This window comes from Caretta caretta, chromosome 10 (genome assembly GCF_965140235.1).
Source record: "Caretta caretta isolate rCarCar2 chromosome 10, rCarCar1.hap1, whole genome shotgun sequence".
NCBI lineage: Eukaryota > Metazoa > Chordata > Testudines > Cheloniidae > Caretta > Caretta caretta.
In genome coordinates, this window is record NC_134215.1 from 79,317,580 (window position 1) to 79,878,712 (window position 561,133).

General features: G+C 42.5%; 6 protein-coding genes, 1 long non-coding RNA gene and 1 other non-coding gene across 25 annotated transcripts; 3 read left to right on the plus strand and 5 right to left on the minus strand.

The window, feature by feature from the left end:
- Positions 1 to 467: 467 nt before the first annotated feature.
- On the minus strand, positions 468 to 380,947 carry MEGF11 (multiple EGF like domains 11). 8 transcript variants are annotated; one of them, XM_048866674.2, is made up of 27 exons: positions 380,552 to 380,947; positions 274,819 to 274,925; positions 268,644 to 268,767; positions 264,914 to 265,015; positions 263,196 to 263,296; positions 240,344 to 240,436; positions 133,772 to 134,018; positions 131,636 to 131,756; positions 125,270 to 125,406; positions 118,465 to 118,677; positions 110,807 to 110,981; positions 90,373 to 90,493; positions 88,338 to 88,501; positions 87,625 to 87,727; positions 68,866 to 69,012; positions 63,266 to 63,400; positions 58,102 to 58,230; positions 53,045 to 53,173; positions 52,273 to 52,401; positions 46,847 to 46,975; positions 46,502 to 46,735; positions 37,049 to 37,167; positions 27,661 to 27,727; positions 16,068 to 16,124; positions 3,586 to 3,768; positions 2,405 to 2,611; positions 468 to 1,955 (listed from the first exon to the last, which is right to left on the minus strand). In XM_048866674.2, the coding sequence occupies exons 3-27, from the start codon at positions 268,757 to 268,759 to the stop codon at positions 1,795 to 1,797; spliced, it is 3,519 nt and encodes a 1,172-aa protein (XP_048722631.2). In that variant the 5' UTR covers positions 268,760 to 268,767; positions 274,819 to 274,925; positions 380,552 to 380,947; the 3' UTR covers positions 468 to 1,794. The 8 variants fall into 8 exon arrangements, with proteins under 8 accessions (XP_048722631.2, XP_048722626.2, XP_074989331.1 ...); XM_048866669.2 differs by lacking the exon at positions 3,586 to 3,768; XM_075133230.1 differs by lacking the exons at positions 3,586 to 3,768; positions 63,266 to 63,400.
- A 9,064-nt stretch (positions 380,948 to 390,011) lies between these two features.
- LOC125643916 (myb/SANT-like DNA-binding domain-containing protein 7) lies at positions 390,012 to 391,789 on the plus strand. Its single transcript, XM_048867184.2, has 2 exons — positions 390,012 to 390,744; positions 391,333 to 391,789. Exons 1-2 carry the CDS (start codon positions 390,159 to 390,161, stop codon positions 391,401 to 391,403), a joined length of 657 nt encoding a protein of 218 aa, XP_048723141.2. The 5' UTR covers positions 390,012 to 390,158; the 3' UTR covers positions 391,404 to 391,789.
- A 23,251-nt stretch (positions 391,790 to 415,040) lies between these two features.
- On the plus strand, positions 415,041 to 444,659 carry DIS3L (DIS3 like exosome 3'-5' exoribonuclease). Of its 6 annotated transcripts, none has more exons than XM_048867391.2 (17): positions 415,041 to 415,138; positions 417,762 to 417,915; positions 419,376 to 419,504; positions 420,751 to 420,886; positions 422,775 to 422,951; positions 424,132 to 424,210; positions 424,911 to 425,090; positions 428,311 to 428,480; positions 431,726 to 431,887; positions 432,716 to 432,963; positions 434,022 to 434,114; positions 437,459 to 437,992; positions 439,440 to 439,594; positions 439,710 to 439,888; positions 441,569 to 441,714; positions 443,264 to 443,438; positions 443,522 to 444,659. In XM_048867391.2, the coding sequence occupies exons 2-17, from the start codon at positions 417,872 to 417,874 to the stop codon at positions 443,825 to 443,827; spliced, it is 2,913 nt and encodes a 970-aa protein (XP_048723348.1). In that variant the 5' UTR covers positions 415,041 to 415,138; positions 417,762 to 417,871; the 3' UTR covers positions 443,828 to 444,659. The 6 variants fall into 6 exon arrangements, with proteins under 6 accessions (XP_048723348.1, XP_048723349.1, XP_048723347.1 ...); XM_048867390.2 differs by having other exon boundaries at positions 415,048 to 415,250; XM_075133233.1 differs by having other exon boundaries at positions 415,048 to 415,250; positions 420,754 to 420,886.
- A 682-nt stretch (positions 444,660 to 445,341) lies between these two features.
- On the minus strand, positions 445,342 to 467,126 carry TIPIN (TIMELESS interacting protein). Of its 2 annotated transcripts, none has more exons than XM_075133237.1 (8): positions 466,978 to 467,126; positions 463,037 to 463,191; positions 459,522 to 459,615; positions 458,030 to 458,105; positions 455,332 to 455,454; positions 453,776 to 453,839; positions 449,270 to 449,473; positions 445,342 to 445,919 (listed from the first exon to the last, which is right to left on the minus strand). In XM_075133237.1, exons 2-8 carry the CDS (start codon positions 463,167 to 463,169, stop codon positions 445,774 to 445,776), a joined length of 840 nt encoding a protein of 279 aa, XP_074989338.1. In that variant the 5' UTR covers positions 463,170 to 463,191; positions 466,978 to 467,126; the 3' UTR covers positions 445,342 to 445,773. The 2 variants fall into 2 exon arrangements, with proteins under 2 accessions (XP_074989338.1, XP_074989339.1); XM_075133238.1 differs by lacking the exon at positions 466,978 to 467,126 and adding an exon at positions 466,786 to 466,933.
- LOC125644460 (small Cajal body-specific RNA 14) lies at positions 451,583 to 451,718 on the minus strand. The gene has a single exon (XR_007359022.1).
- A 9,428-nt stretch (positions 467,127 to 476,554) lies between the features above and the next one.
- On the minus strand, positions 476,555 to 480,726 carry LOC125644018 (uncharacterized). Its single transcript, XR_007358890.2, has 3 exons — positions 480,623 to 480,726; positions 478,638 to 478,720; positions 476,555 to 476,842 (listed from the first exon to the last, which is right to left on the minus strand). It is a non-coding gene; the product is annotated as an uncharacterized LOC125644018 (long non-coding RNA).
- Positions 480,427 to 547,381, plus strand: MAP2K1 (mitogen-activated protein kinase kinase 1). Of its 5 annotated transcripts, XM_048867394.2 has the most exons (12): positions 480,773 to 481,213; positions 492,029 to 492,055; positions 510,731 to 510,941; positions 514,564 to 514,710; positions 519,167 to 519,244; positions 519,862 to 519,913; positions 535,084 to 535,208; positions 539,604 to 539,811; positions 540,127 to 540,191; positions 543,024 to 543,085; positions 544,241 to 544,286; positions 546,483 to 547,381. In XM_048867394.2, exons 1-12 carry the CDS (start codon positions 481,134 to 481,136, stop codon positions 546,594 to 546,596), a joined length of 1,215 nt encoding a protein of 404 aa, XP_048723351.1. In that variant the 5' UTR covers positions 480,773 to 481,133; the 3' UTR covers positions 546,597 to 547,381. The 5 variants fall into 5 exon arrangements, with proteins under 5 accessions (XP_048723354.1, XP_048723351.1, XP_048723352.1 ...); XM_048867397.2 differs by lacking the exons at positions 480,773 to 481,213; positions 492,029 to 492,055 and adding an exon at positions 480,427 to 480,452; XM_048867395.2 differs by lacking the exon at positions 492,029 to 492,055 and having other exon boundaries at positions 480,775 to 481,213.
- A 1,943-nt stretch (positions 547,382 to 549,324) lies between these two features.
- On the minus strand, positions 549,325 to 555,531 carry SNAPC5 (small nuclear RNA activating complex polypeptide 5). Its single transcript, XM_048867402.2, has 3 exons — positions 555,369 to 555,531; positions 553,395 to 553,484; positions 549,325 to 552,718 (listed from the first exon to the last, which is right to left on the minus strand). The coding sequence occupies exons 1-3, from the start codon at positions 555,456 to 555,458 to the stop codon at positions 552,617 to 552,619; spliced, it is 282 nt and encodes a 93-aa protein (XP_048723359.1). The 5' UTR covers positions 555,459 to 555,531; the 3' UTR covers positions 549,325 to 552,616.
- Positions 555,532 to 561,133: the final 5,602 nt, after the last annotated feature.

A 561,133-nucleotide genomic window follows, 5' to 3' on the forward strand; every position in this document is an offset into this window, starting at 1 on the left:
CGCTGGCCCCCGGACCAGTTCATTTCACGTAGGTTTGTCATCCACTCACAATGACTCCCAGCTGGAGCCGGATTCAAACCGGTGATCTAGAGGTGAAAGGCTCTGAATTTTACTACCAGGCCCTTAGGCCGCTATTTCCTGCATTAGTATTTTTTACTAATCAATTCATGCTTTAACAAACTGATCACAGTTGCTTTTCTTTCTCTTATAGTTCCATCAGAACAGCAAAAATGCAACAGACTTTTTTATATTTAAGATGCAATCAATTTGCTACTCCCGCGTTTGCCTAATGAAATTACATACTTAGCATCATACTACTTCATGCTCAAGAGCTACAAGAAACTGCTTAATAGCAAGTATTCTATTTTCTATGTCAAGAAGGACTACAAAAAATAATCCAGGAGGCTTATTCCAAAGCAAACCTTATTCCAAGGCAAACCTCATGGTAATTATTCCACAAACAGCTGTTTAAGAAGGAAATCTGGTCACAGCTCAGTTTAATGACATTTCAGGTAGACTCAGCGATGGATGAAGTTGTACGACATGGTAATGCCGATGAAATTAAAGGGTTTATTATAAATGGCATGCAATTAATTTAGCTATAATGCAATGGCTTGTAAAGATGGTCTAGAAACCCCATGATGGCTTAGAAAGCATTGGTTTGGGTGCAGAACAGAAACAGGGCTAGATTTTTGACACATTGGCAGTGGAACGGCTTCTCAGCTGCTGTGAATCTGCATAGCGCCATCAAAGTCACTGAAGCTATGTGCCAATTTAGAGCAGTTGACAGTCTGGGCCACTGTATCGAATAAAGTAGCAGCTGTATAAGGCCAAATAAAATACCACCAACAATCAAAGGCTTCCATAGTTGTTAAAAATGTATCCCTAAGCATCTGACTGCCAGATGCTGGGCCTGGACAACAGGGGATGGATCACTCGATGATTGCCCTGTTCTGTTCATTCCCTCTGGGGCACCTGGCACTGGCCACTGTCGGAAGACAGGATACTGGGCTAGATGGACCACTGGTCTGGCCCGGCCCAGCATGGCTGTTGTTATATATGTTGGGCATGAGACACACTGTTCAGATGAGCTCTATGGTTAAAGATCACTGGAGACTTATGAAGATTTACATTGCTTAGAATGAGCATGAGGCATTGAGAATAACCACAGACAGTGTATACATAATAGTCCTCTACTAAAATCTCTTGGCAGCCACTAGAAACAGGAAATTACAAAACTAATTTACCACGAATAAAATTGACATGTACACAGAATGGATATGACGACAGCATGACCCAAGGATTACAAATTCAGTCTTTCCTGTTTTTTGTGTGTCTATCCTTTTCCACGATGCGTATGTAAAATATATTCCAGCATCTTTTTAGACATCTTGTTTCTAACAGTAAAGGTCTCTTTATGTGGATGGTAGAAATGTACATCTGTAGCTGTAAGTACTTACAATTGGGGGGCGGGTGGGTTGCTTTTAGTTTACAGTTAATAGAACACAGTCTGTAGAGTCTTTGACTGGACTCTGTAAACTGCTTCCTTGAGTAATTGTTCCAGTCAGATGGAGATGATGGTTCTTTATTTTTCTGTGATCAGTATAAAAACATCTTTTTCAATATCATGCAGCAGTAGTTGGCCCGAACGAATGTTCTGTTAGGTTAGGTTCCTTGTATAATACTATTTCAAGTCACGTCAGCATATTGCAAAACCAAAAAGGATTGTCTTCGTTTCTTTCATTTAGTCAAAGAGAATGTTCGCAGCACATTGCGACAGCGAAGCGTATCCCTTTAAGACTGCTTGTCCCAAGATGCCCCATGGGTAGGGCTGTGTCTTACAGGGAGAAGGTCATAATGACTAGGAATGTGGCTGTTCCTAGGCAGGTCATATGGATTCTGGTTGTAATTAACACTACGACCACGGGCTTCTTGGACCACACTGACAGTGGGCTCTGAAGATACAATGAGAAATGGGTTACAATGGCTAGCAGGCTGCTAGTTCTGATAGTCAAGAGATTTACATGCTCACGTTAACACATGCGTACAGGCAAATCCTTTCCAAACTCTTTCTGCTACTCCGGATTTAGTTCCAAGGGCACCGCAAAGAACACTTTCAAACGATCTGCCATTTCTTTTTTAATCTTGCAATTGGGATTTGAAACTCAAAACAGTTTAAAAACAAGCAAGCATACAGAAGGATTGTGTTCCTCTTTGATCCCAAACTTGGGACCCTAGATAGGAAAATCAGCTCCGTCCCTGTCCCATAAAGCACAGTTGTCTCTTGATTCTGCCAAAACCTAATGACCTCTGCTCCTAATGTAAAACTCAAGAGAGAATATTGCTAAAACTAATTTTGCTCCTGTTGAACTACTGAGCTTCCTTGGTTATCTAGGACACTTACCAACTTCATATATATTTTTATTAGTCTTTGATGAGGTTGGCAGTTCTGAGTAGGGTGAATCCCTGTGAATGGGTGATTTCATTTCCACATAACTGCTCTCCGAGTGTTTACATGTCAAGATGGGTGGATCCTTAATGGTGGCGTATGGGTTTTCGCTGCTGTTCAGAGAGCAGGTGCTTGAACTACACACAGATTCTTTCATATACTCTGCAAAACAAGAACAGAGTCGATTTCTTAGAAAGGGCAGATAGATGGGAATGGCTGCAACTCAACCTCTGCAGAGAGGGGGAAGAACTTTAACCGTTGAGGCATCTAGTACAAAAATCCAACACTTATGCTTTGGGCACATCCAGAGCATGACCTCTATAAATCATCCCTTTATCCAAACTCATCCACAATCCATCTCCTCAACATTTAGTAGGAAAACCGTACTTGGTACCAAGGCCATTCCTGTGAACGGGTCTAACTGCCCTTCATTACACTATTTGGCAACATCGTTTAATTTCAGATGGCAACTTTCCCCAGCCCTCCATAACCCTCAAGGACCTAAGTGCTAACGTCATCCTTTCTTTATATGCACTGACCCAGGGAAGCATGCACAGGTTTGCTCTGAGCCAGCTTTGAAAGTAGTCATTTCTGTCGGTGCTTGGTATGCTAGACAAGCTACAGGGTTAGCGTCCTGAGCTGCAGCCAACATCAAATGTCGTATGTTTGAAAATTAATTTTTCCAGCAGCCCTAGAACTGCATCAATCAAAGTGGTTAGTGGTTCTCTGTCAGATGTAATTTCAGGGGCTATCCAGCACTGGAAGGATTAGATTTCTTCTTCATGTTCCCTTCTGATGATAAAAATTCTGTAGGGGAGACCCCTGCTCTCAGAGAAATTCTTCAGGCTCTGCAGTGGGATGAAGCCCATCTTATGTCTCTTGGTTTTTTTTGATGCTGTAAACACTGATCGTTCCCTTCCCCCAATAAGAAATAAATACATCAGACTGTAACACAGGCAAAATTATAGGAGGAGAGAAAGGTTGGCATGAGATAAGGAAGCCACCAAGAACTACCCAGTCCTGAAACTGGCCTGAGAATTTCAGCCGTGTACAAACAGTAGTGCCAGTCGTGCTATTTAAAAAGAATAAAAAAAGAAAGAATAAAGAAGTCTTAACAGTGACTTTCAATAACGTGCCATTGCTGCTGTGTGCAGTCCGGCTGCTGTGCATTTTCAGTAATTTAGAACTAGAGCGATGCAATGAAAGGCGAGGCATTTTCTTGTGCTGGTTTACAGTACAAAGGCAGATCCTGGTATCTATGAAACACGCCCGGTGCAACGGTGGGACTTGCAAAATATCTGAATTCCCAGTTGCCCCCGCTGTCTAGTATGGGAGACAAAAAGAGAAATTCAGGTTAAGAAATAAACAGACAACAAAGACATCTCTTCCCCTTTAAAAATATTTCTCTGCTGCTATTTGTTTCCACTACTATGAGACACTTTGTCATTTGATGATGACCTGTTCTGTTCGTTTCCTCTGAAGCACCTGGCATTGGCCACTGTCAGAAGACAGGATACTGGGCTAGATGGACCTTTGGTCTGACCCAGTATCGTATGTTCCCTTTAATCTGTTGTGTAACCATCTCCATATAAACTTTGGGGATGCCGTGCTAGGAGTTCGTGCGTATGCAGAGTCGAGTACAGCCCCCACCTGTGGGATAATGCTATTTGGGATAATACATGAACCAAAAAGCATTCCCTGATCCTATGAGGTGCTGAAAGCTCTTGACTCCTACTCAAGGGGTGAGGGCAACTGGTATCTTGTAGGATCAGTTCCTCAGCTGAGGTCAGCAGGGAGCAAACTCAATCTCCTCTCTTCACGGACACAGTCTTGGTACACATCCTTGTGGGAAAGTTTGCTCACTGATTCAGTGCCTGATCCTACCTGCTGGTTGGGACACCTACCATTGCTTTTGTGTGTGTGTCTCTGCAATGTCCCAGGGCCCTGCTACACCTCCCCATCCCTTCCTGACAGCGTGGTACCATCAGGACAAGGGCCCAGATCTTCAAAGGTATTTAGGCACCTAACTGAAATCAGTGCAAGTTCGGTTTCTAAATACCTTTGAGGATCTGAGGCAATGTGTCTTCCCCTCCACCCTGGCTGCCTGCTCCTCCCATACAGCTCTTTGGACCAGAGGGATGCCCTCCCTTTGGAAAAGGCAACTCAACATACAGAGTCCCTTCCACATGGGGGTCTGGAGGAAGGGGGGGGGGCATTCATGCTGTCTGTACTTTCCTATTTCTATTCTGATGCTTGGCTTCGAACTCCAGAAGGAGATCTTCGATTGACAACAGAATTCTGGAACCCTCTCTATGCAGCATCTGTTTGACAAATATTTTGTCCTTCCCATTTCAATGAAGGTCTGTGACAGAGCAAAAACCACACATCAAAAATTAACGGCATCCCTATGCCAGCTAAACTGTGAATCTCACACAGGAGGAGTTGAGCAGAAGCCTATTAACTCATGCTCATGACCAGGCGACCCACAGAGCATTTCCAAACTTTGCAAGCCCCCAGGGCCTGATCCTGCAAACCCTTGCTCTTACAACCATCCCACTGGCTGTCATTAATTACTCGTGTGACTAAGCATTAGCAGGATCGATCTGTGTAGCAAGAAAGCTAACAGCAGGGCAAAAACAATTCCAGAATCCTGCATCACAAAATGCACATTCCTTCTTTTGACAACCACAGCTGATTTTTCAGTTATTTGCAACCCTTCACAGTGTCCAAGTAAACCTGCAAGAGTGCATTTTGTATGAGCACTGGACTCTGAGCAACAATGGACCTTCACCGTAACATTTGGTTCTTAAACCTCTGGTGAGAAGTCAAGCGGGATGAGACCAGCAGGGGAGTTTGGGGAGAACGAGCAGGCTAGCAGACTAGCAAGGAGAGACTTGGGGAGCTTAGCTCCACAGACCAGATCCACAAGGCACATACACAGGGGATGAGAACACTGCAGGAACCGGGTACCAGTGCAGTGCATACAACAATCAAATTAAAGCTCTCTGACCATTACAAAACTACAGGTTTGGAAGGATATAAAACAAATCGATTCTGCTCTGTTACATCAACGGAAGTGTGGAGTGACCTCACTCACTACAAAAGTTACTCCAGATTTACACTGGTGTGAATGGGAACAGAATTTGGCCCTCTGACTTTAAGAGCCTGGTTCAGCATCCAGTGAAAACAGCAGGAAGCTTTCCAATCCCTTCAATGTGCAATGGATCAGACCCCAAAAGATCAAAACCTCCCATGCACCAGCTACTTCGAGTTTTGTCCCTTTCACACTGCATTTGAGTTAATAAAGGTCTGTCGTGCATTCCTGCCTAAAAAGCTGAGGGATGATACACAAAGAATACAGGAATCATGCAAAGAAATGGAAAGCCCTAGAATGAAAGGACCTGTGCTATAGCGTTAGGCCCAATTCTGCAGCCCTTACCAGGGCAAAACTCTCATTGACTTCAGTGGGAATTTTGTCTGAGTGAGGATTGAGGGGCCTGATCCTGTAAGATGCTGAGTGCTCTTGGCTTCAATTGGTTTCACCTCAATGGGGGAGTGCTCAGCACTTCAGAGGGACAGTCCCTGACTAGGATTGCAGTATCAGGAACATTGTTTTTATTCCATTCTAGCAAAAGGAAGCCCCAGCTAGCGGTCAGCAAAAGACATCCTCTAGTGGCTCGTAAATATTCATAGCAAAGACTGTTCATTTGACAAATTACCCTTCACAAGGAATTGATGGACAGACCTTAATAAAAATGGGCTATAAATTCTATGGAAACAGAAACTGTTTAATCAAGTAAAGTGAGAATGTAGCAAACCTACTTCCCTCGCCCTATTCATGCTGATGAATGGGTGTACACAGGAGACGAAAGGCAGGAATCAATGGGGCTCTGTAGCCTTAAGGATCAACAAGATCATCATAAAGGTCAAAGCAAGATGAAAAGATAACCAGCAGATTTCAAACTCCCCAAGAGTCCACTGGCTGGAGCTGCCCAAAGCCCCAGAACAGACCTGATCTGCACAGGTTTGGGGATTAAACGCTTGAAAAGTAGATTCTGGCAGAACAATTTCACCTACAACTTTTAAAAACATTTATTTCTGTTCTGCCTGGAGCAAGTAAACAGCCGAACTAAACTGTGCTGTTTCTTATTTGAAAATGTGCACATTGGCTCTAACCCAGACCAAATTCCCACCTTACAGTGAACACGATTCAATCCGGCTCAGATATTTGTATCTCCCAAATGAGGGTTTACAAAGAACTGCTGTGAGAACCATAACTAAAGTGCAAGCAGGGCCTCAGAGCTGTGTAAATCAGAAGTAACTAGTGAAATCAATGGATTTATGCCATAAAGTATCGGAGAAGTGTCGCTCACACCATATAGATTCATTTGGACCATTCTGTGTCCAAACGCCTTTAGCAGTGGGCATGGAGAAGCAGTATCCCAAAGGGATGATTCCTGCTGACATTAATGGGAGTTATGTGCCTAACTAAACAAAGAGACTTGACCCTTCACTCTGAACAGGATGTAATTTATAGAGCACAGCATGTATTTGGAAACATGTTGCACTTGGGAGCCATCATCTGCTAGGTATAATATGCGCTAGAGCTCAATGAGTTTTAACTCTAAGAGGATTTGAAAAGTCTGTGTTATTTTGTTAAGATGATTTGGGAGAAAAAAAACGTCTGACACGAGGTGCTAAATTTGTTACAAGACCCATTTAAAAATTTTAACTCAAATCAATTTACCAATTTTCATATAATTTGCAGAAAATTCATTCTGTGCTCAAAGAATTCGTGTTGGGGGTTTTTTTGGGGGAGGGGGTGTTACTAAGAGCTGGTAAAAATAATTTCCTATCACACACACACACAAAAAAAATCAAGATTTAAAAAATAAAATCACCCAGAATCAGAACAAACTGTCAAAATTTTTTTGTGTGAAATGAAATCCTGAAAAAAAATGTTCATTTCAAATTAATCCAAATGTTTCTTTTTGATACATTTGGAATGTTTAACATTTCATGATACATCAGAACGTTTCAAGCCTTTTACTGAATTTTTATATTTATAAAATAAAGTAAATGTCAAAATTAAAATAATTTAGAAATGAAAAATCAAAACTTTTCATTCCAGAAGTGTTCAGGTTTTTCCCTAAATGAAATGCTGTCAAAACTGATATGATTTCATGAAAGATTTCAGTTTTGTTGAACCAATGGAAAACCGTTTTGACAAAAACAGTCTGACCAACTCTAGGTATGCTGTATTTTTTATACAAAGTGGTTGAATTCTTGATTTAAGTGCAAAACTCAACCTTAACTATGGGATCATAACCAGCACTTCTATATTTTGCATTTATGTTCAATAAATATATTAAATAGGACACAAATAGAAATCAGAGGAATGTCTGCTCTTCATATTTTAATTCCCTGATGAATTAGGGTTGCTGATGAACAGAACTTCCATCCAAAGAGATCCAGTCTCTTTTGGTTCTTGTCATGTGGAGCAGACCTGGAGAAGTGTTGCCTGCACTGCACATTTACCGCAGCTTGTGTTGTGAATCCCTGACGTCTTCAAGTGGAATTGAAGAGTGTCAGCTACCCTCTTTCTGAGGTCCTAATACTATTGAAAATCGTTGGCCCTGGAAGGTGGTGGAGGCATAACCACTTCATCTGCAGGATGAAATAGGTGTTTGAGGTGTGGCTTCTTATCTGCCCTGGCCTCTTGTTCCTCAAACATCTCCTGGAGAGGAGAGGACTGAACAATTGTAGTCTCCCTTTGAGATGGTATCGGTGGTCTGGAGAATTTTTGTCGGTAAGCAGCCCAAGTATGGGAGGGCCCATATGGGACTTGTGGTGGGATGAAGGGTTGGTTCCACAATTCTTGATGATGGTTGCAATCTTCCCTGTGATGGTCAAAGAACGGGTTCCTGACAGGATATGTTGGGGGACCCTGGACTGAAATAGAAGAGACTGATGAAGTTCCCTTCATTCTCTTCAACATGGTCCAGTGGAGGAGCCCCCACTGAAAAGGGTGGAGAGTCCTGCGGTACCAGGGAAATGGTAACAGTCTGGAGACCGAGGTCTCAGTACCAAAAGGTGCTACGTACCCACGAGGAACAGGGATTCCAGCTCCTCCATTATGGCGGGTCCCTTGCACGTCTAAACTCTTGTGGTGCCGAGCGGGGAATCGGTACCAAGAGGGTAGCCAAGGATGCAGTAGCTGAAGATGACAGTACTGTCAATGGCGGGCATACCAATGCAGATGCCAGTCACGTCTGGTGCCACTGCTTGCTAGGTACTAAGGGTGCCAAACGGGTAGGTGCCAGTGGTGGTACTGGACTGGGACACTTATGCTTGCCTTCTTTGTCCCTGGTAGAGGGTACTGAAGCCATGTTAGAGCCATCTCTCCCTTGAGCTCTGGGGCCTTCTGGCTCTACCAGGACCAGAGGAGGAGACTGCCGGCTCAGCGGTACTGGGCCGAGAGGTCAAGGCTTTGGAGGCTGTAGATTTCGCAGGGGGTCTGGGCTTTTGGGGAGCAGGCTCCTTCAAAGGAGAGTCCATGCTCCTGTTTTTGGGAGTCTTCTCAGAAGCTCCACTGGCCTGCCCTTCTGAGGGGAAGCCTGTGCCAAGGTGAAAGGGGAGCTGGATCTGTCCGATGACCGATGTACAGGCGGGGCGTGTCTCTCGTGTCTTGACTCAGACACTGGTCCAAGTGAGTGCTCCATCATGAACAGTCTGAGCGGAGTCTCCCTGTTCTTTCTTGCCCTAGACATGTGGTCTAGGAGGAAATTCCACTTGTGGGAGACGTGGGACCCCCCACAACAATGGACACCCTTAGAGCGGCCGACGCTCACGGGTACAGCCTCCCAGCAGAAGAGGCAGCATTTTACACCAGGAAGACAAGACTCCCCAAGAAGAGAGAGGGGAGGAAAAAAAAATCTGTCCTCTCACAACTGACACTTACTAACTATAAAAGTGGCAAAGAGTCCTGTGGCACCTTATAGACTAACAGATGTATTGGAGCATAAGCTTTTGTGGGTGAAAACCCACTATGTCGGCCGCATGTCTGACTAGTTACTAACTATAATGTCTACTAACCACTGACTATACTAACTAATTTTAAACAACTATAAGAAGAATACAAAATAGCTGAGGTATGCTCCAGACAGGCATGCTAGGTGTGCATCTCAGGCCAATGTGGTAGAGGAGGAACTGAGGGCAATTCACCCGTGCACCTCTATGTCATCTCAGTGTCTGGCACAAGGAGGCATAAGCGAGCTGAACAGGCACTGCCAGTGGAAAACTCTCCTATCAAGGGCTCGAAAGGTGCATGCGCACCTGAAGGGGAGCACCCATAGGCACACAACTCAAAGAAGAGTCTCTGCTTTCATCTAAAAAATATAGCAAGTTTCTAGCCCCTCGGTCGCAAAGAAACGTTTGTAACGGTGACCCCTAAAGGTGCAAACACCAGCCGACGAATCGCAAGAACCAAACTCCGATTATTTCTTTAAGTCTCACAAATTTCTAAGCCAATCTCATTTTGGGGCCCAACTCATGATTTTTGAGCACTTGATGTTGGCAATACAGCTTTTGAGGCCTTCACTGCTCCGATGCATCTTCCACCCGTTTCCTCACTACGGGAAGCTGGCATCAGACCAGATACTGGGGACAGGATGACTCCAGGTCGGATAGCTCAGGGCACCTGGACTCTCTGAACCTGCATTACAGACAGAGTCACTGCCTTCCTAATGGAAGGACATAGGAAAGGGACTTCTCTCTCTCACCACAGGAAGCTGCATAGGGAGCTCTGAGACTCAAGCCCTGCACTGAAGGTTACATCATGTCTGCTCTAAGTAGCCAGCACAGAGGCAGCGGCCAGGGCTTTGAGTCCGAGTCCCTTTTGTGTTGGTGGAATTTGCAACTAGTAAATGAAAGAGGTTGAATGTTTTGCTGCAGAGGTGCCACTGGAACCAAGCCTGGGTCCGTCCAGCCACAATCCAGCCACGCTTTTAACTGGCAAGGGCGGGCATATGAATCTCTGTGTGTGAGCAAAGCTGGCCTGTGCAAATCAGCTAAGTGTTTTGCCAGACTGAAATGTTCAAAGCCCAGAGTGGTTGATGGTGGCTTTCAAAAGCATGAATCACTCTTGTAAATGCTGAACATTGAAAGAAATTGGCGAGCAACAAGAAATGACTAAGAATAAAACCAGTCTGGCTACTGCTGAAAAATCAGAATGAATTCTTCGCTAGACCAGACGGAGCAACAATAAGAGCAGAGGTGTGGAAAGAACACCAATGGCTGGGGGAAAGGCAGAATTCATCCAATAATAAACAGGAGACTCCCTGGGCACTTGAACCTGAAGGAAGTGTCTGATGAGACAGGCCATGACAATTTCCATCCACCCACACCCAAAATACATACCCACGCAAAACACAGTTTAAGAGGATTGCAGACTTCACTGAGTTACTTATCATTAGAAGCCGTTTTAAAGCAGACTCAGAGCAAAACAAGAAGAAAGGGGATGAGATGGGAGAACGGGAATGCAGCCGTGTTCACAATACACCTAATTGTGCTAGCTTCCTCCTTTTTATGGTTGCTTCTGTCACCCACTCTCTGCTGCCGAGCTGTACGTGACTCTCTGAACTCATCTGCCGAGAACGAAAAAATCATTTTAAAATGCAAAGCAGGTTTTCTCCAGAAACAATTGACATGGGCAGATGCAGAACTAAGCTAGGAGACAAGCGTGGTCTCGTGGCAAGGGACAGCCTTGGGAGTCCAGACACTTCTATTCCCAGCTCTACCACTGAGCTGTGAGTGACCTTGGGTAAGCCACTTCCTCTCTCTGCCCCTCTGTTTAAACTGTAAGCTCTTCAGGGCAAGGAGGATCTCTTACTTTGTCTCTGTACTGCTGCCAGCACCACGGGGCCCTGACTGAGACTGGGGCCTCTAGGTGCTGCTGTCACACAATCAATAACAAAAAGAATGCTACGTCCCTTACTTGGAAATAAAAGGCTTAATGGCCTGATTCTCCAAGCCCTACTCATGTTAGTCATCCCATTGCTGGGAGACTTGGGTGAGTAGGGTCTGCAGGATCAGCTGTCAGCATTTTGTATCAATGTTTCTTTACGTTTCCTCTCTGTGTATGTGCAGCAGTAGGGCAGCATGGCACAATTTGTCCACACTGAGTGATCTGGATTTCCGCCGCCAACAGGGCTCAGGTGAACCCTTGCCAAAGCAACCGTGACTTACACACATGGTTAGGGGGATAAAGGCCAAAGCTTTTCTCTGTGTGACTCCAATTGCCCTGGAGCGGGAACTGTCTTCTCTGAGTGACTCAGCCTGCAGGCATGCTCCCTCTCTCAGGGGCAGAAGATGGGTTCGGAGAGTTATGTACAGATCAGTAGCCTGGATACTGTGAGTAGAACGTGTCCCTGCACAGAACTGAACTCACCGGATGTTTCATATATGGCCTTCTATGAAAAGAAAACACTTGCTGGATTAAGAGCGATAGCAGTGTACTGCCTACAGTCCAGGAGTTCTTTCTCTCTTCCCCTCCCGCTTTCTCACCCCCCCAACCCCCAGGGGCCCAGCACCCCAGTAACCAGACCGCATTCTCAGTAGGCGGTCGTTTAAATGCCTGTTCGCTGTTACTCTGAATACCTGATGCACAGATCACATTAACCCGATACAAATTACTGATAGTGTTCTGGGGAAACCCTCATGACCAGGTAGATGTCTGTGACCCAGCTCCCTATGTGCTATACAGTGCTGAGGCTAACCTACAAAGAGTGACTGCCCGCAAACCATAAAACTGGACACTCCTGTGCAACCCCACCTGCCTTGCTGGTGTCAATGGGCAGAATTCCACTCACACCTACTGAGCTCAGCCCACTGAGTGCAGCTGTGGCCCAGGGTGCTGTTCTTTTGACATCCCATCACAGCCCCTTTTGAAAATCCTACCAGGTGCCTATCTGCATCTGCAGGCACCTAAGTTCCTTCGAAAATCCAGCCCTGTCTCATTGCTTATTGCAGTCAGCTGCAATATATAGTGATCAAACAACTGATGAAGACCTTTACTGCCAAGAGAAGTAACGGAATTCTTAGTGGACTGGACCACTTGCAGGTGTGAATTTTGAACAGCAACAAGCAAAGTGAACTAACCATGTAAAGAAAAAGGCTAAAATTCTAAATATGTAATGAAATATGTAACTTCCATAGCCCACTGTGGCTGTGCTTCTTTATCTTCACATATGTAGTCATATCTATGTATCTCTCTCTATATATTATGGCTAGGCTTGGAAGGATTTGATTTTTATCGGTAAATGTTGATTTCACCATACACACATATTTTCATCAATGATCATCAAAATCTGAAGCTCGGCAAATAAGATGAATGCCGCTTGAGAGCTTATTAGAGTTTGATTTAAGGATATTTACTTTGTATATTTTGACATGTGACACTGACACTTTGTGCCTTAAGGGTTCTAAATTTTTAACTTTTTGAATATCAGTGTCTACAGTCACTGTATTGCCTAATCCCCCATAATTGTGAAAAATGAAATCAACACCAGAAAAAAAGCTTAAAAATAAACATCAATATTATCCGTTGAAATTATAAAACAATAAAAATTTGAATTCTGCCAAGCTTAATTATAGAGACAAGATAGGTGAGGTAATAACTTTTATTGGGCCAACTTCTGCTGGTGAAAGGGACAAGCTTTTGACCTTACACACAACTCTTCTTCAGCCTAATTATGAGGTGTGTGGGTGTGAATTCAGACTGTGTGTTTATATCATTATTTTCACTTTGTAAAAATAAATGGTGATTTTAATCTACTTTTGTACTGATAGTTTCTTTGATGAAACCGTGAGTAATTAATTGTACAGTAGATTTTCTTTCATTGGAAGTTCATGTATAGTGAGTTTCCTTGAAGCTGTACTAAGTACTCTCATTTAAGGCAATGGGATAAACCAATCTTTTCCTACATATTATATTAGTTATTTTTATGAGCAAAAAATATTTTCATTTTCTAGGCCTGGCTGAGGGCTAGTAATATACCTCTAAGGGCTGGTCATTGCCATATACATGTTTCATACTCATGGGCCATCTTCCCTCAATTTAATTAAAAAGGGCCAGATCCTGCAACCCTTACTCACATAGGCAGTCCCATTTGGTTTCATGTAAGGACAACTTGCACAAGTAAGCTTGCCAAGTATCTTATTGAAGGAGACTGTCAAATATTTAGTTCCCCAAATCAACACACAGGGCCAAATTCTCAGATGGTGCAAACTGAGGTGGCTCCATTGAAGTCAACACCAGCTGAGATTTTGGCCTCATAAACCTGTATATTCTAGAGCAGGGGTCGGCAAACAGGGCACGCAAGCCAATTTTTAATGGCACGCTGCTGTCCGCTGGACCCGGGCAGACAGCAGCATGCCACTAAAAATCCTGCCTGGCCTGGCCCGCTCTTTTCCGCCCCCCGCTCTCTCCTTGCGGGGCAGGCAAGCTTCCCCCTCCCTCTGCCTCTTCCCCCAGCGTGCAGGGTTCCTGCCCCTCCTTCTCTCCCTCCCTGCAGCCGATCAGCTGATGGCCCTTGCTACGGAGTGGGAGAGGGAAAAGCGGAGCCGCAGTGCGCTCTCCGCTCCGGGGACCTGGGGGAAGGGGGTGGAATCAGGGCATATCCCCTCCAGCCCCCTGCCCTGACCCCTGCACCTCCCCCTCACACCCCCAGCCCTCTGTCTTCACCCCTGCACCCCCCCCACAACCCCAGCCCTGACTACGGCACCCCCCCCACATACCGAGCCCCCTGCCCTGACTCCTGCACCCTCCTTACACACCCCCCACATCCCCACTCCCACCCTGAGCACCAAACAGGAGCTCCTGCACACACACTCCTCCCACATTCCCACCTGCACTCCTCGCACCAAATGGGAGCTGCCCAGGTAAGCGCTCCACCCCCAAACCTCCTGCCCCAACCCTGAGCCCCCTCCCTCATTCTAGCTCCTGGCCAGACCCTGCACCCCAACCCTCAGCCTGCTCCTTCACCCCCAGCCCTGTTCTCAGCACGCTCCCACCCTCAGCTCAGTGCAGAGAGAGGAAGAGAATGGCTAGAACCAGGGAGAAGGTAGGTACCTACTCTATGTGGACAGGGCCGGGACTCCAGACCGGCAGCGGGCTGAGTGGAGCTGGCAGCCGGGACCCTGGCTGGCAGGAGCCAGCGGACGGAACCCCAGACTGGCAGCGGGCTGAGCGGCAGCGGGCTGAGCTGCTCAGTCCCCTGCCGGTCTGGGGTCCCGGCCACCAGCCCCGCTCAGCCCACTGCTGGTCTGGGGTTCTGGCTGCCTGCCCCTTGCCAGCCAGGGTCCCGGCCGCCGGCCTCACTCAGCCCACTGCCGGTCTGGGGTTCTGGCTGCCTGCCCCTTGCCAGCCAGGGTGCCCGCCGCAGGCCCCGCTCAGCCCGCTGCCGGCCTAGGTGAACGGAACCCCAGGCTGGCAGCCGGCTGAGCGGGCCGGCGGTGTAAGATCAGCATTTTAATTTAATTTTAAATGAAGCTTCTTAAACATTTTGAAAACCTTGTTTACAGACGACAATAGTTTAGTTATATCATATATAGACTTATCGCGAGAGACCTTCTAAAACATTAAAATGTATTATTGGCATGCAAAACCTTAAATTAAAGTGAATAAATGAAGACTCGGCACACCACTTCTAAAAGGTTGCCGACCCCTGTTCTAGAGGGATACTGAGTCCCCCTTGTTTCACCTTCTGGACCAACCCTACAGTCCTCACTGACCCAAAGGTTCATGGAAGTCAATGGGTGTCTTGTCTGAGGAAGGGTTTGTGGGCTCAGGGCTCATTATGTGTGGGATTCTCACCTTCAAAACCTGAATAACCCAAGTCAATTAGAAATAAAGCAGCCCCTGGGTTTCTGACATATAAAGGAAGCTGGGCTCGGGTCTGAGCGGTGTTCAGGCAAGTCCTGTGTGCTCCACCGTTCCAAGTTGCATTCAGCTCAGTGTTTGTTTAATTATTTAATGCTGTAGTAACTGATTAAAATGCCTGTTGTATACATTCTCTTTGGGTAGCTCACACTGCTTTGATAGAAGGCAGTTTGTTTTTATAATAGTTTTGTGCACACTGAAAGGTCTCCTAAAGAGCTTTACCATGCAATACGTTAAGTGACCGTAGTGACTTAGCAGGCATACACAGCAGCCATTACACGTTCAGCAATTGTTCCTCAAAGCCTTGGTAGTTATGCAGGCTTAGGGTCTTCAACTGTGCTAGGGACCTTTAACTTCCACCTAGCTAGACACATCTTGGTTTACCAACTCATCCAAATGACAACAGCAGTGCAGCACCCCCTCAAGTATTACACTAGTTATTAAGCCTATGACCTTGTGAAGACTTGCATCCATAATTTAAGGGTCATACACCTCTGGCTCAAAGTCAAGAGGGCCACTCACTGAGCCATTAAGGTATATTTTGTACCTCATCATTCTGCTGCTTTCTTTTCACAGGCAACCATTTTTCAGGTGTTCAGGATTCCTATCTCACCTCTTCTACCACAACCCTCCTGCCAAACTCCTTGCCAGGGTTACTGCAGGCATTTGATACTATACCTTTGAAGCTTTTTTCCATTATGTATGTGTTCTGACGTCTATCCATCCCACAAGCACCTGCATAAAAATGATATATAATGGAAAACAAATGAATATTTATGTAAACTGGAGTGCTCTGACTAATGCGTAGCATATACTCTTTCCCCTCTGTGCATCAAGGACCCTCGGCATGGGCTTAGCTTTAAACAGGTGCTCGAGCCCCACTTTGACTTCAACGGGACTTAAGCACATGCTTGAAGTTAAGCTCATACTTAAGAGTTTCTCTGAATAGGAACACTTTCCTGAATCAGCACATCACGTCAGACCATCCTTCAGGAGAGCAGGGAGACACCCTGCTGATAAGCTCACTAGTGAAGCAATTAGTTTAGATGTATGCAAAACACAAAACCGAAACACTGCAAACAAACCAATATAACACTAGAAGTTTCAGATTATGGACCAGTTTAGATTGCAAGACAGTTAATTTTAGGGGACGTTTCATCTGTGGATTTGAAAGTTATCTATTCACTAGCTTTGGTTCAGAGATGTTGACTTCACTTTAAAATCTGCACATGATTTAATAAACAGACAAGACGATTATCCTGAAGTGGCTGCACAGATGGCTGAAAGTGTAGCAATTTACAGCGGGCTGCCAATTTCAAAGAAATTGACTTATAAAATTCCATAGGAACATGCCACTCAAGTTACTTGTTTGGGAGGGGATCCTATTTGATTTTACCAACTGGTTTTGCTTAAAATCACCCCAGGTAACAATCAGGCTTAAGAGAACACCAACAATAGCTCCTAAATTCTTCTTAACTCCATCGTCTGGCATTTCTTACAGTCTAGCAGAGCCAATGCAAACTCGGTTACAGAAATAGCACCATATCGCTATAACTTCTAAAATTCACAATCAAGGAACCAAGCTATGTTGTTAGAGAAGCCCTGTGAATAAGATGTTCAAGGATTCTCCTAACTATTCATCCTGAAGTGTCCTTGGTCTCTGCAGGGAACAAGAACGATCTTTCACCCACCCACCCCACAGCAGCAACCTGCAGTATCCACACGGCTCCTCCTTCATGCCAGAGGTGGTGGCTGCAGCCTTGTTTTTCACTGAATAAGTCACCATTGCCCTTAGGTTACCGACAGTCCAAAGTTAAAAACCATTGGCCCTGATTCACAACTACTCCATCCCTGAGCAGAGCACAGGAAAGGGGGCTTGAGGGGCAGGGCAAAGGTGGCTCTGCACCACCATAGTGCTCCCTGTATTCTGGAGCTTTGCTTCCCAGAGCCCGCTATGAACCACCTTCCTGTCCCAGCCTGCCTCTTTCTCGCCCTCCATCCTCTGCCAGCATATCCTCCAGGAGCTGGGAGCAGCGGGACAGGGCTGCTCTGGCAGTTCTAGGCCAGTGGGGGAGCCCTCTTACATAGGGTATTCCCTGGGGGTTATTTTTGCCCTCTTGAAGGCCCTTTTATTTTGCCAGAGTGGCAGAAAGGGGCTCCAAGTGCAATGGAGAACTGGTTCCAGTGCAGCTGAAGTGGAAAGAACCTGTGTAAAAATGGCATCTTCTCACTCAATGCAGTGTCTCCTTGTGTGTACCAGAGTCTCATCTGCTTGCATGAATGGAGATATAAGTGGGCACACTTCCCCTGGGGTTGGTGGTGTGCCAGGAGGCCTTTCACCTCTGAAGTGGAGTGTGCAACTCCACAGCATTCCAAATGTGGGGCACTACCTTAAGGGGACATTGAGCCCTTAATAGTGTCCAGACTAACTGTAGAAAGAGTCAACATTCAGAGCATCAGCCACGAGGAGCAGAACTATCTGGCCAGCACAGTTGCAGAAGTGGGGATGGAGAACAAATGGTGGGGAGTGTATTGTGCAGGGTTGGGCAAGGAGGAGGAGCCAGATTACAATGAAATAGTAATTGGGATGGAGATAAGAAGTTCGGCCTGTATGGAATAGAGATGGTGGCAGATACCTCACTTGAGGATTAGTGAGGTAGAGTGGGTTATCCCAGTATAAAGGGAGCAGCAGCAGTCTGAGCCTACAATGAGCAATGGGTGGGGACCATAGGAAGGGACACTGCTTATGTAATGCAGTAGTATCATGTGAAGAGTCCCCGACCTACAAAAGCAGTAACAGAGCAGAGAGGAACAACCTTGCTTGGTGGCTCAGAATCCTCAGAACATGACCGAGTCCCTGCCAATGGCTTGAAAATATTGATTAAAGCCACCATATTTAGAGAAAAAACAAGCATGGAAGAAAATTGGAGCGATGCTGTAGGGCGCTATCCCAGTAGATGTTAGGGATTAATGAGCAGATAATGATGTCTGTAGAGAGGAACGGCATGATTTAGTGACTTATCAGGTCAAGATTTACCCCAAGAAACAATAACTCCTGTTCACTGAAACATGAAGACAATCTATTGTGACAGGGTCAGGCCAGATGGCTACAGGAGAGTGATAGAAGGCGGATATATTAGCCCCAGGTTAAGCAGGTCCCTTTTCCCTGGGTAAGGTAACGGGCAGTTCCAGAACAATCAGGAACTTGCTGGAACCAATTAAGGCAGACAGGCTAATTAGGACACCTGGAGCCAATTAAGAAGCTGCTAGAATCAATTAAGGCAGGCTAATCAGGGCACCTGGTTTAAAAAGGACCTCACTTCAGTCAGTGAGGGGTGAGCAAGGAGTTGAGAGTGAGAGGATGTGCTGCTGGAGGTCTGAGGAGTACAAACGCTATCTGGCATCAGGAGGAAGGTCCTGTGGTGAGGAGACAGAAGGTGTTGGGAGGATGCCATGGGGAAGTAGCCCAGGGAGTTGTAGCTGTCACACAGGTGTTATATGAAACACTGTAGACAGCTGTGATCCACAGGGCCCTGGGCTGGAACCCGGAGTAGAGCGCGGCCTGGGTTCCCCCCATACCCCCAATTGGATACAGGAGGAGTTGACCTGGACTGTGGATCCCACCAGAGGGGCCTGTCCCCCGACCCACTAGGTGGACCAGCAGAGACTGTGGGGATTGTTCTCCTTCCTTTTCCCCATGCTGGCCAGTGATGAGGTTAGCTGAGTGAACGGCAGGTTTGAGCCACTAGCAAAAGTGGCCAAACTAAGGGCTGCCGTGAATCTCTGAGGCAAACAAATCCGCCAATAAGCGCAGGACCCACCAATAAGGCAGAGGAGGAACTTTGTCACACTATGTACAGTATTGTTTTATCTATGCTGGGTGCCCTCATGAGATGTATACAGAAATCTCTTCATTACACCTATGAAGATCTAAACCAACGTCCTGATGAAAATTTCTGAATAAACTATTGGTGACTGTTGTCTAGATCCACTAACACACTCCTGCAATTTGGTAGTTCAGAAACTAAGAATATAGATGATTAGCTAAGACAGTAAGAATGGCCATACTGGGTCAGACCAATGGTCCACCTAGCCCAGTATCATGTCTTCCAACAGTGGCCAGTGCCAGAGGCTTCAGACGGAACGGGCAATTTATCGAGTGATCCATCCCTTGTCATCCACTCCCAGCTTCTGGCAATTAGAGGTTTAGGGACATCCAGAGCATGAAGTTGCAATGCTGACCATTTTAGCTAACAGCCACAGATGGAATTATCCTCCACGAGTTTATCTAATTCTTTTTTGAACCCTGGTATACTTTTGGCCTTCACAACATCCCATAGCCATGAGTTCCACAGGCTGACTGTGCATTGTGTGAAGTACTTCCTTATGTTTGTTTTAATCCTGCTGCCTATTAATTTAATCAGCTGACCCCTGGTTCTTGTGTTATGTGAAGGAGTAAATAACACGTCCTTATTTACTTTCTCTTTACCAGTCATGAATGTATAGACCTCCATCACCCCCTTAGCCATCTCTTTTCCAAGCTGAACAGTCCCAGTCCTTTTAATCTCTCCTTGTATGGAAGCTATTCCACACGCCTAATACTTTTTGTTGCCCCTCTCTGTACTTTTCCAATTCTCATATACCTTTTTTGAGATGGGGAGACCAGAACTGCACACAGTATTCAAGGTGTGGGCATACCATGGACTTACATAGCAGCATTATGATATTTTCTGTCTTATTAGCTCTCTCTTTCCTAACGATTCCCAACATCCTGTTCGCTTTTTTGACTGCTGCTGCACAATGAGCAGATGTTTTCAGAGAACTATCCACAGTAACTCCAAAATCTTTTTTGAGTGGTAACAGCTAATTTAGACCCCACCATTTTGTATGTATAGTTGGGATTATGTTTTCCAATGTTCATTACTTTGCATTTACCAACATTGAATTTCATCTGCCACTTTCTTGTCCAGGCACCCAGTTTTGTGAAATCCCTCGGTAACTCTTCATGAGGGCCAGATTCTGATCTCAATTCCATTGGTGTAACTTTAGTGTAACTTGTACCATTGACATTGGCAATACACATAACTCCTGAGTCACTCCAACTGAGAGCTGAATTTGGCCTTTAGTTTGTGAGCTGCTTGGAGCAGGGACCTCAGCTTTTATTTGTCTGCAAACCACCACGCACACTTATGGTAATATAGGAATAATGAGATCTGCCTTATCCAATTACTTTCCAGGTTACCAGGTAGGTCAATATTTTGCTGCATAACTTTGCAAATATCCTTTATATTTAAGATTTGTCTATTTCTCATTAAAAGGAGAGATGAGGCTGAGCCAAAGCTCATGATCCAGACGCCCTGATCGTCCCAAATGTTCCCATCCAAATCCAGCCTGGGCCCATCTCTAACAGTCACCTCACCTATTGGTTTTAACTATTTTTTTGACCAAGCTTTTCTGAATGCACAGGACTCAGTCTTGCAACCTCTTAACCATGCAAACAGTCCCTACCCAGATGAATGGACCATACCTGCACAAGTCCCACTGAACTCCCTGGGGCTACTCATGTAAGGATGACTTGCTAGAATGAGGGTTTGCAGAATTGTGCCTGTAAAGCCCAGTTTGTAAACAGAAAGAACCTTCTGGAGATTCTCCTTGCTTACCAAGTTTTCTGTGAGTGTGTATTTGCGTATCGTTGGACAGTTAAAATGGAAAGGCCAGGAATTAGCAGGCTTGGTTAGCATAATGCAGCTGAGTGAAAGGAAAGAATACAGCATGCAGCATGGGCATGAGGAAGGCTGATGTCTGCCTAGTGAAACACTAACCCTCGGACTGCAGCAGTTTAAGTTAGGTCTCTGTTACCTAATGCAATGTCAGTCATTTCCTTATCCTCCAAAATCAAAAATGTGACCTTTCAAAGAACCTCCCAGTGTAATTTTCATGACTTTTCCCCTCTTTTCTAATGCCTAATAAGCTAAACACAGAAACCAAACCAGGCCGGAAAAGAGGAACAGAGAGCACACGGAGCCCAGAACAGAACATATCACATGTTCACTAAATGTTGGGTAAAAGTGACAGAAAACTATGACGACTAATGTTTTAAACACATACTGGTATGTGCCCTGTGGTAAGGCAGCTGCCAAAGACAATATAATTGCTAATTTTATTTTGAACAGCATACCAGACGGACCAAAATAATGATCAACTCACCTTCCACTGAGCCAGGGAGCACTGGTTGACTGATCCCCATGTATATGTATACATATACATATGTGTATTCCATATATGTATGTTCCATACACATAGTATATTTCAGAAATGTTTCTTTCGTTGGAGCGATCTGGACTCAAGATTTGAAAGAGATGAACGGAAAACTAACAGGAGTAACATCAACACAATTCAACCTAATTTCCAAAACCCTATGAGCAAGATCCCCCCACACCCACTTTCTCTCTGCTACACAGGGCCGTCCCTACCTATTTTGGTGCCCTATGCAGCCCCCCCCGGCCTCCACGGGAGGGGAGTGGGGGGAGGAGGGGCTGGCCCCAGGCCTCCACGGGAGGGAGCTGGGGGAAGTGGAGTGACCTCACCCCAGCCTGCTCCGCTCCCCTGGCTCCCAAGCTTGGGGGGAGGGGGGAACTTTCTTGTCAGCAAGTTAAAGAAGTATGGGCTGGATGAATGCACTATAAGGTGGGTATAAAGTTGGCTAGATTGTCGGGCTCAACGGGTAGTGATCAATGGCTCCATGTCTAGTTGGCAGCCGGTATCAAGTGGAGTGCCCCAAGGGTCAGTCCTGGGGCCGGTTTTGTTCAATATCTTCATAAATGGTCTGGAGGATGGTGTGGATTGCACTCTCAGCAAATTTGCGGATGATACTAAACTAGGAGGAGTGGTACATACGGTGGCAGGTAGGGATAGGATACAGAGGGACCTAGACAAATTGGAGGATTGGGCCAAAAGAAATCTGATGAGGTTCAACAAGGATAAGTGCAGGGTTCTGCACTTAGGACGGAAGAATCCAGTGCACCGTTACAGACTAGGGACCGTATGGCTAGGCAGCAGTTCTGCGGAAAAGGTCCTAGGGGTGACAGTGGACGAGAAGCTGGATATGAGTCAACAGTGTGCCCTTGTTGCCAAGAAGGCCAATGGCATTTTGGGATGTATAAGTAGGGGCCTAGCCAGCAGATCGAGGGACGTGATCGTTCCCCTCTATTCGACATTGGTGAGGCCTCATCTGGAGTACTGTGTCCAGTTTTGGGCCCCACACTACAAGAAGGATGTGGAGAAATTGGAGAGAGTCCAGCGAAGGGCAACAAAAATGATTAGGGGTCTGGAACACATGACTTATGAGGAGAGGCTGAGGGAACTGGGATTGTTTAGTCTGCAGAAGAGAAGAATGACGGGGGATTTGATAGCTGCTTTCAACTACCTGAGAGGTGGGTCCAAAGAGGATGGTTCTAGACTATTCTCAGTGGTAGAAGAGGATAGGACAAGGAGTAATGGTCTCAAGTTGCAGTGGGGGAGGTTTAGGTTGGATATTAGGAAAAACTTTTTCACTAGGAGGGTGGTGAAACACTGGAATGCATTACCTAGGGAGGTGGTAGAATCTCCTTCCTTAGAAGTTTTTAAGCTTGACAAAGCTCTGGCTGGGATGATTTAATTGGGGATTGGTCCTGCTTTGAGCAGGGGGTTGGACTAGATGACCTCCTGAGGTCCCTTCCAACCCTGATAGTCTATGATTCTATGGAACCGCCCCCACAGCACTCACAGGCGGTGTGTCTGGGAGCCAGGGGAGTGGAGCAGGCTGGGGCTGGGTCACTCCACTTACCACGACAGTGAGTTCAGTGTCGGGCCTGGCTGCAATCTTCAGGGGAGTGGGGCTGGGACGGGGGCCTGGGGAAGAGCCGGAGCAGGGGCTGGAGCAGTATGGTGCCCCAAATTTCCTGGTGCCCTACGTGGCTGCATGCTTTGTGTATGGGTAAGAACGGCCCTGCTGCTACATCAGGCTTTCATAACCCTCTTTTGATACTGGTGTTTACAACACTCCTTAAAATTCTCCTGCAGGGCACCAGAGCTGCTGAGAGATGTGTGCTCTATTATTTTGTTAGTTGGAAAAGGAAGAAATGTGAAAATATATAATATTCCAGTTCTGGAGACCCTGAATTTAGGGAAAGTTTGGGTCTGGGTCTAAATCCACAGTATGCTACTGGCCTCTTCTATTACAGACCACACCAAAATCCTGGACTGAAGCATTCTCCCAAAGACCCTGACATTTGAGAAAATTTTGAACCACATTTGGATCTAAACATTATGGCTCAGGCCTATCTCAAACAACTGAAGCATATCTGTATTTGTAATGGCTGCTTAGTTGTTGCAAACGTACCCCAAACCAGGTGCTCAGACACTGCATTTGGGGACAGCATCATAAAAAGCCCCATGGCAGACAGAATCAGCCATTCTTGTTTACAGCCTGTTCCAAGACTTGATTAAATTAGCAAAATGATGTGGTGGTTTTTTTTAATGTATTGAGTGGTTTGAGACTTTGGACGTGTTTAGTATGTGCTCTGGAGGCTAAAATCTGTACACTTTACTGATATTTTTTTCTCCATGGTGCACACATACTAGCCTGTTATTGTAGGGTGTCACCCACTCCAGAATAACATGACCCAGAATATTCTACAGCCAGACAAACAGGCAGTACATTCAGTAAATTCCTGGAATGGGAGGCAGGGAAGAGAAAAAACAAAGACAAGCCACTCCCTGAAGCTGACAGGACTAGGTTTCATGCAGGTAATGCAGGCAAGTAATAAACCCCAAATCAAAGTCTATGGCTCAAATACTGATCTCTCTGCAGCTCATCTATGACAATAAGTTGTGTACTGGGGTTTATCTGTCTGAAGTGTGCCTGTCACCATCAAGGTTCCTCCAATCCCTGTAAACAGATACGATTACCTCTGTGCACCAGCTCTGACCAACCAGTTTAGAATCCAGGAGGGAAATGAGCCAGTTATGATGATAAAGTCTGATGGAGATTTGACTGAGATCCAAGTAGCCCTTCCACATATTCCTAAACAACTGAACATGTGAATACTGTGGACTCAATTAAAAACCTGGTCCCTGCCAAAGCCTGCCATTCCTTCTCTAGTGAGTTCACTTTCCAGCAGGAATCAAAGGGATGAAAAATGACTACTCAGTAAAACAAGTAAAGAATATGCTGATGCAACTGGGTGAATCTGGCCCATTCTATGCTACTTAAAGCTCTTATTGCACTTTGATTCTGCTTCTTGGATCTACAAGTCTAAAAGGCATTAGCGTGCACTAAGGAAGTTGCAAGGATGCTGGGCCAAATTCCATACAACCCCATTGACAGCACTGCATATGGATGACTCACTTATTCCTGAGTTGCTTTCCTTCTATTGGGTCCAAAACAGCTCCCATTAAACGCAACGGACAGACTCACATTGGGAGTTGGACTGAACCCTTAGTTATAAATGTAGAGAGTTTGTTAATGCAGTGGGTTGGTAATAGTCCGCGCCCATGTGCTCAACCATTCTTACACAGTTCCGTTCCCATGTTCAGCCACCAATGGATAAGCTGTCACTAGTCCTTCCCACAGTGATCTCTCACCTCGATTTTCGTCATTACTGGACCATGATTAAAGGGCATGCATCTGAAAGATGGCACCATTCCTTTGCCCATTCCTCCCTGCCCCAATTACGATCAGTCCTTTAGATGGGAAACTTGAAACATGGCTCCCAGACAGCATTTCTCTCTCTCTTTTCCACTAAGAAAAAAAGGGAATGACCCATAACCCAGCACAGACAGATGATGTAAACTGGCAATTGTGGGCAATCAAAAGGAAAGATGTTTCCTAAAGGTGTAAAAACACGTCCAGCCTGCTGGAACAATCTTAACTGTAGAAACCACAAATATCTAAGATTTACTGCATAGGTCCCCTTAGGATGATAGGGAGAAGGAGAAAAGGTTACCTAAGGTTCTATTTTGTCATCTACACATGCAGTTACCTTTATTAGCTATGCGCCGGAATGGCGGGGGAATACTGCACAGGAAAAGCCTTCTAGCATGTCCAAAATGCACCCCCTAGGTCCTTCCAGAGATAAAGATATACACACACACACATATATATAAGTAGTTACTATGCCTGTGCAATAACCAGTTTCAAGGTCTCAGGTCCAAGCAAGAATGTAGAACTGGAAAATTCTTTCTGAATTCGTAGGGCTTAACATCTGGATATTTCGGAGTTAGTCTCCAAAGAGGGATTCTCAGATTTAATCTTATTTTCTGGAATTTGTGTTTATAATAGTTGCAATTTCTAAGCTGATTGTAGGAGCCTTGGGAGCTGATCCTTTGGTCTGGTAGGTCGGAAAAGCACCTCCCTCAGCACTATTGTCTCAGCAAGAGAAAACAAGTGAGATGGCTGACGAAGGAGCCAGAGAAGCAACGGAGGACGATAAGAGTTTCCCATCCGTGGTGGTTGATCTACCACTGAGCATCCATGGATTTGTCTTCCCCATTTCCACCTAACCTACACGCCTACTGTTTCTGGTGCTCTGCGGGGATACAATAAAGGAGCAACCCTCTGCCACCATCTTTTGCCCAGTGTATGGTTTTGGGATCAGGATCCAGCATTCAGCCCTATCGGGAGAAGTTCCATTGAAATGCTACTCCCTGGAAGGGCTGTGAAAAATATTTGCGACTCAGAATTCGAGGTTTTCACAGTTCAATGTGAATTTGAGAAGATGGGCCGACTCTGAGAGGTTTATTGCTCAAAAGCAGCAGCATTTTCAAATGAGAATCTGCTCATTTTTCATGCAAAAGTGGCCGGGTTTTGGAGCAAAAACCGCAACATTTTGAAAATGGGGCTGGGGGATCATCAATTTCCATGCCGAAACTCAGAAAAAAATGCACATTTTTTATGCGTCTATGTGAAACTGAACGTTTTCTGGAAAATTCTGATTAAAACAAGACATCTGGGCTACAAAGTGGAATGGAAAGAAACTGTATCTATTTTTCCTTGAGATCTAATCTGCTCATCATTATTGAATGTCACTCTTTTTGTATCCAAAGGCACCTAGAAATGCTTCTGCTAGAAAAAAAAACCACACAGGTGTGCAAACCAAGTCTGGTACACAGGAGGTGCAAGAGGCCACAAGCAAATGAAAATAGTGTTTGCAAGTAAAGGAGTGATAAAGTGGTAGAGGAAAAACTAAGATGAAGACAAACTTCGTTTGGGCAGAATTTATATGCCTTCCCCTCAATCTCCAAACACACATCAGGATAGCAGCAGCAGCTCTATGAATTATCATGCAGATGAGCACATCAATGGCTGGTGACGCAGAAAGCTTTGCACTGAAATCCTACAGATTTGTGATTTTCCTGAAGCAGGAATTGAAAATGACACTTGGTCTATGGGCATAGGCACTGCTATCCTCAGTGCCAATGACGCACTGTCTAACCAAGGAAATAGTGACAAGCGTAAGGCCCAATGGTATTTCACATTCATTCCTCTGCCTAGTGTGTTGTGAGATCTCACATAATTCTGCTTACCACTAGCCTTTCTGCACACTTTATTTTCAGCAAATGCGTTCTGCCATTGACGAGCTTCATTTCAGGTGCTCAGACAGGATAGCTTTTGAGCAATATACAAAACATGGCATTTTACCTTCTTGGAGGTACCAGCTGCTCAAACCGTGTCAGAACTCATGCTGGGGAATGGAAAGGAACACTGGGCCTGATTCACTGTTACAGTTGGGTTGCTTTGTACCACACTGGTGGTGCCAAGCAGATCTAAAACTGGCCAGTGGAGGATTAACTGGGATGTAGTAGCTCCTACCCCACCCCTCCTTTCCAGCTACAGGCTTCAAAGGGAATTTTGATGAGTAAGGCTTATAGGGTTCTCAACTTATTTACTAATTTATATCAGTTAAGCAGGAAAGAGGGTCAGAAATCTTAACTTGAATGAGTTTCACTGTTCTAAGTCAATTCCAAAAAGACATCCCATGCATGGAATAGATCAATGTGGTTCAACAGACCAAACCAGAAAGCCAGATCGTCCACTCAGGTTTCTGCAAGGTGTGGTTTGTGGTAAAGAAAACTACTGTCAAGTCTAAATCTTTCACCACTAGTAATTCTTTTAGCGAAATAAGGACAATGCCAATATTATTTTATTGTTAGTACCTTTATGGATGACTGAACTGGACTTGGAATTGCTCTAAATTCTACTTAAATCATTAAATTGTTTAAAATTACTGACCTAGTTCATTCAAATAGCTGTACGGTCTCCGGTCTGCAGTTTCTCTGTCGGGGACTTTGTTACTGAGCTGTTCAAAAAGCATGACAATGGGTTAACACTGAAACAAACAACCCTACCACTCAAGACCTTGACTCAACTATACCATAAACCAAAATGGTAGGTGACTATTACTTCTGCCTCATCAACTCAGTTCTTTATATATATATAATTTGAAAGTTTTTAGCTACGATATGGGAAAAATCACAAAGGAAGGACACTTCACCAAGTAATGTACACAAACATGCTGGAAAAAAGCATGACTTCCTAGGGTAACCATTAATTATGAATCAAATGTTTGTGCAAATGGAGAGACACACTGGCAGCTTCAAAACAAATGATGAAGATGAATATAGCAAAAAAAACCCTACATAAGCATGCAGGCATGAGCTGTTTGGAATAAGGGGGATTTAATTATGCATCGATATATTTAGTTAACAGATATAACAGGTACAAGATTTCTCACAATTCAAGGAAAATAACATCAAGAAGAACAAGGCATGAAGCCACAGGCAGATCTGCCAACACAATCAGAAGGGAGTCCAGGGCTTCCATCCATACACCACTGCTGGAAAGTTTTATCTTAGAGACTGGCATCTGGGTCATGCCATGTGCCAAGGCTGCACTAGCAGCTGGCTTCTGTGCTAGAGCAGATAGAGAAAGTCGAAAAGAAAAACAGCCCACGTTGCCAGCAACAGAAAACAGCAGCGTCCGGTGAAGGCTGCTATTGTATTAAGCACATTACCATATGCTCCTGAGTTTGCTGCCATTTCTAGAATGTATGTCAAGATAAGCCTAAACTGAGCCAGGCTGGCATTTAGTCACAAGCCTGGTCTAGGGGGCACTGCAGAGACACAGTGGCCCGGAAGCAGCACTGGAGAGATCGGTATCTATCTGAGGCATGACCTCCCTAGTACTGTTCTAGGGTGGGCACTTTGCATCAACCACTGAGCTGGTGCACAATGCTCCCCTTGTATGTTGACCTGTGCAGATGGATTTTGGCTCCATTCCCACACTGGAAGGAGCAGAAGGAAAGAGTCCTTATGCACTCTGGTGGTCGTGCCGGGCTCACTCACATTCTGGGTCTCTATGCAGAGAGGTTAGCACTACTGAATTTATGGACCTTACATTTAGAGCCAAGGTGCCTATGGACAAACAGGAAGGACCTCTGATTTGCTGTAGTCACTACAGCTGGTTGGGAATTTTCCAATGAAATGTTTGGTCAGAAAATGACAATACACTGAAAACAAAATTATTTGTAGGAAAAGGGCCATTTTGAAGAAAAATGTTTTGAAATAGAACCATTCCATTTCAACATTTTTAAATGAACATTTTGGGGTGTTTCAAAATTTCAATTAATTTATACCAAAAAAAAAAAAAAAAAAAAAAGCAAAGCTCAAACTCAAAACAAAACATTTCAAACAACATGATTTGAAATTTCTCTTGGATTATTGTTTGCAAACATTTTCAAGATTTTGGTAGATCTGGGGCCAGGAAAATTTTCTGAAAGCTTGAAGACTCTCTTTGGAAGGAAAAAATGTTTCCTGCCCAGCTCTAACAGTTATCTAGTTACTGCGGACACCATGTTACAAAACACAACATTTATTTCCCATGCTCCGGTGTTTGACTTTAGCCCGGTGTTTCTGGCATTCCTGATAGTTAGAATGGAAACACTACGGTAAATTTCCAACTGCATGCAGTGAATCTGATATACAAGCGTCCACTTTTATTTCAAACTCAGAACAAAAGCTACCTCAGACTAAATTCTTCTATACGATATCTATTGGTGTGTACTGAACCATATGTAGTGAGCTTAAGGCTAACAGGTTACTCAAGAAATGCATATAAAGTGTCACTTTAATTGTACAATCTGAAATTCACTATTCCTAGTGTAGAACAAAACTTCCCATGGTGCTGGGTGAGTGCTCCTAGTGCCGTAGTGAGACTGGAACTGTGCAAAGCCCATTCATGCTGTGATTCTCATGTGTTCGTACCACCAGAATTTCACTTTGTTCTGGGTTTGAATGGATCTAAACCTCCGTGTGAATTCCAACTGAAACTGCCATGTTTCACCTGGCTCCAGCACAAAGATGTCCAAAGTCACAGTTCTAATGTGAAAGCATGAATTGGATTTGCCTGAAGGGCTCAGTGAACTTTCCTAAATCATGGCTGAGTTTGGAGTTAGTAACAACACATGGAATTGGACAAGATCCTTAGGGGCTTGTTATTAGCATTGCACGCAGCTCTGTATTGATGCTCTCTTTTAGGGAGTGCAAGGTGTGCATTTGTATTTTTACTGGTGAGACTTAGTTTCGTGCAATTAAATCTGTATGATTATGGTAGAGGCTGTGGGCATGGTAAGTTTAAAAAAGGCCAGGTACATGGGAATCACAAACCCTGGAGCCATTTAAACTTAGTGCAGCTCGTGGTAGAGGACAAACCCAATGCGCACTGCCCCAGTAGGAGCTCCAGGAAGCCAGGTGCCAACAGCAAGCACCATGCTCCCCAGAGCTCAGGGGAGGCATGGCCACTCTGCTACCTTTTGGAAATCTGCTGCCAGGCACTCCCTTCTGTGTCGGGCAGCTCAGCTAGCTGTTGTAGAGGTGGGGAGCATGGCAATTAGTTCATCCCATTTAAGTGCCTAGCCTTGTAGGGTCTTTGAACTTGGGTGGGTCCAAGTCCTGCAGCCAACACTCAGGGGCACAAGCTGGGGAGGCTCCTTATGCCATGTCCCTTTCCTCCTGCACCAGGGCAGGGATGGACACTCTTGCTCTTAGGTTTTCCCGGAGTTTAGTTTAAGGGAAGACTTGTAATAACCATGGGCCAAATCATTCAGTTCTTACTCCCCCACACTCACTTCTAATTGTTTGGAGGAGTCCCATGTTTTACATATTGAGTACCCATGTGGATTGGTACACACACGGGGAACCCATAGAAGTGCAGGACTGGAAGGGACCTCAATAGGTCATCTAGTCCAGTCCCCTGCACTCAGTGAAGGGCTAAGTAATAACTAGACCATCCCTGACAGGTGTTTCTCTAACCTGTTCTTAAAACCTTCAGCAACAGAGATTCCACAACCTCCCTAGGCAATCTGTTAGAGTGCTAAACTACCCTGACAGTTAGGAATTTTTTCCTAATGTCCAACCTCAACGTCCCTTGCTGCAATTTAAGCCCATTGCTTCTTGTCCTATCCTCGGAGGTTAAGGAGAACAATTTTTCATCCTCCTCCTTGTAAAAACCTTTTATGTACTTGAAAACTGTTAGCATGTCCCTCCTCAGTCTTTTCTTCTCCAGACTAAACAAACCCCATTTTTTTAAATCTTTCCTCATAGGTCTTGTTTTCTAGACCTTTAATCATTTTTGTGCTCTTCTCTGGACCTTCTCCAATTTATCCACATCTTTCCTGACAGGTGGTACCCAGAACTGGACATAATACTCCACTTGAGGCCTTATCAATATGGAGTAGATTGGAAGAATTATGTCTTGTATCTTGCTTACAACACTCCTGCTAATACATCCCAGAACGATGTTTACTTCTTTTGCAATAAGTTACACTGTTGTCTCATATTTAGCTCATGATCCACTATAACCCCAGATTCCTTTCCACAGTACTCCTTCCTAGGCAGTCATTTCCCATTTTGTATGTGTGCACTCAATGTATAAAATACAAGAGACGATAGCTACATGTACATATGTAAACCTATAGTACTGTGGTTCTCTAATTGCTTTCTGAAACAGTTTAGCTGTGCAAACCAGCATTTGTTGGCTCAAGTATCCATTTGTGTACACAATACCCCACTTTATAACTCCAGATATGGGGATTCAGTGTAACATGTCTGCATGTTTATTTTCATGACAGGTGTGATTACACCCGTTAAACACACAGACAATTTGGATTAATGCTAGAACACTCAATTTGAAGGAAAAGAATATCAAAATTGATTTTTTTCCTAATCTCTGTGAAAGATATGCTTTAGTTCTACCAAGACTATTAATCCAGGGTAGTCCTATGACCTGTGCTAGGCACAAGGTCAGACTAGATCATCACAATGATCTCTTCTGGCCTTAAAGCCTAACACTCTATTAATCTAACGTTAGATAGAACAGACAGAGCAACAGTAGCAATGTCTGTTGCTTTATTCTATTCCTTCAAATTTTCTGTCTTGCCTAGCCAGCAAAGCTAAAATCTGTTATCAGTCCATTAGTCATCTCCCCGCCAGCCTCTCAGCCTCTCTTCTCATTCCCTCATCCCCAAAAGATAGACAGAAGCAGAGACAAAGATGATAAACCTTCTGGTTGCATGTGACATTTCTAATCACAGTCATTCTGCCTGAGAACAGTGGCTGGTGATTGGACATGCTCGCCCCTGGGCTGGCTCCTCTGTGTATCTGGACTGAACTAATAGACGAGATCGGAGTCATTCGGTTTTTATTCAGCATTTCCTTTTTCTCTCTTTAAACCAAGGAAAGCATTGACAGAGATGATCATATGCCATGTGCAGGGATGGCATAGTCATAAACGCAGACAAGTAGCAATCAATCACTGAAAAGCAGATAGCTTTGCAACTAGGCGTGGAAGGATTAGATTTGTATTGGTAAATGTCAGTTTCACTGTACACATGAACCGATAAAAAAATATTCCCCCAGATAATAATTGAAATGGAGCTAGGCAAAGTACGAAAAATGCTGCTCGAGGACGTATTAGAGTTTGATTTAAAGATATTTGCTTTGTTTATTTTGACATGGGATGTTGACAAGTTGTGATTTTTCAGTGTTGTTGTAGCCATGTTGGTCCCAGGATATAAGAGAGATAAGATGAGTGAAATAGTATCTTTTATTAGACCAACTTCTGTTGGTGAGAGAGGTGAGAGAGGTTTAGAGCTACACAGAGCTCTTCTTCAGGTCTCGGGGGGGGGGGGGGGGAGGGGGCGAAAGGAAGGCAATGTGTTTCCAGGCACAAGCAAGAGATCCCCAGCTGCTTACCCTGGATTAGCCCTAAAGGGCATATACAGCTTGCTAATTATAGAAGCTTCTATTACCTTTTGAAACTTAAAATTGTAACTCATTTGTAAAAAGAAAAGGAGTACTTGTGGCACCTTAGAGACTAACCAATTTATTTGAGCATAAGCTTTCGTGAGCTACAGCTCACTTCATCGGATGCATTCAGTGTGAGCTGTAGCTCACGAAAGCTTATGCTCAAATAAATTGGTTAGTCTCTAAGGTGCCACAAGTACTCCTTTTCTTTTTGTGAATACAGACTAACAGGGCTGCTACTCTGAATAACTCATTTGTATATCTATGTTTATCTGCTTTAACCTTGTAAACAACTCTCCTGTTTAAGGAATCTTTATATAGCTTATTATAGGGTTGGCTACAAGTGTTGTCTTTGGTGAGAGATCTAAAGTGCAATTGAACTGAGGCAAGTGACTGGTCCTTTGGGACTGGGAGTAACTGAATATTGATGTGGTTCTTGGTGTAAAGGACCATCTATCACAAAGGCAGGCTCAGCTGGGTGGCGAGATAGACTGGAGTGATTGACGTTTACTGGCATTCACTGATAAAAATCTAATCCTTTCAAGATGATTTAAACTCAGCCCATTGAACAAAAACTGGACATGAAGAGCTTTGGACCAGAATTGATTTAAAAAAGAAAATAAAATAGTTGTGGGCCATTTCTGAGTTTTTACAATGCAGTAATTGTGTGAAGTCTGATTACAACTGTCTTTTTGTTCTACGTTAAGTTATTTTCTGCAAAGATGGAATATTCTTTTAATCTTCCGTGGAGAGCAACTGTTTTTGGAATTTTTTCCCTCTTATAGTAAATTTTCCCGATGAATAAAAATCCTAGCATATAAACTTATATAAGGCTGAAATCTAGTTCTTATCTGGGCAAAACTTCCATTGAGATCAATGAGAGTCTAGCCTGAGTATAAACATCACTAGGACTATCTGGCCAACCATTTGCAATCTGACACGGATGGAATTTTTGAAGAAGCTTAACGTTAGCTAAGTAGCTAACTCCCTTAGGCACTGATCCTGCACCACAGATGTCAATGGCAGTTTAGCCATTGATTTTAGTAGCAGCAGGATCAAGCCCTTAGGAGCCTTTCAGAGTCCCAGCCTAAGTCTCTGTATAAGTGTCCAAGGACCAAGTGAGCACAAGCCTCCTTGTTCCATATTTGCAACTTTCATTCCTTTCTTTGGTAAATTGAAGTCAGAACTACTTTAATGAGGTTTTTTTGCGAACAAGTTAATTTTAACTTGTGGGGTGTCCCAGCGACCTCTGTTTTGCAATTTCTAATTTCATGTGAAGCTTTTGGTGAAGTGTAGAAACTGCTTTAACAGCTGCAGAAAAATCAGGAGCCTACGGGATTGATGCTGCCGCGCTTAACAGCACTAGCTGTCCTTCTTCCCATGAATGGTTCCAGTGAACTCAGTGGAGTCCTTCTTCCCATGAATGGTTCCAGTGAACTCAATGGAGTCCTCCTTCCCATGAGTGGTTCCAGTGAACTCAATGGGAGGTTTGGGTCTTCAGCACATTTAAAGATCAGGGGAGGCAACTAAAAGGACCGACATGAAGAATGCAGATATGGAATTGAATGCCCAACTTTATTCATCCACGCTGGAAAGTTTTGACCCAGCAAATGTTATGGCCCAGTTGCAGGGAAGTCAATGGAGTTAATACCAGGGATAAATCTGATCCAAAAACAGCACAACCTGAATCATTATTCTGATTTGGTAAATACCAGCTATATGCTTGGTTCCATATAAGACCCAAAAATAAAGATAGTCCCTGACTGAAGGGGCTAACAACCCAAGAGACAGGTAGAGACATTACAAAGGGTGAAATTCTGACCACACTGAAGTCAACGGAAATATTGCTATTGATTTCAGTGGCAGCAGAATTTGACCCAAGTAACCCAAATAATTTGATTAGTAACCTCACTCTTATGGAAGGAAGATGCTTCTCTTTCTAGTTTCACTGTCAGAAAAGAAAAACAGGCTTGTCACTCAGACTGAAGTCTGGCATGAAAGGTGAGACCCTCCCACAAGAGAGGAGTCACTAATGGCTCCTCATTTTGCTTCTGCTTAAAGCCATCCCCACCTACATTGTTTCCCGGTCAATCTGGCCAATATCCTGACCTCCCTTACATTCAGTGAAACTGACTCTCTGCTGTTGCAGGCTACACTGAGCAGGGGGGAACACAGAACAGGAACTGGGGGAGGAGAGAAAACAGGCAAGAGGGTGGAAGATGGAGAAAATGCAGGGGGGATGAGACAGGACGCAGGTAAAGGGATGGGGGGGGGGAAATGGAAAGGTTAATAAAAGGAGGGGACAGCAGGGAGCAGGAGAGGGAGGGAAAAATAAGAGACTGCTAGTGGGAGGAAAGGAGAGATGGGGAGAGAGTGACATCACTAGAGAGAAAAAGAGTTCCCAATCTGGACCAAGGTTTGTCCTCTCCTCTTACCCCTCCACCCAGGTTGTCCCCCTGCCCTCTAATATGGGAATCTTAGAACAGCTCCAGCTCAGTGCCTCAAAGGCCTGCTGCCTCTTATCGAGTACAGGGATGCTTATAAATCCAACTTTCTCTGGTCTAGGCACACTCAACACCCCAGGGAATTCCTGTCATTTTCTTCTCGCACTTTTTTGTGCTCTGTCCCTGGGACCATTGTGCCCCAGCCCGCACTGTAAATGGACATGTACTCCAAGTACAAAGTGTACACATTTCACTGCAGAGAGCGCGGATGGCATCAGGCAAACGGTTTAGGAAACGAAAATCATTAAGGTGGCTGTTAGGGGATTTATACGCTCTTTTGTCTTACTTGTCTAGAAAACTGTATAGAGAAGCAGCACATTAGAGGCCAGCCTATCTAATACAATGCTGTAGCACATTCTCATGAATAAGAAAGACAGTGAGGAACCTAGAAGAAAAGCTAGGCCATATATTTTCATAAGTACACTACGAAAAATATAAAATCCATTGTTTTTCCATTTAAAACACCATGACAACCTTTTAATTGAATGATTGACAGAGGGCAGTAAAGGAAAGGGAATGGCTTCCAGTCTGGTCTAAAACGTTCTCTGGGTTTTATGCCCTTCCAGCAGCTGAATATTTTAAGAGGTGAGGTGACAAACTGACACTCTTGGCTGGGAAACCAAGCTAGGTGCTTGCTTTGACCTTTGCAGAATTCATTGCAATTATTTCAGAAGAATTAGCTGTGAAGGCTCATGCTGGTGGAGATGAACCTCAGTTTTCACGACTATTAGCATTTGCAGTTTCAATCTGGGGAGCAAAAGCGTAAAATGTGGAGGGGGGCATCTACATGCAAAAAATAACGCATTAACAACAAAAATCAATCAATCAATCTATTGAAAAGGCAATTCCATTATTTACATATCTGCCTTAACTTTTCTCAGCGACATCTGTGGAGCCAAATTTTCTACTATATTGGAATGAGATTTTCTTTTAGTATTCAGGAGGGAGGATGCATGGAAGCATTTTGCATATCCTTTACAGTAGTATTACTCTTTTTTTCTTAATATTGCCCTGGTGGCTTTCTGGTTAGAAGAGCTACATTTGGCTCAGAATGATGGAGACCATCACTTTTTGAGCAGACAACCCCAGTTAAATCAATTACAACTTTTCCCTAAAATAATCGCTTGCTTGGTGTGGCCCCACAGGAAGAGTTATTCTCACCACTGAACAGTGTCTAAATGTCATGCCAAGGTGTCACATTCTGAACCCTTTAATCACAATGAGTAGTACCGTAGACTGCGAGTAAGTCCAACTGAAGTCCATGGGAATGCGCTGAGTAAGATACTGCACAATGTAAGGGTATTATACTCAACCTGAAAGAACCCCTACTGAGCAGCAGTAAGTACTGCTGGTGGTCCCTTAGCACAATGTCCACCAAGGGGCTAGATAACTTCTTGCAACTTTCCTTGAAGTCTGGGTATTCTGCACAGGGATTGATCAGTTAAACAACTAACAGTGAAGTAATACGGATTATTGAATTTATGGCTCGTTCATTTATTTTTGATTTATTAAAAAGTGGAGATTTAAATTTAAATAAATGCCAGGACAGCAATTCGATGGTTTTTCCATGACGTAAACTCAGATTGCTAAAACGTTGAGCTCCATTGTCCCCTTGTTGCTGAGGCTCCAATTACCATGCACAGAGATCATGCAGATACACATATGGGACAGCAGACCTTTTTTGTGTAACTTAGGCTGAAGCATTAGGATGCTTCGTTATTAGAATGTTTAAAATCAGCAGTCAAAAGGCATTACTGTGGTATATTTCCTTGAACTGATAAGAACATTGCTACAGTGGGGTGTGATAATATCTACCTTACTGGAGCTGTTTCCATCCAGATTATTGGTAAAGAAGCGTGAAGTCACACCACATGACAGAGTATGGTAGCTTGGATTGGAAAAACAATGTACACTGCTGCTACCTTGAGATACATCTGGGAAGAAAACAAGTCATCACAAAATACTTTGGAAGCCAAAAAGATACTTTGGAAGTCGCAAATGGGTAATACACTTTAGGGAAGATCAGGTCCCAGAAACTGATAAGCATACACTAGTAGATATATCATACATTTCCAGATCAGTTAAATTATCTTGTATTGACTTAAGGATGGTGTGGAGCTCTTTACTATTAACATACAAACGATTACAAATCAGCCACAAAAGCAAAATATTTAAGCAACATGTAGTTTTATCTTTTTGAAGATGATCAATTAAAAAAACCTATTTTCTGGTAGACAAAGTGCATTATATTTTAAAGATGAAATGCAAAACTTGGAGAATGGCAAGTCTATCACACACTTTCTTCTATAGATTAAACCATCTAACAGTCAGTTTACAAAAATAGTATTTATGAAACATTTAATTACAACCTTTTATTACAATGAGTGTATAATATTAGAAAGAAAGGTCCTGTAAATGTCTGTACCAAAGGGTTAAACATATTTTCTATAGCTGTCTTTGATCAAAAGCTTAAAGGAAGGAGTTCTATACCACTGAAATGCAAACCTCAGTAATTGTATTGGTGAGTTAAAGGCACATTTCTGTATTTCTTTTGTTAATTAAGAACACACTTATTCATTGTACAAAATATTTTACCAAGAGTAGCATGGTATTGATATTGGCAATTCTCCTGTAAACACCAATCCAGATTTTTTTTTTCAGTTTAACAATAAATTGTTGAAATGTGTCTTTGAATAGCAAAGGAAAGGATGATAGGTTAGAAAGGTTAAAAAAGAAACAGCACAAGAGGCCAAGACCTGTAAAGAGCAAACAGATTAGTTTTACACAACACATGTGCGTATTCATGTGAACATGTACTTTGCTCTGCTGACATCTTGTGGAGATCTAGTTTGCAAAGTATTCAGTTGTTAAGTAAGTAAACGTTTTCATCTGTACTGTGCACAGAACAGAAATGCTAGGGCAGAATATGGAGTAAAGAGGCCACACATGAACCTACACCTTTGACCAGGCAGACTTGTTGCTGGATCACCCAGAGCAATTTAGTGAAGAGTTGATGGCAGCAAATATACTTTGACTGCAATACAGAGCTGAATTCTTACATTAACTGTGATACAAACTTTCAGTTTCAGGTATTTTTGTGACCCTACTGCCAACAAAGTACATCACACCAGAGTACTGTGATTCCAGGCCTGAAGGATTAAAGGTGTATTCTGGTCACCTCTTACATAGTGTTTTGTTTGAAGGTTTCTGTATTTAACCTCCTTCAGCTAGGATTTGTGCATCTGTCTTTAACCATAGCATCCCAATAACTAAACTCTTTTCCCTAAGTACTCAGCTACGACAGTGCGAGGGGCTTGATAAGTATCTAAATATGTAGACAGACAGATCCAGAGTGAATATACAGTATGGACAATGCTGCGCATTGCAGGGGACAGGGAGACTAGCTGGCCTGCCAGGACCTTACCATCCTTAGGACTAGAATTCTGTGACATTTACCATCAAATTTAACAGACATGGCCACCACTGTGCAACTGCAAACGAGAACTGCAACTAGAACATAAACGTGGTAGCCGTTATGTGCTCATCAGAAATACAGGAGTTCACACACAGCCTTGAACCTGCTTTATTGAGAGACTGAATGTTCCCCAGGATATCTGGGTTCCCCCTCTCTTCTAAAACACAGAGGATCTTTAGCTTTCACCAAGACAGCCTCTACAAAAGATCAGACGGGGCAGTACCCCTGAGAGCATAACCTCCTGGCCTGGAAGTGAATACATCCAGCTGAGTCATATTGACATGTAACCTCACTGGGACAACAGGAAGACACAAGGATCTGCTCAAGCATGTCCCCTGGTGAAATCAGGCCAAAGAATTCCAAGTGAGGCAGTGGCAGCCAGGCACAGAATCTGGTAACAAAAGAGGGAATTTGGAAGCAATGAAATAATTAAAAAACAAACCACACACCAGTGTATTGTTTTCTTCCATTGCTTGGCCATGATCCTGTGACAGGATCTGCAGCAGCAGACTCCTACACCCATGCAGAGACTCACGGGAGCACATGGACTCGGGCTATTTAATTCGTTTGAGTTCGGGCTGGAGCCCTGGCTCTAGGACCCTGCGAGGTGGGAAGAGCCCAGAGCTCGGGCTCCAGCATGGGCCCAAACCTCTACGTTGCAATTAAACGAGCCCTTTGCCTGAGCCCAAGCCCCAGGAGCCCGAGTCAGCTTGCACAGGCCAGCCACAGGCTTTTTAATTGTAGTGTAGACAGATCCTCACACACAGTAAAAATAATATGTGACCCCCTGTTATAGCTCTAGTTCTGTGATATGTGGTTTAAAATACTCTGCTGGGAGTGAGCGTATAGTTCTCATCTTTGGGCGTATGTTCTTGCTTTCAAGCTTCGGGGAGAACTTCTGCTTTCAGATCTCTGTGATGCAACTTAGATCCAATATTTTGCTCCCCCTGCCTGAGATGGCTCTCTCTCCCATCGTTAGCCAGGCAGATCTGAGACCAGAGAGTCTATTTTACTGCCACATTCTTTGTCCACTGATGCAAAATAGTCAACGGGTTGCCCATGGGGCTCTCTGTTTTTATAACCTCTACTACACAGGAGCATGGATTTTTGGCCTCAATCATGTTTGAAAGTCAAAGCTCTAACACCATCTTTCAGAACTAATATAATGTGTGACATTGGACAGGAATTTCATTGTTTACTGTACATCTCTGGGAGCCAGCGAGCCGAAAGGGTGCAGACACAGACTCCGGTCACAGGAGCAGCCCTAGGCCAGAAAAGGAAACTAGTGAAATAATGGTCTTGGCATCACACTTCGTGCACAGCACAGAGGATAACCATGTTGTGGAGCTGACCCACTTAGGGCTTGATCATGCAGTCCTTATTCAGCCAAATTCCCACTAAAGTCATAGAATATCAGGGTTGGAAGGGACCTTAGGAGGTCATCTAGTCCAACCCCCTGCTCAAAGCAAGACCAATCCCCAAATAAATCATCCAGTCCCTGGGCACTGAAGCTTCATACTTCCTAGGCAGTGGCAGCGTGGCTAAGGCTAGGTAAGAAGCTGCTCCATACAGGTGAGGAGGACGAGAGAGTCACTGTAGGTACCTGGGAGTGGGTGGAAATGCCCTTATCCTACTGGGCCCTCAATTCAGGTACAGAATTCCAGTGTCAGCCTGAGGTGTCTGTGACATGAGTGGTGGCACTGGAGAACCTCAAGGTTCGCTGTTCCCTTCCCATCATACACACCCCAACCCTCCAACCAGCCTGCCAGCCTTCCCTATCTGTGCTCCTGTCTGATGCCCTAGGCCCCCTATTTCCTTCTCTTTGCTCCACCTCCTGGCTTTCTGGGCTATAGAAGGAGTAGGCAGCAGAGGCTGCTGAGCATCCCAAACAGGTGAGGGAAGGGGTCAACGTTCAGGGAGTTACAGACAGGCAGAAGATAGCTGGGGGAGGAGTTGACGGGCCCAGTAGTAACTGGGCAGGGAGTTGCATGGAGTCCCCATGTGTTACTTCACATCAGGCCCTACGAAAATGAAGGCCAACTCTGCAGAACTATTTCTGACACCAACAGGAGATTTGCACAAAGAGAGCGGATAGAACAGCCAGGTCAGACAACATGGTAGATCTTCCTACCAGCACGGGGAGATGGGGGGTGGGGGCGGGGGAGCACTGTTCTTGTGACTCTAGCGAAAAGGATTGGCTGACCCTGCTCAGTTACAGGTTCCTGCGCAATAACAATTCTATTGTCAAAAAATCATATAAGGAAAAATTCAAACACACCCAAATCCAGACCCAAACCTAAAAACCCCCAGCTCTAGCTTCCCCCAGACAGGATGAGATGGACTTGGAAGAACTAAAGTAATTATGATCCAGTGTCTCTCTAGGGAAGCCTAGACAATGACACTGAGCCCCAGTATCTGCGACTTGGAACAACAAAGAGCTGGCAGGTCAACCTGTAACTGGACCACCCTGGAAGAGGGCACGACTGTCACATGTAAAAGGATTTATTTTCTATCTTTGCAGCAGGTCCTGACGGTGTCCCAGATGCTGCAGCATGTGGAAGATGTAGAGCCCATATATTTGTGCAGCACCCTGGAAGTCACCCATCCCGATGACCCTTTCCCTCTGCATGTGTAGCTACTCAAGAGCTAGGCCACCAGGTACAAGTGACAAGGTTATAATGAGTCCTGGGATGGAAAGTTACAAGTCAGGGGGGATGGAGAATGTGGTCTAAAGAGATTCAGCAGCCTGACAAAGCAAGGCCTCCTGGGCTAGTCCTGGGCTGCCACAATCTTAACGGCTCTGTCTGTGTGGCATGGCAGAGGAGTGGTCTGTTAGGTGTTCCTTGCAGGGGTGAGAGAGGCAGTGTCCACTCCCAGCACTAGCAGATCTTTTGACTTGATGAAGAACGTCCGACTGGGAGGCCATCAGGTTTAACTGAGTTCTCCGTTTGCAGCAAATCAAAGAGGAAAGGGAACCGGTGCAATTCTCACTCCCCTGTCTGGCTGGACCAGCTCTGCCCAGCAATTCAAAACTACAGCAATATTCCTCCATTTTCCAATGTGCCTCTTGCACATACTGGGTGCCATTCATTATAAAACCAAACATATATATTAAATTGATGAAGCCTTGTAAAGAAATTAAAACCGACCTGAAAGAAAATGACCGGCCGAGAGGATCAGAATGTTCCTCTCCACTTAGGCGAGGGTTGGCTGGCTTTGACTTCATTCCTATTGACCATCAGCACTTGTCTTATCGGGGGTTCACAGCTTGGCTCTTCCAATTCTGTTGAAGTGGCAAATTGCATGCCAAACTGTGCTGGTCTCTGGCCTGATGGTCAGGGGAGCCCTCTTTGGCAACTGTCCCACACTACATTTTACACAAATAGGCAGCTCAGTCAGAGAGATGTGTCCATTGTGACTAAAATCCAACAAGAGAGGTAGGGAAGAGGGGATCTGAGGACTATTGCTGGAGGATTTTATCTTGTAGCTACCAGGTGAGGAGGGCTAGGTGGACCAGATAAGAGCTCAGACTGAGCAGATGAGAAGCCAAAGTCTGAGATGCTGCATATCATCCTGTCTCATCTTTGGGGGTTACACTAGATGACCCTTGTGGTCCCTTCTAACCCCATGATTCTAGGATAGCAAAGCATGCACATGCCATCAGAACCGAAGTCTTGATGCCTTTGTAGAACCCAGCAACTGAACACATCCAAGCTGTGAGTGAGTCTGACCAGCTCAGACTTTTTTGGACACAGTCAGGCCTCCTTCCATGTCCTTCATAGTCAGTTCTGTCTACAAACTGGCAGCAATTCACACCCAAAAGAATTCCTTTCACACAGGGCATGATTTCTCCATGTAGCCATGGTGGCTACCGCAAGTCTAACACAGCAATGAGTAGCAGGACTCCGAGGGCAATGCAGGACTGGTGAAAATACATGTGCTACATCTATCTCCCCCAGTTCCTGAAGCCTCTGTTCATCTCAAGAGCAGGAGCTCCAGCCTCTCGGCCATTTAAGGGACAAACCACAGCTAGAGGGCTAATGCTTATAGGGAGCTCCCTACAGGGGGCAGGATACAATCTCCCAGCAGAGAATTCACCACGGAACATCCTACTCTATATTAGTGACGGAAGAATCAAGAGGGGGAAAAGGTCACTAAAGAAAAGGTAAATTTCTCCAAAACCTAGCCAAGCCATCAAGAAGAGCTTCCTCCAACTACGGGAGATAAAGAAAACAAATGAACAGGGCTGCCCTGCTACTATTAAAGCTGACTTTACACCATAACAAGAGCTCGTTTTTTCTCTCCCCCATCTTCATCAGCTGGTAAGAGGATGGCAGGCAGGGGCTGCGGAGAAGGTGGTGACACCAACTGGGAGGGGGCAGATCTTCCCTCCCAAAACAGAAGATGCCACTGTCAGATAAAATCCCACAATTAACACAGTCATCCCATTCCTCACTTTCATAGAATCACAGAATCATAGAGTATCAGGGTTGGAAGGGACCTCAGGAGGTCATCTAGTCCAACCCCCTGCTCAAAGCAGGACCAATCCCCAATTAAATCATCCCAGCCAGGGCTTTGTCAAGCCTGACCTTAAAAACTTCTAAGGAAGGAGATTCTACCACCTCCCTAGGTAACGCATTCCAGTGTTTCACCACCCTCCTAGTGAAAAAGTTTTTCCTAATATCCAACCTAAACCTCCCCCACTGCAACTTGAGACCATTACTCCTTGTCCTGTCCTCTTCTACCACTGAGAATAGTCTAGAACCATCCTCTTTGGAACCACCTCTCAGGTAGTTGAAAGCAGCTATCAAATCCCCCCTCATTCTTCTCTTCTGCAGACTAAACAATCCCAGTTCCCTCAGCCTCTCCTCATAAGTCATGTGTTCCAGACCCCTAATCATTTTTGTTGCCCTTCGCTGGACTCTCTCCAATTTCTCCACATCCTTCTTGTAGTGTGGGGCCCAAAACTGGACACAGTACTCCAGATGAGGCCTCACCAATGTCGAATAGAGGAGAACGATCACATCCCTCGATCTGCTGGCTATGCCCCTACTTATACAACCCAAAATGCCATTGGCTTTCTTGGCAACAAGGGCACACTGCTGACTCATATCCAGCTTCTCGTCCACTGTAACCCCTAGGTCCTTTTCCGCAGAACTGCTGCCTAGCCATTCGGTCCCTAGTCTGTAACGGTGCATTGGGTTCTTCCGTCCTAAGTGCAGGACCCTGCACTTATCCTTGTTGAACCTCATCAGATTTCTTTTGGCCCAATCCTCCAATTTGTCTAGGTCCCTCTGTATCCTATCCCTACCCTCCAGCATATCTACCACTCCTCCCAGTTTAGTATCATCCGCAAATTTGCTGAGGAGTGCAATCCACACCATCCTCCAGATCATTTATGAAGATATTGAACAAAACTGGCCCCAGGACCGACCCTTGGGGCACTCCACTTGATACCAGCTGCCAACTAAACATGGAGCCATTGATCACTACCCATTGAGCCCGACAATCTAGCCAACTTTCAACCCACCTTATAGTGCATTCATCCAGCCCATACTTCTTTAACGTGCTGACAAGAATACTGTGGGAGACCGTGTCAAAAGCTTTGCTAAAGTCAAGAAACAATACATCCACTGCTTTCCCTTCATCCACAAAACCGGTAATCTCATCATAGAAGGCGATTAGATTAGTCAGGCATGACCTTCCCTTGGTGAATCCATGCTGACTGTTCCTGATCACTTTCCTCTCGTGTAAGTGCTTCAGGATTGATTCCTTGAGGACCTGCTCCATGATTTTTCCGGGGAATGAGGTGAGGCTGACTGGCCTGTAGTTCCCAGGATCCTCCTTCTTCCCTTTTTTAAAGATTGGCACTACATTAGCCTTTTTCCAGTCATCTGGGACCTCCCCCGTTCGCCACGAGTTTTCAAAGATAATGGCCAATGGCTCTGCAATCACAGCCGCCAATTCCTTTAGCACTCTCGGATGCAACGCGTCCGGCCCCATAGACTTGTGCACGTCCAGCTTTTCTAAATAGTCCCTAACCACCTCTTTCTCCACAGAGGGCTGGCCACCTACTCCCCATGCTGTGATGCCCAGCGCAGCAGTCTGGGAGCTGACCTTGTTCGTGAAGACAGAGGCAAAAAAAGCATTGAATACATTAGCTTTTTCCACATCCTCTGTCACTAGGTTGCCTCCCTCATTCAGTAAGGGGCCCACACTTTCCTTGGCTTTCTTCTTGTTGCCAACATATCTGAAGAAACCCTTCTTGTTACTCTTAATATCTCTTGCTAGCTGCAACTCCAGGTGTGATTTGGCCTTCCTGATTTCATTCCTACATGCCCGACCAATAATATTATACTCTTCCCTGGTCAGTTGTCCTATCTTCCACTTCTTGTAAGCTTCTTTTTTATGTTTAAGATCTGCAAGGATTTCACCGTTAAGCCAAGCTGGTCGCCTGCCATATTTACTATTCTTTTGACTCATCGGGATGGTTTGTCCCTGTAACCTCAATAGGGATTCCTTGAAATACAGCCAGCTCTCCTGGACTCCTTTCCCCTTCATGTTAGTCCCCCAGGGGATCCTACCCATCAGTTCCCTGAGGGAGTCAAAGTCTGCTTTCCTGAAGTCCAGGGTCAGTATTCTGCTGCTTACCTTTCTTCCCTGTGTCAGGATCCTGAACTCAACCAACTCATGGTCACTGCCTCCCAGATTCCCATCCACTTTTGCTTCCCCCACTAATTCTACCCGGTTTGTGAGCAGCAGGTCAAGAAAAGCTCCCCCCCAGTTGGTTCCTCTAGCACTTGCACCATGAAATTGTCCCCTACATTATCCAAAAACTTCCTGGATTGTCTATGCACCGCTGTAGTGCTCTCCCAGCAGATATCAGGAAGATTAAAGTCGCCCATGAGAACCAGGGCGTGCGATCTAGTAGCTTCTGTGAGTTGCCGGTAGAAAGCCTCATCCACCTCATCCCCCTGGTCCGGTGGTCTATAGCAGACTCCCACCACTACATCACTCTTGTTGCTCACACTTCTAAACTTAATCCAGAGACACTCAGGTTTTTCTGCAGTTTCGTACCAGAGCTCTGAGCAGTCATACTGCTCCCTTACATACAGTGCTACTCCCCCACCTTTTCTGCCCAGCCTGTTCTTCCTGAACAGTTTATAACCATCCATGACAGTGCTCCAGTCATGTGAGTTATCCCACCAAGTCTCTGTTATTCCAATCACGTCATAATTCCTTGCCTTCACCAGGACATCCAGTTCTCCCTGCTTGTTTCCAAGGCTTTGTGCATTTGTATATAGGCACTTGAGATAACCTGCTGATCGCCCCTCCCTCTCAGTATGAGGTAGGAGCCCTCCCCTCCCAGACATTCCTGTCTGTGCTTCCTCCCGGTATCCCGCTTTCCCACTTACCTCAGGGCTTTGGTCTCCTTTAATAACCTGGATCCTGCAGCTCCTCGCAGGGGAAACTCCTATTGACTTCAGTGGGGAATGCAGTCCACGTAAGGGCTGCTGGACTGGGCCCTATATATTAAACACTGCACACATCATGCCATGGTACCAGGCAGTATACTGTAGTTATTTTTTCATATGCTAGCTAGTTGATATCAAGCTGTGTGTTGGGCGTGCCCCCCAATCCCTTAGTGAGTGTAAAAGCTCACAGCATTTGGAGGAAGAGAATAGGTACAATTATTCCTGAAGCAAAGCACTGCACATTGTACACAACGAACTCATTTTTTCCAAGAGAGAGTAATGTGAATCCCCATTTGATTATCATAAAAAGACCCTTACCAGAAAGTGAGTAATCGGTATTAGTCATCCTCATGGCTGGAGTGTAAGATACACTTGGCATGTCATGCCCCTTCTCCTTCTGTTTCCGTCGATACCACACAAATAGTGCCAGCAAAACCATAATAATTAGAAGTAGAATAATAATTCCAGTGATTGCTCCCACTGAGTGCCTCTCTGATCCGAGAGCGGGGCTAATTTTAGTATAGGGATTTAATTCTTCCATCATAAGAGCCGCTGTTAAAAATAATTCATAACACACTGTAAATTGACTAGCACAAGTCATATTTCAAGGTTTATTTTTTAAGAAAGTACTTTTTTTTTAAAGCACACAGAATTTCACCATACCTTGATCGCACCTGATTCCTTTGAAGCCTGGACTACAGTAACATGTACCAGTGACATGGTCACATGTAGCATTATTCATGCATTCGCATAGCTGTTTGCAACCATACCCAAATGATCCAGGTGGACACTCTGTAAATTCAAATACAAGGATTGGAGAGAACCGTATTACTTTCATCAAGAAAGGGGGAAATCCAAGCTTGACATCATTGGGGCCAGGATTTCACCCACAGCGTTCAGATTAATATTTTTTAATCCAGGAGGTAAATATTCTTTATTTATTGTTCACTTGTACAACGCTGCCTGTCTTATCCACCCATTGTCTCTTGTCTTATATTTAGGATTGTAAGCTCTTTGGGTAGGGTCTGTCTTTTTGTTCTGTGTTTGTACACTGCCCAGCACACTGGGGTCCTGGTGCATGACTAGGACTCCTAGGGGCTATGGTAACACAAACAAATAACAACAACAATAGCCTGGTGTGCTAGTCAGTGGGTTTTAATTCTCCTTCTGGAATAGTCTGATAGGACTTTAAGGAAAAGAAATCGATAGGGTTCTACAGAAATGAAAAAATCTCCCTAACAGTTGCATTAAATGCCCACAGAATTTAATAGAGAATGAGGTCCATTCTACAGAATTTCAGAAGATGTTTAAAAACTCTAGACAGAGGTTATCATTCGCCATTAAATTCTGTAGAACTTTTCCAGAAGAGTTGCAAATGTGATTTTTAATGTATATTTATAAGAACCCAATAGATTTTTACTAAAACACCACATACATTCATAATTACCTCCACTAATACCAAAAGATAAACAGAATAGTGCAGATGGAATTACAAAATTGAGCATCTGAATGGTTTGCTTTGCTCTGCTTATATGATATTAGACTTCCTGTATTTCTATCATAGACAAAATGATTGAATGTCTAACTGGGAAATTTATTCATACAATTACCATGATGGCCTATTACAATAAATCTGTAGGCAGCTTATTATGCTTCTTCAGGCAACATTCAATAACAAATTGAAAGAAAGCCCGTAAACAAGTTCTGGCAACTCCTACTACTTTATAGAGAAGGCACATTATTGAATACATATACAATTGCTATGTTTCTCTATACTAAATGTTACTGGTTTTAAGATAGGACTTCCTATATTTTACTATGAACAAGTGGCACAGCATGGTGATACCTTTCCAGTGTCAACCTTAGATAAGTAACATCTTGTAGCCAAACGTTAATATTAAGTATTCAATATTAGCCAGTATCTGTATAATGATTTGTAACACATTTAATAAGTTATACAATTGTTTCTCTCTCTCATTAATGCATGCAAATTCCTAGATGAGAAAAATAAAATTGTTCTAATGAGTGCAGTTTGATATCAATTCAAAGGCAAGGTTTTCAGAATGAGGCACAAAAAGGGTATTTGGATTTGTATGCTTCAATTACTGTGTCCGATCTTAGCTGGTTTCCAAGAAAGTTTACCCTTTCATAAGGATATCAAGAATGTGGAGAGTGATTGTAAATACTAAAAATAAAAACGAGTTTGGGAAGCATCAGAAACCCTTAGGTTTCAGGGCATAAGGCAAGCTCCATCTAATGGGGGAGAAGGAAGCCTTCAGTGAAGGCAGGTTACCCCATAAATGCCTACTGCATCGTCCTCTGCAGCATCTGGTACTGGCCACCGTTGGTGGCAGGATGCTGGATTGAACAGACCACTAGTCTGTTCCGGTATGGAATTTCCTATGTGGTTATGTTCCTATTGCACGCACAGCTGCAATAAGTGTGCATACAAATGGACAACTAACATGCTAATGAGTGTCTTGTACACAATCTCTAACTGAGCATATTGAGTAAACCAGTTACACAGACACACATGTTCTTGCATGCATATACAAGCAAACATATTAATGCATCGCATCAATATATACACATATATCTAAAAGGCTGAATAAAAACACATAATTAGAAGCTCGCAGAAATAATTTTCTAGGATTTTATTTGCAATTCTGGTAGAAATGTTACAATATCACCTGAAGCAGAGCTCTGTGCAAGCTCAAAAGCGTGTCTCTCTCACCAACAGAAGCTGGTCCAATAAAAGATATTACCTCACTGTAGCGGGGCGGTCACGCCACTCCGCCCTGAAGGGGTTAAAACAGCCCTGGAAAAGGGCTGCTCCCAGGAACCAACAGGGTAGGCTAATTGGGAAGGCAGCCACAGCTGGGGCCACACCCCAGTCAGGCCACAGCTGGCCCTATAAGAGGGCTGAGGGCCAGGAGCTGCGGGAGTCTCACTCCAGCCCTGGAGTGGGAAGGGTGAGCTGCCTGGGAGCAAGGTACCTGAAGTGGAGCAGTGCTGGGGAAGGGCAGAGGGAACTGGGGAGCTCCAGCCTGGTAAACCCCGAGGCTGCAGGCCTTGGTGAAGGCCTATGAAAAGGTACAGGGGCTGCAGAGAGGCAGCCCAGAGATAGGCAAAGGCAGCAGGTCCTAACCCCTTGCCAATGGTGAGTGGCCATTACACTGCAGTCTGCCCCAGTGAGTGGGGGTTAGATGATGACTGGCAGTAGCCACTGAGGCAAGGTGGGTTTAGAGGGTTGGGGGTTCCCCTGGGAGGGGAGACCCAGAGTAGGGGTACTGAAGAGGACAGAACTGCGGGGTAAGGGGCACCAGGGTCTGGGAGGGACACGGGGCCAGCAGCAGGCGAGACATTGGCCTGCAGAGTACATGCCGAAGGCTGGAAGGAGCTAATTCCCAGGCGACCAGCAGGCAGCGCCGCACCAGTGAGTCGCACCCATCTTGTCTCTATAATATCAGATAGGCATACACCAGTATGCAAGCAAAGAAATCAATTGGATTAATATCATGAGGAAGTTGAGCTGGATTTCACCCTCTATTTGGAATTCAAATAAGTGTGTGGGAATTCTCTTTTGATTTACTACATTAGACAAGCTGGTAATTATTCAAGTAGAACACATGCAGTATCCACTACCCTATTCTTTGTTGTTAGAAGAAGTTGTTTGGGCCTCGGTATTAAATAAGCCAGGAAGAAATTGACAGCAATTACAATCACAAATGCCAGCATCCTTGCAAAGTAATTTAATTCCATTGTTAAACACCACTCACTACTCTAGTTAAATGCACATCCTTCCAAAAATGCCATGCACTTACTTTAGCTACTGGTAAGAAGCTATTGTCCGTCCATTTGATCTATTTTCACCATAAAAGCTAAACGTTCCTCAAGTTCACACTGATGGCATAGCAGAAATAACAGCAGCAAAAACAGAATGTAAGGCTCCATGGCTCAGTTAGTTTCCATTCTGACTCAGACTAAGGAGCAAAAATCCCCAAAGTGGGCTACTTGGACCTTGGGTCCAGGCACATGGGAGTAAGGGAGGTTACTTCTCTGCTTGCCACCTCCCCAGGTAGGAAGGGGAAGGGAGTGGACAGAGTCGTGTTGCTCCTTCCCACCCAGACCTCAATTGCTGGCCAGCATAACTGAGCAGTCAAGTTCTTGCTAGCAAGAATATACACCAGGAATAAATTACTAATCCATGGAAGCAAGGAGGAAGCAGGGGAGGACTTGTTACTCAGAGGGCTGTCCTTGAGGCACGATGCCACCTGGGGCTGCTCACACACTACCCCTTGCCCAGGCTTGTGCCTAAAATTAATCTCTAGTCTCTAGCTGCTATAATACCATATTGGTTATGGAAGTCAGAGGGTGACTAAGATTCCTGCTGCCCAAGCAGGGGCTAGTGCATTGTAGCAGTGATATCCTCAGGCGTGGGGCAGTGATAGGGTGGTGCACAGTGAACCCCCCTTAGTGGTAGTAAAGAATTCCCCAAAACTGCAGTGCTAGCAGCTCACTAGAGGGAGATTTTTCAAAGGCATAAAAGGGACCTAGGTGCCCAGCTCCCATGGACTTTCAGTGAGAGTCAGGAGCCTAACTGCCCTGTGTGCCTTTGAAAATTTCTCCCACAGTGTCTAAATCAGAAAAGACTGGTTAAAATGCTTCGATGCAAGGGTGATGGCAGGTGTTATAGAGGGCGATGGGTGCTATAGAAATCCCGAAGGAAGGAAGGCAGAGATATAAATAGAAATGTCTCTCTTTGACAGGCCTCCTCCTGTTTCTTAAAACTCTTTTGTGTGAATCGGCTGCTTGGGCAGTGAGGCCCTCCTGATGGCTACAGCTGGGATAGCGTCGAATGGTTCAGAGCCAGCTTTGCCAATCAGGTTTTGTCTGGACATCCCATCATTCCCTGGGATGCAAAGACGGTCACTTGTAAGGTTCATAAATGGGACATTTCTGTTTTAACTGCTCTTTGCTCCCCCATGGCTAAGAAGAGCCTGCGTTCTTTGCTTTCCATAGCATGAAATGTGTGGCATGCAAAGCACGCGGCAGTCCATGTAATTCTGAAAGACAAGGGTTATCTAGGAACGATGTACACATTCCAAAGGTCAATGAGCACATGACCACTGGGTCTGCAATACCTCACATTGGCATGTACAGCTTCCTGACTGCATGTCTAACAGGCTGATTTGCATGCAAAACTGTGGATGCAGCTGTTGCATGGGGTTTTGAAAATCTGTCACATTATTTTTATTAGTGCTAACAGGATTTCCGCAGGAAATGCTCTGTGTTCTGAGGTGAGATATACAACTTGTTGGGATAACATCGAAGGGATTCAAGGAGGCAAAAATCATTGAACACAAATTTGAGCGCATGCCTGTAGCTTCTTATTAGGAAGGACTGCCCCACCCCACCCCACTCCTTTTTCATCCAGCTGTCCGTTTTACAGTGAATTCACTGTACTGTTCCACCGTCCCACAAACAGGCTGAAATGCCCCAAAGGACCAGGTGCAGTATCAGTTTAATATCTGAAAGACCTGCCTCCAGAAACTGACTCTAACCTGCACTGTCATGAGGACGTATTCCATGAATTCACAGGTCTCTTCCATCTCATGACTTACGAATATTTTAATTTTAAAAAGCATTATATTTGGAAACATCAGATTATTCCATATTTTGCTACTTAGCAAGCATTTTGTCAAGAAAAAGCATGATTTGTTACTGACTGCCCAGTGCCAAGTTAGAACCCCAAGACAGATAAAGCTCCAGGAAACCTGGCACTGTTAGAACCCAAAGGCAGAGATGCTCCATGAAGCCTGTCATTCTGTATTGATTTCTATTTGGGAGACAAACCTGTGTTCCATTCCTTTAAACCTGACAAACTATAGTAGAAAACAAAGAGAAGATTAGTGATCAGCCTGAATATTTCCCAGTTTTTCAAAGACATTCAGGGAATATGTTCATTACAGCAAACCTCTTTCAAGCTGAATTGAAAGCAGTACCAAGTCTATAATTTCCACCAAGATTCTAAAGGGAAAAACACTTCAGGAGAACACCTTGGAAAATGAAGAAATATTGCTGCTTACTTTGCTCACACTGTTTGCCTGTAAATCCAGTTCTGCATGTGCATTGCCCAGTGACGTGGTCACAATCTGCTCCATTCTGACACTGACAAACATTGGCACAATTTCTTCCATAAAAGGCCGCTGGGCAACCTGTCAAAAATAAGAACAAGGAAAGAATCAGAAATACACAAACTCAGTAGCATTAAAAGTACAAAGTGTTTTAGGGTCTACATATTTTTAATAATATTTTTTGTTACTCTAAATGCAGAGAGGAACCTCCAGTCAATGTTCTTGGACAGTGTTTCCCCATATCTTTCAGAATTGTCTCTTCAGTGATTCAAAAGAAAACCTGACCATCTATATAAACTGTACTTTTAAAGAATAAAAGAAGATGGTTACAGAAAGGAACTATCAGTTATTTGCAAATGAAGGAAGATTCTTGCATGCCCTCCAAAATTCCACCTTCTCTCTTACAGGAGCCTGCTCAAGGCTTGAAACCTGGCCTTGACAGGTCAAGAAGCCTCCTGTATTTTTGTCTGGACTAGGCCCTAGTTGTCAGGGCATTTAAAGGCCTGGACCTTACTTACAGCCCGTGCAAATATGAAAACAAGTCACAAAACTATGTGGCTAGTACCCTTTCATTATGGATCTTCAATACCGATGGGCCTTTCTTGTGTGTGATAAGATAAAAAGATTTGCAGAGCTAGCATGTGTATACACATACAGTGTTGTAATGCTCAGAACTGACACAAGGTGGCAGCATGTACTCCGGCAGGGTCTCTAAAAGCCTTACGCTGAGTACAGTAGAGCCCAGTCCAGCCAGCAGTACATCTACATTCTCCATCGTAAGGGTTGCACATTGCTCCGTTGTGGCAGTTGCATGTGTGAACGCAATCTGGTCCCCAAAAACCCGCTGGACAAGCTACAGAGAGAGAGAGTGTACAATTAATAACTTGGAGTAATAGGTGATTATTACTGATGGTTGTTAAGTGATCACAACATGCTTGGTGCTGCACAAAGATACAAAGACAGCCTCCTACACACTGCAAAGCTTACTTTCCAATACAGGGATTGCGTGACAACAGCAATTAGCTCCAAACCAAGGAAAACCTGAACATTTAGGCCCACATGATGCAACCTGATTCATGCTGGTAGACCCTTAAACCTGTGGAGCACCTCAGTGAAATCAGTGGGGCTACGTATCGGTACACTGGTCCGTCAGCCAGGTCAATTTGTAGGTTCAAGGTTTTTGATCCATACGTGCAGGGGCACTAGTCTAGAACTTTGGAGCCATTGGTTCAACCCCCTGACCTGCCAGAGGCTTCATGTGTGACCATTGGCAAGTCACTTAGTTTCTCCATGCCTCTGTTTCCTATCTGTGCAATGAGGATAACAACACTCCCCTACCTCACAGGTGTGTTCTGAGGAGAAACACATTCAAGTTGTGAGGTGCCACAGTGGTCTGAATATCGCAGATGGATAGATGATCCAGACAGCGTATTGCTCTAACTATTCTATTCAATCTTATTGCCTCACTGGCTTTATCTGTCGAGTCAATTTAGACAGAGTTTAAAATACGAAAATAACTTAAATTTTCTCTCTCATATTCTGGCATCCTGCATAACACAACACAGCTATTCATGGTTTACATTTGATTTGCAACCAAGTACTAAAACTACTGACTTAGTCTGTACTGCAGAGCAGTACCAAACTGTTGTAAAAAAGTAAAGAACGCAAAGTGTAAATTCAAATCCATAACATCTGATTGTTTCTGCTGATGAGGATTTTTTTTTAGATAAATTAAGGTCTTCAAGTATGCTAGTGCTTTTTCAAAACTTAGCATGTTAAGCCTCTTCCTGTAACTGCAGTAAGTCACATAGTTATTAGTACCAGATAAAAAGATCCAACCAGTTAATAACCCTTCAGCATAACACCTGTATTTCTGCTGCCTTTCCAAGAAAAAAACAAGTCCCTTTCCATTGCTTCATACTGAAGACATGAATTTATAAGGCAAGAAATAGTTCACAGGCAAGCTGAACATTCATAGCAGTGGTGAACATTTCCATGCTGCCTGATATGGGAGGATTGTGGGCGCTCAGTTTGTGAGAGAGGGATACAACGGCTGTGTTAGGGTTTGTGGAGTTAGCCATGCTGCCACGTATGTTATACAAAAATCTGTGTGTGCTAGCCAGCCCATGAAATTCCACTGGCATCAGCTTGGAAGGTAAATAAAGACCTGCCTATGTTGGTGGCCAGGATATACAGGAAAGATGACTTAAACCACAGAAAAGATCACTGAATTCACAAGGCGCAAGTTAGGGGTGGATCTGGTGCAAGGTATTCACACCAGAACCTAGCAGAAGTGCCCATCTGGCTACATTGCCTTTGTGGGAGGAGACTTGCACGCTTCTCCAGCTGCTTTGGAACTGGCTTTGGGATCCAGGAGCCACAACCGTCTCCTTTGCAGCTCCCCCTCTCAGCTGCCCCAAAAAGAAAAGGAGGACTTGTGGCACCTTAAAGACTAACCAATTTATTTGAGCATAAGCTTTCGTGAGCTACAGCTCACTTCATCGGATGCATACTGTGGAAACTGCAGAAGACATTATATACACATAGACCATGAAACAATACCTCCTCCCACCCCACTCTCCTGCTGGTAGTAGCTTATCTAAAGTGATCACTCTCCTTACAATGTGTATGATAATCAAGGTGGGCCATTTCCAGCACAAATCCAGGTTCTCTCACCCCCCGCCCCCCTTTTTCCAAAAACCACACACACAAACTCACTCTCCTGCTGGTAATAGCTTATCCAAAGTGACCACTCTCATTACTATGTGTATGAAAATCAAGGTGGGCCATTTCCAGCACAAATCCAGGTTTTCTCACCCTGCCCCCCCCCCCAAACACACACACACAAACTCACTCTCCTGCTGGTAACAGCCCATCCAAAGCGACCACTCTCCCCACAATGTGCACGATAATCAAGGTGGACCATTTCCAGCACAAATCCAGGTCTTCTCACCCCCACCCACCCCCCATAAACTCACTCTCCTGCTGGTAACAGCCCATCCAAAGCGACCACTCTCCCCACAATGTGTATGATAATCAAGGTGGGCCATTTCCAGCATAAATCCAAGTTTAACCAGAACGTCTGGGGGGGGGGGGTAGGAAAAAACAAGGGGAAATAGGCTACTTTGCATAATGACTTAGCCACTCCCAGTCTCTATTTAAGCCTAAATTAATAGTATCCAATTTCCAAATGAATTCCAATTCAGCAGTTTCTCGCTGGAGTCTGGATTTGAAGTTTTTTTGTTGTAAGATAGCGACCTTCATGTCTGTAATTGCGTGACCAGAGAGATTGAAGTGTTCTCCAACTGGTTTATGAATGTTATAATTCTTGACATCTGATTTGTGTCCATTTATTCTTTTACGTAGAGACTGTCCAGTTTGACCAATGTACATGGCAGAGGGGCATTGCTGGGACATGATGGCATAGATCACATTGGTGGATGTGCAGGTGAACAAGCCTCTGATAGTGTGGCTGATGTTATTAGGCCCTGTCATGGTGTCCCCTGAATAGATATGTGGGCACAGTTGGCAATGAGCTTTGTTGCAAGGATAGGTTCCCGGGTTAGTGGTTCTGTTGTGTGGTATGTGGTTGTTGGTGAGTATTTGCTTCAGGTTGCGGGGCTGTCTGTAGGCAAGGACCAGCCTGTCTCCCTATCTCCCAAGATTTGTGAGAGTGTTGGGTCATCCTTCAGGATAGGTTGTAGATCCTTAATAATGCGTTGGAGGGGTTTTAGTTGGGGGCTGAAGGTGACGGCTAGTGGCGTTCTGTTATTTTCTTTGTTAGGCCTGTCCTGTAGTAGGTGACTTCTGGGAACTCTTCTGGCTCTATCAATCTGTTTCTTCACTTCCGCAGGTGGGTATTGTAGTTGTAAGAATGCTTGATAGAGATCTTGTAGGTGTTTGTCTCTGTCTGAGGGGTTGGAGCAAATGCGGTTGTATCGCAGAGCTTGGCTGTAGACGATGGATTGTGTAGTGTGGTCAGGGTGAAAGCTGGAGGCATGTAGGTAGGAATAGCGGTCAGTAGGTTTACGGTATGGGGTGGTGTTTCTGTGACCATTGTTTATTAGCACTGTAGTGTCCAGGAAGTGGATCTCTTGTATGGACTGGACCAGGCTGAGGTTGATGGTGGGATGGAAATTGTTGAAATCATGGTGGAATTCCTCAAGGGCTTCTTTTCCATGGGTCCAGATGATGAAGATGTCATCAATATAGCGCAAGTAGAGTAGGGGCATTAGGGGACGAGAGCTGAGGAAGTGTTGTTCTAAGTCAGCCATAAAAATGTTGGCATACTGTGGAGCCATGCGGGTACCCATAGCAGTGCCGCTGATTGAAGGTATACATTGTCCCCAAATGTAAAATAGTTATGGGTAAGGACAAAGTCACAAAGTTCAGCCACCAGGTTAGCCATGACATTATCGGGGATAGCTATTTCCCCTTGTTTTTTCCTCCCCCCCCCCCCCCCCGACGTTCTGGTTAAACTTGGATTTAAGCTGGAAATGGCCCACCTTGATTATCGTGCACATTGTAACGGTCACTTTGGATAAGCAGGAGAGTGGGGTGGGAGGAGGTATTGTTTCATGGTCTCTGTGCATATAATGTCTTCTGCAGTTTCCACAGTATGCATCCGATGAAGTGAGCTGTAGCTCACGAAAGCTTATGCTCAAATAAATTGGTTAGTCTCTAAGGTGCCACAAGTCCTCCTTTTCTTTTTGCGAATACAGACTAACACGGCTGTTCCTCTGAAACCTGTCAGCTGCCTCAAGTAACTCTCGGTGTTTGAGCGGTCTGATCCCATTTCTTTGTGGAAGAGTTCACCCATTGACTTCAATGATTGCAGCAGACAGCCCTAGAACTACACCAACTAGAATGCCAAGTTCATATTGGTAACTTTCACATTTTCTAACCCCGAAGAAACCATCAGGCCCCACTCAGCAAGCAAAAAACCCATTTTTTTCCCAAGGTTAACAGACGCTAACAGTCATTTCCCGATTACATGGTTAAATATAATGAACAATCCATGGAGTTTACAACCTTTTTTATTTTTTGAGTGACAGCAATATTCTGCCTGTGGAAGACACACAATAAAAGCAAAATTACAGCCATCTGTTTTCATCCGATTCATACTTTATCACACAAAGTTTAATATATTTTATTCTGAATGCTGTCTAATATGCAAGTTGTATCCTGAATATGAAGTAACATTTCAGAATGATAGGATATTGCTTCCCACTGTGATCTGTCTTCAATTAAGGAACATGTTCAGGAAATGACACTTTGGGATCAGCAAATGTCAATTTTCTACCTGGGCAATTTTCAGCAAGAAGCCATGCATCCCTTCAAACCCACATTGCCTTTTACAATTAAATTACATTTAATAGGAATATAACATCTTCTGAATTTCTCAACTGTGTGGGCCCGGTACCTGAAAACATTTATTGGCTAATAATTTCTCATGTAATAGGTGAAAGAAAGTGATTAAAAATGGAATTCAACTAGAAATTACAAGGGAGCATGGATCTTTCTTTACTGAGAAGAGCTTGTGACCTTGCTATGCAATCATAGGAGCTAGTAACTGTCCATGTAAATTCCAAATGCAGATGCTAATTCAAGCCAAAGCTTACAGATTAATTAAAGGAAATAAGCTATAAAGAGAATAAAGCACTGGCTGCTAGAACACTTTAGGGATTTCCCTGGAAATATCATTTTTTGTCCTTAACTTTAGAGCACTTCAAACTCAAATAAACTTAAAATAAGAGATGTAAAAACCAAAATTTTGCTTACTCTGAGAGCAGTCTTTCCCAATCCACCCCGGAAAACACTGACAAGTTCCATCAATAGGATTGCATGTGCCGTTGTTGGTACATTGACAGACCTCAGCACAGTTCTTCCCATATCTTCCACCAGCACACACTGTAGAAACACAAGGCACAAGTGTTAGGAAATAATATGACTTAATGTCTAGCCATGACTGGTTAAAAGTAATAATGATATTCACCTGTCCTAGAAAGGGTGCAAGTCAAACAGGGACAACTCTTTGAGTAAACCAACCCTAAAAGGAAGAAGCTAACCAAGTCCATTTTGGCTGGCAAAATTCTGGATATAAAACATGTTCTTGTAACACAGGCACCTCAAAACCCGTATTTCTGATTGAAAAGGTGGTTACCAGTAACACCTAAGATTACAATAACAAAGAAATTAAAGAAAGGGAACGGGTAGACCAATCAGCTGCAGGCACCGCAATACCAGAAAGAGCAACAAATTGAAGGAATTCAGAGACATAATTGAGGGATCATAAGGACTGATTTAAGGACTTGGCCAAATGATGCCTACAGAGGGAAGAAAACTCCAAAGAAGTAATGGGACTGTTAAAGTGGCACAAGGGATTATAACCAGACATACATCTGTCAAGGACAATCTCAGTATACTTGGTCCTGCTTCAGCATGGGAGGACCTCTTGAAGTCCTTTCTAGCCCTACCTTTATTTGATTCTACAATGATTGGGATTAAATTAAGGAAGGGAATAATTTATGCTAAATACCAGAAAAAAAGTCCTAATGGTGGGATCTCCTAGCAAAATAGTCTCAAGAAGGCTAGACTTATTCACGTTGAGATCCAGGAATGTGGACTGAATATAGCTGGAAGCTACACTGAGGAGCTAACTGCAAGTTTTCTGTGAATAAATCTTTGGAACACTGAAGAATAACACTGTACATCTTTCGGCAGAGCACTGGACGTTACTGACACCCCAATTATCTGTGCTCTGCCTCCCTGGCCCAAGAATGAGAATCCCATTGATGTGATACATATTATGGGGAATTGAAAACATTTCTTTTTAACCTGGCACTGATGTCTTCAGTGGAAAGGTACACAACCTGTGCATCTGAAGTCATTAATGCATAGAGTGTAAGTCTCTCCTATTGGGATGCACAGCAGCCTACAAACCAGCAGGGAGTTTGCCTATAATATACAATCCCCCTTTACAAGATCACGAGCTGTACAACTAAGCACATACATGTGAAGAAATGTCAAATTATTTTCAGGATATAAGAGATGTGACAATAACACTGCATTAAATCCTGCAAATCTCAACACGACAGTAGTGGCTACGCAATAGCCAGTTTCACTTCGCTTGGGGGTCTGATCCGATGAGGTCATGAGGAGAGAGAGAGACAGAACTTGTGCTTCTAAATCCTTTAGGCACTTCTGAAACTCTCCCCTGAGCTTCCCAACTCTCAGCAAAGTCAATGGGAGTTGGGACCCTCAGCACCTTGCGGAATCAGGCCGTAGGAGGATAACAGAAAGGCATGATAAGCCAAGAAAGCCTGAATATTTACACCATGTAAGCCTGGAGAAAGACATCTGCCACAAGGAAGCACAAGTGCTACTACTGAAAATTCAGGCTTATTTCAGTCAGCATCTATCGATCTAGCTATCTACAAGCGCTACCATCACTGTAAGCGAAGTTTTACCATTATGATAAAATCATAAAAAATAACCATGTTTATCAATGGATCACAACAAAAGTCTTAGCTATGCCTGTATGTGCTTTATTAAAAGAGGTATACTACAATTTAAAACAAAGCAAACTATTCCTATAGGTTCACCAAGCGCAGTTTACTCAAGAAGATGGGAAAAAAGCTATGTCTGATTCTTCTCTGCAGTGCAGGCAAAGAAATATAAAAATGAATAGATAGGTATGTCTTTAACCTCCTACAAAATTATAGAAAATCTTTAACATTAAAATTGATGGAAAGCTTTACTCAGTATTTGTCTTATTCTCCACAATGAATGAATTGTTGGGTTCTTATTAGCTGTGCTCCTTGACAAAAACAGATGTCTTTTCAAAACAAGATAAAACACACAGTCCATCTCTGTGAAGAATGTAACAAACAGAACTGGACTTCTATCCTTGTAAATAACAATGATGTCCAAAAAGGCCCTTCTCTGAATTATTCAACTATTTTACCATTTCAACTATTCTCGCTTTCTTATATGCATTCACTGCAGATGACCTCAATCGATTCTGAATGTGAATCAGTTGCAGATTGAAATCCTGAGCTGTGATTCATTTGCTCTTATACAGTATACCATCCTCTACCCTTACCACACTGAAACCTAAGAATGGTGAAGAGGACAATAGCGTATAGTCTAGCTACAGACTTATCTCCAAGAAGGATAAAGCTGACTTTCAAATTATGTACCAAACAGAATAGTCCTCTAAATGAAAAGAGATAAAACTACATGGAACAAAGAAGAAGAAAAAAGTTAGAAAAATCAGCAAGACACAGAAAGAACTGAAAGGCTCTGTCAACCTGTGTTCTGTCCCAATATTCCATTCCATGCTCTATTCCTAGTACTTCAATTCAATATTTTTATTGCATCTTTAAGATGGAAATAGATAGCACCACTTAAATGAGAGCTGAATTTTTTTAAATTAAATAAATTCTCAAAAAGCTGACTTAAAAATGTAGTTGATTTATTCTGCAATATGGAACACTAATGCCTGAGAATAGATTTGTGATACTAATTCTGACGCTGACACAGGCAACGGGCTAGCCATCACACAGGTGAAACTTCAGGTTGCAGGAGACAGAGGCTAGCGATGGGGTTGTGAGAGCATCTGCTTGTCTTTCCTCCAGCTCAGACACTAGTATGATGTGCTAGAGGATGTTAACGGAGAAAGAGTAGAAGAACTATTTTGCAAACACGGTTGCTCTTCTTAGGCTTGGAAACCTGGTTATGACCTAATATGACAACTCTCCTTTCCCGTGCTTAGCACCAAACAAACATTTATTATGAGCTTCAAGATATTTTTAAACACAGCTCTGAAATAAGGACTACTAATGCTTCTATATGCAAGTATTGTGCAGACAGAACAACCCTGATTGTGATGTTAATTAGTCATAAAAGCTCTGAAGTGGGACTAAGAGTCCCACTGAGATGTCAGGTGTGTTCTGGCAGCCGTAATGTATCATCAATCCAATTTGCGACATGATGATGAAAAACATTTATAAAAACAGCTGCTCAGTTGCTTGCTGTTTAGAATTCTAAGCAAAAACTGTATCAATACATGGAATTTCTGATGTTACAGAGTATACTGTGGGTATATGCTACCATGGAAAAATGCTCTGATAACTGGAAAAGGGTCAATGCAGAGTGATAATATGTGATAAATATAATTCTTCTTTTTAGAAATATAAAGTTACATGATAACTCATTTGGACAAACTGCAACACAACTGGATTTTAATTGGGACATTAATATTTTAAAATGATTCTGCTGGATAGGTCAACATTTCAAAGTAAATCCAGAAGTACTCAACAGCTCAGCAAAAATAAAATAGAGTTTTCTTAACCAGCTATCAGAGGAACAGCCGTGTTAGTCTGTATTCGCAAAAAGAAAAGGAGTACTTGTGGCACCTTAGAGACTAATCAATTTATTTGAGCATGAGCTTTCGTGAGCTACAGCTCACTTCATCAGATGTATACCGTGGAAACTGCAGCAGACTTTATATACACACAGAGAATATGAAACAATACCTCCTCCCACCCCACTGTCCTGCTGGTAATAGCTTATCTAAAGTGATCATCAAGTTGGGCCATTTCCAGCACAAATCCAGGGGGGCAGAGGGTGAGAAAACCTGGATTTGTGCTGGAAATGGCCCAACTTGATGATCACTTTAGATAAGCTGTTACCAGCAGGAGAGTGGGGTGGGAGGAGGTATTGTTTCATGGTCTCTGTGTATATAATGTCTTCTGCCGTTTCCACAGTATGCATCCGATGAAGTGAGCTGTAGCTCACGAAAGCTCATGCTCAAATAAATTGGTTAGTCTCTAAGGTGCCACAAGTACTCCTTTTCTTAACCAGCTAATTAGCCCAGCTCTACACTTTGAAATTTGGCTAACTTTTCACAAAAAACAGACAAATTCACTGAAGTATGTTTATTCTAATACATCAGCTGGCACGCTGGTTAGCTGAATATAGAGCATAGGGAAAAGAAAACAGTTATATTTAATCTGTGTGTAATATTTTGCATAAGTACTGTCTGTAATTTGTAACTCACTGAAAGGTAATTAAAAAGTGTTAGTTCAATTTTTTACAAGGCCTGCAACTTAACCAGAGCAGTAGCCATTAAGAGTAATCTCTTTTAAATCTATATGTAGAAAATACTCATAGAAGCAGGCAATAAACCAAGTCCAGCACAACATGGCAGTGACTTTGCAGGTGGTGTAGGATACAACTAAGAAATTGAGGCCAACGTTTTCAAACATCGGTGCCTAAATTAGGCAGCTAAATAAGAGTGACTGGATTTGTAAAGGTGCTCAGAGGTCGACTTTAATGGGAGCTGGGGTCACTCTGCACTTCTGAAAAATCAAGCCACTTTTATTTAAGTGCCTCTGGAACAAATTTCCTGCCTCCCTTACTTATGTTCAGTAATACCTGATTTCAATGCCACCATTCACGGAGCCAGGTGCTGTTCACTGCCAAGAAGGGTCGTGTGAATTATCTGGCCCTATATTTAGATTTAAGTACCCAATTTTCAGTACGTTGGTCTTTATATTAACTGATGTGTGCCTCTTATGTTTAAAAAGTGTACTAGAAAGTGTCATCATATCTTTAGGATACACTAGGATTAACAGAAGGAAAATGATATGGTTGAACAGCAGACTTATTTACAGATCGTGTCACATTTTATATGCGCTTAAATGCTGAGCTGCAGAGCTGTTTTATTTATGCATGTCAGAGTACAACATATTTACAAAAAGATGACTAAGTACCCATTTGCATTTTGCCTGTGAAGTAAAACAGTTTCTTGTGATCTAAACTGCTGAGATTGAAAAACAAAGCAGATAACTTGAAAGCAGTCTGTAAGAGTTCTTGCTGCAGAGTCACTTGCATATAAATGTAGGAAAAAGTAGGCATGAGAGTATCTTGGGATCAGTACCTTGGTTGCAGAGTGAGCCAAAGAATCCAGGCAAACAATCACAACATCCAGTGACATGGTGACAAGGCCCGCTGCTGTGCACACATGGGGGACATGCTTGACTGCAATGATGCCCATAAAAGCCAGGTGAACAAACTAAAGCAAGAACAAGATCAAGTAGTCACTGGAGTTCAGATGTCTTCTCACAGACTTTAAGATCAGAACCTTCTCCCTTAATCCGTTTTATAAGGGCTCTTGGCCTGTCCCATAATATAAGGCAAACAGCTTCATTTAATTTCTAAAAATATCAGATAAAATATATTAGAAATTGCTTTCAGTTACAGTAACTCCTCACTTAAAGTTGTCCTGGTTAACCCTGTTTCGTTGCTGATCAATTAGGGAACTTGCTTGTTTAAAGCTGTGCAATGCTCCCTTATAACGTCGTTTGGCAGCCACCTGCTTTGTCCACGGCTTGCAGGAAGAGCAGCCCGTTGGAGCGAGCTGGTGGGGGCTTGGAACCAGGGTGGACTGGCAGCCCCTCATCAGCTCCTGCTCCCCTAAGTTCCCTGTGCAGCAGCCACCCAGCAGGCTATCAATTGCCGCAGTTCAGCTGTCCCTCCCCCCAGTGCCGTTCCTGCCCTCTGCCTCAGAGCTGGTCTCCAGAGCCTCCTGCTTGCTGTGTGGGGGGTGGGTGGGTGGGAGCGAAGAGGGGGGCTAGTGTCAGGGTGTCCCCCTCCCCCCTGCTCCTGCACCCTGCTTACCCCATCTCCGTAGAGCAGGGGGGACACAACAGGGCTCAGGATAGCTCAGTGGTTTGAGCATTGGCCTGCTAAACCCATGGTTGTGAGTTCAATCCCTGAGGGGGCCATTGAGGGATCTGGGCCAAAAATTGGGCATTGGTCCTGCTTTGAGCAGGGGGTGGACTAGATGACCTCCTGAGGTCCCTTCCCACCCTGATATTCTATGATTTCTATGATTTGTGTGTGGTGTTGGAGCAGAGGACGGAGGAAGTTCCTGGCAGCAGCTGCATCTTAGCTTGCTGATTACCTTAAAAAGGCACTGTACTTAAGAGTGGGGTCAGCATACTTAAAGGAGCAATGACAGGTTTCAGAGTAACAGCCGTGTTAGTCTGTATTCACAAAAAGAAAAGGAGTACTTGTGGCACCCTAGAGACTAACCAATTTATTTGAGCATAAGCTTTCGTGAGCTACAGCTCACTTCATTGGATGCATACTGTGGAAAGTGTAGAAGATCTTTTATACACACAAAGCATGAAACAATACCTCCCCCCACCCCACTCTCCTGCTGGCAATAGCTTATCTAAAGTGATCACTCTCCTTACAATGTGCATGACAATCAAGTTGAGCCATTTCCAGCACAAATCCAGGTCCTCTCAGTCCCCCCACAAACCCACTCTCGCGCTGGCAATAGCCCATCCAAAGTGACCACTCTCCCCACAATGTGCATGACAATCAAGGTGGGCCATCCCCAGCACAAATCCAGGGCCCAACAAGAACGTCTGGGGGGGGGGTGGGGAGAAGAGTCAGGAAAAAACAAGGGTAAATCCCCTTGTCTCTTCCCAACCCCTCCCCACCTCCTCAGACGCTCCCGTCAAACCCTGGATCTGTGCTGGAAATGGCCCACCCTGATCACCACACACACTGCAAGGAGAGTGGTCACTCCAGACAAGCCACCACCAGCAGGAGAGTGGGCCCGCGTGTGTGTGTGTGTGGGGGTGGCGAGAAAAGCTGGACCCGTGGTGGAAATGGCCCAACCCGGTCACCATATACATTGTAAGGAGAAAGAAAAGGAGTACTTGTGGCACCTTAGAGACTAACTTAGTCTCTAAGGTGCCACAAGTACTCCTTTTCTTTCTCCTTACAATGTATATGGTGATCAGGTTGGAGACTAACCTAGTCTCTAAGGTGCCATTTAGTCTCTAAGGTGCCACAAGTACTCCTTTTCTTTCTCCTTACAATATGTATGGTGATCAGGTTGGGCCATTTCCAGCACGGGTCCAGGTTTTCTCGTCGTCCCCCCCCCCCCCCAGACCCACTCTCCTGCTGGTGGTGGCTTGTCTGGAGTGACCACGCTCCTTGCAGTATGTGTGGTGATTGGGGTTGGCCATTTCCAGCACAAATCCAGAGTTTGACAGGAGCGTCTGAGGAGGGGGCGGGGGGGTCAGGAAAAAACAAGGGGAAATCCCCTTGTCTTTTCCTTTGTTTTTTCCTGACCCCCCCGCCCCCTCCTCAGACATTCTTGTTGGGCCCTGGATTTGTGCTGGAAATGGCCCACCTTGATTGTCATGCACATTGTAGGGAGAGTGGTCACTTTGGATGGGCTATTGCCAGCAGGAGAGTGGGTTTGTGGGGGGACTGAGAGGACCTGGATTTGTGCTGGAAATGGCCCACCTTGATTATCATACACATTGTAAGGAGAGTGATCACTTTAGATAAGCTACTACCAGCAGGACAGTGGGGTGGGAGGAGGTATTGTTTCATGGTCTCTGTGTATATAATGTCTTCTGCAGTTTCCACAGTATGCATCCGATGAAGTGAGCTGTAGCTCACGAAAGCTCATGCTCAAATAAATTGGTTAGTCTCTAAGGTGCCACAAGTCCTCCTTTTCTTTTTAAAGGAGCAATGCGCATCTCTCTCACACACACAGGGTGTGTGTCTCTGTCTGCCATGCTGTCTCCCCTCCCTCCATTTGTGCTGCCTTGTAGAGTGTGAGGCTACATTAACAACGAGTTAACCCTTGAGGGCTCAGCCAATTGCTAGTTCATCATTTAGCAGCAAGGCATTCCCTGGGAAATATCCCACCCTCTGACTCCACCACCTCAGCCAAGCTTCACAATCATCATCGCTGTGTATCAGCATTAAATGGTTTGTTTAAAACTTATACTCTGTGTGTGTGTGTGTGTGTATATATATATTATATATAAAGTCTTTTGTCTGGTGAAAAAAAATTCCCTGGCACCTAACCCCTCCTATTTACATTAATTCTTATGGGGAAATTGGATTCACTTAACATCATTTCGCTTAAAGTCGCATTTTTCAGGAACATAACTACAACGTTAAGTGAGGAGTTACTGTATTTACACCCAGCCACATTAAGTGCCTGATTAGTAAATAAATTAGATGCAGAACACATGCGCAACTGGGCATCTAATTTGTGCATTCAATTGCAGTGGCAGCACCCAACAAAGGCTAACTGTGAAAGTAAAAGGGCAATTATGGTAGCTACATGCAAGATCGCCCCATTTGCATGGGGGCAATCACAAGAGATACCTATATAAATTAGTCAAGACATTACGCGCTTAACTTGTTTAAAACTTAAGTCAAACACACTGTAGGATTTGCACACAAATGAATAAAAACACAATTAGGGCTAAGTGTCTCTTCTAAACCTGCATTGTTGTTCTTAAGCACATGGGTTATGGAAAACCCTGCAACAGGCAGACACACTCAGTTTAAATTGCAGTAAGAAAAACGTAAAAATTACATCGTGTTTCCCCTTTTTTACTCATGAGATTCCCCATGGGCTCAGTTTTATAGCCAAATGATGACTTCTCTGCCAGCTCCATAAATTCACTGTGGGATCAAGGTCCTTATGTTACTACAGATTCTGCAGTTGAGGCCTAGCTGATAATTCTGTTGATGAGACACTAGCCATAAAACAATCCAAATCACTCTCCCAGATGGTTCTGCAAGGCTAACAACTGTCCAATCTTTTTGTCAGTGAAGTTATTCTGAATACACACCAAAAGCAAACCCGCTGAGTAAGAAGGTACCACTTTTGCAAAATTGCCCTTTAAGCCTTGGATTCCATCCCTAACTCTGAATTTCCTGAAGGGGAATGGGGAGGATTCTGAGAACATGCTTAGGGAGGCCAAACCCTCCTGCAGCTGCAGAGCGGTATTCTTCAGGGGCTCCCTGCACTGCACGCCGGAGCCCAGGGAATTGTAGGGTCAGCGTGGGAGAGAGCTGGATCTTCTAGCCATTCCACCACAGAAGGGGGGTTTCAGAAGCTTGTGGCTTGGGGAAGAATTCCTCCTCCCACAAGTACCGAGTGGATCTTGTCAGGGCACAGCCTCATTACTGGAGCTGTGCTCTGGGGACAGGATTTGCCCCTTATGGCCTCCATGCCTTCAGCTGATAAAACTAAGCTGTTTTTCAGCTCAGGAAGGCCAGAAACTATTAACTTCCTTTGCTTTTGCACTCTTAGGGCTTCAAACTTGTAATACAATTTCCTGAAGCTTTGAGTGCCATGTGCCAGTCTTGGAGAGGAGTTTTACAGCTGCACAGATATGCCGAAGCACCCGGAAAGAGGGGATTTTAATGAAAATGCTTATAGGCCATTAACTCCAGCAGTGCCAGAGGTCATCACTGTAAGGGCTTTAAATAAAAACTGGCGGCTACAAATTATTTTTAGAGATGAGTGTGTGCTGGAGGCAAGTGTTGCCTGTAAAATCAGAGGGGGCATGTGATTTGGGGTTGGACAGTGGGTGTGAAGGGGTGCTGCAGTAAACAATTAATAAAGGTGAATGCATCTCTCTTTAGACAGCAAGAAAGTGGTGTGTGGCCTCCATATACATCTGAAGAGGTACTAAGTGTCAAATGTGGGGTAGAGGGGAAGAGAAGTGGCTTTCTAGATAAGGCAAATGAAAAGATTTTATCTCCTTGGCACATTTTGGTATGCAGCAGGAGACTGCAGCTATTCCAGGTTGGTATCTAGCCTACTGTGTTTCTTTTTCTAGAGTGCAGGATCTTGAAACTAACTTCGGCATTGACACAATGTTGCCACATTATTCTGATAGCCAATGACGAGCCACTCTTCAGTATGCAACAGGCCCAATCTGACCCCCATTTATCATTGTGCTGAACAGACTGTGATCTCTACTTCCAGAGTCTGTTACATTTGTTCACTGGACCTCACGTGACACTCAGGCACAATAATAAAAATAAGCATAAAAGGCTCCTCCCTCTCTCCCATTTCTGTTTGTGCACAGCCTGTACTCTTTCACTGAATCCCAATATAGAGCATCCTACAGTTGCCCTGGCGCAACATTTAATTCCTTTCTGCCCCAAACCTTCCTGAGTTCTGTACCCACAGAGGTTGCTCCTTTCCAGCAATACATGTCCCCTTCCTACTGGCTACGGAATGCCAGATAAAGCATTGTAAAGTGGTGACTGCTGCTCCCTTTCTCCCCCTGCCCCCAACTGAGATTATGTCAATGAGGCTCTTGAGAAGGACAATGGGGGACTGGCTATTAGGGCTGTGCATTCAGGTTCTGCCTACATCTAAACAACTTATTAAACAAGAATATCTTGCGCTGTGGATTCCTTTTTTATTCTCTAGACCCATTTTGGAGCCAAAATAATGCAAAATCTGGAATTCTCTCAAGAGCTCCGCCCTCCAGGAACTGAATTACCATGCTACAATCATTCTTGTGGCCTGGGCAGTCCCTAATGGGCAAATGGATACATGAGGCAGGAGCACACTGGTATGAGAGCTCTTCCCCTCATTATCAGAGGCCTTTTCTGGGCCTCTCTTTCTTCCTCTTTAGCTTTGCTTCGCTCCGGAAGTGCCTCTCCCACCGCAGAAATGGTAAGCCTTACTTCTCTGGCACATGAGTCCTCTATATCCTGGCGCACACTCGCAAGTCCCATCCTCCGGCGAACAGGATCCCCCGTTCTCACAGTGACAAGAGATGGAGCAGTTTGGTCCCCAGCGGCCCTGTGCGCATACGTTATCACAATGGATGCCTACAGAATGCAAATGCACACATTAGCTTTCCGCACCGCTCGTTCCATTCGCTGACAAACCAGATGCTTGGGTAGGCTGTTAACTTATAGGGCATTAGAGCAAGCAAAGGAGCCTGGCTAGAAAATAGCTATTCTGCTACCTGCCTGATAGGTTGAAGGTTCAAAATGCACAACGGTGAATCCTGCAAGTTGCTGAAGGCCTCCAGCACAGGGCTCAACGCCACGCAGGATTGAGCCCTATGGGTGTATCTACACTGCAGCCCCGGAGCAACCCGCCCAGCCCAGGTCGACGGATTCATACTTGCGGAGCTTGAGCAAGAACACTAAAAATAGCAGCGTGGACGGGGCAGCCTGGGCTCTCTGGAGAGCCCGAGTCGCAACCCAAGACACAATGTCCATCCACATTCATATTTTTAGCATGTTAGGTCGAGGTCCATAAGGGCAAGTCTGTCTGTCCAGGCTGGAGCCTCCCTCCCAGCTGCAGTGTAGACATACCTTAATCATCTTCAGTGGGATCAAGGACTAACAATTTTTAAAGATCACCAAGTGTCTGAAATAATAGGTCTTGAAATAACGAGTCAGTTGAAATCTGGTCACAAAACCATTGCTGTGAAATGGAAAACTGAAAAAGAAAAACTAATCAGAACGTCATGAAAATACTTTAGTTCTAAAATTCCCCACTGTACTTAGATTCAATTATATCCGGTAGATTTGTCGTTTTCTGTTCTAAACCGCTGTATAGTGTCTGTGTTATTGCACCATTGCCATATTTCACCCCAGAGCCTGTGTTTTCAGCAGAGGGTTTGTATGTTAATACGTTAATGTCCTCATCCCGCAGGCAACAATATGTGGGCAGGAGTCTGTCAGCACACAATTTGACATGTAAACAAGTGGAGACTCAGAATCGCAAGTTCAACCTCAAATTACTCCCAAGGAAATTGTTTGACATTTATTCTTATAACAATCCAAGCTTCAAAGGTGCAGAAAAACCCTGCCAGGGGACTTAAAAGCTGCATTTCTCTAGCATTGTTTTCACTGGTGACATTTAAATACAAGCTTCTGAATCAAACTAACTAAGGACTTGACCCTGCAAACCCTTACCCACACGAGGAGCCCTTACTCATGCAAGTAGGCCCACTGAGATCAACTTGGACCCATTACTGAGATCAACAGAACTACCTGCATGATTAAATGCTCCTCAGGTGAGTAAAAGTTTGCTAGATCGGGAGCTGAGACATAAAGAGCTGCCAGCAGCAGGAAGTGGTATTAGCTTTGGCACATTGTAGATATTGATATAAAAAATACCTATTGGCTTAAAAATTCTCCTAACAGCATTACCACACCAGGTGCTTTACAACTGCTGCACCAAGATTTGATGGTGTACATGTGGCCCAGCAACTTTTTCAACATGAAGAAGTTCTTTATCATTCATGCACATGTTCCCACTGCATAATGGGATAAATGCAGACAAAGATGCTGAAAGATCCAGCCTCAGCCAGAGGCTGGATTAGTGCACTACTGAGGATAAATACAATCCAAGTAATTTCCTACACCTCTGATATCTTCATCTGGATACTACAGGTAATGTACTGTATTTCTGAAGTTGTAATCTGTACCGTCACCAAATGTTGAGGATTATTAAATCAGCTAAAAGTAATTATAAACACACTTACTGTGCAATTTCAAGTTCCTTTTATAAACCTCTGAAGTAAATACACTGAGAAATAGCACAGAACCAAAATTTCCTGTTTCTGAAGATTAATCACATGATTGAGGAACCTTCCTTGAAAATCTTAACTAAGGCCAGCAGGGGTGGAAAGTTAAAAGTTCAGTTTAAAAAGGGATTTCTAATAATACATACTCAGAGCTTTATTTAAAGAGCCACAACCAAGGCTGTACAACTTAAAAAAAAACCCACCAAAACAAATTAAGATTCAAGAAAACCCATAATAAAAACTCCCCCTCTTAACATTTCAGTACACAAACCCAAACAAAAAGGATTCAATAGAAAGACAAGGGACAAGAAGAACAGGGGAATTTATGTGAGCTAAGTAATACAAGGGAAAGCTGCCATCATAACAAACATATCTCTGAAATAAAATAAATCTTTTGGCTTGTTTAGGTTAGAGAGAGAGAGAGAGAGACAAAGAGGAGTGAGTATATAATGTAGTATAAATAACTTAATAAAATAAAGAATACATTTTATATTTCCACACACTATACATGCTTATTATTTATACTTTTAAATGCCCCCATTTGAGCTCCCAGAATTAAACCCAAGACATACATTTTAGAAGGATGGTGCCTTTTCCTCCTGACTGCAGTATTAAAAATACAATTCCCCTCCTGTGGAGGGGCTATTTATAAATGGAGACAATTAAGCAGCATTATTTCTGGTCTCTTTTCCCAGAGTTTGAGAAAGAATGACATTGACTCCTCTGCTTTAAAAGTAGCTGAATTAGAATGCCGCAGATATTCTTTGCAGCAGAAAAGACTCTGCGTAAGTAATGAATGATGAGGGATGTCTTCTCCTTCCTAACTGAGGCAATGAGTCATTGCGAGGCTGATTGTTCTAACAAAATGCAGAAGGGGGGGGAAAAACACCCTTTGTAGAAGACAAATTCCACACATTACACCTCTTATTTATTAATATTCAAAAGACCATTGAAAAGATGCTGCAATACCTTTTAACAGAACCCCCTTTGTATTATTTCCAAATTAATTCCTCTGGAAGACTTCTCTTTTTTGAGGCTCAAAAATAACACCCACCTCGCATTGCAAGGAAAAACAAGTAGTTTAATTTGCACCTGGGCATGTGCGTTGTATGGAATTTTGCTGAAGCAGCACCTTAGTTTACACTTCCCTAATTTGACAATAGATTTGGGTTGAGTATATCACACCCAGCTACTTTACAATCAGAGTTACTGGAGCTTGAAGCTTCCTTAATGTAAAACTTGAATCTTTACTTAGAAATTTGCAGATGAACCTCTTTGATAAGCAATTAGTGTTCAATATGTAATTCCCAGAAATATATAAAAAATGCTGAATTTCACACATTTCAGCATAATTTCAACCTGCATCCAAAGGTTCGTGATTTATGAACAAGTGCCGCATTTCACATGTGTTATGCACAAATTAGGAAGATAACTACCATAAGAATACATTCGCAAAGCTGCAGGAGGCAGTTCTGCTCATAAACACCATTTCCTGAACGCTGGGAAATGGCTTCCTGCACCAGGTTCTTGTTGCAATTGCTGATGTGAGAGTGATTACTCTTCCCTGGTAGCACACCAAGACCTTCTCAAACAATGATTTGGGGATAGATACTGAGTGAAATTCATGGTCACTTACATAAAGCCAGAGTATGTGAGCAAAAGACTTAGGTGCTGGGGGCCAAGGCAAGATTCTTGATCTCAGCCCTTAAACCAGCTTGCAAAATGGAATACTGGCCACGGTCCCCTCTATACAATTGAGGTATGGGAGTATTTAGGGTCACTGGATCTGCATAGTCAATGATCCCAATGCCTGTTGCCATGGTTACAATGAGCCAGCTCAAATGCATTTGTGGTCTTGTATGGCTACTCTCCCAGTGGCTAGCCCCAAACACTTACACCACATGGCCTAAGTGGTACAGAGAGCCTTGCATAATCATTTACACTCAATAAACAAACCCTTCTCAACAGACATGGAACCAAGCATGTGAAATGCTGATTTTTAGTTTCTATTATTTTAAAAGGGCATCCGGAAAGAATTTATTCTTAGCATAAAAGGCAAGTATGACCGCCCTCATATGAAGCAGCCCCAGGGTGGTTATGTGCTACGCAGTCTCCCCCCAGGGTTCCGTCAGGGCACCTTAATTCTAACTGGCAAAACACCTGCTGATTTGCATTTCATCGGTGCTTGGTCCATCGTGAGCCCAGGCATGGGTGAGATGGGGAACATACTCCTTAGGCAGCTATCATAAATATAAAGGGAAGGGTAATCACCTTTAAAATCCCTCCTGGCCAGGGGAAAAATCCTTTCACCTGTAAAGGGTTAAGAAGCTAAAGTTAACCTCGCTGGCACCTGACCAAAATGACCAATGAGGAGATAAGATACTTTCAAAAGCTGGGAGGAGGGAGAAAAACAAAGGGTCTGTGTCTGTCTGTGTGATGCTTTTGCCGGGGACAGAAAAGGAATGGAGTCTTAGAACTTAGTAAGTAATCTAGCTAGGTATGTGTTAGATTATGATTTCTTTAAATGGCTGAGAAAATAGCTGTGCTGAATAGAATGAATATTCCTGTCTGTGAGTCTTTTTTGTAACTTAGGGTTTTGCCTAGAGGGATTCTCTATGTTTTGAATCTAATTACCCTGTAAGGTATCTACCATCCTGATTTTACAGAGGTGATTCTTTTTACTTTTTCTTCTATTAAAATGTTTCTTTTCAAGAACTGAATACTTTTTTCATTGTTCTAAGATCCAAGGGTTTGGGTCTGTGGTCACCTATGCAAATTGGTGAGGATTTTTACCAAGCCTTCCCCAGGAAGTGGGGTGTAAGGGTTGGGAGGATTTTGGGGGGAAAGACATTTCCAAATGACGCTTTCCTAATAAAAATAAACCCAGATAAAAATGTTTGGTGGTGGCAGTGGAAGTCCATGGGCAAAGGGTAAAATAGTTTGTACCTTGGGGAAGTTTTAACCTAAGCTGGTAAAAGTAAGCTTAGGAGGTTTTCATGCAGGTCCCCACATCTGTACCCTAGAGTTCAGAGTGGGGAAGGAACCTTGACAGCAGCGCAATGAGTTAATCTCACACTCTGCAATTGTGAGAATTTGAACATTGGTCTCAAAAAGGGAACGGTTAATGCCTTTAATCATGGCACTAATTCAGCATTAACCCTCTGGTGCCAATGCTTCCTCTGGGAAAGGAACTTTCACTGAAAACCTGGGACTCATGCTCATGAAAAAGAAAAACCGGTTACTCACCATCTCGTAAGTGCTGTTCTTCAATATGTGTTGCTCATCATCCATTCCAACTAGGTGCGTGTGTGCCGCGTGCACGGTTGCCGGAAAGTTTTTCTCCTAGCAGCACCTTGCAGACCTGGCACCTCCTCAGTTCCTTCTTGCCGGCTACTCTGACAGAGAGGAGGTGGGTGGGTTTGGAAGGGAGAATGAGCAACACACCTAGACAATCAACAGTCACGAGAAGGTAAGTAACTGGTTTTTCTTCTTCGAGTACTTGCTCATATGGATTCTAAATAGGTGACTCCTTACCTAGGTGGTGGAGTTGGAATTATGAAATCGCTGACTGGAGCACCACTCTGCCGAATGCTGCGATCGTCTCTGGCATGCTGTAATGAGAGGTGAATGTATGAACCAAAGGGCCATGTTGCCACCCTGCAGATTTCTTGAATTGGGACCTGGGCTAGGAACGCCACCGAGGAGGCCTGCACCCTTGTGCAATGCGCCGCAACTGCTGGTGTCAACTATGGGGTCCTCAGGCTCAACCACCTCCTCCACATTGCAGGTGATCCTGTGTAGCAGGTCCTGATGAGCCCGGCTATCGACAGGTGGGGTGGTCCAGAGGCAGAAGATCCTGTCACTGCTTCGCCAGGTGATGAAGACGACAAAGCCAGAGGCGGCTCCGTGCCCGCCTGGCCTTCCGGCTCCCTGTTGTCGTTCCGATCGGCCCCGTGGCTCTCGGTGTCGACTGCAGTCTCGGTGCCCGGCACAGGTGCAGAAGCCGGATCCTGCAGAGCACTGCAAGCCGACATGGTCTCGGAACCCCAAGGTGTAGGACGGTCCCTGGCTGGCGGGGGCGCGCATCCCTCAGAGGCCCCCGATTGCGGGCCCCTGCAGAAAGAGCCCTGGGCCTGGTGGTAGGCCCATGGGTCCAAAAGGGCCATTTTGCGGGCAGCTGCCGTGGCACTATACTAGTGTGCTGCCTGTTCAAATGGTAGCGGCTGCACCTCGAATAGCAGGAGTCAGCCTCTGAGTCCGATGACCTGTACCTGGACCTAGGCCTCGGTGACTATGGTGCAGCCGAGCGGTACTGCGCTGGGGAGTGGTGCCGCTCATCTGGTACCGGGGACCCCCATCTCGAGGCCGGTGTGAGGGAGCAGTGTCGCAATGGCGGTGGCGGGGACTAGTGCCGTGGGGACTGGTGCCATGGAGAGCGGCGCCTCGGGGATGGTGAGCGCCTCATCCTGGCGGGGTTGCCTCTGGACAGTGCCGTTCGCTGCAGTGCCAGAGGCCTGTCCCTGCCAGCTGGGGACTGAGAAGCCATCATGGCAATCAGATCCCTCACAGCCTCAAAAGTGTCCGGGGTAGAGGGAAGTTCCAACTCCTCCACCTGGCACTCTTGATCAGGAGAGTCGAATGGTCCTGGACTCAACCGTCCCCTTGTGGGGCCGAAGTTGACAGTGCTGGCTTCTGTAAAATTGGCACCGGGTGCTCCTGGGTCTGACGAACTCCAGGCCTGGCATCCGGCCCGGTTACCCTGGGCCGCTTATGCGGCACCGGGGAGTGGAAGTGGTGCCGCATGGACCCGACTGTCTTCAGTGCTGGGGAGCGTCAATGCCAAGGGTCTCAGAGAAGCACAAGGGGGAATGTCTGGCACAGGTATATGGCCAAGGAAATGAAAACATGTCTGAGAAAACACCAAAAGGAGGTGTATGGAGAGCAATGGAGCCTCTCTCACCCTTTGGAGTGGTGCTGGTTAGTGAAGGTTAAAGAGGATTCTTATGCCCATTTAAAAAACAGTTCTGGGGGTCAGAATCTCAGCTGTGTATATCTGTATCTGAAATTCAGTGGAGGTACATTGATTACACCAGCCCTTTGTATTAGAGATTGGGAGTTGAGCCATGAAAATTCCACCCACCATCAGCAAAATTCCATGACTATCAGCAAAAGGAACAAGGACGGGGGAGAAAGAACAGCAGAGGGGAACTGGTGTTCATGGCATCAAAAGAAGGGTTAATTTACATAATGCTTCCTGTGCTGGCCAGGACATCATGCTCTCTGAGCCAATGGAAGTCTTAGCCTTTGAGTGCTGCTTGTATCTGGATCCTCCTGAAGGGTTCTGGTGGGTGGAATTTATCTAGAGCTGGACAGAAGCAGAATTCTCTCTCTCACTCCAGACTGCTCATGCTCAGTGGTTGTATCTTTCGCTCTTAAAGAAGCCTGCTGTTGTTTTTTTACCTTGCCTCCAGACGAACAAGGAGGGGAGAAAAAGCGGACAGAATAAATGAGAGCCAGTGTCCTGTTTTTGCCAATCTATCGACTTGACATTAGCTTCTGCAGCAGGATCCACGGACTGCACAGAGTAATTATTTTCCAGGGATGATAAATTATAGGAGGTAGGCTTTTTCCTATGTACTTTAACTATATATCTATTGATGTACAACTGTAATTATTTCTCTGAATGAGGTCTTCAACTTTTTTTCAATAATCACAATCCAAAGACAGATGCAACGTGAATTAGCAATGACAGGCGTGATTTCCATAGACATTTTGGATCCAACACAAACATTTCACTCTCTTCCACCTGTCTCTCAGTATGATATGATGTCATAATAATCTCTCATCCTTGGCATTTAAATAGCTTTGGAAAGAACTGCTTTTCTATGAACAAACAGGCATCAAATTTGTGCAGGAAATATGGCAGAGGCCTGAAGTTTGGTGTTTCACGCCTGACTTTCTGGGTTGCCAGCCGACCTTTATTTCCAGCAGTAAAATCTTAATGCTAGTTTGTTGACACACCTTGAAACCCCAGTAATACCCACTTTAAAAGACTGGTAGATGTCCTAATGACCACAGGCTGAAAGACTGCTTTAGACATGTATTTATCTGCTGACTTTGGGCCAGATAGCGCCTTGAGCTCCATTGGGAAATGTGCCTTCACAAGACGCAGTCCCGCCCATCTTTACCATGTGGGGCAACCGGCTTGCTGCACCATGCTTAGGAAGCAGCTGTGTGCCCCAATAGCTGGCACCCAGTTTCACATCAGGGAGCTGTCTTGGGCACTCGGGCACCCAAATACTCAGTCTAAGTCCTCACCCCATGAAGCCCACTGAACTGGAACTCTCCTACTGACTTCAGTGGACGTTGAAACAGGCCCTTAGGCCCAGATTTTTAAAGGTATCTAGGCATTGCTCCACTGAGTGTTGCAACACCCAACTGATTTAGAAGCCTACAGCCCACCCACTTTCAAGTCGCTTTTGGAAATGAGACTTAGGCTCCTAAGTCAGCTGGATGTTGCAAGGCTGAGCGGACCAACACCCACATACATTTAAAAATCTGGGCCTCAGTCTCTAGGTGCCAGTGTTTGCTGCTAACTGTAGAACCAGGCACCTAAGCAACGGTGCTCAGGTTTGCTCAATAGCTTGGCGTGTGAAGTTCTGCAATGACTGAGTTATGCTTTTTGCCATGCTCTTGACTTCAGTGGGACAGCAAAAGGAAGTCAGAGTGCAATTAGCCCAATGTGTTTAACTTACAAGTCGATGCCATCAAGATCAGAACAGAAAAGGGTTTCACCAAAATCTGAGAACGCTAATTTTCTGATAAATAACAATAAAAGCAAATGTCTCAGATAATCTAAAATAATCTCCTTATCCTTCCCTCTTCTCCTCCCATTGTTCATTTAATACTGCTATACTCTTGTCTTATCTATAACATCTGTTTTGTATTACAGATTGGATCGGCATGCTTTGCTATGTATGGAATATGTTGCTGCTTCAGTCTGCATTAGGTAAAGGAAAATTCAATAAGAACACTAGACAGAACTGTGTCTGACTAGTGCAGTACCATCCATTCAGAAGGGATTATGGTAGCACATAAACAGGATGGCGTAAAGAATTCTTGATGCTTTCCTTTTTTTCCACATCTCTCTGTTATTCCAGTTTCTAGACTTGCCTTGGGTGGCTGACTCAGATCCAATCAGAAACACCAGAGGAAAATTCAAAAGGACAAAATCGTTCAGCTACTGGAACTCCGGAGAACCAGAAAATTCTGTTTGTGAAGAGCAGCAAATAGAAATAAATAAAACGGGATCTCCCTTAAAGTTAAAGGAAAACACTAGCAATTGACAACCACTCGTGAAGTCTGCAAAGTAGAAGCGATTTTTGTTTTTTACACAGTGAAACTATTCTGCCGAGGAAACAGCCGTCACATTCTTTGTGAGTCTTCAAAGAGCAATTCTAGCCAAGAAGCCATCCTAAGCACTAAGTTGTGGAACCGACACTCATGCTGCTGAGCATTTACTCAGGTGAGTAGCCCCACTGAAGTCAATGGGGCTACTCATGTGAGTTACAGCTCATCAGTCAGAGCGATAGTTCCATAGCCTGGCACTAAATGATGAAATACAAGGTTTGCTCCAGCAGCCCGTGAAAGATTAAATTGTCGTTTCTCTCATCAATGCATGGGGGATATAAACACCCATTACTGTAAGTGTTTTTCTGAATGTATTACATTTACAGCCTACTGCACCTCTATGGAGTACCACTCCGACCACCATTTTTGTTTATCTATAGAACAGTTCAGACATAAAGCATGGAAACCAGGGAATTTGTACAATTAAAAACTTTTAAGGTTTTCTTGTTTAGGCAACAGCTTTAACCCACAGGAAACGGGACAATCCAGGATGCTTTCTGCCTTAAGGATTGGCCAGTTTCCAGGATTATGAGATACTCTCTGGGGATCACTACAGAGGAGGGAGAGATTATGGCCACCAGGGAGAAAGGATGATGAGGGGAGGGGGGTTCTGGGGGGAGTCAATTTCAGCCCATTCCTTTCAATACCCTTCCTTTCTACCTCACCCCATGCTCTTGACATGATTCCTGGCCAGGGAGCAGCAGGAATGAAATGGGGGCAGAACCAAGCTATCCATCAGCTGGCAAGGGAAGGGCTTTTTAAAGGTAGAAATTTAAACGGTTGTCCAGTCCTTTTATTGATTAATCCCTACAATAACTCATGACCTGGGAAGATCGTTGGCAGGACCTCAGGCTACTAGTAGAGCTGGGGAAATGATTTATACTGAATAACGTTGAGTGAATTTCAATCTTATTTTGGCGGTAGAAAACAGATATTTTATGTTTTTCAAAGTTCTTCATCAAAAACGTACATGGAAATTTTCAGCCTGCTCGTTGTTTTTCAAATTGTTTCCATTCCTTCCAAAACACAGCACTCCGACGTTCAGTATTTAAGGCCCTATACAGTTCATAACTGATTTTCACTATTATTCACGCAGATCTACTTAGAGAATAACTTACCATACACGTATTCAAGCTTGTATTTAACATGCATCTGTGTTTGTTAAGTGAAAATAGCTGCACATATCTAGTGCCAAGTTCAACTTTTTGGCCAAACCCTCGGCTGCGTTAAAGTCAGCATAGTTCCAATGAAACCAACGGAGCTACATCTACTTACACCAGATCAGACTCTGACTACATATGAAACCAAAAGGAATTAAAATAGTTCTAAATTATGTTCATACTTTCCCTATTTACGGCCCTGATCCTTCACAGCTTACCTTTGAGCACAAGTGTAGTCTCATTACAGTCAATATACACCATCTTCTTGTACTTGGATCTTGCTCCCACTGAGGTATGAAAACTGGATTGTGCCCTAACTTTGGTTCAGATTTGGTTTAACACAAACACAACTAAGTCTGCTTTAGATGAGACTCTGGGTCCCCCCAGATATCGGTCAAGGAATGCCACTTCCATAATTAATAGCGGGACATCAATGAAATCTTTGATATAACTTCATAATTCATATTTTTGAAAATCTGCCTTGTATCAGCAAGAACCATACTTAAAGGGTCCAATCAAAGGGAGAATGTTTAAGCATAGAATGACATTAAAATCTTATCAACTCACTTGAAATTAAGTCAATGAAAAATTAAAGCTAATTTCTAATAGGCCTATGTTACATTTATAGACTGAAGGGCACTTGTGGAAACTCAGAGAGTAACCACATACCTTTTCAGATGGAAATGATTTTTACATTTGAAAGGCACAGGCCAGAGGAGAGAGAGAATAAAATAACTCCTGAAATTTCTAGTTTTCCCATCTGTTTAAATCTAATATAAGGATACAGAATAATCACAAAAATAAATGATTAATTTAAAAATCTGGGATAAGACTGCCAAGAATGATAAAGTTTAAAATATGGCTTGTAAAATCGTATTAGACATCTAGAAATTGTATGTTTAATAGGAATTTGCTGTTGCTTCATTCTAATATTTTATGCTTAGTATCACAAATAGAGAAAGTGTGAAAGTCTGATTAAAAGAAAAAGGCTTATTTGTATCACAACATAATGCACTTTGAAGTGCTGTGTATCAACCTACTATTTATTTATTTGGTATAAGCAATCCGTCAAGCCAAACCACAGCGTTCTTATCAACAATGTTCAAGGCATGAGGACTTCCAGGAAGTGGAGTTAGTTTGCAGTCCTCAACAATGTGCGTCATGGTTTGTGGTGCCCACACCAACATAGTAGCCTGTCTCGAATGCCACTGAAATTCCTCTGCAGCACAAATTCCATGTCCAGTATGAAACTGGTTCAGATGGCTCCATTGCCTTCGCGGTTAATCAAACCCGGGTTGATGTTGAGTGAGGTCCGAGACAAGATACTTATTTGTCACTTTCTCTGCGGATCATGAAGCTCACCGCGTGTGCTTTACTGTAAATCCTGCACCCAGTAAACTTATCCACAATGGGTGCTCTGAGGGCAGACAACTATGTCATAGATTAAACAAGTTTTTAATTAATAGTCGATGTGGACATATCACGCAGTTTTGTCACAAGCTTTGATACGCTTTCCTCTCTGTGAACACTGGGCAAAGGAATATTGCAGAGAACTAGCAACCATGGTAGAGGAGTAGATTTAAGTGTTCCTGAAATAATACGTATCAAACTACGTAAAAACCTATTGTAGTTCCTTTAAAATGCACTACTTCTAGATTTTTCTCCTGGTTTTAAATGCATAGGGCCAGAGTCTACTGTCAGTTATGCAAGTGTAAACCTGGAGTATCTCCACTGATGACAATAAAATTATTCCAGTTTACACCAGGGTAACTGAGGGCAAAATCTGACCCTGATATTATAAACCAAATATTGCAACAAATGGGGGACGTATCATGTTAAAATAAACATTCATTTTTATGGCATTTTATATTTTTTTTAAATGGAAAGTCTCTCTCTTTCCTCCTTCCTTGCAAAGTGTATCATCTTCTCACAAAGAGCCCAAATAGAGAGAAGCTAAAAATACCTCCGAGCTCACTGTCAAAGTGGACACTGTTTCTTTAAAATTCAAAAAGGCCTTCCCTTGAGTAAAAGGCTTATCCGTTTTACTGAATTAATGTGCCCACAGGAGGGAAGAAACATGTTTCTGTGTTTGAGTGACAGTGCAGATGTCGCTTGCAGCCTGCAAATTCTCTCCAAGGCAAAGTCTCATTCCTCAAAGCTAACTTTAGCTGTGACCAACCTACGTTTCCTGACCCCATTAGCTCACTTATACAACCACATGAGGAAATCCCTACAATTTGAGACTTCCACACCCATTGTACCATATTTCTGGATGTAATAAGAGACAATTAGGCTTTATATGGCTAGCGATTTATGAAAGTGATTGAGATTATGGATGACAGTAAATGCATATTGTGACTTTGTATTTGTTAGGTCAGAGATGCAACTTAATCTTGTGAATCACAAACAAACTGAATTGTTTAAAAGCACCAGTGAAATAATGGGATACCTTTTTCTCAACAGCCCAATCATTTCCCGGACTGTGTTTGCAGTCCTGATTAATTAAAGGTAAACGATCATGGGCTCTTGTATTAAAAAAACCTGCTGATTCTTCCCAGTGGAGTTTATAATTAGCCACACTGTTGAGTATTTTCCATCTTATGTTTACAGTACAACTCCATTTATTCTACATGTTTTGGGGACATCAAAATCATTTGAATAATCAGAGGAGTTACTGGCTAAACTAAACTATTCGCATTGGGAGAGTCTAGATATTATTGGCATTCTATAAAAATCAGAGAGAGAGAAAATAAGACATAACCGGGATTCAGATTAGAGCATTTCAGATTCAAGGAATTCAGATAAACAGGACTATGCTGACCTTAACTTTTAAAGGATCTGAAAATTTTCCCACTATCTATACCTTGTTATTTAATCCCACTGCAATATCAAAAAGGATAGCAAACTCTACACCATCACAGTTAACTCGAAGGGTTAGGCAGAACATTCGGAGTCAGAGCAGAGAGGAATTAGACACGTTGTGTGTGTCACCACAGACCGATGGCTTTGTTTAGCTGTGTGTGTCAATGTGGTGTGCGATTGTGAAAGGTGCTAGAATGTCGATCTTGGAGATGCTGCACAGCTTTGGCAGTGGACGGTTCCGCGCACAGTCCTGCCCATGTCCCTTTGTCCTGGCACCGAGTGTTTTTCCCATCCCAGAAGAAATTTTCAAGATTTGAAAATTTTTCCCATCCCAAATCAGGATGAAGAGTTGAACTCTCAGAAGTTTTCACAAACCTCACAAATATTTTCAGTTTAGGTCCATGAAAATGTTTTGATTTGATTTCAGCCCTTTTTTTCCTGTTAGTCTAAATTTACTAATATTTCAAAAGGACAAGTCATTTTGACTTAAAAACCCCAAACTTGCCAATTCAAAAATGTTGAAATGGAACCATTTCAATTTTTTTCCAAAATTTGTTTGAGTTTCTGGTTAATAAATCGGCACTCCTGTCCAGCTTTAGAGGTGCCATCTGCAGTGGTGACAGAATAGATCTGTGTCCATGACTAATTCAGCTCTTGGCCTTTCTACTGAAACTACCAACAAAGGGGCCAATTAATGATAACTGGATGCTGGCATCTGTGATGAGGTCATTGCCCATGCAGAACTGAGCTGCAAACACCAAGCTCATTGGGCCAGATTGGGCTCATCTCCTGCATGACGGAGGGGGTAGATGCAAGAAGCTTCCCCACTCTTGTGCCTCTGTGCAAGAGTTGGGTCCAACTGTAGCCCTTGAGCTTTTCTATGTGCAAGGCCTATTCCTGGCTCACGCCACTAGCCACAACAAAGGACGGGAGGGCCAAGCAGGCAGGGCTCAGAGAGGAGCTCCCGCAGCACCTCCCTTTTACAAGGGTGGCAAAGTAGCTGTACTTCCTGGGACCTGCTGCTGACATTATGTCTACTTCATTGACAAGGTCTACCAAAGCTCATCCTGGGCTGGGCCACCAAGGCAAATGAGACCATTATGTCCAATTTCTAGTTACAAAACCAAAGAGGATCCTGGTCTGAACTTATGTCTAGAGCACAGAGCCTGAGTGCCCCGGCTTTCACCAGGTGGTCTGGGACTCTTGATTCTCTTTGCCCTGTTTGCTTGCATGCTGCTGCAAACCAGCAAATATTCCAGCATGCATTTATCCTCTAGCGTTCATTATCTCACACGACAGTGTTTACTATCTCACAAAGAACTCAGTGTGCATGACGTCCCAAATTAACCCACTACAATTAACATTAAAGCACTCCATGTTTGAGGGCTTTCATTTTAACCTGAATGTGCAAGGAAAAACCACCTTCCCAATGACTACCATGTTGGCAGGTCTAAGGCCGATGCCCACGGTTAGCTGGAGATTAGAAAGAAAATATAAAGTGATGGGTGCTGAAATACACAATCGATCTTAGAACAAGAGAGACCTTTGCGAATCTTTAAAAAGCTCTGAGTTTGCTCATTTCAGGCTCAGTCTTGCTGAGTGCTGAACCCTCTGGCTCTCCTGTCTAGCAATGAACTCAAGCATGTGCTTTACTTTAATTTCAATGAGACTACTCAAGTGCTTAAAGTTAAGCAGGTGCTTAAATGCATTGTTGACTCAGGGCCCTGGGCACTCAATTCCCTGCGGGATTGAGACCTTATTTCTTAGAACATGTACCACTTCCTCATGTGGAACAAAATTCAGCAGCATGTGCACATGTCTGGGATCTGATTCTGGCCCAGGCTGAACACATCTCACTTGGCTTCTGCCATCTGAGAGCCCTTTGCCAACTTTTCTTGTTCTTTTAATCATAGATGCCCTCCTTCCAAGACATCTCCAAAGCTACTAGTAACATGATAGTTATGTGTATCAGGCCGAGTGGTCCTTTGGGGGTTAATTTTCAGTAATAAAGACATGGAGAAATTGTCCCAACTCTCATCTGTTTACTTGGGTCCAAGATCTACCTTTGAACATATGTGTGGGACTCCTACGGACGATAACGTACATCTCTCTGAAGGTAGGATCTGGGCCAGAGTGAGCACTTACAGCTTATTGCTGACATAGTGAATTGCTTATTTATGCACACAGCTGGTCTATGCAACTTTGTGATTCCAATGCTGATACTTCTGACTCCTTCATCCCGCTGTCTGTTACAACCACTGATTGCATCTTGTCTTAATCTAGGCTGTATACTCTGCAGGATACAGACTGCCTCTTGCATCGTACACTGCCCAGGACAACTGAGTCTCAATAGGTGCCATCATAATACAACTGTGGGTTGGGGGACTACTAATAAATACCCTTGTATACTCAGTCCCTATGAGGCTTTCCCACCGGCCCTGAGTTTTCTTACCCAGTCTTTCCTGTGTGCTCCTATCATCTTATCTGTCTCTGAAGGTTTATATCAGTAACATCTTGAAAACCTACTTTAAAGAACATGGGCTGTATCTTCCCCTTGATCTTTGCACAGAGGACTGGCATCAATGGGAGTCCCAAATGTGGCATGAACATACAGAGTATGCTTTTTCAGATGAAGTTTTGTGGCCATTAGGGTAAGAAAGTTACATGAATTTCTCTGCTCGGTGTGAGTGGGTAATAAAAATCTTCAGACGTTCCTGAACTTTCCTCATCTTTTACAGGCCATGTCTAATTAGTAGCAAACTCAGAAAGCACAAATTTTATCCCAAATTATTTATCCCATTGTGTTTGTAAAGCACACATCACAGAGTAGTTCACAACAACTTCAGACCATAAGATTAATCTTCTCTGATGACATTCTCACCAATGTGAATATATAATTATCTAACTGACGAGTCTCTGAAATTACATACTTTCAAACTCAAATGAGTCAAATTTATCCTTTTATTTGGTGTTAAGCCAAATGGAAAAACACTGAAAGCAGAATTGACAAAATACATGTTGGCTCTGTCTATCAGCATTTTTCATGCACCTGTCACATAACCATCTAGATGTCAATTTCAACCGGGGCTGAAATTCTAACCTAATATTTTCTTCCCTAATTGGAACGTGATCCTGAAGTTACTGAAGTCAATGGTGTTCCATGCCTGGAGAATTTGCAGGGTGCAGTTAGGCCGTAGCAGGTAACAAGTGTGTATATTATCCAGTAGTGAAAGAAAAAAACCAGGGGGGTACTGCAGATACTATCCTTACTTTTAGCAAGAGCGGTTTGCGCCTGCGTGTGGGCTACATTTGCAAGTGTGCCTGTGTTTGTGAGAACAAGGGTAGAATGTTTATGGGAAATCTTCCTTTTGGCTATATCGGCCTGAGGTATAGAATAGCAGTTGAGGACAAGAAACACTTTTTTGTGGAATGCTACATGCAAAGAGGTGTTCAAAGAAAATATCCTAGAACCAGGGCCAACTCCAGCTTTTTTGCCACCCCAAGCGGTGAAGAAAAAAAAAAAACCCGATTGGGCTGCCGCCGAATTGCCACCGAAGAGGAAGAGAGGGAATGAAGAACTTGCCGCCCAATTGCTGCCGAAGACCCGGATATGCCGGTCCAACAACACAGGGAGTGCCACCCCTTTCTATTGGCCACCCCAGGCACCTGCTTCCTTCCCTGGTGCCTGGAGCCGGCCCTGCCTAGAACATAGTAAACTCTTCTCCTTCCTACCTCCAAAATTATACTCAATTCTGGGATTAACTGTACTTTCATAAGATCATGTCATCTCTTTTGGAATGGTGGCCAAAAAAACCTGTCGGAAGGGGTACCCTCTAATTGCTCATTGAAAAGTCAGCAATAACACACAATCAGCCTGATGCATGGATGTACTGATGGCAGAGAGGCACCAGGACAGCTGAATGCCTCTATGCCACTGAGACGTAGGTATCCTGAGCGAGGAATGCAAACCCCAGAGTGTGTTAGTGAGCTTATACAACGGATCTGCTTGGGGAAGGCCAGTTGCTAAAGTATGCACATCCAGTATGCTGTTTAAAAAGAAGCCCCGTTTTTAAAGAGTGTACTGCACTTTTTATTTTTACATTATAAAAATTGTTTTCAAATTTTAAACCCTTCACGTGGCTTTGTCTGCTTTTCTCCTGAGGAACGTGAGCTGCTGTGCTGATCATTCCACTCAGCAGGAGGGATGCAGAGGCTTATGCCATTAATTAGGACTTGGGTTGCAGGATCCTGAATGTGCTGGCTGCTTTTAGCTCAAACCACCCATTGCCGCTCCTGTTCCAAATCTTACATTTCTTAGGAAAGCAGCTGAGTTCCCCAAGCAAGCTACCATTAATGCAACTGCATTGTTAATGTATCTCCCATTGCTACTGCCACCCTAGGGCAGCAGGGATAATGATGTGACTTTGCATTCAAAGCCACGAAGATAAACTTTCATTTTTTAAAAGTAAGTCTCATAGGTTTTCCAGCTGTTGCTGCCCTGCTTCAAACGGAGCAGAGGCTGACTTTGTGTAAGCTGTGGTTTATTTTCATTGCTGTCATCTAGAACCACATCGATATTAAAGGACCCAAATTCGACAATGGGCACAGAGACTCTTTAGCACTAGAATCTCAGTTTCCTTCAGATAGTGTTTTGGGATCTCCAAGGCTGGCCAGCATTCTCTGGGATCTTATGGAAAGCCTCTCTCTGCTCCTTCTATGCAATCAGGAGAATGGACTGCAGAGCCAGCATTAACTTGCTCTCCATACCTACTGTTCTTGGCACTGTGGTTAGTGGGTAAAGTATAAATACAGAGGAGACAGCTACTGGCCATATGATTCTCATAGGAGCTACGCTGCCATAGGAGAAGCAAAAATGTAATGCACCATGTGTTTGCTATCTGCTTTCCTGGAAATGCAGGTCTCAGGATCCACAACGCATTGCATAATGACAGGTTTCAGAGTAACAGCCGTGTTAGTCTGTATTCGCAAAAAGAAAAGGAGTACTTGTGGCACCTTAGAGACTAACTAATTTATCTGAGCATAAGCTTTCGTGAGCTACAGCTTATGCTTAAATAAATTGGTTAGTCTCTAAGGTGCCACAAGTACTCCTTTTCTTTTTTCAGGATCCACAAGGACACAAATGTCTCCCTACAGAGAGGACAATAGAAGAGAAAACTGCACGAGAAAAACTGCAGGTTTCTAAAACAGCTTCCTCGTGACCAAGAATTTTTTTTACAGAAGGGTAATATCTGGCTCAAGGATTTGAAGCCTTCGTCAATGAATATGAATACAAATTTAATCAAAGCCATTTATCCTATCCCCTCATCATGAGCATTTCTGATGGCATAAATTCTTAGAATCTCTCTCCTGTATATCTTGTTTAAAATTATACAGCCAGTTGAGCTAACTAGGTGATATAAGAATCAGAACCGTGCATATTATGCAGAATAGCTTAGTAATTTTACCTGTCCACCCAGCAAGACAGCAACAATAACCAGTGACGGCATCGCACCCATCTGCATGGCTACAGTCACAGCGTTCACTGCAATTAAGACCATATGTTCCATCCTTCCAAAAACATAAATTTAAAAGCGCCTTAGTAATCAGATTTTGGTCCTTAAATGTGCACAATCATCTATCATGCCCATTTTAATGCTAAGTTGCATTTTTTTAAATTAACATGCGACAGTCTGGGTGAAAAAACATGATGCCTACCACTTCTAAAAAAAAACCAAACTCGGAACACAAAACAATGTTCAAGAGACAACGCAGACTACATGGTCAGAGCTCGGATAGCATGTAGTACAAAAGGTAACTAGTCTACTAGTCTGCGGGAGACGGATAGCTCAGTGGTTTGAGCATTAGCCTGCTAAACCCAGGGTTTTGAGTTCAATACTTGAGGGGGCCATTTAGGGATCTGGGCCAAAATTGGGGATTGGTCTTGCTTTGACCAGGGGGTTGGACTAGATGACCTCCTGAGGTCCCTTCCAACCCTGATATTCTATGATACTTGACTACTTAGAACTCTGATCTGTTATTTAAGATTACTTTTTTCATTCCTCCATTAGAGCCTATGACAAAAATGTTCTATCCATCTATTGTATATTCTAGGAGTGCGATACACATCATCTGGGAATATTATTGAAAACAGATGCAGGTGTACTCTACTAATACTTACAGGGCAGGCCTGATCACAGTACTCTCCTTGCCATCCAGGCGAACAAAGACAAAACCCATCCACTGGATTGCAGGCTGCCCCATTGGCACAGTAACATGTCTGGTTACAGTTTAGACCCCAAGTTCCACTTGGACATGGAATGGAGCAGTCAACACCCTGCCATCCTAAAGAGACATGCAAGAGAAACAAAGTTGGGTAGGGTTTCCTCAACTGTCATTGTTAGAAAAAGAAAAACGAACACAGAGCTACAGGCGTCCATTTGCAGCATTACGCCGTTCTCTACAGCCAGCAGGTTAACAAGCACAGCTTGTAACATGTGCACTTTCCACACGGACCAAATGGCCACGTTTCTTTGTTGCACCTAGGATCTGTAAGGTGCAAGAGGGTGGAGGTGGCAGGGAGGAAGAGCACAGAAATTGCAGCCTTCTGATTCTGGCTGGCCCTGGCATATGTTAGAGCAGCCTGGGGCTAAGGTTTGCCTTCTGTTTCTGACTCCTAAGGGCCAGGAGTTGGGTGGGGGAAATATAGGAGACAGCTATGCTGGCTGCAGCAGCTGTGGAGATCTGGTGGCTCTCTGGCCCCAGCACTGCTAAGGGTCTGAGGCAGGGAGAGAATCTGGAACAACCAAGGCCTTTTGCATACTGAAGAGCGGGTATACAACATAAGCGGAAGAACTGCTACATGACACTGCTGGTTCTTTACATTCTATTTTTGTGGGAATGCTCTTTAATATAAAGAAGCTCACACACACACACACGAGCCATTGAGGCTCAGATCTTTACTGCCAGCCACGCAACAGCATTCAATATGCTGCTACTATATGTAATGGAGATTAGCAGAAATACCATGGTTTATGCACTGTAGTGAAATGGAGTTATACAGTGATTGATTAATTCCCGCTTGAAATGCCAGCTTTTATTATTGTGTGCAGCGTTGTTGTAGCCATGTTGGTCCCAGGATATTAGAGACCAGGTGGGTGAGGTAATATCTTTTAGTGGACCAACCTCTGTTGGTGAGAGAGACAAGCTTTTAAGTTTACATAGAGCTCTTCTTCAAGTCTTTATTATTCTTTGCTTCCGTGCTGGTTTAGGGCTCAAGCATGCCATATGAGGCCATACAGGCACTGCTGCCTGTCAGGGGCAGTGAGAAGATGCACAGTCCAAAGAGGGCTTGGAGAAGGCCCTGTGGGCCAGGAAGGCAGAAAGCCTCCCAGAGCTCCTCTGAACACAGGCAGTGCATAGTCACTGCTATCCCCATGGAGGAGGTGCCACCGTCTGCAGAGAGGCGTGTGTATCTGCAGGATGGCCCTGAGGCAATGCTAGCCACACCAGGTCCTGTGTTTGGGGAAGCACTAGGACTGCAGTTGCGGAGGTCTCTGGATGGAGGGAGGTTCCAGTTACCTAGATGGGAGCCAGCCTCACTCAATCAATATTAACAGGAAGCTAACTGGGTAACAGCACAGGGCTAGCCTGGCCCAGCCTTGGCTCGGCCACACAGCGGAATAAGGGGAGGGAGGAAGGCCGTCTTTACTCCTGGGCTCAGACTGTGGGAGAGCACGAGCTACTCACCCTGAGAGAAAGTGGCGGGGAAGGGGCAGAGTGTATGAGGAGCCCTAGCTCTGTTCCCTCCCATTTGCCAGCCAGAGTGGCAGCCCAGGTGCACGCTGGGGAGGGAACTGCTACACAAGATGCAGAGCAATGGGCAGCGGGGGAGGAGTTGCGACTCTGAGTCGCAATTTGTTCTCTGGTCTGCTAGAGAGGCAGTGCAGCTCCGCACCACCGCTTCATCTGGGCCGACTGTCAAATGCAATCTGGCCCGGAGTGAACCCTGCCATTTCAGACTCTTTCAGAAACACCTGGAGATAGTTAATAATTTACAAATGGAACACACTGGAGCTGCTGACTGCGCAATTCGGCTTAGTTGCAAATCAATTGCAATTTACATACTGTTGCATTGTTATACCTTAAAAGGGACAGTGACATTTACAGCACCCAGTGCAACCAGTAGCCAGCTCTTCCCTCTGAATTACATTTACCTTCTCTGCAAAGACACAAGCCGTCCACCGGGGAACATGCCCCATCATTTTTGCAGTTACACACTGACGAGCAGTTGGCTCCGTATGTTCCGGCCCCACAAGTAATGGAGCAGTCACCTCCCTGCAAACCAAAATAAAACCAGTGTCAAGCAGAAAAATATGGATTTCAGGAAATTCTCATCCGCACATAAAGGAGGCTTTCACTTTCAGCAAGGTTCACAGCATACTAAGACTTGATAGCTTAGTCTTCAGTGCTTGAACAGTCACCGCTGAGTCTAGGATTATGATGCAATTAGTGGTTTGATTGACTTGGAGGAAAGGGACAAGTTTCTGGAAGCCGTTCAACAGGAGGTATGAAAGTTCCAAAACCAAACTGCCTAGAACAGATGTTAGAGCATTAACCAAAACACCGCTTACAAAACACACAGAGTCTGACACAAAGGCTCCAAAGAAAGGATTTTTCAGTAACCGAAGCCTAACAGAGCTCATGTGTATTCATCCACCACAGATTGTGGGTGTGAAAAATTAAGTAGTAAAAGTCCATTAGACCTTCACATTGATACACTAACCTAGCTGGCGTGTGCATTTGTTCAGGGCTGGACTGTGATGTTCGACAGAGCCCTGAACAACAGGTGCTTGTAACCTGAATTGCTGGAGAAGCAGTTATGGATGCATTGTGACTCAGACACCTCTCTGGGTTACAGCCCAGCCCGTTTCTGCCTAGCTCTGGGGTAGGGACTCTAGCAATTTGGCCTGCTCCAGTAGCAAATTACAGTGTTCCCTGAGCTGTCTCCGTTGTACTGGCTGGCAAGTAGGGGGATGGAACCAAGACTCTGTCCGTATCCTCTTCACCTGCTGTAGCAAAGGAGTAAAATAGTGAGCAGTATCCCCTTAGTCCTGTATGCCCCCAAGATCTGAGAAGCGCGCAAAAATGCACAGGGAAAGCATACCCTCTCTGCTACTCCCTTGTGCAGGAATGTTGTGTAAGTCACAATCGAGCTCTTACACTGAAACTCTTCTTAGTGAATTCAATTAGAATATGTAGTTAGATTTCACAGAAAGCCACCATGCACTGCTCTGACACCCACATCTTAGTTAAAGATCAAAGGTGCAGATTTTATGCGTGTGCGCCCAGGAGAAGAACTATCACTCCTTTGATGTGACTGTGCATTTATCAGCAGATACAAATGTACAAAATGTCCATTTGCTTAAGTTCTAAAAAAGTACCACCTCACTGGGGGAAACTACGTTTTACAGCACTAAGCAGCAAATAAGACATCAAAAGGACATAGGGTCAGATTTTATAGTACTACAAATCCACAGATGGTTAAGAGAATTTCCAGCTTTCTATTGTACAGTAAGAGACTTTAAGTAAGGGACTTTCAGCCTTTCTATTGTACAGAGAACTCTTGTTTTAAGTGGATGGTAGCTAAACCATACAAATATGCTCTGTCCAGAAGCAAATCTTGTAGTCTAATTTTTTAGCAAATGTAGTGTTTGTAAAAGGTGATGGCTTTCACCTCAGTTGAGAGAGAGACAAGACCCCCAAAAACGCTTGGCTGTGAAGAGGAGCCGGTTTGACAGCCAGGGTTTCTGAAGTGCTCTCTTCACCCCACTGCCATATGTGCCTCCAGACGGATGTGGGGGAACCGGGAGTTGATCTGGATGTTAGAGAGGCATTCAGTCTCTATGCCCGGTCAGTCCTTCGCCCTTCTGCTGAGAGTGACAATGAGGTGGCCAATTAGTGCCACTTATAGACCCGTTTGTTGTGATGTGGAAACTAGAATGAGATTTCCAACTCATTTCACACAGGACATGGAACAGCCAGTGGTCACTGCTAATTTTTGATTACTACAACCTGTGCTGGATTAGAACCGGTGATCTAGAAGTAAAAACGATTTCCTTGTCAAAGGAAAGAAAAGCAGAGCTATTTGTAAAGTCTAGCGTTCAGTCACCCTACTGTGGCAATATAGGGTCTGGATCTAAAATGCTCCAGTAAGGAGGATGAAGGTGTGGCCTAGAGATGGAGTGTCTGGACCTTTGGTTCTGCTGCGAACTCGGTGACTATGGGTATGCAGATGTAACATGCCCCTGTGCTAGCTGTACAATGGATACCAAGGGGCAGATCCTCAGGTGGTGCAAATTCCCCGGACTTCTGCAGAGTTATCACTATCTGCCCCAGCTGTAGGTCTGGTTCCAATAATATGTCCCTACTTGAGTCACAGGGGTGAGGGGTGTAAATGTTTATAAAGCACTTGGAGCTCCTCAGAAGAAAGGTGTTCTACAAATGCCCAGTATCATCATGACAATTCAGCCTTTACTCTGAATGCCGTTGGGTTTTGGGGAGCATTATGGTACGTAATTTAACTATACTGTACTTTGTGGCTTAACCACAGTTGGCCACTTTGTCCCTTCACAGTTATATTTATTGGGTGAACAACCCTGAATTAAAAAAACAAAACAGAACACCTTGTCTCCCCCACCTAGCTGGCTTAATGAGATTTCTCTCCCTGGTTATAACTAGCCAGACCTCCAGAACACTCGCTGAGTGACAACTGCCACATACACTTAACTTCTTAATTATATAATAGGAAAATGCACTTGAACTGTAGCACTGGCATTAAGATATTATTAATTATAAATGCAGAACCAGTTATTAACATTTTGAACTTGATTTGGGAGAATGACCTGTGAATTAAATACATTAAGGTACTGTTAAAGATATGTAAATTCCATGCACCCCTTCCCACCTGCCTCACTGGATAATATTGCAGTACATTTCTATCCAGTTGTTAATGAGTTATATGTTCCATTAAACTGGTATCAAATGTTGTTTATTGGATCTTCCCTCTTGCAATATGGTACTTTATAATTCTATCCTATTTAGTAAAATTAATCAACAGCTGTGCACCTTATGTTGATTATTCTTTTTTTTCTGTGAAGTTCAGAAGGTTAATGAGTGTAGTGAAAAGCCTGAATCTGGTATGTGAGATGGGAAGGAATAGCTAATTCAATCAAATATATATCCCTGAAAACATTACAGCTATATTAAAAAAATCTAGCTATAAATAACCTGATATTTAACATCTCTCTTCCAGAGTGATCCATATGGACATCATAAACTTTCAGAAGCGCTTAATTTGTTTGCTCCAGTCTTTCAAGTTGAAGTTGGACGATAAGGTGGATAGAAAGCTGGCTAGATCGTCGGGCTCAACGGGTAGTGATCAATGGCTCCATGTCTAGTTGGCAGCCGGTATCAAGTGGGAGCCCCAAGGGTCGGTCCTGGGGCCGGTTTTGCTCAATATCTTCATTAATGATCTGGAGGATGGTGTGGACTGCAACCTCAGCAAGTTTGCAGATGACACTAAACGGGGAGGAGTGGTAGATATGCTGGAGGGTAGGGACAGGATACGAGGGACCTGGACAAATTAGAGGATTGGGCCAAAAGAAATCTGATGAGGTTCAACAAGGACAAGTGTAGAGTCCTGCACTTAGGATGGAAGAATCCCATGCACCGCTACGGACTAGGGACCGAATGGCTAGACAGCAGTTCTGCAGAAAAGGACTTAGGCGTTACAGTGGACGAGAAGCTGGATATGAGTCAACAATGTGCCATTGTTGCCAAGAAGGCCAATGGCATTTTGGGATGTATAAGTAGGGGCATTGCCAGCAGATCGAGGGACGTGATCGTTCCCCTCTAGTCGACATTGGTGAGGCCTCATCTGGAGTACTGTGTCCAGTTTTGGGCCCCACACTACAAGGAGGATATGGAAAAATTGGAAAGCATCCAGCAGAGGGCAACAAAAATGATAAAGGGGCTGGAACACATGGCTTATGAGGAGAGGCTGAGGGAACGGGGATTGTTTAGTCTGCAGAAGAGAAGAATGAGGGGGGATTTGATAGCTGCTTTCAACTACCTGAAAGGGGGTTCCAAAGAGGATGGATCTAGACTGTTCTCAGTGGTAGCAGGTGTCAGAATGAGGAGTAATGGTCTAAAGTTGCAGTGGGGGAGATTTAGGTTGGATATTAGGAAAAAAATTTTCACTAGGAGGGTGGTGAAGCACTGGAATGCGTTACCTAGGGAGGTGGTGGAATCTCCTTCCTTTGAGGTTTTTAAGGTCAGGCTTGACAAAGCCCTGGCTGGGATGATTTAGTTGAGGATTGGTCCTGCTTTGAGCAGGCGGTTGGAGTAGATGACCTCCTGAGGTCCCTTCCAACCCTGATATTTTATAATTCTAAGGCTCAATTCATCAAAATGTATGCCCTGTATCCATCTGAATGAAACTTTATGGCTTTAAGGGTCAAATCCAACTCTCACTTACATCAATGGAAAGACTCTGACTGGCTTTAGCAGGAATTGTATCAGCCCTAATTCAGGAAACTGTAGCATTAAAGTCCATCTCCCCTCGTAAAGCACTGTCTGCCTGATTCATGTCGTCTCACTTCCTACAACATCTTCTTCAGGCCCAGTCCTGTGAGATACTGAGCACCTCAGTATTGAACAGGAGCTGAAGCTACTCAGCACTTCTCGGTGTGCTCAGCAATTAATAAGAGCAGGCCCTTCATTTGCTCGAATCCTTAACATGATGGGAACGTCACAGTACACCAAGCATACGCACATGGAATGTCTGGCACTGGTGATGCCGAAGAGTTGACTTGTAATCAGAATGAATAGTTGATTAATAGTACCAATAATACAACCCTTCATCTTCAAAGCACTGTAAATATTAGCTAATTGTTGCTAAAACTAAATGATAGGCTTTTACAGCACTGGGTAGAGATTTGGGCATGCAATGCTCATTATTGTTAATTCTCCCCTAAGTATTGATAGGGTAGGTCCAAGGAACCAAATTCCATCAATAATACAAGCTGCCAGTTCACATCCATCAGCATCAAATATTAATAGACTCATGAGGGCCAGAACATCCATCTTCCCAGATAGCAGTCGATAACATGTCTTGTTTCTGTTCACAAGTAAGGTGGAGATTTCCGTTCCCAAAAACAGTTATTGTAAAATGGAAAGTAGAGCTTAAAAACACACGAAGGCTTTAAGTGCTATTGTGTGAACAAATTCTGGATCCTTAAAGAAATAAGCACTGTTCCTATTCATGATTGCCTTAACAGCATGTGTAAGCTTATTTGTTTCTGTTAAAGGCATGCTCTTGCTATACTTTAAACAATGGCTCTCACATTTTAAGGGCCTGTTACAAAGCTCATCGAAGTCCACAGAAAGGCTCTCACTGACTTTAATGCTCCTAAATGCCTAAAAAGCAGAAAAAATATTGGAAATTGGTATCCAGTATTCTGATGCCAGCTGTGATTCTAAAAATGAGCAACTGTGGCAGGCACAAAGCTGTGGCCATAATTGGTGGCTTTTGTAATTTGAACGTTTAAGAGATGAGAAATTAAAACTTTGAAAAGTGGATAAAATCCAGAGGAAAAGTTTACACTGCGGGACCAAACCTGGATCCATTGAAGTCAATGGGAAAACAGAAAATCAATTTTCCACGGCTTCTGCAATGCAGAAGGCTAACAGAGTTGTTATTGAATGTGACCTTAAGTTCACATTATAAAAACCTAGACAACAGGTTTGTGTAAGTGTTCTTAAGGTCCACGCAGTGCCATCATCTCCTAGCAGAGTAAATAGGAATTGAGGACATTTACTGTCCCACATATTTGGACCAATAATAAACTGTACTCACTATATGACTAATTTGATATTCTGAAAACAAAAAGATTTACAGAATTTTTTATTGCACCATTTGAGTTATATATGCAGCTCCTATCAACTGCAACAGGGGATATCCCATGCACAGGCCCTCAGAGTTTACAATGCATGCACAAAATAGATGGAATGGTTGCAGAAGGGCATGTACAGTGCATTAGGTATGTAGAGATAAACAGATCAGGAAGACAAAATATGGGAGCTGTTTGTGGCTGGTGTCTGTGTGCCCAGATAAGCTGATTGCTATGGATTTACTTTATCAAAGTACATATTTATATGTGCATATATACATAATAGGTCACACCAACTTGCTGGTATACAGGATCTGTGCACTGGTGCAGATCACAGATACAGCTCTGTAATATTTACTTATTTAATTGTGACATTTACAATCAACGCAAAGTGGTTCTCTCCAAACATTCCCCCAAGGTAAACATATGGTATCCAGCAAAGTGAACTGGCGGAACTGACTAATTTCCTTAATGACATTCCAATGGAAATTTTAACGTGCTCTTCTTAGGCACATTAACAGAAATATGGAACTTTGAACTTTTTATCTGTTTTCTCCTCCACCCCAGACTCCAGCAATTTATTCATGACCTTACAATACAACATCTTTAGTTTTCCAGACATAATGATGTCCTCTGGCAGAATTCCTTTCCCCTCTGGGCGATACTAATTACTCCCTGCAGATGTTGTTATTGGTGCTAATGATATAATGCAGAAAAGAGGTTAGTGCAACAACCATAAGGTTCTTGTTACTAGTATAATCTAGGGTTTAAATTTGCAGATAATCATTGTTCCTGAGAAAGGACACATTTTCCTTTACTCAGTTTGTTATGTCATTTGATGTAGCTGTGCCAAATATTTAAATGCACGTACATACTGCAGTTGCCACTGGGAAACCTTTTCTAGTGACAGTTTCACTTCATCATTTCACCCTTTCCTTCTCTGAGATGGGGAGGGGATGGGAGAGGGACGGTGATGCTTGTTTAAAGAGGGAATTTAGTGCTCCTGAAAGTTACAGGGCTTGACAGTCCTGAAGACTGAAGTCCTTTATTTAGTCATAAAGCAGTTTCAATACGGCATCAGTGAAGGCTTCCCCATTCTACTCCTCTGAGGGCATCGTATCTCTTCTGGAGACATCAATGCTAGAAGCAAGGGGTTAGTTCAGTTTCTCCACAACCAATCCTGTGGCTTTCCAGCAAGACTAACACAATAATACCAACTAGTGCCACATGTGGCGGGGATGCATTTGGATGTGGGTGTGATGTGTTGCTTTTTCTTCTAAAATCTGACTTTTTTTTATCCCTTGCTGTTTAAATTACATCCTCTTACACTGATTTACCAATGGATGTAACTGACATTGTCATTTACTTCACCTCTGAATTTGTCCTAATATATTAATGTATACAGTAAATCTGCCTTCCTGGGAATAATTCTGAAATTTAGTTTATTGTAAAAGGGTTTTAGTGAAACAGAAACAAAAGAGAAAGCCTGACTTCCTGGAAAGGGTTAGTCAGCAAAATAAAACATACTTCGAGTCCTGTTAGAAGATATATTGTGAGATCTGAGATACAGGTGCATAAATCCCAAAGATCAGAACAAGGAAGTACTGGCTACATTTCTAATGGTGCAACAACCAAAGCCCCTGCTGTGCATAAATAAAGCAGAGAGAATTGAGTGTGGAAACTGACAACAAAACTATACATAATTTGTTTTTTTTCAATGTACTCTGGATTACAGTTATATCTAGTGAATTTTTGTGAATTGGAGCCCATATGTTTTTTCTATGGGCCTATTTCTGCCACTTTACTCATGGTGAGCAGTACTTTACTCCACAAGCAGTCCCACTAAGGAAAATGGGCCAGAATCTCAAATGTGGCCAAACTGTGCTCTGAGCTACCTTTCCACTCCCCCACTGGGGCCACTTGATTTCCCAGTGTCAATTAGAGCAGGCTAAGGGCTGCTCTAGGCTACACCAGCAGTTCCCTAGAGATGTGCCAGTTTCTGGGGATTGCCATAGCACGAGCTATTCCAGTCACACTCTGTCCAGTGCTTAGCACTAATACACCTCACGCATCAAAGGTGGGAAATGTTCTGGCTCAATGGAATTGCTCGTGGCGTGAAGTAATGCTCAGTGTGATTAAAGGGCGGCAGAATCTAGCCTTGTGTGATTTTTCCCCCCTTCACATAATCAGTTACAATAAATTTTCAATACAAATAATTTATTCTGCATATGGGCCTGATTCCAGTAGTAGTTTTATTCCTATGCTCCATATCACCTAGATGTGCATGTTAAAAAAAATACATACAGAATTTAACAAAGATAATGGGCTGGATCCGCAGCTGGTCTAAATCAGCATTGCTCCATTGACATTAATGAAGCTAACCTAATTTACACCAGCTGCCTCACAAGGAAGGGTGGAGAAAGTACCTCTGGCTGCTCCATGAGCTGCTTTCCTGCCAGGCTCTGGAAGCCCCAAGGAGAGCACAATAGAAGCTCACCTAGCTCTGACCGACCTAAGGGAGTGCCTAGTAAAGGATGGCTTCCCTTCCTCACATCACTGCCCAGGGCAGGCCAGGGGAAGGCACGTAGAGGGGAAAATGAGAACAAACAACCAGCTATGGCTCCCTGATTCTCTGACCCAGCCCTGCCCTGGTTAGCCCAATCTAACTTTAAGAAACCATACCACCTGCTGAGGATAACCAGAGCACACTCCACTCGGCCATCCCACTCTGCTCCCTGGACAAGGAGGAAGATGTAGATGTAGGAGCTGGCTATGCCGACTCTACATCTGTTGTGAACGCCTCCATGCGGGGAAAATCCCCAGCTGGGAATTAGGAGTAGTTTCTGCTCCCTTTGCACTGCCTAAGTGGCACAAAGGAAGGGGCCTGTGACAAGGATCTGCCTCCAAGTATTGATTGTGGCCTCTTGCCTTTTTGGAACTAGTACATTTGGCCCCCAACTGAGAAGGCTGCTCAGCTCTGCAGTAGGGAGGTCAGCATAAGCAGAGCGCTAAACATACCATCTAGCACTCGATAGCATCCTGTGGTTTTTGCAACACTCCCTGGAGGTCCAGAAGTCAATGACTGGAGTCCATCATTTGCAGATGTCGTCTTTTTTCCTCTGTTACAGATATACTAGAGAACTGGCAGTATTCCCCGTCTTTGTTAACCACTTCAGGACACCGCTGGTGGGAGAATTCAATGGGAAGCAAACTACACCTCAGAGAGCCATTGATGCGCCAGCCCAGAAGGGACTGTGAGGGATTACAGGGCTTGAACCTGGGCCCACGGATCTGCAGGCAGAGCTCAGACCATGGTTGCTACCCAGCAGCTCACCTGAATAACTGGCGAAGTTAGCCAACAAAGTGCTAGCTCACAAAGGGACCTGCCCACAAAGCTCCCGACTGGGGGTAACTTCCAGCACCACCAGCTGGCTGGGGAGCTCTATTTAAACCAGAAAGAGGCAAAGGAAGTTGTCTGAGAAACTAGAGGAATCCCTGATTGGTTGCTGCCATGGACTCTGCTTGCTTACCAGACTCCGATGCCCTGCCTTCCTGTCCACCTTGTCCTATCCCCATCCGTTCCTGGTTCCTGCCTCACTCCAGGTCCCAGTTCCTATGTCCCACCCTTGAGCTCTGACCTTTGGTGTGGCACCTGACTAGCCCATTAGACATGACTGTCCAGGCCCCATTCACTCCAGGTCATGTACTCCAGCCCCCTGTGCTAAGTCAGGACGAAGTAAACCCAGACCATCTCTGACATGTGTTTGCCTACCCTGTTCTTAAAAAACTCCAGTGATGCCATAAAAGGCACCTTCTCGCCTACACAGCAAGAACTGAACAGCCCAGCAGGTGCTGGCTTTAGGCTGAGGTACGTCACCTTTTGTGCAGCCGGCATGTAACATGACTTTCACTTCAATCATCCCACACAAAGTACAGCAACCCTGTAGTCCAAAAAGTGACAATACACTGGGCCAAACCCTTTCCTGGGTGAGTCTACTCACGGCAATGGGCTTGCACCAGGGATGAATTTGGTCCATCATATTTTTCAGCTCTACATATTTATGGTTCTACCAGACTGAACTGGGCAATTTAATATGCATATATTGCATTGTCTGCTTAACATAATTGTAGTCACTGCTACTACCCTGATCTGTGCATGTTCATTAAAAAAAAAAAAAAAAAAAAAAAGACCCTGGTTTCAGCTCTTATTGAATTGTCAGAATACTGAAGACACACACTATAAAATCACGGCAATACCTGCACAGTTAAGAGTGTGCACACGTTAACACAAACATGTATATACACACAGACAGTAAATATGGCTTCAACTCTAAGCCACGTTTAGCTGAAGCAAAGACCCCATTGGCAGACAAACAAGATATGTGCAGTTTTCAAAGTGTGCGTGCATGACCACCCTGAAAAAACAGAGACTAGTATCTGGTAGAAGTTCTATTACACGCACGACATGCAAAGTTACGCTGGGATTTTGGACTTACGTGCACTTTTCTAAAAAAGGATAAAATTGAGCCCTCAGAGACCACAGTTAAATAGAAAACGAAATGAAAAACTAATCAATGATTTACATTCTATTGTAGTGGTTTTTGCAACCCTTAAATTTTCAATCTGAACTAGAAAGAGAATCAACCAGCAACTATGCAAAGAACTGTCCACAGCTACGCAAATAGCACCAATGAAGATATTTAAGTTTAGAAGCTTAATAGTTGGAGACAAAAACAAACAACATATTTCCCTGCAAAATTCGTATCAAATAACTCAGTCTGCAGTTAGGTACTGAGCCCCTCTGGTACTGGATGAGACTTCAGAAATGGAAATAAAATTTGACATAGCCACATTGCCAATTAAAGGTGAAACAGAAGCAATATGTCAACTGGTAGCAGAGAGAAGCATTCTGAGTTCCTATAGGAAACTAGCTCCTTTGGACCCACCTACGAAATTCTGGAGTATTGAGGTAAATAGAACAGCAGCAGAGTTTACAGAAAAAAGTAAACAAAAGAAGAAAGAGGAGGAGAATTGGGACTTGACTACAGCTGTTATCAGATTATACATGCTGCATGTAATTGAACAAGTATTAAAAAGGGGGACAACAGACATGGCTCATTAACAGAGGAAGGCAATTCTGTTCTCATGTAAATCTGGGGCAAGTCCATGGAAGCCAATAATTGATGCTAAAGTAAACCTGGAGTAATGGAGCAGAATTTGGCCTTCCCAGTTCAGATTCAAAGGCTCCTCCACTGGAGAGAGAAAAACAAAACAAAGGAAGTTCCTAAGGGAGATCTGAAGAAAACTGCAGGGATTTCAAAGCAAGAGTCGTAATTTCTGCAAACCATGCAGAACCACTGTGAACCGCATCCACTGACCTTGCTAAATATTCCAGCACAATAGTTTACCTCTTGAAAAGCACACAACAAATGCCTGTGGGTGTAAGGGGATCCTTTATTATGTCCCCTACAGCCAGAGGCTGATGTGAACATTGTCAGGTTTACGGACACACAGACTTCCAGACAGTGCAGCTGCCAGTGATCCGGCAAAAAGGCCTAATTGGTCAGCAGAAGCTCCAAGGGGAGAATGAGGACAAGTTTAACAGGCAGCAAGCACCTGGTCTGTTGGTATAAAAAGCAGCTGGGAAGCAGCTGAATCTGAAAGCCTGGAAATGGATAGGTGGTCTCCCAATAACGACCCTACTTCGGGATCAGGTTGCCGGATGTCTTACTGTTTTACATTCTGGGGCTGAGAAAAAAAAGCCTTCCTCTCTTGCAATTGGCCAGCTTCCTGCTAAACCATTTTTTCCAATTCTAGAGGCTGCTGCTCTGGTAGTGCCATCCCACAGGGGACCAAGTTTTCAAAAAGGTGTCTACAATTTAACAAAAATAGAACACCGTTTGGGATGAATGTAATGCTTGTGAAAGGTGCCAGGATTGACAGGTCTAAGGGATGGAGTTCTCTATTTATTCACAGAAACACTACAGCCCTGGATTGGTATTATAAGATTGGTCACATGGCCCCATCATTGACCTTGACCTTGAGGGTGAAAGGGTGGTTCAGTCTGGCAGCAAGTTTGCCAATCAGTGCCAACAGAGATGGGATTAGTGATGTGGATACCTGCCTACTGGGAGCTGGACTGAGACCAAATTCATTTCATACAGGTCATTGAACAGCCAACAGAAGATAATATTCAATCTGTACTGATTTAGCCCAGATTTGCACCAGTAGCCAAAGGATGAAAGGCTTATCTCCTGGACCATCCAGTCCCCTATGCCCACAAAAATGGCAAGGGCAGCTGTTTTGGACATGCAGATGCAGATCTTTTATGCAAACAGACAGGTTAGCAAATTCAGAGAAAATTTTGCAGGGGTATCAAGGTGGGACCCAATGAGGACCTTCTGTTGGCCTCTGAGCATTTAGTGGGGGGACTCTCAGGGACAACAAGTCATTCACCTGGCTGAGCCCATTTTTGCACTGGAAAGCCAAGCCTTCTTAAAACATTTGCCACATTAGGCATCCTTGCCAATAACCAAATGAGAGTGGCTACTCTACCTGGACATGAACAAAGACAGTTCCTGGAAATGGTTTCAGGATGTCTGCTTCTCAAAATCAACTTGTGACAGGACGGTGGCCCTCCAACTGCTGGTCCTGGATGGTGAATGGTAAAAACCAACGAGGTGGAGATGCTGGAACTTATTAGGGTAGAAGGGTGCTGTAAAATATGGATCATGCCATAGAGGGCTCTCTTGGACACCGGTGAATGGAGGCCTTCAGGCATGCAGTCCGACTGACAGAGAAACTTTCTGTAGGACTTGGAAGTATCAATGACTAAAAACACTTTCTTTCACCGCTGTCTCACCAGAAAACTCAATCTCCCACCTCCTGGATGAGGGTCAGGCTGGTGCAAGATGCAGTTGCCTGCCTCCTCCATGGTTTAGGTTGCCATGAGCTCAACAAATTTGTGCTCTAGTCCCTCTATCGGTTCCCAGTGCAGTTGTGCAACGAGTCTTGGGCATTGATCCTAATCTTCAAAGCAATTAACAGGTCTGGTTCCAGTTACATTACAGACTGCATCTCCATCTATGAACCACCAAGACAATAACAATTATCTGGGCAGTGAAGATCACTAAATCCAGAACCAAGTGTGTGGGAGCTGGGGATAAAGCATTCTCAGTGGAGTGGACCTGGCTGTGGAACGAACTTCCAGACACGGTCAGATTAATCCAGAGTGGACAATGTTAGCATCCTACCTCTCATTCAGGTCCATAACCTGGGCATCATCTTTGAGGCGGCCTTCTCTCTAGACCCACCCATCCACAATGTGTCTAAATCTTGTACTTCTTTCAGTACGCTATCTATCTAAAACTCTCATCCAGGTCTTTGCTACCATGCACCTCAACTAGTGCAACCTCCGTCTGGCCTTGACAAAAGCACCTTGGCTCCTCTAAAATCCATTCAAAACACTGCAGCCAAAAATCATCTGCCTGGCTCATTGCTTTGATCATGTCACTCCTTTGTTTGTATCCCTCCATTGGCTCCCCCTCTTCCACCACCACAAACTGGTCTTCACTTTTATAGCCCTTCATGGTTTACCCCCGCCCCACATATGATCCCTGTCTCTTAACTTCCTGAGTCGCTGAGGTAGTGGAGATGGGTTCACATAGGCATTCCTTCGCTCTGGCAAGATACCAAGCCATGGCTGACAACAATGACCAGAAAAAGAGGCAAAATATAGGAAAGGACACAAAATGCCCCATTTTGTGGCCTCACTCCACCTCAGACAGTTAATCCCCCTAGGGACAGTTATATGACTACAGGGGAAGAAAACAAAAGAAGGGGCAATAAATGGCATGTTGAAAAAACATCCAGGGAGGAGGAAGAGTCCAAAGGCTGATAGAATAAAGACAGGTTGCTTCCCTATCATGCTCCAGGTTCAGACTCTGGCCCACAAAGTCCTTTTTATTTTAGGGACCTTGATGCAAGGTGTTTTTTTGCTCTTGCAACTGATTATTGATTCAGCCACACCTTGCTAGCACCTGAGCAAAAAGCCACATGTGCAGCCTCTCTGTCGGCGGTTGCCACTACTACAAGCCATTCACCTTTATTCTGAAGCAATGGATTACAAATACACATGGGCAAGCAGAAAATACAACTTGTTTGTGCCGTTATGTAATCTGTGAAATAAGACTGGGCAAACTATTTTTGTTGCCTGTAATATTCCAGTTGATTCTACAATCGCTGTGCCACAAAACTTTCCCCCTCCCCACCACCAGCCAGTAAAATGTATATTGGTGATTGGTAACAAAAACACCATGATAGAAGAGTTGAATTTATTTTATACTTATAAATGAAAAGAGCTGTTCACAAAGGGGGGTAACCGATATGCTCGGTAAATCAAGGATAAAAGGAGAGAGGCTCTATTGAAGATTTTTTCCCCTCTTTTTTAAAAAAAAATCTTTTGATGAGGTGCCCTGTTGCTCTGAGATGAGCTTCCACTGAAGTACTTTTAGAATTGCCTCAAAGAGAAACTGATCATTTAAATGAATTAAAGACCCCAAAACAGATCCACTATCTCAACCCCAGGATAATTTTCCATATCAAGAATTCTGTGAAGTTTATAAAATACCTTTACTACTGAATCAAGGGTTTATACGACCATGAAGAATCTCATTCATTTGCCAATATTGCTTCTGAAATGGTGAAGGATGGTACATTTGTAATAAAGATGAAAGCAAAAATGAGGAAGAATGTGAATCTTCTGATACATTTATATTTATCAATCATGAGTGTTTGAGAAAGCACTGGCCCTTTAAATTCCTCCTGATCTGCATGGGATTTCTACCCTGCTTGGTAAATTCAGCTGAAGAACACTAGGTTTCTGTAAGATGCTGCCTTCCTTCAAGGAAGAGGAAATTTTAAAGGGCCAGGACTGGAGAGTGCGTACCAGATGTTGTTCTGTTATGAGGGAGAAAAAGAATGAGGAAGATTTGGTGTAGGTTGAGATGGTTACATCACATAATGGAACGTGACAAGACATGACCAACATTCAGGACAGAAAGACAGTCACTTTCTGTACATGCATCTACACGGTCAAGGATGTTCTTATTTGACCCTCTCTACCATGCATCATTGCTAATTTAAGTTACATTCTGGAACAATGCATCTCTTCCCCCCAATTCTTTCCAGGAGGTTACTATCTTCGCTATTGTGGTCCCAAGATTCTTTGCCCCCAGGCCAAAGTGATGGGTGAATAAGGGCTGCAGATGAAAGAAAGGCTTTTCTCTCTTTTGTGTATTCCCTTCAAGGATCCAGGGACAGATGTTGTGTGCGCCAGAGTCCAGAGGGAACACTCAACAGACCACTTCAGTCTCCCTTTACAATGTGGAAAAAGGCAGTTGGTGATTTTATTCATTTTGGTGTGGGCCGTGCAGGCCTATTTGTTTCTTTTACAGGAGCTGAAGACTGGCCAGAGATTTTTGTTTGCGTTAACTGATGGATTGTTAGGTTTGTTCTGTATATTGTGGTAGATTTCTATTTAATTAGACTATACAGTGTCCACCCTGTTATTTATGGTGTGTTACAGAGGATAGATTCTACTCCAAACGTGTGCAGAAATGTATACGTAAACTCAAAGGCTGAATTTGTTTCTCAGTGGTGGACCAAGTATTGCATTCAGAAACTACCACTTAACACACAACATTAAGGACTCAGACACACTTGGGCCCAAAGTCCTCAAAACTCGAAGTCCTTCTCCAGACAAAATCCCCGCTGAGCTCAATAGGAGTTACATACACATAAGGACTTAAAGATCAGGATAGAATCTAAAGACACCCCTTTATTAATATTTTTAAAATCCAGTTTTGATGGAGTAATAACAAAAGATTCAAATGACTATAGATGCATAATGCAAAGTCATAACTGGGCAAGCCTAAAGGACTCAGAGGCATATTCCAAAAGAAAAATCATCTCTTATAAAGAGATTATTTTTACAGTTTCCATCCCTTTCCTTACCATATAATACAGGGATGGGTCTGAATGGGGACTACCAATATAGTCAAGAAAAAAAGAAGTGTCAGAATGAATTCTTTCATTTTGGTGATGAAGAGCTAGCTTTGCTTGCCAGCATGCAGGATTCAATAAAAATAGACAGGTCTTCAAAAAACTGCAGCATAGATAGATGAAGCCTTTAAAGTAATATAAGTTCTGTCACCTAGATATGAAATATAGATTTGAGCACCCACCAAAGTAAAAGCTGACCAAACACTCCATCTACAAGCGTTAAAGTTTGCTGAAAGTGTCTTGGCCTGAGAAATGTTCTAATGCCATATCTCCTTACAACACCAGATAGCAAAAAAGAATATGAAGGTAAATACGTTTTTCAAAGGAAAAACAAAACACCCACAAAGGAACAAAGCCATAAAGCCAAGTAAGATCTCAGTAGCTAGTTAGCCATAGTTTCTCAGAGAGCTGCAATTAGTTGCAGAATGGAGAGTGTGAACTTTTCAGCCTGATTTCAGCAGCACATATAATGACTTGAGTAACTGGAAAGCTGATAGGTATGTGCTGAGGGTTGGTTTCAAGATTTCCTTGCCAGACAGAAGGTCAGGATTCCTGTGGTCTCCTGTCATATTTAATTCATATCCTCTGGCCTTCTTTGCCTCGTTTATTGAATTACAGGAATAAAATTGAGTGAACCAAAAACAAAAGAAGAAGGGTCAGGGCAAATCCTGACTTCACTTACACCCCATTAGCACCATCGCCTTGAGTGGGCTTGTAACAGGGTAAGTGAGGGCAGAATCTGGCCTTTAGACTTTTGGAAAACAGACAAAATGCTAAAAACTTGGGAAGGGAGGACACAGCGAGTCAGTGTAACCCCTGCTGCCACCTCCATTATTACTCTCAAGTCATTTATCACGAGGAACACAGAGTGACTTTCTGTGGCAGGGGTGAGTGGGTGGAACTGCTACCATTAGAGAAGTTTCCTCCGCTTTAATCCCCAGTTTACAGTGGCACCCTGTATGTGTTGATCAGATTCTTTCTGTGTCACAAGTGTGCATTCCCAAAATACAGGTCCGGTTGCGGGAGGGCTTTTCAAATCCCTGATTGGTGGTTAAGCAGCTCAGTAATCAGGGGCTGTCCTCATGCATGTTTATTAAAAACGCCACAAACTAACTTCCCAGCGGGCTTGCTTGTCATTACAGGTTCTCAGATCCCCTGCACAGGAGAGGCTCAGCAGCTGCAGGACCTACTACCGCCCTGATGTTGCTGGAGCAGCTCTGCAGCCAGCGGGGAGAAGATTCTGTTCTCCTCAACTCCCATGGACCCCCCCATCACACAACCCACTTTCTGCCTGTACACTGGGTCCAAGGTCGGAACTGAAATGTATTAATAATCATTCGTCTCCCCTAGCCAATGCCCCATTACCTCAAAACAGACAAAACACTTCCATCTGTATTATAAAGAGGCCACCCTCTGGGCCACCTCACCACATACACACGGAATCCTTCCGCCACCGTCTGGGTCACCTCACCACATACACACGGAATCCTTCCGCCACCGTCTGGGCCACCTCACCACATACACACCACAACCGTCTGCCTGCTTCTTCTTCAGCATCAATGGCAGCTCTTCCTCCAGCCTAGTTACAATGTCCCTTCCCTCATGCTGGTGAAACAATGCTGCTCTGATTGTTTCCATTTCCCAGGTGCTGATGGTCACACGCAGTTGAACTGTTACAGGGAAAGAAAAAGTGCCAGTGTGTGGACTGTCATCAGCTCAGACAAAGTTCCTATCTGCTGAAATTTGCCATCTGCCCTATACATTAGCAGATATGTAAAGATATAGATGTAGGCATGTCCTCGGTGGCTACATGCAATGTTTGGAACTACAGGTCATCTGCATGGCTAGAACCTATAGACTTCAGCTCTACAGCACAGACTACTACCTCTTGAGCTAACAGAATAACTCTGGTTTCAGAGGAACAGCCGTGTTAGTCTGTATTCGCAAAAAGAAAAGGAGTACTTGTGGCACCTTAGAGACTAACCAATTTATTTGAGCATGAGCTTTCGTGAGCTACAGCTCACTTCATCTGAAGTGAGCTGTAGCTCACGAAAGCTCATGCTCAAATAAATTGGTTAGTCTCTAAGGTGCCACAAGTACTCCTTTTCTTTTTGCAGAATAACTCTGTCACCTTCAGAAGTAATTGGCTGTTATCTTCCATGCTAGCCATGAGATAGGGATGTGACACCTTACATGGGAGTTACATATTCATCTGAAGACTCTGTTGGCAGTGGGCTAGATTCTGTTCTCACTTCCACCAATGTAAATCTGAACTCTGTTACACTAGTGCAAATCCACCGTAAGCGAGGGAAGCAATTAACTCCAGTGAGTTATTCCTGGCAAGGTCAGGACTCAGTTAAACACAATTAGGAATATGGGAAAATTGCACAGATCAGTTAGGTTTTTCAGACATCCCTTTGGGCTGGTCTACACACAGTTTTTGTACCACTTCAACTATATTGTTAAAGTGGTCTAATCCCCTAGTGAGGACACAGTTTTACTTACTGTACATTTGCAGAAACAAGTTAGACCCATACAGGCCCCTTTAATACCAGCATTAGTCACTTTTTGGAGACATCTGTGTGGAAATCTGGCAGCAGATTTTCACCCAAAATGCCATCAAGGAAAATAAAGATATAAAATGATCTGAAACCGCATCCAAGACGTTTTAGCTGGCCAATATTTTGCTTTGGCATTTGAATTTTTAGAAGTGGCCCACCTAATAAAGATTTTCACAGCTATACTGTACGTTTTTATTTTAAAACTTAAAATCTGTTTAACTTCCAAAAATTTAGCAAACTACTCACACGCATTTCAACTTATTTCTACTTAAATACATTTAGCAAAGGTGACCAGATGCTTTGTGTTTTTAATGGCTTGTTCTACGTCCCAACAAAATTTCCCAGTTTTGGCTGCATTCGCAGATGACTCATTTTGAAACCCTGCCCAGCTGCCCTGACACAGACGAGGCATGGCACAGTTAAAAAAACAGACCATCTGTGCAAGAGAAGTGGGTAGAGGGAGTTCTTTGCCAGGAAAAGGTCCTGCCATTTCTTGGTCACTACACTTTCTAGCTATCCAACAAACTGAAACGTTCTGGGTCCAACCTATTTGCCTTTCCAGCTATTGTACATTAAACAGTTTCCTATCTTACATGAAACCTTTTACCTTACCCTGCTATAGCAGCTTCTGTTTAGATCCAACACTTTTGTACAATGTCTGATTTTTATCTCACATTAATTCTTTGCAATTACATGTCACAGTTGCTGCCCTCTGGGCTACATCAACCAAGCTTCACATTAGGGAAAAAAGCACGAAACAATTCATTTATGCCAACGCCGACTAATTAGTTCTGTCCAGCTCCATACCAGTAGCACTCTTATTGTCTGTGCTGCCATGTGCCAGACACCCACATTCAGAAACACTCCATTCACACCTAGGGCTGGTGGAGTCCAAGGGCAAAATTCTACTCTGACAGCTCCCCACTGCTCCAGGAAGAGACATGTGTACATATCTGGAGCTGAATCTGGTCTCAAGCCTGTCACTGAGATGAGATGCTTTGTGACTTGAGAGGGTTCTGGCCCCACTGTATCTACAGCACGACCTGCAGGCTGCTCCATGGAGGAGCATTAATATGTGCTCCCCACCCAGGAGATGGAATGTGCCGCAAAGTGAGCTCAGCGGGGCAGAAGTGATTCGAGGTGGGGAGAAAAGGTGTCCGAGATTCTGCCGAATCTTCCTTGCAGCCTATATTCTATAGCATCTGAAAGAACTACTGTAACTCGATTCATCTGGCATGCATATGAATGACAAATACACTTCAGAGGCAATAAATTAGCAATTTCAAGGCTTTACTTCCCCTCATGGACTAATTGCCAGAGATTATAGTACATTATGAGAAGGCAATGATACTAATGCCTAAATATGCTTCAGTGACTATAGAGCTATCCTCAATAACCACGCTGCTTAAATGTCTGTGCAAGAAGGATCTTCATTATGAAATTAAATATTATTTTGAAGCAAGGTTATAGGAATTTACTAGGCTTCATCTTTGCAGTAATGCAGTCTGGGAACAATATATATTGCAATATATATTTTTACTAATAGGAAGAGTAAAGGGTCCCAAAATATTTGTATGTTGTAAATCTGAATGGTATTCCTGGCAAGAAAGAGGATCTTTATTTTACAGTTGCTATTAGCATGCTGTGGGCTTGATTCCTCCCTCTTTCTTATGCTGGTTTTACAGTGGTTGATTGACTCCTGATTTATTCCTATGTTAAGGAGTGGAGAATTAGGCTCCATGGACTATATTTTTTAAAATGCCCAAGCAAGTTAGTTGCCCAACAACCACTGACTCCCCATAGGAGTTAAGCACTTACCTACCTTAGGCACTTTTGAAAATCCTACCCCACACATCTAAAAATATATACTTCATTGAGTCAACTGCTAAAAAGCATAGGCTCAACTCAGAACCTGCAGTAGGGGACAAAGGAGGCTTAAACCATCACTGCACTCCCCCCTTGCTGGGGACAGCAGCTGGGGATCATCAGAATAAAGGACCATGAGACTTAATTCCTCTTTTATTTTTTGCAGGCACCCCATGTTAAATACCCAGTTATTTTTGTCTCTCTCTCACCATAAATCCTGGAGCACAGGTGCATTTCCCTGTCACACTACCACAATCTGCACCATTCTGGCAAAGGCAGGTCAGCTGGCAGCCTTCACCATAGTATCCAGGAGGACAGGTGTCGTTGCAATAGAGTCCAGCCGAGCCAGCTTTACAGGTACATTCTCCAGAGAGTGGATGGCAGCTAATGAAGAAAGACAGGCATTACGGAGAGGTACAGATGAATAAACAATCTTCGTTGTAAATAGCAACAAAACCTGAAAGTAGAAAATTCCAAGTCAAATATCTGCCAGAGTTAGATTATAAACTACAAAAAAGCTAAAATTTGCTCAGGGCAGCTATAAAAGGCAGGAAATGTCTGGCTGAAGGTGACACGACGCCAACCTGTCACAGGCATTCAGAAACCTGCAAAGAGCAGATGATTTCACACACCGTGGCATTTGCTCTTTTCCCCCCATTCAAATCAATGGGAGTTTTGGCACAGACATCAATGGGGGCCTTACATAAACTGCAGTATTTAGGCACAGTATGGTCAGTTTAGGATGGGCAGGGGCTCGGAACAATTTGAAGGTAACAATAAACTAAAGGAGGAGGAGATCACTGTGTAGTGATCAGAGAGAAAAAGAGCTCTGAACAGAATCCCTTCCAAGCCTCCTGGCACAGAGGTGAGTGACTACAGGACAGAAAATTTCAGAAAGAGCAGCGAAACCAGACAGAGGGAAAGTAGGTGGGGAAAACTTTTCTCTTGCAGAAAAGACAATGTCTGGAATCCTCAGCTACATCAAATGGGCTCAGCACAGCCACGGTCCTGAAGCTGTGCACAGGGCTGGAATCAACGGGAGTCCTGGGACAAATTCTCCGCTGTGCAGAGAGGCGAGCCAGGGCCTCTGTGAGCGTGACACAACAGAACTCTCTAGGGTACCTGAATGCTGAATAGTGAGTGTTTCCAATAGCCATGAAGGGCCATTTCTGGCAGCAGAAAGGGGCCAAAGTATAAATAAAAATCAAGCTCTAAGGGCCAGATTGTGCCTGGTCCTTGAGCAGATCCCAAGGTGGGTAGGGGACAAGCATCCTTCTTCCCTTTGTCCCTGCACCACCTCCCCCGCTACCATGGAGCAGCCAGTGGGCACCTCCTTGTACTTCCCCACCACTTCCTCCTCTCTGTGCAGAAACTGCTTCTCCTAGCTCCCCCTGGGGCACTCGCCATGCAAAGGGGGCATGACCATCACCTTGCCTTTCCTCTACACTGACCAGTGAAGCCAACTGGATGCAGAGGGTGTTACAGGCTCCAGGGGATGAGCTTCTCCTGCGTGCTGCACTATGGGGAGAAGTGGGAGCTTCTTCTCGGGGAAGCACTATGCTCCTTCCGCCTCCGCACCATTAGACTATGGTGCCTTAATGGCACCTTCTGGCCCTAGGGTAGAGAGAAGAGGAATAACTTTGCGACAAGTGAGGATTTCCTCTCCTAGTCTCGAAGGTAAAATCTATAGAGAGAGAACATCCTAGGAATCTTCTTCCTGGTTCCTACCAATCTAGGCTCTATTTATGATTTATAGTTACTTGTTGGCATGGCTGGACTGAATGGGTTTCTTCGTAGCTATACCATTAATATCCTCTGTGTTCATTTTAAAGGTAACCTCATAAAGCCTGGCTTGTGAGCCTATTTTATGCTCTCATTGGTAGAAGAGATTAGTTACATATTGTTGTGACTAAGAATCACCACATTTTGCGACTGTCATATGTTTCATCATAAATAGTGTTTTACTGACTAATTAAAACAATTCATCAGCCTAATGAACCACCAGCCATGAAATTCTTCTGACAAAGCATCCCCCTGAAATGATGGTTGCTCACACAGCACCTCTTAACATTTAGATAAAAATAATAAAAGCTCATTTTTTCTCCCTGTGCATCTATTCATCATTATCTAATGGGAGCAGAAAGCCAAACATTAAAGGAATATTTCTGAAGAGGATTTTTTTTTCGTTTCTTTGGTTTTGTTTCTACTGCACGTATTGTAGGGTTTCACCAGTGCGGCATCTGTTGTCTAAATTAAATCTTTCAAAAATAATATATGATCACAGCAGTTTGAATCAGTCTATGACAATTCAATTGAAAATACTCTACCCCGTAAGCATTTCTGCTTGAAGGCTGGCTCTTTTATCAAATAGGACAGCTTTTTTGCATGGGATGCAGGCTATTTATTAAGGGCAAAATTAATCCTAACACTCACAACAAAGCTAGCATAAACTGGCATTGTGCAGGGAGCTGCAAAAGAGTTGGGGGGATGGAATCTGCCCCCAGGCCCACTAGCAGGGGTGTGGAAGCACTGTCTCCCTTCCACGGAGCCAATTCTATTTCCAGACTAGAAGAGGGCAACGATCTTGCACATGCAAGACAGAAGCTTGTGGCCTCTAGATTCATATAATTAGCCTTTTATACCAAAGTCCCAGCATACTAGTGAAATTAGACTGTTTTTTTTCTTCAGGCCCAGCACTCGTACTGCTTAGGATTCTTCGAAAGGTATGGTCTGTATGTTCCATTAAAGAGTGCTGTTACCAGAGAATTAGGAAAATTCTCTAAATAAATCTCTGAGCTTTATGGTATCTTTTTTATATTCTGTGGAAGTAGAAACAGTAGGTCAACATCCCATAGAGATACAGTGCACTGAAACATAACATTAATCTTTGATAGCCAGGTTGTATTGATGGACAGACTTACTCATGGACTTAGACTGGCTTCTATGCCAGATGTCAGAAAACCTGAGTTCTCTTCCTGATTCTGCCACCATTATTATAAGACCTTGGTCAAGTCACTTACCCTCTCCCTGCATCTCAATTTTTCCACCTCTAAAATGGGATAATGATGCCCTTTGAGATTTATAATTGATAGCACCATACAAGTATTGAGATATTATTACGGAGACTCTGGTACTTGTAAAAAATACCACTGCATTCTAATGTCAGTAGAGTTACATAAAAATCTAAACGAAACCCCTTGTCATGAAAACAGAGAGAGATTTAGGAATCTCCTTTTCTGTTTCTTCTTCTTTGTATCAGCATTCTGTACAAATCCAGTCAATGTGTAAACTTAACTATATATAGAATTTAGTGAATTTAATTCACCACATACAGTAGGTCAAGGTGATACAGTTTTAGATTTTAGACACTGGAAGGTACAAGTTTTAAAGTAAGGCACAGGTAATTCCACTAACAATCAGATAGATGTGCATAATTCTTCCCTCCCCATTTTGAAAATGCCCCCTTCAAGCCCATCTGTCTACATTATGCTCTGGCAGCCTGATGGATAACATGTAAAAGAAGTTTCTCCCTGCCAGCCAATAAGCTGAAATTAAGAAACACAAACAATACAGACAATCCAATGGGCTGGTAAGGTAACACAAGACCTGCAGACGAATCAGAGAAGGCAATCTCACTAACATCTGCTTTTCAATCTCTTGCAGCAAGGGGACATTCATTTGCCCTCATGCTCTTACAACACCTTGCCACGTGTGCTTCTATGTTAAACCGCGTCTTATCAAATAGGATTACTTTAAAATGTACCCCCATGTTAGGAAGGAGAGATGTGGAAGAGATAGAATGAATGCAAAGGGCCAACCGTGTCCCTGGCATCAGGCCCAAGTAGCCAGGCTGGGGGCACGGGAGAAATGGAAATGGGGAGTGGTCTCCCCTCAGACACAGCATAACAGTGGAGTTGCTCTGGGGCTGCTAGTGCAGACCGCAGTTTAGAACAGTCTCCTCTGCTCCTGCACTCCCATGTAAAAGCCGTACATTACCCCCACCCTGTTATTTTGCTATAGTTAACATCAGCTCGACTCCTATTAATTATTTGCTGCAATTTTCCATTGTTGGTGCCCTCCCCCTCTCAATTTCCCTTTAAGAAATATTTTTTAGGGTACATCTACACTGCAATCATGGGGTGCGACTGCAGCTCATGTAGACAAACCCCAACCAGTGTTAATCTAGCAAGCAGAGCAGTGAAGGCACAGAAGCATTGGCTTCAGCATGGGTTAGCCACATGAGTAATGACTCAGGGTTCCAGGTGGGCTCGTACATGTGAGCTGAAGCACAAGGAGTCACAGTTCCCTTCTTGCTCTGCCTTTGCTGGTGAGGACAAAGGTTTGCTGCTGGCCCGTGCTAGCAGTAAATTGCTAACCCTCATCGCTGGCTCAGCTGCACTGGCCAGCTAGTTGGGAAGATGAAACCAAGATTTCGCCCATCTCCTGGGCATAAGGGAATAAGCCCTTTGTACTCTTGCACACCTGCTCTCAACATCCAGGTAGACACTAGGCAGGAGTGGGGGTTCTTACACCTTTACATTCCTCTGCCTCCTTGGGTATACAGTTCAAGTCACAATCAAGCCTTTTATGCTTAGTGCTGGGATTGGCTGAAACCCTGTACGGAAGTTCTCAGAATGCCTTGGTGCAGGAATTATTGGGCCTTTGTTATGCAGGCGGCTAGACTAGATGATCATAAATGGTCCCCCCTCAGGCTTTATAATCTCTGATTCTGTGAAAAGCTGATCTTGTATTTCAAATCATGTTCTCCCCGCCTCCCCCGCAAAAAGCTACAGTTTAAGCTAGTTGTCCAAGGACTGAACTGAAAAGGACAAAACCACTGACAGAAAAAGAAGCCGGCCTCTCCCTCCATCCTATCCAGTGGTTAATAACATTATCCCAGATCGTTAAGGTCTCAAAACAAACTAGCCATCAGCTTTTAATGGCATTTTTGGAAAGCAGATGGCTGTCAGAAACTGAGTCATTTTGGAAGCCAGCAGCCCCAGGAGAAAGAAAATCTGGGTAAGGAATGCACTGCATGGGACCAAGTAGGAAGTCTGTACAAAGAGTTGTTCAAAATATGGAATGTCTTTGGAGAAGGTCATTTCCTATCAGCTCAGACACTCCTTGGCTCAGAAATTGACAGGATTCTGCAGAGTTCATTGAAAAGTGGAAGGCTGAAATACCACACATGAATGAAAGAACATTTACAGCTCTACAGCTTGCTGATATCTCTCTGTTCCACAACAGTGGTGATAAGATGCAGGGAAAAAACAGATTATTATCAATGGAGAGACTAGACTCATTTATTAAGGAGAGCGAGATATCATCTTGAGCAGAGGCTGCTGCAAGTGAAGCTGATGGGGCAAGGATGGAAGGAAAGGCATCGGAAGCACTGGCTGGGCAGCAACCAAGAGCAGATCAGCTATAGAAAGTAACTAACTATTACAGGGGATCAAAGCTAAGAGGGGCCTTGATCGACCAACATTTAGAGTCTCTCTAAAAACATGTGCCCTAGCCCTCCTTGACACACTGTTCATCCTAGCCTGTCACCACACAATGCAGGTTCTTCCAGCCAGCCCAACCAGCCACCCCAAAAGGATCTTCTTTCTACTCCCTCAGAGTGTGCTCATCTTTCTTACACTCCTAGCTGAGTCCTTCATCTTCCTCCATGGGAGGTGGGTGAACTCCCCATTCGGCGAGGCTAGCCCCCTGCCCCGCCCCTTCTGCCTGAGCCGCCCTCACCCCTGCAGCCGCGCTGGCCCAACCCCTCGGCTGCTGGCCAGATGACCGGCCCAAGCACTGTCCCGAGCACTGTGCTGCCAGCCAGTCCGTCCACAGGCCCAAGCCGCCCCTGGACGCTGGCCTGAGCCTTTAGCTCCAGGCCGCGGGCTGGAACTGAGCCCCTGCCAGCTTCAAGGGAGAGGGCAAGCGAGGGCAGGGACTTGGGGTGCAGGCACGGCCTGGATTAGGGGAGGCTTAGCCTCCCGTGGACTACGATACCCGCTGCCCACATCTTCCTCGCAAGCGAGATAGCCCTGACCACTCCAGCCGGCAACTGAGCCAACAGCAATCAAGTGGACCTGCACCTCTGCCGGCTGTTCTGTCTCATGACTACACTCAGCCTTCCTCTGAATCAGGATCCAGCCTTAACCCGTGGTGTCTAACTCTCAGCAATACACGCCTAGCACTCTTATTCATGGCAGTAGCTTCCATTATGTTATATAAAATACCTGTGAGCCCGGTCTTAGCAGGTGCAGAGTCTCCTTAGGGGCAAACTACACAGTGCAAGCAACTATTTCACTGGGGAGCGCACCTGTAATTGCTGCTCTGCTCAGAGTGATGGAGGTTTTAAGTAACCCATAGCTGCTACAGTAAAAGTGCCAAATCTCAGTGTCGCAAAGTCTTAACACTCACAATTGAGCTATTCCACATGTGCTGCTTGCATATATAATTAAGGAGTAAGTATTTGTGTCTTAGCAGACTGCAAGATAGGTCGGTCAGCAGCAGCAGTCAGGTCACTACCAGTCTGGTTTAAAATTGAAGAATGTCCCTATCAAGGGCATGTTTGCTTGAGCATCAATTATCCCTATCTCTTTATGAAACCTACAAAACCCTGGCCTGGCTGTGAACGTTTAACAGTAAGGGATGTGAAATCAGGATCAGAGCAGGAGGGAGAGTAAAAAAATTCCTTTCATTTAACAGTCCAAGCTCTTACATTATCCTGTTCTATTATTGCCTGGTAGAAAAGTGTCAACATACAATGGCGTTAGTCTGGCAGATGAAGAGCCCTATTCTGAGCACTTCCTGCTAGGTGTTCAGTAACTTCCACTGAAATCAATTGGGAATGACAGGCACACAGCATCTCGCATGAATTTAGTGGTCCGAACCTCGCAGGATTGGGTCTTAAACGAAGCAAAAAGGAATAAAAAATTAAGATCTGACCTTTTCAGTGAGGTTTATTCCATTTCAAGTACCCTTCCCTGATCATTATTTTCTTGAATATTTTACATATACACGTACTAAACGAAGAGCAAAAATAGGCACATACGAGAAGGGGAGATAAGTCTATTTTGACAATGTTGACTTCATTAGAATGCTGGAGAGTGACTGGGGGATATTGATTTACGTCTATTTATACATCTGCCTCAAGTGTTTTCAACAAGGTAATTTGCCATGAGACATAAGATGAAGCAAATTAGGTTTCATTTTGCAACTCTATTTGGAGTGCGTAGACTCAACAAGAAATTCCACGTCATAAACAGAGTCTGTGAGATGGAAGTTAGTAAAATCTCTCTGTTTTTTGAACTTCTGACTTTTTTTAAAAAATACAAAATATTTTTACTGAAAATTTAAAAATGAAGAGTTCAGTATCATGGTGTTATCCATCCAATCTTTGCAAAGCTTTTATCCTTCTGATGCTCTAAGTGATGAATAAAACATGTTGTTGGCATCCTTTCATCTGCGAGAGATGGTGGGAATTGCAGCCTATGATGTAGATGGTTTGCAATGTCTATAAAATGGGTAGGCATATCCATAAAGGGCCTCATATTACAGCCTTTACTTGTGCAAGTAATCCTCGCAAGTATATGAGTAAGGGTTATAGGACTGAGACGTAAGTCAGAATGTTCAGGACTTCAGTGGGACTACTCATCTTCCTAAAGTTAGGCCAGGGCTTAAGTCTTGTGCTGAACTGGGACTTAAGATTTCCTGTAGTTACTCAAATCAAAGAAAGAATTCACAGGAGTTGGATTGGGCCCTAAGGAAAACTGCTGGGAGAAAGGGATGGAGTCAAATACAGATTTTTCCTCAATGCTTTCTTACTTGTATCTATTAGTCCCGCTCCTAGTCGAAAGTATGACGTACATACCTGAGAGTGTTGGTAATATTACAAGGACATTTCTTGTGGCATTTTAGGCCATAAAGCCCTTCTGGACACATTCTTTCTTGGCAACGAATCCCTTTAAACCCAGGGTCGCACATACATGCTCCGTTTACGTGGTAACACTTTGCACCATTTTGACAGTCACATTTTTGAGTGCACTGAAAGCCATATGTCCCAATAGGACATTCCTCTTGACACCTGCAAAGAAATATGTGAGATCTGATGAAATCCAAATGTTAAATAGAGGCTAGTCCGTTTATGACTTTTCCAAGGGAATATTGTGGCTGATATATTAAGCATAAAATCATACCTCATTTATTTAAGTAATGTACTGAACAAATGAAATCATTGAGGTGATGTGTTATCTTGAGCATGTAAATTGCTGCTAACCTAAAGTGTATTTAATCTCTGTCCAGTTAAATTTCACAGTATTTACACAAGTGTTAACAAAGTGACTGCGCTATCACTTCTTCAATAATTACATTCAGAAAGCATGAACAATTTGATACACAATTAGCTACTTTCTTGAAAGAAAGTCATCTATATTTGCTTTCTTCTCATTTTCAAAGCACTACACACTTCCTTAAATGTGTACCACACACTCGGAATGCTAATCAGGGCTGAAAAATAAGCATGATCAATTAAGCATAATGTGCTACAACAAAGAATGATTTTATTTTCCTTTTATGCTGCTTTTGCACCTGTTTTATATCAAAAGTGAATCTGGCCCCTTGTCTGGTTGCATATTGTGACAAAGTTCCTCACCTGCCTTGGTGGGTCCTGCACTTATTGGTGGATTTGCTTGCGTCAGAGGTTCATGGCAGCCCTCAGTTTGGCCACTTTCGTGGCTCAAATCTGCCGTTCACTCAGTTAGCCTCTTCGCTGGCCAGCATGGAGAAAGGAAGAAGAACAATCCCCGCAGGCTCTGCTGATCCATCTAGTGGATCGGGGAACAGGCCAGAGACCTTCCCCTCTGGTGAAACCCACTGTCCAGTTCAACTCCTCCCGTATCAAGTAGGGAGTTGGGGGAATGGAGGGATGGGGGGAATCTCCGGGTTCCAGGCCAGGGCCCTGTGGATTGCAGCTGTCTACAGTGGCTCCTGTAACAGCTGCGTGACAGTTACAACTCCCTGGGCTACTTCCCCATGGCCTCCTCCCAACACCTTCTTTATTCTCACCACAGGACCTTCCTCCCAATGTCTGATAATGCTTGTACTTCTCAGTCTTCCAATAGTACGCCTTCTCACTCTCAGTCTCTTGCACTTCTTGCTCCCAGCTCCTCGCACGCACCACAAACTGAAGTGAGCTCCTTTTTAAACCCAGGTGCCCTGATTAGCCTGCCTTAGTTGATTCTAGCAGCTTCTTGATTGGCTACAGGTGTTCTAATCAGCCTGTCTGCCTTAATTGTTTCCAAAAAGTTCCTGATTGTTCTGGAACCTTCCCTGTTACCTTACCCAGGGAAAAGGGACCTACTTAACCTGGGGCTAATATATCTGCCTTCTATCACTCTCCTGTAGCCATCTGGCCTGATCCTGTCACAATACGTACTGTCTAGCTACAGTAGTTTGAACCTAAAAACCTATTTTCATTTATCATTACAGCGATGGTTACTAGCACAAAACCTCAGACAGACAGTTTTCACCCTCAGTGTAGCTTCTTTTCCAGAATTACCAACATTTGTAATACCTGATACACACAAAAACAGAACCCCATAAACAGTATATACAGATTTGTTTATCTGAGCACCCTTTCCTATTATATTTCAAATATTTCCCTACTGGATGATTTATGAAATGTTGGGCCAATACATTCTGAACAGTCTGTTTCACAGTGCTGTGCAAAGCAATCCAAGAGATCCCATTTCCTAGTTGAAAAGGCCAATAAAAGTCCTAGAAAATGGAACTCTTTCTATGCTTGGTGAAGCTTGATGGTTTCCAAATTTTACAAGGTATTAGTACCTCAGTTTACAAGATTCATCATGAAGCACAGCTATGCTTTATTCATTTAAAAACCCAATTCCCTTATCTCATGGATACCAGATATTAGAAATAGCCTATCAGCATTAATTTAACCCCAGGCATTGATTAAAATGTATACTGTAAATACAGTGAAGAGAGGTGAGTGTTAAATGTCTTTTTGCAGGTCACTTCACAGCTGGCATGTGAGAGTTAATATGTAAAAGATTAAGGTACAACGCAAGCCTAGCAAATTGAAATGAACACGCTCAATACATAAGAAGAGAAATCACGGTTGCAATTTTACTAAAAACAAATAAAGTAAGTAAAAAAGCCCAGCTAGTGATTTAATTGCAGCCTGTTTCACCACGGCTGTTGTTGCATTGTTCAAGTTCAGACTTGGGAGCCAAAGTTAGAGGAACATGTGGAAAAAATGGCAGCGAATGAGCTCTAAGAGTCACCCTGAGCTAACTATTGGTTGCTAGCTTTGCTGTCCTCAGTGCAGTCCAACTGCGGAGTAATAGCCAACACGGAATCATGGGAATAGGACTGAAACACTTAAAACAAATGAAATGCAATGAATGCATTAAGATGTCTTATGTTTCCGTTGCCACATGCAGCTCTACTAGTGAGCAGGAGTCTACTGTACTCAACAAGATGAATGCACAGTCGATGGTGCACTATATCATCCTATATTTATAGAAGATGAAGCATTACATAGAAGGGAAAAAAGCATCTGGAAATGAAATATTGACGACTTAATCCATTTACATAATTAGCCATTTTCTACTAACAATTTAACCAACTTATTTATTTGGAGATCAAGCAGCTACTGCTAATGAATTTTATAAGAAGAATACTAATAACAATTCCTCTGGAACATAAGGATAATCACAGCAGGAATTAGCTTTCTACTGAAACATCCTTCCTTAGCAACATATCAATCTAATGTGTCCATAACACCATTAACAACCAGATACATTGCTCAATTAAATTACAAAATGAGCTGCTAAGCCCTAGTTGTGTTTCTTGTTTAATTTACATTGCTTTCTGCCTATCTGGGGAGACTCGCATTATAATTTCTACTGAACTTTAATATGTTCTACAATTATTTGGGCTGGGAGAATATGGCTGTCACCTGTAGAATTAATGGAAGCAATTTCACAAAATATTAAACATAAGACAGCCTGTTTAACAGAAGAAAATATTACAAGCACCTACATTATTTTCCAATATGAGTGCTCGGAATGGTTCTGATGGAAGAATGATGCCTCTGTTTTCTTTACAAGGATCACATTTTTGTACAACAAACAACGTTATCTGAAATACACTTAAAAACTGTGGAGATCACTGTTTTCATAGCTATGAAATATTTATACAAACAAAGCAAGAGAAGAGGTTTACTTATTCTTTCATAACAAATGTAGTATTTATCCTATTAAGATTCAATCTATCGGCTCAATGGCGAGACGGAAAACCCAGCTAAACTGCTAGATTCACTTTGTTGCTGTTGTCAGCCACAGAATTTTCATACTTTTATTTCCAGCATCCAGATGTGCTTTTGCTATTATTCCATTCAAATAATTTACAATACAGACATTTACATGGGCACTTAAGTCATTTTAGTTCAGCACAAAGCTATCTGGGACTATCAATAGTGCTTGTCAATTTGCTGTAGGTAAGTAGCGTGGTCCCACTTCCCAGAAAGCAGGGAGTGAACAAAAAGTGAAAATTACACTTCTACAGGCTTTTTTGTCTTTGTTAAGTCCACAAAATATTTATCTAACTATATGTCATTATGTATCTTACAGGACTCCAAACAGCATATTGCTATTTACAAACAATTAAAAAGAGACATCAGCAGATAATCAAAATCTAGTAAAAATGATTTTACAATATCTAATATTAACAGAAATATTCTCCTGATTTTAAAAGAATGTCAAAGAAAATACTGTTTTGTTTGGAAACAATATTCCCCTGCTGCGGCTGCAATGTATATTGTAGCATTATGATAATATATGAGACCTGGAAAGCAAAATGGACTATAGCCCGAAAATGAATCTGACTTGTTTGTCCTATTGTCCCAGCTGAGTGAAATCACAGCATTAATAGGTAAAATAATTTAGGTTTGTTAAATATTGAGCCTGCTCCTGCTGCCATTAAAGTCAATGGGAGATTTACCATTAACTAGCTGTAGTTAAGAAGAGGTAAAAAGTGTACCCATCTTAAGAACAAACGTTTACAGATTAAACAATGTCTTCACTGAAGTCAATCGCAAAACTCTTCAATGACTTCAGTGGGGACAGGATTTTACCCACCGATAAGATAATTCTTTTGGGCTTCCCAAAAACTTTGCAGGGTTCATCTAAACTGAGGATTCTTAAATAGGGGGTGGGAATCACCAGGCTGCTCCCAGCCACTCTTGCTGCTAGAGAAGTTGAGTGTGAAAGTCTATGCATATTGGCTTTGAAAACAGATGAATCTCCTTTCCTCTTATTCTTCTCCTATTCTCTGCTTCCCTTTGGGATACCCTCACTTCCTGTGACCCCCCTTCTTCTGTCCTCCGTGTCTATTTTGCTCCTCACAGCCCCCAGTCCAGCAAATCATGTAAGCATCTGAGCAGTTCCATCAGGCCCTACTTACTTAGAAGCTTTGATTGGATTGGGGCCCATATTCACACCTTTCTATTCCCCTTGCTTGCCCATTTTCCATTGTTACACTTCCAGTTGGCCCCTATTATTTCCTCTCTCTCTTTCCTCTGAGATCCTACCTCCTTCCAGGGGCCACATCCTTCTTATTTACACACACACGCACACACACACACACTTCAAAGACCTTCTATTTCCTTTTTCGCCCATGAAGCCTGCAACTTTTCTCCCACTCTCCATCTCATACTACACTGCTAGCCCTCTAAAGCTCAACCTGTGCACCCTCCTGTGTCCCTCCCCGCATTGCTAGGCTCCCCCCTTTCCGTTCCCTGGCTCTATGAGCTGCTACCAAGAGCATGGGCAAACTCGATCCCTTCTTCCTTTGCCCGCTGCTTGCTGTCTCCTCTTCCAAATCCACAAGGGACTGTTTCTGCTCCTGTTGCTGCATGCGCTCTGTGCATGTTGGGGAGCAGTTCCCTTTATTTCTCACCCCTTCATGCCAGCTCCCTGGAGTGGAGCCGGCTCCTTTGCTGCACCATCCCCCCTTGTGGCTGGGGGCCGTACTGGGAACAGAGCGAAGGAACTGGCCCAGAGGTCGGCTGCTGGCTGGGAGCTCATGACTGCTCTAGCAATGTTGAGTCTCCTACAGACCCAGGCTTGCAACTAGCAAACCAGGGGCCCTAGAGCCATTGGCTGCACAGGCCCCAAAACCAGTCCTTCGTAGCTGAGGCTAAGTATGCAAAGAGCTTCTGATTTCAGGCACAATCACCATGATAGACACTCATTGGAAAGCTATCTCCATAATTAAAAGAAAGTTAAAGCTAAGATTAGCCATGACATTTAAAGGCTCCCCCAAACTAAAGGGGCACTGGCTTTGTGCCATGGAGGTCCCAACCACCAGCTTTGTAAAGGGCGCTGCTGTAATAACTGGGGATTTTCCTTAAAGCTATGTTCCCTAGAATGACTTCTACTTCCATCTGCTTTACCTAGCTGCAGCTGCCATTTGACATATTTCCCAAAGCAAATACTGGCATCGGTGATATGAAGACACGTGATTTCAACAGAAGTCTCATGGTTGTGACACAGCAGAATGGCCTTCTAAATGTAAGTGTAGCATTTAGGGCTGGTTTGCTTGTGTCCTTTGAATAGCTGACAGTTACACAAATAAAGACGAAAGGAAGTAAGACATTCCAACAAACTCTAAACTTCCTTATGCACTAGGGCAGGGGCTCTCAACCTTTCCAGACTACTGTACCTCTTTCAGGCATCTGATTTGTCTTGCATACCCCCAAGTTACACCTCACTTAAAAACTGCTTGCTTACAAAATCAGACACAAAAATACAAGTGTCACAGCTCATTATTACTGAAACATTGCTGATGTTCTCACTTTTACCATAGAACTATAAAATAAATCAACTGGAATATAAATGTTGTGCTAACATTTCAGTGTATAGTCTATAGAGCAGTATAAACAAGTCATTGTCTGTATGAAATTTTAGTTTGTGACAACTTTGCTAGTGCTTTTTATGTAGCCTGTTGTAAAACCCGGCAAATACTAGATGAGTTGATGTACCTCCTGGAAGACCTCTGCGTCCCCCACATACCCCTGTTTGAGAACCACTGCACTAGGGATAAAATTCAGTGGGCTATCACTTAAAATGGACTTAAGTGATGTACAGGCCCTCTGAATATACTTCAATGAAGTCGCTTAATCCAAGACAGCCTTGTGAAACAATATCATCCTTTCTGATCATATTAAGGCTACTCCTCTAGTTTATAAATGTTGAGGATTTATCACTTTTTGCTGGTGTCAGAGACTACAGCAACCCAGATTGGAAAGGAGGGACATATTAAACTGCTGCATTGCTTACTCTTGAGGATATTAATTTGTATAAATATGGTTCATTTACATATCTTGTAAACATGTAATGCTTTCTATTAAATTTGTCGCTGTAAATATCTAAATTTAATTTAATCCATTAAATTTTTAAAAGAGTACAGTAAAAAAAAGAAAACTAACAGTAAACAGTGAGCACTGCCACTGAAAATAATAACAAAGGCATATTTATAAAGCCTGAACCTCTGTAGGAAGAGGCACCTAATTGCAGCAATAGAAATGTAACACACTGTTCTCCAGAGAGCAAGATTGTTTAAGATTAATATTGAAGAGCAATGGGTTTTATTACCTGTCTCCCATATATCCAGCTGTACACAGGCATTTTCCTGTCACATGATCACAATGTCCTCCGTTATGGCATGGACAATCCTGGCTGCAGTTAATTCCAAAGGTTCCGGAAGGGCATGGCTCTGCACATACAAAACCCTAGGGAGGTGCAGAAAGAGCAGGGTTTCAGTGAAGAGTTGCAACATTCTGAGCTTTTATTTGTGGCTAGTATATTTTTTTGTCTGTCTTGCTACACCTGGCTTCAGCCTGTCTTGCCTTTCAACCCCTGGCGGCTCCATGATTCCTGTTCCATCCTACTCCCTTCCCCTGGCCCCTCACCTCCCCTTCAGCAAGGCACTGAGACAGAGGTGCCTCCTCCTCTAACCCAGGGCACTATGCTGGCTGCAAACCAGCAGGGGGAGTAGACAGCTGCCAGACAGGTGGCAAAGAGGCCGCCTGGCTGCCTAGGCCCATCATTACCGCAGGTGCCCGATGGCCACGAGAAGTAACTGCAACAAAACCCCTGCTCCGTCCCTGCTGCCATGTGGGTGATGACATAGGGGCCTGCTGACAAGACTGATGCCAACGTGTGAAGTAAGGCACATCTACCTGGCAGCTCTCTGCACGGACAAACCAAGATCCACAGAGATATAACTGGATTCCCCACTGATATTCATCTGCCTGGCTATAGAGCCATGCCCCAACTTCCTTCTCTGCAGTCTCCAGCCTTGACCTCTGCAGGGGACGATCCCTCTGAATCAACCTGTATAAGCAATGGCTACTTAAGGTGCTGTCCACAAATGATGTACCACGTATTTTGGTGATTTTCAAGATCCACCCTCCTCCTGTAACACTGAGGCCTGGTCTACACTAGCAGGGGAATTGATCTAAGATATGCAACTTCAGCCTACGTGAATAACGTAGCCGAAGTCGACGTACTTAGATCGACTTACCGTGGTGAGTCGACTGCTGCCGCTGCCCCCCTCTCCATTGACTCTGTCTACACCTCTCGCCGAGCTGAAGTACGGGAGTCGACGGGAGCGCTTGGGGATCGATTTATCGTGTCTAGTCTAGATGCGCTAAATCGATCCCTGCTGGATCGATTGCTGCCCGCCAATCCGGCGGGTAGTGAAGACATACCCAGAGACAAATGCACACAATTAAGGACCCACCTCACCCCCTAATGCATTCTGTAATTTATGGACAGCCCTCAGCCTGCCACTTCAGTGTATCTCTGCACACCTACTCCCAGCCTTTAGACTGGCTGAGCATTATCCAGCACAGACGGACGAGCATCATGTACAAACCCCATCGGCCTATAAACTAAAACATGTTCATTTAAAATATGCTCCTGCAGCCCCTTTTCACTTGGAAGTTTTAAACCTAATAACAACAGTCAGTTATTCCCATCACAACTCAACAAACAACTGGCTGTTCACACTGGGTGAAACTCACCCTGGGGCATCAGGCCACCAGCAAGCTCATACGCCACCTACGGCCCATTTTGGCCCTCCACATCCCAGTGCCAATCCCGTCCCCTTGGCTCCATGTCCTGGTCCCCCATCCCTCTGCTCCTCCCAGCCCCTTCTTCTCCTCCCTCCTTCTCTATGCTGCCAGGGCAGTAGCAGCAGAAGAGCTGAAAGCCGAGGACAGAGAGCCTCCCTGCTCGCGGTTCCAGGGCCCAGTACCATGACAACCTCCCGGCAGCCAGGAGGAGCAATTGCTGTGAAAGTCCTGATCCGCCCATGTAGCCCTAGGATAGCACATACTCAGCGTAGATTGCGTCTTGGGACAATCTAGCTGCCAAATGCTAATAAGTCACTACTGAGCATGTGCCAACTGAGATTTTCAGAGGCTCACAACTTCGCCAAATTTGAGCAGGTTTCCCCAGGGATGGTTAAAGGCACATCTGTCACTCCAGGGTGATGTCCCTGCCAAAGTTCAACCCCCTGCTCCACAGCCTGGAAGCACCAGAGCTCCACAACTAAAAGGTTGTAAGACTTTAACATGGGCAAAACAACAGGTTTTCCCTTAACCTCAGCCTGAGGCAGACACCTAGCATGCAAAATTTCAGCCCAAACCATTCAAGTTGGACAGAGTTATAAGCAACTGAGGCAGGGTATTACAGTGGAAAGTGCTGGGAGACCTTAAGTATTGGAGTCACTGCCTGAATACACAACATTTGACAGAAAAGCTGAGGGGATTTCCCTTGAACTTTTGTTTTTTTGGACGGGGGGGATAAGTCTCATATCCCCAACCAAGTGCCAGGGGCTCCTAGTTGTGAACAAAGCACATATTGAATAAATCTTACACAAAAATGAAAAATGGAGCATCACAAATGAGGATATTCCTGGTTTCAGCTCCTCTTCCGGGGCCCAATGTCAAAAGCTTAGGAAGTTCTGTAACAGCAACACACCTCCAATGGAAAGGCTGCCCGCTCTCTCTAACCATAAACCAGATCCCTCAGGTCTTTCTCAACCTGGTGATAGGTGGTTCCCTGGCTAGAAAACAGACATTTTGGCCTCAATTCAAGACCAGTCAGATTCCGCTGTAACAAACATGTCTCTCCAGGCTTGAGTAATAAGCAATACTATATATTTGGAAATGCAGGCATCCATTTATCTGGATAAATGCATTTTCACTTCATGTCTCAAAAAGAACAGGATTTTTATCAACAAACAATGACAAAGTAGTACTCTGAGATCTATCCCCAAGAGCCAAACAAATCTTTAGGCATAATTTTTTGCATTAATGTGTGCTAAGAGGATATAAAACGCCCCTTTGTGGAAGATCAAATGTCAGACCAAAGTTTCTTGTGGTTTACGCATCTTATCAGCAAAGTTTATTTTTTAAGACCCCAAACTCTTGGGCTTCTGCTTTTAATACAGTTTCCCAGCATTATCACAATTTTGCAGTAGAGAAAAATTCCCACCCCTTCGTTTATTTCATTTTACAAAAACCACAACAACAAAAAGAAACCTGCACATGGCTGAGATGGAGGCGAAAGCACCCACCAACCAACACCCACATCCACTGGAGTGAAAAATGCCCAATACATTTTAGCATTAGAAGCCACTCTTCTAGTGTAATACTTCATACAATAGGCTGCATGCTGTCCTGGTGAAAAAAACATGGGGAAATAAATACTCAACATAAAACTTTGAGTTATTGTAACTCACTGTATTTCTGTCGGATTTCCCCCTTCACAGGAAAGGGTTTTACAAAGCAGCTTGAGGGGTAGAAGAAACAGCCTCTAAGGGAGGCAGATCCAAGGGGAAATCAGAGACTACCTCTCTAGGCCACTTTTACCCTTTCAATTTGGTGCCTAATCCCCCAGCTACCACAGCTCCTAAGGAAGCAAAGCTGTCATTAATAACTCCCATGGTCTGCAGCCCAGGAGAGGACAGAAAGTGCAGTGGGGGAGTAGTGGCAGGTCCCAGGAACTATAAAATTGGAGTAAATTTACAGTCGTATAAATCCAAGGAGAATTCTCTCTCTCACACATGCAGTGTAACTCCAGTACACACACACACACACACACACACACAGACAGTCTGAAGTATCCTCTGCAAGTAAACATCCAGTTGTCAGAGAAAGACTATCAATAGTATAAAAGAAAATGAACACAATTTAGCAGCCCCATCTCTCCTGCCCATTTACTGCCCACCTGTGTCTGGCTGCACAAACCACGGCACGTGCCAGGAGTTAAAAATCCAGCAAGAGAAAGGAATTAGTTGCTTTTTCTCTAGGCATTGGATTTTCAGCCTTTCATGAAAACCCTGGAGAGTCCCTTTAAATTTAAAATCCCAACATTTACAAGCTGAATTCTTCTGCTTATCATTTCAGTTTCTTCCCCCAGAATACTTGATCTCTCACTTCAATTTTTAGTTATGCTCAGTTCAAACACATCAATTGTTAACTCCAGGTTTTTCTCTGGAGACTAAGCAGCCAACAACAGTTGTCAGGAAAGTCCCTCTGGGCCACTGAGTATTGCAGAGAAAATTCTAAGCTTCAAGTTGCACAGCGCAAATGGGACAGAACGAATAGCTGCACCAGCTCAGCAGTATCATTGGTGTAGCGCTCTGCTTTAGGGCCCACTTTGCACCTTAAAAGACTTCTAAAACTTTCTGGTCTTCCTTTACATTCTTGTTTTTCTTTAGTGACATTTCCACTCCGCGAGAAAAGGTCTCCTGCCCAGACAGCAGAAAAGGAGGAGTCCAGTAAGACAATTTAGATTCTCAAAAACGCTGGTATGTGAAATACAAATATTAGAGGAGCACTAGTGGCAGGAAAAAAAAAATCTCTGGATGACATACTGATGCTCATTTCTTTTTACTAATCAACTATCGGGGAACTGCAGTGTGGCAGCACCGCCTGCCAGCCTGAGAAAAACAATGGGGTTGCCTGCTTCATCTGTTAGCTACGCACCCCTCAGGGAGGAACGGTCTTTTGCTCACCCACTGAATGCCAAATGAAGGTGACTTACCCTGTATGAACACTGCTGGGTTTTTTTGGACCAACTTCGAGTCATCACTGTGTCACCACTCACTTTGGCTATGAGTGTCTTATGAGAGAGATCCACTTGGAGTTCTTAACATAGAGAAAGGCTTATGTTGAAAAGTCTGTGAAGGGATGGTTTGCTCATGCATCTCTATCCTCCTGTGATAGCTTACAACCTGCCACCAGAATCTTGAGGAAAATATCTTATCTGGCCCTAGCACCATGATCAAAGTGTCTTTGACAAGCTAATTCAACTCTCTTGCAAACCAAAGTTTATCTTCCAGGCAACGAGGCTTTTTTAAACCTCTTTGGGGCCAAATTCCTTGTGGCGTAAACTGGTTCAATCCCACTGAAATCAGTGAAGGTGCACTGTTTTACACCAGCAATGATTTTGCACTCAGTCTGTTGGCAGATTCCTATTACTGGGAGAGGGGGTGAAAAAAAATCTCTTGAATCAAATCCATCCCTGGTTTAATTCCGCTGACTTCAATAGAGTTACACCACAGAGACATTTAGATCACTATATTTCAGTGTTTGGATCCAAACACAAGTTCTGTTCCCCTGCAAGCTTGTGATTGCTGACAATGAGGACACCGTTAAGGACCGGGCTATTTGTCATAGCATAACGGTGCACCTAGAAAAACAAGGAAGCGGCACCTGGACATCATTCTGGGCAATGGAAGATGCTTATTTGTGTATCAGAGGAAGGAACTGAGCGCCCTACTCTACATTTATCATTCCATACACAGGATATGCGGTACAATTCTCCCTCTTCCGAGCGCGCACGTGGAGGTATTTTAAAGAGCTAGAGGAATACAAAGTCCTCTCTCACTCCCGCACTTCCCAGGTGGAATTAGGTCCTCATCAAATTGTAATGTGTGATGATCTTTATAGCGTACCAGGAATTCGAAAAATCACAGGCATTGTTTTCCATTCAATTCCGGCAGGACTGCCAAGAAACTAATTGCTAATACTGGCAAAGTGCCAGGTAACGAAGCACAGTTGAACGGTGTGCAGGCCCGGGAGATTTGACAAATCCATAGAGAGTTAATTATCACATTATTGATAAAGTTAAGGATTTTTAAAATGTTTGGTCTTGCTTTCTTGACACAAAATGAAAGCGGAGGGTAATTTGCTCTCTCGGGGCCAACTGTTTCACGCAGGCAAAACTCCTATTAAAATCAATGGGAATTATGCCTGAGTAAGGACGGTAGCACTGACCCTATCTCCGTGGCCCCGCGATGCTGTGCCTATTCTCTGTAGTGTTGCCTTTCAGAGCCACGGCTGTTCTCCCACCTTCTCCCTCTCCTGTTATGAAAACACCACAGCGTTCGGCATTTGCTCAGCATTCTCCGTAAGGGTTGCAGGTAGCTGCACTACCCCAAGAGAAGGCGCAAGGAGGAATTGTAACTCACAGAGGCTGCTCAGCACTTGAGTGGGGGGGAGCCAAGCTTCTGCCCGCTCCTTACCCCTCTCTGCCCATTCCAGACCCAGCTGCTCAGGAAGCCGCATAGAGCATGCTGCCACTGCTCTCCCCACGTTCAGCCATGACGTGGGGAGGATCCATAGGGGGGTGGAGGAACCTTATTCCTCCTCACTCCCCAGTACAGGTGCATTGAGGCTAGTCACAGTCTCTTATGTGTTCACTGCACCGCAGCAGTGCCTTGGGGCCCCACTGCGGTAAGTGCTGTACGTGAACATACGGAAAAGACGGGCTCCCCTGCAACATGTTTACAGTCAAAGCATAGGACAAGAGACAGCAGGTGGATACCAAGAGCAGACAGAGGGAGCCCAAGGTATCAACGGTGAGTAAGTAAATGATAATGTACTTTCAAAGTAAATATAAGCAAAGATCTACAGGTGTAGCGAGTCGTAACTTGTTACATACCATCCATCCAGGCGGACAGGAGCACTCGCCGGTGATATGGTGACAGACTCCCCCATTCTGGCATGGGCAGCGCAATTCACACTGAGCTCCATGACTGCCTGGAGGGCAGTGCTCTTCACAGCTTGGCGGGGGGCAAGTGGGGTGGGGTGGGGGGAACAAAACACAAGTGATCACTTTAAAAGCAAACATTAACAAGAAACGGTCAAATCCACACCACACAGCCTCATGGGAGCTCTTAGGCAAATCATCAGTGGCTCAGTGAGTTTCAATGGGCAATGTCAATAGAAAAAATTAATTAACCAAAATTTCCAACATTTAAGTTCCTACAAGATGCTGTTTTTGTGTTCTGAGGAGCCAGTCCTGCAAGCCTAGTTCACGTGTGTACTCTTTACTCACGCATGAAGTCCCGCCAGCCTCAGCCGAACTGCTCCCGTGAGTAAAGACAACTCATGCACATCAGGTTGCAGGATCCAGTCTTTAAAGCTTAATTACGCGATGCAGCAATAAAACAAGCATCAAACAAAATAAAACAGGATTAAAATGCTGAAAAACAGTAAGTGTTTTGTTCTTCCAAAATTATTACAAAATGTCAAATGTAATTCCCCCCCGGTGCAGAGGGCAGGCACAGGGCCACCTGAGCCCTGAAATTGTCATCCAATGCCTCCTGAGGTCAATGCAAGGACTGGATGGCTTTCATGATACTGAAGTGACCCAAATAGGCCTGTGCTAGCTCTCTGCACCTGGGTGCTTTTCACCACATTTGGCTGCTGCTTTCTCAGATTACCAGTTTTAACAGATTAGGCTCCTCACAAGCAAAAAGCAGACTATTCCTCCAAATAGAGATGCTCATGCCACATATTAGTAGCTGATCCTGCAAACACTTTACTGCTGTGAGTGGACGGGATTACTCAACAGTAAGCAGAACCTTTGGTAGTAAGTGCTTATAAGATTGAGTTCATAATATTGTAAGGAAATCAGGTACATAGTAAAATATTTAAAGGGACACAATTTATTGGTACAGGTTAATACAGTCTTTATTTTCTATCTAGGCATAAGCATTCTTTCCTTCATACTGGCCCACAGGCAATGCTAGATTACCCCAATAAATAAATAAATGAATAAATTTTTTCAAGAAGAGAGCAAGACAAGGTGGGTGAGGTAATATCGGTTATTGGACCAACTTCTGTTGGTGAGAGAAACAAGCTTTCGAGCCACAAGGAGCTCTTCTTCAGGTCTGCATCAGTGTCAATGGGACTGAAGAAGAACTCTTTGCAGCTCAAAAGCTTGTCTCCCTCACCAACAGAAGTTGATCCAATAACAGGTATTACCTCACCCACTTTGTCTCTAATATCCTGGGACTGACACAGCTACAAATACCCTGCATACAAAAAAAAAAGTAGGGCATTTGCCATAGATTTTCAAAAAGCCGTAAGTAGGCCTCAGTGAACAAAACACCTCTCCCCCCAGAAAATTCTCCTGTTTCCTTTAAATAATTTTGAAAAGCATAATTACTTCTGCAAGAACTCTAATGAGAACTGACATTACACTGTCGGCAATTTTAAACAAGAAGCTATTGCTCAGCTGCCCTAAAATTAATATGCAGATTTGGTGAATCTAACTCGTAAACTTTCAGTGTGGGATATGGAGATTTAGCTACGTGATTCTTGTCACAGTTAACGGGAGTCACAGAGCTAGAAATTTGCCCCCTAGATACTAAGCCGATAGAGTTATCTTTAATTCTTCCTCAGTTATATTGGAAGTCAGAGAAAAGGAGTCCCATTTGCTACTGCATTGGATCGCTAAACATGTATATCTGATTGCTTGTAAGTACAGTTCTATGGTTTGATTCTCATATTCATACCACAGCTACAGTAATTTTACTCACAGGTAAATCTCCTGAATTTTTAATCTCTCTTTAGACTAAAATTTGATTTCCACGTGTTGACAGCTGTAATTAGCAGTGATAAACAGTGCTCCTTTGTTCGGTCTCCCATAAATCCTGTTACCTGGTTTCTAGAGAGTAAAAAGTATAATGTATCGATTGTGTATATTTTATCTAACATGCACTGCACTAAGAGGGGTCCAAGCAAAGCTATTAAGTGATGCGCAGTAAAATATGCCTGTCATTGAACTTACAATACCCCTGCGTATCCGGGAGCACAATGACATTCTCCTGTTTTATGGTCACAGGTTGCTCCATTTTGGCACTGGCATTTAAACTGGCAGCCCTTTCCGTAAGTCCCAGGGTCACAGAGCTCTTCACAGCGCCATCCTTGGTACCCATCTGCACAGACACAGGCTCCAGTGATAGGGTTGCAGAGAGCCTCATTCTGGCATTGGCAGCGGTTGCTACAATGCGGCCCCCAGTGATCACTATCACAACCTGTAAGAGACACGTTCATTTACTGAGTTGATTAGGTGAGTGCATTCATAGAGTCTCATTCCATCCTTTGATGCTTAGTCTGGCAAGCATAGAAAAAAGGCATGGTTAACGTCAGGCACTTACACAAAGGTCTTAACGCTTGTTTAACTAAGGCCCTGGTCCAGCAAGGTACTTTAGCACATGAGTACCACACGGGAGTAATCCTGGGCTTAAAATTAAAAGCACACTGTTAAGTGCTTTGCAGGATTAGAACCTAAATCTTTTAATAGCCTCTCTCCCAGTATGCCTGAGAAAGCTGGAAGGAGCAAACCCAGGGTGGAATTAGAGGTATAGGCTGAAATCCTGGCTGCACTGAAGTCAAGCTACACATGCTTCGTACTGCTGTTGCAAGACTTCAAAATGTAAATGTAAAGCCACTCGTCCTACAAACCACAAGGTCTACTCTACTCTTCAAATAGCTTCCATCAGAGGTGGAGTCTCTCCCACGAAAAATAGATCATTTTTTGTCCTTTTGTTTCTGGAAAGTTGCGTATTAGTGGCTTGGAATGAGGAACTTCAGCCAGGGTGAAGAGGAAGATACATTATTCAACCAGCACTGCTGATCTTCAATTTTTTTTTTAAAAAGAAAACCCTGTATTGAACAAAAGCATAAATAGGCCAAAATCAACCTGGGAGAAGGCACAACTCCACTGGCTTCAAAAGGAGGTAGAGCTACCTGTTCCAGGCACAAATTTATCTCATTGACTATACACCTACATGCGGCATGGAGAGACGTGCATGGCCTAGCGACCTGAGCACAGGACAGGGCGTGAGGAACTTTGGCCTAATTCTCGCTCTGCCTTGTGCAAGTCACTTTATTGCTCTGACTCAGTTCCCTTAGGTGTACAACAGGGACGATGCTTACCAAAGTTGCAGGTAGCAGTGTAAAATGGTCTGAGAATACAAATCTCTCTGTTCACATGTATTGAATTAGAATCACAGAACTGGAAAGGACGTCGAGAGATCATCTAGTGCAGTCCCCTGCATTCAAGGCAGGACTAAGTATTATCGAGAGAGAGAGCGCGAGAGAGCGAGTGTGTGAGAGTGAGAATCTCGTGAAGCATTAAGAAAAGTATTGTATGTAAGCTGGAGGGGCAGGGAAAGTGTCTATGTTTATACAGTGGCTAGTCCAGACTGGTCCCTGAAACACCACTGTGATATTACTTAACGTTTAGATGTGCCCATTTTATTTAAACATTTATTTCAAATTTCTCTCTTTCTCTAGCTTTGCCAAATCTCACTCCACGCTGTAATCATAGAATCACAGAAATGTAGGACTGGAAGGGATCTCAAGAAATCACAAGGTCCTACAGTGAGGCAGGACTAAATAAACCTAGTCCAGTGGTTCTCAAACTAGGGCCGCCGCTAGTTCAGGGAAAGCCCCTGGCGGGCCGGGCCAGTTTGTTTACCTGCTGCATCCACAGGTTTGGCCGATCACGGCTCCCACTGGCCGCAGTTCGCCGCTTCAAGCCAATGGGGGCTGTGGGAAGCGGCGCAGGCCGAGGGATGTGCTGGCTGCCCTTCCTGCAGTCCCCGTTGGCCTGGAGCGGTGAACCGCGGCCAGTGGGAGCCACGATTGGCCGAACTTGCGGACGCGGGAGGTAAACAAACCGGCCCGGCTTGCCAGGGGCTTTCCCTGAACAAGCAGCGGCCCTAGTTTGAGAACCACTGACCTAGACCAAACCTGTTCTTAAAAACTTCCGAAGACGGGGATTCCCCAATCTCCCTTGGAAACCTATTCCAGGGCTAAATTTATAGTTAAGAGAGTTTTTTCTAACACTTAATCTAAATCTCCCTTGCTGTGGATTAAGCCTGTTACTTCTTGTCCTTCCTTCAGTAGACACAGAGAACAACTGATCCTTTTTATAACAGCCCTTCACATATGTGAAGATTCTCAGGTCCCCGCTCAGTCTTCTTCTCTCAAGACTAAATATGCCCAGGTGTTTTTATTCACAAGGAAGATCAGGGTGCACCAGGAAGGAGCAGCAACTCCTCTGACTGGCTGTAACATTTAAATAAATTCGGATAGTAAAACCGGCCTGTAGTGGGTGGGAAACTGGCTGGCCATTGGATGGATTTTCCAAAGGCTTTTAAACACAATGCCTCAGTGCTCACATGTTACACCACTCGGTATGCCTAGCTCAAGGTAGCCAGCCAAAATGTTTTAACTTGCTGTTAAATAAAACAGCTTGGCACACAACAGATATTGAGAATGTGAATTTCACTGGGAGGTATTTAAAAGAAGACCTACAAATAAGGATTTAAAAGGCAGCAGACTCCACATGGAAAACACTGAGGAGAAAAAAAAAAGATGGGGCCAGATTTGTTTCTCATTCAGAGTGCCCCAGGGACCAGATCTAACTCCAGCTGAAGTTGATGGAGCCTCTTCTACTTTACAGAAACTACAGGCAGGTTTGAATCACAATTTCTGAAAAAGTACATGGTTAACCTATAGTAAGTAACTCTCTGTCCCTCTCTAGTGGCTAGAACATGTACTGACATTTATGAGTCCACTACTTACCTCTGAGTTTGCAAACCTAATCCTATATCTCAAGCAATAAAGGTTCATAAGTCTAGATCCAGAGGTCTCTGGTTCCATCCCTATGGTTACATTTAGCACTGTTCACCCCAGTGGTGATGCCTCTTGTCAGAAAAGAATAATTTTCATGGTATAGATCAGGGGTGGCCAACCTGAGCCTGAGAAGGAGCCAGAATTTATCAATGTACATTGCCAAAGAGCCATAGTAATACATCAGCAGCACCCCATCAGCTCCCTCTCCCACCCCCCCCCCCCCCCGTTCCCAGCAGCTCCAGCCCAGCGGCAGCCTCGTCAAGCTGCGCCTCCCCCTCCCACCCTGCACCTCCTGATCAGCTGTTTCATGGCATGCAGGAGGCTCTAGGGCAGAGGGGGAGGAGCGAGGACACGGCAGGCTCAGGGGAGGGGGCGAGAAGGGGTGGAAGGGGCAGAGCCAGAGGTTCAGCAGTGAGCATCCCCCGGCCCATTGGAAAGTTGGCGCTTTACTCCTCACTTAAAGCCATAAACCGTTGTGACAAACTGTGTCGTTGCTAGATGGATCATTGTAAAATAAAAATAAAAATTGGGGTTTGTGGGCCAGATTCTGGTTCCAGGGACATCAATATAAAAGACTTACATTGGGTCACCCCGGATTTTCACCTCTATGTCTGAAAGCAGAATCTAGCCGTGGGACTTTATTTTATATTATATAATATTTATATTGCAATAGTTTCCAGGACCCCCACTGTGCTAAGCACTATACAGACAAATGCAAAGATACAGTCTTTCCCCCAAAGAGCTTATATACTAAAGCCTAGATCCTGCAAATATTTACGTCTGAGTAGTTCCACTGTGCTTACCATGACTACCCATGTGTGTAAAATTATTCATCTGTGTAAGTGGTTTCAGGATTAGGGTCTAGCAGTTCAAGTTGGAGAATAAAACACTAGAAGCAGATGAAACCTTAACCAAAAAATAACCTTTTCCCATGGAATTTAATGTGTGAAATCCTAATTTATGTCCCAATAGTGGCTCCAGATTCGGATATCTGTGAAACCAGTGTAAATGGCTTCACCTCCCACTGCGTGGACTCAAACCCAGGTGAGGATGATGGAGTTCAGAGCACTCAGCATCACACGGACTTAAGTCTCTGGGCTGTAAGATCGTTGGGGCAGAGAGCTGTCATTTTTAAATCTTTCTGTCAAACATCGTGTAGGCCTGGCACAGTTTAGCCCTGGTCCTGATGGAGCCTCTAGGCCAGTGGTTCTCAACCTGCAGGCTGCTTGTGGTCCAATCAACTCACAGCTGCAGCCCATGTGACATCTCAGGGCTTTAGAGGTAGTATATATATAGCATGAATGCAGCCCACATAACACACAGAATGCTGCCTACGTGGCTTATAATGGAAAACAGGTTGAGAACCACTGCTCTAGGCTCTACTGTAATAGACAAATAATAATAGCAACAACACGAGAGTAGGAGAATAATTGAAGCTTACACAGAAGCTATACTCTAAACGCTATTTAAAATGTCAAAATGATGTAGAGACTGCAACCGCAACATCAATAAGAGAGCCAACTGGGAGCGGTGATGTCAGGGAGGGGTGTGCGTGTGTGTGTGTGTGAGAGTGAGAGAGTGAGTGTGAGTGAGAGAGAGAGAGAGATGTGAAATGTATAGCACTCTCCAGGGAAAGGCTGTATTAATGAGAGCAGCCATATTGCAGGTCATGTGCCAACATTCCTTGGCAAATGTATTCACTCACTTCCTCTCTCGCAGAGATACCACCATAGACTAATTGCCAACAATAAAAGGGTAAATAGCTACGTAAAGGACGAGGTGGGGTGCGTAAGTGTAATCAGAGATGTCTGCACATTATAAATCTACAGGTGAGCAAGTCATGCCTCTGCAAAACACACGGTTCTAATATAATACAAAATATCAGGCCTAGTGAAAGTGCATGCTAATTATATCGTGCACTGGGTTCTGAGAGCTACTCTGGCATGTATTATCATATCACCAAATTCTGTTCTTCCACTGTCAGTTTAGTTTCACAATACACACCCAACAGGGACATGTTTGAGAAACCCATTCACCCGGAACAACTGTATTCTCCTCCATGCATGATTACTGAGCCACTGTGTTCAGGATGAGTAGATCTACTGAGAATTTAGCATGGCAGCACAAGTTGGACAAAGATGAAGCAAACAGAGAGGTCTAAAAATTGAGCGGATAAATAAAATGAGTTCCAAGGAAACTATGCCACTCATCAAACGACTTATGCCAATGAGAGACCGTTATTAGTGCCCTTGTGGTGCATTTCCATCACACTCTAGATACACTATTCATATGAAAAAGACACCCTATATAGCACCAGCAGCACGACCTGCACTGTGAAGGGCTGTGATTATTTGAGCTCTATCATAATCTTATATGCGTGGCGGGTTCTAGTTTTTTTTATATAGTCACCATATTCATATCCTATGTGCGGACAATCAACAGAATCTTATCGACATGCTATCAGAGATAAAGCAGAGAAAAGTAACGTAGGTATCCTTATCTCAGTGTAAGAAAAAAGGGCCAAATTCGGATGTCAGTTATGCTGATGTCACTCTGGAGTTACTCCATTACCTGCAAGGAATGTACTCCAGATTAACACCAGGGTAACCAAGAGCAGATTTTAGCCAATTACCACTATTCTGGAATACTTCTAAATTCAATTGGGAGTGTTTAAATAAAACACTAGCCTTGTTAAGAGGATATATAACAAATCAAACAAAACGACCTGAATCTGAGATGAGAAGGTGCCCGTAAAGCAGGATTATCATGAGTTATTTAATGCATTTTTTTGAAACCACAAAGAGTTTCTGCCCTTAATATAACTGTACACCTGCAACATTACTGTAGTTAATAGGACTACATGGGTATAATTAGTGCTGAATTTAGTTCTATATTTGTCTTTAACTCTGTGTTAGGACATGATTGCACATCTCTATATGACACTGAGTCTGGAACACATGACCCAAAGCCACTAACAAACATGAAGAGACAGCAGTAAAACCTAAAATAGCCCATTTCAGGATACCAGAAGCAAAGAGTTAAAATAATCCACTAGCTTTGCAAATCCTGTACTGGGTCAAGAGTGAAAATATGTTCTGGTCACATTCTTGTACCTAGCTGACATTTACCCATGTTATAACCACACCATTCAGTTTGGCACAATTTAGCACAGTTGGCAAGAGATGCCCAGGACTGGAATAGAATGCAGGAAAGGGGAATCCTTGGGGTCACAAAGGCAGTTCACACTACCATGCACTTGGCTCCAGCCAGTTCTATTAATTCCTCATGTTAATGAACATTAAAAGTCACATCAACATCTGTTTTAAAGGAAAGAGCCAGCAGGATACAAATCTCTTTCTGATCTGCTTGAATCTAAACCCAGAAGACTGCTTATCCTAACAGCTTCCTACACTTGCCTTACAAATCACAGCTGTCCTCAAAATAACTTCAGAAGACCCTTTCAAAGAATTTTGCACAAAAGCTCAGGGGCAGAAACATCAAAACTATGCGATGGCAAAATAATGGAGAACCAGGTCTAAATGTCAGATTTCTAGAGAATACAGATGGATAAAGATGCACTATTGAAACAATGGTTTAATTGCTTATTCCCAACACTATCAAGATAGCGATGATAAACTGCATGTTGAGAGACATTGCTCAATCCCTACAGGACAGAAAGCTATTACAACCATTAAAGAAGTTAACACATTGAGTTTCTGTAGATAAAAGATATATTGGGACATTGGGATATTAAAAACTATATTTGAATACACTGTTACAAAGATTGTCTTTGATTATCAGAAGGGTATTGGTTGGTAAATGCAACAGTTGTTGACATAATTAACTTCTGTAAGGTGTTGGACTTGATACCTAAGAACATTTTGACTAAAAAAAACCTAGAAAATAAAATAATTTTACTATTTGCTATAAAATTAACATGGCACATATTATATGGATTCAAAGCTGGCCCACTGATTGGTCTAAAAATATAACTTTAAATGGGGAATCATCATCAAGCAGGTGAGTTTCTAGTGGGGTTCTGCAGCGATCAGTTCTTGGCCCTATGCTATTTATCATTTTTATGAATGACCTGGAAGAAAACAAAAAATCATCACGGAAAGTTTGGAGATGATGCATAAATTGGAGGAGTGGTAAATAATGAAGAGGACGGTCTAGATTGTTTAGTAAAGTGGGGGCCTCTTTTCTGGAAAACAGTGACCCGCAAAAAGATTTGGGGGTTGTGGTTGTTAATCAGCTGCACATGAGCTCCCAGACACGGTGGACAAAAGCGCGAATGCAATCCTGGGATGCATAAACAGGGTAATCTCAAGTAGGACCAGAGAGATTATTTATTTTACCTCTGTATTTGGCACTGGTGCAACCACTACTGGAAAACACAGTATGCATCTGATGAAGTGAGCTGTAGCTCACGAAAGCTTATGCTCAAATAAATTGGTTAGTCTCTAAGGTGCCACAAGTCCTCCTGTTCTTTTTGATAAATTACAGAGGGTTCAGAGAGCCATGAGAATGATTAAAGGATTAGAATACAAGCCTTAAAGCTGGAGACTAAAGGAGCTCAATCTATTTCTCTTAAACAAAGAGAAGGTTAAAGGGTGACTTGATTACAGTTTATAATTATCTACATGGGAAATAAATACTTGATAATGGGCTCTTCAGACTAGCAGAGAAAGGTATAACGTAATTCAACGGCTGGGAGTTGAAGCTAGACAAATTCAGACTGGAAATAAGGCATAAATATTTAATGGTGAGGGCAAATAACCACTGGAACAATTTCCAAGGGGTCATGGTGATTTCTCCATTACTGGAAATTTTGAGATCAAAATTGGATGTTTTTCTAAGAGATGTGCTCTAGGAATTATTTTGGGGAAATTCTATGGGCCATGTTACACAGGAGGTCAGACTACGTGATCACAATAGTCCCTTCTGGCCTTGGAATCTATGGACCTACAAATTATAGGCAGAACAATAGTTAAGAGTCTCCATCACTTTCCACTATAAGACCCTGATTTCATTTGTTTATAACACTGCCATAATTTAACACTTCAGCCTAAAATTTCCCATGCCAGGTGTCTACCTCAGGATTAATTTTTTTGGATAATTTCAACTGAAATGATTCTGCTGTTTCAGAGGATGAAAGCCCGGGAAAATATACTATTTTGCTCATGTTAAAAAAGTCTTACAACTTTTGCTGAGGAGCTCTAGCACCTCTGTGCTTTGGAGAAAGGGCTTGAGATTTAGCAGGGAGTTGCCCGGATGTCACTGATATGCTTTAAGTAATCCCAGTGAAAATCCACCCAAATTTGACCCAGTTTTAAACCTTTAAAAATTGTAGTTTGCTTGTGCTCAGTATACATTTGTTATAGTTTGGCAACGGGTTCTCCTAAAATACTGCCTGCACTCTGCATGCTGTAGTCAAGGACTTCAGAGACTTAAAAGGACTTTCCTTGCAATTTTCCTTCCTCCTGGCAGCCCGGGGCAACTGTGTCTCTCATCCCACTCTAGTGACTGGTCCACATAGAGGATGACAACTTTCTATTAGTTCATTCGCCCAAGTGGCAGAGGTCTCTGGAGCTAAAGATTCCAATCATGTTGATGACTCATGTGGATGTCAATTTGTTTCCCACATGATGGAATATCTGTTTCTTTCAGTTTTTAAAAAAGCTATGATATTACACCCAAAAAACTATCATAAAAGAATTAAGGTTTCAAAGCCCAGCACTCAAATGTTAGGATGTGCCAGAATTAAAGTTGCCTGTGCAACCTTAATTCAAACCCCTTTCGTGTATGCATGATGATGCAGTCTTTAATCACATGATCACAGACAATTTTTTCCACATTCTGGCATTTCCTAACTTTTGCATGTGTTAGGATATAGATATTCAGGCCTGCCTGTAAAGGCCTATACTCTAAGAATTTAGGTGTATTCTTATCACTTAGCTAGTTATAGAGGTATAAAAGAAAGAATCAAAATCACTGTCTGCCAGTGTAAGGTCCTTCTCTTACTGTGACAGTCTGAGGTCCTGTTCTTAGACTAAGGCTTTTGGCTAAGCAACAGAGGCAGCCATAAGCTGGGAAAGGTCACATCTTCACATTCCAAACTAGGCACATTGAAAGAAGGTGCTATTGGGCTGTTAGGAATACACTCCTGTCCTGATAATGCCTATCGCCTCCAGAGAAAGGGAAGTGCCTAGAAGATGTAAAAGGAAACTTAGTTTGATAGCATCCTGTCTGGCAAGAACTCACTTATCAATAGCTGGGATGTGAAATCCTCACTTCTGTAATGTTTTGTCATTATAGTTCCCACTTTGCTATTGTTTGTCTGTATAACCTCTGTCTGGTTCTGTGATTGTTCCTGTCTGCTGGATAATTAATTTTGCTTGGTATAAACTAATTAAGGTGGTGGGATATAATTGGTTACATAATCATGTTACAATATGTTAGGATTGGTTAGTTAAATTTCAGGAAAATGATTGGTTAAGGTATAGCTAAGCAGAACTCAAGTTTTACTAGATAGTCTGCAGTCAATCAGGAAGTGAGTGTGTGGGTGGGTGGGGAATGGGGGTGGGGAAATTGGAATCATGTTTTGCTAAAGGGGGAAATGGGAACAGGGACACAGGTAAGCCTCTGTGGTGTCAGAGCTGGGAAGGGGGACACTAAGGAAGGAAGCTGGAATCATGCTTGCTGGAAGTTCACCCCAATAAACATCGAATTGCTTGCATCTTTGGACTTCGGGTATTGTTGCTCTCTATTCACGCGAGAAGGACCAGGGAAGGAAGTGGGTGAAGGAATAAGCCCCCTAACAGAGTGCTTGACTCTGCAACCTTCATGTTCTTTTTATGTTGGTTGTTGTGTGTAATACTATATATACACACCATGCTTTGAACTTGTTGGAGCCTTTATCTTTAGTTCCAAATTTTCAGCCCTGGTGTCCAATATTACACCCAAAGAAAATGTTCATCTTAGTCTTTACATCTGCAAGACTGGGTGAGGCACACACTTCCCACATGCAAACAGGCATTTCCGAGATCATATGCCTTAGCTGGGTGTGGGAACATAGGTGGACATAAAATCAGAGGTTGATTTGAAACCTGCTAGAACTTGAACTCAATGTAATTTCCCAATGCTGGAGATCTTCCTTCATCTGCAAGAAGGGAAAAGAAGGGAAGGTAATTTCAATAGCATTAGTGATTTTTCCCTGAACAGATAGATTATTCCTCACAGGACGAAATTAATCTAAACTTCATTTTTTAAATGTATGCAAGGAAGTCCTTGAATCCTTCAGGGAAAGATTGTACTGATTAGTTCACTGTCTACATCTGACAGGAACTGTATGGGTAATACAGGTCATGATTTAATCTTGGATGATGATCTCACTAGTCATTGACTCTCCAAGATGTGGAGCCTAATTCAATTGCTGTACATTTGAGACCTCCCGGATTCCTTAGCTAGTGCTCCTTGTGGAAATATTTTCTTCTCAAAGTAATCCTAGTTTAAAGAACATCCCCACTGCGTTCTGTGAAAAGGCTAAAACATTTGTACGATTGTTCTCAGACATTTTACTCCTTGCTCAAATAAAAAGAAAATCATCCTAACTCCTCCTTTAATTGGAAGAGGAAAGTTAGAGTGGTTTGCAAGTGCTATAATGATCTTGCTATATTTTGGAAGCAGGAAAACGGCGGGGGGAGGGGGCAAATGAGATCTACTCCTGGCAGAGACATCAAAGAAGGTTTTTAAGAATGTTCATCAGGGGCTATTTTGGGGGAGGATTCGAAAGACCTGAAAATTTGATTGTTTTTTTTCCCAGAGAAAGCCTGTCGTTTCCTTTTTAGAAATTACTGCTGGGTTAAATGAGCCTTTAAGTCTTCTGGCATTCCAGACATTACCAGAAGTTCAAAATCATGAAAAGCTTCATAAGAGAGACAACACTCTACAAAACACTGGCTGCTTTTCTTTTCATTGTAAAGTGGGTTTAAAAAAATGCTACATTCTTTAAAATGTTTCTTTAGAGTCATATTAATGGGAGGTAGGATCCGTTCTTTAATTAGAATTTTACTGCACTGGAGGAAGAACACATGGGCACCAAGCATCTAATAAAACCAAATGAATTTGCTGTCTTTCCTCTGCTCGGTTCTTGCTGGGACAAAACTCACAGCAGTCTCTCATTTTTTCACTGGGAGTTTTGCCAGAGCAAGGACTGCAGTATTAGGCTCTGTGGAGTGAGTAATCCTGCCACTAATAAGGTGAATCCCGCCACTAATCCCGGCACTAATAAGGTGAATCCTTTTTTCACATTGGCAGTGGGCACCTGTACCTTACAGACATATTACCATTTGCTGTGTAGGGCTGCATGAAATTTGCTCTAATGTCTCTGCAGGGAAGCATTACCAGTTTTCTCTTTTGGAAGACTCTAAAAGGGACAGAAAAAATTGGATGTGCCTAAAGCACTATGAATTGGAAACACTATGTTGAGAACCGAACTGAAGAGGGGCACAGAGGAAATGAATGAACAGATCAGCTTCCTTCTAGAAGGGCATAATCCAAAGCCCACTGATGTCAACAGAAAGTCTCCAATTGACTTCAACAGGCATTTTGGATCAGATACAAAGACAGTGTCTGCAGGCAGTAAGGTAACACGGATGTTTAGGCAATACAATAGCTATGGATTGGAGCACTGCCAACAGCATGCAAGAATAGGGCTACCAACCCATAGCCTTTATAACTTGCTTTCCCCTGACCTTCAGGCACATAACTTCCAGCACCTGAGTCTACACAAGACTAAGAGAAAAATCCCTCCCTTTGTTTCTATCTTTCTTTCCTCTTTTTCTTAAGCAAACAGCTTAACAGGAAAGGCAACTGGGGTCAGACTGCTGAATTATGGTGAGTACAGCTGTTGCCACCCTATCCCTGGGAATGAAGAAGGCTCTCCGCTCAAGGGAGGTAGAGCGACATGGCAAAGACCAGCAGAGTCAGGAGTGTCACTGCCCCAACAGGAGCTACACAGTGCCGATGTAGAGATAGAGGAAGCCCTCTGGCACTGAGCAATGGTGACCTGTTTTTACAACATCTAAGCCCCATATACTGCAGAAAAGACAGTTAGAACACCAGTTACAGAAAAAGGTAACTGTCTTTTCTTCTTCGAGTGATTGCTGATGTCCGTTCAACTTAGGTATCTGTGCTCACCACATGCACTGGTGCCAGGAGTTTTTCCCTCAGCAGTATTTGTAGGGGACCAGCTCTGGAGCCCCCTGGAGTGGCGCACATATGCCGTGGCATATAGGGCGCTGCCATTCCCCACCAGCCTCAGGTGCTTCTTGCCGGAAACTCCAACGGGGGGAAGGAGGGCGGGTCATGGAATGGACATGAGCAACACATCTCGAAGAACACCAGTTACAGAAAAAGGAAACGGTCTTTTCCTCTTCAAGTGATTGCTCATGTCTGTTCAACTTAGGTCACTCCCAAGCAGTACCCCTCAGAGGTGGGTAGAAGTTCACAGACATGTAGATTGCAATACAGCTCTGCCAAACCCAGTGTCGTCCCTGGCCCGCTGAGTGATGGTGTAGTGGGCCGTGAATGTGTGCACCGAGGACCACATCGCAGCTCGACAGATGTCCTGGATCAGAACGTGTGCCAGGAAGGCCGCCAAGGATGCCTGCACTCCAGCTGAGTGGGCTCTGACGATCGGCGGCAGAGGGACTCCCACCAACTCATAGCAGATGCGAATAAAAGAGGTGATTTAGTTAGAAATCCTCTGCGTGGACACCGGGAGGTCCTTCTCCTATCAGCTGTAGAGATGAAAAGCTGAGTCGACTTATGGAAAGATTTTGTCCAATCTAGGTAGAAAGCCAGAGCCCTTCTTACGTCCAAGGCATGAAGGCGCCTCTCTTAACTAGTCTCAGGGGGTGTAGGGCAGAAGACTGGAAGGAAGATGTCCTAGCACATGTGGAAAGCGGACACCACCTTGAGAAGGAAGGCCAGGTGGGGCCGGAGCTGGACTTTGTCCTTACAGAAGACAGTGTACGGTGGTTCTGAGGTCAGGGCTCACAGCTCGGAGACTCGCCGATGTCACTGCCACCGGGAAAGCTACCTTCCACGATAGGTTAGACAGGGAGCACAAGGCCACAGGCTCAAAGGGTGGCCCATGAGCCTGGACAGAACCAAGTTGAGATCCCACTGAGGGGCCAGGGACCAGACTTGAGGAAAGAGTCTCTCGAGGCCTCTAAGGAACCTGACCGTCATGTCATGGGAGAACACAGTCTGCCCCTGGATTGGTGGATGAAAGGCCGAAATGGCCGCCAGATCCACCCTGATAGAGAATTGCACCAGGCATTGGTTCCTCAAATGAAGCAGGTCAACTGTACTGAAGAATGCCAAGGGGAGATGCCCCGTTCAGCCGCCCAGCAGGAAAACCTCGTCCACTTTGCCAGGTAGAAAAGGAGTACTTGTGGCACCTTAGAGACTAACCAATTTATTTGAGCATGAGCTTTCGTGAGCTACAGCTCACTTCATCAGATGCATACCGTGGAAACTGCAGCAGACTTTATATACACACAGAGAATATGAAACAATACCTCCTCCCAGGTCTGCCTAGTCAAGGGCTTTCAACTCTCAAGAAGGACCTTCTGGACCCCTTCCGAGCAGGCCTATTCATCTGGGTTCAGCCATGCTACATCCACGCCATGAGGTGAAGGGACACGAGGTTGGGGTGCAAGAGTCAGCCGTGATCCTGTGACAGCAGATCCACTCAGTTCGCTAGGGGCCACAGAGGGATCGCTGACAAGCTCGATAGCATCCCAAACCAGTGCCAGCGAGGCCACGCTGGGGCTATCATGATAATCTCTGCCTTGTCCCTCTTGATTTTCGCTAGGACCTTGCTGATGAGTGGAACTGGAGGGAACGCATCCGTCAGGCTTCCTGCCCATGGCAGGAGGAAGGCATCGGAGAGGGAGCCCTTGCCCAGACCCTGTCTGGAGCAAAACCTATGGCACCTTCTGTTCTGCCTGGTGGCAAACAAATCTGCTTGGAGAGTTCCCCACCTCTGGAAGATCATGCCAGCTACCTCCAGGTGGAGCACACTTGTGGTGAGAGGAGAAGTCCCTGCTTAGGTGATCTGCTAGCATGTTCCTGGCACCCAGAAGGTGACACGCTGCTAGATGGATTCCGTGGCCGATGCAGAATCCCATAGATGGAGTGACTCTTGGCCGACAGCCGAAGATTGTGCTCCCCCTTGCCTGTTGATGTAGAACATCGAGGCTGTGTTGTCCGTGAGGACTCGGACCAATCTGCCCGAAAGGTGAGGTACGAAGACCACACATGCTCTGAGTACTGCCCTGAACTCTCTGACGTTTATGTGTAGCGTCATTTCCTCTGGAGACAACATACCTTGGGTCTGGAGGATGCTGAGGTGCGCCCCCCAGCCGAGGTCTGAGGCATCCAAAACCAGCTCGACTGAGTGAGGAGTGCTGATGAAGTGAACTCCTTACAGGACTTTCTCAGGGGTGGTCCACCATCACAGGGAGGTAAGTACAGTTGCGGGGATGCTAACAATGTTCTCCAGGTAGTCCAAGGACTGGGAGTAGATAGTCCCCAGCCATTGCTGCCAGAGTCGCATCCGGAGCCAGGCATGGCACACCATATATGTACACGCTGCCATGTCACCTAGTAGGAGCAGGGAAACCCTGGCTGTGGTCAGGGGAAATGCGGAGACCTCTGCAATGAGGTCTGTCAGTGCCCTGAATCTCTCCAGCAGCAGGAACGCCCTGGTGCAGGTCGAGTCAAGCACTGCTCCAATGAACTCTATCCTCTGTACCGGAACTAATGTGGATTTTTTATCGTTCACTAACAGGCTGAGGCGACAGCACATGGCTAGCAGATCCATGACGTCCCCTTGGACCCGGAGTTGCCCTTGATGAGCCAGTTATCGAGGTACGGGTAGATCTGGACACCCCGACGTCTGAGGTAAGCCGCCACCACTGACATGCACTTGGTAAATACCCACGGTGCTGTTGCTGGGCCAGATGGAAGGACTGAGATCTGATAGTGGTCAGGACCTACCATGAACCAGAGGAAGCGTCTGTGTCTCTCGAAGATGGCGATGTGGAAGTACGCATCATTCAGATCGAGGGTGGTGTACCAGTCTCCTGGATCCAGGGAGGGGATGATGGAGGCCAGGAAGACCATGCAGAACTTCAGTTTTTCTAAGTAGCGGATCAAGTCCCGCAGTATGGGCCGCAGACTGTCCTTGGCCTTGGGGATTAAAAAGTGTCGGGAATAGAACCCCTTGTTCCTGTACTCCACAGGAACTACCTCTACTACACCCAGCTGTAGTAGACTCCCGACCTCCTGTACGAGAAGATTCTCGTGAGAGGGGTCCATGAAGACGGACGGGGAGAGGGGGTGGGAAGGGAGTGTAGAAAGTAACTGAAGAGTGTAACCCTGGACCACCGTATTGAGAACCCATTGGTCCGATGTTATAGACCCCCACGCAGGGAGCAAGGAAGAAAGGCGGTTGGCAAACAGACGGGAGGAAGGATCCAGGGAACAGTCTGGTAGGTTGCCCTTGGGCGTATCCTCGAAACGGGTGCTTGCCCATCTGCTTACTGCTGGTCAAGCCTGCCTGGGATGTAGACGGTGGTTGGTGGCCAGGGCACCTTTTGTAGCCCCCGGATCTTTTGTGGGGAGGTTCCTGGTGAGGGTGGCTCCCCTGACTCTGAGGCTGCTATGGCTTAAACTGCTTGTCCAACACTGCCTGGAGAGTTGCTCTGGCTGCAGTCGAGCCCTCATCCAGGATCGCCTGGAATTCCTTCCTAGAAGCTTCAGGAAGGGCAGTCTCGAACTTGGTCATGGCCTGCCACATATTAAAATCATAGGGGCCTAGGAAGGTCTGATGGTTGGCCACCCACAACTGTAGACTGGAGGACGAATAAACTTTATGCCCAAACAAGTCTAGTCTCCTTGAGTCTTTATTCTTAGGGGTAGCCCCCGGTTGACTCTGTCTCTCCTGTGGTTGACCGCCTCTACCACTAGGGAATTAGAAGCAGTGTGGGTATAAAGATACTTGTGGCCCTTGGATGGCACGAAGTCCTTGCGCTCCATCCTCTTGGGGATTGGAGGCAAGGAGGAGGGGGTTTGTCAAAGGGCATTTGTAATTTTCACGATCCCCTCACGTAGGGGCAAAGCTACTCTGGCCGGGGCCACGCGGCAGAGAACATTAAAAGAGGGAGTCTGCGGCATACATGTGCTCCTCCAGGGAGCACCAGAGCCGGTCCCCTGTGGATATTGCAGAGGGAAAAACTTCCGGCACCGGTGCATGTGGCAAGCGCACACACCTAAGTTGAATGGACATGAGCAACCACTCGAAGAAAAACTAAAAACGCCAAAAAGGCATATATTGCAGAGTCTTCTTGTACTACAAGAAATGTAAGGCCAGATGCTCAGCTGTTCTGGTCTTGTTCCTGGCACCCTAGGATTACAGAAGGAGATTCTCTTCCCCTCTCTGGGATACTAGGGCCACTTAACACAAGGGCCAGTGAGACCTTCCAGCAGCTGGGGATGGCAGTAACACAGAAGCACACCAACCATGCCAGCTGTTCCGCAGCCACACTCTCCAAACACTCATGGCGTTGAGCAGGGCGGTGGTGTGTGCCCTCTGTGGGCTACCCTATGTGAAGGGTAACCCAAACTCACCAGTTTAGACACCTCCTTTGTAGTGCAAAGCATGCAGAATGGCGGCCAAAATATGGCCCGCAGCGTGCAACCTCCCGAAGCATGACTCAATGCATGCCCAGGCCCAGCATTTGTAACTCTCCCTATTGTTTATTTTTATTATTTTTTTTTTAACAGCACATAAACAGAGCATCCGACATGCAAGTCCAGAAGGTAACTCTGATGATGCTCTCTATGGCAGTCAGGCAGTGTAGCTATAGCTACTGGTACGGTATTAAGGGTAAAACCGAATACTTTCTCACAAAAACAAGTGTAGGAATCAGAGTAGCAGCCGTATTAGTCTGTATTCGCCAAAAGAAAAGGAGGACTTGTGGCACCTTAGAGACTAACAAATTTATTTGAGCATAAGCTTTTGTAGGAAGTGTTTCTTCTCACTCTCTGGTGTCCCAGTCCAATGGGCATCTTCATCCCTTCACTTCCACTGAACAGGGCAGTATGGAAATTCATACAGTCAATTATTTAATTGGCATTTTAAAACATATGGACCATCTATGAAAAAACGGTGCCAAGATAAGACAGTGATGGGTATAGGAGAAATGCCACAGCTAGTAATAAAGATTCCCCACTAAGGAGACAAAGAATCGTATCCCTTACACATAGCGCAGCACAATGCGAACTCATTGTTCATTTTAAATGTGATCAATAAGCAATTCATTTTAGTGCCACGCTATTAAAAACCAGAGTAAACATTGTGGGTTCTGATATTTGGCTTTGTTTTTGACAGTGCAGCTGTAAAATTAACAGTGCTGCTTCTTCCCATTTGCCACAGAAACTACAATCCCTGTTATAGTAGTTGTGTGCAGCTCCCTAACTAAACGAGTTTAGTTTTAAGAGTGCTGTGCCCCCAGTGATCTGTTCTGGCTGGGATCTTAGATGCTCTACAGTGAATTATGTTCCCTAAGAACTTCAGAAGAGAATTAGAGCAGCAGCATGCCTGATGGCCTTTGAAATATGGGTATCTTTCATATCTAAAGGAGTTCAAAGATTTATAAAAGTCTAGATGCAAATATCTACACATGGCTACTTGCTGTTCTCTTTTCTAAGAGGCATATTTAAATCTTCACGTCTTTAACATTACATAAAATCTTCAAGGTGCCTTAAATCACTGCTGTCTTTCTCTGACAATAAACTATTAACACCAATGTCCCTTTTAGACATACAAAAAGGAAGAACACTTTTTTTTTTTAAAGTCCTGGTCAATGCTCTACATATGCCAGTGAAGACTAGGAAGTTCAATCATCAAAAATAGTCTCTTCAAAACAGCTTCTGGTATTTATCATCAGAAAACAGTGGAGAAATACCAGTGAGCATGAAAGAGACCATCCTAGTAACAGGATGAAAAAGAAAAATACAAGTACAGGCAATTAATCTTCGCTAGGTGGGAATAAAGCCTATTTTTATTTGGAATATTATACCCCCTTTTTTACTGAATTCCAGGGCCTAGGTACCTAGGTGATGGGTGTTACAGTAATACAAAAGATAGATACACAGCAAGATAGAATGATACTGTAGATGATATCTAATTGCAAGGGGTGGAATTGCTTTACCCACATAAAGCCCAAGTAATTATGGCTTTATGTGGATGCTGCATGGCAGGTTTGAAGGGGCAAAATGCCCACCACCAACCCAACAACAGGGCATAGGAACCAATTCCCTTCACAGTTGCTATGCTATTCCGAAATAACTTGCAGCCTCTCCACACCATTTGCACAGATGGTCCTAAAGCCAGTGGATCTGAACCACCGCAGATCTTGTGGCCTTTGTGCAGTCCATGCCAGTGCCTATCTATGCAGGATCAGCACATTCATTATCACCTTCCATGACATACAGCCTGCCCAGCTGTTCCCCTGGTGGCACCTACCACACACATTCCCACTGCTGGGTTTAAGTGGCATGGGGTGGAACAAGGCAGGAAATCATTTTCCTGTCCCACGGAAGTTTTTGGGATTTCTAATTTTTTTTCTTCTCCCAAATCAGGACACAGTCAAAATTTTCACAAACCGATCATCCAAAACCAAACTGGATCAGGTCAATTAAACATTAAACAATTAAACATTTCATTTTGATTAGTTTGAAACACTTCATTTTGATTTGACCATGACTACTTTTTTTTAAACCTCTTTTAATAGGATAAATTAACTAAAATTTAAACCAAATGTTGTTCTCATTTAGAAAATGGAACGTTGCAACAATTTCAGAACTCTCTTTTTTTTCCAAAGAGTTTCTGAATCAGGAAATCCATCAAAACTGCCGCTTTTGGGCAAACCGTTTCCATTTCACCAAATCAGCATTTTCCAGTAAAAAACGTTTCGGCAGAAAATTCCTGACCATCGTTAGTGCGGAGCGACTGGTTCGGGCCCTGTGCACTTGAGTGAATTTCACCCACCGTGGACTACTGCTCTGAATAGCCTTATGTGGAAAAACAACAGTAATCAATAATTAGTTTACATCTTTCTCTTCAATATTTATGCATCACAGCATGGTAACTCAGCTTATGATTATGAGCCCAGGTCCACTGACTGTAATGAAGCTGGAAATATTTACAGCAACGGAAGTTCTGGCCTGTAGCATCTTGCTGCTTTGAGCGTGTGTGTCAAGGCTAGCAGTCTAAAGCAACTAGCCTACTGTAACAGTGATTGTCTGGTCATTTATCTATTTTTTTAAATGACAGCTGCCACTGGGAAAATGAAAAAGTGAAATAATAGAAGCATGCGACTTCCTGTTAGAACACCAGCAAGGGAAATACATGTGATTGCACTATGGAGGACAGATTATTTGTACACGAGGCTGGGAAGAAAAATGACCATGACCTGAGATCAGATCATTTTCCTGGCTGTTAGACAAGAAACATCTGGGGAAATAGTGAACCCTATCTGGTAAGTTTGTCAAGAACAAAGTGATACAGAATTTTTTCTGATGTGTGTACACAAATCAGATGAGACAGAAAACTCACATCTTTTTTTTTTGGAAGACATTACTAAAAATAACTCATAGTATTAAAATTTAAGTTTATCTTTAGCATGTTTTTGTTATGAAGATCTTCCTTCCTGATCATTACAGGCTGAATTTCAGCCTATGACATTCAATTTTCGAGGGATTTGTGTGTTTTGTTTTTACAAGCAATTGCTAATTGCTGGATTTTCAAAATAATTTATTGAGGGGTGCTGGAACAATTTTTATGGTGGAGGTGCTGAGAGCCATTAAACCAAACTGTAAACTCTGTATATAATGGAAACCACTTCAAGCCAGGGTGTGCTGCAGCTGTACCCCTGCACCCGTAGTTCCAGCACCTGTGGAACAAAACGCTACGTAGTTAATATTAATAGAAAATACTAACAATGATATTATGCAATAGTTTAGGGCTCCAATCCTACAATCGGATCAGTGCCCATGGACCCCTATGCACATAGATTGCAGGATCAGGGCCTTTATTTTCAAAGTATCGTACAAACATGAACTAATTCTCATAGCACCTTTATAAGCCAAATATGACTGCTATGTTACAGATGGAAACCTGAGTCAGGCAGGCTGAAGTAAGTGACTTGTCTGAGGCCATGTGGAAAGTCTGTGGCAATGCTGACAGATTCAGATTGCAGAAATAAGACCTAATGCATTTTATAAATACGGCATAATACATTCCTTAATTATTTTTCTAATTCCAAGCTTTACTGAATTCAGAAAACATAAGGTTAGTTAATGATTAATCAATATGCTGAAAGGTGTTTCGTTTAAGCATACAGCGAGAGCATCTGCAGATGGAATTCTTTTCTGTATCTCATCAATATTACTGTACAAATTTTTTTTAAATAACCAATCCTAAAATTGAAGTAGCATATGCAATATCTTTATCTACATTATCTCATTTTATGACTATAGCAGTTTCATTAGATAAGCTGGCACTTCTAATTTGCTGAATAGTTTTTAAGTTATTTAATTATCAAATAATTGACTTGTTCAGTCCTTTTCAAACAGTAACAAAGAAGATATAGCTGGCTGGGAAGACAAGTCCCCAGTGACATATAATTTATACAAATCCAAAAAGGAAGCTGAAACATATGACTAATAAACATAGCAACACTCACTACCATCCCCTGATGCCTATTTGAGAAATGATACCAGCTCACAAAAAAATAACCAGTCACACATGTCAAAGAAAAGGAATTCAGAGTAGGTATAAACCAACACTGATCAAAAAATGGAGAAGAAATGTTCTGGACAGCAATACAGTTGTGTGGAAAATGGGGTTTCACAGAAACTGTAGATGAAAACAAAATCCTATTTTTCATCAGAAAATATTTTCATCTAAACTTTTCATACCAGCTCTCGTTAAGATATGAAAAATGCCAGTAAGTGACACCTTCTTTACAGCAGATTTTGATTCTAACTAGTGATGGCTAAAAAAGCAATCACTTCTCCATTTTATCTACTTCCCCTCCCTCAAAACTTGTGGAATATGAATGAAATGGAACCTGGATCCACAAAAAGAAAGATAAGAAAATGAGCTCTCCCTGGTCACGAAGCACTCTTGTTCCAGATGTAGGTGTGAAGCTCGCAGCTAACATTTTCACAAATATTAAACCGCATCTCAACACAATGAAGCTTGCAGAAACTTTCAAGGCCAAGTTGGACAGGTACAGCGAACGCAATGCAGAAACTGAATAAAAAGATTTCAAATCAGGTGATTCTCATCCCCAGTTTCACAATGCCAAGTTTGAAAAGAATTACAGTTAGAACACTCAGTCCCAATTCTGTTTCTTTATACTTTCATCTATCAGCATTTTCATGCACATTACACACATCAGGTTTCTCAGAACCATGTTGCTTTCCTCTTTATTTAGTCTTCATTTCTTTTGGATCTAACAAAAAAAAAATCAACAGCAATGATTCAGTATTTGCCACTATTTCCTTCAAGTTACATTGGGCCATTACATATTGTTTTGTAACTGGGTGCCAGGCTGGGAGAATTAGACTTTTGGCAAGCCAGAGAATTCAAAAGGCAGTAAAAACTTTGCATTTAGATATTGAAGGAGCTGATAGACTCATTTTTACTTTAAAGTCTTCTTTAATTAAGATCCAGGAAGTGTAAAAGGAATTAAGTTCACACTGTAGCAAAGAAGCTTTCCTCATTCCTTACAGAGACCTTATAACTAGCAAAGCTTAAACCCTGTATTGTTCTAGAAATCACAGGTACGCAGGCTCTTCTGTTCAGCATATCTGTCATTACTGGAGTGCTAAAAGGATTTTAATATTCTCAATTGTAAAGCCAGTGTAAGTCCTGACTGAAGCTTAAATGTCCAAATGTTGCTCATATATCTCTTTCTTCCCCTCACCCCCAGTAAATATGAAATAAGAAAGAATTGAAAGTAACTTCATGAGTCCAAGATTTATCCCTTCTTCTTTGATGGTGTGCAGAAAATTAGTTTTCAGTATTGGCATTAAAGTGATGGAAATAGTTGGATCTACATGCTTAAAGATGCAAGAGGGTAACTTCATAGACAGGTTCAAAAGATGGAAGCCCATTAATAGTTTAAAAAATAATTTGTTTTTACATTTTATATTTCCTCTCATAAGCAGATCTTGAGAAAACACAGTAAACGTAGCAATTCAATCAGCATCCTTTGAACTGTATTGTGGATCTCACACTATTCTAATTCTTTAACACTAATGGGTCAATCGATCATGGCAGGTCTTTTGCTATCTAATTGGTGTATCATCGAATACAGAAGCTGAATGGAGTTGAAAACAACTCAAAAACACTTTCTTAGTAACTGCATACAAAATCTCTTTTAAACTCAATGCAAAAGTGGATCCATTACAGGTTTTATGCCTAATGTCTTGGAAAACCCTAATGAGTCCATAGTTCATGTTGTCTATAACTTGGAAGATCTAAATTATTTTAAGGCAGTTAGTTCTGTAGTTAGTTCTATCTGGATACCTGTCAATGTTCCAAGTTGTTATTATTAACACAAGCACTATCTTGTCTCCTCTGTTCACTGTAAGAGGATGCTAGTAGAAGACGTAGAGCTATCTTTAATAGCAAACTGGAAGAATTAAACTTGAAAAGGAAACATTTAAATAAGCAGTGTGTTATTTTACGTTTGCTTGAAATGCGGGACTATATAATCAACAAAATGAAAAAAAAAAAGACAATATGCTTTTTAAAAAATCTAAGCTCCACAAGGATAACACACCACTTTGTTGCCAAGAAAAAACAGACACACTTTACGCCCAAGTTAACTAACAAATTCTATTCCCTGAACTTCTGGAAAAAAAGTTTGTAGATCACTAGCCTTTAGCATTTTCTAGTTCTGACCAGAGAGTTGATAGTGAGATTGACAGCAGTTTGCCATGAATTTGTCGTCTAACCATTGTTACTGATTATTACTTGAATTGCACTAGTGTCAATGGGCCTTAGTTATAGACCAGGGATCCACTGTGATAGGCACAGTACAAATACAAATAATAAAAGCAAGTCCCTGCCCGAAAGAGTTTACAATCAAACCAAGGGCCTGAATATAAAGCCCTTTGAAATTAATGGGAAGAGTCCTTCCATCTTAAATGGGCTTTTGATCAGACCCTTACGGCATATGAGACCACAGAAGTCTTGTTAATTGGGTCTAAGCACTTGCTAAGTGAGGTTCTCAGTTTAAGCAAATTCCACCTGATAATACTCTTTTGAGACCATCATTGAAAATAAAGAGTTGGAGTGTTACACTGTCATCCAGTTTATCCACTGATTTTTTTCTGGTAAGATCTAGCTACTAACTATAAAATATTGCTGGGTCTAGACCCTTACTTAGCAAGAAAGATTTGAAACTGTTGGTCCAAGTCCCTGTTGTCTAAAGCTCAATTATAGTAACTTTTCCCAAGTGGGTGTTCTTTATTATGTCCCATTCAGAACACAGTTCAGGATGTTGCTGCCGGCATCTCTGCTCATGGGTTCCGATTGCTCGAACACATTCAGCATATTTTACACTATTTACATTTGCTCCCTGTAAACTTTGTTATCGATGCCAAAGTTTTGCAGCTTATTTTGCAGGCACTCAACAGTTGGGGTCCAATATATCTGAAGGATCCTCCTTGGTATCCATATGTCCTCAATTGTTAGTGAGGTCACAACTGATACCTTGCTCAGTCTGCCCGACATATAGCCATAAGTCTTTGGAATCAGGGCTTTTAACAACTATGCTTTTCCTGATTCCTGTGCAAACTGCTCCACCTGTCTCGGCATGTAAACTAAAGATATTTGTATCTGCTACTGCTTTTGACTGTTCCTGGAAATATATTTGGATAAAATGTGATTACTATTATTGCAAAATACCTTAGAAACCATGGATGAAGAGTACCACATAAATGCATCATAATCAAATGAAAAAAGTCCCATTCAATTACATCATATGACGACAGGCAACTAAATATTGACAAATTTTATAAGTGCTTGTATACAAATGTTAGACGTCTAAATACTAAGATGGGTGAACTTGAGTCCCTCGTATTAAATGAGGATAGTGATATAATAGGCATCACAGAAACTTGACGGAATGATAATCAATGAGACATGGTAATACCAGGGTACAAAATATATTGGAAGGACAGAATAGGTCATGCTGGTGGGTATGTGGCACTCTATGTGAAAGAAAGCATAGAGTCAAATATAGTAAAAATCTTCAGTGAATCAAACTGTAGCAGAGAATCTCCAAGGACAGAAATTCCAGGCTTGAATAATAAGATTATAGCAATAGGAGTATACTACCAGCCTCCTGATTGGGACAGTGACGGTGACTGTAAAATGCTCAGGGAGATTAGAGAGGCTCCAAAACCAGAAACTGTCCCCATACTGACTGGGTACGTGTCACCTCAGGACATGATGCAGAGATAAAATTTCTAGGCCCCATTAATGACTGCTCCTTGGAGTACCTAGTCCTGGAACTCACAAAGGGAGAGGCAATTCTTGATTCAGTCCTAAATGCCACACAGGATCTGGTCCAAGAGGTGAGTATGGCTGAACCACTCCGTAATAGCAACCATAATATAATTAAATTTAACATCCTTGTAGGGGCAAAATACCTAACCCACCACAGTAGCATTTAACTTCAAAAAGGGGAACTGCTCAAGAATGAGGAGGCTAGTTAAACAGAAATTAAAAGGAACAGTTACACAAGTGAAATGCCTGCAAGCTGCATGGAAACTTAAAAAAAAAAACCATAATAAAGGCTCAAACTATATGTATACCCCAAATTTAAAAAAAAAACAGTAAGAGGACCAAAAAAAAAAATGCCCCCATGGCTCAACAACAGAGTATAAGAAGCAGTTAGTGATAAAAAGGCACCCTTTAAAAATTCGAAGTCAAATACTACCGAAGAAAATAGAAAGGAGCATAAACTCTGGCAAGTCAAGTGTAAAAGTATAATTAGGCAGGCCAAAAAAGAATTTGAAGAGCAACTAGCAAAAGACACACAAAACTATGGTATGTAACCTATCACTTAAATCACCCTCTGTATCAGATGACTGGTAACATCGATTTTTAAAAAGAGACTCCAGATTAGGGATCTGGAACAGTTACCATATGGAGAGAGATTACTAAAACCTGGACTGTTCAGGTTAGAAAAGAGATGACTATGGGGGGATATGATAGAGGTTTATAAAATCATGAACGGTGTGGAGAAAGTGAATAGGGAAGTGTTATTTACCCCTTCACATAACACAAGAACCAGGGGTCACCCAATGAAATTAATAGTCGGCCGGCTAAGACAAATGTAAGGAAGTACTTCTTCACACAATACACAGTCAATCTGTGGCACTCTTTGCCAGGGGATGCTGTGAAAACCAAAAGTATAACTGGATTAAAAAAATAATTAGATAAGTTCATGGTGGATAGGTCCATCAATGGCTATTAGCCAAGATGGTCAGGGACGCAACCCCATGCGCTGGGTGTCCCTACACCTTTGACTGCCAGAAGCTGGGACTGGATGACATGGGATGGATCACTTCATCATTGCCTTGTTCTGTTCATTCCTTCAGAAGCATCTGGCACTGGCCGCTGTCAGAAGACAGGACACTGGGCTAGATGGACCATTGGTCTGAGTTAGCATGACCATTCTTTGGTATTTCTTAATCATCATCTTCTTGTTCTCTCTTACACCGTACAACCATAATTCTGTATTAGTAATTAATAGCAACTTAAAGCATTACTTTAAGTCTGAGTGTAGTATAATACCCAATAAACAAGTCCATTAATTATAATTTAAAAAACAGTGAAGTTTTCCTGTCAGCATCACCCCACAAAACACTTCCTTATTTTATTCTCTAAACGCTATTAAGCCAAATTAACTTTAAGTTGATCATAAACAAATAGGTTTGGGGCTTGAATTCCTAAATATTTTAAGCTTGGCACAACTGAGCTGATTAGATTTTTGCAGGCTTTAGCTTTCCTACAGTGTGAAGGCTGTAAGAATAATTTTTTTTATCCAGAAGAACAATTCAGATCGTCAGCTACTTACTACTTGCTAAAATAAAAAGATCCATTCCTTGGAAAAATAAGGACATTAAAAACATAAAAACAAACATGCCAGGGTTTGTAAGAATAATGTCTGTTACAGTTCCCAGTGGACTAATGAAATCTCATTTAGTAGCGCTTGAAACGTGCACTGTGCCATTAGGAAGTTCCATAGTATCTCAATATAGAAACCAAGTAGCAAAGCTTCTCTCAATGGAACAGTTGTAAACTTGATTCTTAAATCTTACTGTGGTACAAGTTTTCAATAAAGGCTCATGGCCATTCATCTTATGTAAATGGCCCAGAAACTTTGCCATTCAAAATTCAATATCTATAACAAACAAAAAATAAATGACTCAATTTATCCCAAAGATAAGCAGAGACAAGGTTTGCTTCTGTGCACACAAATTCCACTGTTCTTGCTTAAGGATTATTTCCAGCGTAACTGCCTCAGATTTCATAAAGCACATTTTCTACATATGCTAATTTTATGCTGCAGGTGACCAAGACTTCTATAGCAATTAAGTAATCAGACTAGATTGATATCATTAGGAAACTATTAATACCACTAAGGATTAGTAAATACACTTCGCATTATGCTCTGCCATCCACCTACCCAGTCACATGTGCTTCCCTGAACACTCAATCTCCCTGCCTTCAGGTCTCTCCTGAGTCTAGCTCTCCTTTTCAGGACAAGTTCTTCACTCAAGGTGCCAAATCCCTCCTGTGTCCCTCTTCAACAAAATTTCCCAGTGTTAGGGAGGGGTTGCAGAAATGTGTTCGAAGCATCTGGTGGTTGTGATAGAAAGTTCACTGCATGTACATGCAGTATCCAGCATTGTTCTGTGAACCAGTGAGGGCCCATATATGGCCAAATCCTTGTGTGGCAGAAAATGTCTACTTGCAGATCAAGATGAGACAAGGAGGTAGTATTTAGATCCAGATACATACCCAGACAAGGTACCACGCGAGGTTGGGGTTTGGTGTAATGGTTTGAGGTTGGACAGTGCCAAAATCTTACAATATTTTAGCGTCAAATGGTGGAATCTTGTGAGATTCCCTGTCTCTCTAAACCGGATCCAGGAATAGACTCCTTCTGGTTCTGGATCTGACCCTGAACCAATAACCGTTGGGGCAGGTTTCAACACAGGGGTTTAAATCTAAAAGCCACCCCCCCCCCCAAAAGGTCGTGGTGAGCTCAGCTTTGAGTTTCAAGCTTACGTCTCTACTTACAGCCTTAGGCCTTGATCCTACTGTCCTTCTTCAGACAAAACTCACATTGATTTTTAAATCAATGGAAGTTTTGTCCCAATAAAGACTGCAGGATCAGATCCTTAACTGCTTGCATGTAAACTATCTTGCAATTTGTGCCTTGGGGTTATCTGAGTTATAGGATAATCTTCAGGAAGAGGATCCTAACAATTAGTTTAGGAAAAGAGCATATTACTTAAAACTAATATTTTACTAAGCATAACTATGGCAAAGTGGCCAAATTCTGCTCTCAGTAACATGGAGTAAATTCAGTGTCTCCATAGACCTGAAGGGAGTTACTCTAGATTATCATCATAACCAACAACACATTTTGAACCAGTTTCCAACTTCACCTATGGCAATAAAACTTGGTACAAACAGATGAACACTTTAGGATGGGAGTCATGTGATAACTCTAACTGGAAGTCATTGGATACAAGTATCTAACTGGTTTAGAACCCTCTGAAAATCATGGCATGCATGTACTTATTAAGAGATAAATGCATGAGATTCCTTATTTTCACATTTCGTTCAGGGGATCATACCGAAACATGAAGATTAGCATTTATCCGTTGTTGTCTGTAGCAGAGTGGTCACCCACTCTGGCCCTGAAGGAGTTAAAACAGCCCAGGGAAAGGGCTGTTCCGGGGGAGCCAAAGGCTAGGCTGATGGGGAAGGGAGCCACAGCTGGGGCCACGCCTCAGTCAGGCCCACAGCTGGCCCTATAAAAGGCTGTGAGCCAGGAGCTCAGGCAGTCTCTCTCTAGCTGTGGAGAGAGATGGGCCTGGCTGCTTGGGAGCTCACCAGGGTACCTAGAGTGAAGCAGGGCTGGGGAAAGGCCAGAGGAGCTGGGGAGCTAGGGAAAACCCCCAGCCTGCAGGCCTGGCTGAAGGCCTAAAGCAGGTACTGGGGCAGGTCATTGTCAAATTCAGAATTTATTCAACCACAATTCAGGAATTAGATACTTAGCCTCAAAATACTCAAGAACACGTTGCCCCCCTTCCCCCCCAAAGAATTAACGTGGTGCACCAACAACAAAGTTTCTTGGCCTCGTGTCATATATAAGCACCCTACCATGCTTCCCAACAGCTAGAATACCTTTTGAATGCAGGTCATTGCAAAATACCTGGTATTAACAGCAGACATAAAGTGCCCAAGAGCATACTGGCTGTGCATTGGCTCAATCCTTACCAGTGGCCATGCCAAAGTAGTCCTGAACTTCGTGTTGCACTACTCTATTGAGCCTGCTTCAAAGAGGATAAGGAGGAGAAAGAAAATGTAGGCGAGAGAAAAAAAATTAGATAGAAGAATGAAAAACAAAGAAGGCAAAGAGAAAGGAAGGAAAGAAAGTCAACAAATCTGAACCCTCCCCTCCCCCCAAGAAATAGAAACAGGGACAAGGCTGGAAGAGAGGAAGGGAAAAAACAGATAAACAAAAAGCAGATAAACTACAGAGAGAAATAAAAACAAGAGAGAGGAGAGATAAAGACAGTTGGGAGCGAAGGGGGGATTTTTATTCCTACTGCCCTTGCAAAGAAGTTTAGCAAGGTTTCCCCGTTAGTGTCCCTCATAATTTGGCCTAGGAGAATAATGTACGTCACCACCACGTAATACTAAGCTAGCAACAGTGGGTAGCCCACTAGGTCTACTATGCAACGAATCAGTCTGTTTACCCTTGTTAACCGAGAAAACGTAGAACAATGATAGCAGGGGTAAGCTACAGCCTGCACCCAGCCATAGATTCTCTAGCTATTTCCTTTTCCTCACTGATGCTCAGATGACATTTGCCTCTCACCCTTCGACACGCAGAGCATGATTAAATGTAATAAACAAATGATGGTTTCTCACACAGGCAACCCCTAATGTCTGCGGTGACAATTTCAGAGGCCTCCGCTATGTTTCACCGGGCAGACACTTGTTAAAACACTATTCTTACTTATAAAAACTGACAAATGAGTTCAGTCATATCCATGTTGTGACAGTTATTAGGGCTTCTGGATACAAGGTCAAAGAAATAAACCAAATTTCTTTTTTGCTTAATTTGTGTCAATTGATTTCCTATTTTTAATTAATAATTCTAATTATGATGCAGCAAATTTACCCAACAGACACCACTGGTTTAATCAGAGCTTATTGATTGGAAGAGTAGAATGATCCCAATGTTCCTGACAGAATTGATTTCCTGTTGAGAAAGTGTAAAAAAGACCCACAAGCGGGACTGACTCTGTCAGCTAACCAGCCTGATGATCCCTAAGCTATGAGCTATTTCTTCACCTTACAGATAAAAACACAGGCACCAGATACTGCTTCAGTACTTCAGGAATTGAATCTGGTGCTTTATGGTTCTGATACAATGTGGGGCATTTTCATAATAATAGCAAGCCGGGGAAAAGCAAAGCTAAAAGACATTCACAGAATCATAGAAGATTAGGGTCTGAAGAGACCACAGGAGGTCCTCTTGTCCAACCCCCCATTCAAAGCAGGACCAACCCCAACTAAATCATCCCAGCCAGGGGTTTGTCAAAAACCTCTATGGATAGAGATTCCACGACCTCCCTAGGTAACTCATTCCAGTGCTTCACCACCCTTCTAGTGAAATAGTTTTTCTTAATATCCAACCTAGACCTTCCCCACCGCAACTTGAGACCATTGCTCCTTGTTCTGTCATCTGCCACCACTGAGAACAGCCTACCTCCATCCTCTTTGGAACCCCCCCTTCAGGTAGCTGAAAGCTGCTATCAACCCCCTCGCCCCCCACGCTTCTCTTCTGCAGACATTGTCCACTGAAGAAAAGGAAAAATGTGAGAGAGATCAGGAAAAGCTTCCTAATAGTGACCTCTGCAGCCTAGTCTGAATTAAGGCCCTGATTCACCAAAGAGCCCCTGTTCGGGACAGCATTTAAGCACATGCTTAAAGTTAAGCACACATTTAAGTTGCATTGAAGTAAGTGGGATTTAAGCACATGCTAAGTGCTTTTTCTAAATCAGGGTCTAGCATTCCCCCTCCCAACCCCCATTGGTACGACCGATGTAGCTCCCCTGTGACAGCAATGGCTGGAGCACTTCCATAAGCTGTATGCATAGTCTGCGATCAGATCAGAACTCTGGGCCCACCCCAGCGAGAAGGAGGACATGCCATGTAGACCACTGCCTGCATGCAGTGGGGAGGTGCAGAGGCACATTTCACCCAGGAGTGATGGGAAATGTGGGCCAGAACATCCTTGGCTACAGCCTTTAACAAGTGCTCCTCCTTCTTCCCCCAGCTCTAAAAGTCAATGAGGAGTGGCAGCTGACCATGTCCACGCCCTTCCCCATACAAGGGAACCAGCCCTTTGGTCATCACTTGCCTGGTGTTCGGGGGCAAAGGGCTGGGCCTGTGAAAAGTTATTGTGCACAGGAGCAAATGGAAAAGGCTCAATTTGTCCATTCCTTGCATAACACTGTGGGCTAGTTCCACTCTAGTGACAGGACACTTGCCCAATTGCCCCATATTCCACTTTTCACAATACTCTACATTACAGTCCAAGCAGCGTCAGCATAACACTTGTACGACCAAGCTCAAATCACTAATATTAAAGAAAATACAAGTATGCTTACGGTGGTTAATGCATACTAAACATCCTTTACTTCTGCTTACTCCATCCATAATGTGTCAGTAATAAACATGCGATTTGTTTTAGATCAGTTTTTAGCTAAAAGTACTTGGAACAGTAAACTGATAGATAATTACAGTAACAGTTATTTATTTCCTGCCAGACCTGTAGTGAGGCCTGCCTGCCTGCCTGCCGAGTTATGTCTTTTTAAGCATAAAAAGATACGTAGTGCACAGCATACGTTTTGAATAATGAGAAAGATTTCCTATGGCAGGGTATTTGAGAAGGGGGAAATAGAATGTGATTTGTTACAAACCATATCTATTTATGTAAAATGGGATTTTAATTGGAGCTACTTATCCCACTGATATAAACTAGGCAATGAAAAATGATTGATGCACTCTGCTAATTATTGTTATCCCACCTCACAAACCACAGCAAAAAATTCTTTCATGTACATAATGGCTGTTTAAATTTTGATAAGATACTGAAATGTACTTTCAATTGCAACACATTAGTGCTACTTTTGGGGCAATTCCTATATTTAGAATTAAATACATATTTAATTGAAAAAAGCAGAATATACATGGAACGTTGTATGCTTTTATTCAAACAATAAATCAATCTATTTTGCAAATATACAAGGAAGAAAAAGAAAGTTAACCAGTTACTTTTGCTATAAGGGAGCACAGGCATGATATAGCATAAACTCATGGTCTCCCAGAGTATAAATGGTGGCAATAAGCATTGTGCCACAAACGCATAAGATGACTTTGTAGTCACGACTACTACTTCTTTATTTCTATCTAACAGCAAAGGTTAAGAGTGCAAAAACATTTTCTGTTCATTATTATAGAGAATGAATAGCAATATAAATTCATAATAATTGTTATACCTAAGGGGGAAGTAAAGCAGTTCTGCTCATTTACACAGAACGGAGGCTGGCCACTAAAGCCATTCTTCACTTCTTCCCCAGCTGCAGAATGACGCCCCACTAGGATGTAAAATTACGCTTGCTCTCTGTGTCTCGTCCACATTGGATTTTCCAGAAAACTGAACAGTCAATAAAGCTTGAAGACACCATTACAGATTATGAGATCTGAAGGATGAAGAGCAGCCAAAGACAATGACCCCATCATAGCCAAGTCTCTTAAACATGGAAAAGAATTCAGAAACTAGTCCAGCCATAGCATCTACTGACATAACATTTCTCACATAAGAAATGTCTTGGTCATGTACAGCAGTCTCAAAAAAGGGTGTCAAAAAGTTGCCTGTAACAGAAAAGTGCATCAAATAAAAGACCCAGAGCAATCAAGACTCTCTTGGGTTATAATCTCATGTGTGCATTAATGGTATTCCAGTCAATAGACTGTCATACCCTAGCTAAGAGTTATATTGTAAACAATCTTTCCACAGTCATACTAAGTTTCATAGCAGATACCGTCCAAGGCCAGAGTGTGGGAACCATTACTCTTTATTAGGGTGATTGATCATACCATAAATTCAGCAAAATCAAATTTTACCTTCGTGTTGCCTATAAAGTCAAAAACAGACACAAATCATGTGTATGGCTGATTCGAGCAATCCAATGAGATCAAATTACAAGAAAATCATTGACCGACTACGCATATGCACAGAAGGCACAATACAGCTGGCTTTGAAATTAATTGCAAAATTCTCATTGTCGTCAATTGGACCGTGGGGAGAGTATCCGGGGTTTAGGTTTGCAGAAGTCATTCATAGATTTTCTCAGTGGTGATTAGTGGGGGTTAGCACCTCTTGAGTTTGGCTGTGTGGTGTGGACTGAAAACAAAAGGGAAAAGGAAATTTTGCCAAATCTCCCATGTTTCACCTGGTTGCACGTCAAAGTGTGAAGAGATTTCTTTCATTTCTACCTGAAACCATACACCATTCCAGACTTGCTCCAAACCCAGTCTGGACCCAAACTAGGCCTGGGCACACCAGCATACAAGTAGGACAAAAGCAGTGCACAGAGGTCTGTGCTAGCTGATAAACCTCTCAGCGAACCTGGATCAACCATTGGGAATTGGAAGAAAACCTCAGACCAGCTCATCTGGTTTCAGGGGTTTTTTTTTTTGTTATCAATCACTTGCAGAGTGGAATAGTAAGAAGGAAGGGTGTTATAGACCAAAGGAACACATTGCATTGCAGGCTCCATAATGGAACATAACTGTGTTGCTTCTGAGTTCCTCTTCATTATAAACACAACATTAAAGAACCATTTATATCATCCTATAAATTTTTTTAAAAATCCCTACTAACAGTATGGATAGAACTCTGAAAATTATTCACCTTCCTAATTCTACACTCACCTCCTTAATTTTACTGCTTTTAGTCATCTGAATTGGAAAAATATGTCATTCCAAAAGCATAATATATCAACAAATTGTTAAATATGGATCAAGGGCATTTTTTCTCAAAAATCCCTGATTTGATCAATTCCAGATATGTCTTTCTTGTACTCCGCTAATCACCTGGATACAGATTTAGCAACAAACTCTAATTATAGGGATGTTAAGCAATGATTCTGAAAAGCAAGAGTTACACTGAGGAGAGCTTCATGAGAAGAAGCCAGTATGCTCAATCAATTAAATTATCATAAAAAAAAAGAATCCGATGAAGGAAGGGAATTCATAAGTGAGGCTGATCATTAGTACAATTGAACAGTCACCTCGGTGTAGTCTGTGGCCACGTTCCAGATGTAGATTGATGGATGGATTTTGTTCGGCTGAGCGCAGCCCATTGTGAACTGCTGATAAATCTCAGAATGTTACAAGCGAAGAGGAAAGGCAACCGCTGTAGCATCCTCCTGGCTACCCAGAGTTGGGGTTCCTTGCTGTTCCAAGGAAAGGTACTTCTCCAATGCCTCCAGCAGTAGTTGTCCAATGTTGGTTGGGACACTATGTAGCTGCCCACAATAACTGGAAGTGGAGTGGGAGGTTAGTAAGCCTGGGGAGATTTGTGATGTGTTGTATGACCTAAAGATGTTTTACATCCCCAGAACTGGTGTCTTTCCAAATGACAGATTCATGTCAGCCACAGAGAAGAGGGATGGCCACTGGGCCAAAGGGGACTCCAAAGGTGAGGAGGAGAAATCCCCAGTAGCCTCTCTGGCAATGGTAGAATGGAAAGAGCCAACAATTTGATGCCCAACCTGGTGGGGTACTGCCTCCCACCCCACTGATTGTTTGGCAGGCTTCCTGCTTCTGATAGACTTCAAAATATTAGGGAAAACATTCTAACTATAAGAAGGGTTAAGTTCTGAAACAGGCTTCCAAGGGAGGTGGTGGAATCCCGTCGTTTTTAAGAACAGGGTAGGCAAACACTTGCCAGGGATAGTTTGAGTGTACATGGTCCTGCCTCAGTGCAAGGGGCTGGACTACATGACCTCTCAAGGTCTCTTCCAGCCCTACACTTCAATGCGGCTATGTGGGTACCTGCATTAAGAGCCTGACCCAAAGCCCACTGAAATCAATGGGAGTCTTTTCACTGATTTTAATAGGCTTTGGATCAAGCCCTAAGAGCAGTACTGAGTCCTGTCAGACAGGCGCTGTGTCTACATCTCTGCTGACCTGGGCCACAAAAGAACTGCAGTCCTGATGGTGAAATGCTCTGTCTCCCATTACCAGTTTCTGCAGCCAGCAAGTTATAGATTAATAGAGTTGAAGGTCAGAAGTGACAGTCAGATCATCGAGTCTGGTCTCTTGTATGACACAAGCCATTACATTTCAGCCAGTTACTTCTGTACTCAGCCTAACAGCTTGTGTTTGGTTACAGCATATCCTCCAGGAAGGCATCCAGTCTTGATTTGAAGACTCAAGAGAAAGAGAATCCACCACTAACCTGTGGAGTAAGCTACCAAAGGAAAGCACCCTCACTGTTAAAAACACATGCCTGATTTTTAATTTGAATTTTTCTGGCTTCAACTTCCAGCCTTTGGTTCTTGTTATGCATTCCTCTCATAGATTAAAGAGCCCATCAGTTCCTGGTATTCACTCCCCATAAAGGTACCTGTACATTGTAATCAAGTCACCTCTCAATCTTCTTTCTGATAAACTAAAAGGATTGAGCTCTCTACGTTTCTCAGTGTAAGGCATTTTCTCCAGCACTCAAATAATTTTTGCATCTCTTCTCTGCACCCTCTCTAAATTTTCAACATTTATTTGAAAACATGGACATCAGAGCTGGATGCAGTAGTCCAGCATCACTCATACCAGCACCATACACATAGATAAAATTACCTTTCAGCTCCTACCTTCTACTCCTGTTTATACTGCCAAAGATTGCATTCATCCCTTTTGCCACAGCACCACACTGGCAGCTCACGCTGTCCACTATGATTCCAGATCCTTTTCAGAGTCGTGTTTTCCAATGATGTGATTGGAATAACAGAGACTTGGTGGGATAACTCACATGACTGGAGTACTGTCATGGATGGATATAAGCTGTTCAGGAAGGACAGGAAGGGCAGAAAAGGTGGGGGAGTTGCACTGTATGTAAGGGAGCAGTATGACTACTCAGAGCTCAAGTATGAAACTGCAGAAAAACCTGAGTGTCTCTGGATTAAGTTTAGAAGTGTGAGCAACAAGGGTGATGTCATGGTGGGAGTCTGCTATAGACCACCAGACCAGGGGGATGAGGTGGACGAGGCTTTCTTCCGGCAACTCGCAGCAGTTACTACATCGCAGGCCCTGGTTCTCATGGGAGACTTCAATCACCCTGATATCTGCTGGGAGAGCACTACAGCGGTGCACAGGCAATCCAGGAAGCTTTTGGAAAATATAGGGGATAATTTCCTGGTGCAAGTGCTGGAGGAACCAACTAGGGGCAGAGCTCTTCTTGACCTGTTGCTCACAAACCGGGAAGAATGAGTAGGGGAAGCAAAAGGGGATGGGAACCTGGGAGGCAGTGACCATGAAATGGTCGAGTTCAGGATCCTAACACAAGGAAGAAAGGAGAGCAGCAGAATACAGACCCTGGACTTCAGAAAAGCAGACTTTGACTCCCTCAGGGAACTGATGGGCAAGATCCCCTGGGAGAATAACATGAGGGGGAAAGGAGTCCAGGAGAGCTGGCTGTATTTTAAAGAATCCTTATTGAGGTTACAGGGATAAACCATCCCGATGTGTAGAAAGAATAGTAAATATGGCAGGCGATCAGCTTGGCTTAACAGTGAAATCCTTGCTGCTCTTAAATACAAAAAAGAAGCTTACAAGAAGTGGAAGATTGGACAAATGACCAGGGATGAGTATAAAAATATTGCTCGGGCTTGCAGGAGTGAAATCAGGAAGGCCAAATCACACCTGGAGTTGCAGCTAGCAAGAGATGTTAAGAGTAACAAGAAGGGTTTCTTCAGGTATGTTAACAACAAGAAGAAAGTGAAGGAAAGTGTGGGCCCCTTACTGAACGAGGGAGGCAACCTCGTGACAGAGGATGTGGAAAAAGCTAATGTACTCAATGCTTTTTTTGCCTCTGTCTTCACGAACAAGATCAGCTCCCAGACTACTGCACTGGGCAGCACAGCATGGGGAGGAGATGACCAGCCCTCTGTAGAGAAAGAAGTGGTTCAGGAGTATTTAGAAAGGCTGGACGAGCACAAGTCCATGGGGCTGGATGCGTTGCATCCGAGAGTGCTAAAGGAGTTGGCGGATGTGATTGCAGAGCCATTGGCCATTATCTTTCAAAACTCATGGCGATCGGGGGAGGTCCCAGATGACTGGAAAAAGGCTAATGTAGTGCCCATCTTTAAAAAAGGGAAGGAGGAGGATCCTGGGAACTACAGGCCAGTCAGCCTCACCTCAGTCCCTGGAAAAATCATGGAGCAGGTCCTCAAGGAATCAATTCTGAAGCACTTACAGGAGACAAAAGTGATCAGGAACAGTCAGCATGGATTCACCAAGGGCAAGTCATGCCTGACTAATCTAATTGCCTTCTATGACGAGATAACTGGCTCTGTGGATGAAGGGAAAGTGGTGGACGTGTTGTTCCTTGACTTTAGCAAAGCTTTTGATATGGTCTCCCACAGTATTCTTGCCAGCAAGTTAAAGTAGTATGGGCTGGATGAATGGACTATAAGGTGGATAGAAAGCTGGCTAGATTGTCAGGCTCAACGGGTAGTGATCAATGGCTCCATGTCTAGTTGGCAGCCGGTATCAAGTAGAGTGTCCCAGGGGTCGGTCCTAGGGCCGGTTTTGTTCAATATCTTCATAAATGATCTGGAGGATGGTGTGGATTGCACTCTCAGCAAATTTGCAGATGACACTAAACTGGGAGGAGTGGTAGATACTCTGGAGGGTAGGGATAGGATACAGAGGGACCTAGACAAATTGGAGGATTGGGCCAAAAGAAATCTGATGAGGTTCAACAAGGATAAGAGCAGAGTCCTGCACTTCGGACGGAAGAATCCAATGCACCGCTACAGACTAGGGACCAAATGGCTCAGCAGCAGTTCTGCAGAAAAGGACCTAGGGGTTACAGTGGACGAGAAGCTGGATATGAGTCAACAGTGTGCCCTTGTTGCCAAGAAGGCCAATGGCAATTTGGGATGTATAAGTAGGGGCATTGCCAGCAGATCGAGGGACGTGATCGTTCCCCTCTAGTCGACATTGGTTAGGCCTCATCATAGAATCATAGAATATCAGGGTTGGAAGGGACCCCTGAAGGTCATCTAGTCCAACCCCCTGCTCGAAGCAGGACCAATTCCCAGTTAAATCATCCCAGCCAGGGCTTTGTCAAGCCTGACCTTAAAAACCTCTAAGGAAGGAGATTCTACCACCTCCCTAGGTAACGCATTCCAGTGTTTCACCACCCTCTTAGTGAAAAAGTTTTTCCTAATATCCAATCTAAACCTCCCCCACTGCAACTTGAGACCATTACTCCTCGTTCTGTCATCTGCTACCATTGAGAACAGTCTAGAGCCATCCTCTTTGGAACCCCCTTTCAGGTAGTTGAAAGCAGCTATCAAATCCCCCCTCATTCTTCTCTTCTGCACGCTAAACAATCCCAGTTCCCTCAGCCTCTCCTCATAAGTCATGTGTTCCAGACCCCTAATCATTTTTGTTGCCCTCCGCTGGACTCTTTCCAATTTTTCCACATCCTTCTTGTAGTGTGGGGCCCAAAACTGGACACAGTACTCCAGATGAGGCCTCACCAATGTCGAATAGAGGGGAACGATCACGTCCCTCGATCTGCTCGCTATGCCCCTACTTATACATCCCAAAATGCCATTGGCCTTCTTGGCAACAAGGGCACACTGCTGACTCATATCCAGCTTCTCGTCCACTGTCACCCCTAGGTCCTTTTCCGCAGAACTGCTGCCTAGCCATTCGGTCCCTAGTCTGTAGCGGTGCATTGGATTCTTCCATCCTAAGTGCAGGACCCTGCACTTATCCTTATCCTGCACATCTGGAGTACTGTGTCCAGTTTTGGGCCCCACACTACAAGAAGGATGTGGAAAAATTGGAAAGAGTCCAGCGGAGGGCAACAAAAATGATTAGGGGACTGGAACACATGACTTATGAGGAGAGGCTGAGGGAACTGGGGATGTTTAGTCTTCAGAAGAGAAGAATGAGGGGGGATTTGATAGCTGCTTTCAACTACCTGAAAGGGGGTTCCAAAGAGGATGGCTCTAGACTGTTCTCAGTGGTAGCAGATGATAGAACAAGGAGTAATGGTCTCAAGTTGCAGTGGGGGAGATTTAGGTTGGATATTAGGAAAAACTTTTTCACTTTTTTTTTAAACTTTTTTTTAGGGTGGTGAAACACTGGAATGCGTTACCTAGGGAGGTGGTGGAATCCCCTTCCCTAGAAGTTTTTAAGGTCAGGCTTGATAAAGCCCTGGCTGGAATGATTTAGTCGGGGATCGGTCCTGCTTTGAGCAGGGGGTTGGACTAGATGACCTCCTGAGGTCCCTTCCAACCCTGATATTTACGATTCTATGATTTCCAGGATACAGCCTCCCCATTCTGTAGGTATGGCCTGTATTTCTTGTAGATGTATTAAAACACATTTCGTTTCAATGGGCTCAGCTTATCAAGTGATCCAGATCACGCTGCATGACTGCCTTGTCATCATTCCTTATCACTTTGCCAATTTTTGTGTCATCTGCACATTTTATCAGCAGTGATTTTATATTTATTTCCAGGTTGCTGATGAAAATGTTGAACAGCACTAGATCTAATACCAATCCCCGCAGAACCCCACTAGAAACACCTCAGTACAATGATGATTGCCCACTTTTTGAATTAGCATCTGTTAAATATTTTAAGAACTGGCTTTATAAATATTGTGCAGTGCTATTTTTGTTTAATTAGAATGTTGTGCCATACTAAGTCAAACACCTTACCGAAGTAAGTATATTACATCTACGTGGTTACCTTCATCTACTAAACGTGTTATCTGCTCACACAATGAAATCAGGATTGTTTGACCAGACTTATTTTCCATATAATCATGTTGACTGGAATTAATTATTTGCCTATCCTTTATCATCTGAATCCCACATCAGCCCCCTAAACGATAATTTCTGGAAGAAAATTGCACATGCCCAGGACTGTGAAAAACACATGTAAGAACTTTTAAAGTCTTACATGTGTAAGAACTTTTAAAGTCTTTTAAAATGATTTGAGACTGGGAAAAGGGAAGACTAAGGGGGCATATGATTGAGGTCTATATGTAAGAACTTTTGAGGTCTATATGTAAGAACTACATGTAAGAACTTTTAAAGTCTTACACATGTAAGAACTTTTAAAGTCTTTTAAAATGATTTGAGACTGGGAAAAGGGAAGACTAAGGGGGCATATGATTGAGGTCTATAAAATCATGATGGGTGTGGAGAAAGTAAATAAGGACGTGTTATTTACTCTGCATAACAGAAGAACTAGGGGTCACCCAATGAAATTAATAGGCAGCAGGTTTAAAACATACAAAAGGAAGTATTTCTTCACACAATGCACAGTCAACCTGTGGAACTCCTTGCCAGAGGATGTTGTGCAGGCCAAGAGTATAACAGGGTTCAAAAAAGAACTAGATAAATTCATGGAGGATGTCTATTAGCCAAGATGGGCAAACAGGTATCCCTAGCCTCTGTTTGCCAGAAGCTTGGAATGGGGGACGGGGGATGGATCACTTGAGATTACCTGTTCTGGTCATTCCCGCTAGGGCACCTGGCATTGGCCACTGTTGGAAGACAGGATATTGGGCTAGACGGACCTTTGGTCTGACCCAGTATGGCCGTTCTTATGAGACACATGCCCAGGAGGAAGAGAAAGGCAGAGGAGACAGACTGCAGCCATGGGAGCACCCAGAGCAGAGACCTGGGTGCTGGGCGGAAGCATCAGGTAAGTATGTGCAGGTTGGGAGAGGAGTATTTGAGTCAGCCCACAAAGTCTCACTTTAGCAAGTCTGAAGCACAAATCAAACATTAATAGTGTATTGCTCACATGAGGCCTTAAGACAGGCAGGGATTGATTTCGACCTGCGCAACAGCAACAAGGCCTATGGCTTTGCAGAACAGAAGCTGTGAGGGCCATGGATGGCTCTTTCGCGTTTTGGATGGACAGATAATTAAAAATGTAGGTCTCACTGATGTGTTCCATTATGCATGGCCTTAGTATCCCAGCTCATTTTCATTCTAGGCTTCTTTCACAAAAGAAGATGTCTAATTTAAGATGTAAATTATTTAAATTCATTTTTAATGTTTACTATTCTTGAAATGGCAACTGAAAAGTAATAGAATGTGGAACACAATTGTGCTGTTATACAGGAAAAAATACATGAACAGTTTAATTTGTTTCTGGTTTTATTTAGTTTAGAATATTATGGCAGACATTCATATACAAACCTGTGGGCCAAAATTCAGCCCATGTGTTAGCAGATGCAAACCGCATGCTGAAATGTGAAGACTACAATTGCATATGCCTTGTTTTTCCAGAATCGTATAAAAATATCATGGGCAACGTCCTATGTATATTTTACATACAATACCATGAATGAGTCTTTAAAATAATACACATTCATACACAGAGCATATAGGTATATCACATAAACAAAGCCATTGGTATAGAAAGACAGACAGATTGAGCAGTGAGAATCTATTGCCTTAGAGGTCGGACTAGTCATTGACACTGAAGCCAGAGGCCTGATTTCCAGACTCTGGATAGGCATGCTCTTGCAAATGTAATGCTTTGACTCCGTAGGGACGGAACCCCGGACTTCTGGATCCATACGTGTGAACCTCTATTACCTCAGCTAAAAGACTCTGCTCACAGGCTCTACAGACTCATAAACGTGTATGTGGTATAGCCATTAGAGGACAATAGAGAGCCCCACTATGTGGGCATGAGTCTTTTACTTCCAGATTGATTTCATGGGAACATTTCCAGACAGATATCTCTTTGATTGTGTGTGTCAATTCATGGATTCCAAGACCAGAAGGGACCACTGTGATCATCTAGCCTGACCTCCTCTATACACAGGCCACAGAACTTCCCCAAAATAATTCCTAGAGGAAACCTTTTAGAAAAAAATCCAACCTTGATTTATAAATTGCCCTCGATGGAGAATCCAGCACAACCCTTGGGAAATTGTTCCAGTGGTTAGTTACTCTCATTGTTAAAAATGTATGCCTTATTTCCAGTCTGAATTTGTCTAGCTTGTGAGAGATCCAGAATTAATCCCAGGGTTTCTGGCTGTCATGCAACCCCTATGCACTTATCATGCATGTCTGACCCCACCGAGGGCAAAAACTAGTCCATAGCCTATAAATATATCACCTAACTTTTTATTATGTAAATTCCAACTACATCACAACTTTGTTTCTGAACATGTCCAGATTTCATAAGGGAAATGTCAGTATTCCAAAGATAGTTTCATTACACTACCAACAGTGTCATCGAGGGAGATTCTGCTCTCGATTAGCCAACCATAACTGAGAGCAGAATCTGGCCCTTGCCTGCCTTTTTTTGCTGTGTAATATTGCTGGCATTGATCCTAGATCAGAGCAAAAACAAGTGTCTGATTTTAATCAGTCAATGTTACTTGGCAATGCAAGAAGTCTTTATACATTTTATATATATATATATATATATATTTGTCCTGGCAATGAAAGAATATTGAAATTTATCTCCAGGAGATAAGAGAATCCCTTTTCACTCACGTGTAGCTAATGAGGGAATCACTATTTTGTGCAAGCACAGTAAATACCAAACCCTTGGTCCGGTTATTATTGCAAATTCCATTTTTACAACTTCCCATTTTTAAAACTGTCTCTTAATTGATTTTGTAAATGTATTTGCCACTGGCATTTAAATGCTCCTGCAGTGTGAATACACATACATTCATGAAAAAAATAAACCAAGGTTACAATAGTAGCAGATACAGGTCTGTTGTAAATACTATTTTAACAGAGTTTAGTCAGAAGAAAGTCCCATGCTTTCGTAAGACCACTTTCATACGGAAACAAGATCAGATTAATTACTGGTGTAAGTGGGTGCAGTTCTGTTGTTGCCATTCCATTTACACCAGCGGTGCAGCAGATTTGGTCCTCAGAGTGTTAATTACACACATTGTTCCATTACCATTGAGCCTCCATAACTGTTACTGCGAGCCACCCGCGCATAAGGGGAAGCAGAGTAAAAAAACAGTAATCACCAGATTCACCAGTACACGTCAGCTGTTTTACACTGCCTTGGTGATGCCAAGCAGCTGTGAACTGGGCTTAGCTGGCTGGATTTCTTTGCCACAGCAGTGCAAAGTATCTGGAGTGAGCCTGTAAACCTATCCCTAGTTTGGGATTGTTAGTCAGTCCTTGAAAATAATAATGCAATCTTCGTAATAATATCTTCCACTCATACAGCGCCTTTCATGCCAAAGGCTTCCAAAGCATTAGATAAACTAATACACAGACAACACAAAGATCTATTTAACCACTGGGGTAAGGCACAGCAACTGTTGGGTGGAGAGAAACACTGCAGAACAGAATAGAGCAGCAAGCAAAATCTACTTTATGCAATGGAAACTGAATCAGGAGCTGGTTTCACTAGGTCTCTGAGTAAATTTTGGAGTACTGAGTAAAGAATTAGTAAAAACTGAGTGAGGACCCTAAGGTTTGTCCCACGTAATTACCCAAGTTGAAATTTGCCCAGGATATGCAGTTAACAGCCCTAGTCTAATGAAAAGCGTCATGGGATCTTTAATGACCTCAAGGGGTCGGGACATCAATTTTATCTCTCAGCAACACCATGCTGGGAAAGAATGCCAGGCACTAAATCACCAACACCATTTCATGCAGCACCTAGCTGGCTCTTTGGAGGCTTCTCAAACAACCCTGGCTGAGCTTGCTCAGCTTGTGATGTCTTACAGGATCGCAGCTCAAGATATGGAGGGAAAAATATGGACCATAAATCACATCCATCAATTGCCTCCAACACAGGAGTGTAAAAGAGTCAGCTTTGTTAAAAACAACAAAGGACCAAATCCTGAAAGGAGCTGAGCACCAGCTGAAGGTATACAACTCCCACTGGCTTGGAGCACAATTGCAGCTGCTCAGCATCTCTCAGGATTGGGCTCCAAAGGAACACGGTCAGACAGGGCACATGCAGAGAGAACCATTTGGACCAAAACACCCTAATTCCCCCTCACACACCCAACCACCCCCAAAATTAGACACTTGATATTTTGAAACCACTCACTGTTGTAGCTGCGGTTTCCACTAGGCTCTGCCGGCGCGATGCTGTGCTCAACCAGACCTCCAGAGGTGGCCCTTCCTGACAGTGAATGGGAAAAGAAAGGGGAGCAGGGGGGAGGGAAGAGTGGACATGGGAGAGCAAAAGATGGTAAAAGAAGGGAAAGGTGCATCTGTCACTGAACTCTATCACCTTCATTTTTCACATACACTGAGAATACTTGGGGCAGACCCAAAGCCCACTGATGTCCAGAGGAGAACTACTATTGGCTTTGAACGGGCTTCATTTCAGGTCCTCCGAGAGTAAAGCAGGATAATAATAATAGCTAAGCAGCCTTTTCATACAAACAAAGGTAGTCTAAGGGCTCTGGTGAAACCAGCCCAAGATGGAGTTACTTTGTATTCCATGTCTGCTTTGTGGTTATACAGAAAAATGGTTTGAAAAAACCCAAAAAATTTTCCCTGTGGAAATTTCAATTAAAAATGATGGGGGGAAAAACATCAAAAATTGCCATGGAAAATTTCAACTTTTTGTTTGTTTGTTTGTTTGTACAATAAGATTTTTTTTAGTTCTTGATTTAAAAGTTTTTGATAAAAAGCCAAAAATTTTGGAAGCAAGCAGAAACTTTCCACAAATTTTTTCATGTAACTGAAAATCCACTTTTCCACTGAAAACCAGCTTTGGTGGGTTTTTTTTTTTTAAACAGCCCTAGTAATGTTTCTCAGAAAATATCAGTATGGACCATGAAACGGGCCAGATTCTGCACTAACTTTATACTGTACAACCTGACTGAAGTCAGCAGTATGGCAAGATGAAAAGGCCAGCATGGGATTTCACCAAGATAGTGTTTGTTTACAATCCATACCAGCCTTTAGTGTCAACGTGACGCCACATTGATATTAATGAGACTGCACATCATATCAACGGTCATACGGAAAGAGACTGCAAACAACAGAAAAACAAAATGGAGCATTTAATTAACTCACAGGCTTAAAAATAATCACAGAGGCTAGAGGCTTTTTGTTTTGGAAAAATCCAGTCCTCTGTGTTGTAGAGCTTCTAAAAACCGCAGGAGTGACAAATTCAAGTATGCGTCCCAGGTGCGATTCACTCCAGTGCAGAGCCAGCACAAAACCAAGATAGCACTTAACTTCTACTTAAGCCCAACACTGAGAGCTTAAGTGGCACCTAAGTGGTGTGCTATTGTTATCATAATTTAATATTTATATTGTGGTTATAATAATACCTAACTGTTCAATAGATATCAACATGCTTTACCAAAAAGAGGTATCATTGTCCCCATTTGACAGATGAGGAAATAGAGGCACATAGTTGAAGTGAATTACCCAGCAAGCTAGTGGCAAAACCAGAAATAGAATCCAGGTCTCCCGAGTCCCAATCAAGGGCTCTAGCTACTAGGCTGCACTGCCAGTGGCTGCCAATTGTGCTAGATGCTGTACAAACATTAGTAACTGACAGCCCCTCCCACAAAGGGCTCGCAATCTAAAACAGGCCTGGTGCAGGCTCTCTGCACAGAGGGAAATTTCACTCAAGATGAATACGTTCATACCATTTCATTTCCTTTTACTCAAACCTGATTTAATAAAGGGGAGGTATACATTTTTGTATGGATGACAAATGCTCATTGTATTTTTCTCCTGGAGAACAATCCTTTCTTCGTTCTTTTCTTTCTGAAGCATTCACTATGCAACATCTTTCCTCCTTCACTGGAGATGGAGGGTGAGGTACAGGAGGCAAAGGCCAGAGCTGCCATTGCATGTAGAACTGCCACCAAAGGCAGCTGGAAGACTCACAGTACTAAGCATCATGCATGATGAATCTAGGTCCGACCTACTGTCCTAGCCAAGTTTCAGAGTAGCAGCCATGTTAGTCTGTATCAGCAAAAAGAATGAGGAGTACTTGTGGCACCTTAGAGACTAACGAATTCATTTGAGCATAAGCTTTCGTGAGCTACAGCTCACTTCATCGGATGCATGCAGTGGAAAATACAGTAGGAAGATATATATACACATGGAGAACATGAAAAAATGGATGTTGCCATACCCACTATACCCACTCTCGTTACAGTGGGTATGGCAACACCCATTTTTTCATGTTCTCTGTGTAGAAACAGATCTCCCTACTGTATTTTCCACTGCATGCAGCCGATGAAGTGGGTTTTAGCCCATGAAAGCTTATGCTCAAATAAATTTGTTAGTCTAAGGTGCCACAAGTACTCCTTGTTCTTTTTGTCCTAGCCAAAGAACTTAACAGCTTCCTTGCTGACAATTTTATACCTTCTAGTGCTCAGAAATTTAACAATCGGTGAAACATGGAAATGAGTCAGAATGATCAGCAGCAAACACCATTAGATAACAATGCACCCACAACTCATTAAATTACTTTGAGAATGTAGGGTGTGCCACAATCTAAAGGAATGTTTAAAGAGCTCATTACCAAACTGCTTGAAGAAGAAAAAAAAAATCTAACTCTGGCTGCAATGGATACTATATTTTCATGTGTCTGCAAAAGCATGCAGTAAAACTGAGTAAGGGTGCATTTAAGAGTGATTCAAATACATATTCCGACTAGATCACATCTGGACAAATGCAGGTGCTCAAAGGGGACAGAAAGGGTACAACGATCCTGTCTTACGCCAACGTGTGGGAGATGGGCAGAGTCTCGGGCACTCCTCTCTGCCAGCATCCTCTCGAGTGCAGGCTACTTCTCAGAGGTGGTGAAGGGGCAGCTAAAACCACAGAGGTGGGCACATGCTTTCCTTCGAGGGATTTCTATTGCAGGGTTACAACCCTTCATTATCAAGACCCAGCCCTTTTGGAGGAGATGTGATTGTATTGGGATCCTGCTTTCACAATGAACAGAGACGATGGTTGCTATGCAGATGATAATCGACCCACCTTGCTGCAGCAGCAGACTATTATAGTTGTCACCACTGTTTGTTTTTTTTATCCTGTCTGTCGGATATTATTCAATGGGGGGCCTGCTACCCGGCTTTGGAATATTGTTCTTGCTCTGACACCATTATATCACTATTGCAGGTGTTGCTAGGAATATGGATTCTGTTCTTGAGACAGATATTCCTCCCGGCATGATATAACATCTGTAGCTGGAGCATCTTTCTGTCACCTAAGAAATTGTTGCAATACTTGTACGACAGGTACTATATAAATCTATATTTTATTGTAAATATCTCCATATAGATGTCTTTATCTAATACTGAGGCAGTAATCCATGTCCTGCTCTGTTATTATCCAGAGTCCCAGATATATGACTTGTACAGGATGCTGAGGACAAAGTTCTTAGTGATTTTAGCGGTCTTAAAATTGCCTTTTTAAAATGCAAAGGCCTTCCTCAGCTCAGGCTGGTTGTCTCCATGACATTCCCATGCCCTGTATTATGAATCTTGTCTGCAGGTAAAATAAAGCTGGCTTCCTGGTCTTCCCTAACTAGCAGTGATTAAACTTCGGGGTTAAAACTTTAGTTGTTATGTCCCTTGGATTTCAAGTTCCCTTCTTGCACTTGTTAGGAACACAGGCTGTTAAATCAAAGATCAAATTGGTTTAGTCCACTTCATTCCAGCCTACTTGAATTGAGGATTATGTTACAGGCCTGATTTTCTTAAACATATGTGCACCCAAAAACACTCCCTGCCTATTTTTTAATATGCCCAGATGGCTATTTATGCATCTAATTGTCCACGATTCCATAAACATGGTAAATGCACATACAAATTAGAAACACAACGGCATATACCTTTCTGTGCAATATTCAAAAGCAGGCTCTATATGTACTACAGTACTATGTATTGTCAAGCAGCTTGATGCACACAGCAAGAAAGCTTCTAATACTTAGCTAGCTGTTGGGTTTTTTCTTTTGCAAACTGCCTGCTCAGAGGTCAAACTCAAATGAAGGCCCTGGCTCACAAACAAATGAGATTCAGCCACACGATGTGAATCATTGCAACAGGACTAACACAGCTCCTGATCCTGCTGCCCTGGCACATGCAGAACTCCCAAGTGCTCCCTTTCTATTGTCCAAGCGGCCAGGAGACAAATGTTATGACACTGTTTAAAAATCATTCTTGGGCTTGCAGTTGACGTACAGTGAGTTACCATGAGAAACCTACAAGCGTTCAGACAGATCAAGTAACACAGGCAAGATGGTCATGAAAAGACAGGCTCTTTTCAGTCTAATAAAACAGAACAGAAGCGTAAGCTTTGGCTTCTGATGCCAAGACTGGCAAACATTTCAGAGTCTCACGTTTATTTACCATGTCAACTCAGCATGCCATTTCCAGAGTTCACAATGTACACACCAAACGTATGCATAAAATAGAGCTTCCTAAAATGATGTTTGCTAGAGGAAGATACAAACACAAATAAAGATCCAGTTAGTAAACATGTATCAATAGTGCACAGCTGCCTAAACTAGGAAAAAATACTGAGTAGGTTGCTTTCCACATAATATTTTGTCTCATATGAAGTAATACAACAACCCTTTGATGTTTGAATGGATACTGTACACATTAGGGTCACATGCAATCCTTACTCAGGCAAAAATCCCTCCTGAGTTCAATGGGGAGCGCTGCCTGTCAAATGATTACAGGGTTTCAGTTTGGGGGCAGATTTTGACCCTTGCCATATGACCATGCAGTGGTGTACAGGGCACAACGGGACCCCCTAGCTCCCCTTGTGTTCACTACGTGGAATGCTCATCACAGGGGGAGGGGGAGAGCGAGAGCAGCCTCTATGGGGGATGCTTTTCCTGTCCCATTCAGGTGGGCAAGGAGTGAGCAAAACAAAGCCTTCGTCTTTCTAATGCATTGGCCAGCAAAGCGAAGCCGAAACAGCAGGGGAAGCAACCTGAGCCAAGTATGGGGCTGGTGCAGATTACTGTTCCCACCCTGTGGCAGATTAACTCCCTCCACCACGCGAGCCCCAGGGCAGCTCACCTACACGCTGGCTTTTCTCAGGGCCGGTAGCAGCCACCATCCCGCCCTGTGTTAGTAAGTCATTTTTTATAACAGAATAAATCAGTTTCCATAATGTTCTGAAGCTGCTGCTCTGATTATTTAAACTCTCCATAAATAATATTAAAATATTTACTGTATTCAATAAGTCGACTGGCTTATACATTCTTTTTAAATTACTTCTCCACTTGTGTTCTCTCTTTGTAATGGCCATTGTAAACACTGATAAAAAATCACATTCCACACTGGAAAGCATTACACATTGCTTCGACTGGAGATGTGACATTTTATCATTTTTACATTTGTATTGCAAATTTCATTCTGAAAAACAATTCTCCCCCCAACGCAAAGTATTAGGTAAAGATGTTCAACACAGTTACCAACAGGCAACGTTTATGCATCAGAGATTACCTCTTTCCAGAGTTTACAATAATGAGAGCCAGATTCTGCAAAATTCGAAGGCCCTAATTCAGTAAAAAGTACCTAAGCACTCACCTAACTTGAAGCATAGAGGTAGTCTCATTGACTTCAGTTGGGCTGCCCATGAGTTTAAAGTACCTTGCTAATCTGGGGCCTGAATTCCTAAAACTCCACTGACAGCCACAAGAACTGAGGGTGTTCAGCACTTTGCAAATTCAGGATTTGATCCAGCAAGGGGCTGAATATACCAATTACAATCCATCAGAGCACTTAAGAATGTGCTTTCGTCCATGAGTAATCCCATCCAAACCCAGCACCTAGCATCACCAAGCCCTCAGGCTCTCAAGCTGGGGTTTGGAGAGCGTCATGTAATGTATATTGCAGAAGAGGCTCAGAACAGACATTAGTAATAATAATAATTATTATTATTTGTATTACCATGGCACATAGGAGTTCTAGACATGGATCAGAACCCCACTGCGCTAGGCGCTGTACAAATCCAGAACAAAAAGGCAGTCTGTGCCCCAAAGAGCTTACAGTCTAAGTAAAAGACGAGACGCAACCCATGGATATAGACAAACCAATGGGAGTACAAGGAAACAATGTGACAATGTTGGTCAGCATGATAGCCAGTGGTCCCAGCACACCAGCAACCTAGACACTGGCAAGTTTTTTGGAGGCCCCATGGAAAAGTAGAGTTTTAAGGAGAGTTTTGAAGGAGGATAATGCATTATTTTGGTGAATATTTGCAGGGAGCTTCTCCCAAATGTCAGGGGCAGCATGGGAGAAAGCACAAAGGTGCTTGATTGAAAATTTAACAAGTAGGTGATGGAGGCTGACATCCTGGGCCGATCAAAGGAGGGAAACTGACATCTCAGTAGAGAATTAGAGATGATAGGTAGGGTGAGAACAGGCTGGGAATGGACCAATAATTTATGAGTGATGTGATATAGAAGGGAAGCCAGTGGAAGGATGACAATGTCCAAGTGACAGTCTAGGAAAATGCTTCTGCAAAGATCATTCGGAGCAGATATGGACAAGACAAGGTTGTATTTGTCAAAGCTAGAGACAAGGAAGTTGCAGTAATCAAGATGCAAAGTGGTGAGTGTTTTACCTGCAAATATGGCTAAGAAAGGCCATACATTAGACGTTATGCAGAAAGAATCAGCAAGATTTAGAGATAGCCACAAGGTGAGGAGAACCTAGAGAGAGGTCCAGGTCAAAGATGACACCCAGGTTACGAGGCTGAACAATAGGCAGGGTGGTGGTGTTGTTTACAGCAGTCAAGATAGGAGGTGGCAGAGAACACTTGGGGGGCGGGTATGAACTCTATTTCCCCAAGTTGAGCTTGAGTTGACAGCTTGACATTCACGAGATTTTAGAGACAGGACGAAATTTTAATATGGACAGAAGGAGACAAATCTGGAGTAGATCTGTGAGCAATCAGCATAGAGATGGTAGCTGAATTTGTGTTTGTGAATTAGATTACCAAGAGAGGTGGTGTAGAGGGAAAAGAGAAGGGGACAAGGAGAGAGTCCTGCAAAACCCACACACAAAGTTGGAGAGGAGATGAGGAAGATCCTCCAAAGGACACACTAGAGGAGTGACAAGGTAGGTAGGCAGAGAACCAAGACAGGACAGAGCCAAGGGAAGACACAGTTCCAAGAAGAGCATTGTCAGCTTTGTTGAAGGCAGACGACAGGTCAAGGAGGATGAGGATGGAGTAAAGGTTCTGAACTTTGGTGAGGAAGAGCTCACAAGAAGTCCTCCGTAAGAACAGCTGCAGTGGAGTTCAAGGGACAGAAGCCAGAGTGGAGATGGTGTATGGTGGAGTTGAAGGAGAGGAACTCCAGACAGAGACTGTAGACAGAGCATTCAAAGAGACAGAGAGCACCATTCAAATTCATGTCTGGGGAAAAAAGACCAAGACATATTTTGAACTTAAAAGCTCTCTCAGGCAGAAAAGACAAGAAGGGGGAACACTGCTGACACGAGCAAATAAAGTAACTTGAAGGGCACCAGCTGCCTCCATTTTAGCAAAAAGCCTCTTTTGAAAGGACTATAGAGTAGAAATAAGGGTCAGTAAAAGGAAGTGACATGAAAGCCAATAAAGCTAAACCCTGACAAAATGAGAGAGAGTCGCTTATTTCACTCTACTGTATGCACATATGATTAGAGTCTTTATTATACTTTAACAGCCGTCAGGCAGCCTGGAGTTATCATTCATTATATACAGAAAGTGTATTTTATATTACACACAAACACACACACTCATACATGTGTGGCTGTATATAAATACATATCTGTAACATGCATATGGGCATACAATACACCCAAACACACAAATATAGTTTTTAATACCCTATCAATCCATTCACATCTATGTATGTGCACTCAGATATACTTACTGCTCATGGGCCCAATCTACAGCCCACTGAAGTCAATACAAATTTTTCCATTGATTTCAGTGAGTGTTAGATCATGTCCTTACATCCTAATTCAGGAAAAGACTGAAGCACATTCTGAACTCCACCTGGTAAGGATATGATTAAGTGCTTTTCTGAATCTGGAGCTAAATGACAACATATTAAGGCGACATCAGTAGTGTTTAAGTCAACAAGGGATTTAAGTGTGTGCTTCAAGTTATGCACATGTTTAGGTGTTTTGCTGAATGGATGCCAGAGGCTGTGTACTTCGGTATTCTAAATTTCATTCTAAAATCAAAACATCGGTATTGGAAACCAGTTAGATTTTCATTTACCAATTAAAAGGAGAAGCAGACATTTAAAGTACCCTTTGGACACATTCACTACAGAATAACCGAAAGGTGAAGCTGACTGACAACTGTATTTGTTCATTTAAAGACCACAGTACCCATCGCCTTTGGCCCAATCCTGAAATCAGAACCTAAGTGTATCTTTGTGTCCATGCAAATCACTATTGCAGGCTGGGGGCCTTGGTTTTCTGACTTATGTGAGGAGCCCCATGGCAAGGCTAACAGAAGATGTTTGAAATTCTTCTTCATAAAGACCCATATGAATGTTTTTATTATCTCAAATGCTAAAACTCACCAAAACTATTAATTTTTATTTGCACTACATGTCATGGTTTTTTAAAATCACATTTCTAACAAGCAATAATAATGGAACATGCATTTATAAGAGAAAAAAATTGTTAAAATTCCTCAATTTGAGAGATCAACATGTGTCTAATTTTTCATATATCCTTGAACAGCCTAAAATGACAGACTGCCCATAATCTGTTATAAAATCTCAGTGCCAGAACATGACAATAGATAGCACCGTGGACTGTCTTGGTTATCTCAAAGGGAATAATTTAATGCTAACCAATAGCAAAAGGGTGACCCAGTTTGGAGAGGCCTGGAGAGAGGCATCTTGCTGGTGATTTTAGCCATGTGTGGCTGCATGCAGGCACAGTTAAAAGACAGATTAATAGGCAGTCAGGTGTGAGGAAAAAAGCCAAGGAATCCCACCGTGTAACACAAGGCATTCATCTGATTTTGTAAAGCACTTTATGAATTAACCTAGACTGTTCTCTTTTTCCCCAATAGTAAGTTTCCTAAGGTTCACACTGTATTTTGCAGGCCTGGTTTGTATTCTAAAACAGTACAGTTCATATAAATCTTAGTGTTGTTTTTATACTAGAGAGCGAGAGGGAGAAATGAAAAGCGACCACCAAATCAATAGGCTGCATTGCACAGCACACACTGGTATGGTAATAATGCAGTATTTCTCATATGCACTGCCACTTGTTAATTTCTTTAACTTACACTTCATTGTCCTTTGTAATACATTTACAATCATAAAGAATGACAAATAAAGAGCCTGTTCCTGCTACCTTTCCAGCGATCAGTCCTTACTCATGGGACCTGTACCATTAACTCTAATGGGGATATTTGTGTAAGGGCTGCAGGATTACATATAATAAACGTGAAGATAGAGAACTGCCTTAGGAAATGTTTTCACAGAGACTCTTATGGCATCACATGGAGCTAACACAAAGAAGCCCTCCCTGGTCCTCCAATCCTCACCATGTTCTCCCTTAGGCTATGTCTACACTAGACACATGACAGCAGTACTGCTGTAGGGTAGACACTTACAATAGCAATGTCGCTGAAGTAAATCCACCTCTCCAAAAGGCAGTAGCTAGGTTGATGGATGAACTCTTGAGCGATGTAGTTAAGCCGACCTAACTTTGTAAAGTAGACCAGCCTGAAGTTACACTTGCATTCAGAAAACCTGTTTCCTGTTAACCATTTACCTTACCCAATAGCTCCACTGAATCAAATTTTACAGTTGCTCACACACTTGAGGGGTGTTTTGATTCTAACTTAGATACTGTAACCAATAAAGTTGCCCAGATTGATAATGGAGCAGAAACAGAGAACAGAACCTTGGTAATACAGAGAAAAGGTTTTTGGCTCTGGCAACAGAGGTGAAAGTACTAAATCATTAACAAGTTTCTTTATTGCCTCAAAAAAATAGCCACTGTAAAAAACTTCAATAAAGCATCCAATATTCACGTAAGGGTCACTGCACCTTTGGTAGCGCACAGTGGGTGAAAAGGGTCTCCTAATTCTGATTTACGACTCATAAATTGTTTGAAAGAGTTTGATCCTCCCCTCCACACGTCAAAACATTTTAATGAAAGAATAAAATGAAAGAACGAACCTTGACCACAAAATCTTGACTTATGAGAATAGTTCTTACAAGTGCCATTGGTTCCTTTCTAAAACATACAGGAATACACGAGACATCAAAAAGGAAAAAGACCAATAGCTTCACTGAACATAAATAGGTTTACATCCCGTATTGTATATAGTCACAGCAGCCATCATATACATATTATGTTTCTGAAATCAGAATATAAATTAACCATATACGACATTTGCAGGTGGCACTAATATCTGCCCAGAACAACAATGTCATTGTTACCAAGGGCATACATGCATGTATCTAATCTATGTATTCATATGTGAAGAAGCAGAAGGAGACTATAACAAGGAAAAAAGTGAAAAGTGGTGTTAAGCCATGTTTTAATTATGCGGTCAGCTCAAACTTGAGGCAATTAACTTTATACCACATGGAGCAGTTGTGGTTGTGAGACAGTTTCCATTCTAACCCTGATTTTAACTACCCTCTTCTAAACTTCTGCAAGAAAGTTCCTTGGAGGTGGAATTTTTATGTGCTTAGTCAAAAGCCAGGGGATAATTTTGGGGGTACTTTCAGGATAACTTAGGCAACAGAAACCAATAAATGCTTACAGTTATGCACAGATTCATGAACTAAATATTTAAGCAGCATAAAAATTCATAAACTTGGGCAAATCCAAACAGTACCATAAATAAAATCACTATTTGCATAAATTCCAATGCTAAGACAGTTAAATGACTGTTTTGTCATCATTACAATGTGTCCAAGAGTTTGATCAGTCTAATAATCATTGCTGTAGTGATTCAAGTTTGCATTACAAGAATGATAACACTTCCCCTGGCATTATTAAGAAAAAATTGCATGTATACAACACTGGTAGTTACAGCATTTCCAAACTTAGGGTCAAATTATGCCCCTGGAGAATTTGAGCATATATTTAGAGTCTCATGTTTTATTGGAATTCAGAAGACATCGATTTACATTACATCATACTTCCTTGTGTAATCATCATGTATTGTACATGATAGATTCCTGCAACATCCTTCTTTCTGACCTTGATAAATGCAACCTTGCCCCACTCACATCCACACAGAATGCTGCTGCAAAGATCATTTTACTAGCCCATCACTCTGACCAGCTCTCCTCTCTCTTTGCATCCTTCCAAGGGCTCGCTCCCCCTTCTCTATCACATCATACATAAGCTATACTTCCAAGCTCCTTCATGGCCTCTCCCCACTCTACCTATCACCTCATTCACTACGAAGAAGTCCACTCCCTCCATCATCCCATGATGTGAGCCTCCATTCCACCTTGGTGCTGTCTCTGATATTGCCTCTCACTTGGGAGGAGCTTCCAGTAAACATCGGCAAAGCTATCTTATTATCCTTCTTCAAACGGTCCTTTTCTGTGATGCTTACAAAAAACTGGGCCAAGGTTAGCCTGCTGGTGTGCTGATACCAGAACCTGTCACGCTGACCAATACTGTCTCACTGTTTGCTTGTGCTCCTCCTGTCTGTCTGCATCCATCTGTTCTCTCGTCTTATAGATTGCAAGTTCTTTGGGGAAGGGATTGTCTTTTTGTTCTGTGTTTGTACAGTGCCTAGCACAATGGGGTCCTGGTCCATGTTGAGGGCTCCCCAGTTCCACATAATAAATAATGGTACATTACTCATTCAGCTTCACGGTGACCCTTTTTATTGCCCTCTAGAAATTCAGCATGCAGCTTTTTTCCCCTTCGCAATTGTATTGTACTATACTGTACTAAGCCAGATTCTCAAAAGCCTTTTTCTCTGTCCATATCTTTTAAATGTGAAAATCCAGAGTTATCTTGGGATACACACTCTACGGTGGACAGCTTTAAATAGGAATCATTTATCTTTGCAATGCATTGACCTTAGTGGGAAAAATTACTTTAAAAAAAAAAAGAATAACTTTAAATGTAGTATCAGTGTGGTAAGGCGTTTTAAAGTTGCCCACTGTTGCAGAAATTGTTGAATGATTTCTCACAGGACATTTACAGGTTTTCTACTATGTTTCAGTGGCAGTGATGGACATTTTGTACTTCTAAATGCGGGGGTCACATCACAGCTCAGCAGCTCCAAAGCACAGGCAGTCCATTACATTTCATCACTCTTCACTGGCAGGTAAGTGATATGACAGACACCTACCTAGATATCAATTTCAAGTGTATTGTGCTCAAGGTTTACAAGATAAAAGCATCTGTAAACTGCAATTTTATGCAGAACTCACGATCACAGCCTATCATACAGCAACTCCCATCACTGTATAATAAAGATGAATGCAACCCAGTGTTGCTCAGAAAGACCGTTAACTAAATGAAGAAAGCGGTTCAGTGACTGTGGAATTTGTACAAGTGCCAAATGTAACTTCCCCTTCCAACTCAGAGATGCAAAATTTGGGCAGCTGCCCAGGGAAGAAGAGAAAAACCAAGGCTGCATGATTATTTCTCCGTGACTATAATAAGATCATGGTTATAAATTCCAAATCCAGTTTTGATTTCAAGTCTTTTACATGTGCTGTTCCACCTGGTTTAACCCATCTTTTCTTTATTATAGGGATTTCATTGCTGTTCATCCTGTATTAACCTTATTAGGATAATCCTGGATTTAGGGGATAGATCACATTTACTCCATATTTCAGCACAATCCCATACTAAGTGGATGGGAGGGTAATGCACATATTGAGAGGACAGGAATGCAAAACAAGAGGATACATTAGTTTTTCATGGTCCACAATGTGCCACCAGTTGAAAGCTCAAACAAATTGGAGGCATTTGCATTGGGCTCCTATGGATCTATGCATTTCTGGAGGAATCACTAACTCAATGAATTCCACCAATACACTGAGTTGCATCTACGTCTCTTCTCACTGTTCTCACCTCCACTTGCAGTTTTATCACAGTAAGACTTCCACAGGCACTCAGAAATTGCACTTGCAAATCCAAATGCCAGCTTTCATGAGACTAAGATGGACACTTTTCTCATTCAGAACATTTAGAGGATGTATTTAATATATCTCAAATAGAAACCTTCCCATATCCTGTGTGACCCAGAGGATAGAACATAGGAGTGATCCTCTCTACGCACAGGTACATTAGGATACTATGAAAGGACAGAGGCCTGGCCACCAGTATATTCTCTCCTCATTCTGTAGTCACAAGGAAGAGCTTGCCATTCATAGTGGATTCCTAATATGGGCATTCAAATAGTCACCCTGAGGAAGCAGCAACAAGCTTTGGAAGACCTGAATTTGGGCCATCTAGATATTGTTACAATGAAAGCATTGGAAAGAACCTACATGTGGTGGCCATACAGGGATAGCCAAATTGAAACACTCACCAACATTCAACAAATACATAATACGCCAGATGAGGCACCAGCTACTCTTGAGAGAGGCTGAGGATACTATAGCAGCATATGGATTTCAAGGGACATTTCCAGGACCTGGCTGTGATGGACTCCTACCCGAAATGGCCAGAGGTATTCATCAGTACATACCAAACAAGTACTATGCATGTATGTCCAGATCTTCTGCTGATGTAAATTGTCCTAGCTCCACTGGAACTGATTTACACCAGCTGAAGAGTTGGCTCTTACAAGAACTGGTATCCAAAAGCAGACCACCAGTGATAATGGTCCACAATTTACTTCATCAGAGTTAAGGCATTTATAATGTCAAATGGAATCACAGACCCAACAACTGCCCCCACTATCTACACTGCAATGGCACAGCTGAGCTGTTTGTTCAAATGTTAAAGGGCAACTTACAGCCCATGAAGTCAGAAAAGGGCACTCCGAAAGAAACAGCTCATCGTCTGACTTATTAACGGAAACATTAGATACAGAACAGAACAGCCCTCCAGGCACCATCGGTTTTACTTGTTGGACTAAACTTTCTCGAGTGGATCTCCTAAAACTAGAATTTTGATGAATCTTTTATAATAAGCAGGTAAAAGAAGCTGGCAAGAGTCAACTTCCCATCTTATGTAAATTGATCCAGACCAAAGAGTTTGGCAGCAGCCTTCCATGAAGGCGAAAATGGGAGCTAGGTACCACTCAGTCACAGATAAAAAGTGTTATACACAATAAGAGATCACTACCTATCTTGCCGACCAGTTTTGACTCATTGTTAACTTGTGCTCCCCCTGCCTGTCTGTATCCATCTGTTATCTCTTGTCTCATCTTTAGATTGTAAGTTCCTTGGTGTAGGGACAATCTTTCTGTTCGGTGTCTGTACAGCTCTTAGCACAGGGTGGTCCTGGTCCATAACTAATATGACAGCTATACAAAGAAAGAAGATGATGATCAAAGGTGACAAAATCTGGCACAGACAAAATCACATGTGGCAAACTACTACCTAACTCTAATCAACTAGTTACAGCGACTTCTTTATTATTACCGACAACACCATTGACTGGGTTACAACAAAAAAATGACTCCTGCAGGCTCTCCTGCTTGTGAAGAAGCAGGTAAAACACTAACTCAAAAGCTAACTATGGATACTACAGTTCAGTAGGGCCAGGAAACTGCATCTGAAGAATCAAGAAAAGATCATCCAGGGACTCTTTCAAAACCATGTTTCTCAATTAGAGGTGGACATTTATTTACCTACCCTAAAGATTGTTAGTTAAATAATTTATACTGTACTTATAGTAAAAAGAAAAGGAGTACTTGTGGCACCTTAGAGACTAACCAATTTATTTGAGCATGAGCTTTCGTGAAAAGCTCACGAAAGCTCATGCTCAAATAAATTGGTTAGTCTCTAAGGTGCCACAAGTACTCCTTTTCTTTTTGCGAATACAGACTAACACGGCTGTTCCTCTGAAACCTGTACTTATAGTGTCATTTATTCAGAGCATGTCTGTGAAGTAATGTTTTTAACGTATGACACAGCATTTATTGATGATACTTAGTCAACGGCACCATTTAGGGTTAAAGTTATGTTTGAGGCTTACGTGCTTTGCTGGGTTGGGCCTCAGTATACTACAATGCAGGCACAAAAATACACCCAGATTCTGGGATCCACAGATTCAAGCCGGCACCTGCGGCAGATAACCTCCCCATGCTACCTACTGGGTTCTGAAGATACCTCACTGTCTCCCTTACCAATCAACCTGGGCAGACCTTTCACACATCTCCCCTGTCCTCTGGCAGTTTGACCAAGATTGAAGCAACTCTTGGTGTTGAGATCAATTGCAAGCACACAGCCAGTGCACAACCCACCAGACTGCATGATCAGCATCATGCATTCCCCCCCACCCCCCTTGCCGGGTAATACCGCCTTTTCTCCCTGCATCAGCAGAGAACTGATGGATGAGACCGTATGCTGTTTTCTTCCTTATTGTGACTAGGAATACATTCCTAGCTGTCTGCATTTGTGCAGCTGCACTTTTCTGTAGAATAACGTGCCCTAGGGTTTTGGACATACATTTGAACCTCAGATTGTAATTTCACCCTCTTCCAGCACCAGCCTGTTGATTCACCAACCAGGTAGCCGCTGTCGTTTGCGTCAAGAACGGCTGCTAAACAATTGCTTGATCTCAGCTGCTCAAAGCATTGCCTATTCTGTTCCAAGACTGCTTTGAAATGGGCTTTTAACATTTGTGACTTCCATCCTAACATGCTTCTATTAGTTGATCAAAAGGTTTTCTTGACCCCCTTTGAAGATTCTGTAGCTGTGACTGCCTATTGTCTTCTAATTAGAGTCACAGCTGTCCCAAGCGGGCTCTGTTTTCCAAAGAGAGTTAAGTGTCTGAACAGAGAATAACTGAGTCATACAGTGGGTTATTGATAACTTTATAGAGAGCACCATGAAGTATTGTCACCCCCTGCGAGGTCACAAATGTGAGCTGATGAGATTGTGTTTGCTTTATTGTTTCATTGCTGCAAGCACCAACAAAGAATGTAATAGCTTTTTTAAAACCCTGTGTATGCGTTAACTGATAATGTGTTCTGGTTGGAATGACTGTTCACTGTAATGTCTTAATAACAGCTTAAGAGCTTCAAAAATGCATTATATTAATATACATCGTGTTAGTCTCTTCACATATTTGATTTTTCTAAACACTTTCCAAATACTGCAAAAATTGATAAAACCCCTGCATACAGCATCCCAAGGGTTCAGTTCCAAACTATGCTAAACGCTTAGAAACCAATGCCCAGGAAGTCCCCTCCCAGTTTTAGGGACTGCATAGCTAAGTTATTAAAAAGAACAGCAACTTCAAATTTACCTCCATATTAGTGACTTTCAGCAATCACAAACACAAAAGAAAATGCCCATCATAATCACAGTAAAGAATTGCAGAGATGCGGTAGCCTCTGGCTTGTTGCTTACTTGTTTAATTTTTATAATTAAAATACTGAATTTAGGGTAAAATTTTCTGAAGTGCCTAAGTGATGTTGGGAGCCTAAGTCTCATTTTCAGACGTGACTTAGGCAAATAAGCCTAACTACCATTTATTTCCAATGACATGTAGGCTCCTGAGTCAAATTTTGAAAATTTTACCCCCAGATCTTTTGTTGTTGAGACCACTACATTTGGTCCAAGTCCTCTTTCCTCCTTTACAGCTTCCTAATACTCTTCTTCCTCTCCAGCTCTAACTTCATTTGGTCTACAAAACATTAATGTCAATGAGTTACTCCAGATTAATACTTGTGTAACTGAGATCGGAGTATGGACCAATGGGAATTGCCTGTGTGTGTGTCAAGAGTCAGGATTGGGTTAGTTAGTTTCCTCCTCTGCTCTTTTCTTCCCTCTCGTTTTCACTCTCTTCTCTCCTGTGGTCCTCCCCTGTATGCATTTTACAGTCACTTTACTGGACTTAGCATTTCATGAAGAAGCCATGTACCAAAGATTTCCCTTTGTATTACTGAGACATTGTTCAATACCAGCCTGCTTTCCTTGCCAAAATGATCTCATCAGTATAGTAATCATAATTCTTGGTAGGGAATAAACTTTTTATATTATTTATTGTATATACATATGCACACATATACGTGTACATATCTAAACACATACATATATTCACACACAAGAGCACACAATATGAATGTGATAAATGAGTTTATTATAAAACTGTCCATCTCACCTGAGATCTGCTCACTAATCCATCTTCCTGGGGACTGATTCAATCTTCCAAATCCCTACCTGACAGCCACCATTTAAAAAAAAAAGGTTAACCCACCACTAAAATATTTCTGCCTTCTCCCCAAACTGTGAAATTCCCTCTCCCCTCATCCCCACTTGTCCAAAACTACACCCAATTGCCTAGGGTCCAGCATAGGAAAGATTCGGCCTCGAACACTAACAGGTTTTCTATACACGCCATGAGCTAAATGAGAGTTTTGTACTGCTGGAAAGGGGGAAATTCTCAGCTTCTTAATGGCAAAGGCCCCACACTAACTCCTAGCCTGGGAAGTCCCAAGGGAACAGACTTTAAAGTCATGATATTCTGTACACAGAAATGCAAAAGAGCATTTAGAGGGTCTGATTTGCTTTTTGAGATTTTTATATAGGGACACCCATAGCATAACTATGGCACCATAAATATGGTGCAGGGATATGAAAAATAGTCCCACAAAAGAGTACTAAAACTCTGCAAAACATTTGCAAACCAGTTTTTTCTGTAATATATGCAGACTTTTTTTACACACACACACACGACGACAGTGTGGCACACAGTGTAGGTTTTATTGGCATGAATCTGGGACAGCCCACATAATCTACTCATGGCTTTGTCACTGATGAGTTATGTAGTAACCCCAAACTCATGTCAATAAAAGCGTTCTGCCACTCCACCGGAAGAACTATTCTCTGTACCTCACCTTAAAAGCATGGAACAATGACCAGAGGGTCATTTTCCACCTTCACATCATGCACCAAATTTGCACTGATGTCAATGGGAGTTTACATAAAAATCAGTGTCAGGATATGTCCCCAAGTGATAACTTTTCTTTAACTATAGGTTACATATTTGGCAAGGAGCTCTCATTACTGTTGACAAGTTTTACAGTCTAATTAATTCCCTGAGCTCTCTATTAAAATTTGACCCATAGTCTAGCCTCAGTTTAGAAGTGGCCATTTTGCTGGGGAGTGTGTGGGGAGGAGCGGGGGAAATCAACCTATTTGATAACTGTCCCTTTCACTTGTCGCTAATAAGGGGCCAAATCCTGGCATTTGAGTCAATGGGAGTTGAAGAACAGTGTAAAGGTAGAAGGATCTGACTGTGCGCTTTCTATACAATACTTGTAAGCACATCTATCCACTATGTTGCAGAGACAGGCAGAATGTGGGGAGGGACATGAATATTCAAGGCAGGATGGTACAATATATTAATGTAACTGATTATTCCTTATTAAACTGTAAATAAGGCTTGATCGTTTAATTTTGTTTTCTAGCCAACTACAGCTCCTGAACGTTCTTTCTGGGCAACTGCTGCACGCTTGCTGAAGTAAATGACAGCTTTAGATGCACAGAGATTGAAGGACAGGACCCATAATTGTCAGGACGCAAAAGAAGAATCATAGCAAAGGCCCTGATTCAACAAGGCAATTATCCAAATGCTTAATTTTCAATGGGAGTCTAAGACCATCCCCATTCAGCAAAGGATTTAAGCTTTGTTGAATCGGGGCTTTAATATAGCGGGCAACATGAATGGTGAAAATAGCGTTTCTCTGAATAAACATGTAAGATTTTTAACCCATCTCAGTCAAGATTCAGTCAGAGCCATGCACAGCAAAGGAGAAGCCAGTTTTCAGAGGCCTGGGGGAAAATGTGGTACCATCCTACCCCAAACCATTCCCCACAATAACACAGGCTCACTTTTCACACAAACGGTACTATGAACATTCAAAATGTTAGCTTAATGTTCCAACTTAATATGAGCAGCTGGTTTTCAGATGGCGGTTCAATATTCTAAATAGCCTATGCATTGGTGTCATCAGGAGTAATACGTATGTTTTCAGAGACGAGTGAAAATGTAAGATTGGTGCCTCCTGGAGCGTATCCCCATCCTCTGCGCTGTTGTGTAACTGCTCCTCTTAGCTTAAACAGAAACAAATATCTAGGGCCAGGTTGGGCCACTCTCACTCACTCCTTGCTCCGTATGGTATCACTGGGACTACTTGGGAAACAAAGTTCAGCTACCAGAACGCGATTATGATCATCCCGCTGCCAACATTCCTTTCTGGAATATCCAGAAATGACAAGGACTAAGTGGAGGGGACGAGGGCCCAATTTGGACCAGCTACTATCCAAAGCCACTTCTACACCAGGGGTGAGGGTCCATTTAATGTACATCTTTGTAGGAGGGGGGAGTAGACTAGTTTATGTTCCATTTCTGGGGAGGGTCTCCATTATTGGAAATGATAGCTAGCTAGCTAGTTAGGCAGGAGTTGGAGCTATTTAGTAATTATCTGACGTTTTTAAAAACAATTATTTTTCAACATCTCTTTTTATTATCTAGTTAATGACAGCACTTACCGAAGCTAATTTAATGTGTAATAAAACTTCTTTACTGTCATCTCTCTTCTGACAGAGGGTGAGAGAGAGAAACCAGTGAAAAGGAGGACAGTTAAAAAGCAAGAAACATATGGCTGCCTATTCCTTATCAGCCTTCCATCTGTAAATGACACATCAAAAGGTATCTTACTCCCTGGCTGCTGTTTCTGTATGTAAGGTGCTGTATTCCAGCATGTCAGAGGTCACTTATCAAATTCCACTATTCATTTTTTTCTGATCACAAATCAATGATGAGGACAACAGAAGGTCAGGTCCTTTCTAAATATAGCGCTGATGTTTGCAGTTTGCTTATTCAAGGTCTGCCAAGCCTCTCTCAGGCAGGGACTCCTAAGCACTGCTTTCCAAATCAGCAGAAACTGGGTGCTTGCCAACTCCCCTCACATATGCAACTGAGAGAAGGTGGATTAAACTGTCTAAGCAAATTGACTTGCTCCAGCTTTCAGATTCTTGCTGGCTTCTGTCAGAGTTGCAATTGGTGTTAAGATGCGAGGGGGAGGGGAGACCATTGTGTCACAGCTGAAGGTGACAAAGCAGACTTGGCTTTTTAACCCTTTTCCAGTCAAGAGTGCTTTAACGGGGGTTTATTTCAATTCGAGTGGATCTGGCTGTATTAATCAACATAATTAGCTGTGATCATTGTGGCAGATAATTGAACAGAATTGATAGCTGTTCTCATAGTATGAACTCAAAAGCAATAGAATGATTGAAATGAAGGATTATAAAGCATTGAAAGGTAACTCCAACTCTGCATATGACATTCTCATGTGCTTTTTTAACATAAAAAAGGGAGCTAGTAAAGGTTCAATGGCACATGGGAACATCCTTTAAAGAAAGGGAAGAGGCTTCCACAGTGGGAAAGTTTCAGATATATCAAAACTGCAGCACAAATCTATTCTCTTTTCAGATGCTTTGCACGGCTGTTCCACCCAGGAGAGCTACATATGCCTCTGTTTGTGCTCAAACCAGTGGTTTTCAACCTGCGGTATGTCTAGGATTTCCAAAGGGATCCAGAGGAACAGCCGTGTTAGTCTGTATTCGCAAAAAGAAAAGGAGTACTTGTGGCACCTTAGAGACTAACCAATTTATTTGAGCATGAGCTTTCGTGAGCCACAGCTCACTTCATCAGATGAGCTGTGGCTCACGAAAGCTCATGCTCAAATAAATTGGTTAGTCTCTAAGGTGCCACAAGTACTCCTTTTCTTTTTGCAAAGGGATCCAGACCCCCATTTGAAATTTTTTAGGGGTCCACAAATGAAAAAAAGATTGAAAACTATTGGCTTCAACAATAGTTTGGTCCACTGACACCACTGAAGCTGCACAGACTAACACCGCGTGACGCTCTATCTGGTCACACTGCTTCACTGCAAGATCAAGCAAAAGAAGTTGGACTGTGAAGGAGAGGCCTTTAATAAAATACAAATATTTTCATGGCAAGTAAAGGTGATCTGAACAGATCTGGCCAAGTATATTTTGTTCTCTCTTTTCACACATTCGTTCCAGCAGGATGGGCCAAATTCATCTGTCAGGAAAAACGGTGCACACCCAACGAGCCAGATCCTCAGCTGGTATAAACTGACAAAGCTCTGTGGCTCCACAAATATTTGGTGCTGAGGATAACAGTTTATTTTATTGGCATTGCACAGGGGTAACCAGTAGCTGAACGTTTCCCCCACACACAAGATCTTTAATTTTGATTTAAACTGAAGCACCCTCATGAATATATCTAGACATGAATCCCTTTAGGAGGGTTTTGTAAACTGAACAAGAGAGAAAAGAAAAACTACAGATCTGTTTGTCCAGGCCCTGGAATACAGGCCCATCACAATGATCATGGCTTTATGCATGCAGCACCCTGGCGGGGAAATGGAAATAGATGCCTATGTCACAGCAAAAGTCAAAGGAAAGGAATGGAACAGCCCTCTCAAAAAATCACTTTAGATTCAGATCCAATTGTTCTCCATTCTTTGTAATTGCGTTAACTTTTATCATCAGCGTTGCCCCCTGGGTAACTTAGTAAGCAAATCAATCTCCCGTGTTCCTAGGAGGACATCTGGTTAGGTTTTACTTCAGAAATCAATGTGATGTGATATTTCTAATGTGTGTTCTGGATATGAAAACATCTTCACTGATTGCTTTAGTAGTGTGGGTATATAAAACATCTATATTATCTTCTACCCATACAGATACATATATCTATGCTCACTCTACCATATATATGCAGGTGAGATCCAAGGATATATTCTAGGTAACTGGAGACTCCCAGCTTGGAAATGAACTTGCTTCTAGCCATGGAATTGCTAGATATTGGACCTTACAATGGTGATTTATTTTTTTTTTAGTATAGAGAAGTTATTACAGATCATTTTAAGAAGGTGTTCAAAGCTCTCTCTGAGTTCTGTATAGTTGGCTTCATGCTAACGCAAGCATCTCACTTTAAAGACAGATACACATATAGGAATTCTAATAAATGTTTCATCCACCGAGGAACATTTGTAAAAGTTCCCCCCCCCCTTTTTTTCTTTTTGCTGCAAAGCATGTGTCACGTACAGAGTTATGTGATGGAGCAATGTGGTATAAAGATGCGATCAACCCTCATCTGAGATTGTCACAGAAGCCATGACTGGCTTTGGTACTTGTGAACAATGATGTTGTCCCAACCCCATGCTGATACAACTTTTAGACCACATCAAGCCGTCAGGTATTCCCTATGTCCCTGATTCAACAAAACTTTAAAAGAACACACTTAGCTTTAAGTACACGCTTATGGGATTTAATAAGCATGTGCTTAAGTGCTTTCCTAAATAGGGATGAATGGCTGAATCAGGGCTTAAGTATAGACACACATACACTTTAAAAAATATAAAAACAGTAGGAGGTCCCTCTCCCTTTGCAATAAATAAAAAAATATAATAGGAAAAAAATCATACATACTGTACTATGGTTCGAAGATGGAGTATGATTTAGGGGTATGAGGAGGGACCTGGGACTTAGGACGGCTGGGAAAAATTGCTGACTGCCACTGATGTTCTGGGTGACGCTGGAGCAACTCAACCTTTCTGTGCCTCAGTCTACCTGTTTGGAGAACTGCTGCAAAGCTTAATTAATGTTTGTAACATGCTCTGAAATCCTCCGATGAAAAGGGATTTAGATGTTCAAAGTATTATTATTACTCTTGTGTATGCCATCCAGCAGTTTTGACACAGATGGGGGATCACAAGTAGCGTTCAAGGTTTTGGTTTGGCTTGTTTGACAGCTCTGCACTTCACCTTGAACCATCTCAGCAAACAAACATCTGTTCTTTTCTGGACAGTGAAGCATTCTTTCTTGTTGTTAATGTGCCCATCACCATTATCTCTAGGTGCCATAAGCAGGAATGAAACGTATGTTCATTTTGCAAAAGGGGTCCAAACCCACCATCCCTTCTTCAATTTAGGCCCAAACCCAGTCCAAAGAGACACTTTAAGAGCAGATGGGGACAGCTGCACAAAGAAGCCCTCTGTGGTGCATAACACAGTGAACTTTACAGAGCCTACAAAACCCATGAACAATGCTACATATTCTTGATCACCATCCATTTGTGCATTTTTTGTTAGCTACCTATTTACACACACACACACACACTTTATATATTATATATAGACACACACACCAGGACATGGACTGGGTCAGTCATCTGCCCTTCTGTACAAGCTCCTTCCTGCCCGTTTCATTTTATTTATTCATTCCTCCATTTAACAAGACACTTGTTTACACACACTGTGAAGAAATTATTGTGCTTTTGTCCTGGAAGACTAGGATTACAGAACAGGAGTTCTCTTCTACAGTATATTTTCCTACCTCATGCAGCTGTTTGTGAGGATTCATTAGTTAATGTTTGTGAAGTACTTTGAAAATGAAGGAAGCTACATAAATGCTAAGTAATCATTAATTATCGTTATGTAGTGTCAAGCAGGGGGTCAGCTAATAAACATGGAGATGCAGTATATATTTTCAAATCTTTAGGCAGATCCCTGCAGAATAAGCAGCGCCCTCCATTCAGTACAATTACCGAACTCATCCAAGCTTTATCAAAAATTGGGAAATTGTACATGATGTTTTTGCAACTGGATCATTAGTAAAAAGAAAAGGAGTACTTGTGGCACCTTAGAGACTAACCAATTTATTTGAGCATGAGCTTTCGTGAGCTACAGCTCACTTCATTAGTAGAGTGTCTCTTTGAAAGGCGCCCTCAGAAGCTGACCTTTTTCCTTCAGCAGAACTCAGCTGTTTCAGTCATTACAATATTTATGGTTCTAATGGTCACTTTTTAAATCCCAATTTTGCAAAACTTTAAAGATTTTTAGTCTATGCAACATCAAAGAGGTGATCTGGTGCCAGGCATCCACAGCTTGATAACAATTATAAGAGTAATGAGACAATTAAGTTTTGCCATAGCTGTTAAAATAAGAACCTAGTTTTGACATTTATAAAAGTGGCATTATGAAATGCTGAACTCAGGATTATCTCTTTATCATATGACTAACACAATTACAGATGTTCCATTGATGTATGCTGTGGCCCTCTTCTCAGTACAATAATTATCTTTTAATGAGCCCACATTAATGTAAATTGGATTCATCAGGAAATAAATTTCACAATGAATGTGAGGCGCTCTCCAGGTAACCTTTCATGAAAGCAATGCAAATACTAATTTTGATCGTTTGTGGCCTAGAGATTTCCTTTCAGACATGAGGCAAGTAAACAGTCCAGGTAGATCACACAATTACTTGATATCCACAGCACTTTTATGGTTTCATAGAATTAAGTTAAATTAGTTTGTGGCTTTTGTAAAGCTTCACCTTTGATTAAGCATGCATTAATGGCTCATTAATAATGCAAATTTGTCCTTGTTTCTCTCTCTTCTTTCCAACCAGCACAGCCTCATCTTCCTCAGAGATTTCTGCCAAAATCCATGCTGGTGGATGGTTTTAGAACTAATGAAAGCTGTTCTATACAGTCTTTCCAGTTGCAGTGATATCATCAGCATGTGCTTACTGTGTTATTGCTGTTCCACTCTGGACCAGTTCTAACCGACTCCTTAACAGTCTCTACAAACCAAGCGCCTCTGAAAAGCAAGCCACTCACCTGCAGTCACACGCCCTCCAAAATTTCAAATAATTATAGTTATGGTACTCTGATTAATTATCCCACCTGCTCACAGCCACTTTGGAGACTTCAGCAACCCATGGTTAATAAAACTCCAATAAGTACATCCAAATTTGGATATATATTTAATATAGTTTTTTTGTATTTTCATATACATATTTTCAGTGGAACTATAACACTGTCAATTTGAAACCTAGTCAACTGTAAAGCAGACGTTAAAACTTGTCTCAGTTAAAACTCAGTTAAAACTGTGTCCCCACAATTAATTTTTGTGGTTTTACAATCCCATTTTGTATTTTAAGTGATTTTCTCATTCCTGTTGCTATGTAAGACGCCCACACAACCAACAGGAGAAAGAATGAAACTGGCTATTCACAGAGTGCTGTCAAATGAACAAAATAAAACAAAAATGACAAAAGAAATATTTCTTTCCTCTAATTTCTCTCAGTTATAGCACTTTTGGTAAAAAAATGTAGGACAAGAGTGGGATTTTTAAATTGCTGGTGTCCCTTTAAAATATGCATGTCCTGATCAACAAACCAAAAAAAGACAAGACAAGATCTAACATCCAGCGTTAATGTCACACACAGTAGTCATGCTGTTTTGCTAACAGAACACTGTGCTGATGACCAAGACACACCCTCTGGCCATATCCTTCAACAGAATGGGTTTCAGCTCAATGGTTATCTAATGGTGACCAACAACACTGATGTGCAGAAGTCACAGCAGAGAGGCAGGTGGCAGCAGAAGGCGACTGACAGTCAGCTGGTGAATGAGGGGCTGATGGGGCAGAGAGGTGTGATGAGCGGCCAGCAGGGCGGCGGCAGAGAGGTGCTGCAGAAGCAGCAAGCAGATTTCCAGCAGGAGCGGCTGGTGAGCGGCCAGCAGGGTGGCTGGCAAAGAGGAGCAGCGAGCAAGTGCCCAAGCAGCAGAGCGAGTAAGGTACCTCTTCACCCCACCTACGGGGGGAGATGAACTCTGCAGATGGACCTCTGGTCTGCACTGACCAAGGACAGCAATTGCGAGTCGGGTGGAGAGAAGGGTCGGGCACATGAAAGGGATTTTTGGGTTGCTGGACTTAAGAACATGAGGGGAAAAAAAACACTGCCCAACCTACCAAGGGGTGGGTCTTTTACTCATGGTTTTGTTTATGAACCGTTTGCGGTGTTTTCCCAAATTAACGCTGAGTTGGTTCCCTCCTTTTAATAAAAGTTTCTTTTCTACACTCAGACTCTGGGCTTGCGAGTGGGGAAGTATTGCCTCTCAGAGGTGCCCAAGGGTGGTGTGTAAATTTCCCAGGTTACCGGGTGGGAGGACTGGAGCCAGACCTGTGTTGTATCAATGGAAAGGAATCCCTAGATACTGAACTGCCCCTGGTTACTGCTGGCTCCACCTGGCAGAAGGGTTACACAAGGAAACAATGAGACAATCCTGATCAGCATGATAAGCAGCGCTCCTAGCACACCAGCTACATAACTGTTGTTAAGCTTCTCGTAGGCAGCACCTCTGTGCAGAGGGCCAGCACAAAGTCTATGTAGCACATCAGCCCTGTTTGGAGGGCTGAAATGGGTCTTCACTCATTCTGGCGCTCTGCAGAGCATGAATTTCATCCACGTTGGGTATGTTTAAAAATCTTACTCATTCAGTCCTAGCTACTACATCAGCTATTTTTCTCCAGTGTAAAACAGCTCATTAAAATTCAGCACAATATATATATATTAACATGCATGCAAATTATGTACACCTATACATGCACACGACAGAAATCCCCTTAAAAAATTCACTTTCTTACTGCAGCATTTGTTTGCAGTTTCTAAATGTCAATATTTTCCCCAGCGCAAAGAGGAAGGAGGTTGAAAGGTTAGTGGTTTTAGAAAGCTAATTGCCATCTGTAAATTACAGTTATGAACATACCATCCTTTTTCGAGCAGTGGAGCACAGGAACACTGCGATTTTAAGTGTTGCAGCACAATCCAGAATATACAGTGGTGTGCTTTGTACTAGTGCACGATAGTCATAGGAAATTAATTCATGTCAGTAAGAAGGTACCTCATTGGACTGAAAGGATGTTCTTTAACAGTATATTAATAATAAACCCTTTGAAATTAAAGTGGACAAAAGACCCTGTGTAGAACTTCTGTTGACTGATTGTTCATTGGTTTAATCACGGATTTAAATAATAACCAATGAGTGCTTGGCAGTAAACTACAAACTTTAAATTAAGCTTTTTTTTTTTCTTTTTTTTTTTTAAAAAAGGATTTCACCTTTAAGAAATAACATTCTATTTAAAGTAACAGTGATCACCAATTTGACTTTGCATGGAATACCTTGCCAGGCATTAAATCTGTATTTATGTTCAACAGTCAGAATTTTCTCTCTCCCCCATTTGTATTACAAACTTAATCGTCAGAGTTCTTCAAAAGGAAGACAAGATATGGCACAGAGCAATTTAAAAGTTATGGGTTAGATTCAACGAGTATTTGATGTGTCACTGCGGACAATGTAAACTCAGAGAAATGCGCCAGTTTTTATCCGAACCAGGAATGCCATTCTCTTTGAAAAAACAGACTTTTATTGCAATGGTTTCTCACAACCAGCTAATCTGAAATTTAGTTTGGCTCTTTTCCACTTCTCAATATGCCACTTTTACTTTTTAAGCTGGACGTGTTCAGGGCCCGCTACTAAATAAGCAACTTAATTGACTAGCACCACCTCCCCACATCATGCTCTACCCTCCACCTTCTCCAGTGGTATTCCCTGCAACGCATCCCTGAAAAGCAGTTCTTTTTCAGCAGATAGTATGTCTACACAGCAAAAACAACATTGCTGGCCCTTGCTAGCTGACTTGGGCTCGTCCCAAGCAAAGGGATCATTGCTAGAGGTGTAGCCTGTATGCCAAGTCAGTCTTTTTCCTCTGCTGAGATTACCAGCAAGGGTGACAAGTGTGATTTGGAGTAACACAGCATGATGTTACAATTTCATGCTCAGTTTGCCATGCTTACAAGTAGGCGAGAGAGAGAAAAGAATAAAACCTTGAAGTGGCAAACAGAGTCAATTTGACATGGAAATCACTGAGAGAGGATAAATATGGAGTCCTACGATGTCATTTTTACAGTCAATTTTCTCCCTATAACTGAACTTTATACCAAAAGAAGGAAAATTACACAAATATTTCATCTGGACTGTAACAGAACTAAATTGGGTGCTCTAGAGAATTTATATAATGTAGACAGGCAAATATGAGAATTCCATCATCACTGAAATGGAGAACCCTCCTTAGTTCATGTACAGTAGTAAACAAACACAGCTTATGCAATTTTAAAATAAACATATTTATTATAGGAATATACCAGCTGCAAAGCCAATGTTCCAGCCAAACACGCTTTTTTCCCAAGGCAGTTACGAGATAATAATTCCTTGCACTTATATAGAATCTTCCATCTGAGGATCCCAGTGTGCTTTACAAGCATCCAGCCTCACAACATCCCTGAGATGAGTGTTGTTATCCCCATGGAACAGGTAGGGAGACTGAGGCACAGAGAGGTAAAATGGCTGCTCAAGGTCACACAGCAAGTCTGTGGTAGAGCCAGAAGCTCGGAAGCCTTTGTCAAATTGCTTGGCTCCCAATCACTACACACATTCCCTTCTCCCCAAAAAGGCATGTGTCTGCCGTAACATTTATGTTTTGTCCATTATGGCATCAATAAGCATAAGTGAATCACCATAGCCTCGGCAAGCCCTCCCCTCAGTGCTTTTTTGGGATCAATATTAGAAGCAAAGCTACAGGACAAATTTTATATCTTAATCCATTCCCCTTTCCACAGCTCAAGTGGAACAATGGGATGGGAAAGCTGCTGTACAAGCCCTGGTAGGAATACCCCCAGCATGAGGGAGTCCCCAGAAGCTACAGATCTGGAGCAGCCAACTCCTATATCTACTCCCCACATCTCCTAGTGCAGGGGATGAGTCTGGGACAGATTATGAATGGATGGTAGGCATAGTGGGCCTAATTGGCTTATAGTCATTCAGCAAAATCAATGGGACTTAAAGCTAGGAACTTGCTTAAGCGCTTTGCTGAATCAAGGCCTGAATTCTGCCCATGCTTGGCAATTCCCCAAAGGAGCGTGGCCTTCCTTGGAGGTGGGTCACCCCTTGGGGCACTGTAGGCCATGCTAATGCAGAGGTTGAACGTGGCCCCAAGTACTTATTCTTCCAGCCCTTCACTCACCGAGTGACAAAAAACAACTCCGTTCTTTTCCTTTCTGTGGACACAGCTTCACGGTGCGTTCGTCATTAGACACTCAGAGAAGTGGGAAGTTCTATCACCTACAGCTCCTTCAAGTACGAACAGCCAGGCCTAACGTGTGTGATTCACAAGGGCTACTTCATGTTCCTTTACATTCTTAAATGACATCTACAAGATCCCTCCCTGTAAGCAGATATTGGGGAAGCAGTGGATGCATGGTAAATAATACATTACACAACTGTACTTCAAAGGCCTGAACATCGCAAGTGCAGGATCTTCCCTAGATTTGCCAGAGTGGTTCAGTTTATTTAATGCTTTCCCTGAAACAGGTTTTTTTTTTTTAAAACCACAGCGCTTCGATTCTATGTCATTACATTTTTAATTATATTGCATGGTGACCTGGCTGCTCCAGTAGGGGCAAAGGCCACACTAGAAAGAAAATGGGTAGAAATACAATTATTAATCAACATGGCTTACTGCATATGAGCACACTGCAGGGGGCAGAACCCAAAGGGTTTTAAAGAAAAGAAAGAAAAGAAAAAAAAACAAGCATGACATTTTCGGGAATGCCACTTGGAGCTATGGTGAAGTCTGAGTAATGAGAGAAGGAGATAACACTCATGTGATATGGGTGGGCCAACAATCAAAATACCATAAAACCCAGTCTGAGGGGAAATGTCCAGAGGTTTTAATTGTGAATTTACATTTTGCACCAGGGCTCAAAGCACCATTTAGTTCAATTCAAACTCTACAAATCTTTTGCGGTAAAATTCACTTCACGGAAAGGCCCACACCAGAGCCAGACCATGTACGGAGGGGCAGAGCTACACAAGGTAACTGCCACACAAACGCATCCCAGAGGAGAATCCCGGCCCCAAGCAGGTTGGCTGGAAGGAAACTGTTGGGGACTGGCAGGGCTGGATAGAGGGAAGGCTGCTGCTCAATCAGCAGGTAGATGGGGTCAGAGGGCAGGAACAATGTTTTCAAACAGGGGCCTGATTTTCAGAACGTACTGAACCCTTTGAAAATCAGGGCCCTTTGAAGTGTCAAGTTCAGCACCAAAAACCGAGGGACCCAAAATCACTAATCATTTGTGAAAATTCCAACCAGCACCTTGGAATTCCAACCAGCACCCCCATCCTCTGCCCAGAGCTGCTGAGCCACTGTGGGGCTCATATAGGCCAATAGCAAAATTACTGCCACACACACACACACACACACACACACACACACACCACCGATGGCAAAAAGTAGGCCTGGAAGGAACTGTATCCCCCTGCCCCATGGCTATCACTGGGGAAGTACAACTTAAGTATTCCTCATGCTCAGGGTGCACTTACAGTAACAATCCAGCCCAGTTTATCTAGGCACACAGGTATCTAGTGACAGAAAAATCTAATTGATGAACCAGTAAACCAGGTTGTGGTATTCTGAGGTATCCCAATTTGAGTGCCACATCCTGCCCTGGATTCAGATACGGAATTTCTATTGCCTGCAAGCGTGGCAGTGATTTTCTCAACATCAGTCCCAATGTCCCGTGTGCAGCTGACATTGGAATCCGGCGCCCGGACAGTAAATGCCACATGAAAATGTTTCTGAGCATCCAACTGCAATTACAAATGAATAATAACTTTCAAATTAATATTTAATGGACTTTACAAATCTTACCCCTATACGGTCATTCATATATTTAAAATGTATTAGGGTTTTTTAAAAAAAATTCCAGAATTTTAAAACAAGATAATCTGTTTGCAACTTTAATGCACAGTAAATTCTCCCCACTGCATCAACTGCATGGTGCTATGGAAATAAAATGAGAACAAGCTACCAAACTTTAGATAGCAATTTATAATAGATTTATATGTACTATATGGACATGTTTGCCTTTTTTTATTTCCTCATAAGTGATGCCATTAATGCTGCCATAACTCTTATTTACTCGACTTCCAGGCTTCTGGCAATAGCACAAAAACAGATTTTCAGAATTTACATCATACATGCATCATAAGAAGCAACAAAAGAGCCTAGGTCCGATTTATTTGGGTCAGCGCTAACATTCATCATATTCACTTTCATGTTAACACTGTCTCCCCAAACAGAAAAATTAGGGATCTGATTTTCAAAGATGCTGAGCCCCTGCAGCACAGACTGAAATAGCAGCTGCAGAGGGAAATATCCACATAACATCAGCCTGGGTTTTGCTCATTGGCATTGGCCTGCAGTGCAGGAAAATTCCCATCGGAGTCCTATCATATTCCCAATGCATCCACATCCAAGACACTTTGAGGATTTTATTTCCCATTAAAAGTGCATTGCATGTGACTAAGGGCCATCCTTCAGCTCAGTCTACAGGGAACTCGGTTAACAGCAGCTGGAGAAACAGGGAAAGATCCTGAGCGGGTGTACATTGACCCAGAAGGTCCCTTCCAGTCCTATGAGTCCAGTCCCCTGTTATCACAGGCACATCATGTAATTAAATTCTGTTCATACACTTATCAAACCCCAGCTTCACAGTAACTACATTGTTTGTCCCCACTCCTCCTACTGGGAAGCTGTTCCAAAGCCTCACTCCTCTGACCGTCAGAAACCTTCTTCTAATTTCCAGCCTAAATGTATCCATGGTCAGTTTACAGTGTAAATCAACAGAGCTTCACTGAAGTGACTGGAGCTGTGCCAGCTTGCCCTGGCTGAGAATCTGGCCCACAAAGTTGAGGGGACAATATCTCAGATGCCCGTTTCACAAAGACTCCTAATTCTATTTTGCTGGGGCGCCCTTAATACAGCGTAGTTATTCCCTTTCCTCACATGTCCATTGTTTAACGCTAAGATGTCCTTACATGTCCTCAGCTGGTAGGAGGAAAAAAACCACCCAGTGTCCTCAAGGTTGGTGACATACCCTGGGGTCCAATTCACCAATGGCATGTGCTGGCAGAGCTCCACTGAAGTCCAGATTTGGATTTGGTCCAAAATTTCTATGGACTTCAATAGGACCAGGATTTCACCCCATATATTCTTCCTATAGCTACTTACAGTAGCATCTTCCCTGTCCCATTGTTGAAGGACAAAGCAGGAAATATCAATGACTCACCATCTCTGGATTCAGAGATGTTTGCTTTAAGAGGGCTTTTGCCCCCCACACACAATATGAAATACATGTTAATAAATCCAGAGAAAAATATTCAATAAAAGAATGGAAAGATTTGTAGTCAGAGTGGAGCTCAAATAAAGTTCATGGTTTTTAAGTAAGGCTGCTTTCAATTACCTTACCCTTTTTAAATTGTGAAAGATGTAATGTTAATCAAACATGTAATTTGCAAGTGTTTTTCTTTAGTAAATGTCATGTACAAGTAGATATTTAGGATGTAATGCACAAAGTAATTGAAGCTGGATAACTTTCACTACTGGTATTTATTTACATTACAGCAGACATGAGCAACCCTGACAAAGAAGAATATCTTGGGTAAAAGTCAATGGCAAAACTCCCAATGATTTCAAAAGGGCCCAGATTTCACCCTTTCATTTTACATGTTTTATCAATGGATCCCTATCTTTCTCTGTAAAACAGTGTTTAAAAAAAATAAAGCAACACCAACAGTACTGCACATCATTGCTCTTGGAATAAAAAGTGCAGCGTTTTTCCAATGAAAACAAAAATGTGCAATTAAAACCTTTGTGATGCGTCAGATACAGGGTGCTAGAGAACTGCACGCATGGTCCGATGGGCACAGCTCTGGACAGGGACTAAGGAGACATGAGTTCTAGTCCTGGCTCCTGATGTGTGACTTTGGCATGTCTCTGCACTCAGCTGGGCTAGGTTTTCATGTGTTCAGCATCCACAACTGGGCCCAGATCTTCCAAAGCACTCAGCACCCAGCTGCTCCCATTGTGCCACTTATGGCTGGATATTTAGATGAGTTGCTTTTCTTAAACTCTGGCCGCTTATTCTGATGTCTAAAGTGGAGCTGAGCTCTTTTGCAAATCCAGCCCCAATTTTGGGTGCTGTGCTTTTGTTTGAAAACCTGGCTCTCTGTGTCTCTGTTTTACCCTTTTCCCCCTAAGCTCTTTGGAGAGGAGATTATTTCTTACGATGTATGTACAATGCCTATGACCATGGGGCCTCCAACCATGATTGGGGATCTCTAGGTCCTACTTTAATAAATTCGTATTATTTGTATTATTAAAATTGCATTGTGGGACATCAAAAGCTGCACTGTACAGAGTTATGAAATTTCTACCTTCACTGTATTTGTTCTTTATAACAGTCACAAAATAATTGCTACATCAAGTATTGCCTGGTGGATATTTTAAATTAAAATATTGCTCGGCAACAATAAATATTAAGAGCATTTTGGGAAAAAAAAAACTGTCAAAGGATGAGGAAGTGGCTGCACCCTGCATAACACTCCGAGAGAGAACAGCCCTTATATTCATAGGAGAAGGTTCTACAATGGGACATCCTGCACTTTGACCTGCAGATGCTCAGACTGTCCATATAGGTCACTACTGTGGATGAACTAATAGTTAAAAAGCAACCATGAAATCTTAAATGGAGGCTTTCATTAAAAAGCACAGATGTTCTTTCAGGAAGTTCTTTGCCAATGGCACATTTAAATTTACGCAACATCCTCTCAAAAGAGACTAAGGACTCTATTTCAGCTTTCCAAAGTTACATACACATGTTCCCACCACCACCACCTTTGCCCCCTCCTGTATATCTTCTTAGCAAGAAGACACGTTCAGCGTGTTAGCTGCAGGGTATGCAGCAAATGAGCGCATCCAAACGGGACAACTGTGTGCCGAAACAGAGGGCAGAGATTTCCTTGACCCTCTGTTTCAGTGTCAAATTCCAAATATCCAGCACAAAGTTTCTTCTTCTACCATACGATGAATACAGTAGAATAGCTGAGCCTCAGGCCTGACTGTGTTCAGCAACTAGAAGGAAGCCTCAGATAAATACATTGTGGACAGAACCTGACTGGCTTCTCAGTACAGATCAGATTCCTCGTACTGATGTTACTGATCCCATCCCTTTGAATATACTGAAAACCAACTTTTTCTTTTAATTGGTTTATTGTTGGTGCCACAACATATTTCCAATCAATATTTCCAAGCAACAGGTCAAGGCACATGTAGCTGATCACACATGAAGAGGAGAAAAATCAATCTGAAGACTAAAAAGAAAGAACGACCGCCAGGGTAAAGGATCCTAACAGGTCCTGCTGTATTTACTCCATGGCAAAAGAATCATTACACAGTTCCTTCCTCCAGCAATATACTTCTACTCATTTACACTTCCAAATCCACTGAAGAATCTTGGAGCAAGAGGTACCACTGTCATAAACAGGGCTCTGTGTATTTGGCAGTCTCACAGCTCCAGGATTGTGCTCCAGACTCCGTGTTTTTTAAAAGAGGTTTCTAGTCACCACAGTAGTGAAGAGACCCTTAAAAACATGAATTGAGTATAAATAGATGCAGCATTGCCTTCCTGAGTCTGCAGACAGCCTAAAACAATAGGTCTGAGCAGTGTCAACTGTTATAAACCCTCAAAAGCACAGGCCAGATTCATGGGACTATCTAAACTACACTCAGGATAGGCCAAAGGGGTAACGGTAGCTCAAAGCTTACTTTGCCCTCCACTGAGCCCAAGGGCATAAATTAGAGCAGTCTTAATGCCCTCCCAATCTTCAAAGGTATTGCAATCCAGACCTGGATCCAGAAATGAATTTTGCAGCTTGAGCTCATCAGTAGTAAGTAGATTTAGAACCCCAAAGTGGAAGATGGCCAGTGGATTGGATACCACCAGGAATAATAATGTGTAAAACAGAAAGGTTTCGGTGGCATTTTTAGTGTAATCACTTTTTATGCACGATAGGCTTGAATATGAATTCTTTGCACTTGCACACCCAAGGTTCCTGCTAACGTCAACAGGAGTATTGAGTGCACAATAAAAGCAGAATCTGGATCAGTAATCCTATAATAGAATTTTGACATTCATGGACTTGGTTTATTTTTTGTCCATTTTAGGCATATTGCAGTACAACAAACGAGAATGCATAGTTGAGTTGTCATGCGAGATAATTGATTTTGACAGGACTACAGGTTAAGTTGCAAACCAGTGATGAATTATTTGGAAAGTCTTCTGCAGCAAATGTCCCAGAGGACAGCTTGTAATCGTTTGTAAGCTCAAATTACGTCCAGAGTTAAATATCATTAGATCTCAGGTAAAGCCACAGCTCAGCATGGGACTACTAATGTCTTACCTTAACCTTTCCTATTACATCAAGGACACAATTGTAGCAAAGGTTATGAAGATTATTCCTCAAGTTGCAAATTGCTTATAACTAGAGAATTAAATTGAAATACATTCCCAGACAGCCTGCAAAACGTGTGAGAGAAAAAAACCACTCAACGGATACCTTAAAAATCATAAAAGTCCTTATACCCTGCATTTTTTAAATTCTCTCTTGCATAAAGCTAAAAAATTAAATGGAATCAGATGAAGTGAGTTATTAAGCCCCATCATTGCATATGAATTAATATAACTGAATTAAATCACCACTCAATATGGTCGTCCTAGTGCTTTATGACAACGGTTTATAAGGAATAGGTAGATAATTTAATATCATATTGCAAAGACTATATTTTGTGGCAGTTTGATTTCAGACAATGTTAAATATTAATTGCTATACAAAAGGGTGCATAAAAAATTATGCTGGAAACAAATAATTCAGCTCCCCGCCAGTTAATGCAATATTTGCATATTCACCTTCTTTCAAGGTACAGCTGAGTTAACTTTGGCTAGTTCTACAAAAATAATAATTTATAGTAAAGTGAGCACAGAACTGAAGTGAATATTTGACTTACACTTTAAGGCTGAGATTTGGGCGGTTCCATTTGGAAACTTCAGCCTAAGGCTCCAATCTGTAAGGGATCCTTTGGTATGTGATGAAAGGTGCAATACAAATCAGTGGTAGGACATGACACACCCATGCGTGCGCACACACACAGTCCGGCGCTGAGCAAACTACCAGCCCAGGGGGAACTCCCAAAGGGACAGTGCTTTGAGTCTGCCTCCTGGAACTCCATAGCACACCAAGAACGCATATGCCGCTCTGGTCCCGTAGCCCAATCCCCGGGCGCGCACGCTCCCACACACACACACACAGAGTTAGTGGGGTTGATCGGTACAAAGAGGGTGGGGGCGACCTGTGGAGTGGTTTATGCACTGGGGTGACAAAAGACAAGCATTACTGTTATTATTGACTGCTCTTCTGTGGGCTACACAGGGAAGGGAAGCTCTTGGCACGCTCCACTTTGTGCACCCACCAGAGGCAGGGCACAATTTAGCTCCGTACATTCACTCTATGCACAGCAAACCCAGGACTTTACGTGTGCATACGCTGACCCTGTTGAGTTCCAAAGGAAACGGCTTCATAGGAAATAAGCTGGGGCAAACAAACAAACAGCTTTAAAATATTCAGCATGTTACCCCCAAAAGAGCTCACTAATTACATTTTAATGATCATAAGTAATAAAAGACACCAAGTAAGTTCCTATTTGCCAGGAGACCTGGTGCAAAATATGGCAAAAACCAGAAACCTCATCATCTCCACCTGTTCTCAGAGTACGCCAGCATCCCAGATTGGTTTGGGTTCAATTTCTAAAGAAAAGGGGATTCTGTTCATTCTAATTAGGCTTTTGGAGCCGGAACACCTGAATCGAAGAACAACGTGAAATTAGGCTCAGATGGTAGTGCTAATGTGTTTCAGCAACAGCCACTGATTCTGCAGATCTGAACTTGTGTCCGTTAGTAAAAATACAGTGAAACAATAAACACAGCAAGCTTTCTTGTGCTTTACAGACTGTCTGCTCTTTGTTCCTAAATTTTAAGGAGCATCTGGTAAATCATGATGGTTTTTGGTTGTTTTTCTTTTGTAATTAAAGTTGAAGTATATAAATAGATTACTTCAGTCTCCAGAGCTGTCAATCGTACATCCCTCGCAAGTACGAAATTCACTGACAACAAATTACACTAAGTAAGTGCTTCCCGTTGCCCAGCAATCAGAGAGGGAGACCACAACTGCCTGATTGTTCCCACTTAAACAGTGATCCAGCTCAGAATGCAGCCACGTTGAATAGATATTATTTGTGTTAATGGCTTGAAAAAGAGTTGCGTCATTTTGAAATTCATCTGGGACTCCTCCCAGGGTATAAAACAGTTTCCCTATCCCTGGGGCTTGCTCCTCAGGCAGCACCGAAGTAGTGTGTAAAGCACAAGGAGAGGATCAGTAGGGTTATAAAAACATTGCATTGATTGAGAGCCATTTACTCTATAAATTTCCCCACTGTATTTTCCATTGAATGCATCCGATGAAGTGAGCTGTAGCTCACGACAGCTTATGCTCAAATAAATTGGTTAGTCTCTAAGGTGCCACAAGTACTCCTTTTCTTTTTGCGAATACAGACTAACACGGCTGCTACTCTGAAACCTGTCATTATGCAAGGCACTGCATTTAGCCGTATGGAGTGGAAATCTATCAACTGCATGAAAAAACTCAGAGATACAGACAGACATCATCTTCCTTTCCAAATGCAAACAGATGGACATCGTACCAAAAGGACTGAAGGTAAAAAATCCATTACAATCTACATACCACACAGACTATGCTGACAGCTTGTGCCACACGTTCTCAAAGAAACTGCGGAACCACCTGATCAACATCCTCTACAGCAAACAGGGAAAGATTAAGAATGAGCTCTCAAAACTGGATACTCTCATAAAAAAACAACCTTCCACACAAACTTCCTCGTGGCTGGACTTTACAAAAACTAGACAAGCCATTTACAACACACACTTTGCTTCTCTACAAAAGAAAAAGGACACTAAACTTTCTAAACTACTACATGCCACAAGGAGCCACAGCAATGGTGCCCTTAACCCACCCAGCAATATTGTTAATCTATCCAACTATACTCTTAGCCCAGCAGAAGAATCTGTCCTATCTCGGGGCCTCTCCTTCTGCCCCTCCACCCCCATGAACACGATACAGTTCTGTGATGACCTAGAATCCTATTTTTGACGTCTCCGACTCAAGGAATATTTCCAACACACCTCTGAACAACATACTAATCCACAGAGACCTTCCTACCAACTCTACAAAAAGAAGGATTCTGGGTGGACTCCTCCTGAAGGTCGAAACAACAGACTGGACTTCTACATAGAATGCTTCCGCTGACATGCACGGGCTGAAATTGTGGAAAAGCAGCATCACTTGCCCCATAACCTCAGCTGTACAGAACACAATGCCATCCACAGCCTCAGAAACAACTCTGACATCATAATCAACAAGGCTGACAAAGGAGGTGCTGTCATCATCATGAATAGGTCGGAATATGAACAAGAGGCTGCTCGGCAGCTCTCCAACACCACTTCCTACAAGCCATTACCCTCTGATCCCACTGAGGGTTAACAAAAGAAACTACACCATTTGCTCAAGAAACTCCCTGAAAAAGCACAAGAACAAATCCGCACAGACACACCCCTGGAACTCCGACCTGGGGTAGTCTATCTGCTACCTAAGATCCATAAACCTGGAAATCCTGGACGTCCCATCATCTCAGGCATTGGCTCCCTGACGGCAGGATTGTCTGGCTATGTAGACTCCCGCCTCAGGCCCTACGCTACCAGCACTCCCAGCTATCTTCGAGACACCACTGACTTCCTTAGGAAACTACAATCCATCGGTGATCTTCCTGAAAACACCATCCTGGCCACTATGGATGTAGAAGCCCTCTACACCAACATTCCACACAAAGATGGACTACAAGCCGTCAGGAACAGTATTCCCGATAATGTCACGGCAAACCTGGTGGCTGAACTTTGTGACTTTGTCCTCCCCCATAACTATTTCACATTTGGGGACAATGTATACCTTCGAATCAGCGGCACTGCTATGGGTACCTATATGGCCCCACAGTATGCAAACATTTTTATGGTTGACTTAGAACAATGTGATTAAGCTCACGTCCCCTAATGCCCCTACTCTACTTGTGCTATATTGATGACATCTTCATAATCTGGACCCATGGAAAAGAAGCCCTTGAGGAATTCCACCATGATTTCAACAATTTCCATCCCACCATCAACCTCAGCCTGGACCAGACCACACAAGAGATCCACTTCCTGGACACTACGGTGCTAATAAGTGATGGTTACATAAACACCACCCTATACCGGAAACCTACTGACCGCTATTCCTACCTACATGCCTCCAACTTTCACCCAGACCACAGCACACGATCCATTGTCTACAGCCAAGCTCCACGATACAACCGCATTTGCTCCAACCCCTCAGACAGAGACAAACACCTGCAAGATCTCTATCAAGCGTTCTTACAACTACAGTACCCACCTGCTGAAGTGAAGAAACAGATTGACAGAGCCAGAAGAGTATCCAGAAGTCACCTACTACAGGACAGGCCCAACAAAGAAAATAACAGAACGCCACTAGCCATCACCTTCAGCCCCCAACTAAAACCTCTCCAGCGCATCATTGAGAATCTACAACCTATCTGAAGGACCCGACCCATCACTCTCACAGATCTTGGGAGACAGGCCAGTCCTTGCTTACAGACAGTTCCCCAACCTGAAGCAAATACTCACCAGCAACCACATACCACACAACAGAACCACTAACCCAGGAACCTATCCTTGCAACAAAGCCCGGTGCCAACTGTGTCCACATATCTATTCAGGGGACACCATCATAGGGCCTAATCACATCAGGCACACTATCAGAGGCTCGTTCACCTGCACATCTACCAATGTGATATATGCCATCATGTGCCAGCAATGCCCCTCTGCCATGCACATTGGTCAAACTGGACAGTCTCTAAGTAAAAGAATAAACGGACACAAATCAGACATCAAGAATTATAACATTCACAAACCAGTTGGAGAACACTTCAATCTCTCTGGTCACTTGATTACAGACCTAAAAGTCGCAATATTACAACAAAAAGACTTCAAAAACAGACTCCAACAAGAGACTGCTGAATTGGAATTAATTTGCAAACTGGATACAATTAACTTAGGCTTGAATAGAGACTGGGAGTGGATGGGTCATTACACAAAGTAAAACTATTTCCCCATGTTTATTCCCCCCCACTGTTCCTCAGACGTTCTTGTCAACTGCTGGAAATGGCCCACCTTGATTATCACTACAAAAGGTTTTCCACCCCCCCGCTCTCCTGCTGGTATTAGCTCATCTTAAGTGATCACTCTCCTTACAGTGTGTATGATAACACCCATTGTTTCATGTTCTCTGTGTATATAAATCTCCTCACTGTATTTTCCACTGAATGCATCCGATGAAGTGAGCTGTAGCTCACAAAAGCTTATGCTCAAATAAATTGGTTAGTCTCTAAGGTGCCACAAGTACTCCTTTTCTTTTTGCGAATACCGACTAACATGGCTGCTACTCTGAAACCTGAATACTGAAAGTAAGTTGTTGTAGGTAAAGCAGTGGGCTACTCCTTGAAACCCACTTTACTCTCTGTCCTATGGCTGTCCCTATCCACAGGAGTAGCTCACCCACAGAGAGCGGCAAGTTCAGGAAGCAGCCTGCTGGCCCAAAGCCTTATGTCTCTGTTCTCCCATAATGCAGCTCAGAGGTGAGGGCAAGTGTCCCAGCCCCACAGAGCCACTACTGAAGCACTCACCCCAAGTCTCATGTGGTATTATAGGGAGCAGGGAGGAAAGCAAGGAACAAGAATGAATGAAAACAGAAAGTGAAAGATAAGAAGAGAAAAAAGGGCTGATGAGACAGACACACACACCTAGCAAGTATGTCTGGGCACAGCACGAGGGGATTGGAAGTTATCTGTCCACTAATCTGTAGTAACAAAGTCTCCAGCTGAAAAAGTTTGGGAACCACCGATTTAAAAACATGCCCGGATTTACATCACAAGGACTTTTCCTAGGGAGTAACCAGGAAAAGGTGGGTTTCTCTACAGCCTTTATGAGACTTATAAACAATCGCAGATTTTTCTTCTTTAAATTCTAGCCACAAAAATCAAAGTTTTAGAAACTTGACATTGTTTGCTTTGACTAAGATTTTTAATGAGGGATGGGACTGCACTCCAACTACTAAAACAAAGGGACTGACTGATGTTTAGCATGTCCAGAGGATCAGTGCGCTGAAAGACTAACGGACATAAAAAGGCGGACAAGGCAGGACAAATGAGAAAACTTCATTAAGGTGCAGTTCTGTATTTCCCATTAATTGTCAGATATCCCTTTGCTAACAACAGGGGGTTTGTGTAAAGGACTTCAGCCACATAGACTTTGGTCTTTAAAAGGACTGGTGGCACTATCAATCTGCATGCTACATAAGTTGCCCCTTAAGGAGAACCCAAAACAATCCAGACTATGAAGTGGATACATTTCTGGAACCACATCACTCATGTCAGTAGGCACAGATAGACAGCCCAGATACAGCCCCCAGGGTGGGACAACGTTGCGCTACCAAATTCATATCTATCTGTGGCCTGAACTTAACGTCCAATGATGTACACGCGTTCAGCTCACAAGAAGAGGAACTGCTAAACTAGATGGATCTATGTTTCTGTCCCTGTTTGAAACCTCAGCATATCTAGTGTAACACTAACAGTCTGTGCCCTTCTGCGGGAATTGTTTAAAAGCTTCATCTCATTTACTCGGAGCCTAAGAGTCTTGTAAGTTTGACTCACCTTAGGGATCTTTGTATTTTAAATCTTGTGAACACAGTGAATAGATAGATTTGTCATTTGCAATTCATTTCAGAGGAACTGCACTGTGCACTAGAAACTTGGTGATTAATTTAGCTAATTACAGCCAAACAAATAATCCTACATCTGAGGCCAGTCTGTTCACTGACTTGAAAAGCAATTACACCAGCCAGCATATAGGTAGGATCAAGTATATCTCGGGTTAGGGCCGAGATAAAAATCAGATGATTTCTTTCAACTATTTTTATAAGGCTTTTCCAAGCCTGTCTCCTCGGAAGCATCAGAGGCCACGCTGACATTTAATTTCAGTTTCTAGATTGCATCCATGAATACACATGGCTCTAGAGGAAAATACTCGGAGTGAGGTAAATAAAAGCTAATCAGTCATACAGCCATTAATATATGATAATGACAAAGCTTTGGAAGTGTAACCAATGCACTGTGTACTGTAAGAGTGAAATTCACCCCCGCACAGAGGAGTCACACAAGACCAGTGAATCACTAGACTTAAGTTTCAGCACCAGGATCTTCCAGCACTTATGCCCTACTTTGAGGGCTTAAATGAGACTTAAATGTGCATAAAGTCACACTGGCCCTTTACAGAGGGGCAAATTTCACCCTAAATGCATGGTGCATGGACTTGCACTATAAAAGTTTAAATTTTTGGCAACAGAAATAGGTCCCCCCAATCAAAATATTTAAAAATATTTTCCTTCTTTCCAACGTGATCTTTCAATGGGAGCGTAGGGGATAAAGCTCAATATTCAAGCAAAGATAGTTATTAATACAGTTCCAATTTATTATGATAGTTTTAGGTTATTGCAAACTTGCCTTTCCTGAATTTTAGGAAATACAGTTACTCTTATATACACAATGCATGAAGAATGACAGCTCACATGCTTACGTTTTTGATTGTTTGTTTTATTAAAGGATACATTAAGGCTAATTAAAGACACTGGTAGGCAATTTCTGCTCTCTCTCAATAAGGGACAGACACAATAGATGCCAAGAAGAATACCACCTCCTTGGCCATAACTCCTATTGAACCTATGACCAACAGGTTTGATTGCAAAAACTCCAGGATTCAGGTTTATACTTTATATTTTACTTAAATATTGTGATTTTTGCCTTCCACAGAGTATTTGGTAGAAGTCTTTAATTGCACATTGTGGGTGAAGTTACTGTACATTGTAATGTTGGGAACTGTTTGATTAGAAGGCAAACAACCATCAGGAGTGTCTTCTCAAAGGGCAGGACACCATTCCCTTGTTAAAGAACGTGGACACATTTTTCTAGTACATGTCAAAGAGAAGTGATGTGTAGCACCTGGTTTATCGAGACCACCAAAGCTAAACCAAGAGACTTTTATCACCTTCTCTCCCCGCCATTTCTTCAAGGAGAGAAACTTCACTTTTAAACACAGGTACAAAGTATTCTAGCAATATCTGTAGTGAGACTTTCATGCACACTTTAAAGTGTTCCTTCTTTTACCTTTAAGGAAAACATCTATAGTTGGGAAATGTTTTGGTTACTCCTAAACTCATGATTCCACATACAGGTGAAAACTTTTGTTTATTCCCTAAATGCTTAAGGTGGTATAAGCTTAATTTGCAATTTTCATTTGCACATTCTTTCTAAATGCAAGCATCTAATGCAACAACTTCCTGATATCGTTGTCATGTGAACAATGGGATGTTTTAGGTGCCAATATAGAATCAAATGACCTTGCTATAAGTGGTTATTAATATAAGAAGCCATGTCACTATACACATATTTACACTAATAAGGGAATCGATTAGTTATCTTAAAGCAACTTCCTTTCCAAACTCAGAAAAGACAGGGAGAACCTCTCCAAGGACTGTTAAGAAGAAGAGACAATACCTTCTTTAATGACCATTTAAAAACTCTCTTTAAGAATCTTTCAAATTTTAAAAGACTATTTCAAAAGCTGAAAGACTTTTTCTTAGAAAATGGGATGTTTGAACTCATTTGAAACAGAGTTTCAACTGCTATTAATGGAAAAAAAGGATCACTCAGAAAACCAACTGAATAAAAAAGTTAAAACTGGAGACGTTTCCTCCACAAAGACCAAGCAATATAACCACAAAATTAAAGAAGCTACAACTCTTTTGCGTATGCATTGGCACATTGCATATTCACAAATTGAAGATGCTACCAAATCCATACCATGAAGGTGTTGGGCTGATGAAAAGGTCACAGAAGCTGATATTTGGATCCAGACAAGGTCCTGAAAGAGGAGAGTCTTCCACTTCAGTGAGACTTATGGAAAGAGAAGAGAATAAATCTCTCTGCATTGGAGGTACTAGCTCTCAGCATCCTCATCTCAACTCCACCTGTTCATCTCACTCAAACAAACAGCAACAGGACAGCTAAAAAGAAGCCATCACACAGCAACAAGAGCAAACAACTGTAACATGATGACATCACCGAGACTTCAACATCATTGGTGACATGGAGTTGCAAAAGCACTGTCAATGGGATTAGATTTACATGTTCTTGAAATAATTTTAAGGGGATCTGGCCACTGTTTGTGTGTTATACACATAGGAACTACTGTTCCCCCCCCCCCCCAACCACAGCAAAACAAAAAATCAAATCAGAAAACAAAAACAGCATTTAGAATCAGGAGGACTTTGCTCATTAAGAACAAACAAGTCTGAGGAAGGTTAAATGTCAGGTTTAAAGATCTGAGAGTGGGTTTTGATATAATTTGCACCTATGTAAATCCAGAATAATTCCATTTGCTTACTCCAGATTTACACTACTATAACCCAGATCAGAGTCTGATCCAATATCCTCTCAAGGACAGTATGTTCTGCTTTTAAGATGAGGGAGCAGAAGATGCCAAAGATATTCATTTCTGTGAATAAAAAAATATTGATCTTGCAGACACAGACCAAAGTCAGAAGAAATACGGGTGTTAATGATTCCCTTTCCGTTACCCACAATGTCCTTTTCCCATACAAACACCGGATTGTCTTCACAAAGGGTTGATTCCATACAGTACATCCTTCATATAATGATGTCAAAGATGCCTTTGAGCATGAGAACAGCAAAAGGACACTGGATGTCAGAAAAGCAGAGTTCAACCAACTCAGAGAAATAGTCGGCAAAGTCCCATGGAAAGACCAATTAGGAAGAAAAAGGAGTTGAAGGTGGCTGGCAGATGGTATTTACATCCTAAAAGATGTAATACTAAAGGCTCAACATCAAGCTATTCCTATGCAGAGCAAAGATAAGAAAAGCCACAAAAGGCCAAAGTGGCTGCACAAAGATCTTTTTAACAATCTAAAAACCAAAAGGGATCCATGCTGGATATGGAAGGAGGCGCATGCCACCAAGGATGTATACATGGGAATAGCATGAGTGTGTATGGACAAAAATCATGAAAGCCAAGGCAAAGAACAAGTTACAGCTGGCAAGAAATTTTAGAGGCAAGAAGAAGGGGTTCTAAAAATATGTCAGACAAAAAAAGAAAGACCAGAGACGGTGCAGCTCCGAAGCTCAATGGAGAAGGCGAGCTGGTAATGGAAGATGATGGGAAGGCAGAGCTGCTCAATGCCTACTTTGCTTCAGTCTTCTCAAAAAAATAACGTGTGACCAGATGACTAGCAAAGTTATCATAGACAAAAAGGGGAAGGGATGCAGATCAGGATAAGTAACAGAACATCTCACAGGTCTTCTGATTATTTTCCATTAATTAAAATCATAGAATATCAGGGTTGGAAGGGACCTCAGGAGGTCATCTAGTCTAACCCCCTGCTCAAAGCAGGACTAATCCCCAATTTTTGCCCCAGATCCCTAAATGGCCCCCTCAAGGATTGAACTTACAACCCTGGGTTTAGCAGGCCAATGCTCAAACCACTTCTCTTCGGCCACAAAAGGCAGGACAAGAGGCAATGGATTCAAATTACAGCAGAGCAGATTTAGAGTAAATCTCAGGAAAAATGTCCTAACTATAAGAACAGTAGGGCAAAGGAACAGACTTGCCTGGGAATGTTGCAGAAGCTCCTTTGCTGGAGGTTTTTAAAAGGAGACTGAATAGCCATCTGTCTTGGATGGTTTAGACTTAACAAATCCTGCCTCCTGGCAGGGGGTTAGACTAGATGACGCTTGCGATCCCTTCTAACCCTATGATTCTAAGCAAGTGAGAAACCCTTAGCTGTCATATTTCAGGTTAAATGTACCACCCAATACATTGCAGGAATGTTGTACCCTCAAGGAATGACTCATCACTCTGCATCTATGATGCAGAGTACAATATCCAGAGTAGTTCTCAAAGTCCATAACACCATTCCTTCTCTAAGTTAGAAAAGTTTGCTCTATGACATGTGAATTATTTCACCTTATTAGTAAGGAAACAACAACATCTAGCTCTCATTTGGCACGCTTCATCCATCGAGCTCAATGCGCTATACAAAGGAGGTCAGTCTCATTACACCCATTGCACAAAGGGGGCAAAATGAAACACAGGGAGCTGGAGTAACTTACCCAAGGTCACAGGCACAGCTGGGGATAAAACCCAGGTCTCCTGAGTGCCAGACCAGTGCCTTACCCACTGGACCAAGACTCTGAGCTCCTAAGGGTAAAGAGGGAATATCAACTGGCATGCAGCCACGTGGCTTAATTTACTAATACCAAAAATCCATTCATGACACACAACCCCTTAAAAGCCTGTTTTCCTAGCATTGTACAAACTCACAGTAAGTGCATCTTATATAGGTTTTTGCTTAAATAGATCCACAGAGTCAAATTCTCACTTAGATGCAGGGGATCCCCATTGACTTTTAACACTGCTCTCTAGTCTACCACCTGTATATTGCATGTGTTACAATATCATCTGTAATTCATTGTGACCTGCTGGCCTGATCCAAAGTCCACTGGAAACAATGGCAAGACTCCAAATGACTTCAGCAATCTTTGGATCAGGCTCCCAGAGGAGACTAGGAGCCACTTATGAGTTGAGGACAACAGCTCATTGTAATGCCCTACCTGAGCATTGACAGAATAACCCTATTGGCTGCAAACGTTCTGCCGCAGAGAACCCTAAAACAAGATTGGCTCCCTCAGGTTCTCTGGATGTGCCAGCTAAACTGGCCTTTTGCCCCAAAGTGATTTTCAATATGTGACGCTGCAGCCACTTGCTGCTTCGTCTGATGCTCTAAACAAAGCCACTGAGTCAGGTTGCAAGATCCGTACTCTGGGCTGGCTCATACCCCCACCGGACCAAGAGTGGGAAGTGGAGCTCAGCCACATCTGACGTACTGCCCCCTCTCTGGAACTGGTCGAGCCCTCTGAGTTCCTGGAGGCTGGACTGGAAGAGGGGGGAGACTGGGTGGGCCAGGGAGAGGCGTGGGCAGGACGAGCAGGGATGCACATCATCCCCTCTCCGCCCCAGGTACCTTTCGGGGAAAGGGTAATACAACCCCAGACTGAATGCCCTTTACTGTATGGTCTCCCCTGCAGGTAACCACTCCAGCTCAGAAGGTGTGCCTGTTAGTACAGTTCCTCAGTTTTTCAAGCAAGCCCTTCCTCACCAAGGGCAAACCGTGCAGGCAAACTCTGCAACCCTGGTGGTGAAGGGTGGGCTAGGGGGAAAATCAAAAGGACATTCTCACTCACTTTGAACGCAGGAGAATCTTGCCCTCAGTTTTACTTGGGGAAACTACATTAAGCCCTTATTAAACTCTCCTCTAATCAATTTTTCATTATTTAAAAACACGGTGGCATGAGCAGGAACACTGCAGTAAACTCCAGCTCTTCTCCAGAGAGTTCTGTCAGAGGAATGAATGCTTGAGATGAGATCTAAGCCCCTCAACCTCTTATTATTAGTATTGGTGTCTGTCGCTTAGGCTTTAGCTAGCTCTGCTGAAACCTGAACTGTGCAGGATAATTTCACAAAATCAATATGCACCACATTAGACAAACATTATTTTTATTCTTCTGACTGGCCTGGGAGGGTCTAACTGATACAACATGAGCAGGCCTGGCATACCAGTCAGGAAAAGCCAATGAAGAATGATGAACTGGAGAGATACAGGTAAAGGACATGGAATATCCACTCCCCAACAATGAAGAATGAATGTTTCATCTCTTCTCTTCATAAGCAAAGCCCACCAAGGACTTTTTGATACAAGATGCCCTCAGTGACAAGACACATTTCCATTAGGGAGTAGTTGTGATCACCATTGGGCCCTAAATCCTTCTTTGAACAGCATACACCAAAGCTCCGCAGATTCTGCTTTTTTCCCTGTTGCCAGAGCTAACTACCATGCAGTAGCCATCTACTAGTTTCATGCCCTCTCTCTTTTCACACATCCCTTCTCCAGAGTCATTCTGAACGTTCACTAAACGTCATTCCCCATGCAGCAATCACGCTCTCTCTATTGCGCTCCATCAGTTACACAAGCAGAGGAACGCCAGGCCTGTTCCGATTATGCAGCCCTCCTCATTCTTCAGATTTCAGTGTACAGTACTTGCCATTGCAAAGATGATGACACCCAAATCTATAACTCCCAGGATCTTTACCAGGTTCCCTGACAAACTCTCTTCACCACACTATCTTCAGGAAGATGGAGCATTTCTAGACTCTCACTTAATTCCAAACCTTTCTGATTTTTGCTGGGTTTAGCATAGGCCTGTTTAATAAATGAAAAGCTACAAATTCTCTGGACTGAGGCAAGTGACTTTGAAATGTAGGGAAGTGACTCAAAGTAGTGCTGATTAAAGACAGTATAGGAAAGAAATCTGTGATGATTGAAGGGCTAAAGGTAGAGACGTGCAAATGGTTTCACAAGCAAAAGAACACCAGTGAACTTCTCCCTTTGCAGAAATACTCCCTAAACGGCAAAATTTCTGGTATTTCACCCAACATTGATGCCAGTAACAAAATAAAAACTGACAACTGAAATCTGCATTTTCTTCCTGCAACATTCTTCTAGAAGAGAAAAAGCAGTTTTGGCAGTTGAATGCACTGTAACTTCCAGCATCCCACTTCAATACGTCATGTTTAAACATTAAACAATGTTTATTGAGGCTATAGTGCTGATGACTACTATAAAAAAGATCTTTACATCCTTTCATAAACACTTTAACAGATACCTTTGTGGGCACTACGAGGAGATAAATGCCTCTTTAGCTAGAATACTCATCTCTGACTCCTTCTGCTGTCAAATTATTACTGCTACTTTACAATCATATGGACCTTTCTTGCTTCGCTAAATTGTTTGCATGATACAAAGACATTCTTTCAGCATGTCAGCTTCCTCAGTCTGAGATGGTCTTACACACTCTTACACACTTCCTCAGTTTGAGATAGTCCTACACATTCGTGAGGTTCGTCTTCTCTTTATCTGCCTTTTCTCCTGTTCTCTCTTTTCCCAACATCATTGCCCTGGCTCTACTAGTTTTCCCACCGTCCCTCTCTCATTCTGATGCAATTTGTAATTTACATTCAGCAGCGTCAGCCAGCAACCAACTACTCAGAGAAGTCTGTGAAACTGTTTTCCCCACATATGCAGTGCGCTGCTCATCTCAGTTTTTTTGAGCCTTGCGATTTACTGTCTCAATTCCAGCCATCTGTCCACTTCCCACTTCTCTTTCCACTGAGCTCCTTTTCCATCCCAAATGGTTTCTGTGTGTCAGTTCACCTGTTTGCTTGCTCTGATTTAGCAGTTTTCTTTTCCCAGACTTCCTCCCTGTCCTGTCTCATTTTAATTCTTGTTGCTTCTGATTTCATGTCACTGCACTTATTCCCCTGAGATCTTCTTGGGTTTGGCCCCTTGTTCTCCACCACAGTTGTAATCCGTAGCTTTACTACTTTAACCTCCTCTAGAAGTGTCAGGTATGCAGCTAGCACACCATCTGCTCATTTATTATCTGCACACCACCTTTCCTCATCTTGGATGCTTTTCCCTGTAGATAACCCAAAGCCCTTCTACATTTCCTGCCAATGCTAGATTAGCAAGCAAAGCAAAATGCCCACCACTTATGGACATACAGAGTAGAGACTCAGTTCTTCCAAACCCTGGATTCACAATCAGATCAACATTTATAATTGTTCTCTGCGTTTTAACAAATTTCACTCACTATCATCAAGAGATGGTGGCAACCTGATTGCACACATAGTCACATCACCCAGAGATGTATGATGCCTCCTCCTATGGCTACCCTTCTGGTCATCCCTTTGCAAAGACTCTTGACAAGCATGAGGGCACAATTTGAAGGCTCTAAGCCCTATTTTCCAAAGAGCCTAAATGTCACAGATTCCAGGCCAGAAGAGACCATTTTTTATCATCTTCCATAATGACAGCATATTAATTTAGGCCTCTCTTGGGGCTGATGAGATTTGTACCGATTATCAGGCACATTAGTAGATTCAAAACACGGTGCCAATGGGAATCACATACACAACCTAGGGCAACATTTGGCCAGCAATTGTATAACAATTTTTTTTTTCTTCTCAGAGCAAGCTCTATTTCCAATCTAAGCTCAAATTTAAATTTGGAAAGTGACTCTGGAAAATAATTTTTTTTTAAATCACATTTGCTTAAAATGGTCTTAAGGTGATGTGGTGAGTGTTTTGCATTTAAAATTAAAAAGTATTGGAAACATATGCATTTTACAAAGTTTGCGTATCAAAACGTTGTTTCCATTAGCAGTCTGGAAATGCACTACATGCGTAGAGTGAGAACTCAAGTTTGGCTCCTTGGGAACAGACAGAATAACCAGGAATTATTGTTCTTTATGAGAGAAAATATTAGCACTCTCTGAATCAGATTTTCCTCCATGGCTGTTGGCTCATGAAAGCTCTGAAAGCAACCAGGCAACTCAGCCATGGATTCTGCTTGGTATTCATTAGGTTTCTTCTCCCTTAGAAACTGCTGTCTAAACAGATTTCAGCCTTCCAGGGCTTCCCAAACCTGCTCTCCCATAGGAGTAGAGTCACATACTCTACCCAGGCCATTGCTATTGTAGACAGACTTCTAGGAACAATGGCATGTATTTTTGTATAGAGATATGCAGACCAAGATATCAAAGAAGGCTTTACAATTGTGCTTAAATTATGGGCCTGACTGACCAGTGTACTGCTCCCATGTTAGGTTGGCGTAACTCTGCTGTTTTGAATACAGCTGGTCAAAACAAAACAAAAAAATTGCCTGAAAAATTTTCCCATCAGAAAATGTGGATCCATTGAAACTAACATTTTCCAAGGGAAAATATAGATTTCAAAGCGGTTTTTCAATTTTCTGATCGTGAGACTCAAAATGAAAAATTTCATTTCAAAATGTCAAATGATCTCAATTTGATCAGAAACGTCAACATTTGTCACTTCAACTTTTCGGATTTGAAACTTTTTGGAGTATTGCGTTCTGTGAAGTTTTAAATTTTTTTTTACTTTTTGTTTCTTTGAATGGAAACTGGTTTCATAAGGTTGAAATTTCTCATGGGACTAAAACTTCAGTTTTCCAAACAAGTTTAGTTTGTTTTGAATGGAGTTACACTGACATACGTTTGGAGTATCACAGTAATGAATTAGGCCTCAAATTGTTGCAAGTGGTGTGCATAAATACACACACACACTTACTTAATGGCAATGCAGATACAGCACAAATGAGACAGCCCATTGCTGCTTCCCATTTTTAAAAGGAATTATTTTCAAAAGTATTGCAGAGAGTCCAGGGCAACTACTTAGGGCTTTGAAAACCTATCACAAGGACAAGCAATGGAGAGGTTATTATAAAATGCCTTTGGAAACTCCAGAGAAGAGTCTGACCTGAATTTTACCTGTTGTTCAGTGAAATATTTATTACTAATTTTGTCTCTTGAAAATTTCTTGCATTTACGCACAAATCTCTCTTACATGGAAATAACTTCCATAGCAACATTTAGTAAAGGAATGGTTTATGTATTGTTGTATATCCATTATGCAAAGGAGCACACAGTGCTTGTAATTTTCTCATTTTAAACTGTCATGATCCATAATTTTAGTGTATTTTTCTGCAGACATAAAAATATGAGCTATGTATATATTTAAAGTTAGCAAATCAGCTTCCAGACTGCATACTAAATACCAACACATGGTATCAATGCTCAGTGCCATATTCTACCTCATTCTCCTTTCACGAAGAACTTCCATTGATGGCAAACATGCGTTCTGCAGAAATGGAGAACTCTTACCAACCCACTGTGGTCTCTCAATTTTTGTTTGTGTTATTGATCTGATTAAGGGCCTGATTCAGGAAGGTGCTGATCACACTTAACTCCTATTGAAGTCTGTGGCTGTTCACCATTTCACTGTAAGTACCCAGCACCTTGTAGGAGCTTGTATTGGTTCCACCCAACATCAGTGTGGAGGGGCGGGGCAAGATTTCAGCATGCAGCAGTTCGCCGGTAAAAAGAGCACTGCCCTGACTTTACAGACAGACCTCGGCCCAGGCTAGGAGAGAAAGGAATGACACACAGACCCATGCTTCAGAGAGCAGCGAAAACATGGGAGGGGTCAAGAGTCTAGCTGCTATTTGTGGAAATACAGCATTGTGACCTCTTTGCACATGTATGCAAGAAATTACAGTTAGCCAGCCAGCCAGCCAGGAGGGGGGTGCTAAAGAGAGTGCTGTATACCTAAATCCTTACTTCCCACCCACACACCTTTCCTGGCGTCGGGGACAGGTCTTTAGGATGCATTCTTTGAGTGTATTTTGATTGAGGTCACTGAATCTGTCCTCCTTTACCCCAGCATAAATCAGGAGTAACTCCGCTGAGGTCAACAGAATTACACTTTTTAAATAAAGAGCTAAAACCTTCATAGTGATTCAGCAGAAGCTGATCTCTAACCAAGTGCTCGAGCCAATATCAAGGTCACAAGAAACTATTTTAAACAATTTAGATTTACTAGAAAGTAGCAGAACAATCACTCTATTTACAGGCTCTGACCCTACGGTTTAGAAACTCAAGTACTCTTTGGATCCTATTAGCTTTTCTGTACTTTCAAGGAACCATCTGCTCAAAGCACCTAATGCCGGATGATGAATGACAAGGCCTCCAGCAGCTTAATTTCGCTGGAAAATAGCGAAGTGCCTCACAAAAGAGGCAGTTAGCCCATTTGGTACTGAAGATCCAGATTCCATTTACTCTATATTCTGCAACAAGTGGAAGCTTTCAACCAACCAGAATACAAAGCATTTGATCTAGCTCCAAATCTTTCTAACACCTCAGAGGGCATATCTGAGGTTCAGGCCCTTTTCTAGAAGTCTCAGGCTAGAACTCCGAAGGACCATGCTGCTAAGATACACAACTGTGTATACAATAGACTTTCTCCATCCTCCCATAAACATTATATTTATAAACCCAAATATCTTTTCAAGTTAACACCACTCCTCTCTCATCCCACATCCCAGCAAATCCTGAGCTAAATCTCTGTTAAAAACCCCAACTCTATTTGTTAATTAATACAAATAATGGGTTGCCCATTGTCCCCCATCTGTTTTTCAAAATAATTTAAATGAGGGATGCAGAGCGCCAATGGGCTGATTTTCACAGGGACTCAGCACCTGCAGCTCCCACTGAAAAATCAGGCTGTGCATCTCTCAAGAAACGTGAGTGCACAACTACACTGGTGCACAAAGATTCAATAATTGTGCACATGTGTCAGGGGATGGGGCATTTGTAAATGTGCAGTGAGGCACCTGGATGGCCACTAAAGAGGTGAAGTGATCCAGTTTGCATACCATCATAGACACTGCACATACAACACGTAATCATGCATACATGTTTTCACATTAACCTCAGAACTCCTTTAGAAATTTGGCCCTTTATGTTATACTTGGGATGTGTTTGATTTTGTTTGCATTTATTGCTAATTAAATTTTGTTTGAGTGAGGAACAAAAATATTAAATCTGGCCTGTTCTTTCTCCTCCCATTGGCCAAAATTCTGCTCTCATCTCTGCACAGAAATAGATGATGATAAAATATTTTGCATTTACAATCACCCCAAAGCTCTTTCAAAATTTAAAAGGTTTATTATGTAAAGGGTGTTTTTACTATATAAACAGAATCACTTTGCTCCTCACTAAAATGCAGCCACCTCTGAATTGATGCCTGGCAGCTATTTCAGGGCATGATCTAGAGAAAGTCTTGAGCATATGCACAACTTTAAGCTCATGAGTAGCCCCATTAAGGTCATTGGGACTACTCCTACACTTAAAATTACACATATCAAATGCTTAAATGGACTGCTGGATCAGGACCTAAAAGCACACAGCAACAGTACCTAACAGTTTCTGGCAGGAAGTGAAGTAGAATATAGGATCCAGCTAAACTGCAAAGTAGGAAAAGTGTAAATTATTAACCTGGAATTTGGTCATATTTTACTCCTGGGGGAATTCTGTGCCACTGCACACACGCAGAATTCATGTCCCCCGCAAATCCCCCCCACAGAAAATACACTATGCAGAGGAGGCGCTGAAGTTACACTTTTCGCCCACCAGGAGCTGCTGTGGCACCAGAAGAGAGGACAACCAACTCCTGGCCAGAGCAGCCAGCCGTGGAGAAGGAAGGGGCAGCGGCTGCTTTCTTCACAGTGCCCTGCCTGCAGAGCCAAGTGAGGAGACATGGGCTATGGAGGGGGTTGGTCGGAGTGGGGTACATGGAGCTTCTGGGGGGTCACATAGACTGGAGTTCAGAAGAGCTAATGAGGGAGGTTAAACTGGGGTGGGGGCACAGGAGCTAGGGGGTGACAGCATTGAGCCAGGTGACTGGGATGGGGGTGCAGAGCCACATGTGGATGGGGTGGAGGGGTGTCTGAGTGGGGGTGCAGGGACACATGAGAGAGGGACCGTACAGGGACACATGGGGACAGGGGCAGATGTGCCTGAATGAATGGGAGTGGCTGAGGTCAGCCAGGGTCTGCATGGGGGAGGCTCCCCACACAACTCAAAAACAATCCCTCCCCCTGCCCCTCAAAAACTGTTCCATACTTCTCCCACTAGGGTGACCAGATGTCCCAATTTTATAGGGACAGTCCCGATATTTGGGGCTTTTTCTTATATAGACACCTATTACCCCACCCCCATCCTGACTTTTCACACTTGCTATCTGGTCACCTTATCTCTCACCCACACCCAATAACCCTCCAGCTTCACTTCTAGGCTCCTACCCAGCAATTTACTTCCCTCTCCCTCAGCTCCTCTGTTCCCCGACTTCCCCAAGCCCTTGCACTGCTTCTGAGGGGTGCAGGGAATACGTTTCTGTATTGTAGTTTAAATGAATTATTACTCAAAATTCTGTATTAATACGCCTAGTAAGGAATCTATTTGTCAAAAAACATTTCCTGAATCTTCTTTGTTGGCTGTACTGTTATAGACATACTGCTGACAGGTATTTTGAAATAAATTACCAAAATAATTGAAGCGGACATGATTATATTTGACAAATAAAATATGCAGAATTTTAAAATATTGTGCACAGAATTTTTAATTTTTTGGTGCAGTATTCCCCCAAGAGTAATATGTGCTATTTACCATGGAAAGTGCCATGAGATTTTTTTTATTTTATTTTATGAACAATCACCATACATTCTGTACACCCTCAAAGCATTTTTACAAACATGAACTAATTAATATTTTGCAATTTAGCCACAGCTCAGGGTCCCTGATTTACGTCTTACCAAAAAGAGAGCAGCTGAAATATCCAAAGTCACCTGTGTGATTCAGACACCCAGTTCCCATTAGAAATAAAAGGGAATTGGGCATCTAAATTCCCTAGGTGAGTTTGACTTTCCCATCCAACACCTCCAGAAGCACAACTACCTCTAGTGCAATTCTTCCATATTAACTCTGAAGGGGCAGTGGGATCTTGGGAGTCACCACAGCATTTCCTGATGCACCAAAATGTTCCTTGGAGGTCTCCCAGATTACTCTTGACCCATACTCTCCCGCTCAACACGTGCGAGAACTAACAATATCTGAGCACAAGGTGGCATGGCAGCAGGCCATGCTGACAGTACAAGCTGTTACCATAAAGCGGTTCCAGCAGGTGCCACTCTGATGGGATACAAATAGAAAAAGGATTTTAATAGACCAAGAGTCCACTGCCAGAAGAGTAATATTCACTTCAGTGTGTAACTCATTACCAGCTCACCTCCTCAACCAAAGAAGTCAAACGTGGAAATAACTGGTTCCTTCCATAAAAGCAGTGACTCTTGCAACCTAAGATAAGGGCACTGAATTATTCCATTAATATATTACAATTTTGAAATCTTTATTAATTATACAACTGAAGGCCTGGTAAGCAACCTGCCTACCCACCCCCCCAGCCCCGCCCCCAAACACGCACACTTCAGTTAAGTTAGAATAACATGACGCTTTAAAATTAACAGGTTTCAGAGGAACAGCCGTGTTAGTCTGTATTCGCAAAAAGAAAAGGAGTACTTGTGGCACCTTAGAGACTAACCAATTTATTTGAGCATGAGCTTTCGGTTCAGCTCACTGACCTGCTGGTTGTGCTCTCCCATGCAGGACGTTTGGAGTCAAGCTCCGGCCTCTCTGGATTGGCACGACCTGGGAGTGCTAGTCAGTCACTGGAGGAACTGCCTTGCATTGTTCAGCAGCAAAGGGCGGGGAGAGGCTTTGTCATTACGGTGCCCCATCTTAGCAACCTAGGCTGTGATTCAGCAAGGGACATGCGCACATGCCTAACTTTGAGCACTCAAGCAGTTCCATTACTGACTTTAATGGTACTATGCACATGTTTCAGCGCATTACTAGATCAGACCCTAACAAAGGGAGCTAGGATCCTAGGAAGTCCCCTCCAGAGCCCAACAAGAGGGGTCAGGTCCATCATCTGCACCTACTCTTCAAAAGCAAAGAGGGCAGTCTCAAAGGAAGGTTGCTGTTACTAGGAGAAAACTTCTTGCCACTTCCTTGATCACAGACGCCAATAGCTGATTTAAGGAACAGAGCTCAGAAGAAAGTCCTCTGGCAGCTGGAAGGATGTTAAAACTAGCATCATTTGGTGTGAAAAGGCAGAGCGTGCAGGGAATGTGAATTTTGCCTCTCTCCAAAGCACCTGGTACCAGGCTAGATGGACACATGGTCTATCTGTTTCTAACGTACGAGTCATATAAAGGTGCACAGCCAGTTCTGTCAGAAACATTCTTAAATGCTTTATCCGACTTTTTTTTTTTTTTAAACCACCAGCAGCTATTGTCTTCTAGTGGCTCTGGGGAAGGCTACATCAAAAGACGAGCTTTGCATCTTGCCCTGACCACAACCAGGATTGTGGCATTTCTTACGTGGCTCTGTTACAGAGGTTGCAAAGTGGAGACTATTTCCCAGCCCCTAACAGCGAGAAAAATCTGTTAGGCAGATTTTAATTCTTACCAGCAGGAAAAAGAATTCCTTGAGCGGCATGGAAGGAGAAATGATAGATCAGGCCAGTTTGATTCAGCCAAAGTTTAAAAACATACAGGAATATCCCTATGTGCTCCCCCCTGTCCACATTAAAAAGCAGCTTGTGTTTACATCTTCACTTCCCTGGACCCAGAGAGCCCTGAGTAGGCTGGGCCTATGCTGGCAGTGAGACAATGTAATACACACACAAAAAGTGGGCCCATGGGCCCATGTGCGTGGGCCCAACATCCAGCAGAGGAAAAACATAAACACAAGCTGTTAACCTTGGTGTGATTACACCAGTTTGGCAGTGGTTGGATGGACTGGGGTGTTTTTAAAAGTACTTTTAAGGAAAGAGCAGATTGTTGGGATTGAAAGAGACAAAAATCAATTCTGCTCCTTAATAACTACAGGAAGCTCCTTTGCCTATAAAGGTTGGCCAAGAAGGCTCTTCAGTGAGTTTTTTCTTAGCAAAGCTTCATTTGAGCATTAGCTTCTGTTCTGATCCACGTGCATTTGCATCCATTTGCATGATGCAATCCTCACATTTAATTTTCAATTCAAGCCAAAATAAAACACAGTCAGAGTTGGACCTGGTTGCACTGAAGACCATGTTAAAACTGCAAACTCCACACATGTATAAATCAGTCCCAACGTCACTCAAGTCGGGACCAAGATTTGAGAGACTTTCAGTGGCCCAAAGATTGAGAAGGGGCAGGCAAAGAGCCTGGCAGGCTGGACAGAAATGTTAGACGGGCCAGATCTGGCCCGTATTTTGCCCACCCCTGGTTTAGACTCTCAGAGTCTTTTGTTAGGTAGGTGGCAAAAATGAACATGTTGAAGGGCACAGGAACTGGAAGTGGCTAGCATGTCATCAATAGATTCTATCAGGTGCTCCTCCCACAAGAGAGAGATTCTTCGGTCCAACAGGAGTAAGGAATGGCAATGTTATTGACTACAATGCAGCAAGCACAAATACGCATGTATCTTCTACGTGAGCTCACAACCAGGGCTCCTCCAAGAACTGTGTTTATTTGGGCCAACTTTAAATTTTCTTCAGATGAAAAGAAATTTCTAAATTCCTTTGTGGAAGTGTGTTAACCTTCAGGGGCAGATCCTCGACTGTTGTAAACTGAGTTCAATGGAGTTATGACAATTTTCATTAGCTGAGGATGCTCCCCTTAAAGTCCAGGTCATGTGAGTGACCCAGGTCACAACCACTTATTTCGCTAGACATCCCTACCTTTCCTTAAAAAGCTGAGGATGGAACTGCGCTGAACTTTTGACCCTTGAAATCTGCCTTGATTTGAGTTTGACCTGTACTCACAAATCAGAAGTGGTTCCCTACAGCTTTTATTGTCCACTCAGAAATTGTCCAAAGCTTTTTATGAACATTTGAGCCCCCTACCCAAAATCAAGCCTGGAAAACGTCAGACTCATTTTAAAATACTCTGTTTTTCCTCCTCGGATTTTTACCACTGTTTTCATAGTTCGTCAAGCAACCCACCTTCAGATTTCGCAAACCAGCTACCATTCTCATTCATCACGAATCTCAGAACTGAAGCATTCCAGCTGCTCCAGGGCTATACCCTTAAAAGTGATCTTGCTGAGATGTTATACTTACTTGCCTGTTGTTATGACCTTGGCTATTTTCTGACACAGAGATAAAGATGAAATAGGTTCTCTCTCTAATGACAGTTTGTATAAAAAAATCCTGATGAAAACTAGACTACCTGTATATGTTGCTGACCAACCTGTCACAAGTCAGGACTGTTAGAATCTCTGTTTCTCAAATGAGGGGATACGAAGGATGCATTCCCCTCGCCCTGTGGTAGTAATATGCAAACACCCCCTAAATTAACTATTTGGATGACTACTATATTTGCTGCCCAAACTGATAAAGTAAAACATCTTGAAAACCTCATTTATTACCTGCTCCCTTTAAAGTTCAGTTCCCTAATCCTGGCACCCAAACTCTCGGGAAAGTCAGTTCTCAATTTCAACTGTGCGCCTCACGCCCATCCCCCATTACGCTGTCAGCGTCTTCACGCATGCACATGAATCCCAATGCTGGTGGTGGGAGGAAGGGGGTCTGGGCCGCAAGTTAATGTTTCCCAAAAGGAAAAAATACCCACCCCATGAATTCCTTTCAACAGTCTGGCCTATGAGTTATAGTATTTTAATAAAAGAAAAGTCTTGTATAAGGGCCTGATCCAAAGCCTGTTCAATTCAACAGGAGTCTTGCCACTGACTTCAATGGGCTTTGGATCAGGTCCTCAAGGCCTGATTCATCACAACACTTAAGCATGTGCTTAACTTTAAGCCCGTGAACAGTTCCATTGTCACTCACCTGCTTAAAGTTAAGGATGTGCTTAAGTACTTGGCTGGATCAGGGTCTAAATGCTCGCAAATCTGGAAGGCTGTTATTCAGAATGGTGAAGCCAGGTAAGCCCCCAATACCAAATCACTTTCCTATCAGAACTCCAAGCTGCTATGTCATGCTGTTTGAAGTTAATTGCTTTGAAATAATTGAACAGGTGATCAGGAAAGTTCACATGGAGCATTTGCTGTTTTCCTTTGCATCTGAAAAAAAACATTGCAGGTACCATGGCCAAAATGAGCAGGCTTTAGAAAGCAAGTTTAAGAGGGGGGGCAAGAGTGATTTTTTAAAATGATTTTTCTTTTAATGAATGAAAATTCTCTTTTAGCATCATCAAGACCTTGAAAAACATTTTATTCAACAGTTTCTTTAGTTAATACCTCATCACTTCCCTTTTTATTGTTATGGTAATCAAGCCGTAATATATTGCAGGTTTATAGCATGAAATCAAGGCTAGGCCTGCAGACATCAACAGATGTACAACAGCATGCAGTAAAACAGGTATAGAAGCATGCAGAGCTGAATATGGCACAGGATTTGGGGGAGGGAAGGTTGGAATTGTTTAGCAATTCATCCAAAGTTATTTTAACCCTGGCAACAGTTGAACTCTAACATGCAATATGATCAGTCATGGGGAAGTTGCAGAGAATCGTAAGTTGAAGGTTGTCCTACCAGACGAGCTATCAGCGTGAAAGTCTGAAGCTGTCAGTGTCAACTGACACTGCTAGCAGTAATGATCTCAATTTAATGTGAGAGTCTCACCTATGAGTAAAAAGATCATATATTTGTGCTCAGTGTTAGCACCTCGAATCATAATCCTTCCTGGCAGAGTGAAATTCACCCACATGTAGAGCCAACAGAAAGCCCATGCACCACCTAAGTCCCACTTCAGTCCAATGTTGTGGATTGCAACGGCACTTTAAATGGTGCCTTGTGCTGGTGCTCAGTGTAGGGGTGAATTTCACCCATATTGCAGCATTTCCTTTTGGGGAGGTGCTAGGATCCACGCCTAGGAGGTGTCACTTCTCCTGCAAGAGGTTGAGCGGCCTCAACGCCTACTGAAGTAAATGGGAGTGGAGTGTGCTCAGTGCCGAACAGGTTCTAACCCTAAATCTTGTCTTCAAATAAGACTGCCCAGGAAGCAGTTTACACATCCCAGAAAGTAGGCGGTGACTCAAGTAATCTGCTCTGCAATCCCTCTCCCACTAAAACAGTTAAGATATCCAGCGCTGAGGGCGTAATGGCCACTGTCTTTGCCCACAAAGATACCAGCAGAGCTACGCTCGTTGTCCCATCCCAGAAACATTTTCAAGATGTTAAAAATGTTCCCATACAGCATCAGGACAAAACCAAGAGACCCCCACCTCCTTCAGTAGACAAGAATGCTTGTTGCACTACATATTGCAAATGGTATGAGAGACAATGGACACTACAGTCCAGTGACTACAGCAATTCTATTAATAAAATGAAAGCTTAAATTTTGAGACTAATCCTGGGATATCATTTATAAAAGTTAACAGGGCATATTTAATTTAAGAATTGGCTAACACTCCTCTCTTCACAGCTGAAAACTCATAAATGAAACATACTGGATCGCTGCCCAGTGCGGAAATAAAAGTTATGAATAATGTTTCTATCTCAATCATTGTCAGTGCTTTAATATTCCTAATTACCTTAAAAAGCTAAATATTCAATACAGGAAAAACCCTTTTTTCTTTTATCTTCGCTTGCAAGATTAGTACAATTTAATAAGAGGCACTGGGCAGTTTTAGGCCATGAGACCCATCTCCATGTTGACATCTCATCCTTTACTGTTTATAATTAGAGAGTAATAAAAGCTCCATTCTGTGTATGTACTTTATCACAAGGTTTTTTCCCCTTCCAGGTTTGTTATTTTGACATCTCTACATCCATGAGTGAAGTGCTTATCTATATATGGCACAAATACTGAATGACTGGGGGCAAAAGCATTATTTTTTAAAATAACCAAAGGGTAAAGTTCGTTCTTGAGATTCTGGGCGATATTTCATAATTGAAGGAGTTCTTTTTCACAAGGACTTTAAAAAATGTTACTAGAAATAGCTATTCAATATTTCATGCTGCCTTTCTGATGCTTTTTCCCCTGGCCTACCTGGCAGAGAAGACGTAGAGGCCCTCCCATCCCCTAAACAGAGTGAATCCTTACGTCCTCATGAACCTCCTACTCTCTCTATCCCACAACTGCCTCTGCTCCTTCAGTTGGAGAGACACTGCCAGAGCTGAAGACAGAACACTCATGATGTCCATAGCCAGCCAAAGTTCCATCCCATTGGCTTCGGGCAACATGGCACAATCTCAGGAAATGTTTTTATGCCGGGGGATATTTAACTGCTTTGGCCCTTTGAGCCTGTCAATATCTCTGACCTGTCTCTCTCTACAGTTACCCTGTCTATTATCTTGATGCTTGGTAAGAATGTGTCTTTTTCCAACTTCCAGTCAATTTGGGAAAGTGGTGGGAGGAACCAAAACCTAAATGAAATGTCCATTCAGTCTGTGACATCTTTCTAGAACGATGCAGCTTTATGTACTTGCGTGCTTCACAAAGAGCCTTCATGTAAACTTATTTCCATTACGCCAGTAATGGCTGGAGCCTATGTTGCACAACTCTCCAATGTTTACTCTGGAGATAACACTAGCAGTTTCATTCTAGCATGAACGAATCACACAGGCAGAAACCTATTTTTACTAAGAATAGCTCTGACATATGCAACTTCTCCAACTGAAAGACTCTTGAGCCCTAAAGTATAAATCAATCTTCTAATGAAAATATCTAAAATGAGCACAACACCCACCAGCTACCATCATCCGTTCCTGCATTTCAGATAAAGGACAAAGCACGCAAGCTTAGAATCAGGGGGTGAAATCTTGGCTCCATTGAAGTCAATGGCAAAACTCCCATTGGCTTCCACAGGTCCCGGATTTCATCCAGAATCTATGTCCATCACAGGAAGTGTTTTGATGAAGACTTTGGCATGGCTAAAACGCAAGGTAAAGCAATTTCACTTCAGAGACAGTCTTGTCTGAGCATCTATCATTAATGTTTGACTAACAGGAAATACGAGTTTAAAAATGTTCTCCACTGCATTTAATAAAGCTTTATAAAGACAAGAACAAAGAAAATTAAAGTCATCACCTCTTTATTAGCTGGGCAGGAGTCATGCCCCAAATTAATTAACTGTTGCAAAATAACCAAACTGATGTTTCTCATTTTCTATTTAAAGTAATTGTGTCCTAAGCCACAGATTTCATTCAGACTTGTTTTTAAAAACAGTGTGTTTCTTTAATATATCCATATTTTTTACCGGGCCTCTACTCACCACTGGAGCAGTCAATGCCTCCCCAGCCTGGTTCACAATGACAGGTATCTGGAGATACACATCTTCCATGCACACACTCCTCTGTGCAGAGAGCTGTGAAGGAGAAACACCACACAGTATTGTCAAATGTGTGAAATGGTTGGTAAGCACAACACTTAAATTGCATCATAAAGCTCAATATTTTCTTTAAAACAAAAACACTATTTGCAGATTTTAATTAATACTAGGTTATGAAAGTAACCATATAGGTCTCTCTTGATAGACATAAAAAAAGCTCATATCCCAATCTGACTTTTTGTAATGAAAAAAACCCTGACACTAGTAATTACTTCGTGTAGCAATTATTACTTCATAATAAATAAAACCTTTACCAAATTGACCTTAATGATTGTAATTAGAGAATGCCAGCTTCTAAAAACACAGACAAAAGTGTTACAGCTCATAAGGAAAAAAAAAAAGAACTCTGTCTTAATATGTGTTGAGATCCACCACAGATTTGTCAAAATAGACTGAGAAAAAGAAATAATTTTACACATAGTGCTGCAGTTGTGCCCCTGTTTTTTCAAAGGCATCAGGCTTTCCATAACTAAAATGTCCATAGTTTAAAACAAGGCCATTATGAGGGCTGATTCTGAAAGTATCTTTTTGGGACGCTCGCTGTGATCACCAAACTCTTTTCACATTAGCCAGTGAACAGCCATCATGTGAACATAAAAATGGTCATGCTGGATCAGACCAATATCCTGTCTTCCGACAGTGGCCCAGGCCAGGTGCTTCAGGGGGAAAATCACTCTGTGATCACTACCTAGGATCCCCACAAATTAGGCCTGTGTCCAAACACTGACAGCAGGGCTCTCTTATTTGCCAGTTTGTTTGGAATACCAGCTAGGATCTCTACAGCCATTTTTCAGCACAAGTTGGTATTAAACCTTAGGTGGCCATTCCTCTGAAAATTCTGGGTTTGGCTCATCAGGGACACTGTTCAAATTTCACCCCTAAGAGTTTCTCCAGCTCCAACTGGTAAGTGGTTTTCCTATAATTTTAACTATGGGTCAAAGCTGATAGACCTCAGCCACTCAAATCCTGCATTAACATCAATGGGAATTTTGCCTGACTGTAAGGACTGCAGGATTTCTCTCTATCAGATTGTTTCCTTTGTGGGTTGTGTGTGTGTCAAAACTGTAATTCATTCATATTTCATATCTTTTGTTTGGACAGCATTGCAGGAAGTATGAAATATTGATCACTAATACTCTAGGCTCTAATTGTCCTACTCTATTTTGCGCATTTATTTTATTTTCATAAAGGTTTCCAAAGACAGGTATGCATTCTTCTGGTCCATAAGCATGGGATCAAATCCATGCCAGGGCAAGAGAGAAATGGAGATTCATTCATACACAAATGTGAGCCACCACACAGTTTAGCAAAGACATTTCAGGACAGTTGGTAATCTACACTCAGGAGGAGATCGAGTATGGACCAGCAGTGGAGTTACAGGTCCATATTAAGAGCTGTATAGAGTACTTTGAACAGCATTTGCACATGCCATGCCTAGTTCTAGCCCAGAAGCTGATTCTGTTCTCACTGACACCAACGTTAGTCCTTTGACTTTGGGACACCCCCTCCTGATTTACACTGGTATACAGGAGAGAATCGAGACCAAAAGAGTCCAAGATCTTTCTGTTCCTTTTATTTATATTTTAAACATCAGGTCATCTTCTTTCTATAAAACTATGCAGCACTTCTTTTTTTTTTAACTAGGTAATTATTTTAGCTCCCGGCTAAAGCATACCTTGTGAGGCAGAAGGCTGACCAGGAGACATTTCTGTTCCCTCCCACATAAGGATTTCTGTCACCTAAGCAGTTTGTGAAACTGACTGGCATTTTCAGTGTGTTACCGGTCTATTATTTAAGCTTAAATGGCAACAGACATAGAAGCATATTGTAGCGTATCTTATGCCTCAAAGACATGTCTGCTAGGTAGAGAAAGTGATACATTACAGCCCTTAAATAGATGTCTACTGTTACACAGCACAAAAGAAGCTTGCTTCCTGCATAAGAGCTGCACAAAAAGTCTTATTTTCACCATACTGTGAAATGTGAGAGATACGTTTTTCACTATGACCAAAAAAAAAAAAATCTGACATGAAAACACAATGGGCAAAATCTGCTTTTTCCATCGGTGAACACCCCATCCCACTAGTTGGTAAAGTTATGCACATCTTAGCCTTTGTTGGAAGTCCAAGAGAAATGAAAACAAAAATTTCACTGAGACTCATGCCTAGAGCCCCCGGTGGTTACAAAATTTGTATCTGTTTCCAATCCGCATTCCGCCAACATGGTCCATGGATATCCGCATCTGATTCCACGGATATAAAGCAGATATCCGCAGGTTTGCAGGGCTCTACTCATATATATTCCCTACCCCCCAAACTAGTCCCTACCTTTCCCTTTTGGAGGCCACCAACTTTCTGAGTTGGTTTGACCTAATGGTGTCTTTTTACACAAGGGCCTGCCCAAGACAGAACGGAACTTGTTAAATGAATAGGGCAGAGCCCCAATTCTAACCTTACTGGAGTAAAGCCATTTAAAATCAGTGGAATTACTTCTGACTGGCTGTGTGTGTAAAAGGTACAGAAAGCCCCTGCCTTAAGTGGAAGTTTGACATAAGCCAATTTATTCTAGGTTGGGTATAATCAGGAATGCTGTTATTGTCTTTGATCTGAATCAGATCTATAGCATCTATATAAAAGATCAGAATAGGGCATTACTCCGAAATATTACCAAGTAAAAATTTCAAATTCTCCCATATAAAATGAGAAGTCTTGTCTTGCTATAATTTTTAGAGTTTAATTTAATTTTTCATTCTATTAACATTCCACATTATAAGATACAATGGGCCCCAGGGCATTCTTCATAATAAACTTTGTACAGTGGTTTGCAAACGATCCTACTAGTTAATGGAACTATAAAAATCACTTGCACAGAAAGGTCAAGAAAAATAATGATGAGTGCGTATGTTCTGACACCGTCCTGTTCGACACACAGCTAGAACACTCCGGAATGAAGAAAACGTGCACTAATGCAAGTAATATAATCCCTCCCAGCATAAAGGCTGACACTTCAACCCTTGGAATTCCAGTGATTTTATGTCTGCATTTTCCCCCTGATCACCTTCTCTTGAACAATCCAGCACCTCATTGATCAGTTTATTATTAGCATTCTTGGCATGAGTATGAGATCAGTTTGTAGTTTGATTCAGCCTGGTAATAAAATGACCTACATCAAAGTCCTGCCAAAACGCCAACTTTGTATCAATGCGTTTAGCATGAGTTATTTCACCATATTCAAGGTCACACAGCAACTGCTCCTTATCATGGAATAAAGTCAACAAAGGGAGTTCTGAAACAATTCATTTGATGCTTATCACTTATTCACTCTATAATTACAAACACTGATTCACTCCACATATAAGGTCATTCCTCAGTGAAATAGACCTACAAATTAAATTCTTCCCAGACTTTACATTATTATTCAGCTTTCTCTGACTTTAGTCTTTATTTTTAATTGCTCTAGTAATGTTGGGCTCCAGATATTAAATAGTTGATTAGAAAAATTTAGTGTTTTGTCTGATAACCTGAAAGATCGTCCAGTTCTCCTGGCTGTGGAGCTTTGGAATAAGCACAGTGTACTTATCTTGCATGGCACCATGCTACAGGTGGTCGTCTCTGCTACTCAAAGCATGTCCTCACTGCAAAGTTAACGTGGGTGAGCAGCACCCAGGTCTGAGAACCTGGGTTAGCCTTGCCTGGGAGTGAGCAGCCACACTGCAAAGCCTTACCTGAATTATTATCTCCCCATTTGTACCCTGCTCTCCGTGTGTTGCTAGGACTTCCAGGGGCACATCCCCTGGTTTTTTGTGCTGCAGGAAGTTGAGTCGCTTTAGGATTCGTTGCCAGTAAATTGTGGGAGAACCTGTCTGTCCTGGGCACTAGAGGACTATCAGCACTTGAGTGATTTAGCCAGTGTCCTCACTGCAAAGTGGGCAGGTTACCAGCCCATGTGAAAGCAGCATTCAAGCTCAAGCCTACCCCATCAGCCACGCCAGCTAGGCCAGGTTTAATGAACCACCAAACTCAGGTGAGAGGGTTTTCTGTGGACCAGAGTGGGGGTTTGGAGAACACCTAAGTAAGAGCCCAAGCTAACTCTGCAGTGAAGACATATTAATGTCCAGTTTCAAGAGTGCTAAGAACAGTCATATTTAAGGGGGAGTCTTGAGATCCATGCAGTCAGGGTCCAGGACCCACAGACTCCATATGGATGGCCCTTGCTTCCAGGGATACATAGGAGTTGGGGAGGCAGGCCCTGTGACGCTGGCATGAGCTGGCACCGGGCCTGCCAACATCACCACATTTCAACTGGACACTGACAGACACATAGCTAGGATCTGTCTGGCTCATTCATGCGTTAGAATTGATAAAATAGGCATTCAAATGACAAGACTGCATTTAGTGTTTAAGCTCTATTAAATTCTTGTGAGTTGCTGTATTTATTCATCTTACTTGTAATATCGGTATTCCATATCCTATTGTAATATTTGAGCGGTTGTACTGAGAGCCTCTGTGACCAATGAATCGCCATACAGGAGAGGAACATTACTTAGTGCGAAGAGCTGCTCTTCTACAGAAATTGTTAAGACCCTCCAGAAAGAGGAGACCCATCGATACCAATTGGGCTGTGGTTGAATCTTACAACTGGCAACTCCCTACATCTGGACCGACAAACGCCCAACAAAAGGACTAAATGGTTCCTATTGCTGTTCTGCTCTCTTCCCCATGAAGATGAGTCCAGGTGGACTCTTCCCATCAGCTAAGTTTGTAGCTCAGAGCACATGGCAGGAGAGGGATAAAAACCCCAACCAAAAGGAACTGAGGATCTCTATGCTGCCTGAACTCAGGAGGAGTTTCAAGACATAATTAAGAGATCCCCAGCTGGGGACAGCTCTAAAGGACAAGTAGAGCTTGCTGAATAGGGAACCCTATATTATTTTTTGAAACCTGACTATGACTTATTTGTGTGTTTATGTTCATTTGCTTTAGGCCTTGTAAATAACTCTCTAATTTCCTTTTCCTATGTAATAAACCTTCATATAGATTACTACAGGATTGCCTGCAAGCATTGTGCTGCAGGTCTCACACTAAAATTGACCTGGCGTAAGTGACCGGCCCTTTGGGACCAGGACTAACCTGAATATTGCTGTGATTCTTGGCATAAGGGGCCATTTAGCACAGAAATACGCTCTCCCTGGTGGCAAGACAGATGGGAGTACCCACCGGGACAGTCCGTGACTCCGTGTTAAGGCTGTCAAAGTGCCTGAGGATTTGCACTTGGTGAAGTTGGTTGGTGAAATCTAAATTTACAACTCACAGCCAATTTGGGGTTTGGGCCCTGGTTTTTAACTCTGATGTTTCAGAGTAGCAGCCGTGTTAGTCTGTATCCACAAAAAGAAAAGGACGACTTGTGGCACCTTAGAGACTAACAAATTTATTTGAGCATAAGCTTTCGTGAGCCACAGCTTCATCCGATGAAGTGAGCTGTAGCTCATGAAAGCTTATGCTCAAATAAATTGGTTAGTCTCTAAGGTGCCACAAGTTACCCTGAGGTTGGTATTCATACTCGTGTCAGTGTCAGGAGCATCACAGGCCCCACAACCTCCTCTGTGGAATAAGGAAGTAAATTTGCCCCTCAATGACATGAGACTCTGGGTGAAATCCTGGCCCTATCAAGTCAGTGGGAGTTTTGCCATTGGCGTCAATCGACCAGGATTTCACCCTCTGCAAGAAATCATCACAGAGCTTAACCTCACTCCCTGGCTTTAACTTGGGAGAGGGCTATCTCAGACCATTGTGTTAAGAAGGCAAACTCGTACTACTTTCTTTGTATAACAGCCTATGAGTATTAGGCCCACAAAGACCCTGCCACTTTTAGGGCCCAATCTTTTCCCTCTGTCCTCAAGGCAAGTAAGGTTGGGCCTGCAAAGACTCTTTCAAAATGGCTTAAATATTAATAACTGTGCATCAGTAAAAGTCAGCAATTGGTTTTATAACGTCCCTGCTGCTGCTGCTCCAGCTAAAAACAATCGTTTCCCCATACTATGTTCAGGTGAAAGCTGCATGGCTTCAATCAATTCTGCTAATCGATGGTATAGTACAATAATATTCTTGGGGATTATTCTCAGCATTTAACAGTTTCTGATAAATGATTTTCCACCCCCAACCATGAGGTTTAAAACAACCATTAGTGCACTTGGCAAGGAATAACACTTGTTAAACTTGCTAATGAGGTTAAAACAGGCGGAATCAGCAGAGCACAGCACCTGACCTAGGAAAACTTTTTTCTTTCTTTTAAATTCACCAACAAGACAAAAAGAAAAGGAGTACTTGTGGCACCTTAGAGACTAACCAATTTATTTGAGCATGAGCTTTCGTGAGCTACAGCTCACTTCATCAGATGCATACCGTGGAAACTGCAGCAGACTTTATATATACACAGAGAATATGAAACAATACCTCCTCCCACCCCACTGTCCTGCTGGTAATAGCTTATCTAAAGTGATCAACAGGTGGGCCATTTCCAGCACAAATCCAGGTTTTCTCACCCTCCACCCCCCCACACAAATTCACTCTCCTGCTGGTGCTAGCCCATCCAAAGTGACAACTCTTTACATAATCAAGTCGGGCTATTTCCTGCATAGATCCAGGTTTTCTCACATCCCCCCCACCCCCATACACGCACAAACTCACTCTCCTGCTGGTAATAGCTCATCTAAACTGACCACTCTCCAAGTTTAAATCCAAGTTAAACCAGAACATCTGGGGGGTGGGGGGTAGGAAAAAACAAGAGGAAACAAGCTACCTTGCATAATGACTTAGCCACTCCCAGTCTCTATTTAAGCCTAAATTAATAGTATCCAATTTGCAAATGAATTCCAATTCAGCAGTTTCTCGCTGGAGTCTGGATTTGAAGTTTTTTTGTTTTAAGATAGCGACCTTCATGTCTGTGATTGCGTGACCAGAGAGATTGAAGTGTTCTCCGACTGGTTTATGAATGTTAGAATTCTTGACATCTGATTTGTGTCCATTTATTCTTTTACGTAGAGACTGTCCAGTTTGACCAATGTACATGGCAGAGGGGCATTGCTGGCACATGATGGCATATATCACATTGGTGGATGTGCAGGTGAACGAGCCTCTGATAGTGTGGCTGATGTTATTAGGCCCTGTGATGGTGTCCCCTGAATAGATATGTGGGCACAATTGGCAACGGGCTTTGTTGCAAGGATAAGTTCCTGGGTTAGTGGTTCTGTTGTGTGGTATGTGGTTGTTGGTGAGTATTTGCTTCAGGTTGCGGGGCTGTCTGTAGGCAAGGACTGGCCTGTCTCCCAAGACTTGTGAGAGTGTTGGGTCATCCTTTAGGATAGGTTGTAGATCCTTAATAATGCGTTGGAGGGGTTTTAGTTGGGGGCTGAAGGTGACCGCTAGTGGCGTTCTGTTATTTTCTTTGTTAGGCCTGTCCTGTAGTAGGTAACTTCTGGGAACTCTTCTGGCTCTATCAATCTGTTTCTTTACTTCTGCAGGTGGGTATTGTAGTTGTAAGAAAGCTTGACAGAGATCTTGTAGGTGTTTGTCTGAGGGGTTGGAGCAAATGCGGTTGTATCGCAGAGCTTGGCTGTAGACGATGGATCGTGTGGTGTGGTCAGGGTGAAAGCTGGAGGCATGCAGGTAAGAATAGCGGTCAGTAGGTTTCCGGTATAGGGTGGTGTTTATGTGGCCATTGTTTATTAGCACTGTAGTGTCCAGGAAGTGGATCTCTTGTGTGGACTGGACCAGGCTGAGGTTGGTGGTGGGATGGAAATTGTTGAAATCATGGTGGAATTCCTCAAGGGCTTCTTTTCCATGGGTCCAGATGATGAAGATGTCATCAATATAGCGCAAGTAGAGTAGGGGCTTTAGGGGACGAGAGCTGAGGAAGCGTTGTTCTAAATCAGCCATAAAAATGTTGGCATACTGTGGGGCCATGCGGGTACCCATAGCAGTGCCGCTGATCTGAAGGTATACATTGTCCCCAAATGTGAAATAGTTATGGGTAAGGACAAAGTCACAAAGTTCAGCCACCAGGTTAGCCGTGACATTATCGGGGATAGTGTTCTTGACGGCTTGTAGTCCATCTTTGTGTGGAATGTTGGTGTAGAGGGCTTCTACATCCATAGTAGCCAGGATGGTGTTATCAGGAAGATCACCGATGGATTGAAGTTTCCTCAGGAAGTCAGTGGTGTCTCGAAGGTAGCTGGGAGTGCTTGTAGCGTAGGGCCTGAGGAGGGAGTCTACATAGCCAACGCATTATTAAGGATCTACAACCTATCCTAAAGGATGACCCAACACTCTCACAAGTCTTGGGAGACAGGCCAGTCCTTGCCTACAGACAGCCCCGCAACCTGAAGCAAATACTCACCAACAACCATATACCACACAACAGAACCACTAACCCAGGAACTTATCCTTGCAACAAAGCCCGTTGCCAATTGTGCCCACATATCTATTCAGGGGACACCATCACAGGGCCTAATAACATCAGCCACACTATCAGAGGCTCGTTCACCTGCACATCCACCAATGTGATATATGCCATCATGTGCCAGCAATGCCCCTCTGCCATGTACATTGGTCAAACTGGACAGTCTCTACGTAAAAGAATAAATGGACACAAATCAGATGTCAAGAATTATAACATTCATAAACCAGTCGGAGAACACTTCAATCTCTCTGGTCACGCAATCACAGACATGAAGGTCGCTATCTTAAAACAAAAAAACTTCAAATCCAGACTCCAGTGAGAAACTGCTGAATTGGAATTCATTTGCAAATTGGATACTATTAATTTAGGCTTAAATAGAGACTGGGAGTGGCTAAGTCATTATGCAAGGTAGCTTGTTTCCTCTTGTTTTTTCCTACCCCCCCCCCCCCCAGATGTTCTGGTTTAACTTGGATTTAAACTTGGAGAGTGGTCAGTTTAGATGAGCTATTACCAGCAGGAGAGTGAGTTTGTGTGTGTATGGGGGTGGGGGGGATGTGAGAAAACCTGGATCTATGCAGGAAATAGCCCGACTTGATTATGTAAAGAGTTGTCACTTTGGATGGGCTAGCACCAGCAGGAGAGTGAATTTGTGTGGGGGGGTGGAGGGTGAGAAAACCTGGATTTGTGCTGGAAATGGCCCACCTGTTGATCACTTTAGATAAGCTATTACCAGCAGGACAGTGGGGTGGGAGGAGGTATTGTTTCATATTCTCTGTGTATATATAAAGTCTGCTGCAGTTTCCACGGTATGCATCTGATGAAGTGAGCTGTAGCTCACGAAAGCTCATGCTCAAATAAATTGGTTAGTCTCTAAGGTGCCACAAGTACTCCTTTTCTTTTTGCGAATATCCCTCCTGTGGCTAAAAATGGGATGTCAGAGAGAAGTGAGCACTTCCATCACATACAGAGGTAGGAGCATACAAAGGCCTTCAGATGAAGCAGGAGCCGATTTCTAGACGGTCAGGTAAGTACTTCTATCGTGTACGGGCAGGGCCACACAGAACCCTGCAGCTGAAGGGAGATTCCATTCCTAGACAGCAGGGCCTCGCACTAGCCAGTTCAGCTCGGTTATTTTCCAACACCCTGCTCTGATTTATGATCAGCCCTGGTTTATTCCGATGACGGTATTACTGAAATAACGCTGAGACGTTCTACATTCCGACACTGGTCTCGTGCCTGTCTGATTTAAATTGTGATAAAGGAAGCATGTGAGACAATGCCAAAGTAAATGGGCTACTATCAAAAAAGCAATTATAACATCAATTACAAGGGCCAATTTCTGCCCTTAGATGTGCAATTGGAGCCATGGTGACAGGGACATAGGCAGAACTTGGCCCTAAATGTTCAAATGCAGTCTCAAAGCTATGCAGCCTTGGGGAATCTAGAAATCACTTCAGAATTGCACTGCTTGCACATTTTGCTAAAAGTTACGAACCCAGGATATTAAGTGAATTCCCCTGTGGCACAAATTCAATCTATCATTCAACCTAGCCCCGGTGAAACGTATTTTTTGTATCCCAAAACACTGTCACATGTCCATAATTCCCTGATTGCTGGCTTGCCATGAATTATGGCCCTCTTCCCATGAAAATCATATTTTCTGTCCGTAAGTGACATCGCTTCACTGCCGATTGATTTTCATAGGCAGAATGTGTGTATTGTGTATGAGAGCGAGAATGGGTACACAAAAATGTTATTACGACAACAAAAAAAAGATCAAAAATAGACAAATTGAGAACTCCTGACCACGCTATGCTTCTTGCATACTTTGCTCTACAACACAAGACCTATAAAATAGAATTACACAGATTTCCCTAGATGACTTTTAGTCCTGTAGTGCACTGAGGAAAGTATTGATTTTTCAAACGAGATCCTTGTTCGGTCATATTCCAACTTCCATCAAACAAACCTAACAAAATCCTTCCCTCTCACCGCCCCACCCCCCACCAAAAATAGGTGAATGTGGCCAAACTGCTAAAGTTACAGCTGTTACTGAAGCTGGGCAATTACACAACATGTGTCCTACAGGGCCAAAATCAGATTTCATTTCAGATGAGTCCACACACTGCAAATGGAGGTCATACCGATGAGATCAGGGACAGAGGGGCAATTTGTTTGAAGATCATGCTACAGTGTTTTCGGAGAGCTAGACTAACCTTAGTGGGGATGCAATATTTATATGAATACAATAGTCTCACCTTTAAAAGAAACTGTGGTAAAATACTAGCTACATTTCAAAGTTATTTAGGGAATTGAGCTGAAATAGAGATCCAGGACATATGTTACTGTACAACTACTGGGGATGATTCTGATCTCAGGCCATCAACATAATACTTCTGTGACTCCACTGATGACCCTTGGTTGCGCAAGTGCAATGAGGGCAGACTCAGGCCCATTGTCTTGCCTTTGTAATTAATTGTTAAGGGAAACCATTTACTATTGCAAGAGTCAGATTTGTGGTCTGATTCATGACCCATAATCCATGCACTCACTCCAAACCAGAAAAAAGCCTTTGGAGACAGAGACTTCTTTTCCCTCTACATATATTGTCAGAAGTTACTGAGATTCTGGTCAACCTGTGTTGGCCCCCTTGAAAGGGAGGTAAATCTTATGTAGTATTTACATAAAGGTAACTTTTATACATTGTTTTTAAAAGGAGTGTGGAAGTGGCTAGATTTAGGTTGCAAAAGACCCCCAAAAATCTGAAACCTGTGAATGTGGACAGTTTCCGATCCTTCTTGCACCAGTGTTTTGCCAATAACTCTTCTAACTTCAGAGCAGTTCTTCCACTGGTTACTGTATGGAAACTGAGAGCAGACTTTTGCCTATTTATGTACAGTATTTGTACAAAGATGCTGCAGAAGATAGCTGGTCTGCTTTTAAAAAAAACTTGAGTCTTTTTTCAAGACTGCATACATGATGTGCATCTCCCTAGGTATTGGGGTAGTTTCTGATTCCTTACTGAGGCAGTAAAGACCTCAGGATTTTGCCGAGTCTATGAATTTGGATTGTGGGCATGAAACCATCTGTTTGTTCTGTTTGTCCAGTGCCGAGCATAATGGGGTTCTGATCTATGACCAGGGCTGCTAGGTGCTCCAGTAATACAAATAAATCATCGTAATATTCATCAGGGATGTTACATGGGATTTGTATTTTTAAAGCACAGTAAACTTTGGGCATAAATAGGTTGACAGTGTCTCTTTACCCACTGTATCCAAGAAAGTGAGGTTTGGAAAGTGAAAATATCAATGGTTGAAATACTGAGCTTGAGAGAAATTTAACCTTCCAACCCCAATTTTATTTTTTTTTTCCAATGATATCACTAATGCTCCAAGTTTCAAGCAGAATCTCCCTGGAGGACTTTAAGAAATATTTATTAAGGGGATTGCATGTACCACAATATAACCAACCTGTAATATGGGGGCCTTGTCTGTTAGCTCCCCTTTTGTGGCAAGACAGGGGGTACACCAACCTGCTGCCATCCCCCTTTATAACACCACACCCCGTTTTGCATTTGTCAAGACCTTGTTGTGACCAGAGCCCTCCTGGCCAGAACCTCAGTAGTCTCCTTTCCCTTTAGGATAGTGGGGAGCCAGAAGCCGTGGCTCTAGTGGGGGCTAATCAGCCCTCGGTCTCCTGCCTTTAAGACCCTTTCCTCCAAAAGCCCCTGGCTGGAGTGGGTAGGGGATGGGTTTCCAGCCCTCTCCATTGGGTTCCAGCTCAGGTCCCTCGTTTGGCGCAGCCAGAGCCAGCCTTTCGCAGTCCCTTGCTGCTCCCTAAGCTCCTGCCTACCTCTCCTGTTCTGTAGGCTCCCCCAGCCTCTGGAGTGTTGGATTTTCTGGAAGCTTCTCAGTCTGCTGCAAAAATCCCTTCTCAGTCTCTCTGGCCACCACCTTGCCCTCTTATCCTCACAGCTGCTGTGTGGGGCTGCCAATCAGCTCTGATTGAACAGACCATTGCTTCATTAACCCTTGGCTGCCAAACCCCCAGGGTGTGTATAGTCCCAAGACACAACCACATGTGCATTTAAAGTGAAATGCTACAGTCTTACAGAAAAAAGTCTGTAAGAGGAAAGCATTGGCAGTGTCTCTGTATGCAGTCCAGAGAGGAGTTTATACCAGGCCTGGCCCTGCAGCAAATATAGATTTCTCCATGGTGATCTAGCTCTAGGTGGATCTTGATTACAGATACAGTAAAACCACATGGGGGAGAGGAGAACCGGACATCTGTTTTGATGTCTTATGGGTTCTTTTACACAGCACTCAGTTCAGAATTGCTAACAGACGCTTTTCAATAGAACCCAGTGCGGATACAAAATGTGTATTCGCATCCAATCTACGATCCACAGGAGTGCTCCGCGGGTATAAAGCAGTGATCGGCAGATTTGCAGTGCTTTAGATATAAAATCTGGGTCCGCCTCCATCCACAGGCCACAAAAATGGGCTATGGAGATATGTGGATTTTCAGAGCTCTGCTTTCCGAGCAATTAGCCCATTTCACCCTGTTCCCTGACTGAAAACAAGCAGGGAACCAGAAACGACTGAGCACCAATTTCATGAATGGCTCCCCTAAAAATCTACAAATGACATGTGCCCTGAAGTCACTTCCTCTGGCCATTTCAACCCATCACACATTTTTAAGTTTACTTTTTGTTACTAAAGTTTCCTGCTCCTTTGCTCCATTACCTTCCACAGGGCCAAAGTGATGAATGCTGAACGCACAGAACTTACAGCACTATATGAATACACTGAAAGCTAGCATGGCCACCAAGAGCACCATTGCAAGCAGCAGTGGGCCAGTTAGTTTCACTCTCCCCACCAGCACATATTGTTGTTTTGAGGGTTTGCTCTCATAGATGCTGAGCACCCACAATTCCCAGAGAAGTCAACAGGAGCTGCTGCAAGTACTCAGCACCTTTGAAAACATCAGGCTCATATTGCAAAAGTAGGTTTGGTTCTTTACAGTCCTGTATAAAGACAAGAGACGTGCTCCTGCTCCCAGTGAAGTTTATGAGCCAGATTCTACCTCTGTCACTTATGCTGAGAGCTCACTAGTCACGGGGGAAGGGAGGCAGAATCCGATCCAAGGGCAAACTTTTGTTGGCTTCAGCAGTTAGTGAGATCAGATCCAAACTCCCTGCAGTCAACATTTCGTTTATCTATGCTCATCTTTAATTCTTGTTGCTGAGATTTTAAGTGAATTTAGTGCTCCTTGATTTCAATGGGAGTTCAGTGCCAAGGCACTTTTGGAAATCCCACTAAGCATCTTTAGGCACCTAAATACTTCTGCAAATCTGTCCCTAAGTCACTTTTGAAAATGGGACTTCATCTCCTAAATCACAGGCTTTTTTTTAAGACACAATTTCACCCTCCATGGTTACTTGCTAAGTTCCACACACATTTTGAAGGCCTGTTTAATAATTAAAATACAATCTATTTGCATTAAGCTGTATAGGAGCCTGGTGGTTTTCATAAGACATCATGCAGTATATTGCACAGCATAACTAATGTCACTGTATGGAACCATTTGGACTTAATACTTGAAGTGACAGGCTCATCTGGCGTCACTGCTTCCCAGCAAGCTTAATATCAGCAGGATCTGTGGTAAGGAATTCAGAGGAAGTGATAAGACAAAAGAATCCATTCCTCACATGCAAGTTCCTAATGGTAATGTAAAGGGGAAACACTGTATATGATTTCTGCGTTCACCATTTAAGGTGGAAGTGGAGAGTGGCATATATAGGTTATTAAATTATCTTGGGAAATCTGAAAGATTGTTCCACACCAGCTTTCTGAATGGTTCTCTGTTGCCATTAGAATAACAGAGCTTACAAGTTTCAGAGTAGCAGCCGTGTTAGTCTGTATCCGCAAAAAGAACAGGAGGACTTGCGGCACCTTAGAGACTAACCAATTTATTTGAGCGTAAGCTTTTGTGAGCTACAGCTCACTTCATCGGATGTATACGAAGACTAAGTAAACACATGAAAGTTCACTGAGGGTCCTATTGATGACCCTGTTTTATCAGATATGGCACTGTCGTATGTCACTTTTCTTCTGTTTTATATGCTCGTCAAACGTCCTTGTAGTGATATTGATTCATTTTCAGTTAGAGTTTAAAAAGGTATAAGGCAGCCAAAAATGGGAAGAAAAAAAATTGACCCAGGTTACCCGTAGCTCTTCTTCTGAATCAACAAGGGAATCTGTTTGAGATTTGTCCCCCTACTTCTGATAGCTCTAAACATCAGGGAAGCTATTGTATGACAAAGAACAAGGAACCAGTCAGGGAGGGTCACAGCTGGAGGAGACTACAATAGGAGAAAGTGAAAAAGATGCTAGCTCAGATTTTGTATGTGCAACTAGGAGTGCTTTTTAAAGGTTAACTAGATTTACTTGCTATTTCTCGCTCTCCTCCCTGCCCCTCCTCCCCCACTCCCACCTCCCCGCTCTAAAACTACATCAGAGCAGAGGAAAATAATTCCATTAGAGAGGGACGGAAAGGAGTGGTTAAGAAAACAACTTTAATTTAAAACATGTATTTCATTTCACACGCCCTCTTGCTTTTCAATCTTATGGATTTCAAGATGTCTCCACGCTCCCAGACTATCCATCACAGTCACAATTCCTTTTTGGGGTGAAAACGTTTGCCATCTTCTGGAGTTTCACCGTGCCCACTAAGGGTAAGTGCCTCACACACAAGCGTGCAAGGAGGCAGTGATGCAAGGGAGCTTGTCCACATAGGGACAGCCAGAATCCTGCTGCTTGCACTCACCTCATGCAACTACTCGTGCAAGTAGGTGCTTATCAGCATGACTATGGGCCGAGCAACCTAGGCCTTGGACTGCAACATGTGGGCCACGGTAAGAACCATCAGCAGCACCACCCATGCCAAATGGACCACGGCCTTGCTCCGCACCGGATAGCACTACACAGATGCTGAAGGACGGACATGCTGCACCTCCCGCAGCAGAGTGTCAGCCCCACAAGCCACAAACACCACAGCAGCTCTGGCTGCCAGAGCCAACAATATAGCTTAAAACTTCTTTGCATTAAACTGTAATTCGAAGATTCATATACAACCATTATTCATGCAAGGGGAGCAAAAAATGGGAACTGACACAGACTGGACTAACTCAGTTACTTACTGAGGATTGACAAGCCCATAATAAACGTGAATTGATTGCATTGGTGGCAATTATCACTTACGATGATTTCTCAATAATCACATGGCATGCATTATAATCCAGTAATTGTCTTATTCAGTATAGATCCTTCACTAGAGCAAATCAGCATAACACCACTGAAGAGCAGCGAAGACAGAGGGAGAGGAAAGCGGGAGAAGACTCAAGAATGAGGTGGGGAGCAGAGAGATATTAAAGCAGAAGTGTAGCGGGGAGAAGGTTACATAAAGCCTCAAAGGCAATACACAGACTCCATTGACTTTGATGGAACTATGCCGATTTGCACCAGCCTGTCTTTGGGAACTCTCCATTTAAAGGGCTACCTAGAACTAAGCAACTAAACCGAAGAAATATATGCTTGGATATTTGACTTTGAAAGTGAATTCACATTTGACTGTATCTGTGACTCTTTCATGTTTGCTTCCCACAAACCCCCCCTGCACTGGAGCGCTGCTAACCCAAATACACGCGTGAGCATTGTTTAACCTTGATCCCGCCTGTTGTGTCCTTCAATTGTTGTATTTCCTGCCTACAGCCTGGAGTATGCAGAAAAGTGTTTCTCTTGTCATTCTACAGAAATAGCAAGTCATTCTACCTCCTTTTCCCAGATAACCAGGGTGCCTTAATTTTTTCTTTAAATGTTTATCAACTTTGAGACTTTCTATAGCCTCACACCACCCCTTCTGCTGTTACATTCTTCTCCTCCTCTCCTCTCTCTTTTCATGTCCATGAAGTGTCCTCCTTCCACCCCACCTTCTCCGTATCACCTTCCCTTGGTGGGACCTCATTATCCTCTCACTTACACTAGTGTAACTCCCTTGACCTCAAGGGAATTACTCTTAATTTACAATGGCATAAGGAGAAGAGAATCATGCCTGACACATCTTCACCAATGAGGTCTGCACACTCTCCCTTACCTTAATAGTTGCCCCATACCTTGTCTGAATCACAGGGTATGCTGGCCCTTTAAGAGGGCTGGGGCTCACTCTTGCCTGCCTCCCAAGGTAAAGGGAATGAGCAAGCACAGGGATGGGAGCATGTGATCAAGAACCAGGCATGCTGGGAGACAGGAACATCAGCCTGAGCTCAATGAGAGACTGAAAGGGGCAAGGCAGCTGTCTGAGCCGCTCTACAGCGATTCTCCTTAGCACCCATACAGAGGGGCTGGGGGAGGGCCAGCCTGCAGAGAGCAGGACCCAGCTAGGAAGGATAGAGAATGGGGAGCTAGTCCCTTGGAGGAAAGACTCAGCAGGGACAGGAACTAAGAACACTGCTCCAAAGGCGTGTGTAGCTAGGAAGGCTGGTGGGGAGGGGGAGAGTTCTTGTGTATCCCTGTTACTCAGCCCAGGAGAACCTGTGTGAAGTTACACACAAAGTGGGCATAAAAGGAGGAATTCCAAACAAACTGTGTTCTCTCTGAGCTGAGAACGTGTCTCCCATTGTCACTTCAATTCCATAGTTACTAAGGCCACAGGAACAATGGCCTTCCACACCGTGTGTGTGTGTGTGTGTGTGTACACACAGACACCCACAGAAACACACGCCTATAAAATCAGAGAGAGAGAGCATATATGTTCCCTGCTATAAAGTGTTTATGTATGGTTATATCATTTCCATTTATTTATGAGGCATTATTGATGCACAGAATGCTGGGTGCCTGAATAACGTATCACAAAGGCTCTTACAAAAACCACTAACACTGGCATAACACATTTCTACAAAGATGAAAAAAATATTGTTTGAAACCTGTTAAGACATAGCCCTGGTCTACGCTAGGACTTTAGGTCGAATTTGGCAGCGTTAAATCGATGTAAACCTGCACCCGTCCACACGATGAAGCCCTTTTTTTCGACTTAAAGGGCTCTTAAAATCGATTTCCTTACTCCACCCCTGACAAGTGGATTAGCGCTTAAATCGGCCTTGCCGGGTCGAATTTGGGGTACTGTGGACACAATTCGATGGTATTGGCCTCCAGGAGCTATCCCAGAGTGCTCCACTGTGACCGCTCTGGACAGCACTCTCAACTCAGATGCACTGGCCAGGTAGACAGGAAAAGACCCGCGAACTTTTGAATCTCATTTCCGGAGACTGCGGGAACTGTGGGATAGCTACCCACAGTGCAACACTCCAGAAGTCGACACTTGCCTTGGTACTGTGGAAGCACTCCGCCGAGATAATGCACTTAATGCACTTAGAGCATTTTCTGTGGGGACACACACACTCGAATATATAAAAACGATTTCTAAAAAACCGACTTCTATAAATTCGACCTAATTTCGTAGTGTAGACATACCCTTAGAAAATATACTTTAAGTTACAGGACTGCTGGCCAAGAGAAATTTAAAATCACAGGCCAACATTTAAGATTTTAATGATCCACGGGCCGGGGGGGGGGGGGGGAGGGAGGAAATCAACAAATCTGACATGATACAACCAACTGCTATGACTATTCAGGAAGTTCAAACTGCTGATTCAGAGTTTTCCTCAACTGTCCGACTTTTACACTGATCACAGACACTACTATTTTTCATTTCATCAGAAGAACCCTTGACTGCTGTGTCAGTGCGTTGTTGCATCACATGCATCAAACTGCAAGTATTGGAATTCATCCAGATGGCAGGAAGCTTTAGAATTGTTACTTCTACTGCACAGATGTTTCACAATCAGGCCAGATGGCTCCAACAAAACAATATTTTCATATAATTTTTTTTAAAATAAAATGACACCATATATGCAATATTGTAAACCCAGCATAATGCTAAGGTATGAATTGTCACACGAGTAGAATACAAAATTATATATGGCAATTTGTCGCTGATATTATTTAAAATATTAGTTATGGAATATACTATTTAAAAATCATGATAAAAATCCGTTTCCAAAACTCATTCATACATAATACCACCTTATCTTACTATTGTAATAACTGTCAGGAACCCAGATGTGGGTGGTCAGGCCTAGTAGCTGGAACTGGAATCAGATCTAGTGATCAGAGCAGGAGCAAGAAACTGAAGCCAGGGGTCACAGCCAGTAATCAGAGCCAAAGGGTCTGAGCCAGAGTCAGGAACCAAAGCCAGGACTCCAGTAGGGAAGCAGGGCTGGAACAGACTGGGCAGGAGCAGGGCTGGAAGAAGGCTGGGAACAAGGCAGGCACAGAAGAAATCGTAGCTGTGGGCATAAGCATTGAGCAACCAGAGATTAGTTGCGGCCGTTGGGCTTAAGAGACTTCTTGACTTCCTCTAGTGAATCAGGCAGGCCCTGCTGTGCTCATAGGCTGCCCCCAGACCTGGCAAGCGCAGCTCCCCGTCCTCTGTCTGATGGGAACGTCATTCTTCATTTGCTCGAAAGAGAATTCAAAGGTTGCAACTTGAGCTGGCAACTGACAGAACCACAAACATCCTCATGTGCCTCAACGGACCGTGATGGAGCACCACTCTGGCTGACAGAGTAGAGATTCAACCAGTGAAATCCACAGTTTCTCTATCAAGACTGCTAGGAAGGGGGCCAATCAGTCGTAATACTGACAATAGTTTTGTAACACAAATAATTGCCCACGGGAGGCAAGCTAAGATCACCTAGCTTCATCCCAGAGAGCACCACCACGACACAACCAGGTTCAGACACGACTGACCTGGGTCAGGTTTGAACCAACAACCTCGAGCTAAAGAACTCCATTTGCCATTATCAAACCTCTGAGCCATCCAGTCACATTGCACAGGGATAGATATGAGAAAGTGAATGGAAACAGAATACTAGCCTTGAAAATTAAAAATAAAAAGCCATCTGGTAATTGAAATACTCCATAACCCAAAATATGAAGAAAAAGTGAATTTCCATTGTCCTGTCCCCTTTGACTTTTTTTCCTGCCAAGGATCAATATACAAGGGTTGGGGTGGTGGGGAGAATATGGTGCTTTCTGCCTTCCCCTACACTTTTGTAATGCCTGGATCTCTGCCCCTTGTGCTACCTAGGACAAATTTCTCCTGTGGATGCTTTATATAAATCTGATCTGCAAGAAAAGATTAAAAGGGACAGACTGAAGAAAGCACTGGTCTCCCAGACAAAAAGCAGTCCATTTAGTGAATTAGGGGCTCTTTCCACCTGCCGCACTTTTTAAAGGGAAATCCTCAATTACGCTCTGCTCAAAGGGCAAAACAACAAAAGACCCATGTAACGTTCTTTTTTAAAGCAGTAGGAAGCATTCAAAGCTGCTTTATTTACCACAGATGCTAATCTAGTTGGTACAATTTAAAAATCCTTCCTGAAGGGCATTTGAACCCTTGTTGTTTCAAAAAAAGATTCTGTAGTTTATGCACTTGCTTCGCCAAAAGCTTCCCTTAGCAAACAAAGTATACTAAATCATAGTTGCTCTAATCTACTACCCGGAGGATGCAGTTTGTCTTCAGAGGCAGCTCAGTGGAAAGCTCTGTCACGTATAAATATATGTAGAGAGGGGGAAATCATTTTGTACAACTCCCAGACTGGTAGGGACCATTTTTAAGACACCAATGGGGGAAAGAAGTGTGCACTTTTCATGTCTGATTGTTTTGTTTTTTAATCTTGCCTAGTGAGGCAATAAAAGCAAATGCCACAAAGACAAACTCCTCCCTCAAAGTTAAATTCCCAAAGCTATATGGTAAGATGCTGAAGTAGGTTAATTCTCTAGCCTTTCACCTCTGGACGTGAGTCGCATCCATCTTAGGTCACCAATAAAATGAGATTGATGGGCTCAATGCACTTCCTAATAAACATTCCTCTATAATGGAAAAGCAGCACTCTGCTCAGTACAATTCAGCCCCAATGGCACTCTCTGTTGAAAAATTACCAGTATTTAACTAGCGAGGGGTCATATAAGTTGTAACCAAACGATTCGGCCAGAGTTTCGTGAGCAGGAACGTCACACAGCAGCTGCCGATGTTAGTCCAACTCCTTAGCAACAAGGTCAATCCTTTGATTTATTGTATCCCAAATTCATCACTAACAAAATGATCCCAGCCACAGAGGCCAGCTTGCATTCCTGCTGAAGGCAATGGGAGTTTTCTTGGGGACTTCAAGGAACTAAAGATGAGAACCTAGCAGAGACAGGACACTGAATTAGCAATTAGTGTTACGCTGCACTCTGAACTGTTCTATGCATTTTACAGACATGTAAAAAGACTGGTCCCTGTCCCAAAGAGATCTCACTCCAACTAGACAATGCAGAATTGGGTGGACTTACAATTCAAAAAAGAAAAGTATCTGACCCCCTCCCTATCTACCACTTTTCATAGTGCATCATCATCACTGACATGAGAAGGGTGAAAAAAGGCACCACCGAACGAAAGGCAGAGCCAAGCATCTCTGGATTACTTGAGTAGTTAAGACTAAGCAAGCTAGATTATATCAGTGCTAATTCACACTGGAAATACCAACACAACAGGTGAGAAAAAAGAATCTGACATTCCTCTTTAAAGGGACAACAAACAAGAGGGGGAAAGGATCAAATAACAAAAAAGCCTTCTCTCCTGCTTTTAATCCAAGAAAGAGCCAGAAATAGAGAGTTTAACTCAGCCTTCAGCAGCCTAAGCATGTCATTGTTAATTACAAAGCTATTTAACTTTTGCAAGAAATAAAGGCTGCTATTAATGAAAGAAGACCCAATTAGCCTTTAATCTACACACTGTTTTTTAATCAAACTTTCTTTTGATCATCATACACACTGTGGGATATAGTCTCCCCTCGCCACATGCCATCTACTCCCACTAATCCTAATGAAATAGATTTTAAAGGACTGGCTGAGTGAAGCAGTGTGGAGATGCATCTCTTCTGCAGTGGCTGGAGCTTCATTTCCCCAGTGGGACCCGGGATCTGTGTCGTTTGGAGGGTGAATCCAGTCTCCAGACTATTCCCCCTCCTCTCATTAAGGCAGCATTGGAAGGGAATTCAATGAGATTAATTTCTCAGTGACCCCTGATCTCTTCTTGGGAATTCTGCCATGGGAGGGAGCAGGATACTTTAAGCCTCTAGGAGAGAGAGGGCCCAGTGACAGTAGCAGGGTAGTGATCACCATGTTTAAAAAAAAAAACACACACACAACAGAAAGCGGCAGGATGGTTAAAGACAACAAAGACGGGGTGGTGGATGAGATGGGGAAGAGATGGGAAGGACCTAAGTTGTCTTCAGTGTTGAAAAGGGTGTATTTTGCACTTCAGGGAAACCAATGCACATAAATGAGTGAGAGCTATCCCTTGGTAAAACATAGTGAAGACCGGGCACTTCAGTTTTAATGTGAGATAAACTCACTGAGATTAACCCCTGGAAGGTGTATAGAGCTGTATACCTCCTGGTAAAACTGATGTGCCTGGACTTCTGTGTTTTTACCTTGGGATAGCTCGGATAGATTCATGCACATTAGTTACTCTGAAATTTTAAAAAATACAGCTTTTTTAACAGTGAAAATAAAGACCACACACTCTGCTCCAGCTAAGTCACTCTCCTAGAACAAGAGGGGAATTCCCTTTGGTGGGTTCTGTGATGACTGCAGTTAAGGATCAGTGAAGAACCTGATCTTTAGAGTGGAAATAGCTCTTGAAAATGAATATGGACAAAACCAGTGTGGGACATGACACATTAGAAAGAGAAAGAACCAGGTAGACAAATGTTATACCAGAAAGATACACTGTGCTATCATGCCCTGATATTTTGGTTGGAAACTCAGAGTATTACTATTTTTTAAAGTAATGTGGCAAACATCTGGCACCTAACACTAATGCAAACTATCTGAGATTTAGGCATGTGCTTAAAGTTAAGTGTGTGCTGAAGTACTGTCCTGAACTGGAATGATTTCCTGAATCAGGGCCTCAGACTGTAAAGATCTGACCTTCAGAGATGCTGAGCACCCACAATTCTAACTGAAGTTGAAGGAGTGGTGGATGCTCAGTAGCTCTGAAATCAGCCCTCAATTTTATTGATTACTATTGTATTAGCATCTTTGATTTTTCTGCACCTTCTGGGTGAAGATATTTTTTAATTGTAATGTATGAATCCAAATGGTATACATACGTATGCAGAAGTCTCCACTTTCATAATATCCAGGGCAGCACTGAGATCTTCGCCGATACATTGTTCTTAGTCCTCTTCGATATGCTGTTTTATAACTTATTCTAAATTGCAAGACAGAAAGCCATTTGACAGTATTGGAAATCAATGCCTACGGTTGGAATTATATTTGTGTTAAATTATAGCAAGGAGAGCATTCAATAATTACTTTAAAATGCATGAAGGCTTTTGATATTAAAAAAACACCATTAAAAAATCAATATGTATTTTGAAACTTGCAATAGAACATGTATTATAAACACAGTATTCGCAACTATCAGTCTACATCGCCCTTCTTGGTACCACTATCTGAGAACATTGTCATAGAACTAAAGAGAGGTCAAGCAGCTTTTTCAAGAATAACCATTCTTCTGTGTTTCAGCAAGGTCAGCTATCAGCGATGGGATCAACACAATCTTCTATGGAAACTACCTTTTCAGTATGCCACACAAGGATCTATTGCGAGGCAAGCTGTATCTCTAGTTCGTGATAGTAGATGGGGAAATTAACCCCCAAAGTGTATTGTCTCCACTCGGTAATTATTCCCAGACTTCACTCCCTTGCAAGATGGGAGCCGCTAATGCAAAAAAAAAAAAAAAAAAGCCACAATAGGAGTTTTAGCTTTGTCCATGCAGCAGAGAGGACAATACTTTGGAAAATGTACTTTGGCTCTGCCTTTGATGTTCTTTCTATTTGACAAGTCAACCCCACCTAGTCTGCTATACTCCAGCCAAAACAATAGTCTTGGCATGAGCAGTTCAACTTCTATGGCCAATTCTGGGCACCAGACCACAGAAACTAAAATGGAGTTCCAAACCTACAAGGTGTTGAGCGCCCTCAGTTGCCACTGAGTCAATGGGAATCGAGGCCAATTAGTAGCTGCTGGCAGGAGGAGACCCCACAAGAGGATCAACTGAGCTGGGTGTTTATTTAAATGGCTTTCTACTGGGAGCCAAGCTGCCAATAGCTGATTTCACACCACCCGGGAGAATCTGATCAGATGGCAACACCTTTCACTCCATGCTAGAGATGGAGATGGGTCCCAAACTCCAAAGTTATGGGAACTTCAACTTCAGATTTGGCTGCAAACTTTGTAGCTTGGTCCCATTTCTAGTCATCACCAACCTGACCCACATTCAAAATAACAGTCTAAAAGAGAAAGAAAGACTCTGTGATACATTCCAAGCCATTTGGTCCCATCTTGCACTAGGCAATCGAACTACTTTATGTAGCTCAGTGGTTCTCAAACTTTTGTACTGGTGACCCCTTTCACATAGCAAGCCTTTGAGTGCGACCCCCCTTATAAATGAAGAACACTTTTTTATATATTTAACACCATTATAAATGCTGGAGGCAAAGCGGGATTTGGGGTGGAGGCTGACAGCTCGCGACCCCCCATGTAATAACCTTGCAATCCCCTGAGGGCTCCCAGTCTGAGAACCCCTAATGTAGCTGGATCAAAGTTCAGGAGAGAGTCACTGTCCCTCTCCTGGTTTCCTAAATTGCCCTGAACTCTGGATTTCTCAGTGCAAAGTCTTCTGAAATACATATCATTAGTCAGGAGGATTTTGTTGCAGAAAAGCCTGTGTTTCCTTTGGTATCAGGAAGGTAACACAAAGGTGTGGGTATACGGGGAGATGAAAAGGCAAAATAGATTAAAATATCTTGGTAACAGCACTTACCGATGTCTAGTGCACTTGAACCAGTTCAGTATATCAGTACATCTCGTATAATAGATCTGATCGAAAGGGTGAGCATAAGATTCCTGCACTGTCACGGCATAGCTAGGAACAGACAATGAAAAAGAGGGAAAGGCAGTTCTTTACAACGTGAAAGAAAAACTCTGCTTCCTTGACCTGCGCCCACACCTAATTCCAGCCTGAGAAATAACTAAATCAACAGCCTTGGGAACTATGGGCCTGATCCAAAGCCCAAAGACATCGTCCTCCTTTTCCTCCCCACTTTCACCTAGAGGCAGAATCCCTCCTAGAGCTTCTGCTCCCAGCTCGGACCATTGCATATAAGGCACAACTTAGACATTTATGGAGTATTTCCAACTGATTTAAAAATCCACTTCTTTCGGAGTTAAGAATAAATGTTCCCCAAAAATGCATTACGTGTTTTAAAAACTGGGAAGGGCAACAGGTACACACTTTACTTTTTCTAAAACAAAACTTATGTAGAGCAAAATGGTTTGGCTTAGAAGATCTAAAAAAATGCTCCATGTCTTTAAATCATAATCAGGGGTCTTCCTATTAGGACTGTTAATTTTTGCTTGCATACCAAAATGCTAATGTGAGCACATACTAACTTAATGCTGCTGAGTTTTACCAGCATGGTGGGATTCTTACATTTCATTTTATGATGAAGGAGCATCATTACTTCAACAAATATTGGGAGCACCAATCAAACTGGGGATAATTTATAAAGGGTCTCAAGGGTGTTTATTTTTAAACTGCACAAATTTAATCCTATGTAATTTGTAGCAGAAATAACCTGGGAACTAATTGCAGATCATAAAATTATGAGTTAAGTGCTGTCTGGGCATGGTAAGGTTTTGAGATTTGGACAGAATGTGATATCTTTTACAGACCTGAACAGATTGCAATGTGCAGAAATTGGGTAAACTGGTTAAAAATTACAAAGACCGAAGACATTGGTAAGATGTCAGCAGTCATCCCCCATCCCTACATATTACTTATTTTGTGCAACAGGTACTACTTTACTATTATTAATTATATTTATTTAGTTGAGGCCGGTATTTTCAAGAGTTTAAGTGACTTAGAAGCACAAATCCCATTGATGTGGGAGTGAGAGGTATGGCAATTTCCGACAGCATCCTTGAAGAACCTTACTGAATTAAGTTTTAATCATCTTTGGAGTCCATTGTATTAAATGCAAAGGTTATGTATTATTGTGGGCTGGGACTGCATGCAACTTCTCTAGCAGGGCAGATGGGATTTGAACCCTGGGAAATGCTATAAACTTGAAAGAACTACACTGAACAATGGGCCAGACAAAAATGGACTTTTGGGACCAACAGTGTCCAATGTTAGCCTGGGGAATCTCTAGGGGGAGGTGAATGCAAATTTCCCACCTCTAGTAATGCAAAAACCCAGACTTTTGAAGCTGCACCCTAAGGAGAGGGCCACTGTCAGTTTTATAACCTGAAGATTAAAGGCCAAGATGTGTAAAGGAAAGACTAACCTATTCATGGGTGTGCCTGGTCTGAGCTAAAGCTATTACCAACTTATAACAACAGAAAGAACCCTTGGTGGGGTGTGAAGGACTGACTCCGACCAGAGCCCTTGTTGGAGTTGGGGTGATCTCTGGTAAGCTTATCAGCATGTGTGTAGGTTCTTTTATTGTTTTCAGTACATTTTCTCTGAAAGGCTTTCACCTTAAGAATAAAGGTACTTGCTTATAAAGAGCCATGTGGTAATTTTTAATGGCTGGCAATTCCAGCTGTTCATAAGCCTTCGCAGAGAAAGCAAAGTGCAGACTCTTCAGGCAGTCTGACTTGCTGGGGACAACTCACTGTAAGTAGGGAACTTGGCAGCCTGAAAAAATCCCAGTCAGAAGTGTGTGTGGGGGGGAAAGACGTGGGTTTCTACCCAAGATAGGTGACAGCTGAGGAATTGGGAGCCTAGGGTTGGGTGTCCTTAAGGGAACAAGGAGGGGAAATACTGGGGCAGTTTGTTGAATTGTGACACAGTGCTCCTAGATCACTTAAATGCTTTCAAAAATTCTACCCATAGCCTCCTAGGTGCGCGTGTTGCCAGACAGTCAAACACAAAGCTGAGAATCGTGCACCCTAAGGACCGGATCCTGCACAGATCTTCCCTGCACCCTGGCTTTGCTCACTGCAGAACCTGAACCTATGAGCTAAATCCTGCAAGCCCTTAATTAAATCAGTGGTCTTGATCACGCAAGCAATCCCATTGTACTCAATGGGACTGCTTGCATGATTAAAGGCTTCAGAACTGCACTCTTAATAACCAACAATGTCAAAATATTTGCCTGGAGAGTTGACTCCCATTGAAGTCAGTTGATTGGGCGATTAATACATTGATCTACCGGTCGTATTTCCCTACTACCTGGGCAGCCCGGGCTTTCACAAGACAATCACTTTTGTTCTCTGTATAACAACTTGCTGGAGGTTTTTGTTGGTGGTGGGCTTTTTATTTACATTGCTCGTTATTAATGTAAAGCAATAACATTCACGAATCTTTATTATTATTTTATGATCTTATTGGTTACCCAGCCTTACACCAACTTAATCTTTTTCGGTTGATTTATTAACATCAAAGTAACACAGTCGTCTTGGTCAGTACAAACAATCAATTTCGCTATTTAATTTTTGTTTCTCCTTCACTGGGCCTCTAGGTTGCTGACTTTCTTCACACAAAATCAATATTTTATTCCTGTGCTCTGAATGCATCTCCCAAACCAGGACTGCAAAATACCATTTCTGCACATGAACATGCTTCTCTTTGCAGCTGCATTTGTCCTGTAAGCCACTTCACGCTCTAACAAAAACCTCCAAAAATCAAACCATAATGAACTTCAGAAATGCCACTGTGCGACATAGGCATATTTACTCTGGTTACAGGATCCATGCTTGCTGTAGTATGAGCTACGGAGAAATGTTAGGGCCCCATTCACTCCTACGTTGGAATAACACACGTAACTGGTATGGAAGCTCCCTGAGTTAAACCTAAAAGTGCAGCAACTTTAGTATCTGTGGTCTCTGCGAATGGACCCCTGCCTCCATATGGAGCCCCACTGAAGGCAAAAAGGCTCCATGCAGACACAAGAGCCCACCTGCACAGACCCAGTTATGGGATGAGAGCCTATCACTATAACAAAGATGTGTTGTGAGCAAAACTATCCTAATTCACAATTGGGGTCTCTAGCGCACAGAGCTCTCTAGTCTAGAGGTCTGTGTTGCATATTCTGCCTTTGTCTCAGATGCAGGACTTTCACTGATGTCGATGGGAATTCCGCAGGTGAAACTAAGAAGTTCAGAATGCACTATACAAACCTGCACGTTGTACCAACAAAGGATCAATACTTAGTGCCAACGCTGGCAAGCACTGCGCTCAGCCACCTGCCTGGAAATCTGCACCCCGTAATTGAAGAGGGAGAGAGCTCCTGTACACGAAGGAGCATTCCAGAGCAGGACAGAAGATAAGTAGTATGGTACTATGTTCCCTCATGCATAACCCTGGCGCTGATTATTTTGGATGCTCTGAATCCAGACAGGTGCTCACTAATGTTGCCTCTGCAGCATAGATCAGTGTCTGTTCATGCAGGGTGGTGACAGAATTTGACTCCAGGTGATAATTCTGCCTTTACAGTGAACAAATCTGAACTGGCTATCTAACAAAGAAGACACTGCTTATACATTACCTTTCCCAGTGACTACAAACATTGGGATCATCTGGATTTAAGGACAGAGTCGTTTTCAGCAAGAAAGACAGGGTAAGCACTTTTAGAATCCACCACAACAGTATGCAGACCACCATCCTTGTTTCTAGAGGAAGAGAACAAAACAATGTTCATTAATAGATCTCTATGAAAGAACATCTGCTTAATATTTCCCAACGCTAGGCCTGAACTTCAGCACAAACTCATTTTGATCCCCTTCCTCACACTCACAATGAACTGTAAACAATATTTCTAAGTGACAGTTATTTATTATCATGGTGTGGACAGAAAGGTTTATGAGTAGAAATATTAATAAATAAAATACTGACATCATAATAAAGTCAGTAAGTGGCCTATGCCTCATATTTTGCTACAATCTAGACGAGTCAATATTCAGAACTGAGCAATCAGGGATGTATTTACTGGAGAGCTCTGGAAAAAAACAGATGAGACTCACCAAATAATTTCTTAAAGAAACTATATTAACATGCTTATAACTCGAACTAATTTATAGATTTACTGGAAAATTCTCAGAAAATTTATCCTCTAATCAGAGCCATTGCCGTAAATCTGTGCGGGATACATTTTATTATTCATATATGTTTGAAGAGGATTTAACTTCTGCTTTAAGTGAAAATCTCAACACAACCTTAATAGTGGGGCTGATACCTGCAAAAAGGCAATCAGCCCACCATTAAGGATGCAGTGAGGAGGCATGTCCTAAAGTTATGAATCTAAGCAGATTTCAGTAGGTTTGAGCTTAAATTTGAGGGTGAAGCTACCCAAGATATCAATACCCATGATTCTCCCTAAGAAGATTTTTGATACCAAAGATCATTAAGGCTGCTTTCACAAATAAAGTAAATAATTGAGCCATTAAAATAATCTATACTCCTATCAGCCCAGGGGTGAAACCCACTCCCATTAATTTTAATGGGATTTACATGTATCAGAGTAGACTAGATCTCAAAGACATATGCTTATTACATGACTGAGGGAAAATCAATTCACTTTTCAGCTTTTATTAAGAGGCGTCCATTTAGAGTGACAGAGGTCAGCTGATTGCACCATGTCCTGCTAATGATGAAATAAATGATAGCCATGTTGAACGTCTGCAGTAGAAATGACAGAACTCATTTGGTTTGGATTCTTTGCCATCTAATCGATGTTATAAGGATATTTGTACTGATGAAGATTTCTACATAGATCAATATAAATTGAATACACTGTATCTGTCAGTGTTGTGGTCACGGAGGTTAACTGAAAATCACCTAGGGCCAAATTCCTCTTATCTTATTCATGAGAGCAGCTTTCAAAGAGACTACGAAAATGAGCAAGCGAAGTAGGATACGATTCCATAGGTTCCGCTGTAACCTCTTCACACTCCTTGCATCAACTGTCTCAACCCCGACTGGCCTGGGAAAAGGCTTTGCAGACCTCTTCTTTACATCGAGGCTACATACTTCGATCTACTAATCTAGACTTCTCAAAACAACTACCAATGGAAAGCTGGGATGGAAAACTTGGGGCTAATATGTCACACTGCATCCAACGATGCAGTCTCTTAAGGAAATAAAGTATTAAAACTCAGTGAACAATAAAATTCCAATTTCCATTTCAGGCATTTAACATAAATATGTCCTCCTCTAATACAGCGCTGTAATCAACATGGTTCCATAACTTAACCTCAGACACTTCCAGCAGGCTTCCCCTAGCAACAGAACAGATCTCCTTCTGCTATCTACAAAACACATGGCTCTCATTACATTACCTCACTGCAGGGACTGGCATAAAGACCACATTAAGGGGTTGATCCTGCCCAGCACAGATGTTGCGTTGAGCATATAAGCACAAAGTAAAATGAACAAGAGAGGGATAAGCAGGGAAAGCTGATCCCATATTGGGGCCTGATCCAGAGCCCAGAGAACAAGATGGAAAGAATCCCATTGATTTCAGTGGGCTTGGGACCAGGCCCTTGCTGTGAGGCTCCAAAGCTATTCCTGTCTGGTCGCTCTAGTAAAGAGAGGAACACATAGCAAAGTCAGCATGCTAACGAGTGAAGAATGCACTTAAGCCTGTCTCTATTCAGGCTTGCCCATTTCCCACCCACACCTGCTCCAAAGCTTATTGAAATCCATGGAAAGACTCTCCTGTCCTGCACTCAAGAGATGAAGGGAGCTGGTCATGAGAAGATCTCAGTCTTACTTCCTCAGTGCAGAGTGTTTAACCAGAACTGCCCCCACACCCTGCCTGGGCATGGAGGAAAACACCATTGACCTCCCAGCTGCTCACCTGCAAGGGCTTGTACAATAAAGGCCTACCCATGCCGGTGTTTAAAAGTTTGCTGAGAGCAGCTTAACATTTCTTCCTAGAGAACAGTATGTCATCTTGAAACGTAATGTGCCTCAGAAATGCACAATGTAATATAAGGGTGGTTCTTTAACAAGAATATCTACAAAGATGCAGCCAGTATATTGCACTGATTAGCTACCATTTGAATAATTCTCAAGAACAGAGGACCAGCTCTAGTGATCACTATTTTTATCAGTTGCAATTTACCACATGTAGATTTGCTTTGGCTTTGATAAAAAGTAATGTTGTATAAAGAGTTTTAAAGGAAAGACAAGGTCTAAACAAAAGAAACAGTCAAAGGAAGTACAGAGCAAACCCACTGAAGTAAAGGCAATCTTCCAGGGGATTTTTTAAATTTTTTAATCAACACAATTTTTCCCCAGTTTGCTAGATTCTCAGCAACACTAAAGTATGTGTTTCTCATTAAATTAATGAAGGACAGAAGAATAATCTTCTCTCATCTATCCACAACAGCCGTGTTAAATCCAGTAACTCTCCTAATGCTCAGTTAGATTCCTAAAGTGATAAAATGCCAATGGTTTTTCTAACTCAAACACCTAAATTATCACTACTTGTAATGCAAAATAGCACTTGGAACAAGGAGGGATTTTAGAATGTATTGCAAGAAAGATTCAAAACACTTTTCTGAACTTTTAATACTGTTTTATTATTTGTTTATAAATACACTGCTTTCTGCAAGGAATTTCCCCAACCTTTTAAATCAGATTATAGATCAGAAATATGCAACTCTCCAAATACAGCAGAATCCTCATTCATCCAGAGTGGCTCTTACCCTAACGTTTATGAAATATTTTACTTTCATCCCACTGGATAGAAAAGATCTCTCTAAGGCCAGATTTTTATTCTAATTCTTGTAATATAAACTCTCTAAAATTAGGATCACATATTAAAAACTATCACCCAAACAGAACTAAGACAACGACCTGCTATGCTATGCTTTTTAACTCTATTTTCATTGTTCAGTATAATATACGCCACATCCTTGTGCTCCTTTAATGCCGTGGGTACACTGCTTAAGGAGGATGCGACACCCTTCTAAGGGAAAGGAGCACACTGACCACAATTTTATTAAAGACATAACTAATCGATATGAGTGTAGACAGTACTCACAGCAAAGGGCAAGTGCAGCCAGGCTCCTAACTGTTGGCAGCTCCTTGAGCTTAATGAGAAAGTGCAGGGACTTCTCATGGTTCGTAGATGGACCCAGACTACTAGTCTGCACAGCCCTGGCCATCTGACCCAGACCAGCATGTCTGACAATGCCCTACAGCTATAGCAGACACCAGGCCAAAACCTGGCAGCCCATAAAGTGGGTTTTTTGAGGTAATCTATCCCCCAACAGATTAAGGGCCAAACTGAAAGGTATTTAGGTGCCTAGTGGGATTTACAAAAGCTCCTAAGTCCCACTGATTTCAGGTCCTTTTGTAAACCCCGCTCTGCACCTTTAAGGATCTAAATACCTTCATATGTCTGGCCCTACCTTCCCCAACTGCAGAATGACCAAAGGCAGTAAGAACTGAGGGCAGGAACACGGCTATTAAGCCATAGGCTGTGCTGAGGCACTTGCATTGTAGGGAGCCCTTCATTGCTGGAGGGAAGAGGGAGCACTGATGCAGGAAGCAGTTCCTCCCTCTCCACTCTTCTGGTGAACGTGGAGGCAAGTGAGCCCTTGTGCTGCATCTCCCCTTGTGCTTTGGGAGTCCAAGGACTGGCCTGGTACCTGGCCTCAGTGCTGCATGCAAGCCTGAGCACAATCTGACCCTCAGAAACTAGTCCTCTTGTGAAGGCTAACTGCCCTCAGCCTGAGAGCAGACAAAGCTGTGATCTTTGTCATGCAGGGTGGTAGAAATGAAACCATCTCACCAGGTTGCCCATGCACTCTAGGAAACGCAGTGGGTTATTGCCGGTCACCACTCATATCAGCATCCCAAATACATCAGATGCCAGACAGAGCCCTAAAGCCACAGCTAAAAACCTCAGTCTGGTCCAGCTCAAAGCAGGAAAAATGAGGAACAACAGGGAGAGAATTTCAACAAGGGAGGGAATTTCAAAGATTCCCATTTGTGCCTTTCCAAATCTCCCCACACAAGGCTCAGTCCTACAAGCCAGCCAATCAGTGGGTTCTTTGGTTGCACTCTTGGCCCACAATCAGATGGCCCACCATCAGGGACGGTTGTGACTGGCTGGCCAACATGGAGCCCCAGAGGCTTGCTCTGGGAGTTAAAGGTGCTCAAGGCTAGGCATGATCTGGCAAAATAGGGGTCCTTGCTGTCCAAAAGGTTCATGGTATAATTTTTCCCATGGTGTTGCTCTCTGTTAATCCCAATGGATTGAGTCATGTGTCTGTTACACATCAAGCCATTTTCACATACCAGGCTCTTTTTAGAATTAATTTAATGACCTAAGCTATAGTCCCGACACAGGACTATTCATCCTGCACCCTGAAACCCACTCCGCTGGTTTCATCATAGCAGAATGGTAATGCATTCTCACTGTTAAATCACTAATCTTAGCTACAGAAAACCTACTAAGTGGCAAGCCATTGATTTATTTGTCTGAGAGTTCGTTTTGCAAAATGCTTCGTTGGTGAAACGTGGTTGGTTTTGCAGAGACTGAAAGATGCAGATAATCATTTAAATTGAATGAAGTGTCACACGAACACAGATAAAAACAGATTGTTTCCCCCTAACCCTCAGTATATGTAACATGAGCGGAGACCACACAGCACCTAGCAGGATCAGGGCCTACAAGCAGAGAACCCCTGGTGTTTAGAGCACAGACATAGCAGAAATGTTCCCTTTTCAAAGGTGCTGGGCACTGTAAAGCTCCAGACTCACCCCTGCAGCGCCTCCTGCTGGTCATTTGGGAATTAGCTCCTTCCAGCACAGAGCGCCCTCTGCAGGCCGGTGATCTGCACAACTCTGGCCCCCGTGTCCCTCACAGACCCTGGTGCCCCTTTCTCTGGGGTTCTGCCCTCTGGCAGTACCCCCACACTCTGCCTCTGGGTCTCCCCATCCTGGGGAACCCCCAACACATTATCCCCACCTTGCCTCAGTCTGGGCTACTGCCAATCATCACCAAGCCCCTGCTCCCTGGGGCAAACTGCAGTGTAAAGGCCACTCATCATAGGCAAGGGAGTTCAGACCTGTTGCCTTCCTCTGCCTCCCAGTACTTCTATGGGCCTTGCCAGCCTGGAGCAGCCACGCTCAGCCTGCTCCTTCCCCAGCACTGCACCACCCTCAATACCGTGTCAGGCAGGCAGCCAGGCCCTGCTCTCTCCCAGCCTGGAGAGAGACTCCTTGGGACTTTGGCTCACAGCCTTTTTATACAGGCCAGCTAGGGCCTGATTGGGGCGTGGCCCAGCTGCAGCTGCTTCCCCAATCAGCCATCCCCAGCCACAGCCCTCTCCAGGGCTGCTTTTACCCCTTCTATTTTAGGAGTGGGGTAGCCACCCGTTACAGGCACCCATACGTCCCATTGATTTCAGTAACGGTTGGGGTTCTCCAGTACTTGTGAAAGTCAGGACACTTGTATTTTAAGGGAGAGGATTTTAAAAGCACCCAAAACTCAAAATGACCTTTCAATGGGCTTTGATGCTCCTAAATCTCCAGGTGCTTTTTAAACTCTCTCCCTTAGGTGCTTAAATGTAGATTCAGGAAACTAACCTAAGCTATGTTTTTGACATAGACGTCCGCAGATTCCATCCAATGCAGTGAACAAAAAGATATTTCTTCCTCTAAAAACCCTATAGCAAAGCAGAAGCATCTGTGTTACACTGCCTTACCTCAGTTGTTGAAAATTCCTCCTGGATCCTGTGTCTACAGACTATCAGGGCTTTAAGGAACGCACGCCGCATTGGCAGAGCTGGGCTCTTCAAAAGTTCGTTGGGCACTGCAAACAGTCAAGAGGTACAAAAACAGGTCAATAAAGAGTGGTAGGGGGAGCAGAAGTGGCTTAAGGTTGAAATGGGAGAAACAAGCATACATAAGCAAAAATCAGAATAGGAAAATCAATATGCACTGGATTAAAGGTACTATGGTGTTTACTCATAAATGTATGTGAGCAGTTTTGCAAGACACAACAGAACTATCCATTTCAATTAAGGCAGATGAGGAATTAGACAGACACCATTGAGCTAAGTATGAAAAGTGACTGCGTGTTTGTTGATCATACCATTTTACTGTCAAAGAAGAATCAAGATTCCTACAGACAGAACCCAGTCCTTTCTCCCCATCTGAGGTTTCTGTGCTTGTTTAAGCAAGGGACCACTTGAACAGACACTTGGCTCCACACTAGACCTTGTTAAAAACAGGCTGTTACAAAAGCGAAGCTTGGCCATGGGTTTCAAAACCGACTAGCAAGTTTATGGTTACCAACTTGAGACACCATAAGAGGGGGCTAATATTCAGACATTGCTGAGCACTCTGAAAATCAAGTCGCTTCAAGGTGTCTCTGGTTGATCGACCAAAATTTGGGGGACTCAAAATCACTAGCCATGTTTGAAAATCTTGGCCAAGACCCATAGAAATGTTTCCATGATTTGTTTTTAAACTCCCCTGAAAAGTAGTTTTTAAAAATAGGTAAACTTTTACTGGAAATGTCTGTCACCCAACATTAAAACACTGATTACCTGAAACCAACTCAATTGATTCTCATTGTCCAGGCTTTGATAAGTGCAAATGATAAAGCCATCAGTATAAACACTAGATTTGGGCATTGGATTTCTGAATTATTCCTGTATTTATTATCTAAGGTGTTAATAGGAATACACAGCAAGGAAATGTTTCTGCTAACAATCGAAGACGTTTCGCTTAAACCTCTGGAATTCATTGCCATTCCAGTTTTGCTACTGAGGGCAAGTTATGATCAGCACATAACGGGTATGAAAGAGTTCAGCTCTCATTTGCACTGCAAAAATAATGCTTTCTGTCATAATCCATCTCCTCCCTTATTCCCTGCAGTCACAACCAGGCCCTAGTGTAGGTTAGAGCAGCCATGGGGCTCCCTTAACTTGTGCTTTCTGTCTATGACCTCAAGGGGGCAATCCAGCAGCTGGAAATAGCTGGGGTACAGGAATGTCCCTCACCTCTGCAAAAAGCCCTAATATGATTCGTTCACTGGGGGCGCCTGCGCAAAGTGACCTAGACCAGATCTGAATTAGCATAAAAGAGCCATAGAGTAACCATGAACGGGACCTTTTTTGCCTACAGGAGCAGAAGGGAGGGAGATCCAACACACACCCCACACACCATTGTGCAGGGCTAGCTCGTTCCCAAGCCCTGCACAAAACTAGCAGTCTGCCCTTGTTTCCAGCACCAGAATTGCTCTCTCCTTATACACAAGTACAAAATCTGTCCTTCCAACCATAGAGATGTCCCAGCAACAACAGGAAACACATGTTTTCAGGATAAATCATTTTATCAACTACACAAAAAGTTACACACAAGAGCCATGAACCCCTGCTGTTTTATGGCAGGAACAAAAGCGAATGGCAGGAATGAAACACCAATTAAACAAGGATCAGGTGACATTTTAGATGATTGATAAAGAAAAAAAGAAAAAAAAAGAGATTACTGGGTTTATCCATTTATTGAGAAATCCGGGGGGCCGGGGGAAGAGGGTGAAACCATGTAAAGTGCCAGGTCCTGATTCTCTTGCTCAATTTGAAGAGAATCTACTTCATCAGGACTCCTCCTGGAGCTCAGTGCTGCTCAGAGCCATCACAAGGGTCAGAATCTGCTCTTTGAAGATCGAAGGAAGAAATTATATTTACCAAGGCCTATTTTTAAAGGGATTCTTTTAGACTGTAGAAAACCCTATAGGAGCCCGAACCATATGGGGGGTTGACTGTATTTAAAGGGTGCCCTGTTGTCATCCCTTAGCACTTTATCTGAGAGATATCAGCTGAGTTTTCCAAAACTGACATGGGGATCAGGATGCCCATTTCTAATGGGAATGGGAATTCGAATCCATTAAGCAGCTTTGAACTTCTCACCTGTAAAATATTTCAGTGTCAATTTAAACTGTTACCAGGAAGAGTACATGGGCCATACTGCAGACACATCTAAAGGCCAGATTTTTTTTTAATATATAAAGTATTTAGGTCCCCAACTCCCATTAGTTTAAATAGGAATTAGGCACCTAAATTCCTTCAATGAATCTGGCTGTAAAAGCCTAGTTCAGCACTCAGTAGCCCTCTCATTTAGAAAGCTTCCATTGAAATCATTGGGAGCTTGGCTGGATAGAGGACTGTAGGATAAAGCCAATGCCATGGAATGAATAATAACTGAAGAAGTTTCATCAATCTATTGCAGATTATTTTTGGAAATGCATGGAGTTTCTCCAAAGTCCTCACGGGAGAGTGAGGCCAGAGTGCCACACACAGACTATTATTCATCAGTTTTTTCAATGATCTAGCAGAAAGGAAAGCAAAAGAAATATATGTAACTGGTTTTGTTAAGGGCTACAAAAGCCATTCGGCGCAAGGAAGGTTGGGATAGTGGTTAGGGCATTAGTCTAGTACTAAGATGATCTGTGTTCAAATTTTGCGGATGATATAAAGCTGGGAGGTATTGTTAATTTAGAGAAGGACAGGGATACCCTACAGGAGGATCTGGATGACCTTGTAAACTGGAGTAATAGTAATAGGATGAAATTTAATAGTGAGAAGTGTAAGGTCATGCATTTAGGGATTAATAACAAGAATTTTAGTTATAAGCTAGGGACACATCAATTAGAAGTAATGGAGGAGGAAAAGGACCTTGGAGTATTGGTTGATCATAGGATGACTATGAGCTGCCAATGTGATATGGCTGTGAAAAAAGCTAATGTGGTCTTGGGATGCATCAGGAGAGGTATTTCCAGTAGGGATAAGGAGGTTTTAGTACCGTTATACAAGGCACTGGTGAGACCTCACGTGGAATACTGTGTGCAGTACTGGTCTCCCATGTTTAAGAAGGATGAATTCAAACTGGAACAGGTACAGAGAAGGGCTACTAGGATGATCCGAGGAATGGAAAACTTGTCTTATGAAAGGAGACTTAGGGAGCTTGGCTTGTTTAGCCTAACTAAAAGAAGGTTGAGGGGAGATATGATTGCTCTCTATAAATATATCAGAGGTATAAATACCGGAGAGGGAGAGGAATTATTTAAACTCAGAACCAATATGGACACAAGAACAAATGGATACAAACTGGCCACTAGGAAATTTAGATTAGAAATTAGACGAAGGTTTCTAACCATCAGAGGAGTGAAGTTTTGGAATAGCCTTCCAAGGGAAGCAGTGGGGGCAAAAGATCTATCTGGCTTTAAGATTAAACTCGATAAGTTTATGGAGGAGATGGTATGATGGGATAACATGGTTTTGGTAATTAAATATTCATGGTAAATAGGCCCAATGGCCTGTGATGGGTTATTAGATGGGGTAAGATCTGAGTTACCCAGGAAAGAATTTTCTGTAGTATCTGGCTGATGAATCTTGCCCATATGCTCAGGGCTTAGCTGATCTCCATATTTGGGGTCGGGAAGGAATTTTCCTCCAGGGCAGATTGGAAGGCCCTGGAGGTTTTTCGCCTTCCTCTGTAGCATGGGGCACGGGTCACTTGCTGGAGGATTCTCTGCTCCTTGAAGTCTTTAAACTACGATTTGAGGACTTCAATAGCACAGATATAGGTGTGAGGTTTTTTTTTTTTGTAGGAGTGGTGGGTGAAGTTCTGTGGCCTGCATTGTGCAGGAGGTCAGACTAGATGATCATAATGGTTCCTTCTGACCTAAATATCTATGAATCTATAAATTTCTCCTCTACCCCAGACTTCCAGTGCACCCTTGGGCAAGTCACTTCAGGGTTGTTGGGAAGATAAATACATTAAAGATTGTGGGGCACTAGGGTAACGAGGTATACGTAGATCAAGATCAATATGCTAGGAAATTGGGACATATCATTTGGGGTCAATACTTCTGATTTTACATCTTTAATGATCTAATTTTAAAAATACAAAAAAATCTTTTCCTTAAATAACTGAGTAATTACAATCAATGGACAGCCCAGCATAGCTATAATGAAAACATTACATCAACAGCACATAAAAATGTCAGCGAACCAGAGCCGAAGTGCAGACAATTGCTGGTTCCCTTTCAGAGAGAGATTAGGTTTTCAAAAATTGGCCTGTCATTTTATTTAGAAATAAAATTAAAATGTTATCCTGTAATTTTGCGCTTGAAATCAACAACTGGCACAAAATGAGCAGTCAGGCCTCTGAATGTTTGGACTTTTAAGTCATTATTCTGAAGTCAAGTCCATTGGGACTTTAATATTCATTCTCGACACAGAGCCCTGATGGTGGATTATCAGGGGAAAAATAACCCTCACGCACACGGCAAACACTTCAACAGCAATTTCAAAGCCAAAGGGACATTGGCAGGCAAAATCCAGACACCCAGAGGTATCTCCGAAGGGAAAGAAGTCTTGCGGGCTATGGAGCAACTGGCAAGCCCACCCACTGTCTGGTGAAGTCTTTCATGGTCCCAACGCACCCATGTTATGGGGGTGGCAATCCACTGGGTGGATGCTCTGGTCTCAGCCCTCTGCAGCCCATTCTCACCTGCCTATTGTGCACGGCCATGCAAGGAGCTGTGGCGAGTGTATGGAACCCCGGCACTGTCCCTTCCTCTCCCCACTCTAATCCTGCACAGTGGAGCTATACAGACACTGCTGTTTGCAGCTACAGAGTCGGGGTGTGTAGCGGGAAGGAGTGACCCCATTGAGATAATGGCACCTGAGCACCCCTCACAACTTTATGTACATTCCCTCCTGTGATTTATATGCTATAAACTGGGACTCAAATAGAGTGAAAGGCAGGTAAGCTGATCCGCTGCAGCACTATGTCCTCCAAAACACCGAGGATTAGTGCTTCGACAGTATCTGGGACTAGAATCTTAATTACATTGTTTGACACAACTCCATGTGCTGACTGTTTTATTTTGTTGGCACCTACAACAGTCCATGAAATAGCCAACCACACCCAAAGTATTAAACTGTGCTTGTAACGAGTCTTTCTAGTGACATGTACAAACCATCGAAGCTTCGTTCTTTTAGTTTATATGGTTTCTCTCACTAGAACTGCAACATGATTTGTCGTAGGCGCGGGCAGCATGGGCTTGATGCAGCCTGACTCAGAGACCTGAAGGCCAGAAATGAGCATCGTGATAATTTAGTCCGACCTCAATGTGGCCTCTGCTTTGGCAACCTGTGATCACTGCGGGTGCCAACAGCAGTAGCTAAGGATGGGGGTTTTCAGAAGTAATCAGCAACAGCCTAACTCTGCTCCAACTGAAGCACTTTTGAAAAGCTCACCCTACATGATCAGTGACGTGTAGCCTCAAGCCGGTCTTAGACCAAGTGTAGCAACAACAGCATCCTTCACACTAGAAAGCCGCCCTATTGCCTCATTCCTGATACCGGGTGAAATTTAAAAGTTACATTAAAACACTTGCAACCCCTGCTTTATTGGCGACTTCAAACACCACAGACCTTGTATCCCATACATCCTACCACTGCCAGGCTGCAGTATGACTAGGGAAACCACACACTCAGCTCTCGTCTGTGCACAAATGTCTAATTGCTTTGACTATATAGTGGTATAGTTAAAGCTGAGTACCCCATTATGTGAATGCAATTATGCTGATACACAGTTGCTTTATCCTGGGATAGCTCTTCTTGTAGGGAAAGAGGAACATGTTATACTGGTATAAGGCACCTTTAAACAAGTATAACTGCGTCCACAGCAGGAGATCATACCAGTGTAATTATTTTGGTTAAAACAAAAAACAAAAACAAAAAAATCACAGCTCTAACAGAAATAATTATACCGGTGCAAAAATACATATGTAGATGTGGCCTGAACTACAAACCCATGTATGTTTCTGCTATGGACAAGATTAGTGACAAGTGACATTGAGACAACTGAATGAAAAATAAGTAACTTCAAATATGTGTAAGTGAACAAATACAGCAGCATTCTAACAGAGCACAAAAGTCAAGCAGAAGCCTCTTTTAGGAAGCGTAAAGTTTCCTCTGTATTTTCATTTGAATACATTGCTGCTATTTATCACCTCTTTTTTGTCTACATTTATCTTGGAGGAAAAATATAATGAACCAAACAACTAAAAAGCCCAAGTCCAATGAACAGTTGAGCAAGTGACAAATTAACTAAATTAGATTGATGGCTGCTGATCCATAGCAGCGCTATCGAATCCTAATGCTACATCTCATTTTTCACCCAAAGGCCCCTCTCTTCTATTCCTGAACAGTGCTGTGTCTCAGGAATGATCCGTGAACCTGGAGACATCAACAAGAGTCCAGATTCAGTTTTTCCAGTCTGGTTTCCAAGCTTGCTAACGCCTGTTAGTCTCCAAAGAAATTCCTGAGATTGTAATCCAAATAAAACAAAATTGCTGACAACTGAACTCAGATTTTCATGAAATGCTGCAGTCAGGTCAAAACTGTTACTTCACGTTCCTTCGTACACACTAAGGAAACAATCTCTGTTTCTCCTGCTTCTACACCCTTAATAGAAACCTCACTGGTCTGACAGAGTACGTCTTCATCTGATCCCCTTCTCCGGATCACTGTGTTTCCCTAGCACTCTATCCTCTGTAGTATTCTCAGTGACAGCAGCATTCAGACGTCCTCTTCCAGCATGCAATTTTCCCCTGAGCCTCTAGAAACCTTAATGCAAAGTTTTCCAACTTCATATCCATTAAAGCATTGGCAGGGCAGCCGAGAGAGAAACTTCACTTTAAACAAACAAAAAAAAAAATCTGTGTCTGCCAAGTTCTTGCTAAATCTGAGAGGGTTGTTTAATCAATTTCTACATTTCCAGTGGCATGAAAATTAAAGTGTAATGATGGCACTTTAAAAAATTGCCCATTTTCCCTAACACACACGAGGCTACCCAGCTATCGCATCTATCCTTTGTACTTCCCTATACTCCCTATTGGGGATCCCTGGAATACTGTAGATATTGGAGTAAAGGGATTTGCCCCACAGCGTCAAAGTTGGAAGTCTGAAGTTAGGAGCTTAAATTCATATTTAGGCATCTTCAGGGGTTCTGAGCACTCTTAAATCCCTTTGTCTCCTATGCTCAGCACCTCTGAAAATCAAGCCACTTATTTAGGTGCCTAAATGTGGCTTCAGATGCCTAGTTTTAGGCACCTAACTTTGAGAACGGTGACCTTTGTTATTTAAGGCCTAGGTAATACAACTGGCAAGTTAAAGGCTATCCCCCTAAACGGGCCTAAATCTCAACTACTACAACCCTGAAAGCAAAATACACAGGCCAAATTCAGAGGCCCGGGGCTCCTCTCCCATGGGTGGGGAAAACACACTGAATATCCTAGTCAGGCCCTTGTCACCAGATCATGCTTTCAGCCAGGTGGGGATGGCAGCTCACTGATGAAGCACAGAGAAAGGGTTTCAAAACCCACTGAGGCTGGGTAAGAGACGTCTCAAATCCTGCAGCTAAATAGATGGGGCAGTTTGCTCCTCCGTCTGCCTCACAAGCCCAACCTGGCTTTGATAGCATGACTTATATACACGCCTCTTTGCACTGGCTCTCCCGGAGCCCCACACAGTGGCTGAGTAGGTCGACCCTTTCAGTGAAGGGGAGGCTGACTGTGGAGGAGATAGCGAAGGCTAAAGTAGCGTTAATTTTCAGAGCGGTCTGCAGTTGCTTTTGAGCCCTTCCTCAAGGGAACATGCTGCCCAGTTACTACCTCACCACTGACCCCCCTCTCCCCCCCCCATTAGTCACACCCTGAATGCCTACAGGACCCAATCATATATTCATACACAAGGGTTTCCCTGGGCTTGGAGGTAGCTGCCGGTCCTCCGCTTCCATGTTGTGTGGGGCCTGTTTCTGCTCCTTTGCGCCGTGTGCTGGAGAAAGGAGAATCTGGCCAGACGCCCTAGCAGATCCAGGCAGTTGGTTGGCCTCATAGAGCATCCTCACCTTTCCAGGAACCATCATTTAAACTTTCAAAATTTGTTCCAAGGCTTTGAATTGTTATAATAATGAAGTGAGAGACAAAACGAGAACATGACCCCAACCCCTATTTAATTTCACACAACTGTGCTAAGCTCTTCACTCCACTGCCTCGCTGGCCCATTTTATCTATTGTTGATTTCAATTTTTTCCAGGAAATTGTTCATTAAGGGTAAAAGCACCTGGCTTACAGTAACAGGGCACCAGGCAAAAAAAATCTGTCATCAGGGATGGGGAAGAACATTCATTAATACATCAGACAGAGCAAACCCATAATGAACCAAGGGACTGCAATGAAATGTCTTAAATATAATGCAGAAGAAGAATAATAAGAAGAAGGGCCACATTTTCTACTGGTGTAAATGACACAGTTCTGGTGAAGTCAATGTGTCAGTTTACACCAGCAGAGAATTTGGACCTAGCAGTTCAGTCTTTGGATGCAGATGGCATGAGGGTCACATGAATTAATTGAAGGGCAAATGCAGATCTCGTTATCTGGCCTCTATAGATGGCTGTGATCCATCTCTCTCCCGGGCCTTGCCCTTTCAAATTTGCTGTCATACACTGTTATTGTTATTCCCAAAGTCGTTACACTGTAATAGAGATAAAAGTGGTGGGCTGGTCTCTGGCTTTGAAGGGAATTTTAGAGCCAACACATATTAAGGTTTCCTGCACAATTGAGAACAAGTACATTTCTCTCTCTCTCTGTGTATTTGTCCACCTGATCAAGAATGTCACAATAAAAGCTACTATCTCTTACTTCCCCCTCCATAGCTGGCTCTCCCCTCTTCCCACTTGCTTTCAAACACCTGGCACTCAGAGGGAAAACTCATCAATCGGATTTTCGCCCACCTTTTCTCAGGAACACAAAAGTGTTGGGGCTGGAGAGTTCCATATGCCCTTTCTGCCCCTTTGCACACTAGGTCAGAATCTGCCCTGTTTGAGGTTAACAGTGAATGTAGCATAAGAGGGCCCCTCGGCACATACCCTCCTACACAAGACCAGCTGGAATAGGAGTTCTCTTATCCCCAAACCAAAGTCACATGATCCAAAACCAAAGTCAGACAATCCAATACCTTTGGAATTCGACCGATCAGGAAACAGAAATGGTTCCCAGACATCCCCAGAAGTTACAAGAATATTGCATCACAGCCCACTGGTTTAGCGAGGTACTTAAACACATGCCTAACTTCACGGTCCTTGGACTTAATGCCTATTTCCAGCCCTAGGGATGCAAGATGTTTTCTTCAGTTCAGGCAAACCATAGGCCTTGGTTTAAAAAACATGCTTAAATTCTGCTGTACCTTCATGTAGGCCAGTCTTGCAAACACTTGCAGAGTTTATGCACGAGTTCCTTTGAGCTCAGTGGGACTATTCATGTGTATAAGTGCATGCAGGACTGGGGCCATGGTTTAGCCAGCTTGTGCGGACTGGGCAAATCACAATAGAACAATCATGCTCCAGCCTTAGCTTTGTTCTAGTCTTGTCCTAACACTGCTTAACAGAAAACTCCACAGGATGGCGTGGTCCTGCACAGTCACCCAAACAGAAGGGTGTGAAAGTGCTTTTGTTTAGTTACAATGTGCTAGGCCACCAGCATGACACCTTTCTGCATCTCAGCAAGGGAATTCTTTGCCTCTTCTCCATTCTACTGCTATTCCACACAAACCCTTGGGCTTGGGTTGCCATTTCTGGACCTGGGCTGGTCTCAGGCTTCGCTCCCAGTATCTCCGGTATGGAGAGAGCAGGCAATTGTGTTTGAAAGGAATGGGAAATGCTCCTCTCGTTTACTGTGCTGTTCTCAGTGGGACTGCAGGTGCTTCCACACATTTGATTGCAAAGATGGCAAGTAGACAAGTGTAGGGAAGTCATAGAATCTCCTTCACTAGAGGTTTTCAAAAAGAGGCTGGACAGCCATCTGTCTTGGAGGGTTTAGACCAGTGGTGGGCAACCTGCGTGGCCCGTCAGGGTAATCCACTGGTGGGTCGCGAGACAGTTTGTTTACATTGACCGTCCACAGCTCCCAGTTGCTGCAGTTCACCATTCCCAACCAATGGGAGCTGCAGGAAGCGGCAGCCAGCACGTCCCTGCAGCCCACGCCACTTCCCGCAGCTCCCATTGGCCGGGAACAGTGAACCGCTGCCACTGGGAGCTGTGGGTGGCCGTGCCTGCAGATGGTCAGGATAAACTGTCTCACGGCCCGCCAGCAGATTACCCTGATGGGCCACAGGTCAGCCACCACTGGTTTAGACACAAGTCCTGCATCTTGGCAGGGGGGTAGATTAGATGACCCTTGCAGTCCCTCCTAACCCTATGACCCTAACTGTAAGGCTGACCAAAATTCTGCATTAGCAAACTTTCTCCAGCTGGAACGGATTAGTTGGAATCTGCCTAGCTGCTCAGAGCAAAGAAGAGTCCTGTGACTTGCAAAAAGTGATTGAGGATATGTCCCAGGGAGGAAATCACAGCAGTCCAGATCTTAATAGCACGCTCTTACATGTTACTTTTTTGCTCTAAGAAATCTAAAGCCTATCTTTGCAGATCTAAAGAAGAAGGGACAGAGGTGAACCTCAGACAAAGGAATGTTTTTCAATAACATGCATGCCCCTCTCCTGCACTGACTAGACACTGATCCACAACCTCAACCACTGTTCAGCGCAGGTGTAAGCATGTGGCCCTGTTTTATTTAACACCTGGCCTGTGGAAATCCTCTATTTTCCATACAAGCTAGGGTTTCCTCCCCATGACCTCACGTGAATGAAGCTCCCCACAGCCCACTTCAAGTGGCATTGCCTTTTGTCAGCCCTGGTTTTATAATGTTCCATTCCCTTGTGCACACTCAGCCAGTTCCCACTTCCCTCCTGTTTTGGGAGAGCCATTTCTCTACCCTACTAAGCATCCTCCCTCCTCTATGTCCTGCTTCCCCACACAATGCTGGCCAGAGATACTGCTGAATAATCCCATTTAAAATCACCAGCAGATGTCTTTCAGTATTGTTCCTCCACAGAATTCACTTCAGATAATCATCTCCATCAGTGCACTCAACCTTAATTATGCCTGGGTCCAGGGGGACCTGGGTAGCCTCCAGGCTCTTAGTTACAACTTTTAGCCTCTCCTGGGCCTCCAGGTATGCCAGCTGTGTGGTAGGGCAAAGGGTCAAGACCTTCAATGTAGTTGATTACCCCTCTCCCATGACAGAAGCAACACTTCTTCCTGTGTGAAAACGTTTGCAGGTAGGAGTTTAAGGTGATCTCACTCAAAGGCAAGATGGGGGGTTTCAGCTATGGGCCTGCCACTCATTCGAGCTTTATTATCCCTTGCTTTATCTGAATAACCAATTCACTCTTACCAGCCTTAGCCTCCTCTTTTGTCTCGCACCACATGCCGTATCAATTTCCATTCCTCAGACACAAAGAACCGTAACTACATCTTGCCTACTCCAAAACCTCAAGAGTGGATGTTTTTTCTAAAAGATCTGCTCTAGGAATCGTTTTGGGGAAGTTCTGTGGCCCATGTTATACAGGAGGACAGACTAGATGATCCGTGGTCCCTTCTGGCCTCGGAATCTGGGGGCAGCAGCACGCATTATGCCTGCACTTCATTAACCTCTTTCACAATAAAAAAAAAGAGGCTAACAGTCCTCTTGCTAGATAGGGCACCATTAGTAAAACCTCTGGGCATTTCCAGCCAAATAACCTTTTGTTCTCTCTCATTCCCACCCAATAACATTGAAGTAAAGATGGCTGTAACAAGGTAAGAGACAATACCAAACCCAAAATACACAGCTTGAACTTCCCTGGAAGGCTGGTCCATCCAGGTCTTCACATGACCTGCTGTCCCTTACTGGACATGTGAGTGAAAGCATGTAATGTTTGGCTAGACTTTTGACCTTATCCTTTCTAACTGAACAGTTCTCTAGCCTGCGCTGTCTGAGAGCACTTTTTCTTCCCCACGCTTTTCCTACGGTGCCTTTTGGATTCATATAGGATGGTCTTGCAGCTAAAGCACAAAAATGGGACAAGAGTTCAGAGTTCTATTCCCGCTGAGCAGCAGACCTGATGTGTAAAGCAGAGCCTCAGTTTTCCATGTGCTTTTATACATGTGACCAAGTTCTCTCCCTGGGGAGAAGATGAGAGAAAGAATGAACCACATGTGACAGACATTAGTCACATCACTTCATGTACCACTGGAAAGTGCTCAGATACTTTGGTGATAAAAGTGATAAAACATGTATAGAATAGAATAGCACATATTTCGCACATGCAAGCTGAGGGCTGCGTATGCATATACCTTAACCTCCCACTTCCTCTGTTTTCCTATCTGTAAAATGGGGCAAATCCTTCTAAACCTCACAGAGGAGGTTATGAGGCCTCATTAATGTTTGTTAAGCACTATGACAAGATAGCCGATGTTCATATGGTGGGCCCTGCACTTGCCTTGGGGGAGGGGGGACGCTAAGACACCACCCCCTGCCCCTAGACACCGGGGGCTCTGCTAGTGGCCCAGGAAGGTGACAGAGGAGGGGAGGGGTCTGGGTTTGCTCCTCACTCTGAGTCCTAGCCCCCCTCAATCCCTGCAGGTTTCTTACCCTCATCCCCCTTAGGTGGGGTTAACCTCGGTCCTTAGACGCTGGGGGGAGGAAGTCTCCTTGTCCTGCTAAGGCAGGGTCTCCCTTACTTCAGTTCTCACAACACAGCTCCAAGCTCCAGTCTTCACTCCTTCCTCCTCCTCCTCCAACTGCCTGAAGAAGGGGGTTTTATTAGGTTCCTGACAGGACCCTAATTGACAATAGGTGCTCCAATTAACCTGTAGCAACTCTCCCTAGTCTACAGGGAACCACACCTTATATAGCCTAGGGCTTATATATTTCCCCTTTAACACTCTACCACTGCTCCCTAGCCCTCCTGTATCACAGCACTTTGAAGAGAAACAAATTCTATCTAAACACAAATTCATTGGCAGACCCGGGAATAGAACACTGGAGTTCCTGGGCCCCAGAGCAATGCTCAGTCCACTAGATCTCTACCTGACAGGAGGGCACAGTGGTATCATAACTCTGCATTTCCATGCTTTAATATTTGGGTTATTTTTAGTTTAACGCTAGCTTTTAAAATCCTGCCTTTAGAACTTTTTTTTTTAAATTCTATTAATGGGGTATTTTCCCCTCCTGTTACTGATACATATTTTCTGTACAAGCCGAACACCAGCTTCATGACATTATTTGGCTGGGAATTCAATAAATAATCTGCTATAAGAAGAGCTACAACCTTTATTACTTGATTTTTTTCCTCCCATGGGAAGCAGAGTTCAAAACAATCCCTTAACTAATGGCATTGTCACTGTGCTACTCTCAGTCCCTAGGGGTAGTTCTTCTCCTGGTTTTTAAATGGCTTTATAAAATGTGCCAATCAGACAAATGGACTCCTTTCTCCATCCCTCTAATATATCCTACAGTGCCTGAATACTGTGATGGCATTATAAAAATACGATAAATAAAGAGATACAGAGCTAGCAAGATCAGCTAGATAGAATGATAGAAACAGAGCTAGCGAGAGAAAAGAGACAGAATGGTAGATACATAGATCAGTAGATACGTTGATAGACCGACCTTACTCCCAAATTTTGCCAGGAAAGAGAGCTGGATTTTGAGCTAACACAACGAAAGACTATTTTAGATCAATGACCCTTATTTTTGACGCATTTGGACTCTCCAGTATAATATAATAAGGGAGTGAAAACATTCCATCTTATGCTGAAACATCAGAGAGGTGTAAACGATCGTTTGGGAGGAGTGGGGCGGTCTTCGTTTGCATCTGTAACCCACCTCTCTAGGAACTGTCCTAACATTACCCTACAGGCTGTCTAAAGTTTCTGACTGATCCACAGACCCAACCTGTGCTCCACAAAACATCCACAAGAGAAGGCTGGGGAGCTGTGGTAACGTCCTGTGTCCCCCTCTTCCCCTTTCAAGGCCTGAGAAGCAGATAAGCAAACTTTTTTTCCAGTGTTTACACCCCACAGAGGGTTCCCCCGTTTAAAACGGGCCCCTAGAGCAGGGGTTCTCAAACTTCACTGCACCGCGACCCCTCTCCGATGACAAAAATTACTACATGACCTCAGGAGCGGGAACTGAAGTCTGAGCCTGCCCGAGCCCCACGGCCCCACGTGTGTGGAGCAGCAGGGGGGAGGGGAGGAATCCAAAGCCCGAACCCTGTCACCCCAGGTGGAGGGGGCAAAGCTGAAGCTCAAGGGCTTTGGGGTCCCAACCCACAGTTTGAGAACCACTGACCTAGAGGGAACTGAAATTCTGCTCATGTCAGGTGTGTGCACCCTGCAAGGGGGTAGCGCTGGCTTGTTAATGACTCCCCTTGAGGTGGCAACACAACATCATACCTTCATTGCCATGTTACTCGAGGTGACAGATCTAGCGGCTGCCAAAGGGAAAGGAATATGACCCTTCTACTGCACCATCTCCTTTTCCTCCTGTAGGCTCGAGTTCAAGAATCAATACAGGGACGTTCCTATGGTCAATACAGAGAGGAAGTCAGAACACATTGGTCCCTTTTGGCTTTATAATCTATGAAAGCCTCTCTGTGAGTGCCCTCCATGGGGACTGGGATTAGCATTACCACCTTTGAAATAAATAAATAAATAAATAAAATAAAAAACAAGGCACACACGCACAGACGCACCCCTCCACACAAGGCAAGCCTGCTGCAACCCCAATCCCCAACCACAAGGCACCTCTGTAATCTCCCCTTCAACAGCCCTTTATAGTCTCACACACACACACAAAATGCACTTGCATGTTGGTAGGCAGACAGCTGCTGTATTTTCAACAGTTTTGAACAGTTATCGCATAAGCTGCAGAAGTGGGAATACTGCAGAACCTTCAGCTGGACACAGAAACTTTTAACGTCTGATAACCCAGTGTATTGTGATAACACCACACACCTTTAGAGCCACATAAAAGAAAACCGGCAGATTACATTATTTTTCTGGCAACTGACAAATCCATATAAAAACCTGGCCAGGCTGGTCAAATACCAACCAGGCGGTAACCCTAACTGGAATCTGTGGGAATGGCCGGGTCAGTCTCAGCAACATAGTCTCTCCACAAACCTTGTGAGGATTAATCAGAGTCTGGTAAGGCCGACCCTACCATTGATGCTCCTTAAGCTCCAAAACCCTCAGAAGGCGGGGAAGTCGAGCACAGTCTGACAGCGTGGCTCCTGAGAGTCTTGGTTGTGCCTACATATTATGGCAGCTCATATAAGCCCAATCCTTCCCACCCTGTGTGCACAAGTAATCCCACTGACTTCAGCTGGGGCCTCTCTCATAATGCCAGTAGGGTTAGGCCTACGTTCTGATTCAAAACTCTCCCAATATTACAGACAGTAACATCAGCCACACAACTTAAGGCCTAACACTGGTCCCATCAATAGGACTTTGCCATTGACTTAAGCAGAACCAGGATTGAGAATGTACAAGAACACTTGCATTTCTTGGGGACTGTAAGGCTTAAGAGTAGTCCTTTCTGCTTATTGCAATTAGCACTCCTGGCATTTACTAAACATCCGACAGTATTGTTTCAGCACATACCTTGCTGCAGACTTCAGAGTTATTTCTGCACCATATCCCTATCAGTTCCTCCCAGCATCTCAGAGTGAAATGGAGAAGTGGCACATAAGTGACAGCTGAAAAACTAAAGATCAGGCTGTGGCCTGAATAATGCCGAGCATTTTACAGTTTAAACAAAATATCTGCAAGTAATGTCTTACCTCCTTATTACGATGAATTGAGCGTAAACAGTAATGTCATGAAACTGCATAGATTAATTACACATATGTGCTGTATAAAACAGGGCTTTTCAAGTTCTTAAGCATAAGCCATTAAGGAAAAGGAGTAACATTTTGTAATTATGTCACTGATCTAAATTCCTTGTCTCCCTCCCGTGAAAGCATTACGCTCCTTCACTTGAGCCACATTAATGATAATTCCTGCTTCTTGACATAGCCTTTGTGCTAATCAAATTGTCACCAGCCGACCTGTAGTTTTGGCCCATTTTTACCTTTCCACAAGATTAAACTTTCAAACATTTGAAACTATCATTAGCTTTGACGAATGTACGAAAAACCTAATTTTTTAAAAAAAAAAGTGGTTGGGAGCTTTGGGAAAATCCTTTATTAGGATGGCCCACTAATTAAAATAAACTAATCACATCTTACTTCTACTTTTCAAATGCATCTGCCTACAGATATAAAATCTCTTTCAGAACGATTAAAATCAGAACTAAAAAATCCCAAAGCGCTTTCCTCTTTCATGCGGAGTCAGATGGAACACACTTTTTCAAATTTCAAAGTCCATTAAAACATCATCACCTTTGAAAACAGATGCACCATCAGCCCCAGAAGTGATTTATACAAGTGAGATGCTGGAAACTGCCAGGAACTATTCATGTTCAAAGTTTCCCCAGCAGGCTCAGCCAAGTCCAGTTTGCTTCACATATAAATTAGACTTTTCAGACCATAAAGATCAATAATGTAATTAGCAAATGATATGTTATTTCTCAAAATACTGTGACAACCTATGTTGTCTTTGATCAAGTGAAGCTGACTGACTGCTCATGACATTTAATGTTAATTAAAGAAAACATGTGATAAAAAGTTCCTTGGAGAATTATCTAATTATGCTACATAAAAAATAAAAATAAGTAGTATCTTTAGTTTAAGATTTATTTCCATGACTATTGTTTAGGAAACTTTAGGAAGGAATTAGCATTCACATTTTTTTCTTCTCTACAGAAATAATTTGAGACATTTGAGTGTACATACCAGATGGCCCAGTTTAGTAATGAGGTATGTGCTACTTATAATACCTGAATTTGTAGGTGAGTTCTCTCCCAAATTGTGGAACAGTACCACTCACAAGGGACCATTTCACGAGTTTTATTTTTCTTTTGCCTCTGAGTAACTGACACCAATCTATTATGACCCAGGCTTTTGGCAATGCAATAGAGGACTGTACCAACAGAAACGAAGCCATGAGTTCAAAAGAGTAAGTAAGATCCTTAATCAGAGATAAGGACAGAAAGCAGACCATTTAATAATCTCCTGAAATACGACATTTTGGCTACAAATCACTGACAGCTTCCAAGAGCAGATATTAAGGGAAGTTTATATTAAAAAATGTATTTCCAAATGATTTCTAAACCAAAATATGTCCGTCAATTTTTATGAGCGTCAAAGTTGTGTGGTGAAAAGGAACTTTGATTTCACTACTATGACATGTTGAAGGATTTCTTAAGAACTTAAAGACACAAGATCACCTGGCTTCACGTGACGACAGCATAAAGAATAGATAGAATGCCTCACAGTAACGCAGTAGGACAGCTGCCGGGGCGGGGAGGGGTGATATTTACAAAACTCACCTCACTTGGATCCTGATGGGATTCCCGCAAGCTATGGCCCTGAACCTGCAAATGCTTACGCATGTCCTTAGTAGTTTTATACACATGGGAAGTAGTTCTGAAATTTCAAGTCTTATTACAGTGACCACACTAGCTTCCACTTGGGACAGGCTAACATATTCTGGTAACTGAGGGGCACATTGAGTATGGGCAAACAGCAGCAAGCTCACAAGCATGCGGAGGCTTTCATTTTGACCAGTTTAGAATCTTTGGCAAAAGAAAGAAAAAGAAAAATCAACCTTGCTGCAACTCTAGCAATTTGGTTTACTTTGAAAGCTGAAGAATGAAAGCGCTGAGAGCAGGATGCTGGTTAAATAGGTGCCTCTTGTATTCGCCCCAGATGCGATGGAGCTGGCATGCTGTTCAATACAAAATGATTAATGATTGCTCGCAATCAGCCTTAGAAATCAATTGGCATTGAGTGACATAATGATTCTATGACATCATAAAGCCACACAGCTGATGCTCACTCTTTGACATTTCTCCCCACACTGCCATTTTGGGCGGTCTGAGGGTGTAAAAATGATGGGTTTTAGGATGTTAATGAATGAAGGAGTTTTCACATCGCGGAGGTTTTTATATTCCTCACAGCCAATTTTTATTTTTCTGGGTACCCATCTTCCCTTCCACCATCATCCTTTATAACTCTTAGTCAAATTCAGCCACTTTAGTATTGTAGAGAAAAAGTCACGTGTTTGGGATAAGATTCTGTATGGGGATCATCACTCTGATGGCTGGAGGGGAACTTAAATATAAATGGGGAAAGGAAACAAAAAGCCTTATTTCTATATATTTCCTGCACTGAAAAATGATGTACCTACTGCAAGTGTTGAGAACCATCTAATTCTATTTCGCTCAGTTACAAGTGTACCAAGTTTGTGTGACTGGACCATTGTTTTTTCTCTCTCATAGTCATATTACTGGCATGTTTTTCCACAAGGTACCTATCGAAGGCAGACAGTGTTTTCCAGTAGTTCCCAAAAAGTCATTTTTGTATGCATTTTAAGCCATCGTAGTGTGCTTGTACATTCCACAATGAATGACTGACACTAAAGTACAGTGTAAGATTTACTGGTCTCCTACAGCGGAAATTCTGAGAATCAGTCTCTCAAGTAGCAGCAGCCGCCACGTAAGAATTTTAGTTCCTTACAGCTCTCGCAGATTTTCCTTCCCCAGATAACAATGCCACAGCATATAAAAACAAATAAATTGATCCATTATTAAAAATCTCCAGGGCCACATACATACACAGTTCTCTAAAGCAGTCCTTTCTCCCAAGCTACAATTAAAGCTACTTCCAGATTGGAGGATCTGAGATACCAATACTTTTCCTAATTTCATTTGCTTTTCCTTCATCACCAAATCATGAATCTAGAAAATGAAGACAGAAATTTAAACTCAAAAGACAGCCTTTAGTGACTGTCCTTGCATGTCTACCTCCAAAATAAATTGCAGGTGCAAAAATGTAGGCACAAAACTCAAGTCTCGTTTTACAAAGCCGGTCCCGTCTGTTGCATTACTATCCATAGCGTGCTTCAGCAAACACAAGAATTTGCAACACAGGTAACTCCTCCCATATCTGAGATACAATTGATGCCATGTTCATAAAACAAAGTTCTTTGCCCCTCTTCATTCAGTATTTTGTTTTAGCGCGCACACACACACACACACACACACACCACTGCAACAACATAGCACAGGTTGGCTTGTACCAGGCAGCATGACATCAGCTGATGTATTTGAAGTAAATGATAGTGTAAGTCTTACGAAAAGGAAGAGCAACATCATAACTGTCAGAGCAATTTTCCACATCAGTAGTTTAACACCTGAACTATTGCTTATTTTTGTAACTGAACGATTTCCCAGTTTCTAGCCGTTCAACTCTGAAACATCAGTTCTGAGATGTGTCAAACAACATTTGCTTAAAAAGAGACAAACATACCTCTGAGATGGAGACTTAAGAAACAGTGCTTCTTTCAAAATACAAATGCTGAATGTCTCAAATTCCCGCTTACTTTTCTGTAACCAACTGGGCTGTAAATAATCCAGGCTTTACAAACACTAGAATATTAGGGTGCATCTGACTCTTTATCATAAAGATGGAGTTATTCATTTTAATTTTGTACAACCGTAATTCTCACCTTTGTAGATGAGGATAATCCATAAAGTCTGTTACCAGCTAGCTCAACTACATCTTAGAAAAGAGAGAGATAATGACATTCTTGCGCCATGTACTTTGGACACAAACAACTGGCCAAGCTTCTCCATTTGTCATGCTCCGCTAGTTACCGATCTGTACAGCTGCCATTTTAAGGGCTTCCTTACATTCACAAACTAATAAAATTCAGTTTCAAACTGGAAAAGACAGGAGGCCATTTAATATACTACATTTCCTGACTTTGAAGAGGGATCATTATTCCCAAGGTTACACAAGGAAAACAATAGAGCTGGTTGGGAATTTTTCAAAAAGGTTTTCCACTGGAAGGTGCCAATTCATCAAAACTGGAACTTTTTGCAGAAACATATCAGGTTTGAGCAACCCTTAGTGAGAAAGGTCCAGGATGGAATTTCTGGTGCATGTGAGAGAGAGACTCTCTTGGGATGTTGGAGACTCATGTTCAAATCCCTGCTCTGAAAGATCAGGGACTTAAACATGGATCTCCTACATCCCAGCTTAGTGCCCTAACTACCAAGCTATGGGCTATTCTAGGAGCTCTCTTTCCATCTTGCCTGTTGAAGCTCCTCCACTTTCTATAAATTATTAAATATGTATTACGCTAGAGAGACTTACCTACATGCCTCCAGCTTTCATCCAGACCACACCACACGATCCATTGTCTACAGCCATGCTCTACGATACAACCGCATTTGCTCCAACCCCTCAGACAGAGGCAAACACCTACAAGATCTCTATCAAACGTTCTTACAACTACAATATCCACCTGCTGAAGTGAAGAAACAGATTGAAAGAGCCAGAAGAGTACCCAGAAGTCACCTACTACAGGACAGGCCCAACAAAGAAAATAACAGAACGCCACTAGCTGTCACCTTCAGCCCCCAACTAAAACCTCTCCAACGCATCATCAAGGCTCTACAACCTATCCTGAAGGACGACCCATCACTCTCACAGATCTTGGGAGACAGGCCAGTCCTTGCCTACAGACAGCCCCCCAGCCTGAAGCAAATACTCACCAGCAACCACACACCACACAACAGAACCACTAACCCAGAAACCTATCCTTGCAACAAAGCCCGTTGCCAACTGTGTCCACATATCTATTCAGGGGACACCATCATAGGGCCTAATCACATCAGCCACACTATCAGAGGCTCGTTCACCTGTACATCTACCAATGTGATATATGCCAGCAATGCCCCTCTGCCATGTAAAACTTTTGTAGTGATAATCAAGATAATCAAGATGGCCCATTTAGACAGTTCTCCTGCTGATAATAGCGCATCTTAACTAATTAGCCTCTCACAGTTTGTATGGCAACTATTTGTTTGTATGGCACAGTTTGTATGGCAACTACGATATGTTCTATTCTATGCATCCGATGAAGTGGGCCCACGAAAGCTTATGCTCTAATAAATTTGTTAGTCTCTAAGGTGCCACAAGTACTCCTGTTCTTTCTAAGGATAATGCCTCCCAGGCACTAGGAAGAATAGTGGGGCAAGCAACATTTACTTTACCTTTAAAAAGGTGCCCAGTGTTCTTGCTGCTAGTGCTTTTGCTAGGGCTTGCGCATAGAGTTGGGTGAAATTTTTCACACAAAACCTTTTCCCACCAAAATAAAGGAAAAATTTGGGGACCAAACCAATTCAAAAATTCAAGTTGGTTTTGGGAAATGGTTTTGGTAGTGGGGGAAAACCCCTCAGAAATGTCAGAATGATTCATTTCAGCATTTCCAAAATGAAATGTTTCAACTTCATTTCTAAAAGGTGTTTGTTTTGTAATTTCACTTGTGACAGGGTCGGGCCAGATGGCTATAGGAGAGTAAGAGAAGGCAGATATATTAGCCCCAGGCTCAGCAGGTCCCTTTTCCCTGGGTAAAGTAACAGGGAAGGTTCCAGAACAATCAGGAACCTTCTGGAGACAATTAAGACAGGCTGATTAGAACACCTGCAGCCAATCAAGAAGCTGCTCGAATCAATTAAGGCAGGCTAATCAGGGCACCTGGGTTTTAAAAAGGAGCTCACTGCAGTTTGTGGTGTGCGTGTGAGGAGCTGGGAGCAAGAGGCACTCGGAGCTGAGAGTGAAAACGCGGACTGTTGGAGGACTGAGGTGTACAAGCATTATCAGACACCAAGAGGAAGGTCCTATGGTGAAGATAAAGAAGGTGTTGGGAGGAGGCCATGGGGAAGTAGCTGTCACACAGCTGTTCCAGGAGGCACTCTAGACAGCTGCATTCCACAGGGCCCTGGGCTGGAACCTGGGAGTAGAGGGTGGGCCCGGGTTCCCCCCAAAATCCTCCCAACTCCTGGTCAGACACAGGAGGAGTCAACCTGGACCGTGAATTCAGAAAAACAGCCAAGCTGAGGGCTGCCATGAAGCTCCAAGGCGAGCAAATCCGCCAATAAGTGCAAGACCCACCAAGGTAGCGCAGGGACTTTGTCACAACATGCACACACATACATACCCATATATTGGAAACATAGAAAGATATAGAAAAAAAGTAGAATTTATCACTCAAAGGCAGTTGTGACGGGTTGGTTCCCCCCCTTCTGGGATTTCACTGAGCCTCCTCTGCTCTATAGGCCTGGGTTCCCTCTCCCTGCTTTGCTAAATTAGGCTCTCTGGCCTCTTGCAGCGCGCACGCGTACACACACACACACACAAGTAGGGCCACACCCCGCTGCAGACACAGACTGAGATCAGCTGTGTGTGAGAGGACTCCCCCAGCACTCACGTGCATACCCCTTTTAGGGCAATAAACCCAAAATAATACTGTTTTGAGCTGTATAGAAAACTCTGCACAGCGCAATCTCATAAAAATCCACTCTCTTCCTCAATGTGAAGAGAGATGTGCACACTTCTTGCCCCGCCTGCCCCCCACCCCCATTAGACATTGCATAAACTGGGTTTTATTATAAACAAGAAATAAGTTTATTAACTACCAAAGGTGGATTTTAAGTGAATATAAGAGATAGACAGAACAAAGCAGATTACTAAACAAATGAAACCAAACACACAAACTAAGCAAGTTTCACTAAAGAAATTGGTTACAAACAGTATGTCTCACCCTCGATATTGTGGCAGGCAGATTACAGAAAGTCTTGAAAGACAGCTGCACTGGTCTCCCTCTTGAGACCTCAGGTATTATTACTCACAAGCTAGATGCCCTTCCAGCTTGGGTTCAACCCTTCTCCCCCCAGTTCAGTTCTTGCTTCCAGGTCTTTTTCAGTGTCTCTTCAGGTGGGGAGGCAGAGGAGAACCCTGTTGATGTCATTCTCCTACCTTATATAGCTCTTGCGTAAGGTGGGAACCCCCTTTGTCTTCTAGTGGAAAACCGCTGTCATTCCAAAAGGAGAGTAGGGGTGTCCAGCACTAGGTGACTCAGACCCATCTCTGCAGGGCTGTGGCAGCCATTGCTCGTAGGCTGTCTCCAGCATCCACAGGAAGACTAAGCTCTTTTCCAGTCCATTGTCTCTGCCAATGGCCCATAAGCACTGTCTGGCTTTTCCATTGGGGTGACCCCCAAAGTAACATATTTGAAATACAAATACATAGTTAATATTCCTAACTTCAGCTACGGAAAGGATACAGGCATACAAATTGGATAATCACACTCAGTAAATCATAACCTTTCCAATGATATCTCTCACAAGCCATCTTGCATGAAGTACATCTCAGCTATGTCATATTCCTATCATAAGCATATTTTCATAAAGAATATGGAGTGCAACGTCACAGCAGTAACTTTAAAAGAGCACTGCCAAAGTTTTTAAGCAAAACAACTGACCTCACCTTGACAATGGCCCCATCTGGAAGGTTTTGCCTTCAGGAGTCCAAACTAACCTAGAATGTTTGTTGTTAGTTTGACAGCAAGGTGCGGGGAACTAGCTGGCAAGTAAACGCCCCATTGGTTTTCAGACGGGGCTACAGTATTTTCAGAAAACATGAATATTATGGCTTAAAGCCTGGAAAACATCCCTTTAACAGCACTAGCCTGCTGTCTCTACTTTGCCCACAAACATCCGATACTGGCTGGAAATAATATGTGCTGTTTTTATATACACAATATTAACATCCCGGGACTGTTCTGCTTGCCACTGACTTGAACGGGAGCAAGGATAGAGTCCTTAATTAACACATTTTAAAAATCCATACATTAAGCTAATCATCTCACAGCAGCCCTACTTGAAGGGCCCCAGTGAATCGGCATAGTTTAAATTCCCCATAGCACTACCAAAAAGCAATCAACTTCCACCTTCCCTGAGTGCAAGCTGCACACTGGCCCTCCTATCACAAACCACAGGCTACTGGCATTCTTGGGGCTGAACCCTGCTCACCTTACAGGAGTAGCCCATTGTCTTTGTGCGAGTGAAGCGAGCAGGATTCGGTCTTTTCTGTGCAAGAAATCCACCCACTACCCCATGATCAGTTTTGCCAGCAACCCCCCCCCCGAATTTATCCAAAGGCAGAACACCACAGTCCCAGCCATGGGGTTGTCACAGCTGCATAGAGCTCTTGGATGGTTTCAGGGATCTACATCTTCTGGCTTATTTGCTGTGACAAAATCCTCTGTGGTTGCCATGTCCCAGCCACCTTCTCAGTTCCCAAAGCTACACACAGTGGCTCAACACCCCTGCTGCTCTTTTCTTCCCTCTAGCAATATACTGCAAGACATCTCATTAGGGACCCAATCCTACTCCCACAGAAGTCAGTGGCAAAACTCCCTTTGACTTCCAGAGAAACAGGAACACTTAATGTGGCAGGAGAAGGCATTGTGTTTGCCTGGCTTCCCATTTCAGCTCATTATTTTGTTTCTATTCCTTTGTGCTCCATGCTGCAAACCAAGACGTTTTATTTAGTAGGGGCCTTTGCCCAGCCTGCCTTGCACAGAAAGGACCGAATCCTGCTAAACATAGATATGGGCCCTGTCTGCAAAGTTCAGGTTCCTGACCAAAGCAAAAGCCAGGGAGCCAAAAAATCCTTCTCTGTTATGCTGCTAGAAATGAGGAGCAACTCCACTGAGGTCCTAGGAGATACTCTGGATTTATACCAGAGTAAGTGAGAGAAAGACGTTCACATTGAGAATTCTCATCATACCTCTCAAGAGAGACAGCCCTCAGGACACAGTGTACTGCACAAGATGATGTTACACTCCAAGTGCTCCTGGTCCACTGATACTAACAATGTCTCTACACTCTCTCTAGGAACGTTAAGACACGTCTGCTCCCATAATTTCTAGGCTACCAAAAAAAGGAAAAAAAAGATAGGCAAAATACTGCACAAGCTTTGCTGAAAGCGTTTGGGCTCATGTCTCCTAAAAATAAATAATGCCAGGGCAGGAGAGACTTGGTGGCGTTTCCTCCTCATTCAGCTACTCAGGGAAGAATGACAGCAAATTTCCTAAATATCTATGCATGCTTCCTGGTGTGAGTTACTAACTAATGACACAGATAGAGCATTTAATGCCACTGCCTCACTGCTCCCCGAGCATCTGTCCTGTCGATGCCTGACAGAGGAAGATAAATATATATATCATATACAGCAAAGTGAATAACAAGGAGTTTATATAGTTGTCTCTGACAAACATGACAAGCCATGGCTGGCAGCCTTAATCAGCTCCCAGCTGAGCCTGGAATAATCGGAGGAAACACAGAGCTGTCCTTTCTGACGCATTTTTTAAAGGAAGGTTAAAGTCCTTTTTACTTTTTTTTTTTTTTTAATTTAAAATGGGAAGAAGAGGTGTAAAGTTCAAATACAATATGGGGAAAAGGAGGGATCCTGTTGCAAAAAGATGAGAAAACACTTAAAACCAATAATCACTTTTATTGCCCAAACTGACCATTAAAATAAGGGAATATGGGATGACAGGTGCACGCTAAAAATGCTCAAAATCTCATGCCACAAATCACTTTCTCCAGGAGTCCAAAATGTACTAAATACAACTCTCAAGACACTAAAATGACAACTGCAATATGAATTTATTTTAAATTCTAATTCTACGGATAGGTAACTCAATATCTCGAACTATGAATCTGACAGATGTTCTCTTTGTATTTGCTTTGTATATGAATGGTGCTATTTTTAAGTACCTGTATTTGTTTGAATAGTGCCAAGAAAAAAATATAAATAATGAAGAGTCACACAATCAGATATTTTAATACAAATTTTGTAATGTACTATCCTAGCAAGAGTCTACAAAGTTTCCAGGCACCCCAGTGTGTAGGCCAAAATTTTCACAAGTGACCCAGAGGTTTTTATGCTGACCGGGAGACACTTTAAAAGGGCTGGTTCTCAAAGTACTAAGCACCCCCCTCTGAAAAATCAGCCCCTCGAAAGTGTCTCCACCTATCGGGTGCCCAAAACTTGAGGGATTCAAAACCCATAGAAAATCTTGGCCCTAAAAATTTCAGAAGCCTTATGAATGCTACCAAAACCCCAACCACACACTGATTAGTTTTTAAAAGCCTGAAAATATTTTCTGATGAACAGCTTTGGAAGCGTGAAAATATTCTTCTCACACATCCTGCTGATATCTCAAGCTCAGAGACGACTCCATATTGATAGTTGCTGTGCACTTCCAAAGAATGCAAGGAAAGCGGATTCCTTCTAAATTACTAACAAACAATGGTAGGTTTTTGCAATAAACAAAAAGTAAACCCTTAAGGCTTTTCTGCGGCCTAATTTAAACATCACTTTCCCTCCACCAATTTTTAACAAGCGCTCCCCAAAGTATGTTTGCTGGACCCAAGCCACACAAGCAGTCCTAGCATGTGTAAAATTGGAAGAACGAAGCTAGAGACTTACACCAGGCTGGTGTCAATCCAGATTAAATCAGAACCCCTGTGGGAAAACCCCTACGCACTGAAGATGACTGTGTTCAACCCTAATTTTTTTTCTCTTGCTGTCCACCCCTGGTTCTGAGCCACCTGGGTTCAGTGGCAAATGTGGGACTCTGGCTAACTAGAGCAGTAGATTCTATAAGCCAAATTCCCCCATTCACACACTTTGGTTATATCCCATTGACTTCAATGGAGTACAATCTGGTTACATCTGTGGGAGTGGAGAACTGGGCCCTACACGTTTTGGGGACATGGCACTTATCCCCACTACCGCAGGAAGGTCTCCATTAGCAAGTTCGCGGAGTGCCACCGATGAGAGCCAGATGTCATGTCCTCCACCCTTCTTGGAGCAGAGCGGTTTGGGAGGGCTGAGGGAATGATGAAGAAATACATAGGAGAACTGGCTGTGCTCACACCTGGAACAAGCTGTGCAGTGTTCCTATTCTGAGGGGTGGGAGGTGACAGCAAACCTAACTAGAATAAAATCTTGGGATCAGGCATGGGTTTGGGTTTCCTAGGTGGTAGAAACAGCAGGAGTAAATTATGTCCTTGAACTAGGGGTGATGCAGTCTGTGGGTTATCAAACACTCATGAAAACATATAAACAACAAAACTGAATATCATTACGGGATATCAGTCAATACCATTCTCACTACCTTAAGCATAATAAAAATCAAGGAGTTGATTTTTCACTAATAAATCTTCTCCTTGAGCCTGAATAAGAGAATATATTTAAGATTTGGAATCTGATTACAAGAGTCTGATTCCTGTGATACAAGGCCAGGAGACTCAGAAGTTCTCCTTCAACGGATAAGCCAAAAACTTACTGCACAGTAACTATTGTTGCTGTATTAGAGCATTCGCTACATTGAAAAAGCTATAGGAACATAAGGACAAGGAACTACCGCACTGGAGGAGACCAGTGGTCCATTTAGACCAACCTTCTTTCTTCTATACTAGCCAGAGGTCAGATCAGCTGCTTGGGAAGTAGATGCAAGAAAACTTGATGGCAATTATTAATTATTATTATTATTAATTATTTGTATTACCACAATGCTGCAAAACCCTATTCATGGACCATACCCCTATTATGCTAGGAGCTGTACAAACAGAACAAAAACAAAAAAGATGGTTCCTAAAAAACTACCCATAAGTAAAGTTTCTTCCTGACCACTATTAGCTAGAGGTTGGCTGATGCCCTCAAGTATGACTATTTATATCCCATCCAAAACTCAAGGTTCTTTTTCAACCCCTACAATTAAAACATTGTATAGTCTTATTATGCATATAAACTTCCAATCCGTTTTTGAACCCTGCAAAGCTCTTGGCCTCACCAGTAATGGGTGGCAGTGAATTCCACAGACTGACTGTGCATTGTGTGACAAATATATTTCATCTTATCAATGTATTTACCATCTTTCATTTTCACTGGATGACCTTTGCTCTTGTGTTATGGGAATAAGGTGAACAGAAGTTCCTGACCTACATTCTCTAGACCACTCAATTAGTCTATCTTTATCGTGGCCTCTCTTATTTGTCTCCTCTCTGAAGGCAAACAATCCCAATGTTTTCAATATAGAATTTCCAGGACTCCATTCAGTCCCGTCATCCTCCTCCGAATCCCTCCATCTCCATACCGTAGCTAACACTGCAAGACTGCCTCTGAACACTCAAAACATTTTTTTTGGGGGGGGGGGGGGGAAGAGACACATTTTTAAATAATTTTTTCCACAAGCAGAGGTGCCTGTGATTTTTAAATAGGCTTTTAAGAGGATCACACCTAGCCCTAAATTAAAGCATCACAGGATCGCCTGATCCATAGCTTAAGGGCACAGATAAACTGCCTGGGAATTTACTTCAATAGAACTATGCTGATTTACACCAGCTGAGAATTTGACCCCAGGTGACTGCTTTGAGAGATATGCACTGGGTGTGTGCGCCCAGCAATAACAGTTAGTCTGTTGTTTCTGCTCTCGCTTTACATCCGTTTTAGACCAGAATAACTCCACAGACGGACGCAGAGTTCACACTGCTGAGAGGGAGATCAGAATCAGGCCCTGGCTTAACTTTGAATGTCCTGGTTTGTGTATGCAAACCTTCCATCATAGCACAGCATTCACCTCCTGTTTGCCCGGTGTGTATATTATGCAATTACACTAGCGACAGGCTCAGGGGACAGAAGCACTGAAATATTTCCAGAGGATAAAATATGGTTCCCAAGAGGCATAATGCCTGAAGCAGAAGGTTAATTTTAGCCAACACATTCACTGTTTGGTTTATTACTCTTTTGGATTGTTGTTCTAATATACTGAAGTCATCAAGGACATGGGGCCTCATCCTACCTCCCCTCTGCACCTGCAGAAGGCCCTAAATGCAGAATTTCAGCTCTAGGACACTCCTGTACATGGGAGGAAGAATAAAGAAACAAGGCATAGAGAGGTCATGCAAGGCAGGCCACCCCCACAGCAAAGAGCAGTGAGGGATGATGGACATGGATAATTGGTCCATGACTGTGGATCTGAGACTATGCAGTAGACAAAACACCCAAATCCCCAGCTGATGTAAAATGACTTCAACAGAGCTTTGATTTACACTAGTGGGGATCTGGCCTCCCTATGTATTTAGAGATTCATGCAATAGCCTAGGATTTGACCCATGGCGACTCCAGCACAAAGATTTCTCCACCAAAAACATAATGCACTGAAGTTGTTGGGCCTCAATCTGCTCTTGACACAGCAGCGCAGCAGAGTTCCTCCTGATCTCCACTGAGGTAGGTCTGAGGAGAACCAGGCTCCCTGTGTGTCCACGGACTACAATGCACACAACCCACTCCCGTAGGTAAGCAATGTTTGGGATGCTTACTGGCTCCTCTTACTAGTAGGAGAGGGCAGGGCAGCTGTTGGGTAGGACTCTCTAGGAGGAGACACTAGTGGAACTGGTAGACAACCCTTGGGGGAGACAGGCAGACATGTTGGCCAGTCTTCCAACATTATCTATGGCAGATAAAGGCATCAATGTGAGTTATTCATATGTTTCCTTCAATGCATCCTACCTCTGCTTAGAGCTGATAACAGCCTACTCATGTCTGAAGGCTATAAACACTCAGGAGGGAGAAGAATTGCACAGGATGGCACAAGGAGTTATAACTAGGAAGAATAAGAAGAAATTAAGAACAGGAAAATTTAGACTGAATATCAGGGAGAACTTACTGACCATGAAATCTATCGGGTGGGGAGGTAGGGCAGCCTCCCAAAGAGAAAAGGTAGACACACAATCACTGGACAGAGCATTAGAAAATGTCATGTAGAGAAGAATCCTGCACGGGCCCAAGTGAATTGGACTGGATGATGTATTGTTATTTACTACTTGTATTACAACAGCATCCAGGTTGGGGTCCCGCTGTGCCAGATGCTGTACACATATATATTTTAGCAGAGGTTAACAGCTAGGCTATGTCTACATCTAAACACCACCGCAGCACTTCAGAAAGACACTACACTGCCCCCGGCGGGGGGGGGGGGAGGGGAGGTGTGTGTCTCCTGTCACTGTTATAAATCCATCTCCCCGAGAAGCGGTAGCTAGGTGGATAAAAGAATTCTTCTCGCACTGTCTACACAGGGACATCGGTCAGCTTAACTACGTCACTCAGGGGATTTTTCACCTCTGAGCGACGTAGCTGGTTTGATCGAATTTTCAAGCATTAACCAGCCCTTACTATTTTTCTATCATGTGACCAATTTTTATTCAGGTGAACTAGTCAAAAAACAAAAGCAGTGTATCCATGCCTTTCGCTCTTATTCTTGCTACATATAGTAAGCTTTAACATTTGCATCTTCATCCCCCTGCTTATGAAAAAGCTAATGTTCTGTAAGGAGAGCTATGTCTGACAGACGGATGGACAGAACACCCCAGCTCTTGATCTGGGCAAGTCACCAAACAAACCAACCAAAGGCACTGGATTTATGGCAAATGGGGTGTTCACATGCAAGAAGTCTTGTCAATGTCAAAACTTTGCCAGGTCTGGAGAATGTAATTCACAGGGATAGCCCAACCTTATAGTCTGTATGCATTAACCATCTTTCCACCCCCCAGCCAGGGGATTGCTGGGGTTGGCTTGTCAATATAAGGAGTGGGGATCTTTACATTATGGCAGCCCGTCACTCTCCAGGATATTTAAAAAAAAAGAAAAATGCTATTACGGTGAAAAATGAAATATTGGTCCAGTCAACCTTGACAATGTCCTTATAACGTATTTCCACCTTTTCGTCATGTTGACTGACTGGCCTATAAATCTGCCAGTTAGAGCTGAATTTAGCTGCTTCTGGCCCTGCATATACTGCGGGGGAGGGGGAGTTGGGAAGAGAAGTAATGAAAAGACTAAAATAATTGTTTTTAAGAAAACCTCCAGATTTACACATTCTAGTCTGGACAGCTCCTGACAGAGTCACCAGTATCGCCAAATGCAGAAATCACCAAGGCAGCAATAGGTAAACAGTGACTGGAATGCTAATAGAAAGAGAAAGCTGATGGGTTCCCATGGGATGAGATTCACCCTTGTGAAAAGGGCCGATGCAACACAGATAGGAATGGCTTGGCATATAACTGGTGCATAGGCCCTTTGCTGGCCCTCTGCACCAGGTGAATTTCACCCATGTAGATTCCTCTTATTCCAGACATTTACTTGACTAATGCTTGGAATTGCATATAGTGCCATAAATTAATCATGCTTGAGGGGAAGATATTACACTCAGGGAAGGGCAGATTCTGACCTCAGTTATACCAGTACCAACCTGCAATACCTCTATTCACTTCAGTGGATTTATTCTGGGGTTCTCATGATCTATTATTTGCATTGTAGTAGTGCCTAGAGGCCCCACTGTGCTAGGCACCAGACACAGACACCCTCCCCCAATAGACAATTGCTGCCCCCAGACCAAGTAATACCAGTCTAATTGATTTCAAATGACTTACTCCAGGTTGATGCTGATATAACTAAGACCAGGAGCTTCCTGCTTTGTTGATATTAACAAGGTCACTGCATTCTCCTTGGATAATCACTGTCCGAGGCCCTGGAAGGCAATTTCTTGATTAAAAAAAAACAGGACAAGGCTGCACAAACTCAGATGCATCAGCAGGTTGCTATACCTTCCTTCAATCCCCATGAGCAAGTGAGGGCAACAGAGTGCCATAGAAACAAGAACACGGACATGCTGCACATGATATTATGAATGGGTAGCACTGAAAGCAAGGACATCTTCAGCTCTCAGGGAGAGAACTTTTTTTGTTGAAATATCATTCCTCACTGTTTGGAATGAAACCCATTATTACCAATTAACCTGCTGTGAACCCATATCACTGGCTGAATTGAACATAATTATTCATCCATAGTAATAGCTAAAGTAAATTCTGGCAATCTTGGCTAACATTGACTTCTCCTTTGGGAAAACTTTCAAAGATGGCATGTCCTTGGTATGTTTTTAAACCCTTCTTTTTGGTTAGGTCGCAACAGAAGATTTATCGTTATGAGCCATTTCTTAGTCTTCTGTAATGTTCTGATTTCTTTTTTTTTTTTTATGCAAATGTCTGTAACTAACTCTATCATCAATTGCAAAACTACAGCCATGCATTCAGAAACCTGATTTCCCTTAGATGAAGTGGTAGCACTGGTATTCCACTGCCTAAAAATCAATTTTTAAATTAGTTGTTACTTTTCATAGCTTTTTAACCATACAAGCTGATGAACCGAAGCCTTGAGAGCAAATGCAGGCATAAATCTTGGTTAGAATTTATTTCAGGTTGTCAAATGTAATTTACTAAGAGAACATCTGCCAAAAAAGGATCCAGAAGCAAACCTAAGTTGTCATTTTAAATTAAGTGCGGTTCCTTTTTGTTAATCTTTCTACATAAAAGGTTGTAAAGTAGTGCATGTAAAGTGGATGCAGCAGTCCTCTTTCCTAATAAAAAGGCAGAGGGAAGAAAAACAGAATGAAGACAGAATATTTCTTTAGTTGAGGGAACATGTGCTCAGGACAATTAAGTGCTCACTCGCTCGCTCTCTCTCTCTCTCATTGAAATCTGCTGCCTTCTGTTTATTCGTAAACCATGCACGATGCGTGAAACGAACGACTTGAGTGTTCTCCAGTTGAAGAGTAGCTCAATGGCCGTGTCAGCTTGGCCCTGGAATTTTGCACAGCAGAGGTGCTCAGTGTAATGTGTAATATTCATGACGGGCACATCACATCCTCTACACATTCAGCCCGGAAGCTTAATTTCATTAGGGACAGGTTGGATTCAGGATCTCCTTGAGGCGTTGTTTTAACTTCCACAGCCAAGCTGTGAGAAACTGTGACGGTCAGGCCTAGTGGTTGGAGCTAGAGCACACAGGCCTAGTGGTAGGAGCCCGAATCAGGCGTCCAAGGCGGAGTTAGAGCAGCAGTAGGACTAGGCTAGGAACAGGACCAGAGCAAGAGCAAGGCTGCAGCAGGCTAGGGAGTTAGAGTCATAGAATATCAGGGTTGGAAGGGACCTCAGGAGGTCATCTAGTCCAACCCCCTGCTCAAAGCAGGACCAATCCCCAATTAAATCATCCAACCAATTTTTGCCCCATATCCCTAAATGGCCCCCTCAAGGATTGAACTCACAACCCTGGGTTTAGCAGGCCAATGCTCAAACCCCAGAGCTATCCCTCCTGCCCCCACTCTGGGAGTTCTGAGCCCCGGAGTGACATTGAGCAGACGCAGCTGCTGTTCCTCTGGTGAAGCTTATATACCTGACAAGACCAGTTCCTCGCTTGTGGATTGCCTGGAGCCTAGCACAGGACTGACTCATCACCTTATACAAGCAACTCCCTGAAATATTAGACTTTGTCTTCCCCCTCTTTGAATCCCTCCACTGGCTCCTCTTCCTCCCATTCCATCAAGCTTCTTGTCCTTGATGTTAGGCCCTGTGTAACTCTGCTCCTCCCTATTTATCTGCCCTTGTTCCTTTTCGCATGGTCCCCTCCATCTCCTCTGCTCCGCTAATTACGCCAGCCTCCCTGATGGCAACACTGTTTGTCTGCTTCCCCCAGGAGTGTCTTCATGCTTCTTTCCCGGCTGCCTCCTATGCATGGAATGGTCTGAGCCCATCTGCAAAGCCGCTGCCCTACCTGCCTCCAAATCCTTCATGCAGACCCACTTCTACCACGACACCCACAGGAAATTAAGGGTATGTCTACACTGCACTCTTAGCCCATGTTCCTACACGTGTTTTTAGCCCAATCCCGACAGTCCACACACTCAGGCAGTACCTGTTTGCACTGTGGAACAGTGCTTGCTTGCACAGCTGGGGGGCTGGGTTAAAGCCCGAGCTGAGTTTTAGCTGGGGCTGGAACTGGCCCACTTTTCAGCAAGGTTGCAAAGTAAAATCCCTCGAGTCCACTGGCCTTCCCACAAATTCTTCAGCCATTCCCCACCCCAAGGCACAGACAAGTTCTCCCATGACCGATGGGGAAAGAATCTCAGAGCTTCTCAGCGCACAGGGCCACGGGACACGCCACCAGACACACATGGTCAAGTGCAGAAACAAGGAAGACGCAGTAACGTGGGTAGGGCTTTGCAGCAGGGATGCGCGTACTCAGACTAGGCTAACCTGGGTGGCTCAGACCCCGGTGCCAATTACCAGGTTAAATGTGCAGTGTAGACCTACCCTTTATGGCTGACTGGGGGGTGAGGTAGTGGAGGTGCTTAAGAAGAAGATTTTTTTTGTAGGGGGGTGTAAAATACATTAAAGAAAACAACTAAATATTTAAGTTACCACCAATATACTGTATATTCTGGATGTGGCTGTTCACCACCTGATTTGATTATTTCGATGTCATCTTTGTCTGGTCTTCTAGGACCATCCCTTCTTTTGGGTCTGTGCAGCAGGAAGCACGGAGCACTATTGAAAACAAGCCAATAATAATACGTATGAGCTGAGATATCCAAAAATAATGATCCAGCACAATGATCCAAACCCTTTCTGGGTAATTCATTACCACTCTCTATTGATGGTTGATACACATTTCAAGGGAAATAACTACACTCTAAAATAGGTGACTAAAAATGAATTGGTTACTATAAAACTCGGTTTATAATACATCTCTTTGGTGGTGATGAGGATATTTGTGTGTTCATTATCCTGATAATTTAACACAACAATATACCACCCTGCAAGTGAGAAAATAAGGAAGGAAGGCATGATGGATTCAGTCATGTTATATTATCCTTTAGTCTTGTAGTTTAAGGCTTATTAAAATTAGGTATTTCCAGGGAAAGTGAGCTGCCCTCCACCCCAGCTACTGAAAATACTTTCCTTTCAAGGACACATTTACAAAGAAGTAGAAAGGAGAGGTTATTTACCTTGTACGGTAACTGGAGTTCTTCAAGAAGCGTGTCCTATGGGTGCAACGCTCCATGTGAACATGCACCCCATGTATCTTTGACCCAAGATTTTTGGTGGCAGCGTCCATGCGGCCTGCACAAGCACTCTAGAGTTCCTCGTGCCCCACGCCGAAGATATACAGAGCTGCATAGGTGAACCATCCTCATTTCCTTCTCTGCTGTAAAGTACCGAGAGGCAAGATTTCAAAGCAGAGGGGAAGAAGAGCACCCTTAGGGGCACCCATCTCAAAGAACTCCACTTACTGTACAAAGTAAGTTACCTCACCATCTTCTTTTTCAAGTACCATCCCTATAAGTGGCTCACTTCAGGTGACTCTCAAGTGGTCTCCCTTGAAGGAGAACGGAGATTTAAAGACAGATGAAAAGACTGCCATGCCAACAAGAGCACCTGACCTGGAGGCATGTACAAGGGCATAATGTTTGGGGAAAGTGTGAACTGATGCGGGAATTTGCTAGGCCGCAATCTGGGCAACTGATATGTTTTTAAACAGGACCATGGAGATAGACTGGGATCCTGCCGAGTGGGCTGAACTTTCGCAGACTTGTAACAAGTGAGAATATACCCAGATACCTACTTTGAAAGTCCCTGAATGGAAATCACAGATTCTCTGGATCAGTCCACTAACGAAACAACAGACTCTAAACAGTTTAGCTCTGTCCAGATAGAAGGACATTGCTCTTCTAATGTCCACTGGATGGAGTGCAGCTTCCTCCCTGATCAGGTCTCGCTTTGGGGGGCGGGGGGGGGGAATAGGAAGGTGGATAACCTGGTTAATGTGTGCAGTACAGGCTAGTGAGGGGCTATGTCACCCTGCCTGGCAACCTAGGAATACCTCACAATGCTTTGCTGCTGTAGCTCCCAACCTGGGCTTCTCACAAACAGCCAAAGGGCATGCAGGTCACACCCTGAGTGTCTGGGTGTAGCCACAGCCCTGGTCCAGCAACTCTGACCCCAGCAGCTTGTCAGCAAACACCAGCTACACTCTGGCTTCCAGCAGCCATGGTTACTGCTTGCAGGGTGACCTCAACACACTCCTAGGCCTGGATTTTCCCCCAGAAAAGGCAACATAGTGTCTGGTGGTGAAAAAGGTTGCAGGTTAGGGTTGCCAGGTGTCCAATTTTCGACCAGAACATCCAATCAAAAAGAGACCTTGGCGGCTCTGGTCAGTCCTACTGACCAGGCCATTAAAAGTCTGGTTGGCAGGGCTGGCAGGCTCCCTACCTGGCTCCGCGCAGCTCCCAGAAATGGCGACATGTCTCTGTGGCTCCTAGGCATAGGGTCGGCCAGGGGGGCGGAGAAGGGGCAGGGCAGGGACGGGGCAAGGGTGTTTGGTTTTGTGCAATTAGAACGTTGGTAACCCTATTGCAAGCTGTTTCATCTCACCTCTGTTTGCTGAAATGCAGATTTTCCTTGTCTCCTGTCATTCCCCTCTCGCTATCTGAGGACTCGGTTTACAACTTTTATGTAAACGGAGATACACACACATTCCTTTGTTTAAGACCTGCTTAAACAGTCCTGCCTAACTGGGGCTATGTAGGTTTGAACATGTGCCACCATCATCATTCAGGGGGAATCCGTAACTTCAAATATAAAGTTGTTATCGACCAGTGAGCTATTAGTTTTCAAATGATACTTCACAAGGCATATTTTGTACAAAGATTATTACAATGAAGTATAGGGTGTGAATACAGGGATGCATTCGGTCATAGGAGGATCAACCATTAATGCCCCTAATTCTCTGACTCTCTGGGCAGAAGCGATGGCCACCAAGAATGCTTTCTTTCATAAGTGTAGCCTAGAACACTCAGCTAGTGGTTCAAAGGCAGGTTTCATGAGAAAACTCAGGACCACGTTCAAGTCCCGTACAGGAGCAGGTTCTCTAATCTTCAGGAAAAGGTTAACCAATCCCTTAATGAATCTTGCTGTTGTGGGGTGGGCAAACACTGAGAATTCCTCCACAGGAGAATGAAAGACTGTGACAGCTGCCAAATGAACTCTGACAGTATTCACAGAAAGACCTGATTTCTTTAAATCCTACAGGTAATCCAGAACAGCAAACAAGGGGAAACGAACAGGTAAAAACTCTCTAAATATACCAATGGTGAAATCTCTTCCATTTTTGAAGGTATTTCTAGTAGAAACCTTTCTGCTGTTTAGTAGGACTTCTTGTACCTCTGTCAAGCCAGAAACCTCTATCCCGTAGAACCATTAAGGGGACAACTTCCACTTGTAATCTTGGGAGAAGTGCCTGCTCAGATCGTCAGCCATGATGTTTAGAAAGATGAGGATGAGATGAGGATGTGATTGGCTATACACCAGTTCCATAGCTTTACTGCTTTGGCACAAAGAGAAAGGGAACTCACCCCCTCCTTGACAATTTATGTAGAATACGCAGGCTACATTCTCAGTCACGACTTTGACAGCTTGGAACTTGATTAAGCAAGGAAGTGGATACAAATTTTTTGACTGCTCTTAATTCCAGGAAACTGATATGCAGAAGAGACTCTTGGGCAGACCATTGGCCCTGAATGGTGTGTGTCCATCTCATGAGGGACACATCTGACATTATAGTATTTTTAGAAGGTGGTTGGGTGAAAGGAATTCCTGCACAAACTTTGGACAGGTCCTTCCACCAATTGAGTGAGTCTAGTACCCAACAAGGGACATACATCAGTTTGTCTAGACTGTGTTTGTTCAGAATATAGATGGTCCTGAGCCATCCCTGGAAGCAATGGAACTGTAACCTGGTGGGTTGTGTTACGAAAGTAGAAGCGGCCAAATGACCTAGCAGCTGAAGAAAATTTCTTGCCATTGTCTGGGAGCTTATTTAAACCTTGGATACGAGGTTTGTTAGTGTTGTAAACCAGTTTGCAGGTAGGTAGGTTAGTTCTGGATGTTACGGCATCCAGAGAAGCTCCTGTGATGTCTATCTGTTGAAATGTGAGTCAAAGTGGATTTTTCAATATTGAGTTGAAGTCCTAACCTGTGGAACAGGCATCTAGCTGTCTGTACTGCAGAGAGAGCTTTGTCACACCACCAGCCCTTGGACAGCCAATCATCGATGTAAGGAAAGACTATTATTCCCAGCCAATGAAGGTGAGTGGCTACCACTGCCTGAACTTTGTGAATACCCTTGGGGCACAGGAAAGGCTGAAGGGAAGCACTCAGTACTGGAAGTGACTCTGGCAGATTCAAAGGAACCTCTTGTGAGAGGGGTGAATAACAATGTGGAAGTACATGTCCTGAAGGTCGAGGGCTGTGAACCAACGTCAGGAATCTAATGGTGGAGTTCTACCTGCAAGAGTCACCATTCTGAATGTCTACATTTCCACAAAGGTGTTCTGGAGTCTGATATTTAATACTGGTCTCCATCCCCTGTTCTTTATTGGGACCAGAACATACTTGGAATAGAATCCCCTCCCCCTCTACTGGGCTGGAACTGGTTCTTGGTCCCCTGCCCAAGAGAGAGATGACTTCCAGTCTCAGCAAGTGTTTGTGAGAGGAGTCCCTGAGAAGAGAGAATGGCGGTGAAATGGATAGAGTGACCAGATATTATAACCTCCCACTCCCAATGCTGAGATAATTTGCTCCCACACAGGTCAAAAATGTCAATTTCCAAATGTATAACGCCCAACAGGTCTAGGACCCAAGCCTGTAGAGGTGCCAGGCAGTGGACACCTCTATGTTGCCATCTAATAGCAGCTATAACCAGCCTGTGCTCCTCCACTCACTACCTGCTGCGGATACAGACCATGGAAGTCTTGCCTCCAGAGGTCTGACAGGCAGCAGCCTCATGACTTCTGATTGGCTCCCCACCTTATATAAGCCCTTGGGGCATTCCAGGAAGTGTCCAAGCAACAGTGTGGATCTCCTATAGCTGCCCTGACCATTCCTGTTCCCTGCTGTTGAACTCCTGGTTTTGACCTCGGCTTGATTTGGACCTCAGCTCCTGACCCCAACCCTGAAACCTGACCTGGACTTTGATCCTTGGTATTGACCCTGGCCTGTAACTTGACCTAAAACTCCTCTACTACTCTCAGGCTCAGAGTTGACCTGGCTCTTACCCTTGGTCCCAAATCCCTTTGTCAGGATCCTGACTAAAAGGTGGGAGGTGGGTAGAGTGGTGCAACTAAGGATTCATGAGGTAAGGATGTTCCGGACCTCGGCCAAACCATCGTGGCGAATCTGCGGTGAGACTGGACGAAGCTCTACTATGACCGATGTTGGCACTGAGGATGGTGTTTGTTTCAGCGGTACCTAATAGATGGTGCCAGCACCAAAAGTGTTGAAGACTTTGCAGATGCCAGTGCTGCGGTTTGAGGAACCTGTTTAGGCACTGGAGGTATTACGGAAATGTCTGTAAATGGTGCAGGCTTCCTTGACGCAACGTTTAGAGTGTCTGCGGATGTGGCCGTGCTTGGAAAGTACTGAGGACATCTTTGGTCCTGAGGTATGCTTGGTACCCTGGGTCCTGGAGGAGCTCAAGGTCTTTGATGAGCTCTCGGTACCGGAGAAGCCTGTAGCCTCAGCGATACTGGGACACGAGGTCTCCAGAACAAATAGATTTTTGCGGTGACCAACGCTTCTTTGGAGCAGGCTCTCTGTGAGGAGATCTGGAGCTCCTCTCTTCTTGGGAGCCTTACCTTAATCCATAAACATCCAGGCAAGTGGGTGGTTAGTTCTGGTCCCTCGGAGGTCAATGGAAAGGGGTATCTGGGCCTGGGCCAGAGGATGGTCAAGGGAGCACTCCATCATAAATTTAGAGCCTAAATTTAATCTCCTATTCACCCCCTGCCCCCCCGCCCCGAGATCTGCTCTTAAAAGCTGAGCAAATATAGGGCAGTTGAGAAGAAACTGAGGGCAGTTCGTCCACACAGCTCTATCTCTCCTCAGTATGGGGCACAAGGAGCTCTAGAGCAGTGCTTCTCAAGCTATCTGACGTGGGAGACCGGCAATTTTTTTTTCCCCAACGTGCGCGCAGACCGGCAGCCGATGGCTCGCGGACCGGTGCTGGTCCGCAGACCACCACTTTGAGTAGCACTGCTCTAGAGCACATGCGCAAGCCAAAACAACCACTGCTATCAAACACGTCTGATCAAAGGGGGCGCATGCGCACCTGAAGTGGGGCACCTCTGGGGACACTCCTCGAAGGAGCCTTCAGGATTTCGGCAACTGCCAGTGCAAACTGAGTAGGCGCGTGCTTTAAATGGAGTCGTGCTATATAACCCCATATCAGCGTGTCATGTTCCCCTCTGTGGCAGAGAGCAGAGGATGGGAGTTTGTTACAGCCCCATCTACAAAGCACCACTCTTTAGCTCTGACCGCCGAGACCTCTGTTTCTAGCTCTGGAGGTCACTGGTGTTGGCCAGAACAAAGGCATATTTTTCTGCATACGGACTTGGAGCCTCTGTTTTTGGAAACCGGGCTTTAACGACCTCCCTTCGGTGGACACAATTTGCACCATTAACGGCTTCCCCCTCTCAGCTGGCGTGCGGACGCTTGCACCGTTAACAGTCTGCTGGCAGAGGCTAATGAGGAAGTCCGAGGCAAAGGTATTGTGGTTTTATTTAGATTTAAAACTCCCTCTCATGCCCTACGCACTTTGCATAGCTTAAACAGACAACATTCTACACCACCAATTAAGATCTTATCATATTAATTGAACTGCCATTATAACATTACCACAAGCCATCCAAGTAATCACACTAATAACTCCCGGCATCCCAGCTCACCAATCCATGAATCCACCTGCAGAAATGATGGCTTTTGCAGCATGTCTGGAAGGTTCACAAACGCGGCCTCTGGCTGACCAAACTGGGGGAGCAGGTTCCATGGTCAGAGGCCTTCCCTACATAAACAAGGGGCCTTCAGCTTTAATGATTGCACCCGCAGCAGTAGTCTATGGGGAAAGTGAAAACTCTCAGGTAACCAGGTCTCAAGCTACTTAGGGCTGTGGAGAAGAAGGGAAATATCTGTATCATTCTGTATGATTATTTTGTGCGTCTGAGTCTACATGTTCGGTATTATTCTGGCTGAGCGCATGAAGTTAAATCAAAGGCGGTTGGGGAGAGCAAGCAGGAAAGGAAACAATAACAGAGATAGGTATCTCCAGGGAGAATCCTAAGGGTCCTTGAGAGAAAGAATGGATGAGCGAGTGAAATCCCTACCTGCTTGTAGCCAGAAGGGTGATAATCGCTGGACTTGAAAAAATAGGCTTATGAGCAAAAGAACACCAAGCTGTAAAAAAACCGTGGCCAAGACAAGAAAAGGGAGAGCAGGAAGCTGTCCTGGGGAGAGAGACAGACAGGTAGAACAAGCAGCAGATATGTGGAACTGAGACATGCCTGAGATAGCTGGGGTCACCTAAGTTTTGAAAGGGGTGATGAGCTGCAGGCAAGCCCCAGCAGGTGTGGACCTGCTGTGGGTCTAACCCTTCCCCCTGTAGGTCTAACCCTTCCCCCGATTGCTCTGTGGGTTTAGGTACATCTGTTTGGAAGGAGTTGTTCTGGATCACTTTCATCAGCCACTGGTCACTGGCTCCCAAAGAGAATGTCTTGCAGGTACCAAATGCAGTTGGGCCTAACATAGTTGGAAACAAGGGCTCTACGGATTATAGGGCCCTGCCGCATGGTGGTTTGAGCATGATGCACAGTTCATGGGGGGGAGGGATAGCTCAGTGGTTTGAGCATTGGCCTGCTAAACCCAGGGTTGTGAGTTCAATCCTTGAGGGGGCCATTTAGGGATCTAGGGCAAAAATTGGGGATTGGTCCTGCTTTGAGCAGGGGGTTGGACTAGATGACCTCCTGAGGTCCCTTTCAACCCTGATGGTCTATGATTCTATGGTCTATGATTCATTAAGCTGGCAGCCACATTCTGCGGTTTCCACATGGTCTCCCCGCTGTGGAGCACAATGCAGTAATCTAATCTCAGGGTGACAAAGCCACGGGACTGTGTGACAAGCCCCGCAAGAGGGACAAGTCTCACTCTTACAGACAGGCGCAGGTTAAACAGCCCTAGCGCACTGCGTGGGTGCAAATTTTGCGGGCACAAATTGTGCACAAATTGTAAAGACGGAGGCCCGACTCCAGGCTTTTGTCAAAATCTGCCTCTAATTGCCTAACATACAGTAATACACAGCGACAGAACCAAGTCCCACACCACGCACTATACATATTGCACGTTAGAACAGTCACATAATAATACCACTTAGCACTTACACAATGATTTATACAGTATTTTCCAAGCACTGCGCACGCATTCATTAATCCTCACAACACACCAGGGAGGTGGGTAAGTAATTATCAGCACTTCACGTAGCAAATACCCAACTCAGTTTGTTTAAAGCTCCTAGAAGAAGAAGAGATGAGGAGGGCAGACACTGGACTTCTAGTAGTTCTCACGAGTATACATTATATTTTAATTAGAAAGATTTCCAACAGCTGACAGGGAGATTAACAAAATCTGCTATCAATAACAAAGAATGATTTTTCACCTTTTATAACTGTAGCGCAGAAGCGAAGAAATCTGAGCACTATAATGAAGTTTTGTTATAGTGAGAACAATAATGATGGGCCTTAAGGTCATTGCAAGGTGAGGGACTTCACTCTGAAGTGAGGGATAGATGGACACCTCAGGATGTCGTCACCCAGCACACCACTACCAGTTCATCTCTACACTTTCACTGCTGGTGGCCTTTACCAACAATCCCTTCCATTCAATATGTAGTTCACCTCCCATTTGTACTTCCTGCAGCAATGATTCTACCCTATTCAGCTTTTTATATTGTACTCATCAAATCAGAGTGCCTGGTCTCTAACTTCTTCAACCCTTAAGATATTCAAATAGAACAGTGTTGCCAACTATCGTCAGCCTCACTATATCTGATGCTTTGCTTAAAGCCCCAGCTCCTGGAGTCACGTGAATACATGAGAATCTTACCTTTCATTTTAAAAAGTTTTTAGACCTTGAGGTTTCAAAGAAAAATCTTGAAAAAACATGACCTCTAATGGTTACGGCACTAGAAGACTCAAACATGGGACTCTTAATTGTTTTAAGATCCCATGATTTTTAAGCCAGTTTTATGATTTTGGGCATCCTAGCGTTATTTTTAAATGCCTGTGTTTGGCAATACTGGATCAGACTGCAAACTTGGTTACACCAAGGTAAATGCAGACAGAATGCCAGTTTGGAAAGTCCACCAAGTGGAGCTGGAAAGTGGCTGCAATTCCCTTCCCCCCCCCCCACCCCACCATTGGAGACCTTATAAAAATTAGCACAGGTTAAAAAGTGAGGAGAGGAGAGCAAACCCTCCCTGACTATGCAGATTCAGCTCATCCCCTCAGCAGCCTCTGCCCGAAAGGCTCTTCTGGATCCAACGTAAAGTTGGGAGCACACATCAGCACGAGGGCTGGAAGAGGCTAGAAGCACAAGGGCAGCAGATCAGCCTTAGCCAAAGTTTTGTTTTACATTAAAGAGAAGCAGCTTTTAGAGGAAAATAGGTTAAACAAGCCAGTTCTAAAACTAGATCCCAAACAAACAAAGAGCTTTATTAGCCTTAATATTAAAGCACATGGAGTTGGGGTGCATGGTGGGAAAGGGAGAGACGAACAGATAGAACTCCTCAACACATTAGCTTACAGAAACCTAGGAATAAGCACTGACATCTTGGGAAAACAAAGCTTTTTATCAAAAACGTACTTGACCAGCCACCAGTGCTGGAGAACGGTCTGGCTCCTAAGCACAAGAATAGACCTTCCTATACTGCTTGTGCAATGGGAAGATTGGGCCCAGGGTTAGTTATCTTGAGCTCCCTCTGCTGCCTGCCTATTTGCAGCTGTAGTCCATTTCAGCAGAACATTAATCCCAAGAGTAGCTACTGGGTTGGCTTGTTTGTTTTTTTCAAATTCAGTTATGGGAGTGGGTTTTTTTTCCTAAAGAGAGATATCTTAACACCAGAGCAGTGGTTATTAACCTGGGGTGCACGCACCCCCTGGGGGTGCGAGATGCCCTTTCTGGGGGTGCGAGACATGCCAGATTTTTTTAGAAGGTAAATCATCGAAAACACAACTTAAAACACAGGCACGTAAGTACAACTACTTTGTTTCATCAAACCTATGTTTATATGTATATAATTCTCTCTCCTTCATTTGATAGTTATGATATATCTAGGTTTAAAGAACTGACCTACTTCAACAATTTTTGATAAGGAGTGCAAGAACATATTTGGAGAACCAAAGGGGTGCAGGCTGCAGTAAAGGTTAAGAACCCCTGCGCTAGAGGATATTCCCCACGAAATAATACCAGGGTTAAATCAGGTGAAATGTCTGGTCTAAATTACTTGACAATGTCCATTCCTTTCACTTTGGTTTGACATAGTAATGTTCCAAAAGAAAAGGAAGATTTAAAAAAAATCTAAAGCAGTAGCCTCAGAGGATCCTAAAAATTGTTTGCACTTATATTATGTTCGCACTCAATTTTCAGGGAAGACACATGGACACATGTGACAGCCTTAGTGTTTAGCAATTTTAAAAAATACAGCCCTCTGCAAATCTGCTGTCAGAATCCATAGGCCAAGCTGCCTTTATTCATTTTTACCCTCAGTCACACAGATAAAAGACACCCCCTCTTTTTTTGCATTGCTAACCCACCAAAGATACTGATTATAATGCAAAATGATCATACCCCCGGGCAAGCCTTCAACAAGCATCCAATCTGTCTGACACCATGACTATACCCTTTTTAAATGTCAAGTGATAGGTAAACTAGCCATCACGTTGCTTTCCATTCCAGGTATTTCCACTTGTTCATTGGTTCTTGGCTATTATGCTATTCAAAAGATGCCATTACTGAAGTTCTCACTTGTGCAGTACCCAATCTCAGGTGCTAGTCAAATGCTATTTAATTTACCATCTCAAGTCTCAGCCATTGATTACAGGTCACACACTCTTGCTGAATAAGCTCCACTATTAATGACATGACACATAGGAGACTTCACCATTAACAGATAGAGAACAGATAGATCCATAAGGTCACAAGATAATAGTGACAAGCTCTGATGCAAGTTGCCAGAAATACCAAAGGTCAAGCTACTCAAACAGCCCCTCCCCCCACTTCGTTCTGTTTTAAATTGCTTCTCCCACCTACATCTCTACTCTTGTTTACTGTCACATCCTACTTTGTTTCCTCTGCTCCACTCAGGAGGCCAGCCTCAGGGCTCTCCATTTCCTTCTCCCACTCACCTCTTTATGCCTCTTTCCACCCGTCAACCTCCCTGTCCCAGCATGCTAAAACCACATCCTCTCCTCATGCAAATCCCTCCTGAAAATACTTCTTCAGCAAGCTGGTCAAACATTAACCCCTCTCAATACAATCCAGAGAGCACCCAATTTAAATACATAATTTTAATCTAAGTTATTACTATCTTCTGTGTCTCTCAGTATCCTCAGTATCTCTTTTTGTCTGACCTTTCTCTGTCTTTTAGAGTCTGATTCTCACTGACACTCAGGCCCCTTTATATCACTTTGGCTAAGTGGCAAAGTGCTAAGGGGACTTATGGATTACATTCACTCCCACTTTAAGCCCTTCTTTGCTGCCAGAGCAGTGTAAAGGGGCCTGGGTGTCAATGAGATTCAGGCCTTGTATCCTTTTGTGTGTTTTGTACAGTGCCGAGCACAATCTTGACGCTGAAACTTATAATCAATTATAGTCATCTAGACCTAACTAAACACACTTCTCAAAACTGTTCCCATGGTTCTTTGTTTAGAAGTTACAAGAAGCTGGGCTAAAGACCAGACATTTCTAGTGCTTAACAAAATCGTTTCCTGTCTTCTTAATAAATCGATGATCAAACTATAACCAAGTCACGCTGACTACAGTGGGAATGTAGGCCTGAATATGCCCTTTAACGTATAGCAAAATCATATTTTAGTAACATTTTAAGTTAATTAAATGCAAACTTTTTTTTTACTTAACATGTGGACGTTGTAAATCCAGCAGCGTTGAACAGAATACAACTATAATTCAACCCAGCGATTTTGATTGATGTCATAAACCTGGACAGCAAAGCTCAAGAGGTTTATGAGCAATGAGAGAACCTTGGGACTGAAAGAAAACCCCAAACCTCACAAGGTTATCCATAATTCTCTTGAAATTGTTAAATATTTTAACTATTTTATATATATGTGCACACAACAGTTAGAGGCAAAATGCTTGATGTTGTAAGAGAATGTTCATCAAAGTGAGAGGGAGGCAGGTAAATGTGTCAACCAGAAATTATAAGAAAATTAAACTCAGGCAGTCAGCAGTAGACAATTTAGTATAGGTCGATCCTGTAATATACGTTATAGGCAACAGTTATTTTCCAGTGCAAGTTTGTATTTAATTTTGTGCAGATTCTCCGTTTACATCAGGCATTCAGCAATCACTCTTCCCCTGTTTAATATGCACAGTCATCCTTCTTCTCCTTTGTCACATAGTCAATAATTCGTCTCTTCCTACCACAGGATCTTAAAATGTAAAGGCCATTTCTTGCCATGTGGTGTAGTGTAGGAATCTAGGAATGGGTAGGGATAGATACACACACACACACACACACACACACACACACGTCCTCTGCTTAAGGAATCCTGCCAGCCAGAGGGCATGCTCTGGGATACACACTGAAAGGAAACAATGAATCCCCTGGCTAGCACTTGCTGTCATTAACAGCATGCTTGCTAGCTGGTCCGGGGACTAGACATGCCCTAGCTGATCATGAATATGGCTGCAGTGTATGGCTCCATGTGCCTGCCTAACCTCTCTGGAGAGAGATGACCGAGGACAATACCCAGCAATGAACAAGTTCTAGCTACAATCAGTAATTGGCTGTATACGGGGGTGGAGGGGCAGTGTTATTTATTTGTAACCACACAAACTCTTGTAAATAACGTGACCCCTTCAGATTCAATAATTCAAGCCCCAATTCAACAAGCTCACGTGCCTAACTTTAATCACAATGCTAGACCCATTGAAGCCAAGGGGACTACTATTCACATGCTTAAATTCAGGCATGTGCTCAGTACTTTGCTGAATCCAGGCTGAATGCAGAAACTCAGTTCAGTGATGAAAGCCTGTTGAAGTTTTAGTGAGACGCTGTGTTTACTGCTTTCACATCGGATATCTTGGGTTACTTTTTCTAAAATCGTGGTTACAGTGCCAGGGACAATAATGTGGGTCTTGAGTTCGTTCCCAGGATGCCATATACCGGGAAATGGGTTTGTAAGATTCCAGAATCAGTCCACCAGGAGGGAATTATCTGATTTACCAAATGCTGACAGACTTCCTCCATGTGAACTCAGAAGACATTAGTTGATGCTAAGGAGTCAATCAGCTCACAGTTGTAGATGCAATGAATGAGAAGTTTCAAAGCTTCACTTCAAGGCTGTGGGAGGCAATAAAAGATAAAGCATAGAGAAAACAATTCTAGGGTATGATGCTTTCCTAGCCAAGAACAGGCACTTTTTGGTCCTTTTTTTTTTTTCCATTCATAACTCAGAAATGCTATAAATTAAAAAATAAAAAATTGGCAAAACCATCAGTCAGAGGAGACTAATTGCTTTTGCTATTTAAAATAATTTAATAATTTTCAATGGCTAAAATGTTGTGGCTTAAATTAAAAGGAGCTATTGTACATGAACACTAATTAATTTCCTAAAGATTTTTATTACATCTCCATGACACAGGCAGGCTAATTATCTGGTAACGCTTTTTCCATGCATGCAGGAAAGATACTGTGCAGCATGTACTTTGATTGAACTCAAAGAATCTGGATAAAGTGACGATCTGCCTATTGTGCCAAACAGCCAGATGTTAGGGAGCACCAGAGCAAAGTCCTTCCACTGTAGGTGAAAACAAGAGAGAATTGTGCACACAACAGAGTTGGAGCTCGACATTCTTCCTGGCTCCCTCACACACACACAATGTCACTGCCCTATCTTCAGCCAAGAGGGCGAGACAGCATAAATACCGTTCCATTAGCAGGTCACCAGGAAGGCTGAAAGAACAGAGCCAGTGAACATGTGCTCTTGCCCTCTGCTTCCCTCCCAGAGCTTGGAAGTGTCACTTCTTTGATAGGTCTGAACTCCCCAACACTGGGGAAAGGAGGTTGCTCCTGAGACCAGGTCTTATATCCGGCAGCACAACTGGGCACTGGGGTAGCATTCAATGGCTGAAGCAAACATCCACAGATGGTGGAACCACAGGGAACATACAAATAACAGTCTGATACCGGGGAAGTGCCAAACAAATCTGACCTATAGCATGCAGAGTTCCAGGTTTTTATCCGGGTCATCTTTTGCTTCAACCCAATGCTAGGCCTACTAGTAGGTAGAGACTATTGCCATGGAGACCCATGTAAGATATAAACCCTAATGTGACTCTCTCACACCTCACGCTGCAGTGGAAAAACTATTCTGGGGCACGTGGGAGAGACGTGGGAGGGTCCACTTTGGTGTATTATGGGTAATAAGTGTATGCTACTCTCTGAGTTCATCCTAGTGACTGCAAACAAGCAGTGCAGACGTATCCAGAAGCAGAGTGAGATGGGTGAGAAATAGGTGAAAGTCCAAAAATCTTCCATTGTATAAGTCACTGAAAAGGGTAAGTGAAAGACCCCAGGAGTCAGATACCACCGTGATGGGTGAACTAACAAAACCCTAGAGAGGCAAATAGATGGATACAAATCTCAAGGGTAGATCCTGGGAACCTTTTTTTAATTTTCACTCCATCCTCAACTCAGGCGAAATTCCCACTGAGCTCAAAGCTGGGCAGTAAGTACAGACGAAACACACTAGAAAAAGGCAAGAGTGGGCTGCGCTCCTAACAGGCACAGTAATAACTAAATGCTTATGGTTATGTTTCAGTGGGGCATAGCTAGTGAATGCTGGAGTCCAGTCTGGTCTCAAAATGCATGTAATTTGCCTAGCATTAAAGGCAGTTCACTCATTTGCATCATATGTACATACTGAGTGACTCAACCTTGAAAGTGTAATCTATTTGCTTTGGAATAGAAACTGCATCTCTAATCAAGCTACCAGCATTTCCCTAAGCATTATCATATGCTGTTTTACTGAGTTTATGTGGGTAAAAATCAAATAATACAAAACCACTGTATGGCACATGGAATATAAGCTGGGGAAGGGAAAACTGGAAAGATGACAAACCTAATCTCCCCTTGATGCAAGTGAGTAACTCCCATTAATGCTAAGGCAAAAAACTTTAAACAGAAAGGAGACTACCCTCCAAAACTGGATAGCTACTGTACACTTCGCAGAAGCGCAACCTTCTGTTAACTGCTTCAGCAGCATTTAACTTGTTCAATTAACTTGTCAAGGATCGACGTCAATGGGGGTTTCACAGGAGTAAGGGTTGAGTGAAATGCACAGAAAAATGCACACATGTTATAGGCCTACTTCTTACATCTGTTAAGGAAGCTTTGTTCTCTTCTCCCACCTTAAAACTGCCTCAAAACCAGCAGATAAGCCAGTGAAGGATTCCCCCCACACAGGGGAATCTTCCAGTGGAGTAGACACATCATACACCAATCTCTCCCAGCTACCAGGTAGAGAGAATTGGAATTCATTTGCAAATTGGATACTATTAATTTAGGCTTAAATAGAGACTGGGAGTGGCTAAGTCATTATGCAAGGTAGCCTGTTTCCTCTTGTTTTTTCCTACCCCCCCCCCTCCAGATGTTCTGGTTTAACTTGGATTTAAACTTGGAGAGTGGTCAGTTTAGATGAGCTATTACCAGCAGGAGAGTGAGTTTGTGTGTGTATGGGGGTGGGGGGGATGTGAGAAAACCTGGATCTATGCAGGAAATAGCCCGACTTGATTATGTAAAGAGTTGTCACTTTGGATGGGCTAGCACCAGCAGGAGAGTGAATTTGTGTGGGGGGGTGGAGGGTGAGAAAACCTGGATTTGTGCTGGAAATGGCCCACCTGTTGATCACTTTAGATAAGCTATTACCAGCAGGACAGTGGGGTGGGAGGAGGTATTGTTTCATATTCTCTGTGTGTATATAAAGTCTGCTGCAGTTTCCACGGTATACATCTGATGAAGTGAGCTGTAGCTCACGAAAGCTCATGCTCAAATAAATTGGTTAGTCTCTAAGGTGCCACAAGTACTCCTTTATCTTTTTGCGAATACAGACTAACACGGCTGTTCCTCTGAAACCAGGTAGAGAGAGTAGCCAGGATTCCCTTAAGGGGCATTGGCAGCTAGTGTTGTTTGCAGAAGCCTTAAGGCTGCACTGATTTAATCCAGGGCCTAGGAGGCAGTGCAGCCCCACGATCAGAAGAGGCAGGTGCTTGTGCACACACACACACACACACACTTCTTTATAACTCACTTAAACCTGTTCTGTTCATAATTACCTACACACAATACTTGAGAAGTCAGGGCTCAGTCCCGCAAGGTTCTGAGCACCTCTGGTGAGGTGCTGAGAGTCCACTGACTTCTTTGGGAGATGAAGAAGCTTAGCACTTCCCAGGATTGAGCACGAACATGTAACATGGAAAAGAGAAGGAAAAGTATGCTCTCTGAGCATAGTCTGTAGATTTCTTTTTTCTGTTTCCTAAAACTGTATGTGCTTGGAATGAATGCATGCCCTCTCTGGCAGAGAAAAGACTATAGAGTGAAAATCTGAGAGCAGTAATCCATTGCAACACTTTAGGGGAAACTGCGAGCAATTTCCATCCTATTGATTCTCCCTGGGCATCAATGACACACTGAGTTTATTTGGAAAACTAAATTCTAGGACATGGTGCAGGAAGATACTCTAGTCAAAGTATGTGACTGAATGGCTGCAATTTAACAACGTATGTTGGGACACTTTGAAACATGATATGGTACGGTACATGTGTGCGTGTATATGCGTGTACAAGTGCATGTGTGAGAGAAAAAGCGAGCTTTCCTTTCCAGGGGCACATACGTGATTAAAAAAACATTACAACTTATCAACTATGTTGCTGTATTAAAAATAAAATAAGTTGAGTTATGTGCTTCTGACAAGAGTCTAGAATTCCTCTGTATTACTCCTGGGAGAATCCTGTGCCACTGCCCTTCGCAGAATTCATGTCCCCCACAGATTTCTTTGTTTCCCCGCAGAAAAGAGATTTTCTGATGTGGAAGCAAAGGGAAGCCACAAGAGCTGTCACGTGCCGTTCCCCAGCAGTGTGGGTGCATTGTTTTGGGTGCCCGGAGCAGCCAGTAGGGAGGTAAATCAGTGGGGGCGGGGCTGGGGATGCCCCCGCGAGTGGCTCCTACCCTGTGCCAAGCTAAGCTGCTAGTCCTGACTGGGCTGGGGAGGACAAGAATTCCCCTTTCCATGCAAGGAGCAGCCAGAGCTGGGTCAGACCCACCCACAGAAACCTCACTGGCTGCAGGAAGCTCCACATCATCACCCCCACTTCCTGCCCCCCATTGCTCCTCAGCCATGGGGGGGGCAGGGAGCTGCTCCCCCATCTGCCCAACCCCTGTGTATCTGGACCCATCTGTGATGCTATCTGATTAAACTATGACCATATAGACTACTGTTGCAACCACTGTTATATATTTGCTACAAATCTTGCACAAAGGTTGTCAAGTGAGGTGTCTATGAAGAGGTTATATTTTCTGGTTATGATTATGCTCTCTGTATGCATGTATCATTTTTATATTTGAAGTTATAAGCATTGGCTCTATACTTGGATTTCAAATATCTGTTCCTAAGGTAATGCCCACAAGGTAGCTAGCCAGCACATCTTGGAGGGACTATGATTCTATGATCCTATGATTCTATAACTATTCAAATCGAGTGACCCATCAAAAGAACATTTAACTGACAGTGGACCATGGGAGACGCCCCTCTACACTTAATGGAATTTCCTGCTGTGACTTGCCCATGTGACTCCAAACCCCATCTTGTTGCTGTAATTTTCCACAGTAAGAACAATGGGATGCCCTCCACATGGCAAAAGCTATAAAAGGCCCTGGAAACACCTCCATTTTGTCTTCAATCCTGCTTCTTACCTCTGGAGGAACTTTGCTACAAACTGAAGTTCTGAACAAAGGACTGAATGACCCATCCAAGCTGTGGATGTACTCGAGACTTGATTTAAGCCAGCAGTTTATTCCATCACTGCTACAAGCCTGAACCATGAACTTTGCCATTACTGTATGTAATTGATTCCTTTAACCAATTTTAACTCTCACCTTTCTTTCTTTTTATGAATAAACCTTTAGATTTTAGATACTAAAGGACCGGCATCAGTGTGATTTTTGTGTGAGATCTAAGTTATATATTGACCTTGGTGCGTGGCTGGTCCTTTGGGATCAGAAGAATCTATTATTTGATGAGACTGGTTGTAAAGAACCACTCATCTCTGAATCCAGTGGTTTTGGTGGTGATATAAGAACTGGAATGTCCAAGGAAACTGCTTTTATGACTTCTTGTTAGCCAGTGTGGTGAAACAGGAGTTTACTTTTGTAGCTGGGTTGGTATATCTTATGAAAGAATAGCCACCAGTTTTGGATTATGTTTGCCCTGTTTCTCAGCAGTTCACCCTGAATCTGGCATCCTCAGTTGTGACCAATGGAGGCATGGTTACAACACTTCATACCCAGATCACCCTGCCAAGCTTCACCCTCAGAACCCCCACACTGACCCTCCTGAACCCAAACCCACACCCTAACAAGCCTCACTCTCTGCATCTGGAGCCCCCCTGCACCCAGATCCCCACACCAAGCCCCACCTTCCTGCATCTGGACCCCACCCCTGCACTGAGACCACCCCCTGCACTCGAACCCCCACACCACTGAACCTCACCCCACCTGAACCTGCACCACCCAGATCCCTACCCTACTGAAGCTCACCAAGCCAGCACCCGGACCCCTCCTGCTAAGCACTTCACGCCCAGCCCCGTCCCACCCACCAAGCCCCAACCACCTTCACCTGGACTCCCTGCAGAGTCCCATTGTGTCTGCACCCCTGTTCATCCAGATCCCCCACACACCAAGACCCCCAACCAAGCCGGCCACACCCAGATTGCCCCATATAGACCCCTATCACCCCACACCTGGATCTCCCTCCACACTTGGATCCTGCTGGGCTGAACCTGCCTGCGTTCATCTAGTGTGCTTGGCATGAAGGGGCAGGGCCCCGGGGGGGTTCTGGGGCAGGCCTGGTCCTTGCACTGTCAGGGTTGGGTGCAGCTTTACCACCGAGTTCGTATCCTGGGCAAGGAGGTGGGGGCCGCAGGGTGATATCCCACCTCTGTGGGTCAGTGGCCTGTGCTCACCACTCCCATGCTGGAGCCTCCACCTTTATTTATTGAAAAATAAAATTTGCAAAATTTTGCAGAATTTTGAAATAGCGTGCAGAATTTTTAATATTTTGGCACAGAATTCCCACAGGAGTAACTATACCTATTAAATGTAATATCCAATCATATGTTCCAACATTAAACTGAAAAATTCTCTAAAAACACAAAAATGTCTATTCTTTTTAAAATAATCTCATTATGTGTAAATGGATCTTCTACATTCATTTTGCTGAAGTGACAAGAAATTTTCACGCAAGTGATTTTGTATGAAGACAATTCTTACTTAATTCCTCTGCTCACTTAATAATGAGAGGGCATATAAATAAGACCGTTCTTTTTGAACAGCATTGGCAGACGTAAGTGGGTGTATCAGCAACATTTGACAAATGTGTCTGGGTTCCCCTGAGTAGAGAAATGTCATTAAGGCATGGGAGAAAATCATTATCTGATCCATAAATGATTACACAGTGATGGGATCCTGTCACTACCTTCACAAGAGTATGCAAAAATCTGGTTTTTAAACACATCCAGAGAAATCCATTCACATTGGGTTGCATATCACAAAATGCCCTTGAGAGTGGTGATTTGGAACCTGAACCTGCCCTCATTACACTGACAAACGTCCGCTTTGAAGAAACTGGAGTCTTTTAGTTGGTGCAAGGAATGCAAAACTGGTCTTTTAGTCCTGTAAAAAGTCCCAGCCCAGTGTTCCAAAAAATTCCATGGAGCCAAACATGGAGCTTTGGTTTATTAAATATTTACTCTACAGCTTTGTTCCAAGAGAGGCTCTGCTGTAGACAGTTACCTTGACATTCTTGCTTTTGCTTAGGAGTTCTTTTTAATTTTTTAGAACAATTCACTCCTTTTGAAAACTGCTCACAATCTTGGCTTGTTTTATTCTCCAATATTCTGAGTGTTAAGATTGTTTCTGTTTTCATCACCACTTTTTTTTATTTTAAGATTTCACTTAGTTATAATTATAACTGTTACCTCCAGGGCCACATAATGCATAGCATCATCCCCCTCCGATTCAACACAAGACAACACTGACCCTAACTGGAATACTGTGTGGTCATAAAAACTTGGAGGTAGCCTCTCTTCTCCCTCCCACTTCAGAAATGGCCATTCCACTCTGTGTTCCTGTTATATCTGTCTTGTCCTTTGGAAGCCACACTTCTGACCATCCGGGAGCGTATGGTAGGGATGTTAATGAACACATACGCCAACAACCTGATGTGTAGGAAACTCCATGAGTTCAAATTCCCAGTGGTCCTGCCTTTGTTTTTTCCCCAAGTAGGGGAGGGTTTGGGCCAAATTTTGTCTGAAAGATGCTGTGCAATCCAAGGCCCCAGTCTTGCAGAGAACTCTGCATGAATGCTAGGGTGCATCTACAGCGAGCAGCGTGCAGAATTAGGACCTAATGCTGCATTGTCATAAAACTATATTGCATAATGAACTGCAATGAGGAATATCGTCCTTTAACAATAATGTTGTTTAATATTTCTAGCGTGCCATGAGCAAACAGGTTTCTCTCCAAGAACACACACAAAGAAAAGATTCCCTGTCCCAAAGAGCTTGCAGTGTAACTCAGAGAAGATATACTGCACAGGACGAGAGCAGAAAAGTAAACAGCAAACTGTGGATGCTTCCTGAAATAAGTGGGTTTTAAGAAGTAGGATGTGAACGAGTGGAAACACAGGGCTTGGCAGGACAAGTACTGGGAGATTGTTCCAAATAAAAGGAACAATCATTTGTAATAAAAGTTTCAAGATTAAACATTGATTTGGGACAGAGTGGAGGTCTCTTGTTAGAAGGCGATCTGGTTTAAGAAAAGAAATAGCAGGTTTTCTCATCTGATACCAGTGTTTCCTTGGCACAGTGCAGATTTGTACATTCGTTAAGCCACCTGTCCAAAGGTGGATTCAGCATTATTCAAATAAACTTACTATGGCCAGACAAGGACCAGACTAATCTAACAAAGATCTACACAGGTGCAGAACGGCTCTTACTCCATCTGACCCTGGGTCCACCCTCCCAAGAGGAAGTATTTCCACGATGCAGCTGAGTGGGAGAACACTGCTAGGTGTCCACTGAGCGTCAGAAGCTGCCTTGACAACCTCATTTATAGAATCATAGAATATCAGGGTTGGAACGGACCTCAGGAAGTCATCTAGTCCAACCCCCTGCTCAAAGCAGGACCAATCCCCAATTAAATCATCCCAGCCAGGGCTTTGTCAAGCCTGACCTTAAAAACCTCAAAGGAAGGAGATTCCACCACCTCCCTAGGTAACGCATTCCAGTGCTTCACCACCCTCCTAGTGAAAAAGTTTTTCCTAATATCCAACCTAAATCTCCCCCACTGCAACTTTAGACCATTACTCCTCATTCTGTCATCTGCTACCACTGAGAACAGTCTAGATTCATTCTCTTTGGAACCCCCTTTCAGGTAGTTGAAAGCAGCTATCAAATCCCCCCCCCCCCAATTCTTCTCTTCCGCATACTAAACAATCCCCGTTCCCTCAGCCTCCCCTCACAAGTCATGTGTTCCAGTCCCCTAATCATTTTTGTTGCCCTCCGCTGGACTCTTTCCAATTTTTCCACATCCTTCTTGTAGTGTGGGGCCCAAAACTGGACACAGTACTCCAGATGAGGCCTCACCAATGTCGACTAAAAGGGAATGATCACGTCCCTCGATCTGCTGGCAACGCCCCTACTTATACAGCCCAAAATGCCATTGGCCTTCTTGGCAACAAAGGCACACTGTTGACTCATATCCAGCTTCTTATGCACTGTAACCCCTAGGTCCTTTTCTGCAGAACTGCTGCCGAGCCATTCGGTCCCTAGTCCGTAGCGGTGCATGGGATTCTTCCGTCCTAAGTGCAGGACTCTGCACTTGTCCCTGTGGAACCTCATCAGATTTCTTTTGGCCCAATCCTCCAATTTGTCTAGGTCCCTCTGTATCCTATCCCTACCCTCCAGCGTATCTACCTCTCCTCCCAGTTTAGTGTCATCTGCAGACTTGCTGAGGGTGCAATCCACACCATCCTCCAGTTCATTTATGAAGATATTGAACAAAACCGGCCCCAGGACCGACCCTTGGGGCACTCCACTTGATACCGGCTGCCAACTAGACATGGAGCCATTGATCACTACCCATTGAGCCCGACAATCTAGCCAGCTTTCTATCCACCTTATAGTCCATTCATCCAGCCCATAATTCTTTAACTTGCTGGCAAGAATACTGTGGGAGATCGTGTCAAAAGCTTTGCTAAAGTCAAGGAACAACACGTCCACTGCTTTCCCTTCATCCACAGAGCCCGTTATCTTGTCATAGAAGGCAATTAGATTAGTCAGGCATGACTTGCCCTTGGTGAATCCATGCTGACTGTTCCTGATCACTTTCCTCTCCTCTAAGTGCTTCAGAATTGATTCCTTGAGGACCTGCTCCATGATTTTTCCAGGGACTGAGGTGAGGCTCACTGGCCTATAGTTCCCAGGATCCTCCTTTTTCCCTTTTTTAAAGATGGGCACTACATTAGCCTTTTTCCAGTCGTCCAGGACTTCCCCGGATCGCCATGAGTTTTCAAAGATAATGGCCAATGGCTCTGCAATCACATCCGCCAACTCCTTTAGCACTCTTGGATGCAGTGCATCCGGCCCCATGGACTTGCGCTCGTCCAGCTTTTCTAAATAATCCCGAACCACTTCTTTCTCCACAGAGGGCTGGTCACCTCCTCCCCATGCTGTGCTGCCCAGTGTAGCAGTCTGGGAGCTGACCTTGTTTGTGAAGACAGAGGCAAAAAAAGCACTGAGTACATTAGCTTTTTCCACATCCTCTGTCACTAGGTTGCCTCCCTCGTTCAGTAAGGGGCCCACACTTTCCTTCACTTTCTTCTTGTTGCTAACATACCTGAAGAAACCCTTCTTGTTACTCTTAACATCTCTTGCTAGCTGCAACTCCAGGTGTGATTTGGCCTTCCTGATTTCACTCCTGCATGCCCAAGCAATATTTTTATACTCTTCCCTGGTCCTATCTTATTTATCTTATTATCTATTTATACTCTTCTCAGTTGTCCTATCTTCCACTTCTTGTAAGCTTCTTTTTTGTGTTTAAGATCAGCAAGGATTTCACTGTTAAGCCAAGCTAGTCGCCTGCCATATTTACTATTCTTTCTACACATCGGGATGGTTTGCCCCTGTTACCTCAACAAGGATTCTTTAAAATACAGCCAGCTCTCCTGGACTCCTTTCCCCCTCATGAATGCATCTGATGAAGTGAGCTGCAGCTCACAAAAGCTTGTGCTCAAATAAATTGGTTAGTCTCTAAGGTGCCACAAGTACTCCTTTTCTTTTTGCGAATACAAACTAACACGGCTGCTACTCTGAAACCTTTCCCCTTCATGTTATTCTCCCAGGGGATCCTCCCCATCAGTTCCCTGAGGTTGTCAAAGTCTGCTTTTCTGAAGTCCAGGGTCCGTATTCTGCTGCTCTCCTTTCTTCTTTGTGTCAGGATCCTGAACTGGACCATCTCATGGTCACTGCCTCCCAGATTCCCATCCACTTTTGCTTCCCCTACTAATTATTCCCGGTTTGTGAGCAGCAGGCAAAGAAGAGATCTGCCCCTAGTTGGTTCCTCCAGCACTTGCACCAGGAAACTGTCCCCTACACTTTCCAAAAACTTTCTGGATTGCCTGTGCACCGCTGTATTGCTCCACAGGCTCTCTTCTAAGCTAAGCCACAAACCAAATGCCAAATCCATGGCTGTTCTATGACAGAGTTCAAAAGGTCATTGCCCGAAGTAGACAATAGAGGCTTGTCCGGTTGGTTGCCTTGAATCTAGTCTAAATTCTTGCAGCTGCAACATCACATAACACATGTTCTTAGTAATAACCCAGGGTCATCTCTAAAAACACACACCACTGCAACATCTCCAACGCTTAATGGTATTCAGCAAAAGGGAGGGCAGCACCCTTCCCTGTTGTAAGCTTTATGCTTCTCCACCCAGGTTTCTAAATGCCAGATCCTAAGAGCACTGCCACTGAAAATGACTCAAACACAGTCACTTTCAGGTAATGGTTCCCGCCCCCAAAGTATTTGAAAACATTTCATCTGACATGTAAGATGGGGCAAAATTACAATCACAGCTGTGCATAAATCACTGCCTGAAAGGCACGTTTTTTTAACCTCCTTTAGTAAGACTGGGAGTGGGGGGAACGACTCAAAGTTTCACAAAAAGATCCAAACATAACCTAATAAATATATAAAAAGCAGTGTATGAAAAGCCTTTCCATTTCGTGAAGTTTTCCAGTAAAATGTCACAATCTAAAATAAATCCCTCCTCGATTTGCTCTCTCTCTCTCTCTCTCATCTAAGGTCTCTGTCAAGGAACCAGCATGCGTGAATGTATCTCACTGCATGGGTTCCATTGACGGTTTATTAGTGGAATTAGGTCACGGCTTGTACACTATTCAGTAGTCCTGAGTATGTGCAGCACGTGTCTTTGTTCAGGAAATTTATCATTCTGAATGTGTTGTCCGCTTTCTTTTCTTTGCCTTCACGGATGGCAGCAAAACGAGCTGCCAGACCTTAAAAGCTAGTTTATTCACCATCCAGTATGTATGCTCTGCTGCAACTTGTTAGCCATTTCAATAAGAATCTAAATATCTACTTAATATAACATAACAATGGATTTGTAAATACAGTTTGATAAGAAGAAATATTTTCCATCTATCAGATTTAACTCTATTTTTCTTTTATCACAGTTTGCTCAATTTACTTTCCAAAATCTCCCTCAAAGGCACTTTCATACTGTTTAGACTGATTTTCCCTGGAAAAGATCGGGATGAGTCTAGCAGCATGCAGCTTGGCTAGCATAGGCCCTGTCGTACCCAGTTTAAGTCAAACAGTAGGAAGTCCTGTCGTACCTTTTTCTACTGTTTAAAAAACAACAACAACACCACACTGGCCTTTCAGAGGTTTTCAGACTGTCTACAGATGCTCCCCGGGTTACGCAAGACCCGACTTGCACAAATTCGGATTTATGGAAAACGTTCCATAAGCTAGAAATAGGAGTTTTTTTGCCTAACGTTCGGGTATATGTTTCCGACTTACGCAAAACTTGAGTTACGCAAGGCTTTCCGGAATGGAACGATTACGTAAATTGGGGAGCGTCTATACTTGCGTCAGCAGAATTTGCTGTTGACTATGACTTACAACCCATAACCTTCTCTTAGCAAATTTGGCCAACTGCCATTTCAGCAAACCGGTGGGTCGGTCACATGTGCGCATGTGCACACACACACACACAGAGAAATAGGATTAATGATTGAAAAAATCATTAATGTAAAAACACTCCTTATAAAAACTTAATTGAAGCATGACTTTTATTTATATGCTATCAGACAGAAAGCCCTTTCTTCAGCAATACTCAATGCAATCAAGGTTTTGGGGAGAAAAACACAAGTCATTAAGGCCTTGACCCAAAGCCCACTGAAGTCAAGGGGAGTCTGCCTATTGACTGCAGTGGGCTCTCGATCAAGCCTTTAAGATACAAAATGGAAAGCAATAGGCAAAATGCAACCCACCATCCCCACTAATGGAGAATGGGATTACCTCAAAATGGAGACTACCGAACTACTTAGAAGAAACTTAAGAGTAGGCTCTCTGGTGGTCTGTACTCAAATAGGAATCCCAGATTCCCAGGCTTGCAGAAACGAGTCATTTCTGGGGAAACATTGCCCTGTCTAATCTCCCACTCAAAGAAGGGAACTGAGGCAGGATGCAGTGTGTAGGTGCAGGAAATCTGCACCCCTGGCCACTGTGGAGCAGTGCTCTACAGCATTCTCTCTGCACAGCCAGATTTTGAAGCTGAATCAGCTATCTGCAATCACTGTCCCATTCCCAAACGGGATGGTGAGGTGCGTGTGCATGCAAACATGCGCCACTCAGATGCCAAGGCTACTGCAGGCCTGAGTCTGCAATAACCACCACAGCATGGGTTGACCCCACTCTCCAATCTGGCCATCCAATGTTGTCATCCCACAGCAATTCGCCACCATGATGTTTCACTGGCTCCAGAAGCTTTTTGCAATTCCATACCATCCTACAAGCCAACTTCACAAGCCAAAGGGTTACCCTATTGAAAATGGGCATGTCCCAGGAATACTACACAGTAGGGATTAGGGGTGCAGCAGAGGCAGATTTCTCATCTTACTGGGGAGAAAGCAGCTCATTTTCATGTTGCTCCTCTTTGGCTAGCGTACTGTAAGGATGTAGGCTGGGAGTTACTTACAGCCCTCATCGCCGAAGACTGGAAGCGATATGGGCATTACAAATTGGAGCGGAGGGAGGGAAGAAGGAGAGTCCCAGGAGAACATCTTCCCATCCCAAAGCAAATCACAGAGGTCATCTCTATGTCACATGCAGAATATATTTTAAGGTATCGGTGTTTGATTTAAATAAAACAAAAACCTGCTTAAGATTCATTGTTCCGTCTGCTGAGTAGCAAACACCAACACCATAATTACATCAAAATCGATTGGTTTCAAAATGTCCACTTTAATTAATTTATTATAAATACTTATAGAACAGTTTCAGACAAGCTCTAATGCACCAAGGATTAAATGTCATTTACTTGGAATGCTTGGGAGGGAGGGGGAAAAAACCCACCCGTTACTAAAACAAAACACTGATGACTTTAGTCAACGTAGCATACGTTTGTGAAGGAGAATTGGATTCCTCCTCTCAGACTCTGACGTAGCTATGGATTCAGCGTGTGCTCATCATTTTAAACATTTTCAGTCAATATTGATTTTTTTAAAAAAACGTACACATTTTGTAAGGGTATATTTTTCATGCTGAGACTAACAACTTAGCAGAGTTTTAGACCCCAATCTTGCAAAGCTTTGGCAGGATCAGAGTCTTATTTATTTACAAAGGGCAAGACTGGGGCTTTGCCACAAACTCAGTGAGAGACGAGGCATGTATAACAGATATAGCAATTTCCTCCAATATCCTGAACAAACCTCAATGAAATGAAGTTAAAGCTTATTAAATTAAGTTAAAGTATCTTTGGAATCCACTGCATTAAAAATGCAAATCTGATGTATTATTGTGGGTTTGCAGGGAACTTCTTCGGGATGGGGGAGGACACACCCAATATAAACCTGGGGAAGTGTTATGAGGTCAAAGGACTATTTGAAACAATGTGCCAGACAAACCAAGCAGGATTCCTAGGAAACACCTGCAGGAAGTGAATGCGAATGACCAGCTCCAGTTCTGTAAAGGCCGTTTTTGAAGCTTTGCCCTGAGGATGCGACCATTATCTGGCTGATCATCTGTTCATGGTCTCTGCATTTCAAAGACCTAGACTGGATAAAAGAGTGACTCTCAGATTCCTGGGAGTGCTTGTTCTGAGCTAACAGCTGTTCTGAACTGGTGACCACAGAAAACTAGCTGGGTGAGGTTTGAAGGACAGTTCACCTGCCAGAGCCCTGGTTGGATTTGGGGTGGTCTCCGGTGAGTTTATTAGCATGTGTGTAGGTTCTTTTTGTTTTAATGTTTACTCTGTAATGTTTTTATCTTAAGAGTAAATGTGCTTGCTTAGAAAGGGCTGCGTCGTAACTTAACTGTGGGCAGTTACACTCTGAGGAGAAGGCAAAGCTGGCCTTCTGAAGCAGTCTACTTTCTTGGGAACTCGCAGTTTAGACAGGGAACTGTGCAGCCTGGAAAAACCCTGGGATGCAGGGAGTAATTTGCTGCTAATCCATGCCAGCAGATTATTCCCCCCTCAGTATTTGCTGGCTGGCATGCTTGGTGAAGGATTCACTCATTCCCTTTGCACCTACTCAGGGGACAAACATGTGCATTAAATACACGTATATTCCTGCTTGCCTGGACCAAAGTCTGGGTAGCCTTTGCAGAGCATACGGCAGAGTTTTACCCTAACACCCCTATGCAGACACATAGTCCAAGGGACAACTGAGCTGTAAAGCATCTCTTGCACAGATGCAGAAAACCCCTGTACTTCTGTCTCCATTTCTAGGCTAACACACACAGGCACAAATCTACAGCCAATCACCATCATAACCCACTGATTTTCAGTGGTTTGCTACTTTCCTATCCTTGCACCAAAACCTTTGAAATAGACATGAACTATCGCTGTGGCCCAGCAAGCAAAAAATGCTCAGAAGTAGATTTCAGAAGGAAGACCCCTGGAAAGCGATTTGTGTGTAGAACCCAAGGACTTCTATTCACAAGGATGTTTAAAAAACACAACAATTCCCATTGATGTATCAGGCTCCCTCATACCACAAAAGATCAACCTCTCCAAGCAATGCTCTCAATGCTGCCAGCCAGCCATTGGCTCAGATTGTTTTTCAACAGAGCCTGGAGCATAGCAGTCAAAAGTCTGTGAGAATGCAACCCCAGCACCTCTGCTGGCCAGGTAGAGAAGGTCACCAGGAGGAGAAAATGGATTTACTCACAGCAGCTGTAGAAAAGCAAGTAAATTTTTCCTTCTCCTCTTACCAGCCAAGAGGAGAAAGGAAGAGCGGAACCTGAATCCACAAATCCAATAGTCAAGGGAAGTAAACCGAGTAACCAAGGCTGTACTCTTACAGAGCCACATCAGGAGAAGATCAGTACCTGATCCCTTCACAGACTTCCAGCAGAGATCCATCTTTGCTATCAGCAGAGGCTAACAAGTCTGATCCTTTGGCCAGTAGGTATCCGGTAAATTCTGCCAGGCCCGTCTCAGTCCCAGACTCTTTAGTTCCAGCTTTGTGTGGAATTCCCATGCATGACCGAGTTCAAGGAGGTTATTATAGCCGGTAAGGACTTGTGCTGTGCAAATAGTGAATTCTTTGATTCGCTGGCAATTCCAAGGGGTGGGGTGGGGGAATCAGTTCAATCTGACACTGAAATCTTTTGAAATTTTCAGCAAACGGGAAAAAAAAAAAGTCATTAAAATTTTGTTTTGGGTCTGTAACGGGGCAGCATCCACCTCTTGTGAGCACCCCCTTCTGGTTGGGTGTGTCTGCAGGCTTTCAGTTCTGGTGACCCCTGTCGATGGTTCTCAGGCAGTTTTCCAGTGATACAGCCCTCTGGCTGAGTCACACACACTGACTGTATGTGAATCAGAACAGATCCCCTCCAGGTACACAGTCCACCATGGGCTTCTATCAGTACACCCCTCAGTTGGAATCTCTCTAGCCCGCCCTGGGCTCAGTCTTTAAATAGTCCTGGCCCTAGTATAGGGCCATATCCCCAGGGCTTCCTCCCTGGAGACACTACATTCCTGCGGCCCTCCCCGGGCTCAATCCTTATTCAGTCCCAGCAGCCAGCCAGGAGCAACTTTCTTGTTCCCCCGGTCCCTGCCGACAACTGTCGTAGATTCAGTCCTGGCAGGCAGCCAGACACTCTGTCACTCCCATGGTCCCTGCCAGCAGACTGAACTCATTGTGGCCCTGCAGGTCCTTTTATATGACTGTACTGGGTCATGATTGATTGCTCCCTGCAGCCCCTCTCATTGGCTGCTTCCCTACAACCACTCTAGGCTGCTTGCAGGACTTTTCTTCTGCTCCTTTCTGGGACGGGGTATGGCAGGACCCTGAGGCCTCCAGGCCTAGTCCGCCCTGTCACAGGGTCAAACAAATATTTCATTCCACCCAAAACTAAATGTTTTCTTTCAATTTCCAATTCTTTTCGTGTTTTTTTAATAAGCTAAATGAAACTGTTGCTCTGAATCAAAAAAAAAAAAAAAAGTTTCATTTCAGAAAATGTCAAAACAAAACGTTCCAATTTCTCCCTCTCCTCCCCAACCAAAACAACTAAGCAAAATCTACACCAATTTGCAAAACATTCTGGGTCAACCCAAATCTGCATTTTTCAGCAAAAAATTTTTTGATTGAAAAATTTCACCCAGGTCTATTAATGACCATCCTTTCGAGGCATCTGGTATCTCGTCTTTTTCATATAGCCCTTGACTAAAGTTTATCACACAATTTGTCAGCTGACACCTCAGTGTTGTTTGGGTGTAGCTATCTGAAGTGAAAAAATAATTTAGTAGGTTAAGGGTTAAACATCTATAACGTTGCACCAACAGCTGAGTTCAGATGTTTTTTCCAAGCTCACGCTGAAAAATTGCCTTGACTTGAAAAAAAAGTTTGTAAGAGTTTCAAGCAGACGATCCTGGCTCAGGAGAATCTTCAGGGCTCTTGCTTCTCAGGCCAGCTGGAAGCAGGAGAACTCCCAGAAGCAAAGCTCACATTCTCCAATGGCATGAGAAATATCACACCTAGTGCCACACAAAGAGCAATTTTGTCTTGGAGGAATCTGCCTATCCTCAAAGTTACAGACCTGCTCTGTAGTTTTCCCTCCACTTGCAAACAGCTGTCACTGGCATGGGTGAGAGCTCTGCATACAGAATGACAGCAAGATCCAACCGTTTACCAACTCATGGGAAACAATACAAAGATTTGCCATTGTTACGATTCTGATTCCCTAGTCACCTGAGAGGATGTCAATACAAGCATGAGGAATTAAAGCAAAATTAAGCTAAGCAAAGAGAAGCCAGGGCAAGTCTATGGCAATCACTTTGCAACACATGAACAAAACATTGACATGAAATCGAAGGGATTTTATAACCCAGCCTAAAGGACAAAATAAAACTTTGTTAAACTGGAGTTAAGGTAAGGAGTAAATATTGGTAGCTTAAAGTTATAAAACCTTAGAAGAACATTAGTTATCCAACAATCACAATTAGAAATCAGAAAAGAGAAATCAGAAAATTCAGAGATTAGGTGAAATTTAGAAGAAACTCAACTATTTGGTGGCCGAGTCCAACACACCCAGATCCCAGGGTGATGGGCACTGCGTCAGAACCCGAACAGAACAGTCTATTCTGATGTGCCTAATTTGCCAAGAGAGTCACTTTTTCCTCCCTTAATACAAGTCCCATGTGCTAGATCTAGCGAACACCTTTTGTAACAGAATACGCTCTCCGCAAGCAGCCCCCTCATGACCACAATGGCATAGCAGCTCTCTCATTGGGCTAATGCCCCCTACCAACTGTAACTCAGGCACTGCAGTGGGTCCACTTCCAGAGACTCATCCTCCAGCCAGTTCACCATCTTAAATTGACTCCTTCCAGGGTCACAACTGTGCAAACTACAAGTCCCAAAAAAACGTCCTGAACACAAACAGAAATCTGTCCCCCTCTGGGGCTCTGCCTCAGCCTGTAGCCCCCACTTGTTGGGCTGGGCGACCTCTGTAATGGACTTTTATGTCCCTTCCTTGGGGCCCATGGGGGAACACAGCCTCTGACGTTCTCCTCGGTCTCTTCCCTGCTTAATCAACGTCTCTCCCTGCCCAGGGAGTTTCTCTCACGCTCTGACCTTTCTGCCTGGCTCTCTGCCATTACTGCAGCCATCTTCCGCTCTTGATGGGGAAATTGCCTGGTTCCCCTCAGGTGGGGCTCAGTCTGTAATCTGGCTGGCTGAACCCCAAGCTCTCCAGCCCGTTTTTGAGACAAAACAGGGCAAAGAAAACATTAGAAGAGCTTTCAAAATATGGGTAACAGGAAATATTTTCAGAAGCACTTAGGCTCTTAAGTTCCTAAGTCACTTAAGTCTCTGGAAAATGGGACTGGAGTTCCTAATTCACTTAGGTGCTTTTGAAAATATTTCCTGTTACCTGTATTTCAAAAACTCAGATAGTGTTTTCTTTGCCCTATTTTAGGAGGCAGGAGCATAAGTCCCATCAATGAGATGTAATCTCCTAAGTGACTATGTCCCTTCTGAAAATGGGACTCAGGCTCCCAAGTCACTTAGGTGCTTCTGAAAATTTTACTCTATGACTTTTTCACAGCACCCCCTCCACCCCCTCAATGTCAAAACCAGTTTTGTCCAAAAAAAGCTCAAAAATGGGCCAAGTGTTCTCTGCTGCTGCAGACCACACCCAGGAAACTTGAAGCAGAGGAGGAATTTTTCTGAGGATTTCAGTGTGTGGCCTCAGCTACTGGAAGGGGCTCTTCTCTTTCTGCCTCGTGGGAACTGCAGTTCTATAGTGATGTGTGCATTAGAACAGAGGAGGATCAGTTCCATTCTTCCACACTGGGAACATCTGAGAAGGATGTTGACTTCCAAATAAATCAATTATCCAAGCCATGTTCACAGGTGCTGGAACTAGGGGTGCTGTCACACCCCCTGGCTTGAAGTGGTTTCCACCATATACAGGGTTCACAGTTTAGTTCAATGGCTCTCAGCACCCCCACTACACAAATTGTTCCAGCACCCCGGTCATGTACATTTCCTGGGTAGTGTTTCAAGTGCTGTGCAAACCACATGGTAGGAGACAGTCCACAGGAGAGCCAAGACCTGAGCACAAATCTTCTGAGTCCCAGAGCAGTGCTTTATCCATAAGCCCACCCTCCTTTTCTATCTCCTTACATCTTAAATTCTTCATCACTGGTTACTGAAAATGCTCCTCTACCTGAACAGCAGTGCTGAAAAACCCAGGCAAATTCTTTAACAATGATAAAAAGAAGAGAAAGCAAATTTAACAAAAACTCAGGAAATGTGATCGTTTTATCAGACTCTTCCTCTACAAGACTCCACCTGGCAACCCCCTCTCAATTATGAAGGCTTAACTTCACAACCCACTGCAGGGGCAAGAGTATTTCTTTGATGGAAAGTCAGTTTAGGTTTCTCATCAAGTGAGCACAAGCTTTACTTCTTTTCTTGTTTATAAGCAGGAAAGCATGATGCCACGAGGAGCAAAAAGCCCTCTGTGGTATATAAAAACCCGCTGTGCGATTGAGTAAAAGCTTGGCCTGAGTTGCAGTCCATTAATAGCTATCTGTGCTAGAAAGACATTCATGTATTTTTGTTTGTTTTTGTTCACCAGTTCCCACTCTCCTAAAGACAGCCAAAGGCTAAATAGTGCAGCTTCTAAGACACATTAAACAGCATGCAATTCAACTGGCGGCAGAACACTTTCAGCTAAGAAAGGGGTTATGTCATGCTAAAAGAAAGAGGTTTTCTTTGGAAGCGTGCATTCTTCTTCTTTCATGACATGATGAAAGGCAAGGGTTGAATTTTGTAGCTATGTACTACCATCATCAAATTTACCCACAGATCTACTATTTGCAGAGTGCCTAGTACATCGCTAATGCCATGTTCCCACTGAAAATAAAATGAGACCAATAAACAAGCACGAATTGTCCCTGCAGTGTTGTTGTAGCCATGACAGTCCCAGGGCGACAAGGTGGGTGAGGTAGTATCTTTTATTGGACAAACTTGTGATGGGGAGAGAGACAAGCTTTCAAGCTTACACAGAATTCTGCAGGTCTGGGAAAGGTACTCTGTCACAGCCAAACAAAGGTAAAACAAATTGTCTAGCATAAGTAGTTAACACACATTTCAAGGGACCACTCGGGGGGAAAGAAAAGGGTGAGAAGGCAGCTGGGGGGGTTAGTGGGTTACAGATTGTTGTAATAAGCCATAAATCCAGTGTGTCTATTCAGTCCCTGATTTCTGGAGTCGAGAAAAAAAGTTATGAATGTAAGCTCCCAGACTCGTCATACGAAAGTGTCGTGAAGGTTTCCTATGAGGATGAGGACGGAGGTCTCACCAACAGAAGTTGATCCAATAAAACAGATTACCTCACCCACCTCGTCTCACAAATTGTCCATGAAATTCAGTATATATTATATGCACACATTTTCCCCTTTCGTTTCATGGCATATAGTGCCAGCTTCACTCACACGGAGTAGTACCTTACTCCCTGAGTAGACCTGTAAGTAAGAGGGTCAGAATCTGTTCCACAACCAGTTAGCAACCCAAGGGCCTGTTTTAGATCTCAGTTGCACTGGGGTAAATCCAGAGTACTCCACTGAATCCAGTTGCGCTATTCCAGAGATTTACCCTGGGATGAGTGAGATCACAGGTTAGCCTAGATTCTTTGATAGAGAGAATACAAGGAGTATTTTTGCAGTAATGGTGGCATGCAATATGCAATTTTGCATCAGTAGTTTTTAGTCAAGCTATTTGATTAGTGTTATGGTTAAAGAAGACTAAGCAAACTGCATACAGTGCAAACAAACAGAATCTAAATTGGCTTTGCAGTTGGAACAGTTATACTTCCCTGCCAACTCCCCGACCGTTAGTAATTCTAATGAGTCAAGTCAACAATCAACACTCTCTCATTAATCACTACTAATAAACTTCATTGATCCTTAACACTGGGACTTCCACCCCAAAGCATTCCATAAACAGCACCTCGTTTCCTATTAAATAAGGTAGTGCAGAAGTGGGATAGAAGCAGCTTTGGGACAAGAGGTAAAAAAGTATGCTAAGGACCCTACCTACAATGAAGCGCTGGTCTTAGCTCTCCTTCTCAACAAGGCAAGCTCCAATTAAAAAAGAAAGAGGAAGCAGACAGCGCATTTGACTTTTGCGGTTTGTTTTGTTTCTCAAGGCATACAGGAGAAAACAACAGAGGTAGCTATTGGTCACTCAATTGCTCGGTAATTTCCCAAATATACTGCTTTTGTATGAGGTCTGTCACTATAAATGTATATAATGAAATCCCAATATGCCCTATAATTACTATTACTGATCATTACACTTGCAATAGCATCTAAGGGCCCCAATGAGGGATCAAGGCCTTACTGCATTAGGCACTGTACATACAAGGAACACAGACAGTCCCTGCCCCAGACTGCTCACCATCCAGGATTTTGACAATTTGCAACAGGTAGATAAGCAGACACCTGGGAGTACAAAGGAATAATAAAAGACAAGAGTGTGTCAGTATGAGGTAGCATTTGTACAGGGCTCTCAGATGTCACAGTTAATGTAACGAGTGCCACGTGTTTGTTAACTGAAGGCATCGCAGCGAAGGCAGGCTCTAAGGAGGGATTTTAAAGCTGCTAAGATAGTAGATTTCTGAATGCTGAACAAGGAATTCGGCTCAAGAGGGATTTTGCACAGGTGTCTCATCTTTAAAACTGACAGTGCTTATGTAAGATTTACAACACCACTAGTGAGCAGGGAAGGGCCATTCTTTGGAGCCGTTATAGCCAGGCAAGAAAGAACAAACAAAAGAGAAGGAATTGAAGTAACACAGTGCTGCTAAACCAGCATGTGCAGCAGGATCAATACGTAGTGTTGCAAAGGAGATGTTCTAAAGGTGTGTACAGCAGTAGCAGAGACTGTCATGGCACTTGGGTGTATTTCTTAATGAACCAGTAAAATATAAGCTGCGATAGGGCAAACTGAGGACTGTATGAAAAAAATACTAATAAATTATTTTTGTATTAAAATCACTGAAGTTAGCTATGTCAGAAGGCTTTGGCTTTAGGGAATCTGAGTGCTGCAGCTATCTTCTCAAAAAAATATCCTGAGCTTCTTGAGAGAATGGCTGCTCATAACAGATCGTTTAGCCTGGCTGTGACACTGACTTGCTGCATAAACTTGGGCAAATTACTTCACCTGCCTCAGTTTCCCCTACCTATAAAACAGGGCCCTTCTTTCGTAAGACACTGAGTTCTTGGATAAAAAGTGTGCCACAAGAGTTCAGTATTAGGTCCCCAGGTGCAGCATGAGCACCTTTTACTGCAGAGTAAATCACAATCAATGCCAAAAAGTTCGATAGCTGGCAAACTTAAAACATCTGCCATGAGTAAGAAAAGGGCCAAATTACAAATGGTATGAAGGTGAAACTGGGGAGCATATAAAAAAGAGCTAGGTTTGATTGGAGAGCTGACTTTCTCCTGGACTTCAGCTTAAAACACAGATTCAAGCAAGACTGAACTCATGGCATGCATGAGTCACCGATTCTTTTCCAGTTGTTCCCACTAACGCTTTGCTTAGCTTTCTGAACAAGGAAGTGTTCATGGAGGATACAGTGCGTCCAAAGCAATTCAATGGCAACGTGGCAGTCAGAAAAGCCTACAGATGACTTATAAAGACAAATATACAAAGATTTTTCAATATCAAAGTGGCTCACTCGGGAAGTAAATGCCCAGTATTGTGTCCTTCTATTTCCTGCCTCATGTCTTTGGACAACATAATCAAACAAGGCTGCCTTTGTATTGTATGTTGTGCTCGATTGTACATTAATACACTCAATGGTACTCAATCATCTGTTCTTGTCCACAAGCAGTACTGGGGATTTACAGCCATATAAAGGAAGTTAAAAATTAAGTATGAGCAAAGCTAACCAGAAGAAAGGCAAAGTCAGCTATGAACAACAGTCCCCATCAAAAGGGGGAAAACGCAGAACCCGCTCAACACTTCGTTCTTTCTCAAGTGTGGGAAAGGTATTGACAACCACTGTACATTATTTCTATTATACTCTGCTCATTACGATTACATCAGGGATGCAATAGAAAGCTTTTAGCCTGCTACCCCCCGGAGCACGAGCACTAACTGAACTTTGCATCAAATACTGAGCTGTCGTTTCTCAAGATCTCGCCAACATATCCCGTCCCCCTCTGTTGCCTGACCCTTTCTAAGGTTAATAATGTTTGGATTAATAGCCAGTTGATCTGACTGTGCTAAGATTCTTCCCCCAGAATTAAGCCACACCGAACTAACACTACAGAGTTCAATATCTTGTGGAGCATCTCGGCGTGGATGACAGGAACACTCAGACGGAGGGCAATGTAAAACCTTCGACATCTTTATTAACATAACGGATAAAGCTAGAAAAGGCCCAAGCCACATAAGATAGAGATAATACAATATTGGGGTTATCATTCTATGCATAAGCTCGTAGAATTGCAGACTCACACCCTTTGTTGAAGACCTGGTGGTAAGAGACAAAAGGACCAGCCCTGTCTCTGGCATGCCACAGTTTCTGATGGGCCAAGTTCCTGAATGAGTTTAAGTGGCAAGTAGTAGAAAGGCAGACAGCAATGGAAGTAGTCTAGGAGAGATCAAGCCCCAGACCACATGGTGACTGCCCTGTTACAGGGCCTGAGCATCAACTGCTCATGCTCAGTCCTCCATGCCTATATTTAACCTTTTCACCCACATAATACGGAGGTGTACTTATTCTATTGGTTAAGATAGTGATACGTGTAACTGCCATTTCAGCTCATTATCAGAACCGTCAGCCCTTGTTTAAATGGATTTGCGGTTATTACATCCATGTTCCTTGTGGTAGGCCCTTCTTGGACCATTCTAACTACCACCATTGAGTAAGCTCTCCTTAGTTCCCAAAATCTAAAGTAACTGGTAGGCCATTAATTTATGGCCAAGGTTATGGCCTACTTAACCACACATGTGCTAACGTATGCTTCAGCTAACGTCTTACAGGATACAGGCCTGGAGGTTTCTTGCATTACAGCTGAATATAACGAAAGCAGCTAAAATATAGCTAAGGCAAGGCAGTGAGTACAACAGGCGAGTTTGCCCTATGGTTTATACCTCCCTCAGACTAAACAGGTCACTGCTGTAGTAGAACAGATCACTGCTGAGTTTATACACCAGGCCCTGGATTATGGCTTGACTCTAATGGAGCTGTCCATGGTTTCTGCAGTTTTGTTATAGCTGTTTTGGGCCTAGGATTTTAGCGAGACAGGGTAGGTGAGATGATAAGCTTGTCTCTCTCTACTGACAGACAATGAAACAAACACGGAATGCTGCAGGAATTTGAGGGAGCTGAAACCACAAGTCAGTGTCCTTTTATACAATAGGACCTTTGATGAACACAGTTCTTAAAAGAAAGTGCTATCAGATGACGCATAAGCAAAACCACTGGTACATCAGATCCTGACTGTTACTCAGAACCAAGTTTGGGAGGCAGCCTGTAGAGTGCAAGGCATTTGGTCCTGTATCAGCAAGTGGACGGTGCCGCAGGAAACACATGTTCAGTTCAGGAATCCAGCAAAAATCTCTACAGAGGATAGAGTGAAGACGGACAACATTCCTACTCAACCAGACATTATGATGTATCTCAGAAGTGTAACCTCACTACTGACAAGGACAAGGTGCAGAGCATTTCTCAAGAAACTGCCAGATGAGCAGGCAATTCAGTGGTTTAAATTACAGAAGAATTTGTAACTATTGAAATGTATAGTCACAGGTGTGACATTGCACTCTATATGATTTCATTAAAATATGCTAATGAGTGTGAATATAACGTAACTGGGATATGCTTCATGCAAAAGGTCTCTTGTAAGGTATCATTACAAAGTTTGTAATCTACTGAATGTGTTCATCCTATTTGTATGAATGTCTCATTCTTGTAACTGAAACTAGAAATATAAAAATATAATTCTGAGGGCCTACTGTAATTATGCAAGGTGTGGGCATAATTAATGGCAGTTTGGAATCTTGATGGCTCCCATTAACCAGGACAATTGACTGTAGATGGCTCTGTTTACTTGTAAGTCTTCCTGTATACGTGTGTACTGGCAAGTGGGTAATGTGATCATGTCACCTGAACTGGAATCCATCTTTAACCTGGTGTTTTTCCATTGAGAAGGAGGGGTGGGAAGCCAGAGGGACAAAGGATTCCTGCCTTATGCAAAAGACATATAAGTGGGTGGAACAGAACAAAAAGAGGCAGCCATCATGAGAAATCCCCTAGCTACCACACGAGCTGGAACAAGGGCTGTACCAGGGGAAAGGATTGTGCCCAGACTAGGAAGGCATCCAGTCTGTGAAAGAAACTTATTGAAACATCTCTGAGGGTGAGATTTTATCTGTATTCAGTTTTATTACTGTATTAGGCTTAGATGTGCGTGTTTTATTTTAGTTTTGCTTAATCCTACTTTCTGTATTTAATAAAATCACTTTTTACTTATTAATTAACCCAGAGTATATATTAATACCTGGGGGGGGGGGGCAAACAGCTGTGCATCTCTCTCTATCAGTGTTATAAAGGGCGAACAATTTATGAGTTTACCCTGTATAAGCTTTATACAGGGTAAAATGGATTTATTCAGGGTTTGGACCCCATTGGGAGTTGGGCATCTGAGTGTTAAAGGCAGTGTTAAACACTTCTTAAATTGCTTTCAATCAAGCCTGCAGCTTTGGGGCACATGAATCAGACCCTGGGTCTGCGTTGGAGCAGACTGGTGTGTCTGGCTCAGCAAGACAGGGTGCTGGAATCCTAAGCTGGCAGGGAAAGCAGGGACAGAAGTAATCTTGGCACATCAGTTGGCAGCCTCTACGGGGTTTCTGTGATCCAACCCGTCACAACAGGGCTACCAGGGAAGGTGAACTGCGATGGCAGATCTTTCCCCACAACTCTCTGTGTAAGAGAAGAGTACATTTCTGAACCTAACTGAGCAGGGCTGTCAGACATAAAGGACAGAATAATTGAATTCTGGTGAGCAATATATGGAAATCTGATTTGCCCTGTTTCCGCAAGCGTTCATGCATTGTGGTAATAAAATTAAGTCTTCGTAAGTCATTCCTCTCTGCATGCTTGGGACTCCCACAGTTCTGACAGCTCAGCTAGCAAAGGTCCACCTGAAATTAGAATCTCTCTCTTAGGATCCAATTCAGGCAAGCTATAAGCACACGCTTAACTTTAAGCACATGCTCATGTTCCATTGAAGTCAATGTAACCTAAGCCCACAGTTAAAAATAAGCACGTGCTTGAGTGCTTGCCTGATTCGGGACCTTCGGCGGGTATATGACTTGTGTGTGTCTCAATGGTCCAGATCAGACTCTAGCCTATCACGCGTCTGTTTCCATGGAAATGCAGAGACATTAACCCACACCATGCATTTTGCAGTGTGTCAATGCCTCTGTGTTCTTCCTGGAAAAAGACAAACCACCAGATCCACCTTTACCATGCATGGTGACGTGGAAGCACCAACCCCCTAGTTGCATCCATGGAGATTTCCAGCAGGTCTGAGCCAATTCATGGAAGGGGCCACTGGGGTGATGTGCAATTTGGAAACACAGTGCCACCAGGTGGTGCCTGGCTAGCCAGAAATTCTCCATACATCACAGTACAATGAAAAACCTCAATTCAGGAATGAAACTGCAAAATAATCACTACACATTTAGGTGTCCCCCCGCCCCCCCCCCCCCCCCCCCGTGACTTATCTGAAGAATAGGGTCCTCGAGGGATGCTGTAAACTCTCATGGAGAAATCTGCAGGGCCCTATGCACTATCCTGTACTAGCCTAGGACAGCTTGAAGCCTGCCATGAAGTTACTGACCCCATCAAGTACAGTAGCATATTCTGGCCCAGATCCTCACCTGGAGTAAATCAGCATAGCTCTGTTGAAGTCAATGGGCCACAACTTCAGTGGGTGTAAAGTTTACCTAGCTCAACTGAAATCAAAGGGCCCCAGCTGATGTAAACTGACATAGCTCCACTGAAGACAACGCATCTATAGCAACTGACACCAGCTGGGGAGTTGGCCCTCGGAGTTTCTAAAACAAAGAGATTTCTTGGTCACCACACTGAAAGAAGAAATAGGACAGGGGCTACAACTCAATGGAAACCAACGGCCGGTAGGATGAACTGTGGCCGCTAGCTAGAAAGATGGAGAGACAAAGTGGGAGCCTTTGCTCGATATACAGAATGTGGTATGTTTGCCCCGGGGGAGGGGTGGGGGAAGAGGCTTAGAAACAGCATAGTGCAATCTTTATTGTGCAGTGAACTGAATGAAGGTCTGATATTGAATGACGTTCCATCAAGAAAATGAAAAGCTAAGGACTAACTTAACCATGCAAATCCTGTTCAGGTGACATAATAAGTTGCACACATCTTATACTGTTAGAGTGTTCTGGGGATCCATCTTCACGTGATGCAGAACAATACACAGTCCGACAGCTGTGTCATAGAAATGAAAGGCTACATGGGACCTGGAGAGGTCATCTAGATCAGCCCCCTGGTGCTGATGCAGGACCAAGTAAACCTGGACAATCCCTAACAGGTGTTTGTCTGACCTGTTCTTAAAAACCTCCAGTGATGGGGATTCCACAGCCTCCCTTGGAAGCCTATTCCAGAGTTTAAATTACCATTTGAGTTAGAAAGTTTTTCCTAATATCTGACCTAAATCTCCTTTGCTGCAGATTAAGCCAATTACTTCTTGTCTTACCTTCAGTGAAGATGGAGAACAATTGATCCACAGTCCTCTTTAGAACAGCCCTTCACATATTTGAAGGCTGTCCTCAGGTCCCCCCTCAGTTGTCTTTTCTCAAGATTAAACATGGCCAGTTTAACCTTTCCTCACAGGTCAGATTTTCTAAACCTTTTGTCATTTTTGTTGCTCTTCTGTGGACACTCTCCAATTTATCCACATCTTTCTTAAAGTGTGGCACACAGAACTCATTAGCCCCAAGTATAAGAATTGTCTCCCATGTCTTACATACAACACTACTGTTAATACACCCCGCAATGAGATTAGCCATTTTCACAACAGCATCACATTGTAGACTCATATTCAGTTAGTGATCCACTAATTCCCAGATCCCTTTCAGCAGAACTACTGCCTAACTAGTTATTCCCCATTTTATAGTTGTGCATTTGAGTTGTCCTTCCCAAGTGCAGTACTTTGCACTTGTCTTTATTGAATGTAAGCCTTCCGGGACAGAGAAGGTCTCTCACTGTGTTTGTTTAATGCCATGTGTTTCATTCCATACGTATTTTTAGAAATGAACTTTTTCATATGTCACTGGAAAGTCTATTAGGTTCCTGTAGAGACAGGGTAACATGCGACCTACAGGGGTAAAGTGTAACCTACAAGAGACCCCTTTAAAGAATCGTATCCAAGTATGAAATTGGCACAAAGGAAAGGAGCAGAGGTTGGTAACTGAGTGTTAGTTACTTCAAAAAAGTAGTCACTTGCAGGCAGTATGGAGTGAAACCAAAATTTTCAGGATCATATCAGAATTTGAAGAGACCTCTGTATATACACTACAGAAATGCTCTTGTCCTGATCTGAAATAATTTAACAAAGTCTGCAACAGCAACCTTAGATTTGAAGCAATACCCCAATGCACCAGGGAAGTGCTCTTCAAAGATCATCACTCACCATTTATCAGAGAGAGAGAGAAAAAAAAACTTTTAAAAGGTGTCCCAGACACCTGGCACACTTTGACTCTTCCTGTCTTCAGAGGGATAATCACATAAAAGGGAGGAGGGTTTTTTTTAATCCTCGGTATTTGCAAATTACAAAAGGCTTTGAGATGTGCAGCCCAGCAGTGAGCCATCCAATTTACCATGGTCTGCGCAATTACTCTATTATTGATCAAGCTCTACCTAGAACTCAAGCTTTGAAGATTGCATAAATCTTCTGATGTATTTTTTGTGCAGACAAAATGTTAGCTAAAAATTGTTACAACTTTGTTCTCCTAAAAGCTTCATGCTTGAGTCAGAAAATCAAATCCAGACTAGATAGATTGAAGGAGACTAATGGGGAATTTCACACGGGCCTCCCTTCTGGTGGAAAGAATTTCGTGCCAGCAAATAACTACACCTGCATCTTTATCACCTGCAATCTGCAGCCGAACATATGAATAGTTAGATATTTATCTGTTTGTGTCCGCCAGCTGGTTGTGGGTGATTTCACCAGTAATTCACTGTGGACACAATTAGTTGTGGTGCAAACTGTGCCTGGAACAACAGGAGCTAGGCTTGACATTCTGGCCCTTATCATCCCTTGCTTTCAGAAATTGATTTCAATAAGGCAGATGATCATGCCGTATTTAACCTAAAACAGATAGTAATTCTACAGCTCTGGAATAAAAAACAATGTTAAATAAGCTACAAAACAATCATCAGATTCTGTTAAAACCCCTAGGCTTTTGCAATGGAATATTTAACTGAAATAAAGAGCAATCACCAGAAGATTGATTGAATGCAATGACTCTCAAAGTTTCCGACTAATAGTCATACCATATTTGAGAAGGAAAACATTACTTGCTTCCTTAAAAGAAATGGAAATATACTCATGGTGTGCACATGTTCACCCTAGGAGGGCAATAACATTAGCAATGTTTCTGTTGGGCTAAATCACAGATGCTGCAGCAGGCTAAGACAATGCTTAGGAATAAAAATATGCTAGCTTCATGTTTCACCCGGTAAGCATTAGTTTATGCTGCTGCTGTCCAACACAGGAACGGTGATGGAGGATGGTGACAGAGGTGAATAAAGTCAGATAACTCACTTAAAACTTATCAGACTAAATTCATCCCTGCTGTAACTCTACTGAACCCAAGAGACTTGCACCACAGATGAATCTTGCCCAACGTTTACATATTTGACCAAAGGAAGCTCAAAACAAATGCATCAGTCAAAAGGAGCATAAACTTTACCAGCTAAACGTTAAAATGAAGTGCAAATACAATCACACAATTTGCTATATATTTATAAGGGAAGTTCCTGGGGTATTTTTTTTAAGCAGTCAGAATAGACCTTTGACACTCAGCTGACAACTTGAAAGAGTAAACACCATGCCTTCTATCAGAAAGATGCTAGAAGCATTTTCAGTCTCGTGCCCAAGATGTCCATTAAGATAAACTCACTTCACTCCTATGCTAAATATTAATGCGAGGAAGTGGGATTATGGGACTGTTAAAGTGATCCAAAAACACTGATCTTCAGGACAATGATTTCACTAGATCTGATTGGCCAGCCCCATTATATAAAGTTTATGAGAAGTAATAAATCCTATGGAAGATTAAGGAATAAGAAAGCTATTTTACTCAGTACAGATACTGCTTAGTTTGGGGTGGGGTTTTCTCCCCTTATTGGGACAGTGGTTGGGATGGGGTAATGTTTTAACAGATTTTTAATACTGATTTACTTGAATACTTTAAAAAGATCACAGGAGACTTGTCTAAACCATAGCATGCCCTTGTCAGTAAAACAGAGACAAAATCCATCCTTGGTGTAAGCTGAGTTACATCAGGGTGCTTTTGGCCCATTCTGTGTCTGTTAAAAGTAGGTAAAACTGCAAAATGCACTCAGTAAGAATGAATACTAGTCTAATGCATGTTTTACTCAAATGTAATGTCATTTACAGTGAAAGAGGAATGTGTTATAGAACCAGCCACACATGTCTGAGGATATATTTTACACACTGGAAGTTAATAGCATTTAAAATAAGAATAATGCATAGAGTTTGTTTCTTCATGGGTATTTTAGAAAGACAAAATGATACAAAGGTTCAATTTAACATCCATTCAGGAAACTAAATATATGATCAAGAGAAAGATAAAAGAGCAATAGTTTAACGTGATACATTATACCCATCAATTGACAAAAAATTGTTAGTTATAACATTTACAATCATATACAACAAGAGATCAAATAAAAACATAACTTCAGGAAGAAAAAGGCTGGAGAAATGTGTAAAATTCGAATAAAAGTCAGCATTAGCTAAGCTATAAAGTTTCCAAGCACTCCACTCCTAATGCCTGGGCATTTCAATGAGGTGACAAAGGTCTCTATTCATGAACAAATTATATCCCATGTAACCTTGAGTTTTATGCAAGTTAACCAGAAAAACTGCAAAACCACCTACTTCCATGTAATGTGTACAAAAGTAATGCACTGTATGTATGACTTGAAAACTTTGTATTTGTGGATAATCTAAGCACTATGTCCAGATGTACAGACACTCTTTTCTCAACCTGTGTACTATATAATTTTTTAACATCAGCTTCAATAAAATTATTATTGCCATTTCTCAGAACACAAAGTTTTTCCAGTATGCAGTCAAAGAAGCTAAAAACAGTGACTGATAAAGATACTGATGAAAATTAGCACCAATATTCACACCCTGCCACTCAAAATGTATGAAGATGAATATTTGTGTATAAAAATACTGATGAGTAGGGCTTCAACTGTAATGAGCTGTAATTAAACCCTATACTGATTTTTGTTAGTGTACAGTCAAAATGTATGCAAACTACTAAATATAATCACCCCCACAGTGACCCCAATATTATTAACTTTCTCTCTGCACTCTTTAAAGATTCTGGCTGCCTGGCTGAAGTGTTTCCCCATAAACCAATAGCCACTAGCCAGATCGTCAGCCTTGGTAAATCAGATTTTCACCAATTGAAGATCTGGCCCAGAATGTATACAATTTGCTCACAATTAATGAGCAATATGAGGTAAAAAAATTACTATTTAAAAATAATCCTAAAATATATTAGCCAATATGCCCCTCCTTGCCATGATGCCATTGCAGTTTTCGGGGGGGGGGGGTTATGTCCATCATAAAGCACTCCATAACAATTAATAAAATTTTATGTTCTGGATTCTATTTCAGTCCAGATTAGTGTATCTAACTTTATTCTTTTTACACAAACTTGGAGTGGTTTGGTTCTTTCTAGTTTTATTGCAAGGTCCCCAGGGTGTCTTTGTAACTTTATTTAGATATGTTCTCATGTGTTGCTTTTTCTTTGATTTTGTTATATGCTTAGCAAAAGCCATGAATTTTTGGCAACCCCCACTACCTTTTTGCATATTAAAAACAGCCCCAAAGCTCCATAAGGAGTTGTTTTGAGCGCTGAATATTCCCGATGTGCTTACAGCAGCTCAACTTTAATTTGCCGATTTTATTTTTAACAGAACAGACTGTCACAATAATACAAACATTAATTCATTCTATTCGAGTACCATGGAGCGCATCTGAAAATTATATTGTCCTGAAGAATTACATTTCCTATACAGGCAAACAAAATGTAGAGTTAAGACATTTATAATGAATGTTTTTACCAGCAATGAAGTGAAGTGGTGTATTTCTAACCAAATAAGAAAAAAATAAATAAAACTCTAAGTTTGGAAAACAGAAATTTAAATATAAATGTATAATCTCCAGAGCTGTGTGGCATAGTGCTCTAATACAGAAAAAACTACTTTGAAGGGCTGCTAACATAACTTCACTCCCCCCAGTCTATACGCCCACATTTAGAGATACAAGAATAGTAGTCCTTTTGGCTACATGGAGAATGAAACAAGAAGGCCATTTTCCTGATGTTTCATCTCACACAGTTCTCCATGGAGGATTTCAAAATGAAGCAGTTCTTAATACTCTGATAGTACGAAGGTAATTCATTGCAAAGTGTCCCTGTAATTTACGTCCTAATTTTAAAAGCCCTGTGCAACAGGTAAACTGTGCAAAACGCATGTGCATCCTTTGTGAGATCAGAGCCCCACAGAAATAACCATCTGTGCGCTAACATGTGAGGATTTCTGTGGTCAAGGAGTGCACCCCTATTTTGTTTGGCTCACGTATTTTGCAGTCTTTGAAAACGTTGCTTGCAGTATCCTTATAATGCCAGCACGTGTGTACATCTGCTGCAGAAATATATCTTTTATAGTCAAGCTGAGACTTTGAGAACACCAAGAGGTATATTTTCTTCTTGATGTGCCAATACATTAAAAGGAATTATGCATATAAGCTCTGGCCGATTGTACTTCTTACCGTGCACTGAATTTGATTATTCAGATAAAGTTAATAATGAAATGGAAGCAGCATCGGAAAATAAAATAAAATAAAATAAAATAAAATATAGCGCCAAAGAGAAACAAGATCGTCCCTCGTGAAACATTTTCACCTGAAACCTTACACCAAAGCAATCTGAACGGGCATCAAACTGCACCTGCAACTAGTTCATAAACAGAGCAGGTGCATTAATGGTCACTTTTGCTTTTTTCCCCCTACAGGGCTGGTTTAAAGGCATTACAATTGAAAGAAACCGTACACACTCATTTTCCGCCTGCCATCAAGCCCCAGGAATCTGACATTCACACGTAACAAGCTAATTGGAAACACTCCCCGCAATCGCACCCCGTGTGACCTTTGGTGGGTGAACACTTTCAGTGCAAGAGCGGGCCCGGACAGCCAGAGGAAGCAGCCAGTTATCCACACATAGATTGAGAAAGGAAGAGAGAAGGACAGCATGAAGAGATTGGTCTAAAAAAAGTAAGGGAGCAACATGTGGGAAGGAGAGGAAGGTCTGTTCTAGGCCCACAATAGTCTTTTAAAAATTTAAAAATATCCTCAATCTATTAAGTACACATGTACTTAGCAGATCTTCTGGGACAGTGGTGGCCAAATTTATTACACAGGAGGGCGGGTCACATAAACCTAAGCACAACCTTGTGCGGGCCAAACAGATTCTACATATTTTAATAAGATTTAAAGTCACCTGTATTGATTTATATTTTAAGTTCAGCTTGTTTCATATGTATTTAGATAGAAACAACCTATGTACAGTATTGCCTATTTACACACTTGTTTACATCATTTTAGTTTACACACGATGACAAAAACACTAATGAATTGGTTGTTAGTATATTGTGTTGAAGCAGGTCACGGGCCTTATGAAATGCTCTGGTGGGCCATGTACAGCCCACGGGCCATAGGTTGGGCACCTGTGCTTTGAGAGATGGCAAACAGAAAGGTAGAGCACTACTCCCTGCCTGCAGCCATGTTACAGTACATTGTGAAGTAAGCTTCCCTCATCTCATTGGTGTGATCTCTCTGGGTAGGAGACCTCACAATAACATGAAACAGACTGCAAGAAGCGTTATAGGCAATATTCTTCCTTCCCAACCAGACCTTAATCCATCCAAGACAGGAGACACTGTGCTATCTTTGTAGGAGATGGACAACAGAAGTCCTGTTCACTTGTAGTCACTGAAGTTCCAGGGGCACTTTCTGCAAGTCACTGAAGCATCCTGGCCAACCATAGTGCATACATTTAACCTACTTAAATCTCCCGTGCAATTAACCGAAGCATTTTTCTTCACGTGCTATCCTAAACTACTGTGCATTGCTGTGTTCCACCAAAGAGGCAGGTGAAGTGATCCAGGTATGTCATCAGTGTATAATTTACAAAGCATGTTGAGATCCTTTGGGGATACAAATTGCTACCAAATAATTATTAACCACCAGTTTATTAACTCTGCTATAACACGCAGAAGGTCAAGAGTAAATATATCTCGTATGTCAAGTATATGTTTGACATATTCCTCACAGTACTTGGGAGCACAAGCAATCCACCAATAAATCAGCCCTTTTGGACTTTTTCCCGTTAGCATGATGGTAATTAAGCAGAGGAAGGAGCCTTAGAAACACACAATTGCTGAAAGACAGGCAAACAAGTCAGAGCGCTCTGAAACATAGGACTCGCCGAAGTTCCTTCCACTGGATGAATTAGGGGAGGCGCTCAGCTCGCTCAGTGGAAAAAGGCCTACATTTCTGGAGTCAAAACCTTGATGATTACCAATGCCACAAGCATGCAGTGGACTGACGACCATGAAGTTTGTATGTCATGCAGGTCGTCACTGGACTCCCTCTGAATATTGAAATACAGCATATTAGGTAAGAAAACTTTTTGCATGTACCAAGCTACAAACCATTCAAATTAGCAAATATTTTGCATTTAGAAGTGCAGTAGATGAGAAGAGGTTACCAAATTATTTCCTCGCCAGAATGAGAATGCATCAGTAATATATGATCATGGGTGAATTTCTGCTGCAAATCCAAAGCAAATATGCTGAAGTCAATAGTATGACTCTGGATTCTCAACAGTATAAATGAGAGTAGTATTTGGCTCCATGAGGACACACTGGTATCAGTTAAAATGTTTAATCAACATGTTAACACTGAATGCTGCCATCTCCTTTTCCACACACCCTGAGATTTCTCCCGCATCCCCTCAATGGCTGAGGGATCTTAATGGAAGCCAGCTTAAGCTCAGTCCAGTAGAACTATAATGGTCAATGGAGGGATGCTCTCTGGTGAACTGGCGAAGCTCATGCAGACTCCTTCAACTGACGGTCTTTGCCCACCTCAGTTGTGAAAATAATTCAGTCTTGAAGTCTCATTAGGCTCCTCACTGCTCTCAGAAGCACAAATATTGCAGTGGCCAGAATTGGCTTCTTTTATTCCCAGCTGGTCAGAATGGGCTCACTATGGTAAGCCGCCCTCTTGCCACCTCCCAGCCTGACTGCTGCAAGGGGTTCTAGCTGAGGCTGCTCAGGGAAGGCTCCTCCAAAGCTTCAGCTGAGGTGGCAAATGGCTGCCGTGCATTGTCCACTGGCTGCCACATCACTTCTGGATGCAATTCAAAGTGCTGAGTGAGAGCTGCAAGCCCTTAAATGGTCCAAGCCACATTTATCGGAGATCCCACCCCCTGTGACCTACCAAGGTAAGTGCACTTGGACTAGACACCTATAGGCTGAAATTTGGGGGAGTCAGTGGCATCCCTACGTCTGGAACTAAACCTGCTGGAAATATACCTGAGCACCTGCCTGCCCATGGTCAGGGTGAGAAGTCTTTTCATCCAGGATTTCCAACAACAACAAGCATAAGGTTTCCCTGATGCTGAATCTTCTGGATACTATCTACCTTGACAGGACTCTGAGTAGGCTGTTACAGAGGCTCCCCGTTCTTGTCATGGTGTTAGTCCTTTCCTACTGGAGGAAAGTGCCCCCAGACACCATGGTGATGTGTCATTAATAACAGCTGATATAAAAATAATGACTAACGATAACCATACATAACTAAATGGCTTTGGCCTTACTAAAATCAGTTTAATTATACCTAGCAAATAAAAACTCCTTCCCAGTTTATGGGTCACCCAATTTTGTAAGCGCTAAGAGAACTTGGTCTAAAGAAGTTGGCAAATCTCCCCAAAAGTTCTACCCCGCTCTGTCCTCTGCCTCGTATAGCGTCTGGTACATAAACTGCTGCATGTTTGGTTGATTTACATGCCCGAGATGAAGAAAAGGCAGCCTAGGGCTCGTCTAACACATACAGCACAGCAGCTGTGCCGCTCTAGCGCTCAGTGGCGTCGCTCCCTACGCCAGCGGGAAAGCTTCTCCCCTCAGCGTAAGTACTCCACCTCCCCAAGAGGCCGTAGCTAGGTCGACAAGAGAAGCCCTCCCGTCGCACGGCACTGTCTACACCAGGGGTTCGGTTGATATAATTGCGTCACTCAAGGGTGTGGATTTCCCAAGCGACGCAGTTATACCGACATCAGTCTGTAGCGTAGACCAAGCCCTACGCTCCTTTCCTCTCCGACAAGCCTAAGTGAGAGCAGCATTGGAGCTGGCTGGTCTGCAGCTCAGACAGAGAGGTTTCCTTCCCCTCCCTCATCCTCCAGAGTGAAAGAGGTACCAGGAGCAGATTGACAAGGAGGAGGAAATCTAATTCCTGCCTGCTAAGCAACTACTGAACCTTGCGGGCCATTAAGCAGAGGGGAAAAGAGGGGAAGTGGGAATTGTTGTTTAAGACAGAAACTTAGAAAGCTCTGATCATTGAAATAACAGACGCATTGTTTAAAATCACCAGAGAACATCACACAATTAAAAGTCTAACCCTTTATCACAACCCCACAAGGATTTCACAGACTTCTTCAATCTCACAGACCACTCTGACCCTCTAGTCTGACCTCGTGAACAACACAGAATTCATCCAGCGAGTCCTGCACTGGGTTCAATAACTTTCTGTGACGCTGTTTCTGGGGTGCCCACATACAGCATCATGTAAAGGGTTCGGGTATTTACCTTTGGACCACGTAGCATAAAGCTATGGCCCGAAGCCTGCTCATAAGTACCGTAGCTCCATTATTATTTACTGGGGGTACTGTAGCACCCACAAGATGCAGTCCTTATTCCAAAGAGCTCACAGACTGAGGCCCCTACACAACACCCATTGGAGTCAATGGAAAGATTCCCATTGAGTTCAGCAGGCTTTGAGTCAGGCGCTAAGCAACACTGAACGGATGAGAAACAGGGATAACATACAATATTATTTTCAAATAACTATCAGCTATCCTCACTGGCCATCTAACTAGCCATTACGGCATGGCCAGGCTCTAACATGAAGGTGTACACAATCACAGCCCCACTTTGCCATCTATCGGTACTTTTACTCTCTATTACCTTCCATTTGAACATCTGCTAACCAAACCACTACTGCAGGAGAGAGCTCATGACACACACTTCTCTTGCTTTCACCCACGCACCCTCACTAAAGCCAACGAGGTTGCACAGAGAAAAGTCTGCCCCCTTGCCCATTGCCCTCCCCTTTTCACATCTGGTCAAAACAGATCAATGCAATCGGATGTAAATTGTCTGGTATCAGTCAGGAATGTACTAAAAGTTCCTTTCACATCTATGTGTTAGCTCCCGTCTAACTCTGAAAATGCAACCTAATTTGATAAGAATTCGATTGTGGGACAAATTCAACGTTGGCGTAGCATCATTGATTTCAATGAAATTACATTATGGATGCATGTTTTTCCAAAAAATTAGACATTTTTGTTGTTTGCAGCTGGTTTATTGTGGCTGACAATTGTTTATCTATGTATTCCTAAAAATATCTTCTGTCATTTACATTGATTTGGCTAAACCCTGGAAGCAAATACAATTTAACCATAACTGAAAGGAACAAACTCAAAGCTGACTGATAAGTTGCTGTTTTAAGACACTCAGTTCAATTAAGCTAAAAGCATTCTTTAATTGTTGCAACAGCGATTCCAAAAGAAAGTCTGCATTGAAATAAAATTAATGTGAAAACCTACCAAATGTTTTAATAAGGATTTTCAAATAGCTAGGTTTCCACTATTGCAAAACACTACTGAATATCAGACATAGTCAACATAAGGATTTAAGTTAGAGTGTTTTCTTGGTGCATTTAAAAAAAAAAAAGATTAAACTGGACAACAAGCAAATTTCCTCAGTGTGGGAGACTTGTTCTAAAAAGAACCAATGCTTTTGAGATTAAACATTAGTGACTTCGGGGTTAAGCATCTAATCCATTTAAGCACTTTTGAAAATCCCATTCAGAGCCTATCTGCATCTTTAGGCACCTAAATATCTTTGAAAATCTGCCCCTTTGGCTACTAAATCAGGCAGGCACTTTTGCAAATTTTGCCTGATGGGCCTGATTCAAAACCCACTGGAGTCAGTGAGCTCTTCTTTGAACTGAATGTTCTTTGGATGAAGTCCAGTATATTGCTCTACATAATTTAGATAATAGAAGAACTGACTGATGTTGAAGTTTATTACACAGCCACTGGACAAAAATATACTCAGTGTAATTAAATAGCCACTTCTCATATTTTACTACATAGGAGAAACATCTTATAAATCAGACCTTTGTTCAAAAATAGGCAACTTAACAAGACCTAATAATTTTTAATCAATAGGAATACTCAGAATTAACTTTCTGTGTATAAATTAGCTTTTAAATAACAGATTCATCTCTCTGATGATCTAATTTAGATTTTGGTATCAAACTATGTTTCAAACTGCATAAAAATCCTTCTATGGTAAAATCTTATCCCTGATGTTTTCAAGCTGCTCTCTAATAACTATTCCTAATTGTGCTTATTAAAAAGTGGATTTATGAATCTCAATTAGCTTGCTTTCACTTGTCCTACAGCAATTTTCAGTACCAACAAAAACTGCTTCAAGAAAGAAAAAAATTTAGGTGGGTGACAGAATAATTACTGAAATATGAAAGAATATGCCTATTAATGCAGCTTACTTTTCAGTAATTCTGTTTCGAGGTCTCCAAAACAAAAACGGCAGGGTTATGATAATCATTCTTGGAACTATGTTCCTCCCACAACTTCGTAAGTACTCTTAAATTAGGATATTCAGCTTCTCCTGACTGCTCTACAGGCGAGCATTTACTTACCTTACACAATATGTTGTTGTTGTTACAGGGCTAAATTCTGCTCTGGGGTGTGTTGATGTTAATGGGTGCTCTATTCAAACTCAAACAAGGACAGAATCTGACACTTGGGCTGTGAATCATCAAAGCACTTAAACACATGCTTAAATTTAGCTTTTGATTTCAACAGGATTTCAGCATGTACTTGAAGTTAAACATCTACACTTTGCTGAATCAGGGCCAGAGGTCTGAAATGAAAATAAAAATAGATCCATTAAGAACGACAAGACTTTTATTGACAGGTTTCAGGGTAACAGCCGTGTTAGTCTGTATTCGCAAAAAGAAAAGGAGTACTTGTGGCACCTTAGAGACTAACCAATTATCATACACATTTTAAAGAGAGTGGTCACTTTGGATGGGCTATTACCAGCAGGAGAGTGAGTTTGTGTGTGTGGGGGGGGGGGGGGCGGAGGGTGAGAAAACCTGGATTTGTGCTGGAAATGGCCCACCTGATGATCACTTTAGATAAGCTATTACCAGCAGGAGAGTGGGGTGGGAGGAGGTATTGTTTCATGGTCTCTGTGTATATATAATGTCTTCTGCAGTTTCCACAGTATGCATCCGATGAAGTGAGCTGTAGCTCACGAAAGCTCATGCTCAAATAAATTGGTTAGTCTCTAAGGTGCCACAAGTACTCCTTTTCTTTTTGCGAAGACTTTTATTCCCCCACAATCAGCAGCAAACCAATACATTCCTAAACGGATCTCCTTTTTCTAATTTGGAAGCAAACATGCACCATGACTACTGTGGCTTATACGGCTGTTGGTCCTGATTCTCTAGTGCAACTTTTGCACCTGCTGTAAATAATAGCGCTACTAAACAAGAACTAAGACTTCCACAACAAATGTGTATTTAAGATCAAAGCCCATCTGCGTGGCGCACATAGACACATGCCAGAAAACTTTTTCTATTATCCTGTTCTTGGTGTCTCTTGCGAGAGGCCCCTCTGCAGGACATCAATGACAGGACTCGCTAAACACATTACAGGTTAGGATCCAGAGGCCGAGTGGCATGACTAAGGCTGAGATTATGTCATGGAGGTCGTAGAAGTCATGGAATCCGTGACTTACAGCAAGCTCCGTGACACTGGGGGCCCCACAGCTGACCAGCCTCCGCAGGCAGCAGGGGACGCTCCCCCAGCTCCTGCCAGCAGAGGGACCCCGGAGCTGCTCAGCACTGGCAGGGGGCCCACCCACGGGCGGCAGGGGACACCCCCACGCAGGCGGTGGGGGGACCCCCTTCACAGCTTCCAGCCCTGCAGGACAACAAGGGGACCCCTCCCGGCCACTGGGCAATGGGGTCCCTGCAGCTCCCAGCTGCTGCAGGGGGGGCAGGGTGCTGGACCCTGCTCCCTCCCCATTTTGTCAGGGGTGTTTTTAGTTAAAAAGTCAGGGACAGGTCACGGCTTCCATGATTTTTTTTGTTTATGGCCCATCACAACAGTTCTGGTAAATAGGATAAACAAAATGTAGAAGTGATATAAACCTTCATGCTTCAGAGCATAGGCTACCTATTCGCTGCCTGAGATTGGGAAGAAACCTTTGCTATGGGCATGTCTGCTCATTATATACCTCCCTCTGAAGCAGCGTACTGGACCAAATGGATCTTTTTGTCCGACTTGGTATGGCTGTTCCTGTGTTCCTCCAGCCGTTATTGAGGAGAATATGGACATGAAGCAGTGCTAATTTTACAACATTGTGAACATAACCTTGTAGTTGTGGTCAAGCAGTGGGAAAATTTGACCCTAAATGTGTATTATAAAGCAACTTGCAACAAAATCATTTCAACAAGAAACATTTGTAATTGCGGTGTGCATGTGAAGTCCAGCACAGTCCACAGAACAGTTAATGCATCTGCCTACTGCCATAAGATTTACTTAAAAGCTGCACTAAAAATCAAATTTCTCCCCAGAAGCGTTATGATTGAAGATCGCGATTTGAAAACAACTGTGTTTTTATGGACTCCTGAAAAGACAATTCTCCAGCACTCAGAAGGATGAATCCACCCTTCTCTAAAATACAGATCCCAGTTTTGGTAATTAAAATGTTTCCTAAATTATTGTCCCTCAGCTGGAGGAAACTGATTAATTTTAATGCATGATTGTATTTTAGCAAACAACGACCTTTTTTGTGTTGTTGCAGCAGTATTTCACTACTTTGCAGATGGAGTATTTAGATTTGTCTACTGTATTGGATAAGAAACTCCAGAGTAGCAGGTAGATAATTCAAGACAACGTCTCAATTTACAAATTCAATTTCTTGCTAGTTGGAAAACGATTACCTGGGCACATATCTTTGGGAGGTGGCATGACTAAGGAAAAACTGATGGCTTTTTCCAAGTTTTACATATTTAGAAACACAGATGCAATTTTTAGCAGGTGTGCTTCTTTTAAAACCAACAGGTCTTTTTGTAGGATAGAGGATTTTAATTTAATTGAAAATTTTACTGAACAACACTGATTCCACTTTACAAACTTGGGTGTCTCTTTCGACACAAATCCTCATTTAGGGCCTGATCCAAAGTCCAAAAAAAGAGGCTCTGACTGCTGCAGGTTTTGGATCAGTCTGTTTGACATCTATATCCTCATTTAAGTTGCTTACATCAGCACTTGCTATGACTAAACCAGATATTCAGATACTTAACTTCAGACACTCAGATTTGAAAAGGAGACCCATGTGGCCTCATTAAAAACAGATAGATAGATAGATCTATCTTCCACGGCTATCTCAGCAAGCAATATTTTACATAAAAATAATTCAATAATCCTCTGCTTGCTATTCCTCACATATTGTAATTGAAATCCAGGTAGAATCAATGCTCATGTGGATGACCTAACCTTTAATAGCTTACTGAAATAGCATTTCTGTTGCTCCCAACAGTTTTTACACAGAACTCTGCTTGATTAGAAATGCTATCTGTGGGAAGAAAAGTCCACGATGTGTTTATCAAACAATCAAAGTTTGCTTACCCGTCCAGTTTTATTTTGAAGCAGACTCCATTTGGATTGGAATGCTGATATATATAATCAGGTCTGGAAGAAAGCTATGGTCATCCCATGGCACAAAATATAGCAATAAATTGGAATAAAACTGGTTGGTTTTGGACTTATGAGCATCTGACAGGAAAGTCAGTTGCATAAAACCAAACGAGAACTGAAAAGAGCTAGATGGGTCTATAGCTAATATCAGACTAGATCGCCAAGGAACATAGAAGATACTAGTAAGTACTTTCCACAGGACCTTGGAGCACCATTTGCTGTCTCTCTAACAGAAGCTCTACCTTTTAAAAGAATATCAAGAATTCTGTGCAATAGTCTAGTGGCCTGACTGGTAGCACTTTGCATTATGGCAGACCTTGGTTTCACTAAGTTTGGTTTGAGATAAGATTTGAAATTTGACCCTATTAGCTGGCAGAGGCTGGGAACATTGCAACAGTGACATCCTTGGTTTAGTGAAGGTAAGAATGCTGCTGCAGGCTTGTATATCCAGCATGCATTAGTGATGAACACAGAACAGCACCACATTCTCTGCATAGGCTGCCAGGGTTTGAGAGACTGATGTATGAGTGAAGGAACGTGACACCGAGTTAAATAAATAGCTGTATGTTATGGAGGGGTGAGTGAAAGCTACCTGACCCCAATTCCAAGCAACCTCCTCTCTGAAGCTCCTGCGTGGTTAGTGTTAGCTGGAAAAGGGGAAGCTCTCGCTGTTGATCTTGCGGACAATGTACAGCAAGCCACCAAACCTAATCTATAAAGACACTTATTTGTGTAAACAAACAGTACTGCTTAGTTAGTTTTTGATGTGTATGACAGGGAACCTACAGCCAGGCCCTTTTTCCTTTCCGTTTTTTTTTTTTCTGGTTTGTTTGTTTGTTCTTGCATGTAGATATTGAAGAAGAGAGATGTACCATTACAGGATAAAATAGAAGGGTCAGACTAACAGCTGTAAGTACCATAAAATACGTGCATTTCTATATGCCCTGCTTGTTCTTTAGGAGGATCAATTGTTCTAATTTGGTATCAGACATGCTTGCAAGAGAATATCCCCCGCTGTGGCTTAAGAGTTGAACTGAATTGACAGATTTTTTTGGGGGGGGTTAAGAATGCACTCTTCGTGCACTGCAGTCCTGAACAGATGCTCCTGCTCTCATGCACAGGTAGCTTAGCTTGTCATTTAAAGGTATTGCCTACTAAATTTGACTGTTTTGCACCCACAGGCATTAGAGATTTCTCCTTTAGCGCAGGAATGAAATAGTTGACATAATTATTGCTTTTTTTGTTGTTGTTATTAGCAATGTAGTGAAGACGCTGCATGCAAAAGCAAACCAGACCGTACAGAACACCAATTTTAAAATATGGAAAATGATTTACCCATAGATAGAGTCACATGCTCACAGCTGAAGCGAACACAACATCGACAGCTCTGTAATGCTCCCTCTTAACAGTACAAGCAAAACAGCAGCAGTGACAGGAATGATTTTTAATTATGCTTATAAGTGAGTGTGGCGTTCCTGAAAGGTGCTGCACTGGTAGAAGTCCACCCTCCATCAAACAGGTCTGACACAAGCAACAGCAACGTACGTTTTCCCCACATTACCCTCCACAGCGTGACCTGAAAAAGCTCTCTCGGGGGGTGATCTGGTGCTTGGTCTCTGCAGGATAATGCCAACAAGACTCATGATGGACACTTTTGTAACATGAACTCCTGACAGCTACACAGTGGATTGAAACCATTCACTCATTTCACAAAGGCCACCCAACAGCCATCAGATAACGCTTTTGGGTCCCTAGCAGCTTAAGTCACACTCTAGTCCATGGCCTCAAGTTGAAAAGCTCTGTACCCCATTATCAAGATCACTATGGGTCAGATCCCACTCTTAATTAATTTGAACTCAATTAACTGAACAGGAGGTTTCCACCACAGTGAAGAGTTCTGAATTAAAATTATTCAATTAAGAAAAAGCGTATAAAGTAAAAATCCATTTCAATGAATTCATCCCAAGTGAGAAACACTCCTTGGAATAAGCGATACTTCCGCTGCATGAAAAAGAAATACCTTTTAATCCCCTGGCCTGGCCCTTTCTGGTGACAAAAAGGAAAGTTCCTGTATTTACTAGCGTATGAACTAGAGGCTTCCTCTATTAAAGGGGGCCTTTATACTAAGCTGTAAACCCACACTCTGGCCTCGGCCCTCAGATTATTCTGCGAGGGTCAGAAATAACCTGAAGAAGATGTAGGGCAGCAGGTCACGCAGCACCACACATATTAGCATACACCCAACCCTTCCCTTGAGCATAGGCCTACCCGCAGAAATCTCCCGCACAGTTCTGGCTGCAGAACTCCTGCCAACTCCATGGGTTTTCAGGAAGCCTGGAGGAGAACACAACAGTTGCCCGTTGCAGAAGAAGAGCCAGAACACTCCTTCTCATGTAGGGGAAAAGTAGACTACACTTAGGCCCAAAAAAAAAAAGCTTGGAAAAAGCTAATGTACTCAATGCTTTTTTTGCCTCTGTTTTCACTAACAAGGTCAGCTCCCAGACTGCTACGCTGGGCATCACAAAATGGGGAAGAGATGGCCAGCCCTCTGTGGAGATAGAGGTGGTTAGGGACTTTTTAGAAAAGCTGGACGTGCACAAGTCCATGGGGCCGGACGAGTTGCATCCGAGAGTGCTGAAGGAACTGGCGGCTGTGATTGCAGAGCCATTGGCCATTATCTTTGAAAACTCGTGGCGAACCGGGGAAGTCCCGGATGACTGGAAAAAGGCTAATGTAGTGCCAATCTTTAAAAAAGGGAAGAAGGAGGATCCTGGGAACTACAGGCCAGTCAGCCTCACTTCAGTCCCTGGAAAAATCATGGAGCAGGTCCTCAAAGAATCAATCCTGAAGCACTTGCATGAGAGGAAAGTGATCAGGAACAGCCAGCATGGATTCACCAAGGGAAGGTCATGCCTGACTGATCTAATCGCCTTCTATGATGAGATTACTGGTTCTGTGGATGAAGGGAAAGCAGTGGATGTATTGTTTCTTGACTTTAGCAAAGCTTTTGACACGGTCTCCCACAGTATTCTTGTCAGCAAGTTAAGGAAGTATGGGCTGGATGAATGCACTACAAGGTGGGTAGAAAGCTGGCTAGATTGTCGGGCTCAACGGGTAGTGATCAATGGCTCCATGTCTAGTTGGCAGCCGGTATCAAGTGGTGTGCCCCAAGGGTCGGTCCTGGGGCCGGTTTTGTTCAATATCTTCATAAATGATCTGGAGGATGGTGTGGATTGCACTCTCAGCAAATTTGCGGATGATACTAAACTGGGAGGAGTGGTAGATACGCTGGAGGGGAGGGATAGGATACAGAAGGACCTAGACAAATTGGAGGATTGGGCCAAAAGAAATCTGATAAGGTTCAATAAGGATAAGTGCAGGGTCCTGCACTTAGGACGGAAGAACCCAATGCACAGATACAGACTAGGGACCGAATGGCTAGGCAGCAGTTCTGCGGAAAAGGACCTAGGGGTGACAGTGGACGAGAAGCTGAATATGAGTCAGCAGTGTGCCCTTGTTGCCAAGAAGGCCAATGGCATTTTGGGATGTATAAGTAGGGGCATAGCGAGCAGATCGAGGGACGTGATCGTTCCCCTCTATTCGACATTGGTGAGGCCTCATCTGGAGTACTGTGTCCAGTTTTGGGCCCCACACTTCAAGAAGGATGTGGATAAATTGGAGAGAGTCCAGCGAAGGGCAACAAAAATGATTAGGGGTCTGGAACATATGAGTTATGAGGAGAGGCTGAGGGAGCTGGGATTGTTTAGCCTGCAGAAGAGAAGAATGAGGGGGGATTTGATAGCTGTTTTCAACTACCTGAAAGGGGGTTCCAAAGAGGATGGCTCTAGACTGTTCTCAATGGTATCAGATGACAGAACGAGGAGTAATGGTCTCAAGTTACAGTGGGGGAGGTTTAGATTGGATATTAGGAAAAACTTTTTCACTATGAGGGTGGTGAAACACTGGAATGCGTTACCTAGGGAGGTGGTAGAATCTCCTTCCTTAGAGGTTTTTAAGGTCAGGCTTGACAAAGCCCTGGCTGGGATGATTTAACTGGGAATTGGTCCTGCTTTGAGCAGGGGGTTGGACTAGATGACCTTCTGGGGTCCCTTCCAACCCTTATATTCTATGATTCTATGATTCTATGTAATATAAAATGAACACAGGTCCTAAAACTGACGTCTGGAGACAAGCCACTGTTCTACTTGAAAATTTTCTCTTAGGCCATATCGACCCTTCGGCACTATAGCGGCACAGCTACAGCACGGTAAGTATCCTGCTGTAGCATCGTACGGTAAACGTTTCCTAGAGTGACAGACAGAAGAGATTTTCTATCGCTATAGGAATGCCACCTCCCCCAGCAACAATAGCGAGGTCAATGGAAGCTTTCTTCCAATAGCCTAGCTGCAGCTACACAGGAAGTTGGCTTAGCAAAGCTACGGCACTCAATGCTATGAATTTTTCAACCCCCTGAGCATCAGAATTATGTCAACCTAATTTTTAAGTATAGACCAGGCCCTAGAAGCTGGAGAGGATGAGAGAGGAAAAACTAACTGGCAAAGAGGGGGAGAATCACACAGCACCCAGAAAAGAGGAGAAGGAGGCCTAGATTTTATATAAAACCTTAAAAGTCAATGCTGAAGGTTATCAGTGTAGCATCACCACATTAAATACTCCTGGAGGTTTTGTGAATCCAGCACAGAACTAGTTTCTTACCTTCCCATTTAACTCAGCAACTCCTTGGTGAATCGTTTATCTCTCATCAAATCGTATTTGTCCCCTTCTTTCCTCTGGTTTGTTTAATTGTGGTTCTATATCTTGCCGGTTTGTACACATATATTTGACCTTTCCTGTCATTGTCCACTCTGCCGCTCTCGCCCACCGTGCTGTTCTCCTCTGCCTCTTCTATTTAACACACTTTTCCCTTTAGTCGGTACCTCCCTTTCATTTTTCCGTTTTGCAGACCCATGTGTAATGAGTGCTGCTCTCCTAGACTGCCATCAACCGCCTCCAACTCCCAGATGATCCTGTGCACCAGTCTGAGAAGCACATTTTGGTTATATTTTTATTACCCAAACTGGTACAATACATGGGAAAGAAAAGCCTTTGCCAAATTCCTGTAGACCTGAATGGACAAAAATTCCTGCTCATTGTTAGAATTGCCCAGAGTTTTCAATCAGTTTTTGTTAGTAGGGGTTTTGCTCACACCTTTATTATTTTATTGTTACTGGACTAGATTTTCAGCTGGGGTAAACAGGCATAGCTCCATTTACTCCAGCTGAGAATCTGACCCATTTTTATTATTTGTAGTGTAGAAGCACCCAGAGACCACACTGTATGTGGGGAAAATACAATCCCTGCCCCAAAAGGTTTACAATTTAATGGTAAGTAACCAAGAAACAGAACACAACCGTTACTGTAACTCTCATTCCATCTACAAAATATAAGAATTCTTTTGGTATTTCTAACCGTCTTTATTTACTATCAGGCAATGTTTTGTAAATGTAATTTACCATGGCTGTAAATTACTTGTGACTTATTCCCAGTAGTCCTCCCTACAGATATTGCATCTAATCAATCCTCAATTACTATGGAAATATATCCTACAGGCTACTGATGTCTTTCCTTTCAAACCCTTAATACATAATTAATGATTGTTCTAATGGCACAGAAGACTCCACCAAAAGAACCTCTCACTATAATTTATACTTACACAGTTAAAGAAAATTGGTTTATTGGGGTACTTATCATTCAAGATTTTTGCGATCTCCTGGGAAAGCAATGGATAGTATTTCCAGACAGTAAATGCTGATACTGTACTTTGGGCCTCAAACTAATACTTTACATAACAAACTATGAATGATCAAGAATTTTCACAATCCTAACATTACCTCGTGTATACGGAGCTGGATCCTGAAATCCTTACTCAGGGAAAACTCACATTACTACACGCCTTTACTTAAAAGAGTAAAAACATCAATCTATGCAGCCAATATGTACTGAGTCTGCTAAGTGATGATCCATATTTTCACAATAAAAAGAAGGCACCTATAAAAATAGTTTGTACAGGGCCATCTCCCTTTAAATGGAGAGGTACAGCAGGAATTCACATTACATTACATTTAAACAAGAGCTGGGTGAATTAACCTGGTCTTTGCACTGATTTTTATACATTCTGCTCTTTGGCTTTTACAATAGTAAAATGCATCTCTCAAACCATTTTTATACTTGAAAGGCTCCAATTAGCATTCAGCGCTCACTCACCTTGTCTCTTATTTAAAAACATGGGAATTTAGATGCCTCACCCTTCTATACAGCAAAACAAAAACAACATGGTTGGACACTACTATGGTGCAATGGTCCTCCCTTGGAGTCTGGTTGGGAAGCGTGGCCTAGTGGTCATGACCACAACCCTGGACTGCCAAGGGGGTTGTGGGGAGGGCAGCCAGGGCCCTCCCACTCCACCGGGCTTCAACCTAGGGCCCTTTGGGCTACCAGTAATCTAGCAACCAAGGCTCAAGGCTGTCACCCCTGGGCCTCTTCCTCTCCTCTCCTCCACTGGGGTCAGCTCAGTCCAAGGCCTTCGCCAAGTGGGGAAATCCGAACCAAAAGAAGTAAGAGGGAGTTACCGATGTCCAAGGTCAAAGGAAACTTCCCTCTCTGATGGTCTCTGGGGTGGGTCCTCCCTTCCCTCAAGGAGGGCCCCCTTTGGACAGCAGAGTCAGAGGTTTTAGGCTTCCCTCAGCTTCCCTCTCCTCTGCTGATGCTGTGGGCTGCAGGTCTGCTCGCCTCCAGCTCTGCCACCCAAAGGAGCGACTTTGCTGCAGGTGTGGCAGGGCGGGGCTGTAAGGTGACCAGGTGTCCGGTTTTCGACCAGAACATCTGGTCGAAAAGGGACCCTGGTCAGCACCGCCGACTGGGCCGTTAAAAGTCCCGTCGGTGATGCTGTGGAGTTAAGTCCCTACCTGTCCTGGCTCTGCTCTACGCCCCGGAAGCAGCCAGCAGGCCCAGCTCCTAGGCGGGCGACACGGGGCTCCGCACACTGCCCCCACCCCGAGCACCGGCTCTGCACCCCCCATTGGCTGGGAACCGCAGCCAATGGGAGCTGTGGGGGTGGTGCCTGTGAGTGAGAGCAGCGCAAGGAGCGGCTTGCCACACCTCCGGCTAGGATTCAGGAGCCGGACCTGCTGGCTGCTTCCAGAGCACAGCGCAAAGTCAGGACAGGCAGGAAGCCTGCCTTAGCCTCTGCTGTGCTGCTGACCAGGAGCCGCTGGAGGTAAGCCCGTGCCCCAACCCCAAGGCCCCCTCCCAACCTGAAGCCCCCTCCTGCACCCCAAACCCTTCATTTCCACCCCAGAGCCTGCACCCCCAGACAGAGCCCTCACCCCCCCATGCACCCCAACCCCCTGCCCTAGCCCAGAGCCCCCTCCCATACCTTGAACCCCTCTGTCCCACCCCCCTGCCTGGAGCCTCCTCCTGTACCCCAAACCCCTCATCCCCGGCCCCACCCCAGAGCCCACACCCCAAGATGAAGCCCTCACCCCCTCCCACACCTCAAACCTCTGCCCCACCCCGGTGAAAGTGAGAGAGAGCAAACCACTGAGGCAGGGGGAATGTAGTGAGCGGGGGGCAGGGCCTTGGGAAGGGGTGGGGCAGGAGGCGTGGCCTTAGGGAAGGAGCAGAGCTAGTGTGTTCAGCTGTGTGCGATTAGAATGTTGGCAATCCTATGGGACCAGCTGAGCCCAAAATGATCCCTTAACCCCTTGTTGTTCAGTGTGGGTTTTGTACACCCCATCACATATGGTATGTGCATCCTACATAAATTATTCCAAAACATCTAACAAAAAAAACCCCACCTCTACAAATCCCTTTTTTAAGGAAAAGTTGGCTTAAAACACTTTGTTCTCCAGAGTTGCAATGGATGACTGTTCACATGGTGCTCTACAGAAAGCAATGCATAACAAAATCTGTAAGAGGTAAATTTTGAGATATCTATAGAATGACTAATTGGCCCTGTTTACTTGATAAAATGTCTATCTGAAATATGCAGAAAAGGGGAATTAAAGGGGGCATGAGAGGAAAAACAGTACGTTAAACATTTTTACTGAGTTTGAAAAATGGTAAGCATTGTACCTTTAATGGTTTTGATTTGCTGTACCTGTTTCTACAAGCAGAATTAAATTTGGTTTCAAATTAATTGATAGGGCTTCTTTAAAGAGAGATTTACAGCTTTTACATTTAAATGAAGACAAACAAAAGTAATTTATGCTATAATAATGCCACATATAGTACCATTGTTTTAATTCTTTATTAGAAATTAAGATAGCTGTGGCAAGTGAATTAAACCCTTTAAAGACTGAAACATTGCCAAATTCTGTTTTGACAGCTCTTCCGCTTTTAAAAGCATTTATCATTTCACTTTACTTGGGAACTATAAATGACACTGCATGTCAAGGAGTGTTTTCCTCATCATACAGGTGGATAGATCATATGAAAGCCTCATGAAATCATTATTTATAATTTTTCATTTTTTGGAGAGGAAACTGATGTTTAGTTTTATCCATTTTATCTACATGGGGTGGGGCGAGTGGTCCTAGTGATCGCTGGGGGAAATGTTGGATCTGCACTTCGGAGATATGGGAGGCTTCTGGAGGGCCGACTCCTGACCCCGGGTATGGGGGTATGGGTTACCAAGCAAGCCCATCCCATAGCTACAGCTCCTGTCCCATGGGCCTGGGCCTGGTTCCCCACTCCAAGTCACAGCACTGTGACGCGTTCGGTCACAGAGACCCCTTTGGAACTGTCACCTGATGTGCTGAAATTACCTCTGAGCCCGTTTTCCCTGCCAGCTTGGGACTCCAAAATCCTGCCTTGTTGAGCCAGACACGCTAGCCTGCTGCAACACAGACCCAGGGTCTACACCACGCCCCCAAAGCTGCAGGCTTTAAGTGAAAACAGCTCAGCAGGTTACCTTCTCCAGCACCCAGACACCCAGCCCCCAATGGGATCCAAACCCCAAATAAATCTGTTTTACTCTGTATAAAGCTTATACATGGTAAATTCATAAATTGTCCGCCCTCTATAACACTGATAGAGAGATATGCACAGCTGTTTGCTCCCCCAGGTATTAATCACTTACTCTGGGTTTAATAATAAACAGAAGTGATTTTATTACATATAAAAAGTAGGATTTAAGTGGTTTCAAGTAATAACAGACAGAACAAAGTACGTCACCAAGCAAAACAAAGCAAAAACATGCAAGTCTAAGCCTAATAAATTAAGAAACTGATTACAGGTAATAGCTCACCCTCAGAAATGTTCCAATAATCTTTCACAGACTAGACTCCTTCCTAGTCTGGGCCCCATCCTTTCCCCTTACCCAGGGGCTGGCCCACAGTACACAGGAAGGCTTGCAGGTAAATAAACCATTTACAACCAATTGTCCTAGTCAATGGGAGCCATCAAGAATCTAAACCACCATTAATGGCCCACACTTTGCATAATTACAATAGGACCTCAGAGTTATACTTCATATTCCTAGTTTCAGATACAAGAATGATACATTCATACAAATAGAATGAATATATTCAGTAGGTTATAACCTTTGTAATAAGAAAAGGAGTACTTGTGGCACCTTAGAGACTAACAAATTTATTAGAGCATAAGCTTTCGTGAGCTACAGCTCACTTCAGTGATACCTTACAAGAGACCTTTTGCATAAAGCATATTCCAGTTACATCATATTTACATTCATAAGCATATTTCCATAAAACATATGGAGTGCAACGTCACTCCCACCCCACAGCTATAACTCCTGTCCCACAGGTCTGGGCCTGGTTCCCTGCTCCGGGTCACAGCCCCATTCAGGTTTGGCCAGCCTCCCCTCCTCCAGGATGAGAGAGGGACAGCCAGGCCAAATCTGAGTAAGCAGCTATGTGACCCAGTGCACCAGGCCTGGAGCAGGGAGCAAGGCCCAGTCCATGGGACAGCCACCGCTATGTGGTGAAGTTTTTTGTTTTATACCTTGTTTTTCATTTTATTTCATATTTGTGAAAAACACAGGGCTCTACACACGTGCCCTGAAGGCAGACTCGACCAAAATGGCTGGTGTTTAATTTTTTGTTTTTCCTTTTCTTAACGTGAATTTGAGGCCTGATCAGAGGAGTCTAAACTGCAGCCTGCGGTAATAGTCATCCACTGGTCGGGAGTGGCAGTACAAGCTCCCCGACACTGCCCTGCTCACGGCCTCAACCTGAACATGAAGGTTCCCTCTGCAGAAATAGAGCACAATTCCGTCTCTAATCCCACACAATCCTCAGCCTCTCCGCTGAGACTGCTAACGAAAGGCAGGATCCCAGTCTCCTTGCTGAGGGCCAAATTCTACATCCCATGACTTCACTCATGTGCAAATCAATGCAATATTTTGCCCTGAGTAAGTACTGCCAGACCATAACCCAGGTACTAACTGGTTTCTATGGTACGGGCAGCTGTCTGTTAGGGAGCGGGACATCTGACTTGGTTGGAATGAGCAGTGCAGTTCCTATCTCTTGACCAGTCCAGTCTCCTGACCCAAATGCTTGCGAGCTACTAAGCGACTTCACTGTATTTTCTCTTTTTCTACTCAAACTCCTTTTTGAAAGATTGTACATCAATCCAGATGGCGATATGAACATAGTGGTATAATAAAGGTACCATATGCCAGTTAACTGCTTACAAACTATGCTGCCCTAGCTTGCTAGATTTTAAAAACAAAATATAGAGTCTGATTCTCCGCTCACACTGATGTAAAACCAAGATAAGCAATTCCACATGCTCCTGATTTATGCTAGGGTTGACAACTTTCTGTTTGCAGAAAACCGAACACTCTTGCCCTGCCCCTTCCCTGAGCCAATGAGAGCTGCGGAGCCAGCACTCGGGGCGGGGACAGCGCATGGAGCCTCTCTGGCCGCCCCTGCACCTAGGAGCCGCAGGGACATGCCAGACACTTCTGGGAGCCACACAGAGACACGGTAGGCAAGGAGCCTGCCTTAGCTCCGCTGCACCGCCAACTGGACTTTCAACAGCCAAAAACAGGACACCTGGCAACCCTAATTTACGCTGAGGAAAAGGGAGAATCTGTACCAAAGGCTCTCACCTCTACTATTCAGAAAGAGGTTCGCTCAAATGGGTGCTCCCAATCTTTTATTATTCTAACAGCTCATGCCAGCATCATCATTCCAGGGTCTGTGCCTACTTGTGCTAGCCCACCATGACAGCTAGCGCGGGTATGTCTCCTCAAGCTGGAATTTACATCTCCGGCTCTAAGCGTAGACATACCCTATGGTGCTGCTCAGATCCCAATATCACCAACCCAAGGCATGAAAACCCAGGCCCCCCAAAAATCCTAAGTTTAGCTTAAAAATCATGAGGCTTTAAAAATAATAGAAGCTGGGTTCTTTCTTCTGTGCTTCAAAACCTGTTCTGGAAGGAGGATGTCTCTAGTAATGAATGTAGTTTAGCCTGTGTGCCCATTCAAGTTGCTAGCCTCTCTGCTGAGGCTGTTGCAAAGGACAAAACTCAGTACCAGTTCTGATGGCAAATAATTTAAAGATTATTAGACCTACCAGCTTTGAGCTTGTTTGCAATCGTGTGCAGGTAGCACAGGCTCTCATCTCTGCCCGCTGAATTGCTGTAAGCAGGCAGAGTGTTGACATTTCTCACGGATTTCTCTCTTACAGAGAGAAGGATTCATGTACTTTTCAATACTCTCCCTAGCACAGCGGTTCTCAAACTGTGGGTCGGGACCCTATTTTACCGGGGTTGCCAGGGCTGGTGTTAGACTTGCTGGGGCCAGTGGGCTGAAGCCTAAGCTTCATGCCCAAGCCCCACTGCCCGGGGCGATGGAGCTTAGGCTTTGCCCCTCCCTGGCCCGGTCGGGCTCGGGCTTTGGCCCCCTTGCCCCAGGGCAGTGGGGCTTGGGTGGGTTCAGGTTTCGGTCTCCCCTCCCAGGGTTGTATAGTAATTTTTGTTGTCAGAAGGGGGTCGTGGTGCAATGAAGTATGAGAACCCCTGACCTAGCAGGTACAGACCAGGTAGCCAGAGAACAGTAACTGCCTGGATTACATGATTCTATCATTTACAAACACTTATTTTTAATCATACAAATCCCACAGCACTCTGGATTTGGTTTTGGTCAATTTGGCTGAGAAACTGGGATTCTCTTTATGCTGCAGCGATCACTTTGGAAATACTGGGCCAGATCCTCAGCTGGTGTAAATCTGTGATGCTCCAGAGACCTGGCCGTACTCTCTAATTTCCAAGGTCAGTATCACATTTTTTAAAACAGTTGGAACAAGTGCACATCTCACACTGCAGCCACCGGGAGTCACAGGGGAGCACCACAGGGCAAGATCTGGCCTGCAATTTTTACAGCAGGTTCTGTTTGGGTTTTGTCTACTTTGCAAGTAGTCCCTTAACTCTTCTACAAACTTTTTCATCCCCCTCTTCTTAGCTTATAAAACCTGCTGAGTGAGTTTACCACATGTCAGTTTTCAAATTCCACTGTAAAGAGCAGAGCCAACTCTGACATCAGTACTGTCAGCCTCAGCAACCATGCTGAGTTTTTTTCATCCTTTTCATTAATACCCGACAGCCCTTCATGGTAACTCATTTACTCATGATGACACTTATAACTATTTCAGTTGTCTCAGGCTTTTCCTACTACTTGGTCCAAATCATTTCTTAGTTACACCCGAGATACAGACAATACGTATATGCACCTGAGACATAGGCAACAGAGATACTCACATAGGGTCTGATCTAAAGCCCACTGAGGTAAGTGGAAAGACTCCCAGGGACTTCAGGGTGCTTTGGATCACAGCTAGACTCTGACTGTCACGGCACGTGTGTGCTCACTAGAACACCTGTGCAGGAGACAGCAAGAATGAGGGTGCTTGTACAACCTGAAAACAAGGTGGAGAGGTACATCCAGAGATACACTACACCTGAAGGGTTGGACTGGGCAGTTTGGGGAGAGGCCTCCACACCTTTACTGTGCACCTGACAGCCCTTAGAGGCCAACAGCAGTTGGGAGTACATGACCCGACCCTTAAAGAAAAGTGTGAATGGTAATACTACATGTGAATGTGCTCCACCTACAGGCTTTCTGCTGGGCTCCCCAACTTCTGCAGTTCTGGTATGCTCAGTAGACAAGAGCTTATAGCTTTTATATAAAGTAACTGTGAACTATATAAACACTCCATTTATATTCCTGCCCCAGGGACTTTGCAATGGTTCTGCAAACAACAGTAATTATATAGGAGCATTTAGTATGCAATAGTATGCAGCATTCCTCTTTCTAAACTGAACCATCAAAGCAGCATCATAAATATTATATTTAAATAGTAGCTCATACCACATGATTTTGAAAACAATAACCAGGCACATGCTTTGTAGTAGCATGGAATTAGAAATCATTTTACAGACATAGATAAAAGGCTTGAAAGAACTGTGATCTTAGTAAAGAGGTAGTTTGTACAAATTGCATTTAAAAGTGCATTCACATTTCCATTATAATCCCCTATTTGGGGGGATTTATAATTTTACTGTGTATATTTGCTTTAATATAAAATCTGGTATTTAACGTCTAAAGCATGATGGATTGTTCAAGCAAAGTCTGAACTGTTAATTTGGCCATTTTTATGTGAAAAAATTCCCCCACCTACATGCACAAAGGGGAAAAAGATCGTGCCTTCAGTTTTATAGCTATGACTAAAAACACAAACTTCATTGATTTACTTTTAATTATAATGATAAGCACCCATTCAAATTGCTCAGTGTTTTAATTAAAACCATAGCCAAGACACAAAATACCTCACTATAGTACAACAAACTGCTTCAGCCACCCACTTGTAAACTGAAATTATGGAAGTTTATAAAGCAGTGATTTCTTTTTGGCACGGTGAGAAGAGGGGGCACAAATTTTTGTTTTGAAAAATGACTAATCTTTACATGGCCAAAAACGTTTCCAACAAAATATCCCTATGAATCTTTAATAAGCAGACTTACTGAAATGCTTCACAGCTGCCTTTGCAGAAAACCACGTTCAACAAACATTTGATATTCAAGGATTCCCTGTAATTTGGTTGTTGACAAGCAGAAACTCATGTACTTCCACCAAGAGGGATCCTGCAAATATGTGAATAACTTTATGCACCTGGGTATAGAAACACTCACTAGCCTGATAACAATCCCATTGAAGAAGTCACTCCCACCGACTTCAGTGGGATAGGGTCCCATGCATAGTTATTTATGTGCATAAGAATATTCAGGAGCAGAGCCTTAGATTGTAAATGACCACACACACTAATATCCCACAATGGGGTCTCCAACACACTTCCACTGAGATTGGTACAGTTGGTTCATTTCATTTTTATCTAACACTACCAAAAGCAAAAGCCATAGACTGTATTTGGCTCTGTTAAAGTGACATCAAAAGATCTAAGACTAACTAGGAGATAAGAAATTTAAGATTGGGGTTTATACCACGAATACACAGGGCTGAGTATTACGGGGGTCTCCCCAGGCTCACTGAATTTGGAACCTTGATGGGCTGCCACATTCTATGTAATAACCAGCAGGATGGGCATTAAGATGTGAATTTCAGCCCCCCCCCCCCCCGCCCCCGCTCTCCAGTTAACTCTGAGCTTCGCCCGACTAGCGTAGGTTTAAATCAGACCCTTAATGTTATTTCATGGTCACTGGATTTGTTTAAATACAATGCGGTACTTCGAGGTGCCCAATGCCTGCAGCGGCACGCTAATGACACAGAACTTTGAGCATCTCGGACTTCCTTGCCCTGGGCATCCAGGCTGCTGGTGCTCCGACACTCCCCAGATTCCTCCCCGCCGGCTGGGAGCCATCTGACCCGGCAGCAGCCTGGAAGAGTCTCCAGCCGGAGGCAGGGCGCGTTTGGCCGCGCTGAGCGGCTGCGATCCGGCGAATCCTTCCCCCGCATCATCGCCCGGCCGGCAGAGGGGTCCCCCGCCCAGCGCGCGCTGCAACTCCTCTCTCGCGCCCCCCGGGGTCCCCCCCCCCCATCCACCCAGCGCCTGGTTACACCGATGCGCTGCGGGGCCACAAGCCGAGCAAGGCAGCGCCGGGGTGGCAGCCGGACCTGCCTCCTGCAGCGGGAAGAAAGTTAGTCCCGAAGCAACACCCCCGTTAAAGCGCGGGGCGGGGGGCAGCGCGGCGACTGCGGGGCGAGCCCCCCCAGCCGGGCTGTCTCCCCGCGGCATCCCCCCTGCAGCACCCAGCGCGCACAGCGGCTGGGGTGACCCCAGCTCCCTGGACAGCGCCCGGGAGCGGGAGGCGGAGAAGGGGGGACCCCCCTGCCCAATCCAGCGGAGAGCCCCCAGCCAGGCCGGCGCAGCGGTGCGAGGGGAGCCCCCTGCCCGGACGCGCCCCGGGCTGGGCGGGGGGGGGGGCAGATGCACAGCCGGGCGTCCCCCTCTCCACGCTCACACCTACCTCGGAGCCTTCCCCCCCCCCAGCCGCGGCGGCGGGGCTCGGAGCAGCAGCGGGGCTCGGTGCAATAGACACGGAGCAGCAGCCCGGGCTGCAGTGGGGGGAGCCGGAGCCGCTCGCTCGGATCCGCTCCCGCGGGTGCTCCTGGGGGCTCCGGGCGCTTCTTTGGCTCTGTTGGGAAAGTTGCAGCGGCCACGCGACGCCCCTTAAACCCGCCTCCCAGCAGCACCCGGGGTGCGGGGAGGGGGGGACGACGGGGACGGACTTGGAGCCCTTCAGTCCGCGGCGCAGCTCCAGTCACAGCCACGTCTCTGGACCGTCGCTCCGGGATGCAGCGAACCCCACAGCAGGCTGGGTGCGCAAAGGCAGGTGCGGCTGCTGCAGACGCGCGGGGCTGGGGCTGGGGCTCGGCTCCTTGGATTTGTGCATTTGCAGACGTCGCCAAAGCGGAGAAACTTTCCAGGTCCCTGGTGGGCTGGGCGGGGGGGGGGGAGGTGGGCGTGTCCGGGGGTTGGTTTGGCATGGGGGGGGTTGCATTGCATTGGGTAATTTTTCTTTCATATGAAAATTCCACGCATGGCATCAAAGCATAGAGGTTCAAGCCTGCCCCCCACACCGAGCATAAGACTAGACCCAAACTCCTTGAAGATGTGTCTGCATGAGGATGCAAGCTCCCTAACTGTAAAGGGAAAGGAGTACTTGTGGCACCTTAGAGACTAACCAATTTATTTGAGCATGAGCTTTCGTGAGCCACAGCTCACTTGGCAGCCCAGCAGCACGTAGGAGACAGAAAGCAATATTGTTCCCTGTTCCCTGCTGCTGAAAGACCCAGGGCTCCAGACCTCGCCAGTGCTGCGGATTTGCTTACCAGGGCATCATGCAAACTTCTGGCCCTACTTCAGTGCGCCTGGATTTGCAGGTGGACATGCACGCCTTTCCTATGTGGCGCTTGCACCTTCGTTCCCACACAAACAACACGCAGCTTTCTCACTGCCTTGCTCAAATCAGCCCTGGATGGACAGCAGCTGCCTAAAGCGGCCACCAGGCAAGACTGAGGATGCCGGTAAGAAGACGGAAGCCCTATGAAAAATTTGCCTCTGCCATAGAATCCCCTATTAATCTAGAGCAGCAGCCTTCTGCTTATTACATAGGTCTGCAGCATTAGGGTGCTTTTGGACTCTTCACTGCTATTGGGGGCGGGGGGAGAGAATCTCTCCCTGTGATTGTAATTTCTCCTCAAAAGGATGTATTAAAATAGTTACAAAGGTAATATAAAAAAATCCTTAAAAGAAAATGTTTATGATCTGTGATTTCAAATATATGCACAATCCACTACTAATTAGCTGTTGAACTAAGTGATTTCATGTTGTAAAGTGTTTTGAAGATGAAAAACACTATTCACCTGCGGAGTGTTAATATTTATCATTTGCTAATTGCTGTAACAACTTTGGGCCTGATCCTGCATTCCTTAGTCTCCTCTTATGGTAATATGTAAAGAACACAAGAGCAGACCCCTCTGTATAACACAGCTACAATGCTCAGGGGCCTATTTTGTTTTCATAGCCTCATCATGGATGTCCAGCCCACACAATGCTTTATGTATGTATTATGGGCTCCCAGCATCCTTTGCCTTACATTGTGGATTTGTTGGCAACATGCCAATTGCACATTTCCAGGGGATGGCAGATCCCCAAAAAGGACATCGTTCACTAAGGCCCCATTCAGCCTTGATTTTCAATAAGAGACTCTCCATTTCAGCACTAATCTCTGAGCTTCCTAGAAAACTTCTTGATTGCTGACACTGCACTTACCACAATGATTTTTTTTTCTGAACCCAGTTCTATGACTTCCCTAGATCCCCCCATCAGCCATTTGAGCCAAGACAAGGAGGAAAGATTATGGGACTGCTGGCTTCTTATCCACCTTTCTCCAAACCCAGCTCCTTACTCTCTCACTATCTCCAGAAAGCTATTTTCTCCCCCATCACCAGTAGTTAAGGCAACATGATCAGGAACTGAAGAATTGTGCATCTAAGGTGAATTCTCCCTCCCTCCTCATTTTTAATTATTTTCACCAACTTCCTATTAACTAACATCAATAATAAATTAGCAACCATGTTTATGACATTATTTTCAATATTTAACACTGAATATGGATTAAATCTTAAAATAAATTTATTGAATAAATAGTGCAGTTAATTATTTTACTATTTGTATAAGAATATTAAAAACTCCAGTTGTTCTGTACTGAGGACACAGTTTGTGTCTCAGCACTAGTTTCACAACTGCCCAGCTGTGGAAAAATCGACTTTCCAGATCTCCAACAAGTACATACAGGTTATTCCACGAACGCTGTCTGAAACACGTGATGCTAGAACCCATTTATTGGGCATAATTTAGGCCAGACCCTTGCTACAGCAAACAGCTGTCTTAAGCCTCCTAAATTGTGTAGCCAACAAGGTGATACATTATTTTTACACGTCTTTCAACTAATTCAGAATTCCCAATTAAAAGTCAGGGGTACCATGTGAAATTGTGACAGTCCTTGGCATTCTTGGTACCAAAGATCAAAAAATTACACTGTGCCCAAATGCATGTTGTTTTTTTTCCATGATCAAGATAAAAGGCCTGATCCTGCAGTTCTTGCGTAGGCAAAATCCCATTCAAATCAAAAATTTCATTTCCAAGTAATGCTGCCTCTGATGGACTATTCTGTTACTCTCTGAACGTAAGATGCTGCCCTTTCTGAGAAAACAGGGCTGGAGGAAAAAATATTTTAGTAGATTTCAGTGTATCTGGCTGTAGATTTGATTTAAAAAAAAACACCACTCATTTTGTGGATGGCTAGTGTTTTACTCAGACCCTTATATCAATCTCTACTTAAAGTACAATTCTACTTTACTCTAATTCTACTCTAGAAAGGGACTTATTGTAAAAAGAAAAAAGCATTGTGGGGCTCCACATTAAAATACAATCAATTACTCCATATTAAATGTGCTCAGTTTACAAGTAAAAAGATGGGGGTGGGGGTTTCCCCAGTGTTGGCTCAACATGTTCAGACTAGCATTATGTCCCTGCAAACTCAGCCTGGGATCTGAAAGTCAAGTTAATTAGTTCTGACTAATGAGCCAGGAATAACCTATCAAGGTTCTGAAGGGAAAATTCTGCTCAGTTACACCTGTGCAAGCCCCTTGTCCTGAAATTATGCCTCTAGTTAGACGTATGCCACCCTTCCATAAGTTTAACTGAGGGTAGATTCTGAAGACAATGGGGTTGCAATGATGATTCTGTAACTGCAAATGACTTTACAACATTGCTGATAAAGTGTGAGCCAGAAGAGAATCCAGTTCCCTCTCCCAGAGTTCTGCTGGGATGACAAGAGTTAAAAGTAGTACAGTTCTTTCACAAAAGCAAGAATGTCTGAATTTCAATTCACACAGAGCATGCTGACCACATGGAAGTCAATGGGAGTTTTGCCATTGATTTAAAGGATTTTACCCAGGACGCAGATCTGTTGAGTAAGGTGGCGCCATTCATACATTCTTTCTTTTCATAGTCAATCCATGCTTGTAAGTATTTTGGTGGCTTCTATTTGCCTGCTTCCATCTGTCTAATTCAGAATTGACTTCCTATCTACTTTTACATTTTCTGTATGCCATTTCTTTTCCGAAAGGGGAGAATCGGTCCTGTAGAGATCAACAAAATATTGGCTCATGTTATCGTTTGTAAAAGTATCAGCTTCACCTCATACAAAAGTATTGCCCATTTAATGTTAAAGCTCAAGAAATGAAACATGCATAATTTATTTCTGAAAATGCAAGTTGTTGTTGACAACAACAGTAGAAGAGAAAGCAAAGCTTCCAAGATGTAGCATGAATTTTTATCCCCCCCTTTTTTTTAATAGAACTGTTCAGTGTCTCCGTTTATGAATCACTTTGTTCCCTGCAATAAGATGCTGTCTGTGCAATCAGTGATGATAAATGGCATGTAATTGTAAACTTGATATTGGTTTTCAATATTGAATTTATCATTCTGTCCTCTTAACACATTAAATACTTTAAAGAATTTATATATTTGTTTGATCTATTGTGATTTTTTTTTCAATATGTAAAATTTATTAGTTTTCTAGTTTTTGAGACTTACAAGTGGACATCATCATTAATAATGTTGAATAATAGTGCTGGCCTCCTTTACATCCAGCTCCCTTCTGCTAATACTAAACATCCAAATCAAGTAAAAATATATTAGATTTAGGTACAGTAGAAAATCCAGCTTCTTGGGACCCAATTCTGCATTCTGCTCTTGACTTCACTGGGAGATTTACCTGACTAAGGAGAGCAGGATTGTGCCCTTGATTACAACTCTAACTGCTGCATTTTTAGGAATGACATTTCATTTGATTCCCTGTCATGACTGTTGACTAATACAACTAGAGATGGCTCCAAGATACAGAATTGAGCTCCCCCAAAATCTTAAGGAGTCCAGATGTCATGTTCCTTATTTGAGCCTATATCCAGATACAACCTTCATTCACCTTTAAACACAGACCCACTTTTTAAGGTAGGAAGGATGTATGCTAAATTAATCTTTCACCCTCGTAGCTGAGGAAAAACAGAAAACATGGTGTAGGACCTGATCCAAAACCATCGTAGCTGAGGAAAAACAGAAAACATGGTGTAGGACCTGATCCAAAACCAATTGATGTCAATGGGAGTCTGTTAATTTCAATGGAGTTTGGATCAGGCCCATAATCTGACCACATAAGCTTCTATGGGCTTTAGAGAAAGACATTGAAAATTATTTGAGACAGGGCTAGTGATTATGGATTTCTTATAAGTCTAGTCCTGTACAAGCCCAAATTCTGCCATGAGTTGTGTTCATGTAGCTCATTGATTTTAGTGGGTGCTATACACCTGCTTTGGAGGATACAATATTGTGCTTAATTTAATAAGGATAGGAGTAAAAGGAGATATAGTGTTAGAAGAAACAGTTTAGTCCTGACATAAGTGGAAGCAACACCATTACCTTCAATGGAATTATGACCACTTACATAAGAGCTAAATTTGGCCCAACATTTAGCGAAATGTTGGTATGTAAAAACAAATGGCATAAAGAAAATTAACTGAACATGGTGATTGATCCTTCATCGTCATACAAGATGAAGGAGGGTACTTAAAGGCAGCAAACGTCAAGTGTAATGTATAATTCACCTGTGGAACATCCTTTTGCAGGATGTTACTAAGATAATAGCTTAGTTGTGTAAAAAGATTAACTATGTCTATGAATAAGAACAGCTTGTGCAGTCACGCTAGCTAGGATAAAATTACAAAAGTTATCAGTCCTCATGCTTTCAAGCATAAGCTGAATGTCACCTGAGGTCAACACAAAATATTCTTCTCAGTGTATTCTGCACAAAATTTCCTAATGTCCCCAGGAGCATTTTGGCAAATGTGGAGTGGAATTTTGCCTTTGCTTGAAGCGTATGACATTGGTCAGTGTCAGAAAAGGATACTGAAATAGGTGGACAATCAGTCTTGGATACTTCAAGTTACTATTGACATTAATGAAAGTTATGCATGTGTACTGAGAGGAGAAGAGATCCCTTATAATGAAAGAAAAATATTGAAAGAAGCACATAGGATACATAATTAATAGCAACGGCAAATAGGTCAATAGCAACTTTTCTTTTTTTTTAAGTAAAAACTGCTGGATTGACGGCCTTGGAGACAAGATTTTCTTCTCTCTATCCCCAGCACTGCTACAATGAGGGAAGGGAGAGGCCCATTGCCACACCAAAGCACCACCACCCTGACCTTAAGGAACCACCTCTTGGAGTGAGGATGCACCCCTCTTGCCCGGTCTGCTGTCTGTAGAAGCTGCCCGTTGTGCTGGTGGACATCTGTACACTGGGAACTCCACTCGCCCATCAGACTCATTTCACATAGATCACCAAATAGCCATCAGAATTGAACAGACAGTCTGGGCTAGATTTGTGACCACAGCCAAGAGGCTACAGGTTCTATGTAGCCTGTTACCTATTCTCTGAATCTGCCAGTCATCCAAATGGGCACTATTCAAACAACAAAAAAGCCCAGGGCTAAGCCTCTATGTTTCTTTAAATTCTGGGCTAGGTGCAGCCCTGGGTCACAGCAGCTAATGTTTGTATAATCAGAGGCAGTTCACTGTGGAGAAGGAGGTGGTATAAAGCAACCACAACTTCTCCTCTGCTGCCACCCGAGAGGCGAGAACAGACCCAAAAGTAGGCAGGACTGGCCACAGAGGGGACATAGATACACGGTGGTTGGAGATGCACTGATTCAGTGCAATCCCCCGTCTGCTCCTCACAGAGCTGAGTTACCAAAACTTAATGCTGCTCCTCCCAGGCAGAAATACAAGAGAAGACAGATGGCAGGACCACTGTCTGCTCTCCCTTAGGAGAATCCCCTCTGGACCAGGCAATAACCTACACTTCCTAGTACCAGCAAGACTAAAGCTAATAAAGTTAAAATAAGGATTAAAATTGATGGGGACTTGCAGAGCTCTCATGCTGAAACAAATCTACAAGACATCTCTGCGTGTACAATTTTTTTTTTCTGGAAACGCTGTCCTAAATTCAATTTATAATTTGGCTGACTGTCCTCCCACGCTTGTCTCCTGATGGCCTTAATATTGCGGAAAGTATTTCCATCTGAGTGCAATGCATCTCTGCAGCAATTGGAATTCTTTGCACGTGCTGTGAAACACACATTGCCCTGTCTAGCTGTGTTTCTTTCAAAACAGTTGTGGTTCTATCAGTCTCATAGAAGTAATATAGTTGGACTTCTGTATGGCATTTGACTTGCTACTCCACAACATTTTGATGAAAAACTAGAATGATTTACAATTAACATGGCACACATTCAATGGATTAAAAACTGGCTAACTGATAGATCTCAAAGTGTAACTGTTAATGGGGTAACATCATCAAGTGAAACTGTTTCCAGTGGGGTCCCGCAGTCCTACAGGTGCAATCGCTGCGGGAGTACTGTGTCCAGTTCTGGTGTCCACAATTAAAGAAGGGTGTTGATAAATTGGAGATGGTTTAGAAAAGAGCCAAAAGAATGATTAATGGATTAGAAAACCTCCCTTATAGTGATAAACTCAAAGAACTCAAGCTGTTTATCTTAACAAAAAGAAGGTTAAGGGCTGACTTGATTAGTCTATTAGTACCTACCTGGGGAACACATATTTAATACCAAAGAAAAGTATAACATGATCCAAAGACTGGAAGTTGACACTAGACAAAAATCAGACCGGAAATAACGTGTAAATTTCTAATGGTGAGAGTAATTAACCATTGGTACAATTTACCAATGGTTATGGTGGATTCTCTATCACTGATCATTTTAAAATCAAGATTGGATGTTTTATATATGCTCCAGGAATTATTTCAGGGAAGTTCTATGGCCTGTGCTATACAGGAGGTCACACTAGATGATCACAATGATCCTGTCTGGCCTTAGAATCTATGAATAGCCAGTGAGAGACATTTTACTACACAAAGAAAGCAGAAGGTGAAATAAGCTGTGGATTTTTCTTGGTGACCATTCCCTACTTGGATCTTTGCAAGTATTCTTATGAATGGTTAGTATCCATTTGAATCCAGACCCACTTAAACATTTAATTGTATTCCTTTATCCCTCTATTCTTGTTATTCATATCATGGTAGCACCAACAGAGATTAGGCCCCCATTGTGCTTTACATGCACATATTACAAGAGTGTCTGCCACACACAGTTTACATTCTAGATAGATGGGACAAACAAGACCAAGAGGGGAAACAAAGGAGAAAAGTGGCTTGCCTAAAGTCACATAGCAGGTCAGGACAAAGCAAGGAATAAAATCCAGGTATCCTGACTCCCAGTTCAATACCTTCTCCACTAGAATGAGCTGCCTTTCAACATTACAAGAGACTTCAGTGGGTCCTTTGACATCAGTGACCCCTTGGGTGGATGGTACAGTATTCGATAGGTTGGGGAGTTTTATCTGGCCCTGTGCCTTTTATTATTGATTTTATTTATTTGTGGATTGTGTAGGGATGAACAGCCTATAATGTTTAGGGAGGTTTAGGTTGAACATTAGGAAAAACTTCCTAACTGTCAGGGTGGTTAAGTGCTGGAATAAATTGCCTAGGGAAGTTCTGGAATCTCCATCACTGGAGCTTTTTAAGAGCAGGTTGGACAAACACCTCTCGGGGATGGTCTAGATAATACTTAGTCCTGCCACGAGTGCAGGGGACTGGACTAGATGACCTCTTGAGGTCCTTTGTAGTTCTATGATTCTATGTTACAACATGCTTTCTAGGGTCTGATTCAGTTCCTGTTAAAATTAAAGGGAATCTTTCCATTGACTTTAATGGATGCTGGAAAGCCCCTTGGCCTCCTTCTGCCTCACTTTCCCATCTTAAAAATGGGATGACTACTACATCTTAAAGAGGTATTATGAGTTTTGATTCATTAATTAATATTTGTAAAGCACTTTGAGGTCCATCCATGGTTGATGCCTTAGAAATGCAAATTTTTTATAAAGTAGAGATGGTCAGATTAAAAAAAATTGTAATATCAAGGAATTTTTAATTGAAATATTGATTTAAAAATAGGATTAAAATGTTGCAGGAAATTTCCACAAAACATTATTTTATATCAAACAAAAAACTAAATGAAAAATTTTGCAAAAATTTCTTTTAATTTTCAATCATCTTTACTAATCAGCATTCATTGATAAAGTTTAAAAATTCAACATCAGTCAGAAACTTGTGTATTCCGAAAACTACAATATACTCTAAAGCATTTCTTTAGCAATTTTGCCACTTTACGAGGGAAAAAATACTTCTAAGATATTTTTGCTACCATATGACTAAGTAGCCAAATTAAAACTAGAAAATTAATAACTAGACACCATTTCAGTCCCATCAACTCTAATCAACATAAATCCATTCTCATTAAATCCAGCAAATCCTAAGGATACTGCACACTTAGTCCTTTATTATAGGGAGTAGAAGATAGAACAGACATTATACTGAAAAGTATAATACGCAAATCGCAGGAGACAAAAAAAAAGAGAAAATATTCACAGCTGTAGTATATTTTTAAAAATACTATTATGTCGAAAATAGTCTGTTTGACTGAAACCTATAATAGTTTTGTCCTTTAACCCTTAAAGCCAAATGAAGGGAGAGCAGGATGTGTAAATTCACAGACTTCAAAAGATTAGTTTGCCCTGGTCTACACTAGGACTTTAGGTCGAATTTAGCAGCGTTAAATCGATGTAAACCTGCACCCGTCCACACGATGAAGCCCTTTATTTCGACTTAAAGGGCTCTTAAAATCGATTTCCTTACTCCACCCCTGACAAGTGGATTAGCGCTTAAATCGGCCTTGCCGGCTCGAATTTGGGGTACTGTGGACACAATTCAACAGTATTGGCCTCCGGGAGCTATCCCAGAGTGCTCCATTGTGACCGCTCTGGACAGCACTCTCAACTCAGATGCACTGGCCAGGTAGACAGGAAAAGAACCGCGAACTTTTGAATCTCATTTCCTGTTTGGCCAGCGTGGCAAGCTGCAGGTGACCATGCAGAGCTCATCAGCAGAGGTGACCATGATGGAGTCCCAGAATCGCAAAAGAGCTCCAGCATGGACCAAACGGGAGGTACGGGATCTGATCGCTGTTGGGGGAGCGGAATCCGTGCTATCAGAACTCCGTTCCAGTTTTCGAAATGCCAAAACCTTTGTCAAAATCTCCCAGGGCATGAAGGACAGAGGCCATAACAGGGACCCGAAGCAGTGCCGCATGAAACTTAAGGAGCTGAGGCAAGCCTACCAGAAAACCAGAGAGGCGAATGGCCGCTCCGTGTCAGAGCCCCAAACATGCCGCTTCTATGATGAGCTGCATGCCATTTTAGGGGGTTCAGCTACCACTACCCCAGCCGTGTTGTTTGACTCCTTCAATGGAGATGGAGGCAACACAGAAGCAGGTTTTGGGGATGAAGAAGATGATGATGATGATGATGAGGTTGTAGATAGCTCACAGCAAGCAAGCAGAGAAACCGGTTTTCCCAACAGCCAGGAACTGTTTCTCACCCTGGACCTGGAGCCAGTACCCCCTGAACCCACCCAAGGCTGCTTCCTGGACCCGGCAGGCGGAGAAGGGACCTCCGGTGAGTGTACCTTTTAAAATACTATACATGGTTTAAAAGCAAGCATGTGAAAGGATTACTTTGCCCTGGCATTCGCGGCTCTCCTGGATGTACTCCCAAAGCCTTTGCAAAAGGTTTCTGGGGAGGGCAGCCTTATTGCGTCCTCCATGGTAGGACACTTTACCACTCCAGACCAGTAACACGTACTCGGGAATCATTGTACAACAAAGCATTGCAGTGTATGTTTGCTGGCGTTCAAACAACATCCGTTCTTTATCTCTCTGTGTTATCCTCAGGAGAGTGAGATATAATTCATGGTCACCTGGTTGAAATAGAGTGCTTGTCTTCAGGGGACACTCAGAGGAGCCCGTTCCTGCTGGGCTGTTTGCCTGTGGCTAAACAGAAATGTTCCCCGCTGTTAGCCATGGGGAGGGGGGAGGGTTGAGGGGGTAGCCATGCGGTGGGGGGAGGCAAAATGCAACCTTGTAACGAAAGCACATGTGCTATGTATGTAATGTTAACAGCAAGGTTTATCCTGAAAGAGTGTAGCCACTGTTTTATAAAATGTGTCTTTTTAAATACCGCTGTCCCTTTTTTTTTCTCCACCAGCTGCATGTGTTTCAATGATCACAGGATCTTCTCCTTCCCAGAGGCTTGTGAAGATTAGAAAGAAAAAATAACGCACTCGAGATGAAATGTTCTCCGAGCTCATGCTGTCCTCCCGCACTGACAGAGCACAGACGAATGCGTGGAGGCAAATAATGTCAGAGTGCAGGAAAGCACAAAATGACCAGGAGGAGAGGTGGCGGGCTGAAGAGAGTAAGTGGCGGGCTGAAGACAGGGCTGAAGCTCAAATGTGGCGGCAGTGTGATGAGAGGAGGCAGGATTCAATGCTGAGGCTGCTGCAGGACCAAACCAGTATGCTCCAGTGTATGTTTGAGCTGCAGCAAAGGCAGCTGGAGCACAGACTGCCACTACAGCCCCTGTGTAACCAACCGCCCTCCTCCCCAAGTTCCATAGCCTCCACACCCAGACGCCCAAGAACGCGGTGTGGGGGCCACCGGCCAACCAGCCATTCCGCCACAGAGGATTGCCCAAAAAACAGAAGGCTGGCATTCAATAAATTTTAAAGTTGTAAACTTTTAAAGTGCTGTGTGGCATTTTCCTTCCATCCTCCACCACCCCTCCTGAGCTACCTTGGTAGTCATCCCCCTATTTGTGTGATGAATGAATAAAGAATGCATGAATGTGAAGCAACAATGACTTTATTGCCCCTGCAAGCAGTGATCGAAGGGAGGAGGGGAGGGTGGTTAGCTTACAGGGAAGCAGAGTGAACCAAGGGGCGGGGGGTTTCATCAAGGAGAAACAAACAGAACTTTCACACTGTAGCCTGGCCAGTCATGAAACTGGTTTTCAAAGCTTCTCTGATGCGTACCGCGCCCTCCTGTGCTCTTCTAACCGCCCTGGTGTCTGGCTGCGCGTAACCAGCAGCCAGGTGATTTGCCTCAACCTCCCACCCCGCCATAAACGTCTCCCCCTTACTCTCACAGATATTGTGGAGCGCACAGCAAGCAGTAATAACAGTGGGAATATTGGTTTTGCTGAGGTCTAACCAAGTCAGTAAACTGCGCCAGCACGCTTTTAAACGTCCAAATGCACATTCTACCACCATTCTGCACTTGCTCAGTCTGTAGTTGAACAGCTCCTGACTACTGTCCAGGCTGCCTGTGTACGGCTTCATGAGCCATGGCATTAAGGGGTAGGCTGGGTCCCCAAGGATACATATAGGCATTTCAACATCCCCAACAGTTATTTTCTGGTCTGGGAATAAAGTCCCTTCCTGCAGCTTTAGAAACAGACCAGAGTTCCTGAAGATGCGAGCGTCATGTACCTTTCCCGGCCATCCCACGTTGATGTTGGTGAAACGTCCCTTGTGATCCACCAGAGCTTGCAGCACTATTGAAAAGTACCCCTTGCGGTTTATGTACTCGGCGGCTTGGTGCTCCGGTGCCAAGATAGGGATATGGGTTCCGTCTATGGCCCCACCACAGTTAGGGAATCCCATTGCAGCAAAGCCATCCACTATGACCTGCACATTTCCCAGGGTCACTACCCTTGATATCAGCAGATCTTTGATTGCGTGGGCTACTTGCATCACAGCAGCCCCAACAGTAGATTTGCCCACTCCAAATTGATTCCCAACTGACCGGTAGCTGTCTGCCGTTGCAAGCTTCCACAGAGCTATCGCCACTCGCTTCTCAACTGTGAGGGCTGCTCTCATCTAGGTATTCATGCGCTTCAGGGCAGGGGAAAGCAAGTCACAAAGTTCCATGAAAGTGCCCTTACGCATGCGAAAGTTTTGCAGCCACTGGGAATCATCCCAGACCTGCAACACTATGCGGTCCCACCAGTCTGTGCTTGTTTCCCGAGCCCAGAATCGGCGTTACACAGCATGAACCTGCCCCATTAGCACCATGATGCATGCATTGGCAGGGCCCATGCTTTCAGAGAAATCTGTGTCCATGTTCTGATCACTCACGTGACCACGCTGACGTCGCCTCCTTGCCCGGTATTGCTTTGCCAGGTTCTGGTGCTGCATATACTGCTGGATAAGGCGTGTGGTGTTTAATGTGCTCCTAATTGCCAAAGTGAGCTGAGCGGCCTCCATGCTTGCCTTGGTATGGCGTCCGCACAGAAAAAAGGCGCAGAACGATTGTCTGCCGTTGCTCTGACGGAGGGAGGGGCGACTGACGACATGGCTTACAGGGTTGGCTTCAGGGAGCTAAAATCAACAAAGGGGGTGGCTTTACATCAAGGAGTATTTCAGGCAGGACTTCACGGAGGGTTCCAATAAGAAATGGTGCACCTAAGTTATTGTTCTTATTGGAACAAGGGGGTTAGTCTGGCCTCTGATTGATACATGGCTAGATTTACCTCGCTGCACCTTCCCTGTGAGTGACTGCAGTGTGACCTAGAGGAATGAGTCCCCTAGACGGGGGAGGAGGCAAATGAGTACAAAACAAATCTGGTCTATTTCTTGTTTTGATCCACTCCATCTATCTTTTACATCTTTGGCTGGCAGCAGACGGTGCAGAAGGACTGCATGCCATCCACATCTCATGGCTGCTCGGCAGAAGATGGTACAGTATGACTGCTAGCCATCCTCGTCTCTTGCCTGCCCGGCAGAAGATGGTACAATACGACTGCTAGCCATCCTCATCTCTTGCCTGCCTGGCAGAAGATGGTGCAATAGGACTGCTAGCAATCCGTATCGCCTGCCTGCTCACCATAAGACGGTTCAATAGGACTGACTGCAGGACTAAAGAGAATGACCTGGTCAAGTCACTCCAAATTTAGTCCCTGCGCCCATGTCTGCCCAGGCGCTCGTGGCCGATGTGGCCAGGAGCACCTCGGACACGACGATGACGGCTACCAGTCGTACTGCACCGTCTGCTGCCACAAGGCAAGGGGTTGCTGCTACTGTGTAGCAATGCCGTACCGCGTCTGCCAGCACCCAGGAGACATACGGTGATGGTTACCTGAGCGGGCTCCATGCTTGCCGTGCTATGGCGTCTGCACAGGTAACTCAGGAAAAAAGGCGCGAAACAATTGTCTGCCCTTGCTTTTTCACGGAGGGAGGGAGGGAACGGGGGCCTGACAATATGTACCCAGAACCACCCGCGACAATGTTTTAGCCCCATCAGGCATTGGGATCTCAACCCAGAATTCCAATGGGCAGCGGAGACTGCGGGAACTGTGGGATAGCTACCCACAGTGCAACGCTCCAGAAGTCGACTCTAGCCTCGGTACTGTGGAAGCACTCCGCCTAGTTAATGCACTTAATGCACTTAGAGCATTTTCTGTGGGGACACACACACTCGAATATATAAAAACGATTTCTAAAAAACCGACTTCTATAAATTCGACCTTATTCCGTAGTGTAGACATACCCTAAAAGTCAGTCAGAATCAGCGGATCAGTAATGTATCACAAACCAATGCTATGGTCCTGTGTGGTCTGATCAGCGCAATGGCATGGTGAATAAGGGATTCTTACAGCAATTTTTTTTGTGGCCTCAGAGTGCGGCCACCAACTCTGGCTGGTGGCCACTCTCACAATTTTTCCTAAAATACTTAATTAACTTTAGGAAAAACAAAATTATGCACAGATGCCTGTCCAAATCATTGTAACTTATTTATGTAGGGTTTTGGGTTTTTTTTAACTCAATAATACAAACAATGTACAGTTGTCTCTATTCTATACTGGACCTAAACAGAATAGAAACAAAAATAAGGTGCTTTGCATGTTCTTGTCATTATTTCTTTTGCTTTTTTTTTAAAAAGACTTCCTAGCTAGTAAGTCTGCTGCTATGAAAAGTGATATTTGTATGTTTCTTAATATAATTTTTCACAGCAGCAGACTTGCTAGCTACTTGGGAGGCAGTGAAAAGTGATATTAACAAACATCCAAATATCACTTTTCACAGTAAATTTACAAAGCCCTGGCAAGCTGGGGGACAAATTAAGCCCTGGATGGGGAGGTGGGTAGCGAGGGAGCAAGGGCCAGGGTGATGGATGGTGGGCTGGAGGAGGCAGTGAGACCGGGGTGATGAGCTGGGGGCGGCACTAGGGGCCAGTGGGTCTGGGCCAAAGCCCTGTCGCGAGGGACCAGAGCCTGCCACCCACCACCCACCACCAGGGCTGAAGCCAGAAATGCGAGCTCCACTGGCCCCAAGAAGGTGGGGAACTCACACCAGCTGCCTGCTCCTCCAGTATTTCTGGCTTCATGAGGGGACAGGGCCAAACCCCTGCTGCTGGCCCCATGGGGAGGGCCATCTAGGCCTTGACTCTGAAATCAGGAGTTTTCAAGCCCATGGAAGTTAAGAACATAAGAACGGTCATACTGGGTCAGACCAAAGGTCCATCTAGTCCCGTATCCTGTCTTCCAACAGTGGCCAGTGCCAGGTGCCCCAGAGGGAATGAACAGAACAGGTAATCATCAAGTGATCCATTCCCTGTCTCCCACTCCCAGTTTCTGGCAATCAGAGGCTAGGGAAACCATCCTCCATTAATTTATCTAGTTCTTTTTTGAACCCAGTTATAGTCTTGGCCTTCACAACATCCTCCAGCAAGGAGTTCCACTGGTTGACTGTGTGTTGTGTGAAAAAAATACTTCGTTTGTTTTAAACCTGCTGCCTATTAATTTCATTTGGTGATCCCTAGTTCTTGTGTTATGAGAAGGACTAAATAACACTTCCTTATTTACTTTCTCTATACCAGTCATGATTTTATAGACCTCTATCATATCCCCCTTAGTTGGCTCTTTTCCAAGATGAAGAGTCCCAGTCTTATTAATCTCTCCTCAGACAGCAGCCGTTCCATACCCCCTAATCATTTTTGTTGCCCTTTTCTGAACCTTTTTCCCATTCCAATATATCTTTTTTGAAATAGGGCAACCACATCTGCATGCAGTATTCAAGATGTGGGCATACCATGGATTTATATAGAGGCAACATGATATTTTCTGTCTTATTATCTGTCCCTTTCTTAATGATTCCCTACATTCTATTTGCTTTTTTGACTTCTGCTGCCCATTGAGTGGATGTTTTCAGAGAACTATCCACAATAACTCAACAATCTCTTTCTTGAGAGGTAACAACTAATTTAGACCCCATCATTTTATATATATATAGTTGGGATAATGTTTTCCAACGTGCACTACTTTGCATTTATCAACACTGAATTTCGGCTGCCTTTCAATAAGAGCCTCTCTCTTTACTTCAATGCTCCTTTGTACCTCTTAGGGTGATACAAGCAACTCTCCATTTTTATTTTTAATAGTCCACTCATTATAGTCACAACTGCCACCAGTCACTACCTATGCTGCATGTGACTAGAAGAATAGTTAGGAATGAAAGAAATTAGAGATGTCCTGGATGATAGAATTAGTGAGGTGGTCACAGGAAGGAGATATATTTTCCATATTGTCAATTAGTAAAATAACTTGGGATATTTAAGTAAACAAATGTTGTGCTGACTCCAGCATTCTGAAGGTCCATGGGGGAAGATGAATATCTAGTTAACTGTGACGTGTGTTCCAAAACAACATTAATTATGCCAGAAATATCTTCATAAGAGTTTGTGTGTATTTATCATCATTTAGCAAAAATACCATTTCCATTAGAAAGTCATATCTCCTATGAAACTGGAGATTTCACATGTTCTGGTGTGAAATACGACTTTTGAAACTATGGGAAAACATCAGACACAACTTTTACAGTATTTTAACCAATAGGACTGAATTATGCAAATGAATTAAAGTCTCTTCTAGGACAATTGTAACTTCTGATGTCACAATGCCCCTAGCCAAAATTAGCTGTTTTTAGATGCCTGGAAATTAGGCAGGACTCTTAAAATAAACCAAAAAATAATATCTTTCAAATGTGTATATTTGAGATGTGAAAAAGCTGTACACACATCTCCTTTGCTCCTCTGATTATTCGTTTCTGACACATCACCACCGTTCTTTTTGTTGTATTCACGTCACACACACACAAGATGGGTCTAAATCAAAGTATCAGTTTCAAATATCCCCAAAGTTTGGGAAAGCTTGGATCCAGAACCAAAGTTTGCAGTGTATTCGTTTATATTAAAAAGAAAGAGAGAGACCAATGCTGGCTAAGCTCTATTATCTCGCCTACAGCTTCATGAATGAAAAGAGTGAAGTGAGCTGTAGCTCACGAAAGCTTATGCTCAAATAAATTTGTTAGTCTCCAAGGTGCCACAAGTACTCCTTTTATTTTAACAGAGAGATATTTGATCTTGGTTACACCCATGCCACCCATTTGACTCCACTGAGGTTGCACAGGAGTATCTGAGATCAACATTTTGCCCTTTGCCACCTGTGAATTATCAGGTATTCCTCCATCAGTAGAGATAAAGGTCATAACTAAGCTTAGCCATTGTGTTTGTGTGTGTGCATATCTATGGCAGTTACTACTGACTTCAGGGTTTACAGGGAGAATCCATCTGTGCTGATAGCAGCCTACCCCATGCTGGTCCTTGGAAACCACTATGCCTTTGTCTACTGCAGGAGTTTATCCATGACCAGCAGGGGTTAAACAAATTAGTTTGCTTGGCAGGCGGCAGTTGTTACCCTGCCAATTAACTCAACAGGGAGCAAATGACCCACTGACCTTCGCTGAGAAGTAGCCTCTCAAAGGCAAGCAAGACTGCAGCAAGGATTGCAGCCCAAGGAGGGGAAAGGGCTGGTTAGTCTGTTTTGGACTGTTGATGTTTCCTTTTTTATGTATGTGTATGTACACAGACACACCCCTACCTGTTTTAGGAATGTAATGTAAAGCACCTGGTCCATGTGGCTAGGCATGGAGTGTCTTATGTTTTTGGGAAGCTATTAGCATAACAGTCTCCAATCCCCACCCCGAAAATGCTACAGTTACGTTGCCATTTTTCTGTTGTGTATTTTCCCACAAACCCATTGTAGTACTGCGCTGACGTTGTGGCAATGACATAAGATTGCTGTACATACTTAATTCTAAACGGACAACCACATTTTGTAATACCTTGATATCTTTTTTTAAAGTTCAGGTTTTGTTTGATTTTTAAGGTAGTAGAAATCCAGAAAATGAAAGCAGCATTCACCACTGCAGGTGAAAACGCTGGAGCTCTTTGGACCGTGCTTGCTCAGAGAAAAACAAAACAAAACAAAAAAAACAAAACAAGAGTCAAATACATTCACCTTAATCACAGTTTGCTGTGCCATCCACAGTTGTTAATTTAATAGAATAGCTGTCCCTGCTGCAGGATTGAAGTGGAGCAGGTACTCCTCCTCCCCAGCTTGTATACAGCCGGAGTTCTCAACCTTTTTCCTTTCTCAGGCGCGCCCCCGCCCCCCCAAACACGCTATAAAAACTCCATGGCCCACGTGTGGCACAACAAATGTTTTTCTGCATATAAAAGCCAGTGCCTGAGTTAGGGGGTAGCAAGCAGGGCAAGTGCCTGAGGCCCCTTGCCACAGAAGCCCCCATGAAGCTAAACTGCTCAGGCTTTGGCTTCAGCCTTGGGTGGTGGGGCTCAAGGCCTCGGGCTTCAGCCTCATGCTTTCTGACATGGGCCCCAGCAAGTCTAATGCTGGCCCTGCTTGGCGGACCCCCTGAAACCTGCTCGTGGCCCCCCGGGGGGCTCTGGACTCCTGGCTGGGAACCATTGGTATGGAGCACTCCCCAGTAGCAAGATCCAAACCAGCAGCAGCGGGAGTTGAGTCAACAATCCTGCAGCCTCAGTATAGGACCGAGAGGCGCTTTTAATAGAGCCCCTACGTGAGCACATTTGTCCTTGAAGCAAGCCAGCACCCCAGCTTCAGTTTTCACCTAGAGACTCCACTGCAGGTCATATTATTGGGACAAATAACCGGGAAGAGAGGTAGATAGGAGAAGAATACATCGGGGGTCATAAAAGGAGATATATGTTTTAACATATAGAAAACAGTAATAGCTTTATAGAAAGGATCTTTCTTCTTTACATTCACATTGCCTAAAATCTGTACTGAATAATAAGAAACTGACTTGAAAAACATACAGACCAGAACAAAAAAAAAACACCCTCCCCCTCCCACCCCAAAGTACAGAATGGAATTATGGACTTTTGTGGGCACAGTTTCAGAAATGAAACTGTCAACTGAGATTCCACAAAGTCATTTTAATATTCAAACTGCTGCACCAACTGTGGATTTTAACTTTCCTCCACAGCCTGGTGTCTTGTGATTTTAATTTTTGTAAACTATTTGACATACAGGAATGCATTTAGTTGGAGCCTGGAGTGGGGAGACAGTAGCAGAGAAGCAGAAATACATGGATGGAGGAGGAAGGGGGACAAAGAGGGATATTAAAATCCAAAGAGGAAATTGAGGACTGGAGATAGAGAGAGGGAAAAGGGAGGGTAGGGAGTTAAACTGGAAAAACTATGTGGGAATCAGTTTCTGGCAAAGATTCTAGTCTAGATCTACTAAGGACAATCAAAGATTCTCCTGTACCTTTTTGCGGGTCTCTTGAGATGTAAAGAGTTGGCCAGCTTCTCAGTAGCACCTTAACCTTCCATTCCATCACCTCCTCTCCTTACCTTCTCACCATCATAAGTCTTGGTACTGTGTCTCCACTTCTGCCTTCCCAAGCTGCACGCAGAGGAGAAACTTTCTCTTACCCAGAGTCGCAGTGGCTCAGCCTAGCACCTGGAATGTTGCTTGCCACTCTTGCTTGCTGTGCTCTGCATTTCCCCAGCAACACAACTCCCACGTTCAGGAAATGGGAGCAGGGCTAAGGAAATATAAATATTTTTTTAAATAGCAGAATCCCCCCTCCAGTCGGATTTATCTGTGCAGGTTTATATTTGGTGGCCTGTTGAATCAGAACTTCTGTGATGGCCACATCAGTTTCTGCGGAATATCAGCCTCCATTAAAAACAAACAACATGGTAGCCTCCAGATACAGTTAAAAGAGAGGCCCAGATTATTCCCTTAAAATCCATGTGTAACAGGATAGGGGGTTGCTGCTTCATTAGTACAGGTTTCAGAGTAACAGCCGTGTTAGTCTGTATTCGCAAAAAGAAAAGGAGTACTTGTGGCACCTTAGAGACTAACCAATTTATTTGAGCATAAGCTTTCGTGAGCTACAGTTCACTTCATCAGATGCGCATCCGATGAAGTGAGCTGTAGCTCACGAAAGCTTATGCTCAAATAAATTGGTTAGTCTCTAAGGTGCCACAAGTACTCCTTTTCTTCTTGCTGCATTATTGTTTATTACACTTCCCTTCTTCCTGCACCTCAGCTTAACTCTTTGCTGAAGCACAGGCCTGAGTGCTGCCTTTTCAGAAAGCATTACACAGCATTAAACTTTAGGGGGAATTGTATGTAAAACCCTGATTAACAGGTGTTAATAGTTTCCAATCAACTTCAAAGAGAAAGTAACCTACAGTTTCTTAGTAAAATAAATATTTAATGCACACAGAAATTATAAATAGCATAAAACATTTTAAATAGTATTTGGAATACTATGAATAACTTCTAAACAAAAGTTATTAGACAGTAAATCTATTGGTTTGTCTCAGACTTCCCCATTTTGTTACTATTACATATATACATTTATAAATTCACACATCAAAACATATTCCCCTCTGATCTTCTCTCAAAGATGATTTCTCAATTTTTAATAGCATGACCATAATATGTCACCAGGAATCTTTAGATCTTGAAAGGACTGAGATGCTGACATTCTTTTCAAACACTTCCGAATCCTGTCAACAAAGAAACGGTTTGGGGATCGCCACAGATAGCAGCAATCCAGCCCTGGTATTAAAAGTTTACTGGTTCTCTCCATTGCTGGTGAAACAGAAATGTGTAGCCTGTATCCAAAGTGGCACAGGAATTGAGAACAGCATGTAAAATATCCCTTCCCTAGGGCCTAGATCTCGACAAGACTTTCACTCTACATCTTCTCACCATATGCCCAGCTAAATCAGGCAAGGCTTTACAGATTCTGACCTCACACAGCACTGTCCCTGTTCTCTCTTTCACTGAGACAGACCGCCAGTTTAAAGCCATTAGCGGCAGGTAGCATAGGTAGGAGAAGGTTGTGCCTCCCCAAAGAACCTGGTATGGCCCTGCCCACACTCTGCCCGGAAGGCCCCCCTCTTGCTTGCCCTAATCCCATTCCCCCTTAGCCCCAGCACAGGCAGGCCATCTTTAGGGAAGCATGCTGGGGCTGGGGCCAGGGTTAGGGAGGCCACGGCTGACCTGAAGCCAGGACTTGGTGGCAGGGACCTCCCAGCACTGTGGGAGGGGGGGCTACTGGTGCTGCCCACCCTGTGCTTGAGGATGCTGGGGGTGGGGGCCATGCGCCGCCCAACTAGCACATGCCACTGGCCCAACCGGTGCTCGGGGGCTGTGGGGGGCTATGCACTGCTGGTCTGGTGCTCTGCGGCCAGGGTGGGGGGGCTGCACGCTGCCCATCTGGCGCTGTGTGTCACCCTCCTGGTGCGCTGGGAGGGAGGGGCTAGTGGCTGCGGAGAGGGGGACTCAGGGCTTTGGCGGGGCGTCGGTAACCTCTAGGGCAGCGGTTCTCAGCCTGTGGCCCAATCAGCACACAGCGATGGCCCATGTGACATCCTTAGGGCCATAGAGGTATCATCTATATTGTGTGGATGCAGCCCACATAACACAGAGCGCTGCATATGTGGCCCACAATGGTAAACCAGTTGAGAACCACTGCTCTAGAGGGTAGCAAATGCTCCCCTCCCAGCTCTCCCTCTAGGTCCAGGAAACACATCACTGTGAACCAAACATTATCCTAACGAGAGATCCAGCAGACACAGCTTTTAGTCCGACGGCTATCGCCCATGGCATCCATGAGAGGGCTGTCTTTAATGCCTATATTTAGAACCTTCCTCCTCCTGCGCTCCGACTGGCTCAGCTCTCAGATGGTGATTGGATGTGAACTGCCGGGCAAATTGCCCACAGTGAAGACTCACTATACAATTTCAACGAGTGTTACGAGCGCAACTTCCACACCCTCTTTCTGGATGCTTTGGGTCCTTCTAGCTGAATTGCTCTGCCCTGCTCTCTGCCCACATACACAGACACAGAGTCGGGGATGGACATAGCCTCCTGACTGAGTGGGTGCGTGCTCCTAAACTCTGTAACTGCAGTATGAAACAAACCAAACGATACAAACAAAGAGAGCAGATACAAAAAGAGTGCCAGCTGATCCAGTGAGGGCTCAGGCCTGACCTCAGGGCAGCGCCTGCTCCACTCTGCGCGGCCACCCCAGGGTCAGTCCTGGTTACTCATGGCAATGAGAAAGAACCTGTCCAGATGCAGTCGGGGAGGCAGTTCTGCTCAGAATCTGAACCTGCCTGCTAGAGCAGGGAGAGGCCCAGCCATGAGCTGACTCCCTACCCCAGTGTCCCTCCTGCTTGGAGACCAGGAGACATGGGGCATCACCCTGCAGTGTGTGCTTTCTAGAAGATTTTACCCTGAGGGTCTCCACAGCAGTGTGCAACTCTGACATCATCACACAGTGATGTGGCCAGTAAGAGCACCACCATGATGTGGAGCCCAGGCTATGGAGCACACATGGTTTCTTGTGCAAAGGAGTGAACACAGCCCCTCCCCAGTGTGTTTTTGCATCATTGGTTTCACCATGTCTGTGAGTGCAGCTGAATCCATAAACCCCTACAAAAGCTGCCCCTGCACAGAATACTTAAAACTAAAAATCTGTGTCCCCTCCCCTTTGCTTCTCCCCTTTCCTTTGGGAGCAAGGGAATCAAATGCTGCAATATAAAGGATATAAGTTATATGTGCATGAAAGGTATTGCCCTCCTCCTCAGGGTTACTCCTGAGTGTTACTGCATGGCACTTTTCCACCCCGAGAGCTATATATCTGGTCTGTGCTAGGGGAGGGAGCACTGACTAGGTGGGCAACACTTTATCTGAGTCTGTTCTCTTTTTGGTGGAGTTTCCTGAGAATAGTACAGCCTGTTATTGGAACTTCCAGGAAAATGGAGGGAATTTTATATCCTAGGATCCAGCCTTTTGCAAGAGGAACTAAATTATCAGACCCATGTTCAATTTGTGAAGGATAGTTATGATTTATTTTTCTTTCCTCAAACTTCTTTCCCCATCCATATAGCGAAATGATAACACTGTTTACAGAGGTCAGGTCCAAAAAGTCTGAAGCTGAATTGGATCAGTTAGGAGCTGAGTCACTCTTGAGTATGAATGTCATACTTTTAGTTAGAATTTTAAAAAAAGCTATGAAAATAGAAACTAGTTTTAAGCAAAATACATAAATATAAAGACTAGTGTCTTACAGAAAAAAAAAAAAGTCTGATCTTGGAGATATGGCAGGTTCTAGTCACCTTTCACTGGACATCTCCGTTTTGAAAAGGCCATGGTAAGAAGAAGTGTGTTAACTGAACCTGTCTTTAAGAGACAGTTCAGCTACTGTGGGTTAAACATGCTTTACCTGGTCAGCATGGGCTAGGTCATGTGAAAACCATTTTAGAAAACCATTTTTAAACCAAAGATCAATTTCTCCTCTTATCGCATTGTGGTGCAACAACAATGTTGAGGAGTTGGACCAGTGTAACTAAGAAGAGAATCTAGGTCTAAATTTTTAGTCCAGAAAACATGCCAAGTGAGACAGGGCCCTTTGTGGTACTCCCATTATCTAAACAGCACAAGTAGCTAATCCAACCCAGACATATGCTGTTAATTTAACTGATTGTGGGTGGTTTATCAAAGTACATAAATGTAGATATTACTATACTTGTCTCATTCTCATTACCCTTGTCTAATGCCATCTTTATGTAATTTTCTCCCCCTATAAGTCATGTCTTGCCTAATCTGTGGCCTGATTCAACTTCCATTGACTTCAATAGGAGTTAGATGAAGTCCCAAGGCTGTAAGATGTTTGGGGCAAGGGCTATCATTTTATCTGTCAGTAAAAGTACCATACACACCACTGCCATATAAATTAATTTGCTCATTAAATAAATTAATGAAATAGCTATAAAGGAATATATGTCATAGTTTGTAACTATATAGATGTACTCAAATGCATTCTTAGTGTAACACCATCGAAGTCAACAAAGTAATACCATAGTGTACTTGGTTCCTTGTTACACATGTGAGTACAGCATTACTGTACAAGTATACAGACGAATTTGGTACTTTGGTCTACAAATTGTTACCTATAGAGTATTTGGCTAAGTGGTTAGTATTTTATCAAAAATTGCACAAACCCATCTTACCTCCTCCCCCGCCCCCCACAACACACACCTTTTTTTTTTTTTTTTGGATTGCAGGCTGAAGTATATTATTTCCCACATTTGCTCTCAGGCTGAGCTATTGATAGCAGGAAATGAAGTCTGTGGTTTACAGCCAAGGGTGATGAACCAAAAGGATGAATACTTGGCTCTAGTCCTGTCTGAGACAGTCAGAGCGTGACCTCAGTCAAGGCATTTGACCTTCTTGTGCCTTAGTCAGATCAATGGTAAACTTGACGAAGAAGCAAGACCTTGCTGAAAAGCACATGTGTCTGAGCTCAGATTGTATAAGTAAATACATTTTTAAAAATGCAAGCTGAATGACACAAGTCATTCCTTTTCAGAGTTTTCACCTCCTAGAAAACATGCAGCTGCTCACAAAACGTTAACTCTCAAGCACTGGTATAACAAAACATCAGGGCTGCACTGTTTAACACCAACACAAAGTTTATAGTCTGTATTCTAACACTTTTTCCTTCATTCAGAGACTGTAAAAAGCAAAGAGTAATATTGTGGGCACATACACTATGGCTGCTCTAATTTTTTTTAATTTTTTTTTAATATAAAAGCAAAAGTGCTACAACTTATTATTCTTTTCCAATGGACCTTAAATAAATTTTCTGTCTACATTTATATAACTCTATAAATTAAGGCATAAAGTCTTGACTGTCATCCTGAAACAGTCATCTTAGATGTAAGCAAGATGAGCACTTTGACCAAAGTCCAAACAAGTCAGTGGGCAGAGCTAGGAATAGAACCCATGAGAACATCCAGTCAGTCCCCTTCTCTGATCACTAGATCATAACAGCATGTCTGACTGACCATGCACATATTACATGTTATTACTGTGAAAATTTCTTACAATTTCAAATATGTATATTAAGAACGTTTTGTTCAATTAACTATTCTGATGAGGTGCTCTAATCTACTGCAATAAGGACATCCTCACAGTGAACAGATTAACTGGTATAACCAATATAACATATGATGTTGTTTAGGTAGGTGGAAGACCTATAGTAATTCTCACTGTAGTTAAATAGCACCAAGAATGATTCTTGGAGCATTACTCATTTAAGTAGACCTTACTTGCGCACTCCCCTTGAAATCAGCATGCATTAGAACTGCAGGCTTGCATCAGTAATATTAAGTTCCATTACAAGATTTGATTGCTTGAGCTGAGAACTGCAGAGACTCAAATTCCGATCCTGTAAACACTTACCAGGTGACACAGGCTTTTTCATGTGAGTAGTCCCCTTGACTTCAAAGTCTGAGTCAGACTACTCACAGGAATTCTTGCAGGATCAAGTCCTCAGCCCTTGAAGGGGGAAAAACAGCATGACGTTTTCTCCTTTAGTTTCAATCCACATCTCTGAGCCTTCAAGGAAAACTCTTCCTATCTAATTTGTACAGCAAATGACAACTGAAAAGAGTTCAGTGGAGGTCGACTGCCACTCATTTAATTTCTCATGTTAGGAGGCTAAGAAGGAATTCATCAGTTTTACCCAGTAATTACAGCTTGAGATTTTGAAAGAGAGGGCAAATAAAGTCATCCTTGCAGTTCTATTTTCTATTTACTGCACTTTATAAATAAATATCCCTTGGAGGAAAAAGTTCTACAGTACTGACTCCAAACTTGGTCTAAATATGCTATAGGGACCGATCCCAATTTGGTGGGGATGGACTGGATGACCTAACAGGTCTTTTCCATCAGACTTCTATTATTCTGTGAACTTTATAAGCTATAATGGCATAACTACAGGGTTTGAGGCTCATGTAAGCATCATTTCAATGTAAAGTTCCAAGCTTGTACCCCTATTCAGATCAAACACATATTGAGAGTTTTGCCTGATGAAGAGCTACAAAATTGGGCCAAAATAACTAAATTATTTCCACAATGTCTACATTTGTTTTCTTTAGATCTTATGAAAAAGCAACTGAACTAAAATCATCTGTGAATGTTGCCTCTCCTTACTTCTAAATCAACTAAAGTTTAGTGTTTTTGGTAACAAAATAAACACTGACATTCCTTTTTAAATTAATATTTGATTTTAATATGCATAAAATATCAGTTAATACAATAATAAAACATTGGAATGAGCTCACTAAAGATATATAATATTAAGTGAAACAAAATATTGTACAACTTTGTGATTTAATGATGTAACACACACTTCAAAATTTTATCCAGAGATGAAAGGGGGTAGGGAATAATGTACATAACATACCAAAAATGATGAATTGTAGTAAATAAATTACTCTTATGCTTCCAATAATTTTAAACATCTAATCATGTAGTCTCATTCTCTCCTGCCATGCTTGAAGAGATCTGAAACGTTGTTTTTTATTATTGTGTTATAAAGAAGGATTTAATTTCTAGTTTGTTAGTTTATTTTGGAGAAGAAATTGCTTTGGTTGTTACAAGCAACTGGAAGCAGTTTGATCACAGCAGCTGAAAGGCTGAATTTTAAACTGGGGAAACACAAGTTAGCATTACCATCCAAAATCAGTGAAATAGTGACTCCTAGTGGCGATAAGGGGAAAGTGCACCTTGAAAACTAATAAGGAGGTTCATGACAGAGGGGAAATCCTGCTGAGAAAATGAGAAGCATAGCAATGCATGATCACAAAATAATTTTCCTTTTTTCAAAAAGAAATAAGTCTGAAAATGCTTCTTTCTAAAGCTGTGCAAAATATTCAACTCAAATATACAATGGACCTAAAATCAACCTGGGTTTGAGTTCAATCTACATTTGCAAACCAGCACTGCCTTGTTAGAACTTTTTGTGTGCATGACTGTGAACTGTCCACAGAAGTTTTCCGCAGACTTTTTATTATCCTATCTGGGTATCTGTAAGCACTTTGATGCTATTCATCATGATCTATTTCAAGTTGGTGCCAGGGTATTTGAGAAAGGTCACGTAGTATTTCTCCTTTGGTCTCTGCTTGTCTGAGCTTCTTCCAATTTAACAGGAGGATCCTCTCACCGGAGGCCATTTTCAATTGGTTTTTCCGTGAGAGAGGTTGAATTTCAGCGAATTCTCTGATTTAGTTGGAGAACTCAGGAAAAAAATGCATTTTCCTCCTAGCTTTTTTTGTATGTCTGACTCCAGACATACTAATATGTGGTAACTTTCTTTCATTTCCTGAGTTTCTCACACCCATCTGATTATTATTCTATAGTCTGACTCTCACATCATGTTGTATGTCATCATCAGAAACTTCCCTGCACCGAAATGAGAGCCAGAAACAATGAGAGCAATAAACGATGCGAAGCAACAGGGGATTCTTCCCAAACAGGCAATATTATCATGGGACTGTAGTTGAATGTGGGAGAGGTTGAGTAGGTGCAGGCACCATTTAGCTTCCTTAGTACTGACCACCTCCTCATCAGGCAGATCTCCCTTCAAACTCGGAGAGTTGCTGCCCAAAACGTGCTTGTGACATCTGCTACTGATTTGAGAGAGGGGTAATACAATAACAAATCACCTCATAAAAGAGCTGATATGGAGTCCATGAGTGAGGCAGATAGGAGGAGCACGGGCTACCAACATTGATGAACAGGGATGAAAGAACTGCAGTGCCCAGGAGACACTCAATTTACCATACGGCAACTACAAAAGGAGGATCCTTACAGATTTATTTTCCCATACAGCAACATGGCTGAGAAGGGGTCTTGACAGGGCCTGAGACATCCCCAATACCAGGACCACATGCCATACTAGGGGTGGGTGACTTGAGAGACCTGAGTTTTTATCCTTAGAGTACGGAGCTGATCAGAAAGCCAAAGATCAGAGGTGAGATGAGGGGACTCCCTGTGGAGCAGGGCTAAGCAAAGGGTTGCCTAGGACAACAGTGTAACACCCACTTCCTGTATTTGCTTCTCCATAGGGAGTTCAGGGTTTAGCAGCGGTCCTGAAACCCTCCAGGTGTAATCTTCATGAATGGGGATTTATACTGAATGTGGGCATTATCCACTTAAGTAGAAAGCTCCTTCCAGGAGAGACTACAGAATGAGATAAGAGCATGTTCTAAGTCAGTTGACCCCAGCTTGATTTGGAGTGAGTGGAATAATCCTGACCTAATACAATCACCTGACCTTCAAACATCAGGGTCTCTATGTAGATTATGTCTACTGTTGACAAAGTCTGGAGGCTTGAAGTCTTCTGTAACCCAGGATCAAGTGTCTCGATACCTCTCACAAGTAAGGGCGTGAAGTTCTGGTTGGGGAATGAAACAATAACCAATGGAGTCAGTGGATACTGACCCCTATTATACATTACCTTACATTACCCCCGAGGTCATGTGATTGAGCCAGGACATACAGTCAGTTTCTCTTACCAGCACTTCTCATGCTACTCTGTATGACAGGGCCCAACTCTTTTAAACACAGTTAATATTGTCAACCAGAGCATTACCTGGTGAGATATTGAGCAGTGTCTTTGGTAACACAGTGGTTCAAGGAGTGGGCTATTAATCCTGAGGCAATCCTAGAAATGGCTGCAGCTGGATCCCATGCTACAGCACTATGAAGAAGGTTTTTACTGAGCTAGTGCAGGCTGTGAGAGTGATTCTCCAACAGAGAAGACAGTGCCTCCAGATTCCTATATGAACTGCAAGGACCTGTTGAATAATGATAATTGCTCCAAAGTGGTTTTAAAGACTGGAAGAACAAACAGTAGATTGGTGCTAGGAGGAAGCCAGACCTTGCAGCCGATCACTCCAATGACTGAATTTCTCAAGAGAATGATGGACTCTCTAGATAAAGAAGAAAAGACTCCTGCTAATGAAGGCTGTGCTAAACTCACCAGACTTTCAGATACCACCTTCTGTTTGTGCTACATTCTCATAGTTGCTCTCGCAATGGTTCTGGAAAAAGTGCTAAAAAAGGTATGGCACCACATCATGTAGCTGCTCCCTACACTAATTAATGTTAGTTGTGTGAGTTTTTTTAACATTATCTGTGTTCAAAGGAAAATCTATACACCCCTATAAACATATTACATTTTATGATTTGTGCTGGCAGGGATTAGGGGAGTGCAGCACACTCTGACCACACTGCCAGCACTAGAAAATTCACTATGCTGGGAATGCCAGGAGTGGATGGCATAAAACTAGTTATGTGCCACATGGGGAGTCCCCTTTGCAGGAATAATTCCCATCAGCTGCTTTTTCAGAGCAGCATAAATATGACTTAGTGTAAGGTAGGATTTGACTCCATTATATCAATAGAGACCTGGTTTTAAACAGATGCAACTGCATTAAATTAAATGGATGAGCACTTGTTTACACCTGGTTTTGATTTAAAGCCTATGTCTGTATTTAGTTCTGTCCCATTTCCATATATTGATTTACCTAATAATGACCTTCAGAACACATTGGTACTTCTTTGGTCTCTCCAGTCATATAAGTTATATAGCGTAGATAGGTGGGAAAAGGTATCCATTTAATTTGGTTTTTGTGCTTTTCAGCAATTTGTCTATAGAATGGAGCTCTGTCCCATGTGAAACTAGGTCAGTGCTGGAATTTTTCAATGACCTAAAGTGTTTCTTTGGCATGCAGGACGCAGAGTGACTACAATCAATATGTACCACACTGAATAGTTGATAAATTGGAATGTGTTCAGAGAAGAGCCATGAGAATGATTAGAGGATTAGAAAACATGCCTTACAGAAATAGACCCAAAGAGCTCAATCTACTTAGCTTAACAAAGAGAACATTAAGGGGTGACTTGATCACAGTCTTTTAGTGTCTACATGGGAAACAAATATGTAATAACAGGCTCTTCAATCTAGCAAATTGAAGCTAGACAATTTCAGACTAGAAATAAGGCGTACATTTTTGACAGTGAGGATAATTAACCATAGGAACAATTTACTAAGGGTTGTGGTGGATTCTCCATTGCTGACTATTTTAAAATCAAGATTAGATGTTTTCTAAAAGATATGCTCTAGGCATTATTTGGGGGGAGCTCTATGGCCTGTATGGCACAGGAGGTCAGACAAGATGGCCTTGGAATCTATGAATTTCCACACTTCATTTCTCCATCTGCTTCTGTAAATAGACAGAATTCTCAGGAGGACTGCACTTCCCAAAATAGGCAAGAGCAAACACATTACTGAACTTTAAAACACAAGCACCTCTGACTCACCTGAAAGAACAGTTTCTCTAGCCCATAGTGGCGTTGTCCAGCTAGAGTAATAGGAAAATTCTGTGGGGAGACAGAAACATTGTGCTATTTCCTTTTGATCTGTCCAATCTCATATTTGACAGCATGTTGGAGGAAAAGTTCAATGACAATTTGTTTGTCTGACTATTCTGGGTGAAGGCTGAAACTATGCTGTACTCTGCTTTTATTCTTTGTCTCAGCAGTTATGCAGAAATCTTATAAAGCTTTCCTTTGGAATTCTATAGCACCTGATCATACAAAGCAGCTAAGGATGCTCCTGCTATCCTGCATCTACAATTCTGTGGGTCTCTTTGCACCCATCAACCTCATCTTGTGAAAATTTCATGACATTTAGAAAATCAGTCCCAAGTTAAGTTAGAAGTGCTGTCTCTGTTTGATCTCAATAGGCCAAATCCATCACTGGAGTGAGTATAGCTCCCATGGGCTTCAATGGTTCAATTCAAAGACTGAATTTGGCTCTATGTTTTAATTTTTTCTCACTTGAAAAACAACAGCAGCAACAAGAAGTGAAGATGTCATTTGTCTCTGCTGACTGGGATGTCTGAAATAAATCTGTGACTGCCCAGCAACATCAACATTGCACTAACTTAGCCCAAAGGTCCTGCAGCTCATACTGTGAGGTGAAATTGGAGCAAATGATCTCAATCATTTTCATTTGATTAACCCTTAATTTTATTACAATAATTGAATGACACTAACTAGATGTCATGTCCGTGCTGACATAACTGAATACCATCTACTGTACCTCAAACAGAACTTCTCATCTTCCCTCCAAAACACTCTCCTCTTCTTTCCTGCTCTATGACAACAGACAGCTCCACTCTTCCTTCCTGTTACACAGGGTCCCAACCTCAATGTCACATCATGGAGAATAAGTCCAACAATAGCTATTAGCCAAGACGGTCAGGGATGCAACCCCATACTCTAGATGTCCCTAAGCCTCTGACTGCCAGATGCTGGGACTGGATGACAGGGGATGGATTACTTCAGAATTACCCTGTTCTATTCCCTCTGAAGCATCTGATGTTGGCCACTGTCAGAAGACAGCATGCTGGGCTACATAGACCATTGGTCTGACCCAATATGGCCATTCTTATGTTCTTATATTGGCCTCAGTTCTCCTTCTCCCCTTACATCCAGGTTTGGTTGTTTCTTCCTGCATAACATCTCTAAATGTCATCCTTCCCACTACATAGACTGCTAAAACACAGGTCCATACCTTGATTGTCTCTCACTAAGCTACTACAGTTGCCTCTTCCTGGTACATTGGAAGGTTTGGCCTTCCCAAATCAGAGCGTATATAACAGTTAGGTATTATTATTAAATTCCTTAGCTGCAAGTCAAAAAGCATAGGGGCAGGATTCTGAGAGCACTGCATCACCTGGAGCTAATGACTGAGATGCTGGAGCTTTTACCACTTCTAACCACAGTGAACGCTTCTGTTTGCATCTCTCTCAGCTTTTGTGGTGGAACGTATAAACCCCTTCCAGTCTCTGCCCTTCAGTGTCTTCGCTCACTGTGGATGCTTCAGTGGAATGCAGCTGAAAAGACTTAATACTACAAGCAATAAAGTAGAAGAGTGTTCTGGAAGTTAGGAAAGTCAGCCTGCTACAGGTAGGAGACACACCTAGGGTATGTCTACATTGCAGCAGGGAGCAAGGCTCCCAGCCTGGTTGGACAGACTTGTGTTAGCAGGGCTCGAGCTAGTGTACTTAAAAATAGCTATGTGGATGTTGCAACTTTGGCGCAGACTCAGGCTAGCCACCTGAGCTCAGACCCAGGAGATCAGGTGGACTTGCGAGCCCAGGCTCTCAGGTCAGAGAGTAGGCTGTAATCCTGCCCTGTTGCCTACAGAGAAGGACCAGGAGCTCACGGTGTAGTCAGCTAAGCTGTTCTTAATCCCTGCAAGGATTCTTCGAAGCAAGGGCAATATCCAGCTGCCTCATTAGGGCAGCTTTGTGTTGCCAGAGCACAACATTCCAGCTGCAATAGGAGCCAAGACTCCAGCCAGCAGAACTCATTATGCGTATGGCTACAGAAGTAAATATGAGTTCTCAGGTTAGAAATGTGGTCAAGCTCAATTTACAGCTCATTAGCCAGCCAAAACTATAATACTTTTAATAATTTATGGATCAACAATGTTGAGTAATATAAACCAAATAGAAAAGGAGTACTTGTGGCACCTTAGAGACTAACCAATTTCTTTGAGCACAAGCTTTCGTGAGCTACAGCTCCGATGAAGTGAGCTGTAGCTCACAAAAGCTTATGCTCAAAGAAATTGGTTAGTCTCTAAGGTGCCACAAGTACTCCTTTTCTTTTTGCGAATACAGACTAACATGGCTGTTACTCTGAAATAAACCAAATAAACTTTAGTATCTAACCTTAATGGTCTCTGTCCCTGTTCCTTACTTTGGTGCCTTTTATCTATCTTAGATTTTCCCTGAAATGCTTTGTATGTGGGATTCCCAAACATTTCCCATAAAGATCCCCTTTCTGATTTTCCAAATACTTGTGACTCTACATGAGTCCATTATCTATTACAAGGTTGTGCAGGGAGGTGAATAGTGTAACTCTCTGAGCCAGCTGAGTCCATTGGACCAGAGGGGAGATCCATGAACTGCAAGACAGCAGTGTTTGTTTTATTTTTCTCTCCCCCTGCTCTGAATTGTAATTCAGCATTATTTTGTGTTTCTCTCTAAAAATTATGAGATTGGTGCTTTCTACTAACAAATTATGCACTACAAAAAGGAAGCATGACTGGGATTGTGGTTAAAGATTTGTAGCAGAGTAATAAGTTAGCTGTTGGGGACTACAGCATTCAAGCTCAATAGTCATCATTGTATTTGCATCACCTTGCTTTTCATTCAGTCTGAATGCCAGTGCTCCAACTATTGAACACCCATTATGTGACAATAGCATGTGGTCATCTAGAATGCAAGAGAAATATATTGTTTCATTAGGTGTTGGGTTTTTGTTTATTGGATATAATGAATGGAAAAATTTCCATTTTTAAAAGTCTAAACTTTAAACTCCATGTTTCTTCCTCAATTCAATGTCCTTGAGGGAAAAAGACCCCATAATTTAGGAAAAGCAGCTTTATGGATATTTATGATCTATGTATCTGGCCCTGGAACTATATGGTCTGGGTCTCCCTGCAATTCTTAGGGCGGCTCACTAAGGTTGCCACAGCAGTGCTTTCCCCCAGCATTAGGGATGTCTGTGGAATAACTCTATGATGCTTGGATTGCCTAAGGAACTGCAGCTATTTTCTGAGGAGGGCAAGCTTCATATGCTTCATAGACCTAGCCATATGACATTGATTTGAGGGTGGGGTGAGCCACATATCTCTTCAGCTCTGCTCCCTGCACCCTCATTAAACCCCAGTTCAATCCTCCAGAATTACCAGACCTAAACATGCAGAATCATGAGTTGCCCTCCCCCAAAAACTCATGAGTTGGACTTAAAAATCATGAGTTTAGAAACCAGCCCCACAGAAGGGTATTTTATATTTGCCCTCTGGTGTCTGGGCTGAGAGGATGTGCTTGGGTCACGGTTTTCAAGTTTTGCTCTGCAACTCTGTGGACAGGAAACTGTCTCAGTTTTCATTTTAACAAAAGTTCCTCTCCTATTCACAGGAGTCCAGGAGCTGGGGCATAAAAATACCTCACCCCAACTATCACCTGGGTAACACTGACCCTTCCCTCCTCAGCACCAGCTCCATGCCCCCTCTGGCTCAATTTCCCTCAGAGCCATCCCTCCCCTCCCCCAGGCCATCCCTATCCCCTCAGCACCACCTCCCTCAGGGCCAGCCCTAACCTCTCCCCGCAGCACCATCCCTATCCCCTCAGAGCCACTTCCCTCAGAGCCAGCCCTATCCTCCCCGCAGCACCATCCCTGTCCCCTCAGCTCCACCTCCCTCAGCACCAGCCCTAACCTCTCCCCCCAGCACCATCCCTATCCCCTCAGAGCCAGCCCTATCCTCCCCGCAGCACCATCCCTGTCCCCTCAGCTCCACCTCCCTCAGCACCAGCCCTAACCTCTCCCCCCAGCACCATCCCTATCCCCTCAGAGCCAGCCCTATCCTCCCCGCAGCACCATCCCTGTCCCCTCAGCCCCACCTCCCTCAGGGCCCGGGCCCTCCTCCCCCTCCTGCACCATCCCTCTCCCCTCAGCCCCACCTCCCTCAGCGCCCGTTCCCCCTCCCCCGGCCTCCTGCGCCCCCGCCCCACTCGCTGTGGCTGCCCCCCCGCCCTGCGAGGCAGGCTCCTCCCTGCCGGCGGAGGCCGGCGTTGGGCGCGGCGCCGCCTCCCTTCCCCTCCGGGCGCGGACGCTGAGGGGCCTGCCCGAGCGTCCCGCGCCTCCCCGCGGCCCGATGCAGCGCACGGAGAAGGTGCTGCAGCTGCGGGGCCTGCAGGGCCGCTCGGTGCGCGTCGTGCGGGAGCACTACCTGCGCCCCGACGTGCCCTGCCGCAGCGCCCTGTGCCAGGCCGCCTGCCCCCGCGGTGAGGGGGGCCGGGGGCGCCTGGCGTGGGCGGGAGTGTCGGGGGGCGGGCGGCAGGGGCTAGTGGAGGGAGGGTAAGAGCACAGGGACCGTGGTGCTGGGGGGATAGGCGGCCGGGAGGGGTGGTGGAGGCAGGGGAGGAGGAGTAAGGGGCATGGGGGGGGCTGTGTGGGGGCACAAGGACTAGGGTGTTTGAGGGGTCTGGGAGGCGGAGGGGGGCGCCAGGGACTAGTGGCACCAGGAGTAGAGGGCATGAGAGGCTGGGGGCACAAGCACTGTGGTGCTGGGGGCATAGGAGGGCAGCAGGCCTGGGGGAGAATGGTGGAGGGTGGCTTTCAGGGGCTAGGCTACTGGAGGCTGCTGGCCCCAGGTTTAAGGATCCCCAGAAGGAGGGTACAGAGGGGGGTCACTGAGGAAGCTAGTGGAAACGGGTCGCAGGCACCAGGTGTAGAGGGTAAAAGAGGGAATGCAGCCGGTGTAGGGTGCAGAAGGGGAGACACACTGGTCTCGTGCAGGGGTAGGCAACCTATGGCACACGAGCTGAGTTTCGGTGGCACTCACACTGCCCGGGTCCTGGCCACCGGTCCGGGGAGCTCTGCATTTTAATTTAATTTTAAATGAAGCTTCTTAAACATTTTAAAAACCTTATTTACTTTACATACAACAATAGTTTAGTTACATATTAAAGGCTTACAGAAAGAGACCTTCCAAAAACGTTAAAATGTATTACTGGCACGCGAAACCTTAAATTAGAGTGAATAAATGAAGACTTGGCACACCACTTCTCAGAGGTTGCTGACCCCTGGTCTAGTGGTACTGTAGAACTTCAGAGCTATAGACACCTTGGGAATGGAGGTTTGTTCGTAATTCTGAAATGTTCATAACTGAGAACAAAATGTTATGGTTGTTCTTTCAACAGTTTACAGTTAAACAGTGTTTTAATACAGCTTTGAAACTTTACTATGCAGAAGAAAATGTGCCTTTTAACCATCTTAATTTAAATGAAACGAGCACAGAAACGGTTTCCTTATGTTGGAAAAAATGTCTTAAACTTTCCCTTTGTTATGCTGCACTTGCTTCTGTGTGTGTGTGTCTTCTGCTGCCTGATTGTGTGGCTCCGAGTGAGGTGTGTGCTTAACCGCTTATTTCATAACTCTGGTGTTCGTAACTCTGAGGTTCTACTGTAGTGGATGGGGTGGCACCATGTGTAAAAGACACTGGAGTCTGGGGTGCAGATAAAGGCACCAGGGACTGGTGGCAAGGCTTGGGGGTATGTTGATACTAGGTGCTGACAAAGGAGATGGGATAGAGGTTAGAAGACAGTAGGTGTAGGGTTCAGGGGTCACAGGCATGTAGAGGAGGGCTTGGAGGCACTAATAATGAATCTTAGTTTTCCCCAGCCAAAGCTTTGGGGGTGCTGTACCACAACAGATACAATAGTAGGAGGGGGAAAACTGAGTTCTCAGGTTATAAATATCATTGTTAATGAGACCAGTTGCATTGTATCAGTTCTTGGGGAACCTGAGAAAGTCAGTCGATTTGTCAGGATATACGCAATTTAAATATAGTCCACTGATGCTTGCTGTACATGCTGCAGTCCCATGTTAAAAATGGCATTAGGAACAAATGGATACACAGAGAAAAAAAATATAGCTGATCATAAGAAAACATTATTTGCTCTCCCAACAACCCAGGAATGCTAAATGAAATTAAAACAATCAGTGTTGAGGAACATTTTCCAATGTATTTCTGCCATGAAGGATTTCTCAGGAAGTTTTTTTAGAGAGTTAGGCCCAGCTAATGTGTATGGTCTTCCTTTAGGGTAAACGATAGTGATATTTTAGATCTGAAACCTTTCCTGTTACAGAATTCTCTTCTTTCCAAGCATGTACATTTGTGCAATATTTTATGTAGACATACAGGTAAAGAACTCTCTGGTAGTAAGTGGGTATTAACAAATCATGAAATCTGTGGAAGCAGTGGTATGGAAGTACCTCTCTCCCTCTTCTCCCCCCACATGCCCCTCCCCCCAAATAAATCATAAGAGTATTTGTTTCAGATACTTTTAACAAAAAATCTTTTCATGTAAAAAGTAGAGAAAATTGATCTGTTGTCTGCACTTTAAGTGATCTATTTTGTAGTGAAATTAGATTTTTGCTCACTTTAATTTTTTAATTGAATTTTCACCAGATTGTTCCATCGATGCAGATCCCTTATGACCCCAATCACAGATAATGTAGTTTGAGAAGGTTGTATTATATGTGATTATATTTTATTTTATTCATTAGAAAAAATATTGTATAAGAGTTAAGGATTACTACGTTTTTCTTTTGCACTTCAGGGAAGTTCTGTGGCCTGTGTTATGCAGGAGGTCAGACTAGATAACACCCTAGTCCCTGTTGGCCTTATAATCTAAGAATCTGTGAACTAGGATTTCCTGGCATGGGGACATTATTAATAAACCACAATTGAAAATGATGTTTAAACTTTTAAACTTTGAATTATATTTCAGATGGGAAATTGTTGTCAGATGATGTGACTCATTATGTTGTCCCTGACTGGAAGATTGTTCAAGATTACCTTGAGATTCTTGAGTTTCCAGAGCTGAAGGGTATTATCTTCATGCAAACAGCATGTCAAGCTGTCCAGCATCAAAGGGGTCGCAGGTATCTATGCCATAATAATATACTACTTCTTTAGACTTGTAAAATTTGTTGGAATTGAAATGGCAAAATGTAGAAGCATTTAAGCATGGAAACCTGAGCTCACCAAGACACTGGTTATTTCTAATGTTTAAAAATCCCACAAGAAACTTTATAATGTAATTTGGGGGGTGGGGGGAGAGAAATTGTGACTAGTTGGATATACAGAAGTGTCATTTTCTTTTCCTCTTTGACAGGATAAGAGCAATAGTACAACTTGCATAGTATTCAGCAATCAGATGCCTTCTTAGTAGAAGCTAAAGTCAGTATGATTGCAGTTTTTGCATTTTACATGCTAAAAATGCATAATTGTAAAGCAATATAATTGTATACATTTTATAAAAGTGTTGTACATGGCTTACATTTGTGTTTTGTACTGTGTATTTCTTTTGTGTTACTATAAAAATGTACATTAAATAGATCAAAGTGAAGATTTTTCTGGCTGATCTGTTTCTGAAATAGTTAAAAAATTACTTGACTCAGACATATTTTGTTGCTACTCTTATGCTCTTTCATCTTTAAAAGAAAATCTAAATGCTAAGTATTATATAATCAATTTCAATTTTTGGTCACTAAAATATATTTCTTGGACATGTAAAGGTTAATAGTGTACTGCAGAAACTATGCAAGTTAATCTGTGCTCTAAAGTCTGAGATACCCAAAAGTTAATCAAGATTGGTCTAGCTGAAGTTGGTCATAGGAATATTACCTGTGAATATTTCAAAGGTTAGATTTCAAGTATGCTTAATGGAAATATTTCTACTTCCTGAGCGGCTGTAAGCAAAAAAATGTATGTAAAATACTTCTGGTTATCCCATCATTTGCCTTTTTAGCCCTGGAACATTTCCCTGGCTATGCTTAAGTTTTCTTGTGAGTGGTATGCCACAGCATTTGGGGCATATACTAGCAATATTTTATGGCATGCTATTTGACCTTTTGTCTTGAAGTGTATGTCCTCTAAGAACATCTTAATCTTGTTCCATTTTTACATAAAAAGTGTTATGATCCCAATTTTACAAATGGGGAAACTGACGCATAGAGAGGCTTAGGCTTATCTGATGTCACGTAACGCTTTGGTGGTAGAGGCTGGGTAAAGCATTGGTGTCCTGATTCGCAACTCCCTTGCCTAACCTATAGCTTACTCTGAAAATACTGTATAGAAACAGCAAAGTATTTCTAAAAGTGTTTGGTGTATACATACTGTTTTAGTAACTGTTCATTTTGCTCTACAAAGGTCAAATTCTTTTCCCATTAAAGTCAGTGGCAAGACTTCCATCAACTATACTGGGATCAGGATTCAGCTTTATAGTGTTAAAACTAATTGTTGTAATTTTCCTTCATTTTTCCACTAAATCTTTAACTAGAGTTGAAACAGCATTATTAAAAAGGTGACACAGTGTACATTTGTCTTGCTCATATTCCAGACAGTACAACAAATTGCGAAATCTAGTGAAGGATGCCCGCCATGACTGTATTCTGTTTGCTAATGAATTCCAGCAGTATTGTTATCTGCCAAGAGAGAGGGGAGAATCAATGGAGAAATGGCAGACCAGGTATGTTTTAACTAATAATGGGGGTATTCAGTTTTGCACTGAACAAAAAAGGCATGACCATATAGACCGTTCATGTCTAGAAATGCTAGGGCATTGGATATGTAAGACCTAATGCGGTCAGACTACCTTGCCACATGGTAATATACAGCATTTGAAGTCCTAGGGTGTCCTTTTGTGATTAAGAATGCATTAAATTATTTTAAAATATATTTGCCTCTATTTTTATGTAATCATAAGTTTATAATAAGTAGATAAAAATAAACTGAACTGAGGTAAATTCAAAGGTGGGTTCTGAAGAGATCTGTAATTGTAGGAGGTAGAACACAGTTTTATTCGAATGTTCAGGCCGAGTAGTTGTAGGCCCTTTCTGAACAGCAGCATAGTACTGTGTCTATAATGGAAATAACTTTTAATATTCTTATCACAATAGTCTTCTGGAACACATTAAGCCAAACTTCCAAAACTTTGATGCATACTTTCATGAGGAAAATGTATGCAGCAACAGGCTTGACTTTCATGCTTGTATTTACATATTCAGCTTGCATTCTATTTGCATGGTCAACGCAGCATTTGCTCACACAGTTACTTGACTTGCACTTGCAGTTGTAATATATATGCATTTTGAATTTTTTAGGGGGTAAGGGGGACTGAGTCTTTTAAAAATAAATTGCTCCATTAATGTATGATACCTTACCTGAACCATAGACTCTCTCTGACTTCAGTGAAAGATGGATTGGGAGGAACTTGCTTACTTCTGTCTGAGGTACTTGAGGATTTAGGGTGTGCAAAACTGTTGTGGCTAAGATATGGTGTTCTTAAGCACTGTGCCTAAAACTGGTCACAGTCAGAAGAGCAGCTCTGGCTAGACTTTTTACACCTGCTTTGGAAATGAAGTATACTCCCACCAATGCCTGCTGCCAGACGTTATTGTAGGTGCCAGAATGTTAGAGACATGGCTACATTCCAACTTGTTGTACAACCTCGCACTCAAAGGTGCACTATGTCTTTGTTGCAGCTGGGTCCCATGTGGATGTGTTTTAGGGAAGGAATGACGCTACCTGTTCTATCTTTCTCTGATAGAGCACCCATAATTTTGACTAATATGTTGGCTATTTGCTAACCTGATTTCCAAATCTCTGAGTATGCATGTTAGAAATGTAATCACTGCTAAGTAGACCCTAGAAAATGTCTTTAACATAACAGATGTGATGTGATAGACATGTTAGTGTGAACTGTACTTTTCTAGGAGTATTTACAATGCAGCAGTATGGTATTATAATCACTGCTTGGGTCAGCTGCCGGTTGTTATGGTAACAGAAGATGAAGATGCTATCCGAGAATATGGAGGTGAAACGGAAGGAGTGTTTGTGATTTTATTCAAGGTAACGTGTTAAAAGAAGTAGAAGAAAGTTGCCTTTGTGCAAGATTAAAATAATGACAAATTAAGGACTATAACGTGTAATGTGTATGTTAAGCCATCTCAAAGATTGCAAGAAAAAATACTACACTACTAACTTTTAAGTTAGGAGGTATAAATGAAAGCAAGGATTTGGATACTAGGAATATATCAGAATAGATAGAGGTAGATAAAACAGAGGAGGTTTGGAAGAAAACAGCAGGTGCAGGCTGTTTCTTGCCCATGCTTAGATGCTTTGGGGGCCTTTTCATCTTTTTTGCAGTTTTCGTTACATTTTATGTTAGCGAATGATGTCTGCAGTGCAGGTACCGCGCAGGCAGCACAGCATAAGATTCATCTTCATTGTTCTGCCCATGAGCCTCAGCCTTGAGTAGTTGGGACTGTCTGTAGTAATGGGAAGGTAGTTCAGTCCGTCTCCATGATCCATTCAGTTACTGGCCTCTGTTTTGAGACTGTCAGCGTGTACGTGTGTGGGGGGAGGAGGACAGTTGATGCCAATTGTTATGTGGACACTGTTTTATTGGTAACCAAACTGAAACTTCACCAGTTCACTTATGTAAACCACGAAATATTTGCTAAGTGTACACCACTTCTGATTACTACCAACCTGGCTTGTATTCACTCTTGTGACTTGGTGATGAAAGGGGTGTTGTTAGGCTAACAATAACATTTAAACAAACTAACAAAAACCCCACTTCTTTTAAACAGCATCTTAGACTATAAAAAATGAAGTAACTTTAACTAAATCTAATTTACTTTAAATTAGGTCTGTCAATTAATCACAGTTAACTCACACGATTAACTCAAAAAAATTAATCGTGATTAATCACAGTTTTAATCGCACTGTTAAACAATAAAATACCAATTGAAACTTATTAAATAGTTTTGGATGTTTTTCTACATTTTGAAAGATATCGATTTCAATTACAACACAGAATACAAAGTGTACAGTGCTCACTTTATATTATTTTTTATTATAAATATTTGCATGTCTTCTGGAATGGTGGTTGAAGCATGAAAGGACATATGAATTTTCAGTGCATCTGGCATGTAAATATCTTGTGACGCAGGCTACAGCAGTGCTATGTGAACACCTGTTCTCACTTTCTGGTGACATTGTAAACAAGAAGCAGGTAGCATTATCTCCTGCAAATTGTAACCAACCTTGTTTGTCTGAGCAACTGGCTGAAGTAGTTACTGAGTGGACTTGTAGGCTCTAAAGTTTTACATTGTTTTATTTTTGAATGCAGTTTTTTTGTACATAATTCTACATCTGTAAGTTCAACTTTCATGATCAAGAGATTGCATTACAGTACTTCTATTAGGTGAATTGAAAAATACTATTTCTTTTGTTTTTACAGTGCAAATATTTGTAATAAAAATAAATATAAAGTGAGCACTGTACACTTTGTAGTCTGTTGTAATTGAAATCAATATATCTGAAAATGTAGAAAACATCCAAAAATATTTAAATAAATGGTATTCTATTATTGTTTAACAGCATGATTAATTGTGATTTTTAATTGCTTTATAGTCCTACTTTGAATTAGATCTTTCAAAAAGTTATTTAATTTTTATAGTTAAAATGTTATCTGAAACTAAGATAATGATACAAACCCCTTCTACAGTATTTCTGGTAGCAAAGTGATTTAGTGGGGTACTACACTGTTCTTCTCTAGAGATATGGATTAAAATGTGTGTTAGCTTACTGCTGGAATGGGTTTGTGGTATTTAGGATACTGACTACCAGCATCACAGAAGCATTGTAGAGTCTGCGTAGAATTCTGTTGTGAATAGAACAATAGCTCTCTATTTAAAATCTTTTGTGCTCTGTTTATAATGTGTATATACAGAATTACTTGGATAATTTTTGGCCTGACTTAAAAGCTGTCCATGAACTCTACGATTCTATACTTCAATCTCGGCGTGAACGAGAGTCTGAAAGCCAAGAAAACAATGGGAAGGAATACCCTGAACATCTTCCTATGGAAATATTGGAGGCTGGGATCAAATCTGGAAGATATATACAGGTAATCTATTATTTATAGAGCAGACAAAGAAAGATGAGGCCTGGGCCAAGGAATTTATAGTCTAACTCAGAAAACTGTGATATATGAAATAACATTAAATGCAGGAGGTTGGGAGAATGCATTGGTGAGGGAACATGTATTATAAGGCTTCAAAAAAAGCAGTGAGGTGAGGGGGTGGGCTAAAAAAAATGGAAAACTGTTCCCAGACTAAAAGTGACATAAAAGAAAACATACAGGTAACAGTGAGAGAAGGGATTGGAAGGAGTGTAATGAGCAAAGAGGGAGTATGAGGTAGATAACAAGTAAACTTTGAGAATCTTTTTGTTCCTGTCCCCTTCTTCTCAAACAAAATGAAAAAGTTGATCAGATGAGTCCTGTGGATTCCATAATTTTTTCTTCAATTTCTTGCTGTCATGGAAAAGGATTTGATGGGAGCCTGTTGGTGCTAATCTTCAGCTGGCCTTTAAAGATCATTGTTTTAGCACATGATTCACTCATCAGTTGGGAAAGTAGATACTGTGTTTAGAAGCAACACATCTGTTTTTTAAAAAATACAAATAAAATGTGAAGCTATAATACCTCTCACCTTTAGGTTGTCTGTTTGAATCCAGTTCAGGTCATTAGTAATCAGCATTCTTTACCAGCTGATGGCTGTTCATTGGCTTACATTCAGCTGTTAGTGGATACATGTCCATGTTATGAAAAATAAAAAAACACCAAAAGAGGCAGAAACCTGGTATCTTCATTGGCAACCTCAGCAGAAAGGCAAGAATAGAATACACAGACTTAATTTTTTGCCTCGTAGGTGGTAACTCTGAGTCAAGACAGGGCAGTGCCATGTGTGTTAGTTTTCACTGACTCTGCTTGTGGTCTGCCTAGTCTGTGGATAAAAATAGAGCTGTAGTAGTCTTCAGAGCTTACATCTGTGCTACATTAAATAAAAAATTTCTAGAAAGAATGCTTGGCTCTTTCAAGAATTCAGTATTTCAACTCTATTCTATGTAGTATGCGCCCCACAAGGAGAAACAGTCTTGTTCTAAATTTCCTATGTAAATGATTATGATGGATTTTTAAGAAGTGAGTACTTTTAATGTATATAAAGTTGGTCATTTTGAGGTGTGGAGATTTTTTTCCCCCCTGTAGTTGCATCTATTGGTTAGTGACTATTGCTTTATTTTAGGGTGTCCTGAATGTCAATAAGCACAGAGCACAAATGGAAGCTTTTGTTCGACTTCAAGGAGCCAGTGGTAAAGAAACAGGTGAAAATATTTCTGATAAAATGCTATATTTAAAGATTAGTTTGAGTGCGTTCCACGCCACCTTCTGGTGACTCCTTCTAGCTTACTCAGGAACAACGGTTCCAGGCTCTCTACAAGAAGCCATACAAACTCCTCAGTCAGAAGGACAGTTGGGAGAGAAAATACAAGAAATTGGGTTGCTCCGGTTTTCTTCATGTGCTGAGAAGGACTCTGAAAACTGCTCCACATGTATCCCCTTTAAACAATAATCTGTATTTCAGCCTTCCCTTCTCCCACACTATACAGTTTAATGGATTATGGCTCTGTCTGTCCTGCGTGGTTTGGAACAACCCTGACGCCCCATAGTTGGGCAAACACTTATGCATGTGTTTAGCTTTGGCTTCAGTGAGACTACTCACATGATTAAAGTTAAGCATGTGCACAAATGTTTGCAGGAAAAGGGCGTTGGTCATTGTGGGCTGATGACAATGTGATTGTTTTATCCAAGACTCCAAATACCAAACTTAGCTTTTTAAAAAACTAAGAGAAAGATTCCTCCTGGCAATGTAGCATTGGTACTTGCCCACAGTCTTTTTTGGGAGCAGTCCTATAAGAACTGCCAGATTACTGGAAACTATTGTTTCAACAAAAAATAGCCAGCGGAGGAGTGGTGTGAATTTTCAGGAATGTATAGTCTATTTTGTTATTATTTTAAACCTAGATCTCCAAAGTGATATACTTATTCATGGTACCAAAGCTCGGAACCGTGCAATCCATGGTGATGTAGTAGCTGTAGAGTTGTTACTCCGGCATGAATGGAAAGGAAGAACTGCTTCTCTTTGTGAGAATGATACTGAAGAAAAGGCACCAGGAGACACCTCCAGTGAACCTATGCCCACAGGTAAAGTAGACAACAGTGCAAAGTAGGTTGAAAGTATTTGCCTTCCTCAATTTATGGGACTGCCTTGTGCTTGTGGTTCCACAAACTGCCCCCTTTCCCAAATTTCCATGTTTAATCATGGAAAGAGATACCATACTAATAAACAAGATTGCACTTTTGTGTGTAATATATATATACACAATGATTTGATTTTATATATATATATATATATATATATACACACACACTCACACACACACAAACAAAAACATTGTTCAGGTTGCAAAGTCAAGCACTCTGAAGTTAGGAAATGGCAGAATTAAGGTGGTCTGTGCAGCCTTTAATCAGCCTCCTTGTACATATGCGTTATGATGCACGATCACATACTATTTTTTTCCACAGGACCCTCTTTCAGTGCACTGAATGGACAGTGCTCATTAAATAAACAGCTGTTCTATATTGTTTTCTCATTGTTCAATGTGTGGCTCTATGCCTTATTTACTGCATTCTATTCAAACAAACACCTGTTCTCACCTTCAGGTGACATTGTAAATAAGATGCAGGCAGCATTATCTCCCATAAATGTAAACAAGTTTGTCTTAGCGATTGGCTGAACAAGAAGTAGGACTGAGTGGACTTGTAGCCTCTAAAGTTTTACATTGTTTTGTTTTTGAGTGCAGTTATGTAACAAAAAAAACCCCTTACATTTGTAAGTTACACTTTCACGATAAAGAGATTGCGCTACAGTATTTGTATGAGGTGAATTGAAAAATACTATTTCTTTTATTTATATTGTTTACAATGCAAATATTTGTAATAAAAATAATAACAAAGTGAACACTGTACACTTTGTATTCTGTGTTGTAATAGAAATCAATATATTTGAAAATGTAGAAAAACATCCACAAATATTTAATACATTTCAATTGGTTTTCGATTGTTTAACAGTGTGATTAATCGTGATTAATTTTTTTGAGTTAATCGCATGAGTTAACTGCAATTAATCAACAGCCCTAGTCAAAACTGTTCATTAATTTTGGGTGTCCAATTTGAGACGCTCAGAACCTGATTTTTCAGAGAATTTATTATATAAAATTTAATATGTTCAAAGTACAGCTACCATTGACTGCAAACCAGGGTCTCCAGTCAGGTGCCCAGAAAATGAGGAACACACTATTAGTGACTATCTGTGAAAAACTTGGCTTAAGTGACTTCACTAGCACAATTTAGGCATTCTGTGGCAGAAACTTAGATAGAATCCAGTTCTCCAGGGCAGCGTTATTCCCTAGCCTTATTCTTGGAAGTGGTTGAACCATTTTGGGCTTAAATTTTCCAAAAATAATTAGCCTGAGGGAGGCAGCTGGCATGGAAAACTTCAGTAAAAATGGTTAGTTTAACAAATTTATAAGTAACTGAAAATAGATCGATCAATAGAAGATATTAATAATAAGGCAGTGCTGTTAGCCCCACCTATAATATTCCCACGGAGTTATAGTTGCTCAAATGCATTTATCAACAACACAATCGCTAAACATTAAGGTGATTGGCAGTTAAGATGAAATTGGTTTGAATGATAATATCTTGCATACTTTACTACCGAAACACACAGTCTCTCACTTCACAACATATTAACTCTCAAATCTGATAGAAACACTCATGGTGCACACTGCTCCCAATTCTGCATAATCACACTCAAACACAAAACACTGAGTGCAACCTCCTACTTTCCCATGTTCAACGTAACATTACCAGTAAAACTTTCAAAAACACCTAATAACAGGTTTCAGAGTAGCAGCTGTGTTAGTCTGTATTCGCAAAAAGAAAAGGAGGACTTGTGGCACCTTAGAGACTAACCAGTTTATTTGAGCATAAGCTTTCATGAGCTACAGCTCACTTCATCGGATGCATAAAGTGGAAAATACAGTGAGGAGATTTATATACACACAGACCATGAAAAAATGGGTGTTTATCATACACATTGCAAGGAGAGTGATCACTTAAGATGAGCTATTACCAAAAGGTTTTCTCTCCCCCCACCCCACTCTCCTGCTGGTAATAGCTCATCTTAAGTGATCACTCCCCTTACAGTGTGTATGATAACACCCATTTTTTCATGGTCTGTGTGTATATAAATCTCCTCACTGTATTTTCCACTTTATGCATCCGATGAAATGAGCTACTGTAGCTCACGAAAGCTTATTCTCAAATAAATTGGTTAGTCTCTAAGGTGCCACAAGTCCTCCTTTTCTTTTTGCAAAAACACCTAAGTAATTTAAGTGCCCATCTCCCATTGAAAACCAAAGGATCTAGGCTCCCAAATCACTTTGGCACCTTTGAAAATTTTACCCTACCATCATACCAGTAAATTCATACCTACCAGTAAGAGATCTTAAGTTTGCTCAAGTCAGAGTTCAGGTTTTAGGAGATGTGTTCTTCTTTTCCTGTCATAAAATGAAAAATGATTTTGCTGTTGACTATTAAGCAGTTGCCACATTCCACTCCAGAGTTGGCTGCATTTCAATGATGAATTAAGGAGATTCCTGTGGATAGTTTATGGATAAATCGGTTTAAGTCTATAAAGTACACTGGTGTCCTTTGGGATGAATGGTGCTATATAAATTTAGCTCATTATAGCCTAGCTGTGTAAATGTCAGTTTATCATAAACTTGTATTTGAACAACATTCATATTGATTTTGATCAAAACACTAAGGTATAGCTCTCAAAACATATATTCACAATCTAAAGCTCATTAGTCACTTGCTTGCATACCAGATCTTGTTAGCAATCCTAGTATTGACTTGTGGGATACACAAGTTCATACTGCAGAGTGATGAATCCACCGGACCTCCTACTTTAATATTTCTCCCTAACCCAGTGGTCCACACACTGTGGGGCACACCCGCCCAGGTGGGGCACAGCAGGGCCCAGGCCAACCCCCATAGGGGGCAGGAAGGGAGCCCCCCCCGCTCTGCCCCCCAGCCCAGCTCCGGCCCCAGCCATAGCTCTGCCCTCATTCCCTTTCCACGCCTAGGTCAGCTCCGCCTCTAGCCCCGGCTCCTCCTCCAACCCCAGTTCTTCCCCCAGCTCCATCACTGCTGAGGAAGCCTTGACTGTGCAGTAATGGAGCAGGGGCACAGGTAGATTCCACTACTAGTAACAGAGGCTGGGCACAACAGGCAAAGTTTGGACACCACCGGCTTAACCATTTGATGTCTAGCCAACGGTACTCCTCTTTCAAAGGTAGAGTTGTTGGAATCATTCAGAAGAATTGGCGAGATTATGTGGTCACTTTTCCATCCAAAGAAGAGAGTCAATCTCAGGGTAAAAATGCCCAGAAAATCCTTGTTACACCTTGGGATTACAGAATTCCTAAAATCAGGATCAGCACACAGCAGGCTGAGGCACTACAGGTAAATAATATGACTGCTATTTCTGCATTGTGTATGCCAATATGATAGTGCTGGTGTCATATATTTTAATATAATGATTTCAATGGCAGTGAAAGGTTTAAAATTATTAACTTAAGCCACTAACGGTAGTCCAAATTTTGGCCTCACAAGTGTGTATTCAACTAGTTGCTTCATTTCATGCTAATGGGAGCTTATCGGAATCCTGAATTTGGGCCATTAACTACTTATTCAAACAACACTTTCTTTTGGCATCTTCAATTAAGCAATGAAATCTGGACTGTTTCTTCATATTTTCAAATTCTTCCTTTTAGGATAATGCCATGGTAAAACCTGACGAGTATATACCTGAAATCCAATTTGAATTAAGTCTTTAATACATTTTAAAGAGACCCTTTTAAGATAAAATTCATGTTTATTTTTTAAAAGTTGTCTTTGTGATACTAAATTCACTTCACATTATTAAAAATGAATTATTTTAAAATATAGTGTTCTTTACAGTATTATGCTGTTTATTTTGTGATTTCCTCTGAGCTTGACCATGGAAAATAATTAGTCAACTTCTTTTTGTTTCTAGTGCGTTTCTTTTTCTGGTTGTCATGTATTAACAACATGCTGCAATGTTTGGGTTGCAAATACTTTAGAGGGATGTTTAAATCTCAAGCTATCTATTTTCATGTAATCTTTAAACAAATTACTTGAAAATATTTTGTTAATATTGGGTTTCATGTAATCTTTTGGGGTATTGGGAGGAAGGGAGGGCGAAGTATAATCTATCTAGCATATGTCCTTTCAGACTGAATCCCAAATGCAGTATTATTTGGGCAATGCTTATAGATGTACAGACAAATAAAATAAATACTAACTCACTGCCCCCAAAATCGTATATGTAAAATAAATGTAAATAAATACATGGAAGATGAGGTAAGAGGCTGTATTTTTGGTATATGTAGTGTTTGATAGTTGCTATAGCCACTTTTATTTAAATTTTCCTCCTCAATCTCAGTCAGTCCTCAGAAGCAGATGCAACATCTTATTTTCATGGCAGTCCAGCAGCAGCGAGGACATAATAAACACATGAAATGCCGTCATAGAATCATAGAATATAAGGGTTGGAAGGGACCCCAGAAGGTCATCTAGTCCAACCCCCTCTCGAAGCAGGACCAATTCCCAGTTAAATCATCCCAGCCAGGGCTTTGTCAAGCCTGACCTTAAAAACCTCTAAGGAAGGAGATTCTACCACCTCCCTAGGTAACGCATTCCAGTGTTTCACCATCCTCTTAGTGAAAAAGTTTTTCCTAATATCCAATCTAAACCTCCCCCACTGCAGCTTGAGACCATTACTCCTCGTTCTGTCATCTGCTACCATTGAGAACAGTCTAGAGCCATCCTCTTTGGAACCCCCTTTCAGGTAGTTGAAAGCAGCTATCAAATCCCCCCTCATTCTTCTCTTCTGCAGGCTAAACAATCCCAGCTCCCTCAGCCTCCCCTCACAAGTCATGTGTTCCAGTCCCCTAATCATTTTTGTTGCCCTTCGCTGGACTCTCTCCAATTTATCCACATCCTTCTTGTGGTGTGGGGCCCAAAACTGGACACAGTACTCCAGATGAGGCCTCACCAATGTCGAATAGAGGGGAACGATCATGTCCCTCGATCTGCTCGCTATGCCCCTACTTATACATCCCAAAATGCCATTGGCCTTCTTGGCAACAAGGGCACACTGCTGACTCATATCCAGCTTCTCGTCCACTGTCACCCCTAGGTCCTTTTCCGCAGAACTGCTGCCTAGCCATTCGGTCCCTAGTCTGTAGCTGTGCATTGGGTTCTTCCGTCCTAAGTGCAGGACCCTGCACTTATCCTTATTGAACCTCATCAGATTTCTTTTGGCCCAATACTCTAATTTGTCTAGGTCCTTCTGTATCCTATCCCTCCCCTCCAGCGTATCTACCACTCCTCCCAGTTTAGTATCATCCGCAAATTTGCTGAGAGTGCAATCCATACCATCCTCCAGATCATTTATGAAGATATTGAACAAAACCGGCCCCAGGACCGACCCTTGGGGCACTCCACTTGATACCGGCTGCCAACTAGACATGGAGCCATTGATAACTACCCGTTGAGCCCGACAATCTAGCCAGCTTTCTACCCACCTTATAGTGCATTCTTCCAGCCCATACTTCCTTAACTTGCTGACAAGAATACTGTGGGAGACCGTGTCAAAAGCTTTGCTAAAGTCAAGAAACAATACATCCACTGCTTTCCCTTCATCCACAGAACCAGTAATCTCATCATAAAAGGCGATTAGATTAGTCAGGCATGACCTTCCCTTGGTGAATCCATGCTGGCTGTTCCTGTTCACTTTCCTCTCATGCAAGTGCTTCAGGATTGATTCTTTGAGGACCTGCTCCATGATTTTTCCAGGGACTGAGGTGAGGCTGACTGGCCTGTAGTTCCCAGGATCCTCCTTCTTCCCTTTTTTAAAGATTGGCACTACATTAGCCTTTTTCCAGTCATCCGGGACTTCCCCCGTTCGCCACGAGTTTTCAAAGATAATGGCCAATGGCTCTGCAATCACAGCCGTCATACAACTATTACTTATAGCATTAGCCACAAATGCACTACATGTGAATTAAAACACATGGGTCTCCTTCCTTCCGACTGCTTGTTATAGACTGTAATATATTTTGCGACAAGTAGCTTCAAGTAGCTAATATATATTTTTTTAAATGATCAAGAAGTAAATTCTGGTAGTTTGGATAACAAATTCTCATTCCACCATGAAATTAAGAATTTATCAGCTATCTCTGATTTATTTTTTTTTATAGATTATGACTCACATATGCTAGTATAAAGATTGTGTGGGATAGTATGAATGACAGTACTGACTTTAAGTTAAAAACAACATGGCCTAGATTCTCTGCTGCAGCAGAGATCATCTGGAGGCAGCAGAGGTGCCGTCAGAAAGGAGCTATGACTTCTTGATTCTCTGCCCCATTGTACGTCAGATATGCGTGAATGTAGACCTATATGCATCTTGATTTTTAATTTAATGATGCAGATTCTGTTATTAAATGCTTAGCCGTGGTCTTTGATAAGGAAAATGTATAGTCTCCTTCAGTGTGTATTTTATTTATTTTTATGATTGCCAATGTCTTTGGATTTCACTATTTGTGTCTCTGCTAGCACTTATGTTGATTGCTTTTCAGTAATGCATTGCTGCCCTAACATGAGTTATTGTCTTACCGCAGGACTGTCGAGTTATTGTGCGTATTGATTCTTGGGAGTCAACGTCTGTGTATCCAAATGGACATTTTGTACGAGTTTTAGGACGGATAGGAGATCTCGAAGGGGAAACTGCAGTTATTCTAGTGGAGAATGGCATTTCTGTTGCCCCTTTCTCAGAAGCCCAGGTTTGATTTTGTGATTAATTGAACTCTTTAGCATTGTGGTTCCCAAACTGTGGTCTCCCAAAGAGAGGAACCCATGGATGGTTTGAAGGGACCTAGCTGATCACCTGGCACCATCTCTCATCCCACCAATTTCCAGTTTCTGAAAATACAGGATTAAGACTACTTTTCCACCTAAGCAATTGCTATCTTTGCACCAAATCATATTATACAATTGCAAACCACAGGGAAAGTGGTTTGAGATAATCTCTATGTTAAGATGTGCTTCACACTGTGAAAAGGTTTAAGAATTTCTGCTTCAATATAGTCGTTCTAGGTGGAGTTTTAAAATAGTTCTGTCTTTAATATGAGGTGTTCATAATAATGATCCTTTATAGCCCAGTCTTACTATTGAAGTCAGTGTCACAATTCCCATTGATTCCAACAGAAGCAGGGATCTGCTGTCCAAGCAGAGTGTTTTGATTCTGTCCATTGTATACTTTTATAAACTGAGTGCAATAAACAGATATGCAAAAGACAAGATCCATTATTGATATTTGCAAGACCTGTAATATCACTCAGTTATTAGTCTCCAAAGGTCACTTGGAAGATTACCATATTAAAGTATGGGACATTATTACTTTCTGTAAGGCAAACATGAAGGAAAGACTTGGCGAATACAAAGAGGGAACATGTTTCAAATGTCTGTTTCCTGAACGAAAAATTTATAATCCAGTAATAGATACTGATATTTTGTGGCACTGTAAGAGAAAAAGGGAATTTTAAATCTAGTTTGTAAACTCTGTATATAGAAAATTCATAAAATTATGATTGCCAATACTCTTTGCGCAGACGTGTGAGATGCCTTCCAGTACCTCAGAGAATCCATGGAAGGTGAATCCAGAGGAGGAACTAAAACGCACTGACTTGAGGAATACGCATTTAGTATTTAGCATTGACCCCAAAGGCTGTGAAGATGTGGATGATGCATTGTCCATTCGGACACTAGCCAATGGGAACCTAGAGCTAGGTGTCCATATTGCAGATGTAACCCATTTTGTGGCAGTAAATTCTTACACTGACATTGAGGCCAGAGCAAGGTAAGTTTTATTTACTATGGAAAGTGTAAAGCATATTGGGGAAGGAAGAGGAGCTGGAAGTTTGAAGTGAGACAGTCTTAAACAATATAAAGAGATTACTGAGCGCTGGAAGCCTGTTGCTTTAAAATTGAAGTAGGTAGATAAAGTAGGTGTCATGTTCACAAGGCTCAGCGGCTGCAAAAATATTTAGTGAGCCACTAGTGGCCTGCTGCCTGCTCTGGAGACAGCAGGATTATGGGGCAAGGAATCCTTGTTGACCAGTCTTGTGTCCTTTTTTTAATCCATAAAATGTCTCCTTCTCAGTGAGTCATGTCTTGAAGTTTAGTAAACTTAATTAATTTATGCCATTAAAAGTATTGTCCTGTATTATTTCAGTGCTGATATACTTGTTTATTTTGGGAGGGACTGTATCTTTACAGAAGACAGAACATCTGTTGCACAGAAAGCAGCCCTTACATGAATTCCAGCGTATACACATCATTGCTTAAAGCATAAGAGAGGCTCTTTTGTGCTATCACACAGCAGAGCCAACAAGTAAAATTTCTGATCCTTAGAATTGTCAGCTGGAAAACTTATGACTGTGAGGAGGATACTGACATACTGGATTTTGATTTGCCAGATGTGTCAGTCCTTTTCTAGTCGTGCCATTATTTTGAAATTAAAATATTCACACATTGTTTTTATTAAATATATTGCTTTATGCAATTGCAGACTTTTATAAACTTGATAGCAAGTAGTGAAGATACATGGTACAGTCTATGAATAATCTACTGTTTTTCCCTGACTGTTTAGGTCTTAACCCTGCATTCCTTGTGTACCCACAACTCCAGATTGAAGTTGCATGAGGAAAGCAGGATTGGGCCCATAATTTGTAAATGAATGTTTATTTAACTTGATTGCATTACTGCCTTTGTGTGCATTGTGTAAAACTAACCTTTTGAAATCATGCTGACATTTGTATCTTGTTATGCTGAAGCTATGCTTATGTTGCAAACTGCTTGAGAGATGTACATGAATGTGTCCCTGTGAAGAGTACAATAAATGTGTTTTATGTTCAGGGCAACAACCTGTTATTTAGCTGATCGTCGTTATGATATGCTGCCTTCCATCCTGAGTGCTGATTTATGCTCTCTTCTTAGCAGAGTTGAAAGGTATGATTTTTGTAATATTTATGACTAAAGAGGGATCTACTGATGCATGAAGGATTTACACAAATAACTTTCTTATTGCTACCAACAGCTACTTGAGTACATCCCTTGTTCAAACATCCAGTATTAACATGTTTGGGATCATGTATATAAATATCCCATGTGTAGTGAGATTAATTCTGTAAAACTAATAAGGAATTGTGACCAGGTGCCTGGAAGGGCCATGCTGAGAGTGCCATACTCAGGGCAGACTGCAAGAAATACGGCAGACAATCCCCAAAAACTAGTGGTTCATTCTATAATTAGATTCACCAAGCCTGTAACAAAGGAGCTTCTGCAGTACCACACTGGTTAACCAGAAGCCAAACACAGTCCCCTTTAGGCATTCCAGAGCCAAGGGCCAAATATCTCGCTGTCAGCCAATCCTTAGTAAACTAACTACAGATGTATTAATAAAAAAGAAGAGTGTTATAAATAGTTAAGGAATCATATACATACAAGTGATTGGAAAGTCCTAAAATTAGATTTGTAGCAGTGATGGAACAGACTGCTGGCTTGCAAAAGTCTCTCTGGTAATTTCCAAAAGGTTGGAAGGTCCTCCGTCTGCAATTCAAGATGCTCCTTTTAGTTGTAAATCCACAGTCCAGAGAATTAGAGCAGGAAAGAGGCAAAATAGAGGGGTCTCAGAGGTCTTTTATACACTTTGCCATGTGCATGGAAGTTTACTGTTCCAAGCAAAGCCCACAGCCCAGGTGCATGGAAAATTACTGGCCCAAGATGGAGTCAAGGGTCCTACGAGCATATCACATATCCTTACATGGTTTGCTGAATCGTAGGAGGTGGCCATTGGCTCCTCGTTGTCTGAGGCATCCTCAGGAAGAGCTATCTGGGCAGAATGAATTTTGTCTATGGCCCATTGTGAGTGTGGAGGGTCCTCAAGGGCCATCAACACATAACTGTCTAGCCTTGATGTAAATCTATCTGGAGGGTGTCACCCAGAAATACAACACAGGTTTAAGATTCAAGCACATAGTAAATATTCATTACTTCAGATACAAAGATGGTACTTGCATATAAACAGGATAATCATACTTTGCAAATCATAACTTTTCCATTGATACCTTACATGGTACAAAGAAAAGGAGTACTTGTGGCACCTTAGAGACTAACAAGTACTCCTTTTCTTTTTGCGGATACAGACTAACATGGCTGCTACTCTGAAACCTTACATGGTGTACTTTGTGTAAGATTTATTGCAACTTGGTACCCATGGTGACTGTATTAGTGTAACCAGTCATTTTTATACAGCATCACAGGAATCACTTCTTTAAAAAATTGGGAAACATGTACTTTTAGTTATTTACTTTGGAGGTGTAAGTTAATGTGCATAATGTGTATGTGCATTTTTTTAAATCCCCAAGTTAGAAAATTACATGCATTTTAAAAAAATCACTATCTTACCTGTGAAAGAACTGATTTAGACCATGGTCCTACAAAGATTTATACATGTGCTGCCTTTTTATTTAGTGAGAATAGTTCTGTTTACCAGTCCAGTATGTACATAACTCTTTGTAAGATTAGAGCCTCAGTGTGCAATCACAATTAAAATTGAGGTGGGGCCTTTTTATTAAAATGTAATATATTCCCACAACATTTTTTGGCATGTAAGTGTCCCTTTGGTAATACTCCCTTAATGGCCATTCCTCTCCATTTTTAAAGAGATTTTTTGGGATGAATTTCATGCTAACAGCAATTCTACGGGTCAGAGTATAGTTGGTTTTTATACCCATTCAAACATTGGCACCTGAGTCTGTCCACAAAAGGGTATCAGTTGTGCTTGATGGTTCCTGATGCGGACACCTCTACAATGGGAATTGCCATCAAATGTTAATAACTTAGGCAACCAGAACTTAATTTAACTGGTGACCTAGAGATGAAAGGGTCTTCTCTTCTTTGAGTGATTGTCCACATGGACTCCACTCCTGGTGTGTAGGTGCCCCAAGTGTGCAATATAGGTGTCTGTTGGGGTCACACCTATGCCCGAGATGTCCTCAGCCCCCTTCCTCTCCCTAGGGCATCCCTCAGTTCCTTCTTACTGCCCAGGGTTGTGAGACAGAACCTGTGCAGCGTCTGCCTTCTGTTTGCACTGTTCTACAGTTAGTTGTGTTATAGCTCAGTTAGTTACTAGCTCATATAGTTATTTGCCTGTTGACCAGAAAAAAAACAAACAAAGATTTTTTTTTTTTCAGTTGAGGCTAGACAGCCCTCCCACTCGTACAATAGTGCTTCCAAAATGGCAGGAGCTAAATCTCTGGGGTTCCTGTGATGCTTCAGTACTGATTAACAATGAGCGCATAGGAGAAGGACCTATTCCTGAAAATGTTGTTCTCTTTAAGCAAACTGAGAAAGCTACAGGAGCCAGCCTGAGGTTGTTCCTCCTTGAGACTTTGATGCAAGCCTCCTATGGACACTGTAAGGAAGGACATTGCTAACCACAGTCCCTCTCCATTAGTGGCCAGGTAAATCAAAGATTCCACCCCAAGCTCTTGAGCTTGCCAAGAGTGGAATCCATGGGGGCAATAACGCAAAGAAGAGAGAAGGGTTACTTACCTTAACAGTCACTGTGGTCCTTTGAGATGTGTTGTCCATGTGGATTCTATGACCTACTCTCCTTCCCTGCTAGGACAGAGTCCTTCTCTGGGATTTTGTATTGGCGAAGGAACTGAGGGATGGCTGAGCCCATTCCAGCTTTATGCCCTCAGATTTGGGGGTGGGGGGAGGTGCAAGGACATATGCGGGGGTAAGTGTGGCCTCAATGGACACTGCTGGCTAAAAGAATCCACTCATGCATGAATGAGGCACATTCATACCAAGAGTGGAATCCATGTGGACATCTCAAAGACCCACAGTAACAACTGTTCTTTCTAATTACCAATCACCTGAGCCAATGAGAAATATAAATATAAAACATAGACTTTTTATAGGTTAAAAATAACAAAGATCAAGATGCTCTTGGTACATTTCACTAAGATGCCTTCAAAGTAAATGAAAACATTACAGAACAACTGCACTTTAAAAACAAAAGTGGCGGTATTTCTTAGAAGTAGAATACTGCCATTGCTGATATAATTCATCTTCATGTATTGGCCACGTTATCCCCAGGGTTGAAAGGCAAGTGCATGAGCGAGTGGCACTACCATGCCCGTTTGTTTCATGAAGTATAATAACGATAGGGCTGTTAGTACAAGAAACAAAATGGAATCTGTAGGTTTGTCACATGTTGACATCTTTCAAGTTGTTTTATGAAAACTGGAAGTGGTTGATTAACTGAGGTTTTTATTTTTAAGGTATGCTGTCAGTGTCATGTGGGAGCTAGATAAAAATTCCTATGAAATCCTGAGAGTCTGGTACAACAGAACCATCATTCAGTCTTCGTACAAACTGGTCTACGAGGTAGCTCAAGGATTATTAGATGGTGACCTAAGTGTTGTTGATGATATCCTAGAACTCAAAGAACTGGATGAGAGAACTAGACAACAGAAGCTGGAAGAATTGGTCTGGGCAATAGGAAAACTGACTGATATAGCTCGACATGTTCGGGCTAAACGTGACAGCTGTGGTGCTCTAGAGCTGGAAGGAGTAGAAGTAAGAGTGCAGCTGGATGATAAAAAGAACATTCATGATCTCATCCCTAAACAGCCACTGGAGGTGCATGAGACTGTTGCTGAATGTATGATCCTTGCCAACCACTGGGTGGCAAAGATGATTTGGGAGAACTTTCCTCACCAGGCTTTGCTGCGCCAACACCCTCCACCACGACAAGAGTTTTTTTCTGAGCTCCGAGAATGCGCCAGTGCCAAAGGCTTTTCCATAGACACACGGTACCTTTTACTTCTCTTAATTTGTTTTAAGCACTCAGAGTGAAATTCCAGTGGTTAACCGTAGACAAATATTTACAAACTATGATAAAAGTCACTGTAATTGACTTCTCATTTCAGCGTAGCCTTTCAGTGAATTGGGTGTTGCCATTCTAACTGAGGGATGTTATCTGAAGCTCATTTGGCTGGGCCAGGAATAGATGTTACCTGAGTCATCTGGAACAGCCTTCCAAGGGGAATAGTGGGGGCAAAAAACCTACCTTGTTTTAAGACTGACCTTGATAAGTTTATGGAGGGGATGATATGAGGAGATTGCCTACAATGGCATGTGGCCCATCTGCGACTGCTATTAGCAAATCGCTCCTGTGGCCGGAGATGAGACAGTAGAGGGGGAGGGTTCTGAGTTACTACTGAGAATTCTTTCCCAGCTGTCTGGTGGGTCTCGCCAACATGGTCAGGATCTAACTGATTGCCATATTTGGGGTCAGGAAGGAATTTTTCCTATGTCAGACTGGCAGAGACTCTGGAGGGTTTTCTCCTTCTTCTGCAGCATGTGCCACAGGTCACATGCTGGTTTGAACTAGAAAAAATGGTGGATTCTCTGTAACTTGAAGTCTTCAAATCAAGATATGAAGACTGCATTAACTCAGTGAGAGGTTATGGGCTTATTACAGGAGTGTGTGGGTGAGGTTCTGTGGCCTGCAATGTGTAATAGGTCAGATTAGAAACTAGACGATCATGATGGTCCCTTCTGGCCTGAGTGTAAATGTGTCCAAACATTCTGTCCAGTCAGTGTGGAAGGGCCAAATTGTGTTCACTCTGATTTTTAAGACCGTTCCAGCTTTGGTTGCTCCCTAGTTGCTCTGGTAGCAACCTGAGGGATTGCCCTTGTTTGAGTAAAGGAGATTCAGTGGAATATAAATTAGTATTTAAAATGTAGGGAAAGGTTGTACCAGTGAAGGTCGTGATGTGGACCAGTGTGACTCCAAGGGAAGCCCCTTCCGGAGCTCCTGTGAGTACCTGTGTATTCACAACTACATCCTTTTGGTTGGGGTGCAGCTTACTCCACCTGCCATATGTGGCCTGCTCTGCAGACCACTGCTTGTAGAGTGGGTGAAACCAGCTCCTCCGTCCATTTTATGATACTGGGCAACCTCACAGAAATAAGGATAGAGTAGCCCCCATGCTCCAGTCCTGCCTGGCCCTCACATGGCATGCATCAGAGGAGCAGAAGAGGAAGAGTAACTAAATGAAATTTTGGCATTTTCAAGTAAGAATACTGTTCTAGGGCAGAGGTGCTGCTACAGTTTTTGGTATAGAAGTTTTAATGACTAAGCGGAATGCAATCTGATTATTAATTACTTGAATGTGTATTGCCTTGCTGTTCTTTAATCGCACGCTCTAATGTTCAGGGACGCGTAATGAAGAATTAATGGTTTGTTTTTGGTAGGTCTAATAAAGCACTGGCTGATTCTCTGAGTAAAGCAGATGATCCCTTAGATCCAACTGTGAATAAATTACTGCGGTCCATGGCTACTCAGGCAATGTCTAATGCACTGTACTTCTCGACTGGCTCATGCCCCGAAGAAGAGTTCCATCATTATGGTACCCTAGCCCTGGTCTGTGTGTCTGCACATGGGCAGTTCCATGTATCTTTGTTAAATCGTTTGTGTTTTTTTTAATTACTTTCTTTTTTCGTCACTGTCTCCCTTTGTCTTAGGACTTGCCCTAGATAAATATACCCATTTTACTTCTCCAATTAGAAGATATGCTGATATTGTCGTCCACAGACTGCTAATGGCTGCCACTTTAAAAGACACTGAAGTAGATGTTACGGTTAATTTGTTCAGCAACAAAGATCTTGAGGAATTGTGTAGACACATCAACAACAGAAACAGGGTAAGATGGACAGCAGCTATGTCTTCAGATGAGTTTGAACAACACCTTGTGCAATGGGCCCTGACCCTGAGCCTCTGGGTGCTACAGTAACACATAGTAAAGTTAGTCTTTTAATTAAATAATTATTAAACATAATTAAATACCAGTGTAAAGTGGAGACCGTAATCAAAGTAAAAAACTTGAAATTGTCATTACAGCTTATACTGAGGCAAAACAGGAAAATATATAACCAGGCATGCAAAGTTTGAGTCCTCTTGAGTGTGTGGTGAAGCATGAGAAAGGCAGGGTATTTCCTACACTTAAAGCATACAGGAACTTGCAACATGTGCTTATTCAATGAGGGATATTACAGAAAATTTAAATAGTAATTCCTTTTTTTTAAATGATTAACAAGAAACCCCAACCTTTTTAAAACATCATGTTTCTCAAAGAAGGCTCTGGAGTTGTAAGGATTTGAAAAACACAAACCACACTTAGGGTTTCTCTGCTTCAGCCTGAGCCACAGCATTTTGACAACACAGTAACTACTATATAGGGAAGCTGGCCCTGTTTTGCCTGTGCTGAAAGCAGCCTTGATGGCAGGAGATGCTAAAGTTTGGACTGAAAATACCAAAATGTCTTTTGATTTTGGAGGGCTGAGAGTCTTCAGTCTGTGTGTCCCTTGCCGCAGCTGAGCAAAAATTGGTACCATTTGGGCTAAATTTTGTTCTCAAAGCCATGTGCACATTTGAGGAATAGACTGTTGCCTTTTGTTGACCTGGTTGCTTCCTTTCTCAGCTATTGTATTAGTGCTAAAAATGAATGATTGTTATTTTAAGAAGGGTAACAATACTTCAGTTTCTTTGATGGGGCATCTCTGAGTTCTTCCATTTCCTTCTCTAATGTTTTTCAGACCTGAAAACCCTTATTCCCAAAATTTTAGTGAGTTTTCACTGAAGTTCTGATGTTCAAAAATGTACAGCTTGATTCTGAGAATATGTAGCTATCTTCAACCTTGGGATAAAAATTTGGGAATTAACCTTCAAAATCTTTTGGTGTTCCTGCTAGAACTATATGCTTGACATTTTCTTTTTTAAAAAAAAAAAAAAGAAAGTTTTTGCCAGTTCATAGCCTGATTTGCGTCAGGCAAATTCTGCTGATGTAAGTAAATTTTCCTGTATTGAGCTTTTAACAGAGCAGCTAACAAAGTTGTAAATCTGTAGGGACAGAGCGTGATAAGATCTTGAAGAGACAAACAAGTAATTTAGGTTTAAAGAGTAATGGGACTTGCATCACTTATGAAAAGGGAGGGTCAGAGAGAATAAATCATAGATTTTAGCTACACTTTTTGCTTTGGATTTCTTGCAGAGGGAGACTGTCCCTCTCTCTTGGACAGAAAGCCCCTTCTACCTCTGCAAAGATTGTGTCATCAGCGGGGCCTGCAGCAGAAGCTAGCTAAAAGTAGCCTAAGGGCTTGTCTGCACAGTGGGGTAATGTTCACTATGAGGGTGTGATTTCTAAAGTTCAGTAACATGTGCCTTAATTGGTCCCTGTGTAGACCCTGCTGGTGTGCACTAAATATTCCCTAACATGCTTTAACGTGTACAAAATAAATAAAAAACAGCTTGCTGGAGTCAGGGACTCCTGAGATGTTATTTTAACATCTTTCTAAAGTCTTTTTATGGGGCACTCTTTTGACAGGCTGCACAACATGCCCAGAAACAGTCTACTGAGCTTTTCCAGTGTATGTATTTCAAAGACAAAGTCCCTGAAACAGAAGAGCGCTGTACAGCAGATGGTGTTATTTACTCCATTCGAACAAATGGTGTACTTGTTTTTGTACCAAGGTAAGTTAGGGCTTGCTGGTGGTAGAGAAATAAGATTTAGCAGGGTGTATTAATGGAAACTTTTGGTTCTTGAGAAAGGCAGCAGTAGCTAACTATAGCGTAGTTGGTTGTTGGAAGATGGCTCAGTTTTAATGTTTTGGGTTTTTTTTTAAATTTAGGCCTAATGGCTACCTGGCTCTTGACTCTAAAAAGCATAAGTTCCTAAAAGGAGGAAAAAAGAGGATGATATATACAGTATATCTATTTTGAATTCTTAATTTCTGACCTTAAACGACTGTCTGAACCCTCCTCCTTCTGTTGCCCGGCTTCCTTTTAATTGAAATTTGTGTCTCTAACAGCATAAATTGGAAGTTAGTGTTATTGGAAAATTTTAAAGTAGCCACTTTAAAATTTTCCAATAACAAAATTAATTTGGTCTACTTAAAACTAAGTGTTTTTATAGTAGAAAAAATGACAACTCTGTTCCCTGGAGGAAGTTTAAAACTGTGCATTCTCCAGCTGCCTCTACTTTGCACTGCATTAATTTCCCCCCATTATTTAACATAAGGGGTATTTAGATTTTCAGGGGGTCAGAGTTGATACCAGCTGTGCCCTATTTTTCTTATTTTAATAACATCCCATCTGTGTCTGAGGATATAAGGGTGGTGGTGGGGAGAGTGAGTAGATGTGACAACACTGTATGGGTTGGGAGCATTTGTGGCTCAGCTTTCTTGGCCAAACAGATGTGGTAGCAGTACCCAGAGGAATTGCTTCCATGATGCTAACGTACCGTCACTTACAGAAACCCGTATCTATAATTATGTTAGCATCATGTGCTGGGGAGTTATCCGCTAAGGACCTCTTACATGACACAATTTTAATCTTGAATTTCTGATCTTGGAAATGTGTTTAAAATAGTTTCTCACACTTCTAAATGTGTTAAGCATGTGATATAACAAACTATACTGAACGGAATGAGTTGGGAAAAGCAGCTGGATCTGTGTAGAGGTTGGACAGCCCTACATTTCACAGTAAGGAGAGATTTCTTCAGTCCCCAAATACCAGTGAAGAGCAGCTTGTGCTGCTAAAGTAGCAGGGGCACCCTGCTTTCTATTGACAATGTAATTATGCTTCTGATTAGCTTCTTGAGAGGTGTCTGAGTTGGGTGGTGAGATGGACTTTAGCACTGGTTAAATGGAGGGCAGATATGCAGAATAAGTGTGTAATATCTTTATGGTTTTACTTTTTTGTTCTTCCCCTTCGCAACTGCCTGCTCTTTTTATTTAGATTGTAATTTTTTGAGAGAGGGGCTCTCCTCATGACTGTGACACTGAGCACTGTCATTGCTTGATAAATATCTTCCCTCAAACTCAGTGTCAATGTACCTGAAACATTAGGGGCATTATGATCAAGATACAATGCATTCCTATTCATTATTATTTTTTACATAGATTTAATCCTTCTTCGGTGTGGGGATGGTTTAAATTCACTAAAATGATTGATAGTTCTTTATAGTACCATAATATTATTTGTCAGATACATTTGTATCTTCACTTTGTGCGTCTCGTAGGTATGGCATTAAAGGTGCTGCTTATCTGAAAAACAAGGAGGGTTTGGTCATCTCCTGTCAGTCTGATGGCAGTTGTGTGTGGAAACCTGGTTCTCTTCAGCGTTTTCAGAACAGAATTACTTCCACTACAGTTGCTGGAGAATCTTTTACATTGAGTCTGTTTGACCATATAACAGTAAGTCTTAATAAATTTGCTAATGGAAGCACTAGAGCACAAATGAAGGGAAAAAAATAACATTGTGTACTTTTGTTTCTAAGGTAAAAGTATCTGTGCAGAGTTCACGCTGCCATCCTGACACCATCAAGCTTGAAATAATTAGCAACATACCTTACAAGAATACAGCCACAGAGCTTTACCAGAAGAATTTCCACATAATGAAAACTGACTTAGTAAAAGAAGTAACCAGATCTGCAGAGGAAGCTCTACTTGCCCAAGAAAAAAACAGAGTTGAAGTAATTCAAGAAGAACATCAGGAGTATTGCCAAACAAAGGGAGTTAGCTTGTACCAACTGCTTGAGGAAATTAGGGACTTGGCTCTACTGGATGTATCAGCTGGTAACTGAGCATGAAATAGTATTTAGCTGTGCTCCACTGAAGCAGGTTTGCACAATTTTAAATCGTTTTTAAAATGGATAGTGTAAGCTGATAAACCATTTTTAATGTTTTCTGCTTTTGCTAATTTGAACTGTACCTTAAGTAAAATTTAACAAATGATTTTAGAGTGAAACAGCAGTAGTTGATTTAAGATGTTTTATACATGGTTAACTACTGTATTCTCACTGAAAGACTAAAGATTGTATTGGGGTAAACTACTTAAGATGCCTTTTTAAAAAAACAAATCTGATCTTGATCTAAAAAATAGGTGACTGGACATTGTTTTTTCTAAACTAGATTCTTGTAGGAAACCTATATATCTGCATAAGCAATACAACACTGATGTAGCCAGACCACCACTAATCTTGCCCCTTTAGTTTTGATCCAATTAATTTAACTTTAAATACCTTTTTAATTCTACAGCTCTATTTACATTAAACCTGAATGAAGCAGTTCTGCTTCACCCTTTATATGCTTGCTACACAAAAGTGCACTTTAAAAAAACCTCAAAGCTGTCTACAATTACAATACAAATTAAATCACGCTTCCAGGCCTTATTCCAAGATTATCAACATAGTTGTGGGTGATTTTCACTGGCCTCTAACTCAGTTACTGTATAAACAAACAAACAAAAATGGTTACTGGTACATGTGGTTTTAACTTGATTACTGGAACCTCTGTGGGTATTTATAACATACTAATGGAAGGGACACTTTAGGGGAGCCTCACTGCCACTATCAAAATTAATATGAAGCTAAATGTAACATTGTTTGATGGCTTTAATAAAGCATGAAAGGATTATCTGAAGAAAATTTCTTTGGGGAGGTTTTCAAAGACAGAAAAGGAAGTAAAACAAACACCCAATTCCTACAGAAAGTCCATTCAACTTTCCTGAACTGGTATACTACCACAATTAAAAAAAACCTATTCTAAACTTAATTTTCAATGAAGTTTTGCAAGCTTTCTGTGCTTACTCCCTTTTCTAAAAGAAAAATTAAAATAAGGGAATAAATACATAGCACTTGTTGTAGGAGGCAAAAATCCTTTAAAAGGATAACCAGAATTCAGATGATTTGTTGATGAATGGCTAAGTCCACTATCAGATACCCCCCCCCCCCTTGACCACAGAATGCTTTAACAATTGTAAATCTGAAGCTACTTAACTTCCTGTCATGTGATTTGTCTCATGACTTAAGCAACACCAAATGAGTAGAGTGTTTAGAGCAGATTTGATCGACAAATTTGTGTGGGCCCATCATATGAGTATGTAGAGAATATTTTTCAAATTTGGTTTCCAAAATTTAATAACTTTCAAGGTGCTGTATAAAATAACTTACTAATATATAAGCATTTCATAACGAAGTACTGTTACAAAATGCTTCAGAACAGTTAAGACAGGGTGCATGTTGATACTGAGCAAAAAGTTCCTGACACTGAACCATCACTTATGTTCTATTAAAAACAAAAAACAAAAACCCCACAATTAACGTGATGTAAAAAACTTTATACAAACTCAGGCTTTCAAGACCCAGGTAAGTTAAACTTGAGGAATGTGAATTGTATAAATAAAAAAGTCACTTCATAGTATAGGTCCAAGAAATTAATGTCAATATTTTCACTGATACCTTTTTTTGTCTCTGTGGAAAACGCAAGTTTTAAAAAAACAGTTGAAATAGAGAGTAGGTGTGTTAGTTTCCTTTCTTGAATTACGGTATTGGAGAAAACAGTTACTAGAGCTGATATCTGCTTTTTTACACAGAGAAATGGATTAATTTGGTCCAGCTACATTGATGTCATGACTAAGCTTTCCATAGAATGTCCAAGGTTTAAAGGGAAGGGGGGAAGAAGTCAGTGACACTTGAGCATATTAAGATATCTGGGTCTTTCTAAAACGTCATTGTATCCAGAGGAAAGGTTATTTGATTTCTTCTGCACCTTTAAGTTGTATATCTTTGTCTACAGCTTCCATATCAGTAGCTTGAATTTCTACTTCTGTCAGGTCAGCTGGATCCCGAGCCACAATTGTTTTAAATTCTTCATTTGGCTGGGTGGCAGACAGATCTGTTTAAAAAAGTAAAACATTATTGCCTATGATGTCAAAGTACTCCAGTTTCATTTACCATCTGCAATTTAATTGCTCAGGCTCATACCTCTGAGCCGCCACCCTCAAGAATTCAGGACAGTCACTAATTTGAAATCTCTGACCAGCAAAGATAATTGTACAGGGTTTTGCTGGGAGATGGATAAAGATGCAGCAATCAACTTACTTTCTGCATTTTAGAAAAAAAGTGCTATCAGTTATCCCTAAAGTAGAAGTCTAGCTGCAACTTCTTGGTTGGGAATAATAGACACAGTCAAAATGAACATTTTGCCAAGGATATCTTTCTGTAATAATCCCAGATAAAACCCGAGCAGGAATACAGAGGATGACGATAGAATTTATGTAAAATAATAAAAGATCAAGAGTGAGTGCACATACTATCAAGCCAGCCAGATCAAAGCAGTACTGGACGGGGGTTGTTCTAACCCAGCCAAACACTAAGCCTTTACACTGCCAAAATTTTCTTGTTCAATAATCACACCTTCCAGAAATTTATACACATCCTTTAGCAAAGGCTACTCTATGGGTTTGGACTAGAACTAGAGAAGAAATTATTTTCCCTTGCTAATGACATCTGTTGCAAATGATCCAGATCAGGGGTCGGCAACCTTTGAGAAGTGGTGTGCAGAGTCTTCATTTATTCACTCTAAGGTTTCGGGTGCCAGTAATACATTAATGTTTTTAGAAGGTCTCTTTCTATAAGTCTCTAATATACAATAGTTTAGTTATATGTAAAGTAAATAAGGTTTTTAAAATGTTTAAGAAGCTTCATTTAAAATTAAACTAAAATGCAGAGCCCCCCAGACCGGTGGCCAGGACCCAGGCAGCGCGAGTGCCACTGAAAGTCAGCTTGTATGCCGCCTTTGACACGTGCCATAGGTTGCCTACTCTGATCCAGATCTTAACCCAAACTGCAAAAGTCACAGAATACAAACAGTTGACCAGCTATTAAGCAAAAAAAAAAAAATTGAGATCAAAACTAACTGGCACACACTCCTATGGCAGGGGTTCTCAGCCTTTTCCTTACTGAGACACCCTCCCCCCCCAGCTATGCCCCAACAACATTTTTCCTGTATATAAAAGCCAGGGCTGGCGTTAGGAGGTATCAAAGAGGGCAACTGCCCAGGGCCCCACACCACAGTGGGCGCCACAAAGCTACAGGCTTTGGCACCTAGTAGTGGGTCTCAGGCCCCAGGCTTCAGTCCCATTCAGCAGGGCTTTGGCTTTCTTCCCTGGGCCCCAGCAAATCTAATGCTAGTCATGCTTGGTGGACCCCCTGAAACCTGCTTGCGGCCCCAGACCTCTGGTTGAGAACCCCTGTCCTAGGGTACCAGTACTTTCAGGTTAGGCATTACGTTTTTCAACTGTCTATACAACAGCTTTTCTAGACCGCTAACTTTAACAGAAACAATGGCATCTGGACAAAAAACAAACAAAAAAACCCCCCCAAAACTAATTTGCATCCCCCTTTCAGACAACTTTCCTAACAAAGAAAAAAAAAAGTGTCTATATAACATGCTGGGAATGGATCTATATAGACAAATCACCCCAGAGGAATGGAGTCTGATCTACAAAAAAGGACCAGCAACCTCAGTCTGTAGTAGGATAAGAAAATTTATTTGAGATACTATTTCAGTGGTACCCTCACACCCATCAGGTTAATAGATGGATACATTCTGGAGAAATTGTGGTGAAAGATTTTTATGCACAGATGATGGCCATATCTAGCCAGAGAGTACTGGGATGGAATTTGTAACCAAATATCACAAATAATTGGATATTTATTACCAATGTATCCTTTGGTAATCCTCCTGGGGCTTCCTAGTGGAAATGGTCACACAGCAGGAAATGAAGAATTATCTTATCTACTATTAGTAGGCTATTGCTAGCCTCCCACTTGGGGGGGAGGGGAGGAAGGGCAAAATAGTGAACTGTAGAGAAATGTTTTTAAAATGTGGGAGATGGTTGTTTTAGGAAAATTACCAGCAAAACTGACAGAAGACAGATAGATATTTGGTTACCACTCAAAGTACAGTCCTCGGGGGAAAAAGCACACCTGTGCAATTTTTTTGAATATTAACATTTGATAGACATACCTGATTTGTTAAATGTGTAATGAGAGATTTTCACTCCACTAATAAAAATCACTAGAAATGACATGTCATGGGTAGTGAGTGTCAAGATACTCACTAACATGGTAACACCATGTTCTAGATCACTATGTATTACTGTGTAACGTTTCTCTCAGCAAAAGCTCACTGTTGTAATGGTTGATATATAGTCTCCAATAATTACATAGCTAGAATCTGTAAACCTGTTAAAACTTCCTAAAGAAAAGAAGAAAACCTAGCTCTATAGAGGGTTTTTGAGCCTGCCACTTTCTAATAGGAAGTAAGAGGCAAGACTAGTGGATCAGTCTCTAATGTGTATCCATTACATCATAATTTAACCCCTCTTATATCACCACATTAGCCCATATTCACATTATCTTTAGAACCATGAAGACTAGAAACTCCCCCCTCCAATATGAAAGCTTAATTGACAGGTAACTTTCCCTGGGGAGGGGTTTATCTGTGTGGTTTTCTGAATGGTTAATCTTAACTGCAATACAGTGAAAGCTCCCACTTTGCACAGGTAAAGGTTAAATCCTGGAAAATAGAGCATTTCAGAAAACACCATTCAGTTAGGTGTCTACTGCTCCATACAAGCACAACCCCCTAGAACAGGGATGGCCAACCTGAGACTGAGAAGGAGCCAGACTTTACCAATGTGCATTGCCAAAGAGCCACAGTAACACACCAGCAGCCCTCCTCCCCCATCAGCTCCCAGTGTTTCCCACCCACCAGCAGCACCACCGATCAGCACCTAATCCTCCACCCCTGTGCCTCCCGCTGGCCGCGATCAGCTGTTTTGTGGTGTGCAGGGGGTGGGGAAAGAGAAGGAAGAGCAAGGGCGCAGCAGACTCAGGGAAAGGGGTGGGGGCCTTGGGGGAAGGAGTGGAGTGGCGCTGGGGCAGAGCCAGAGGTTGAGCAGTGAGCACCCTGTAGCACATTGGAAAGTTGGCACCTGTAGTTCCAGCCCCGGAGTTGGCGCCTATGCAAGGAGCCGCATATTAAACCACTGAAGAGCTGCATGTGGCTCTGGAGCCCCAGGTTGGCCACCCCTGCCCTAGAAAATCAGCAGCTTTTTAAAATATATTTTTAAAGCATGTCCTGTGCTCTTCTTTGGTTTGATGGTGTGGGCTTTGAGATTTCTAAGCTATGAACATTACTTATCAGCATTTAAACTGCAAAATTGTGTTACTATTTACCATTTTCTTGTGATTGACTGTTAAATTGCAACTTTGCCTGTCTTCTTTCCAAGGCTAGTTGCCGATTTCTCTCAATTCTTCGCTGTTGCTCCTCTGTCAGGGCAGTACTTGAGTGAGAATCAAATTCTTCCTTCACGTGTTCAGAAAAGGGGTCTAATTCTTCTTCAGGAGACATTTTGAGCCCATTATTTCCCCCTCCACTACCTGTATATAAAAAGGCATGAGTAAAAACCATCAGCACTTTTGAAGCCAAAGCTTTACTATTAGTGAAACCAAAAGTTTCAATGTAGGTCTAAGATTGTAAAACCACGTTAGAAAATAAATTTTAAAATTGTAAAGACTACATTGGTAGCTAGAGATAATTCACTGGTTTAAAATGAGGCTAGATAGTGGGTCTCTGATTTCTATAAAATCTGTGTTCTTTCCCCCTGGAATACTAACAGTGTTGACCAGCACCAAATAGACCACATTAAAAAAAACAAACAAAACATTAAAAGTTCTGAATGCACAGGGGTTTTTGTGGGTTGCTGGTTTTTCTGTTTTGTGTTTTTGGCTGCACCAGGGTCCATACATTGGGCTTGAAGGTTTGAGGTGAATAAGAGGTAGGACAAAGGGCTTGTCTTCACATACAGTCTTGCAGTGCTGCAGCTCTGCCGCTGTAGCCCTTTAGTGAACATGCTACTATGCCAACAGGAGAACTTCTCCCCTTGGCATAGTTAATCTACCTCCCTGAGTGTGGATTTTTATACCGATATAAGTCTGGCCAAATCAATGACACATTAAATCCTTGTTAAAAGGTTCAGATTCTCCACTGTGCCACATTTCCTCCTGGTGAAGAAAAATGGAGGGTTAGAGCTGACTGATTCTCTGATGCTGGGAATCAACAGGACATGTTCAAATACATTTGTTAATTTAGCGGTCTATCAAATGCAAAACCAGTCACTCTTTAGAACTCCTCATTATGTTGCTACAAATAGGGAATACTTATCAGCATGACTGCCATATTTTACAATATGCAAAATGGAGGTAGAGAAATCGAGTGACTTGCGCAAGTGTACAGAGTATTAGAAATCAGGAGTTCCTGGTTTTAACTCCATTATAGACACATCCCTCTCCCAGCAGAGTAGAGGATTAGGGTGTCCTTTCACTTGAAAGGAATGCATCTCAGAAGTGCCCCAAGGCAATGAGATGGCAGAAAATGTTTTTGAATAGAATTTTCAAGCTGACTTCCGCCAAGCAACTGCTCAAATTTTTCAACTACTTCTGAAAATTCTCTATGAAACATCTCTCTTTGAAATCTGAGGACTGGTCTACACTAGGAAATTAGGTCAGTATATTTATGTCGCTCAGGGGTGTGAAAAATCCAGACCCCTGAGCAACGCAGTTAAACTGACCTAATACGCAATGTAGATAGCGTTAGGTCGACGGGAGAATTCTCCGAATACCACCGCTCAGGGAGGTGGATTACCAATGCCGTGGGGAGAACCCCTCCTGTTGGTATAGGTAGTAGTGCAGCTGTGCTGCTGCAGTGTTTTAAATGCAGACAAACCCTGAGGCATCTATCACGGCGGTATAACTGCTAGTGCCATCAGTCTTAATCTCTCTCTTTTTTTAAAAAAAGACAGCAGAATCTTGATTTTATGAATGCCAATCTTACGAACAACCTGTAATAAAAACTATTTTTCCCTGACTGGGAGGGTGGGAGGGAAATAAGTCACATAAATGTGTTGTTGAACAACAAGTGAACATCCTGAGGTCCCTTCCAACCCTGATATTCTATGATTCTATTAGTCTGCAGAAGAGAAGAATGAGGGGGGATTTGATAGCTGCTTTCAACTACCTGAGAGGTGGTTCCAGAGAGGATGGTTCTCGACTATTCTCAGTGGTAGAAGAGGACAGGACAAGGAGTAATGGTCTCAAGTTGCAGTGGGGGAGGTTTAGGTTGGATATTAGGAAAAACTTTTTCACTAGGAGGGTGGTGAAACACTGGAATGCGTTACCTAGGGAGGTGGTAGAATCTCCTTCCTTAGAAGTTTTTAAGGTCAGGCTTGACAAAGCTCTGGCTGGGATGATTTAATTGGGGATTGGACTAGATGGCCTCCTGAGGTCCCTTCCAACTCTGATATTCTATGATTCTATCCCTGCACATTCTGACACCTTGAGTGCATTGACAACTGCCTGGCATTGGTTTGAAGGACAAGAAGAAACTGATGCAGTGCAGCAGACCTACTGTAATTTTGAGTTGTTCAATTTTATTAACTCCTCAATCAGTTTGTAAAATTGGTGTTCTACTATAACATGATTTTAAAAACTAGTGTATGGAGCCATCGCACAGAAAGTCTGATAACTAGACAGACTCTGTCGGCAGGAACCATGTGTTTTAATGTACGTGGCTGTTTAGGGTTGCATTAGATTACTAACAAATACAACCAACAGCAAATACAGCCACATTTATGTAGTTGCACTAATGTCTCACACTGGGTTTGAACTCATGTCTCCTGCATAACATATTTGATCACAAAGCTAGTTAGCTTTTTCTCAGAACTGTTTTTCATGGCACGGAGTCACCTGAAAATATGAAGTGTCATTCACACATTGTCGTATTATCTTTTTTTTTCAGAAACACTGCAGTGAAAGCATGAGTATTACAAAACACTGTCTGTACATTAACATCTGCGTTCTCTAAAGGTTTTCTGCATTTAATGACAAAATGGTCTATGGACATACATTTTTGTGTCTATGCTATTCTGTAAGATACCTCATATTTACATATGATCAATTAAAATTGATAAAATAAGCCTCACTATTTTTTCTAGTATTAACTCTTGTGCTTATAGTTTATATTTCTTGACTTTACATGCCAACATTGTTCCATTGTCACACAGAGGAGAACCTACACAATATTAATAGATCCTTCCCAAAATGAAGTAGATAAACTGGGCTATGATAAGGATTGGCCCCAGTCACAGTATCTCCCTCTTCAGGCTGACTCACTGTGGGACAATAAGGAGGCCAGAAGACAAAAAAACACTCAACATGAAAAGGAACAAGGAAGTATAAAAAGAATTGACTGAGAGGACTGCAACCCCCTATGGGCACAATTTATTTATTGTGTAGCTTCAAGACATCATCTAGACTGGAGATTTGGCCAGATTACAGTCATTGCTATAGAGGCAACAGCACCTGATCACTAATCTAATCAGATCCCCATGGTAACTAATACCTCATCTAGATAATTTAGAACTACTGTTCATAGCACAGCCTAAACAGATTTTATCCACAATGAAAACAAGCAGACAAGGAAGGTGGTAATATGTTTCACTAGTTCTGCCACAGAATGATCATAGAGAAAAAGGGAAAGATTTCTTACTGCTTGCTCACCATAAGCAATGAGGACCCAAGGGAGAACTATGGTCTGTTACTTCTCTCTAGTATTACAATTTCTTTCACAACACTAACTGAATCCAACTCACTTTTCATGCAAGGAAAAAATTTTTCCACAGACTAGTAATAATACTACTTTCTGGTTCATCTGAAACACTATTTGATTATATAAAGAACTGTTGCGTTAGCCACTTCAAAATTCCCTATTGCCATTAAAAAAAAAAAAAAGTATGATTTTGAGATAGTGGAAAGAATTAAAAGGAGTAGTACGTACACAGAGAGCTAAATACAGTAGTGGCAGCAGACACCAATAAGTATTTTTAACAAGAAAAGAATCGTCATATAGACTGACTACTCTGTTAAAATGGGAAACTTATACATACATAAATCACCTGATGTACTTAACGAACCTTTCAGAGTAACAGCCATGTTAGTATGTATTCGCAAAAAGAAAAGGAGTACTTGTGGCACCTTAGAGACTAACCAACCTACTTGAGCACAAGCTTTCGTGAGCCACAGCTCACCTCATCGGGTGAGCTCACGAAAGCTTGTGCTCAAGTAGGTTGGTTAGTCTCTAAGGTGCCACAAGTACTCCTTTTCTTTTAATGAACCTTCTATTTCCTATCAACCACAGACTAGTAAACTGCAAGAGCACTTCGATTCTGCACCTCTACAGGTGAAGTGGAACCCTAATGTTCATTTTATGTCAAAATAGAAAGCTTCTTGAAGCCTCTAACAAGTCAAACATTGTTGATGTCCTGCTTTTGGGTTAATGTATTATCCACTACCTATTTCCCTGCTGAGAATGGATAATAAGATGTTGAGAAACTTCTCCTTTACTGAAAGCTACTCATCTCTAGAGATATATATAGCCTGATCAGGCTGTAGAGGATAGACTTAAATGTGATCAAAAAAAATTTAGCATAATTCTATAAGTCTTCTACAGAGACATGTTATTAAAAGCGAGGACCAGATAATCCTAGGAGTTTCCCCCTCCCCCCATACAAGGATGCAGATGTATTGTTTTTCCATTGTACCTTATTTTTTCATTGACTGTGAAAGTTGAGAACAAGTTAATGTTTAAATAAACTACTGGAACAAGCTGCAGAAAAGCATACATGCCTTCATTACTTGTAAAATCTTCATGCAAAATTGGAAGATCAAGTCTAATTCGCTTTAAGCAGGTCTGAAATGAGAACAGATGCTGTTTATTATAGATCAATGTTTTCACCAAAACATCTTTGCACTATTTCTCAGTAAAACAAGAGAGAGTTACATAAAGCTTAATGTAAAACCTGAAACTTAATTGGTAAATTTATATACAACTGAGGATACAGGGTGTAATCACAGGGCTTCCCTGCCACCACACCAGGCGCGCACACCTTTACTAACATTTCAATCACTGATGTCCTGCATAGTCCAGAAGGAAGAAAACCACATTGGGGTCCCCAAGGAAAAGAAAATCAGCTAAATGGTATGCTGCCTTCCATCTACTCACCGTTCTCGCACTTACATCAGAATGGAAGAGAAGCTGAACTTGGCAGTAAGCCTCCCTCTCCCTCCAAAAAATTTTAGTATAAATTTATGTGGGTTAATACCATATTAATTCCTACAGCACTTGATCTTCCACTGCCTTTCCCCAAACCCGGGATTCTGCAGAGTGCAACAATGGACTGGCAGTAAATAGCAGCATAATTACTGGTCCTGCCATACTGATGCAGCTTGAAGCAAGTACTGCGGGGCCTCTGGATTCCATTTCTTTTTCTGGCTCACCCTTAACCAATTCCACTATGCTACACCCGTGTCAAAACTTGTGAGATTTTGAATTACTTTGTTTCCCTCCATATGCTCTTGTATTAGAAGAGATGGTTACGAGCCTGTGTATGTATTAGACCAGGTCAGATAAAATTTAACATCTGTGAGTCAATCAGTTTTAGCAATATAACCTGAATGTCTCCAACAGCCAGGCTAAGAGGAATTGGAGCACATTTTACTTTTAACCAATACAGAGGAAAATAGACAGATTGTGAACAATTGCCTCTTTTGCTAGGCTTTTGGCGACTAAAAGCTTTCCTACTCAGGCCTCCATTCACAGTTGTCTACTGGTCGGCTATTTTTGCCTGTGAGGTATCATCTCTTTCTAGGTGATGGTAAAGTGTTTAACCTGCTGCTAACCTGCTTTCACCCTCTTTCCCCCTCTCAGGAAGATCTGTGCCTTTCTTCACAGTTCCTTACAATTCCTCTTTTTCCCTGCTTCTCTGTTTGGGCTGAAACTCTGTGCTGTTAGAAGTTTGTTTTTCGGGTTCCCCATCTTTCCTTAAGCAGTGCAGGAAACAGCACACCTACTAAACATTCTGCTGCAGATGTAAATGTAAAAATAAATTCCAGCACTCCAAAATAACTTACTTTGGTAATAAAGGATGCACCTACAAGTTACAGCATGTTCTCTGAAATACTGTTTTGAATGAAAGGTAATGTATAATGAACTCTTAATTTATTCAACACTGATTGAGATTGTTAATTCAATTAAATAAAGATGTGCATTTAATTTAATTAATTATTTAGGAGAGCATTATAACTTGTCTTCCTTTTTTGCACAGTATTATTCTCCCAAACTCTGTCTCTTGTACAATATGGTATTTGTAACAAAATAAAAAAAGGACATGACAAGCACTCACTTGAACTTCCTTTTTATTTCCCAAAGACTCTACTCTCTCCATGAAATCATCAAACTGCAGTTTAGGGAACAGCCTATGAGCCCAATGTTCCATGTGTCGTAAAAGTGTCTTCAAGTCTTCTGTCTGGAACATAAATAAATGACATGCCATTCCAACAGTTGGATAAGTCTGCAGATTATAGCGTGAGAAACATTTTCAAAGACACTGGTAGCTCTTCTTTTTTGCAAGGCTGAAAGTCTCCTGGAAACTGAACAGGTAAGTGTATCAGGTGATCTTACATTGTACTAGATAATTAATGATTGCTATTATGGGCTATTACAAAAGAGTGTAGCCAATCTATAATAAGAATGGTGATCAGCATTCAGATACACACCTGCATAGACTTTAAAAGCACCTTTTCAAAAACCTATAAACTGAAAATTAATTGTTTTTGTAAACAAAAGCTCTTTAACAGAAGAGAAAAAAACGAACAAGTGGTGAAAGATTCATTGTCACAATTGTGACAATCAGGGTCCAGAGACCCCAAGCAGAGAACAGAAGGTTTAAAACCCCCCAAAAGAGCAGATGAAGCAAATGACTGCGTACTGTATTATTGTACTATGCAAGTGTATTGAGTAAAGTCTTATGAAAGCTTGCAGTGTTCTGAACTTGAAGATCATGAGATATGTAGACTCTGGTTCTGAATGTGGGTGGGTGCGTGGGTGGAAGGAAGACGAAAGATGGAAAAGCGTTGTAAAAGCAGGTTTGCAATTGAGGTTTTCTTCCAGAAACTGAGGGGCAGTCATTTGGCAAGTGATGTCAGTGAAACTCTGGATTCTCCCTATGGCTAGGGCATACACTGGGAAACTGTTTAAAGGCAATAGGTATATGGAAGTGTAAAGCCTAAGGTTGCATCTTTTTTATTATACAAGTTACACAGTAATGTTTAAAGAACGAGGAGTACTTGTGGCACCTTAGAGACTAACAAATTTATTTGAGCATAAGCTTTCGTGGGCTAAAACCCACTTCACTGCATGCATGCAGTGGGAAATACAGTAGGAAGATTACACACACACACCATGAAAAAATGGGTGCTGTTATAGTGTATGGCAACACCCATTTTTTCCATGTTCTCTGTATGCATATATATATATATACACAGTAGGAAGATATATATATAAAAATGGGTGTTGCCATACACACTATAACAGCACCCATTTTTTCAGTGTGTGTGTGATCTTCCTACTGTATTTTCCACTGCATGCATCCAATGAAGTGGGTTTTAGCCCACGAAAGTTTATGCTCAAATTTGTTAGTCTCTAAGGTGCCACAAGTACTCCTCATTCTTTTTGTTGATACAGACTAACACGGCTACCACTCTGAAACAGTACTGTTTACTCTCCCTTCCTATTTCATCTTTGAATCTGTGGCTTTTCTATTCAATAAACCTTTAGTTTATTTTTACTCCAAGTAAACAGCAGACACTGTGTTCCCCCAAAGTCAACTGATAACTGAGGGGCAAGATTCATGCCTTTAGGGGTGATGAACCAAAGGGGAACAATCAGAGGTATGGTAGTTAAGAACTCAGGGAGGATGGATTTGGGGAGACGTGGGGATAAAGGGTTATTGGTGTCACCCTGCAAGAAGTAACTAGGCTGGTGGAAACCAGGGTGAGACTTTGTGGGCAGGTGGCTCGTGTCAGGGACCTGAGCCATAGTAGCACAGCATTAAGGGACCCCAAGGTTATACGGCAGGTGATAACAGAACCCCTAACTGGGTGATCCCTAAAACATCACAAAAATAGTCTCACATTAACAGAATTACAAGAATTAAATATAGATATATTTTTAAAACCATTCCATTCTTGCAAACATTTCAGATCAGATCCTTAGTTTTGCCGAAGTCCTGTTCATGCTACCACTGCTGTGATACAAAGGGAATTTAAAATGACCTCAGATAGGTTTACACCAAATGCTTTTCCCACCACTTCAAGTGGAGAATCATGTGCAAGGGTGAGACCAGAGCACACAGGACTTCAGCTGATCCTCCAACTCAGTGTCATTTAGAATGGCCCCAAAAATGCTTAAGTACATGCAATGTTGTAATTGAGATTTTACAAAGTCAAGGAATTTGGTGGTTCCCATAGCAATCATAGCAGTCCACATACATCGTATGTTCTATTCTAGTCATGTTAATTAATTCTTTAAGGTTAAAAATTAAATTACAGCTGTTGTGGGAACAATAACTTTGAATTTCCTAGTACTTTTCTAACTTTTGTATGTGTAAAACTTAATTAAACCATGTTATTAAGTCAAACTATTCAAAGACACTAACAATATCTGTTGAAAACAGAATAATCAGTCTTATTACCCTCCCAAAGTTTAAAAACAATCGTTCTGTGGGCACATCAAAAGTTCCAGCAGAATGGTTCTAGTTTGGAAAGTTAACTAGAAATGGTTTAAGGTCAGGATGCATTTTTCCGATCATATTTCTTCAGTTGGTGTAGGTTAATATGACTGAAAAATCCCCAACAAGATGCATTTGAAATAGCATTAGCTGGCCCTATTTTAGTTTAGGATGAAGTTTTTATACATTTTTACAAGGTAATGTTTGATTTAGTTCTGGAGCTGTACTTCACTCCTCCCAATTACAAAAAGTAAACCTTTCAACCAAACTATATTCCTAAGAAACAGGATAAAAATTGTTAAATATTTCTTACCTCATGTCCTTTACCCTTAAATTTTGCATTATCAAATACATGTCGCAAGGCTGGAAGTCCTCTCTCTGAAATTAACCTGTGAATATGAAAAATGTCCTGAGTTAATATGGTCTTCAATTTTTTTTAAAGTTATTCAACTAGAAATTCTAAAGCTTACTATTTGTGATTTTTTATTAGGGCTGTCGATTAATCACAGTTAACTCACGCAATTAACTCAAAAAAATTAATCGCACTGTTAAACAATAGAATACCAATTGAAATTTATTAAATATTTTGGATGTTTTTCTACATTTTCAAATATATTTATTTCAATTACAACACAGAATACAGAGTGTACAGTACTCACTTCATATTTTTATTACAAATATTTGCACTGTAAAAATGATAAAAGAAATAATATGTTTCAGTTCACTTCATACAAGTACTGTAGTGCAATCTCTATCATGAAAGCGCAACTTACAAATGTTGATTTTTTGTTACATAACTGCACTCAAAAAACAAAACAATGTAAAACTTCAGAGCCTACAAGTCCACTCAGTCCTACTTCTTGTTCAGCCAATCGCTAAGACAAACAAGTTTGTTTACATTTATGGGAGATAATGCATGGCACTTTTGTAGCCGGCATTGCAAGGTATTTACATGAGATATGCTGAACATTTGTATTCCTCAATCAGGATCAGGGCCACATTGTACAGTGTCTAATACAAACGTAATAAAAAACGGTCCCAGCCCTAACAATTTACAGTCTATGTGGAACAGAGAGGATGACCAGTGCTAGTATACAGATAACCAAAAGGTTAATATTGAATGCTTCCAAGACACTCAAGTATGATATCCTAGAACAACATTTAGTATACCTAAATGACACATCTTCACAATATAGGGATTCAGCCCCGTTTACTTTCCCATTTAAAAAGAAACAGAAGGACGCAGAAGGAAATTATTTTCTACTCCTTAACAATGCTAACTACAACAAATATAATCTCGAGAGCAAGAATTTGTATAATATCTATAAAAATCAGATTTTACGGCACTTCACAAGACTGGATAACACCTGGGAAAGATCAACAATCTGAAGTCTTATTTTGAAGGATTTCCCAATTAAAAAAAAAAGTCAGAAGAAATATTCTTGAGACAGACTGAAATCTGAAGTAATCTGAAGGACAGAAAAGATATTATACAGAAAAAATGCACTCTCATATATGACACTTTACCAGTAAAACAGTTTTCGTGTCCCAAAGCGCTTACAATAAAAGTATGATGTAGGATAACAGCACTATAAAGGTAAGTGAAGAACAAAAGGATCAGGTACATTTGGCAACAATAAGCTAAATATATTCATCTCTTAATCTAAAACCTGGTAATGACCAAGTGGTTAATGTGGAAACATATAAACACCCTAAATCATTTCTGCCAGGCAGTCACACAAAGATTACTATTTTTTGAACACTGAAATCATCACCAGTACATAGGAACATTGTGCAATAAATACCTTTGAGCATCTAATTTAGGTATTGGCCTTTTAACTGCCTTCTGTATAGACACAGTAGAATCCTTCGTTTGGGATGGTTTATTTCCATCTTGCTCTGACAAATAGAACACAACATACTATAAATCTATAATGCAAGTGATACAAACTATCATTACTCAAATTAATGTTTTGCATGTTTATGTTCTACTAATATCTCACTGGCTCTACCAGTTGCCAGTTTTCCTCTGAATGTTTACAGAGCACATTCTGTACATGTCACTGTGAATAACTGATGCCTATATGTTCTCTCCTTCCTTTCCCCCCAAATGAACTTTATTAAAAAAAGTGTTTAAAAAGAAAAAGGAATATTCCTGGTATCTTAAAAGAATGTTCTTTTCTGGCAAAAAATAAAACTATTTCCCATCTTAATGAAAAACTCTACTTTTAAAATGTGTTATTTTTATATTTTGTTATATTAATAATTTATGTAATGTTATATTTTGTTAATTAGTGTAAACAACAATACACTGTGTGTGCTTTAACACCAAAAATCAAGGCTATAAATTATAACTATGGTGTCAGGAGTCCTTAAGGATTTTTTTTTGGGGGGGGGGGGGGGGGAGAGAAAGGGTGAGGAGGGGAAGAGAGGAGGAGTTAGCTGCAACAACAAAATAAAAGGTAACTAGACTAAGGCCTGATTGTGCAAAGATTTACACACATTCTTAACTTTACACAATGCATAATCCTATTGCCTTTAACAGTGCATAAAGTTAAGCATGTGTTAAGAGTAAGGCTTAAGTTAAGTGCTCTCAGAGTAAAGCTATGTGAAACTGGTATCTATTTAGGGAGGCAAAACTTTCTCAAGTGCCCTAAGCCAATGGTATTCAAACTTTTTTCATTTGCGGATCCATAACAAATTTCGAATGGAGGTGTGGACCCTTTTGGAAATCTTAGGCATAGTCTGTAGACCCTCACTGCCCTAAACAGATGGTGATTAATTCAAAACTGAATGAAAAAGTAGGGATGCTGACCAGAGCCACCTGAGTAATGGCCATGTCACCTAAACTTTAGAGAGTCATAGTAGAATAACCAACAAAGCAGTACTTTAACAGTATTCTTGTTTTGGAGTCAACATGAGATTTCTCAGAGGATTACAAAAACAAGCCAAATTAATTTATTCGTAATTCTCACCCCCCCACTTTTTTCTTTTTCAAAGTATCCAAAAAAAAAAAAAAAAAAAAAAAAAAAGAGGCTCACACATAATTAATCCCCTCAGGTGAAAAATAAACTGGGAGATACTCTATCAGCAAATTTTTAAAAATCCTTAGGAGTTTGCTAAATGAGTGTAGTGCATTAGATAGAAGAGAAGAAAAGAACAGAGACATTGCAAAGAGAAGTCTCTCTGTGACAGTCCTGATATAACTACAGACCTGGTAGCCATTGCCAGTTATGAAAGATAGATTTCTGGGAATCAAAAATAAAACAGCTGAACTCAGTGAAATATGGAAATAATATTACTGGATAACCCTGTAGGATATGACTAAGACCCTGATTGCGTAATGTGTTCTGAAAAGGCAGTTCCATGAACCAAAACTGACTTCAAACAGGACTCTGTGTGGTCACATGGTCCATCCTTACCGTTCTCATCACAAGACTAGGGTCTATGTTAATCAGATTTATTACAGTAATACCTAAGGGCCAACCAAGAATGGTGCCCCATTACTATAGGCACTGTACAATCTGTACATAAATTCTTATATTACATGCTTTATTCTCTGAAGTTCAGAAAATTCAACAGTTGGGAAATTCATTTCCACATATCAACATTAGTGTGCTTATCCAAACCAATCTATTCCTGATCAGTAAGCGTTTCACTTTATTCTAAAAGGGATGTAAATCAAGAATCAAGGAATTCATATGTAAAATCTAATATTTGAGAAATGGAAGTTTAACATTATTCATAGTCAAAGTGTACCATCTTTATATAAAACAACTGTCCAGTCAACTTATTTGGCTATCAGATATTCAAGTCTTCCAAATTTTTAAACTAAGAATAAACGAGCTACCATAGTGAGTCAGACCATGGTCCATCTTGCCCAGTATGGTGTCTTGGACAGTGGCCCATACCAGAGCCTCAGGGGGCAATTATGGAGTGATCCACCATCTTGGCTTCTCATGGTCAGAAGTTTAGGGTTGCCCCAAACATGCGGTTGCATCCCTGACCCTCTGGACTAATGGCCATTGATGGACTTATTCCTCATTAACTTATGCAGTCCTTGTTTTTAACCCAGTTATACTTTTGGGCACACAATATCCCACAGCAATGAGTTCCCCAGGTTATCTGGGTGTTGTGTGAAAAAGTATTTCCTCTTGTTTAATAGGCAGCAGGTTTAATACAATTTCTTAAAAGGTAAACAGAACTTCTCTATTCACTTCTTCAAAATCAAGAATGGAGTGATAGGCCTCCAACATATTCCCATCCCTAGTCATCTCTATTAATCTGAACAGTCCATAAACATTTTTGTTGCCCTTCTCTGACCTTTTTCTAGTTCCACTGTATCCTTTTTGAGATTGGGCAACTAGAATTGGACAGTATTCAAGGTGCGGGTACACCACAGATTTATAGAGTCGCATTATGATATTTTATTTTCTACCCGTTTTCTAATAGTTTCTAACATATGGTTAGCTTTTTTGACCACTACTGTGCACGGAGCAGAAGTTTTCAGAGAAATATCAATGGTGACGCCGAGATCTCTTTTTTGGGTGCTAACAGCTAATTGGGAATCCACCGTTGTATATGTAAAGTTGGGATTATTTTTTCAGGTGTGCTTTACTTTGCACTTATCAACATAGAATTTTATCTGCCATTTTATTTGTTGCCCAGTCACCCAGTTTTGTGAGATGCCCCTGTAATGCCTTGCACTCTATTTGGACTTAACTATCCTGATTAATTTTGTATCATCTGCAAGCTTTGCCACTTCCCTGTTCACCCCCTTAAAATTAAAATATATCCTGAAGTACTTAATAATTGGATTTTTCTTAATCCATATAATTACAACCTGTTATGCTTAGCACCCTTATTCTTCAGAATGTTACAACTCCTGTTCCATTAAAAAAAAAAAAAAAGTAGTCACACTTTGCAATGTGTGAAAGTATTTTATTACTAGTAATCTGAAGCAAGTGGTGTTCACTGACTATTTGGTTTCTGTGTTGTAGTATTCATTCCTTTTCATTGATATTACAAGAATATAGATTTTTCAGAATAAAAAAGTATATTGAAACATCTATTTTGTTTTACAGATATTTTGATGGGGAGTGTGCAATACAGAAAATGTTTTGTTCCCCTGCAGGGTTTATCATGCATGATCAGGTCCAATTTTAATTTACAGAAGCAGAACAATTTTTCCAATCAATTTTAGATAACTAGAATTTTATAAACCAATTTAACAGAGTACGACACTAACATCACAGTCAATTTCACAGTATTTCAGTATCTATGCTGCAATAGAGATTCTTTAGTTCTAGAAGATATTCACCTTCATTAGCGAGGGCTCCTTCAACATCATCTCTCCCTGGGGAGGAAGGAGGTGGAAGAGGTGGAAAAGTTTCATCTTCTGTATCATCGTACTCAGGAAGATCAAACAAGTTGTTTGCTAGTGGATCTATCATCTTCACAATTAAGCTTTTTCCCCTAAAGAAGAGTGTCAGACATTCAAATAGGTGGGGTGTGGAGAACAGGATGTGAACTACTAAAAAGATACACATACTTTGTCTGACGATACCCGCATTTTATGGAAAATATGTTTGCCAGTTAACATGAGGGATTCAAAACATCAAGTAGTCCAGAAGATTAAAAGGATGGGATACTTACACAGATAATCACAGTGGTAGCCGTGTTAGTCTTCATCTGTAAAAGCGGCAGAGTCCTGTGGCACCTTATAGGCTAACAGATGCATTAGAGCATAAGCTTTCGTGGGTGAATACCCACTTCGTCGGATGCATGTAGTGGAAATTCCCAGAGGCAGGTATAAATATGCAAGCAAGAATCAGGCTAGGGATAACGAGGTTAGTTCAATCAGGGAGGATGAGGCCCTCTTCTAGCAGCCAAGGTGTGAACACCAAGGGAGGAGAAACTGCTTGTAGCTGGCTAGCCATTCACAGTCTTTGTTTAATCCTGAGCTGATAGTGTCAAATTTGCAAATGAACTGAAGCTCAGCAGTTTCTCTTTGAAGTCTGGTCCTGAAGTGTTTTTTTTGCTACAGGATGGCTACCTTTAAATCTGCTATTGTGTGTCCAGCGAGGTTGAAGTGTTCTCCTACAGGTTTTTGTATATTGCCATTCCTAATATCAGATGTGCGTCCATTTATCCTTTTACGTAGGGACTGTCCAGTTTGGCCGATGTACATAGCAGAGGGGCATTGCTGGCACATAATGGTGTATATTACATTGGTGGACGTGCAGGTGAATGAGCCGGTGATGGTGTGGCTGATCTGGTTAGGTCCTGTGATAGTGTGGCTGGTGTAGATATGTGGGCAGAATTGGCATCGAGGTTTGTTGCCTGGATTGGTTTCTGAGTTAGAATTACTATGGTGCGGTGTGTAGTTGCTGGTGAGAATATGCTTGGCAGGTTGTCTGTGGACGAGGACTGGCCTGCCCCCAAGGCCTGTGAAAGTGAGGGATTGCTGTCCAGGATGGGTTGTAGATCACTGATGATGCATTTGAAAGGTTTTAGCTAAGGACTGTATGTGATGGCCAGTGGAGTTCTGTTGGATTCTTCCTTGGGCTTGTCTTGCAGCAGGAGGCTTCTGGGTACACGTCTGGCTCTGCTGATCTGCTTCCTTACTTCCTCGTGTGGGTATCGTAGTTTTGAGAATGCTTGGTGAAGATCTTGTAGTTGTTGGTCTCTATAGACCGTAGTAACTCAGGAACCAATCCATGCAATAAACCTCGATGCCAACTCTGCCCACATATCTACACCAGCGACACGATCACAGGACCTAACCAGATCAGCCACACAATCACCGGTTCATTCACCTGCACGTCCACCAATGTAATATACGCCATCATGGGCCAGCAATGCCCCTCTGCTATGTACATTGGCCAAACTGGACAGTCCCTATGTAAAAGGATAAATGGACACAAATCAGATATCAGGAATGGCAATAATCAAAAACCTGTAGGAGAACAAAAAGAAAAGGAGTACTTGTGGCACCTTAGAGACTAACCAATTTATCTGAGTATAAGCTTTCGTGAGCTACAGGTTGTCTGTGGGCGACACTTCAACCTCGCTGGACACACAACAGCAGATTTAAAGGTAGCCATCCTGCAGTAAAAAACCTTCAGGACCAGACTTCAAAGAGAAACTGCTGAGCTTCAGTTCATTTGCAAATTTGACACTATCAGCTCAGGATTAAACAAAGACTGTGAATGGCTAGCCAACTACAAAAGCAGTTTCTCCTCCCTTGGTGTTCACACCTCGACTGCCAGAAGAGGGCCTCATCCTCCCTGATTGAACGAACCTCATTATCCCTAGCCTGATTCTTGCTTGCATATTTATACCTGCCTCTGGGAATTTCCACTACATGCATCCGACGAGGTGGGTATTCACCCACGAAAGCTTATGCTCCAATACATCTGCTAGCCTATAAGGTGCCACAGGACTCTGCCGCTTGCACAGATAAATTGACTGGACAGTTTCATTATGGGACATAAACAGGAGGGCTGGTCAAAAATTGTCCATCAAAACAGTCTTACAAAAATATTTGGTCATATTTTATGAGACATGTCTGCTTTCCATGGAAAACGTGTCAAAAAATGAAAACATTCTAGGGTATTTTTTATGAAAATAAAAATAATCAACATCTCCTGGAAAAAAAATAATCCAACCAGCTCTAACATAAATCTTTGTGCTTCAAAGCATAGTTTAACCCCAAATTAATGGGGCTAGAAATAAAACCTTCCCATGTCACCAAGCTATTCCATAATGACCGATTATGAGAGGGGTGGGTAACCTACAGCATGCGGGCTGGAAGCCCCAAGCCTTGGCATCCCCCCAGCAGAGCTGGAGCCGGGAGCACTCGCTCACCCCATTGCACGGGAAGCTGGTGTTGCCAGGCCGTTAAAACTCTGGTTGGCTCCACACAGCTCCCAGAAGTGGCCGGCATGTCCCTGCAGCCCCCTAGGAGCAGGAGTGACCAGGGAAGCTCCACGCGTGCTGCCCACCACCAGTGCCAGCTCCACAGTTCCCACTGGCTGGGAACAGCAGACAACGTTAGCTGTGGGGGTGGCACCTGTGGGCGTGGGCAGCATGCACCATGCAGACCCTCCTGGCTGCGCCTCCGCCTAGGGGCCGGACATGTTGGCTGCCTCTGGGAGCAGTGCGGAGGTCAGGCAGGCAGGGAGCCTGTCTTAGCCCTGCTGCTGACCAGGAGCCGCTGGAGGTAAGCACCACCTGGTCGGCGCCTGCACCGACCCTGTCCCAGGTCAGAACCCCACCCCCACCCTAACTCCCTCCCAGAGCCCACATCCCAAACCTCTTCCCAACCCCCTACCCCAGCTGTGAGCCCGCTCCCGCATGCCAAACCTTGGCCGCAGCCCAGAGCCCCCTCCTGCACCTCAAACTCCTAGGCCACAGCCCCCTCCACCCCCAAGGTCACACCCCAACCACCGTCCCAGCCTAGAGCCCCCTTCCACACCCTGAACCCCTCATTTCTGCCCCCACCCCAGAGTTTAGGGGACACCCCCAGCCTCTACGCCCTCCCCCCCAGGCTGTGTGTGTGGCCTGCCACTGATTTTTTCTGTGGGTCAGTGGTCCCTGATACGAAAAAGGTTCCCCAGCCCTGCATTGTGAGGATTTTAGTGCTTTCCCCTGAAGCAGCTGGTCCACTGCTAGAGACAGGTTCGACAGGCCGTCAGCTTGACCCACTCGGGCAGTTCCTAAGGTCCACAAAACTAGAGAGAGAAATAGTTGGCCTCCGATCTCCTGCAGTTACAGGAGTCCGATCGGTACCCGCAGCAGGAGGCGGAGCCAGCTCCAGGCACCGGTGGCTGTTGGACTGCCCGTGTGCCCCCTACACTGCTCCGCCGGGGGTCGGCAGGCTCCGGGCTGGGCCACAGCTCAGCCGGCTGCGTGAGGCCAGCGGGCGACACGGCCCTCCACAGTCGAGGTGCCCAGGGCCAGGCGATCCCGCTCCCCTCTGGCCCCCAACCAAGGCCTGGCCCGGAGCTCGCCTGGGTGCAAAGTACTAACGAGCCGGCCGGCTCCCGGACCGGTCAGGCCACTCACAGAGGCCGGGAGCAGATGGGTGCTTGCCCCACCCACTGGGGAAGACAGAGTCTGAGAGGACCGAGCCGCCATGGGAAGGAGGGTACCCGAGACCCTCCGCCTGACGGAGGCTCCCCGAGGCAGCCCCTCTTTCATTCCGTCCCTCAGGGGAGCCGGCTGGGCAGTGGGGAGCGAGGGAACGGCGCTCTGTACCTCAGGGCCGGCCCCGGCCTCGCGCCAGCCCCTCCCCCACGTCCCGGCGGCTGGAAGGCAAATCCAGCGCGCCCGCCTCTGGGATCGACCGGGCATCCGCGCAGACAGAGGAGGAGGAACGAGGAAAGACCGCGAGAACACGGCCGTGTTCGCGCCCTCTCCCCGTCCAGTCAAAGCTTGGCTCTCCTCCCACCCTCAATAATGAAATCTCGCGAGTGTTCAAAAAAAAAAAAAAAAAAAAAAACCACCGCGCGCGACGCATTCTCGCAGATCCTTTGTGCTTCGGCCTCCTTTGGCGCCAAAAGTCCCAACGGCCTCGCTCGCTCGGGTTGAGGGACTCGGCGCGTGGTGAAGCACCCCGGCTTCTCCCTCAGCTCTGCTCGGAGTCTCTAACTCCCTCCAACAACCATTCTCCGCCTTTTTGAACGAGGCCTCGCCTTCGCATTGTGTTGTTCTTGGAGGCCCCTTATAGTCCTGAGTCAGTAATTTATTATTCATTGCTAATTGATCAATTAATCCAGGAATTAAGGCTGATGGAGCCAAACATAGTGAAATAGCGTTGCGACCCGTCACATTAATCATTCATTATTAAATGGCTCCCCCCATACTGACCCTGCCAAGGGCGTCTCTCGTGAGGGCTCGCTGCCCTCCTGCAGCCCGGGGAATGGCCTATTTGCCTGGGCTTAGTTCCCTATAGTTCTGCAGTCTGAAACAAATGATCTTATGGAATTATTTGTGTGATGTTTGAGGTTACATTGGGGGGGAGGGGAGCTCATAACGCAGAAGCGAAGGATGGCTCCATTTTACAGTATTGCCAACCCCAAGTATTCGAAAAATTAAAAGTCAAGCCTGCCAAAAATTAGCTTTGTTCCATAATACATTGTGGGTTCTTTTTATTTTCCTTCTGGGTTTTGAGCCTTTTGGTCAGTCTTGGGTCATGTTTTCATGCTTTTTCCATAAGTTGAGGGCTCGGAATCCGCCCCCCCCACCCCCGAAAACAAATGATCATATAATGACTAGCTTTCAGGACTTGGGGCTTTAAGGAATGCGTAAGTTATTGTGAGAGTTAACAACATTATCAAATATAATAAAATATAATTGAGCTACACCTAAAAAAAATAGGATTGAGATTTTATCATATTGTTTACTATGGGCTGCCTACGTTGCCCATATCACAAATAAAATCACTTTTCAGTAGGTCTCGGAAATGTAAATTGCAAGTGAAAAAATCATTTTCCAGTGTGTCTTTCATATTTCCATACAAATATAATTTATTTTATTCTTAGTATGACAAAACAACTATTGACACTTTTCAATGAAGCAAAATAACATTTTATCTTTCAGTTAAAAACTAATTTTACATCTGATACTGTAAAACTGTTTCATCACGAATTGCAGGGACATAATATATAGGCAAGAATGTATGCAAAATACTAAGCAGATTATTTGTTTAGTAGCTGTTTGAAACTATTAAAGGTCATACATGTTTGTCAGCATTCCTGTTTGCATTTATTTCTCTGCTTTCTAGATATCGTGTCAAAGCTCTTCAGTTTACTGCAGCTCACTAGTTTGAAAAGAAATCTAGCCAGAGAAATATTAATAGTAACATAGCAAGTGTTGCGCTTACCAATCAAAATACATAACCTGCTTTACATAAAAATATGTACATATCATATCGTAACTAATTCACATTTAATGTTGGTTTCAATAATGATGTGAAAGGAAGCATAATTACTGAAAATAAAAATTTCATAAACCATAGCAACACTGCTCTTTGTACTACAAATTAATAAATAACAATAAAATCACTATTTACACATTAACAGAAAATCTCCACAAAAGAAGGAATCAAATGAATAATTTATATGTGGTGGTGAAATGTGAATACATTGTTGATTCAAAAGTGTTACTGTGTGTGGATCTTTTTCTTGAGGTTTTCTTCAATTATTAATATATTTTTGTCTAAGAATTAATTGGTTTTGGATTACTTTGGCTCTGCTAATTAAGGGGTATATCTTTGATTATGCCAAAGGTGGAAAAATTGTATTTCCAACTGTTGCTGGCACCCAGTGCCAAGAGGCTAAACAACAGCTGAAGTTGGTTCGTTACCCGGTGTGCTACACCCAATAATCACAACGGGGTGGAGAAGCAGAAAAGTTTATTTGAAGCTTCAAATAGGTACAGGGAGATTTGAATCTCAAATCCTGTACACAGAGCAGGAAGTTACACAGGCTTTTATACATCCTTTTTCCCAGCATACTTATCCAATAGCAAGCTGCCCCAAGTATCCATATAGCCAGCCAATCCAGTTCCCAGCTAGTTCCCTGGTTCTCTGTATCATTTATTAAACTATACATAAAGCTGCTTTATTCAGCATTGTTCTTCCATATCTGCCCTGTGTGGCCTTGCTTAGTTTCAGGCAGTCTGACTCTGCAACATATTGTTGCAGATTCTCAGCATAACTGCTGTGTGTGCCTCCAGGCGGGGGGGCCAAGGACACTTGGGCCTAGTATGCAGAGCTGCTGGGAGTGCCTCCAGGCGGGGGTGGGGGGGCAAGGACACCTGGGCCTAGTGCGAGGGGGCTTCATTGACACTCGTGGTCTTCCATCCCCTCGAGTTACCTAGTGGCCATGCCCCAGTGTCCCCAACACAACCATTTGCTTTTAAGTAGTGTGAACATACCTCGATTTATTCAAAGCCTTGTCTACACTAGAAAACATTTATAACAATTTCTTGTAGTTCCTAATACTGATACAGCTGTATTGAGGTTAGCAACACTAGGATCCGTAACACAGACTGCTTCTTGGTACTGGCCGCTGTTTTCAGTAGCATATTAATAGTGTTCCCTGTTTTCAGTTTTTACCGATTTCTACCAATAAATTAACAGGTTTTTTATTAAAGGAGTTCAATTTTTACTGATTTACACCTGTTTATCAATCCACTCAGTATTTTTTTGGGGTACTTATTTTTGTTAAACACTAATGCTTTACATTCCTGCATCTCCGAAATTGAAGCAGTTTCACAGAAAAACAACACATATAGGGTGGTAGTTGGAAAAGTCAAACAATGTAAATATCGCGCTATGGTTAGCTCAGAAGGAGATGCTGCTCACCTATTTCTTTGCGTCCGTTTAGTGCAGCGTTTAGTGCATCGTTAATTGCAATTGTGCACATCTGTGACATTTACTCTCTGTTCTTACAGGAAGAATTAAATAGTCAGCAGTGTTGACATCTAGATTATCATCTATCTTCACACCGTAGAGATGACTAAGGTAGTTTGCAACAATCAGAGCAAAAACAATTTCTACAGTGCTTAGTTCATTGCTTTTGTTATAAACATGAAGTAGAAACTATCAAAAGATTAAAGCAAAGTCTCATACAGAATGTCTGTGTAACAAGTACGCTGCTTTGTTAGAGTAGAATCTTTATACAACTTTACATAAATCATTTTTAATTTACTTCATTAAATAGAAAGTGTATGGCAAGTGATATGGATTGTTTTTCCCGGGAAATGAATAACTAGCCACATGTTGATAAGTTAAAAAAAAAAAAATCAGGACTTGCGTGTATTATTGAAAGGTCTTTTGCTTTTTAGTTGTAAATGAGTTATAGATGCTACTTGCTGGCTCCAATATTGAACAGTAGTATTTTGTCTGAAAAAGTGGAGAAAATTAGCAGTGTAGTTTCTGTTTCTGAAATTTTCCTTTCCAGTTTTGTTCTCCAGAGCAAACGTGACAAAAACAGCCAAGTTTAATGTATGGCATAAAAATGTAAAAAAATAGGAGGTTTACATTTAAATTATTTACAAGTTTGTTATTCCAAATTCTACTCTGCATTAATTTAACAACATAAATTATTATGCCTTCAAGTTCGTTTTTTCTGGTGAAGAATATTGATTTTGTCCATACTATTATTTTTTTTCTGAAATTGATCCTTTCCACCACTAAATAGACTATATACCAGTCAGTCCTACATAAAGCTGTGCAGGTGTCTGAGCAGTAATATTCACAGTTTTATGTATGCAGTCTAGTTTTAGAAATTGAGCTCTTATTCTATATAGGTAACTGTGCATGGGGTGGGTGGAGATGATACTGGCAATGCTAATGCTGCTTTTTGTGCATTACATAGTGGCTCTCAAATACTCAGGCCTTATCTTTACTAGAAAAAAAAAGGTGTTTTTTACCACATTAGTTAACTTGGTAAAATCCCAGTGTAGGCAAAGCAGTTGTTTTCACAAATATTAGCAAGTGAAGTAAACCCAGATTCCTCGCTAGCATTTACTTGGACCTGCTCACGCATGTAAAACTATAAATTGCCATTTCCACACTAGGATTATACCAAGCGTTAGTTACCACATTAGTTTATACATGGTTAAAAAGTACCTTTTACAGAGTGTGGAAAACACCTTCAGGTTTCTGGGCAGATTTGAAGGTATGGTCTGGTACAACTTGATGCAAATTTTAATGTCTTATTAACCTTTTTCCGCGTAAATCATAATATGGCCTTTGTTTACCTTGGTTATTAAAACAGGTAGCAGGGACATCTGCCAGCTCACTATTTTGGAGGCATAGTCCTTACTTTCATTAATGTCCATTTTCTGTACATGCCCTATTTATATATTTTTTAAAATATTGGCAAACACGCCCATTTCTACTTTGGCTTTTTTTAAGTGTTCTCATATACTTCTATCATAAACATTTTTTTCAAACAATCATTTTTCCTACATGTTAAAGGTTTATTTTTAAAAACAGACACGCATCTATTAAAAAGATACAAAAAAGTATATAATTGTAGTTTATGTTTTAAGAAAAAAAATGCATTTTAAAATCTGTTGGAGTTTTTTCAGAAAGGGTTAACATATTTGGGGCCAATTCTGCTCAGTTACACGGATTTAAATCGATTAATTTTAGTCTAACTGGTCTGAGAGTCAATCTGTGATGCCAGATTCTGCTTTCAACACATTGCTGTAAATCTGGAGCAACTCTTCTGAAGATAGATTAGTGTAATTCAGAGTGGAATCTAGTCTATTCTATATCCGATTTAAAGTTTCAGTGACTTTTAGCACTAGCCAGAACAGACTGGTTTTACTAAATATTTTTGTGGATAATTTGACTATTGATATCTTGGTAAATTAGAGACCAGTTCTTCAAACCTTTACTCCCCTGAGCATTTTTATGCTAGTAATTCCACAGAAATTTGGGATTATGTATCTGAGTGAAGATTTACAGGATTGCACCCTCATTTATTGCATTTTTTAATGTCATCAACAAGAGTTAATAAATTGTTCTTGTTCCTGTAATCAGATCTATGCAGAGTCCTATTGCCTTAAATGAGATTCTGTGCAAAAATAATGGTCAGCCTATGCAGATCAGATTGCAGAATCTGGGCCATTGTTTTTAATACCTTGATATCTATATGCCATAATATTATTTTATTTGTATAGTCAGTCAATTCAGAATATATTTATTTTCTCATTTTAACACAAAATGGCATATTATAGGCCTTAAAAGATAATGGATTAATAAAACACATTTTCCTATTGTTTTACAATAGTTCAGATTTGTGTTTGCAGTATAAGTATATATTTCACCACAGGAGGGAGCAGTCTCTTAATCAGATATTATCAGTTACTTGGGGCTGGGCAGAAGCTATATGTTTGATGATCAGACCTGTGAAAATGATAAAATAATTTTACCTTTTGTAGTTTAAAAAGGGTAGGTAGCTAGGAGTGATATAATACATTATTTTGTTATATAAAAACAAACAGTATTGAAGGGAAAGAGTAATTCAAACACTAGGAGAAATTCTGCAGCTGACTGGAAAAAATATTTCCTCAATGCACAATTTTTTTTTTAAATCACCTTAATAAGCCAGGTGATTCTAGAGAAGAAGACAGAAAAGAACTCCAGTGGAGAAAAAAAGCAGTAGACTTTTAAAATCCCATTGGCAAATTTGTGGGACCGTTATTAGTGCAGGCAGTCACGACAATTGCATATGCAATAGCAGTATTTTGTGTATGAAATCAACCAGTTAGATATCTAAGTGTTCTGAAATTATCATAATTGACATCAGTGGTTAATTGCACATGTAATTGGATGGGCACAGTTAAAAAGATCTGGATAATTTTAAATTCATTTTTGGCGCTTGGTGAACAAATAAGAGTTTTTTGTATTCATAGAATCATAGAATATCAGGGTTGGAAGGGACCCCTGAAGGTCATCTAGTCCAACCCCCTGCTCGAAGCAGGACCAATTCCCAGTTAAATCATCCCAGCCAGGGCTTTGTCAAGCCTGACCTTAAAAACCTCTAAGGAAGGAGATTCTACCACCTCCCTAGGTAACGCATTCCAGTGTTTCACCACCCTCTTAGTGAAAAAGTTTTTCCTAATATCCAATCTAAACCTCCCCCACTGCAACTTGAGACCATTACTCCTCGTTCTGTCATCTGCTACCACTGAGAACAGTCTAGAGCCATCCTCTTTGGAACCCCCTTTCAGGTAGTTGAAAGCAGCTATCAAATCCCCCCTCATTCTTCTCTTCTGCAGGCTAAACAATCCCAGCTCCCTCAGCCTCTCCTCATAAGTCATGTGTTCTAGACCCCTAATAATTTTTGTTGCCCTTCGCTGGACTCTCTCCAATTTATCCACATCCTTCTTGTGGTGTGGGGCCCAAAACTGGACACAGTACTCCAGACGAGGCCTCACCAATGTCGAATAGAGGGGAACGATCACGTCCCTCGATCTGCTCGCTATGCCCCTACTTATACATTCCAAAATGCCATTGGCCTTCTTGGCAACAAGGGCACACTGCTGACTCATATCCAGCTTCTCGTCCACTGTCACCCCTAGGTCCTTTTCCGCAGAAAGGATATTGCATATTGCATATTTCATTGCATATTGAAGATGAATTAAAAGATTTAGACAAAATAAGTGTGTTAAAACAATATATTTTTATAAGCAAATTTAAAGTGGAATAAATGGCTGCTGTAAAGATAAGCTCTGGAGGATAAGAAAAACGGTTTGGAAAATAAAATGATGGCTCATGTATTATCAGAAGAAAAGGACACCCTGAAATGGAGGCGTTCCTAGCAACTAAGAGTTGTTTTCTGGTTATATGAAAAAATAGCTTTTCTTTTGTTATGAAACCTAACAGCCACAGTGAGAAATGGCTACGTCAATTTCTTGTGACAGATAAATCCACTTCTAGTCTAGAGAGAATTCTGTCAAGTGGGTTATCAATGGTAAGCATGTCCCATTCATGTTGAGGAGTAGTACATCTAGATCAAGAAGGGCCTGCAAGTCAGGACACTTGTCTTGAATTCTATTCTTCTCTAGAGCAAGTTATTTCACCTTTTGTGCCTTTGTTTCACTATGTGTAAAAGAGGGACCTGCTTCACCCAGGCCTTGTCTTTACTAAGAAAAAAAGTAAGTTTTTAACATGTTAGTTAACATGTAAAATCCTAGTATAGCCAAGACAAGTTGTAATTTTAACATTTTAGTTGGTTGAGATAAACCCTATGGTCCCCACTGGGGTTTACCTTGACCAGGTAACACTTGTTAACACTAAAACTGGCTTGTCTGTATTAGGCTCCAGATCCTCAGCTGGTATAAATTGTCATAGCTCCACTCCTTGGCTTCAATGGTTCTGTACCAATTTACACCAGCTAAAGATCAGGGCCTAGGCTTTTAACATGTTTGCATGCATTAGCTAACGAAAGTGTCAAAATATACCTTTTTTCCTAGTGTAGACAGGGCCTAAAAGACACATGAGGTTGAGATAATGTCAGAGTGAACATCCTCTGGCCCACTAACCAGTTGCATAGCTAAAATGACATATAGACAGTGATCTACAACAAAGGGGTACATTCAGTGACTTGTCTCATACAGAAGCATCTCTGTATGAAGGATTGTCAGAGAATTACTGAAAAGATGCATAATTGCTTACAGTGACACTGTCAACTTGAGATGTTTTAAAACTGATTATTTTCAGTTTTCTGATAGGGCACCTTTAAATACTATATCCTGAATTTTAAAAATAAAAATTCCTTTACAAAGTTGTAGTAGTTTTCCTGCTTCTTTATTGATGTTTAAAGGGGTCTTTTTTGCTAATAGAAAAGCAAATAAAATGTCAAAAAAAAGACATAGCATTCAATTTTAAGGCAAAATAATTTTCTTGATAATTAATACCTTTTAGATTGGCAAATCATTGAGTGAATTATCTCCTAAAATTGCATTCATGCAATAATTAAAAGCTACCTATTTGTTTTGTGTAACATTTTGTTTCTGTTGATATGAGTACATCTGGAGTGGTGGAATGTGAACTCTGCTATTATCTTTTACAATAAATGTGTTCTAAATATCACTGACGAGTGTGTGTAAGTGTAGTGAACACACTCAACAGCCATGGTGATTTCAATGCTAAGACTCAAGAAAGTATTTATTATCTGTACTAAAAGAATGCTTTAAAGATTGAGATCCTAAAAATAGAGGCAGATAGCACCCATTTACCTATAGTCGAAAAGCCCTATAGATGTGTTAACTGGATTCCACAGTACAGTTTGTTAGCCTTAAGGCTTTACCTCACTCATTAAGAAAAAACACTGAAATTCTTTTCAAAGCCTACAGCATAGTCAGTGATCAGTCTTAGAAGAAAATGTGCTACTGGGAGGCTCTGATCCCAAGCCCATTGAAGTCAATGGAAAGATTTCATTGTCCTAAGACAGTGTCAGTTTTTCAAAATTAAACTGTTATTGAAATATGTACTGTATTTCACAAGTTCTTTTGATTGTTCACCTTATAATTCATAAAAAGAAAAGGAGTACTTGTGGCACCTTAGAGACTAACCAATTGGTTAGTCTCTAAGGTGCCACAAGTACTCCTTTTCTTATAATTCATGAAAGTAGATTTGGGCATTGAATCCAGGGGCTCAATTGTGAGCCTTTCTGTGCACTCGCACAGAGGGGCAAAGGAGAACAACAGATGAAACAGGTATCTGTCCCCACACAGGCTGCCTACGTCTCTGGAGTCTGTGTGGGGTGGGGAAAGACCAGCCACTGCCTGGATGCAGTGGCATCAGTGGCGTTGGAACAATTTGTATAGTGGGGGTGCTGAAGGCCATTGAACAAAACTGTAAACCCTGTATATGATGGAAACCACTTTAAACCAGGGGGTGCTACCACACGCCCAGCACCCCTGAATGGTGTCTACAGCCATGTTCACATTAAGTATCAATGGCAGGGGTGCCAATTGGGGGCAGGGGTGCCTAGGGAGGCAAAAGGGTCACTTTGCCCAAGGCCCCTCATTTGAGAGGGCCAAATCAAGGGGCATTGCCACCTGTCATTTGGGGTTGCAGCACCCACTCATTTTTCACTGGCGGCCCCTCTGTCAAGGGTCTGCTGGGCCAAACCTGAGTGGTGCTGTGACCTCACCTCCCAGGTCGCAACGATGTGTTAATAACAGCAATCTTTGTATCTGGTCTTCATGCCTATTTTAATATTTATAATGAGTTATTTTCTAATTGTATTCTTAAAGTTTAATTTTTATTTCAAGTATTTATGGGGAGAAATACTTAGCAACCATTAATACACAAATTCAGCTAATGTTTTAATTATAAATACAATAGTTTCAATATAAAGTATACAGAGTAATGATTTTATATCGGGAGTAAAATAAATTGTGCTTCATTGAACACTGATTTAATAGTGTAGGATGATATGCAGAGACAGTATTTATGGTAGACATTTCCTAATTTAATTGCTACTAATATCCTCATAATTCCATTTCACAGTACTTCTGAGAAATTATAAACAAAAGGTTACATGCCAATAGCAGATTAATTTACTGGATGTTGACAGTTCCTTCTGTAATCCTGTTTTAAATACAAAGCACAAATTAAATTGGTCTCATTTAGTTATGGTACAGTGACATTCTTCTGCTTAATTTATTAAGTATTAGCTTAATTGTCGTACCATTAACCTACAGGATGTTCTGGTGACATGGGACCCTAAGATTCACCCTTATGAATTATAAACCATTTGGAACATCTTAAAAATAAAACAAAACTGGCCAACAAATTATTAGAATGCAGCAGAGAGGAAAAAGAAGAGCTGGATTGTGTGGGTTTCCTGTTGTCTTTCTGGAAGCATTGACACTGCAAAGTAGGTTGCTACAAGGAAAGTCTAAATGCTAAGATGCTTTTAAAAATACATATAACATTGCTCTTTCACAGAGTATAGCACATTCAATGAACTACTCTATCATGTCATCCAACGCTCATAACTCTGTAATAGTCACAACATTGTTTTGATCCATTTTCCTGACTTCCGATGGGAATCATGTCCTCCTCTGATCTCACCCTCTATGTCTCTAGACATAGCCCATTCTCCTTTCGAGAGAAACACGTTTCTGTATATTTTGCTCATTGCTCTTGTCTTGTAATCCCCTTTCAATTTATAGTTTTAACCAGTGGCACCCTTTAAGATTGGGGAGTGGGAGGGAGAACTTCAACCATGATTCCATTCCAGGGGATACTTTGGCACCTGAAAACTCTAGTTTTTTTGCAGGTAATAACTTAGAAATTAGCTAACAGGAACACTGTTCCTAATTCCTATTTGGTAAAATCCAGGCATTCACAAAGGAATCAGCATTTCTGTGTCACAGCCTATGAACCTAACCCAAAGCCCATTGTTGGCAAAGGAAAGACTCCAATAGACAAGTGAGACTAAATGGCACAATAAATGGCCACACTGGGGTGCCGCCATTCACTACAAAATTAGGGAGTTGGGGAAAAATGGAAAGTTTTAAGTGAAATTGAAACAATATTTGTGGTGGTGGCAGCTCATACTTGGTTCTTCATATCAGGGAAAGATTACAAGTTTTCTATTCTTCAGCACTGCTCTTGCAGCCTGGCTGTGCTTTACTTTCTGCATTTATCTAAGATACATAGCCTTTTAAAAAAGGTTTTGGAACCTTTTGTAGTCTATGGTTTTAAAACGGAAAAGTTTTGTTTTTTTTAAATAAGTTATAGATACTGGAACTAGGGGTACTGGGGCTGCAGCACCCCCTGGTTTGAAGTGGTTTCCATCATATACAGGGCCAGCACAATGGCTACATGATATCTAGATTATTCTTGGCCATAATATTTTTGGAGATCTTTCTAATTCATCATAAAAGAAAATTTCAGGTTATGTGTTGTAACTTGATCTTTCTCCACTAACATAAATGAGCTGATGCTAAACTACAGGGGTTAAGATGAACATTTTAAAGTTTGTCAAGTGGGAAAGTAGCATTAGAGGGAAAGTATGTGCATTAATTAACAGATGAAGGGGGGGGATGAAATTAATGATGACTGAAAAGTAGATGAGGTATCAAATTTAAAAAAAAATCTCTTAAAAAGTCACTGTCTAATTAAAATGATGGATGTTAGCACCATGGATCTATACAAAATTTTGGCAGCCAAATCTTACAAATTGTTCAGATTGACTTGGGTTTATGTGCACTGAAGGGTTTATACAAATAGTTATGATAAATACAAAGGATTCAGTTGGAAGGATTTGAGAGAGTAAACATCATGTCAATGAAATTCATGAGTGGTACTCAAGTTTGTGAGACTGCCATCCTCAGAAATATTAAAGAAAAAGTAAACAGGAGCTAAGATTACTTACCAGCTGGAAGAGAAGGACATACAGCACAGCAGACACACAGCTATAAGATGGCTGTGTAAGGGCAGGACAGCAGTTGCTTGTATCTGCATAAAAAGATCCGTTTTCAGAGCAGTAGCCGTGTTAGCCTGTATCAGCAAAAATAACTAAGAGTCCTTGTGGCCCCTTAGAGACTAACAAATTTATTTGGGCATAAGCTTTTGTGGGTTAGAACCCACTTCATCAGATGCATGGAGTGAAAATACAGGAGCAGGTATAAATACATGAAAGGATGGGGGTTGTTTTAGCAAGTGTGAGGTCAGTCTAACCAGATAAATCAATTAGCAACAGGATACCAAGGGAGAAAAAATAACTTTTGAAGTGGTAAGAGAGTGGCCCATTACAGGCAGTTGACAAGAAGGTGTGAGTAACAGTAGGGAGAAAGGTCCTAGAAAAGTGCAATCCTGAAGAAATTTGGTAAGATCAAGGCATTCACAGAGGAATCAGCATTTGTGTGTAACAGGTTGTAGAGCCCTCTCTGGCAACCTGACCTAAAGTTCATTGTAGCTAAAGGAAACACTCCCACAGACAAGTGGGACTAAATGGCCATACTGGGGTACTGCCCTTCCCCCAAAAATTGGAGAATTGGAAAAAATGGGAAAGCATTAAGGGTAATTTAAGCACTATTTGTGGTGTGACACCTCATATTGGTTTCTTGACAGCAGGGAAAGATCGCAGGTGGTCATTCTTCAGCACTGCTGTTGCAGCCTGAAATTTGGGCTGGCTGTGGGGATAATTATCCCCTGAATGTGTGTGGGGCGGCAGCAGCCCCCTCCTCCCCTGCTTGAGTAGCCCTGTGTCTACTGATGTCACAAGGGGCTTGCTCCTGCCTTTGTAACATGTCCTCACCTGAAGGTAAGGGGCAGTTGAGTCTAGGCAGATCATGATGAAATTTGCAGCAGGCATCTTCTGACCTAAGCACAGAGGTTCCTTCCCCTGACCACTTCCTGGGCATGTTTGTTTCAATGAAAAGATGAATTTGAAAAAAGTGCTGCGGAAGCCCCCAACCCTGCTATTGGCTCTGCCAGATACACCTCTGCATTCCTATTGGCTGAGCGAAGACTTGCCAGCCCAGGGAGGGGAGGGGGTCCTCATTGGAATCCTGGGAGGTAAGTGGGCACAAGCCCGCCCATGTCTAAAGGCCCCTCCCCCAGCCTTGCGGGGGGCAACCACTGGGGGCGGGGACTTGGGCGGGGGGGACAACTAATGAATAACAGGGTTAGGAGTGAAGGTCACACGTTCAAAACTAGGGATCCATTGGGAGACATAGAACAGAGAACGCTGGACAGGGGCTGGGGGACAAGAGTGAGACTTTTAAGCAGAGACTTGGCTCTGGCGGGGGGGCACTCAGCAAAGCTTCCCCTACTGGGTGGGGAGGGGGAAGAGGAGTAAGTGAGGCCAGCAACCTGACTGCTGTCTCCTTTGCGTTTTGCTTTTGCTGCTGTAGTTCTTGCCAGTCAGGAGGTGATTTCAACCCAGCTCCTGATTTCATGACAGCCAGGCGCCAAGCAGGAGTTGGCACTGGCTGGGCCTTTTGTTCTGCTGGATGAGTGTGCCTTGCTGCTCTCACTCCCGGCTGGGGAGGAGTAAGCAACTTGCCTGCGCTGCCTCTTGTCCTGGCTGGGGCGGGGGCAGCCCCCACCCTCCTTAAACGGCGCCAGTGGTTAACAAGAGGGGGGTGTGTGGGTGTGATCTGAAGAATAACCGAGTGATTCCAATCACTTAAGTTCTTGCAGACTAGGAGCTGTGTCCGAGAGGTTCCGCGCCCATGCGAAACGGGTGAGAAGCGGTGCTGCATTGGATGCAGTAGTGAGAATGAAGGGAGAGAAACCCTGAGCTCTGGGGAGTAGCCGTAGGAGGATGGAATCCGGAGTCGAGGGGCGCCCTGGATCCCCAGGCCAACATTTTCCTGCATCGTCCCGCCCTGGTTTTCAAAGGGAAAAGAGTACCTTGCTCTCCACAGCTACGCAGGCGCCAGGCTCACGCACCTTCCCCCATTCACTTGAAGGAAAACTAAGGGCAGGGGCTTCCATTGAGCTTCACTTCCCAGTGCCCATGTGCAGCTGCGCCACACTTGCGCACTGGGGGCGCCCGAGAAGTTTGCACATGCACAGTAGCGGAGGGGGACACATTTTGAGAGCGGGCAGTGTTTGCTACCACGGTGCGGCTCGGGGAACTCCTCACTGCTCAGTCGGGGAGTGGCCCCTGGCGCTGGTAGATCTGGAGCTGCTAGGAGAGTCCCTTAACTCTGCTTAGCTAGGGAGAGCCCGCTGGCTGGTAGGAGCGGGAGCTGCTGGAGGAGCCCGTCCCTGGGAGCTGGAGAGATAGCCCTGTAGCCCGGCTGGAGCGGGAACTGCCGGAGGAGCCCCTCACTCTGCCTAGCGGGAGGGAGCCCCCTGGAGCTGGCCGGAGCAGGAAGGGGGATTTTCGGAAGTTTAAGCTCCATTATTCCTATTTAAAATGCCTAAAAAGAAGCCCATGCCCATTCAGCTGAACCCGGCTCCAGATAGCTCCACCATCAATGGGACCAGCACTGCAGAGTGAGTACCGCCTCTCTGGGGTTTGGGTGTTACTAGAGGGAGGAGAGGGATGATGAAGTTAAAACACACTATTTGCTCTACTGCTGTGTCTATGGGGATTGCTCCTAAATCTCTGAGTCTGGGGATAACGAGAAACGTTATTCCTGCACACTCTTTAGGACTCCAGCAATGCAAAATGAGAGGATGTTATTTTGCAGGAACTCCTCAATCTCTGTTTTAAAAAAATGCACACAGGAAGTGTTAAAGGGTATTATCAACATGATTTTTTTTTTAAAACCCTACCATTAAAAAAAACACAGGTTCTGTTAGAGCAGCCTTTTATCATGGCCTAATTAAAAAAAAATCGAGGTTTTTTGTTCCCTTGCTGATGTGTTCTTTCCGAAAAGACAGTGTATTTGGTGACACAAAACGTCAGAGATACATAAAGTAAACAATGTGAAAAAATTGAGAATATATTTTCAGTTACAGTTTGTAATTCTAGTAGATACAAAATTTTCAGATGGAAATGTAAATGTGATTTCCAGTTAATAGTATAGTTTTAATGTCTATACTACAGAATAAGTACTTAGCAAATGTCAACTAAATTTTCCTTTTCTAATAGGAAAATTTTATATATGTAGAAAAAGTAAGTTGCACTGGAAATCAAAGCATCATTTCTCCACTTTTATTCTATAATAGACTGCAGTCCATTTTAGTAAATCTGTCTTTCAGTCACCTCCGCTGTCGCATTTGGTTAAAAAATAATAATATTGTGGAAACCAGATACTACATCTGAGCTTTCCTGGGTATAATGAAAACATTGGAAAAAAAAATTCAGGAGGGAAATAGCTATGCATGGCGGAAAGGGAGGTCTGACTAACTGATTTTGATTCTTCATTTAACAACAACAAAGATTGCAATCCTTAAACCGTTACACTTTAATTATGGGTTACCTGTGAATTTATGGGTAAGGAAACCTGCTTGCTTCAGAAGCCTGTATGTAAACTATCTGTAGTGTAAAAGAATGAAGTATTACAAAAAGTTTGTTAAAGACAACATGTTTGCACTCATCACTTCATTCTTAGCCTGAGGTTATGAGAGAGATAAATAGAGGTTTGAAATACCTACATTCCCTGGACTCACAGGTTGCTGAGCCAGAAAGATTATTTTGGCCCCTCTGCTTTCTTAGGCAGACAAAATGAAGTTTGTGGGTGGGTTTTTCAGAGGACACCTGAAATGGAGGTCCTGTTAGTCATGTGGGGCTGACACCTGCAATTGGTGACAGGTTTTTCAAATGAGTTCAACTTTCATTGTTACCTATATAATACTCCAATTTTCAAAACTATGTAGCACCCAGTAGCTCCCATTGTTTTCCCAGATTTTAAGAAGCACTCAGTATGCATTGTGCTGATCTTTTAAAAAAAGGCACTACTCTGGTGCCTAAATGGGAACTGACTTCTTCTGAAAATCTGTTTTGGACAGCAGGTGTAGAGCTCTTCTGAGAATTCTGGCCTAGATGTCACATGGGGTTTGTTCTGGATTGCTTGGTAAAGATTAATATAATGATATTTTTATAATATTTCCTATTCAAGGACCTTCATGGTGGTTAAAAACATAATTTGATTTAACCTTACACATCTGTGAGAGATGGATATCGTTATCCCCATTTTACAGAGGAGAAGCTGAGGCACAAGTCAATTTTTTTTATTTTGATACCTAAAATTAAAAAGCATCTATCAATTGCATCTCTCCAATGTTCCAACTTTCAAGCAATGTTACTCCTTTTATTGGAAATTTCCATACAACATTGCATTCAAATTTGGAGTCCCTTCACTTCTCTTGTTACAAGTTAATTACATCAAAAATAGAGTCATGAAACTAAGGTTATATAGAAAATGTTTTTTACACTGAAGATATGGATCTCACCGCATTTTCAGTTTCTTGTAGTAATAATTATGTGTTTTTCCCCCTCATTTTGGATCTTTGTTATATGTTGCATCTCATATTTAAACCTTGGGAGGTTTAAGAGGTATGGTAGGTGCTTTTGATGACACAATTAACATAAAGAGCAAATCCAGCAACCTGCCCATGCTTACCCAGAAAGAATTAACCAATCAGAAACACTCAATCTTCCCAACAAATGCTAACCCTCATTGTGATACTTCCTGTGTGACTTTCGATGCATGAAGTAGAGCTGGGAATGAATCCCAAATCTTACTCCATTTCTATGACTTATGAGACCATATTATACTTTCTTTTGCCTTCTACCCCTTCCTTTCCAAGTTCTGCCATGTCATGATTGGTTAATGCCTGCTTTCTACTGCAGCAGAGGTGCCTGAATTTCAGTAGTGTTGCATGCATATCACTTGGAAAGTTTTGGGGATTCTATGGGAAGAAAGGTGTTATGTATTTGTAAGGGTATTAGCCTTTTTGACAGTTCATTTGCTAGTTTTATGCAGTCCTGGCCTATTCAGTTGCTGGTCATTTTGAGCCCCAAGTTGTTACTCCTTTGTTGGCCTCGTACACATACTTGCCAATCCAGTGCAATTGTCCTGGTTGTTCCTGTATTCTTTCTCTCACCTGTTCTGTTGTATAGTGAAGTTTTTAAAATTTATCTTGCAAAGCCTGATTCTCATTTACACTAATGCTCCTTTATAATACCAGTGGTATAAAAGTGGCTTTAGTGTACTTTAAGAGTATGTACACTGAACATTTAGCCCCTGAATTCCTGGGGCTGTAGCCTACAACCAATGCTTCATTTCCCATTAATCATTCACCCAGTCTATTTCAGATTCATCTGGGGCTCCCCAGTGCACTTGTCAGCCTGTCAAATACTAGACTAACACAGCTACCACTCTGAAACCTATGAAAACTTGGTGCAGGATTGCAGGTCCTCTGTCAAACTGTTCACTTTTATTTTTAACACTACTCCGAAGAACAGTCTCATAGGAGGGAGGATTTTACCACTGTTGTACTCTTTGCATCCACTGCTACCTGAGGAAGTAGGTACACCACAGTGGAACTTAGTGCAATACTGACCAGACTCAGATTAGTCTTATTCTAGTGCTGCTGCAATTGGAGAGCAGAGATTAGATAGAGAGGGCAACAAGCAAACAGAAAATAAGAAAACTAACCAGAGTGGAAATAATATTTCTTTCTCCTTCTAAATTATTTGTGATAATTCATTGACTTGATAGCCAGAAGAAAGAAGGAAACAACATCAATTTTTCATTCCCCTAAAACTTCTGCATTCCCTTCCTCCATCTGAAACTTTGTAAGCATTCCAGGTCCATGTGAGGTTAAATGTGCTCATTCTTAAGGCCAGGCTGGATCGCGCATCCTAGACAGAACCTATTCAGTGAAGCAGAGACAGAGAGAGTAGTTTTAGAGATAATACTTCTTTTTATTCTAAAAAAGTTCCTTGTTTATTGTTAGAAAAAAGCAACTCCATGTGATTCCTAGGCTGTGTCTTCACTCCAAAAAACTAAGTGTGTTTTTTATATCGAGATAGGTATCTCGATGTAAAATTCTAGTGGAGCCAAGGCACAGGTAGTTTTTACCTTGAAGTAGCTAGTCAAGGTAAACCCCAGGTGAAGGAGTGTAGGAATGACCTCTGCTAGCAAAATTGAGCTTAAAACTACAGTGCCTTCTCTCCACTAGGATTTTATATCGAAATGGGTATCTTGATGTAAAAATGCTTCATTTTTCTAGTGAAGACAAAGCCTTTTACACTGCCACATGACAGTCCTGTGATGGAAAATATGAAATGAAAGCACAGCATTGTCTAAGAACTCCTAGCTCCTGATGTCTCTCCTGAGCACTTCTGTCCTCTTAATTTTGCACTGCCTTAATGATTCATCTGAAACACAATAGCAGAAGTCCCAGCACAACTAGCAGCAGCAGCACACAACGGGTAAATCTACACTTCGAGCTAGAGGTGTGATTGCCAGCTTGAGGAGACATACTTGCACTAGTGCTCATTGAGCTAGCGTACTAAAATAACATACTTGGGACAAAAAAAAAAGCAAGGTGTTTTTGTGGCACCTTAAAGACTAACAAATTTATTTTGGGCATAAGTTTTCATGGGCTAGAACCCACTTCATCAGATGTATGAAGTAAAAGATACAGGAGCAGGTATAAATACATGAAAGGACTTGGGACAGTGCAAGTGATAGAATGGGCTAGCAGCCCTGAGTACATGCGTAGTGTCTCTGATGGGTGCATGCTCAGAGCAACTAACCCATGCTACCGCTCACGCTGCCCTAGCTACATTTTATATTTAGCATGCTAGCTCAATGAGAGTTAGTGCAAGAATGTCTCCTGGAGCTGGGAATCACATCCCTAACCTCAAGTGTAGATATATCCTAAGGGCTGATTTACAAACAAGCTTGCACCAATTCAGCTAAACTGTTTTCCTAAGCCCAATCTAGTTATTTTAGTGCAAGTCTGTGTTTGAATATTTACTTTGGAATAAAAGTGGCTGAAGATGATTTAGTTAAAAATGGTTACACCAAGAGGCAGCACCTGTGCAGTGCATGGTGGCTCCAAGGAGATTGCTATAGTTGCACCTTCCAAGATAATCTTTTGCTAATGTTTACTAGGTGTTTTTTATTGGGGCTCATTGGAAACTAGCAAATAAAAGGATCAGTATAATGTTGGGTTATAATTTAAACTGATTAAGTCAAGTAAACTCCATAGTTCATGTCTAAATATTGTAATAGCCTCAGAAAATTGAGTAAACGTATGTCTGCAAGAATACCTATGCACAAAAGAGTCTGTAAAGGAGAATCAGGATAAACTTGTGGGGTCTCAACTACAAGTAAAGAGACTGGTTATGAACGCATATGGTATTAATAGATCTTCTAAAACCGTGTACTGGATTGTTGTAATGTTGATAGTAAGCACTGTCCTCTTGTTTCCATTTGAGACAAGTAGGTTAACTTGTCTTTCCCCAGAATGACTTCAGTTCCCTTCTGAAAATAGCCATTTATCATAGAAACGTAGAGCTTATCCAGTCCATCCCCCCCATCTTGAAACAGGACCAAGTATCCAGGATGTCTGGTATTGCTGAAATACTTGCATTTTTAATTTCAGAGGTAGCACTTGGGACCTCTCTAGATTACTGTGCTTGCTCATCAGACATACCACCAAAATGCCGACCTACTAATGGGGCCGTTCCAAAGTTTAATTTTTACCTTGATTAAGTAGATAATGGATACTTCCCTTTCTCTGACACTATAATCTGGACTTGCATGGGGTGTCTAAAACTGTGGGGTCTGTCCTGATGAAAAATAAAAACCATGTAAAGTTTCAATTACAAGTGTATTGACACATTTGGTATCTCTCTTGTGTATTGTATCATGCAAAAGTTTTAATTGCATAAGAATATATGCATTCTGGGTCAGACCAATGGTCCATCTAGCTCTGTATCCTATCTTCCAAGTGTGGACAATCCCAGGTGCTTCAGAGGGAATGAACAGAACAGGTAATCGTAAAGTGATCCATCCTCTGTTGTCCACTCCCAGCTTCTGGCAAAGAGAGTCTAGGGACACCATCCCTGCCCACCCTGTCTCATACCCATTGAAGGATCTATCCTCCATTAACTTATCTAGTTCTTTTTTTAACCAAGTTATAGTTTTGACCTTCACAACATCTAATGACAATGAGTTCCACAGGTTAGCTGTGCATTGTGTAAAGAAATACTTCCTTTTGTTTGTTTTAAACCTGCTGCCTATTAATTTAATTGGATGACCTCTGATTCTTGTTTTATGGGAAGGAGTACATAACATTTCCTTATTCACTTTCTCCACACCAGTCATGATTTTATAGATCTCTGTCATATCGCCCCTGAATCATCTCTTTTTTCAAGCTGAGATGTTCCAGTCTTTTTAACCTCTCTTCATACAGAAGCTGTTCCATACCCCTACTCATTTGTGTTGCCTTTTTCTGTATCTTTTCCAATTACGATATCTTCTTTTTGAAATGGGGAATCAGATTTGAACGCAGTATTCAAGATGTACCATGGATTTGTGTAAAGGTATTATGATATGTTATTTCTTGTTATCTATCCCTTTTTTTCTTATCTATCCCTTTTCCTAATATTCTGTTAGCTTTTTTAACTGCCACTGCATATTGGGCAGATGTTTTCAGAGAACTATCCTCAGTGACTCAAAGATCTCTTTCTTGAGTAGTAACAGCTAATTTAGACCCCATCATTTTGTATGTTTAGTTGGGATTGTGTTTTCCAGTGTTCATTACTTTGCATTTATCAACATGGAATTTCATTTGCCATTTTGTTGCCCAGTCACCCAGTTTTGTGAGATCCCTTTGTAACTTTTTGCAGTCTGTTTTGGACTTAAAGGTGATTTGAATTGAAATCTCGAGTTAGATTCTTGTTTGTTTAAGGAATTTCAGAATATTCAATGTACAGAAGAATATACTTTAGCGGCATCCAAAAGTATGCTGAGCTCCTCCAATTCAAATAAAAGAAATGATTTCTGTTCCAAGAAGATAATTCCAAGCCAATTTCAGACCTGATACAACAAGGGGTAACAAGGCAGTAGGGTGAGATATAAGATAATGGAGCAGGGCGCCATCAATAAGATTATGTTCTTACTGAACAAGGCTAGTGACAGTATGACGAAAATTTTTTTTTAATGAAATAAAAGGAAGAATTAATAAGTAGAAGATCTAATTAGCACACTTCTTGAGGCATTGTATAAGAAGTGGGTCTTGGGAGGGATTTAAAAGAGGAGAAGATAGTGGCTTTGCAGACAATCTCAGGAAAGGTGTTTCATCCATAGAGGGTGGCATGGAAAAAAGGCCACAGGTGATTGTGGGCTGCTCCCTACTATGGGGAGATTGCCGCTGCTGCAATCTATGCAGCAAGGATCGATTTAGTGGGTATAGTGAAGACCCGCTAAATTGATGGCAGAGCGCTCTCCAGTCAAGCCCGGTACTCTAGCTCTCCGAGAAGAGTAAGGGAAGTTGACCATAGAGCATCTCTCAACTCAGCGCATTGAAAATACTGGGGTAAATTGAGCTAAGCTACGTTATTCACGTAGCTTGAGTAGCGTAACTTAGGTCAGTTTACCCCCGTAGTGAAGACAAGCTCTGTGAAAGAAGTAGAGAAATAGGGTATATAGGATGGTAGTATCATTGACAATGCAGAGTTGGGCATGGGATGAGATAATCAAATATTGTTTCTTTTAGTCTTTGTATAATGGATCCAGTCCTTAGAAATATTCAATGCACAATTAAGAGTAATTCCTGAGAAAATTTTGAGTAAAGAAATATCTTCGCAGCATTGGACATATTTTAGCCTCTCCTTGCAGCCTGTTCATTCTGTCAAGTGGGATTAAAGAAGCCACTGAATAGCTGGCACTATCCTCTGCTTACTGTTGCCTGTATTTGATGGCCAGAGAAGAGTTCAGGAAATTATCTCATGCAGAATTGGCTTGGAATTCAATTCATAATACAATTTGCAAATGAACTATACAGTGACTCATTTCATATGTACCTCACAGGTTTCCCTTAGCCAAAACCTCTTGGGCCAAAATCTTCATCAAGAAAATTTTGTTCTATGCCTAGTGGGTATAGAAAGGCACTTTGACTCCAAGTAGCACTGCTGTTGTCTCTTCAAGTCTGTTTGATAACATTCTTGCATTTTTACTCTTCTCTTCCTCCTACCCCCCAATTATGATGATTTTTCTTTTGCCATTGCAAAAGGGACCTAAATGAAGAGTGTAACAGAGCTAGACAGGTTGGGCCAGATCCTGGCAGATCTAGTCCTCTGAGGATTTGTCCTATGTGGGGGAATCATTAAGAAGTGTAGGGCTACCAGAGTCTTTTTTACCACCATGTCTTTAGGCTTCCTGCAAGTGGATTTAGACAACATGGTTTAAAAAGCAAACAAACCAAAACCCACTGCTTGTCTCAGTAATGCTCCCACCGTATAATTTTTTTTTTTTTTTTAAAGATAAGGTTAGAAATGGTCCATACACAGAATTCCCACTGATTTCAATGGGAGCTCTGAGCTTGGAATACTCTACCGGATTAAACTCTAAAGCCTCTGAAAAATGGAATTTTATAATAGCTATAATGGCTATTCAGCTATTTCAATCTTTTGTGTATACAATTATTGTAGATTTATAAAAGCTTCTCTTTTAAGAGCTTATGTTAAAAGCCGTCTCCTTTTTCATCCACTGTTGATAACAGGTTAACCAGTCTTCCAAATATGTGTGGTATGAGGGTGTACTTAGTACATTTGGCATTATGAGTTCAAGATAATTCCAAGATAACTATGAACCTTTTGTTATTAAATAGAGCCTTCAAATTCAAATTAAAACCCTACCCATTTCATATCCTCCAGTTCAAATCTGCATGTGGCTGATATTTTCCTTAATTGCATTAGACATTTTGTTTTAATAATACTAAAAAAGGATAATATAACATTAATTATCTAATATTAAAATAATGGATATTCAGAATCTGCAACACTGTCTTAATTTTCTCCACTGTGACAGGGTGTATCCATTTAAAAAAAAACCCAATAAGTAATTAATTATTTCAAACTAATACAAAAGTATGCACAAACGCTAAACTAATTAAACAAAACCTACATCATTCATTGCTTCTGACAAAATAAAGTCTCTGCATCTGGTAAGGATACAGAAGGATTTGCAGAAGCTTAAAACTGATGTTCCGGCTGATAGCAAGTCTTATTATACATTTCTGACTGTGTGACAGCAAAATATTGAAAAAGTGATTTTACTGTAATTCATAAGACAAATTTGGTTTTGTTTAGTAAGCATAAATTAAGCATCAGCAAACCTGTTTGTTTAGCGAAGTAAGCTATAATGAACTCGAGTGGGGAAAAAAAGCTTGTCAGATCACTTTTAAATTGTCTAGTTACACTCTCAACATTTGCAAAAAGAAAAGGAGTACTTGCGGCACCTTAGAGACTAACCAATTTATTTGAGCATAAGCTTTGCTCAAATAAGCATAAGCTTATGCTCAAATAAATTGGTTAGTCTCTAAGGTGCCGCAAGTACTCCTTTTCTTTTTGCGAATACAGACTAACACGGCTGTTACTCTAAATACTAAACATTAAATAAATGTATATAATTGTTTCCTGTAATACCAAATTTGCAAACACTATTTGTAAGCTCAGAAACTTCTTTTTCCCTAACAGAAGTTGGTCCAATAAAAGATATTACCTCACTCACCTTGTCTCTCTGTTAGTCTGGAACCAACAAGGCTACAACTATTTCTGAGATACGTTACTGCATTGTGATTAATTGCATTGTTCTTCTGGATATATACTGATGTACTGTATAAACATGATTAATTTCATAGTGCATTTCTTTCTAAAATGCTATTTCTCTTTACACACAAAATCTCTGGCTTTATTTTATTAAGCAAGGGAAGAGGTAAATTTCTGTTTTAAACAGTTAATATACAGCAATAGAATTAGAAGTGAGAGTCCAGCATCACAACAGGGGTATTATAACAGAGCTCCTATAGTTCCATATTGCTACAACCTACTATATCAAATACCTTTTAAAATATATAAATTACTTAAACTTTGTATTAATTTGTATAAAGATTTTTAAAAAACTAAACGTTCTACTAGAAATTTAATTGATTCAGTATCATGAGAATCATGGCACAGGTTTCCCACAAGTTAAAATATTTTTCTGTTAAGCAGTAAAGTCACAAAAATGCTTTTTAGTTTTATTTATTTGTTTTAACAAAATTGAAGTCTTAAAAAATATTATCCTTACTGATCAAAGGAAAAATATTCTGAACTCCTTCCAGTCCTCCACAGATGCAACATACATGTGAGGTGCTGTACCATCTTGAGCTTGGAAATGGTTAAAATCTTAGCAATGTTAAACAGAGATTAAAAATGTACTTCCTTATTTTAATTGCTACACATCCTACAGTTCTATAATCCAGAGTGACTTTATGTTTTGCTTTTTGGAAATACCAAAACATATTTTTTAATATGCCATATATATTAAAAGGTCAGATTTGCTTTGATTTAGACGCCAAAGGATAAATGGACAAGTGTTTACCATTTCCCATTTTAAAGAAAAAAGCTCAAAACCATTAACCAGACAAAATTGATCATCTTTGCTTTTTTTCACGTGTCTACACACAAAATTACCACAGAAAAATTTGTAGGCCTGATTCTCTTCTGCTATGCACCTGGTATAGTCATTCACACCTATGCATAATAAGTCCATGATGTTTCCATTCCCATTTAGTAGCATTTAGAATTTTTGGGGCTCCAAGAACAATACTACCAAACTTGCTTGAACCCAGTTCTCTGCTGATGCATGCTTGCTGCATCTTTCATATATAATTTTAGCTTTGCTACTGCTGTTACTGGTAAACCTCCATTTGGAGGACATGGGAAATGGTGTATACTTGAGTTCCGCCCACCGCAGTTCAAGAAAGAGTCTTCCTGCCCATGCATGAGACAGGAAGCGCAGCTGGTCAGAAGCAAAACAGTGTAACTGACTATATGTTAAGTTTATTTGTATACCCAAGATACACACACTGAAAAAAAGGTGTGAATTTCTATACATGGAAGAGAGAGAGGTGTTGTGTATAACAGAGTGGGTACCAAATTTTTGGATATGAATGTGATTTGTTTTTTTAAGTCACCCTTTACTGTTGCTAGAAGCAACCTTGGGGATTGCCTGGGATTTATAAGGTTTGCAGACTGTACTGCTGTCAGCCAAAAATTCCTCTCCTAGGAGGAGCAATAGTTGACAACTTCAGGTTCTAACTTGCAGAATTTTCATTTTGTTTCTCCCCCTCCCACAGGTTTTTCTTTGGAGGGAGCAGTCAGCTGTAAGTGTTTTCTAGATGCATATTGTTTTATCATTGGAATGTCATGACCAAATGATTTCTGTTGTGGTAAATGTTCAATAGTATTAGTTCAGACAAATATTGCTTCTGAGGAGACAGTACATTGGAAGGCACATGCCAACTGTGCTGCCAGTTACTGCCCCACAGGGAATTAACAACTATTTTGGAGAAGGGAATAATTCACTGCTTAGTAACTCTTCTCAAACATCTGCTAAAGCGGAACCCATTGTTACCCGCAGCCATTCATACAGTCATGCCTGAACTAGAAGAGAGTGAATTGCAATAGAACTTCATCTGCTGTCACCTTAATTTATGATCTTGTGCCTATATTTCATCAATTCTGAGACATTCCATCAGGAGAGAGTATGGTGTGATGTCAGTGATCAGATGATACATAGGAAACTAATGTGCAGGAAAGTAGATTATTTTAATTTACAGTCTCTGTGGGACTTGGTACAACAATTCTGTCCCCCAGATTCTCTATAGAGTAATACCTTTTCTTTTCTTTTTTTCTTCTTATGACCCTTATTTTTTTTTAAAGACCTTACCAGCAGCATTTTTGCCTGAATTTTTTAAAAATCTGTTTTGTGCTTCATTGGGGAGGGGGGGGGGGTTGCGGGAGGGGGTATTGTGAATCAGCAGTTTTGATTCTCAAATGAAGACATTCAAGGATTGCTGGATTTGTCATATAAAGTCACAACAGAGCAGAGGTTCACTTGATTCAATGGCTGGGTCAGCCAGAGCAAGCTGCGTAGTTTATCATAATTATAGACAGATTTGTGAACTTTATATCAAAGGGTTGATTTAATCCCAACAAGCTTTTGGGGGGAATTTTTTTTTGTTTGTTAATTTTATTTCTCTCCTCCACTCCTGCTCCATTAGGCTGGCTCCAGGTTGTGACAAAGTTCCTGGGGTGTGTTATGTGTGTGTGTTGCTTCCTTGTCTCCACATATCTAAGGAATGTGTATGAGATTGTGAGTCATGAACTTCTGACTTCTAATCCTGGCTCTGCCGCAGAGTTTATAGCCTTAAGCAATTTGTTTCATCCCATTGTGCCTGACATCCTCATCTCTGCTATGAAAATAATATTTACCTACCTTTTGGGGAGGAGTTCAAAATGTTTTACAAATCAATTAATCTTCACATGTAAAAGTGCTGTATCATCTAAATGTTATTTGTATGTATAATAACTCAATGGAAGGGCTGTTGTGTGTATGTATTGTAACTGTAAAGTTGACCACCCATCAACTGGTTACACCAGTGGTCCTCAACCTATTTACCATTATGGGCTGCATATGCAGCTCGCAGTGTTATGTGGGCCACGTACACAGAATATATATATACTGTCTGTATTACCTGAGAATGTCACATGGGCTGCAGCTGTGGGCTAATTGAGCCACAAGTGGCCCATGGGCTGTGGATTGAGAACCACTGGATTATACAATTGTGTTTGCAGTAGCTGGGTGGCGCAGCTTTGTAGTGTATAAATATATCCACTCAGACTGGGTTGAAGCCATTGGGATACTTTACATAAGGGATCTGAACATGGGTATCTGGAGAAGAAATGCTAATGCACTAAATGTAGTGATGTACGTATGAAGGCCCATTCTGCTTTGAAATAAAAATATAGTTCTGCATCACAGAAATGGATTATTGAATACAAAACTGTTTAGGCTCTTAACAAAGGGAAAGAGAGGTCAGCTGTTCAGTGAAGGTTATTTAGTTGCTAAAGGATTGGATTGTTACCAGAGTACAGAGGGCTTTATATGTTTGTTGGTAAGGATTAAACTAAATATTTGGAAAATGGATAAAGTAGCTTGAAAAAAATCTCTCGTTTGAATTTTTTTTTTTTTTTTTTTTTTGGTATAGTGTTTGCTTTTATGTATATTGTTGGTAACTTGGAGGTGGGGAAAAAATCAATGATTTTTTAAAAATTAGAATTTACCTTGATTACAGCTAGGCATTATTATTATTTTATTAATGACTAACATCATGTGAAGTGAAATTTTGCTTGTTTTTCAAGACAATTGAATCAGATTTAAAGCACCCTCAAACTTTAGGGAAATTCAGACCCAGATCTGGATCTCCCTTCCATTATAAATTATTAAATGGTGGATTTTTCTGGTCATGTCAACTGTAAGTTAATATTTACTGTTAGTACATCATGATGTATTGTATACCATGGAAACATAGGACTATTATTAGTCACTCTTCAAAGCTTTCTGGATATAGTACTTGCTATAAAAATTTTGAAAACCTGTAACTTCCTGGTATTCCATCCTAATGAAAAGTCCCATAGAACAGACTGGCAAACCATAACATGTATTTTTACTGCTGAGGGGCAGTCTGTGTATCCAAAAGAATTTCCAAAGAACCCTTTAAACCTATTCAAGGGACACAGGATAAATGTTTTAAAACGTATTCTTTAAGTGTTTTGTTAATCACTCTGTATTAGAACTGAAATAATTTTGAAAATCTAGCATTTGCTTTCTCTGAATGTTTGTTTCTCAGTCATTCAGATCATGTGACCGGCCTGCAGAAGTTCTAATTAGATATATCCACATGTGTTATGGATGGGGAAATTGTTTGTGACATGCAGTTTCTTTCAACAGATTTATATTAGATAGTTACTTGTCAGAAACTGGATCAGAATTCATTTAAGATTTTTTTTTATTTTTTGTTATAAAAACTAATTCCAAGTGCAACTGAGTAGGAATGAGTGCCACACTGAAGACATGTCTATATGGAAACACACAGGAAAGTTGAGGTGAATCAGCTGAAAATGTGAAGTCAGTGCACATAAATTTAAAAATTAGTTTAACCTTAGTTTGCTGTAACTTTGAACTAAGGACATAGATGCCTGTCTGAGAGCATCCACTTGGGAGTTTAATGCACTTTAATGTACGTACATAGATTTCACATCTTTGATTTGCCTTAACTTTCTTGAGTGTCTCTATGTAGACAACCCTTTACAGTAGTGTACATCTTTAACAATAAGATCATTAGTTTAATTCAGGAAGAGGCTGCAGCAGCAATAGTTTCCATATACTCTGCACCTTGGGATCAAATTATTTTTCTTCTTGATATAGTTTTCCAAAGGTGAGACATGGGTAACTCTCACCACTCAAACAAAATCTGTATGAAAGCTGAAGCAAACTTTTTTTTTTTTTTAAATGGAAAATGTGTAGCTAGCTTGAAGTAGTAACTTTATGGCTTAGTCTATGCTTAAAAGTGAGGTCAACATAGCAGTGTCAGTCAGGGGTGTGAAAAATACACACCTCTGAGTGCCACATCTATGCCAACCTGCTGCAGAGGAGCATGTGGATTGGATGGAGACTTCTCTTAGAGGAATGTGGGGGGGAGGGATAGCTCAATGGTTTGAGCATTGGCCTGCTAAACCCAGGGTTGTGAGTTCGATCCTTGAGGGGGCCATTTAGGGAACTGGGGCAAAAATTGGGGATTGGTCCTGCTTTGAGCAGGAGGTTGGACTAGATGACCTCCTGAGGTCCCTTCCAACCCTGATATTCTATGATTCTATGAATGTCTATTGATAGAGATTCTCTAGGTTTTAGTGAGGAGGAGAGGATGGAAGAGGATAAAGTATGGGCCAGATCAGATGAGAAACATTCACATAAAAAAGAATCTGACGCATCAGAAAAGGGCAGAAAAATAAACAGTGACAAGTTTTTAAAATGCTTGTACACAAATGCTAGAAGTCTAAATAATAAGATGGGTGAACTAGAGTCCCTCGTGTTAAAGGAGGATATTGATATAATAGGCGTCGCAGAAACCTGGTGGAGTGAGGACAATCAATGGGACACAATCATTCCGAGGTACAAAATATATCGGAAGGACAGAACAGGTCGTGGGGGGGGGGGGGGGGGGCAGTGGCAATATGTGAAAGAAAATGTAGAATCAAATGAAGTAAAAATCTTAAATGAATCCACATGTTCCAAAGAATCGCTATGGATAGTAATTCCATGCTCTAATAAGAATATAACAGTAGGGATCTATTATCGACCACCTGACCAGGACAGTGATAGTGACGATGAAATGCTAAGGGAGATTAGAGAGGCTATCAAAATAAAGAACTCAATAATAGTGTGGTATTTCAATTATCCTCATATTAACTGGGTACATGTCACCTCAGGACAAAATGCAGAGACAAAATTTCTTGATACTTTAAATGACTGCTTCTTGGAGCAGCTGGTACAGGAACCCAGAAGGGGAGAGGCAACTCTCGATCTGGTCCTGAGTGGAGCGCAGGATCTGGTCCAAGAGGTAATTATAACAGGACTGCTTGGAAATAGTGACCATAATATAACAACATTTAACATTCCTGTGATGGGAAGAACACCTCAACAGCCCAACTACTGTGGCATTTAATTTCAGAAAGGGGAACTATGCAAAAATGAGGAGGTTAGTTAAACAGAAATTAGAAGGTACAGTGACTAGAGTGAAATCCCTGCAAGCTGCATGGACACTTTTCAAAGACATTATAATAGAGGCCCAACTTAAATGTGTACCCCAAATTAAAAAACACAGTAAAAGAACTAAAAAAGAGCCACTGTGGCTTAACAACCACATAAAAGAAGCAGTGAGAGATAAAAAGGCATCTTTTAAAAAGTGGAAGTCAAATCCTAGTGAGGTAAATAGAAAGAAGCATAAACACTGCCAAATTAAGTGTAAAAATGTAATAAGAAAAGCCAAAAAGGAGTTTGAAGAACAGCTAACCAAAAACTCAAAAGATAGTAACAAAATGTTTTTGTTAAGTACATCAGAAGCAGGAAGCCTGCTAAACAACCAGTGGGGCCCCTGGATGATCAAGATACAAAAGGAGCACTTAAATATGATAAAGTCATTGCGGAGAAACTAAATGAATTCTTTGCTTCAGTCTTCATGGCTGAGGATGTTAGGGAGATTCCCAAACCTGAGCTGTCTTTTGTAGGTGACAAATCTGAGGAATTGTCACAGATTCAAATGTCACTAGAGGAGGTTTTGGAATTACCGTAATTGATAAACTTAACAGTAACAAGTCACCGGGACCAGAGGGCATTCACCGGGACCAGAGGGCATTCACCCTTGGGGTCAGTCCTAGGACCAATCCTATTCAACATATTCATAAATGATCTGGAGAAAGGGGTAAACACTGAGGTGGCAAAGTCTGCAGATGATACTAAACTGCTGAAGATAGTTAAGACCAAAGCAGACTGTGAAGAACTTCAAAAAGATCTCACAAAAGTGATTGGGCAACAAAATGGCAAATGAAATTTAATTTGGATAAATATAAAATAATGCACGTTGGAAAAAATAACCCCAACTATACATACAATATTATGGGGGGCTAATTTAGCTACAACTAATCAGGAAAGAGATCTTGGAGTCATTGTGGATAGTTCTCTGAAGACATCCGCTTTTTTGACTGCCGCTGCACACTGCGTGAACAGGATGTGGAGAATATCTTATTGCCCTTATATAAATCCATGGTATGCCCACATCTGGAATACTGTAAACAGATGTGGTCTCCTCATCTCAAAAAAGATATACTGGCATTAGAAAAGGTTCAGAGAAAGGCAACTAAAATGATTAGGGGTTTGGAACGGTTCCCATATGAGGAGAGATTAAAGAGGCTAGGACTTTTCAGCTTGGAAAAGAGGAGACTAAGGGGGGATATGATAGAGGTATATAAAATCATGAGTAGTGTGGAGAAAGTGAATAAGGAAAAGTTTCAGAGTAACAGCCGTGTTAGTCTGTATTCGCAAAAAGAAAAGGAGTACTTGTGGCACCTTAGAGACTAACCAATTTATTTGAGCATAAGCTTTCGTGAGCTACAGCTCACTTCATCGGACGAAGTGAGCTGTAGCTCACGAAAGCTTATGCTCAAATAAATTGGTTAGTCTCTAAGGAAAAGTTATTTACTTGTTCCCATAATATAAGAACTAGGGTCCACCAAATGAAATTAATGGGCAGCAGGTTTAAAACAAATAAAAGGAAGCTCTTCTTCACATAGCGCACAGTCAACCTGTGGAAATGCTTGCCTGAGGAGGTTGTGAAGGCTACGACTATACCAGGGTTTAAAAGAGAACTAGATAAATTCATGGAGGTTAAGTCCATTAATGGCTATTAGCCAGGATGGGTAAGGAATGGTGTCCCTAGCCTCTGTTTGTCAGAAGGTGGAGATGGATGGCAGGAGAGAGATCACTTGATCGTTACCTGTTAGGTTCACTCCCTATGGGGCAGCTGGCATTGGCCACTGTCGGTAGACAGGATACTGGGCTGGATGGACCTTTGGTCTGGCCCCAATATAGCCATTCTTATGTTTTTATGTTAACCTAACCCTAGTGTGGATGCAGCTATGTCTGTGAGAGAATGCTTCCATCAATGTAGCTAATGTCTCTCAGGGAGGTGGTCATACAATGACCAGAAAAACCCCTTTGTCAGAGTAGACTGTGTCTACAGTGATCTTGCTATGCCAATACAGTCTCCATAGTGTAGACATACCACGGGTGGGCAAACTTTTTGGCCCAAGGGCAACATTGGGGTTGCAAAACTATATGGAGGGCTAGGTAGGGAAGGCTGTGCCTCCCCAAACAGCCTGACCCCTGCCCCCTATCCACCCCCTCCCACTTCCTGCCCTCTGACTGCCCCCCTCAGAATCCCCAACCCATCCAACCCCCCCGTGCTTCTTCTCCCCTGACCGCTGCCCCGGGACCCCACCCCCTACCCAACCGCCCCTTCTCCCTGTCCCCTGCCTGCCCGACCCCTATCCACACCCCCACCCCCTGACAGGCCTATCCAACCCCCCCTGCTCCCTGTCGCCTGTCTGCCCTCCAGGACTCCCCACTCCCTTACCATGCTGGAGCCAGCCACATCGCTGTGCTGCCCGGCAGGAGCGGCGGGCCAGAGCGCTGGCGGCGTGGCGCGCTGAGGCTGCGGGGGTGGGGCGACAGCAGGGGAGGGGCTGGGGGCTAGCTTCCCTGGCCGGGGGCTCAGGGGCTGGGCAGGACAGTCCCGCCTCTGAGACATACCCTATATAACAAATCAAACCTTATCTGTTGTCTAAAACATTTGAAACAGTTGTGAATTGTGTGTGAGCTGCGTACAACTGAATCATTTTAAGTAAAATTCCAGTCTTGGTTGAGTAAGACCACATCTTGATTATCATATACAATGATAAAATGATTTAGCTAATGCCTTTGGTGCTGAATACTTCATGATTAGCAGTATGTTCAGAACATTCCTCTTCTCTCTAGACATGTTTTAATGAAATTTCTAAATTTACCCTTTTTAAACCTCAGTTGGTGAAAGAGGCTAACTGAAACCAGTATTTGCTTTACTGTTTAAGTAAAACTGTGGAGATATTTCAGAGAGTCTGGGAAACATGCCACCCTGAGCTCTTGTACGTAATGTAGTTGTAGCCGTGACAATCCCAGGATATTAGAGATATGAAGTAGGTGAGGTAATATCTTTTATCGGACCAACTTCTGTTGGTGAGAAAGACAAGCTTTCGAGCCACACAGAGTTCAAAGTAGGTCCTGAAGAAGAGCTCTGTGTGGCCTGAAAGCTTCTCTCTCTCTGTCTCTCACCAACAGAAGTTGGTCCCACAAAAGATATTATGTCACCCACTTTTTCCACTGACCAGCATTTTTGCACTCTGTAGTCTGCTAGCTGAAAATCACAGGGCCTGTGATTACCCATAATTCCCATCTACTTCAGTTGGAGTGATGGATGCTGAGAACACCTGCAAATCAGGCAATTGGATTTTTTGTGCCACTAAGCACTACACTATCACACTCCAGCTCTTTCTTTAACTGTAACTTGAAATCTAGGACAACTGTATTTTCAAGTCTGTTAGCCCAAGACCTATCCCCATCATTACCATCCCAATCTGTATCTCCTGTTCTTATATAGAGAATATATATATATACAGAGATTAATAGGACAGTGGAAAAACAGGCCCTCTGTAAGCACAAATAGATTGTTGGTGCTTACAGCTGCTACTGTAATTTCTGAGAGATGTTTACTTTCTATTGCAGTACTGTTTCTTCTAATCCATCATGTAGGTGTATGCTTCTGTCTATAAGCAAAACCTAAATTGTCTGTTTCAAGATTACTGTTGATTATGATGGGGGGAGAATGAATTTTCTTCAGTTATTTCTGAGTTCTTATTGAGTTTTCAGTATCTTTTGTTGTTGTTGGTTGTTTTAACCTCTGGTTGAAACCCTTTTTTATAGCAAACTTGAGTTTGGCGGTAAAGTCTCCCTGTGGAGGTCTTGTTAATTGGGCAGAAGCAGTTAATCACATGGTCAGTTTTTGCACCATCATCAGTCCCCATGGCTTCCCTTCTTCCTATGATCTGCTCCAGTGTCTGTTTTGTTTCAGTTCAGTTCATACATGTTACTGAGACTGTCTCCTCGAAAAGCATATGTTTCAGGTTTTCTGTGACATCAGGAACGCTGTGGCAAAGGAGGAAGAACCAAGAGAAGGATTCTTGGTTTTTTCAGTCCAATCTATAAACTACTTTTGCAGATTTATTTTGTGCCGTTGGTTGCAGAGCCCTTACTCTGCAGGATTGTGCCAGAGCCCTTCAACTCATCTGGCCACCTCTTTTCCTTTGTCTGAAGTCCATATCTTCCAGCTTTTGAAGATTGAGGACACGGATTGTCAGTATGGAGAGAGAATATTATACAAAACAAAATGTGCTTGGCTATACTTTCTTTTTACATTCCTTCTGTCATTGAAAGTCTGGTTTTTAAATAGAGCTGTTTCCATTCTGGTCCTCATTGATGTTTGTGTCCTGATGATACTAAACCTGAAAATGTGTCTTAATCCATCCCAGAAATGAGGTGATGGCTAATCTGCAGGCAATTCCTGACACTAACCTTTTTTATTTATGGGCTACTCAAGGGCATGCTGGAAATTGAGCAGTTTCTTTGATGACTGACTTCAGTGGCAGCCTTTATATTCTGGGCTGATCCTCAGTGGTTTAAATCAGTGTAGGTAGCTCCACCGATTTCAGTGGAGCATCTGTTACAAGTTATCTTTAAGAAGGCTTATGTTTCTACTTGGAAGAAGCAGGAGGAAAATAGACTGAATCTCTTCTTTCCTTGGCAATATATGAGGACTTCCTCAAGATCCTAACATACTTCTGGCTTCTTGTCTAATCTTAGACTCTCTGCATTGCTTCTTGGGTAGGTGGCAATGGGAGGATGTTGGAGGAAGATCTGGACCAGGCATTAAAGCAGAGGTGGGCAAATTACGGGTGGCCCGTGGGACCCTCCTGACTGGCCCCTGAGCTCCTGGCCCGGGAGGCTAGTCCTCAGCCCCTCCCTCACTGTCCCTCCTCCCCCACACCCTCACCTCGCCGCACTGCTGGCAATGCTTGGGGCGGCAAGCTCCTGAGGCAGCGCAGCTGCAGAGCCCGGCCTGACCTGGTGCTCCAGGCTGTGCAGTGGCATGGTTGGCTCCAGCTGGGCTCCAGCCACCGGTGCTCCAGGCAGCGTGGTAAGGGGGCAGGGAGTAGGGGGGTTGGATAGAGGGCAGGGGAGTTCTGGGGCGGGGGGGGCATGGACAGGGGTTGGGGTGGTCAGAGGGCGGGGAACAGGGGGTTGAATGGGGTCAGGGGTCCGGGGGGGGCAGTCAGGAAGGAGGGGGGTTTGAATGGGGTGGTGGGGGGGCAGTCAGGAATGAGAAGACGGGTTGGATGCGGTGGGGGGGGGGCACGGGTTCCAGGGGCAGTCAGAGAGAAGGGGTGGTTGGATGAGGCAGGGGTCCTGGGGGGGCAGTCAGGAATGAGAGGAAGGTTGGATGGGGTGGCGGGGGGTAGTCAGGGGTGGGGGTTTTGGGGGCGGTCAGGGGACAGGGAGCCGGGTGGGGGGGTGGATGGGGAAGGGGTCCAGGGGGAGGCATCAGGAGGCAAGAAGCGGGTGGGGGGGGAATCTGGGGCAGGGGCCAGGGCTGGGCCAACCCTGGCTGTTGAGGGAGGCTCAGCCTCCCCGAACCAGCCCTCCATACAATTTCTGAAACCCGATGCGGCCCTCAGGCCAAAAAGTTTGCCCATTCCTGCATTAAAGGCTACTTCTGACTGGATACATTCTTCTCGCATTCTTCCTAGCTGCTGGGCAGGTGTTCAGTAATTTGGCATATGCTGAACTACTGTTTTGGAGGAAGCTGTTAGCATAATATGAATTTATTTTGTGGTAGAATTTCTAGAAATTGCCCCTCTAGTTCATCCTCATCAACCCTCAAGGCCTCAGAGAAATTCAGACTGAAGGAAAATGTAACCTCTTATATCATCTGGGGCACATCACATCATCATCTTTGCCTCAGTTTCTCCATAGGTAGATTGGAATAATGATACTTGCCTTCTGTTCTATAGTTCATTGAGTTCTATGGATCTGATGTGGTATAGTAGAGCTTATTATTTTTTATTCTTCAGAGGAGAGGATCCTAAAGAACAGAACATGATTTAGCCTTTACAGAATGTAGTGAGAATAGGAATTGTGCCCTTTAATTGGTTACTATCAATTACCATATCTTCACTGGATAGAGCTTGATGAGTTTTCTACTCTGTCCCCCCAAAAAGCATTCTTTTAAACTTTGTTATGCTCTTTGTATGAAAGAATGGATCAACCAGATGCATAGGAAGGAACAGGTTGTGTCCAGGCATGTGATAAGTTTGCAGTCCTGTCTGTGATTGCAACAGAAACACTGCGCAATAGTTTTTGCAAAGTGATAGAGCAGTTTTGTTTCAGTGGAACTACTCATGGAGTAAAATACTACTCTGTGTGAGTCAAGGTAGCAGAATCTGGACCTTCGACCCCTATTCAAGAAAGCAGTGAAGCACAATCTAGTTACATTCAATCAATACCTAACATTGAAGTCAGTGAGGTGGAAGCACATACTGCAGGGCTTTGCTGAACTGGGGCTTATAGTTGCCGACACATATGAAGAATCCTATTTTGGATTTTTTTCTTTTATCTCTATTAAATAGATGGACAGATAAATTTAATGCATTGGTGCGAAATATCGGTTGTCCAGTCATTGTGAACATTAATTTTGAAATCAAATCTATTGTAAAAACGGAAAATAGATGAAATTGACAGAATGTACAGAAATTACTGTTTTTGTGCCAAAGAACAGAGTCCTTTGCACATTTTGAATGAATTTACATATCTTGGATAAATCTTTGTGGACTGTGTTCTGGCTGTCACTTTGTCTTTCAAAATGTATAAGATGTCCTCATGATCTTAGTTCAGAATTTTTTTCAGTTCCCTGATTGCTGTGGTTCATGCAAATCATGTAGTGCACTGCCTACTTTCTTTTTAGAGTTGACAGGTGTGTAGGCGCGTAGAAAAGCTTTCCTGTCACTGTTCCAGAAAACAGCCTCCAGTAGATCTGAAGGATACTGTACCTTCTTCTGCAGTCACAGAATTGCACCTCTTTTTGAATAGATTGTAAAAATACACACAGCTAAAATGAATAAAAATCAGCAACTGAACAAGTATTTGAAGTATTCAGGCACAAAGATTTACAGATAACGTATTACCTCAAAAAGTATTTTAAGAGTATTAACGTTGTGGTATATTATTAATTATTCTGTCACGGATGTGAATCCGAAATGATCTTACCCTCTTTTAAAATGTAAATAGAAATCTATTTGGTTTGGTCTAATGGGTTTGGCATTATTGGTAGTGTGCTTTGAAAATGAGGAGTTCTTTTCTGCTTCTCTGGGGCTAGATTGTGATATTACCATCTAGCACAGAGTAAGCAGCAGCAGTCTCCTTTCTGCTCCAAGCTGTCTCCCAGCTGCTCCAAGGAGGGAGTATGCTGCTTCAGGTTTCAAGGTTCACTGTCCAGATTGATGGGCCTTAAAAGTGACATAGCTTAAGTGGTAGCATCTGGATGATATTTTGCCCCTTCAGGAGTCCCTGGTGAGATTATGTACTGCACCTTTAGATGGCCCAGCTCTGTCCTCAGAGACAAGTAGGGACTAAAGTGGATTTTAGCCAGCTGTTCACCCTCCAGATTCTGGACTGCTCAAGGGGCCCTTTGTCTAATTTAGTTGGCCCTTGGGGCCTGTCTAAATTATGGTAGCCTTTCTGGGCTTCCCTATGGGCAGCAGCACTGGCCAGATTCTCCACTGGTTCTGTGCTGTTGGCCCTGCCTCTGACACATTCCTTCTGATTCCAGCCATGCTCCTGGCATACCTCTGTGCTGTGACTGAGAGAGTGACAGCCCTGGCCAGAACTGGGGCTTTTACCGGGTATAAAGGGGCCGGCATAAGATTATGAACCTCTCCCCATGTATGGCAATATTATTTATTGATTGATGGGAAGCTGATCTCTGCTACTACTCACACAAAATCTGAAAAAGTAGCCCCAAATACATACATACCTTGCAAGAAAATCCTGCCTTTTTCAATTGGTCCGCATACATATACCTAAATTTAACTTAGACGTATGCACAGCACATTTGTTCTGGTTTGACTTTATTGCAGTGAATTGCTTCGAAATGCAAAAGCAGAATTGTGAAATTACTGCAGTTACAGAAATGTTCCTTGTGCAAGAGGCTGGGAATTATGTCTACAGTGTTGTATCTGAGGCCACGTCTACACTACCCACCGGATCTGCGGGTAGTGATCGATCTATCGGGGATCGATTTATCGTGTCTAGTGTAGATGCGATAAATCGATCCCTGATTGCTCTGCTGTCGACTCCGGAACTCCACCAGGCTGAGGGGCGAGAGGCAGAAGCGGAGTCGATGGGGGAGCGGTGGCCATCGATCCTGCGCTGCGAGGATGCGAAATAAGTGATTCTAAGTCGATCTAAGATGTGTCGACTTCAGCTACGCTATTCTCATAGCTGAAGTTGCGTATCTTAGACTGAACCCCTCCCTGTGTATACTAGGCCTGAGGGCAGGAGGGAAGAGGTATTGCAACATACCCCAAGAGAGTTATCACTAGGCAGGATGGGAACGGAGCCAGCCCCCAACCCTGTAAACCTAATACCTTGATACTGGTGTTGCATTTTCTTTAAAAAGACATAAGTTCTGCTGCTCAGTTGTTGTTTTTTTTCCACCTTTATTGCCCTAGAAGGCATTCTGTAGGCATAGTCCCTCCAGCCTGACTGTTCAGGCATGGCACTTTATAGAATTACAGGGTGCCTTTAACAAATGGAGTGACATTACTACTGCTCTGTTTAGATGATCATGGCTACAAAATCTGGACTCGTTCACTACTGCAGAGTGTCTAATATCTGTGCTTGTGCTGGAAAGTCATAGAAATGAATTAAATGGTAGCACCTGTTTTAAAATAATACTTGGAATACTGAAACATTGGATGGCTTGATTATTTCTTGTTTTGATGGAACTCTGGCAAAGGCATAGCTTTTTGACAATGAAAAACTGACTCCAAGACCGCATACAGCAATGGTGATGAATTTTAATAGGTAGTTTTGTCTTTTAATAAGAGTTTTTTATATAAAGATACAGTATCTACCAGACTTTTTCACAGTCAATTACTACCTCTTCCCGCTGATCAAGCTGCCTTAATGTTTCTCACAGTGCACTGGTCTTAAAGACACTGGTATATGAATTCCCCATAATCTTCCTCTTCGTTTGTTTTGTAAAATTTCATATGCAAGGCCCTGGGACGACAGATCTAAAGAAACTCGGGGATCTGTAGGACTTTCTCCATTCCTCTTGCACCATGTTCCTCACTCTACAACTTAGCTGTTATGGGGAATTTCACCTGGTAAGGATCGAAAGAATCGAGATTTTCCTCTGCTCTTCCAAACTTCTAAGTTCCCTGGGTTAATTCAAATTCTCAGCCTTTGAGAACTTAACTACCAATGTGGTGTTGCTAGAGATTTTTTTTAAGTCGTGCAGATCACCCTTTCCCTGACTAACTGAAATCTTATACTGTATTTCTTATCTGTGGCAATTGATAAGGATATTCCATATGAGCAATATGGCAGCTGTAAGATTTGCAAAGAGAAAATGCTGGATTAATTGGAATTTTTCTCTTCCTCAAAAAGGATATTGAAAAGTTGTCTGGCATCCTGTCTGTATATGAGTCTGGTTTCTTGGTCCTTCCAGTTGTGTATTCCTACCACTGAGAGAGAATCTCTTGTTTCCTCTGACTGGCCTTCAAGAGGGTGCACGAGCCCCTTAAAGGGAAGCTTTGTAGCAGGCCTTTTGTTAGCAAGTGTAACAGTCCCCCTCAAGACTACTTGCAAATAAAGACGTGGATTTTGGCACCCCCTCCCCCAATAGTCAGCGGCATACAGACCAGATTTTTCTAAAGTTGTTATTCCCCATCGAGGCCAGATTTTCAGAAGACCTCAGTCCCCATTTAGGCACCAAAGTCGGTGGCCAGAGCTGAACATGTTGAGTGCTGAACGCTCTGTTATTTAGGCATATGCTTTTCAAAAGTGCTTAAGTGACTTAGGAGCACAAGTCCATTGAATTTCAATGAGACTTGTCCTTCTAAACAACTTGAGTGCTTTAAAAAATCCTGCCCTAGGTGCCTAAATAGGATCTGAGGTCTTTTGAAAGACAGGCCCCAGTTATGGTGGCTGAGCACTTATACATCCGTCTTTGAGCTCTTTTGAAAATCTGGCCCTTTGTGTTAGACCCAGGACAGTGTGTCTTCTGCATAGAAATCATGTTAGACAAAAATGATTCTTTGGTTTAATACACCTTAATGGACCATATGTTCTTGATCATCACAGGCCCTATTTAATGCAAATAAATAAATTAAGTAGCTGAAAAGGACACTATGAAGGAGTTCAGTTTTAATGGGAGTGTACTGAAGCTCTGGGAAGGTGCTCCAGGTGTCCATAGGGAGACATTTTAAAGGATGCAAAATTTGGATGGGTGACCCAAAGAATATCGCTCTCCTCACCCTCCTGTAATTTTGTAGCTTTCCCATAAAGCATATAGAGCTGTACTTCCAAAGTGTATTTATCTGTCTTTGTATCTCTTTATTACACAATATGTTCAACATTGGTTAGGAATGTGCATGGAATATTTGTTGTTTAGTTCTGCTTCAGTGACCAGGTGGGTGAGGTAATATCTTTTATTGGATCAACTTCTGTTGGTGAGAGAGACAAGCTTTCGAGCTATACAGAGCGCTTTTTCAGGTCTGGGAAAGGCACTCCGAGTGCCACAGATAAATACAAGATCGAACAGCTAGTTTAGCATAAATAGTATCAGAGGGGTAGCCGTGTTAGTCTGGATCTGTAAAAGTGGCAAAGAGTCCTGTGACACCTTTATAGACTAACAGACGTATTGGAGCATAAGCTTTCGTGGGTGATCCGATGAAGTGGAGCGTAAGCTTTTGTGGGTGAATACCCACTTCGTTGGTATTCGTCGGAAGTGGGTATTCACCCACGAAAGCTTATGCGCCAATGCTTCTGTTAGTCTATAAGGTGCCACAGGACTCTTTGCCGCTTTAGCATAAATTAGTTAGCACATATGCTAAGGGACCATTCAAGGTGAAGTGGCCCATGATGAATGGACACTCTGGTCTCTTACTGGCGAGTTGTGAGTGTAGCACATGGCCATTTGACTAAACTATAACCTGCTGAAGACTTTAGCTGACATGGTACACTCTCTGACATAGTAAATGGACATGAGGTGAGTGGGCCTGTCAGCATGTGTTCTTTGAAAACATGAGCTGCTTATTCTCATCTGTCAGCAAACTTCCGGTGCAGGATATAGAATTTGCTTGCATCAATGCTCAAGAGTTTACTGTAACATAATAAAGGGTACTTAACTCCTGTTAATCATTGCCTGCTCTTATTTTTATCATGTAATTATCTCAGTAAGAAAAGAAACGGAGGACAGCTGCATTCCCTGAAATATATATTTTACTTGACCTGATGCTAAGTTATTTTTCACTGGGCATATTTGAGAAAATTCTAGTTTGCTAGTTGGCTTTTAGTCTTATGCTTGGGAAGTTAGATGAGGAAAAAGTATGCCTCTTTCTTTACAGCTCAACTTTACAATAGTGTCTGTCTGCTGGACTCCTTTAGCTATTGGGCTTTTCTACATGGGAAAATGTCTTGTTACAGCTATCTTGAAATAGCTATTCCATTATAGTGATACTGGTGTAAATCCCTGTGTGGAACTTGATTCTGGTATAATTACTCTGCTTCCAAATTATTCTGTTTAATTTCTGAATAAAATCACTTTGATCCCAGAATAAAGTGTCCACACAGGGACTTAAAATGGTATTACTATAGTGCAGAAAAATGATTATAGTATAGTTATGCCAGGAAATTTTCCCATGTAGACTAGTTCATATGTAAAGTAGCCTTGCAAAATTACACTTGTCCAGGGTGAGTAGATTGTGCATTTTTCTTTTCCTTCGTTCTTTTTTATTAATAAGTGAGTAAAATATTATATTTCTGCTCATCCTCTTGGTAAGGGTGGATGAGCTGATCGTGTGCGTCCGCTAGCAAATCACTATTAAATTCAGCATTATTGCAATGAGAATAGGCTTCAGTACTGGAGAAATAGACCTCAGGAATTCTCATACTCTGTATACAACTTGCTTAATAAAGGGATAATGCTTAGAAAGAACTAAGTTAACCTTAATTGTGTCTTGTCTAACTCAACCATTCAGACTTCTAACTGATCTAAGAGTAGGGTGGCGTACAAATCATGATTGTGATCATATTCAGGGAAAGGGCTGTTAACAATGCCTAGGTGTGGTTTTTTTTTTTTTTAACCCTTTCATGTTCAGATGGTTGGATTAAGTTTTCTCACAAATGGGCTCTTAATTGAACCTGCTTACCCCTTCTTGATGCTAATTCCATGTCTGCTGTGGAAGCTCAAAGAGGGATAACTTCTAATTTTGGGTGCTCTCTTTGGCTCTGAAGGAGCAGTTTAGCGGAAGTGAAGTGAGGGAAGTCATGTGCCTGATAATTTTACCGTCCACTCAGACTTATTGCTATATTAAGATAATTTGTCGCTGCTGTTTAGAGTGGTCTGTGTCTGGCTGAGAACTCAGAATGCATCTTCCCTTCAGCCATGGTTTCGAAAGTGAAGAGTATTTATAAAGTGATGCTTATAAATGGTTTTGCTGGATATCATCCTTCACTTCTTTAAAATCATCCCTAGAGAAAGTGTTCCTGCTGCATTCTCTAAAAGGCTGTGAGCCAGCTCCTGAAATCCTTACTCTCACAGTACTGAGTTCATTGGGAATGTTGCCTGGGTAAGAGCTTCATGATTTGGCTGAGCAATAATTTGAAGGCTTGTCCCTAGATATTTGCTGCAGCTGCAATTTATTATTATTGTTGGATTCAGGAATCGCTGTATCTGCATGGGTTCTTGTTCAGATGTACTATTTCTTAGATATGAAATACTTTTAAGATCTGGAGTTAAATTATGGTTTGTTTTCTTCATGTAGAAGTTGAATGTATTGGCTGCTGTCCCAAATTTAGCTGTCCTTTGAATTGCTATATTCGGCTCTTTATTTTTCTACCAATATTAAATCAAGCTTTCTGGTTGGCATGTTATTGACCAGAATAAGTGGTGAACTTGAAACCTTTTTGACTGATTATTATTGAAGCAGTTTATTTTGTCCCTGAAGTGGCTATTTTATGTATGTATTTTCTGTTTGTGCATGATTTGAATGGCTTAATTGCTTTATTCTATTGGCTATGCTTTATTTGCTCCTGTTCTCTGCCTGTGGTACACAAAAATTTAGTCTCTGGAGGATTGTAATACTTTGGTGTAATACTGGTTGTTGGGGTGATGTGTGAGTATTAGGTGGTCTTGGTGGCCTGTGACATACAGGAGGTCAGACGAGATGATCTGATGGTCCCTTGTGGCCTTAAACTCTCTGACTTTCTTTGTATCACAATGCAAGTGAGAGGTGTTTGAATGGATTGTCAGATCTTTAATCACACGTGAAGATCAGTGTTTAAAACATTCAGACAAACTTTGCAGGAAGTTGCATATCACCTATTAAAAATCTGAATCCAAAAATAGTTTGTGTGGAGGTGGTATAATATTAATCAAACCATTAACGAGTACTGCGGAGTCATTGAACCCACTAGGTGGATCAAGGAGTTCCACCAGACATGAATTTGGTCCAGTGCCTCAAAGAGGAGGGGGATAGACATTATCTAGCTACTTTTGTATTATTTTGTCTGTACTGAAACTATTTACATACACCAAGGACCTAGTTGTGTGACTTTTGTGAGAGCACGTAAGACGTGATCCGGCAAGATGATGCATGTAAGTGTAAGGATTCAGGGTCTTACTCCAGTAGTCTTTGATTTCAGTGGTACTGCTTCTCTCACCCCTGCAACATTGTTTAGGCCTGGTCTACATGTAAAAGTTAGATTGATCTGGCTATGTCATTCAGAGCTGAAAACTTCACGCCCTGACTCCTGTAGTTAGATTGACCTAACCCCCAGTGTAGATATGGATAGGTTGACAGTAGAGTTCTTTCAGTGACCTAGGTACCACCTCTCAGAGAGGTGGATTAACTATATTGATGCAGAAACCCCTTCTGTTGATGTTGGAAGTGTCTATACAATGGTGCTGCAGTGCCATATCTGTGCCACTGTAACGGCTGTAGTGTAGACATCTCCTTAGTGAGATCAGATAGCTTAATCAAATTACACTCTCTTTGCTGCATAGGACAAATTTAGAGGCGCTGCAGAAGAAGCTGGAAGAGTTAGAATTGGATGAGCAGCAACGTAAACGTCTTGAAGCTTTCCTTACTCAGAAGCAAAAAGTTGGGGAACTGAAGGATGACGACTTCGAGAAAATCAGTGAACTGGGAGCAGGAAACGGCGGTGTGGTCTTCAAAGTATCTCACAAACCTTCTGGCCTCATTATGGCAAGAAAGGTGAGAACCTCTGTGGCAACAGGAGCTTTAATGATGCCTTTTCAAAGCTTAGTGCCCATCACAAAGTGACATTGACATACAGAATATTACTAAAGACCACTTCCAGGAGAAGTGGAGATGCCTTCTCAAAATAGCAAAGGTCAAATACTTCTTTAGCCTCCACTTCCCCTATCTGTGGAGATGGTATTATGTTCCATGTTGTCGCGATGAAAGGCCAATAATCCCCTCCCTTTTTTGTTAGCAGCTTCTCATATTTTGTAAAGTAAGAGGTATTTTATTTACTGCCAAAAATCTTCTCTCTCTGACGCAAAATCTAAATACACGATAGAACCTCACTAATGACTAGGATATCCACAACTAATTACTAAATGTTTTGGATTAGCATAGCGGCATATCCTGTCCCTTAAGCCAGGCTTGTGTACAGAGGCTTCATACGTTTTACACTGTTGGGGTTGGAGGAGCGGGAAATTCTTCTCCTCATAGTTCTCCCTCCACAGGCTGCCGAAGAGGAGTAGACCTACTCTGTGTCTGCTACTGCACCGTCAGGGCTCCTTTATTGTGGAGCAGGGGAAATGGCCGATGGAACCGCTGTCTCAGCCCCCCTGTCTCCTTCACTGGAATTCAGGAAGAGCCCCTTGTCTGTGTGGTAGGAATACACTGCCACAGGAAGAGCTCTTTCTGGCGAAATAAAAAATGTAACTGTATGCATTTGGCAAGTGTCATGTAATTATTTAATATTGCATAGCATGCTAGTAAATCATGATTATTAATCATGTTTATTACAGTAGCAACTAAGGGCCAACCAAGAATAGGGTCCCATTGTCCTAGGTGCTGCAAAAACCTAGAGCAGCAGACTGCCCTGGCCCTGAGTAGCTTGCACTCTCAATAGACAATGCAGACAGGGGAAAGGGATAAACACACAAGTAGCATGAACAATGTGATGGTGATAACATCATGTTATTGCCACAATTTATTTATTGTTTGAGATGGTTTTAGTTAAGAGGGGATCAGCTAAATGGAAAGTGGAAGGGAGAATAGGGTGGGGGGGGTGGGTGTGGAATGAAGCTGACTGAAGAGACTGTCCTGGTGGGTGGGAAGAGAGGGAGAAAACAGCCAATCAGCACAGGGCAGAGGCTATTGGAGAACTTTCTGCAGTTCTCACTAGAATATCCAGGGGTCCTGAGGTCCCTCCTTTGGCTACTTCTGGTTCTACTGGCCAGAGTCTCTGGCTGCCTGTCCTCTGCAGTTTCCCCCCAAGGTCATATGGTGGTGTGGGTTGGGGAGTGGAGGTGAGTCATCACTTGGACCCTAGTGCCCCCAGTATGGAAGAGGGGTCTCCCCTCTACAGTTCTGGGTCCAGGTGGTTGTTGGGGGCAGGGACTGTGATGGTTCAGCTCCATTTCACCCCCCCCCCCCCAACACTAGTGCAGCAGTCTGGCAGTTTCTGTAAGAAGAGTAGATTGAAAACTTTCCATCAAAACTCATTTTCATCTGAAAAATTGGATTTCAGGTACATGAATTTTTTCATGAGAAGTGTCCGCGTTTTGTGGAGGTTTTCTTTACTTTCACTGAAAACAAAAAAAACCTTTGATTTTGAAATGCTGCTCTGGTATCTCATGAGAACTGTAGTTCAGATGCCTTTTTCCCCCATTCTCTATGTGCTGGGTTCCCTGGCCAGACTACATCTCTCATGAAGCGCTGTGGTCAGGAACATCTATTATGCCCTGCTTTGGCTCAGCAAGAGGGGAGGTCATCATAAATCACAGGAGATGTAATCCAGCTATGGAGCCCCTGGCCCAGAAGGGAATGGGGCATGAGGCACCCACATTATAACCCTTGTGAGGCACCATGGCAGAATTTCAAAATCCGAGTTTTCAGCTGAAAGTTTTTGGTTCAAATTTTTGGCTCAAAAGTCCACCATTTCCACAGAAAATTTTCAAGAAAGTGACATTATTTTCATTTGCATCAAAATTTTCCATGGGGAAAAAAAACAATTTCCAATCGGTTCTCTTCAGTAATATACATCGTTATAATGTTCTACTATCAAAGCTGTGGGAATCAAGGCGAGTTGGCCCTTTTTCAGGGTGAGACTTCTGAAGCTTGCAGATCAGTGAGAGTCTCTTGCACGGAACTGATTTACTTTTTTTTTTTTCACTCATTTTATAAAACGTTTAGAGGGAATTTCAGCCTAGTTTGTGTCATTTGACACTTAATTGATTTAATAGCCTATAGGTGATATCTTGGCTTAATTGCTTTTTTTTTAAATGTCCCCAGTACCATTTGTTTTCCATAAAGTATTCTCAGAATCTGCTCTCTTTATGAGAGAAATAAAAACCCTTTATTTTGCATTAGGCAAAACATAGTCTAGCTAAAAAGTGTAATTTTATAGCTTCTCTTTAGATATATATTCATACTGATGAATTTTTTTTAAATGCCCGAGGTGTGACTGAATTCATTCTTCACTGAATGTATTTGGGACATTGCTTTGCAAACATCTGGACAGATGTCTTTCTGCAGCTGCTTGAAAGCTATTAGACCTTGTGACATATTTTACTATATAACTTCATTCGTGGATTTTTCTCAGTATACATAGTCTCAATAACTGAAATAGATCCATTAACCGTAAATAGATGGAAGAGGAAAAAAAATGCATTGGAACAAAATGTTCCCACTGAACAACTTCTTGAAAAGATGAAAAATCCCACTCCTGGTAATATAAGTACTATACATCAGGTATTCTTTTATGCTATAATTAATGTCTCTCAAGAACTGTGATTGTCATAGAGCAAAGAGTAACATGTTGCATTTTAACAATTATAGTAGATTATCTTTTACTTATCATAATTAGAATTTTAATTTTTATCAAAAGAGCAATTTTCTTACTGCCACTGTAGGTTGGGAAGATTATCTTGCATTTTTGTTTTAATATAGTTGTTTTCTTTTGTATTTTGCTTGTCTTTAAATCGAGGAAGAAAATGTCTTTACACAGTACTCTCATCTGCAATGTTGGGGCTTACTTGTATAGTTCTAGAATGTCAGAAATGTCCTCCACTTGAAAAATAAATAAATAAAAATCCACACCTTTGGTGCACTCACTGTATAATAAGACTTTTTCATATCTCATTTGAGGTTGTGTTATTTATATTAAATTTGTTTTAGTTGAAATAGACCATTCCCTAGTGGCCACACACATGCACAGAAAAGTTGCATATTGCAAATTGCATCCTTTGTCAGTTTCACCAGAAAAGCAAGCTATTAACTAGGCATGGAGACTGAGCTATCCCCTGTCTTCAGAGCCTTCTATTCATGTCAAGTTGGTACGGTTCATATGGGGAACTTTCATTGCTCTATGTGTACTGTATCTATTCTGAGGATAATTAGAACTTCACTCTCCATTGCTGTAAATCCAGCATCTTTTCATGAGCACTGGAATTTACATACTGTTGTTTTTATAAAGGGTACAAATATGGAACTCCTCTCCCTCCGCCCCGTAACAGGTATGCCTACAGTGCTTAGTATTATTATTGCAGTGGGTTAAAATAAATATTGTAGCATCCAAGTCATGTATTATTTTTTTTTAATTGTCACTGAGGGAACAATAACAATTTGATTTATTTTACAGTTAATTCACTTAGAGATCAAACCAGCTATTCGAAACCAGATCATTCGTGAGCTACAAGTTCTACATGAATGTAACTCTCCATACATAGTGGGCTTTTATGGAGCTTTTTACAGTGATGGAGAGATCAGCATTTGCATGGAACACATGGTAAGTACATGTGTATCTGTGTGTGTTAATCTAAATTTTGGTATCAGACTCCTGTGAATATAAAATCCAATAGATACCATATTCTGAATATATTCATAGAACTTCTGTTAACATGGGAGCCTTTCTGCATGTATGAGGAGTGGAATATTGGAGTTCAGCTCTACCGTGAAAATCTGAGGACTTTGGATTTAGCATGGTTACAAGATGGTTATGTTTTTACGCCCTTTCCAGAGACTGATCCTGTCATATCTGTCAGAGTCCTACAAAAGTCCCTATTTTCTTCTCCTTTATCCCTAGTCTTTGAGAATCCACATTATAGCGACCATTCTTACAGCCAGTCCACATGCTGTTTAATTAATCAGAGGCGTTACTGTTGAGGAGTGTGAGGGGAAAAATAATCTCATTTTGCAGCAACTACCAGCGTTGGTGCAGCTCCACCAAAAGTAGCCATCATTGTGACCACCGGTGTAAAAAGGGGTCAGCTGTTTTTTACCACTTGAAAACGAGTTCTGAGCTGGGTTTTTTGACACAGTGTTAAAAATACCTGGACTGTAATGCCAGTGGTGGCTTATCATTGGTGCAGCTTCTGTAAATATAGGTATTTAATTTTTCTAGTGTAGATACATTCCCTCTGTTCTCTCTGAAATGATATCTGCCCTGCCCATCCTTTGTGAAATCTTAGAGGAAGTATAGGGGAAACTAGCAAGACCAGAAGCACCATAAACAACGGTTGTTTCATACCAACGTTATTTTTTTGACTTTTTCATTTTGATAGAAAAGTACACATTATTCTAGCCATCTGCCAACATTTCTCTAAGCCATATGGAGCCCAATGTTTAGAGCAATTTTTCTGTGATTAAAGGTCAATCAAATCCCTCCCTTGCTCATCAGGCACAGGAGGCTTTGAACAATTTCTGTTCAAAGAACCACATTTTCTTTCAAATAAAATGGTATTTATAGAAAGAAGGTTTATTTTATTTTCTGGGGATATTATATGTGGTTATATTAATTTTGCCTTGACCTTCTTTAAAGGAAATCTTTAGGGAAAATGTATGGTTGCCTAGATGCATGTGATCACAATCTAATTTATTTTACTATGTGCAAACAGAATACGGTGCTATCCAATAATATATATATTTGATGCTTTAAAGAGGCCTATTCCCCAAAGTTGAAACCAATCTTGAGGAAAACTGAATGCGTGGAAATGCTTAAACATAAAAACAGGAATGATGATTGGTAATTGTAGTAAAAATGCTTTGATAGATGCCCAAAAACCACAATTCTGCAATCATGAAAGATTATTTCTATTAGTTAAAAGCCATCTTGGTTAAGAGGAGAGGTGAAATAAGTGCATGCTGTGTGTGAGTGTGTATTACACATACAAATGGAGAAGCTGATAGCAATGAATACAAATACAGCAGTTAGGAAATGCAGACAATTGATAAGGGAAGCTAAACTTATCAGTCAGTAGGAGTAAGAACAATAAGAAGGAATAATTTTTACAGGAACAAAGAAAATCCTATCAATGCAGATTAAGGGGGGATTTAAATTATTGTCCAGCTGAAAATATCAGAAGTGAATCTTAACTTCAGCTAGCAACAAGTGCTTGACAAGCAAAATATTCGGGGTTTGCTCTTAAAAGCTGCTGAGCTCCTAGACTTTCATAGCAATTGAAGGTTTCAGAGTAGCAGCCGTGTTAGTCTGTATTCGCAAAAAGAAAAACAGTACTTGTGGCACCGTAGAGACTAACAAAATAGTCTCTAAGGTGCCACAAGTACTCCTTTTCTTATAGCAATTGAAGGTATCAGCACCTTGCAGGACTGGGGCCTGATTCAAAGGTCTATTGATTGCCTTGGAGAGTGAATCCTTCTCTCTGATGAATCAGTTTCTGAGAAAAAAGGACTACATGTTTTTTCTACATATTATGTAATGTATGTATTTTACATATATATATTTTTGCACTTTTTTCTATTGGTGCTTTTATTTCTTTTGGCTGAATTCACATCTGATTACATGAATGTGAGTACAACATTTAACATAGGCTCATATGCACTTTTTAAAATATTTCCCCTGGGAATGTTGGGGTGCACTCCTCTGAATTATAAAAGCTTGCATTGTAGCTTGCATACTATATTGTTCTCTTTAGGGGTATGAAAAGTGACAGAGTACTTTCCACTGCTGTGTTTTGTAAAAGGCAGCAGAAAAATATTACCCATGCCTGCGGATATGATTTCAAGAACTCTGGAATATTGCAAATCATCAGCCATGTAACTGGATCTTGCTTTTGTTTTAAAGAAATAAAATTTAGAAGTTCTGTTTTTGTTATGTAGTCTCTGTTCTAGAAAATCTGCACAAGGCTACTGTGAATTAGATCATAATCGGTTGCTAAAAATAAGTATCATTTATACAGCTTTTCTTCTCTGAAGCTCTTAGCAACAGAGTTGCTTGAATTTGAAAGGGTGTAAGTGCATGTGTTAGTAACTTATTTAACTCCGGTAAAATTAGTGGAGTAGTTACTCAACATGAAATCTGAAAAACAATTTTTTTAAATTTTTTTTCTGTTGGTGAGTCATAGCCTGTCCCCTGTGTCTGCATTTGGTGGTGTGCGTGACACATTGGCATCCTGCGGAAAAGGACCTAGGGGTGACAGTGGACGAGAAGCTGGATATGAGTCAGCAGTGTGCCCTTGTTGCCAAGAAGGCCAATGGCATTTTGGGATGTATAAGTAGGGGCATAGCGAGCAGATTGAGGGACGTGATCGTTCCCCTCTATTCGACATTGGTGAGGCCTCATCTGGAGTACTGTGTCCAGTTTTGGGCCCCACACCACAAGAAGGATGTGGATAAATTGGAGAGAGTCCAGCGAAGGGCAACAAAAATGATTAGGGGTCTGGAACACATGAGTTATGAGGAGAGGCTGAGGGAGCTGGGATTGTTTAGCCTGCAGAAGAGAAGAATGAGGGGGGATTTGATAGCTGCTTTCAACTACCTGAAAGGGGGTTCCAAAGAGGATGGCTCTAGACTGTTCTCAATGGTAGCAGATGACAGAACGAGGAGTAATGGTCTCAAGTTGCAGTGGGGGAGGTTTAGATTGGATATTAGGAAAAACTTTTTCACTAAGAGGGTGGTGAAACACTGGAATGCGTTACCTAGGGAGGTGGTAGAATCTCCTTCCTTAGAGGTTTTTAAGGTCAGGCTTGACAAAGCCCTGGCTGGGATGATTTAACTGGGAATTGGTCCTGCTTCGAGCAGGGGGTTGGACTAGATGACCTTCTGGGGTCCCTTCCAACCCTTATATTCTATGATTCTATGATCCTCCGTTACCATAAATACTGCCTAGAGTTCGTACGGGACTGGCTATCAGTGGGGTTCCAAGGAAAGCTCATGCTCAAATAAATTGGTTAGTCTCTAAGGTGCCACAAGTACTCCTTTTCTTTTTAAGGAATATGCTATTGACAACCTCAGTGTTATTTGTTGCAAAAGAGAGAGGTTGATATTCCCAGATTTCTGAGTGCAGTGGAGCTGATAAATAGTTAAATAATTCCCTACCTAGTGCTCAAAGTTCTTCAGTAACTCCTGTTAACCTTTGAGGTTGGTCTTCAGGTGTCTTTCATAATTGCTATACTGTCTACTCCGAGTGTTAGGGAAATAGAATTACAGAATCAAAACATATACAGACAATGTATGAAAAAACTGTATATGGTTGATGCCTTCCCTATGTTCCTTGTCGTCTTAGATTATAAGCTTTCGAGGGTGTCCATCTCTGTGCACTGTACATAGCACAATGGGGTCCTGATCCTGCTTAGAGCCACTGTGTGCTACTGGACAATCTTCCTGTCTATTGTGTATATTACATCGAACTAGAGTACTGTATTTCCCATCCAGATAAAATGATTCTGAGGTCTGGTCTTGCCTTTATCCCAAAGATCAACTCAGACCATCACAGATCACAAGATATAAACCTTCCATCCTGTCTAAATCCTGAGCATCTAAAAGAGAGACAGTGCACCCCATGGACATGCAAAGAACAGTTAAAATGGATCTAAATACAACTGTAGGCTGTGGAAATCTTACTGCACTCCTAGTGCTTTGTCACTGCTGGTCATGGGCAAGGCCTCCTTAGTAAGGAGAATCAGCCTGTGCATCGTGGAATTATACAAGGCCAGAAGACCATTAAATGACACAAGGGGCCACCTCAGTGGTTGACAGGTCTCAGGTTGTTTGATCAGATTAGTATAAAACTGATTAACCTTTTCTAATGATCAGCTGCACTTTTTTCCCTGATACTCACCACTACAATATAAAGCAAAAAGGATAGTTTATTTCATCATGAGCAATGGGAAACAGCACATTGTCTGCCTTCAAAATTACAAGATTTTTTTCCTCCCAGACTGTAGGCTTTAAAATGTTTTGGATAAATATGATTAATGTTTTAATGTTCAAACACTTATTATTAGGATGGTGGGTCCTTGGATCAAGTACTGAAAAAAGCTGGAAGAATTCCAGAGCAGATTTTGGGCAAAGTTAGCATTGCTGTAAGTATATTTGTAATTTACTCTGGGAAGCAGGGACCAGATGTCTCCATATTATATTAGGATAGTGCCAGATCCAGAAGGCAAAAGCAGCTGGTTTGTGGGATTGAGGAAAATTTAAGTGGGACAGGCAAATATTACTGGGCTTTAAAGTGGTGGGTTTTTTTTTGTTTTTTTTTAAAATACATGTCACCACTTTGTAACTAAGGGCATTTGGATGGATCACACACATTCCATTGCGTATGTTTGCTTTGATTTCCCGCTAACGGATGTCAGCTGCTGTTACTACCACTGTGTGGGAAAAGAACCAGCAAAATAATTCAAATGGTCTGAAAAGACCGCCTATTAAAATGTTTGGAATGTTACCCTTTAAGTATCTGTACTGCAGTAGGTTGTGTCCATGACATTTCTGGTGGTTGTTTGGTTAACATTATTCTCTTTTATGGCAAATTGGAGTATAAATTTGAACATGACTGCCTTTATTTTCTCTTTCAATTCTTGCCATGGTGTATTGTGCTTTTGATTGTAGATGACATTTTGAAATTCTTGCTTGGACGAAACTCATGTTTTCATTTTTACTGGTTTTACAGCTTTGAAATGTTGAATTTTCTTTTCTCTAGGTAATAAAAGGTCTCACATATTTGAGAGAGAAACATAAGATAATGCATAGAGGTAAGACCATGCATTACATCCCTGGCTTCTCTTTTCCTTGTATATTGAACATCAGTAGAAATCAAGAGATTTTTTTTCTGTTTGTTTTTCATGCTTTTATGTCTCATCTTGAATTTTTTTTCACCTGACATATTGTTTCTCCAAATCTCTTTCAACCATTAACCCTGTAGCTGGTGGGTGCTCTCACAACCTCAGTACGTTGCAGGTGTGATGAACATTCTTTGAAATGTTAGCATGCGGCTTCCATCGCATCACGTATGCAGTGGTGATGGTGTAGCTGTGTCGGTCCCAGGATATTAGAGAGACAAAGTGGATGAGGTAATATCTTGTATTGGGCCAACTTCTGTTGGTGAAAGAGATGAGCTTTCAAGCTTACCATCAGATAAGCCCAAGCCAATCAATATGAGACATGTAGGAATTGGTGTTTGTGTGATTACATATTTGATATACTCTCTTGCTTTATGAAGAAAATTGTTAAATACATTATGAAACAATATTTATGACATTATAGTTCTCTAATTGTAATGGGTTTTCTTCTGGTAGCAAAGGTCTATTAGCCATCTTAGCTAAAAGCTTTGAAGAGTTTCAAAGAAATGCAACACGCTGCTTTTAATTTCTGTTAATTTCCATTATCACCATTAAGACTGTGGTTCCTCTTTAAATTAAAAGTCACAGGCTTTTAGTAGATGTCTCAGGCATTCATGTGCTATTTATAGAAGTCTACCAATCAGAAGTGCAGCCCTTTATATTTATTACCTAGTTTAACGGTTGTTAACAACATGGGTAATTGTTAAATCACACAAAAAAGAGGCAGGAGTTCAGTTCTAAATCTGCCTAGGTCTTTGAATGGACTTTACTGTAGGGTAAACACCCATAATGTTTCCTGCATCTTTTACCTTAGCCTTTTAAATCCAGCTGTTTTTTAATCGGCTGCATCTCCTACTAAATCAGAAATGGCACTTGTGAAATAAAACATTCTGTATTTTCTTATGTCACTGTAAATTACGCACCAGAGATGGATTGCTCTACATTTTTGTTGCCTCAGCTCATTGCAGTGATTACACAATATAGCTGTTAGTACTGACCATTCAGCTAGTCTCTTGCATCATTTAGGACTCCACAGACTTTTGGTTATAAAAATATTCCATTCATCAGACTAGTCACCTGATATGTGGTTGTTAGCAAAACCAGGAAAGGATTAATAGGAACGCACGTAGATGTGACAGATTGAAGAACCACTTTAAACATGATGCAGCAGACTGTATTTATTACATGTTCTCTTTTGGGTTTTACTAACAGCTGAATATAGGCTTCTGCCAAAGGGGTGATAGGGACTTCATGTGGATTTCTGATGGTAGCTGCAAAGGAATGTGGTTTCTAGTTTAGCGCTTAACAAGGTTTCTTGGAAAAGAGACCCACTGTTTTAGGGCAGACAAAAAATGTGACACTTGAACACTCTCAACACCTAGTTCAGCAATGGCATAACTCCTTTGACATCAATGGAGTTGCAGCCTCTTATGACAGTGCTAACTTTGATCCTTCAATATGAAACATTGTAATAATGGGTGTGGGGAAGAAGGAGAATAAAATGAACTATATAGTAGTGTGGCTTTTTTTTTTTCTGTTTTGTTTGGTGGTAATGGTGGTTTTTCAGGAGGGGTTGTTTGAGGGGGTTTTGTTTTTGAGATTTTCTTGTTTTTATTTGTTTGCAACATTTAGACTTGCATGTTTTTGTCATTGGTATATTTTTGAGGTTATAAAAGGGAAAATCAAACCACCTCTGTTGGAGATACCGTCACATCTTGTAAAAAGACATCGTTTGGCCTAGTTAGTAGTGGAATGGGAGACCTCCAAAAAAACACCTTTGTAGTGTTGGTAATTCAGTAGGTGGCATTCTTCGGTTTGAGTCTGTGCTGAACAGTGCCAGCTGGCCTCTGTTCTGATGGAGATACCAAAAGCACCAAAATGACTTAAAAGCCAAGTCCTATTTTCATCAATGACTTAGAAGTCAAAGTCTCATTGAAAGTCAATGGGATTTAGGCTCCAAAGTCTTGTAAGCATTTTTGAAAATTTTACCCTAGATCCTTTGTAGAAATCCTAGAAATGTAGGCCTGGAAAGGACCTTGAGAGGTCATCAAATCCAGCCTCCTGCACTGAGGCAGGACCAAGTAAACCTTGACCATCCCTGACATGTGTTTGTCTAACTTGTTCTTAAAAATCTCCAATAGTGGGGATTCCACAACCTCCCTTGAAGCTTATTCCAGAATTTAATTACCCTGATAGAAAGTTTTTCCTAATATCTAAACTAAATCTCCCTTGCTGCAGATTAAGCCCATTACTTCTTGTCCTACCTTCAGTGGTGATGGAAATCAGATGATCACTGTCTTCTTTATAACGGTTCTTTATATATTTGAAAATATATCAGGTCCCCTTTCAGTCTTCGTTTCTCAAGACTAAACATGGCCAGTTTTTTTTAATGTTTCCTCATAGGTCAGATTTTCTAAGCCTTTTACCACTTTAGTTGCTCTGCTCTGGACTCTCTCCAGTTTGTCTATATCTTTCCTAAAGTGTGGTGCCCAGAATTGGACACAGTACTCCAGGCCGCACTGGTAACAAATAGAGCGGGTCACCTCTCTGAGTCTTACGTACCACGCTTCTGTTAATACAACCTAGAACGATATTAGCCTTTTTCACAACTGCATCATAGTGTTGACTCATGTTTAATTTGTGATCCACTATAATCCACAGATGCTTTTCAGCAGTGCCATCCCCTAGCTAGTTATTCCCCATTTTGTAGTTGTGCATGTCATTTTTCCTCCCTAAGTGAAGTACTTTGCATTTATCTTTATTGAATTCAATCTTGTTGAATTCAGACCAATTCTCCAATTTGTCAAGGTCATTTTGAATTCTAATCCTGTCCTCCAAAATATTTGCAGCCTCTCGCAACTTGGTGTCATCTGCAAATTTTATAAATATGCTTTCCACTGCATTATCCAAGTAGTCAATGAAAATATTGAATAGTACCGGACCCAGGACTAACCCCTGCAGGACCCCACAAGATTCACCCTTCCAATTTGACAGTGAACCATTGATAACTATTATTTGAGCATGGTCATTTAGGTAGTTGTGCACCCACCTTATAGTAATTTAATCTAGACCACATTTCCCTAGTTTGATTATGAAAATGTCATGTGAGACTGTGTCAAAAGCCTTACTACGATCAAGATATGCCCTGTTTATTGCTTCGCTCCTCTCCACTAGACTAGTAACCCTTTCAAAGAAGGAAATCAGGTTGGTTTGGCATGATTTATTCTTGACAAAGTTATGCTGGCTATTCCTCATAACCCTATTCTCCTTTAGGTGATTAAAAATTGGTTATTTAATAATTGGTTTCAGTATCTTTCCAGGTATCAAATAAGATGTAAATCCAAAATATGGATGTGGTTGTTAAAGATCCTATGGCACATTTTGCAAGGGTAAGACTGACTATTAAGGGCAGGTCTACACTTCAGTTTTACCATCAGATAGGGGTGTGATTATTTTTTTTATGACGTAGCTAGGTTGGTAAAAGCCCTTCTGACAGTATAGCTTATTTCACTCACCAAACCAATATAAATGGTAGTGGCAAGAGCACTTTGCTAGTATAACTACAGCTACACTTGGAAGGCTTTGCCAGTGTAGTTATAAAAGCAAAACTTCTAAGCGTAGGCAAGGCTTTAGCCTGGTGTCCTACTCCTGTTTCAGTTTGGGCAGCTACATGCTGCTTATCTCAGCTTCTCTCTTTGTTCTTCGGTTGATTGTTCTAAGCTATGGTACAGCTACCGCATTTAGCCCCTTGATTGTGGTATGGGGGGGAATGAAATGATCCTTGTTCTTAGCTTGTATAACAGTTTAAGGACTTGATCCAACAGGAATGTACAAAAGTACTTGGAAATTAGTATACTGATCTGCACCAGAAGATGCTGCACAGGGTGCACTGCTGACACCAACCCAAATGCCTCCCATCTTGTTGCTGTTATAATTCACGAGGGGCTTAGTCCTGAATTGGAGTCGGAATAATGAAATGGCTGCTGGATGCCTCACTAGTTGCCATTGGATTGTGTTTAGGGATATGTTTGGCCATGCCCTTCCCCTGCCCTTAGATATGTTCACTTTCTCCCCTATGAAATGCTTCACATCGCTGCTTATTACAGGCTCTACCGAGCAGGCTGTTCATTCTGTGGATACTCTACTGCACTGCAGCAAGTATGTGCTGAGCACAGAGCCGCTCAGCACTATGCAACGACTGCTCTGTCAGCCATAGTATTGGGCCCCAAGTCTAAAAAGGGGTTTGGGGTCTGTGCCTGGTTGCCTGGGGCAAGTGATGATGGTGGTCCCTTTATTTGTTGTAGGCATGGGCCAGATCCGGATCTTTTCATTTGTTGTTGGTGGGCTCAGATCCAAACCCACCTTACCATTCCAAAACCGGAAGGGGCCTATTTTCTGGTAATTGTTCAGCTGCATCGAGAATCTCTCAAAAACAGGCATTCTCATAGGATTTAGGCCCAAGGGGGTGGAGATCTGGTGAGAATAGTGTTGTTTTATGATACCTAACTGAACCTGAGCTCCAGGAAAATCTGGATCTGAGCACCGAGCACCAACCACCACCTCCTTTCTAGTTTAGTTTGACACTAGATTCTTACTTAAAGATGGTCAGCAGTGTAAAAATGTGTCTCTCTTTTCTGAGTTAAATTCTGCCACAGATTGTGTTGAGATACTTCACCTGGGACACCACAAAGCCTGGGTTTCTGTTGGACAGTTAATGGTAATACTGTATTCTGTACCCAGCCTTTTGTACTCAACACACTGAAAACTCACATGGTGGGAAGTGCTTCTTGTTACTTATAAACTCTGAAACTTAGTTTTAGAATTAATTTTAGCTAATATTAGCACTTCTGGACCTCCTGCTGCCAGTCATTATCTTGGGATGCTGGTGTTAGTGGAGTAGTGGAAATCAATATGAGAGATGGCAAACCACTGTTAAAGTGCAGTGAAAAACATTTTAAATAATTTGAATAAGAAGTCTGCTGTTTGAATTTGTTGGTACATATCAAGGAGCTACAGATGTCCTTTTGTTTTTAAATCCCTAATAAAGCTGGATGGAATCTCACTTGCTGTCTCTGGTACTGAGCCTCCATTCTATCACCATCACAAATGGGTGTCACTTTTCACTCCTCTGGTGGCTGCCATATAACACACTCAATAGCAGAAGTTTTTAATTAAAACTTGATTTTAAAAAGTACTGTTTCACAGTTCGGACATGGTGAGAATTGCATCTCTCTATGGGAGCCCTGTGAATGCTGTAAGTAGAATGAGGGATTAATCCAAAACCATTGTAGTTAAAGGGAGTATTTTCTTTGACATCAGGCCTGCAATGGAGCTTTCTTTGTCAAGTTGACTGTTAAAGATTTATGATCTTTCGAATGTATATCTTAAAGTGAATGCCAACATGTTTCATTGTCTTGATTGGTGACCCATTGAACAGCTTTGACTGATTTTTGGGAGTGCATTGAGGACTCTGACTTTCTGGCTTAGCAGGTGCTAGATATGAAGCATCAATCTTTCAGTTGATGTGAAGGGGCTGATTGTGTCATTTATGAAGTGATCCCTGCTTTCTGATGTTTGGCTCCTCACTGGCAAGGCTTGGATTGAACTAGTACACAGGGCTAAGGCGTAGTGGCACGTCTTTCACGCTCCTTCCTTGTTCTCTGGAATCTAAGAATCTGTCAATTAAAAAGAGTTTTTGTCTAGCCATTGTTGCTGGGATACACTTGGGTCACGTTTTTGAGACTAACTGATGCTGTGACAGCTGCCTGTTTGCACAACCTGAAATAATTCTGAGGTGTGAAGCCCTGCCCGTTCATTTAGATGGGTGCTAACTCAGATGCCCACTGATAATACCTTAAAAGTCAACATTCCTTACAATTTCATTGCTTATCAAAGCATGTATGGAAGAAAAGGGAAAATCTTATTGTGAAGATCTGCCCAAATCTACTGTGAGTGACAGCCCATTTGGCCCCAGGAGTGAGTGGCTTTGGTAGATACAGCCACTCCTACCCATATACACACCCAATAAAGGAGTAACCTAGCAGAGCCCAACTGGGCATCTCCACCTCCCTCCCAAGAGGGAGTGAAGCTCACAAATGCCAGTGGAACATCTGAGGCTTGTCAAGGGGAAGCCAAACTCAAGGAGCCCAGCAAAGGCAGAGGCCCTTTGTGTATTCAGATCCTACCAAGGGCGAGCCAAGTGCTAGGAGCCCAGAGAACATGCATGATTAGAGCTTACATAATCTGCCATGATGGGTGTCTCCGATGAGCAGAGCTTAGCACTCTCTTTAGTTTCCAGACTGATCCCTGACCACTTTCCAATCACGGAGAACAGGGAGCAGTCCCATAATGAACAGCGGGTAAAAGTCCTCTAGCTTCATTCAGATATATGGTAGACCCTGTAAAAGGCATCGTCCAAAACTTGACCTGATGATACTGTTTGTGCTAAGGGTCTTGCACCACTTAGTCAGGTTCTGACAATTTTTAGCTGAACTTTAGGGCCAGCTGTTCCTTATGGTGGGTTGGCCTGTGCTTTAAGTTTACAATTTGTAAATCAGATAAATTCTGGTGCGGTAGCTTTGACTCTGTTTAAGTGCAGTCATCCCTCGCAATCGTGGATGCATCAGAGGCTGCTCTTTCAAAGTGCATGGTCCAACAGAAGTTCCTCCTTTACATTCCTTCAGTTTATCTATGTTATCTACTTACATGTGCTCCATACAGCCAATGAGCTATATATCTGCAAACAGTGCATTTTGTATTCAGCTTTGTTGTACTGTGCGTTAACAGGGTCAGGAATATATTCAGTTTACACACACTACATATTCTCAGTAGAGAAACTCTTTTAGAGTTGTGGGGTGCTAGGCAAAGCAGAGTGATTAAAATAATATTAAGATGAATCCTTTGTACTTTAAGGTGATACCACGAGCTACAAGATCAAAAGGAGGAGAAGCAGTCAGTATATTTCCTTATCTTGACACATGTTCATATCTGAGTTCCACACAAGTTCCAACTTGCGGACTCTCACTTTCTATAATGGCTCAGTGTAACTCCCTGGTGAGTGTGATACAGGTTCCTCTCTGTGCCCGATTGGCAGAGGAAATGTCTTTGTGATAGCCACAGCTAGAGAGCATTGGCTCTTTAGCTCCTTCAGCAGCAGCAGCTCAGGAGGACCCAGTTCAGTCCTCAGTGTATTGGCCATGTGACTTCAACTGACCACAGAGGGATACTGTATAAATAGGCTGACTTCATGCCCCACCTCTACCCCTTTATCCTGCTATCTAAGGCACTTGGCTGATTTTTAAAGTTAAAGTAGCTTTTTTACTCCGATTGCAGATCACCTTTCCTGAGACTTCCTTGATCGCTGTCTTGAATAAAGAACTCCTAGTTGCATATGGACCTGGAGCTGGGGTACTAAATAAAGGAGAACCCAAGCAAACTAAAGTGCTTGGGAAAACTTAGGCCATGTCTACACTAGGAGTGCTTTGCTTATCTAGCTATACTGTTTATATTATACCACCAAAGTGCTCCTAGTGTGGATGTACCTTGTTACCAACAAAAAAGCAATTTTGTTGGTATAGCTTATTCCAATTCCCCCAAGCGAAATAAGCTATACTGGTAAAAGCACAGTTTTGCTAATATATCTTCATCTACACTGGGGGCTTTTGTTGGTACCGCTCTGTCATACCCCTTCACAACTCTGACCGACAAAGCTATGCCAGCAGAAGTCTGTAGTGCAGACTAGGCCTACAATCCTACCACACATAGCAAACAGTATCACCTATTTAAAGTAGGTGGTCTATATTGTACCAAGTTATGTTCCCTTAATGGTGAGATATAAAATGTGAACTCATACCATGGAATGAAAGTCCCCAAATGGTCCCATTTCAGATTGAAACATATGGATTATCTTTCCAGCAAATAACCCTGGTAACTATGCTGATATTGTAAGATTACAGCAATCAAGTGACTTTCTATAAAAACATGGCTTCACAGATAAATCTCTGCTGTCTTGGGCCAGAACTTTGTAAGAATAGTTTTTTAGTTGTTGTGGTTTGTCACCCATTCATAGTTGGTCCAGAAAATAGACCCCTTCAGGTTTGGATCCGAACCAAGAGAAAAAACATAAGAGGAAAGTTTGGATGTAAAGATTTTAATCAAATTCCTTTGCTCCTTCACACGCACTCTCCCTTCTCTGAAAGGGAGATGCTCAAATAAATTGGTTAGTCTCTAAGGTGCCACAAGTACTCCTTTTCTTTTTGCGAATACAGACTAACACGGCTGTTACTCTGATCCCTTCTCTGAAACCCATAGATGTTCAGATTCAAGTTTTTGTTCTGGCTCAGCTCTACTAATAACATTTATTAATACAGAATGTGTTTTATAAATCAAATATTCTTGTCACAGTTTTTGCAGCTTTGTATTTAATTCTGCTTGGGCAAGACAGTTTAGTCAGTTTCACATTTGGGTTGTCATGAACTTCACATAGTGCTGGTTGTTTTAAACCTTCCCTGCAGTGCTGGAAAACAAAACAACTCCCCTTCCCTCCCCTGAGCTGCAGGCACGTGCTTTCTCTTTCTTTGATCTATTTAAACAAAACATTCAGGATAATATCTATTCTCAGGTAGAGTGAAATACAGAATCAACATTATGGGCCTAAGCTATGTGCCTGTGTCCTTTAATTTTTCTGGACTGTTTCTTGGATCACATTGCATCGTCAATATCTTTTGGAGATTGGGTGGAATTAGGGTATATCTGCTTAATAGGAATCAATAAGTACTTGGAAACTGTAGGCCATATAGCACAGGCATTTGCATTAATGTAATTGACTGCAGCTACTGTTGGTCAGCTGTAACTGACTTTGCAGCATTGCTGGGCAATAAAACAAAGGAACATTATGGTAACACTAAAAAAAAATAGACTCTTACGTTTTTCACAAAAAGAGTATTTTATCATAAGATGTTAACAGTAGAGTGCTCCTGAGGTCCAGAGCTAGTATATTTGGTCCACAACACATCACACAGTAACTAGCACAATGGGGCCCTGACTTCTAGGCATTACTTTAACACAGATAAATAATAATAATAGTGCTGACCTGGAGAAAGAGAATGAAGGGGAAAGGCAAACTTGTTGGTGACACAAAATTAGTTAATTAGTCAAAAGCAGGGCGAATGATAAAGACCTGCAGAGAGACCAAGTGAAAGTAGGTAACTAAACAACATGACTTTCAGCGCTAAAACTTTAGTTGTTCAGGGGTGTGAAAAAACACCCCTCTGAGCAACCAAAGTTTTAGCGCCGAAAAGCACCAGTATAGACAGCGCTTTATCGTCGGGAGCTGTTCGGGGTGGAGTTTTTTTATCGCCGTGAGAACTCTACCCCGGCGGTAAAGCGTGTCTATGCTGCTGCAGCCGCGCCATAATATGGGCAGTGTAGACATACCCTTAGAGACACAGGTGGCTCCTGAACTAGCTGTGACCTTTCAGGAAAACTATTCAGGCATCATGATGGACAGTGAAGAAAGTCATTAGGGTGCATTAAGAGGAGAACGGAAAATGTTATCCCTTTATATAGATTAACTCATTTGGAATGCTGTGTTTTGTTTTGGTCCTCCTCTCTGAAAGGAGAACTGGAAAAACTTTGGAAGGAAAGAATTAAATCAAGTGGACATAAGGCAAGGATAACTGGAGAAGAGGAAAGGAGGAGGCAGGTAATGTGAAGAGCTTACCAGGCTAAAAGGATTAGGACTCTTTTTTGCAAGGATTAAGCAGAGGTGTGATAAAGGTACATATACTCTTCCATACTACCAGAATAAAAAGGCTCCAAATGATAAGGAAACAAATTTCCATACTGTGACTAACCCATGAAACTCCTTGTTGCAGAGTATTAAGATAAATGGCATGGTAATTGTATTGGTTTGGGTGGGTTTTTTTGTTTTTGTCTTTTGTTTTTTTCAAGAAACCATCACTACATGAATAAAAATAGCAAATAGCACCTGCAGATGAGCCAGGATAAAATTCCAATTGGTATCAACTATACTTTCATATAGGGTTTTTATTCTTTTACATGCTTGTGTGTGTGTGTGTAGAGGATGAGGTTATAAGGAGGTTACTTCACGTCCCCATAAACCCTGAAGACCCCCACTGGAAATAAGATGCAAATTTTTAGCAGTGAGGGTAGTTAACTGGTGGATTATTCAACACTGAAAATGTGTAAATCAAGATTGGATATATTTTTAAAAGATATGCTCTGGCTCAGACTTGAGTGAATTCAGGGAAGTTCTATGGCCTGCATTCTAGAGGAAGTCAGACTCGATGACCACAGTGGTTCTTTATGGCCTTCCTTATGAATTGCTCTATTTAGCACCCTCCTCTCTTCAATGTTGTATATCCATCTTTCTGTCTTGAGAGGACTGGCTGGGAATCCTCAGCGCCATTCCTCAGTTGTCTGGAGGGACTGATGTTAAGTGACATGCGACATGCCCTTTCACCTTCTCCAAGGGTTCAGTACATGGCTCCTGCAGCACACTCTGGCCAGCTCTCCTGTGTGATAGTACAGAGCCTGGGACTGATCTCCATGGGGTTGTCCTTTCCCTCAGTGTCGCAGCCAAATCTTTCCATTGTGAAGGGTGTTTTGACATGCTCGTTTGATTTGGGCAATATGAATTGCGTTGGGAAAATACTGGGTGCAGGGAAACTGCTCAAGAGTAATCTGTTTACAGAGGTGGGGGGTGGGCAGTGGAGTTCCAAACATCATGTTCTCGTTCGAATCAGAAGCTTTAAGCAGACAATGAATATGCTCAAAGAATGGCAGGCTTTATTGCAAAGTCCAGAGTTTGCTGGGCTATTGTAAGAGCTTCAATATGTGATTATCAGAGTTGTCAGTAGAAAAACACATGCAAGGCACAGTTTAAGCCTTCAGAGACAAGCTGTATTCCAGGTAGTCCCCAGCACCAGAAGTACTGTTAGAAGTTCACTGACAATGGAATGCTGACATTTTAATTGTTTCTTTTGCCGTGAAAAGATGAAGATGGAATGTTTGTGCTGCTCAGCGAGAGCTGTCAAATGAGATGACGATAGGTTTTTAAAAATTTCTTCTGTGTCTGCATTACATACCAAACCGGTGGGTACGTGCATAAATATAACTAATATAAATATGGCATTCAGCATTTTTCCAGGAGCTGCTGTGGCTTCAAAGTGTCTTATGAACATTCCCACCCTCACCTGTCCCAAAACCAAAACATGGCTAACAAGCCTTGTCCGAAAATCCTTGGGTATCCAGGAGTTTTTATAACCTCTCACTGCTGGCCCCAAAGTGCTGAGCCGTGGCTGCTGCTTTCTTATGACTAGGGTTATCCTGTTTCAGGTTCCCAAAAAGAGGACACTGCTGGATGGGGGGAGCAGAGGGGGAGCTGGAGGGAGGGTACAATTGGGGGGTGTTGGAGGGGTGGGTGTGTGTGTGTGTGTACTGGATAGGGGTACCTCAGGGGTGCTGGAAGGGGTACCTGCGGCCTCACCCTTGAGGTGGGGGGGCAGTGTTGCTCCCTGTCGCGGTGGCTGGCGCAGACTTGGGATGCAGCAACAGCCATCAGTCAGCACCTCCCTGTGGGGCTCTCTTCTCTCCCCAGCGCTGGGAGCCGGGGTCTGGGTGGGCCGGATCCAGCTGCTGTGGCTGCAGGGGAGGGACCAATCAGGGCGCAGAGACTGCTCCTTCTCAGCTGCAACATCTGTTCCTCAAAAATCACAGACACTGCCTCTTATTCGAAAAATCCACCTGGATAGAGGGCAGAGGATCAAAAAAAGGGGCGATGGGGGGGGGGGGGAACCCGGACATATGGTAACCCTGCTAATGAGTGGAATTTCAAGCTTAAAGATTTTCTGCAGAGAGAGACCATGGGCTGGATCCCTCCTACAGTCAGTAGGCAGTGACCTAGCTAAGGGGGAGGGAACAAAACCTGGGGCCGGTTTTGTTCACTATCTTCATAAATGATCTGGAGGATGGTGTGGATTGCACTCTCAGCAAATTTGCGGATGATACTAAACTGGGAGGAGTGGTAGATACGCTGGAGGGCAGGGATAGGATACAGAGGGACCTAGACAAATTGGAGGATTGGGCCAAAAGAAATCTGATGAGGTTCAATAAGGATAAGTGCAGGGTCCTGCACTTAGGACGGAAGAACCCAATGCACAGCTACAGACTAGGGAATGAATGGCTAGGCAGCAGTTCTGCGGAAAAGGACCTAGGGGTGACAGTGGACGAGAAGCTGGATATGAGTCAGCAGTATGCCCTTGTTGCCAAGAAGGCCAGTGGCATTTTGGGATGTATAAGTAGGGGCATAGCGAGCAGATCAAGGGACGTGATCGTCCCCCTCTATTCGACATTGGTGAGGCCTCATCTGGAGTACTGTGTCCAGTTTTGGGCCCCACACTACAAGAAGGATGTGGATAAATTGGAAAGAATCCAGCGAAGGGCAACAAAAATGATTAGGGGTCTGGAACACATGACTTATGAGGAGAGGCTGAGGGAACTGGGATTGTTTAGTCTGCAGAAGAGGAGAATGAGGGGGGATTTGATAGCTGCTTTCAACTACCTGAGAGGTGGTTCCAGACTATTCTCAGTGGTAGAAGAGACCATTACTCCTTGTCCTGTCCTCAAGTTGCAGTGTGGGAGGTTTAGGTTGGATATTAGGAAAAACTTTTTCACTAGGAGGGTGGTGAAACACTGGAATGCGTTACCGAGGGAGGTGGTAGAATCTCCTTCCTTAGAAGTTTTTAAGGTCAGGCTTGACAAAGTCCTGGCTGGGATGATTTAATTGGGGATTGGTCCTGCTTTGAGCAGGGGGTTGGACTAGATGACCTCCTGAGGTCCCTTCCAACCCTGATATTCTATGATTCTATGAAATCTCCTTGAGGCTCTTGTTGTGTAGAATCCCCTTGGTTGTTCTGTTGCAGAGGTGGGGTTTCCCCCCACCTGGAATTTGCTGCTAGGCTGGCCCTGAGCCCACGATGGGATCTCTGCCTGCATTGAGGCCCCCTGCACATGCCGCCTGGCAGCAGGCTCCAGGGGAGTCGTACTACCAAGGACTCCCCCAGGAGCTCTTCCTGCCTGTAAAGGGGAAATCGATGTTGCAGAAAAGGCTCCATGGTAAAGCAGTAGGTGTATTATCTTTCCTAGGAGATCTCCATGGGGGTAGGTAGGGGATATATCCCTGTAGATATCTTCTTGGGGCCCTATGTAGCAGGGAGGGAGACTGTACTGTGAAGGCATCTGAGTTCCTCTTCTCTGCAGGAGGGGAGAGCGACATGTGTGCAGCATCCCCTCCATCTTGAGATCTTGGGGCCATGCTATGTGTGGCCCTATATTAGGTCAGGGTGTGGATTTGCTGTGACTTAAAGCTAGCGCTGAGTTCTGTGTAGTTACTCTGGATTGATGCTACTGTAGCTGAGCTCAAGAAGCTCTGGAAGGCATTGAAAAAGCACTTCAGTGTGCCTGGGCATCTTCAAGTGACCTGCTCTAGAGCGGTGGTGCTCGGAACCAGAACCAACAACAAGAATTTCAAAAAGCAAATAACACTTACACTCCACTTCCGTTTCCTGGTCTGTATGTCTCTCTTCAAATCAAGTGTAACGTTTTACACAGAGCCCTCCCTATTTTGGAGTGCTGTGTTATCATCAGCTTTCCAAGATTACCCTGCTACGAACATGAACTGCAGACTGACTCCTTTGGGGATGTGTGGCAAGCTGCCTGGAGAATGTTTTATATAAATTCTGAACTAAAATATCAAAGAAAATGTGCTTGGGGTGGGAGCTGCTAAGGTTCAGCAGCAGTGGATAAAACAGAAAAGATTCTGCTTCAAGCGTGCTGTGCATACAGTGTTTGCCCAGCTTGCGGTGAAGCATCCAACTTCCTGAAAGCTATTTTAGGCTGTGTCTAATCTATCCATTTTAGGTATTTCCAAGGCCTCATCACCTGCTATCTAAGTACTGTCTGCTTGCTAACAGCACAGAGTGTTTTGTATTCAGTAAAAATGCAATGTGTAGAAAAGAATTTGTCAGCACAGATCTTTCCCCACCTACCTCTTGAATAGTGCTTTGATTTGAGTGATGAGAATATAGTAACTAAGGAGGAATTGAAGTCTGTGTGCTCTGGGGTCACAGATGCACAAACAGGAATTTTGAAAGTTCAATTCCTCCCTCAGTCCAAACAAATTTATAATGACCTTTTTGTTTGTTTGTTTGTTTGTTTTAAACTCATTGGTGGCATTCTTTGCAAATGTGGCTTCCTGTTTTATAAACCCTGTAATTCATTGGTAATGACTCTCGGTAAGTAGTCAGTTATATTGAGAAACTTCTTATACCTACAACAAAAAGATTAAAAGAAATGCTCCCAGCGCTTTAGCATGCATAAGCAGGTGGTTAGTAGTTGCCTAGTTACTAAAGACCTGCATTAGGCTTCCATTTAGGGAAGTAGTGCTGAATGTATAATCTCAGCCAGTTTTTCTTCCTTCTCAGGTAAACTTGATCTCAAACTAAACAAACATTTAATTTAATGCAGTGTTTCAGTATCAGGATTGTTTTCAGTTTAAAATAGCCCATTTACTCTGAGTTTATTTGCTAAAGATAGGAAATTGCTGTGTTTTTACACACACTCAAATATTTTTATAAGCTTTTGGGATGATAGGACACATGGTTGCATTTCATTTCATGACCCAGTAAACTGAAATGTATAGATTATTAATGATTTTTTTATTGAATATTCCTAGGCACCAAAAAAAAAAAAAAGCCATCAAAATGGAGTTAAGTTTGAAAGTACATATTAGCATGTCTGAGACCCGAATGTGAAAGTCCTTACAAGAATGTTGTAGACACTACAAAACGTACATTGGAAAAACAGGAAATTCTGAATGAGATTTAAACATAAACCTTTTGTACCTTCCAGGGAGAGGAAGGGAATCAGGTTGGAAGTTAAAAGGAGAACAAAGGGAGGCACAATGTTACTCCCACCTTTCATGTTACTTTCATTGTCAAATATTCCCATGTTATATATCTATCTATCTATCTATCTATCTCATCCATTCATTTTTTCCCCAGATGTTAAACCATCTAACATTTTGGTGAACTCTAGAGGTGAAATCAAGCTTTGTGATTTTGGTGTCAGTGGACAACTGATAGATTCAATGGCAAACTCGTTCGTGGGGACACGGTCCTACATGTCAGTAAGTATAGCTCTTTTAACTTTGAGTTTACTATGCATTGTGTTATAGTTTTCGGTGATCAGACAAGAAACCACTGCTGCCATCATTACAGTAATTTACAATTATTACTCACTGCCTCACTGAAGTATTCAAGTGTCACATCAAAGTTCAAAAGTGGATTTGTTGCAGTGCATGACTGATGACTTGGAGTCTTCTAACGTTGTAAAAGAGATGCTGATGCAACTGCATTGCAAAATCCAATGAGCTAATGCTTTTGGGTTTTGTGTACATGCATTTCCAAAAAAGTGTGCAGAGCTTGTTCTCCTTACACAAGTCTTTGTCCCTATCCCAGCCCCCAAAATTTCTCACTGTTGCTACAATTGCGAGCCTAGGCAAGATGCTGTCTACACAAGCGCTTCTACCATTGCTATCACAGGGTGAGTTAAACCAGTTATAGCAACAGAGGGAAACTTTAGGGGGAAAAGGTTAATGTAGACCAGGCTTAGTGGCTAGTGTGGGACTACTTTAGTGGGTGTTCTCTTTTGAAAACTAGTATTCAGGAATAAAGTGCTATTTAAAGAAGCACTGTGTATCATGTGGCAACCAGCACGAACATGAATTGTGGTTCCCTTTCTCTCTAATGTATGACGGTACTTTTCAATTTAATGCAGATTCTATTAACTCATAAAGCTAGGGCTTTCAGAATTTCTTCTAAAAAAAGAAAAGGAGTACTTGTGGCACCTTAGAGACAAACAAATTGATTTGAGCATGAGCTTTCGTGAGCTACAGCTCACTTCATCGGATGCATCCAATGAAGTGAGCTGTAACTCAAGAAACCACCTTAGAGACTAACAAATTTATTTGAGCATAAGCTTTCGTGCATCCGATGAAGTGAGCTGTAGCTCACAAAAGCTTATGCTCAAATAAATTTGTTCGCCTCTAAGGTGCCACAAGTACTCTTTTTTTTTTTTTCTTTTTTTTTGCGGATACAGACTAACACGGCTGCTACTCTGAAACCTGAGAAAAAAGAAAAGGAGTACTTGTGGCACCTTAGCGACTAACCAATTTATTTGAGCATGAGCTTTCGTGAGCTACAGCTCACTTCATCAGATGCATAGCTATTACCAGCAGGACAGTGGGGTGGGAGGAGGTATTGTTTCATATTCTCTGTGTGTATATAAAGTCTGCTGCAGTTTCCACGGTATGCATCTGATGAAGTGAGCTGTAGCTCACGAAAGCTCATGCTCAAATAAATTGGTTAGTCGCTAAGGTGCCACAAGTACTCCTTTTCTTTTTGCGAATACAGACTAACACGGCTGTTCCTCTGAAACCTGAGAGTTTCTTCTGTAGCTATGAAATTGAGCCTGGACCTAAAAACAAAGGGGGGGGGGAAAGGTATACTGCTCATTCTACTCAGAATGGATCCTACTTTTCAGGACACTATCTTCTCCATTTGTCATCTGAGGTGGGTGTCAGATTAGGAGTGAACCAGCAATTTATGTTGCAAACTTGAGCTTTGTGGGTTCTGTTAAACAGCAAAACATTGTCACAGCTCCTCGTTTTTTGCCCCTGACTCTGGTGTTTTTGTTTTTATTTTTCTTCTGATCAGGAACAAAGTGTCGCATAGCTTCAGTTTCCAGTGACACGTCACTTCCACAGGTTGAAGGTCTAGGTCGGTCCCATGGCATTATATTTCAAAGATCAAATCATGGTGGTGAATCTGTTTGTTCTCTGCAGTAGTGTTTGAAATTCATTCTTTTGCAGGCAATTACTGATATTGCTCAGTGTCTCTCTCAGCACTGTTTTTCAAACTACGGCGAAAACGCTTTGCTGGACCATGATAATTTTGCAGGCAACATCTGATTTTGATGTCTCAATACAGTGAGATTAGCTTGGAGCTATTTTCTATCTCCTGTCTACTATACACTGTTCTGATGCACTTACTGCCATTTAGGTCATTTTCATGGCTACTTCCATGCTGCCTTCTACTTCTCATTCATTCACTTTTGTTTTTCATCTAATACTCTTGCAAACTGTAGAATTTATCCCCCTTTGGGGTGGCTTCCTTGCTGCCCAAAATCTGGTAGTTATTCTAAAAGGGCTTTGGCTCCAACTCAGGTGGGACATTGGAGAAGGTCTAAGTATGAACTTGCAGAAATAGTATGTGATTGATAAAACACCAATTACACTTTTTATAGTGGTTCACAGTTGTCATTGGTTAAAGGGTTTAATGGCTATAGACCACTCTGACATCCTATAGGAATATCAGACTGTAAAACTCCGTTTTCAAGGTATGAATGCCTAAATGTGTTCATTAGAGTCTTTGATCTTCGGGAGAACTTGAGGCTCAATAAAGGGGGCCAGGGGGAAGGGCAAAATGAAGTTTTGTATTGAGCTTTCTCAAAGAAAAACATATATGGGAACCATGTGGACTATTTTATATGCTAGAACTACAAGAGAGAGTGTGTTTTCAGTCTTTACCACTGTTTTTTTTTGTTGTTGTTTTTTTGGCCACACAATACTAATAAAGCAAGTGCAGTAACTGACTGTATATTTCAGTCTGTGTTTTTCACTTTATACACTGTTTTCATGGACATCTTGAGAACCTTTTCAAGTGATTTTTTTTGTTGGAATGGCTGGACTAGTTAGAGTGTGACTGTACCTGAAATACATGTTTCATTTCCCCAATGTGCGATTCAATTTTAAAAAACAAAACCATATTTGTAGCTGATGATGTGCCATCTGTTAGAGATGCTCCTACCTACATACTTCCCACTTGCTGAAAGGGTAGGTTGGCATGAGTGTGTACACCATGTATACTGCATTTTTAATCTTTACATGAGATTTTTTTTCTCTTTGTCCTTTCTGTGTTCTGATCTTTTCTAAGCAGAACACAATCCCAATAACGTTACATTTCCACATTTGAATAGTTTTGTATGTGCCCATCCCACATGGAAACTATCTGAAATATTTTCTTACTTTGTTTTTATACTTGTCAATAAAGCACTCCAGGAAACTTACACACACTACTTTTACAAGCTGAACATATGTTTGAATAGCACGGACTCTCACTTTTGAAAAACCTTTTAAATAATTTAAATCTGTTTTCTTCAGAAGTAAAATAAGTATTTTGAAAAAGAAACATCTGAAATTGGAGTTTATTGTTGCGTAATAAGTACATTCTCCACATTGATAAGTATTTCCTTTTATTTAAAAGTACTTAGTTGAGTCATTGAAATTGTTCTTTTTGTTAAGAACAAATATTTTTAAAAGGTATTTTAATACTCATGAGCAAATGCTAACTGTTTGCCTATTCAATGAACTACAGGAGCTGTGGTAAACATTTCACCTCTCCTGAATCATGCTATACAGCCTGCAGTTGGCAAATTACTCCTTTGAAATACAGTAAATAGATACACACCAATGTGTTGGAGCCCCAGTTTCATTGTGTCACAGGAAAGTTGGCCTTTTACAGGGTTTGGGATCCAGCTTCTGTTCTGTGCCTAGTTTCTGCCCAGAGCAGAGGCATTCTGGGACTATAATTCTCATGGTATGGTATGGGAACCGTGAGCTGTGCAACAGTGCAATGGAAACCCAAGTGGAATTTAAGGCTTTCGCAAAATGCACTACTGCACAGTCTACAGTTTCCATGTGCCCTCGAGAGCAAAGGCAGGAGAGGTAATATCTTTTATTGGACCAATTTCTGTTGGTGATAGAGACAAGCTTTTTGAGCTTACACAGAGCTCTTCGTCAGGCCTGGAGAGCTGTCCGTTTCAGAATGTCTGTCTTCTGGACAGAAATCTGACGTAGGTAGAGGCTGGACCTTGAACCTCGTTAAAAGGCAGGCTTGCCTTGTGACATTTAGAAAATCTTTAAAGTTTTCCCCTCTTTCTTTCTTGAGGAAAGGGGAGAATCCTTGATTGTCCCAAAATAACTTTTATTTTCTTATTTTTCAATTTACATGTGAGTTCCAGTAATGAATTCTGTTGCAATACTAAGATACTAGCTCAAACACTAGTATTTTCTGTTGCAAAAAGTAGTAAATTACCATTAACAAAATGTTTTAAACACTTCATTAAAGGTACATTTCTATAAATTTAACTGAATTGGGTATCTGAGTTGTGCTACTGACGGTTAATGATTCAATATTTATTTTAAAATTGTGATTAAATTGTAATGATGGTCTTTAATTGTTAAAGATCAAAGTACCTGAGGTTTAAGGAACTGATGGGAGTTCAGATTCCATACACTTTAAAAAAGTCAATTATGGAGTCCCTGACTGCCATAACGATTTTTTAAAAAGTCATATTCATATGCTCAAGTGTTTGTTTATTTTATCCATCACTCTTTCCAGGTTATTGCAGTGTGTGATTTTCTTACCTCTTACAGTGTTTTGCCTTTTTTCTTTTTTTGTAGCCGGAAAGACTCCAAGGTACTCATTATTCAGTGCAGTCAGACATCTGGAGTATGGGATTGTCACTGGTAGAAATGGCCATTGGCAGATACCCAATTCCCCCTCCTGATTCCAAGGAGCTGGAGCTGATGTTTGGCTGCCCTGTAGAGGGAGACTCTCCAGTTTCTGAGACTTCACCCAGGCAAAGAACACCTGGCCGACCAATGAGCTGTAAGTGCCTGATGCAGTGTAGCATGTGAAAGTTGGATGGGTTTGATGGGAGGAATACATAGCCCAAAGGTGCGGTGGGACAGGGAATAAGAGGGAAAGCCAGATTCACACTGTTCCCTTCCAGCTTCATGGAGCTCCCAGCAAAAAGCTATTAGAACTTTGCTGCCTTTGTCAAGCAGACCTGTGCTTGTACCCTTCCCCAATGGGTCAATGTGTTTGAAAGAGCAAAACTGTAGTATTGTCAGACTGAATGTATTTCTACCTTATTTTACAAATAGTCTGGTTTATTTTTTAACATATTTCATCCATTTGTAGCCTATGGACCAGACAGCAGGCCTCCAATGGCAATCTTTGAACTTCTGGACTACATCGTCAATGAGGTAAACAGCTGTTTACATCTATCAGAACTCCCTTTTAAACTGTTAATTCAAGATTTTGGGGTCCATATTGAAGGTGGTTTTGTTTTTTTTTAGTGTATATTGTAAAACAAGCCTCTTAGCTCTCTTTAAAAACACAGTGGACCAAACTCATCCCTGGTGCAAATGCACTGGCTTGAATGAAGTTATTAGAGCTCCGCCTGATCTCAATCTGCAAAAATGGTCTGCGGATATCCACAGATATAAAGCTGATACCCATGGATTTGCAGGGCTCTAGAAGTTACACATGGGATACATTTGGCGTAATCTATTGCAACCAAAGATCAGCCTTTAAATAGGTCTGTGGCTTTCCAATGACACGTGGTTAGAGAGGGTGGCAGAGAGTAATATCAAGTGCCTGCTTAACTATCCCTGTCTTTGTTCTACTGGTATAGTTGTTGTGTCTCTAAAATAGAGTTTAGTTACAATCTAATATTGTGTCAGTTTTGAAGTTTGGTTTTGTGTTTTAGGACAAAAATGCTTGTTAAAACTTGTTACCAAGATTTTCACTGAATTCCCCAACTACAGCTAAACTCACATAATTCCAGTGCTTGTCTTTATTGCATCTTCTTCTATGTGCTGGCAAGGGCTGACCTGCCATAAAGAACAAGAGAAATCCCAGTACCAAGGGATCAACAAACTACTAACTACTAAAGTCAAATAAATTAAATATGATTACCGGTGATTCATGTATAGGCATTGCTAGGACACTCATAATTACCGGTCAGCATTGATGTTTGGTTCTCCTTGAGTACTAGATTTTACCTGGGTTACTGTTACGCTACTGCAGGGGTTCTCAAACTGGGGTTCAGGACCCCTCAGGGCATCACGAGGTTATTACATGGGGGGGTCACGAGCTGTCAGCCTCCACCCCAAACCCTGCTTTGCCTCCAGCATTTATAGTGGTGTTACAAATTAAAAACACTTTTATATATTTAAGGGGGGTCGGACTCAGAGGCTTGTTCTGTGAAAGGGGTCACCAGTACAAAAGTTTGAGAACCACTGTGCTACTGCATCTGTTTCTAAAAGACAGAACTCCTCTCATGCCCTTATTTCAGAGAGCTTTACAATACCTCTCCTTGGGTCAGTCGAGCAGATTTAACAGTGGGTATCGTTGCAGAATCTTACACTTTGGACTGAAAATGAAGATGTTAAAACATAAAGGCTGATATTTCGCTTAAGCTCTTATTCCTAGCTGCACTGAATCTTCAGACACTGGGACAGAGAGAGGCATTATTATGGATACAAATGAACATGTGTGTGCGTACACACTTGCATTTTCATCATCCTCACGTATAAAATGGCTTCTGTCTTTTATAAGCATTTACTGATGATTCATGTGTGTAATCCATGAGCAATAAATATATATAAATATAAAAGTTTCAAAATCTGACTTGCTGCCAAGTCCATGTCCCTTGCAAACACTTCTCATTCTATAGTAAATGTGATTGCACATGCATTTCCATGGAAACACTAAGTATATGTTTTCATTCTTGAAATACAGCTGGTTTTGGCTTTCTTAATACATTAAGGCCCTGACTGTGCAAACACTTACACACATGAGTAACTGTGCATAAGAGTAGGCCCATTGAGTTCAATAGGGCTACTCATGTGCATTAAATTACTCACTAGTTTAAGTGTGTAGATTTAACTCTAATCCAGTAGTTAACAACATGGAGGAAAAGGCAGTGTCTACTCACTTTTACATAAAATAACTCTTGTCTTACCAAAATGCTTCGATTTTAACTAATGATTTTTAATTCAGAACCTGATGACACATTCTCTGTGGCAGGATATTTAAATTAGGCTACAAATATTATGCAAATAAAGATATGTAAATGGCCTCTCCCCCCACCACCACTAGATGATGGCAATGTATACAAATCGAATTATACAGTACATACTTGCTGTAAGGCTGTTTGAAGCCCTCATTGTTGGCAGCTATACATAGAAAAATTTAATGTGAACTGGGCATGGTGCTTAGCAGCATCTGGGTCCATCATCGGCAGCTAAAATTTCCAGAGAAGGGAACTGCGGTGAGGAGCATATAGCTAACATGCAACATTACAGTGTTAATTTGTAACTTTTTAAAAACAGACTCTTCCTTCTGTTTAGTAATGCAGATGGGAGTGCTTTCTTCTTTTAATAAAGATGCTCAATAAGTTAAGATTGGACTGTGGCATTGAATCACTGCCTATCATTAGGGACAGCTGGGAGTAAGCCCTACCCTAGCAAGAGACTCAGGAAGCCTCTGGTTAAATGTGTCACATGGACTCATCCTAGGCAGGGTTAGAAAACACAGAACTTAAAACGGCAGCATCTTATCTATCTGAGCGCTCCTCCTTTGGCTGCCATCAGCGGAGCTGTACCAGCTGTGGCAACAGTAGGAAATGTGAGGGAAGAATCCTAGTGTAAGCGGGTGCAACTTGCAGTTTGTATAATACACAATATGGTAATGTTTTCCCTTAGGCTAGCTGTCACCTGAGCACCTATAGTTCAGCCATTGCTAATGCCATTCCAAAAACTGGCCAGTGTTGATTGTGAAGTGTAGTAGGATAGGTTTCCTCTCTGAAATCACATGTCAGTGTATCTAATCTCCACTGGTCTGAAAGCAAGAGTCATCTTGTCCTTGTTCCAACGCCTCAGCCCTGAAGGATAGCATGGATAGTGTTGCTGTTACACCACTGGGCCCAACAAGCTATATACAGACTTATAACACAAAAATAATCAACCCCTTGAGATGTGAGAGCATCACTCATTCCTTTTGCTTTAATCTACCATTGATTTCATTTCCAGCCTCCTCCAAAATTGCCCAGTGGCGTTTTCAGCCCTGAATTTCAAGATTTTGTGAACAAATGGTGAGTGTTTTATGAGGTGGTTAAGCTTCAAGGGGACCATATTTGGAACATTAGTTTTGCTTTTAGTCAGAAAATGTATTTGCTTCAAAAGGATCCCAAAGCAAAGAGATTAGTTCTTTCTCCAAATGTGAATGTTGCTACTTTGTGGAGCTGTGAACAAATGTTTTCACATAGTCAGGACTCAGTGGTCTTTATGTAATGTTACCTGCAAAAGGGAATACAGTACAAACTTGGGGCCTGATCCTGTAAACTCTTACTGCTGGGTGTAGTGCTTACAGCCATAAGTAATTCTATTGAAGGTGTGCAGGTTAGGAACCACTATACCCAGTAGGTACGGTTGCAGAATCAGGTACTGAATCATCCACACTTTTAGTACTTGGTCCTGTCTCCCCACAGTGATGATTTACACTAGAACTTTCCCCAGTTATCCAAAACTTGTGGCCACTTCAATAATCAAACTTGTAGTGAACAGGGTGTTTTCTATGTGGATTCAATTCCTATGGAAATTTTATGCCTGAAAAATTGTTTAATTTTTACCTTATATTTAACAAACCCGGAATCTTATTTCTTGGTTCCTGGGGCTGAGGCGTCTTGACTAACGGGAGCTGCAGCATTTTCAGCTCCCAAGGGGAGTAGGGGACATTGACAAAACACACAGTGCCAGCCAGCAGCCCCTTCCAGCTGGGAGGCTCAAAAGGAGTTGCTCTTGCTCCTCCTCAGTCAGAAGGATGATGTTTGGGGAAGGGATTTTCAGGCCTGGAAACATCCATATTTTGCACACTGAAAATTCAGTTTAACACACAAATCGTAGGAATCCTTGCCAGCTGGGTTCCTGTCATGTATTCCTGCCCCCCCACAAGAAACACATAAAGCACAACGCCTGGGATAATTTCATATATGAAGTTACAGCCTTGAGATAATTTTACTACCCATTTATGAATACCTAAAAAAAGGTAATTGCTTAGACCCTTAAATGTATAATCAGTGGGAATTGCACCACTATAATGCTTAGGGGTGCGGTAAGAAAAACTTATCTAGGACACTGAAAAATTGATCAGCACAACCTGCTGGAAAAGCCTGTCCTTTACAAGAGAAAATTACTCAATACCTTTGACATTTTTTATTACCATGTTATGTTTTTTTTTTTTTTTTCAGCTTAATAAAAAATCCAGCAGAGAGAGCAGATTTGAAGCAACTCATGGTGAGTGAAGGCTCTTTGCTCAGTTATTAAGAGATTCTGGTCTTTATTAGATAACCCAGTACTATAGCTCTATGCAATTTGGTCCTTTAGAAGAGCCCAGGTAGAATTCTCAGCTCACCTGAGCAAAGAAGGAGGCAAAGACTGGTGTAAGCTATCTTTTCACTTGTTGCGACCCTGTGACCAGCACCAAACTGGCTCCTAGCACAAGTTAGTTTGAACAGTCTCTTAGAGAAAATTCTGCCAGCCTGGGATTGGTGGACTGCATCAGGTTCCAGCTCTATTCCTTCCTGCCCCAAGAACAGCCCCCCTGGGCCAGGAAGAGTTGACATAAAAGATGGCCATTCCAGGATTCTCCCACATGGCAAGAATCCTCAGCTACCCTATAAAGGCAGCTTTAAGGTCACTGCACTATTCTAGTGGTTCACTGTGACCTTAGCAGGACTGAGGATCCAGCTAGTTGTTTTAGGTCCTTAATTTGGGTGATGATAGGTTCTGTCTTTCTTTTTTAAAACCACTATCTTAATAGAAACATCTTTCTGATATTTGTTAATTACGATGAGGACAGATTATTCACCTCTTAAACTTCCCTTTCACTATTTAAATGAGCTGCAGACAGAACAGTCTCTGTGCTTTAATTTAGTAATTAAATTTATAAAATATATTGCAAAAAGAAAAGGAGGACTTGTGGCACCTTAGAGACTAACAAATGTATTTGAGCATAAGCTTTTGTGAGCTGCAGCTCACTTCATCGGATGCATGCAGTGAAAAATACAGTGGGGAGAATTATACACATAGAGAACATGAAACAATGGGTGTTACCATACACACTGTAAGGAGAAAGAAAAGGAGTACTTGTGGCACCTTAGAGACTAACCAATTTATTTGAGCATAAGCTTTCGTGAGCTACAGCTCACTTCATCGTGAGCTGTAGCTCACGAAAGCTTATGCTCAAATAAATTGGTTAGTCTCTAAGGTGCCACAAGTACTCCTTTTCTTTTTGCGAATAGACTAACAGGGCTGTTACTCTGAAACTGTAAGGAGAGTGATCACTTAAGGGGAGCTATTACCAGCAAGGGTCGGGGCGGGGCGGGGGAACCTTTTGTAGTGATAATCAAGGTGGGCCATTTCCAATCTTGTCAACTGCTGGAAATGGCCTACCTTCATTATCACTACAAAAGGTCGTCGTCCCCTGTCTCCCCCTCCCCCCCCAATAGCTCATCTTAAGTGATCACTCTGGTTACAGTGTGTATGGTAACACCCATTGTTTCATGTTTTCTATGTATATAAATCTCCCCACTGTATTTTCCACTGAATGCATCTGATGAAGTGAGCTGTAGCTCACAAAAGCTTATGCTCAAATAAATTGGGTAGTCTCTAAGGTGCCACAAGTCCTCCTGTTCTTTTTGCGAATACAGACTAACACGGCCGCTACTCTGCAACCTAAAATATATTGGTTATCTTCAGAGGAAGAGACAGTAAGTCCATGTTCCTTTATTGTGGCTTGTTATCATCTGTTGGAACATCTTGGACTGTTTTGGGGGAACATACAGCTTCCCTTTTCTACTATCAGTATTTTTAGAAGAGCTAACATCAAAGGATATAGGGAATTTGCAGCACTCGGTCCCTAGTCCTGCAAGTCACTCTGCGTGGGCAGATTCCATTCACTTCATGCAAAGTAACTTGCAAGATCAGGGCCTCAGTCTGCAACAGAAAGAGAAGATGAATTGAGACTTCCTCTCTCCCAACCCTCAATGTAAATCATGGATGTGAAGAGGTAACCAAATAATTTCCACCACTTAATATAGTGGAAATGTAGCAATGTATGAAGGCATAATACTGAGTGCATTGTATGACTTTACCTATCTTGGATAATTGTGACTCTAACTTACTGCACACTAAGGTGATTGTCTTTGTAATCAGACACCATATTTATGGTGCATGACAGTCGGGAGTTCCTCGAGAATGTTTTGCAACACATATTGCTTCATTATACTAGCATATAAAGCCTGAAAAATGAAATTAACTAATCAGATCATGTTGAGTGCAATACAAAATAAAAAGAAACATGAATGGTGAAAGTAAATTAGACTTTTTAAAGTTTTATTTCCATGTTAATAATTAATGTTATTGTTTTAATCTGTGTCCCATTATCTTGTTGTTTAGCTCATTCTCTTTCCTTCCGTCTCTTTATTATAGATTCATGTTTTCATTAAGAGATCTGAAGCTGAGGAAGTGGATTTTGCAGGATGGCTTTGTTCGACTACAGGCCTCAACCAGCCTAGTACCCCCACGCATGCTGCTGGAATCTGAATATTGAGAGCAAATCTTGTACTGTACATCTGTTAAAACAATGCTATTTTGGTCTCATTTCTCAAGCTTGTATCTGTTCAAATATGTATTTCACCTCTTAAGGAAGGAAGTCTGTTCTAGCATGTGCCAAATCCTGATTGTTTTAAATTTTTGTCCTAAATTAATTGGTGTTGTATTGGAGTACTTTAACTGACTAAAATGTGTGAGATGTTGAAATTATAGTGCTTGCTGATTAAGTGAATTTGGATATTTTTTGTAATGAAAATCTCACTGGGGGTACTTAGTCCCAGATTGTTTGAGCTCTATCAGGATTCCTTGTAAGTTGGTGGTACTTCAGTCATGCTTATCTAGTCTCACACAAGCTTGTTAGAGATCCTCCTAAACAATATTTGTCAAGCATGCTTGTGCTGTTATCAAACTGTGCATCTCAATGCTTTTGTGTAGAGAACTCTTCCCAGTTAAACGGGCAAGAGTCCTCTATTGCCCTGAAACACAGGGCATCATAACTACTTTTAGACTGTTTATATTTCTATATTTATTTTTAAATGTATTGTCATACTTGGGATTGTTTAGTAGTATGTGTCTCCTTTAATTGGTATTTTTTTTAAATGTCCTATAGACTCAAGAGCTAAAAGTGCATCAGACTTGCTTCCTTTTAACCCAACTAAAGAAGACTTATGACAACTGTGTGTATAGTGTCTAAAATGTATGAAAATCCTTTTAATTACTTTTCTTTCAGATGGCTACCAGTTTAATCTTATACTAATAAATATATTATCAAGTAACTTCTTTAGAGGATGGGTATTTTTAAATTCTTCAATATAAGTTGGGAGTAATTGGAATTTAACTGACAGAGCCCACAGCTTTGCTGCAGAGCATGTGCACAAATAAAATGAAATAGCTGTTTAAATATGTTCAGGAAATAAGCACCTGTTTGATACTATTGTGTTACATAAACCCCATTCCGATTACCATAAGCCCACATAGGCCTTTTCACTGTCTCCTGTTGAAGTGAACTGGAATCAAATCCTCATCTTTCAACATACATAATTCACTCACCTGAGTCCGCTTGAAAAAGGAGTTTGGTACTAGCTTCTCTCTAACAGCATCACGTACCGTATTTCTGAACAGAGCACTCTTTTCTTACACAGTAGGTAGAGGCTCAGGCCTTCAGTTTACATGTTATTTCTAGAGCTGTGCTGAAACCTTTGCCTGTGTTTTGATGCCAATGTGCACCATAGGTGGTGGTGTTTACTCCTTCTCATAACAAGAATGAAGGGTCACTAAATGATAATAGGCAGCAGGTTTAAAACAAACAGAAGTATTTCTTCACACAACACCCAGTCAACCCATGGCACTCTGCCTGTTGTGAAGGTTGAGACTATAACAGGGTTCAAAAAAGTAGATAAATTCATGGAGGATAGTTCCATCAATGATTATTAGCAGGAATGGGTAGGGATGGTGTCCCTAGCCTCTGTTTGCCAGAAACTCAGAATGGATCACTTGATGATTACCTGTTCCGTTATTCCCTCAGAAGCATCTGGCATTGGCCACTGTCAGAAGACGGGATACTGGGCTAGACAGACCATTGGTCTGACCCAGCATAGCCATTCTTATAATCACATGTACCTCTTGCTGCAATTTGCACCTGCTGTGTAAAATCAGATGCTGGTTCAATTGTACTGTCCAGTATGGTTTATTAACAGTGTCCCCTCATTCTGCTCACTCCTGTGGGAAATGAGGGACTTTGTTTCTGCCCTTCTTTAGCTGGTGTGGTCAGGTGCTATTTTGCAAGTGTTGTCCAATAGTCTGTATGTACCTTGACCCTGTATTGAAAATACTTAACTGACCACTCCTGAATTATGTAGCACAAACCCTACATATGTGAGACTGGCATGAGAAAAAATACTATCCCATGTAAACAAGCAGACTAACTGAACAAATAATGGATATTTGGGGGCACCATTTCCCATTGTCAACTGCGTTTCTTGTAAGGAAGCCAGTTTTGACTGCTTAAAGCAATCCCTACCCTATTATGTTTTGTGAGGGTTGTTGCATGTTTAATATTTGCTCAACTGTTATAAAAATGTCCTTTTTCCAGAGGAAACTGTGGCCCTTTGTATTAGGCTCTGGTGCTATTCAGTGAGAGCATTCTACCAAAAGACAGCAAAAACAAAACAAAAACCTAGTGATTGAGAAATCTTATGAGAACAGACATTTTGAGATTTCTAGAACTTTCTGATTCCAGCTGGGCCAAAAATACTCAAGACAGCCGTTGTTGTAATCACACATTCTGTCTCTGCAGCAACCTGAAAGTGCAGAGGCAGGTGAATTTAAAGATCACCCACACTTACAAACATTTGAGAAAGGTTTGTTAAGAGGAATGGGAAAAGATCTGGATCAATATGGATTGCCTGTTTGGCCATCTGGACTCTGTTATAATCAAGGAATGATAGGGATAGAATAGGTATAAGATCAACAACAACTTTCCCTGGAAGCAATTTTAAGAACTACATACATCCTCTTTAAAATTAATTTGACCTTTAAAAACACACTGAAAAGTAGAAAACCTTTTGCGGTATACAAGACATACTATTCTTAGGCTTGAAGGATTAGACTTTTTTCATCAGTAAGTGTCAAACAATTTCACCCTACACACATGAAAAAATTTCCATTGATGGAAATTTACAGACAGTCAAAGTAAGAAAAATGCTGCTTGAGAACTTAGTTTGATTTAAGGATATTTAATTTGTATATTTTGACATGTGATGTTCACAATTTGTTTTAATAGTTATAAAGCTTTAACTTTTTGAATCTCAATGTCTATTGTCATTCAATAATTGTCTAACCCCTGCCTTATAATTTCCTTCAACTGAAAATTTAAATAGATAAAAATAGGAAAAATTCTTAAACATCTGTTGAAATTTTAAAAATTGAATCCTGCCAAGCCTACCTAGGCTTATGGTAAAAGCACCAACAGCTTTTGACTGAGCTCTTATAGACATAGGCTGAGGTTTGGAAGAGTATCAATCCCATGGGCTTTTAAAAGCGAAGAACCAAACTAAAACTGGATCCCATTCTTGATATTACTCGGTCAGATAATTGTAGCTATGAACACCAAATACATCCAGTACTGTCCAACTAGGGCCCAGTCAACACTGGTTGAATCAGTTAAACTCATTTTAGATTTGAATACTGTTCTATCCCATTCTATCCCAGGCAAGTTTGATGTGCTCACAGTAGCTGCACTGCTGTATTTTGTAATAGCTGGAGTTTCCTGCAGACTGATTGCTTCATGTCCATGTAGATTGTGGCCCAGCTAGGAGGTGACTAATGCATATAATATTGAGGGCAGATAATCCACCACCAGAAGAAGATGGAGACCTTTAAACAGCTGAGCATGGCAGCAAGCAACTCATTCTAAGTAAGATCTTAGCATCAGCAAGGAATCCAAGAGCACGCCTAAAATTGCAAACTGACTGGACCAACTGTGGATCTAGATCCATAACCAAAGGAGACTGGACAGTGGCTGTAAACTCAGTGCTTTTCTCTGACATCAGCATCATGTGTCTTGCCTGGATTCAGCTTCAACCAGCTTTTGTTCAGCCAATCACTAACTTGCTGAAAGTGGCACTGTACATTGCAGAGAGAAGGTAGAGCTGTGTTCATTTGCAATACTGTTGCAATATTGTTGGCAATACAGTCCACATACACACTGAGCAGAAGTGTACAAAGCATTGATCCTTGGATGATACTCAAAGTAAGGCATCTGGTGGCAAAGGAGCAGCTTTCCCATCACTAGGGCTTTGAGCCAATGCTTTCAGAAAGGACAAACCATTCTACCACCCAGGACTCCTACCATCTACCTCAGTTTCTCATGCTCAGCCGGATCAAATGCTGCAGAGGGAGGATGGCAGTCGGCCTCCATCCATCAACAGCAGATCAGCCATCAGTACTGCTAATGCTGTATCCATCCACTCACCTGGTTCAAACCCAAACTGTTTGGTCCCACACTACAAACTATGTTTAAATGGAGTTTAAAAGCTGTTGAGGCCAAGGTCTTGTCTCCAGTAGAAAACTACCATATGTACAGTAGTAGTGGCCCAGAACTCACAGAACATGTAAATCCTATTTTGCCAACACTTACCACACATCCAGCAACATGTTAACCACGTCAAGTGCATTTGGCTCCAGTCGAACAGTGGCAGGAGGCCTAATTGTAGCAAGCAAGCTAATCTGCCAGGGTTTGTCTACATTAGCACTACAACTTTAAAAGCAAGCATAGGCTAAGAACGAGTGTTATTTAGACTTCATCACGGCAAGGTTACATGGTATAAAGCATGCCTTTAAAATGGTAGCAAATGTGTGTAGACACTCAGTCAACAATAACATGCCAAAATTTTCCAGAGTAGATGAGGCCTAAGGCTAACTGTTACAGAACGTGTTTTTGCCTTGAGTTTAGGCAAGAGAAAAGAGGGCAACAAGCTGTTGTTGTCTCAAGATATAAGGGGACAGTAGGATGAAGTGCCAGCAAATATACTCACAGCTACAAAAAGGAATGACACAGGTCATGTCCCACAACCCTTACAAACTACAGGTTTCAGAGTAACAGCCGTGTTAGTCTGTATTCGCAAAAAGAAAAGGAGTACTTGTGGCACCTTAGAGACTAACCAATTTATTTGAGCATGAGCTTTCATGAGTGAGCTGTAGCTCACGAAAGCTTATGCTCAAATAAATTGGTTAGTCTCTAAGGTGCCACAAGTACTCCTTTTCTTCTTACAAACTACGTGTGCAAAAGTATACACACACACACACAAAAAAATCTGTTTATTTTGACATCCTAACCTAAACTTGGGACAATTCCGGCCCAGAAACATTCTGCCTAGCCTCCCGCAACTCTGAGTTTGGGGAAAAGCCTGCAAATCATTCTCCTATACAAGACAAACTTCAATTACAACAGTATCCAGCCCACTCAGAGCCAGGCTGGTCTTCAGCAACAGAAGATGATGTTATACATTCTAAAACTTAGTTTCCATAACTAAAAACCAAAGCTAAGCTTTAACCAAGAGCCAATAGTCTTTCCTCAAATATTTTCCTACAACCAGGGGCAGGAGCTGTCTAGGAGTTGGCTCATGTTTTATAACCACACCTAGGACACTGAACATACTGCAAACTTCCCCCTCCCCCTTTGTTAAATAAGTAAAATGACACTTATTTGGTTTTCTACTAAGTTTTTGTGCAGGGCTATAATATTGCTATGGGAGACATCAACAGGAGCTTTAAAGCTTAATCCTAATCAACACTGGAATGCTTTACACACATTTTATAAATCAGATTTTTAAAATCTAGTGTATAAACATTTTCTTAGCATGAGAGGTTGACAAGGGTGTCTCAGTTAAGATATTACTTTTATTTTCTATTTTTAGCAGCATAACACAAGTTTGGTTTTCTATGTGTTCTAACATCTATTTAAGGAATGATACAAGAATCAGCTGCAGTGATTTAGTATCTGCAAGTCATCAAGAGAGGAAATGCTTTGTCTGCTGATAAGTGTAACACTAACTTAGTATAATATTACATGAATTCTGGAAGGGCCATCATTTTTCATTACCTAGATCACCACAATTTCCTAATCTCCACTTTTGTGGAATTACAGTTGGAATAGTTATTGCTTTTAGTGCACTAAATTAGTTTAGTTAACTACATTAACTTTTCCCACCTATAAACAAACAAGTAGTAAACTACATTTTAGGCTTTAAATGTAAAAGGGATCATGCTACATATTTGTGCAACAACTTTTCATTCTTTTAACATCCAAAAAAAGATTCTGACAAGCTTGTGTCATCTGTGCCACCAGTCTAACCTCACTGGAACCCTCCAAAAGTAACTTTCATTCATTTGTATAGTTCATATCTGTGTACAGCACCAAGTAGAATCTGATGGGAAGTTCTGCTTGAACAAAGGGGAATTTCCTGAGTCAAGGATAAATAACACCAGCCGTCTCCCATTTTTTCCCCCCTTCAGGAGTCAGATTCATCCTCCTCCTCCTCTTCATGGTCTTGAATACTTAGCTGTAATTCAGTTTGATTGATAGCAGCCTCATTGTCCATCTGCCCAAGGGTCTGGTATAACAACAAGTTCAAGTTATCAATCAAGAGGAATAGTAAAACTGAGCACTTCTAAGGCATCTTCCCTCTGAAGATCTCACAGTGCTAATAAAAAATGAAATAAGCTTCAGCACCTTTCAGAACCTCAACAACCTTTTTAGAGAGAGACCTTTCCGTACTGGAGTCACTGAATAATAAAGCCCACTGAGAGGGTAAGCAGCGACTTCTCCACAGCATAGTTTTAACTAGCTCTGGCCCGATCATATATTTAGCAAAGAGTTACTATTTGACAACGCACCAAATTTCCATCCCCAGTAGTATCCTGGCTAAACTAAGTTACAGCAAAAGCTTTATACTTCCTTGCTTACAGCATGCTAAGCTTTACTGACTGTGAACTAAAACTGTGTAAATGTAAGGCAAGTGTTTCCCAATCCAACTCCCAGAAACAACTTGGTGTTGTTAGGAGGAAAAGAGGGAGAAGTAATTTATTTGGACTCTTAGCTGGTGAGTAGCGTAACAATATAAGAACCCTATGTAAAATGTTTACCAGAAACTTCCTCATATAGAGTGACTCAAACAAAAACAGATAATATTTTGTTGCTTTTCTATTCTTTGATAATTATGCTTCTGTGTAGTATTACATGAGTAATGAGTGAGCCTTCTTCCTTTAAAAGGCACGAGTGTTCCTTACTTTTTGAGCCTCCTCTGTGATACTTGGTGGAGAGACCATTACATTCTTCTCTCTGGAGCTAATCATAGATTGAAGGGCCAGCTCTTCCACCTAGAAATAAGATATTGGAATAAATCTTTCCAGCAGTTATTTCTTTATATCTGTTAGCAAGATACACTCAAGTTCTATTTATTGTTTTTGAAGAGTGACAAAATAGCCATTTGAAGGTAAATTCCAATACATTTAACTCATAGTACCTACTGTTAAGAGCTCTTGTGATGATCTTGATGCGAACTATATATCCTGAACAAACATGAAGCTACACACCAGGTTCTGTATCATTTGTCTTGTGGAACAGCCCACAGCGCAGGAACTATTACTAGTTAATAATACCTTTAAAATTACAAATTCTACTTTTAACACAGTATGAAGAAAACAGGAAGCAAGTCTGAATATAAGCTATTCACCAAAGACACTGCTACATACTGGGTGGCACTCTTATACCTGCTTACTGGTATTTGACAAGTCTAATCTATTTCTGATACATACAAAAAAGCACGTCAAACTGAGCAGAGCTTTGTTGCTCTGCTCACATGCTTTTCTGAAGTTAATTTTACAATACCAAATGTTTTTAAATATGTTGAGTCTAAAGGTGATAAAATGACGGACATCACTTCTGAAAACTGTGATGCTGAAAACTCTGCACATGCCAGCATGCTTCTAAAAGACATTATATCCCCTGCCGGAAATGATATATGATCAGTGCATTCCATGGGTGAATTGTCTATTAATAATTCTGTCACCTTTCTCATACCGCAGTCTTGGCATCTCACAGACAGTCACACTCTGCCTTGCAAAACTTTACGGCATTCAAACAATTGCTGCAGGAAATAGCTATGAAAAGGCTGTATAGGTCATGGCAAGCTATCTCCTGAGTGCTGTAATGAAAGGAGCCTTCACTCAAACAATTTTGTCAAAGAACAAGTGCACTTAGTTAAATAATTTATGTTTTAGTATTTTGCACATATACAACATTTTCAATCAAGGATCTCAAACTGTTTTAAAAACAACTGAATTAAGCCTTACAAAACCTCTGGAACAAAGACATTATCTCTACTTTAAACATGAGTAAACTGAAGCTATAAAGCAACAAAATGATTTGTCAAAGTTTACAGAATGAATCTTGGAAAAGAATACTGGAGTCTTGACTCCCACGCTCTTGCTCTAATCACCAATCATGCCTCCCAATTTTTAAAGTATTTTAGTTATTAAATACATAAGTAAAATTTAGCTAACTACATCATAATGTCACTTCTTCTTTCAAACAGTATACTATATGAAAAAAATAAAGAAAAGGAAAATAAGGGAATACACAAACAAATGGAAAATAATACGTTTCTGCTTAGTCTAAAATTTCTCTGTTCGACATACAAGCAGAGATTGTACATGGGGGGGATTAAGGTGTGATTATAGTTGGAAATAGGGATGTAAATACTTTTAATAAAGTTAACCGTTTAAACGCTTTAAAAATACTTCGTTTGAACGGCTACCCAGTGGAGTGGCTGGGCCCGCTCTGGCCGGTGTGGGGCCAGCCAGCCTGAGGTTAACGCTTAAGGCGGTTCACTGTGTTTACCGGTTAACGTTTTACATCCCTAGTTAGAAGAGGGGCCACACAGGACCAGCGCCCTTGTAACGAGTCCCAGGGAAGGGGCAGACTTCGAGCCTCCTTCCCTGCAACGGAGCCGGGGGCTGGGGAAGGAACAAGGGCAGGGCTCCAGTGGCGGGGTCAGCGGGATCCAGGGCTTGGGAGGGGCAGGGCCTAGAGGAGACAAGCCGGGCGGAAGGGGGGGGGGCGGACCCCGCTCGAAGGCACCAGAGCAGGGCCACAACGCGCAGCCCCGGCAACATGGGGGCGGAGGGGAGACGCCGACGGGGAGGGGGAGGCAGCACCGCGGCTCGGGACCGGGACCGGGACCGGGACCGGCCCCCCCTGACCTTGAGCCGGTTGAGCTGATCGTGCAGCGCCGCCTTCACCCGGAGCAGCGTCTCCTCCTCCTTCCGCAGCTCCTGCAAGCGGCTCAGCATCCTCCCCGCGGCCCGCCCGCCTCAAGCCCCCTGGCGGCGGCGCGTGCCTCGCCCCACCCCCGGCACCTCAGGCGCCCCGCCAACCGCGGGCGGCGCAGGCCGATGACGCGCCTCCTAAGCGCCGCGCGCCGTGGGAGCGGCTGCGAAAGGCGCCACCGTGTGTGGGCGGAAGGGCTTTGGCGGCTTCCGGCCCCCTTGGAAAGGCGGGGCCGGCCGCCATCGCGGCCCTCGCGCCGCCAGTCGAGGTCCCGTCGCCGGCTGCGGGGGCCCACCCCAGGCTGAGCCGGGGGCACGGGATGTGGGAGAGCCCGGCCCGCCTGAGGCGGCCCCCCGTGCACGCGCCGTCGTGGCTTCCTGAGGGAAACTGGAACTGCCACGTGCAGCTGCCAGTGTGTCTCGCGCGTCCCCTCAGGGCCCGCCTCACGGCCAGGAGGCTGCTCCAGAGCCTGCCTCTTCCTGGGCAGAGCGGGAGGCCCCAGGGTCGGTCGCTGGCGAGGAGGCCAGAATGGCAGCTGTCACCCAGCCAGGGTAGGGCCAGGCTCACCCAGCAGCGAGCGCACCGCTACAGGCCCTTCCCCTAGTCACCGTCCTCGATTCGAGTATTTTAACCTGAGGGAGGTTCAGGGCCCCCGGGTGTTCAGAATGAGAGGTGTTCGCTACGGGTTGGGACAGGTTGCCAAACGAAGGGGTTAGGATGGAAATCAAAGTTCGTGGTGTGGCTGACAAAATGCGGGAAGCAGGATTTCACTGGTTCGGGCACACAAAGGATGAGACTCTGAGGAGAGCGAAGCAAGTAATGGATGGATTGAATCAAAGACCGTAAGCAGGTGCCTCAAACAGATAAAGACGGGTGCTGCTTGGATGATGACCCCAACCCCAAATGATGGGGTAAGGGGAAAGAGGAAGATTTTACATCAAGTGTATTGACCGTAACTGGCTAGTGCAGGTTTCACATGGAGAATAGGCCCACTATAACCTAAGTCTGTTTTAAAACATAGGGTCTGATCAACATGCTTTCAATCAGGACCCTGCTTACTAATTGGAAGCAGGTGGAAAATTTCACTTAAACTGCCCACAATCATAGGTCTACTATTAATGAGTAAATGATTGTCTATTCTTGTAAAGTCCAAATTAACAATCCACTGAAAGTTCACCATTTAAAATTCCCTCATGACTGTAAAGAATAGATGTTGATAAAAAGGGATAGAGCTAACCCTAACCTAAGAGGCTGTGGCTAAGGAGGCTTTTTTAGCTTTTGTTTCTCTCCTTTAAGGCTTGAAAATGTCTTAGTGTTAATCAAAACACAATGTTATACTATTGTAGAAGCTTGAGGCAGGGATATTAAGATATTTACAAACAATATCTTGCTTTGGAAAGTGAGGGATTTGTTTATAATTACAAGTCTGTAGTATAGCCAAAAGTCAAATTTCTCTCTCCTACCATCCACTCCTATGCCTTGTCCTCAAAACCATTCTGTCCTTCATTTTCCATGGGGGAATAAAGGGTTGACTACTTAACACTTGAATATGCAATGATTTTCTCAAGGCACTTGTCAACCCCAAAAACACATTATTTGAAAACCTTATAATTCTAAAAGAGTAAAACATGGCATAGGACCCATAAATTAATTTGGTCCTGCTACAAGGCAAAACTTCTCCTTACTCCTCCATAGACCACCACAGTTCCAAATGCACTAGTACTCTTCAGTCATTGGGTAGTTTTCATCTTTCATGTGTAGTAACATAAATAGCAAAATAACAAAAGTGTAACTATAGTACCAGCTCCAAATACATCCATATTGTACTCCATCTGTGTGTACACAGTGGTTTTTCACTCCTTCCTGAAATAAGTTAATGATTTTGTGTGCTAAAAACTTGCTATGTAAGATGCAATCCAGACTCATGCAACTCAGAATAGTCCTCTAATATTTGGGATGGATGGAGGTTTGTCACTGATACTTTAAACTAGAAGAGGAAGTTACTTTACTACACTTCATCTGGCAGCTGGTAACAGCTAAACAAAAAAAAGGCATGAAGCAAACAGAAGAGCTAAGAGGCACACTGGTTTCAGTCACTTTGTCTCCATGCCCTATTATGTAGTAAGGATGGTTTAGGAAGGGTATACTTAAATCCTTGGGCCAGTCTACTCTTTGCACCACCCTCTACAAAGATGATGTAAGAAAATGGGAAAACAAGGAAAATCTACAGTAAAGGAATGAGTATAAATAGCAAATCAAATATTTTATAGGAAGTTATACTATATATATAGTATAAGATATAGTAATAAACTTGCAAACCAGTATCTTTGATGAGGGCATCTTTTTGCCAGGCTATAAAAAGCTGTCTATTTTCTCAATGCATTACAATCTGCCACTTTAACTTGATTTATAGAGCCTACTGCTGTAATCTGTTGAAAGTTGTTCAGGGGTCTAGCTTTGGTGAATGGCTATATTCATAAATGGCAGTTCCTCCCCCCCCCCTTCTGTAACTTTTGCAAATCATATTTCCAAACAAAAATTATTCAAGGGAAGTAAAAAGAAAATGACATTAAAATAAACACAGGATTTAGGTTATTTGTGATTTAATTCTTTACGATAAAAAATCATATGCTATCTGAGGAAGATATGTTAGGAAACTATTAACATACCAGTGATTGGTTGTTAATTGGAAATATGTACAAAGTTAGATTAATTTTTACTCAGCCCCTCTTTATTTTAAAATGGAGAGGATTATTTAAACTCTTAAAGGCAAATTGTACATTTGGTTCATAAACATTGTGGAATTTTATTATTTTTCATTATTTTGACTCATGTTTTTGGGCTTTGCTGTCTATCAACAAAGAATATTGGGGAAGAACACAACATCTCTCATTTCTGCTTCAGTCTTAAAAAGGGTATGTGGGGAATAACACCACAGTAGAACCTCACAGTTATGAACACCTTGGGAATGGAGATTGTTTGTAACTCTGAACAAAACGTTGATTGTTCTTTCAAAAGTTTACAACTGAACACTGACTTAATACAGCTTTGAAACTTTACTGCCCAGAAGAAAAATGTTACTTTCCTTTAACAGTTTACATTTAACACAGTACTGTATTTGCCTTTTTTCATCTCTGCTGGTGTTCACATCTGAGGATCTACTGTATTTAATAAAAAAATAGCAAACAGGTTTTCTGAAAACGGATCTGTTTTTAAATACGTACTAGTCTCACTTTCCATTTTAGCTTCCAGAGTCTTGTCAGAAATTTTATTAAATGAGCTCATTAAACAGATTAACATTTGGTCTCTTTGTTGTAGGCTTTTGTTTGGGAAGAGTTGAATTTTTTTTTTTAATAAAAAAACCTGACAACTTTTATATCTAAAAAGCTAGAGGGAATTTGAAATATTTAAAACCTGATAGTAATTCAACCCAACTTCATATAAAAACATCTTTCAATGTCAACTCTAGCTACTAATGTAACCTATTACATTAGGTTTATAAACCTAATGAGAATGTATAAAAATCCATTTAGAATATTTTAGTCTGATATGTTTCAGAGTAGCAGCCATGTTAGTCTGTATCCGCAAAAAGAAAAGGAGTACTTGTGGCACCTTAGAGACTAACATTTATTTGAGCATAAGCTTTTGTGAGCTACAGCTCACTTCATCGGATGAAGCTGTAGTTCATGAAAGCTTATGCTCAAATAAATTTGTTAGTCTCTAAGGTGCCACAAGTACTCCTTTTCTTTTAGTCTGATATAGAGCTCTTGTAATTACTGTTGTACCCACAGTGTGAACAGGTGCAAGTTAAGGGTGCTTTTCAGTAGCTTATGTGTATGGTAAATAAGGTAGTAGCCTTGGACCTAAATGTCAAATCCTTTGCACCAAATTGTGTAGCATAGAGGATGATTAATATAATATGAATGTCATGTCATCCTTAAATATTTTGTAGTCACTACCCATAACCAATCGCTATAGCATTCCTACACAAGGGAGATGGGAAATAAGCAGTCTACTGTAAGGTGATGCTCAGTACTAATGTGCTATCATATTCTACTTGAAGGCTAGTTGCATATATCTGGTCTATGAGCATAGGTTATCGCTGTTACTCTCCTCCTCTGTTCTTCCCTTGGTGCATTTTATATTACACCATAGAATCTTTAGGACAGGGATTTTTGTGTTTTTTTATGTTTATGTAACTCTAGAGTAAATGGGGTCCTAATTCTCATTAGGCTGTTGGATACTAAAATTGTTTTAGCAATTTTAGAAACTAAAAATAAAATACTCTTGGAACATTTGCCTTTATTAGTTTGGCAAGAGAAGTGGGTTGACTAAACAGGCAAACAGATTTCTACTTCTCAACTGCCACCTTGTGGTTATTACATGTACATGTATTGAGTTCTTTGATAGCTAGCAGGGTTCCCCTACCGAGTACCCTCACTATTTTTGATCCAGAAACTATTGGCATCTTATCTGTGATTTCAGATGCAGTTCATTATGGATCTCCTCAACTAGCAGGATCATGTAGTTACTAAGGAATAAGTTAGGTAGGCAGGCATTTAAGTATAAGCTCTTGAAATCCCCACTTTTCAAATGTTGGGGTAACGGATTAAAAATTCTGTTTATGTCCCCAGGTGGTTCTGCAGCTTTGAGCATTCCAACAGCTTAACTGAACTCAATGTTAGGCTTTGTGATCCCATGCTAGGTTGATAAGTTAGAGTCTTAGTAGCACATAGTGAAGTTTCACATGCTTCAGCCTACCGTAGCTAAGATTTACATCTGTTTAACCAGTTTCCATTAAAAACTCTGATTTTAAAGTTTTTATGTGTGTAATGTATAGTCCCTGCAGAAAGACCTTTGAGAATTTAAGAGGTTATACTGAGAAGCTATTTTTGAATTTGATGTTACATTTGCCTGAAGAGTAGAGGATCCTATTTCTAGGTTTAGTTATAAAAAGGCTGCTAATTCAATACAACAAACTGCATTTTATAGATTCAGCAAGAGAAAGCATCAAGCTCATTCCATCTATAGAGGCATAGTACTCCTCCTAGCCTTTGTTGAAGACAAACTTCAACATAGTGCTGCTTACCTATGTTACCTCCACTATGAGGTTATTCTGTCACCGTTGTCTTTCCAAATAAAGTCCAAATTCTACCTCTTCAGTCTCAGAGTAAGCCAGCTCATTAGGTCTTTTTATCCACTCCTGGTTTCCCTCATGCTTTTCCCGTCTAGAATTGCACCCTGTCTCCAGCATCTTCTCTTCAAATCCCTCCAACCACACACCCATGTGTCACTTTACTTTCATGGTTGACCACCAGTCCTTCAGTCTATTCTTCCAGTCTTAAACTTCATTAAATACACAATGTAGAATTTGTCATCTAATTCAAGTCTTCATTTCAATTCTCCTCCCTCCCTTCTCTACACCTTTTTGTAGGATATTACAACTGTGAGGGGGGACAGTGTGTGACTAGTGCACCATGGCAAATTTGACACTATGCAAGTGCTTAAGATAGTTTTCATGACTTAAAAGTATTTGCATAGTGTCAAACTTGCCCTGGCACCCTAGTGACAAAGATCGAAGTCAACAAGACAATGTTGGTCAGATTGTTTAATATTAAAACAGGCTTTAGGCAGGGAAGTATCAGTTCTTACTAACGCTCTGGATGTTACACACAACTAAGGCTAGTCAAATTTACTA

Bases quoted from the DNA above. Each gene is read 5' to 3' on its own strand.
- MAP2K1 (XM_048867394.2), top strand. From the start codon at position 481,134: ATGCCTAAAAAGAAGCCCATGCCCATTCAGCTGAACCCGGCTCCAGAT. The intron at 481,214-492,028 runs GTGAGTACCGCC...CCCCTCCCACAG, and splicing joins AATGGGACCAGCACTGCAGA to GTTTTTCTTTGGAGGGAGCA. The intron at 543,086-544,240 runs GTGAGTGTTTTA...TTTTTTTTTCAG, and splicing joins CAAGATTTTGTGAACAAATG to CTTAATAAAAAATCCAGCAG.
- SNAPC5 (XM_048867402.2), bottom strand. From the start codon at position 555,458: ATGCTGAGCCGCTTGCAGGAGCTGCGGAAGGAGGAGGAGACGCTGCTC. The intron at 553,485-555,368 runs GTCAGGGGGGGC...TCTTATTTCTAG, and splicing joins ATCAGCTCAACCGGCTCAAG to GTGGAAGAGCTGGCCCTTCA. The intron at 552,719-553,394 runs GTAAGGAACACT...TTGTTATACCAG, and splicing joins TCACAGAGGAGGCTCAAAAA to ACCCTTGGGCAGATGGACAA.
- LOC125643916 (XM_048867184.2), top strand. From the start codon at position 390,159: ATGCAGAGCTCATCAGCAGAGGTGACCATGATGGAGTCCCAGAATCGC. The intron at 390,745-391,332 runs GTGAGTGTACCT...TTTCTCCACCAG, and splicing joins AGGCGGAGAAGGGACCTCCG to CTGCATGTGTTTCAATGATC.
- TIPIN (XM_075133237.1), bottom strand. From the start codon at position 463,169: ATGATAGATCCACTAGCAAACAACTTGTTTGATCTTCCTGAGTACGAT. The intron at 459,616-463,036 runs GTGAATATCTTC...TCTATTTGTCAG, and splicing joins AGGAGCCCTCGCTAATGAAG to AGCAAGATGGAAATAAACCA. The intron at 449,474-453,775 runs GCATGTATGCTT...TTTTATATACAG, and splicing joins AGATTTTACAAGTAATGAAG to GTAGTGGAGGGGGAAATAAT.
- MEGF11 (XM_048866674.2), bottom strand. From the start codon at position 268,759: ATGGTGGTCTGCATACTGTTGTGGTGGATTCTAAAAGTGCTTACCCTG. The intron at 90,494-110,806 runs GTGAGAGAGAGA...TTTGGTTTGCAG, and splicing joins CCTGTGCTCCAGGATTTATG to GGAGGTGACTGCTCCATTAC. The intron at 63,401-68,865 runs GTAAGGCTTACC...TTCTTGCTTTAG, and splicing joins AGGACTCATGTGCCAGAGAA to TTTGTTCACCTGGCTTTTAT.
- DIS3L (XM_048867390.2), top strand. From the start codon at position 415,121: ATGCAGCGCACGGAGAAGGTGCTGCAGCTGCGGGGCCTGCAGGGCCGC. The intron at 419,505-420,750 runs GTATGTTTTAAC...GTACTTTTCTAG, and splicing joins ATGGAGAAATGGCAGACCAG to GAGTATTTACAATGCAGCAG. The intron at 420,887-422,774 runs GTAACGTGTTAA...GTGTATATACAG, and splicing joins TGTTTGTGATTTTATTCAAG to AATTACTTGGATAATTTTTG.